The 456,984-nt window shown below is 40.1% G+C and overlaps 4 protein-coding genes and 5 non-coding genes across 16 annotated transcripts; 7 read left to right on the top strand and 2 right to left on the bottom strand.

Moving 5' to 3' along the window:
• The first annotated feature begins 15,180 nt into the window (after positions 1 to 15,180).
• On the top strand, positions 15,181 to 15,252 carry Trnap-agg (transfer RNA proline (anticodon AGG)). The gene has a single exon. It is a non-coding gene; the product is annotated as a tRNA-Pro (tRNA).
• Positions 15,253 to 37,282: 22,030 nt separating this feature from the next.
• Positions 37,283 to 37,365, top strand: Trnal-cag (transfer RNA leucine (anticodon CAG)). The gene has a single exon. It is a non-coding gene; the product is annotated as a tRNA-Leu (tRNA).
• Positions 37,366 to 101,926: 64,561 nt separating this feature from the next.
• Positions 101,927 to 102,009, top strand: Trnal-cag (transfer RNA leucine (anticodon CAG)). The gene has a single exon. It is a non-coding gene; the product is annotated as a tRNA-Leu (tRNA).
• An 806-nt stretch (positions 102,010 to 102,815) lies between these two features.
• Trnap-agg (transfer RNA proline (anticodon AGG)) lies at positions 102,816 to 102,887 on the top strand. The gene has a single exon. It is a non-coding gene; the product is annotated as a tRNA-Pro (tRNA).
• A 9,138-nt stretch (positions 102,888 to 112,025) lies between these two features.
• On the top strand, positions 112,026 to 119,161 carry LOC115254319 (uncharacterized). Of its 2 annotated transcripts, none has more exons than XR_009996199.1 (2): positions 112,026 to 118,986; positions 119,044 to 119,161. XR_009996199.1 is itself a non-coding variant. In XM_062845470.1 (2 exons), exon 2 carries the CDS (start codon positions 112,546 to 112,548, stop codon positions 116,770 to 116,772), a length of 4,227 nt encoding a protein of 1,408 aa, XP_062701454.1. In that variant the 5' UTR covers positions 112,026 to 112,399; positions 112,457 to 112,545; the 3' UTR covers positions 116,773 to 119,161. The 2 variants fall into 2 exon arrangements, 1 of the variants encoding a protein (XP_062701454.1); XM_062845470.1 differs by having other exon boundaries at positions 112,026 to 112,399; positions 112,457 to 119,161.
• Positions 119,162 to 119,250: 89 nt separating this feature from the next.
• On the bottom strand, positions 119,251 to 417,873 carry LOC115259365 (uncharacterized). Of its 6 annotated transcripts, none has more exons than XM_062845477.1 (5): positions 417,699 to 417,873; positions 406,774 to 407,304; positions 143,370 to 143,573; positions 121,247 to 121,357; positions 119,251 to 121,178 (listed from the first exon to the last, which is right to left on the bottom strand). In XM_062845477.1, the coding sequence occupies exons 2-5, from the start codon at positions 406,832 to 406,834 to the stop codon at positions 120,949 to 120,951; spliced, it is 606 nt and encodes a 201-aa protein (XP_062701461.1). In that variant the 5' UTR covers positions 406,835 to 407,304; positions 417,699 to 417,873; the 3' UTR covers positions 119,251 to 120,948. The 6 variants fall into 6 exon arrangements, with proteins under 6 accessions (XP_062701461.1, XP_062701457.1, XP_062701460.1 ...); XM_062845473.1 differs by having other exon boundaries at positions 406,774 to 407,509; XM_062845476.1 differs by having other exon boundaries at positions 417,682 to 417,873.
• On the top strand, positions 136,338 to 136,410 carry Trnav-cac (transfer RNA valine (anticodon CAC)). The gene has a single exon. It is a non-coding gene; the product is annotated as a tRNA-Val (tRNA).
• LOC134285190 (uncharacterized) lies at positions 176,765 to 203,819 on the bottom strand. Of its 2 annotated transcripts, none has more exons than XR_009996198.1 (2): positions 181,960 to 203,819; positions 176,765 to 181,902 (listed from the first exon to the last, which is right to left on the bottom strand). XR_009996198.1 is itself a non-coding variant. In XM_062845469.1 (2 exons), exon 2 carries the CDS (start codon positions 188,913 to 188,915, stop codon positions 182,418 to 182,420), a length of 6,498 nt encoding a protein of 2,165 aa, XP_062701453.1. In that variant the 5' UTR covers positions 188,916 to 189,004; positions 189,062 to 203,819; the 3' UTR covers positions 176,765 to 182,417. The 2 variants fall into 2 exon arrangements, 1 of the variants encoding a protein (XP_062701453.1); XM_062845469.1 differs by having other exon boundaries at positions 176,765 to 189,004; positions 189,062 to 203,819.
• A 13,169-nt stretch (positions 417,874 to 431,042) lies between the features above and the next one.
• On the top strand, positions 431,043 to 434,221 carry LOC115261124 (uncharacterized). Its single transcript, XM_062855520.1, has 3 exons — positions 431,043 to 432,119; positions 432,200 to 433,945; positions 434,013 to 434,221. The coding sequence occupies exons 1-3, from the start codon at positions 431,043 to 431,045 to the stop codon at positions 434,058 to 434,060; spliced, it is 2,871 nt and encodes a 956-aa protein (XP_062711504.1). The 3' UTR covers positions 434,061 to 434,221.
• The last annotated feature ends 22,763 nt before the right edge of the window (positions 434,222 to 456,984 follow it).

Consider the following 456,984-nt stretch of genomic DNA (forward strand, 5'->3'; position numbering starts at 1 on the left):
AAATAACCATAACTTAAAAAATGAATATTTCAACTGCACAAAAGCTAAACAAATAAATTTTCTGGGTTTTATTGAAATTTTTCAAAATCCCGGGATCCCGGGATTTCCCGGGATTAGCTAAGTATTTTGTCCCGAATCCCGGGACACGAAAATTGGCCGGGAAATGGACACTCTAATTGTGTCTGGTTTATTGCAATTCATTGGCTGTAATACTAACTACAGGACCCTAACAATAAACTAGATATTCAATAAACTAGATAGAAGATTGAAGATAAAAAATAGAAAATAGAAGATAGAAGATAGAACATAGAAGATAGAACATAGAAGATAGAACATAGAAGGTAGAAGATAGAAGATAGAAGATAGAAGACGGAAGATAGAAGATAGAAGATAGAAGGTAGAAGATAGAACATAGAACATAGAACATAGAAGATAGAAGATAGAACATAGAAGGTAGAAGATAGAAGATAGAAGATAGAAGATAGAAGATAGAAGACAGAAGAAAGAAGATAGAAGATAGAAGATAGAAGACAGAAGACAGAATATAGAAAATAGGAGATAGAAGATAGAAGATAGAACATAAAAGATAGAAGATAGAAGATAGAACATAGAACATAGAAGATAGAACATAGAAGATAGAATATAGAAGATAGAACATAGAAGATAGAACATAGAAGATAGAACATAGAAGATAGAGCATAGAAGATAGAACATAGAAGATAGAACATAGAAGATAGAACATAGAACATAGAAAATAGAACATAGAAGATAGAACATAGAAGATAGAACATAGAAGATAGAACATAGAAGATAGAACATAGAAGATAGAACATAGAAGATAGAACATAGAAAATAGAACATAGAAGATAGAACATAGAAGATAGAAGATAGAAGATAGAAGATAGAAGATAGAAGATAGAAGATAGAAGATAGAAGATAGAAGATAGAAGATAGAAGATAGAAGATAGAAGATAGAAGATAGAAGATAGAAGATAGAAGATAGAAGATAGAAGATAGAAGATAGAAGATAGAAGATAGGATTCTATACCATTACCCGGATAACCATTACCCGGAAAACCAATACCCGGAATGCCATTTACCGGAAAACCATTTACCGGAATGTACCGTTTACCGGAAAGTACCATTTACCGGAATGCATCATTTACCGGAATGTACCATTTACCGGAATGTACTATTTATCAGAAAACCGTATGCCGAAATGTACTATTTACTGGGTATATACTTACCCTCAAGTAACACACTTGCCACAGAAGAGTCACGGTGCACAGCGTTTTGTTGCACAGAAGTCATTGCAACTTACTTCAAGCAAGTAAGTATTTATATGTCAGAAGTAAGTCACAATATCTTCTGGCAACAAAACCTTGCGCTGCCGTGACTCTTCAGTGATGAGTGGGTTACTTGGGCTACTACCCCCGTTGGTTTGAATGACACCTCATGCAAACAATCGGGATTCATTTTTAATTTGAACTAATAGCAACTCTGTGCATTTGATCAATTATTTGTTTGAACGATGTGCAGATTAGTGGGTTTCAAATTAAGAATTGCTCATATTAGATGCGATCAAACCAACGAGGGTGGACGGTACTGAAATGTGCATGTCCAGAAAAAAAAGTTTATGAAAACTTTGCATGGTAGGGGCTGTATACCACGTGGTCTATATTAAGTTATGTACATAGTTCCTACTTCTGAAGGCCAATCCAGACAGAAGGTTTAATTCTTAGTCCAACCGAGGATCATTCATCATAATCATCATAATCTGGATAAAATAGAAGAACTCAATTATTATTAAGCTAAATAGTCATCAGGCTAGATCAAAGACTGAAAACAGGCATCGAAAGAACAGCCTGTTGCTAGAAGAAGGGCAAATATCTAAGAGTGAAATTTACAGTTTGTTATTTAAACAATTCTGTAACAGGCTTAGTTCAAAGAACAATACATTAAATAAAGAAACATATCAGACAAAGTTAATAGTTTCGCTAATCAAGTTTGCAACCATGCAAGTTGATGCAATTGAAGAAGGGCAAAACTTCTTCATAAAAAGCAGCAATTGCCAATAAACAACATGGTAACCAAACAGCTCTATAAGAGTATAAGTCAAAAGAACAGCCCATGTTTTAAAGAAGGATATACACTAAATGGAATTAATAGATTGATCGCCAACTAATTCTGTAACGTTACATCGTTAGAAAGAACAGCCTAAAAATTGAAGAAGGGCAAATCTCCTATACAGTATACAAACCAACTGCCTATAAACTTCATAAATAAACCTAGAAGCACAATCTTTGATGAAATGAAAGAAAATGTCATATGGAAAAGCTACAGTTAGGTTTCCAGTCTAAAAATGTTCATTCAGCCCAACGATGCTTGCTCTACTTTGCTAAGTGAACTGAACCGAGAATCTAGTTTTATTTATATAATCTTGAAACAATATTAAGAATATAGTTTAAAGGCTTGACTATCTTGAACTTGATCATCAACTGATAAGATTAATTGAAATAAGAAACAGAATATCAGATCATGTTTAAAAACACCAAAACATTTTCTGAGATCTTAGGTTTTCCTAGGCCTTTCCGGGAAATAACTCATTTCGGAAAATGGGGCAGTTCGGAAAATGGCTTTCTGTGAAATGCATAATTCCGGAAAATGTATTTCTGGGAAAAAGTTTGAACCGTACGACTATGACAGTAAACCTAGAAAGAACAGCCCATGTTAAAAGAAGGGCAAATATCTGCTGGAAATATAAGCAATCAGCACATTGTTTATAAACTCGTTGATGAACCACATGTATGTACATACATGATAGCTCCGTCGCTCAACCAATTACTGCTAATCATAATTTGGCGATACTAGTGCTCAGCTAAATTACCGGGTCATGGTATGGATCAAAAGATAACCGGTGCAAAAGGCATGGCATCAAATGCCTGGATATCGCTGTGTAATCTGGAAACAAATTTCGGGAAAATGGTTTTCCGGTAAATGGTTCATTCCGGTAAATGGTACATTCCGGTAAATGGTTCATTCCGGTAAATGGTCTTTCCGGTAAATGGTTTTCCGGTAAATGGTTCATTCCGGGTAATGGTTTTCCGGTAAATGGCATTCCGGGTAATGCTTTTCCGGGTAATGTCGTAGAACCAGAAGATAGAAGATAGAAGATAGAAGATAGAAGATAGAAGATAGAAGATAGAAGATAGAACATAGAACATAGAAGATAGAAGATAGAAGATAGAACATAGAAGATAGAAGATAGAAGATAGAAGATAGAAGATAGAAGATAGAAGATAGAAGATAGAAGATAGAAGATAGAAGATAGAAGATAGAAGATAGAAGATAGAAGATAGAAGATAGAAGATAGAAGATAGAAGATAGAACATAGAAGATAGAAGATAGAAGATAGAAGATAGAAGATAGAAGATAGAAGATAGAAGATAGAAGATAGAAGATAGAAGATAGAAGATAGAAGATAGAAGATAGAAGATAGAAGATAGAAGATAGAAGATAGAAGATAGAAGATTGAAGATAGAAGATAGAAGATAGAAGATAGAAGATAGAAGATAGAAGATAGAAGATAGAAGATAGAAGATAGAAGATAGAAGATAGAAGAGACACGGACACGTTTAGTACTTCCAGTGAGCTATTCCGCTCTTTGAAGGAAGCACGACACTAGACAACGGACTAGCATGCAACGCCCAGTGGCACAGCCGAAAACTTTTCCTGACAGCTGCGGCGGGAATCGAACCCGCGCTCCTAGCACGATGCGACTAAATGCTTGGTGACACTAGCCGCACGACCACGAAGCCACGAAAGATAGAAGCCACGAAAGATAGAAGATAGAAGATAGAAGATAAAAGATAGAAGATAGAAGATAGAAGAAAGAAGATAGAAGATAGAAGATAGAAGATAGAAGATAGAAGATAGAAGATAGAAGATAGAAGATAGAAGATAGAAGATAGAAGATAGAAGATAGAAGATAGAAGATAGAAGATAGAAGATAGAAGATAGAAGATAGAAGATAGAAGATAGAAGATAGAAGATAGAAGATAGAAGATAGAAGATAGAAGATAGAAGATAGAAGATAGAAGATAGAAGATAGAAGATAGAAGATAGAAGATAGAAGATAGAAGATAGAAGATAGAAGATAGAAGATAGAAGATAGAAGATAGAAGATAGAAGATAGAAGATAGAAGATAGAAGATAGAAGATAGAAGATAGAAGATAGAAGATAGAAGATAGAAGATAGAAGATAGAAGATAGAAGATAGAAGATAGAAGATAGAAGATAGAAGATAGAAGATAGAAGATAGAAGATAGAAGATAGAAGATAGAAGATAGAAGATAGAAGATAGAAGATAGAAGATAGAAGATATGAAAGATGAAAGATGAAAGATGAAAGATGAAAGATGAAAGATGAAAGATGAAAGATGAAAGATGAAAGATGAAAGATGAAAGATGAAAGATGAAAGATGAAAGATGAAAGATGAAAGATGAAAGATGAAAGATGAAAGATGAAAGATGAAAGATGAAAGATGAAAGATGAAAGATGAAAGATGAAAGATGAAAGATGAAAGATGAAAGATGAAAGATGAGAGATGAAAGATGAAAGATGAAAGATGAAAGATGAAAGATAAAGGATAGAAGATAGAATTTAGATCCACTTCTCGTAGAGACAGCATAGTAGAGTTAGAAGTATTGTAGTAAAAATTAGTTTCTCGATAAATTAGTGAGCTCCTTTCATATTTTTTCCTTTTTTAACTTAAATATTGACACTTTACTGAAACATGTGATCTTTGGCTCAGGATTAGTCATATCAGTTTCTTTCAGATAATGTTGTACCCATAGAGATTGAAGTATCACTATTGGTGTTTATGAGCTTATTTTAAAAATTATTCATAGACAAAATCAAATATCTGACCTTGTATCTTAGTCAATTCCCATGATTTATCGAGCCGCAAACCCGAAGGTTATCCCGACTATCTCGTATCAATCAACGTTCTGAAACAGGAAACACCTGGTTCCCTGAAAATCTCTGCCCGCATAACGAACAATACATTCCTGTATGTAACAATTTCACCCAGCGCTACGTAACTAGTTGATCGTGATTCATTACCCTTCAGGCGGTATTACTTCATCATACCAATTGTTGCACCTTTATCGCGACTAATTCGTCGCTCCTGTCGAAAGCCCGTATGCATTCAAAGAATAGTCGTCAGTTACCACCGCTGGCAAAACTGACAGACACGTGCCGCCACTGCTGCAACTCGGTGCAGCCCCTAAAACCACGCTAGTCGTCGAGTCTTGTCAGCTTTCCTGTCCGCCTCTATATTGTTCAATGTTCAAGCTCAGTGCTCCCCCGCAGGCTCTTTATCATTCCAATTAATCCGAACCTCGTCGTCACAGACAGTTAATGGCAGCGGCCACCATACTTCACCCGCGCCAGCCGCGACTTCAGAAAAATCAACCAATAAAAATATTAACTCTTCGGCTTAGCAAAACCCTTAACCACATCCCCCACAAAACCACACACAAATCCATCATCCACCACGCGCACGCCGACAGCTCCGAGACCACAAATTAATGACTGTGGCCAATCTGGCAGAGAGCCCTTTTGACGGACGGGCCCGGCCCGGCACTACAACAATAGTGGTAAGCCTCCTCTAAACCATGTAGTCAACCTCTCGCCGTGTAGTAGCAACCGCTCCGCTTTGCCTCGGAGGGATGTCAAACGCGGATACGATCAGCACCAGCTTCAGCTCAGCACAGTGCACCTGTCAAAGTGTGATGATTTTTCAAATGCTTTTGATCTTTCACTCGTCGCTGGACCCACGTACCTACCAATAGGTGGGCTGGTGGGTAGTGTGCCTGCTGTGCTCACTGCTCCGACTGCGATCTCATTAGGAAAATTTGCGAATCATTGACCACCGACCGTCGTCACACCGTGACAGTAAAAGCTTGCACCGAACTATATCCATACGGGTTGAGTATAGAAGTCGAATCGAATACCTTTGACTGGCATTATTAGAGTGGCAAGAGCAAAAGAGAAACGAATCATCATCAGTAAGGTATGACAGAACGAAGAGAGTGTGATTGCTGAAACGCTGAAATGAAGGGATCGGAACGCTATGCGGAGATTTTATGCCACTGCCGATGGTGTGCAAAACAAGCCTGCGCCAGTGCTCGCAGTATGCAACGGGTACGAAATTTGCTGACAGATCAATCCATGGGATCCAATTCAAGTTAGAGCACTCACAAAATGTCCTCTGACCATGCCTCATCAATAGCAACAGAATAAAGTGATGGCATAATAGCCTAACCAATATATGACTGCGAGGTGAGAGTTGCAATCTCATATCTTTCCGCACTGCACTGCACTTGCGAACTGCGCCGGCGAGGACGACAACGAGGTCTACCGATGCATCGCCAGCCAGTCAGCGTGCGCGCAGTTAATGTCTACCTGTAACGTTTCGACGATGTGCATCAAGGAGGAGAGAGTTACTGCTTCTGCTGTTGCTGCTGCAGCAACTACCTTACATTGCAAGGTAATAAAAGAGAATGCACTTTCGTTTTCCTTCATTTTTGCTGCCGCGCTGCTGTGCAGCTCCTGCGCTTACCTAATGATCGAATTTTAACCGTGGTCCGGGGTCCGGGCTTTCATGCATAATATGTGTTGTGAATACGTCGTCCACCGACTGGCTGGCTGACTGACTGACTGACTGACTCTACCTGTCCGAATGCGAATGAGTGCCTTTTCATTAGCGATTCATAAATAAGAAAATAATGCAGAAGAGCGAAAAAAGCTTCGCGTGGGTCAATCGATGCCCATCGACGATAAATCCGCATAAAAGGCGCATAATGGGTTGGTCGTTGTGGTACCACTATTGACTGCTGCTGCTGCGAGTGCTGCGGACTCGTATGGTCGATATCTGATGATCACTTTTTTGTCCGGCCGGCGATGCGATGGTTGAAAAGAAACTCCCTTATCGTTACTTCCTGATTTGGTAGCAAGTAGCGGAAAAGCGGAAAACTTTGCTGTTACCGTTCTTCATGTCTGTACCCTTAGTGCTATGTGTTGATCACACGTTCATTTCTATCTGTGAAGTATCATGTGCTCATGTATAGAGATTATGGACGATTTGGCATCACGTGATTGAATTATATAATAATAACCACATTTACAAAAAGACCTGAAAACTTCTGTACTGACTTTTATTTCTTCTTTTCTTTGCAGGTATGTCCAAATCTACATCACATAACAATAAGGCACTCATGAATAAAACTTATCGAAGTAAGGTAATTTTATGTTGTGATGACCGGTAAATCTGCTGGTCAACTTCTCACGAGCCCATTCGTTTTAGGTGACAGACGACGAAAGCTGATCTGGAATACCATCTTTGTAGGTGGCATTCAAAATGGTGCAGTTATCACATTCCAAATGGTAGCTTTTCTTGTGAATGGGGAAAATTACCCTTTCTTTCCACTCCTTGGGTAGCTGTTCGGTTTACAAGAGCCTGACTATAAACCGGTGCAGACAGGTGACCAACTTTTCTGGGCCCAGCTTGATGAGTTCAGCTGCGATATCATAATTATTAGCTGTTTTTTTATTTTGAGTTGGTGAGTCCTTAACATACTGCTAGAAGAATTTCTGCAGTAACTTTGGAAAAAAAATCGGGAGAGGCTTTCTGAAGAGTTTTGTAAGGAACTTCTGCAAAAGATCTTTGATAAACTTGTGGTAGAGTTCCCGAAGCAACTTGGGCATGAATTTTCAAAGGAGCTCGTAGAGAAATTCACAGTGGATGTTCTATAGGAATTCTTAGCGGGAGGCCCAAAAGAATTCCCAGTGGGACTTCAATAGGGATTCCCAGTGGAATACTTAAAGAAATTCTCAGTAGAAATCCTAGAGGAATTCCCGATGAAAATGCTAAAAGAATTCCCAGTGAAACTTTTGAAGACATTCCTAGCATAAATCCTATTGGTTGTCCCGATGGAACTCTTAGAAGAATTCCCAGAAAATTTTTAGAGGAATTTCTAATGGAATTCCTGCTATAGCTTCATGAGCAGCTTCCGGGAGAACTCCTGGAAGATTTCTCGGAGAAATATCAGGAGAAATTTTTGGAGCAACTCCTAGAAAAAATCCCTGAGGAACCCCCGAAAATGTCAGAAGAACTCTTGGAGGGACTCTTAGAGGAATTCCCGGAGGAGGAACTTCCAGAGGAATTTTCGGATGAAACTTCTGGTATTCCCTGTGCAACTTCTAGCAAAACTTCTAGAGTAACTCGTAGAGGAATTCTCGGTGGAACTCCTAGAAGAATTTCCGGTTGAACTCCTAAACGAATTGCAGAAAGAACTTATAAAAGAATTTCCTGAGGAACTCCTTGAGAAATTCCTTAGAAATTCCTAGAAGAAGTGTAGAAGAATTCCCGGAGGTATTCCTAGAGGAATTTCTGAAGCAATTCTTAGAAGAACTGCCGGAGAACTTGTGGAGAAATTCCCGGAGGTATTCCTAGATGAGTGCTAGGAGGAACTCCTAGAAGAATTCCAGAATAAATTCGTAAAGATACTCACGGAGGATCTCGTAAAGGAATTCCCGGAGGGACTCTTAGAGGAATACCCGATTGAACTCCTAAGGGAATTCCTGGAAGAACTTCTAAATGAATTTCCGATGGAACTCCTAGGGGAATTCCCGGAGGAACTCGTAGAGGAATTATCGAAAGTGCCCGGATAAACTCATAGAGGAAGTCCCGGAAGAACTTATAGAGGAATTCCTGGTGGAACTTCTAGAGGAATTCCCGATAAAAGTCGTTAAGGAATCCCCGGAGGAACTCGTAGAAGAAAATCAAGAAGGAACTCTTATAGAATTTCCTGGAGCAAATCCTAGAGAAATTTCTGGGGGAACTCCTAGAGGAATGTTTGGGGAAGAATTACCTGAAGAACTCTTAAAGGAACTCCTGGGGGAACTCTTAGAGGCATTACAGGGGGAACTCCTACAGGAATTGCCGGAGGAACTCCCAGAACAAATCCAGAAAGAACTGTGCAATTTCCGAAGGAAGTTTTAGAGGAATTGCCGGAGGAAACTCCTGGTATTTCCGGTGCAATTTCTAGGAATTCCTAGAGGAATTCCCGGATGAACTCGTAGAGGTATTCCCGGGAGTACTCCTATAGGAATTCCCGGATGAACTCCTAAAGGAAATACCAGATGAACTTCTAGAGGAAATCCCAGTGGAGCCCCTAGAGAAATTTCCGAAGAAATTCGTAAAGGGATTCTCGGAGTAACTCGTAGAAGAACTCCTAAAGGAATTTCCGGATGATCCTAAAGGAGTTCTCAGGAAGAATTTCTAGAGGAATTCCCGGTGGAAATGGATTCTGCAGTGCTACCATGGTGAACCCGATGGTCCTTCAGTAGATCGGCGAGTCTGCAGGTGCTCCCAATGAAGATCTACAGTTCCACATACCGAGTTTCCAATCGCAAGTCCTTTTTGTTCGCTAAAGACGTTGGACATCAACCCCCAGAACTCTCCGGAGGAGGACCATAATGCACAGTTGAGCTTAGAGTCTTCCCTGGTACTCGGTTGTCGATCAGCCGCCCCTAACATGGGGATCAGACGCTGTTGTGATTCCTTTCCTTCCTTTCCTTCCTCCGAGCAGAAGTGAATACCAACAGCATAATTAAATATGTTATATTGGCATAATAACTGAATAATGGAATCAGTAATTTTTATATTATTAACATATCTCGTTATGTTATAAACTTGTTTGTCATAAGTGGCAAAATAACAAAAATCATAACAGAAAGGCCAATTTAATACATAGCATTTTTTTTCCTTTCTCGTACACTAACTGTACTGAAAAGGCTATAATGTTCACTCAAAAAACGATTTTTCGAAGAAAGGCTCGGAGGATCAAGTCGCATATACCATTCAACTCAGTTCGACGAATTGAGGTGATGTCTTGTGTGTATGGCTGTGTGTATGTCTGTGTGTATGTATTAGACTGGGTCAACAAAGTCGATTTTTTGGAACAAAGCTTTTTTGATTCCTTTTAGCGTCCAAAACAACTGTGCAAAATTTGGGAGCGATTGTTTGCTTCTCCGTATTGTGATCCGACACTTGTGGAAAAAGTTATAACGTACAGATTGCCCAGTGGCGCCTAACATTTAACATCTCGACTAGAAAATTATATCAAGTTTATATCATATTGTGTTATGATGTTATAATATTTTTCTATAACTTATTATGTTATAAACTAGATGCAGAATGATGTTAAAATAACTTAAATTGAAACAAAAAGTACACGTATCTAATCAAGATTATAACCTATTTTGTTATAATCATATCAAAATGTGATATGAATTTAAGCCTCAGGATTACTAGTTTCTATCAAAATTTGATACAATTTTGTAACATTATTCTTCGAATGCTGAACACTTGAAACTAAATTATAATACAATGAGTTATCAAACAACATTTATAACATAATATGATATAATTGAGATATAATATTTTTGAACCCCAAAGATATAAAAACATGATTATATCACAATGAGTCATAAATATCATGGTTTGTTAGGATTATGTTATATTTTTGTTACAATTTTCTAGTCGGGATGTAAAGGAATAACATCAATACAGGTCGGACTCGATTATCTGGAGTCGGGTTCTGACGCTTCCCAAAATAATATCTCGCAAACGGAATGCTGTAACGCTGTGAGAAGCTGAAATTTTGACTGATCAATAATCAAAGTTGGATTAACAAAATGTCAAAATTGCAGCTTTAAAGATCATTCCGTTCCCCAGATATACGTTTGATTAGCATCCGTACCCGATTTTGGATAATCGAGGCCGACCTGTAATTAAATCTTAATTTTTTGCCTAATTTATTAAACCAATAACTTTTTTCACAAGCACCGGATCACTTTGTGATCTTCGGCAAAGTTTTTCGGCATATCCTAGGCGATAATTTAGCGTCATTAGTAGGTATTAGACAAAACGATTCAACTTACGAGTAAAATGCAAAAAAAGTACGTTTTCCCATACCTAGTTCCATACAAATTTCAATAGCAATGCGGAATACGGGAACGCAACCAATCGCTTCTAAATTTTGCACAGTTGTTTTGGACCCTAATATAGAATGAAAAAGCCTTGATCAGGGTTGATGCGATCAAATTCAAATTTTCTCCATACGTTGATCGTTGAACCACTCTAGTATGTATGTATGTGCGCAAAATAAGTTCACTCATTTTTAAGAAACTCCCCATTAGCCGATTTCATGGATTATAGCTCGAAACGAACCGGATTTTTACCATATTGTTTGCTATTGAAAATTGTCCGGATCGGTCAAGGCGTTCCGGAGTTATGGCCATTTCAGTGATCCGGACCAGCACCGGTAGAACTGGCCGTATATAAAACTGAACCAGGCCCCATCTTGCGACACATCAAACTACGGCGATTTTTGTAACCTTTATCATAGTTGACGAATTTTGTGTGGAAATCAACACTGGAGACCAGAAATTCTACGATGTCGGCCCAAAATTCAAAATGGCGGCTTAATATGCAAGATGGCGGCTCAAAATTCAAGATGTCGTCTGTTTGATGAAGTTTTATTCTCAAAACCATATTTGGTATGGTATATATGGTATGGGGAAGAAGTCTGGACTCCGAAAATGGCAACCAGAATATCCAAGATGGCGATCCAAAATCAAGATGGCAGCTGATGGTTTTTTAGACTCCAAAACCAAGTATTAAGGGTATATATGGTATGGGAAAGAATGCCGGACCTAAAAAAATGGTGACCAGAATGCACAAGATGGTGGACTAAAATCTAAGATGGCGGCTGAGTTTTAGCCTCTACAACAACTCGATATGGCTATATTTGGTATGGGGAAGAAGTCTGGACTCCAAAAATTACGACCAGCATATACAAGATGGGATTGCCGGGGCCCGTGGCGCAGTGGTCACGCGTTCGCTTCATAAGCGGATGTTCATGGGTTCAGTCCCAGCACCGGCACCGAAAGCAGCTGACACCTGACCCTCTTCTGAGCTTACCTATAGCTCTAAGCGCCTGTCCATAAACTACGTAGACTCTTAGGGGGTGACGAGGGGGGGGGGGGGTCAGGCCAAACTCTATGCTTCCATACAAACTTCGGAAAACTTGTATGAACAAAAGTCTACGAGGGGGAGGGGGGTTGCCAAAGCAAACAGCAACCAGTTCGATATAATGGATATAATAGAATACATTTAGGCGTTGCACAAAAAGTGTAAGTGCAGCTACCAATCTGAATCACTCACGTAGTGTCCAAGTAAATAAGGTTAAGTGGTTAAAAATAAAAAACAAATATACAAGATGGCGGTCTAAAATCCAGGATGGTGGCTGCTAATTCAAGACGACGGTTGTTCAATGGAGTTTTAGGCCTTAAAACCATGCAATATGGGTATTGTGTATATACAATATGGAAAATATGTCCGGAGGCCAAAAATGGCGACCAGAATATTCAAGATGGCGATCGGAATTCTAAGATGGCGTCCCAAAACTCTAAATGGCGGCTATACAATGGTGTTTTGGGCTAATAAATCAGTTAATGAGTGTAGGATTTCCGGAGCCCAAATATTGCATCCAGAATAACCAAGATTGGCGGTCCAATATCCAAAAAGGCAGCTGTTTAGTGGAGTTTTAGTCCCTAAAACCATTCAATATGGGTATATATATATCTGCTGTGAGGAAAAAGGCCTGGAGTCCAAAATAACGACCAGAATTTCCAAGATTGCGGACTCAAATCCAAAATGGCGGCTCAAAATTCAATATTGCGGCTTCATTTTAAAAGTTCAAGACTCAAACATCAAAAGCCAGATAAACGATACGATTTCTGGTGCGATGTTCATCAACATATCACTTGAGTTTTGTTGAATTGGATTTTTCGAAGACACGAGAAAGGCGCCATCACCACATTGATGACTCATAAGTCCAGAATCGTGCTGGGATTTTCCCAAAATATTTCCTGCCTTGTTCCAGAATCGTTTTGGGATGCTCTCAGAGTCATTCCATAATAGTTCCTGAATGCTTCTGAATTCGTATCAGAATTCTACTGTTACTGTTTTTTATCAGTTATCGGAGAAAGATTCTGGCCTTCGGATTCCTTTATATAGTGGATGAATCTCAATAACTTGATCATAACAAAATAAGATTGCCCAACAAAACATGTTATCAGAAAGTAATACTCTGGCTTTGGCCATGTAATTTTGTTGTTATGAATTTGATATTTTCCTCTGCTCGGGATACTATTCTCATTGAATACCACAAATCTATTATGTCTACATGAACTTTAAGAACGTTTACAAGTTGAAAAAAATATCGGTTGCACTGTTTAAGAGGAGATTTGAACGTCCCAATTCATTGTTCAATTGTTGATTGAAAATTGAGGTGTATCATGAAAAATAGTGATATAATTTTGAAAATCGGATAAGTCAACGCTGAGATATTTCCAATTGAAAAAAAAAATGGAACTTCTAACTGTGTCGGGAGCGCTAGGGATGTACAGTATCGGACAATAAAAATGCACCAAAGTCGTTTTCCCATACAAAATAGTCAACTTTAGATTGCCATATCTCAGTTATCTCTCAACGGACTGTTTTCACTTTTCTGTGACGAACTACAAAGCACTTAAATTCTCAAAAACTATTGAAAAAGTTTGGTGATAACTATTGATAAAAAAGTTACAGATAGGTTGAATTTTGACAATAAAAATGCACCAAGTCAAAAAGTTTCATAGCAAAAAATGGTTACGTCATATCGTTTTAGTGTATTCGGCTAATATGCTTCTAGTATGAAGATACGAACATGATATGACTTCATTATTTTTTGGTATACAAATTTTTGTCTTGGTGCATTTTTTTTGTCAAAATTCAACCTATCTGTAACTTTTTTATCAATAGTTATCACCGAACTTTTTCAATAGTTTTTGAGAATTGAAGTGGTTTGTAGTTCGTCACAGAAAAATTAAAACAATCCGTTGAGAGATAACTGAGATATGGCAATCTAAAGTTGACTATTTTGTATGGGAAAACGGCTTTGGGGCATTTTTATTGTCCGATACTGTACAAATATTTTTCTGTTGGATTTGCGATTTGCATTCAATTATATCTTATAGGGTCTTGTACCATTTGGGCAGGTGTATCTATTTTGGGCACATGTCGCTATAACTAAGTCAATTTCAAACCGATTGATTTGAATTTTTGTACAGAGTAAATTTTGTATACAGTTATGCACGTACAGTAGCCTAACTGTATACAAAATTTCAAATATAGCGGCATGTGCCCAAAATAGGTACACCTGCCCAAATGGTACAAGACCCTATTATTTCCATTTGAACCACGAAGAGTTATGTTGATTACTGAAATATTTCGAACGTTTACAATCAAATATTAAGCATGTTGAAAAATAAATCAGTTGCACCGTTCTAGAGGAAATTTGAACACATCTAGAATTATTTTTGTTCCACCCTGCCCATGACTATGGAATCTTCGTTTTATGTTAGGGGGCGACCATAAATTACGTCACGCAAAAATTGCCCATTTTCAACCCCCACCCCCTCCACCCTATGTCAAACTTTTTGCATGAGACCTCTAAAATTTTTGTATGGGTTATCACACTTTACTTAACCCCCCCTTCCCCTAAAAGCGTGACTAATTTATGGACGTCCCCTTATGTTCATACTACATAAGTATGTAATAGCATGTTATTCGAAGCATTACTATGAATAACATCTCCAACATAGCGAGATGTTATTGGCTTGATGACGTTTTTCTTAGTAGTAATTCGAATAACAAGTTGCGTATTTATTTTTCAGTCTGTAGCATTACTTCTCTACAAAAGCTACTTAGGTATCTTTTTTTCTTCAATCGCATCTGTCGAGTGGTTCCCTTTTTCATTAAATTTGTGGTCCAACTCCGGCATGGAAGGAAAGCAAAACGAACTCGAAACCATTCAATCAAAGCACGTGGACGTGATGTGGCGCAGTGCTTTGTTTACTTACTCTTACTTCGAACGATGAAACGCGGTCGGTCGGAAGAAGGAAGCAAGAAGCAACACACACATAAAAAGCGGCGACCGAGAAAAATAATCCGTGCGTCGCGCCTAGTCGTACGACCTTGGTGGTATGGTCGATCGATATACAAGGGGCTCGTTGGTCTAGGGGTATGATTTTCGCTTAGGGTGCGAGAGGTCCCGGGTTCAAATCCCGGACGAGCCCGCCCGCGATCTTTTTTGGTGGGTGCGCTGACTCACATAAATTTGTATACACGCTTTAATGAAGCTTGATTGCGGCTCGATGGGTAAACTCCTTCTGGAGTTTAAATTAGTGACTCTGTTCTGTACATACTCGACAAAACGCGATGCTAGTACAAAGAGTCAAATATCTAACCAAAAACAAATCAAAGGATTGACCCGATCGAATTTTCATTAGTGTTCAACAGTTGTTTACTCTTTTCATTAGGTCATTCCTTGTCAGATATTTGACTCAGTGTCTCATGGGCTCAGATGTCTTAGAACACAATGGAGCCAATAGAAGAGTTCTTTTTATACGTCTTCTGACTTTGTTTAAGGACAGACTTATTAGAATTCCAAAATGGCCGTCACAATATCTAACTTTGGCACCTACTCACAATTTCGAAAGCACAAATCTCTTCGTAAACAAAACCAGCGCACCTGAGCTTCTTATTTTATGCTTATTACAAGTGAGCAAGAACAGAATAATAAAATGTACTGTTGTTTGAAGCTTGCTTTTTGAGATTTGTGTGTCTGAACATTTGTAATGTCTATAATTATGTTAGTTTTCTCTAATTTACATTGAAACTAAAAAAAAATATTTTTTTCATTTTATAAAATGTTCAGATGTCGTTAGATATTTAATGTTCGGAAAGATAGTGTAGAAATACTAAATATCCAATTCCAGAATCACATCGAAAGCTTCCAAGATGTAGGAACAGTTTATCTTCCCCACTCCGTAAGTAGTAATTTGTCAAACATCTTCCGACGAGAAGTGGAAATCAAGGATGTACCTATCCTCAGTGCTTAGTAGAACTCGTGTTTCCCAATGGAATGCTCTGCTCATGTATGCCCATTAGAAAGCACTTGGTCGGGTGCTATCTAAAGCTAAACGTCGTCGGTATAGCTCCCCAAGCCGGCCAAGGAGCAAACTATTTTAATAACTCTTTTCAACAAGAAGCACTTTCAGCTTCTTCGCAAGTAGTGCAACAGCTCTTCTCGTTTTCCCCATTTCCCCGGAGATTTATCGCCTCCGGATTGGGTAAAGTGAGAAAATTAATCGAAGCAAGATTCCCCAAGGAAAACACGGTGGTGGCGATATGGAAGAGTCCTTCTTGGAACTAACTAACTAAAAGCTGGACCAGGATCAGGACCGAGCTAAACTCCTGGTGGTAACTTGGTCTTGGGAGTATGTTTGAGATCGTTTTCCGGTTGAGATTTAGTGCCGGGACGTGCAGGCAGGATTATATGTATGGTCCGGTCCGGTATACGAGCGAAAGTTGTTATCAGTTCATTATAATCGCTTTTCGCACGCTGATTTCAATTCCACCTAATGAAAAAGGGGAGGAGGTGTCGATTTGACGTGATGTGAGGTTTATAAAGTGTTCAGTGTGTGATTTGTAATTGATTTCCGATTAGTGTGAGTTGTTGGATTCTGTGTAACAGTTGAAAATAGTGCACTGCATACACACATACAGATATCATCTCATTTCGTCGAAATGAATTGATTGGTATATGTGACTCAACCCTCCGAGCCTTCTATCTCAAATACGTTTTTTGAGTGAAAATACACTTTTGTGTACGAGAAAAGCAAAAGTTCTGGAAAAGTCTTGATCAAATTATGTTTTGTGCACCAGCTCCAAATGTTGGTTGTAGTGTTACTTTCACCTTTCAGTAACATACAGATATGCAAATGAGAGATCATGGCCCCTCCTTGCTGCGATCATATCTTTTGATGGATAATTCATCAAGTGAGGTACAAGATATGATCACTGTGCTAGAGTGGAACTGTCATAGTCTAAAACCTAAATTAGACCTGTTTAAGTTTTTGATTCACAACTCTGATTGTAATATATTTGCCCTTTGTGAAACATGGCTTTCTTCTGAAGATGAACTCAACTTCCACGATTTTAACATTATACGCCAGGATAGAGATGGCCATTGTGGGGGAGTTCTTTTGGGGATCAAAAAGACTTACCCATTTTATAGAATTCCAATCGCGACTCATCCTGGCGTAAAAATCGTCGCTTGCCAAATAAACGTAAAGGGTAAAGAACTATGCGTAGCTTCCGTTTACATTCCTCCAAGAATTTCAATTAATCGCTTTCATCTTTGGAATGCGGTTTCTGCACTATCACATCCAGTATTAATTCTGGGTGATATGAACGCATATGGTACAGGGGGGGCGAACCATATGACGATAATAGAGCGGTCATTTTCTATGATTTGTGCGACGATTTCAATTTGAACATTTTAAATACAGGTGAAGTGACATGTATTGCATCTGACGGCAAAGAAAGTCGTCTCGACCTATCACTGGGGTCAAGTTCACTATCATTCGATTGCTTGTGGAAGGTAATCCAGGATCCTCATGGTCGTGATCACTTACCCATTATAACCACCATAAAGCATAATAGTGAAAGGTCAGACCAACCAATTCAGGTTCCTTTTGACCTCACAAGGAATATCGATTGGCAAAAGTATGCAGAAGCGGTATCTCTTGGCATCGAAACATTAAATCCCCTCCCACCTTTGGATGAGTATCGATTCCTGTCTAAACTAATATACAAGAGTGCATTAGAATCACAAAAACGACGTGTTCTAAGTGCAACCTTCAAAAGAAGACCAGCCACACTAGGCTGGGATGATGATTGCACCCAGTTGTATCTTAAAAAATCTGAAGCTTTCAAAACTTTTCGTAGGCACGGTACCTCAGATCTTTATCAAGAGTACGCAAAGCTCGAAAGACAGCTGAGAAACCTGCTGAAAGCAAAGAAGCGTAGTTATTGGCGACACTTCATTGAGGGTCTCTCAAGAGAAACTTCAATGACAACGCTTTGGAGAGTGGCTCGCAACATGCGAAACCGCTCTTCTTCTAATGAGAGTGACGACTACTCCAACCGTGCGTTGGATATTCAGCTTCGCGAAAAAGGTCTGCCCAGACTCAGTCCCAGCACAACCGATTTCTTGTGAAACATCCTCAAGAGACGGTTCTCTGGACAGACCCTTCACTATGCTGGAACTTTCTATGGCTCTTCTTTCATCAAACAATTCCGCTCCGGGACGCGATATGATCAAGTTCAATCTTCTTAAGAATCTCCCAGATATGGCGAAAAGACGACTACTGGATCTGTTCAACTCATTCATGGAAAACAACATCGTTCCGCATGAATGGAGACAGGTCAAAGTAATAGCTATTCAAAAGCCTGGTAAACCAGCCTCTGATCATAATTCATACCGCCCAATTGCTATGTTATCATGTTTAAAGAAATTGTTGGAAAAAATGATCCTATCGCGACTCGACCATTGGGTTGAATCGAATAACTTGCTTTCAAATACACAGTTCGGGTTTCGCAAGGGCAAAGGAACAAACGATTGTCTAGCGTTGCTTTCAACAGATATTCAACTGGCCTTTGCAGAAAAGGAGCAACTGGCTTCAGTTTTCTTGGACATTAAGGGTGCCTTTGATTCAGTTTCCATAGGCATATTGTCAGAAAAACTGCACAATAGTGGACTTCCAGGAATTTTAAATAATTTCTTGTATGATTTGTTGTCAGAAAAACATATGAGCTTCAATCTCGGACAACTGACAACTTCTAGAATTAGTTACATGCGTCTACCCCAAGGCTCATGTTTAAGTCCCTTGGAAGGACAATGCACGCTAAGGCAACTTGCAGATGATGCTGTGGTTTCTCTAAAAGGCCCACATGCAGAAATGTTGCAAAGACCATTGCAAAATTCTCAAAATAATCTGTCAATCTGGGCAAGAGATTTAGGGATCGAGTTTGCTCCGCAAAAAACTCAATTGGTTGTGTTTTCTAGAAAGCGGAACCCAGCCCAACTGAAACTCAATCTTTTGGGAATAGAAATCGACCAGTCTTTGACTTCGAAATACCTTGGGGTCTGGTTTGATTCAAAAGGCACTTGGGGTACCCAAATCAAGTATTTGGTGCAAAAATGTCAACAAAGGATCAATTTTCTACGCACATTTACCGGAACATGGTGGGGTGTTCACCCGGAAGACATAATTAAACTTTACAAAACGACTATTCTCTCTGTTCTCGAGTATGGCTCTTTCTGTTTCCTCTCAGCAGCAAACTGCCACCTAATTAAGTTGGAACGAATTCGATACCGTTGTTTGCGTATTGCTCCCGGCTGTATGCATTCAACGCATAATGCGAGCCTAGCATTCCAGGCAGGGGTGAAACCTCTCCAGAACCGCTTCTGGGAGCTCTCGCTAAGGTTACTTATCAAGTGTGGAGTGAGCAACACACTTGTCATTGAAAACTTCGAAGAAATGCTCAGTCTGAACACTCAATCACAATTCATGAGAATCTATCTGTTCTACATGTCATCTGACATAAGCCTACCAAGTTATAATCCTCCTCGTGTACACTTAACTAATGACAGTTTCTCTGTTAAATACGATCTGTCCATGAAACAAGCTATTCATGGAATACCAGATCAATTTCGATGTGTATGTATTCCTCGCATTTTTAACGAAAAGTTCCAAAATGTCAATTCCTGTAAGAGATTCTTCACTGATGAGTCTCGCATAAATGGATCCACTGGTTTCGGTGTCTTCAATGAAAATTTCACCGCCTTCCGCAAACTTCAGGAACCTTGTTCGGTTTGTGTTGCTGAGCTTGCAGCAATCAACTTCGCTTTGGGGATGATTTCAAACATGCTCGTAGACCATTTCTTCATCTTCTCGGATAGCCTTAGTTCGATTGAGGCACTCCGGTCGATGAAACCTGTAAAACATCCATCTTACTTTCTCACAAAAATAAGGGAGCAGATGGGTGCACTGGTCGAAAGATCATACAAGATTACCTTTGTATGGGTCCCCTCACATTGCTCAATTTATGGCAATGAGAAGGCGGACTCTCTTGCAAAGGTGGGCGCACAGGAAGGTGAGATCTATGATAGAAGAATTTCACATGATGAATTTTTCCATTTTGTTCGCCAGAGTTCTCTTCAAAGTTGGCAAAATGATTGGCGAGATGGCCAGCTGGGACGGTGGTTACATTTTACATTATTCCATTATTTCTTTGCGAGTGTGGTGGTATGGTTTGGATGAAAGTCGCAATTTCATTCGCGTGATGTCAAAACTTATGTCAAACCATTACTCGCTTGACGCGAATATACACAGAATTAACCTCGCGTTGAGCAATGTTTGTACTAAGTGCGGTTCCGGTTATGATGACATCGACCACGTAGTTTGGCAATGCCCAGATAATGACGCCTCCAGAGCACTACTTTTGGATGCCCTTGAGGCCCGAGGTAGACAACCCTTTGTTCTTGTGAGAGATGTGTTGGGGACCCGCGATGTCACATACATGGGATTTATTTTCGGTTTTTTTCGCTCTGCTGGTATAAAAGTTTAATTCGCTTGTGTTTTCTTCTCCAGTTTTTTTTTCTCTGTTTTGTCCTCTTTGTGTTAGCAAGCTGCTCCTGGCCATCCGGAAGGCCAAGTCCCACAAGTTGGTACCAACACCACAAGGCACCGAATACGCTAGCAAGATGCGATTCACTCCCGGATGAGCTGCAGTGAAACCTTTGGTCCAATCCTTACCCTGTCCATCCCTCAAAATGGGACCTTCTAACCTCGAGCTGCCACGAGTACCCTGGCTTCCACCCATTATTAACAGATATGTACCGTCGATGGGGGTGACAATGGGTCTGGGGGGTGAGATTGGGTCAAAACGGAGAAACATAAAATTTGAAATAGCTCATCAACTATCGCTAATTTATATTGATAACTTTATATTATTTCAAAGAGAAGATGTTTTTACACGTCATGATGCAGAATAAGATGTTTAGCAATAATCATTTTTTTGTTAAATTTGTGGCTAAACTTATATGACGAAACTACTAGTAAATCACACTGAAAAAAATTCTCCTTCGTAATGTTTCACACAAGTACCCAACCATAAATTATATTAAAAGTGGTTAGCTGTAGGTATTACCTGGTTGATGCAACGTAAAAAGCGGACTTTCAATGCACTTTTTATTCAAAAATTCAATATTTTCGATCCAATGTCTAAATATTAAAAATGGGGGTGAGATTGGGTCAAGCAAGTTATCGAGTGCACATAACCTTAACTAAAAAATCAACTTGTTATCCAGTCCCCATTTGACGTTAGAGTGGTGCCATGTTTACCGTATCTCAATAAAAGCACGATTTTTCGAAAATATGTCGAGGAAGTGTCAAGCGAGTGTGTTCATACGTTTAGTGCCAAAAATCATTTATAACAATAAACCCATACGTTCGGACAGCTCCTCTGATCATCAGCTAATCTTCAGTGTACTGCAATATCGTAAGCTCACAAAATAGACTTGATAGCGTTTTTCTTCTCCACTCATTTTTTTTAAATTTTAAGGAAATATCGTGAAACTACCAGACGGTAGTGGCCTTCAGGAAATACTGGGGCCATAAAACCGGTAACATGACAAAATATCGGAAGACGAACGAACGACGAAAAATATCATGTTTTTTTTTTCAATAAATCTTTCAATGCGCCTCTCCCTCATTTTAATCCCCCCCTCCTCCTCTCATGAAGGTTGAAACTTTAAATCAGGATGATTATGGTGGCTAAAAATGGCGATACAACATACAAACTTTATTTTATCAAATTTCAACCATTTTTTTTCGATTGTATTAGCCCTTTTAGGTGGATTAATCATCTTTTAAAATTACCTAAGTTTTTATTCGTCATGGTTGCATTGTATTTTAAGTAGGTTTACTAGATATGATCAATAAAATTAACTTGTATTCTTAGATAGGCGACTTTGAATACTTTGACCCATTCTCACCCCCTCTAAGGGGTGAGATTGGGTCAATTTTCAATCATTTGTAGTTTAGTAGACAATTCATAAAATGTGATATTTTCTTGCTAAACTATCATTACTATATAGAAGAGTATACATACCAAACAAAAAGTGATTCCGACTTCAAACGCATTTGTTATTTAACAAATAATCTTTGAGTATCCTTTTTTGACCCATTCTCACCCCCAACGACGGTATCATTAAAAAGTTGTTACTATGTATAATGTATACTATTAAGTACAAAAAAAGATCTTCGGCTCCGTAAAGCGTTATACGCGATTGAGTCCCAAATAAATGAACTAGATAAAAAAAAGCAAATGAGAGGACATTGGGTAGCCGGAATTAATAGGTAGTTACTAGGGTAGCGATCTTGGTCCATCCAGCATCCAAAAGGATGCAATCGATCGTTGCTGTTACGTGCGTATGTTATCAAATGCGGGATGTTCTGTTCATGCTTATTCTATCACATAAAGAAAGAAAAGAAAAACTAGTTTAGAATGTTTATCAAAAAGAGGTCTTTTAATCAATAATTTTTATCAAAAAGAGGTCTTTTAACTTATTGCAGTCAAAACACTTCTTAAGATGGACAACGTCAACCTCTCAAACTCCATTAGACGACGATGTTTGGAATCCATTGCATTCCAGCACACCACTGCCATAATGCAAACCCAGGCAAAGCATCTCTCTATCTAGATCACATCGAATTAGAACACATTCCGAAACTCAAGGCAAACAACGCCTCCAGCGAATGTCAACATTTGGCTACGACGGCGGCGACGGTGCGCGTCTCCTTTAAACTTAAATGACCCCTGCGCTGCTGCTGGTTATACACATCAGCTGGCGGAGACGACCGGTATTTCAGACTGTATGTGCTTAACACTATAAACGGTTCCGTTATTGCTTTGAATTGTCTAAAACACCACCCTCGTCATACAGACTCACGCGACGCATCCTCCGCCCGCCACCAATCCAAATGTCGATATTTTAGTTAGAGACTAGATTAGGATACACATTAGGCAAATCGTTTGAACGGTGCGGGGCGATCTACACGAACGCGGGGAGGCCCCGTCTCACGACGACGGACAGGACTAATTATATTGTTATTATTTGAGGAAGTGAAATCGCTGCAAGGTGCTTCTGCTGCTAATGTACCTGCTGCGCTACGCTGGTACTTGCTGCTATAACGCGACAGCAGCTTTGGGTTCTGAACTTTGGTTATGAACAGTTGCACCGGTCTTGGTTCCAGAACAACGGGCGAAATATAATCACAATAATTACAAACAACAATAATCTTCCAATCATTAGATTTCCCATTAAAATTAATCGTGAGATGGCGGCGTCGGCGGCGGCGTTGCGCCATGTTGGTTCATGGGTGATGCATATGAATGCCTAGCGCATTTCACGCCCGCCCGTTGTCTTCGGCGGCGATGTCGTCGACGGCGACGCGATGGTTTCGAAATTTGGAATTGTTTTCAGCTACCTAGATGTGTATATATTTAGTGGTTCTCGATCTACATGTTCCCGAATATAGGTTTAAGGACTTCTGCTCACTTGAACAGGAAGGTCCAAGTAGTGTAGGGTTATGGACCGTCTTCTACAACAAAAGTAAAGGACAGAACTACTCTTTCCTCAACCCACCAAACAACATTCCCATGGCCGCCAAACCTTCGGCTCTCCTGAACCACCAAGATGGAATTGCTTCAGAGAGGAGCTAGTGCACATCGCACCTTCAAGGTTAGGTGGGGCTTGCAGCAATGATCATCGATGACTCACTTTGGGGAATCTACCAAGGTAGCATGCTGGTGACGGGCTTGGTGGTCTAGTGGCTACCGCTTCTGATTTATATGCAGAAGGTCCTGGGTTCAATCCCTGGCCCGTCCCTTTCCTCCTACTTTGTGTCTTTCTATATACTTTCTCTCTGCTCTCTACACATATAACTCATGTATATAAACAAGTTCATAGCCGACAGAGATGAACCAGCCACGGGCTGAAAGTCTCTTTAATAAAGATAATAAAAAAAATAATAATAATAAACATGTTCATAGACGTCGCTAGAACAGAAACGGGTTGAAAAAGCCGTTTCCCTCCCTTCCAAACTTTCACAGCACAGTGTCACAATCCTATTAGAAAAAACGCCTACAAGTTATGCAATTAAGCGAACTGTGCCGCACATCTTCAAAATATTGATTGATTGATTTGTCTTTATTAGAGAGACTTTCAGCCCTTGGCTGGTTCGTCTCTATCTTCAAAATAATAAAAACACACAATTCTATCACCTTCCCCTGGTATCCACAAACCAATGTGTGAACCATCTGCCAACCAACATCCGTATGAATTTGTGCTGGCGCAGAGGTATATTCGGCCAGACGTGGATACAAACGATTGCAATCATCACTTCCTTACCCCTTCCCCACATTGACCTGCAACCTGACGTGGCAGGCGCCATTGTCGCCTAAAAATAGAAGATCATCAACGCTCACACACTGAAGATGCCTGCTAGTCCCCGGCAGTTATCTCATTGGTCCTTGTGTGAGTGTAGCTGGTCTGGCGATACTGGAGTAGCATCCACGGGCGGTCAATCAAGCTCAAGCTCAAGCTCTCTACCAAGGTAGCATGCTGGCGCTTTTTTTTTTTTTTTTTTTTTTATAGAATGAGGAAACCTGTTGGTTAGCAACACCGTAGGAAAACCACATTCTGCACTACCTGACCTTGCTCCGTGGCACGCCCGTTAGGGATTACTTCGTAGAGGAGGGGGGGACTGTGCTTTCGCACTCTCGCTCATCTGTCAGCCATCACACTCGGCATATCTCTAGGGGGCCAACTCGACTAACTGTTGGTCGGCCCGCCACATCCTCTCAATAATGTTATCGGGAGTAGTATCCCTGCCGCATACCTCTAACATGCTCGACCTCTGCTCCGCAAAACGCGGGCACTCGAAGAGTACATGTTCCGCCGTCTCCGCCCTGTTTGCACACTCCGGGCATGAGGGTGAGTTTGCATGCCCGAACCTGTGCAGGTACCACCTAAAGCACCCATGGCCCGACAGAAATTGTGTCAGGTGAAAGTTCACTTCGCCATGGGGTCTACACGTCCACCGGGACACGCTCGGTATGAGCCTGTGTGTCCACCTACCCTTTGTTGAAGAGTCCCAGACTCTTTGCCATTTCACCATAGACGAAGTTCTGGCGTTTCGTCGCGCACCTCTCGTACCTCTTTCATCGTAGCACTCAACATCCTCGGCCAACACCAGTGCTATCGGCATCATGCCCGCTAACACGCATACCGCGTCTTTCGAGACAGTCCGGTATGCACTGGCCACCCTGAGGCACATCAGCCTATGTACACTCTCTAGTCGGTCAACATTCCTCTGCAGCTTGAGCGCGTTCGACCATGCGGCGGCGCCATACCGTAGTATGGACACCGCGACTGACGCGAGCAGCTTCCGCTTACTCGAGACAACAGCCGAACTGTTTGACATCATCCTAGACAATGCCATAACCGCTGCACTCGCCCTCTTACAAGCATACTCGACATGACTACTGAAGCTCAACTTGTCGTCAACCATGACTCCAAGGAGCTTCAGTGAGCGACAGGACTCGATCGAGCACCCGCCCGTGGTGACCACTGCCTGCTGTGCAGACTGGCGGTTGTTCACCACCACCACCTCTGTCTTGTGGTGTGCGAGTGTCAGTTGCCTCGACCTCATCCAGCCCTCCACTATGTCAATCGCATGCGCTGCCGTCAATTCCACCTCTTCGAGCGACTCACCGTATACCACCAAGGTAATGTCGTCGGCGAAGCCAACCAACTTTACTCCCGGTGGTAGTGCTAGCCTCAGTACTCCATCATATGCCGCGTTCCACAGTACCGGACCCAAGATGGATCCTTGTGGTACACCTGCAGTGACATTGTACTGTTTTTGGCCTTCCTCGGTGTCGTAAATCAGCACCCTGTTCTGGAAGTAACTACCCAGAATACGCCTTAGGCCAGCCGGGACACCTAAGCGAGATATGGCGCTCTCTATGGCGGCCCAGCTTACACTATTGAAGGCGTTTCTAACGTCTAGCGTTACGATCGCGCAGTACCGTATGCCTCTCCTCTTTTTCTGCAGCGCAATTTCGGCCAATCCAGTCACCGACCTAATGGCATCCACTGTCGATCTACCTTTGCGAAACCCGTACTGGCTGTCTGATAGCCCCGCGTTGTCCGACCTCTCGGTATAGACCAATAACCTTGACAGAATGATCCGCTCTAGGAGTTTCCCGGCCGTGTCCAGGAGGCAAATTGGTCTATAAGCCGACGGGTCGCCTGGTGGCTTCCCGTGCTTGGGCAGTAGAACCAACTTTTGCCTTTTCCACCTCTCCGGAAACTCGCCTCTATCCAAGCATCTCTGCATAGCCGATCTGATCATGTCAGGGCTAGCCTCGATGGCCGCTTTGATAGCCACCGTCGGAATGCCATCCGGGCCCGGGGCCTTGTTCAGCTTAAGTGATTTCGCAATTGCGGCTAACTCCTCATTCGTCACTGGGGGAACCTCACTCGGACCAGGATGGTCTTGTGGTGTGGGTGCCCATGGTCTCACCTCGTGGTGCGGGAACAACGTTTCCACGATCCTCTGCAGCATCGCGGGAGAGCGTTCCGGTGGTGCAGATGTGCCTTTCGTTTTGCACATGACTACGCGGTACGCATCACCCCAGGGGGTTGTGTTGGCCGTCTGACAGAGATCGTTGAAGCACGCCCGCTTACGCGCCTTGATCTCTTTGTTCAGTGCCAACTTTGCCGCCCTGTATGCCACCTCTCGCTCCGCTCTCGACTAATCAGTCCGGGCTCTCTGCATCCTTCTCCTTGCCCTGTGGCAAGATGCACGGAGCTCCGCGATTTCTTGACACCACCAGTACACCAGCATGCTGGCGCTTAGCCAGTTTCCCGAGTGGTCCTTAGTATTCCTTTTGTCCTCGGAAGGCAGGCAGGGTCGACTCCAAGCCCGCGCTCAACTGTTTTGCAAGCATCAAGAACTGATGCTTACGTGCAACCCGAACTGACCTGCTGAAGGCAAGGATATTACTACCTTTCAGGCCCTTTCAGCGTCAGCAGAAGGTTGCTGACAGTAGGGTCTCCACCTGCCCCGGCTCTTACCGGGGACCTATTTCCAACCGAGGGCTCGGATCCAACTCAGTAGACCGCCGGCACGACAGCAGCGCTACCAGGAAACAGGTCTGCAGCAGCAGCTGCTTTCGACTCTGTCTGTATCGCTCCACATTCTGTCGGGTTCCATGCTGCAGCATTACCGCCCACGCTGCATCCTTCTCCTCCAGAACCGCTCTGCACTCCTCGTCGAATCAATCGTTTCGTCGAATCCGTTCTACGTTCTCGATAGTGCTCTCGGCTGCGTTGTTGATGGCTGCTTTGACTGTACTCCAGCATTCTTCTAGAGGGGCAACATCGAGCACAAGAGGATTATGAGTCTGAATTGACTATGTTACATTACTGGTTCAAGCAAAAACAGCTTCTGTTATGGTTGTTAATCTAATGGACAGAGATACGAGACAGTTTCGGCAATCGAGTATGTTTCAAAAGCACGAAATAATGTAAGCGGTATGAGCAGAAAATGAAGAGAAACGGGATAGGTGTTACCAAAACAGTAGCACTGTTTCCAGAACTAACCAAGGTACTCGGTAGTTGCAGAGGTTTTTCAACGTTTCAACACGTAATGCGGAAGTCACCTACCAAAAGCTGTATTTTGTTGTTCGAAAAAGGGTACGGAGTCGGAGATGACAATCTAATGGCACAGACGCTGTGGATCCCGAATTTCGACCCTGAATTTCGAAGGAAGGTACTCTTAAAAACTCATCCAATTAGCCCCTCCAGGAATTGCTACAACTTTCGGATAAGAAATTCCTGTGGCTATTTTTCAACTTAACTTCCAGGAGAAGTGAGATAAACTGCCAATCAGTTGTCTTAATTTGCCATAATATGAAAAACAGCTGGAAATTCTTTCACAAAATTCACGATTTTTTTTCCTTTCTGCCTGGATTTCATCTTAGTATTCGACTAGTATTTTCAACTGCAGGTTTTTTGCTGTGTAATCTACAAATTATCTTAGAGATACGACTGGGATATGTCGTTTCGGGGTAATTCTTCATTACACCAACAAAGCTAGCCATGAAAATGTTTGACAATTCACAGGTCATTTTGACAGACCGCACACATGCACGAAAAAGACGGATAACATATTCTACTTTATCGATTTTGTTGCCGTCCTTGTCATGCTCATGTTACATCTGTCAAAATGACCTGAGATTTGTCAGTCATTTTGAGGTTAGGTTCGTTGGTGTAATGAAGAATGGCTTCCAATCTTAAAAACGGATTCTTATGTTTCGTTTTTATCCGATGTTTCAGACACACATATGGGGCTGTCCATTAATTACGTAAGGGTTTTTGGGGGGAGGGGGGGATGGAGAAATCTTACACGCCATACAAAAATATTTGGGTTCTCATACAAAAAAATCTTACAAGGGGGGGTGGGGGTGTCGAAAAATCGTGAAAATCCCCTTACGTAATAAATGGACAGCCCCTATGCTTTCGTACAATTTACAATTTCTTCAAAAATTGAGTAATTTGTCTTCCTCGTCGTTACACAAGATATTTCTAATAGTTGTAGACAAATTGAATACATCTCTTTGTTCCTGGTACTGTATGCAATTCACAAATATGTGCTCAACCATCAGTTATTCTCCACAAGGTACACATCGTGGTGGTTCGCCATTTCAGATGTATTGCGCATGTGTTAATCGAGTATGCCCCACTCTCAAACGGGAAAGGATACGTTGTTCATGACCCACAGTGGAGCACCTAGTACATCAAAACTGATTAAAATTATTTTGACGTATTTTCGCAACCCAAATGCAACCCAAATTAGTAATAAAACGTATTTCATAGTTTTCAATTAATTTTTTAACAATAAATTCACCTAGCAGTGAGAAACAACCAATCTAACCGACTTCAACAAGATTTTTTTTTAATAATACAACCATTCCATAGAAAATATAGTGTATTTTTTATTTCGTCATTAGGGTGACTAATTTTATGATTGTAAAATATATGTAAAAATCAAGATTTTTCGAAACTTATTTTTTTTTCAAAAAATCACTGCTTTTGAACCAGTTGTCCGATTTGAAACATCTTTTTTTTTTTGCTTGAAAACTGTCGAATTCTAGTTTCGTTGAATTTACTCACTCCTGTTCGATGTAGTATTGGTTTCTGGAGCTAACCATTGTTTTCCGCGTGCAGAAAACTCTCATTGTTGTCCGTCTATGGTTCTCTGAAGCCAAGGCATGACTTCGCTTAGGTCATCAAATTTTCCTAGGAATAGTTGTGCGAGACCTTCTCATTGACACATGATAGAATATGAGTTTACACAGCAAAAAAATTCTTGTGATATCACATCATTTCCGCTGCACATCAGTCGCGTCGTAAAAGTGATGTACAAATTACATCCTTCCCACGCAGCAAATCAGCCGCCGTAGCTTGAAAGTGGGTCTAGAAATCGCTAGAACCGGATCGATGGATGAATCATATACAGGGTGTTAGGTTCCTGAGTGCAAACTTTTTAAAGGGTGATAGAGGACCATAAATGGTGAAAAAACTTGTTCTACGCATATGGCCAAATCTCAACCGTTACGTAGCTATCGAACTTCCCATGTTTTTGACTCTTATTGCCTTAACTGGCAAAAACTTGAAAATGGTCAAACTTATCGAAGTTTTTTTAACCTTATTCAGAAGATTATTAAATTTTCTATCAAATGGCATCTTTGAATCGATTGGTTTAGTTAAATAATTAAGTTTTCTAGAGCAAAATAGCAAAAAATAGTGTATTTTTATTGGTTTTTGTCATTTATCTTCGAAACATGCGTAATAAATTAAAATTCTTTCTTCGGCAAAATTGTGGCCCCTGTTGCACTCTACAGTTCGTTTTTTTGACACCAAACTCCTAGCTGTTATCGTTTTCTTGCAATTTTGATTTAAATGTGCGGCACAATGAGCAAAAAAGTGCTTTTCATGACAGTTGCAAATTTGTGACCTGAAATGCGATGTTAAAATCGAAATTGCAACAAAACGATAAGAGATAGAAGTTTGATGATAAAGAACGAATTGTAGAGTGGAATAGGGGCTACAATTTTGCCAAAGAAATAATTTTAAATTATTACGCATTTTAATTGACAAAAATAAATTAAAACACACTACTTTTGAGCTATTTGCTCTAGAAAACTTAGTTATTTAACTAAACCAATCGATTCAAAGATGCCATTTGATAGAAAATTCAATAATCTTTCGAATAAGCGTCAAAAAACTTCGATAAGTTTGACCATTTTCAAGTTATAACCAGTTAAGGCAATAAGAGTAAAAACCATGGGAAGTTCAATAACTACGTAACGGTTAAGATTTGACCATATGCGTAGAACAATTTTTTTCTCCTTTTATGGTCCTCTAACACCTTTTAAAAAGTTTGCACTCAGGAACCTAACACCCTGTATAAGTAAAATATTGGCATGGATTCGTACACGGATCCGTTGAATGTGAGGCATGTCCCTCACCTCTCGGCTATTTCACCGAGTTAGAAGGTAGGTGATAAATATGATACTGTTTCTAGGTATCTGCTGGAATGGGTTTGTTGACACTTTCCAGTGCCAACCAGGATCTACATGGTGAGTGTGATAATAGTTGGAAAACGATGCAACAGAGCAAAATTACGTTCGAAATTGGATACGTCGCCAGATATTACGCGCCTGGATAATACAAAATTATTTGCTGTGTATGTAGTGCACAGAGGTTCCACATAGGTAAAACATGTGATTACAGTTTATCTACAGCTCAATGAACTCAAGGCCTGACTTCAGCCAGGTCATCTCGGGTACTCAGAAATCTAGTCGAGGTTTTTACTTACTCCTGTTCGATGTAGTATTGGTTTCTGGAGCTAACCGTTGTTTTCCGAGTGTTAATAGGTCTAATTGTAGTTCATCTACGGTTCTCTGTAATCAAGGCATGACTTCAATCAGATCGTCCAAAATTTCTACTGGTCGTTGATATAACAATCATTATACAGATGTTCAAGTATTCTTTATTACACCAACGAACCTAACCTCAAAATGACTGACAATTCTCAGGTCATTTTGACAGATGCAACATGAGCATGAAAAGGACGGCAACAAGATCGATAAAGTAGAATACATTATCCGTCTTTTTCGTGCATGTGTGTGGTCTGTCAAAATAACCTGTGAATTGTCAAACATTTTCATGGCCAGCTTTGTTGGTGTAATGAAGAATTGGTGTAAATAAAAGCGATAAAAATAATTGAAAAAGTCCTTGGTGATTATTTCGAGTGTTCATGTTTTGTAAGGACGGATTCGGGCAATCCATCGAGATATTCAGCAAATGTTAATAGTACTATAAGGGCAACACATGTTCTAAAGATGTTTCCGATGACCTATGGGGTCAATAAGGGAATAATATCCCGTGTTTAATTTCATTTGAAAACAACAAACGCAAATGAAAACTTCGGTGGTTCAGAAGTGTTGAATATCTCAAGAACTCAAAAGAAATCTATCGGAAAATCTCAAATTCGACCTTGTAGCAACATCAACTATCGTTAGGTAACGGAATGTGCAAACTTCGTTAAGAAGATAGTTATGGGTAGTATATTCCCTCAAAACTTATCATGCTTTTTTAATTCTATAATTTAAGATTTTCCTAGAAATAATCCAATGTTCCGAACAGATTTTTTTTTTCAGAATTTCTGGTCAACACTTTTTTAGAGTTTCCACCAAAATCAATTCAAGAATTTCACCAGAAATATCGGCTAGAAATCATCGAGAAACTGGCCAAAATAAATCTGTCACTGCACCACTATGAGGTCTTTATGAAGTCTGCAAGAGCTAATGCAAGCATTTTTTCTTTTCAAGAAACTTATAGGGTTTTCAAGAAAATTCAGTCATTTTTTTCTAGAAATGTACGCAAGTTGTGTTAAATAAAAAGTAAAGAAAAAATAATCAGGTTTTTGGGCAAAAAAAAACGTTCTTGTAGAGTTTCGTAACAAATATCTAGAGGCCTTTGCGATGTTATTGCAAATTTTCTAGCGGCGTTCCTAATAGCGTTGTAGAAGGAACTTCTTTATATCATCCTGAAGTTATAGAAATTTTGCCGATGGCTTTTATTAAGCATAAAGTATTAAATATGCCGGCACCAACTAATGGCAAAGAGAGTTCTGGGGACACTAGAATAATTTTCAAGAACTTTCCTAAAACTGGAATTTTGGAAGTTAAGAATCCTTAAAAATGCCGTTACATCTTTAAATTTGCATCAGGAATTTTGCTAATGTTTATCCCAGGATGTAAACAAACCCTACCCAAAGATCCTTCAACAAATTCTTCTTTAACTTTAACCTGATTTTTCCTCAAGAATACGCCAAGGAAATTCAGTGTTATTATTATCATATACTCTTTATTATTGAAATTTATGGAAAGATTATGAAACAAATATATTGACGATATATTTCTCGGAAATACCTGGAAAATCCTTGACAATTTAGTTTGGTGAAGTTTTTGGAGAAGGTCCAAGACCCTCTCAGATTTGTGAAAATTCCTTGCGGTTTGCTTAGAAAAAGGTTTCTTGTAGCTTGTCCTGAATTCCTGAAAGAGTCCTTGGGAATTTTAAAGGCTTTGTGGGAATTTGCTGGAGAAATTTCAAAAACTAGTGGTTGGAATTATTAAAATAGGTTTATTTTGGAAATAATTTTTGGCTGAATTCCTTCTGCAGTTTTTTTTTGTTTATTCCTGTTTGTATTTGGTTTTAAGTATCGGAAAGTATTCAGTATTATGAACAACGAATTGTCCAGCAGTTTCAGATGTAAGTTATAGTTGAACTTTTTTTGAAAATATTTATCAAAAGGTGAGCAGAATTCGGTGTTATATTTTTTTTTTGAAATATCATTTTGAAAATTGGATCCTTGACTTTCACACTTGACCCAAGGCGAGTTTTTGGAATAAAGCTACCATAGAAAATTCCGTAATATACAGTTTAAGCACGTTTAAGCTAAATCTGAACAGGCATGTGTCAGTAATAACCATAAATATGTTTTTAGAGATATCTCTAAATGGAGGAATTGTTGGTGAAAATCATAAAAATCAAGTCTCTGATGCAAAAGATTGGCACATTTCTAGCAGATTCCATAGGAAAGCCTCCTTACATATTTTCTTTTTTTTATGGAATTTTGTTATCTGGAAACCCTTGTGTTCTAAACAATTAATAGTCCAGCAGTTGTTTATGTAAGTTCAAGTTAAATTTCTTGTGGAAATGGTCTGAATTTGAAATTATTTGTATTTGGAATTTCCAAATTCTTTCAGAAACTTCTAACGATCTTCTTAGAATTTAATGGTAGAATTGCGGAAATTTCTAGCTCATTTATCTGAAAAAATCTCTATTAAGAAGATTTGGCAAAGAATTTTTATTTTGCTTTATTTTATTGTTTTGTTTGTGTTTTAATTATATATATTTTTTTATTTATTTATTGTTAATTTTTATTTTTATTTTTTATTTTGTTTTTTTTTATTACACCCGATTCTTTTTTTGCACTGGTAGTTTTTTTTGTTACCACTCAGTCAATTCTGAACCAATTGACCTGATTTTTTTGTACACGGGTAGTACTAATCGTGCCTACATGTGTATAAAATTTCATGAGAATCGGTTCAAAATTGACTGAGTTATATAAAAAATTAAACCCGTGCAAAAAAAAAAGAATCAGTTGTAGTTTTTTTTTCTTAACATTTATTCTTTTGCAATTCCTGATGACGTGTATCGCAGAAAACTTCTGGATATTCTGGCGAACTTCATAAAAAAATATAAGAGAGATATTCAAAGTGTTTTTCCAGGAAATCTCAAAAAAAAAAATTGTGAAACATTCCAAGGGAATTTAAAAGAAAAATCTCGAACGGCAGATTGAGCCACACGTTGTAAACCTCTGTTATGAAAACAGTACGCAGCAAATGTGATGGCCAATGATCGGGAAAATTGAATAGTTGTTATTTTTCCGATTCGGACTTAATTAATTGCTAATTAAACGATATTAGCCATACAGCTCATCCAGCGTGAGGCAGCGAGAGCGAAATACATACCGGGTATAAGATGGGCAGTGTCTCATCTTGAACCAGAGAAGCGATTAAGATTATTAATGCTGGATGAGCCCGAATGTTGGGAAAATAATAAGATACCTCTAGTTGTGTTCGAATCGTGTATCGAATCGCCAATGATGTGGGCGCTTTGCTTATTCTTGCGAGCATAACAATCGCCGTCTTTGACGCCTTCCCGCCGCGCCCCTGGAAGGTGTGAACTTAAGAAGGCGAACGGTACGGTGGTGTGCAAAGTGTTTAATTGAGCGGATAATTATATCGGAGATCCGTCGTTTATGCATTATTCGTGACAAGATATGCGATTAGCTAATGATGTATTAGAAGGATGTATGGGGCGTTGAATTGGTAAAGTTTTGATTATTTAATGGCGATTTCCCATTCATGCTGCTTTGTCTAGTCGACGATAATTATCAAATGGAAATAATTGGTTATGGCGATGCCGGTATAATCAATCTTCTGCCTTAACTGAATTTTTTTCTGTATTTGCCATCTTCATTATTTTCTATCTTTGTTTTTATCCTGTATCTTCAATCATCTATTTTCTATTATTTCTGTCTTTTATCTTCTCTGTCTCAAGTTTTTTTTTCTCTATCTTCTATTTTTGTCTTCTTTGCTCTCTTTTTGTTCTTCTCTGTCTGGTAGCTTCTCTGTCTTCTATCAATTCTGTCTATTATCTTTTCAGTTATCTGTTCACTATTTTCTCTGTTTTCAATTTTTTTCTTCATTATCTATCTATCCTATTTTCTTTGTCTTTCATTTGGTCTGCTTTCTTTTTTATGTATATGCATAAATTCTCTATTTCTTTCTTATGTATTTTATCCTCCTTTTTTTCACACTTTTTCCCTTTTTTCTTTGTCTCATATATTCATTTATTTTGTACTTTCTGTCTTCTAACTTCTCTCTTTTCCATCATCTTAGTCTTCTACTTATCTCAGTTTTCCGTCTTCTGTGTCTTCAGTTTCCTTCATCTTATTTCTTCTCTGTCTCGCATCTTCTCGTTTCTCTGTCTGCTTATAGTCTGTATTCTGTTTTCTTTTTTTTTTTCTTCTGCCCTGTCTTTTATTTTTCTTTCTTCTGTCTACTCTTTCTCCTAGATTCTCTGTCATCTAGTTTCGCTATTCTCTATCTTCTCTGTCTTTTATCTTCTCTGTCCCTTATCTTCTTTGCCTTCTAACTTTTCTGTGTTATACTTTCTATACCTTCTATATTTGATCGTCTAATGTATTTTATCAACTGTTAGCTCATTCAAGTTTATTTTATATGTTAAAACTTCTCACCTCCAGATTGAAGTGCCCCACTTCTTAAAGTCAATATTCACCGTTCAACAATTATCAATCGACCCAATCAACACACCACCACCACCCGCACCATCTTCGACTTCGATTCAATTTTCTTTCGCCATCGCGTCGTCCGACACCTGCCGCGTCAAATCTCATCAACCGTAGGAGATCAAACAAGTTTTAACAAGCTGTGCACTGTTCTATTCTCGTGTTCCTTGAAGCAAGCAAGCGGTCGGAGTCGGTCGATCGGTGCATTTTGCATCGGTCGACTCGGACATGCATCCATCCATCAATCCGTGCGTCCAAACCAAAAAAGAAAAAGAAAAAAAAGCGCAAGAAATCGTTTTGTGGGGGTTTCATGCATTCCAGTTGGCCACCAGGGCCAGGGGGCGAGGGTGGAAAAGTCAAGTTCCTGATTGAATTTCTTAAGCTTCCTTTGATGATGGTGCGATGCTTCGCGAGAATCTGTTGAAGCGTATTAAATAGTTTTTTTCCTCTCGCCTTCTGAAAATTCTCCAAGAAGAGGACGAAGCCTTTTTCCTTTTTTATGGCTGGGTGCTTGATGGTGCTGCGGGGTACCGACTGGATGGAACTAACAAGGTTATATTTTTTGTTATTTATTTGTTTTTTTTTATTTCTTTTATTTTTATTTTTTATTTTATTTTATTTATTTCTTTTAATTACTTTATTACTTTTTTTAATTGATTACATTTTACTTTTTCATTTTATTTATTTTTTTTAATTTTTTTCTCCGTATTTATTTTATTCATTGTATTGATTTTGTTTATTTTATTTACAATTTTTCATTTTTCAATATTTTTTTCTTGTTTTTTTATCCTACTGCAAAGGCTATATGTTCACTCCAAAAATGACATTTTGATAGAAGGCCCGGAGGGTCAAGTCACATATACCAATCAACTCAGCTCGACGAATTGAGGTGATGTTTGTGTGTGTGTATGTGTATATGTTTGTGTATGTGTGTGTACAAAATAAACTCACGTCACTTTTTGGCAGTAAATCTCAACCAATTTTAATGACCGATGGTTTTTTTATTTATTTTTATTTTATTTTTTTTTCTTGGTTTTATTATCAAGGAAGCTCTAAAGATGTGATGGTAGGTTATTAACATTTGATATGTTGAAATACACAATCGCAGGTAAAAATGATTGTGTTATGATAATAATCATGTTACACGCATCCACTCGGGTTACTTCTTGTTGTTGTTACACTTTCCACCACACTCCCGGCGGTGGTCAAAGAGCACGTTCTCGTAACACCACCACCACCGGCACCGGAGGACCTGATCGGTCAGCAACAGCCACAGTAGCTGCCTGCCATCACAGTCAGCGTGGCGGAAAATCTGTTTTGATTGCCAATCAAATAGAAGTTGGCTTGTTCTTTCGTTTTTTTTTTTCTCCGAGCAGGGAAATGTTTTTGTTGATAAATACCACGTTCCACGTCTATTGATGAAGAGTGTGGTGTCGTATTCGCTTATTGATTCAATGCATTTTTTTTTCTTGCTTTTATTCCAGGTAAGAGCTTGTTTAACACTCGATGATGATGAGACAATCCTGACGAAGGTCACTCGAGCAAACCAACAAGTGGAAACGTTGGACGAGGCCATCGTAGTAGGCTTTTAAGTAAAAGGTAAATCGTTTCGGCAAATCACATAAAGTCACACATCCAATCTTGTGATTACATTTAACCGCCTTGGGAGGGACGAGTCAGGATGGCCGAGTGGTCTAAGGCGCTACGTTCAGGTCGTAGTCTTCTCTGAAGGCGTGGGTTCGAATCCCACTTCTGACAAAATCCTATTTTATCGGTTAGGTTTTTACCGATGTTGCGTAACAATTATTTGTGGAATGGTTACATAATGGTTAACTGCTACATAACTTCTACAATGTATTTTTAAAATTTTCGAAATAATTAAATCGCTTTCCATGTATTTAGCTTAGTCCTATAATTTTCATTCGCTCCATGTAAAAATATCTCACCATTCCATCATTCTCGTACTGTTTTACCCCTCATAAAACAACCTTCGTAAAACAGGTTTGATCAGAACGTGCCCAAATGGTGCGGCAGCTCACCCTAACAAAAAAAAATTGACGACAGAGTGGTCCCCTTCTCATTTGTTTGCCGGCATCCATCGACAGGCAGGCAGCCAACCGGCTGCTTAATTCCTTTTACAGAAGCAGGCGAAGATGTACCACAGCAACCTGCATGCAGCATGCTTGCCTGGTACTTATCGGGCATTAGGTAGCAAAAAGGGTATCGTTCGAAATTCGGATTCGAACCCAGTTGGGTGGATTGAATGTTTGTCGAGGTTTGACCATGTGCCTCTAACCTCACGGCTATATCATATGATTGGGAAAGGGGTGCTAAAATCCAAACACACTCCGTGGGGCGATTTATTCTAGTTTTATTGATGCATAATGATTGAAACGTTTGTTATATGTACACTATAAACAATTCATCTCACAGTCAAAATTACACGATATAACAATACAATGTTTTATGTTACTTCCCATACAAAAATAATATAATTACAATACGATAAATGGTTACACTCGCACAAATTTACTTATTTTTACGTTTCTTGAAATGCAATGCATGATTCACGATTTTTTTCAAAGTTTGTGTGCTGATTTTTACATAAACATTTTTATAGTTTTTGTATTTTGATTCATAAATAAAATTAATATTATGTTTACAGTCAACATATTTTAAACGCAGTCAGTTAGGTTTTACTCATATCACAGTTCTTTTATAAAAGATTTATAATAAAATTTGTTATACTTTTGTTGGACGTAAAACTAAAAAATACAATATTTTAAATATAAAGTTTTAAAATATTCTTTTAATTTTTTTAAATATAAACATTTTTTCCTTTTTTTTAATTTTTTGGGTTCAAATAGTGCTTTTTTCTAACAGTGCAGGCTTAAAAACTATTGTTGATATGGTAATCATTATAAGAAAGAAACACAATCTGCAATAATTTTGATATTGCAGTCTGGTCGGATACAATAAGCATCATTCAATTCATTTATAAAGGAATGACTGTAATATTTGATGTTGAACACTTATTTTTACTGCCACATCTTGAAATATTTCGAATTATACCTTTAGAAGTTCTACATGAAAAATGAAGACATATTTTGGAAATATCTTATTTGAAGAATGTAATGTAATATATTGCAATCTGATTTTTATTGCCTGTTTGGCCTAGTTGGTTCGGGCTTTAGGTTGAGTTTGCAGATCAACCGAGTGTATGGGTTCAAATCTCGAATGTTGTTCTTTTATTTTTGTCAAACCATTTCATTTCCTCAAAATGATTTGATAATTTTGCTACACCAATTTTTCCCTCCTGTTTTATGAATCAAACAAAATTACTTGATATTTGGTTACCCTAAGAAACATGCTTACCCATTTATACTATCGTCATGTCAATATGGACCATCCCAGTCAGTGCTTGTTGGGTCCTCCCTAGTGCTCACCAATCATCCAATCTCTAATAATCTTTTGATCGTCTGGCACAGGGGTTTTCAGGTCGAGCAACACACGGGGGGTTGTGTTTGTATTGCTGTTATTTATTTCTTGCAACTTCAACAACACAGTTACCCAAACTTTCGCTCAAACAGCATCAAATTAGGGTATTGTACCATTTGGGCATGTGTACCTATTTTGGGCACTTGTCGCTATAACTAAGTCAATTTCAAACCGATTGATTTGAATTTTTGTACAGAGTTAAATACTGTACGTGCCTAAATCTGGACAAAATTTCAAATCAATCGGTTTGAAATTTACTTAGTTATAGCGGCAAGTGCCCAAAATAGGTACACCTGCCCAAATGGTACAAGACCCTAGGCAAGAAATCATAATACCCACGCTGTTTGCACCATTTCATTGCAAAAATGAAGAATTGATCATCTTATCATACAAAAAACCCTGCTCCCTACTTTCAATCTAGTACTTCACTGATTGCGTCCTATCATATACTAAACGTTTTCCCTATTATTTGGCAAACAATCCTTTAGAAATCTTGTCAAGAATTCGTGGTGATATGTGACACTTTCAAAAAATCACCTTTGAAATTAATATACGTATTTTTTTTTTCAATAAGTGCACTGCGTAGTAAACGATCTGAAAACCTCTGGTTTGATTAAAACAGAACCTATTATTTGTCATAAATATTGGTTTTATCCTGCATTATCTGAAAAAAAAAAAATGAGTAACTCTCGCTGAGACCAACCCACTATTTACACCTTGTCTTCAAAAATCTTTTAGGTTACAATTTTTTGAAAGTGCTCACCAAAAAGGAAATAGAATGCATTTAGTTACTCGAATCGATGGAGTCAGTTAGAGCTACAATAATTTCTGCGAACCCCTTATTTTGTCCAATAGAAAGTATTCGGTGAAGTACAAGATTGAAAGTTGTGAGCTGGATTTTTGTATGGCGAGATGATAAATTCTCCGTTTCTACAATGAAATGGGGCAAACAATGTGGGTTTTATGATTTTTTGCCTAATTTAATGCTGTTTGAGCAAAACTTTGAGTTACACTTTTGTTGAAGTTGCAAGAAATGGAGAAAACAACAACACAGTTACCCAAAGTTCTGTTCAAATAGCATTAAGTTAGGAAGGAAATCATAATACGCACGCTTTTTGCACCATATTATTGCAGAATACGGGTTGTAAATTAACTCACAATACAAAAATCCAACTCAATCAAGTAATTCAATCTAGTACTTCACCGATTGCTTCCTATTGTTGACTTGTATAAATAACTATTAAAATTTTCTCTCTAGTCAAAACCTGTGTAAAATCTGTAAAAACCAAATACGTTGCTCACTTCATCCATCTATACAACCTAACCAATTGCTGCAGTAATTGCTATCTAACAGGGATTATTTTTTTTTCTTCGGATGGCCCACCTCATACCCATACACATTTTTTGTAGCATGAAAGGTTTATGAGCAGATATCTTTTGATAATATTTTACAACAGCTTCAGAGAGTTCCCTTTAATCGTACTCTACTTCCGTGTATGCCCATCCAGTTCTCTCTATTCTATTGGTCTCATTTTAACAAATTCTGAGCAGAGTCTTTTGAAGTGTCGTAGGTTGTTGGTACGTTGTGCATCTTCAGGCTATTGGTTGAATAAACTATATCCTTTGTAAAGCAACGAATTTTGCGTACATGTTTTTCTGTAGTTCGGTAGTCTGAGGCTTCCAGCATATCTTGTTTCATATCGATGCATATCCGATCCATAACATACAGTACTCGTTAAATATTGGGGTGCCATTCCATTGACAACTCGGAAAATGAACACTAACGAATTGAATTCGATCCGTTGATGTATTGACATCCATTGAAGACAGTTCAACATAATTACCCGTGGAATCAGCCGTTCGCATTGCAGAATTAGCCGCATTACCTTGTTTTGTAGAATTTGCATTCGTTTTAATTGTGTTTTTGAAGCCAGAAACTGGATAGAAGCACAATAGTCGAAGTGGGGAGCGATGATCGTCTTATACAATGTCACTTTAGCATCAAATGGGAGATAACGGCTAACTCGGAATAAAACTCCAAATTTTTGGGCAGCTTTTTTAATCGAATAGTTAATGTGTTCACAGAAATTCAGTGTTTCATCCAGCATTACTCCAAGATACTTCATCGATTTTACCCGTTCCACAACTTCTTCATCTATACGCAGTTCACCTGTGCAACCCGTTTGTGACCTCGTTGTTACGATCATATATTTTGTCTTTGCTATATTAAGTTTCAACTTTTTCCACTTCAACCATTCTGAAAAGTACCGTAGTTCTTCGTTCATAACTTGAAAGCATTCTGTATAGCTACTCCCTTCAAAAAACAATACTGTGTCGTCGGCAAAGAGATTCACCTCCACTCGATGTAGCACCCGCTTCAAATCGTTTATATACAGAATGAATAACAGTGGTCCAAGAACACTACCCTGAGGAACACCAAGGTCAACGGCTGTCTCAGATGATACCGATTTATTATATCTTGTCACTTGGGTGCGGTTCTCCAAATAGCTACTGAACCACTTCAATGCAATCCCTTGGATCCCATACCGCTTCAAGACATCTCTCAACTTTGATCGATCAATGGTTTCGAATGGTCTCTTCAGATCAACAAACACTGCCATGACTATTTTCCCTCGTTCAATAGACTGCTTCCACTTCAACAACAGCAAATTCAACGCAGTTTCACATGAATGATGCTTCCTGAATCCTGACTGCTCCTCGAGAATTATTCCATTGTTATCCACATAGTTCATTATCTGCTCCTTAGCCAATGTTTCCAGTATCTTCTCATATAGTGGCAACATATTTATTGGTCTGTAGTCTTCTGGTCGCGTAGATTTTGGAACTTTCGGAATAGGAATCACCAAGGTTTTTTTCCACGTAGCAGGAAAAACACCATTCTGCAAGGATTTATTAACAACTTCTAGCAGCAAAAGTTTAATCACATCAAATGAATCCAGTAACACTCGTTTCGTCACGTTCTCAACTCCTGCACACTCTTTCAGCGCATGAACTGTTTCCTGCAACTTAGCAACTGTAATCGGCTCAAACCTACAAAATCTCGTATTCATCTCGGTGTCCTCAGCTCTTTCGGCTTGTTCGCTTGTTGTAGATACGATACTACTATGTATTTCTCTGACACTTGCCACAAAGTAGTTGTTCAGTCTTATTGCGGTTTCGTCTTCCGATAGTGAACCATCCATAATTATTTGCGTTGTCGGTCGTCCGGCTGGCAGGATAAGAGATTTCAAACATTTCCACATTCTTTTAGAGTCCCCTTGACAATCTCTGATTTCATGAACAATTGATTCGTTTTTCGCCATCTGCAACCCACGTACAGGGGATAGACAAAATGATCGGGACAGGCAAAATTTTCACTTTCCAAAAAATGTTGAATTAGCTGTAAGTTTTCGAAAAGTGCATCAAATATTCTCAAATTTTTACTGTAAGTTCTTCAACTAGTTGTGTATCAGTGGACAGTGGAAAAGATCGGACAATTCTTCACGAAGTTATAAAGATTTTTGAAAAAGATAAAATTATTCGATAGCCAACTTTGAGCTGTTATACCTCCGGATTCAATGAGCCGATTGCAATGAAATTTTGACCATTCATGACTTATATAATGAACTCTGGAAAACATTTGACTTAACTTGAAATTTTTAACAAGCGAAAAAGTTATAGCGATTTTATTTTTTTACTATTTTTTAGTAAATTAGTCTATTTTTATGGCTAGTTTCCACCTGGTAAGTACTGTGTAAAAGCATAGGACAAGTAATGGTCAAGTAAAACTTTTGCAATCAAAATTACTTTAGCGTTCGCAGTTGATAAGTAATTCGCAGCCAAAAAGATTTGCCAACAGATGGCACTGTCATGCGATGCTGTCAGTCATGTTGTTTATTTTCCGTACGGAATAATATGTCGATGTACTATTCCGTGAGTAAAAGTGACATTTCTCTTTCTTTTTGTTTCTTCTTTCGCACCAAAGACATCAGTGTGCATTAAGCTGTTCGTACACAGGGGCCTTAGGCCTAAAGTACACAGATTAAAGATTTGGCAAGGGAAGAACTCAAGATAAAACATCTGTTTGAAGTGCAACGGAATACGGAAGCACTGTGGCATGTAAGTAAAAAAAATTCCGCAACTCTGCCGCTGCGGCAAAACGCAATGAGCGTGGATCTTGGCGTGGATTTCCTGCGGTTAATTTCAAAACAACTTCAGTTTGGTGAATAAGTTTGTTTCCTGGAAAAAAGTAAATTAGGTGAGAATCTGCAGCATTGCTCTTGCTCTGTCTCGCTCTATCGGTGGTTGTGGGATGATCTTGGGGACGATAATGGGATTTTAGAGAGAAAACTAGTAAGTATAGTAAAAATCCAAAGATTTTAAGAACGAAGTACCTGGTCAATCCATGAGATATTAACTTCTTTAATACGGAAGGAAATTCCAAGAATACCATTCTCATAAAAGAAAGTTATGATTTTATAGGAGTCTGGGTATTAGGCCGTCCCTTATTTTTCAAAATTTAGAAATGTTATAAGTTCGTTAGTGGAAAATGATCGTTTTAGCTAAAAAATGATCGGGTCAAAATTTGAAGTCCGTATCTCAAGGCTAAGTGGTCCCTCAAGGGGCCTAAAGTTATCAAAAAATGTATGGGACCAAAAAAACATGAAATTTTTTTCGACAAAACAAACACGCTATTCCACTAAAACCGGTGATTTTAGGACCCTAAAGGGCCAAAAATGTGCTTAGATTTGCGATATCTCTACTCGTTTCCAAGATATTGACAAAAAAACAACTGAAAAATCAGCATTTTTGACCATTTTTTTAGATTCCGAAGGAAACTTACCCTATTTTGTTCAATAACTCAGAAACGAGTAGAGATATCGCAAATCTAAGCACATTTTTGGCCCTTTAGGGTCCTAAAATCACCGGTTTTAGTAGAATAGCGTATTTTTTTGTCGATAAAAATTTCATGTTTTTTTTGGTCCCATACAATTTTTGACAACTTTAGGCCCCTTGAGGGACCACTTAGCCTTGAGATACGGACTTCAAATTTTGACACGATCATTTTTTAGCTAAAACGATCATTTTCCACTAACGAACTTATAACATTTCTAAATTTTGCAAAATAAGGGACGGCCTACTGGGTATTGTCCGAGATTCTGCAGGAAGCGGGAAATACTACTAAAAAAACTAATAATTCGGCGAAGCTACCAGGAAATCATCCAGAAATTTTCAGTTGAATCCCCTAAGAAATTCCCGATAAAACTTTCGAGAGTTCCCGGGTATACTTCCAGAAGTTCCCCGTTAATTTCTTAAGGAGTATATCCAGGAGTTCCCCAGAAATTCTTTCAGGAATTCTTCGGGAATTCATCAAGGGGATTTTCGAGAATTTTTGCATGAGTTCCCCGGGAATTCTTGCAAAAAATCCCATGGAATTCCCCAATGAGTTTCCAGGAAATTTCCCCCCAGGAGTTTCCCAGGAACTAATCTAAAATTACACCATGACTTCTTCGGGAAATTTTCCAGGAGTTCCTCTGAAATTCTCATGCAATTCTTCCACAATTCCTGCAAGACTTCCCCGAAAATCCCCGGATGGATTCCTGGAGAAATTTACCGGAGAAATCCCCGAAGCAGTTTCCTGAGCAATCACCAGAAGATCTTCTGAAGCAAATCTCTAAAAAAATCCCTCTAAGATTTTTTCAATAATTCCTCCGGAAATTCCTCCAACAATTCCTCTGGAGATTTTTCCAGGAATTGCACCGGAGATTCCTCCAGGAATTGCACCGGAGATTCCTCCAGGAATTCCCCTGGAGATTCCTCCGGGGATTCCTCTAAGAATTTCTCCGGAGATTTCTCCGGGAATTTCTCTGGAGATTCCTCCAGAAATTACTGCAGGAATCTTTGGGAGAATTCCTGGAGGAATCTCCAAAGGAATTCCTGGAGGAATCGCCTTTGGAATTCCTGGAGAAATCTCCGGAGGAATTCCCGGAGGAATTTCTGGAGGAATTCCGGTAGGAATTTCTGGAGGAATACTGGGTGGAATTTCTCGAGGAATCTTTAGAGGAATTATTGGAAAAATTTCAAGGAGGTATTTCTGGAGGAATCTCCGGAGGAGTTGAATGAGGAATCTCCGGAATATTTTTTGGAGGGATCTCCGAAGGAATTCCTGGAGGAATCTTCGGAGGAGTACCTGGAGAAAAATCAGCAAAGACAATCCGGAGGAATCCCCAAAGAATTTCCTGAAGGAATCCTCAGAGGAATTCCTGGAAAAATTGGCGGAGATAATCCGGGAGAAATTTTCGGAGGAATTCCTGGAGGAATCCTCGAAGGAATTCCTGGAGGAATCCTCGGAGGAATTCCTGGATGAATCTTCGGAGGAATTCCTGGAGGAATTCCGGGAAGAATTTCTGGAGGAATTCCGGGAGGAATTTCTGGAGGAACCTCCGAAGAAACCTCCGGAGGATTTTTAGGAGGATCTTTTGGAGGAATCTCCGGAAGGTTTTCCCCGAGGAATTTCCAAAAAAGTCTCCGGAGGAGTTCCTGCAGGAATCACCAGAGAAATTCCTGGAGGAATTATTGGAGAAACCTTTGAATGCATTCCTGTTGAAGTCCTAGAAAGAACTCTTGGAATGATCCCGGAAGAAATTTCTGCGGGAATCACTGAATCAATATCTGAGTGAACCCCGGAAAAACATACTACAGAAATCCCTCATGGAGGGATTTTTTGTAGAACTTCTAATGAAAGTCTCAGAGACATTTTAAGACAATCCCCGGCAAACTCCTGGTGGATTTTCTGGTGGAGCACCTGGAAGAATTTCAAGAGAATTTTCTGCAAAATCTCAAAGAAAAACCATCGTACGGAATGCCAGAAGATTCATCACAAAGAATCCTTCGTGGATCTTCATTAAATTTCCATTCAATTCTCTGTGAAGCTTTGTCCCAGTATCTCTTCAAGAACTCCATGAAGTAACCGTCAGTAACCCAGCAGAATTCCTCCCACCGTAGTGCGAATCCGTAGTCTGGATTTTCCAAGAAACCCACCCGAAAGTTATAAATTAAATCATTTTCCCTACACGCGCGCGAAAAAGTACATTTCAATTTCAATAACATTTCCTGAGGAAACGAACGAAATTTCATCAAGTCCAAATCGTAAACAACCTGGTGCCCTTTTCTTTCACATACTTCTTACAGCATCGTTTCGTTAAAATGCTGTCAGTCAAACAAATGTCAAAATTACTTACGGAAAAAGGAGGAATTTTACTTGAGCGCTCTACTTGGGAGCAGGAAACTAAGCTTTAACATGCATCCCGTTACTTTTTCAATTTATTGGCGGCTATGTTGTTACTTTCCTTCAAAACGCACTTATATATAAGTCAATTAGAGGGAAACTAAATGAACTATAATTTGCATCTTGAATTTTGAAACGATGTTGAAATTTAAGAAAATTTGGTGTTTTATGAGAAAAATAATCTAATCGTTATAATTTTCATCCGTGTTAAGAATATTAAGTTAAGTCAATGGTTTTTCATAGCTCATTATATAAGTCATTAATGGTCAAAATTTCATTACATTCGGTTAATTGAATCCGGAAATATAACAGCTCAAAGTTGGCTATCGGATAATTTTACCATTTTCAAAAATCTTTATAACTTCGTGAAGAATTGTCCGATATTTTCCAAATTTTGTTCACTGATACACAACTAGTTGAACAACTTACAGTAAAAATTTGAGAATATTTGATGCACTTTTCGAAAAGTTGCAGCTAATTGAACATTTTTTGAAAAGTGAAAATTTTGCCTGTCCCGATCATTTTGTCTATCCCCTGTACGTAACAATTCCGAAGGATTTTATACCTTTTCCAGTCCTCATTACTTCTGCTCTCTTTAAATAATCGATACGCACGGTCTCTTTCGGACTTCATACTTCTCAAATTCGGACCATACCAAGGATGTGATCTAGTTTGCTTGGTATCACAGACATTTATCAGCTGGTTAACTGCAGAAATAAGTGCATTGCTAAGGCGCTCGGCATCTTCGTCAACGGAACCTCCTCTTTATATCAGCGTTGGATCGTTTCTAAGAATAAGTTGCAACCTATCTTTGGAATATCGCCTCCATGAGACTCTTGCTTTATTTTTCTCAGGTACAGAAATACGCACGGGTCCTCCAATGTTAATGCCGATTGTTTCATGATCAGAAATTTTCATCTCCTCTACAATGTTTTCCTCACAACACTCTGAATTGGTGAACACCAAATCGATCATTGTACTGCTTCTAGGACCAGTACGCGTAGCTTCTCTAACTTTCTGAATCAATCCAGCAGCGTCAGTTACATTTTTTAGCTCTGTTGCACAACCAGCTTCATCCCATCGAATGTTGAAGTCGCCGACTATAACATTTGTTTTTTCATCTATCAACACATCGTTAAGCCAGATTTCAAAATCCTTTATGAACTGCACGTCACTGGTACTCGGTGAGTGATAAACACCTCCAAAAAGTCCAGATATTGCTCCACTTTTTACTTCGACAGCTAAAAACCAATTATCGCCAAAAACAGTGTTTGAAACTACATCGTACTTCAGTTGTTCCTCTATGTAAATCCAAATTCCACCAGTATGGGCGGACCGCGATAGGCATAGTTCTTGATTATAATTCGTGATTGCAAATTGTCCAACATCATGACTGGACGTCACGTGTGTTTCGCTCAGGATTACAATCTTCGGTCTAACTTCCTCCACAAGCAGTTTCAGTTCATCAAAGTGAGATCGCAATCCAGCAATGTTCAAGTACACCACATCATAATTTTCTTCATAACTATTTGCATTTGTCATTTGCACTCAAGCGTTGTGAAAGTTGCGCCATCTCTAAATAGTTACTAGTTAGGTTTCCTTATTGCAATGTTGGCTGAAAGGGTTTACACACATTTCGTATGTTAGCATGAACGTCTGTTATCTGTGTTTTCTACAAATAAGACATAAGCTGTTAGTAAATAGGATCCAATATTTATCCAACAAGAAACCAATGCTCAAACATCTTGTTTGACTCCATCGAATTTTCATTAATGTCAAACTGATGTTGTTTCTTGAGTTCTTTCCTTGTCAAATATTTGACCCTGTGCACTTCAGGCCATAGGGATGTTGGGTATTCTCGGCAGTTTTGTTCTCTTTGTCTTGAATGGTTTTTTGTAGGCCAAATTACCCCTTCCTTGGTCATATAATTCTGGTGGTGCAAATTTTGGGTTCAAGCGGTTTTGGAAAACCTTCCATAACGAAGAGAACAAACTTTCCAAATCGTAAGTTTCCCTAACGCCTAACATATTTTCTGAGTTTTGGTATATAAATTCAAGATGGCGGCCGAAATGAATATGATCGACCCGATTGTACTACTTTTCCCCGAAAATCAGTTCCCCGAATGAAGTTTCCCCGAAAGTTGTTTCCCCGAAAAACGATTCCCCGAACGAACCGTTTCCCCGAATGGAACGTTTCCCCGAAATATTTATAATACTATTTGTTGGTACTGGTTTCTAATCATTTTTTTTTATTAATTCCATTGTCTGAACTAGTCATTGCAAAGAAATAGCAGAAAGTTAGCCTGAGTACAAAACAAAGTGTGCCGATGTGTAGTCTTTAGAAAGATATTGAGCATTCCCTCTTATCATGATTTTTTCGAGATTAAATGTTCTTCATGATGCTTCAAGGGAGCGTCCATAAAAGACATAGCTTTTTAGGGGGGAAGAGGGGAGTCTGGGATTTTACGTCATTTATGGACGCTCCCCAATGAGGTTCGCTCTTCTTTTGTATATGGGTCGTTCTTTTCTGTTGTATTGATTGAAAATGATATGACACTCAACTAAGAACACGCTCATCATAATTTTCCCTTCTTTTATTCATAGGATGTTCTTTATATTTATATTTGAATACTTAATCGATGAAAACGCCCTTTAAACGCATAATACCTTTGAAACGAGTCATCGTGAATATGGTCGACCCATTTTTTATAACTGCAAAAAGTACCTCTATATTTCGTCTTTTCAACAACATTTCGTAAATTAATAATAGAGACTGTCGAAAATCAACCAACATCTGGACAATTTCCACAAAATTGGTCATAACTCAGGAACGGAGAAAAACCACATCTTGAAAATTTTACAGAATATAGCTTATAAAATTTCCTTTCAAAAATATACTTTTTATGTGAATTTTTCCGGACCTTGAAAACTATTTTCCCGACTTTTCCAACCGATTCTCCTCAACTGTGGAAAATGTTGTGGAAAATAATATTTATTTTGTATTTTTTTTTCAATTGCTGAGAAAAGTTGCTTATGATTTCACAAAAAAAATGTGTCCACAATGCTTCGTTCTTGAGTTATGATTTTTCAAAGTAGATGGTGTCTGTGGAAAAAGTTTGTTTTCCACTGGAGTTCTCCGGAAAATAAGGCGACCCTGTTTTTTTCTATTTAGTTTTTGTTCATAAATATATATGAACCCTGTGAAAAAAAATCATTAAATTCTGAGAATTTGGGGACAATCTCCTTAAATTTTAGCAAAATTTCCAAAAAAAATATGAAGAAATGTATTTTTTCAATAAGAAAAAACAGTTTAAAAATTCTTTCTCAACTTTTATTTGACATATCATATGTAGGCGAGTTACAGTAAAAAAAATCAGCTCAATCGGAGCATTGATTACGGTGAATGAGATGTGTGAAGTGAGCGACTTTGCTTAAAAATACAACAAAAATCGATTTTAAATCATCGACCTTGTATGGAAAGTCGAAAAAATTTCCGCTCTACTGTAATTTTTTTCCTTCGCGTTTTCGAACTCAGGGCATGATTCTGCACCAAAAACGATTATCAGCTTACCGAGTTCAAAAATGCTATAATAGTGTTATATAAATAAAAATCAAAAATAACGAATTTGGATACAATTTCAACAGCTTTATAATAGAAATTTGTTTAATGGGATTTATTTTTAAAAATGTTACAAATTCTGCTATCAATAGGAGAAATAAACTTGTAAAGAAAAAAAAAATCAGAAATGGCTTAACATATCAGGCCGAACATTTCAATAGGTCCTATCTGCATTTGAGAGGCTCTCTTTATTCACTTTCTCTTTCAAATATTGCAATGTAATGGTAAACTTTTCAACTACTTTTGCAGTACAAATCAAAAGACGATTGATTTGACCATCGTTCTATGCAAGGAGATAATCATAATTCAAACGAAAAGCTGAGATATTAACGAAAGAGATGGAAACCAAAGAGAGCCTCTCTTCTGCAGATAGGACCTTTAGACATGTTTGCCCTGATATGTTTTGAAAAAAACAATAGAAATGTGTTTCGTTAGAAAAAACAAATTTTGAATTTCTTTTAATAATTTCATTAGAGTTAGTTCAGTCTAATTCAATTTAATAACTTCACATGCTTTTCGTTATTGCACTTTGGTATTGAATAGAAGACTTGCTCTCTTTAAGAATGTCTGTCGACTCATATGTTGTACAGTGATAGACATTCGTTTAGCCGAGGCCAAAAAATTTTCAAAAAAGTGTCAGGAAACTAATACAAAAGATTTTATGATAAAACATTTTTATCGTAGTGATAGCATATGTAGTACTGTTTTATAAAAATGTGATACATCACACTTACATATGCACTGAAACAAAAACCCTTCAAATGTCATTTTTTGCCTAGACATTGGTTTAGCCGAATTGGTCAATTTTTGGAATTCCATCATAAAAAACTAACAAATTTCGAAAAATGTCCAACAAAATCATTTTGTATGGTGACCTACATTATAGATCGACTTTTAAATCATGAAATAGATTATTTTTGGAAGTGTTGCCATATTAATTTGACTTGCATCTCATATAAACATGACATATTATTGTAAATGTTCCCAAATTGAGATTTGATGTAGTTATTTTGATCGGAAGTGTTTCATAAGAATCTAATGAAAGTTTCATGACGAGTGCAGGTTGAAAATTAATGAAAAACAATGTTTTTAACAGAAAAAAATAACGCAAACCATAAAAAATCACGTATTTAAGAATTGCTAAATCACAGCGTTTACTACTATTACGTCTTCTAATAGCTCCCAATATCTTTTAAACTGTATTCTGGCCGAAATAACATACATTGGACAGCTCACATTTCGAGTAATGGCACCGAAAGTATTCAAATTTCTAGCATGAACTACTTGCTTCATAGTTTAGACGTTCTTTTCAAATAAATTATGTTAAAAATGGTTCAAAACCAAGACTCATTTATAATATATTTCTTCAGATTGGATGAAATAAGCCAATTGTTTGACCATATCTTGCATTTTTGTATGAGCATCTGCTTTTAAATAAACAGGGTACAAAAATTCTGACACTTCTTGCAGTTCTTACACTTAGCCGTCTTCTAAATCATTTAGTAATGCTAGTATCAAACAGGTATACTCCACAGGCATTAGGGCACGTCTTTATTTCAACGCAGAACTATTTATTTTAGCTTTTATCAATCCCATTTCAAGGTTTAACCAACCAAAAACCAATATACTTAAATTTTTCATGACATTTTATGCAATAATTTGAACATTTCTAACAATAATGCTGTGCGGTATTTTCAAAACTGCTAATCTAGCTTACGTTTGAGTGTTTACAGAAATCATTTTTCTTAAATAAATTTGTTTATCATCGCTTCTCCTCATCCGGACATTTTTTATAATATTTCTCTGAATTTCACAAATAAATAAACTTTTAAGGTCGATTATCTTGCTAACACGTCATAAACTAAATGCCTTGGGGTATATCATCGAAATATACTCACGAAATTGCAAAAAATCTATTGAAACCCAATTTTTCATTTACCTCGGCTAAACGAATGTCTAGGCAAAAAAGACATTTGAAGGGTTTTTACCCTCGTTTTTGTTTCAGTGTATATGTAAGTGTGATGTATCACATTTTTATAAAACAGTACTAGATATACTATCACTACGAAAAAAAAAGTTTTATCATAAAATCTTTTGTATGAGTTTCCTGACACTTTTTTGAAAATTTTTGGGCCTCGGCTAAACGAATGTCTATCACTGTATATCCTGATCTTTGCATGCTATTTTGTGTACAACAGGAGATAACTTGACCCTACTGGTATCAGTAGGCCAGCTCCAGAGGCCTCCATTTAGGAAATGTTTGCCAACTTTGTAACTTGACCCTTGCTCTAAGTATGTATGGAAACCGATTTTGAAAATATTGCGCCGTTATTTTATAAAAAAAACATCAATAAACCGGGATATGTGTCCAGCTTCGCCTTAATACCCTACTTTGACTGGTTTCAGATCATCGTCGATGTTTCCGTACAGTTTGTTCATTGGCACAAACATACAGAATATGACCATCAAAGATACTCAGTATATACAACTGACTCACTTGATACAATAATGAACAAATAAAAAAAACACTTACAAATATAAACAAAAAAAAGCAGTTCCTTTCAACTCTCACATATTTGGAAATTTTTGATATATATAATTATCTTGCAACCGTTTGAGATTGCTATTTTTTCGTCACATTTTCTGTCTAGGTCAATACAGAGCGACAGATGAAACAGTTCAGCAGAGTAGAGTGTTCTTGATTTCATCCTACTCAAAACGGAGGATTGAAGCGAGATTGATTGTTTGTATTTTTTTTTGTTAATTAGTGAGCACGTATCAATGGGTGCCATAATCGCTTTGTTTTCCAGTAGGATGGATTTGGGACCATAGAATTACCAATTACACCGTGACCCTGTTTGCAACCTTTCCTACTTCTTCTAGACAAAATGGCAAAGTTAAGGGCTTAATATTATTAATTTCTAAAACGACACGACTGGAATATTGACAGGACATCAGGTAGAACCGAATTTTTTATTTATGCTTTTGTGAAGTTTTCTGTTCTGGAGTTCAAGAGGTTTGATTACATCGCATTTTTTACATCGATTGTTTGCAATGAATTGGATGGTCCTTAAATTTTCAACATACATTACTTTACATATCAATTTTGGAAAAAACAAGACTCGACTGAACATTTCATGTATGAACATTTCAGAAAGTGTCTGCTTTTACAATTACTGTGATGACCCGATTTCGTCTACCCCCATATTCGTCAGAAAAAAAAAAACAAAATTTTGTTTCAAACAGTTTGTGCGAAAGTTTCTGAAGTTCGCTTGCCGGGAGTTGATTAGTCTGGTCTAGTCTAGTCTAGTCTACACATACACAGCCATTCATTAAAATAATCCTGGAAAATGACAGAATACACTACTTCTATCATTTTTCTTGTCACTATTGATGCTTGTATTACATCGGGGATGTATTACAAGCACTAAAGCGTGCAACTGTGCAGCTTTATCGAATATTGCTATAGACATCAATCTAAAATTGATTCCATGATCAAGCTACAGGACTAAGACATCTCGAAGTAGATAAAAAAAATGTTGGGAGTGATTTGCTTTAGAAAGTTAATGTCACTCCTTTACCGGCGATATCCTGGGATGGGACATAAATTATTTCCTTCTTTTGTCCTGGCTAGAATTCGGCCCCATGTGGTATTCCCAGAAGTTTTTCTTGGGATTCCTTCAGAAACTGCTGCAGGAATGTTCCAAGAAATGTCTACAACAACTCCTCTAGGGATATATCCAAAAAATTCTGTAGGTATTTCTCCAATAATTCCACCTAGATTTACTCTGTGGTTTTATCTAGGGATACTCCTAAGGATTTCAGAATTTCCTTTAATAAATCTTTCAGGAATTCGTGCCAGGATTTATCCGGAGATTTACCAAGGGATTTCAAAAACAATTCTATAGATGCCTTCAGTATTATCTCCATAAATTACTTAAAAAAAAATCTTTGGAGATGCCCCAAAGGAATTGATTAATCTATGGAACTCCTCTAGCTGTTTCTACAGAAATTACTTACAGTATTCCTTCAGCAACCCCTGTAGGGTTGCGTCCTGCAATTTCTCGTGTAATATATCCAGGAAAATCGGATTCTTACTGTATAGCATTTTTCATGGTGGGTGGATCCCTAATCTCTGTTAATCCCCATCAAAGAATATAAATTTCTGAAGGATGTTTTAGGAATATTCGACAACATTAAAAAATAGGAATAAATTAACACAAAAATGGAAAATTTCTAAGAACTCCCGAAGGAATCCCCTAAAGAATTTTTGATAGAAACCATGGATGAATTTAGATAAGGACGGAAAATCCTTGAAGGAATTCATTGAGTAAAACCTAAAGGACTACTTTGAGAAATTTCTGAAAAACAAATTGGAGAAATCCATGAAGGAAACCTCGGTTTATTTTTTGACAAAATCCGTAGGGAAGTCCCTGAAATTGTGACTCGAAATATTGGAGTTTCTTCTTCAAAGATTAAATATAAAACCAGGCCAAAAAAGCATGAATTGCTTCTATCAAAACCACACATATTAATTGGCGTCATTATGAATCACAGACCGAATCCGGGACTTATCTGCCTATAGAGAAAGTGCATGTTTATGTTTTTTTTTTCAACGCAATCACCGCACAAAGACTGGATGACTTTTCCAACTCCCGGCCGCACCCGACCACACCAACAAATTTATTTTTATGCTTTGGAGCAACAGTTTTTCTTTGATTTCAATGCAGTCCAATCCTGCCGCGTTTGGTCCGCCGAGCGACGACGACACCAACAGCAACTACTGCACAGCCGCTTGTGGTGATTTTTGTCCGATCAGTTGCTTGGTTGTTGTCGGTGATGGGGGTTGTTGGTTGGAAATTATTTCTCATCCATTCAGAAAGTGGACTCTTTTTTTTCGATTTTTTGCCGCGATCCTGACCCGTCGCCTCAATCAAAGCACCAACCACCAGCAATATCTACCTACCTGTCTGTGTATGGTTGCTTCGGAGAACGCGCTGCTGTCTGAAAAGCGGAACCATTGCGTTTTCCTAGCGCGTTTGATGTTTTCGATGAGGAAAAGTATTGTGTTGTGAATGTTTGAAATAATAATCAAAGTCATAACCATTATCACTGATATGATTATCACTGAAATGATTATCACTGTATCTGTGTCAACATTGTCACATGCATCCACATCATTGTCATTGCTATCAATTGAAATATTTTCACCACTGTCATCACTCTCGTTGCAATAATTATCACCGTTACATTCACTATGATCACAGGTGAAAGCAGTGCTGCAAATTATCGTGACCATCACACGATAATCGTTAGATCCAATTTCTGGTTTTGCCCTTTCTAAGTGATACGAACCAGCATGCATATCACTCCAGAAATGACTCGCATGTTGTGTGTGTTTCACGCTTCGCTTCTTTGCAGCGATAGAAGAACCATGACAATCACATCCATATCAGTAGTGATGGTCATATTAAAACGAGAATAGTGGGAGACGTGTGTGAAGTTTGGTTTTGATCATAGTTGATGTAACTAGTACGGTGATGGTTCACGGTACTGACAAAAAGCAACAGAGTGATATTTAACCTTATTCTTACATATTTTTATAATTTTTAAGAAAATAAAATAAATAAATAAATATTGAAATTTCATGATCTTTTTGAGAAATCGAAAAGATAATGTCAAGAAAAGCATACAACTCTTTCGTCGTGATGGTAGGTGAATTCACAGATCGCAGATTTTCCTCCTCCTGCTATCGCCACATAATCCAAAGTTGAGTTGAGTGCACGCGGGCGCTGGGAAGAGGATAAAAACTTTTGCCACACACGCACTAGCTACTACCACCGGTGCGCGTTGAATAGGAAGACCGGGCTGGGGAAAATCTCTGCATTTGATTGCACATTTATTGAAATAGATTAATTTTCAACTTGTGTGATGCGTTGTGAGGTCCAGCGCGGGCGGTGGTCACGACTCATCGTCGTCGTCGTCGTGGGTTGTTCCTGTCGTTATCGCTATGGTGGCGGGAGAGCATTTAGCCTCTGGGTAGTGTGGTACTTTTTTTCCAAAGCTGAGCATTATCCATCATCACCATCATCATCAAGGGGATTGCGGAGATGAAAGCTGGTGTGTTCGATATTATCAGGTGAGATTTTCCATTGAATTTTGCGATAGATTTTCTGTAATGATGATGGTTTTGATTGTTGAACGTTGATAGCTGTTGCAATACCATCAAAAAAGATTGACTGGCAGTTAGTGAAGAATGCACAGACAGGGTTGTGAAATTTCACGGAAATGGTATGGAAAAAATGTCATGACATTTTTCAGTTCTACAATTTCCAGTGCAAATTGCTGCACGTGTGAACACAAACCTTCAATAATGCTTATTAGACATGGTAAAATAACGACATGGTCGATACCCATTTTTGACTAGGGGTAAACATTAAAATGACATTCTTGTGACATTTAAAAACGCAGATTACATATACACCTCGATTTAGTGGACATTTCAATTTTCGAAATATATATAAAATTGAAACAACATGTTTTTGTTTGCTTGTTACGATCGAAATCTTTTGTTGCCAAAATAGATGTATGGTTGATTCAAAAGCCAATATTTTGAGCAATGGACACACACAATAACGTTATTTGCATAAATGTCCCAAAAAATAAAAAAGTTCAGAATTTCATTCAGGGATTCATTTGAAAATGTCTCTGAGGATTTATCCTGGAATTCATTTATGAATTGCCTAACCAAAATTTCTTTACGAATTGCTTGTGAAAATCCTTCGGAAATTATGAGATTTGTGACAAGCATTTGATAGAGCGTTTTTACTTGTTCTGTAATCTTTTACGAAATCTGACATGACTTGCTTCACTAATTCCTCCATGGTTTTTCACGAATCATTTCAGAGATTGTTTGAGAAATCCCTCTGAATATTTTTGGAGAATCTGCTGCAGATTCTCTTAAGAAAAAAATTCCCTCACGGATTCTTTCAAAAAATCTTCCATGGGATTTGTTTAGAAATTCCTCCTATTCTATAAATTCCGCAAATAATTCTGTCAGAGCATCTTGCATGATTTACTTCTAAAATTCCTCCATTTTTTTTTCAAAAAATATGCATGAATTCAAACAGAAATTCCTCCATGGATTCTTTCAAAAAATCCTTCACAGATTCCTTTAGAAATTTCTTCGAACATTTATTCAGAAATTTCTCCAGAAATTCCTTTACTAAAACTTTCAGCGATGTCTTCAGGAACTATTCCAGAGTTTTAAAAAAAATGTTTCAAATGTACCTTCAAAATTTTGTACTGGGGTTACTTTGGAAATTCTTCCAAGAATTTCACCAGAAATTTCTATAGCAACTTCCAATTTATCAAGAAATTCCACTTGGGGTTCTTCCACAAGAGTTTCTTCCAGAGGTTTTCTAAAGAATTGTGTATGAGTTTCTTCTGAAATTCTTTCAGGGATTTCTTTAGAAGATCCTCCAGAGCTTTACTCTATTTTTTCGAGATTTTTCTAGATTTTTTTTTTCAGAAAGCCCTTCGGAAATTCTTTTAGCCAGTCTCGCAAACGGTCTTCCAAGAATTCATTCCAACACTCTCTCCGGGGTTTGTTTTAAAAATTGATCCAGGGTTTGTTTTTTTTTTAATCTGAATTGCTGTCAAACAATCTTCCTGGAATTTCTTTAGAAAATCATCCAAGGACTCTTTTTTAAAGATTGTGAGATTTATTTGGGATTTTTGCGCAGGGATTCCGATAGAAACTGCCCTAGAGATTCCTTAACCAATTTCAGAGGGTTTTTTTTTCGAAGATCTCTCATGGCTTGTAGGTATTATAAATTCGATAAATAATTTCTACAGAAATATCTCCAGATTTCCTTCTAGAGATTACTTTACAAATTTCCGTTAATTCTTTCATGGAGTCTTGCTGAAATCTATCCTAGGATTCATGAAAAAAAAAAATATTCAAGGGATTCTTGAAGAAATTCTTTCAGAGACTCCTTTAGAAACTCCTCGTAGATTTACTTTAAAACATCATCCACGAAATCCTAAAGAAAGTCAGTCAGAAATGATTTCACAAAATCTTCTAGGGATTCCTTTAGACTTTAGAATGTCCTCCTAAAAATTCTCCAAGAGCTCCTGAAGAAAGTCTTGCACGGATAGCTTCCAAAAATGTTGCATGGGTTCTATAAGCAAATATTTCAAGAATTCTTTTAAAAAATCATGCATGATTGTTACAGAAATTCACATACGAATTTCTTCAGATGTTTGTTTTTCATAGAGATTCCTCCAGAAATTTTTCAAAGTATCCATCTCGAAACCTTCCATGAAATTTCTCAGAAATACTCCATGATTTTTTTTAGAAAATGATTCACGGAAACATTAAGAATCGGAAATTCGGAAATCCTTCAAAATTTTCTCAGAACTATTCCAAAGAATTTTCTCTAAAAATTTCTTCAGAAGTTCTACAAGAGATTAATAAGTAAATTCCCAAGATTTCTTCACAATCCTTTGAATATTTAAGACATTTCTCTTCCAGAAATTGCTCCGAAGATTTCTTTAAAAAGCCGTAGAAAACCCTTCTTCAGATTCTTATAAGGATTCTTATGAAAAGGCTAGAATTGGAAGACATTCTTACAGAGATTCCTGCAGAAATTCACACAGAGATTTCTTAGAAATTCCCCCAGGATTGCCTCCAAGCGTACCATTTTTAATTTCTCTAGGAATTCCTCCAGCAATTCTTAACCCTCTAATACCCAACCCCGCCGTTAGACGGGGTATATTTTGAGCAGTTTTGTAATTTTTGTTTCGTGGATAATCAATTTTTTTTATATTTTTGGCTGATACTTAGGGTTGTTCTGTGTCTTTCAAAGCGTATTAACATTTTCAAAAAATCAATGAAAAATTGATGTTTTAGTCACCTTTCAGAAGTCATTGATTATTTTGTATTGAATCACTACAAATTACATATTTTATTTTTTTTCCAAATCATTCTATCATAGTGAAATAGTTTAAAGGAATCGAATACACTCTAAAATGATTTTCCTTAAAATTACACGGAAAAAATCCGTATCCCAAATAGGCTTCCAAGAAAAATATAAAATTGTGGGGTTGTTCAAAAATAAAAATTAGAAAAGCCAAAAACCGAAATTCACAAAACCGAGAATTAAAAAAAAAATCTTCCAAAACATGTTTGAATCGAAATTCCCCCAGGATTGCCTCCAAGCGTACCTCTTGGAATTTCTCTAAGAATTCCTCCAGGAATTCTTAAAATAAATGTTTATGGTTTTTATTAGGAGGTCTCTCCAGAATTTTTTTTAATATCTCAAGAGGTTTTGTTAGGTATTCCGCTAGAGGTGTCTATATGTTTCTCCAGGTATTTCTCCTGGAATTACTTCAGAAAACCCATCTATGGATTCTTAAAATATTGTTGTTTTTGAGAAATTCCTTCAAGAATTCATTTAGAATTTTCTTTAAATTTTTTTTAAATCCTTCTGAAATTTCTTTAGACTTCAATATTCTTTGAATTACTTCAGAAATTTCAGCAGGGATTTATTTAAAAGTTGTTTGATGGATTCTTTCAGATGCTGTCTCAGCAGTTCCTTCAGGAATTGCTGAAGCGATTCCTCCTTTAAAGATTCCTCCAGGAATTCATCAAAGTGAAGGGGCGCTAAAATAAGGGGTACTTTGAAAAACTAGCTCTGATTTTACCATGATAACACTGGAAATAATTCATGGCACATTTTGTCAGTAATCTGCCGAAGCACTGCAATGACCTTTTAATGGAATTTGCTACAAGTTTCGGAATTCAATCAGCTGAGAGTAGTAAAAGGCATCTAAAAAACTTTTGAAAGCAGTTTGTTAGAAAGCTTTGAGTGAAAGTTCGGCGAATGGGCAGTTCGCATGGCACAAATTCCCCAAATGGAGAAGATCGTGCCTCTGGAGCCGAACTACTAATACCTGTTTGCCATGAGGTATGCTTTGGCGCTATTATGGGTGCTCCACAAAACAATTTATTGATATGAAGTGCACTCATTCTCGCTCTCATTTGTACTCTCATTCTTGCTATTATTGTCGCTCTCATCCTCTTATTCGTGATAGCATTCTAGATACCATTCCATCTCATTTTCGCTCTAATTCTTGCACTTATTCTGGTTCTCATTCTCATTATCGCTCTTTTTCTCGCTTTTATTCTCACTTTCGTTCCCGCTCTCATTCGCGCTCTCATTCTCACTCTCATTTTCGCTCTCACTCTTGCTCTTATTCTGCCTTTAATTCTCGCTTTCATTCTTGCTCTCATTCCGTTTTTCATTCTTGCTCACATTCTCGCTCTCATTATCATTGTGGCTCTTATTATTACTCTCACTCTCGCTATTATTCTCGCGCTATCATTTTCGCTCTCATTCTTGCTCTCGTTCTCGCTCTTATTCCCGCTCTTATTCTCGCTTCCATTTTCGCTCTTATTCCCGCTCTTATTCTAGCTCTGATTGTCGATCTCATTTTCGCTATCATTCTCGCTATCATTCTCGCTATCTTTCTCTCTCTCGTTCTCACTCTCATTGTCGTTTTCATTCTAGATCTCATTTTTGTTCTCATTATCACTCCCATGCTAGCCTTCATTTTCAATATCATTTTCGATCTCATTCTCGCTCTCATTCTAACTCTCACGCAGTGTGCTCTGTCTGCGATTAACTCTCTCACTGTGCCCGTCATGCATCAGTTAAGGCGAAACTCGCCTTAAACGCACTCGGCAACTGGCATCGTTGCAAAGAGACGAAAGGTCAAATCCACAATTTTTAGCGTGATAATGGTTATGCTAGCTGAGATGGTTCGATCAGAAATCGGATCCAACGATTCTCTCGTGATGGTCGTGACAAATTCCAGCACTGAAATCGGCAGTGTACTCCGGATTTTTATAACAGAAATTCGATTAACAAGAAGTCGAATATTTGAATGGATATTGTGTTTTCATTTTTGAAAATTTTTCGTAATCGACTTTATGAATTTAGCAAGAAATTTTTCCAAGAAATGCAGGAGGCATAGTTTCAAAGAAATAATTTTGGCAAATGTACAGATGTATAGGAAAAAAATACCCAATTCTGTCAGGAATCCTTTCCAGGACCATACAATGAACTCCAATATGAATTTCAAATGACAAATTTGATAGATGATTTTTTTATTTCATTTATTATTTTTTTTAAATTTTCCGTTATAAGCAACTTAGTTATAAAACGATTTTTTTAAGAAAATCAAATGATCTAATGCATGCGACGTTCCTGGCGAATTTGCCTCAGACATGTTTTACAAAATTGCTTAAAAAAATGGTAAAATTCCCAGAAAATTTTCTAAAGAATGCAATGCTGACTTTATTGTTAATACTAACAGAGAAAATAAAACCTGAGAAACTCTCTCTCTTTCTTCTTGGCGTAACGTCCCACTGGGACAAAGCCTGCTTCTCAGCTTAGTGTTCTATGAGCACTTCCACAGTTATTAACTGAGAGCTTCCTCTGCCAATGACCATTTTACATGCGTATATCGTGTGGCAGGCACGAAGATACTCTATGCCCAAGGAAGTTAAGGAAATTTCCTTTACGAAAAGATCCTGGACCGACCGGGAATCGAACCCGTCACCCTCAGCATGGTCATGCTGAATACCCGTGCGTTTACCGCCTCGGCTATATGGGCCCTCAAACCTGAGAAACCTTCTCTCTAAAAATAAATGTCCAAATAAAAAAAAAGGTATAGAATACTTCAATGAGTATTTAATTTAATCATGAATGTCTCCTCTGTTAACGATTGGAAAAGAGTTTAAATGCAGGAACCTTGTGCATCCGTAGAAGCATCTCTCCTGTCTTTGATCCCTCTGATCTTTTTCCCCCAGAACGCCCAGAGGGCGTTGTTTTTAACAGCTTGCAATCGAGATTTTCCCACCCCGGTCGCACCGGAATGAGATGCCCTTTCACGATGGTGGTGTTGCTGAAGCCACCTTTCTGATGTTGGTTTTCCGTGTTCCTCTCCGTCGTCATCCTCTTTTGCGCGTAAATTTCACCAAGTACCGACATTCTCCTGACAAGAACCCGTCACCCATCTCATGGTGGGAGCTCTGTCATAACAACATCACTCATCCACTCAGCCACTAGCCAAAGGAGGGTGGCTTAGAAAACTCGGATCACGATAACATGGGAACGATAAGCTCTCGCACCCTTCAACGTAGGAACTTTGGCGTTCTCGGTTGGGGTTTTAGAACAATGCGGCTGGCTCACACATGTGGGAAGTTTGGAATTCAAAGCTCCAATCCAAAGCTCCAATCCAAAGCTCCAATCCAAAGCTCCAATCCAAAGCTCTAATCCAAGGCTGCAATCCAAAACTCCAATCCAAAGCTCCAATCCAAAGCTCCCATCCAAAGCTCCAATTCAAAGCTCCAATCCAAATCCAATCCAAAGCTCCAATCCAAAGCTCCAATCCAAAGCTCCAATCCAAAGCTCCAATCCAAAGCTCCAATCCAAAGCTGCAATCCAAAGCTCCATTCCAAAGCTCCAATCCAAAGCTCCAATCCAAAGCTCCAATCCAAAGCTCCATTCCAAAGCTCCAATCCAAAGCTCCAAACCACAGCTCCAATCCAAAGCTCCGATCCAAAGCTCCGATCCAAATCCAATCCAAATCCAATCCAATCCGATCCAAATCCAATCCAAATCCAATCCAAATCAAAATCCAATCCAAATCCAATCCAATCCAAATCCAATGCAAAGCTCCAATCCAAATCCAATCCAAATCCAATCCAAATCCAATCCAAATCCAATCCAAATCCAATCCAAATCCAATCCAAATCCAATCCAAATCCAATCCAAATCCAATCCAAATCCAATCCAAATCCAATCCAAATCCAATCCAAATCCAATCCAAATCCAATCCAAATCCAATCCAAATCCAATCCAAATCCAATCCAAATCCAATCCAAATCCAATCCAAATCCAATCCAAATCCAATCCATATCCAATCCAAATCCAATCCAAATCCAAATCCAATCCAAATCCAATCCAAATCCAATCCAAATCCAATCCAAATCCAACTCAAATCCAATCCAAATCCAATCCAAATCCAATCCAAATCCAATCCAAATCCAATCCAAATCCAATCCAAATCCAATCCAAATCCAATCCAAATCCAATCCAAATCCAATCCAAATCAATGAGTATTTAATTTAATCATGAATGTCTCCTCTGTTAACGATTGGAAAAGAGTTTAAATGCAGGAACCTTGTGCATCCGTAGAAGCATCTCTCCTGTCTTTGATCCCTCTGATCTTTTTCCCCCAGAACGCCCAGAGGGCGTTGTTTTTAACAGCTTGCAATCGAGATTTTCCCACCCCGGTCGCACCGGAATGAGATGCCCTTTCACGATGGTGGTGTTGCTGAAGCCACCTTTCTGATGTTGGTTTTCCGTGTTCCTCTCCGTCGTCATCCTCTTTTGCGCGTAAATTTCACCAAGTACCGACATTCTCCTGACAAGAACCCGTCACCCATCTCATGGTGGGAGCTCTGTCATAACAACATCACTCATCCACTCAGCCACTAGCCAAAGGAGGGTGGCTTAGAAAACTCGGATCACGATAACATGGGAACGATAAGCTCTCGCACCCTTCAACGTAGGAACTTTGGCGTTCTCGGTTGGGGTTTTAGAACAATGCGGCTGGCTCACACATGTGGGAAGTTTTCGTCCGAGAATTTTAGAGGGTAGATGTCACTATCGAGCCAGTTATTTTAAGAAATAATAAACAAAAACCTGAAAAAAGATAAATCTAAATTTGCTTATCTGTAAAATAAAGTAAAACAAAATAAAATAAAAAGTTTAATAAATGTTCGGTTATGTAAAAACATAACAAAAAAAGAACAATTAAGAATATAAAGCAAAAAACTAAGCAAACACGACTAAAAATTAAAACGAAAAAATGAAAAGGAAAACAATAATATAAGCAGTAAACTTTGAAATGAACTGATTTCCTGCTTTATTTCTAAATCTCATGCAGTATATCCATTCTTAAAATAATAGTTGTTATATACCCATTCTATTCAACTATCTCCTAAATTTCTAAAACTCTCTTCGTCCCGATATAGCCAAAACGCGATGAAATGAAAACAACCAAGTGGCGAAAAGCTGCCACAGCGTATCAACGTCTGAGAAGCGTTATGATGACGCTTATTGAAACGTTTTGGAGAACTAGTACTAGGTACTAAGCTGCAAGAAGAATCAAGGCAAGGGGTGGATAACGAGCCAACAACCTCTCTAGTCCAGTGGCGATGTTGCTCCTTCAGCAGATGAATGTTCTCAATCTCGTACATCATGCATGTTTTCGGTGTGGGAGAGGACCTACGCTGGCCTTGGTTTTTGTGGTATGCCAGAAGCTGATGCTACTTCTGTAGCCACACACTATAGCGAGAGAATATTATTTCTACGAATAGTGGGTTACAAAGAGCTCAAAATACATGTTCATTCATTCAAAGATAATTTAACCTTCTCAGTACCAGGTGCCAACATCAAAAGTTTAAAAATCTGTAACTTTTTCAAATTTCATCCGATTTTGATAAAAATTTTACAGAAAATCACAAATGTGTTGAATTTTAGACATATGCAATGGAACCATAAAAGTTCAGCGTTGTTCCGGATTTAGGCCGGAAAAACCTGGGGTACCCTAGGTACCAAAACAGGGACTTTTTGAGAAAACACGCGAAAACGTGTTGAAATTCGCAACAAATCAACCAATTTTAAATCTTTATTCTAGCACACCTGTACATGCACGGTTCCGAGACAGTTGAACATGTTCCTGACGCGTAGCAGGCCGGAACCGGTTCCGGTAGGGACCCAAAGGGGACACTTTCTGAATTTCACAGAACCACATCGTTCGACGGCTCAAAATTCAAGATTTTTCATCTGGATGTCAATAGGCATAGTGCCGATGTCCGACAATGGAGCTGCCCAATTCCGGATATTCCGGAACCGGTTCCAACAGGGACCCAAAGGGGACACTTTCTGAATTTCATAGAACCACATCTTTCGACGGCTCAAATTTCATGATTTTTTATCTAGAAGCCAATAGTCATGGCGCCAATGGTCAGAAAAGGTTCTTGTACTTCCGGATATTTCGGAATCGGTTCCCGTGGGGACCCAAAGGGGACACTTTCCGAATTTCAAAGAACCACATCGTTCGACGGTTCAAAATTTATGAATTTTCATATGGATGTCAAAAGACACAGTGCTGATGGCCAATAATTGATCTGGCCACTTTCGGATATTCCGGAACGGGTTTCGGCAGGGACCCAAAGGGGACACTTTCTGAATTTCACAGAACCTCATCGTTCGACGGCTCAAAATTCAAGATTTTTCATCTGGATGTCAATAGGCATAGTGATTCTTGCAGATATTTGAAAAAAAAAAAATCTTGTCACAAATATACTCCAGATTTTTTTTAGAATTTTAGAATCTTGCTTGATTAGTGGATCACTTGATAACTAGGTATTCATTCGGAAACTCTTGTGGGAAAAATGCTGCTGGTATTTATTCAGGAATTTCTGGTGGAATGCACTTAAAAGACCAGATGGGATTCTTTGGGAATCCTTTTAGCAATCACAGTACGGATCTGTATATGAATACTTGGAGAAGCATCTGGAGGAGCAATCTTATAAAGAATTTCCCATCAGGAATTGATGGCGACATGTCAGGAGGATTTTTCCAAAGATTTTTCTATGGATTCCTTCAACAGTTCTCCTTGGCATTTCACCGCGGATTGCTCTAAGAATGCCTTCAGTATTTCTTCTAGGGAAGTTCTTTCTGTGATTTTTACAGACATTTTCCAAAAGATTTCAACACTAATTCCGCTTGAAGAATCCCCAAGAATGCCTGCCTTTTTCTCCAAAAAATCCTCATGTGGTACCTGAAGAGATTTCAATGGTTCTTCCAGGAATTTCTCTTAGAGCTTATCCAACAATTCATCCGATTTTACGGGGTTATGTTATATTTTTTGATGAGTTTCATGCAGCAGTCTCTGCTGTAGCTATGCATTCCAATAGAAATTCGGCTGAGAAATTTTTTATAGGGATTCCTTCTGAATTTCTCTAAAGCAACTTTTATGAATATTTCTTAGTATTCTTGCTGGAAACCCTCTTCAGATTCGTTTGAGAGTTTCTGTTGATATTGCTCTTGGAATGCTGCTGGGATTTCTCCTGGCATTCGTACAAAAATACCATTTGTAAATGTTTAAGCAATCTTAGTTAGAAGGCCATCGGCGCTATGCTTATTGATACTCAGATGAAAAATCATGAATTTTGAGCTGTCAAATGATGAGGTTACGTCAAATTATGAAAGTGTCCTTTTTGGATCCTTAACGGATGCGGTTCCGGAACATCCGGTAGTGGCCAAAACCATTTTTGATCATTGGCTCTACGACTATTAGCACCTAGATAAAAAAGATACTAGACATGAATTTTCAGCCATCGAACGAGGGGGTTACATGAATTTCTGATAGTGTCCTCTTTGGGTCCCTATCCGAACCGTTCTTGGTATATCCGGAAGTGGCCAGATCCATTGTCCGCCATCGGCACTATGTCTATTGATATCCAGATGAAAAATCATGAATTTTGGGCCGTCGAACGATGTGGTTCTGTGAAATTCAGAAATTGTCGCTTTTGGGTTCCTACCGGAACCAGTTCCGGAACATCTAGAAGAGACCAGAAGCATTTTTGATCATTGGCGCTATGACTATTGGCTTCTAGATGAAAAATCATAACATTTGAGCAGACGAACGACGTGGTTCTGTGAAATTCAGAAAGTGTTTCCTTTGGGTTTCTACCGGAATCCATTCCGGAATATCCGGAAGTGACCAGAACCATTTTTGATCATTGACGCTATGACTATTGGCCTCTAGATAAAAAATCATGAAATTTGAGCCGTCCAACGATGTAGTTCTGCGAAATTCAGAAAGTGTCTTTTTTGGGTTCCTACCGGAACTGGTTCCGGAATATCCGAAAGTGGCCAGAACCATTTTTGTTCATTGGCGCTATGACTATTGACCTCTAGATAAAAAATCATGAAATTTGAGCTGTCGAACGATGTAGTTCTGCGAAATTCAGAGTGTCTTCTTTGGGTCCCTGCCGGAACCGGTTCCGGATTATCCGGAATTGGCCAGATCCTTTGTTGGACATCGGCACTATGCCTATTGACATCCAGATGAAAAATCTTGAATTTTGAGCCGTCGAACGATGAGGTTCTGTGAAATTCAGAAAGTGTCCCCTTTGGGTGCCTACCGGAACCGGTTCCGGCCTGCTATGCGTCCGGAACAAGTTCAACTGTCTCGGAACCGTGCATGTACAGGTGTGCTAGAATAAAGATTTAAAATTGGTTGATTTGTTGCGAATTTCAACACGTTTTCGCGTGTTTTCTCAAAAAGTCCCTGTTTTGGTACCTAGGGTACCCCAGGTTTTTCCGGCCTAAATCCGGAACAACGGTGAACTTTTATGGTTCCATTGCATATGTCTAAAATTCAACTCATTTGTGATTTTCTGTAAAATTTTTATCAAAATCGGATGAAATTTGAAAAAGTTACAGATTTTTAAACTTTTGATGTTGGCACCTGGTACTGTGAAGGTTAAAATCAGTTACTCTTCCATTACAATAAGAATACAATCTACACACCGTCCTGTTATCTCATCCAAAACAATAATCCAAATGTCCAATCCAAATATCTAATCCGAAGCTACAATCCAAACCTCCAAACCGAAATTTCAATCCAAAGCTTCAATATAGAGCTCCAATCCAAATCCTACCCAAAGCTCCAACCTCCAAGCTCCAACCCAAAGCTCCAACCCAAAGCTCCAGTTCAAGGCTCCAATCCAAAGCTCAAATCCAAAGCCGCAATCCAAAGCTCCATTCTAAATCTTCAATTCAAAGCTCCAATCCAAAGCTCCAATCCAAAGCTCCAATGCAAAGCTCCAATCCAAAGCTCCAATCCAAAGCTCCAATCCAAAGTTCCAATCTAAAGCTCCAATCCAAAGCTCCAATCCAAAGCTCCAACCCAAAGCTCCAATCCAAAGCTCCAACCCAAAGCTCCAACCCAAAGCTCCAGTTCAAGGCTCCAATCCAAAGCTCAAATCCAAAGCCGCAATCCAAAGCTCCATTCTAAATCTTCAATTCAAAGCTCCAATCCAAAGCTCCAATCCAAAGCTCCAATGCAAAGCTCCAATCCAAAGCTCCAATCCAAAGCTCCAATCCAAAGTTCCAATCTAAAGCTCCAATCCAAAGCTTCAATCCAAAGCTCCAATCCAAAGCTCCAACCCAAAGCTCCAATCCAAAGCTCCAATCCAAAGCTCCAATTCAAAGCTCCAATCCAAAGCTCCAATCCAAAGCTCCAATCCAAAGCTCCAATCCAAAGCTCTAATCCAAGGCTGCAATCCAAAACTCCAATCCAAAGCTCCAATCCAAAGCTCCCATCCAAAGCTCCAATTCAAAGCTCCAATCCAAAGCTCCAATCCAAAGCTCCAATCCAAAGCTCCAATCCAAAGCTCCAATCCAAAGCTCCAATCCAAAGCTGCAATCCAAAGCTCCATTCCAAAGCTCCAATCCAAAGCTCCAATCCAAAGCTCCAATCCAAAGCTCCATTCCAAAGCTCCAATCCAAAGCTCCAAACCACAGCTCCAATCCAAAGCTCCGATCCAAAGCTCCGATCCAAATCCAATCCAAATCCAATCCAATCCGATCCAAATCCAATCCAAATCCAATCCAAATCAAAATCCAATCCAAATCCAATCCAATCCAAATCCAATGCAAAGCTCCAATCCAAATCCAATCCAAATCCAATCCAAATCCAATCCAAATCCAATCCAAATCCAATCCAAATCCAATCCAAATCCAATCCAAATCCAATCCAAATCCAATCCAAATCCAATCCAAATCCAATCCAAATCCAATCCAAATCCAATCCAAATCCAATCCAAATCCAATCCAAATCCAATCCAAATCCAATCCAAATCCAATCCAAATCCAATCCAAATCCAATCCATATCCAATCCAAATCCAATCCAAATCCAAATCCAATCCAAATCCAATCCAAATCCAATCCAAATCCAATCCAAATCCAACTCAAATCCAATCCAAATCCAATCCAAATCCAATCCAAATCCAATCCAAATCCAATCCAAATCCAATCCAAATCCAATCCAAATCCAATCCAAATCCAATCCAAATCCAATCCAAATCCAATCCAAATCCAATCCAAATCCAATCCAAATCCAATCCAAATCCAATCCAAATCCAATCCAAATCCAATCCAAATCCAATCCAAATCCAATCCAAATCCAATCCAAATCCAATCCAAATCCAATCCAAATCCAATCCAAATCCAATCCAAATCCAATCCAAATCCAATCCAAATCCAATCCAAATCCAATCCAAATCCAATCCAAATCCAATCCAAATCCAATCCATATCCAATCCAAATCCAATCCAAATCCAATCCAAATCCAATCCAAATCCAATCCAAATCCAATCCAAATCCAATCCAAATCCAATCCAAATCCAATCCAAATCCAATCCAAATCCAATCCAAATCCAATCCAAATCCAATCCAAATCCAATCCAAATCCAATCCAAATCCAATCCAAATCCAATCCAAATCCAATCCAAATCCAATCCAAATCCAATCCAAATCCAATCCAAATCCAATCCAAATCCAATCCAAATCCAATCCAAATCCAATCCAAATCCAATCCAAATCCAATCCAAATCCAATCCAAATCCAATCCAATCCAAATCCAATCCAAATCCAATCCAAATCCAATCAAAATCCAATTCAAATCCAATCCAAATCCAATCCAAATCCAATCCAAATCCAATCCAAATCCAATCCAATCCAAATCCAATCCAAATCCAATCCAAATCCAATCCAAATCCAATCCAAATCCAATCCAAATCCAATCCAAATCCAATCCAAATCCAATCCAAATCCAATCCAAATCCAATCCAAATCCAATCCAATCCAAATCCAATCCAAATCCAATCCAAATCTAATCCAAATCCAATCCAAATCCAATCCAAATCCAATCCAAATCCAATCCAAATCCAATCCAAATCCAATCCAAATCCAATCCAAATCCAATCAAAATCCAATTCAAATCCAATCCAAATCCAATCCAAATCCAATCCAAATCCAATCCAAATCCAATCCAATCCAAATCCAATCCAAATCCAATCCAAATCCAATCCAAATCCAATCCAAATCCAATCCAAATCCAATCCAAATCCAATCCAAATCCAATCCAAATCCAATCCAAATCCAATCCAAATCCAATCCAATCCAAATCCAATCCAAATCCAATCCAAATCTAATCCAAATCCAATCCAAATCCAATCCAAATCCAATCCAAATCCAATCCAAATCCAATCCAAATCCAATCCAAATCCAATCCAAATCCAATCCAAATCCAATCCAAATCCAATCCAAATCCAATCCAAATCCAATCCAAATCCAATCCAAATCCAATCCAAATCCAATCCAAATCCAATCCAAATCCAATCCAAATCCAATCCAAATCCAATCCAAATCCAATCCAAATCCAAATCCAATCCAAATCCAATCCAAATCCAATTCAAATCCAATCCAAATCCAATCCAAATCCAATCCAAATCCAATCCAAATCCAATCCAATCCAAATCCAAATCCAATCCAAATCCAATCCAAATCCAATCCAAATCCAATCCAATCCAAATCCAATCCAAATCCAATCCAAATCCAATCCAAATCCAATCCGAATCCAATCCAAATCCAATCCAAATCCAATCCATATCCAATCCAAATCCAATCCAAATCCAATCCAAATCCAATCCAAATCCAATCCAAATCCAATCCAAATCCAATCCAAATCCAATCCAAATCCAATCCAAATCCAATCCAAATCCAATCCAAATCCAATCCAAATCCAATCCAAATCCAATCCAAATCCAATCCAAATCCAATCCAAATCCAATCCAAATCCAATCCAAATCCAATCCAAATCCAATCCAAATCCAATCCAAATCCAATCCAAATCCAATCCAAATCCAATCCAAATCCAATCCAAATCCAATCCAAATCCAATCCAAATCCAATCCAAATCCAATCCAAATCCAATCCAAATCCAATCCAAATCCAATCCAAATCCAATCCAAATCCAATCCAAATCCAATCCAAATCCAATCCAAATCCAATCCAAATCCAATCCAAATCCAATCCAAATCCAATCCAAATCCAATCCAAATCCAATCCAAATCCAATCCAAATCCAATCCAAATCCAATCCAAATCCAATCCAAATCCAATCCAAATCCAATCCAAATCCAATCCAAATCCAATCCAAATCCAATCCAAATCCAATCCAAATCCAATCCAAATCCAATCCAAATCCAATCCAAATCCAATCCAAATCCAATCCAAATCCAATCCAAATCCAATCCAAATCCAATCCAAATCCAATCCAAATCCAATCCAAATCCAATCCAAATCCAATCCAAATCCAATCCAAATGCAATCCAAATGCAATCCAAATGCAATCCAAATGCAATCCAAATGCAATCCAAATCCAATCCAAATCCAATCCAAATCCAATCCAAATCCAATCCAAATCCAATCCAAATCAAATCCAAATCCAATCCAAATCCAATCCAAATCCAATCCAAATCCAATCCAAATCCAATCCAAATCCAATCCAAATCCAATCCAAATCCAATCCAATCCAAATCCAATCCAAATCCAATCCAAATCCAATCCAAATCCAATCCAAATCCAATCCAAATCCAATCCAAATCCAATCCAAATCCAATCCAAATCCAATCCAAATCCAATCCAAATCCAATCCAAATCCAATCCAAATCCAATCCAAATCCAATCCAAATCCAATCCAAATCCAATCCAAATCCAATCCAAATCCAATCCAAATCCAATCCAAATCCAATCCAAATCCAATCCAAATCCAATCCAAATCCAATCCAAATCCAATCCAAATCCAATCCAAATCCAATCCAAATCCAATCCAAATCCAATCCAAATCCAATCCAAATCCAATCCAAATCCAATCCAAATCCAATCCAAATCCAATCCAAATCCAATCCAAATCCAATCCAAATCCAATCCAAATCCAATCCAAATCCAATCCAAATCCAATCCAAATCCAATCCAAATCCAATCCAAATCCAATCCAAATCCAATCCAAATCCAATCCAAATCCAATCCAAATCCAATCCAAATCCAATCCAAATCCAATCCAAATCCAATCCAAATCCAATCCAAATCCAATCCAAATCCAATCCAAATCCAATCCAAATCCAATCCAAATCCAATCCAAATCCAATCCAAATCCAATCCAAATCCAATCCAAATCCAATCCAAATCCAATCCAAATCCAATCCAAATCGAAATCAAATTCAAGAAATTACTTTCCCACTGTGCATCGCGTTCGAAAATCGCTGTAAACTTTCCCTCGCTTGACCTCTTCACAATCGTAGCTATTTCGGATGCATCCTATATCCCAGGAAAAAAGGAATTTCCCCTTTCGTCTTTCTGTGTTGCCTCACCACCCCATCTGGGACTAACCCCTTATGATCTCTAAACTCTTCGTGCCATGGCCATTCGGAGAACTCTGCCCTGCCCTGTGTGGCTGATGTGAAGAGGATATGTTGACCTGCTCACAGGAGAGTTCGCACATATTTGTGGCTTAGAAGTTGGCCTTCCACCCCGCACCACCATTATCGGAGCCCAAATTTTAGAGGGAACTATCCTTTTCGGGATGTGCTGAGCCCGACTGGGACGAAGTGATGGCCCGATTGTTTATGATGTGCTGCGGGTATCGTCGAAATCGTATACCTTCCCGATGGATTCCTCCGTCGTCGGATGGGAAGGTGCAAAGGTCCAAGAGGCCGCCGGCCGGCCTGCCAGTGCCGACTCCTGGTTTAGAGGTGAAAGTTTAACGTTTTGGTTTTGGCGCTGCAATCTGGCCACTGACTGGACTGACTGACTGGTACGACTTCGGAGTGAGAGAATGCAGCAAAATTTCAAATGTTGGGAACCCGACGAAGAACACGGAAGAAAGTATTCTGCGTGTTCGGTTGGAAATTCGTCGATGGAGCGGAATGGTGCGGGAAAGGCAAGTTCCGGCGGCGTCCAAGTTGGTATTATTTTCGAATCATTGATTTCTAATTGGTGGTGGCAGTTTCGGGCTACGGACGGGTACTACCTACGTGTATACGACGACGACGATGAACCAAGCTGAATAAAAGACGAATGTTTGTGGGCTCGAGGCGTTCGTCGACGGCGGTGGCAGTAGCACCAGTTGGGATAAGTTTTTCGTTGTTTGGCCGGATTTGATTGAACTTTGAATTGGCTTGAAGCCACAGAGCGGGCTGAGGTCTATTTCCCGTTCGTCAATCTGCGGGTGACTTGTGCGGAAAGTTGTTTTAAAGTTGCTGTTAGTTGTGCGATAGTCTGAAGTAGTTTTAAGACAGAATTATTCCAATGCATTGAACACGATTTTGAAATATCATTTTAGGCTTCCTAATTTCTTGATATAGATATCATTAACATCCCTTCATTTATGAAATATCACTTTTATCAAAGTCAGGTAATGAAAATATCAGCGTTCTAGTCAAGAAAAACAAACAAACTGTCTTTTCGATTTCTGATTCGCTCTCTCTACAGTCGTTAGCACCAGGAAATACTGATTCTCACACACGTTTTCGTTTTGCGACCGTCACCACTGATATGAATATGATTGTCATAACCAGTGCTGAAAAATTCATTTCGTCATATCTAAATTCAATCACCTACAGCTCATTTTAGAAGCTGAACCTGAGAATATGGTATATGAAAAACTTGTGCGGCTAGATCAGTTCTGCAAGAAAGTCACGGAAAAACCGTTATTTTTCGAATATTTAAGGTAAATGTCACGGACTACCTTCGAAAAATGCAAATGATATTCACGGTGAATATCATTTGGCATTTTTCATAAATAGTCCGTGACATTTACCTTAAATATTCAAAAAATAACGGTTTTTCCGTGACTTTCTTGCACAACTGATCTAGCCGCACAAGTTTTTCATATACCATATTCTCAGGTTCAGCTTCTAAAATGAGCTGTAGGTGATTGAATTTAGATATGACGAAATGAATTTTTCAGCACTGGTCATAACTCTCTCTCTCTCGTTTACCACTTACTATGAGCAGCAGAGGCATAACGATATATGAAACGATACAGGTGGATCAATACAAGCATGGCACGACGTCATAAATCTCATTCGTTTCGCATTGCTCAGTTAGAACGCACACTCGCACACACTAAGCGCATCATGCAGTGTGCCTTGTTTCCAGTAAACTCTCTCTTTTTGACCGTGACTCTCTCGCAATCCTCCTGAAGTACACTCAGAAGTTGCCAATGCTGCATAGAGGCAGAAGTTATCCATTGTTTCATTTCGGGCATGATATTGGCTAGTTTGTATTTCTTGGGAAAGGTGATATCAGAAACAGGATCTAACGATTATCTCGTAATGGTCACGATAATTCATAACACTGACCACAATTAGGTATCAAGCAATTTCTTACACCGCTTATTTTTACTATCACTTGTAATTGTTGCCTCATTGGAGTTGTTATCATTATTATCGCCACTACAATCACAACTATCAGCAATACTGACTAGTGATAACATCAAAAGAAAATGAAAGTAATCACCGTTATGACCTGTCACCTAACTGTTTTTTACTATGAGTGGAGCTGGGCCAAGTATACATACATTTTTTTGTTCAACACCACATTTAATATAAGACATAATCAACGATAGAACGCCACCATACTCGATTCGTGGCTGCCGCTCTTAATCCTCGGTCACGCCCAATGCTCGTCAGATCACGCTCCAGCTGGGACGCTCATCGTGCTCTCTGCGCTTCACGCCTGCTTGTGCCAACCGGATCGCTAGAGAACTCTAACTTTGCAGAGTTGCTGTCCGACATTCATGCAACATGCCCTGCCCACCGGATCCTTCCGGCTTTAGCCACCTTCTGGATACTGGGTTCGCCATAAAGTGCAGCGAGCTCGTGGTTCTTAATTCACCACCACACATCGTTCTCTTGCACACCGTCGAAAATCGTACTTAGCACGCTTTGCTGCTTCGCGTTTCAGGCGAGTGTGCAGCTCTTTACCGTTCCAAATGTTCTAGCGATAATGTCCATGTCGTCCGCAAACAATCAGCAATGCTTTCAAATTTTCCGAATTTTGTGTAAATCGTTCTCCGGCTGTTGAGCATTCACACCCGGCTCGTCGCATCCCACCTTCTAGAGAGATGTTGAAGAGTAGGCATGAGAGTCCATCACCTTGTCGCATTCCCCGGCGAGATTCGAATGAACTGGATAGTTCACCCGAAACCCTTTCGCAATTTTGCACACCGTCCATCGTTGCTTTAATCAGTCTAGTCAGCTTCCCAGGAAAACTGTTTTTGTCCATGATTCTCCATAGTTCTGTGTGGTCGATACTGTCGTACGCCGCTTTGAAGTCGATGAGGCGATGCGTTGGATCTGAAGATTTGGTCCGTTGTCGACCGGTCGTCGATGAAGCCGGCTTGTTAACTTGCCACGAACTCATTCGTTTTAGGCGACAGACGACGGAAGATGATCCTATCCCAGATTGTAGGTAGCATTCGAAATGATGATCGCTCTGTAGTTCTCACATTTCAAATGGTCGCTTTTCTTGTGAATGTGGCGGATTACCCCTTCCTTTCACTCTTCCGGTAGCTGTTCGGTTTCCCAGATTCTGACTATCAGCCGATGCGGACAGGTGGCCAACCTTTCTGGGCCCATCTTGATGAGTTCAGCTGCGATACCATCCTTACTAGCTACTTTGTTGGTTTTGAGCTGGTGAATGGCATCTGCCGAATTGCTCAGCGGTTGAAGACACAATTTTATTTCCGGTTCTTCACTTCCCACACAGATAATTCCTTCACACAGTCCAGTTATAGTCCAGTTGAGGTTAACTTATTCACCACTTTATTTCTTTTATTAACCCTAAAAGGGATACCTTCATGGCCTCAGTTTCGTCACCTCGCTGAGTGTGTTCCATCAAAGACGAGCTCTGAAAGGCGCCTGGGGTCCAATAGACCCCAGGTATCCCTTTTAGGGTTAAACACACTTCTTTTTCTTCATCGAATGCGTCGAAGACCACACCTTGGTGGTCGTGCTGTCTTCACGGAGGACGGCGTGGTGCGGCAGATGGTAGGCAGGTGAGGGTGGCGTTTCATAGTCGTGGACCAGCTGCATGTGTCCCGCATGAATTCTCGGTATTGATTTTGGTGCGTTTGGCCTTGATCTGCTGAGCGAACGACTCGGTCATGAAGCAACACTCACTGCCGTAGTCTAAGAGGGCTCTTGCGGCATGCTCGACTCCGCTGTCATCGACGAGAATGACCACTGCGGTGGCCAGAAGAACGCTTTTCGGTTTCAGACCAGGAGAAGCGCAGCTAACGGGGGGCGATACGGCAGAGGCAGAGTTTCTAGGTTGCCCTTGTAGGACGGGAACAGAGGGTGCCTTTGGTTAGATAGCTTCCGAGGTTCTGGAGTTCGCAGACACTGGAAGGGCTTCTCCGGGGCAGAGTAGAGTATGATGGGGGCTTCTGCATTTACGGCAGGTACTGGACGAGGGGCATTCACGAGCTTGGTGGCCTTTTCGGAGGCAATTGCGACACAGTTGGTGGTGTCGGATATCCTTTTCCTTGTCTTCGATGGTCATCTTTGAAAAAACAGCGCAGAGGTACAAGGGATGATGGTCGGAGCAGACGAGACACTTGCGATAGTTGAACTGACTGGCCCCGTGGCTGGCGACGGAACGAGGAGCGGGTTTCTTGGGGGCACTCTGGGACAGAACTTCGATTGGCTTGTTGATCATCTGCAGTACGGTGACTCTACGCTGTATGAAGGAGTTCAGATCGTTGAACGCAACGTTGGCCTTAGTCGACGAGTGCTCCTCCCAGTCACGTCTGGTTGTCGGATCCAGTCTGCTACTCAGCATTCGGATTAGGAGTATGTCCCAGAACTCCGTCTTCTCCCTTAACTGTTTGAGTACTCGGACGTTCGCCTCGAACTTTTCAACCAGAGAGTGTAACTCCGAAGCAGATTCCCTTTCGAGTGAAGGAAAGTGAGTCTGCGTAAGACTGCTTCAACAGAACGGGGTTCTGGTAGTGGTCTACTAGCAAGTTCCATGCAACCTGATAGTTGTTGGCGCTGATTGTGATTGTCTGGACATCTCCGGAAAGGGAGCTTGAGGACATCTCCGGAAAGGGAAGACCGCAGGTAGTAAAATTTTTGAATACTGAAGAGCTCATGGGACGAGTGGACGAGAGAAACGAAGAGATCGTGAAAGTTAAGCCAACTATCGAGGTGACCGGAGAACACGGGCAGCTTCACGTCGGGTAGTCGTACCGAAGACGAAGTTGGCGGATTTGAGCGGGTAAGCGAGAGGCAGATGGTGAGGCGGGTTCAGCATACATACTTGTTAACGGACAGTAGGAAGCCTTTAACGTGGAAGTAGCTGATCTCGAAGTCAGTGCGGACCTTCAGATATTGGTCCAAACCCTCGTCGTCCAGCGTCTCAAGTTCCACCTGCGTTGCGTTGACGTCCCTCCACAGTAGGCCGTCCCTTATTTTGCAAAATTTAGAAATGTTATAAGTTCGTTAGTGGAAAATGATCGTTTTAGCTAAAAAATGATCGTGTCAAAATTTGAAGTCCGTATCTCAAGGCTAAGTGGTAAAGTTGCCAAAATTTGTATGGGACCAAAAAAACATGAAATTTTTTTCGACAAAACAAATACGCTATTCCACTAAAACCGGTGATTTTAGGACCCTCACGGGCCAAAAATGTGCTTAGATTTGCGATATCTCTACTCGTTTCCAAGATATTGACAAAAAACGACTGAAAAATCAGCATTTTGACCATTTTTTTTAGATTCCGAAGGAAACTTACCCTATTTTGTTCAATAACTCAAAAACGAGTAGAGATATCGCAAATCTTAGCACATTTTTGGCCCTTTAGGGTCCTAAAATCACCGGTTTTAGTAGAATAACGTATTTTTTTTTGTCGAAAAAAACTTTATGTTTTTTGGTCCCATACAATTTTTGACAACTTTAGGCCCCTTGAGGGACCACTTAGCATTGAGATACGGACTTCAAATTTTGACACAATCATTTTTTAGCTAAAACGATCATTTTCCACTAACGAACTTATAACATTTCCAATTTTTGCAAAATAAGGGACGGCCTACTCCACAGGGTCAATAGGTGTTCAAGACGCACCGAGTTGTGTTTTAAAATAGTGACTATGTTTATAATGTATTTAACTTGTAATTTGTAAGTCCTGATGTTAGTTTTGTTAGAAATTGTAACTGTTGTGTTCGGAAAGATGTGGGGTTTTTATGCCTTCTGGAGACTGAAATTTAATGTTGTTGTTCAACTCCACAGGGCTTTTCCCCACCACCTTCATTAAGCCAAAAGGCAGATGAAGTGAAAAGAAATAAAGAAATAAAGAAATAAAAAGAAATGACGAGAATCCCGCTCTTCCTGGTACTCTTCCACGAAGGTCTTGATGAGATTGAACGAAGTTAGTAGGCTCTTCAAACGCGTCTTGAGGCCCTTGATGCGTCGTTCCGTTGACGACATAGTGGCGATACAGTGTAGAAATCCGATGCGGGAAATAAACGGATCTGGAAGGCGGAAGACCGCGCAGTTCAAAAGAGAAGAGGGTGGAAGTGTTGGAATACTGATTACCTTAGTAAGGCAATTTCAAAGCCTTGTATAGAATGTTCTATACGGCCAACCTCCTTGATACGTGACGGGCGTGTAGCGTATTGGGATGGCGAGAATGTCTAGGAAACGAAGAAATCTGGAAGGCGGAAGACCGCGCAGCTCAACGGATAAGGAATAGAGGTGTTGGAAAGATAAGTACCTGCTCAAGGCACTTCGAAAGCCTTGTATGTATAGAACTTCCAACCGGCTTAAACCTGCTTGGCACGTGGCGGGCGTAGATCTGGTAGTTCCGGCGGAGATTCCGGGCTAGCGGACTAGCGGAGTTCACGCTATCCGGTTCGAAGGACCAGTGTCGAATTGCTCAGCGGTTGAAGACACAATTTTATTTCCGGTTCTTCACTTCCCACCCAGATAATTCCTTCACACAGTCCAGTTATAGTCCAGTTGAGGTTAACTTATTCACCACTTTATTTCTTCTATTAAAACACTACTTTAGTTCAGCTTTATTCTTAATTTCACTTCTCCTGTTGGTTCACTCGATGACGAAAAAAGAAAGTTGCATACGCTTTGGAGGCCCCTTTTATAGACGTCAGTTGATGAAAGAAGGAAGAGGCGGAAATCCAGAAACGTCAAGAAACGCAAGCTGTTTGTTGTATCGTCGAATCGGTAATCGATGAACAGATGAATGGTGGTGTAACGTGATGATCCATGATGACATATAGGTGTCGCTTCTCGCATATGCGAAAAGCATCTTTAACTTCCCTTAGCGAGGGAGTTGGCTCATTTCCGTCTTCTGTTGATCCGGCGTAGTGGTTCCCTTCGTTCTCGTGGTATCCTGTGCCTACGTTCTCCACGCCATTCAGGTGCTCATCGAAGTGCTGCTTCCACATTTTGATCACCTCACGTCTGTCCGTCAAAATGCCCCGTCCTTATCCCAGCATATTTCGGCTCGTGGCACGAAGCCGTTGTGGGATTCGTTCAGCTTCTAGTAGAACTTCCGTATTTCTTGAGAACGACAAAGCAGTCCAATTTTATCGCACTCCACTTCTTCCAGGCCGCGTTCTTTATCTCGAAAGAGGCGAGCCGCTTTTCCGCTTTTGTTTGTAACGTTCCACGTTCTACCGGGTTCATTGCTGCAGCATTACCGCCCGCGCTGCGTTTTTTCTCCAAAATTGCTCTGCAGTCTGCACTCTTCGTTGAACCATTCGTTTCGTCGACTCCTTTCCACGTACCCGTTGGTGCTCTCGGTTGCGATGAATACATTCACTGTACTTCAGTTCTAGAGGGGCCACATCGAGCTCATCTTCATTCTGCTGAGGCGACATCCAGTTGCTTCAGTCGCTCTAGATTTCACCGTGGCGGTCGCCGGTACCGTACATTGTTGATGGCGAAACTTTTGGTCAGAGTTTGGCTATCAACAGGTAGTGGTCGGAGTCAGTGGAGTTGGCGTCAGGATAGGTCCTGACGTCGATATTTAGGTGTAACGATAAGGGAGGCTGTGTTGAAAAAAGGTGCTACGTATGGCCATGTTTTTGGAGGTTGTGAAATCAATGAGTCGTAGGCCGTTTTTGTTCGTCAGCTAGTGGGCGCTAAATTTTTCAATCGTCGGTCTGAGTTCCTCCTCCTGGTCTTCCGTTTAGGTCTCTTATGATGATCTCGTCTCGATGTCGTGCCTTGGGCACCGTTCGTTCAAGCTGCGCGTAGTCTGCGTCCTTGTCATCATCAGTGCTTCCGGAGTGTTGGCTGTGCACGTTTATTATGCTGAAGTTGAAGAATCGGCCCTTGATCCTCAACCTGCACATTCTTTCGTCGATCGGCCACCATCCGATCACGCGCCTCTGCATATCACCCATCACGATGAAAGCTGTTCCCAGCTCGCGTGTGTTGCCGCAGCTCTGGTAGATGGTTTGATAACCTCTAAACGTTCGCACCATGGATCCTGTCCAACACACCTCCTGCAGCGCTACGATGCCGAACCCGCGGTCCTTTAGTAGATCGGCGAGTATGCGGGTGCTCCCAATGAAGTTGAGAGATCGGCAGTTCCACGTACCGAGTTTCCAATCGTAAGTCCTTTTTGTTCGCTGGGGTCGTTGCCGTTGGTCTCGGCCCGTATTATTCTGTTGCTGATTCTGGCTCGTAGGGTCGGACAAAAACCCCCTACTTTCCGGAGGACCATAGTGCTCACTTGAGCTTAGAGTTCTTCCCTGGCACTCGGACATTGATCAGCCATGGGGATCAGACACTGTTGTGAGTCGCTCCTCCTGGACAACAGACGCTCATGTGAGTAGAGGCAACCCCCCCCCCTTCCTTTAGTCTTAAATTGAACAAAACCTGCATTTAGGCAGCACTTAAGGCGCATATACGGCTGATTTTTATTGAATGACCTGTTTCCCTACAATTGTTTAGAACTGCAATGAAATACCTATCTCGTATCATCATCTTTCCCTGGTGTCCCGGAAAAGTAGCCCATCTCCGTCATGAAGCAGCCGTGATATTTCTCAACATCATGGACGCCACGGTCGCCGGCGCAATCAAACTCATTACAATCGCAGAAATTGCATATGGGCAGAAGATGCTTTTCGCAACGGTCCCAGAGGCCCAAAACCGCGACGACGACATGCCGTCAGTATGGCTGTTATCGCGTACCAGCATCGCGGCTTATCTATGTGATTCTCTGCGACACCGAAGAGTATAGGTATCTTTTCGGGAAAGTAACGGAGGAAATATACATTGAGTCATGTTTAAGTGAGATACTTCAAGAAGTTTTCAAGAATCGTAATTCGTAAACCTAAATTGTTGCTTGAGTTCTATACTGAAGAAATTCTTAACATTAACGCAGCTTAATTATCACTTAAAGTGAACCAATACACGTTTTTATGCACCGACATCATTTACCGTACGACATCGAATATATCTCCGCGAACTGCTAACAAAAACGTAATTATACCCCAACCTTGTTCTTCATGGTTCGCAGGATGATCTATCCGTGTCATCGCCATGTCGTCCTTGTATCCCCAGGTCTCATATATGCTAAGTAGAAACTTTTTCATGAAAATTGTCTCTCCTGCCCCCCTTCCACGAGTCGACAATCCGCGACCTGCCAGCAGAATAGGAAGCCAACTTCTGCCGGATTGAATGAATAAAAATTTACCATCTGCGACGACGACGACGGCGGCAACGGACAGGTTCGGTTTCCGTTCCACACGGAAACGATAGCAAAATGGAACACGGCGCGCTGCGCGATGATGAGTGGAGGAACTTTTCTAATTAACTTCTCGAGGAACACATAACAATAATAATCAAAACCACGCTGCTGCCGGGGCCGGTCGGTCGTCGGTGCCGCGCGGATGTGACACCTGCTGAACCTGAGAACGGTCGGTCGGTCGCGGTGGTCCCCCTGGGATGATTCCCCGCAATCTACTGAGAGATATAGCGCACTTTAGCGAACGTAGAGCTATTATAGATCTGACACAATCTGTGCGACATCTCAGCTGTAGCTGTGGAGGAGCCGTCATTATCGCATTCAAATGAGGTTTTAATCAAGTTTGATCCCACGACGAGTTTGGCCCCCGCGTCGATAGTCGATGATTAGCATCAGTGCTTGGTGGGGATTTCTTTGGAAGAGGAACGAGCCAGAGGTCGTCAGATAATCAGAATTTAAAAGTTTATTGAATGGAGATGTGATTATAATTATGAGGGTTAGGACAGATTCAAATAAAACTACTTTCAGATGATTTGGTTATTGGACACCTTCCAATGTGTTTATGCTCAATTATAATATTCTTGCATATCTAACTAATCAATAGGACGCAATCAGTGAAGTACGTATAAGTATGTCCAAAAGGAAGTATTATGAAAATTGAATGTACCTCAAATGTTATTCCATACGATCGTAGGTTTGGACCTCTAGTTTCAGAATCTGTGCGGTTTAAAATATTTCATCTTGGGTTTTTGGATTTTTTTCGATGTTTGTGATTTTTTTCCTATTTTCCCATAGAAATCACGAAAAAAGTCATCTTAGCGTGTACTAGATTGAAAGTAGTGAGCTGGATTTTCATATGGTGAGATGATCAATTTTAAATTTATGCAATTAAATGGTGCAAGCAGCGTGAGTATTATGATTTCTTGCCCAACTCGGTGCTGAGCAACAGTTTGACCAACTGTGTTGTTGAAGTTGCAAGAAATAAATAATACAACATGATTTTCTCCATTTGTTACCTCTTCAACGGAGAACTCACCTTCTCATCATACAAAAAATCAGCTCATTATTGCAAATCTAGTATTTCACAGATTGGGTCCTATTGCCCGTGGCGTGAAAAATACCACCACGCATCGTCTCGTTCCGTGACCCAACACCGGGCTTACACAGGTCTTTAGACTTTAGACATGGCTGATTTAATACTAGTTTATTTATTTTTTTTTTAATTCAACAAGCTCTTTGTGGTCTAATTGAATACCTAAAACTAATGTAAACTCTATGAAAACAACATCAAGTCAATTTTTCCCATGTTCAGTTTTGTCAACATTAACTGTTCAATGTTCAAATTTTCGGCATAAGCTGTTCCATGTTATTTTTTTTTTCTCAATAAGGGAGTGTGAGACAGTGAGAATCGAGGAATGAACAGTGAGTTGTTGAGCAGTGATAACTAAGTACTGAGCAGTGAAGAGTAAGATGTGAACAATGCGGAGTGAGGAGTGAACTACGAAGAATGAGGTGTGAGAAGTGAGTAGAGAGAAATGAGCCATGAAAAGTAAACAGTGTAAAATGGTGAGTAAAAAGAGAGCAGTGAGGAATAAATTGTAAGGAGCGTAAAGAAGTGAGAAGTGAACAGTGAAGAGTAAGGATTGAGCAGTGAGCAGTAAAGAGTGAGAAGTGAACTATAAGGAATAGGTAGTGAAGGTGTGCGGAATGATAAGTGAGGAATGAAGAGTAAGTAATCATGACTGAAAAGTGAAGAGTGAGGGATGAAGAGTGAGTGAAAGTGGTGAGGAGAAAAGTGGGAAGTAAGTAGTATGAAGTGAGGAGTGAGCAGTAAAAAGTGAGAATTGAACAGTAAGGACTGAACAATGAAGAGTGTATAGCAGCGAGGTGTAGCAGCGAGGTGTAGCAGCTGAGCAGAGGGTGATATCCAATTTTATGGATGTCAAAAATTTCAATCAGTCAAAACGATTTATAACACCGAATGCTTATAAAACCAAAAAGCTCTTAGAGCTCAACAAGAGAACTCAATGTACATTAGGGTGGCTCAAGCCTTTATGAAAAAAAAACACATGTAAAAAAGTTTGATGGGCACCCTTCTCATTTCGTTTTATATGACGATACGATACTCTGGTCAAATTTAAGCACAATTCGTTAACATTTCGGCTGTACTGAACTCGTTAGAAATTTGTATGGAAGTTTTTTGCATTTTTTGATTGAGAGGTTCTTATTTTTCTTAAACCACGTGAACTATTCTATAGAAATATAGCCTAAGATTCGCTGAAAAACTGAGAAAAGTAATCAGAAACTTGAGAAAAAACAGTAGCCTAGACAGTACGTTGCAGGTAATATCTTTACTTACAAGCTTCGGATGACTTTGCGGTCTTCGACAAAGTTTTGCGGCACATATGAGACTATAGATCTTTATAATCGGTTATGTGATTTAAGTAAAAATAGTGCCCCTCATGGGAAAAATTTAAAAAAAACGATGTTTTTCCATATAAACTCCCATACAAACTTCAAACGAGTTTAGCACCGTACAAATGTTAACGGATTGAGCTGAACATTTGACATATCTATATGTATAAAAATGAATTTCTGTCTGTCTGTCTGTCTGTCTGTCTGACCGCTATGGAATCGGAAACTACTAGACCGATCGGTGTGAAATTTTGTATGTGGGTGCTGTCGGGGCCCTGGAAGGTTCTTAGCATAGTGTGAGACTCCTCCGGACGCTGGAAAGGGGGACTCCCAAAGAAATGAACCGGAAATGAGCTGAGAAAAAAGTTCAACACGGTCGCGAACAAAACCAATCTAGAGTGCGGTGCTGCAATGAGCCCCGCAGTTGTCAAATTGGAATGACAACAATGTTTGCCGAGATCGACGAGAAGGGCTGATACAATGTTTGATTACGGTTATCGGCCGCGCCAACCCAGCAGTGGACGTTTCCAAGCCCCAAATTGATGATCCAGCGAAAGGCTTGGCCAAAGGCGACTTCCGAGGTAGGCATGAAAGGACTATTTCTAAGCCCGGGTTCTAGGACGATTTTGAATGGGTGAGCTATTCAGCACTAAAATAACTTTTGAGTCCGGGAGTGAATCGCGTTGGCCCAGACAGGGACGTGCCTAAGCCCCAAGCTGCTGGTCTAGCCAACGGCAGCTTCCGAGGTGAGCTCGCGAAACCTCTTTTGACTCCCGGGTCCCAGGTAGTTTTCTGGATGCTGGAGCTTTCGGATGTGGGAAGCCTACAAAACTATGAAGTTCGTAACTTCCTTCGGTTTGTTCATGCATTTCTGGCGGTGTTCAGGTGGATGGCATGCCGGGCGAGTGTTGCTGAAGTGTAGCTGGCCATTCCTCAGCCCCCGATGTTGCGGTAGCACGTGTCGATGACAATTGGCCGTTCCCTTGATCGGAGAATGAAGGGGGGGGGGGGGGAGGTCGGGTTTGATTGGTAACTGCTGCTGCTGACACTCTTGATCGTTCGACGGGACATAGGTCTTAGTTGCGATACTGCTTGGTCTTGCAGCGATTGTACGGGTATCTACGTGGAAGCTCTAGGGCAACAGGCCGGAGGTCCACACGCGATTACATAACACTCGGTGAATAACTAAGGAAGCCACCCTGGTAGATGATCGGGAGGTTAGTGGAATTATAAAAAGGGCTTTCGCCACAGGGTATATACGGTTCACACCAGGCCTCGTGGCAGGTTACCACTCTCAGACAATATTTATTTATTTATTCATTATTTAACTCGCAGCGTAAGATTTACATCTTTTAATTGCTACAAAGTATTGAATACTGGAACGCGTCATAGCAACAACAGACTAACAATTACTAACACAAATTACAAATACAAAACTCAAAAATAAACTAATTAAAATACACTTTGCATTGCTTCTTAAACACTAAAATAGAATTCATTTCCTTCAAGAAATTCGGTAGAGTATTCCACAAACTTACACCTCTTACGAAAAACGTACTCGCATATTGGGATGTACTATGAACAGGAATAGAAAAATTTCTACTTCTGTTACTCCGTAAAGGCCTCATTTTTGCGTGCAAATATTTAGGACATTTGGTAAGAATTAACTTATGCATGATAATACAAACACGTGCCTTGTAAAAACCAGTAAAAGAGTTGCCCAACAGAGAGCATTGCAATAGGGGTTTTAATTTTCCGGATAATTCTTCTCGGCGGGTATTCCACCTCGAAACGATTCAAACGTGGTTTTCTTCTAAACTAAGACTCTCCTCGATCGTTCGCCGATCGCTTTCATGCCTATTTTCTGTGACACTATAGCAAAAATAAAGTTATGATTTTGTTCATACACATGTGTTGCTAGAGGAATTATATCGGGGATCAGTTAAATAGTATATTTTACGAAACATGCTGGAAGTTCCCTCAGGGATACCTCTACGAACTCAATATTCTTCACTTTAGCAGTTCTTCGAGCAATTCCTTCATCCTGCTCTCAGAAAAAAATCTGAAGGAGACATTCCTCGCAAAACTACTGGAGACCTACCTAGAAGGATGTCATAGGGAATTCAAACAGTATTCAAGGAGTAAAATTTATCCTTTAATCAATTTGGAACGAAATTAGGGTTTTTTACACATGCTTTGAGCTTTTATACGACCTCATTTAGAAATTGGTGCATCTCAGACAAATGATAAAACTTCGGTAATATTTCATATATGGGGATTTTTTTATTACCGTACGGGTTTGGGCCAAAGGGTCTCAGTTTGTCATGAAACTGTTTTCACGGGCAGAGCTCATGGATATATGAACAAAAAATAATAGAAAAAAAAATCAGGGTTGCCTATTTTCCGGAAAACTCAGGTGGATTTTTTTTGTTTTCCCCTGACACTACTTGCGTTGAAAAATCTTTACTCAAGAACGAAGCATCGTAGAAGCATTTTTTTAAGAAGATGCAAGCAAATTTTCTCAGAGTTCCAAAAAAAAAAATGAACTGGAAAATTGTTTCCACAGTAGAGAAAATTCGTTAAGAAAAGCCGTAAAACTATGCCCGAACTTGTGGAATTAAAAAAAAAAATTAGAAGTTTATTTTATAAGCTTTAATCGCTCTTTGGAATGCACTTTTTTCGTGTTTGAGTTATGGCCAATTTTGTTAAAAAATGTCCAAATTTACTTTCATTTTCATCAAAAAACTTTGTTTCTACGATGCTTCGTACTTGAGTAAAGATTTTTACACATTTTCAAACATTTGAACATTTTTCATAAACGAAAAGAAAGTGCATTCCAAAAATTTCATAGTTTTTCCGGCTTTTCTTTACGAATTTTCTCAACTGTGAAAAATTTTCTGAAAAACTTTTTTCCAATTCATTTTTTTTTTTGGATTTTTGAGAAAATTTGCTTTTATATTCATGAAAAAAAATGTTTCTACGATGATTCGTTCTTGAGTTATGATTTTTCAAACTCAGGGGAAAACAAAAAGTTTTTACATGAGTTTTCCGGAAAAATATGCGACACTGCATTTTTCATTTTTTTTTTATTGTTCAAAAATCCATGAGCCCAGTCTGTTGGAAAAGTTTCATGAAAATCTGAGACCCTTCGGTAAAATTTGTTCGAAAATTAGAAAAATCCCCATATTCGTCCAAAAAATACAAATGCTAACCTACCAAGCAGGACTAACATGATCAAAATCGAACCTAGGGTACTAATGACTGCTCTTATGGCATAACCACCACGTTTACCACGGACAAAGATCATACGTTATTAAACGGTAGGAATTAAATTGTTTTCCATATTGAAGTTAAGTACATGCGCGAACCTTACCTCTTCTGAAAAGGGGGGCAAAAACACAAATGAAACAGATATTTATAAATAACTTGAGAATCAATCGGCATGTAGAGGCTTTAGAAGGAAATTAATCTGGGGTTATTCGGCCCCAAATCTTACACAAAAGAGGGATTTGTAAAATTTCAAAAAAAATTAAGTAGATAAAACCAGATTTGTCATGCTAAGGGTTTAATGTTTATGTGGGGGTATGAATTTCTATCTCCCTGCACGGAGAGACAAAACTATTGACGAAATAAAACTGCAAAAAAAATCGTTTATTTCGCTCTTCAAACATGAAAGGAAGATGAAAAAGAACTCAAAATTGAGTTTATAAGTTTCTTATTTTGAGTTTTAAATGGCATGTGGAGGATTATGAAACTACTTCTATGGTAGTGTAAGACTCCTCCTTCTTATGGAAAGGGGGACCCCATGTTTAAAAATGAAACAGAAGAAACTGCTAAAAAGTATATCTTAAATGTTTACTTCTTTTCATCAAAAATTTTTATTTGACTGACTGTAAGTTAACTCTATGGGTGATTTGTTCTTTTAAGTTTGTATGATAAAGTTTGGTTGGTCTTGGTGAGATTTTTCCTTCTTTCAAAATTAGGCTGTTCTTTCACATTACACTGTTATAAAAAGGAAGCTTCCACTTAAAAATTATAATCAAAATGTTGAAATTTAAATTAAAAGATGGAATATGTTAAATCAAATGTATATTATGCGTTGCGCGAAAATTTGCACGCGCAAGCGCCCATACACCTCCGCCTGTAAGAAAAATCATTTCGGTGTTTTCGGCGCAGTATTCCTTGGCCAATTCGCGCACTTATTGTAGAAGACACCATAACGATTAAACATACCAGCGGAGGTCTATTAGCGATTTTGCACCCTTTTCGCTCTCTATTTTCTTGCAACGGGTAATACATATTATGTACCTTTTAATTCTCCGCTTAATGTTTATCCTATGACAGACACGCGTATTTCGACTACAACTTGCAGTCTTTGTCAGTGTCAGATGGAGTGGATAACTGACACTGAGGAAAACTGCAAGTGATATTGCAAAATAAAGAGGGCGTAATTAAAGGTTCATAATATCAATACACTCGATTCAAAAATGTATTGCTTAGTTGGTTCGAAAATTCGTTGGTTCGATATAAGATAAAATGTGTGTTTCTCAAGTAAAAAGCATGTTCTAATCTTATTCTTAGTCAAGAATGAGAGAATGCTCCTAAATGAAAGTCTCTGGATTTGATGAAAAGAGCATGATTTTTGCAAAGCTCAATTCGTCTTCAGGGTGACTATGTTTAGAAGTAGAAAAAGTGGAGAAAATCTACTAAATCATGAGAGAATCTTTGACAAATACTAAAATATGTATGAGATTAGACGAAATTCAAAACCATAACAACAAAATCAATCTGATGTGCGGTAGAATTTGTCAATTAAAAAAAACAACCTTAATAATGGGCAATACAAGGTTTGCCGGGTCAGCTAGTCAACATATAAAACAAAATGAGAAGGGTACCCGTCGAACTTTTTGACATGTGCTATTTTGAGCCACGCTAATGTAAATACACTGGCCTAGTAACAGGACACTGCCCGAGCAGGTATCACTTGAAAAATATTGGCCAGATTCAGAGCGATATCTGGCGTTTCTATAAACGTGAAACCTCGGAATATCTGCAATGCAGTTGCAGTGCTTTATACTGCCGCAGGCAAAGATTTCAAGATAGTGGCTGCTTGCAACCCCGTGAGATCTGGTCTGTCTGTAGAACCTGGGTTTATAAATTCCATTGCACCAGACTGAGAGACGACGTGTCGTGGCAGAAACTGATTACTTGATATATGGTAATTAACTACATGCAAATATCGAAACGGAACATACCACAAAACTTGAAAATGGCTTTTTCAGTCTCGACAAAATTCAAATACTGCTATTTAATTTCGTCCAACGTTTCGGTCGCATATAGGACCTTCATCAGGGACTCTTGTTTGTTGATTGTTTATTTAATTTGGTGATTTTTACAAAAATATTGGAAATTAACAATTTTTACCAATGGGGCACGTTCGGTGTAGTACTAGAATTGTAGTAATGAGCTGAATTTTTGTATGGTGAGAAGGTCAATTCTCCGTTTCTGCAATGAAATGGTGCAAACAGCGTGGGTATTATAATTTTTTGCCTAAATTAATGCTGTTTGAGCAAAACTTTGGATAACTATGTTGTTTATGTTGCAAGAAATGGAGAAAACAACAATACTGTCACCCAAAATTTTGCTCAAACAGCATCAAATTAGGCAAGGAATCATAATACTCACGCTTTTTGCACCATTTCATTGCAGAAACGGAGAATTGACCTTCTCACCATACTAAAATTCAGCTCATTACTACAAATCTAGTACTTCACCGATCTGTCCTATTATCACAGATTCTTCGTCCAATGTGTTCTGTTGAACAAAGGTTGTCCAGCGGAATGAATTTCTGCGATCAAAAACATACATAATTACAAAAGTTATTCTTCGCAATTTTCATTCTTCCCACGCAATTTCCTTCAGTGTACTTACTCCCTCACAGCAGTTAACGGTTGGGATTCGGTAACTGTGGAAAAACCCTTCCGGAATTTTACCGCACTGGAATTTGACACCTCGCGCTTGATCGATCACCATTGCTTTCTGTGTTCATGATGTGTGTTCGTGCAATCGATCTTTGCTGCTGGTGTGCGTGCTCAGAATCATCTTGGATTGTGTATTGGTGTTAGTGTTGTGTTTTACAATTTTGTGTGAGTTTGTTTTGATCATCTGTTTCTCGTTCGTTGATGTTGATTGTTTTTCAGCCAGTGGAGAACCCCGGCATATGCGACGTGGAGGTTGTCGGTGTCCGTCCGTTTGTTGACTGTATTGCGTGTGTTGTGGATGTGGCAGCTCTCCAGAATAGGCAGATGTTTTCCTCTGTTTGTTGTGTCCAGAATTTTCGTATCATCTAGCTTGAATGAGTGTTCCGCTCGTGCTGCGAAAGTGGGGCCACCAGCACCTCGCACTGTTACCGCAGTGCCGTAACAAGCTCTCGTCTAGGGTATTCACCTTCAAGCTTCAGAATCGCCTTCACTTTAAGAGCCATCACCTGCTTCGCCAAGGACCTTCCCTTACGCTCCTTGTCGCGCTTGCACTCGAGAATCATTTCACCTGTACGAGTACGTCTAATACTGCGCACGTCGGTTCCTTTTGAGTTGTGCTGATATAGCGAACAGTCAGTGGCATGATTGCCTAAATTAATTATTCTGTTTCGGCCAAATGACGCGGAACCGCGTCTAACAATGTCGTAAATACAAATGATCTTCTCATTGTTTGATTTCCTCTGCTCCTAAATCAACTCCGATTCATAAAATGCTGCCAAATTAAGTTCCCAATCACCTCTTTTTCGATTCGAACAGCGCAACTAATATTGAGATTATAATTTAATTTGATTGATAGTCACAAGAGTGAATCCGGACTTGGGGGACAAGCAGCTCAATTAAAGAAAGCGACAAATTCTTCCTTCGGGTGGCACGACGCAAGGGGAACCTTCCTTTTCCCGAACAAATTGTGATTGGAAAAATATTATTTAAACATCTTCCGGTGTTCTGTCTCGCTCACTTTCTCTATCTCGTCTCGACACAAGTGCCACTTCCCTGAGGGAACATCAGAGGTACCGCTCGAAGTCGTTCAAGATTGCAAGAATCTTAAACCATTTTCCGAGAAAAAGACGAAGGACCATCCTCGAAATGGTTCGGGGTGCAGAAGGGGTGATTGAACAATAACACAATCTACCAATCCGATCATCTACTAACCAAGATGAAAAAGAAGAAATGGTGCAACATTGGAGTCTGAGGGGACAAGATGCGTCCGGAATAAAATTGCCCCTATCGAAAGGAGCAGTTTGTGTTGCAACTCTTTGAAAACCTGGAGGGGGACTCACCTTTCTTATTCTTTTGGTCATTAAGGGACCGACCAAATGGAGTGGTCCCCTGGTTGCATTAAAGAAATTGCATTTTGTGGGCTGGCCGGCCGGCACGTGCCCCCACACACACGTATGGGATTTTAAATTTCTTCGAAGTTTGTCCTGAGTAGAACGGAGAATTGTTCCCATAACATGAGAAATGAGTTAAATTAATTGGCAGATATTGGTTCCCATGATACAGTTAATTGAATTTGGAAAAAAATGAAAGACTGTGGCATGAAATGCTGGTGGTGTTTGTCTAATGATAAATTGATATTCAGAACATAGACCTATTTCAAAAATTATTTCTATCGGATTCTGTGGACCAATTTATGAAAGTATTTCTGAATTGATAGTTTTTGATGAACTTTCGTGGGACAATTTCGATAAAACGTCCATTAATATTTAATATTTTAAATATTGATACTTTTGGGAGGATATCTAGATGAATCCTAGATTTACTCTTACTCTTCGTTATTTTAGCGGTATTCCTGGAGCGATTTGTGGCAAAAAACTACAAAAAAGTAGTATCTGTATTTATTGAGAAGATGGTCATGAAACATCTGAAAGAGTTTCAGATAAAAAATCGCTGAAAATCCTGAGAAAATTTCGGAACACGTGAAATACTTATCCACATTTTTTACTTTAGACTTAAAAATATCTAACCTACAAAAATATCTTCAGACATTCCTAGTGATATCCCTGAAGTATATTCACAAATTTGGACAGCTTCAAAAAAAAAATCCTACTGGAATTCCTGCTCAACATCATTGTGAAATCTCTTGAATATTTTCAAACGAAGGAAAATTATTATGAAATTCATTGACACGTTTTCTTTTGAAACCCATGTGAAATTTCTCGCCGAACTTTTGAAAAAAAAAACATATGAACAAATTAATAAAGCATTTTTTCCAAAAAAGAAGTTCTAGAGAAAATTTCTAAGAGGAACTTTTGGATTTATTTTCAAAAAAAAAAAAACATTTAGAAGTCCAGTTTTCTAACCGATTTTTTCAGAACTCTTAGAGCTAGACATGCCATTTAGCCGAGGCGATTGATTTTCTAAAGATACGGTTGGAAGAATTCCATGAGTAATGTAGGCGACGAAACGAAATTTTAAAATTATCAGGCATATACTTTTAAGCTTCTTGTAGCTTCTTGGAAGCTCGGTACGTGGAACTGCAGATCTCTCAACTTCATCGGGAGCATTCGCATACTCGCCGATATACTGAAGTGCACAGCCCTCACTCCGGAAGCACTGATGATAACAAAGACGCATTTTACGCGCAGCTCGAACGCGAGTACGACCGCTGCCCAAACCACGACGTCAGGATCATCATAGGAGACCTAAACGCTCAGGTAGGCCAGGAGGAGAAATTCAGACTGACGATTCAGCGCCTACCAGCTAACGAACGAAAATGGCCTACGCCTCATCGATTTCTCCGCCTCTTCCAGCACAACCTTCCGTATCGTTACACCTGGAGATCACCACAACAAATGGAATCGCAAATCGACCACGTTCTAATTGATGGACGGCACTTCTCCTACATTATCGACGTCAGGACCTATCGTGGCGATAATATCGACTCTGATCACTACTTAGTGATAGTTAAACTGCGCCCAAAACTCTCCGTTATTAACAATGTACAGTACTGGTGGCCGCCCCGGTAAGATATAGAGCGACTGAGATAACCGGATGTTGCCGCCGCATATGCGCAGAATTTCGAGGCAGCGTTGCCGGACGAGGGTGTGCTCAATGAGGCCCCTCTAGAGAACTGCTGGAGTACAGTCAAAGCAGCCATCAACAACGCAACCGAAAGCACTATGGGGTACGTAGAACGGAGTCGACGAAACGATTGGTTCGACGAGGAGTGCAGAGCGGTTCTGGAGGAGAAGGACGTAGCGCGGGCGGTAATGCTGCAGCATGGAACCCGACAGAATGTGGAGCGATACAGACAGAAGCGGAAGCAGCAGACGCGTCTCTTCCGGGAGATAAAGCGCCACCTGGAAGAAGCGGAGTGCCAGGAAATGGAACTGCTGTGCCGTTCACAAGATACACGTAAATTCTACCAGAAGTTCAACACATCCTGTAAAGGCTTCGTGCTGCAAGCCGAAATCTACAGGGATAAGGACGGGAGCAGCTCTTTGATGAGCACCTGAATGGTGAAGAGAATTTAGGCCCGGAGGATCAAGGCAGCGGAGGAAATGTTGGTGCAGCAGAGGTCGGGAAGTTAAGGATGCCATTCATTAGCTTAAAACTAACAAAGCAGCTGGTAAGGAAGGTATCGCAGCTGAACTCATCGAGATGGACCCAGAAAAGTTGACCACCTGTTTGCACCGGCTGATAGTCAGGATCTGAAAAACCGAGCAGTGGAACCGGAGGAGTGGAAGGAAGGGATAATCTGCCCCATTCACAAGAAAGGCGACCATTCGGAATGTGAGAACTTCAGAGCGATCACTATTTTGAATGCTGCCTACAAAGTGCTATCCCAAATCATCTTCCGTCGTCTGTCACCTGAAACAAATGAGTTCGTGGGAAGTTATTAAGCTGGCTTCATCGACGGCCGGTCGACAACGGACCAGATCTTCACCGTACGGTAAATCCTCCAGAAATGCCGTGAGTACCAAATACCAACGCACCACCTGTTCATCAACTTCAACCGGCCGCACAGAGATATGGAAAATCATGGACGAGAACAGCTGTCCCAGGAAGCTGACCAGACTGATCAGAGCAACGATGGACGGTGTGCAGAATAGTGTTAAGATTTCGGGTGAACTATCCAGTTCATTCGAATCTCGACGGGGACTACGACAAGGTGATAGACTTTCCTGCCTACTATTCAACATCGCCCTGGAAGGTGTTATGCGACGAGCCGGACTCAACAGCCGGGGTACGATCTTCACGAAATCCGGCCAATTTGTGTGTTTTGCGGATGACATGGATATTATTGCTAGAACATTTGGAACGGTGGCAGAACTGTACACCCGCCTGAAACGTGAAGCAGCAAAGATCGGACTGGTGGTGAATGCGGGTAAGACAAAGGGCATACTGGTAAGTGGGACGGAGTGAGATAGGACAAGCCTTGGCAGCAATGTCACGATAGACGGGGATACTTTCGAGGTGGTAGAAGAATTCGTCGACCTCGGTTCCTTGCTAACGGCTGACAATAACGTGAGCCGCGAAATACGAAGGCGCATCATCAGTGCAAGTCGTGCCTACTATGGGCTCCAGAAGAAACTGCGGTCAAAAAAGATTCACCCCCGCACCAAATGTACCATGTACAAGACGCTAATAAGACCGCGGACATGGACGATGCTCGAGGAGGATCTGCAAGCACTCGAAGTTTTCGTGCAACGCGTGCTAAGAACGATCTTCGGCGGCGTGCAGGAGAACGGTGTGTGGCGACGAAGGATGAACGACGAGCTCGCTGCACTCTACGGTGAACCCAACATCCTAAAAGTGGCTAAAGCTGGACGGATACGGTGGACAGGGCATGTTGTAAGAATGCTGGACAACAACCCTCCAAAGTTGGTGTTTGCTAACCATCCGGTTGGTACAAGAAGGCGTGGAGCGCAGAGAGCACGATGGGCGGACCATGTAGAGCGTGATCTGGCGAGCGTTGGGCGTGACCGACTTTGGAAAGCTGCAGCTGCAAATCGAGTATAATGGCGGAAAATTGTTGGTTCAGTGTTATCATGAATTTGATGTTGAACTAAATAAATGATGAAATGAACGCTTCTTAAAACTGTAAGCACAACTCCTGAAAACATCCACGGAGAAATCTTTGAAGGCATCTCTGTGGAGAATCCATAGAGAAACCTCTAAAAAATCCTAAGAGGAACAACTTGAGAAATCCTGGAGAAATTATCCGAGAGATTACAACAGAACGAAACCCTACAGGAATTTCTGAAGAATACCCGTAAGTTATTTGCATAGAAAACTCTAGACGAGTTCTCGGGTTTATCCTTGAGTAATTGCTAAAGTAATCCCTATAGCAATCTCCGAATGTTAGGAGGAGAATGTCTAGAATAATTCCTGGAGGAATCCCAGCAAAAATGGCTTGAGAAATTTAAGTTTTAATTTCAGGAGACTTTTTTATGTCTTGATTTATGAGATTTTCAGCCCGAGGCTGGTTCGTCTCAGTTTCAAAGATTTCCAGGAGAATTTCCAGCAAGGAATTTCAAGAGGCCCCCGGGAAGTGCAAACAGGAAGCCTGATGAAGAAATCTGTAGAGAGGTTTTCAGACATTTCGGCTTGCGGTGCACTTTTTGGAAATAAATCGCTCCGCGGTGCACATGTTCATTATTGTTAAAAAAATCCAAATTCGTCAAAAAAGCTGTCGAATGTTTCATAGCAATTCCAAGGTGTCACTGATAACACTGTCTTTACGTTTTTTTTATCACTTATCGGAGCACAGTGAAGTGACACAGTTATTCGAATTTGAATATTTCTTGCTCAGAATGTTTCTGGAAACATTCAGACAAGATCTTTCTCTTTTCTTGGCATAACGTCCTCACTGGGACAAAGCCTGCTTCTCAGCTTAGTGTTCTATGAGCACTTCCACGGTTATTAACTGAGAGCTTCCTCTGCCAATAACCATTTTGCATATGTATATCGTGTGGCAGGCACGAAGATACTCTATGCCCAAGGAAGTCAAGGAAATTTCCTTTACGAAAAGATCCTGGACCGACCGGGAATCGAACCCGTCACCCTCAGCATGGTCATGCTGAATACCCGTGCGTTTACCGCCTCGGCTATATGGGTCCCAAGTCCCAAGACAAGATCTTTATAAATGCTGAATGAAATCTTGAGCCGAATTAGTGGTGTATCGTTTTTAAGAACCTCGGTGAAGTCCTTCCAAGACTACTGAATTATTTCTAGCAGTAGCGTCCCGTAACCTCACATTTTGCGTCTTCAACGACTCTAAAACTGGAATTTACGGAGAATTCATGATCCGAATCATATTGAAAATGGACGGAAACGAAAATTATCGTGATTTTCTACAAATACGAGCTAATTTGATAACAAAATTCAAGAATTTACGTTCGTTGGTCAGGTAAATTTGAGGTTAGGAAATCACCACTAGAAATTGTTTGACAGACGTTTTTCTAAGCCTTTTCCCTCCCCCTGGATATTCAATCTTGACGCGATGGGAAGGCTTAACCCATTAGCATTTTAGCGCCAGTTTATTCTCCACTGCTTGGACTTTGAGCTAGATATATCTGGTTTACGAGTTAATCGCAAGTGAATCGGCCGTAAGTGCTAATGGGAACCAAAGGAGTATCCGTAGTGCATTTATCACAAGTTATAATTCAGTTTGCATAGACCTAATCTTTGCATTCTTAAAATTTTCTCTAATTTAACAATAATTGTTGAATTTAACGTAACGCAAGAGTGGGTAGGGGAGGTCTCTGCGTTACACTCATCATTCATCACTTGAATTCGAAAGTACACAGGACAGGGGACGCTAGGATAAGTTGACTTGCAGCCTTACAGATTAGGTAACGTTAACAATTAAATTTATTACCTTTAGAAAATTCTGGACCCTAATCAGTCAAAACTGCTGATTTTAGAAATGAGTTTATATTTGTATTTCTTCTTTTTATAGGTTTTGTAGGGATGAATATATAGAAGTTGACAAATAATCTTAATCATTTTATTTTTTGACACAAAAATCAGCTGACTGAACTTTTTTGTTTTATATTCTAGACGGTATTATAACACTGACCAAAAAAGGAGGAATTTTGTTACATGTTTCTTTAGGACTTAGGACGGTTGACAATCTAAAGAATTACGGTAGATGTAATAATACTTCGAAATTAGATGATCACAGATATGCAGAAGACGACTAGACGAAATTAAGAACACAATTTGACACATTATAGACTATATTTCGACGTATAGGGCTTGACTGATTCATTACAACATCGAATGGAAGCTCAAAAAGTGTTACCTAAGACTAATATGAGAGTTATTTGGGGATGATGCTGGTGCTGTCAATGACCAACATCGGTTATTGACACTATTGGTAAACAGCTTGAAATAATTTTCAGAATGTATTGTAAAAAACTTAGGTTATTATTTGATTTATTGTTTAGAGATGCTGTCAGAAAACTAGTTGCCCATATCGGCTAAAAACGCTAGCTCTGGCAGCTGTCTCCGAATAATTTTCAAAAATATCAAACCTGTAAACATTACCTATGACAAATTTTTTGCTCTTCTTTGTAATATTTCTCAGGAATAGTACCTTGAAGGCGTTAACATGTACAGCTTTTTTCTCTGAATGTTGTCCAGTGATCTCGGATATTTTCGATTATTGAAATATTGTTCAATTATCATATCATCTTTGGAGCTTCCATTCGGCCAAAACACTAGTGCGATGGGAATAGTTAAAACACAGTAATTTTAAAAAACTACTACGACCCAATACTAATTACTACACACTTTGCTCAAGTTGACGACATCGTCTAGTCCATCGTGAGTATTGGTACTAGTAGGGGGAAAGTTGGGAAAGGGTCCAGGCTTTGCTATCAGCTGTCATGCAGCTCCACCTGGTCACTCTACAAAAAAAAAAAAAAAAAAAAAACAGACGTTTTTCTAAGCCTTTTACTGGATTTCGGAAAATTTCTAGCAAGACACTTGGGCCAAGTGACTTGGCAGCTTTATTTTCAGAACTTTGGCATATATTGACAATATTTCTGGTAAATTCCTTCCAGGGTCTCCAATTAGCCTAGTGGTTAGGGCTATGGATCACCAATCCGGAGACGGCGGGTTCGATTCACGTTCCAATCGGAAACCTTTTCTCGACTCCTTGGGCATAGTGTATCATTGTACTTGCCTCTCAATATACAAATTCATGCAATGATAGGCAAAGAAAGCCCTTCAATTAATAACTGTGGAAGTGCTCAAAGAACAAAAGTTGAAGCGAGGCAGGCCAAATCCCAGTGGGGACGTAGAACCATAAAGAAGAAGAAGAAGAAACACTTGTCAATTCGGAAGGAATTGTTTGTTCACCTGATTTCAGTGATAGATTCCTTCTCTGCTATTACGCAAAGCCACAGAAATATTAGTAAGATTTTTTCTGAGATTTTTTTAGCGCATTCATTTTAGATTCGTTGCATTCATTGCAGATGCCTTGTACTTGTGAACATCCATTACGAGTTCTTGGAAAAAATATGATATTTATTAGGAAAGTTTTGGCTCAATGGAAATATTACTCTCAATCCCTTGGAGCTCCTTACAATAGTTCAATTGTTCTAATTAAGTCGAATTATTTTCCACGAAAAAGGTTATGAATTTAAATTTAAACTTAAATATGCAAGACTTTTCTGAAGTGCTGCGGTGCACTTGTCATGGCCTCGCGGTGCACCAAGTGCAGCGTGGTGCACGATCTGAAAACCGCTGAAGAGAAATAAAGGAAAGCATCTATACATTTTAAAGAAATCCATAGACGGGTATTCGAAGAAATCGCTAGAATAATTCCTGGTAGAATTTTCGGAGGGATCCCAGAAGGAAAACTCTGGAAAAATCTTAAGAGGACATTTTGAAAGAATCCCCAAGAATATTCCTAGACAAACTCCTGGATGACGTAATTCTAGAAGAAATTATTAGAGAAAGCCTTACAGAAATTTCTGGATACATCTCTAGTAGAGTGTCTGTAGAAATTTCTGGGAAAAGCATTGCAGCAATTTCTGAAGAAATCCCAACAACTGGAGAAATTATTGCAAAAAATCTTATGAACATATCTAAAGGGATTTCTTATAGAAAACAATCCGAGAGGATTGTTGGAGGAACACCAGCAGACATTTCCAGAGGACTTGCAGCAAGAATTTCCGCAGAAATCCCACTATGAAGAATTTCCAATAGGAACTCTGGAAGAAATTTCACGTAGATTTTATAATGGAATTTCTGAAAAAAAAAACCCTGTCAAAAATCTCTGGGAGAATCTAAATAAATATCTATCAGCAGGATAGCTTCCGCATAAACAGTCCAAGCAAGACGTGCATAAGCAACGTAGACCATATTTTGGTCATCCCGGCCCCTTTACCTTATGTAGACTTTCGTTTTTAATATTTTTTTTTACAAAACGAATACAGACTCTCCCCTCGTGCTTTGCCCTAAAAGCCTACGTTGTTTATGAATAGCTTCAAATTATTTTTTAGAGAAATCCCGGAAGGCGTCTCAGGAATGAAGAAGATGCAAAATATCATTGTTTCATTATTGGGACGAGATTAAGAAGTGATTTCTACCTCCAACGCAACATGTTTCAGAATGAATCAAATTAACAGGCAACAACGTTCAGGGATAACTAAGATGAGAATTTTTCAGCAATTAGAAACGATTATGGTTTAAATGGTTGGACACGCAAAGGGCCAGAAATGTGTTAGTTCGCAACAATAGTTGATCGTTTTCAAAAGTTACGCGAGATTTGTTCGTTACGTAAATTTATATATGACGTAAATAATATCAACTGATGTAATATTGAATATGAAATTGCAATGCAGTGTCAAACAAACTTTTATCTTCCTTGTTAGAAAAGGCTGACAAAATTGGTTCACCACATTGATGTTTGGAAAAGTTGCTCGTATTGGTACAGTGAAGATTCGTGTCGAAGATTGTCATTCTAAAATATAAACCATTTGAAGGTTACAGCCGAATTTGTGGTAAATGTGGAAATCTCAACTTCTACTTCATATTATTGGCTAGAAATTTGATCGTTCATTTGCTCACTTGCGGTGCACAATCGATGAAAATTTCAGCTTCGTCAGTGCAGTGGAAATTGATATTTGCATCTTCAAAATCGTGAGGCAAATTGTTAGAAAGAGAAGGAAGATGGGAAAAATTACACGTCGTCCCGTGCGGCCTTACAGATTCAGGAATTTCATTTCATTTTACGCTCTGTATTCTAAGTCCTAATCTGGATCACGCTTCAGCAAATTGCAACTCCAAGTAGGGTATTGGTTCCCTTCTTAAGCATGTGGCTCCCATTTTCATCCTACGAAAAACAAAGGATTGAAGCGCTGTTTGTTTTGTTTCTTATTTTTGTATTTTTTGTTAGAAGTGAGCACCCATGAAAACAAAAAGAACTTGATTCCGTAATCGCTTGGTGCAGTAATCGCTTGTTTTCGAATAGGATGAATATGGGAGCGTGAGATTAATGATGGAACACATACCCTACATATGTAAACGTGAAACAGGCAAAAAAGGAACCGAAAACCAACCCTTCTATTTTTAGCTTCTACCTAATTTTCGGACTTACGTGGTTGCTGTGGTGTAGAATACCTACACTGGAACGATTCCAATTATCGTTTCTGAATCTTACAGCGTATTCAAAACGCGGCTGCAAACACACACTGGCACCGCTTAAATTTAGAGATACCTACTAGATCTAATTAGTCTATTCTATACAAATTCCAAATCACATAAAAATGTGCAAAGGCTATAGGGTATGTGTGCCATCAGTAATCTCATGCTCCCATTTTCATCCTATTCGAAAACAAGCGATTACGGCACCGATTGACTCCGTTCTTTTTGTTTTCATGGGTGCTCACTTCTAACAAAAAATACAAAAATAAGAAACAAAACAAACAGCGCTTCAATCCTTTGTTTTTCGTGAGATGAAAATGGGAGCCACATGCTTAATAAGGGAACCAATACCCTACATCGAGAAAAATTGACATTCAGTGGCTTAGTTGGTCTTACTCAGAAATCGAAAATCCTTAGTTTTATTACTCAGTTTCCGTTAAAAGTGGGACAACTCATTGCCCATTGACAATGGCAATGGTTCGGTGTACATTCTCAAAATCAGCTCATGCAACTCAAATCTTTATTTGGTATGGTCTTGATATCTACTCATCCTTCCTCATCCCCAGCTGTTGTAAGGACGTGGCCAGAACAATACTCGGCTGTTACAGGATTGTGTTAATCTTGTCCTACTGTCAAAGGTTAATCCCAAACAATCGAAGTCACCATCCCGTACGTAAATTGTGTCCTGATGCCTAAAATTTGTCATCATTTTTGTATGGAAAACAATTTTGCAGGGGTGCTAATGGTCAAATGTTTTCAACGTTCACCATCATCGCAAATTCAAATCAACATAATTATCCGGAACATAGCAAGTCACGTCAATTGCGTCAGTAGAGGTTCTAGCAACATTGCTTCATATAGTCAGGATGGCCGAGTGGTCTAAGGCGCTACGTTCAGGTCGTAGTCTTCTCTGAAGGCGTGGGTTCGAATCCCACTTCTGACATAATATATTTTGCATCTCGTTGAGGTGGATTATGTTAATGTTAATGCAAAAAGAAATTTGGTAACAAATCATAACATGAAATTGTTAAACTTGAACATGAACAGTAGTATATCGAGAAAATGGCAATCGATTGCAGGCAGTCTAGTTAACTATGTACATATGTTAAATCATAGGAAGTAACATTTCATCATCTTCATCCCGTTACTTTATGTTGTTTGATCTGAGGCGAGCTGCTAACGCTAAATTTATCATCAATACGCCAAAATGTAGACTACTTGCTTGCATTCCTTACTGACTTCTCCGTGCTCAACCCGCCGGCAAAACCAATCCCAATTCGAAACGTTTCAGGTCGACCATCTGTAGGCTAACGCACATTGAAACGAAGTGCCTTAGGGCTCGTTCAAATATTACGTAACGCAAAGGGGGGAGGGAGGGGGTCTAGCACTGTGTTACGCTTCATACAAAATTTCAAATTTTCGCATACAAAAGCTGTTACGTGGGGGAGGGAGGGGGTCTGAAATTATCAAATTTTGCGTTACGTAATATTTGAATGAACCCTTACCTGCGCACATCCACATGGTGAGCCAAAACCGGCTTTCGGTCTTTTTGCGTCGTTCGTTTTTCATCACCCTTCGTTTTTCTTGGTCAAACACACGTACAACCGACCGGCAGTCTTCTGCGCATGCGCTCACAAACACATTCAAAGCTGTTAGGTAGGGGGTTGAAGTGGAAGAATCAAGTTTTATGAGGTTTTGCATGTCGACCATGAAGTTTTCGAATGGATATTTTCTTCTCACTCTTCAACGGGCTCGTTGGTCTAGGGGTATGATTTTCGCTTAGGGTGCGAGAGGTCCCGGGTTCAAATCCCGGACGAGCCCACTCGATCTTTTTTTAGGTTTGCGCTTTGAATGAATGTTATTGAATAATTATGATAGGCTAGCTAAGAGTACCTAAGTGTTGTGTTATTCGCCATAGTGGTTCCCTATTTGGCCATACCGGGAATTGAGAAAGTTTTACACTTTTGCATCAGTTTGCGTGTTTTAATATTACAATACAGTTTAAATCTCCCAAATCAAATAATATCTTCAAAGTTTGAAAGCTTTCCAAATATGTATCCACTATGGCCAAATAGGGAACCACTATTTGTAGCCGTAACTGGTACACTTATTCTGTTTTCATTGCTATTCTCCTTTTTTATTGATTTGCCACATGAAATACATCCAATGGCTTATAGTTGAGTGACTCTAATTCGCAATTTTATTTTATCTTTTCAGGTATATCATGTTCCCTATGCTGCTTGTGAATAAGAGTGTTAAAATATGTTCTTTCGGTTGGTGAGTAAGTAAAGTTGAATTGCAGGATGCAGTTTATTGTATCTTGGGGTTTTGATAGGGATTTCGTGACAAAGCAAGTGATTCCTTCTGGTGTTTCTCCCGGAGTTTTTCTGGGGTTCTAAAAGTTCTTCTGGGGATTTTTTTTTCAAAATTTTCCCAGATAATTCTCCCAAAAGTTTTTTTCTGAACATTTCCGCAGGGGTACCTGACCTCTGCGAATTTCTTCACGAGTCTCTCCGTAGGTTTCTCCCAAAGTTCTTTCAGGGACTCCTTTCCTAGTTCCTAATAGCTTTTTTTTCAGAAGCTTTTCTATAGTGGTTTCTGAGTGTTCTTTCAGGTGCATTCCTTTTTTGAGTTTTCTCCCGGATTTTCTCCAGAAGTTTGCTCTTAGATTCCTTCGAGTTCGTACGAGGATTATTTTGATAGTTCTTTCAGGAATTCCTCTAGTTGATTATTCGTAAATTTCTCACAAGTCCATGAATTCCTCCGAAAATTTCTCCACATGTTCAGCCAGAGGTCCTCCGAGTGTTCTTTTTGTACTTATTTCCCCTGATAATTCCTCTAAAAAATCCTGCAGTTTTCTCTGAGAATTCTTCAGGAGTTCATCTATAGAATTCTCTCTTTTTTTACAGAATTGTCTCCGGAAGCTTCTCTAGGCGTTCTGCAGGGAAAAGCCCTGCAGGATTTTGTAGAGAATTGCTTCAAAAGTTGTTCCAGACATTTCATCCGAGTTCATCCGAGAATTTATACAAGGTTTTTTACAGGAAAATCTCTAGGAGTTTTTTTGGAAATTCCTCTAGGATTTCCTCTGGGTATTTCTCAAGTTCCTTCGTGTTTTTTTTCCTGAATTTCTCCGGTGATTTAGAAGTTCGTCTATCTGTTTCTCTTGAATTATCCTCAACAGTTCCTCCGCGGATTTCTGCACGAGTGCTTCCGTCGAATTTTCCCGAAGTTTTTCTAAGGATTCTTTTAGGAGTGCCTTCTTATTTTTCAAAAGTTTCTTCGGCCGTTCTTATGAGATCATTTCCTCCGAAGTTTTGCGAGAATTCCACCAAAAGTTGCTCCATGACTTTCTTCAGAAGTTCATTCGAGAATTCCTGCAAAAGATCTTCCGGGAATCTCGCTGGGAATAACATCCTCGAAATTCTATGAAAATCCTTCAAGGAGTTTCAGCAGGGGTTTTCTCCTGATTTTTAGAGGTTGTTGTCAAATTATTCCAGCACTTCCTTAAGGACAAGCTTGTTAAAAATGGCAAAATGGCCGTCTTTTTTACCAACTCACGATTTTGATCGCAAATATTTTATTAAAAACTTCATCCGCGCATAAGATCTTTTCATTTTAAGCTTATTACAAGATAATATTATTATAAGATCTTTTCATTTTAAGGTTACGAACAGGACTAAAATAAGAATTACTCTGTTAATTGAATGCCCCATTATCAGGAATTTGCTTTTATTTCAGGTGCAATGTTGACGTTTGTCCCGAAAATTCTTTCCTGAAAAATCTTAAAAGGATTCTTCCTACATTTCGACTGGAAGGTTTCTAAGGAGCTTTGTTTTTCTTAACTTTATGGTATAGTTTCTTCCAAGATATTCTCAGATTGTTTTAGGAACTCCTCCAGAGATGCTTTCGAAAATTTCTTCAAGATAATTTTCAGGAATATTGTTAATTATTTCAATTGGATTGTTCAAAGAATTCCTCCAGCCTTAATTCACAATTTCTCAGAAGTTTCTCCAGAAACATTGTTTTTGGAATACAATCTCTGGTCTCTATAGGACTACCAAAAATCATTATATTCTTTTACATACTTTTATATACTTTTATATACCAGGGCTACTTTCAGGTAAATCTTCCAAAATTATTCATAGAACTCTTTCGAAAGCTCATCGGCGAAGATACTGCACCGCTTACAAAGCGGATTTCTCCGGGACTGTCTACTAGAATTACTGTTTCTTCAGCAATTCCTTCTTCTCACATTTCGTAGCTCTATTGACCAATAATAAATCCATACATTTTATCATTTTCTTAGAGATTTTTCTAGGAATTTTCTTGACCTTTCTTCGAAAAAATCCTCGGAATTCCTTCACAAGAGAATTTGTATTTTTTTTTCGCAGGGATTACTCAGAATATTTTTCTACGGATTTTTCCAAAAGTTTCTACTGAAACATTCCAGAATTTACCTAAAACTATTGTAGAACGTTCTACCTAGCAATTGTTTCATCATTATTTTTTCTTTTTTTTTCACATGGTTCGTTATATTTCCATTTTGAATTCTGCAGAAATTCTTTTTCGAGGCATCTTATTGAACCATAACTTTGTGAAGAATGCATTCTTGAATATTGAAGTTTTCTAAAAAATGATACTAGTTTTCGTCAGTGTTTATATTTCTTTATATGTGGATTACAAAATTAAAGGAATTCTTCCTAGGAATTCTGGCATCCTGAAATTGCTTGTTTTTCTGTCAAGAGCTTCACCAGAAAAAAAATCAGGAATAAAAGTACCGTTTAGCTATCTAAAAAATCAGGATTTGTCTAAAGATTTTTAGATACTCCACAGATATCGAGCCGATATTACGGAGGCTTTTCATGAATACCAACTTGTAGTGAAGGATAATTTCGTAGCTTCTGCAAAAATTCTTTGATCAGAAAAAAATCGCTGTGTAAATTCAGCAATGGTCCAAGACGCTTTTCGGGAATTCTGAAATTAGTTTTATAGACAAATAATCACCTAAGAGCATCTAGGTTCATAGCGAAAACAGTAAGGAATGTGGAAAACATCAATAGACCAATATCTGCAGACTCGGAATCCATGAATGAACTAGTGTCGCACGTAATGAGGCTATCATTTGTAAAAATTAGCTGAAGACGCAGAAAAAAATACCGAGAAGTCCTAGACGAATCTTAGAAATAAATTCAAGAAAAAAAGTCGGACAAATCCCTTCCAAATCCGTGGAAATGAAATCCTGTTGCAAGCCCTCTAGGATGTTTGGAAATAGCACTAGAGAAGTGTTATAATTTATACCTGCAAATAAAGTTTTAGAACCAAACAGCCCGTCCTGAAGAAATTTACCCTCTCAGGGGAATTCATCACCACTGGTTTCCCTCTCGGGGAAATTCATCATCGGCTTACCCTCTCGAGGGAATTTGCCGTCAACTTACCCTCTCGGGGGCAATTCGCTTTCTTTAATTATGGCTTATTCTCTCGGGGGAATTCACCATCGGCTTACCCTCTCGGTGGAATTTGCCGTGAGCTTACCCTCTCAGGGGAATTCGCTTTTTTATTATGGCTTACCCTCTCGGGGGAATTCACCATATGTTTACCCTCTCGGGGGAATTAGCCATTAGCTTACCCTCTCGGGGGAATTCGCTGTTTTACTATGGGTTACCCTCTCAGGGGAATTTACCATCTTCTTCCTATAATCGTACTTTTTCTCGCTTTCTGCACCTGCAAAAATCACGCAACATAAATGTTAAACAATAAATGAAATTAGGCCGTTACAAATATTTATTTCCCTTTTTGTCCCACCACTCTTTGGCTGGTCGAGGGGGGGGGGATAAAAATAATAAAGCATTTATTCTGAAAAATATTAAAAACTCATCGGATTTGTTAAAGATATTTTGGCAAGACCCGATATTTTGATAAATATTTTTTTATCTGCCCCTTCAAAATGCAAAATCCAGCCAAACATTTTTGAAGGGGGGGGGGGGGGGGGACAAAAAGTCAAAAATAAATTTGTATCAGCCTTATTGACTTATCAAAACTATAACATAGCCAGATTATATGGTTTCAGATCCTATAGAATCCGGACAGTAGCCAATTACATTAGCAGAGGGAAACACACATTTTTAACCACCAAGCATGAATGCAGGAACCGAGACTGGAACACAGAAAAGAAGCCCACAAGCTCTTTGGAAAACAACTGCAATGCAAAGGTTATTAATAGTGTTTCGGGTTTGCGTTAGTTTGGCGTTAGTTTTGCAGGAAATCCTAGTAGTTCTTCCAGGTTCCTTGACAATATTTCCAAGCAATCCTGAGAGGAGACTTAGGAAAATATCTAACAGTGTCTTTGTAAAATATCCTTAGAGGAAAGTCTTCTGGTTTTACTTTTACAAAAATAATACAAACAAAATTGCTGGAGAAAATCACTAGAATTCTTTTAAATAATATAGAATGACGTAGTGTCTTCAATAGTAAAGAAAAACAAATTGTGCCTAAATTTTATCCATGAATGTGAAAAAGTTTGGTAAATTTCTAAAATTTAACGAAAAACTATTTTTTCAAAACTAAAAAAAATGTACACAAAATCATTGATCTTCTTCAGAGTTCCTATTAAAATCTGGAACTTTTGAATTATTATTGGTATTTTAAATATTTGTTTCATGAATACTAAAGCTTTGCAAACTATCTAAATTATTGATTTTCTTTTTTAAACTTTTTCAATGATTCCATGATTATTTCTAGGCTTGCTGGAGATTATTTTGCAAAAATCAAATTCAATACTCGATTATGTGCTGATTTCATCTCTCAAAGTTTACTCTTATATTTTTTTCATTACTGTTGAGATTGGGACCTCTCTTTCATGGAGCCACCTACTATGAGCATAAACAATCAACAATACTAGGGTAATTTTCCAATTGTTGCACGGCTAAAAACTCGCCTATTGTTGTACACTCCATGTTATTCTTATGAGGTGTGCAATAATTGGCGAATTTTTAGCCGTGCAACAATTGGAAAATTACCCTAGTTAGTTGAAGAAAATTCAAATAAAAAATATATATAAAAAAAAATATTTTAAAAACACTTTCTCTTAACTTCCATAAAGTTATCTGTTTTTTTTTTGTATGTTTTTCCTTGAATTTCTTTGAGTCTGCATCCATTTTCAACGAGTTTCGAACAGGATTCAATCTGCTCAATTCAAGAGCTGCCCTAAAATTCATAAATATTTTTTTAAAATTGAGATACCTTCAAGTATTTCTCTGAAACTTTTTTCACGAATTCCTCCCCTAAAAGAATTTTTGCAGAAACTCATACACAACTGTTTGTGAAACTTCTGGAGGAATCCCTAGTGGAATTTCTCGAGAAATAACAAGTTACTGTGGAAATTTCTGGTGAAATCCTTGGAAGAATTTCCAAAGTAATCCCAGTACAATATTTTTGACGGAACTTTCGTAACAATTTCTGAAAAACGCTGGAATAGTTTCAAAAGGCATCGCTGAAAGTCAAAGGAATCTCTGGAGAAATTTCTGAATAAACGTCTAAAGAAATTTAAGAAGGAATCTCTGAACTCGTCTTTGAACGATTTTTTGAAAGAATTCCTGCAGGAGTTTCGGCTTAAATTCATAGATTTTTTTTAGAAAAAAAATGAACAATTTCAGGAGCAAATCATGCAAGATGCTTTGAAAGAATTCTTTGTGGAATTTATAGAATAGGAGGAATGTGTAAACACATACCAGAAGAAAATTTCCGAATGAATCCATGGAAGTATACCTATATGAATGAATTTCTGAAATTTTTAATAATAAAAAAAAACATTTATGCAATTATTGAATTTTATGTATGCCCGTTGCTCAAAATATTGGCTTTTGAATCAAACACACATATTTTTGGAAACAAAAGATTTCGATCGTTATAAGCCAGCGAAAATTACTAATAGGGTATATGGATCATTCCTTGGCCTAATTTGCAAACCGCCTTGACAATTTTGATCATAACTCATGAATTAATAGCACTAGAAATAATATGTTGACCCTATTACGCACTCTAGGCAATGCATGTTTCACCAATTGGATGTAAACTTACGTAAATATTTTAAGAATTTACTTAACTAAGTTGAAAAGATTCGATGTGATGGTATGCAACGTTGGTCTATGGTACATAAATTGGCCTATTAGTGGATACAACGTTGGCCTATTGCTTTCCATGCACTAGAACCACTTATTATCTCATTTTTTCAATATTTCTGCTGAGGTATTATCTCTGTTTGTTCACCAATCATACTTTCAAATTACATTTTCGGAGCCAAATTTTCAAAAAACTATAAATAAATGACTTAAACTAAAGTTCTTTCTTTTTTAGTAACGAAAACAATGCAACCCGATTATTGTGTTATATTTTTACAGTCACCGCACACAAAATCTATCTTTCTGTTCGTTCTTTCTGGTTCTTACGCAAGCAATGTTGTTGGCGTCACTTTATCGGTGTTTTTGACGTCACTTTACTGATGGGCCAAGATTTGGGTACATAGTGAAAAAAATGTCCTCAATATTCGGCTTACATGTAATTTGTAAAATAGTTATTATTCGTTAAAAACAAACATACAAATTCAAAATAGCATCTTTGACCGTCGCATCAAATGTTCAGTTATTGAAAAGGCAATTCGAAATATTCCAGAATCATGTCATTTATGATCATGTGTATAGACTTCCCACTAAGCCGAAGAATCATGGCGTCTACAAAAGCTAAACAAAGTGTCATTTTCATACAATTTTAATACTCCAAAGTGCTAAAATTGAAACGAAATGTTACAGGTGTTTGGCGCAAAGCTTTTCCGATATCCAGTTCGGTGTGTTTGTTTGAATTTTTGGTTAACGTTAAGATAGGCCGAACGAGGGGACTATGCCAACGAAGCATCCCGATACCCTATATGACAAAAACTCCGAGCCTTTTTATCAAAAACTTAGTTTTGATGCAATTTTCTTATGTTTTGGTACATTTTGGTATACAATTTAAATAAAAAATGCTTTAATTTTATGTAAAATGCGATTTTGTAGACATTTCAAAAATTGAAATGTCCACTAAATCAAGGTATACCTGTATTCTGTAAAATAGCATTGTATGTACCGTGATTTCGAGTGAAATTGATCGACGTTAGGGTAATTTTTATTTGTTAAAAATAATGCTTTAAATTTAAAACAATTTTTAGAAAATGACCATCTAGCTTAAGGGTTATTGAATGCTATGTTTACATGTTTCACAGTCAATTAGTCACATATTTCTGTATTAAATTCAATATTTTTCGAAATTGCGTGTTGGCGAACTTCAAAGACACCTTCAAACTTGTGTTATCTAACTAGACGATACGATTAGCTGCAGTGCGCGGGCGATAGAGAAGCTTAGCTTTTAACCACAGCGTAGGTGCGGGCAAAAGCAATAAGTGCAAAGCTTTATAACAGAAATAATCGATACAGTGAACGCAAAAGGTATTCGAATACATGCACCGTAGAGGGACGCCATCAACAAAAATCATAGACAGCAATATGTCGGACAAGACTCATACACACACAACAACAAAACGCAGACTCTATCTCCCAGAAGAAGGTGAAATACACACCGAAACGTAGGACAGTAGATGCGAAAGGCGTTTTAGCTGCTTAATATAGACTGAAAGAGCCGTAAAACAAGCGAAATACTTGGTAATACAGTCGTTAGCAGTCAGTCAAATAACACGATATCGTCATCAAAAGTTCTATAAATGTTCAAATTTATGCATAAAATTGCACTTTTCCGTAAGTATTTACTTATTTAGTATGTAAATTGCATACTTGCAGGCGTTTTCTTGGGATTTATCAAACTTCAAACTTAAATAACTAAAAATTTAGTTAAGTTGTAAATGTTTTGCATAGGGTCTTGTACCATTTGGGCAGCCTATTTGGAGCAGCCGCTATAACTAAGTCAATTTCAAAACGATTGATTTGAGTTTTTGTATAGAGTAAGATACTATACGTGCCTAACTCTATACAAAAATTCAAATCAATCCGTTTGAAATTGACTTAGTTATAGCGGCAAGTGCCCAAAATAAGTACACCTGCCCAAATGATACAAGACCCAAGCTTTTCGCATTCTGGGGTGAATAATTCAGGTGAAAAAAATTTTTTCAGAGCATACAAAGGCATTCCACTGACTGATCAATTTCACCCCGAAAGTAAAATTTTGGATTTTAAATTTCAAATGACATTTTTTTTAATAAAATGGTTTGCGGTAAAAGTTTCAACCTCGTTGAGTGATGAAAACCATGGTCGTACTTGTTTTAAAGCATTAAGTTTAACCATATCGTTAAATATTCAAAAATTAGGCGCTAAAAACTGCGAAAAGCGATCAATTTCACCCGAAATTGCGGTACCGTATTTTCTAAAATTCTTTCAATTTTAAATTTTCTTCACTAACTTTTATTAAAATTCCTTCAGAGTTATTCTTATCATATTTTGTATATTATCACGCACTTTATAACGCACGTCATCCTCACGCACTTTTTACGAAATTCGAAAGAGTTCCGGATCACCACCGGTTTGACCGAAAAAAAAACTCAAGTGATCATGTCACTGTTTTCAACTTACAGGTTCTTGGCAGTAGCTTCAAACTTTTTACTTTCTAGGTTTAATCACCGCATGACTTTATGATAATTGAATTTTATTGGCTTTTCTCGGTGAACTTAATACTACTCAAAGAAGGAGGGAGTAACGAAAGTAATGAAAGAAACGGTGGATAGAATCGCAAGTGTGCGACGAGAGAAATTGAATAGAAGTTGAAAATTAACAGAGGGCCATAATTGAACAACACAATCACAATGCGATTCTATCCACCGTTTCTTTCATTACTTTCGTTACTCCCTCCTTCTTCGAGTAGTATTAAGTTCACCGAGAAAAGCCAATAAAATTCAATTATCATAGCTTCAAACTTTATAATTACTGTTGCGGCGCAACAAGCCGACTGGCAACCAGCTCGATGGATACAATGCGTCATGAGTGCGAGAGTCTATAGCGTAGAGGGTTTACCGCTCCTGTCAACACAGTGACTGAGCATAAATGTGCGATATATCCTATAGATAGCAAAGTTTAGGTTTTGTGGAGTTTTGATATATTATTGGTGAATTGGGATTATTTCTTGGATTATAATTGGATCTGATTACTGTAAATTTATAGACAAGTTGACCTAGTCAGACGACCAGTGTTTACGTGCAACCGTGAAGAATTTAGCACCTAAAGTTGCAACACCTGAATTACGAAGCCGTAAGAACAGTTGATACGTGGACAGCATATCGAAGAGAAGAGGACTGAATTGTATGTATAACATATATGTTCTTTGTTTGGTTTCATCGTAACTATTCCGTATTTCAGCTTTGAAGCATACGATAGAAATAAACGCTATCAAAAGTCAGTCGTTCTTTAGTCCAGCATCAACATTCTTCAAAGAATTCAACTCTATTATGAGTGATCTCAACCGAACACCGGAGCCAGTACTATCTGGCTGTGTGGCATGTAACCGGCCACACACCGAGGACAACTTCGTTTGTTGTGATAAGTGTGATCGATGGTGGCATTTCTCGTGCGCCGGTGTTACAGCATCAGTAGAGATGCGTGATTGGATCTGTTCAAAATGCTTACCTGTCCCGCACACGACGCCGGGTAGCGTAACTTCGTCGTTGAAATCTGTTTCTTCGAGCCATCGACTACGAACCGAACAACATTTGACGTACCTAGCGGAGCAGCAAGAGCTGGAAAGACTGCAAATGTTAAAAGAATTTGAGCTGCAGAAGAAACACCTAGAGCAGAAACATCAGTTGCTAGCTGTGCAAGATGAAGGCGACAATCAGAGCGTTCGCAGTCGTCGCAGCATCGTTAGTCACTCGGCACGCAGCACCCGAACCATGAATTGGGTACAGCAACATAACAATGCGAGCAAAGAAAATGTTGCAGCAGGTGCACCGCTGGAGGGAGCGGTAGGCGGGACGGTAAGTGCAGTGCAAGCAACCGCGCCTGCTGGAAACGACACTCAGCAGCGGCCTCAGCATGTTACGCCCGGGGAGTCCGTGCTGGTTAGAGAGCTTGAAAGGCGTGAAGAAGAATCTCAACGACAGATTCAAATGCTGAGGGATCAGTTGAATCAGCTGCAGCTCGAAATACAACAGCAGAAAAAAGGCAATCAAGTTACAAACGCGGCGACATCCAAGGGAGCAGTTTCTAAAACACGTCCCAATATTCCGGCTATCGCAGCACCAGCTCACCGGCAACCTGGTTATATAGATTGGCAAATTTCCCCTGTCGAAACTGGTCAACCCGCCCCGATAATGACATTCGAGCAGCCGCGAAAACACGCGCGTTCATTCCAGAATGCCGACACGGTGCCAGACATTCCCACATTCGAACAGCAGCGTAATGTCGCGCGTATGAATCAAATGAACAGAGAGGTCGGACAAACTGTACGTCAAAGAGAGCAGTCTAGCTGCATTCCCCAAGCATCATCCGTCGAACGGAATCCAGTAATCGAACGTCAACGGCCGCAGCCCACACTAACTATCGCGCACTCGGGACCGAGCAGCAGCGAACCGCCAGCAGACATGGCCGTGGCCGCGGCAAACATCGGACCTACTCAGGAGCAATTGGCGGCAAGGCAGGTTTTACCACGTGACCTACCGATGTTTAGCGGCGACCCAGCCGACTGGCCTGTATTTATTAGTCATTATAACTACACAACGCAGGCATGCGGGTATAGCAACGGCGAAAACATGATTCGGCTTCAACGTTGTCTGAAAGGCGCAGCTTGGGAGTCCGTAAAAAGCCGCCTTATTCTTCCGGCTTCTACTCCACAAGTGATAGAGTCTCTGCGAATGAGATTTGGGAGACCGGATCTGTTAATAGAATCCTTTATCGAAAAGGTGAAAGCTGCATCAACTCCCAGAGCCGACAGACTGGATACATTGATCGAGTTTGGAACATCAGTCCAAGGCCTTTGCGACCACATTGTTGCCGCCAATCTGCTAGAACACCTAGAAAATCCAACGCTGTTAAAAGATCTGGTTGGCAAACTTCCTGCGGAATACAAAATGAAATGGGCTTCATATCGCAAACAAGCGATAAATGTCAATTTGAAGACCTTTAGCGTCTTTATGGAGGAAATTGTTGAAGACGCATATAGTGTGTCCACGTTTGCTTCCAACGACCGGCAAACCAAACGTGATGGATCTAGACACAACAATGGTAGCTTCGTTCACGCCGACATCGGTGACGATGTGCAAGAACATAACGAAGAAAGCAGGCCTAAGCACGTATCGGCAGGTGTAGAATGTTCCGTCTGCCATAGGTACGGGCACCGAGCAAAGGAGTGCAAACTATTCCTGGAAATGACTGTCGATGAACGGTGGAAGAAGATTCAGAATCAAGATCTTTGCCGCACATGTCTGTTTAGTCACGGACGTAGAGCATGTCGTAACTCTAACAGGTGTGGTATCGATGGCTGTCAGTACCGCCATCATCCACTGCTACACCCTACCGCAATTAAGCACCCGCCTTCAAACAGACATCAGACTGATCATATGCATCATCACAACCAATCGAAGCTCCTATTCCGAATAATTCCGGTCACGTTATATGGACAACAAGGTATCATCAATACGTTCGCCTTTTTGGACGAGGGTTCTTCTCTGTCGATGATTGAGAGCAGCCTGGCCGATAGACTAGGAGTTGATGGATACAGTAGGCCGCTCTGCTTGAAATGGACCGGCAACGTAACCCGCGAAGAAAACGACTCCAAAAGAGTGGCATTCGAAATCTCTGGACTAGGAAAAACTGAACGTTACTGGATTAGCGACGTCGGGACTACTAAGTCACTGAATCTTCCAATGCAAACATTGCCCGTGAAAAAGTTAATGCAGGACTTTCAACATCTTCGAGGAATCCCTATTGAAGAATACCACGATGCAGTACCCCGTTTGCTGATTGGCGTTGATAATCTCAAACTATCACTTCCTTTGAAAGTGCGTGAAGGAAAAGAAGGCGTTCCAGTTGCGGTGAAGACTCGTCTTGGATGGTGCGTCTATGGCGGTCAAAGAAGCGATGATTCTTCCTTGGCCAGTTACCACATCTGCGAATGTAATGAAGACACAGGAATGGACGAAACGGTCAAGGCGTATTTTTCGATGGAAGACGTTGGTGTGCGTCCGGCGAACGACTGTATGTCTGAAGAGGACAAACGGGCGCACCAAATTTTGGAGGAAACCACCATTTTTGTTGGCGACCGGTATGAGTCTGGACTTTTGTGGCGTTTCGATAAGTTCGAATTACCTGACAGCTACCCAATGGCTATCAAAAGGCTACAGTGTTTGCAGCGCAGAATGGAAAAAGATCCAGTGCTGAAAGAGAACATTCAGCGACAAATACAAGAATACCTGGAAAGAGGATATGCCCATCGAGCATCCGCCGAAGAATTGTCGACAGCTGATCCACGTCGAATATGGTTCCTTCCATTAGGGGCAGTTGTCAACCCTAAAAAACCCTCCAAAGTTCGTCTTATATGGGATGCTTCGGCAAAAGTCGACGGTATTTCGTTGAATGATATGCTGTTAAAGGGACCCGACCAGTTGGCTTCGCTACCAGGAGTGATATTTCGTTTCCGACAACATCGTGTTGCAGTCGTCGGGGACATAAAACAGATGTTTCACCAAATATTCATCAAAAATTCGGATCGCTACGCACAGTGTTTTTTGTGGTCTCCCGAGGCGCAGAAGAAGCCAGACGTTTTCGTAATGAACGTTGCCACTTTCGGTTCTACCAGCTCCCCGGCCACAGCACAGTTCGTGAAAAACGTTAACGCTCAGAGATTTTCCGAGGAATTTCCCAGAGCTGTTGAAGGCATCGTCTACAACCACTATGTTGACGACTACCTCGATAGCTTTCCAGATGAAGATGAGGCCAAGCGCGTAGCGGGCGAAGTTCGAGACGTACACAGGAAAGGGGGGTTCGAGATACGCAATTGGTGTTCCAATAGCTCTGCAGTACTGAAACATTTGGGCGAAAATCAAGATAAAGTGGTGAAAACCCTCAATCCTGATAGCGGCGGGTTACCTGATCGCGTCCTAGGTATGCTGTGGAATAGTGAAGAAGACGTTATACACTTTGTGACTGCCATGCGCGAAAACATCAAGAAAATAATCCAAGAAGATGCACGACCGACCAAACGCCAAGTTCTACAATGTGTGATGACTCTTTTCGACCCAGTAGGGTTACTAGCGCCGTATTTGATATTTGGAAGAGTTCTAATTCAAGACATTTGGCGTGCAGGAACCAAATGGGATGAACAAGTGGACGATTCCATTTTCCAGCGCTGGCGGGATTGGGTAAAAATACTACAGGACATCGACGAAGTACGGATACCACGGTGCTATTTTCGTTGTGCAAACCGCCTCAGCCTTGATCGTATCCAATTGCACATCTTCGTAGACGCCAGTCCGGCTGCGTACTCTTGCGCATGCTACTTTCGTATAATCAACGCACAAGGAAAAGCAGAGGTGGCACTGGTCGCTGCCAAAGCAAAGGTAGCTCCGTTAAAGATGATGAGCGTTCCCAGATTGGAGCTCCAGGCTTGCGTTCTTGGAGTGCGAATGATGAAGCTCGTTATAGACGGTCACACCTTCCCGATAAAAGCTCGTTTTCTGTGAACCGATTCCAGTACTGCCCACACTTGGATCAACGGAGATCCATACAAATATCGTCCCTTTGTTGCACATCGGGTCAGTGAAATCTTGGACACAACAACACGCGAAGAATGGAGATGGCTAAGATCCAAAATGAACTCGGCAGACGAAGCGACAAAATGGGGTGTGGGTCCTCATTTCAACGATCAGAGCATTTGGTACAGCGGGCCGAAGTTCTTGCAGTCTTCAGAAGAAAATTGGCCTTGTGCAGAACCAGAAAATCCAGAGGAGAAGGAGATGCGTTCGTGTTTTCTACATCAAGAAGTACGCGCTCCAGAAAGGATAGTGGATGTTACACGATTCTCCAACTGGAATAAACTGCTTCGTACGACCGCGTACGTTCATCGATTCGTTTCCAACGCTCGGACACCGGTAAATAACCGCAGCGGTGGGCCTTTGGCTAGAAGAGAGTTGCAGAAGGCAGAAGTAACGCTGTTCAGGATGGTACAATGGGAATGCTATCCAGAAGAAATGATTGCGATGGCAAACCCAAACGAGCCGAATCATGCTGAAGAAAACTTTATAGAAAAAAGCAGCGTACTCTATTCACTTACTCCACGCATCGATACGCACGGAGTATTACGAGTCGATGGTCGTATCGGAGCTACTAAAGGAGTGACTCGTGACGTAAAGTTTCCTGTAATTCTTCCCAAGAAACATCACGTGACAAATCTAATACTGGAAGATTTCCACCGAAGATTCAAGCATGGAAATAATGAGACAGTCGTAAATGAAGTTCGTCAAAAATTCTATATCCCTCACTTGCGCAGGATGGTGAGGAACATAGCGAGTCGTTGCTTACTGTGTAGGATTCGGAAAGCTCTTCCGGTAGTTCCACAAATGGCTCCGCTTCCGGAAGCTCGTTTATCGCCCTTCGTTCGTCCGTTCACTTATGTTGGAGTGGACTATTTTGGCCCAGTATTTTTGAAAAGAGGCCGGAGTACTGTCAAACGATGGGTAGCGCTTTATACCTGCTTGACTATACGAGCAATTCACGTAGAGCTGGTTTGCAGCTTAACTACAGAGGCGTTTATTATGAGTGTCCGCAGATTCGTGGGGCGTCGAGGAGCACCGGTTGAGATTTACAGTGATAACGCTACTAACTTTCACGGTGCAGAAAGAGTTCTTCGGCAACAGATCAACGCAGGGTTGGCCTCTACATTTACCAACACGTGCACTACATGGAAGTTTATCCCTCCTGGGGCCCCGCACATGGGCGGGTCCTGGGAGCGAATGGTGCGGTCAATGAAATCTGCACTCTCAACAGCAAATAGCGACGAAAAATTAGATGACGAGGAATATCAGACGCTACTCGTAGAAGCTGAAGCAATCGTGAACAGTAGACCGTTGACATACCTACCACTGGTGTCAGCCGAGCAAGAAGCACTGACACCAAATCACTTTTTGCTCGGTAGTTCATCGGGAGTCGTCGCGCCATCAGTTCAGCAAGTTAGTGGACCTCGAGAACTTGGACTATCCTGGGGAAGACTACAAAATCAGCTAGACGGATTCTGGAGAAGATGGGTGCGTGAGTACTTGCCCACACTCACCAAACGTTCTAAATGGTTTTCCAAATCGAGGAATATACAACCCGGGGAACTGGTGCTGATAGTAGAAGATAGGAAACGGAACGGATGGACTAGAGGACGCATCTTGGAAGTCATCCCTGCAGCAGATGGTGTAGTTCGTCAAGCGTTAGTGCAAACTATCAATGGAATACTACGGCGGCCAGTATCGAAGCTTGCCGTATTGGAGATAGCTGGAGAAAATGAAACCTCAGGGACCGAGGGTTTCATCGGAGGGAGGATGTTGCGGCGCAACAAGCCGACTGGCAACCAGCTCGATGGATACAATGCGTCATGAGTGCGAGAGTCTATAGCGTAGAGGGTTTACCGCTCCTGTCAACACAGTGACTGAGCATAAATGTGCGATATATCCTATAGATAGCAAAGTTTAGGTTTTGTGGAGTTTTGATATATTATTGGTGAATTGGGATTATTTCTTGGATTATAATTGGATCTGATTACTGTAAATTTATAGACAAGTTGACCTAGTCAGACGACCAGTGTTTACGTGCAACCGTGAAGAATTTAGCACCTAAAGTTGCAACACCTGAATTACGAAGCCGTAAGAACAGTTGATACGTGGACAGCATATCGAAGAGAAGAGGACTGAATTGTATGTATAACATATATGTTCTTTGTTTGGTTTCATCGTAACTATTCCGTATTTCAGCTTTGAAGCATACGATAGAAATAAACGCTATCAAAAGTCAGTCGTTCTTTAGTCCAGCATCAACAATTACTGTAAACTAATTTTTGTTAGAAGCCTATTCTTCAAAATATGTTGACATACATACAATTTTGAAAATAAACGTAGATTTGAGCATCCATCGAGATTTGTATCAATTTATTATTTCAGATCAATTAATTCTCGCCTTCATTTGTCCTTAAATAATACTTCTTTATTAGATGGTTTTATAATACACAACTGTTTACATTCATTTAAGAGATTGACACACCTAACTAACGTATTAATTAAAGTTTAAGCAAGAATCTCACTCTCACAAAAGGCCCTGTCTATCTCTCACTCTTTGTCTGAAACCGCTGTTTGATGACGTTCACATGGCGGTCGGTACAGTATCCTATTGTTTCTACGATGTTGTTATTAGTATTCATGTTTGTACACAGATTGAAAGTTCTACAATTCGTCTAAAACTGTTGAGTATTTTCTTGTTAGCTGCATCGAACTGCAAACACCACTTAAGTTACACACATCCAGTGCAGTGTTGCCAGTGAGCTCCGCGCTGGCTTTCGCGCGGAAAAGCCACGAGCGAGCTTGCAAACATCCACCATATTTACACTTAGGAAAACATAAAAAAAAGGAATGGAAATTGAAAAACTAGTTCCCTTTCTCGAAGAACAGTACCGGCTTTTTCTCGTCATACACAGAGACTGTGATATTTGTCTTTGTTGAACTGTGCCTGAAGTTTCCACGCTCGGTTCTGAAGAAAATCACTTTCATTTACAGTTTGAGTTTTATAGGTGGGAGAGGCCGGAGCAAGCCGAAAGTAGCGGCAATTGGAGGCAGATGGGAAATAAAAGGTTTTCTATTTGCTTAGATTTAATTTAAATTTAAATTCTTGCTTCCGTATCGCTCACACGTGGAATTTCTCCGGCCCGAAAGGACACTATACAGCTACAATTTCTTCTTCCAGGATTGGAGAAAATTACCACGTGGATGATGAAAAGGAATAGGACAAAGTTTTCGCCATTCTCTATGTGAAAAGTAATACTCGGAAAACTAGGGATTCTAGTGTGTTTCTTCGAGAAAGAGATTTTAAATTCTATTTAAATTTAAATTTAAAAAGGAAAAAAATAACGTATTTAACTTGTTTTTTTAAAATACTGCTTTTCATCATTGGCGGTTCATTAGGGTGTGGATTGTTTAAGATGTTTTAACTGTCCTATTATATTACATCCAATTCTTTTTTTGCACGGGTCTGGTTTTTGCTATAACTCAGTCAATTTTCAACTGATTCTCATGAAATTTTGTAAACATGTAGGCACGGTTAGTACTATAGTGTTCAAAATGTCATGAGAATCGGTACAAAATTGGCTGAGTTATAGCAAAAAACAGACCAGTGAAAAAAAGAATCGAGTGTAGTTCTTTCTCAATTGAAAACGAATTCTTGGAAAGATTTTCAATACTTTTCAAAATTTTAGGATCTTTTTGTCTTATTATTTTCAAAATTCTGAATTTTATATTTCGTAGCCAACTTTTTTTTCTATATGTATAGAGTTTTTTTCTATATGTATAGAGAAGCAAAACATATTACAACACTCTGTAAACCATACCACACCCTAATATCCGCAAGAGAATCTCAGTTTCGAGAGTTGAACATGAGTACAAAAGTTAAAATCATCTTCCTAACACTCTCTCATTCGCTCCTGCTCTCATTCATGCCCCTGCTTAACACTCAAATACTCCAAAATCGCTCCCTCCATTCATCTCACTCTGTATCGCCGATCCCCATCATTCTTCTGCGCCGACCAAGAGAGGAACTTGGATGAATCCGTTAGCTCTTGATCGAAATTCGCGCTGCGGATGAACGCACACACATTCCCACTGCATCCCGCATTATTTGTTGAAGATATCCTCGACCAGCTGCTTCGTTATGACCCGGTGCTTCCGCGTCGGATTCACCTTCGGACGCTGGTAGAGCCGTGCGTTGATGGCGTATAACCGAGGCGACAGATCGCACCGCACGTTGAACCACCAATCGCACACAAAGACGGCCTGCGAAAATTGCGTTCCATTCGGGCAGAGGAACGTCGCCTGCCGGCCGTCGATGTCGCAGTAGTGCCAACCTAAAAGAACAAAAAAAACGTTGGATCAATGTTAGACAAGCTATGGAAATGTAACGGATTGGTCTTACCTTGACACCTCGTTTCCATGTCAGCGAAAAATCCGGGATATTCCTGCTCGTCACAGTAGAAGTTCGTGTACGGTACGGCAGCTAGGATTGGGTAGTCCGTTCCGGGGCGTCCTGTGAAGGCGAGAGATTCAGTATTAGAGCTTGCTGTACAAGGTAAGATTTTGTAGCGCTGAAAAGTGTTGTATCGGACTTCGGATAGAACACCAGAACACATGTGCCTTGGTTGCGCGACGAAATACAATTGATCCTTTATTCCAATTCTACACACCAACTCTACAATGTACACATAATGCAACACTCCAAGGTATTTGTATTTGAAGGTACAATCATCTCAAGGTTTTTACACATTTAAGCTATATTAGGAATAAGAGCGACACTACATTCCTCTTTTTCTTTACGAATTATTAAAGTTATTTATTTGATAATCCTCCAAGTACGCTGGCCGTTTCGCTTCTCGACGTGGTCTGTAATTCATCTGGTCTTGACTCTCGGGGCCAGTCTCCGGGTTCTCGATGCTTGGGTTGACTGGAACTTCAGCTTCCTTATCGTCGTCGTCTGGGCATCGCTTCTCTTTCGTTGTATCAGTGTTGTTTCTTGCATCCAGTTTCTTAAGATGTTTTGTGTTTCGGTGCAGTTCTTTTCCCGACTCCTTTGACTTGACTGTTACATCTGAACCGATTCTATCAACAACTATGAATTCCTCTGGGCTAAAGGTTGTCGACAGCTTATTTTCTTTATGGATCCGTTTTACAATAACAGTATCTCCGGCTTCTATGTCACTAGCTTTGGCCATCCGTCGCTGGTCCGCATAATCCCCGTCTCGCATTTTTCTTACCCGATCACGATCCTTCCTCCAGTATGTTGTAGCTTCTGGTCATCAACCCCGGTAATTTGTCTTTCAAAACACGCCCAAACATCAATGTGGATGGCGCTACCCCCGTAGTGGAATGTGGAGTTGAGTTGTGCATCAGAACGAACATACGAAGGTCCCACTTCCAATCCGAACCGTATGTTTCCTGACTGATCTTCAAACGTTTTCCAATTGATCGATTGATCCTTTCGACCTCGCCATTTGCTTGTGGCCAATATGGAGTGGTTCTAACGTGCTTGATGCCAAATTCCTTACAGAAAACGTCCAGCTCATTGCTCACGAATTGCGGTCCATTATCCGTTTTAAGCGATGTGGGCATACCGAACCGACAGAATGTTTCATGTAATGCTTTCACCGTAAGAGTTGCGGTTATCTGTTTCATGATTACTACCTCTGTAAAGCGGCTGAAGTAATCAATTATGACGAGCAGGTTGTGTCCCGATGGCAATGGCCCAACAAAATCTGCAGCTAAATCCTTCCATGGTCGGTCAGGCATTTCTGTTCTGCTCATAGGCTCCGGAGGATCCAGTGTGGATACCATCGAACAAGCTTTGCATTGTTTTACAAATTGTTTCACTTGTTTGTCCAGCATTGGCCACCAAACTTTTTGGCGAAGTCTCCGTTTCATCACTACTATTCCTGGGTGTGACTCGTGTGCTATCTCCAAAGCTCTTTGCCTGAGTTTTTCCGGTATAACCAGTCGGTCGCCTCGCAGTAAAAAACTACCGGATACGCATAGTTCTGTTGCAAAAGGTTTGAATGCCTTTGCATTTTCCTCCCAGACGCCAGATTTTAAACTTTCAGAAACAGCAATAAATGTCGTATCTTTGCCAGATTCAGCTTCAACTTCTTCCAAGGACATAGCTTTGGGTGTATCCTGAACCACAAGCTGATATATACACGCCTCACCGGACACGTCGAAATCCGTAGCTTCCGAAACTGAAAGTCTAGATAAAGCATCTGCCAAGTTCCAGCATCCAGGCTCATACACTACTTCAAAATTGTACGATTGAAGACGCATAACCCATCTCTCGATTCGGGCACACGGTTTGGCACGTTCCTTGAAAAGGAAATGCAGTGGCTTGCAATCTGTAACAAGTTTAAAACGCTTTCCCAAGAGGTACAGCTTGAACTTGTCCACCGCCCACACTATAGCCAAGGCTTCACGTTCTGTCTGGAAGTAACGCTGTTCGATGGGGGTTAAAGCTTTGCTAGCGAAGGATATAACTCTGTTATTTCCGTTTTGGTCCTGTTGCAAGAGAACTGCCCCCAAGCCAGTCGGACTTGCATCGGCAATCAATATGCATAGATCTTTTGTGTCGAAATAACCCAGAAAATTTGATTCACATACTGCCCTTTTGATGGAATCGAAAGCTTCTTTGTGCAAATCCATCCAAACAAATCGTTCACCATCTCGAAGTAGCTTCCGCAGTGATTCTGTTTTGTCTGCTAGGTGCGGAATAAAACGTCCTACGTATGTAATTAAACCCAGGAAACTGCGTAATTCTGATACGTTTCGAGGTTCACGGAAACTTTTGATCGCCGATACTCTGCTCTCTGTTGGACGTATGCCTTTTTCAGATAATTCATGACCCAGGAATTCAAGCTCGCTGACGTTAATGACACATTTTTCCTCGTTCAAAAGTATTCCATACTCCTTCATGCGGTTAAGGAGCAATTCCAGTCTCTTGTCGTGTTCCGCTTGAGTTCTTCCCGATACTAATACGTCATCCAGATATACTACTACTCCTTCTAGTCCGGCTACCACAGACTCCATAACTTTCTGGAAAAGTTCAGGAGCACAGCTTATCCCGAACATTAGCCGTTTGTATCTAATAAAAATATTTGTTTTTCAGAATTCAACATTTCTTTTATTTAATTCATTCATAGGAAATACGATAAACTGAAATTACTCAAACCTTTACCTGAACAACCCTTGCTTCGTGATGAACGTTGTAATAGGCCTTGACCTCTCCGATATTTCGACTTGGTGATAGGCTTCCTTCACGTCTATCTTCGAAAATTTTACCGCTCCACTGATACCAGCAAAAAGCTCCTCCACTATTGGTAGCGGATGTGTTTCACGCAAAACAGCATTATTAGCCCTACGCATATCGACGCACAAACGGATTTCTCCTGAGTCCTTAAGTATGGGTACAATTGGCGATACCCACGGAGATGGTTCTTCAACACGCTCGATGATATCTTGCTCCATGAGGTACTCCAGCTTCTTTGCAATTTTCTCCTCCATTGCAAATGGAACTCGCCGATACGGTAGTTGAACCGGTTTGATACTGGGGTCAATTGGTATTTCCACAAGGATTCCTTTCATTTTCGGAAAACAAACATTTTCTTGTAATGCTCCGACATTGTAACCGATCTTCAGAACCTTTAGTATCTTTGCTGTTTCGTCCCCAAGCAAATTTTGTTTCCCGTTCTCAGCTACGTAGAATGTTGCCTCTGCTTTATTGTCCTGTGCTTCAATGACTGCTCCAAACATACCAACTAACTTTAGTGGCTGCTCTGTCCCGTAAGCTTTAAATGAGCGATCCGGTTGTTTCTGAAAAGTGAAGTTTGCTCCAGATTTTCGCAGTTTGTTCCATGTTGCGAGATCAATGAGGTTTGCAGCAGCGCCAGTGTCTATAGCCATTTCGACCCCAACACCCCCGATTTGGAACTGAAAGACATTCTGGCCCATAACATAACAAATTTCATCTTCCTTTTCTTCCCTCGTCAATAGCTCTTTCCGGGAACTTTCTTCTCCAAAAACTGCTTTAATTCGTTTGGCGACAGGCTCTGTTTTGGGTCCCTCGAAGTTCCGTTTGGTACACCACTTTGCGAAATGTCCTTTAGATCCACACTTCGCACACTGCTGGTCTCGTGCCGGGCAATCCGCACTTCCTTTCAGATGTCCACGTCGTCCACAGCTAAAACAGATTCTGGTTTCGATGAACGAAGTCCGTTTCCCGAATGTTTTCTGATTTGGTCGAACGCCAGATGAACTTTTCTGATTTGCTCGGAATTCCGGCATGAAAGATCTCTGTTGAGCTCTTGAGTACTGGAATTGTCGTTCCTTCGAAGGATGCATAGACCAGTTTTCGGGTTGGTTGAACTGCGGCATCTTTTGGAAAATGAGATTTTGATTCGACCTGATGTTGTTTACAGTTTCAACCGAGGGTGCGCCAACCAACTGCTTACACTGCATTTCCACATCCTCGATTGTTTTCCCAATTGCAACAACTTCGCTCAATGGTCTGTCCTTTTCCAAAATCTTCTTTCTCAAAGCCGGAGAAAGGCATTTTTCGGCGATTTGGTCGATAATCATACTGTCACGTACGGATCCACCATCTTGATCAAATTCGCATCTGTTGGCCTGAGTTCGCAGTCTCATTACAAAATCGTTGAATCGCTCTCCAACTTTTTGCGAAATTTGACGAAAAACGTGACGTTCATAAGTTCTTCGACGAGTGGGTTGGAAATGAGCATCCAGTTTCTCGATAGCGATGTCATAAAATGGCGGATCAATTGCTACGTGAGGAACCTCATTTACTCCTGGAAGGTTGTCAAAAATGTCTTGCAAATCAGATCCTCCCAAGAAAAGCAACTGATTTCGCTTTTGACGCTGGCCGACTATTCCGCTTGCTTCCAAATAGTATTCAAGACTACGTTTCCAACGACTCCACTCCAATGCCAGCTGGGACTGGTCAACTTTCGAATCAAAAGGTCTGACGGGTCTCAATGAATCCATTTTCTAAAGAAAACAAAATGAAAATTCATTTTCTACCCTTCAATAAAAATAACACGTGTTGTTTCTTCGAAAGGCTTTTAGTATAATACAAAATGCTTGGTTTACTTAAAATCGGCTAAAATATGATAAATTCCAGCATTCGTTAACAGCACTCGGAAGTTCATGAATAGCCTTTCTATTATCTAGTTCCATACGCAAGTTCAGTTCACGACTCCTTTCGCATTTTGGATTTTTCCTGCAAGTGCTTGTTAAAAAAAAATCTCCCCAATTTATTCCATTTCTTATCAGTTACTAATACTCAAAATCCTGTCTTTCTAAGACAGAATTTTGTACTCGACTCATTTCGTTTGATTTACTTAACTTCTATTGTGAATCCAGTGCTCGACTATTTTCACACTTTATAAGCGCTCTATTGTGAATCCAGTGCTCGACTCATTTCACTGTTCCCAAATTTCCCCTTGTGAATCCAGTGCTCGACTAATTTCACACTTTATAAACTCCCCATTGTGAATCCAGTGCTCGACTCATTTCACATTTCATAAACTCCCCCTTGTGAATCCAGTGCTTGACTCATTTCACACTTCCTAAACTTCTGTTGTGAATCCAGTGCTCGACTCAATTCACATTTCATAAACTCCCCCTTGTGAATCCAGTGCTCGACTCATTTCACACTTCCTAAACTTCTGTTGTGAATCCAGTGCTCGACTCAATTCACATTTCATAAACTCCCCATTGTGAATCCAGTGCTCGACTCATTTCACATTTCATAAACTCCCCCTTGTGAATCCAGTCCTCGACTCATTTCACACTTCCTAAACTTCTGTTGTGAATCCAGTGCTCGACTCAATTCACATTTCATAAACTCCCCCTTGTGAATCCAGTGCTCGACTCATTTCACGCTTCATAACTTCCCATTGTAAATCCAGTCTCCGACTCAATTCTCGTTTCACAATTTTCCGTTGTGAAGCAATTTCTCGGCTACGTTCTTTTATAAACTTCCCCATTGTGAATCCAGTGTTCCCTATTTTCACAATTCATAAGCTTTCCACAACCCCAATATCCGTTTTCGTTTCTCACTTAAGTATGGCATCTCTGGTTCCTCTCGTATGCTGCGGTTCGGTTTTCTTCATCACACACAAACACACAAAAACAACTCTTTCTTCTAAAGTCGGCCATTTTACATTTTCCACGCTGTATCTCCATCACAGTATCACCACGAGGTACCCCTACTGGTTTTACTTTTAACTTTCCATGATTTTCCCCAATTCGTAATCAATTCAAATCACTTTTTCACCCTTATCTGAGGTAATAAAAAAAATCCCAGAAACCACTCTTCGTTTCAACCCGCTGCCACCATTTTTTCCATCGCATGGAACACTCGCCAATGCTTCCAAATCAGTAAACGAAATACACAATTTTTCACAAGTTTTACCCGCACATCCCTAGCAATCGAAGAAACAACAGGTGCAAACACTTTTCTTAAATCTCACCACCGATTCTGCCACTGAAACCCTTCCAATAAGTAATTACACAATTTCCGACAGGTTCCGCGCTTTCCGACTTTTCCTCGTACGCCAAATGTTGTATCGGACTTCGGATAGAACACCAGAACACATGTGCCTTGGTTGCGCGACGAAATACAATTGATCCTTTATTCCAATTCTACACACCAACTCTACAATGTACACATAATGCAACACTCCAAGGTATTTGTATTTGAAGGTACAATCATCTCAAGGTTTTTACACATTTAAGCTATATTAGGAATAAGAGCGACACTACAAAAAGGGCTATAAAAAGGATAGACTACAACTCTTAGACAAATGTGTATGGTAGCTAGTAGAGACAGGCTGGCTTGATGGTGTTTGAATAGCTCTACTTTTGCAACCGAATTTCTTTCTCTATCGGCTTTTGATGATATCGACGATAGAGCTCCACGTTGCAGATTACCATCAACGAATTATATACCGCAGGAATCTATTGATGAAGACCTGCAGCCGTTGAGTGTTATCCACTGACACACTCCAGGTTTCACTGACGTACAGCAGCACAGATATGTAGATCTTGGTGCCACCATCGCCCCCTATTTGGCTACCAAGATATTGAAAGGTTTATATATTCTCCACTGCTTGCCCAGCTACCGTGAAGCTGGAAGGGTTGACCTTATTTACATCCCACGATTTAGTCTTGTTGACGTTGATGGTAAGACCTGCGCCACTGAGGAGCGATCGGCAAGAACTGTTAGAAATAATTGTAAAAAATCCCAAGCAGAAAAAATCCGGAGCATCTTTAGGATAAATTTCGATAGCAGCCTAGGAACATTCCTGGAGGCATTTTGGAAATATTTATGAAACATTCTGGTTTCTGTTGAAGTTCATAGAAAACTTCAATTTTAAAAGAATTTAATAAAAATCTTTAGCTGCAACTCCAAAAGAGACTTATGGAAATACTTCAACAAAATCTTCGAGAAACTCCAGGAAAATTTCTAGAGAAGCTTCAGCAAAAATCCGGAAGCTGTTTAAGGAATACTTGGAAAAGATTTATGAAAAATTCGTGAAGCAACTTCAGAGCAACTCCAAAGGTAAATCCAAGAAAAGTTCTTGGATGCGTTCCAAAGGAATTCTAGAAATACTATAAGAAACTCCAGAAAATTTTCTGAATAAGCAATTTTAAGATAAGCTTTTAAAGAAATTGTTTGAAAATCTTCTGGACCAACTCCAGAATAAAGTTCAAAAGAAGATCCAGTATTTTTGGAGCGATTCAGAAAAAAAAAACATATAAAAGTTGCATGAGAAATTTCTGAAGTGGCTTCAAGGCAACCTAGGGGCGACTCCTAAATTGTTTGTTTAAATTTCAATTTGAAACTCAAACATTTTTCTAAAGCAAACCTATGAATCTAAATTGTGTTTTGTTTTCCTTAAAATACAAAAAAAAAGTTCTGCTAAATATATTGTAGAACCACAGTTATTAGTCAATTTTTGTTACTTAACGAAAAATAAAAACTACATGAAGCAAGTTTGACCCTTATACACGGTTTAGATGAACGGTTTAGATTTTCAATAATTGTGTTGTAAAATGGTTCTTTTTGTTGTTTTTGTTCATCGATATTCTATGCGGCCCGCCGGTTGATCCCGAACAGGGTTGTTAACGTTAATCAACGATTAACGCCGTTTCGTTAATTCGTTAACGTTAATTGTAACGATCAACGATTCTTCCGTTGATTTTTTGGAAGCGTTGATCAACGTTAACGTTAACGCGGAGCGTTGATTTAACGTTAACGACTCCGTTAATTTTACGTTAATTGTAGTACATATATAATTTTGTCAGTGTTTCATCTGCTTGTCTAAGATATCACATAAATCGCAGACAAATAGATGTGACACTAACGAAATTTCAATCTTATATACCTCATGATCCTGATTACTTAGAGAGTTGGTGTCTTCGGCAAAGTTGTTTGGCTGGTCAAGGACTAACCGATAATATGACTTTAGTTTCAAAATTCCACCGCTAGGCGGCACTAGTGAGCTAACAAATTTTGTTTTTCATATATATCAGGAAAATTTGCAAAAAAATGCAACTAGCGCCGCCTTCCTACAGAAACTTGAACCAAACGGTGATTATTCTGAAAGCCCTTGATCTACCAAACAATATTGCCGAAGACACCATCTTTCTACAAAAACAGGATGCTGATGTATGCGAAATTTAAAATTTGTTTGCTCTCTAGCGCCGCCTAGCGGTGGAATTTTGAATCTTAAGTCTTATTATCGGTTAGTCCTTGACCAGCCAAACAACTTTGCCGAAGACACTAACTCTTTAAGTAATCAGGATTACGAGATAGATGAGATTGAAATTTCGTTAGTGTCACATCTATTTGTCTGTGATTTATGTGATATCTTAGACAAGCAGATGCAACACTGACAAAAATTTCCATCCCATATATCTCAGGATACTGATTACTTAGAGAGTTGGTTTCCTCGGCAAAGTTGTTCAGCTGGTCAAGGGCTTTCAGAATATGGGCCGTATGAATCGTGATTTCACCGCTAGGCGGTGCTAGAGAGCGTACAAATTTTACATTTCACATATCTAAGCATTCTGATTCTTTAGAAAGATGGTGTCTTCGGCAAAATTGTTTGGTAGATCAAGGGCTTTCAGAATAATTATCGTTTGGTTCGAGTTTCTGTAGCTAGGCGGCGCTAGTTGCATGTTTTTGCAAATTTTCCTGATTTATATGAAAAACAAAATTTATTAGCTCACTAGCACCGCCTAGCGGTGGAATTTGGAACCAAAATATCCATCAACTGTAAGTCCTTGACCAGTTGTCTTGTGGGCAACATCAAATTATGCATTCGTTTAGACCAAGCATTTGCTCTCTTGCCCCATTAGCTAACCCAATATTATAAGTGGCAACTCTTTAGGCGACATATTGGAGCTTTGCCTAGTGCGCGAAGAGTTATTAGTCCACTAATATGGGCGCTTTTTCATGGGCGAAGCATTTGAAGCAACCTTGGCCGTTTTAAAAGCATAATTGAAAAGATGGCCGACAAAACAACTAGAACGAATGATTCAGGAAAAAAAATATTGACTCGAAATACATATAACTCCTTTCACATGATTTACAAGAAAGGAAACTTTAACCTAGCTAGGTACTTACATCAGCTTCCTTTATTTTTCGCGTTTAGAATTGAACGTCAGCCTTCGGTAAAACAAACTATCTAGGTATGCATGATTTAGATTTTGCTGTCCTCTAAACCTGAATGCAGTAGTGGTTTATTCAGGTAACGTTGCTTGAGTTCTTGCTGAGATAACTCTGAAACTAGAAACCAATGGGAAAATTTTTGACATTTGCATGGATGGCTACTGTGATCAACTCAATAGCTACTTAAGATGAGTCACGTTTCATAATTGTTCACAAACAACATGTGGGTAGCCTAAAGACACCGGGGGATAGTCATGGACAAAATTAGAGCGGTTTGGGCACTTCCAGTCCCAAAGACGAGCACGTTGGGTGTATTGCATAACAAGCGCGCTCAGTTTCACAGCTGAAGGTGAATAATACACTAACACCATTACTTCCCTCCGAAGCATAAACTCACGCTTCCTGAGTAAGTCGGCAAAGCATTTTGCAGGTTCTTGACGTGGACGTTATATGTAGATTCAATTATGACACTGTCAAATGCCGGCGCACAAGCTCCTCAAAAAAAATTGTCTTGCTAGTGAGTAATGAAAAAAAAACTTGTCAAACACAAATAATAATCTATCCAAAAATTGAAAAAAAACCCACAAGAGTCACACAGATCACAAAGCATATTACATCAATCAACGCCAAAATTAACGGCATTCGTTGACGTTAATTTAACGCATTCCGTTGACGTTAACGTTAACTGGCTAGAAAATCAACGCAAAGCCGTTGACGTTGATTCGGATGAAAATTAACGTTAACGGCGTTAATCGTTGATTAACGTTAACAACCCTGATCCCGAATTATAAATTTGGTCCGCGGTATCCTTCAGCCTGAGCACCACTGTTTTAGTCCCACTAAGGCGACGTGAGACATCGGGTGAATGGCACCGGTGGTATTTGCGGCTTTCTCGCCTTTGTCACCTAGGGAGTCCGGCCACGCTCTTTTGTCCCGCCTACATAAGCGTTTCACTCCCTTCTTGAGAGCCGAATAGCGCTGACGGGCTACGGCTTTGGCTCCTCGTGTTTTTGCTCGCTATATCACGACTTTGGCGTGTAATCTGTGATCCACTGCTTTCTATGGATGCGTAACTCACCCAAATTATTATTTTCTGAGGATCTTTGGGGGCATCCATTTAGTACGTCACGCAAAATTTGGGAATTTTTGACCCCCCCTCCCCCCTTCGTACGGGTTTTTCGTATACCTAAAGCATTGCTTGTCACACTTTCCGGAACCCCCCCTCCCCCCTCTAAGCGTGACGTACTTAATGGATGCCCCCTTTTCAGAAGCTTACACAAGCGTTTCCCAGGTATTCCTAAAGGGATTCCTTCAAAAATACGTCCACAGAAAAATACAAAAAATACAAAAATACATTCAGAAAATCATGTTTTTCATATTACTGAAACTTCAGTTTTTAGTTTGTAGTTCTCCAGAAACTCCTCCTGAGATTTCTTCATGAATTTCCCTGTGATTTATTCAGACATTTTTGTAGACGAAGGTTTCTTCATGGATTCCTTTAGAAATTTCTACAGAAACTGTTTTAAAGACCTCTGCTGCGGTTTTTTATTAAAGGTTTTTTTTTCAGAAATTGCACAAACAAAATTTGGAAGAATTCTCGAAAGAATCCTTGAAGGATTGTCTGAGGGGGTTCTTAAATATTACTCTTGATGATACCACAGACAAAATGATACGTTTAGAGATTCCTAGAAGAAATTCTTGAACATTTTCTGGTGGGTTCCTGGACAAACGTTCCTTAAGCAATTCCTTAAGTTATCTCTAGAGTGAAACTCCTGGATGAAAGCCTAGGAGAATATCTGAGGAATATCTGAATTTTTAGAAAGGGAGCATCCATTTAGTACGTCACGCTGAATTTGAGAATTTTCAACCCCTCCCCCTGTAAGATACAATCAATCAAAGGTGTTATCCCGATCACCCAGTGAGAGATTTTCGATATCGATCGATATCGATTCGTTTTGAATCGATGGAGATCGCTATCGTCAGATAAAGCACTATAAAGGAAAACCGATTCTGGTTGATAGGGATCTTCTCCAAATTTATATCAGAATGATCGGCAGGACTTAGTCTTAGTCAATGCCTATATTGATGTAACTTACACACTAAGGCCTGCCTACTACAGCTCGGCCATTCTGACAATCTCGATGTCCTCATCGAGACAGTCATAAATTTGATCCTCTCACATGTGTCCAGAAAATGGCGGCGTCATAGCATATATTAGATTACTTGAAAAGTTTCTCCAACGATTTCACAATCGGAAAACTTCTATTTAGTCCCAACTTTTTTTTAGCAACGATTTGTTGATGACTCCCAGAAATTCTTGGTACGTCCATTGAACTGCTTTCCAACAGGTATTTTTTTCACTTGAAATTCCATCGAAAGATTGTTTTCGAAAGCTTTTCCATGGGCGAGAACTCCATCCCCTAGAATAGAATACGCAGATCTGAATCGGCTTGAAAACTTGGCGAGCTTTCAGTCATCTTGAATAGATTTCCCAGGAATTCTTGTAGCTCCTTTGTATCGGCGAGATTTCCAACCCCTAGATTGGATTCCGCTTTATCGAGTTAACTATACTGCTTTTGCCAGGACAGAATCGATTCCAAAGACCGTTGGCGATCCCACTTCTGAAGTTGTAAGATACAATCAAACAACGTTATCTGTTAACTAACGTTAATTAACTGTTATCTTCTCCAAGATGTAACTTATACACTAAGGCCTGCCTACTACACACCCCCCCCCCAGCCTCATTCATACGGGTTTTTCATATGATCCTCTGCACGAATTTACGCTGGCCTGCTCACTCCCACAGAAAATTTGACGTTTGAGTGGTGCCGACACCGCTCAAAGCTCAAATTTCGTGTGGGAGTAAGCAGGCCAGCATAAATTCGTGCAGTGGGCAATACCAAATGCATTGCTTGTCACACTTTCCAGAGCTTAGAAGATTTTTTATACAATTTCTGAAGGGATTAGTACACAAAAGTCATTGAAACTGCTGAAGGAACTGAAGGAACTGTTTGAGGAACTCGAAGAACTCCCTTGTGTATAGGTCATAGTATCTACCAACGTAATTTGTTGTCTGTAAGAGCTTTATGACTAAGGTTTATACTCACACAGACTCGGGTCATTATGATCTATTCAGTCATGAATTCGATAATTCTTCAAGGGATTCCTAGAACTCCTATGGATAAAGGTCATCGAATTCACGAGAGCTACTAGTTGTATCTAAAAACATTATGAATGAGGTTATACTCTTACAGCCTCTGGAATCTATGTTCTATCAAGTGGTGGGTTCTATGCTTATATAGGCTTCTCCGAGAACCCCCTGGGGTATAGATCATCGGATCTACAAACGCGATCAGTGATGTATTGGAGCTTTATGAATAAAATTTATGCTTACACTGTCTCATGCAACTATGTGCTGTCAAGTGGTGTGTTTATTGTATGTTTGAGGATCTCCAAGAACTTCCTTGAGTATAGGTTATCGTTTCTTCTAAAACAATCACCTGCGAGCCTATGAAGTCCCTTATTCTCACCGGAAACCTCCTGAAACGCCTTGAAACAACATGAAACGCTTTAAACCGCTTCCGTGAAATTCACTGAGAGCCTTTGAGTTCCATTTTTTTTTATTTATTTCTTTATTTCGTCAATCCAACGTAGACTAGTACATAGACATAAACATATACATAAATTTTGTTTTCTATTTCTAAATAATGCATTTTATTGTTTTTTCATAGGGGTCTAAAAAGTAGTTCGTTCAAATTCTGCGTGTCTATTTCTGTTGTTATTGAAATATTGTTTCAGATTATGCCGAGACATTGTAAAGTCAATCATTTCGCAATGTTCATTATAGATTGACATCATTTGATTAATTGGTCCAAATTTAGCGTAATCCGTCCGATTATAACAAGTTTTAAAAGGTGTTCGACTACGAAGACGCCGTGTAGGGTGAAGCCCCCCAAAACTCGAAATGTCATAAATCGCCCTGAAACGCATTGAAACACCTCTGAAACCTCCGTGAAATTCACATGTGAGCCTCTGAAGCCCCCTTAAGCCCTCCGAAAACCTCCTGAAATGTCATAAAACGCATCTAAAACCCCCCCTTGAAACCTCTGTGAAATCCACCTGAGAACTTCTGAAGCTCCCTATATCCCCTCTGAAACCTCCTGAAATACCCTAAAACGCTTCAAAACGCCTCTCAAGCCCCCATGCAACCTCCACGAAATTCATCTGCGAGCCTCTGACAGCCCCCCCCCCCTTAAGCTCCACCTAAACCTGCTGAATCGCCCTGAAACGCATTGAAACGTTTCAAAACGTTTGTGAAGCTCACCAGGAAGCCTATTAAGGTCCCTAAGGTGCCTCTTAAACCTGCTGAAACACTTTGAAACGTTTTGAAACGTCTTAAAACTCCTCTGAAACCCCTGTGAAGTCCTCTGAAACCATCTGAAGCGCCCTGAAACGCCTCCGTTCCTCGCCTCCGTTCCTCCCCCTAAAACTCCCTTGAAATCCCTATGACCCTTCCCCCTTTACAATTAAAAGCCTTGACCCTTCTCCTCTTTGCCTCTGCTAGCCACTTGCCCTTCTAAAACTTCTTTGCAACCTTGAAATGCATTAAGGTAAAAATTCTATTTAGGCAGTCCCGACTTATTACCTAGGTTCAGGTGTATATGATTCTGAAGGTTTCCCACAAACATTTTTGTCTTCGTAAATACGTCTCTGAACCCAACGCACAATCAATAATGGTCCGAGAGCCATATTTATATAAACAAAAATATATACTGTTAGTTTTAGCTACATGCTGTCTTCGGGTTTATTCATGTTTTTTGAACATTTTTTTTCCAATAATGTGAAATTAGGGTGGTCCAGACTCCAGATGATTCTCAAGATCACAATGTCAACTTTTTATTGTTTCCATACAGAGCAAAATAATGATCTACAAAGTTTAAAATCACGTTCTAAACAACTACGCCGAAGAAACCATATTGCTAAAATTTCTTATAGGGCACTGCACTGTTTTGATTTTGTATGGAATTTTGAAGTTTTACTTGGCCTTGTTGTTTACAAAATCTCAATAAGAGCGAAAGAGAGGGAGAAAATTTCGTGCAGAGCCCTTTAGTTTCAGAGATAAGAAAAAAATAAGGGTGACACCCGAAAAAAAAAACGATAACATTTTATAATAAGCATATGAGCATAAAACTTCGCTGTCTTTAAAAAAAATGTTGCATAATAAATGCACTAAAACTGCTCGGAACAAAGTTAATTTCACGCCAGATTTATCCTATCTAATTTATTTCCGCTTCAAAATAACGTTCATTTCGATACAACGTACAAACAGAACCTTTTTTTACGTTGTATCGATGAGTACCCGTTATCAATTTATTCACCCCTTGATCGCCACGACATACGTAAAGTGCGATTCCTCTAGCTGGACGGATAAAATACATTTTTTATTACCATGCAACTCCACGTAGCATTTTTAAAGCGTGTACCGCTGCTCGAGTTCGATTCGAGCACTCCGATGATTTTCACCACACCACATTCTTTTCACGCGCGTGGCTTGGCAGCCGGCCGGCCGGCCGGCCGGCGACGGTGTGTTGTGTTATGTTTAATCATCTCTTTCATCGTTCCTTCTGGAAGGCGATTCTATTTTTAGCTATCGTTACCTAGATCGTTACCAAGCGAACGATGAGCGGCCGATCCCTCACTCATACCAAAACACAAGCCATACTATTCGCAATGTAACGCCGCAACTGATGCCAACGAAAGCTATTGAATGGTATTAGTTTTCGTAGTGTAGTGGTTATCACGTCTGCTTCACACGCAGAAGGTCCCCGGTTCGAACCCGGGCGGAAACAGGTTTTCTCTTTTGTTGCCTGTCAATTGATGAGATCGCAAAAACTGCAACAACCGCGAAGCGACGCTCGTCGTCGTCGTCGTTGTTGCCATGAAAAATGCAGTTTTTTTTTCTCTTGCAACCGCCTAATTGAAAGTGGGTGACACCGTGGTAACCTTTCCATTTACGCGTGGGTTATCACTCATCATCGTCGAATCGGTTGGAGGTAAGGTATTTGTTTGCTGGAAAACAGCAGCTAACGAATCGGTCAACCCCTTTCTGCCAATTTGGTTATTAGGATTTATTTTTATTGAATACCGGCGTGGATCTAAGTGCGGGCCGCGGGGTGGATGGGATCCACTGCATGCCATCATAGCGGGATCCAGAATAAAAAGGAAGCAAATTGCAGTTCAGCGGAAGAGTTTTTTTTGATCCTGCAGTGTCCCCAAATGCGTGTATTTTGTGGCGCGTTGTTGGTTGGTGCAAGTGCATTTTTGTTTCGTTGCATTCCTTTGAGATAAATAAATAATGGTATTCTGAGCGGAGTGTTTCGGCGAGGCGAATATTATATCTATAGAAACAAGATGGATGGGAGTGGGATGGAGGGCGCGAGATTGTCGCTAATGGGCGCGCAAATCTGCTGCTGTTTGACTGAATGTATAGATAAGGGTAAATGTAGCAGTTGTGGGTAGACGCTACAGTAGTTTTCACAGTTCGATGTGAAGAAGATGGTCCAGCTGGAATAGGGGAGTGGAACCATCTCGGCAGGGCTCCTATTTTGAGCACTTTTCTGCTATAACTCAGCCAACTTTGAATCAATTGACACAATTTTTGGAACGTGGTCAAACACGTAGAGTATATAGCCATGTACAAAATTTCAAGTCAATTGGTTTGGAATCGACTGAGTTATAGCGGAAAGTGCCCAAAATACCGGCCACTGCCGAAGTGGCTCACTACCCTAGTAATGGCTCTTTGTCTCGTTGTGTTCGTTATATGGTGTTTTGAATTGTCCTCTGTTAAATCGTTTGACTTTTTCGTCGTTCTACTTTTAGCAATGGAGCAAAAGATGCATGTATGAGCTCGTTTTGGTGAGCTCGTTTCATATAATAGAGATTGATTTCATAATGACTCAATGGAAGGCGTCACTGCAGGAATCATTGTTCAATTTCACCGCCTTGTACCTAAAATGGGATCAAGATTTATGAAAAAACTGAGAAAAACGATGGTTTTCATATTTCTCCTAGCAAATTAAGATGACAACTAACGTTTTCACACTTTTCATTATGTAATACATATTATCAAACTTTTTTAATTGATTTACTACCAGAAGCTAGCAGTAGGAAACTCAAAAATGCTACTTGTAGCGGTTGATTGGCTGGTCTATGCACGACAGAGAATCATTACGCTTACAATTGGTTCTCTCACCCTAGAAGGTGATTTGCTTTGTAGTTTTTTATTTGCCACGGAATGCGCCTGGCTATGCGGGTGTTGGAAACGTCCTGTTTTTGTCCGACGCGACGTAAACTGGAAAAGATTGTCTTTTTTAGTTTTATTTTAAGGCGCGAAACTGGTTGCATTATAGCAACTGCGCTATGGTGGTGGCCGCCACCATAGCTAGCTGTTAACAGCTAAAAGCTCGCTTTTAACAAAAAGTACAAATGATAAAGTGCAGGCCGGAATTGAAATAAATTAATTAATCAACATGCAAATAAGGGAGAACAGTTCGGCATGCCTCCTCTTTGTTTGGTAGGTATTGATATTCAAATTTCGGCGCTGATAATAGTGGATACAAGCATGCGGTCTAAACCTTTTACGTTTCAGATTAATATTTCAAAGAAAATTTCGGAAAAAATTGTTTATGGAAAACTGATAAACATTTTTCATCTGAAAAAAAAAAATCAGGAGGTGCCTTGATCCTTCCGCTAAATGTGTCTGGAAACCAATTTTGGAAATGATAGCTCCGTTATTTAATAACAAATCAGCCCAGAGATCTAAAAGTTTCGGGATATTATAGGCCTGTGCTTCTACCTTTTGAATCCGGCTCAAAAAGACGTGGTTTTACGAGATGAAAAATAACGTTGCATACCCAATCAAGTACTACGAACCTGCGTGTACCATAAAGAATTTATTCACGTGTACGTGAGGTGTTCTAGGTTCTGTAAATCATCAGAAACTTCAGAATGATCAACCAGGTCCATCAAAGGTTTCCAAGATGCCCTTAAAAACTAAACATATGTAATAAAGTCCTCTGAATCTAACTCTAGACTCTAGATGAAATGATAATCAAGCTTAGCTTTGGCGTGATGTCCTCGGAAAGAAATTCGAAAGTTCTTGTTCTCAGATATGATTCATATCCAATCAGGTCCTAAGATATCATTCTCACTAATGATATCAATGATGTTTTAAGTTCTTCGAACCACCCAAGGCTTCACATCAAGTGATCTAGATCTACAGAAGACCGTCAACAGCATCCACGATGATCTTAGCAATATCATGTGATTATGAAATTCAAATAACTCAACGTACATATGTACAGATGGGTAAATTATTGGTTAAATTGAGAAAAAATCCACAGCTCAGGTGAGATTTGAACTCACGACCCTTAATATCATGTGCCTAAAATTCAGTAATTCTGTTTTATTCTACGATACTCGGTGAAAACCTGGTTTTGTTTACCTATTTTTCAGATGTGGTAGGTCCTCCAGGTTCTTTGAAATCTTCTTGGATTCAGAATAACCGTATAAATCAGAGGGATTTGCTGAGAACAGCAAAGCTCTGTAGCCAATTATGTCTTACGGTAGCCTCGTGAAATCGTAAGATGTTCCAGATCTGACTTAAGAACTAAGAATTCAGATCTAAAAATGTATTAGATTATCCATAGCTTTTCAGAGATAAGGTATGTTCAGAGATAAGGTAGGTTTCCTCCATTTGGGAAATTTGTGCCAAAAGGTAACATTACCTAAATTGAGGTAACATTACCTAAATGGAATTTGATTGTGTTCAGAGCAACCAAGGTTAGATAAGGTTGGTTCACCGTTAAGAAGTTAAGAAGAGTTTAGAGTGTGTGCGTAGAGTTCATCGGATCTGAAAGCGTGATCAGCCTGAAACATCTTCAAGTTCTTAAGAAACCGCCTGAAACACTAATGAAACTCTTTGAAACGCCTCTGAAAGACCATTGAAATTCCGCTGAAGCTCACCTGAGAACCTATGAATCCCCTATGAAACGCCTTGAAACGCCTGATAAAACCCGATAACTTCCCTGAATTTCACCTTCGAGCCTGTGAAGCACCCTAAAAATCCTCTCAATCCTCCTGAAACACCTTTGAAAGTCACCTGAAATTCTCCCGAGAGAATGGGAAGCATCCTAAAAACGCCCGGAAACGCCTCTGAATCCCCCACTGAAGTTCATCTGAGTACCTATGAATTCTCTCCGAAACGAACCGAAACGCCTGTGAAACCCCGAAAACTTCCCTGGACCTCACCTGAGAGCCTGCGACATAAAACACCTCTGAACCACCGCGAGGGGTTCAGGGGTAAACTCACCTGAGAAACTGTGAAGCCCCTCCAAAACCTCCAGGAATGCCCCCCCCCCCCCCTCAGCTCCCCTGGAAGCATGTGAAGCATCCCAAAAACTCCGGGAAACGCCCCTGCATCCCCCACTGAAGTTCATCTGAAAGCCTATAAAATCCCTTCGCCACCTGAGAGCTTGTGAAGCCCCCCAAAACTCCTCTTATATCTCCTTACAGCAAGAACTCAAAGAATTTCCTAGAACTAGTCACTGTATCCCAGGGTCAAAACTCACCACAGAAATTTCAGTACTTTCTACTGGAATCACAGGAATTCTCAGTATCTTCATCATTAACATCGCACTGGCTTCCTAGTATTAGTTACTCCCAGGACTCTCCACTAGAATTTCAGTTTCTCTTTACTTTAGAACACTTGGTAACTCCACTAGCACTACATAGTACATCTTCACTGGGCTCTCAAGATTTAGTGCTGGAATCCTAGAGCTTCTCAAAAATTCTCACTGAAATCTCGTGACTCCTTAACGGAATTCCAAATCTTTTTACTGTAATATTAACTAGTAGTAGTCACAGTAGTAGTAATAGTACGGTTTACACTAGAATTTTAGTATTTTCTTCTGGGATCCCACGACTTTGAACTATAATCTTGGAACATTCCTTTGCATTTCCAGGACTCTCCACTAGCATTACAATGCCTCTTCATAAGAATTCTCAGCTTCCTCACTGGAATCCTAGGATTGGAATTCCAAGATTTCTCACTGGAATCCCATATTGTCTTCTGGAATACCAATACCTCTTACTGGAGTTCCATGATTTTGAACTGGAATCTTGGAACTTCTTACTGCAGTTCTATGATTTGTTATTGGAATGGACCCTTCACTGAAATTCCACTTCTCTCAACTGGAATCTATGGACTTTCCAATGCATTGTTACGACAAGTCAAAGAAATTACAGGGTTTTTCTCTAGAATGTTAGTATTCTTTATTATTTCTCGCTTGGAATCTCGGGATTCCTCACTCTGATTCCATTTATGTTTATTGAAGTCTTAGTACTTTCCACTGCGTCATCAGAAATAGCTATAGAATTCCTCAATTTTACTCTATTTTATTTTAGGAATTTCGGTATTATACTCTTATGCATTTCTGTGATTCTCCATGGTGTCCGGCCATTTGGCCGAATGCCGTTTAGCCGAATGCCATTTGGCCGAATGCCGTTGGACCGAACGCCATTTTGGCCGAATGCCATCTGGCCGAAAGGATCGTTTGGTCGAATGCCGTTTGGCCAAGAGTCACAGAAATGCATAAGAGTATAATACTGAAATTCTTAAAATAAAATAGAGTAAAATTGAGGAATTCTATAGCTATTTCTGATGACGTGAATCGTGATCAAAAAAATTCAGAAGTTTTTGACATTCTAACTGCCAATATGATCATCAGAAATATTTCCTTCTTTTAATCATAGGCTATTCTTTCTAGTTTTGACATTCAGAGATTAGTTGGCGTTAAAACTGCCTATATTTTATCAAAGATTTTTCCTTCTTTGACTCATAAGCTGTTTTTTTTTTCAAGTTATACTGAGGCTGGAACAGTTAGACATGGTACAAATTTCCCAAACGGAGGATAACGTGCCTCTGGAGCCGACCTACTGATGGTCACTTAAGTTCATCATTCATTTTCGAGCAAACGGCATTCGGCCAAATGACCCTTTCGGCCAAATGGCGTTTGGCTTAACGGCATTCGGCCAAATGGCGTTCGGCCAAATGACCCTCTTCACTGAAATTCTAGGACTTTTTACTGAAATCATTTCACTGCATTTCCAGGACCCTCCACTAGCATTGCAACACTCTTCACTGGAATTCCAAGCTTTCGCACTGGAATTCTAAGACTTCATGCTGCAGTTCCATGGATTTCTATTGGAAATTATTTTTATTGCAATCTTTCGACTTTCAGCGTTATTAGTACTAGTCAAAGAAGCTACACGAAAAATCCTTGGGTTATACACTCAAATTTCAGTAGAACACTTATATATTCCACTAGATTTAAGGAGGAGCTGGAGGGACTTTGGGACTGTGGGAACCCCTTACGAACTCCGGGATGTATTCGAGAATAGATCTTTTGAATAACACTTGGGGATCCCTGAAAAAAAAATGAGTGAAATCCTACGAAGAACTCTAGAAGAAATCCCTGGAGGAACGTTTAGACGAAAGAGAAACTTTGAAGAAATCAATACAAAAACTCCAAAAGAAATACCTGCATAAATCGCTAACCACACTAATATTTAGAACTTCACAGTAAGAGTTTTAAGATTTTTTGTTGGAATCTCAGGGTTTATTATTTGAATTCCATTACTGAAATTCTGAATGAATTCTTTCCGAAATTCTGAATTTTTATTATAATTATATTTTATTAAAGACACTTTACCAAATTAGTTGGCATTCGTGTCCAAGGGAAATTCTGAATGAATACCTTCCGTAATTCTGAATGAATTCCTTCCGTAATTCTGGATGAATTTCTTTCGGAGTTCTGGAGGAATTCCTTCCGGAATTCTGGATGAATTCCTTTCGGAATTCTGGATAAATTCCTTTCGGAATTCTGGATGAATTCCTTTCGGAATTCTGAATGAATTCCTTTCGGAATTCTGGATGAATTCCTTTCGGAATTCTGGATGAATTTCTTTCGGAATTCTGGATGAATTCCTTTCGGAATTCTGGATGAATTCCTTTCGGAATTCTGGATGAATTCCTTTCGGAATTCTGGATGAATTCCTTTCGGAATTCTGGATGAATTCCTTTCGGAATTCTGGATGAATTCCTTTCGGAATTCTGGATGAATTCCTTTCGGAATTCTGGATGAATTCCTTTCGGAATTCTGGATGAATTCCTTTCGGAATTCTGGATGAATTCCTTTCGGAATTCTGGATGAATTCCTTTCGGAATTCTGGATGAATTCCTTTCGGAATTCTGGATGAATTCCTTTCGGAATTCTGGATGAATTCCTTTCGGAATTCTGGATGAATTCCTTTCGGAATTCTGGATGAATTCCTTTCGGAATTCTGGATGAATTCCTTTCGGAATTCTGGATGAATTCCTTTCGGAATTCTGGATGAATTCCTTTCGGAATTCTGGATGAATTCCTTTCGGAATTCTGGATGAATTCCTTTCGGAATTCTGGATGAATTCCTTTCGGAATTCTGGATGAATTCCTTTCGGAATTCTGAAGGAATTCCTTCCGGAGTTCTGGAGCAATTCCTTCCGGAATTCTGGAGGAACTCCTTCCGGAATCCTGGAGGAATTCCTTCCGGAATTGTGGAGGAATTCTTCCGGAATTCTGGAGGAATTCCTTCCGGAGTTCTGGAGCAATTCCTTCCGAAATACTGGATGAATTCCTTCCGGATATCTGGATTCCTTCGATTTTTGATCAGCCTTAAGGTATGTAACCCCTCAAACCACCCTACTCACCTGGAATGGATTTTCCCAGCTCCAGGTACTCCTGCACCGAGGGACTTAGAAACCCGGGCGGCACCACCGGTTGCACATCCCCGGAGTTCGCATCCCCATTGTCCAGGTTTTGACTTGGTTCCTCGTCCACCCGCTGGGACACCACCGATACCCGCGGCTTCCGACCGCGTCGTTTGGTCCGCACCACGCTTTCTTCGTGACCGTCTGCAAATGGAAAAGAAAAGGGGAAGGAAATGGGGTCAAAAATTAGATAAGTTGCGAAAACATTCATCCGTAATCCGTGTCATGATGGTTGAGTATCGTTTGAAAAATTGTTTAGGAGTCGTTCGTCAATTCCCACAACCCTTGCATAAGTTCGTTATTTTTTTTTATTTCTACGACAAGGAGGGTGGTTGAGGTTGTATGTCTCGCGTTTTATTACCATTGCTGAACACGAAACTCAGACGGTGAGGAAGAGGAGAGTTTTTTTCTCTCCCAACTATCAAAACACTCGTTGTGATTGGACTGCAAATGCAAAAAAACTAGTCACGGATTCGCCACGCTCGTTATTACTAGAAGCGATTCGTTGAGATGGCGCGCGGACGCGCGCATCTTCAACTTTTACCGCCTTTTTGGGTACGTACTTGGTTTCACAGCAACAAGTTCCCATTTTGATGTCTAGAAGCCTCTAAACGTTTTTAAGCTTCAGGTCATTAAATAACTAATTTCCTATCCATATTTCACATTGCCGTACACTTTGAACCAACCAGCCAGGCTGATCTTCAGCGGCCTTTTATGGAGACGCCAATAGGTCACGGAGGGCCACATTCCACCTGTTCGGTGGGCGCATCTCTTCGCTGCCACCAAGCACGAAACCGTGCAGATGACTAGAAGATGCGCGCCGCCTTTTGCGTAGCAAATGTTTTCGGTAGGTATAAGCAGATGGTTTGGGTCAGTAGTCACGCTGGTTCAGGTTTAGCTCAGCACAGTGTGACAATAGTAGTGGAAATTTCGTAAAAAAATAATATATTGGCGCTGTTTTGTCCCCGGTCAGATTCTGTTTCATTTCCTTTTCGAGAATCGAATAACGCTGACGGGCTACGGCATTGACTCCTCGAGTTTTCGCTCGCTCTATCGCGGCTGTGGCGTTCCTTCGCTCATCTGTCTTCCTCCAGGTATTATCTGTGATCCACTGCTTTCTCCGGGTCCGTAGCTCACCCAAATTATTCTCGCCGGTGGCGATGAAGGCTTTCTTGATGGCACTCCATTGATCTTCTATACTTCCACCTTCCGGAATATCCGCAGCATGATTCCCCAGCTCCTCGACGAAGGTCCTTTTCACTGCAGCTTCTTCCATTCGCTAGCAGGCAGGTCTCCAAGCGACAGGACTCGAGCGCCAAGCGACGGCGTCACCGGCCAACGACAGTCTGGCGAAGTTCATCTGGCCCCCTACATTGATACCACTAACTTTACTGTAATGTAATGTAATCGTATTGTTGAAGAGGTAGGAGTTAGGGCCATAGGGACGCCAGGAGCTTTCCGTAATAAAGCCGTCATTATAATAGACAATTCGCTGCTTTTCCTTCCTGTTGTGAAGCCTCGGCGGAAAGAGCCGACCCTGAGTAAGCTGGGAGTCGTTGTGACCGTGCGGGCGTAACGACTGTAAGTTACAAACTCTATGTGAAACTCCATGAAGGATACCTAGAGGAGCTGTAGCAGAAATTCATAGAGACTATCTGTATATAAATCCTGGGGAAATCTCTAATGAAACTCCTCGAGAATCCCTGGAGAAACTCCAGGAGGTAATCGTGAAGAAGCTTCAGGACGAATGTTTGGAGTAGTATCTGGTAAACCTTGAAAGTTACCCCTTTTGTTGCTTCTTGAGCAACCTGTAGATGAAACCTAAGAGCAATCGTTGGAAAAATTCCAGGAACAATCCCTGGAGAAAATCTAGCAGTAGTCCCTGGAGTAAAAGAACTCCAGGAGAAATTCTAAGAAAATATGAAAGAGAAACCATGGAAAAAGACGGATATTACAGGATGAATCCCTGGAAGATCTACAAGAAAATTTCTCAGAGGGAAGGAACCTTTGTAGTAACACTAGGTTGAACCTCTACAGGAACTCCAGTACAAATCTTTGAAAGCACACCAGGAGAAATCTCTTCAGCAACTTCGGGAGAAAGCTCTAGGTCAACTCCAGGTGGTATCCATGGAAGCATTCCAGGGAAATCCCTGCAATCACTCCAGGGAGAATTCCTAACAGAACAACAAGAATAATTCTTAACAGAAATCCAGGGAATGTCTGAAGGAAAACGAAGCGGAATTCCTGTAGGAGATCTAGATGGAATCCTTGGTAAAATTTCTAGAGGGATCAATGGAAGCATCCTTGGGTGAGCCCCAGAAATATAATTAGGAGAAATGTAAATAAATCTGTCCGGCCATTTGGCCGAATGCCATTTGGCCGAATGCCATCTGGCTGAATGCCATCTGGCCGAAAGGGTCGTTTGGCCGAATGGCCGAATTATTATCAAATGAATTTAGAGGCGTGGACAAACTCTGGATGACATGGTAGCAGCCAAAATGATCATCAGAAAGATTTCCTTCTTTTAATCGTAGGTTTTCCTTTCTAGTTTTTAACATCAAGGCGTTAGTTGGCATTGAAAATGCAAATACATATTGTTGTCAGAGATTTTTCCTTCTTTGATTTATAGGCTGTTTTTTCGTGGTGGTCATCATTACTTTCTCGGCCAAACGGCATTCGGCCAAACGATCCTTTCTGCCAAATGGCGTTCGGCCAAACAGAATTCGGCCAAATGGCGTTCGGCCAAACAGCATTCGGCCAAATGGCGTTTGCCAAATGACCCGGAACCGGAAGAGTCTCTGGCAGCTCTCATGGAGGACTCCTAAGGGAATCACTGGAAGTACTAGAGAGAATCACTGAAGGGATTCCACGGAAAATCTATGGATGGATTTCAGGGGCAGTTCCGGAGGGACTTCAGATGGAAGCTCAGGATAAATTCCAAGAGGAATCTCTGTAGATAGTCTCGGAGAAACCCATTTAGGAACTTCAAAAGAAATCCCTGGAGAAACTCTAAAAACGATCTATGGCTCGAGAAATCTCTGGTACAACTGTGAGACTCCTGCAAAAATGCCCTGGAAGAACTACAGGAGCAACCCTGAAGAAACTCCGGGAGAATTTTTGAAGCAACTAGATGGAAAATTCCTAGCGAAACAATTGGGGTAACCTGTGAACAAACTCCGGGAGGTATGCCTGGAGGAACTCTGTGAGAAATCCCTGGAACTATGGAAGAAATCTTCGGAGGAATTCAAGGGAAGAACCTTGCTATAACTTGGAATAACCTTGGGAAGAACTCCGAGAGATATCCTTCGAGAAACTCCGCGATAAATGTTTCGACTATATCTGAGAGGAACCCCAGGACAAACCCCTCAGATAATCTAAGGAGGAACTTATAGAGAATTCTCAATAAAAACTACGAGATAACTCGTTTGACAAACTCCTAGAGATAGAGGAGCAACTACAGAGCATCCCTGAAAAAAAAAACTCTAGGAAAAATCTAAAGAAAAAACAACCAGGAACAACTTCAGGAGAAATCCCTGAAGGTGTTCCAAGGGAAATCTTTCGAAAAACTCCGGGTTGCAGTACCTACTGGAAGAATCCTGGATGAAATCTCTAGTTGAACACCTAGAGAAACACTCCAGATAACAATTTGATATTGTATAATCGTTTTTCCAACCATTTTAAACAGTCTTCATTTGAACCCAGACACGAATGCCACATAAGTGGTAAAGTGTCTTCAATAAATATTAATAATTAATAATAATTCATTTGAACAAAAGCTGAGCACAAGATGTACAATCCTTTATTAAGCCCCTAAACATCCAATTTTGGTAATTTTGTTCAACCGTACGCTGGTTTGAGGTTCATTGAAAGGCCGATTTAAGGCTTAATAAGCAACCAATTAAATTAATTGAATTTGGTTAAAAATAAAAATAAACATTTTTTAAGCATATTTTAAACATTTGCGGCTTTCCATTTCCAGAAGAGATGCTTAGAAATGTAGAAATAATCTATGGGAAAAGTGGGAATTGAACTCGGAACTCCTGATTTATAGTCACTCACCTTATTATCTACAAATGTATACATGTCCTCGAGAATGAGAGCAATGCTTATTGTATCTGAATAATTAAGAACATAAGTCGAACTAAAGCTGTATTACGGCTGAAGAAGCTATGTAGACCCTGTGAAAATACTACTTGATTCAGCTGTCATAAATTATTTGATTATAGGTTGAACAACAGATGATTAATTCTGCATATTAGTGTACGTTCGGTAGGTCGGCTCCAGAGGCACGTTCTCCTCTATTTGGAAAATTTGTGGTGTACGTTTCAAAGCTGGTTACAGAGATTAATAATATTCTATTCAACGTGATATTCAGATATCTATGTGTTACTGATTAAAGAGGTTGAACAAGCATTACTTCAGACCAATATTCAGCTGTCATTGTATTCAACCACTACCACCACTACCACCATTAGCTTGGTTGGGAAGGTTTGAGATCAGCTCTGAAATCAACAGGTTTCAAAAACCCATGACGAAAAGAACAAAACTGTCGAAAATACGTAAGTTACACCCGTGCAGGAGCCCAAGAGGAAGCCATTGAAGAATACCAAGACTATTTCCTTGGAAAGTTCCTATATCAATCCCTCGAAAAAAATTGGGGGAATCAATGGAGGAACTCTAGGAAGCATACATGGAGCTGTAAGCTGTAAGTTGTAAGCGTAATTCATAGAGGAGTTTCTAGAGAAATAGAGAGGGGTTCTGAAGAGAATCTCTAAAAAAACACGAGAAATCTCTGAAACAACTCTGAGTATACTTGGAGGTACTCTGGAAAAAGCTCCAATAGAAATCATTAAAGGAGGAATTCAGGAACAATACCTAGAAAAAATCCCGCAATAAGTTCCTGGAGGAGTTCCAGGAGCAATTCTTGTGGAAGCTTCATGAGAAATTCGTAAACAAAGTCCAAGAACATTACCTGTAGGAATTACAGGAACCATCCCCAGAGTAAATGCAGGAACAATCTCTGGATTTATTTAAGGAGCAATCTTTGGTGTTTTTATCTGAATTTCGAAATCTATTTCCGAAAAAAAAAACTACAGAAGAAATTCCTAGAAAATGTGCAGGAGGTCCTGCCAACATAACATCAGCATGAAGCACTGGAAGAATCCATGGAGGAATTAGTGAAATGGAATTTCTATAGTGTCTCAAGGAAGAATCACCGGAGAAAACCCAAGAGCAATCTCTGGCGTAACTTCAGGAGTAGTCCTTGGACAGACGTCAGGAAAAATCCCTGGAAATTCTACAGGAGGAAATTCCTTAGCAGCACCAGAATGAATCTCTGGAGGACCTTAAGAAGGATTGTTCTGGAGATATGGCAGGACAAAAATGAGGATGAAACCGCGGAACAATCTCGGAGCCATCTTAGGAGGTACTTCAGGAGTAATCTCTGGAGATATTCTGGTAGATACTCCAGATATTCAGGAACGTATTCCAAGATACATCCGTGCCCAGGAGGAAGCTATCAAAGGGTACCAGGATTATTTCTTTGGGGACTGGTAAGAGATCCATAGAGAAGTTTCAAGACAAATCTAGAGAGGTTCTCAAGAGAACCTGCGAAACAACGAGACATCCTTGAAACAACTTTAATAGTATTTGGAGGTACTCTGGAGGAATCAAGTCCTGGAGCACTTTCAGGAGCAGTTTCTGTAGAAGCGTCATGAGAAATTTGCAAACGAAATCCAAGAACACCCTCTGCGGGAATTCCAGGAACAGTCCTTAAATTAAATGCAGGAGCAATCTCTGGAATTATTTAAGAAGCAGTCTTTAGAGTTTTTCGGAATCTATTTCTGAAAAAAAAAAACTTCAGAAGAAATGCCTAGAAATTGTGCAGGAGTACCTGCTAACTAACATCAGAATGGATCCCTGGAAGAACTCCAGGAGAAATCTCTATAGTGTCTCCAGAAAGAGCCACCGGAGAAAATCCAGGAGTGATTTGTAGCGTTAGTTCAAGAGCATTTCCTGGAGGAATCCCTGGACAAAATTCTGTATGAAATCTTGGAACTATCTAGGATGGGGTTTTGGAGGGACCTCAGCAGTAATCTTTGGAGATATTTAGGGAGGAATTCCTGGAAAATTGAGCCTGCCGTATCCCTGGAGTGACTCCTGGAGGAAAACCCTGCATGGATGCCAAGGGTAATTCTTGGATGGACTTATGAAGTCCCTCCGGGTATCACCTTAATAAAATTCGAGAGGAATTCATGATAAACTCCAGGAGAAATCTCTGTAGCAACTACAGGTGAAATTACAATCGTAAATTCAAATAGAATCTACGGAGGAACACCTCGGGAAATTCAGGAGGAATTGCTAGAGGAATTTCTGAAGAAATACCTGGTTGAACTTCAGGAGATATGCTTTTAGGAATTTGAGGAAAATTCCTGGATAAACTCTAGGTGAAACACCTAGAGGATATCCAGTGACGACGAGTGGAGTAATTGTTCTAAGAAAAATGCAATCTCCGGAAGAACACCAGGAGGAATTCCTTTAAAATATGTCGAAAGAATTGCTAAAGTAACCAGAGGAACTCTAAGATGGATTTTATGGAGGGAGAACCCCTGAGAAAAGCTAGGAACCATCTCTGGAGTTTCTTCAGGAGTAATTCATGGAAGAACTCCTGCATAAAGCAATTCCAAAGAGAACTCATAGAGAACACCCAAAGAAATTCCTGGAAGAGGAACTGAAAGAGAGATTCCTGGAGGAATCCCTGGACGTACAAGAGGAATCCTGTAAGAACTCCAATCGAAATCTTTGCAGAAGCTAAGGGGAAAGTCCATGGAGGAACAATTGGTGTTATCACTGAACGACCTCCGGAAGGAATTCCGGGAAAAATTCTTGGAAAACTATCTGGAGCAACTCTAGACGAAACATCTGAGGGGATTCCCGGAACGATTCTTGGCAACTTCAGAGGTAATTCGTAGAAAAAGTCATCCCTGAATAAAAATAATAGAGGAATTCTGGAAAAAAAAACTGATTGAATCAACTCCTGGGGAATTCCTGAGCAACTCCAATTGAAATTCCTGGAAGAAGTCCATTGTAAATCTTTTGGACTAAACCCGAAATAAAATCCCACGAGGAGCACCGAGGGAAATCCTAGGTAGAATTTTGAGAGAAATGCCTTCAACAAATCCCTTGATAAGATTCAGCAACATTTCTTTACCAACTTAAGGAAGAATACCTGGAATATCTATAAATCTTCCTAAGGAAAGAACTCTTCAAATTATTTTCCAAGTTTTTCTTTAAATAAAAGAATATCGGGTTAAGTACGGTTCCTTTGAATTCCACTTAGAATTTGCATCCTTTGACAGATACGTATTTCGACTTCAACTGTAAGGTCGTCTTCAGTGTCTTGTACTTGACTCGAGAAGTTTTTCTTAGTTGTCACCCACTGTGCATCCCGAGGTCACATTTCGACGAGCTGGGTGTGATGACACCCGGCAGGGAGTGGACCCTACCAAGCAGACGACGGCGTACTGTGACAGCTGTCTAAACCATACATAGGTCCAAACAGCTAGGTAAGAAAAATTAATGAAACCTTTGGTTTGACACGTCGTTGTCGTCGTCGTGTCGTCGACCGTCACTCTAACTAACTGAGCTAAAGCCTTCCGTTGTTGATTGGCGTGATTGTTGTTGTCTGTCACCGACCGATGACCGCGTCTAATCGCGTGTGGTTGATGGCGGCGGAGATGTCTCTTCGATCTTCGTGGCGGTAACTTTGATGATCAGCTCATTCCGTTGCGTTGCTAAAGATGGGTGGACTATGGATCAATCCACTTATGGGAGATTAATGTCTCTTTTCGAACTTTGTCAAAATCTCTTTTGTTAAATCTCTTTTGTCAGTACTTTTGGCGAAACAATGAAGTTCTTTTGGAATGCTGGGATTTAATGTCAGGACATCAAAACTTCTGTTTTCTAACATGATGTGAAATTTTTTTTTTGATAATTCCAAATTTTTCAAAACTTTTTATGTTTCGATTTTTTTGTTTTCAAATGTTTCTCAAAATTCTCAAAATTCTCAAAATTTTCAAAATTTTCAAAATTCCCAAAATTCTCAAAATTCTCAAAATTCTCATAATTCTCCAAATTCTCAAAATTCTCAAAATTCTCAAAATTCTCAAAATTCTCAAAATTCTCAAAATTCTCAAAATTCTCAAAATTCTCAAAATTCTCAAAATTCTCAAAATTCTCAAAATTCTCAAAATTTTCAAAATTTTCAAAATTCTCAAAATTCTCAAAATTCTCAAAATTCTCAAAATTCCCAAAATTCTCAAAATTCTCAAAGTTCTCAAAATTCTCAAATTTTAAAAATAGTGTACATACATATTTAATTTTGTTGAAGTCCATAATTTTTCAAAAAATAAATGTGTGGAGACAATGTTCTTTGATATCGAAAACTGAATTCAGAAAAAATATTAACATTTCGGATACTCGTTCTCCTACCGAACGATCATATTATTTCATCAGCGCAGCTTCAAGATCACCTGGTTGCAAATCCTCCCCAGTCGTTTATCATTAAATTATTATCAATTTTTCAGAATTCCTTAACAAGTTATACGCACAAAAATTCCCCAATGCGAGGGGTGTGACAACCTCTTTAGCGAACGATTAATCATTTTCTTCTCCGGTGGCAGCGTGGCACGACGATCATCGACAATCGGTGACAGTGGAGTTGTTGTGCGATCTCTTATCTTTCTACGCTTAAGATGTGCGATTTTTGTATCTCTCTTTCTGTTGTTACCTTGAGGCTATTTGCTAACTGGAATTGTGCGTACCTATCTTTTATCGATGGACAGAGCAGGATGCTTGGCCACAGCGGTACCTATAGTGCGTATGCTGCGGTTCCTATCTGATTGTTGTCATCGGCGAATTATAGCGTGAAGACCTGACGCGATGCGACCCTACGCAGAGATGAGATTTTTGCGTGGCTACGCATTGCAAAAACTGAATATGAGCATTGATTGGTGTCGTCGGGTGATAAAATTACTATTTATGGTAATAAACAATCGGGGACGAGGTTTGACGGAGGCCGCTTTGTTAGGCGGGGAACAAATTGATATGACATGTGAAGAAAATCGTATGACCTTCCAAGTGGATAGATCAAATTAGTTTCGGAAGCGGTTCTTGAAGATATAATAAAACCTGAAGAATGTATGTTGGTTTTTTGTCGATTCTAAGGAACTCCTCGGATCCATTTCGTTCTTAAATTATAAATTAAAAAAAAAATAAGTCAAGTAGACCTAATAAGGTTCTCATAGCTGTCATAAAACCAAAATTGTGTTTAGTTTGATTAAATTTTGCACTTTAAAGTCATTTTAAAACTAAAACACCTTAGTAAACACCATCAACACACTGACATAAAAATTACTCAATTGCTTATTGTGAATCCAAACTTAAGCATTTATGAGGACGTCGGTGAGTCACTGGCCTTTCGTTAATCATATCACCTTCCTTTCCGCGTAACGGAGAAGTTGCAAGTGGCCGGCAATAGAAGTTTTCATGTCGTCGCATCTCGGATATTTTACTCCGCTATTACGAAACGAATTTTGTTTTAACCGAAGCAAACATGTTATGTATTTATGTATGAATCAACAGTTGCAGTAGATACATGTACAGTAACAGTAACAGTAATAGTAACAGTAACAGTAACAGTAACAGTAACAGTAACAGTAACAGTAACAGTAACAGTAACAGTAACAGTAACAGTAACAGTAACAGTAACAGTAACAGTAACAGTAACAGTAACAGTAACAGTAACAGTAACAGTAACAGTAACAGTAACAGTAACAGTAACAGTAACAGTAACAGTAACAGTAACAGTAACAGTAACAGTAACAGTAACAGTAACAGTAACAGTAACAGTAACAGTAACAGTAACAGTAACAGTAACAGTAACTTGACTGATTGATTTAGGTGATCAAGTCTTGAGATGATGGCTCTAGTTGTGTTATTGGACAACTTCGTAACATTTTTTTACCGATTTTCTGGCACGAAAAAAAACTCAGGAAAAAAATATTTAGTCAACTAATCTATTATGAGCGAAACATAGTTGAAAACCGTAGCCTTTCGTGAAACGGTCGTGCGGTCATCATCGAAAGGTAAAAGCAGCGCTTTCACGAACGGCACGTAGAGTGTAAAAATGGAAGACTAGACAGCTGAAAAATTGGCTATATCAGTACACACGTGAACCGGAGGGAAAATACACGATGAAAATCCACGATGAAGACACTTGTGGATGTCATCCAATAGTTTTAGGAATCCCTGGAGGAACAGTAGAAAAAATCCTTAGAAATTTTGGAGAAACTTCAGAAGGAATCTCTGTTAGAGCCTTGGTAAAAGTGCTCCAGGGGTTATCGTCAAAGGAAATCCAGGAGGAATCTCTGCATGAACTCCAGGGACAATCATCCCTAGATAAATTCCAAAAGAAGTCCCTGAAGGCACTTCATGTAGCCCATGAGAGAGGTGAACCAGCGTCTGGCTGAAAGCCTCTTTAATAAAGAAAAAAAAAAAAAAAAAAGCCCATTAGGAACATCACGAGAAATCCCTAGAGTAACTTCAAAGGGAATCCATAGAAGGACATCTCGACAAAGCCCTGATTGAACTGAAGAAGGGATTTCAGGATGAGTCCTTCTATAAACTCCATGAAGAATAGCTGGACAAATTCCAGAAGGAATTTTGGGAGGAACTCCGGGAGAAGTTCTTGAAGGAACGAGAGGGACAATCCCTGGAGTAACCATTCCTTTGAACTGCAGGAGGTAAGTCTGGAGGAATTCCCTTAAGAAATTACCTGGCGATTCCTTGGAATAAATCCCAACCGGAATCCCTGGAAAAATCTCCGATCTCTTGAAGATTTTCGATAGACATCTTTTAAGGAACTTCAGAAGAAATGTCTGTTGGAGTTCCTGAAGAAATCTCTAAATCAAATCCTGGAGATAGCTTTGGAGAAACTCCAAGACAAATCCCTGAAGAAACTTTGACAAAAAAAACTCTGGAGGAACTTCGAGAGAAATCCTTCGAAGAACTTCTGTCAAAATATGTGGGGTATCCAAATCTTGTATGAATCGTTCGAAGTACTGCAGGAAACATCTCTGAAATAATCTCTGGAGAGACTCTTGAAGGAACTCCTGGAGGAAAAAGGCACGTCAGGAGAAATCCCCAAAGTACCTTGAAAGAGAATCCATGGAGGAACACCTCGAACAAACTCTGGAGGAATTGCAAGAGTGGGGTGAGTTTTCTTCAGAATCCAAGAGAAATTCCTGGACATACTTTAGGGGAAATGTTTGAGAGGAACTTTGGGAGGTATATCTGGAGGAACTCGAGCAGAAATACCTGATGGAATGTCTAGGAGATTCCTTTGAATTACTGCAACGGAAATTCCTGGACAAATCTCCAATCTCTGAAAGAACGCCGAATGAAATCCTTTGAGGTGGGAGAAATTCCTGTATGGAGTTCCTGAAGAAATCTCCTAATCAACTCCTGGAAATAACTTTTGGAGAAACTCCAAGACAAATCCCTGGATAAGTTTTGGCAATAAAAAACCTCCGAGGAACTTTGAAAGAAATCTCTGGAGATACCCTTGGAGGGACTCCAGGAGGAAAGAGAACTCCCATTAGGAACACCAGGAGAAATCCCTAGAGTAACTCCAATGACAATGCATGGAGGAACACCTCGAGCAAACCCTGGAGGAGACCCTGGGTGAGTCTTCTATAAATTCCAAGAGGAATCCCTGAAGGAACTAGAGGGGAAAAACCCTGGAGCAACATTATTGGCTACTCCTGAACGAACTTTGAGAGGTATGTCCGGAGCAACTCTAGCAAAAATGCTGAAGGTATTCTGTTCAGACAGATTGAGCCACTGAAGGAATCCTATGCCAGCATCCACTACGCTAGTAATAGCGAGGGCCGATCAATGATGGATCAAATGTTTGTTCTACCACAAATCCATGATGAATTTCAGGTGAGATTCACCTCCTGTCTATTGGTTTCAAAGCGTGATACGAAAATGTCTTATGGTAAATAATTATGTAACATGGTATTCCGACGAAACTAATTGGACTCATTCGATCAACGTTAGATGAATCGAAATCAAGTGTGCGGGTTGTAGATAGAGAAAAATTCTTCAAGCGTAATAGATTTGATGAAACATTTTGTGTCCCGTAAAAAATCGGTAAAATATACAACCTAGGATCGAATAAGCATCAATGTATTGATTCTGATGTTTCCACTTTACCACATATATCGGAGAGTTTCACACGCCATTATTGCCTAAAGCTACTATATACAGAACCTGTGCATAAAGACCGGTTCGGTACAACCGCGAGGGAGCATGCACTCGACGACGATGACGGGCGACAACAGCCGTGCCCTTCCGTACTAGAGTCTCGAGCTAGCTTTACCCCGAGACGTGCATCAAGATGACGTCATTCTCGTATCTCCGCGTGTCTCTCGATAGGAGCCAGCCTGCCTTTGACCCCATAGTTGCATCAGCAACTAGCAGCGAGGAAACTATGAATGACTCCAGCAGCTATAGTATAGCCCAGTAGATACCGGTTGTGGTAGTAGCTAGCAAGATCCGCGAGGAAGCCAACACTAACAAGAACAACAACACTGCACTGTAACATAACCTTGCGGCCTTTGATTGCCCACTCACATGCTTCAGCCCGTCCCCGTTTGTGGTGGGAATCGGTGTAGAATGCGCCATTGGAACAAACAACGTTCTTATTTCTGTTTTATTACTTATTCATTCATAATTTTCCCTATTCCTGATCTTTTTTCTATACATAGTGTTATTTATATCAGTTTTCCATTTTTGTTTCTTTTTACATTCATTTTTTTACTTCTTTTTCCCATTTTTTTTATAGTTCTAGTTCGGTTTTTGTTTGTATGCATTTGTATTTCTTTTTTATTTGTATCTCATATTTTCATTTCTTTTTTTTTTGGGTTTGTTCATATGTCTAACCTTTTTTTATTTTTCCTTTTTCTTGTGCGTATTCTTGTTGTTATTCCTATTCCAAGCTGTATCTTTTCCTATTCCTTTTCTAATTCCTATTCCTATTTTTATTCCTATTCCTATTCCTATTCATATTCCTATTCCTATTCCTATTCCTATTCCTATTCCTATTCCTATTCCTATTCCTATTCCTATTCCTATTCCTATTCCTATTCCTATTCCTATTATTCCTATTCCTATTCCTATTCCTATTCCTATTCCTATTCCTATTCCTATTCCTATTCCTATTCCTATTCCTATTCCTATTCCTATTCCTATTCCTATTCCTATTCCTATTCCTATTCCTATTCCTATTCCTATTCCTATTCCTATTCCTATTCCTATTCCTATTCCTATTCCTATTCCTATTCCTATTCCTATTCCTATTCCTATTCCTATTCCTATTCCTATTCCTATTCCTATTCCTATTCCTATTCCTATTCCTATTCCTATTCCTATTCCTATTCCTATTCCTATTCCTATTCCTATTCCTATTCCTCTTCCTATTCCTATTCATATGCCTATTCCTATTCCTATTCCTATTCCTATTCCTATTCCTATTCCTATTCCTATTCCTTTTCTAATTCCTATTCCTATGTTTATTCCTATTACTATTTCTAGTCTTATTTCTATATTTGGTATTTATAAAATATTTCTAGTATTGAACTATCTGATTGGTCATTAGAAAAGCTCTTCACCCCGCTCCCCTTCTATGCAGCTTCGCGAGCTCCCGTCGGTACGTTTTGATAGCGAGCGTGAGAGATTTGTCCGATTTGTTTTGTTCCGTTTCTCGTTCGCTCGAGCATGAAAGGTCGAACTTTTTGTCCGCTAATTAATTGTGGCTTTTTCTCGCGAAGAATGTATGGGGGCTGATGGTGAGCCGTCGGCTTGGACGACCTCCGACAAGCCTGCAGAAAACCGCCGCTCGTCCAGGCAATCGTCGACTGGTTGGCTGGTCATGTCTCATCTGTCCTCTCTGTAGTATCTTCGACAACTACAACGAGGGTGAAACAGAAGCTCTTGATTGACATGGTCATAATCTACACATGGATTTCAGCCTGTTTTTTTCTTTCTTCACTGTTTGTCATCGTTCAAGGTTCAACAGTCAGAACGCACGATGCTCCTCGGGCATTCTAAGCTCCGGATTTGCACAAAAGATGCCTTCACTTTGCCGCCTCCGACGACGTACGTTGCTGGATTAGATTGGTGCATGTGTAATTTTTCATGCCTGTCCCTAGCCCGCCGAATGATGATCGAATGTGACTGAAAGAAGGAGACCTTCATCTCGGCCATTCTCCGAGACAAGCAGATATCAAATGTACATTAGGGCCTATGCTCTCGCCGTCGTCACTCCGTCGGATTCAATTGGGATATCAATTAGGCTTTGGAGGTTTTTCGCCCTGACGCGCTAATTGTTTCGAGGACGAGCTACGGGCAAGACGGGTAGCGAGCGACGGATGTCGGAGATGATTTGCTTTGAAATTCTAAAAGGGAAAGATTTAAACAGTCTACTTTCTCTTAACCATTGCAGTTTAGGATTCTTCAATGTTCAAGCTTAGAGAAACAGCAAAAGACTTGATGATTAGGGGACCACAGAAATAGAGTTGTAGATAACTGGAGGATTGAAAAAACTACAGGACTAGAGAAGAATGAGCGGAGACGAGGATGCGAGAGATCTAGTTGGCTACAGTTACTACCAGACAGCGAGAGGATTTGAAGAACCAAAGCACTAGATAGTCAGGGAAACTAGGGGATTTAAATAACAAAGAATGAAAAAAAGGAAGACTAGAGGAAATAGAGAACTTGATGATTAGATAACTAGGGGGCTAGAGAACTAGAGGACTCTGAGGACTAGAGGACTCTGAGGACTAGAGGACTCTGAGGACTAGAGGACTCTGAGGACTAGAGGACTCTGAGGACTAGAAGACTCTGAGGACTAGAGGACTCTGAGGACTAGAGGACTCTGAGGACTAGAGGACTCTGAGGACTAGAGGACTCTGAGGACTAGAGGACTCTGAGGACTAGAGGACTCTGAGGACTAGAGGACTCTGAGGACTCTGAGGACTAGAGGACTCTGAGGACTAGATGACTCTGAGGACTAGAGGACTCTGAGGGCTAGAGGACTCTGAGGGCTAGAGGACTCTGAGGACTAGAGGACTCTGAGGACTAGAGGACTCTGAGGACTAGAGGACTCTGAGGACTAGAGGACTCTGAAGACTAGAGGACTCTGAGGACTAGAGGGCTCAGAGGACTAGAGGGCTCTGAGGACTAGAGGACTCTGAGGACTAGAGGACTCTGAGGACTAGAGGACTCTGAGGACTAGAGGACTCTGAGGACTAGAGGACTCTGAGGACTAGAGGACTCTGAGGGCTAGAGAACTCTGAGGACTAGAGGACTCTGAGAACTATAAGACTCTGAGGACTAGAGGACTCTGAGGACAAGAGGGCTCTGAGGACTAGAGGACTCTGAGGACTAGAGGATTCTGAGGACTAGAGGACTCTGAGGACTAGAGGACTCTGAGGACTAGAGGACTCTGAGGACTAGAGGACTCTGAGGACTAGAGGACTCTGAGGACTAGAGGACTCTGAGGACTAGAGGACTCTGAGGACTAGAGGACTCTGAGGACTAGAGGACTCTGAGGACTAGAGGACTCTGAGGACTAGAGGACTCTGAGGACTAGAGGACTCTGAGGACTAGAGGACTCTGAGGACTAGAGGACTCTGAGGACTAGAGGATTCTGAGGACTAGAGGACTCTGAGGACTAGAGGACTCTGAGGACTAGAGGACTCTGAGGACTAGAGGACTCTGAGGACTAGAGCACTCTGAGGACTAGAGGACTCTGAGGACTAGAGGACTCTGAGGACTAGAGGACTCTGAGGACTAGAGGACTCTGAGGACTAGAGGACTCTGAGGACTAGAGGACTCTGAGGACTAGAGGACTCTGAGGACTAGAGGACTCTGAGGACTAGAGGACTCTGAGGACTAGAGGACTCTGAGGACTAGAGGACTCTGAGGACTAGAGGACTCTGAGGACTAGAGGACTCTGAGGACTAGAGGACTCTAAGGACTAGAGGAGTATAAGGACTTGAGGACTCTGAGGACTTGAGGACTCTGAGGACTAGAGGACTCTGAGGACTAGAGGACTCTGAGGACTAGAGGACTCTGAGGACTAGAGGACTCTGAGGACTAGAGGACTCTGAGGACTAGAGGACTCTGAGGACTAGAGGACTCTGAGGACTAGACATTAGATTTGTTAGCCGGTTTGAGTACAAGACTACTGAAATACTAAAGGACTGATGTACTAGAGGCATAGAGGATTACAGCTCTAAACCTGGTTGATGCAATGCATCCGGAGCTTAACATCCCATTTATCTGCATAGTGTCTCATTATCGGAAACAGAAACAAATCTATCACGCCATGCATTGTTGCAGGCAGTGACAAGCCAAGCAGTCTAACATGCTAAAACAGGAACCGCACGCACCGGAGACGCTTACAAGTGCAGATTGAATTATGTGATCAACGTCCGTCCGTGTACCCGCGTCCGACAAGTTGCAGCACTATAGGCGCTGCCGGAAGTTCGTTGCGCCATTTTTCCTACTCTCTACACGAACTCCCATTAGTCAAACTACATCAGCGCAAATCCTGGGTATCAGGTCCTGCACTAATTCAAACACATGTCCTAGTTTTTTTCTTTTTCGCTATACTCAGTGCTAGGCTGCATAGTTAAGCACAATATGCGTTGCCCGTTCGTTCGTTTCGTTATGCACTCCGCACCTGTCGAAGGCTGAAGTTCGTAAATCAATTCGCAAAATGTGCATACATTACACATTTGTCAAACACATCGAAACTATTCCGAACCGTATCCGGCCGAGGTCGTTTAGTTACTTTTGTTGGTGTGGTGGAACAGTGTTGCGATTTGCTTTGTGTTCTGTTATCTCTCATCTTTTGTAGTATCTTTATTGTGCCTTCTCTGTCTTCTATTTTCTCTTTTCAATTTTGCTCTGTCTCCTTTCATTCTGTTGTCTTTTTTTCTATTTGTCCATTTTTCTTTCTTTTCTTTCTTTTGTATTTCAACCTCTTTATTTCTGTCTTCCATCTTCTCTTCCTCTATCAGTTAAAACTTCTATTTTGTCTTTTTATCTTTTATAACTCCTATCTATCTGTTCTGTACGTTCTTCCTTGTCTTTTGTTTTCTATGCTCTCTATCTTCTCTATTGATCTTTTCTGCTTTTATCTTACCTGAGTCTAGAAGACAGACTTGTCCTGACGTCTAACGTTTCTCTCTTCTGTTTCCTTTTTTTCTGTCTGAGTGATGAGTGGTTCTGTCTGGTGAGATGAAACCAGTTTTCTGTTTTCTTTGTATTATATCTGCTCTGCCTTATTTTTTCTCTATTTTGTATTTCTGAAGTTTTCTATCAACTCTGTGCTTTATCTTCATTGCCTTCTGTCTTTCTTAACTTGCATCTTCTCCGTATTCTACCTGCTCTGTAGTCTTCGGCTATCAGCTTACCTTTCCGTCTTCAGTTTTTTTTGCTTTTAATTGGTATCCTCAGTCTTTCATCCTATTTCATGTTTATCTTCTCATTCTTCTATTTTCCATCTTCTCAATTTACTTTTAGTCTTGTATGTATATTGTTTTCCTGTCTTGTAGTTTCCTGAACAATATGTTTTCTCTCTGCTGTCTTTTATCTTTTCTGGCTTTTCTGGTTTTTATCTGCCTCCGTATTCTCTATAATATTTATTATTTTGTTTTACTTATTTATTTCCTTCCTTTCTATTCATCTTTCATTTTCTCAGTTTTCTTTTGTTGTTGTCTTCCTTCTTCTCAGTACTTTTTTTTCTTTGTATTTTATCTAATTTTTATTAGATCTTCCCATTATTTTATTTTCTATCTGCAATCTTTTTTTTTTTCTACCTTCTCTTTCTTTTATTTTTTGTCTTCTACCTTCTTTGTCTTTTTCGTCTTATATTTTTATGTTCTCAATTTGCTCCCTCTTTTTAGTTCTTTAATTTGTCTGAAGTGTTTTGTCATTTCTTTTTCTGCATCTTTTTTTTTCTTTTTCTATCCCTTTCTTTTATCTTTTCTACACTAAGCAAGTTTTCTCGTTCTCTCAAGTGAATCCATTCCCACACACTTTTTCCCGACTTCTAAACCCGACGCGTGTGTCCAATTGTGCGGACAGCCATTCGTCGGCCGGAAACATAAAATAATTACTGCCATGTATTTTTGAGCTAGGATAGTCAATTTTTTGCACCCTCATTGTCGCCGCAGCCGCCTGGCCAGCCACCACCTCGTTGTTGTCGGGGTTTTTTCCACTGCCAACCAAATATTTCGCTGCTTTTGTAGTGCAACCAGTCAGCCAGCGCGCATTGCGCCAACACGAACAACAACGATTGCCCGATTTGTGGGGTCATCATCATCATCAACACCGTCGTCGACCGTGTCACTTCAGTGCCGCAGCAGCCGCCAGTACAGTGGCCATCAACAGCATCCTCCGAGATCTGGTAGGTCGGTGGCGGTTGGAACCGGAGCTCCGGCACGGGTGAATCCTACTAGAACTAGAGTGTGGTCGAGCGGTGTAGCGGCGGTGCTACATCCTGATAATTAAAATATATTCAAATGGTTCACTTCGGGTAGCACTCTCCGGTCCCAGTGCACGATGGAGCAGGAGTCACATTTGCGAGAAAATATGCTTTTCTAGTTGATGGAGGAGAACCGACTGTATTCTGTACAAAAAACGAAAAACGTTTCTTTCCCTTGAAGAAGACACCATCCTAAGTGTCGAACCGTCGGGTTAAAGACGGGATTCGGAAAAAGTAAGACACACAAAATAATGTAAAACTTTTGATTGCGTGTACAAAAATAGCTGATTTTTTACCGGGACTAATATACTAGATGTAGCTAATACCATACAAATTTCATCAAAATCGATTATTAAGTGTTGGCGGAGATATCGTTACCACCAATCAACAATTCGTATTTTGTTAACTTTTTTTTTTAATTATTTTTAAATTTTTATTTTTTTTTATTTTTACTATTGATTTTCATTTTTTTGAACAACAAAAACCAACAATTCTTATTATTTTTTTTTTATTTAATTTTTTTTATTTTAATTTTTCTTTATTCTTTTTTTTTTATCTTTATCATTGATTTTTATTTATTTTTGGTTAATTAACAAAGAAAGAGATTTGAGAAAAAATAGCTATACATTTTATTCAGAATCCACTAGCTGCATCTGCCCTCATATATCTTGCTCCTGGACCATTGAGCTGAGTCGGTTGTTGGTGGTTGCTGCTGACTGCTACTAAAATGTGCAACCCTCTAACTCATGACGGGCGGTGCAATTGCACCTCAAAACTTGAATGCACTTCGATCAGTTCAGTGCAGTGCGGGGTGACCCTAAATCAATCTTTGACCGACGACCGAACCGAATCATTCGTGTGATGAGGGTGAGACGTAGGCGGCGGGGGATGTGCTTTTGGAAAACGTGCTAATTCCTGGTGCTGGTCTCCGATGTGCTTTTAGGTAGGTAGGCGCTCTCTGCTAATGGATATATTATTTGATTATGGATTCGAGCGAAGTGCATTTGAATGTATTTTAAAAGATCAGCATTTGGGTGAAAAGAAAAAAAAGGAAGATACAGGTTACCACAAAGCATGAGCAGCCTTTCAGTTCGCACAATTTACAAGCATTCCACAATAAATGCTTGTATTTTGATTCTGAATGTATGAAATGCTACATGAAAGCACAGATTTTGCCCACAAATGTTGAATGGTATGGAAGTTTAAAAATAATTGAATAGAAAGAGCTCACCAGCAGTTGTTAACTGGTGAGCTCGTTCCATTTAATTTTGCTTTCAACTTATATGTAGGCTACTATCTCAGACCATTGTAAATGCTTGAAATTCTATGCTACCTGTGTCAGACGATAGGTTTCTGTAGTTTCTTTTGTTAATAGTATTTTTTATGTTTTTCTTTACAGGTATGCCCTGAATTGGTTTTGTTTTCATCGATGTTTCATAACGCATAGGTGAGTGACTGAGAATTTGTTTTCAATACTCTAAAAACATTGAATATGAGCAAATTCAACATTTTGGGAACATTATTATCATGTTAACTCCTGGAGGAATCGCCAGAGGAATTCCTGGAGGAATCGCCGGAGGAATTCTCTGGAGGAATCACCAGAGAAATTCCTGGAGGAAACGCCGGAGGATTTCCTGGAGGAATTTCCGGAGGAATTTCTTGAGGAATCTCCGGAGGAATTCCTGGAGGAATCTCCGGAGGAATTCCTGGAGGAATCTCCGGAGGAATTCCTGGAGGAATCTCCGGAGGAATTCCTGGAGGAATCTCCGGAGGAATTCCTGGAGGAATCTCCGGAGGAATTCCTGGAGGAATCTCCGGAGGAATTCCTGGAGGAATCTCCGGAGGAATTCCTGGAGGAATCTCCGGAGGAATTCCTGGAGGAATCTTCGGAGGAATTCCTGGAGGAATCTCCGGAGGAATTCCTGGAGGAATCTCCGGAGGAATTCCTGGAGGAATCTCCGGAGGAATTCCTGGAGGAATCTCCGGAGGAATTCCTGGAGGAATCTCCGGAGGAATTCCTGGAGGAATCTCCGGAGGAATTCCTGGAGGAATCTCCGGAGGAATTCCTGGAGGAATCTCCGGAGGAATTCCTGGAGGAATCTCCGGAGGAATTCCTGGAGGAATCTCCGGAGGAATTCCTGGAGGAATCTCCGGAGGAATTCCTGGAGGAATCTCCGGAGGAATTCCTGGAGGAATCTCCGGAGGAATTCCTGGAGGAATCTCCGGAGGAATTCCTGGAGGAATCTCCGGAGGAATTCCTGGAGGAATCTCCGGAGGAATTCCTGGAGGAATCTCCGGAGGAATTCCTGGAGGAATCTCCGGAGGAATTCCTGGAGGAATCTCCGGAGGAATTCCTGGAGGAATCTCCGGAGGAATTCCTGGAGGAATCCCCGGAGGAATTCCTGGAGGAATCCCCGGAGGAATTCCTGGAGGAATCTCCGGAGGAATTCCTGGAGGAATCTCCGGAGGAATTCCTGGAGGAATCTCCGGAAGAATTCATGGAGGAATCCTCGGAGGAATTCCTCGAGGAAATCCCGAGGAAATTCCTGGAGGAACTCCCGGAGAAATTCCTGGAGGAATTCCTGGAGGAATCTCCGGAGGAATTCCTGGAGGAATCTCCGGAGGAATTCCTGGAGGAATCCCCGGAGGTATTCCTGGAGAAATCGCATGGAGGAATTCCTGGAGGAATCCCCGGAGGAGTTCCTGGAGGAATCCTCGGAGGAATTCCTGGAGGAATCTCCGGAGGAATTCCTGGAGGAATCTCCGGAGGAATTCCTGGAGGAATCTCCGGAGGAATCTCCGGAGGAATTCCTGGAGGAATCTCCGGAGGAATTCCTGGAGGAATCTCCGGAGGAATTCCTGGAGGAATCTCCGGAGGAATTCCTGGAGGAATCTCCGGAGGAATTCCTGGAGGAATCTCCGGAGGAATTCCTGGAGGAATCTTGTAACGTTTTGACGTTTTTATTCTGTTTAAGTAAAATAAAGTTTGAATTCAATTAGATTAAATTGATATATTTCTTGAATATTTTGATTTTGGTTTTAGAATTTGTTTTTTTTTTATAATTATTTACTAGTTCATGATTATTTTAGTTAATTTGTAGCTTTTGACGTTTTTGTCTTTTTAAGTAAAATCTTATGTGAATTGGATTCGTTGAATTTGTCTTTGAGTTTGAACCGTTTCATTTAGTAGAGATTATCCGTTTCATGTAAGGTTTGTGTCTAGGCTAAGCTAATGACGATTCATGTTACGTATCTTATAGGACTTTTTCGATGGCGTTAAATAGTTTTTACGCCATGTGCGATTTAAATTTGGCGCACTTGTATATAATAGTTTGTAAATTGAATAGACGACTGCTTCAATAGCGGGAAATTTACTTGACTAGAGAAATCGACTTGACTCCATCACTTCATAGTTGAGTCGGCTGGAGAGCAGAAGTGAGCTTCGGCGACCTTCTCTCAGTTTGTACTGTTTTAAAGGTGTGTAGTGTTTATTAGAGTTATAGTTTAGTAAATTAATGTAGTTTGAAGTGGATTTGAATTTATTTGTCTTTGTTTTTCGTTTTGTAGTTATTTGAATAGTGGATTTAGTCGCCAGGGGCAGACACTCTGTTCCCTGAGCATTTGTTTGATTTTCAAAAAGGTAATTATTTAAAAGTGAATTCGTTTAGTGTATATTTTTTAATCTTGTGTCTCGTCTTTGGACATCAGCGTCCAAGACGCTTTTTATTTTGGCTTCAAGCCTTTTTCGCTGCTCCTCGCCCGCCAAAACTGGCAGTTAAACGGAGAGTAGGGATGATATCTGGCCTACCCGCGTGCGGTTTAAGTACGATCGGGCAGAGTACCAGACCGCCGACACTCCCCCTCCGCACCTTTAGTCCGGCGAACGTTTTGGAGAGCGAACCGACGTCGACGACTGGCCACGACGAAGCACCGACAACGGAAAAGCCTGCGCAGGTACGTCGTTTTTGAGTTCCTGGCCATGATAACACACACACACACACACACACACACACAACACAATCCATTTGACGAGCATATTGTAGAAAAGAATATACATACAAATGAATTCAGTTGTTTGATTTTATTGTTTCTATTGTTTCTTTTTTTCCTTAAATTAGCGTTCTAAATTTAAATAAATTCACTTCAACGACACTTAATTGTTTACTTGTTCTTGTTGATTCAGTTTTTTATTCCTAGTTTGTGTGAATTTCCGTTATTGTTTCAGTTTGTACCTTATGTGTTTAGATTTTGTGCGTTTAGGGTTTTTAATTTCAGTCAGCGGCCGTTCGAGAAAGCCCTTGAGAGAAAGAGTCGTCAATTTAGTCGGGCAAACTTTAAAATGAACCGGTGGTCTCTCGTTCGCGAGAGTGGCGCAAAAGCCACCGCGTTTTAAGATTCTCTCGAGCTAATTTGACGAACGGTTACAATCTCCGGAGGAATTCCTGGAGGAATCTCCGGAGGAATTCCTGGAGGAATCTCCGGAGGAATTCCTGGAGGAATCTCCGGAGGAATTCCTGGAGGAATCTCCGGAGGAATTCCTGGAGGAATCTCCGGAGGAATTCCTGGAGGAATTTCCGGAGGAATTCCTGGAGGAATCTCCGGAGGAATTCCTGGAGGAATCTCCGGAGGAATTCCTGGAGGAATCTCCGGAGGAATTCCTGGAGGAATCTCCGGAGGAATTCCTGGAGGAATCTCCGGAAGAATTCCTGGAGGAATCTCCGGAGGAATTCCTGGAGGAATCTCCGGAAGAATTCCTGGAGGAATCTCCGGAAGAATTCCTGGAGGAATCTCCGGAGGAATTCCTGGAGGAATATCCGAAGGAATTCCTGGAGGAATCTCCGGAGGAATTCCTGGAGGAATCTCCGGAGGAATTCCTGGAGGAATCTCCGGAGGAATTCCTGGAGGAATCTCCGGAGGAATTCCTGGAGGAATCTCCGGAGGAATTCCTGGAGGAATCTCCGGAGGAATTCCTGGAGGAATCTCCGGAGGAATTCCTGGAGGAATCTCCGGAGGAATTCCTGGAGGAATCTCCGGAGGAATTCCTGGAGGAATCTCCGGAGGAATTCCTGGAGGAATCTCCGGAGGAATTCCTGGAGGAATCCCCGGAGGAATTCCTGGAGGAATCCCCGGAGGAATTCCTGGAGGAATCTCCGGAGGAATTCCTGGAGGAATCTCCGGAGGAATTCCTGGAGGAATCTCCGGAGGAATTCCTGGAGGAATCTCCGGAGGAATTCCTGGAGGAATCTCCGGAGGAATTCCTGGAGGAATCTCCGGAGGAATTCCTGGAGGAATCTCCGGAGGAATTCCTGGAGGAATCTCCGGAGGAATTCCTGGAGGAATCTCCGGAGGAATTCCTGGAGGAATCTCCGGAGGAATTCCTGGAGGAATCTCCGGAGGAATTCCTGGAGGAATCTCCGGAGGAATTCCTGGAGGAATCTCCGGAGGAATTCCTGGAGGAATCTCCGGAGGAATTCCTGGAGGAATCTCCGGAGGAATTCCTGGAGGAATCTCCGGAGGAATTCCTGGAGGAATCTCCGGAGGAATTCCTGGAGGAATCTCCGGAGGAATTCCTGGAGGAATCTCCGGAGGAATTCCTGGAGGAATCTCCGGAGGAATTCCTGGAGGAATCTCCGGAGGAATTCCTGGAGGAATCTCCGGAGGAATTCCTGGGGCAATCTCCGGAGGAATTCCTGGGGCAATCTCCGGAGGAATTCCTGGGGCAATCTCCGGAGGAATTCCTGGGGCAATCTCCGGAGGAATTCCTGGGGCAATCTCCGGAGGAATTCCTGGGGCAATCTCCGGAGGAATTCCTGGGGCAATCTCCGGAGGAATTCCTGGGGCAATCTCCGGAGGAATTCCTGGGGCAATCTCCGGAGGAATTCCTGGAGGAATCTCCGGAGGGATTACTGGAGGAATCTACGGAGTACTACGGAGAGATTCCTAGAGGAATTTATCAAGAAATTTCTGGAATTTCCTGAGCAATTCCTGGAGGAAATCCCGGAGGAATCCCCGGAGGATTTCCTGGAAGAAACCTCGGAAGTACTCCTGGAGGAATAATCGTAGGAATTCCTGTTGCAATCCCCAGAGGAATTCCTGGAAGAATTCCAGAGGAATTTCTGGAGAAATCTCCGGAGGAATTGCTGCTGGAATCTCTAGAGGATTTCCTGGGGCAATCTCCGGAGGATTTTTTGGAGGAATCCCAGGAGAATTTTCGTGGAAATCACTGGATGATTGCCTAGAATGATCCTTGTAAAGATCATTTGAGGAAACCCTGTAAAACCTCTGCGAAATCCTTTAATTAATTTCAACAGAATTCTTAGGCGGATTTCTACACAAATCTCTCGAGCAGTTCCTGGAGATATCTTTCAAAAAACCATTGGATTTTTTTTGTATTTATTTCTGAAAAAAAAATACCTAAAGGTACCTAGCTTCAAATGGCCCATACTCATCTACCACCTCAAAGTAATCTGATCTTCCCATCCACCATGGAGAATGCAGTACTTTTAAATTCGCGTCATTTTTATTAGGAACGTCCATAAATTACGTCACGCTTTTAGGGGGGAGGGGGGTTCAGTAAAGTGTGACAACCCATACAAAAATTTCAGAGCTCTCATACAAAAAGTGAAATAGGGGGGGTTGAAAATGGGCAATTTTTGCGTGACGTAATTTATGGACGCTCCCTTACGACATCGTCACGCTCTCCGGCTCCCTCCGGCACTGCTGAGTCAGTGTGGCAGTTATAGAACCCCTAGCGCTTGCTATTGAGGTAGGTAGGACAAACCCGTCTATTCGACTCCGGCTGGACTAGAACGTACAGATCATTTTTATATCGTATGAAGGTCGTTCGTTCGCTCGCTCGCTAGCTCGCAACCCGTCACTTTTTGCGTAGCCTGTCCGTCTGTGTCTGCGGGTCTGGTTCTGGGTCAACCTGCTGTGAAACTACTGTTATATAACAAATACTTGTTGTGTGTATCCTCTATCCTATCGCGGTTCTCGTCTCGAGATGGCGATTAGATCAACTTCCTCCTTCGCACAGCAGAATGCGGGTACACTACGCTGGCTGGCAGGTCGCATTCGGGAGCAAGCTTGATGGATGGTTTTGCTACTGCCACAGTGAATGAGAACTTCCGCAAACAGTGCGTCCCATTGTCTTCGTTGCGTTGGTTGGGGGTCAGGGGGTCGTCGGAGATTCGGTGCAAGTTCCTAAGGTTCTGCGGCTATTAAGAGTCATCATGGTCGTCGGAGTCGGTGGTTCCAAATTGATGAGGTTTTTGCCGTCCGGTTCAAGGTGTGAAAACTCATCAAAGTTGATGGATCGTGATGCGTGTGATCGCATTGCTGCGTTCGGATCTACATACGGACATAATGGACTATAAAAGATGTGCTGTGTCGCTCTTCCTGTTCTTAGTTTTGAGCAGTAATCGTGGGTATAAATTACAGAAACTAACAGATTCAATGATAGCTTTTAAGTTACCCACATAATTTGTGGGTCGTTAATTCAATATATATACCTATGGAAGTATGCTGTAAACATTTCCATCCGTTTTCAAATTAATTTGTCTCCATTTTTTATGACAGACTCACGTAAAACTGCATCAAGTTTGGTGTCAACTGCGTTAAACCTTGAGATACTTGCTAAACAAAACCGTTATGCGAGAAATTCGTGATTCTTGTTGAGACTCCTGAAAGGAATTTTACATGAATTGTCAGATTTTTTAACATTCTCCGAGAATCATATTGGCAAGATTTCAGTGACATTATTGACATATTCCTTTCAAGATCATAGGCAACTGCACGGACAGACACTCGTTGGGTGTCATCGACTTTCGTAAGATCCGAATTGCTACAGTTTTTGAAGCAATCTTCCAAGCAATTTATGAAAGATGTCTTAGAGAAATTTCCAGAGAAATTGCGAGAATCCTCGAAGGAAATTTGGAAGAATTCATCGGAGGAATAAGAGAATTTTATGTAGAAATTTATGTTCCTCATGAACTTATGGAATTTATGGTAAAATCTTTGAAAGATTTGTTGGAGGAATCTTCCAAGAAAAAATCCTGGAGGAAACTTCGCAGGAACTCCCGGTGGAAAAGAAAATTTTTACTCGAATTCCTGGAACAATCATCACCATCATTTCAGAAGGAGCCCTTCTGGATATTCTAGGCAATAATCCTTGAAAAATCCTGATGGAGTTGCGGGAGAGATCTCCCGAGAGAAAGTTTCTGAAGAATTAGAGGGGAAACTTCTGGAAAGTTCTTGAGAGTCATTTGTGGAGAAATTCTTGGAGAAATTTATGACGGAATTGAAAAAAAAAAAATAGGGAATCTGAGGATAAATTTATGGAAGAATCAATGGAGGAATTCCTAATGGCTACCTTTGACGATATATTCTTGGCATTATCCTTGCTGAAATCTGTGGAGGAGTCCTTGAAGATTTTTTCTGGAGGAAACTAACGACGAGATCCTTACAGATATCGGTTGTCGAACTTAAAAAAAAAATCTCGCGGAATTCCAGAATCATCGGAGGAATTCATAGATAAATTCATTCTAGTTAAAACTTCTGGAGAAATCTCCGGAGATATTCCTCAAGGAATTTTTAAGTTAAAATGATTCCTGGAAGAATTTCCATAAAAAAAAATCTCTTGTACTAAATATCTTGAGAAAAAAAATCTAATGGAGATTCCCCCTATAATTTCATAGAAATTTTCCTTGTAACCTTATGGAGAGATTACTCCTGGAATCTGGTGGATATACCCTCTGCCTTTACCAGGCATTTCGTAGAGATTCCATCTGTAATCTCGTGGAGATTCCGTCCGGAACATCGTGGAGATTCCGTCCGAAATATCATGGAGATTCCGTCTGGAATATCGTGGAGATTCCGTCCGGAATATCGTGGAGATTCCCTCCGGAATATCGTGGAGATTCCGTCCGGAATCTCGTGGAGATTCCGTCCGGAATCTCGTGGAGATTCCCTCCGGAATCTCGTGGAGATTCCCTCCGGAATCTCGTGGAGATTCCCTTCCGGAATCTCGTGGAGATTCCCTTCCGGAATCCCGTGGAGATTCTCTTCCGGAATCCCGTGGAGATTCCCTTCCGGAATCCCGTGGAGATTCCCTTCCGGAATCCCGTGGAGATTCCCTTCCGGAATCCCGTGGAGATTCCCTTCCGGAATCCCGTGGAGATTCCCTTCCGGAATTCCGTGGAGATTCCCTTCCGGAATTCCGTGGAGATTCCCTTCCGGAATCCCGTGGAGATTCCCTTCCGGAATCCCGTGGAGATTCCCTTCCGGAATCCCGTGGAGATTCCCTTCCGGAATCCCGTGGAGATTCCCTTCCGGAATCCCGTGGAGATTCCCTTCCGGAATCCCGTGAAGATTCCCTTCCGGAATCCCGTGGAGATTCCCTTCCGGAATCCCGTGGAGATTCCCTTCCGGAATCCCGTGGAGATTCCCTTCCGGAATCCCGTGGAGATTCCCTTCCGGAATCCCGTGGAGATTCCCTTCCGGAATCCCGTGGAGATTCCCTTCCGGAATCCCGTGGAGATTCCCTTCCGGAATCCCGTGGAGATTCCCTTCCGGAACCCCGTGGAGATTCCCTTCCGGAATCCCGTGGAGATTCCCTTCCGGAATCCCGTGGAGATTCCCTTCCGGAATCCCGTGGAGATTCCCTTCCGGAATCCCGTGGAGATTCCCTTCCGGAATCCCGTGGAGATTCCCTTCCGGAATCCCGTGGAGATTCCCTTCCGGAATCCCGTGGAGATTCCCTTCCGGAATCCCGTGGAGATTCCCTTCCGGAATCCCGTGGAGATTCCCTTCCGGAATCCCGTGGAGATTCCCTTCCGGAATCCCGTGGAGATTCCCTTCCGGAATCCCGTGGAGATTCCCTTCCGGAATCCCCTTCCGGAATCCCGTGGAGATTCCCTTACGGAATCCCGTGGAGATTCCCTTCCGGAATCCCGTGGAGATTCCATCCGGAATGTCATGGAAATTCCATCTGGAATCTCGTAGAGATTCCATTCGGAATCTCTGTGGAGATTCCCTCCGGAATCTCTGTGGAGATTCCCTCCGGAATCTCTGTGGAGATTCCCTCCGGAATCTCTGTGGAGATTCCCTCCGGAATCTCTGTGGAGATTCCCTCCGGAATCTCTGTGGAGATTCCCTCCGGAATCTCTGTGGAGATTCCCTCCGGAATCTCTGTGGAGATTCCCTCCGGAATCTCTGTGGAGATTCCCTCCGGAATCTCTGTGGAGATTCCCTCCGGAATCTCTGTGGAGATTCCCTCCGGAATCTCTGTGGAGATTCCCTCCGGAATCTCTGTGGAGATTCCCTCCGGAATCTCTGTGGAGATTCCCTCCGGAATCTCTGTGGAGATTCCCTCCGGAATCTCTGTGGAGATTCCCTCCGGAATCTCTGTGGAGATTCCCTCCGGAATCTCTGTGGAGATTCCCTCCGGAATCTCTGTGGAAATTCCCTCCGGAATCTCTGTGGAGATTCCCTCCGGAATCTCTGTGGAGATTCCCTCCGGAATCTCTGTGGAGATTCCCTCCGGAATCTCTGTGGAGATTCCCTCCGGAATCTCTGTGGAGATTCCCTCCGGAATCTCTGTGGAGATTCCCTCCGGAATCTCTGTGGAGATTCCCTCCGGAATCTCTGTGGAGATTCCCTCCGGAATCTCTGTGGAGATTCCCTCCGGAATCTCTGTGGAGATTCCCTCCGGAATCTCTGTGGAGATTCCCTCCGGAATCTCTGTGGAGATTCCCTCCGGAATCTCTGTGGAGATTCCCTCCGGAATCTCTGTGGAGATTCCCTCCGGAATCTCTGTGGAGATTCCCTCCGGAATCTCTGTGGAGATTCCCTCCGGCATCTCTGTGGAGATTCCCTCCGGAATCTCTGTGCAGATTTCCTCCGGAATCTCTGTGGAGATTCCCTCCGGAATCTCTGTGCAGATTCCCTCCGGAATCTCTGTGCAGATTCCCTCCGGAATCTCTGTGCAGATTCCCTCCGGAATCTCTGTGCAGATTCCCTCCGGAATCTCGTGGAGATTCCCTCCGGAATCTCGTGGAGATTCCCTCCGGAATCTCGGGGAGATTCCCTCCGGAATCTCGGGGAGATTCCCTCCGGAATCTCGGGGAGATTCCCTCCGGAATCTCGGGGAGATTCCCTCCGGAATCTCAGGGAGATTCCCTCCGGAATCTCAGGGAGATTCCCTCCGGAATCTCGGGGAGATTCCCTCCGGAATCTCGGGGAGATTCCCTCCGGAATCTCTGTGGAGATTCCCTCCGGAATCTCTGTGGAGATTCCCTCCGGAATCTCTGTGGAGATTCCCTCCGGAATCTCTGTGGAGATTCCCTCCGGAATCTCTGTGGAGATTCCCTCCGGAATCTCTGTGGAGATTCCCTCCGGAATCTCTGTGGAGATTCCCTCCGGAATCTCTGTGGAGATTCCCTCCGGAATCTCTGTGGAGATTCCCTCCGGAATCTCTGTGGAGATTCCCTCCGGAATCTCTGTGGAGATTCCCTCCGGAATCTCTGTGGAGATTCCCTCCGGAATCTCTGCGGAGATTCCCTCCGGAATCTCTGTGGAGATTCCCTCCGGAATCTCTGTGGAGATTCCCTCCGGAATCTCTGTGGAGATTCCCTCCGGAATCTCTGTGGAGATTCCCTCCGGAATCTCTGTGGAGATTCCCTCCGGAATCTCTGTGGAGATTCCCTCCGGAATCTCTGTGGAGATTCCTTCCGGAATCTCTGTGGAGATTCCCTCCGGAATCTCTGTGGAGATTCCCTCCGGAATCTCGTGGAGATTCCCTCCGGAATCTCGTGGAGATTCCCTCCGGAATCTCGTGGAGATTCCCTCCGGAATCTCGTGGAGATTCCCTCCGGAATCTCGTGGAGATTCCCTCCGGAATCTCGTGGAGATTCCCTCCGGAATCTCGTGGAGATTCCCTCCGGAATCTCGTGGAGATTCCCTCCGGAATCTCGTGGAGATTCCCTCCGGAATCTCGTGGAGATTCCCTCCGGAATCTCGTGGAGATTCCCTCCGGAATCTCGTGGAGATTCCCTCCGGAATCTCGTGGAGATTCCCTCCGGAATCTCGTGGAGATTCCCTCCGGAATCTCGTGGAGATTCCCTCCGGAATCTCGTGGAGATTCCCTCCGGAATCTCGTGGAGATTCCCTCCGGAATCTCGTGGAGATTCCCTCCGGAATCTCGTGGAGATTCCCTCCGGAATCTCGTGGAGATTCCCTCCGGAATCTCGTGGAGATTCCCTCCGGAATCTCGTGGAGATTCCCTCCGGAATCTCGTGGAGATTCCCTCCGGAATCTCGTGGAGATTCCCTCCGGAATCTCGTGGAGATTCCCTCCGGAATCTCGTGGAGATTCCCTCCGGAATCTCGTGGAGATTCCCTCCGGAATCTCGTGGAGATTCCCTCCGGAATCTCGTGGAGATTCCCTCCGGAATCTCGTGGAGATTCCCTCCGGAATCTCGTGGAGATTCCCTCCGGAATCTCGTGGAGATTCCCTCCGGAATCTCGTGGAGATTCCCTCCGGAATCTCGTGGAGATTCCCTCCGGAATCTCGTGGAGATTCCCTCCGGAATCTCGTGGAGATTGCCTCCGGAATCTCGTGGAGATTCCCTTCGGAATCTCGTGGAGATTCCCTCCGGAATCTCGTGGAGATTCCCTCCGGAATCTCGTGGAGATTCCCTCCGGAATCTCGTGGAGATTCCCTCCGGAATCTCGTGGAGATTCCCTCCGGAATCTCGTGGAGATTCCCTCCAGAATCTCGTAGAGATTCTCTCCGGAATCTCGTGGAGATTCTCTTCGGAATCTCGTGGAGATTCTCTCCGGAATCTCGTGGAGATTCTCTCCGGAATCTCGTGGAGATTTTCTCCGGAATCTCGTGGAGATTCTTTCCGGAATCTCGTGGAGATTCTTTCCGGAATCTCGTGGAGATTCTCTCCGGAATCTCGTGGAGATTCCCTCCGGAATCTCGCGGAGATTCTCTCCGGAATCTCGTGGAGATTCTCTCCGGAATCTTGTGGAGATTCTCTCCGGAATCTCGTGGAGATTCTCTCCGGAATCTCGTGGAGATTCTCTCCGGAATCTCGTGGAGATTGCCTCCGGAATCTCGTGGAGATTGCCTCCGGAATCTCGTGGAGATTGCCTCCGGAATCTCGTGGAGATTGCCTCCGGAATCTCGTGGAGATTGCCTCCGGAATCTCGTGGAGATTGCCTCCGGAATCTCGTAGAGATTGCCTCCGGAATCTCGTGGAGATTGCATCCGGAATCTCGTGGAGATTGCCTCCGGAATCTCGTGGAGATTGCCTCCGGAATCTCGTGGAGATTGCCTCCGGAATCTCGTGAAGATTGCCTCCGGAATCTCGTGGAGATTGCCTCCGGAATCTCGTGGAGATTGCCTCCGGAATCTCGTGGAGATTGCCTCCGGAATCTCGTGGAGATTGCCTCCGGAATCTCGTGGAGATTGCCTCCGGAATCTCGTGGAGATTGCCTCCGGAATCTCGGGGAGATTGCCTCCGGAATCTCGTGGAGATGCCCTCCGGAATCTCGTGGAGATTCCCTCCGGAATCTCGTGGAGATTCCCCCTCCGGAATCTCGTGGAGATTCCCTTCGGAATCTCGTGGAGATTCCCTCTGGAATCTCGTGGAGATTCCCTCCGGAATCTCGTGGAGATTCCCGCCGGCATCTCGTGGAGATTCCCTCCGGCATCTCGTGGAGATTCCCTCCGGAATCTCGTGGAGATTTCCTCCGGAATCTCGTGGAGATTTCCTCCGGAATTCCGTGGAGATTTCCTCCGGAATTCCGTGGAGATTTCCTCCGAAATTCCGTGGAGTTTTCCTCCGGAATCTCGGGGAGATTTCCTCCGGAATCTCGGGGAGATTTCCTCCGGAATCTCGGGGAGATTTCCTCCGGAATCTCGGGGAGATTTCCTCCGGAATCTCGGGGAGATTCCCTCCGGAATCTCGGGGAGATTCCCTCCGGAATCTCGGGGAGATTCCCTCCGGAATCTCGGGGAGATTCCCTCCGGAATCTCGGGGAGATTCCCTCCGGAATCTCGTGGAGATTCCCTCCGGAATCTCGTGGAGATTCCCTCCGGAATCTCGTGGAGATTCCCTCCGGAATCTCGTGGAGATTCCCTCCGGAATCTCGTGGAGATTCCCTCCGGAATCTCGTGGAGATTCTCTCCGGAATCTCGTGGAGATTCCCTCCGGAATCTCGTGGAGATTCCCTCCGGAATCTCGTGGAGATTCCCTCCGGAATCTCGTGGAGATTCCCTCCGGAATCTCGTGGAGATTCCCTCCGGAATCTCGTGGAGATTCCCTCCGGAATCTCGTGGAGATTCCCTCCGGAATCTCGTGGAGATTCCCTCCGGAATCTCGTGGAGATTCCCTCCGGAATCTCGTGGAGATTCCCTCCGGAATCTCGTGGAGATTCCCTCCGGAATCTCGTGAAGATTCCCTCCGGAATCTCGTGGAGATTCCCTCCGGAATCTCGTGGAGATTCCCTCCGGAATCTCGTGGAGATTCCCTCCGGAATCTCGTGGAGATTCCCTCCGGAATCTCGTGGAGATTTCTTCCGGAATATCGTGGAGATTCCCTCCCCTCCGGAATCTCGGGGAGATTCCCTCCGGAATCTCGGGGAGATTCCCTCCGGAATACCGTAGAGATTTCTTCCGGAGAATAAAGGGCCCAAACAAAAAAGCAAACGCAAAATCATGTGGGCCAATAAAAACAGATGCTTCTCCAAAACAGTAACTTACTGACACAGACGACGACGACGCTCTGCCTAATCAAATAGAACCCATAAAAGGTAGTAACACGACACGGTTCAAGGTACCTGTGGTAGAGACCTTCGGTACGTAGAAGAGATCCCACCGAACTCGAACGTCGCGTCTTCCATAAGGCTCATTTATATGCGCACGCTCAAACAGACATTCGCTGTCGTCGATCGGTACCTTTAGGCACACATCGACGCGTGTGGTCGACTTGGTACGCGGGCCAAGGTGCCGCCGCCATGGCTTAACGAGAGCGGAAATTAAATTGGAGCAATTCCGATCGATCGGTTCGTGTGTTCTTCTAGAATCTGAAGAGTCGAGGCAACCCTTTTTTGTATTCATCAATTCAACTTCAAAAGTAATTCGGACGACGGCGACGCGACGGAAGATTCCTACAAATTGAAGTCACGCAAAAAAAAGTCACGGAGGTGATGCTCTTTGCACCGAAGACTAATTGAGCGCTAATTGGGGGGCCTATGTGGGTCGTAAATCAACTCTGTAATGGTGGCGGCGACGCGATGCAGTGATCGTCGTAGTCGAACTCGATCAATTCCGCAGCCAACCGAAACTCGAGTGTATTGACAGATGATCGTCAACGCGTCTTCGCTGTGCTCTGTGGTGAAGTCAGTGAGTCAATCGGTAGTGCATGGCAATGAGTGTCGGTGTACATTTCACGCGTTGTCGTGCTTCCTTTATTGCATTGTGTGTATGGTGGCGGTGGCGGCGGCGACGGCGTTGACATTGAAAAACTGCGAGAGAAAAATCGATGCTGGCATGTTTTCGCTGAGATTGAGACTTGGCAGAGGGGAGGCTGAGGAAGCTGATTGCGATCTGATGAGCTTAAGATTGATTAGACCAATTACAGCGCCGACGTTGACAGGTAATTGTCTCGGATGATCGGATGCAATGCTCCATGTGCAACAAAAAGGCTACAATGTAGGATTTTTTTCTTCCTTTTCTATGGATTTGTTTCAACTAGGACAGAATTTGCATAAGTCGCCTTGAAATCGATGATCAGTACATGTGATGGGACTTGATTTTTACAACAGGTTTGGAGGTACAAACTTCTCCGAAAAGAATCCCTGGAAGAATTTCTGAAGAAACCACTGGAGAAATTTCCGAAAGAATCCTTCTTCCTCTGAAGAAATTCATGGAAAAGTGTTTGAAGGAATCGCTGTAGAAGTTTATTAAGGAATTCCTAGAGGATTTTCCGAAGGAATCCCTAGAATACTTACTGAGGGACGAAGAAAGCATTTTTGAAAGAAATTCTGAAAGAATCCAACATACTGAAGAATTTCTTTAAAGAATATCTGAACGAATTCTGGAAAATTTTCTTGAGGAATTCCCGGAAGACTCTCTGAAGGAATCGTAGGAGGGATCCATGAAAATTTCTGAAATTCTAAAACTTCTGGAAGAAATTCAGAAGTTTTTGAAAAAAATCTGACACTCTAGAGAAATTTCTGAAAAAAATCGTGAAAAAATTTTTGAAGCAATCCATGTAAGATTTTCTTGAAGATTCCCCGGGAAAACTTTTTGAACGAGTCCGTGGATGATTTTCTGAAATGATTTCGAGGAAAAATACATACCGAAACTTCGGGAGCATTCCATGGAAGATTTTCCCAAGAAAGTACTAGGAGTAATTTCTAGAAGAATCTCTAGAGGAATTTCGGAAGGAACTTTTAACCCTAGTAAGATGTTGGGATCTCTATGACCCAGACAGGCACGCTGAACGTACACAACGCTATCGTGGTGCATTCTAGGCGAGTTAAAGGAATTACTGAAAGAATCCGTGGAGGAATGACTTAAAAATCTAAGAAAGGTTTCCAAATCAAATCCTTGGGAAGATATCTGAAATAAATTTCCAAAAAAAAAAATCCCCGAAAAACACTTCGAAAAAATCGCTGGAGAAATTTCAGAAGGAAGCCATGGAGGAATTTCTGTAGGAGTCCTTGGAACAAATTTCCGAATGAATTCCTACAAGAATTTCTTAAAGAATACCTGGAGGAATTTCTGAAGAAATTATTGAATTCTTGGCGGATTTGTTGAATTCATGGAAAAATCCTGTGGGCAATTATAAAAGGATTATATGGAAGAATTTTTGAAATTTTTGTAGAATTCTTCAAGAGATTTTCAAAATTAATCCCTCTAGAAATTTATGAATAAATATCTAGAGAAATTTATGAAGGAAACCTTGGAAAAGTTTCTGAATAGATTCACAATTCCTAATTTCAGATTTCCCAGAAAAACTTTAATCTAATTTCTGGAGAAATTGCTAGTGGAGTTCTCTGAATGATCCCCCGGAAAGAATTTCTTATGCAAATTCTGAATGTATTCCTTCGGAGATTCTTTAAAATTGAATTTAAAATGAATTGCTTGAAAAAAATGTAGGAAGAATATGTGAAGGAATTCCTGAGGACGGAATTCCCGGAGGAAAAACCACCGGAAAATGTTCTGGAGGAATTTTTGAAGAAATTCCTTACAACATTTATTTTTTAATAATCTGCGAAGGAATTTTTAGAAAATTTACTCTAGAATCCGTGGAAGCAATTCTTTAGGAATTCTCAGATGGATTTTATAAAGAAAAAAAGAGTAATTTCTAAGTTCTTATTTTTTTTAAAGAATCCCTGAAGGAATTTCTGAAGGAATACTTGGAAAAAAAAATCCGAACAATCTCTGGAGGAATCGCTAAAGAAATTTCTGAAGGAATTTTTGGAAAACCCTCAAAATAATTTGTGATTGCCCGTAACGTGTGTAGATCACCTTGGAATCGTGCGTTACGGTGTAAGATCTACCACATTAAATTTTGATCTTGCATTTTTTCCTAACAAATGTAGTCAGGCTGTTTCTGTTGATGTAGTTTTTCTGTGTTTCTGTTTGTGTATTAAGTGTTTACTGAAAATAAGTATTTTGTTTCCAGAGGATTCAAGTAAGTTTATTAAATGATGCAGGAATTATCATAATGTATATATCCGTTGCAAGCGTATCACAAGTAGCTTATCCAATGAAAGATGTTAATACCGTTTTCTATTCCAGATTTTCGGCCACCCAGTCCCGCAGCGACTAAGATGGTAAAACAAACCAGATGAATAATGCAGGCAGCTGCCTCAATACAATCAAATAAAACTTTGTGCGTCTGAACGTTTACCAAACGTATCCTTTGGAGATTACCCTTCCACCAAAGATTTTAAAGAACTCTATAATATTTGCTTCCACTAACAACACCCAAATTCCTGCGACACCTAGATCTACATCTTTCATAGGTGTTCAAAACTAACCATCCCTCAGCTGTCGCAAGGACGTGGCCAGGGCAATGCTCGACCATTGGAGGATTGCGTCAGTCTTATCTAAGAGTCAGAGATTAGTCCAAAATCTTTGTACTTTGGTTAGGACGGGAAGGAGGCAAAATCTCACATCAGCGGTCTAGGACTGTACCACCTACGAATTTGTGCGACTCGCTTAATGCTAATGCTAATGCTAACTCTCAAAATAATTTGTGATGGAACAACTGAAGGATTTTCTAAAGGAATCATTTAAGGAATTTCTGAATACATTTCTAGAGAAATTTCAAATAAATATCCATGAATTTATGAAACATTTTCTAATGGAGTACTTGGAGGGATTTCAGGAGCAAATTATTGTTGGAGGATTTTCTGAAGGAATATTTCTGAGGAAATCCATAGCAGGTTTACTAAGGAAAACTTCGGCAAAAAAACGAGATGAATCTGTAGAATTTCCGGATGAATTCCTTAAGAAATTCAAGGATTCTTCCCGATCAGAAAGGCATAACAAAATTATAACCGATTAAGTTATTTATTTCAAAGATTTTCCATAACAGAATGAGTTATAATCTTTGCGGAAAAAAGCTGTAGTTAATTGTAGTGATATTCACAACAGAGACTGAGTGACCACATACCAAGAATTTTCGAAGAAATTGGAATTGGATTGAAAAGTTTAACTTTAAAACTAGAACTTAATTAATTACTGAGATCCTTCAGAATTTCTGATGGATTATCCCTGATAGAGAATCCTTTAAGGAATTTGTGATGCATAGGCTGAAGTAATTTGCTAAGAATGTCCTAAAGAATCTCTCTTTTGGATTCTCTGAAGAAATTCTCAAGGGATGAAATGTACGTTGGATTTTAAACTTAAGATAAACCTTGCGGGAAATCCCTATCACGAATGATCTGTATACTGTACTGAATTCATATTAGTAGTTTAAGTTGAGAGCTCCGACAGATCAAAGGTGACGTAATCTGGTCGGTGAAATATAATTGGTGAATTGGAATGTGTTTTCGAGTTCCATGATCAGAGATGATGGTTCATAAGAGTGGTTTACTTGAGATCTCAACATGTATATGAACTAATCTTCCAACAAATCCTTGGGGCAAAGTTCTTTGAAGAATTCAAAAAGGAGGTCATGGAAAAAGTCATGGAGGAATTGTTGAAGAATTCCTTAGAGGATTATCCGGAAGAATACTTGGAGGAATTTCTTATGGATTTTTTTGCAGAAATTCCTGGAGGAAACCTTTGAAAATTTTTGCAAAAAATCTCTTGAGGAATTCCTTGGAGGAATTACCGTAGGAATATTTAGAGTAATTTTTTGTAGGAATCATCGGAAGCCTTTCTTAAGAAATCCTTGGAGAAGTAGCTGAAGAGAAGGATCGCAGTAACCCGTGCGCGAATACGGACGTCAAAATTTTTCGCGGCGTGTTTTTTTCCCTTCGCTCAAGAGTTTATCGAATTTCGGCTAATGGCAGTGTAAATTTATCAGAAAGAAAATTTTAGTGAAGAAATTGTGCGAATTCTAAACGGTTTGCGCAATTACGGTTGCCGAAAGTACCATTCGTATTATTTTTTTTTTGCTTTTTTTATAAGCTGGTGATAGTGTTTTCGAAGTGGGTGTAATAAAAACTGTTTCGCAGTTCGGGATTTTCCGCAAAACTCGACTGGAAAGATAGTTTATTAAACAAAGCGAATTCATTGATAAATTTAAGCTACTTACAAATTAGTTTCCTCACTATATGAAAATCCAATAAGAATTCCTGCTGCCGTTTATGAAGGTTACGTAAGCTATTAGATTAAGATTTCAATTAGATATTGCATAAGAGTATAGCATTCCGTACTTACATATCCGTACTAATTAGGTTACAATTAAGGAATTTAGATAGTTTGTAGTTATAATACTGATTTTAGGCTGTAATTTTAAGAACTGATTAACATACATGTGGGCATGTTTTGTTGTAGTGTTATTTGCATGAAATTCAATTAATTACACGAACTTTGAACACTACAAACCTTTTAGTCTCATAAGCTTAGAATAACAAATGCATTACTACGTTTTCAAAAGAGGTAGAACGAAATATTTAGATTTTAATTAATTTAGCTTAACCATTAGCTCTTCGCTTGCACAAGGTTGTTTATCATTATCTTCTATTTCGCTGATGTCATCCTTGAGTCATCTGCCAACGACGTGTCAACGATGACATTTTACCGCAGCGCGTCGTCTATCGTACGCGCCGCTTCAGTGTAGATCCGTTCCAAAGGGCCTATCGGACGCAATCCGTAACACCCCGACCCGTAATGCCTTACCCTTGAATGGCCTTACTACCCTGTAGAATATCCAGCAATGCCACTTTGATCGCTGGTCTATGGAACACTCCTGAAGACGTCTGGACATCGACTTTCCTCACTTGACCATCCTTTGCCGGGTAGATCTTCACAACTCGGCCTCGTAACCACCCATTTCGGACAGTTTCATCTACGATGACTACCGGGTCGTCTACTTGAAGTGGGCGGACATCGCTGAACCACTTGGTCCGACGAGCAATTGTCGGAAGATATCCTTGGATCCAACGTTTCCAAAATTGATTTAACAGCTGTTGCATCAACTTCCAATTTAGCCGTAGAGGCACCTCTTCATCAACAGGTATCCTCGATGACGTGTTGGCCCCACTCGAACTCATCAACAGGAAATTGTTCGGGGTAACTGCTTCTTCTGTCGAATCCTCCAACGGTACAAATGTTAGAGGATGGGAGTTCACCATCATTTCAGCCTCGGCTAAGAAGGTCATAAGCTCCTCATCGTTCAGATGTTGTCTGTGGTGCAATGATTTGAACGCTTCTTTCATTGAGCGAACCTTTCGCTCCCACACACCACCCATGTGGGGAGCGGATGGAGGGTTGAAAACCCATTCGATTTCTTCGTTGGTGAATATAGCCGCAAGCTCCCGATTGATGGCTCTTGTTTCATTGACAAGTTCGCGGGCGGCTCCTCGAAAGTTAGTGCCATTGTCGCTGAAAATTTTCTGCGGAGCACCTCTTCGGGAAATAAAACGGCGAATCGCCATTTTACAGGCTTCTGCTGATAGCGAATGCACTACTTCCACGTGTACAGCCCGCACGGTCAAACACGTAAATAGTGCTACCCACCGCTTCTCGTTACTCCGACGATGCTTCACTATCAACGGCCCAAAGTAGTCCAGGCCTGTAAATGTGAACGGACGAACGTAAGGCTTCAATCTGGGATGTGGTAGATCCGCCATTCTTGGTTCGGCCGGCTTCGCTCGATAAACCTTGCACCACATACACTGCTTTACTACGTTTTTCACTACGGAACGAACTCTGGCTATGTAATAGCGTTGCCGCAACTCGTTGACGACGGTATCGGCGTTAGCGTGTCCATAGCGTTGATGATACTTGTAGATCAGCAGTTCGGTGACGTGATTTCTCCTTGGAACGATCACTGGGTTTTGAAAGTCGTAGGAATAGTAGATGGCAGCATCATTAATACGGCTACGCATCCTCAGCACACCTTCGTCGTCCAAAAATGGGGACAGCTTTTTGAGCAGACTGTTTCTCTCCAACGGCATCTGTTTGTCGCTGGGAAGCTCGGAATTCTTGAGAAGAGTTGCGATTTCACCGGTATACTCCACACTTTGGATAACTCGCCAAACACTTCTTTCAGCCGCCGCATAATCTTTCTGCTCCAAGACTGCAACTCTGCTCTTGGTCATCACTCTTGGTGATGATCGACAACGATGAACGAAATGATACAAGTAGCCGATGTTCTTGAGCAGATCTCCCCAACTGGAAAACTTCGTGAAGTCTACGACGAAATCGCAAACTGCTGCGTGGTGATTGACCACTCTGACTTCTTCCTGTGGCTCCGCAAACTTCGCTGGTTGACGTGGCCACTCACTTTCTGCGCGATACAAGAATTCAGGTCCCGTGAACCACGGACTGGCTGGATCGAAGCAGGGTCCACTTCCCCACTTTGTACCCTTGTCCGCAACGTTCAAACTCGATGGTACGTAGTGCCACTCCTCCACGCGTGTCTCTGTCTGAATTTCGGCAACTCTAAAAGCTACAAATTGCCGATAATTTCGTGGGTCTACTCTCAACCAAGCCAGAACGGTCGTTGCATCCGTCCACATGTACCGTTTCTTGACAGGTATTGAGTGATTCTCCAGAACACTTTTAAGCAGTCGCACTCCGATTACTCCGGCACTCAGTTCATTTCTTGGAATTGATTGCGGTTGTAATGGTGTCACTTTCGTCTTTGCTGCTACTAGGGCACAACGTGGCGAGCCATTGTCGATGATCCTAAAATACGCTGCGGCGCAGTACGCTTTCAGGCTAGCGTCGACGAAAACGTGGATTTCAATAGAATCGTAACTGGCCGGGTCATAGTTCGGGAAGTAGCATCGCGGAATTTCAACCTGCGTCAGGTTTGGAACTAGTTTCACCCAGCGCTGCCAGCTTTCGAAGTCTTCCGCCGTTATTGGATCATCCCACGATACGCGAGATCTCCACACGTCCTGGATAAGGATTTTTCCGTGCACAGTGTAGGTAGCTACGATGCCCAGAGGATCAAAATGGCTCATAACCACGCGAAGAACTTGTCGTTTAGTAGGAACGATGACTCCTGTCAGCAACGGTAGAAGATCTTCACGAAATTGTGTATCGAACACGAATAAATCGTCCTTGGGGTCCCATCTCATTCCCAGGACTCGTTCGGCAACCGTAGATTTTTCCACCGTGAAGGATTTCGCAGTTTCGTTGATGTCGGCCCCGACCCGTCGAAGAACGTCCTCGGAATTGGACTGCCAGTTTCGAAGCTCGAATCCAGCCTGGTCGAAAATCCAGCGCACCTCGTTGACTATACGGACCATCTCTTCGATACTGTCTCTGCTATCCAGGAAATCGTCGACGTAGGTTTTGTTGATGATTGCCGAGGCCGCATCTGGATACAGTTCCTTGTACTCCTCAGCGTTTGTATTCTTCACATGTTGAGCAAGACACGGAGAACACGATGTTCCGAAAACTACGACGTCCATTACGTAGATTGTCGGTGCTTGTTCCGGATCTGTCCGGAATAGAAAACGTTGAGCCTGCCTGTCTTCCTGTCTAACCAACAGCTGGTGAAACATTTGTCGTACGTCTCCAACTGCAGCATATTGTCGTTGCCGGAATCCGTACATGACCTTCAGAAGTGGAGTCAAAAGGTCTGGTCCAGTGAGCAGCATTGAATTGAGCGATGTATTTCCGATGCGTGCCGCCGCGTCCCATACAATTCGTACTTTCCCGGGTTTCCGGGGATTCTGGACGATGCCAATGGGAAGATACCATACCCGACGTTGGTCGGAATCTCGTAGCTCGTCCTCAGTAGCCTTGTGGGCGTATCCGCGATCCAGATACTCGTCAATCTGCTCTAACACCTTCATTTTCAGAGCTGGGTCTTTTCCGAGCTTCTTCTCCAAACAAACCATCCGTCGTTCCGCCATTTTGTAGCTATCAGGGAGTTCGAAGTCGTCGCTTTTCCATAACAGGCCGCATTCGAATCTTCCTGAGTCAGTGCGGCGAGTAGTTTGGGCCAAGATCTGCCTTGCTCGCTGATCTTCAGGTGACTCTAAAGGCATCGTAGGGTTAACACCAATGGTTTCTACCGAAAAGTAGTCGTTGACGAGATTGTGAAGAGTCTCGTCTTCATTACAATTGCATACGTGTAGCATGACGCGATCCGCCCGTTGTTGTCCTCCTTGTGCTCCTCCAAAAATCGTCCACCCAAGTCTCGTTTTGGCAGCTATTGGTTCCTTGCTTCGTCTCTCGCGTTTGTCCAGTGTCAGCTTCAACGCCGCGTTATCTAGTCCAATAAGAACCTTGGGCACCGCATTCGAAAAGCTTCGTACTGGAAGTCCCCTTAAGTGTGGGAATTCCTTGGAGAGTTTCTCATAGTCCAGGCTTTGTTGAGGCAGATCCAAGTGAGGCACGGTTTGGACTTCGGACATGGTATACTCCGGTCCACCATGGACGCCAGAAATGCGCAGCTCAACTTGTCGTGAGGTCGGTTCTTTCCTTGTTACGCTACCGGTCCATTGGATGCATAATGAACTTACGTTACCCTGCAATCCAAGCTCATCGGCAATTTCCTCTTCCATCAGCGTGAGGTTGGATCCGTCATCCAGGAAAGCGAAGGTCAAGACGGATTTCCCGTTACTAGAGAGAATGACGGGAAGTACCTTGAATAGTACGCCGGCTTGCCGTGAACAGTGGGCGGAAATAACACCAGATGAACCTGCTGGTTGGACGCTGCTGCTGGTTTTCGGTTTCGAGGGATGCAGAAGTTTATGATGCGGTTCTGCACAGCCGTCGACCTCGCATGACTGCTTCATTCTGCATGGCCATTTGCCGTGGCTCCCTAAGCAACGTTGGCACAGCTTCATTTCACCGACAAGACGCTTACGCTGATCCACATTGAAGCCGATAAACTTTTCACATTCTCGAAGCTTGTGATCGTTCCGGTTGCAAACAGGGCATGGCTTGGGTTTGAAGGTTTCGGACCTAGGCAGAAACTCCTTCTTAGAAGACGATGTGTTATTCGTGTTTCTCGTACTGCACTCGGTCACACGCTTCTCATCGATGGAGTGTGCATTGACGAAACCACCTTTCTCCTTTTTTCCACGACGGCTTTCCTCCTGACAGCTTTCATTTGGCAATGAAACCTTGCACGCAGCAGCCTTAATTGACGTGACGTAATCGCTAAAAGCTTTTAGTGTCACTTGGGGAACCTTCTGCGTATGAAGCCCCCAATCTAGCCGAAGACTTGGGGGCAACTTCCCTACAAGTTCTGACAATAGCATCGGATTCGACAAATGATCCTGCAAATTTGCAGCTTCGATGTAGGTTACCAAATTCCTGATCTCCCTGCCAAAGTTAATTAACGTGTCGAGTTTGTTAACGTTCGGAGCAGGAGCGTGTCGAATCTTTACCAGGAGGCAATGAACCAGCTGTTCTGGTCGTCCACATTCTTCCCGCAGTGTCTCAATAATCTCGGGTAGCGCAGCCGGCAGCGTTAGGATGCTAAGAACTTTCTCCCTGGCGCCTCCTACCAAGCATTTCTGAAGCCTGGCCAGGTTCTCGTCCGGCTGAATCCCACACATGGCCGTCGTGGACTCATATGCGCTAATGAACATTGGCCACTCAAGGGGATCACCAGAAAATCTGGGAAGATCGCGGGATACAACTTGACGGGCGGCTAAATGTTGTGCACTCAAAACTCCTTCAGCAGTTGGCGCAGGGTAGAAGCTCGGAGCTTGGCCTGCAAAGGACTGCTGAGTGTTATGTCCAGGCTCCCGCTGAACTTGCGTCGTGTTGGTTCTTATTGTTGCTTCCTGCACCGTATTCGACCGCTGATGTGCTGCATTCAGTGGTCCCCAAGTCGGTATTGGACCTGTGGGCTGACCAGCATTGTATGGTGGCTGGTAGAAACTTGTGGGATAACACGCGCTGGCTGGTGGCACGGGATGCTGGCTGACAGTTGGGTATCGATTACCCACGAAACCCACATTAGCATTTGGTGGCCACTGTACGGGAAACGATACAGCTGCATGTGCTGGAGTATTCAGGTTCATGGCTGGCGGAACGTAGTAACCGGTATTGGGGCGGAAAGGTTGATTAGGCTGTTGGACTTGCTGGGGCACCTTCTGTTGCTGCGGACCTATTGCTCCCGCATGAACTTCTCCTTCAGCATAGGCTTGGGCAGGAACCTGACGTCCCACCAATGGTTCCGCATCTGACAACGCTGGTTCCTTTGGACCTGACTGATTCGTCGGTGGATGCTGTCGTCTGATCGGATATGGTGGAGATGGTTTCTGCTGGTCTTGCTGGAAGACGTCGTGATTCGGAGCTGAGATCAACTGCGCGAACGGAGGGGTGGTAACAGCATTGGTCAATGTTGCTGTTCCTAACGGATCGCAGCCAGCTACCGAAACTACAGCCACAATGCTTGCTTGACCTTGGGCGTTCGGAGGATGAATGCCCGGGGCTTGGATGATGTTTGCTTCGGAGAGTGAACGGTGACTGGCAATCTCTTGAACTGCCGTCGAATGATCCGGGAGAATGGTCGATTGACTTGGCGGGACAACTTGCTGGACCGGTACCGCTAACGCTACGTTTTCTGTGGATGCAAGCGGGGTTGATGTTGACGCACCGGCTTGTTGGCCCTCAGCCTTCCCTGGAGTGTCTGTTGACTGGTTGATCCACGTTCGAATCTCACTCTTGTAGCTATGACGACTGTGCCTGCTCCTAAAGCTTGATGTACTTCCCCTCAACTGTCTTTCTGCCTGGATTTCCGACTCTAGTTGGTGTTTTTCAGCTAGAAAAGCTCGTTCTCGCTCAGCCTGCTGGAGTAGAAGGCGGTCGTCGAGTGCTTTCGACTCTTCCAGTTGCCTCAAACGTAATCGGGCACTAGAACTAGAAGAGCTGACGGATATCGCTGAACTGCTGGTGCCGTCGCCTCGGCTAGAGCAATAGCCACAACTCCAAGGCTTGAGCAACGTCGACGATTGCACTCCCGCACAAGTGTGGTGGAAACGGCTTCCACAAATGTCACAAGCGATCATAACTTCGGCGTTGTTCGGGCGGTTACACGCCTTACAGCAACCGGTAGGATGCTTACCTGAACTGCTCATAACTGCGCGGAATCTTCTTGGATAATTTTCGAGTGTAATAAAAACTGTTTCGCAGTTCGGGATTTTCCGCAAAACTCGACTGGAAAGATAGTTTATTAAACAAAGCGAATTCATTGATAAATTTAAGCTACTTACAAATTAGTTTCCTCACTATATGAAAATCCAATAAGAATTCCTGCTGCCGTTTATGAAGGTTACGTAAGCTATTAGATTAAGATTTCAATTAGATATTGCATAAGAGTATAGCATTCCGTACTTACATATCCGTACTAATTAGGTTACAATTAAGGAATTTAGATAGTTTGTAGTTATAATACTGATTTTAGGCTGTAATTTTAAGAACTGATTAACATACATGTGGGCATGTTTTGTTGTAGTGTTATTTGCATGAAATTCAATTAATTACACGAACTTTGAACACTACAAACCTTTTAGTCTCATAAGCTTAGAATAACAAATGCATTACTACGTTTTCAAAAGAGGTAGAACGAAATATTTAGATTTTAATTAATTTAGCTTAACCATTAGCTCTTCGCTTGCACAAGGTTGTTTATCATTATCTTCTATTTCGCTGATGTCATCCTTGAGTCATCTGCCAACGACGTGTCAACGATGACATTTTACCGCAGCGCGTCGTCTATCGTACGCGCCGCTTCAGTGTAGATCCGTTCCAAAGGGCCTATCGGACGCAATCCGTAACAGTGGGAGTTATTTAACCGTAGCCGAAAGTGAAATCTACGGGTTGTTGTGAAAAGGACTGCCCATCGGAATGTGAACAAGGAGCTACACGACGAAGCCAAACGGTGTTTCTCTAGTCGAAAATTTCCAGTTTGTCGACAATAACCGTCAACGGAGGTAAACCTGGATGATATCGAGCGCCTCCGACATCGGGTCTCCCAGCAGCTCCAGGAATATCAGGATCTGATCAAGATCTCGTTAAACAAGCTGCAGTCGTCCGAGGAAGTCTGTAGGAACACCACCCCGGAAGCCAGACCATCATTTTTCAGACATCCTCGAGTAGCATCTGTGCGGCCCGAACGAGTGCGCTGCGTAATAAACCGCAGCATGCCGCCCCCAAGCGCAAGCGTACCAAGCTGGAGGAATCGGACTAGCACAATGTGTCGCACTTCTCAGTCATCCGCCAAGGGAGACATCATATCAAACAAGAAATTTGGTGAGTTCGTTCTGGTTTGATCAATTAATCATGACAATTTCTTTGGAACCACCAAACCCAACAATAATAGTCGCATTATTTAAGTATAGTGAATCCTTGACCATTCCCTTACCAAAAATCCAACTCCCTGCTATTTACGAGGGCGTCGGTGAGTCGCTGGCCTCTCGTTAAATAGATGTCCTTCCATCCTAACTAACCCTTTCCACAGTCAGGCATCAATTGTGTTTCTTTTCGTTTCAGAGAGCGATCAATGGCGCTTAAGCCTAGGCTTGTTATAGCCAGGACACAGTGAAAATGCCTGTGCCCCATCCCCGGAAGCAAAAAGGCCCATGGAGTGACAAATTCTTTTAGCTACGTCACTCCCAACGTTGGTGTTATACTAAAACACTTACCCTCACACTCACACATCTACATGATCTACTCAAATACACTAACACAATCTGAATATTGTCGCTTCACTCGCTTATAGTGAATCCCAAAATTAACCCATTCCAAATATCCAACTCCTTGACACCTATGGGGGCGTCGGTGAGTCGCTGACCTCACCTTAAGTAGGTGTCATATCATCACATCCTTTCCTATCCTCGTAACGGAGAAGATGGGCGTGGCCGGCAATGGAAGTTTTCATGTATTTTTTACTTCAACCTCTGATTGGATAGCTGTTCCTTCCCAAACAGCATTCCAGAAGCAATTAGAATAGAAGTATTAAAGTTTTAACATGACAACTTTCAGTATGCAATCTACGAATTACTCCGTTACCACGCAACGCAACGCAACGCAAATCCTTGGAGAAGTAGCTGAAGAATTCTCCAACCACAATTTCTAGAGGAACTCTAGGGGAAATCTATTTAAGAACTTTTGGAGAAATATTTGAATATTTGACTGCACAATCGTCAGTAAGAATTCACGTAGGAATCGTTGAGAAAACTCTAGGGAGCTCCCTAGAAGACCTACAAGAGAAATACTTTTAATATCTCTAGAAATATTCCCTGAAAGTTCTCCGTAGCCATCCATAATAAACATTCAACCTGTAAGACATGTACAAAATCCTGTAAACAAATGTAAACGCCGCAGTTCAATTACATATCATATAACATTTTCCACTTGAGAGCCAAGGACTTCTCGACAACTTCGCTGATGAGTGATGATCCGAACTTCCTAGGACAGCAGAATAATAAGATTTAACATATCAAATAGCTCGTAGCAGTGATATTGTGCATACAATTTTACACCATTCGAGAATTTCAAAAATCATGAACAACTTTGCTGAACTTACGAACTGTGCAGGTGATCTGGGTCATGATAAGAAACATTTAAAATTACCTAATATCATCACGTAATGGTGAAGTTGCTTACCTCATTTTCCCCCTTCCAAAGTCATAAGCTTTACAAATTGTACAAATTTGATGAAGACATGAGCTTTTTTGGTAGTTCATATAATAAAAGATATCAACAATTGTGTATTTTCTAAACACAATGGCGCCATACAGCGGTTAATTTTCGCACTAAACATTACCAAAAAATATTGATTAGTTACACATTGCATTTTAAAAATTATTACTGAGTTTGTTATAATGTTGATGTAATGATGATCAAATCACATATTTATTTTTATTGTAACTGACTTTGTTAGAACCTTGAAATAATACCAACTAGTTTTCGTACCGATTCCAGCAAATATATCTAAATATAACAAACCTTGATATAGATATCAACCGTTGATATAATTATGTTATGTTTTTGTTATGCCTTTCTGATCGGGTTGGCGGATTATTTCGGAAGAATCCGTAAAAAATCCTGAGGGAAATAACCAAAACGATCTTTGGAAAAAATCTGAAGATTTTTTAAAACCCCCGTTGTTCTCGTTCTGAAGGAAGATTTTTAGGAATTTAAAAAAATCCTATAGAATTTAATAAATAAATATGTACAGAAATTTCTGAATTTTTGAAATTTTTGAAAAAGTCACTGAGGTATATTTCAAGCAGTCCATCCAAGATTTGCTAAAAAAATATATCCTATTTCTGGAGAGATCGCTAGTGGAATTTCTGGAAGAACTTTTGAAACAATTTCTTAAGCAAACACTGAATGAATGAATCCTTGAAAGATTTGTTGGAAGAATCCGTGAATTCATGTGAAGAAACCGCCGGAAAAATTTGTGATAGAATTTCTGATATAATCCCTGAAGGGATTTTTAAAAGAAACTAACAAGAAATTTCAAAATCAATCCTTGAAGATTTTTTTTTATAATCCGCGAAGGATTTTTGGGCCCATATATCCGATGCCGTAAGCGCTTGAGTATTCAGCTGCGGTGACGGGTTCGATTCCCGGTCGGTCCAGGAATTTTTCGTATAGGAAATTTCCTTGATTTCTTCGGATATCGAGTGTCTTCGTGCCTGTTACATGATGTACACATGCAAATTGCTCATTGGCAGAGAAGCTCCCAGTTTATAAGTGCTCATAGGACATTAAGCTGATAGGCAGGACTTGTCCCAGTTGGGGCGTTACGCCAAGGAGAGGAGGAAGGAGCGAAGGGATTTTCGTAGGAATTTTTGGCAGATTTCTGTAGAATCCGTGGAAGGATTTCTGAAGGAATCTCTAACTAATGTTACATCCTTGTCGTTACAACTAAATTCTAAAGGATTTTCTGAAGGAATCATAAGAGCAATTCTGAATAAATTTCCTATGTAAGCTTTTCCAAAAGATTATTTTTAAATTTTTGGGCGAAGAAAACCGTAAAGGAAATATCTTTAAAAAATCTTTGTAGAAATTCCAGAAACAAAGTTCTATGTAGTCTAGATGTGTTATATCCGGATAATTTTCAAGAAGAATTTCATGAAGGAGTATTTGTAAAGCAAACTCTGACAAGAAAGTTCCAAATCAATCATTGCAAGGTTTTTTTTTGTAAATAATCCGGGAAGGAATTTCTGAAGGAGTTTTGGAAGATTTTCTGTAGAATCCGCGGAAGGATTTCTGAAGGAATCTCTGATAGATTTTCTAAAGGAATCCGTGGAGTAGTTTCTAAATCCTAAGAAAAGAATTTCCATTTGATATCTGATGGAATTCTGGAAAAAAATAAAAAAAATCCGTAAAGGAGTTTTGAAGGAAATTTGTTTTGAAGAATTCTCGAAATATTTTTTTATCGAATCCCTGAAAGATTTTCTGATGGAATCATCAGACGAATTTATAAATCAATTTCTAGAAAAAAAAACTAAAAAAACAATGAGGACATTTTTAAAACAACCTATGTAAGATTTTCCGAAAGATTTTTCTTGTAAATCTTTTGGATGAATCTTCAGTGAAATTTTTTAAGGAATTTCTGGAGGAATTTTCAAAAGCAATCCGTGAGAGGAACTTCCTTGAGATATTTGGAAAACTAGGGTAGAAGCTTCAATTTTGGCCAGCCCGGAGTTTTGCCATAGTGCGGTATTCAGCCTGTTACGATCTAAATCGGCATACATTTATTTTTTACTAGTAGATTCTAATATAATATGTTCATTACAGCTGTGAAAACCATACATTTTGATTAAAAACTGGAAGAAAAAACTATTTTTTCTTAAAAAATCAGCTCCCATATATCTATTTTGGCCAGGGTGCTTCTAATTTGGCCACTCCCATAAGAAATACACGTGATTGGTCAAAATAGAAACCAAAGCTGAGAATATGGCCAAAACTGCGGCAATGCTTCTATTTTGGCCAGTGCCACTTTTAATACAAAAATCAAGTATTAGCTTGATTTGTGCATTTTTCTAATAAAGTATAGATCGAAACCTTTCATTTGACACATTGGTAGTTTTCATTGGAATATTGGTTATTTTTATAAAAATGATTTCCCTTAGACTGGTCAAAACCGGTGCCCGCACCCTATATCTAGACATATTTTTGTATCAATTTCTGAAAAATTTTGTAAGATTTTTGAGAACTTTTCCTTGAGGAACCACTTAGCCTTGAAATACGCATTTTAAATTTTTCAGCTTAAATGCTATTTTTTCAATAACAAACTTTTTACATCTCTATTTTTTGCAAAATAATTGACGGCTTAATAATACTTGACGTAATAATTTTTGGCTTAATGACCCAACATCACTAAGTATTGTAGAAACTTAAAAATCAGTAGATCAAATGTATATATTAATATAATATCGCGATCAAATCCGATAGTCAATCTGCTAAAAGTGCTAGGTAAATTCTTAAAGGAATTTTTGAAGAAAAGGAACATTGAGCTGTTTTAGCAGTTCACAATAAAACATATTGTGACTACATGTTGTGATTAATTCAGACACATGTCCGACCATTGATTTTCTTCAATATACAGTTCAGTACATTGACCTCACCTTAACCGTTGTTCGAAAAATTGTAAACAAGCTACTTTGCACCAATTCTGTGGGCAGTCTAGTCATGTATAGACATAACAGAACACCCATGACTTATCTGGTCCTAGTTGTTATTATTCATCACAGTTGCTCCACAACCACACTCACGCATCAACCTGGTTATCTAACAATCAAAACAACTTCAAACCCACCTTTAGCCTCACCTCACGGATAACTTGAGAAACAGTTTGTTTTCATCTCTGCGGTCGGTGGCCTCATATGCTACGTATGTCTGCTTCTGACAACCTACATGCATACCTATACCACTGGCAAGCTTGATCTGGATATTGCTCCCTCGCAATCGTTGGAGCCTGTTTACTACCTCACTTGCCTAGTGGTGTAATTCTATTCTTACGCCGCTACGCCCTGCTCTAAGTGATCAATTCAATGCCACGAATAAATCTACGCACATGGATTACGGGAAACAACCAAGTACATGCGACATTCGTCGCACGTACATGTGCGTGAAGGCAATCAACTCCCAGAACAGAGGAATTAGAATCGGTTCAATCGGGTTTGCTTTTAGCTTTTTTTTCTATGAATTTCGACAATTTAATCTGTCTCGAAGCAAAAATTATCATTAGTCAAAAAGGAGAAATTTGCCAGAAATTCGCAATTTCCGCAAATCAATATTCTCGAACACAACTCTGAACTAACCGCTAGACCAAAGAGCACATGGTTGAAGAATAGGGTGCGGCGTATTTTGTGAAATTCCTTTAAAAGTTTAAACAAATATGATTGTTTTAATATTTTTCTTGGTGACATTTTCAAAAAATGTCACATTTTTGAATGTTTATTGTTTTGTTAATAAAACTAAACGTTGGCTGAATAAGCTTTCCATTTTCGAATTAATTTCATGATTTATCATACTTTTGCAAACAAATAAGAAATTTCGAAGCTGCTGAATATTGAAGTACGGTGAAAATGATTATTTCTCCAACTATCAGTTTATGAATAATCTCTTATTATTTAAATACAACTTTAGAAATGCTAGTTACACCCTATGGATGTCGACATGAATGAATTTCCGTGGTTGCTGGATTTCACACCACCAAGAGCTAGGGATTGCAGCGGTCAGTGACACCAAACCCTAACCCCTTCGGTTCCATCGTTGCACTTGCACATATGTTGTTCATTATTCAAAATTTTGGAAACATACACATATTACGATGACGATGCCATCATTTGCGCCAACTTCCAACAGTTCGTTCGACATCGTTCTTCTCGTTGTGTGCAATGATTAACATAGATCGAAAGTGAAATGACGACGACATATGAATAGAATGCATAAAGGATGCACCACCCTCCAAACGGGGGGTGGAATTTTTCCCCCAGGATGATGAGAGCTTGATGGTGCCCACCGCCCGGTCGGCCTACCGGATTCGGGGATTGTTTGAAGTTTTGTAAAAACGACTTCTAAGCAGTTTGCAAACCGAGTGGTAAATATCTGTTTTGTGCCTCTCATGCATGCCAAACCAATCCGATGGATGGGGCTAGAGGAGCATTGACTTCTCCGACTCGGATGTGGATGTTGGCTTTTGGCAACGGGAGCATTTGGCGAGACTAGAGTTTGGTCACTCTTGTGAATGAATAATTTTGGGGGTTATATTTAAAACAGATTAGGCCGATAGAGGGATTCCACGAAGGCATCCTGTGCGACCCCTTTAAAAATATCTGAAACTGCACAATTTTTCAATTTAATCTAAATCGTCATTTTTCGATACCAATACTTCATGTTAAGTCACGACTAACTTTTCAAAAGGGTGTGTGTGAAAATGGATCAAAAATGTTCAAAAAGTTGCACAGCGAAAACGGATCCAATTTTTTTTTGCATTCAAAATATAATTTTTGTCACAAAAACTCATATACCTTAATCCACATCTTTTTACGAACGTAATTTTTAGGGAAAATTGTCCATTATATTAGCTATCTACCAAAAAAATGTTGTGATGGTAAAATAATACACAAAATAGTTACGACTTTTCAAAATTTTCGCTGTTCAAATAGCATAATTTTAGCAATTTTCCATTTTTGTTGTATCTATAATATGGTTTATAAAGATTCAAAATAAAATAAAATTAAAAAAAAATGTTTTGTATGGGCAAATTTGGCCTTTTATTTTAGAAAACGCATATCTCAAAAACTAAAAAACATATAGGGGATAGACAAAATGATCAGGACAGGCAAAATTTTCACTCTTCAAAAAATGTTCAAATAGCTGTAACTTTTCGAAAAGTGCATCGAATATTACTGTAAGTTCATCAGCTATTTGTGTATGAGTGGTTCAAATTTGGAAAGGATCGGGCTATTCTCCACGAAGTTATAAAGATTCTTGAAAAAGGTATAATTATCCAATACCAAACTTTGAGCTGTTATATCTCCGTATTCAATGAACCGATTGCAATGTAATTTTGACCATTAATGACTTATATATTGAGCTATGAAAAACCTTTGACATAACTTAAATTCTTAACACGAAAGAAAATTATAATAGTTAGATTATTTTTCTAATAAAACACCAAATTATCCAAAACTTCAACAGCGTTCCAAAATTCAAGATGCAAATTATAGTTCATTTAATTTCCCTCTAAATGATTTATATATAAATGTGTTTTGGAGGAAAGTAACAACATAGCCGCCAATAAATTGAGAAAGTAATGGGATGCATATTAAAAATAGATCAATTTGCTAAAAAATCGTGAAATAAATCAAATTGCTATAACTTTTTCTCTTGTTAAAAATTTCAAGTTGGGTTGAATGTTTTTCAGAGTTCATTATATAAGTCATGAATGGTCAAGATTTTATTGAGATCAGTTAATTAAATCCAGAGATATAACAGCTCAAAGTTGGCTATTGGATAATTATACCTTTTTCAAGAAACTTTAGAACTTTGTGAAGAATACCCCAATATTTTCAAAATTTGGACTAATGATACACAACTAGTTGATGAACTTACAGTAAAAATTTGAGAAAATTCGATGCACTTTTCGAAAAGTTCTCTCTCTCTCTTCTTGGTGTAACGTCCTCATTGGGACAAAGCCTGATACTCAGCTTAGTGTTCTATGAGCACTTCCACAGTTATTAACTGAGAGCTTCCTCTGCCAATGACCATTTTGCATGCGTATATCGTGTGGCAGGCACGAAGACACTCTATGCCCAAGGAAGTCAAGGAAATTTCCTTTACGAAAAGATCCTGGACCGACTGGGAATCGAACCCGTCACCCTCAGCATGGTCATGCTGAATACCCGTGCGTTTACCGCCTCGGCTATATGGGCCCGAAAAGTTATAGCTCGTTTAACATTTTTTTGAAATGTGAAAATTTTGCCTGTCTCGATCATTTTGTCTATCCCCTGTACATCTTTGATTTTTTGATATGTTACGCCAAATCTTCTGATTAAATATAAAACCAGGGTACCATTATGGTTTCGAGACCATGAAAAGGTGAAAAAACTGTGATAAATACACATGTTTTGCACCTAAACACAATTCGGCCTCTTCATCCTATTTTTTCTTAAAAGTACAATTAAATAGCTTTCAAACAAAAAAAAGAGGTTTAAAGTAGGTCAACTGGTTCAACAGTTATGATTTTTGAAAATTTTTAGTTTAAAAAAAACTTGATTTTTAGGACCACTCTATCTGAAAATTGATCACCCTAATAAAAAAAAAAAATACAGGTCTAATATTTTTCGATTAATTACAAACCCTCCAAGTTTTACGACAATCGGAGTTCACTATATGGTGTTTCTATGGAATGGCTGAATTCTTGTCCGTTGTTTCGCGCTAAAAGTCGTTGCCGTTGCCGTTCATTCATTTTCGGTTTCTAACGGTTTTTGGGTTGCGGGAACAGTAGGTTTCATACTCACTGGATGTCAGAACAGACGCTGTTTTAGCCGCACCTTCTTGGTGAACAGACGCTCAAGACGTGCCTCTTCAATCCAGCTGAAGTTATAAGTATTGCAATACCTAGGCTGCACTACCATCTAAGCATACACTTAGCTGATGGTCTTTGTCATCGCTTGACCCATGGAAGCATGAGGTGGGGTCTTGTGAGGACCAGGGCTATGTTGGGTCTCCTTATCGACTCACATTTTTTCAGCCCAATGTATTGATTGTCTTTAGATTTCCTCCGGGGGTTACAGCAGCAACTCTTTGAAGTATTTTAAGAATAGAAAGTTTCTTCTGGAAAACGTTCCGGAACTCCTCCCGTATTTTCTTCTGGAATTCTTATTCGGATTTCTACTGGAATTTCTTGGAAATATTGCAGGAGAATCTCATGTAGAAAGTATTGAGAGCACCTGTGGCAAACCCAAAAACAAACTCCTAGACAGATCCGCAAATAACTTCGGATGATATCCGCGAAAATTTCCAAGAGAAACTTCTGAAATAATCCCGGGAAAAAATATTCGAAAATCTCTGAAAGATATCGCGGAACAGGCATTGGAATCCTGGGAAACCTCTTGGATAAATCCCGACAGGGTCTGCGGAGAAAATCCCGCAAAGAATTCCGAGAGCAACTCCTGGAAACTCCTGCAGCAATAGTCTTGAGGATATTCAAAAAGCTACCCCTATGCTGAGAGACGAAAGAAAATCCGTGAGGAATCCAAAATGAAGAAAAATCAAGAAAAAAATATCGTGTGGAAATAGGATAAATTTTGCGAGAAATTCCACTAGCGTGATTATCCTGCTTCATTTTGGATTTGGCTTGCCTGCTGAATAATTATGGCAGGTAGGTACCATCTATGCCGAAGGTAGTCAAGAAGAATACTTCCATTGAGAAGAAAGACTGTTCATACAGGGGATAAACAAAATGATCCGGGCAGACAAAATTTTCACTTTTCAAAAAATGGCCGAATTGCTGTAACTTTTCGAAAAGTGCATCAAAAAATCTACTGTGGGTTCATCAACTGGTTGTGTATCAGTGGTCCAAATTTGGGAAAGATCGGGCTATTCTATATGAAGTTAGAAAGATTTTAGAAAAATACAATTATCGGATAGCCAAATTTGAACTGTTATATCTCCGGATTCAATAAACCGAATGCAATAACATTTTGACCGTTCATGACTCATAATAAGCTTTGTAAAAAGTTTGACTAAACTTAAAATTATTAATAAGAAAAAAAAGTTACAGCGATTTTATATATTTTATGATTTTTTAGTATATTGGTCTAATTAATAAGCTTGCCATTGCTTTTGCAATTTATTGCCGGGTTTTTTGTTACTTCGTTTCAAAACATATACATATTGAAGTCAATTTGGGGGAATTCAAATAAACTATAATTACCATCTTGAATTTTGAAATTTCTATAATTTGATGATATACAGTAAGGACCCGATTTTGTGAGCCCCATTATGCGACAAACTTTCTGCTCTTATTATCTTACAGTTAAATTTTACTTAATTTATTTATATTCATCATCAACCTACAGCTGAAATGCAGACCATAGAGGGATAAAAAGTTTGAAAATTGTTTCGGTTTTTGAAGAGAGCAAAAAATTATTCCGAAAAGGGGCTGACATAATCGGGTCATTTATGTATCAGAAAAATAATCTAAAAGCTATAATTTTCTTCTGTTTGAACAATTTAAGTTATCTCAAAAGTTTTTCAAAGCTAACGATATATGTAATGAACGCTTAAAAAATTCATTGCATTTGGTTATTGAATCCGGAGATATAAAAGTTCAAATTTGGCTATCGAACAATTATGACTTTTTCTACAATCTTTCTAACTTCATGTAGACTAGCCCGATCTCACCCAAAATTGGACCATTGATTCACAACTAGTTGATCAACTTACAGTAATTTGTTTTAGATACAGCTATTTGACCGTTTTTTGAAAAGTGAAAATTTTGCCTGTCGTCCCGATCATTTTGTCTATCATCTGTAGGTGCTTGACTGGTTGCTCTGACCAAAGTCTTCGGACAAAAATTTGGTCTACTTTGTTTATGAATGGCTCCAGAGATCCTGGACCGAGCGGGTCAAAACAGTACCGGCCGCGTCCTTACAACAACAGAAAGGTAGATGTGCTAGTACGGTGAAAGTTGTTACTAGATATCGAAACGAAATCCCCTTTATGTGCCCGCAGTTATCAGTTATCAGATATATCCATAGATGTCAACAGATCTTAGGAACATAAATGGTTTATCCCATGCAAACAAATACGCGAATTGACTCTTGGTCATGAATTAAAACCAGATTGACAAAATGTAACAATGAGCCAAACATTCATAGTGGTAGATCGAAACTTCGGAACACACATCGGAACGAAAATATATTGGATTCTGATAATTTAAACTCGTTGTTGTTTAGGCTAGTCCTTAACTATGTAGACTATGAGGGGGGAGAAGATGTCTCTCCAAATTCTACTCTTACATAGAAAATTATAAAAATTCTGTCTTCGAGGAGAGGGTCTGTTATGACCGAAAAAGAGTCCATAGTTTACGGGCAGCGCCTAATAAACTCTAAATCGTCTTGTTGTGATACTTCTGCTCCAATTTTAAACGCCAAATACGAAGTGTTTTAACAATTCCAGGATCCACGGAAAGTTCACCATTAAGTAATCAAGCCAGACTCTGAAGGCTACAACCAACCGGATGCAGGGATTAGTTCTTGTCAAGGAAAGACTTGATTCTACGACGACGATAGCTACCACTTCTAATGATCCATTCACTCGAGCAGCGTTCCAATGGAGACGATCCTCTGACCCTAGACCTAGACTATACCACATACTGCCATCGTCGGTCGTCGTGATACACCGCAGACCATCGATGAATCATCCCCATTCTTCAACCGGGGGTAACCATCATCCGTTCGTCGTCATCATCACTCTAGCAAGCAGCCATGACGTGCAAAAAAAAAAACGAAAACAAATAGAAGTGTAACGTGTGGTGTTCAGTTATTAGAGAAGCACTTTTTGCCCTATAGGTATGGAGGAGACCTACACGGTTCCTCCTCCTTCTTGCTTCGTCGTACGCCAGTACTTCTTAAAGATCAGGGTCAAGAGAGCTGAACGTTACCGTTCTCGAGTGCACAACACCACACTCGATCGGCGGTGACTCTGTTCTCCGCCACTTCACGTGGAGATTGTCCCACGAATCCCCTCAGTGCACGAGCTCCTCATTGGCAGTCCGGACGACGACGACGACGACGGATTCGATCGAGAGCATATAGGGTTTGTTGGATGTGCCTGGGTACGATCTAAACAACAATACTTCTAAAGGCGCATGTTGTTCACCACACCACCATCACCAGCAGCAACAATGAGAAACGCCAACCTATCCACTTGAGTTGCGATTAGTCGTCATCATCGAATGCACATTGGGTGGATTTGGTATGAATAGGTGGCCAAAACTTTAGGGCCATGATTGGTTTTAACTGCTTAAAACAACTTTTATTCTGTCCAAAAATATTGTAACTTTACAATATGTACAGCTTTTTGTGACTACTATACACATACCATAAAACAATCATATTACTTATGGTAAAGCACCATACGATGTATCGTAAATTATAATTTTACAATTAAAATATGCAATTTAACTCGTACAAATCTTAAACACATTTTATTGTATTGATATTGTTTGTATTTCTATAAAACATAATGTTTTGTATATTGAATTACCATACAGTAACAATATAATTTATTGTTCACTTTAAAATGTATAGTAGTGTTATTATGATGTGTTGTATTTGTAGATATTTTAATCATAATTAATCTCCCGCAAATGTATGGTCCATACATTTCAACCTAAAAGTTTCTGAAATTGGACCTTGAGGTTTACAAGCCAAACCAAAGATGTATTGTTCAGGTGCTTTTGTTTGTGGCACCTATCCCTGGAAATTTAAAAAGAAACTGAACACGGCCACATAGGTTGTTGACGAACTCTGTGATGTTTAGGATTCAAAACACAATTTTGAGATCAAGATCAAGATCATCTTAGAACTTCCTCGATTGGAGGCCCTAGAAGCTGAAGGTTGAAGATCAGAATAAGGTAGACTACAAGTATATTTCATCATCCGAAATTTCTAAGATATTTTTACCTTCACCGCACCCACAGTGCGAACAGTGATTCGATCCGATTCAGTTTCGCGGCCGGGATTGAATCGAGCAGAACTGAATGACTGAACGTATACGTGGGGGTAGCAAAAACCAGCGGACAGGTACAACCATAATTACGGATTAATTATTTTATTACATGGTTTCAAACAAAAAGGCAGTTATTACTAAATTATGCTTTGCGCTCCGCTTAGTACTCCTCCGGGGTACTCGCGTCGGATCGTTCTGCTGCTCTACTTTCGTGCGGTGGCGAGGACCTCTACGGGACCGCGATGACGACGACGATTTCACGCCACACGCGGATGGAAAGGACCCGTGGTGAGGTTTGGTGGTAAATAGCTGCAAATTGAGATACTTTGCCACAATGAACAGCAGGCAGCACCACGCGCCGCACCGATCGGATCCAGGGTTGTTGGGGAGGCTGGTTTGGTTTTGTTGCCTGATCAGCATAACCTTTTGCTGATTGGAGGTTTTTGTGTTTAGATTTTTTATGCTGCAGCTAAATTGCCCGTTAAAGGTTCGTTGCGGAAATGTCATACATGTGGCCAAAATCATTGAAATTCATTAACATGTCGATACGGTGTTTTATGGCTTCTAGCGTTAGAAGCGGAGATTGTTCTTTGGGAATGACGAATAGTGGCAAAATTTGGAATCCTAATCCAATTTAAAAGATCACCCTTTTTTGGCGGATCCCGAACAGAAGAAAATATCAAAAGCATAATAAAATATGTTGTTTTGACATAATAACTGTATAATAGAACCAGTATTTTTTATGTTATTAGCATAACATATTAGGTTATAAACTTGTCTGTCATAAGCGGCAAAATAACAAATATCATATCAAAAAAATGTTCCTGGAAGACTAACTCAATAACATGTTTTGTTACACCAATCACAACTTAATAACAGGTAATTTGTGAACTTGTTACTGTTGTGTTATTGTTCATCACATATTTGTACATTCTCTATAGTAGAATAATAACTAAACTTGTTCTACAATAAAATATATTATTTAGATGTTTTCTTGTGGATATATCCCAATAACTTGAACATAACAAAATAAGATTGCCCAACAAAACATGTTATTAAAAAGATATATTTTGATAAGTTAACAATAACAAATTATGATATAAAAACAGGTTATGTGATTCTTTTGTTATCAATTTGATATTCTCCTCTGCTCGGGATTAAATTTTCCGATTCAAATGTTGAATCAAATGCCATATCTAAATTTCCAATTCAAAAAAATATATATTCAAATGTCTAGTAGCTTTTAAAGGAGACCAGAGGGGGTTCCAGAGGCGCTTCAAGGAACGCCCCTGAAACCCCATAGAACACTCCTGGTACGTCGCGAAAACCACATGAAACCACCTGGAACTTCCTGTAACTCTTTCAAACTCCATGGAGCTGGAAAAATCCCCGGAACGCCACTAAACCCCTTTGAAATCTCCTGGATCGCCCATGAAACCTCCTGCAACATTCCTGGAACATTCCAGAAACTCCCTACAACCAATTGAAACTCCTCTGAAGCCCCCTGGAACCCTCTGCAACCTCCTTGACACCCCCTGAAACCCACTCTGACTCCCAGGACCACCTCTGGAACTCCGCTGAAATCCCTTGAAATCCCCTGAAACATCATGGGAATCCCTGGAACATCCCCTAAACGTCCATGCATTCGCTTGAAAGCCTTGCACAGTGCATTCCAGAGATGGCCCGGAAACTCCTGAAACCCTCTGGAATCTCCTTGAAACTCTCATGGAACGGAAACTCTCTGGAATGTTTATATCGAATCTAAATGTTAAATCCCAAACTACGATCATTGTTAATCCAAAAATCCTATCCAAATCCAATCCAAATCCAATCCAAATCCAATCCAAATCCAATCCAAATCCAATCCAAATCCAATCCAAATCCAATCCAAATCCAATCCAAATCCAATCCAAATCCAATCCAAATCCAATCCAAATCCAATCCAAATCCAATCCAAATCCAATCCAAATCCAATCCAAATCCAATCCAAATCCAATCCAAATCCAATCCAAATCCAATCCAAATCCAATCCAAATCCAATCCAAATCCAATTCAAATCCAATCCAAATCCAATCCAAATCCAATCCAAATCCAATCCAAATCCAATCCAAATCCAATCCAAATCCAATCCAAATCCAATCCAAATCCAATCTAAATCCAATCCAAATCCAATCCAAATCCAATCCAAATCCAATCCAAATCCAATCCAAATCCAATCCAAATCCAATCCAAATCCAATCCAAATCCAATCCAAATCCAATCCAAATTCAATCCAAATCCAATCCAAATCCAATCAAAATCCAATCAAAATCCAATCAAAATCCAATCCAAATCCAATCCAAATCCAATCAAAATCCAATCCAAATCCAATCCAAATCCAATCCAAATCCAATCCAAATCCAATCCAAATCCAATCCAAATCCAATCCAAATTCAATCCAAATCCAATCCAAATCCAATCCAAATCCAATCCAAATCCAATCCAAATCCAATCCAAATCCTAATCCAATCCAAATCCGATCCAAATCCAATCCAAATCCAATCCAAATCCAATCCAAATCCAATCCAAATCCAATCCAAATCCAATCCAAATCCAATCCAAATCCAATCCAAATCCAATCCAAATCCAATCCAAATCCAATCCAAATCCAATCCAAATCCAATCCAAATCCAATCCAAATCCAATCCAAATCCAATCCAAATCCAATCCAAATCCAATCCAAATCCAATCCAAATCCAATCCAAATCCAATCCAAATCCAATCCAAATCCAATCCAAATCCAATCCAAATCCAATCCAAATCCAATCCAAATCCAATCCAAATCCAATCCAAATCCAATCCAAATCCAATCCAAATCCAATCCAAATCCAATCCAAATCCAATCCAAATCCAATCCAAATCCAATCCAAATCCAAATCCAATCCAAATCCAATCCAAATCCAATCCAAATCCAATCCAAATCCAATCCAAATCCAATCCAAATCCAATCCAAATCCAATCCAAATCCAATCCAAATCCAATCCAAATCCAATCCAAATCCAATCCAAATCCAATCCAAATCCAATCCAAATCCAATCCAAATCCAATCCAAATCCAATCCAAATCCAATCCAAATCCAATCCAAATCCAATCCAAATCCAATCCAAATCCAATCCAAATCCAATCCAAATCCAATCCAATTTAGTCTGGTCAATTTTCTTTGAACAGCTCACTGCATATCAAGCCACACTGAAGCTTAAATGTTTGTCAGCACATTGTAAATCGTTTCGCCTTGATTCACTGCAATTTTCAACCAAGAAAATGGATGGAATGTTCGGGAATCCACACTGAAGTGATTGCCCAAAACACCATAAACCCCCAGTCTGTTAGTGTTTCCGCTAATTTTCCAACCCACACGCATCACTCAATTTGGTCGCTCCGTTTTTGCTGTCGAATAATCTGAAGCATATGATGCCCCAAAAGTGGTGGTCCGCACTAGATCCCTATCTTTTCAGCAGCCTAATCGTAGTGAAACACTTTTTCCACCCGGAAAAATTCTTCTTCCGTCCTCCTGGCTCGGTAGGCTGGTCGACCGACCGAGGAAGAAAACCCGTAAAACCAAATGTCTAGGCAGATGGATCCGTTCGACGCCTCTATGCAGCTCTTGCAGAATGATGAATGATGTGCATCTTTTCATCGTTGTTGTCGTCGTCGAATCCACCGTCCGAAAATCGTGGACGATGTGGGAACGATACCATTTCTGACGACTGAAAGAAATAAGTATTCAACGTCCGGATCCATGCTGCATATGCCACCCGGTATTTACAACAAACAAAACGCCGGCCGGCTGGCCATTTCTTTCCGTTGTTGCTGGCTGGGGTGATGATGCTATCTACTGCAATGCAATGGAAACTACGGAACAAGGGAGTCATCGGTGGTGGAGCCTTTTCCGTTGCTGTAGCTCTCTGGTCGGAGTGCATCAATAAGAACCGAATGAAGGACCGTTGGTAAGAGCCTGTACAGCACGAGGTTTCAGACTGGTTGGTGTTGTATTTTAAAGATTACAACCTAATGCATCCGTTATAATCATAATTTCATTTCCTTTAATCATAATTTTATGCCAAACGAAACACACAACAAGAGTATGCTTCCCAGGTAACCAATAAGCAGTTAAAATGGCATTAATTCGGCACTGTATGCGCCTTTACAGCAGGCCATTAAATGCTAATTTGCCCTATATGCGCCATAAGTGCTACTTAAAAGCAGGTTTTGGCCCAATTTACGGCTGATTAAATGCTTAAATTTCCTATCCCCCAGATTGTCAAAAATAAAAACAAAATATCACCCCTGCCCATTTTACGGCCCTTTCTCTTCTATTTTTATCCTCACTCTCCTGTGCAACTTTTGAGGCTTGGGGCACGTTTTGAAATGCTGATGTTGTTTTTTTTGCTGATATCGGCGAAATTGGGATTAGATCCCTCGATCCTCGGGTTGGCGATGGTGCTGAACCGCGCTACGATGTAAGCTATAGATGATTAAATAAAGTGCGATGGTTTTTTGATCAATTTAAAGCTTGAATATTACACCGGCAGTTGGTCGTCAGATATGTTGATAATTAAATCGATGATGTGCTGATGTCAGATGTGCTGATAATTAAATCGAGCATTGGAAGGTAGCCAAATCCATGGAATTTATTTGTCAAAGCATGTTTTTTTAGTTGCTACTCTATGAATGACAGGACAAGCGAATGATAATGGTATCTACAGCCGGGGCACGTAAATTAGAAAAGTGGAAATGTGCTGTGGGCTTAGCATCCCTCATCGCACTTAGCAGTTTTATGGCACTAATGTAGCAGTTGTGATGCTTGTTGACCAAAACATACCGTGCATCTGAAATGCTACATAACTGCTGTCAGATTTTAAGAAGCACTTCAATTGCTAATATAGGGCAGTTTAGCAGTCGAACTGCTATCATACGGTAGTAAGCAGGTCTAATGCAGATATAAAACAGAAATACGGCTTATTCAAATGCTCATTGGTTACCTGGGTTGTTTTAAAGAGTTTTTTTCGGCTTAACATTTTTTGTGTTTTTGGATGTGTTGGCAATACTAGCACCACTGCCTTCGAACCGCCTCGTGCAGCTTCTGACTCGAAGCCTGCCCAGCTATATCTGTCCGGTAAATATTACATGAGTCGCAGCTGTCCGATATACTAACGTCAATAAGAAGTCAAATGCTAGCTTATATCTATGTGAGGACAGCTAGAAGTCAGAGCAATCGCGACGTGTTTATATCGCTTATTGCATACGATTCTGAATTTTGTAATAATTTTGTTTATTTCTTTACCAAATGAATTCGGTTGTCAGGAACGGTCAAGAATAGTTGATTGATTTGAGTTTAGTGCACAGTCTGCTAGACAGTGAATTATTATTATTGTAAGTAGTACCTACAGTACATCGCCTTAACCCTCTAGTACCCAAATTTTTGATTTTGATCTAAATATCATTTTTTGTCATCTAAAATCGATTTAAACATGTTTTGGAAGATGATTCTTTTTAATTCTCGATTTCGTGAATTTCAGTTTTTGATTTTTCTAATTTTTATTTTTGAACATCCCCACACTTTTATATTTTTCCTGGAAGCCAATTTGGGGAACGGATTTTTTGAGATGAAAACATTTTGAGATTTTATGATTATTGTTTAAATAATATTATTTTAATTTTTTTCACAGAAAATTTTATTTTTCGTGTAATTTTAAGGAAAATAATTTTAGAGTGTATTCGATTCCCTTAAAGTATTAAACAAGGATAGAATGATTTGGGAAAAATTTAAAATATGTTAATTGTAGCGATTCAATACAAAATAAACAATGACTTCTAAAAGGTGACTAAAACATGAATTTTTCAATGATTTTTAAAAAATGTAAATACGTTTTAAAATACACCAAAAACCATTTTGAGATATACAGAATAGTCCTAAATATCAGCCAAAAATATAAAAAAAATGATTTTCCACGAAACAAAATTTACAAAAATGCTCAAACTATACCCCGTCTAAAGGCGGGATTGGGTATTAGAGGGTTAACCTGCAATTTATAAATATGCATAATCACCATTAGGTCCGCGTTGCACGCGCGCTATAGAAATAGATTTGTTGGATTTATCCCGGTGAATGAGACCAAATTGTAAGCAGCAAAACTACACCCGATCACCCAAAATATTATAATAATTAAACATTTCAGCTTCAAGTATCATCACCATCAGAGAAGTGCGTGTTTCTTTGAGGAGGTCCGAACCACCAAATCCAACAGGATGAATTTGATTGATTGCTTTTATTTAACACATTTGTTTTTTTTATCTTAATCAAGTTTTTCTCTACTTCTTTTATAAATCCTTGCTGCTTAGATTCATTCGCTCAGTTTTTTATATGCAACTATTGACAAACATTTTAGAATGATGTTTTCGAAACCGTAAAGGATTTTCCTGGTTTTCACTGATTTTAGGAAACTTGTTTTGTTTTGTTAGTTACAGAAATAGAACGATTTCACCGAATCCTGAACCGGTCTTATGCCGCAAGGGTTCCCTCGATTCAACAAGCCGAGAAAAATCGTTGTGTGTAATGTTTAATAAATCTTTCCACTCAGCTCTGCTGCTTCCGGGTTTCAGACAGGGCCAGACGCTTCCTCGGCGCAGATGATGCCTCCAGTCACCGACCGAACGTTGTTGTCGTGTCAACCAAAGTGTTGTTATGTCACGGTTTCGGGACTTCTGATGATGGGGTTATTTGTTATTGTAGCTGCCGTTGCATAATTGCAGGCTGATGGACGCCCAAGCACTCTCTTTCTCTATTTAAGTCTTCTTTAGGAGGTATGCTATCTGGGGGACCATCATGAGCTGATGTGTACCAATGAGCACTCTATGACTGCATCGCTGAGGACATGTATGAAAATTTCGACCGTTATTGCAAGAACATTGATAAGGCTTTGTCTGACTGTTGAGCACCGCTTTGACTATGGCTAAGGCTCTGAGGACCAAGTACTGTATTTTAAACTACTCAGTTTTTTAATTTCATCAAGCGTCAGAATGTGTTTTTCATGTATGCATTAGAATCTTATGAAAAAGTTACACGTGTTTCTTATTCGCCTGCCAACAAATATGGAGTCTCTCAACACACAATCCCAACAACTTTCACCGTACTAGAACTCCTGCCTTGCTCCGCCCATAAAGGCTGTGTTGTCTATGAACGGCCTTTCTTCGCAATGGAACTATTCTTGACGGCCTTGTTGACGGCGTAGATGGTACCTGCTAAAATTATTCAGCAAGCAAGTAACATTTTTAAGTTAGAAGGACTCCCAGAGGTAGTTAAACCCATTATAAAATCAAAATAAAATAGTTTTGGTTTTATAAAGGCTTTTAGAACCTCTCCGAGACTAATTGGTCTTCAAAACGTTACTTGGCCTGAAAGTTGTTCCAAGAGATTCCTCCTTGGAATGCACTTGGATTTTCACCCGTGATTGCTGCAGGAGTTCCTCCCGAGATATATTTCACAGGGTTTACCGAAGTTGTTCCCCGAATTCCTTGCGGGTTTTTCCCCGGAAACCCTTCCGGAAATTATCTCAAAGGTTTCCTAGAATTTATTCCAATGTATCTTTCACGATATCTTCCAGAAATATAGTTTTTCCTGGGATTATTTTGGAAGTTTCTCTTTGAAATTATTTGCGAAATCTGTCTGAAAGTTTTTTCCCGATTTTTTTTTTGAGTTTTCCCAGAGATTCTCGGAAGCTTCAGAAGCTCTGTTCTGGGTTGTTTCCAACAGTTTTTCATGAGATATCTCCTAGAGATTGATTCGCGATTTATTCCACAGTTTTCTCCCGGATCTTTCCAGAAGTCCTCCTGGATTTCTCCAGTAGTGGCTCGCGATATGTCCTTCTGGAGCTTCTCCTCGGAATTTTTAACGGTATCTGCCAGAATTTCACCTAGAGATTTATTACAAAGATCCTCCTGAGTTTCTTCCCAAAGTATTCTCAGAATTTTCCCCAGAACTGATTCCGGAATTTCACATGAATGTCCTAAAGTTCCTCTCAAGAGTTCCTTGCAGAAATGTATTCAAAGTTTCTTCTGTGATTTTTTTTGGGAAATTTCTCTTGGAGTTTTCCCAGGATTTTTTCCTAAAGTTTCTTTTAAAATCAACTTACTAGATCCTTGCGAAAAGTTCAAGGGCTTCTCCCGGAATCTCTCCTAGGATATCCCTGGGGAATGCTGAGAAGAATAAGGGTAGGATGAAAAAAAAACTCTAGCAGAAATCTACGACAAATCCACTATAAAATTCCAGAACAAATCCGAAACAATTTCCGGGAAAAGTTTTGCAACGATTTCAAGAATAAATATCTTGTACTTCAAACAGCTCCTGCCATAATCCTCGGAAGAATTTCGACATGCATTCATTGACAAAACCTGGAAGCTATTAGATGAATACCGGGAGCATTTCGCAGAGCTATGACAGATCCATTCCTCCAAGGAATGGATAGAGAAATTCCGGAAGGAGTCTCACGAAAAATCCAGACGGAATTCTATAAAAAGCCAATTACACCGTCTTCGACCTTGCCATTGTAGAGGCCAGACAGAATTCTGACAGAATCCTGGGACGAATTCTTGGAGCTAAATCCATAAGAAAATCCTGCAACGATTTCCTGGAGGAAATCCTTCAGAAGAAATTATAAATGAAATTCCAGAGGACATCATGTGATTAAATCCAAGAAGAATGAAGGAAGAGCTTGGATTAAATGCCGGAAGCGACCATAGTAGTAGTTACGGGAACAGTTCAGAAATGAATTGCGGGAGAATTTCATGGAGAAGCCTCGGAATGTATCCAGTACGCGCATTCGGGAACCCCGGAAGAAATTAAGAAGAAACCCTGGATAGAACTTCTGCAGGCTGATCGAGCCCGTATAAAGTTGATCATCAATATTAACTTCTTTTCTCGATCAGCCTAGATAGCTGTCTAGTGTCGGTAGCGATTATCTCAACTGGCCAAGCATAACACTACGGATCGCCTGTTCCGGTGGTAAGAGTCCGTGGTAAGAGTTCATGGTGTGATGCGACTATATGCTTACCGTGCCTAGGAACCGCTAACGGAGCCTGTGGAGCACCAGGGCGCCCCCACAGTAGTTTGCCCATACTGCGCTAACAGGAGCAGTGATGCAGTGGACCTTGTGTTTCTCCGAGACAATCAGCTGTCATTTTTACAGATAGTGTATTCTTTACAGATAGTGTATTCTGTGTATCCTCGACTTTGGCGTTTTCCAATCGCAACCGATCTGATTTTATTGCTGCTGTTCTTTGTTGTGCTGTGATTGTGAAGAGTTTAATCTTGTCTAGTTTGGGTAGTGGCTACGGTTAGGGTAACTCAAATCAATCTTCTGCATAAAAGAACAGCAACGATCAACCTTTGCAGACTTATACGAAAAGGTACAGCCCAAGTGGCCTTCAGTCCAAGAACCTTACTTTCGTAAGGGGAATTTCTATCTAGGAAAACTTGTGAACCCGGTGTTTGCTACCTTTAGTTAAAATGAAATGGAAAACTCGCGTGTCATACCTCGAGCATGTGTGCTTGTCAACAATGCAATCGTTGCTACATTCGTCTCTGAATAAACCACAAAAGATGTACATATGTATTATTTCAATAGATGTTTCGGTTAGAAACCTCAACAGGAAATACGTCTATTGTTCGGTTTATTTACCGCATCATGAACCATTCCCTACGGATGTTTTCAAATAAGTCATCGCATATTGCACTTCAAAGGGCCTTCCGATAATTGTTGGCAATTATGCTAATGCTCACCATAAAAACTGGGGCAGCTCAGACATCAACTAGAGAGGCTCCAGTTTGATGGAATACTTAAGTAGTACACATCTTGGATTACTTAACATTGGTAACCGCCCAATCTTTATGGTATCTGCTAGAGAAGAAGTGTGACACAATGCATTGCTCTATTAGAATTAGTCACGAGTTGACCAAGATGAAGAATCTTTATCTGACCACCATGTAGATCTTTTTTGAACATTTAAATGGTACTTTGCAAACTTTGCGTTTCAGGAATCCCCGGTCAACTAACTGTATCATGGATACTCACCATCCATTGACACTCCATGCGATTTAGATGAAGCCGTTGATACTAAAACGACCTTCCATCATGGAAGCTTTTGAAGAAGCTCGCCCTCTGCGGTCTGTGAAGACTACAAGAGGAACACTGATCTGGCGAAGCTCAAGAAACAATGTAGAAAGAGTTAGAACAGACGACGTTCGGGCTCGGATGCTTTCAGGTTGGCACAGGAAAGCTCTCCGATCTGTTGAACGATCCGGCTGGAAAAACCTTTGGCAATTTAACTTCTCTAATGAGGAAGTTCTTGAATGCTTATTCAGCACACACTTCCCCGGATGTGTGGATATCACATCTTCGGATGAATTTGATGTCTTATCTTATAGCTATGATTCTCTGGCTACAGCACGGAGTATTGTAATTATAGAATCGATTGAGTGAGAGAACTAAATAGCTTTGCTCCTTTCAAATCTCCTGGGGCAGATGGGATTTATCCTATTTTGCTACAAAAAGGATCTGATTATTTCAAGCATGTTTAAAAAAAAACTATTTGTTTGTAGTTTTGCTACAGGGTATATTCCCAAATATTGGCGGGTTATTGCTGTAAGTAAAGTACACTCCGAACTTGCTTTGTATGAAGAAGCAGAGAGTTTCAGACCTATCAGCTCGTTTTTTTCTGAAATGGTTGGAACGCATTGTGGATCATCACATCCGTGATGTTCATCTGGCTAACGTTCCTTTTCATGTGAGCCAACGTGCCTACCAATCTGGTAAGTCCACTGTGACTCTTTAACACAAGGTTGTTTACGATATCAGGAATTTGGGTTGAATGCCGGATGCGATCTTATCATGGAAAAGTTCAGAAAGGAATCGCGGGAAAATTTCATGGTGTAGCCCCGGAATGTATTTAGTACGCGCATTTGGAAATTCTGGAGTAATTCAAGAAGAAACCCTGGATAGAAATTTTGGTGAAATTCTTGAAAGCGCTTTGGAATGAATTCAGGGTATCCCTGAACGTATATCTGAGAAAAAAAAAAACTGCTAATCTGTTGAAAAGCTCTCGAGATCAGATTTTAAGAAAGGAACTTCTGAAACACAGAATGACCGTACAATTTAGCTCGTTTCGACGTGGATCTTATTCCATTAGTACTTTGACCAGGAATGCTTATACAAATATTTAACAGCATCCTAGGAACATCTTCAGGAATCCAATCAGTAACTTCCTCAGTAAGTTTTTCTCACGAATTTTCTCTAAAATGACGACTCAATTTCGTTTGAAATTTACTATGAAAATGATTAGAATTCGTTTGAGCTCATGCAATAGGCAGAGTATCTTAAAACGGTACGTTCTAGTGTTGGTAACATGTGTTGGTCAGTTTTCAATGAATTGGTGAGCTCGTTCCATACTAATCCCTCTAATCCTTGTGCTCTAAAGCTTGGAGCTTCTCTGATTGTGTATGAGTTTTACCCGTAACGGGTTCGATGGGTCAATCCTGGGTTCAATTTCTGACCCGTCCCTCACCTACTTTTTGTCTTTCTATCTGTTCTACTTTCTCCCTCTTCTCTACATATACAACTAATGCATGTATAGCTTGAAATGATATTATTCTGCTTATACTTTTTTATGTATCATGTTAATACATCATACGCCCCCACATCACCATTCTATTTACGTTTGACTCGATTCACCCAATGCAATAACCCAACCATGTAACCCAGTCAGATAACAGAAACGCAGCTTACCTCACAATCGGCGAGCACTACGCGCAGTGTGCCTGAAAGAATTCGCTCACAATACCTACGTGGTGGCCAGACCACTCACTCTCCGCGTCTGGAGGCCTCATAATCCCAAGGTGTTGATACCGCTTAGTAGTAGGGTTACCCACATCTATATCTAATCTAAATATTTTCATTTACGGCTGCTCGGAAGGGTGTGTACCAGCCAAAAGAACGAGCTTTTCATTAACACATTAACATGATCTGGCTGACTGACTGTCTGAAAGCGATCGGTGCCAAGCGAAGCCGGTGCAGCTTTAGCGGAATATTTATTTCATTTGCATTGAATCAAGTTGTATTTTTGTCCCATCGAGTTGTGGGTTATATGTACAACTATGCTTCTTAGATCGTCGTCGTCGTCGTCGTCGTGGTTGTCGAGAACAGCACCACAGAAGATCTTGGCGGCGGAGAATTGTCTCCATCGGGTAAAGGCGCGCACATTACCTACTGTACATACTAGACTAGGAAAAGGTGATTGTACTCGGTCTGTGTTCTGCGTGTGAAGTAGTAGGTATGGTTGTTGCGTGAAACGTGAACGAATGCTTTGCTCCACGTTCGCTAATCGCAAGCCAATAAAATTTTATTCGCGCATCTAACACGGGACTCGTGACTCTGGGACTGACTGTGACGTGCTGGGGTCGACTCTAGGTTAGGGCGTAGGCACTTACCTGCCCCAATGTAATGCATATTGCGATTTAGAGTGGTTTGGACATTAATTTGTCGTCAATAATTTTATGTATATCGAATCGAGTCATAAATTCTAGCATGTGTGCTAGTGGTAGAAGCTTTTCCGTCAGACATTTTAAGAATCAAAAACACAAAAATTGCTTTCTTGAAGCTAAAGAAGGCTGCAGGAAAGGACGAACTCCCAGCTAAACAAGACGTAGAACAAAATCACGGTTTTAGTAGCAATTTCTTGTATTTACGAAAAGTCATTAAAGCTAAAAGATAACTTACTGTTATTGTTGGTCATGTTTACTATTGTCTATACTCACAATTTTGTGACTTCAGTCTATGATCCCTACGTCATCAACCGTTCTGTCCAATTACCTAGTTCAGTAAGTTTTGAAGTCTTAGTTATAAGTTCAGCTATAGTATTTAAGTTTTGCTCACAGTTTGCGTCCGTAAGAAATATTTTAGGAGCCTATTTCATAATTAATACTCAACCAAAGATAGTCGTAAGTAGTTCATTAAGCTAACCTAAAATGTTTTGTATGTGTAGTTTGTATAAGAGTTATTAGTTTTCCAATTCATTTGCATCTGTAACTCACTTAATCTCACTAGTAGCAACTAATCCAATAAGAAATTCTGTCCAGTTTCAATAATTTAAACGTCCTCATTTCACTTTCTTTTTTTTGTTTGTGGTGTCGTGAGACGACTGGCTATTTCACTTTCTTTTTCGCGTTGTTTTGACATGAATCTTCGTCCCTACATCATTGGAGCCGATGGATGACAAGCAATCCGTCAGATCGGCAGCATCCCTGTGGAAAATTTCTGCTGTAGTGTCGACGGGTTTAACGCCCGTAACAGAAATATTGTTATAAAACATACCAAAAAATCGTTTCTGCAACTCAAAAAAAAAAAATTGTCAAAAAGTGTCTTTTTGAACGGAATAGCGCAGCAACATTCTTTGTGCGCGAAAATGTGCGTTTTTTAGCTCTAAAAGTGGTTCTTTGACGACTTAGATGAGACATTTTAAATGAAAAAGATAAAGCAAAAAAAACTGTTTGACCAAATGTGGAGCATTTTCCCATTGTTTTCACAGGGTGACGCTAGAACAAATCGAATTACCAGGGATTTTCATTTCACCAGTACATAAAAGCTGAATTTTCAAGGAATCCTAAAGTCAATCAGGACGATTTTAGTGCTAAACATTGGTCAGACTTTTTCTTCTAGTTTTTTTTAAATATTTTTGAAGCCGTTTTTGGTAGAACTTCGAGGGAAATTCTGCCCGAAACTTCGTAGATAACGAAGATTTTTTCATCCCTCATCTGTAGAGCCTTTTAACCACTGTGTCCACTATTTAGGAATATTGTGGTATGATCCATACTTAATTTGGTGCTAGTCAAATATCCTGTCACAATTGAGATGTGATGGACCTGATCCCAAATAGGCACAACTCATTTTATAAAGTTTATTACCTACTCTGTTGGGATTACTTCGCCAAATTTCCAAGGGCTCTAAAACCTTTACGCCAATCTTTGATGGGACAGCACTCCACAGTTGCAGAATAAATGTGCGGCAGTTTCGTTTTCCGTTTGACAGAAACGACACTCGGAGGATTGGATTTTTCCAATCTTACTTAGATGATATTTACTCGGGCAGTAGCCAGTCATCAGACCAGTAATTACCCTGAGATCTCTTTTGTTTAGATTCAATATGAACCTGGCTTTTTCTGCACTGAGTTTTATGAATCCGAAGATTCTCAAATTCTTTTCGTCTTAATGTTGAACAAATGTTTCAAACACTAGAGATTTATCTCATGGCACTTGTTCATCAGAATTTTTTGAAGAAACATCAATAATGTTTGAGAATATCTCCTGAGTTTTTTGTGAGGAACTAGCATAGTTAGTTAAAGATCACAAATTAAAAGAAATTGAAAAAAATCAGAGTTTTTATACGAATTTTGAAGGACTTGGTAGAGTTTTGATGTTTTCTAAAGATGGCTGAAGAAATTCTCGTTAACCTGTAGACGTTATGTCTAAAGAGTTTTTGTTAGAAAGCTGGTACTCAAACTGAAGAAATTCAGCGTAATTATAGTTATTTGCGAAAAATCGTAAAACTAGCCGACAATATTCAAAATTTGTTGTAGTTTTTGGAGCAATAATATTTTGAGGGAAGATTTGGCTGAATTCCAAAGCGATGAGAAGTATTTTCAAAATCGTTGATAGAATATCTAGAAGAACCTGAAATGAATTTTCGGGATTTATTCTTTCCAATGTTCTCCCATTAAATTATAAGATTTTTGAACACATTTTTAAAACATTATATCTCAATATGTACTCGGTGAAACTGTTTCATTTTTTGTGTGACAGCTTATACCTAAGGCTTTCATATGTAGCTTCGTTTGAGGTTTTATATTCACTGTAAAAAATATGACAAATCTGTATATGTTTAGAGTGTTATTTAGAAATTTATTATATTTTGATCAATAAAAGTGCCAAGTGTTTTTAACTTTTTTAAACTCTCTCAATGAAATATTTTCATACAGGACCTACTAAACTACATATGAAGAGTAGGTCCTATGCATTTTTCGTTCAGTTAATGCACTTTTGTTGGTGGAAAACGTTTGGCAGATTATATGTGCAAAATAAGGTACATTTTTAAACATTGTCAACTACATCAGCACATTTTTTGTAGTGAAAACAAAACCTCAGACGAAGCTGCATATGAAAAGTTTAGGTATAAGCTGTAACACAAAAAAAAGTTTCATCCAGTACATATTGAGATATGTTTTGAAAATGTGTTCAAAAATCTAGATGCACAAATTTGTAAACAGAAACATAATCCCTGTAAAAGAAAGACAACATGCTTATTTATTTATTCATTATTACTGTCAACAGGTAAAATACACACCCCAATGACAAATACTTAATATTTAACTACTTAAAACTAACATAAAATCTTCTTAAATCTACTCTTATTAACTGCACGGGAAACATGAAAATCAGAAACCTCATAACATCTATTGAAAATACTGCACATACTTTGAAACGGTTCGTTAACAGCATAGTTGGTTCTAGAGTAATTCAAACTTAAAAATGAGTGCGACCGTAGATTACGTCTGCGAGTATTAATTTTAATTTTCCCAAGTAACTCAGGACAGTCGATATTATTCTGCAAGAGATCACCGATGAAACATGATTTGGCAACATTTCTCCTTGCTTGAAGAAGTTCCATGTCAATGAGCCGACAACGGTCTTCATAGCTGGGCAAGTTAAAAGGATCTCTCCAGTAAAGAAATCGGAGGGCGAATCGAACGAATTTGCGCTGTATTCCTTCGATTCGTTGGATATCAGTCATGTAGTACGGTGCCCAAACTACAGAAGAGTATTCTAAAATAGGACGAACCAATGAGCAATACAATGCTTTCAAGCAATAAACATCCTTGAATTTTTTTGCGAAGCGAAAAATGAACCCTAATTGAGAGGAAGCCTTGGACACAATATACGACACGTGATGTTTGAAGGACAGTTTGCTGTCTAGCATAACTCCCAAATCTTTAACTGTAGTCTCACGCTTTAAGGTGACTTGGTGCATCACAGAATTTTCATAGGAATCATTGACTTTTTAATTTTCAATGATTGTTTGCCTCGCGTTTTTGAAGTGATAAAAAACGGGCAACTTTGCAGTCACGCAGTAGAAAAAGTATCATCACACTCACCACGAGTGAGCATATGGGATGATACATTTTCATCCAAATTTGTGCTTTGGTAACTGAGTTTTATCACTTTGAAATTTCGAGCGAGATTTCAATGATGCTGATGACGCACTACGCGTCGTATTATCTAAGTGGTATTATCTAAGCTAGTATTATCTAAGTGGTAGTTGTGTTGATACGGCAAATGCTTTCGACCAAAAGAAATAACCGAACATTTCGAAGCATTCAATAGCATCCGATTACGATGGCACCAATCAGCAAAAGTCTGAAGTTGCTGCTGCAGGAAAGATGCATCATTCGGAGTTTTAATAACCTGGTAAAGCTTCAGATCATCAGCGTACGATAATGTTAAACATTTCAGGATAAAATTGACATCGTTCATGTACATCAAAAACAAAAACGGTCCAAGATGGCTTCCTTGTGGGACACCAGAAGTGACCAAAAATGGCAGTGATACATGATCACCAATTTTAACTGACATACTACGACCAGTCAGATAAGAGCGAAGCCAGTTGAGTGAATTGCCATCGAAACCCAATTTTTCAAATTTGGCAAGGGCAATCGCATGGTTCATTTTGTCGAATGCCGCGGAAAGGTCTGTGTAAACAGCGTCCACTTGATGACCCTTTTCCATCTCACGGAGGATGAATGAAGTGAACGTTGCCAGATTGGAAGATGTTGATCGCTTGGGCATGAATCCGTGTTGGTTCTTCGAAATATAATGTGCACACTCATGAAACAACTTATCGAGGACAATTAGCTCAAACAACTTGGAGATGGCGCTCAGCGAGGTAATACCACGGTAATTAGCTACGTTCATTCTGCAGCCTTTCTTGTATACGGGAAATACGAAGGAGTCTTTCCAGCAGGCCGGAAATTCCCCAGTAGTTAGCGACTTGTTGAAAATTCCGGCAAGAGGTGTCGCCAAAGAAGTAGCACATCTTTTAAGTAGAAGAGATGGAATACAATCCGGACCACATCCTGTCGATGACTTCAATTTTCTCGAAGCACAGATGACTGTATCGGAAGTAATGGAGACCTGGAAACCTGGATTAGGCAGGCGCGGGATGGTGGAAGTTGTAGTGTTGATATCCTCGGCAGTAAGTACTTCGTCGGTGAACACGCTTCGAAACTGGGTACGGAACATATCTGCTATTTCTGTCGTAGAACACACATCCACACCTACTCCATTGGACATCGATGCCGGTAGACCTGTTTGATTCCGCTGATCATTCACGTAACGCCAAAAACTCTTAGGGTCTGACTTGAGGCGGCTTTGAATCTGGATTTGTTGTGCGTTGTACAGATGATCATTGAGCCTAGAATACGCTTCGTTGGCGTCAGAATACGCGATTCTAGTTGTGTCAGAACGGTATTTACTATGCTTTCTAAGCGCTGCCCTCTTAAGTCGCTTAAGGTGTTTAAGTTGCGAGTTCGACCAGGTGGGTTTCATTGGCTCAGTTCGAGTTCGAAGCGGCACATACTGTTGAATAGCATAGAGAAGAATACTAGATAATGACGAAGCAGCATGATTTACATCGTCATCGTGAAGCAACTCGGTCCAATCAACACCTTGAAGAAAGGTATTCATGCCAACAAAGTCTGCCTTACGAAAATCATAAAAAACGCTCTCTGTGGTGTCGTTGAACTGAAGCAAGGTTTTGTTTTCCACAGTAATAAGCAGAGCTGGGTGATGCCGGCAGTCCTTAACTAAGGCAGATGGCGCTCGTAAGACGGCGCAATGTTGTGACAAATCTTCGCTGATAAAACACAAATCAAGAGTCCTTCCGTTATCGTTTTTGATTGAGTTGAGCTGCTTCAGCCCAGCGGTGGAGTACGCGTCCAGCAGGTTTCGTGAAGTGAGCGACATGGACGAGTGCGCAGGGTTGGGGAAGTAGGTTTCCATTGAATCTTGTTGCCAGATGATCCCACTGAGATTGAAATCACCAAGAATGAGTATGCATGCTGTCAAATACATAGCATATCTTCCATCCTTTTTGCTCTCAGTATTTAAAAAGCAGTTGAAAAGCATTATGATTGCTCACGGAAAAAAATCCTTTCCAAGATGATGAATATGACTCATAGTTTCTCGATATTTTTATGATTTTATGTTATACACCATGATTATCATACATTAATTTTATGATTGATTTCACCATAACGCTAAGCACCCGTTATTGTTTTGGATTTTGACGACCAAAAATGGAAACTATAATCATGAAGCTGTGATCAGTCTTGTTAGAGATCACAGTCATTTGAACCTTTTCGTCGATATTCGGCCTCCTTTGTCTCCGACATTATCCTGTGCATGCCGGCAGGATCGACATACGAATGACACTAATGAGTGGAGCTTTTTTGTCGGCCTTTCAAAGCTTTTAACAGTGTTCGACATTCGATGAGAAAATTTTATTGGAATCGTATGTTTTACGTGGAATGCCGCCAGGGTAGGGGAGGAAGGGGTAACCCCGTCACCTTAAGCATTTGGATTTTTCAAAATAAATGTAAGACGAAAATTGATATTTTCAGTACGCAGAATATTTGATTCATTAGTTTTTTATAATTCTTGTGCATTAGAATTGTTAAATTATGTTAATTCTGGCGAACAATGCACATAACACAACCATAATAAATATCGATGTTTTAAATTCAGTGCGGGTAAGACCGTCACCCCTATGGGGTAAGTCCGTCATATATGTTTTTATATTGATACATTTGAAGATTTCAATTTTAAAATATTTTCATTACATTTATGAAGTGCAGTGATGATTTACCAATCATTTTACAGTCGATACTCTTGTAAAATCACTGGTCGGGGGGCGCAATTCGAATCCGCTTAATAGGAGACTAAGCTTTTGGGATTTGGGCTTTTTGGGGGTGTGGCCAATTATCCCGGGTGTGTTAAGAGATAGCGCAATATTTTCTTCAGCAAAGTTTTAGGGTTTGAAAAGATCTACCATTTAGAACTTTGGTTCATATGATTAGTTGGTGACTTGGGCGCCAGAGGCGCCACCAACAATTTGATGCTGAATTTCACTACAGGAACCATATGTATTAGGTTGTCAAGCAAACGTTACGATATGCGACAGCTCAAGACCCTGATTATTAGAAATGGTGTCTTCGGAAAAATTATTGGATACCCTAATAACTTACAAATGATGAGTTACGAAGTTCGAAATTCCTCCACTGAGCGGTGCTAGTGAGCATGTAAATTTTCTAAACCTCATACCTCAGAATCCAATGATTTGGTGTCTTCGGCAAAGTTGATCTGTATGACATAGACTTATATAAAACGGGACACGTGTTTCGGAATTCTGCCACTAGGCGGCGCTAGTAAATTTGCAATCGATGAAAAAATAATCCACAAATTATGCCCTTAGAAGGTCCAGAAGGATCAGGAAGAGTCCAAGCAGGAACTCCTGGAGAAATCCTAGTAGATTTAGTTGGATAAACCGTAGGAAGTACTGAAAGAAGCCTTAGAAAAAAATCCCGCAGGAATCCCAGGAGAAACCCATATGGGGTCGTCAATAAATAACGTAGCATTTTTTTGACGATTTTTGACACTCCCTTCCACCCCTTGTAGTCTATTTTTCAATACGTAATACATAGCTCGTAGCATAATTCGAGACTCCAACTCACCCCCCCCCCATAAAATGCTACGGCATTTATGGGCGATCCCTATAGAAATTTTCCTGGTTGGTCATCAGTTTGTGGCATCTAATAGAAATGCCTAGCCAGTTCAACAAGCATCCGGTGATCCGAAGAGCATGACGGTGTTACCCCCGCCGAAGAGTGACGGGCTTACCCGATAAGGTCACTTTTCTTAAATTACACGGTAATTTCTGAATAATTGTTTAAACTGACCATTCAATGAGTCTTGGCACTAAAGAATAGTACAGATGAGAATACATGATTGATGAAAGTTAGTTTTTGCACTTCTTTTGTATTCCAGAAGCTAAATTCTACCGACGAAATATTACATCCGGCGTTGGTACAATGACGCGTGCGATTGTTTCGTTTATTTTCTTCGTGTTTGACAGGTCAATTTTGGTATCATTTGTCTCGAAAGAGTAAAAATGGTAAAAACAAATAAGGCGTGTGACCGAAAAGCTACTAAATAACTGTTTTCTGGTAAAATCATTGGGGTGACGGGCTTACCCACCCTGACGGTGTTACCCGCTTTTCCCCTACCCGGGTACCCACGAAACTGAAATGATCATATCTTCGTCAATTTTTCACCGTTTTTTCGGGAGAATATGCTTATTGAAGCCCACATTGTTGAGCCTGGTATACCGTAAAGTAGCCCTGGCCAGCCAGAACCCCCACGGGAAGCCTGATCTGGAATCGCAGCTTCAAAGTCAACACATTTTATGATCCCAGGCTGATCAGACACTATATGCTGAAGCAATTGAGGCAGGATTGATACCGATATTGCTACTAATCTACCAAAAATCCCGAGCATTGTTTTGTATAAAAACATGAGAGAAATCCGGATTTTCAGCCACGTTGATCGGACCGGTCCAACCAAATATAATATTTGAAATATTATCTCGATAGGTAATGAGTTTGTGAGTTGAATGAGCCAAAAAAAAAAGAAAAAAAATCGGTGGAAAATTGACTGAGATATGATCATTTCAGTTTCCTGGGTACCCGGGTAATCTGTTGGCATTCTGCGGGTTTTTTTTTTTTGCTGGCCACACTACGGTTAATGCAAAACTGCAAACTAGAAAGGTGATTTTTCAACGGTTGGAAGTTAAATTTGATTATTTACCGTCGTTACACTCCATCTAACAAAATGTCTTTAATTAATTAATTAATTTAATGGTGTAATTTTCAGATTGTATATCTCACAAAACCCAAAAAAAATTCAACCTGTTTTTTTTTAGCAAATACACATTAATACTAGGCATACATTCTGCCGAAAATTTGGAGAGGCACCACCTTTATTAATACTATTACAAAAGATCAAATATTTTAAAAACACCAAAATATACCTCTTGATGTGTATTTGCTAAAAATTTCGGGTTGCGATTTTCGCGATTTGTGAGATATTATAATCTGAAAATTAAAATAACGGTTGAATTAAAATTAAGTGAACGAGGGTTCAATGAGAAAAGCTGTTGTTTATTATTCCAATTAGATTCCAATAAGATTTTCTCATCGAATGTCGAACACTGTTGAAAGCTTTAAATCGTCGACAAAAAAAGCTCCACTCATTAGTGTCATTCGTATGTCGATCCTGCCGGCATGCACAGGCTAATTCACCACACAAGCAATCAAACTACTGTACGGAACAAAAAATGTCAAACGAATGCACTTTACCACGATAGCGTCTTCGGGAGACGGTTCGGCTTTTGCTATTCCTGTCTTCTTCCATAATGAGAGCTGTGTTGGCCAAATGTGTGTCGTATTCAATGCAACATGCAAGAATAAATTAATACTAACAATCATAATCTGGATTGGCTGTAAATCTATGCGAAAAGCTAGAAATAGACAAATGTCATCGTGTAAGACGATATTGATTTGACGCTTTCTTATGTTTATTGAATATCGTTTTACCGCTCGTGTTGTGTGTAAGAGGTAGCGGTAGCGCACGAATGTAACAAAGCAAGCTGACATCCGACTGCGGCAACGAAATGAAGGTAGTGAAAAATATCGAATGTTTACAAGACTGCCTGTGATTAAATCAACTGGGATCATGAGAAGCATTCATGAAGCCAAGAATAATTTTCATAAACTTGGATGCAGATCCTGATGCTTTACCACCAGATTCATAAAGTTATGGTTTGGTGAGGTAGAACCATGCATAGAATTCATAGAATAAAAAAAAAACTTTTATGATTCCGTCTATGATTTTGGGACCTATCCATCATCCTTTTTTTTTCTATGAGCAAGCAGCACTTTTTAGTAGGCCTCTTGTTAGTGAAGATATGTCATGTTCAAATATAAAAGAGAACAACAATGATCGAACTCACCGGATAATCATATTGAACTGGTTTTATTTTTGTCTTTGGTTGCTACATCCAATAGGCTAAGGATGCCCTCCAAATCATACCGAATGTTCACTAGTTCACACCACTTGCTGAGTCTCCGAAGTCGTCGAACAAAGGATGAACCACTCACCCATTTAAGGGTGCTGGCAGTAAAGTATGTACCCTTATATTCCGTGTTCCCAAAACTACTTCTCTAACGGCTTTAAATCCACAGTGAGATTTGTGCCAAATCAAAACGCGACAATCAACACGGGAGCAGACAAATTTATTAATTTCGAGTAAGTGTAATCTAGATGTAGTATGTAAAACCTTCCTTATTGAACAAATAAACTGCAGGCCTTGAAGAAGATCCCAACATCTGGATCGAAACGTTGGCGATGAGATAAGAAAATCAACGCTTTTCTTGGACTGAAAGCCGAAATCCCACGAGAAATAAGATGAACCGGAGAAGTAGAGAGAATTACCGAAAACTAGCGCGCGCGATTCCTACTTTGTTTCACCCTCCGTACAGAAACTCGGAACTAAGACGGATGGCAACGAAAACGCAAACTGGGCACTGTTTACTTTTTGCGCGTTTACTTTTGTGCACATTTATTACTCTAACCAAATAAAAACTTTGCAAAATAGCAGGTTCAACTTTTCCACATGTCTGTGCTGGACGACCGTGCGAATTATATAATTAAATATGGCAGATGTGTAACGTTAGGGAGCGACCATGAATATAATTTATGAAGATGTTTGTTTCTATTCATAATTCTGGTCAACTCATTCATGATATTATGAATCATAACTATGATATTATGACTTGGCAGACATCATACGAACATGATTTTTTATTCATGATAAGGGTAATGTTTTTTTTTGTGCTCCCAAACGAAAACACCTCAAGCATTTTTTTAGAGACTTTCCCATAATGTGGCATTCGCCTCTGCCTCAAGCAATTTGAAATGCTAATTAAGAACTAAAAGCCTTTGAGCTGTACACCACCTCACGAACGCATAAATGTCACATGTTACAATAAAAAAACACGAGAAAAACGCATTTGAAGTTTCAAAATAAACTTGTCGTATTTGATTGACTTCAACGCAATTCAACTATCGAATTATGTATATAAATTCATATGTTGACGAAATATTGCAAAAATACGTATCAAAATATGTCGTTTGACATAAAACCCCATTAATGTCGAAATGTAACATGTGGCATTTGTGCGTTCGAACTACATTAACCCTAGTCGTGCGTTGGGGTCATTATGACCCCTCAACGTGCACTGGGTCAACGAGGTGCGCGCAAGCTAATGCATGAAGAAGGTTAAATGTGTTAAGATTCTGTCGTGGAAGGACAGAAGGGAATCGAAACCACCACTGCTAGAAAAGGCCATTTCAAAAGCGTGTAATGGCTCAAATGAAAATAGCATGGTTCGGAACTATATGCATTGGTTTCAAGCAACTTCATATGAAGTTTTACCAAGGAGTCAGCCACTCTGGATAAAGTGAAGATAATTTATGTCCAACTGCATCATGTTGAATACGGGTGTTTGCAGCTGTGTTATTCATCCCAGGGTATTTTTTACATGCGAGATGTTAGAAACTACCCCATTATGTGATACATATATCCTTTCCTTTTTTCCGAGGAAATCAAACTGATTTTTGTGAAGACTTATCTACGATGGATCAAATGGTTCGAAGAATCGAGATGCCAAGTATATAGAGTAATCTAACTATGTAACATTGTAACATACCCCGATCGTATTTTGCCTCGCGGGGAATGCTGAATCAATCGCCACCGAACGTGAATTAACAGATACTTTTAAGACAGGTTAAGTGATATCGATGCTAAGATGCAGTTTTTTGGTAGTTTAGAACACATGCGATGGATTGCGTAGTCAGCTTAATTGCCGTATCTCCATTCTACTTACACTGATTGACCAACAAGAATGCATAGTTTACCTGAAAATAAAAAGAAAAACAGCAATCAATCATTGAGCAAAGTTATCGCAAAACAGCAACATCTGATTGCAACGAAACGCCTTTCCAATTCTTTTCTTTCGCTATGTTACCACAGAAAAAACATAAACAATGCCAAACCTTCATCGATTCCGCACACACATATTTCTCCTTCTTCCGAAGTGAATTTCAATTCAGGGTCATCAATAATTCGACGAAACAATCCCCGCAGCAAACGTTTGGTCGCGCGATGATCGTGCCGCACAATGGGCAAACCACACTGCTGTGTGGCCAAAAAAAGCGAAAAGTTTACTCTGATTCAAATATTATGCCAGTTGCACTAAACACATGAAATATTAACACTTCTGATTATTTTTTGGCATCATAAGCTTTTTTTCCAAGTTCGCAAATATTTGACTGCCATATTTGCCTTTTTTCATTTTCGACGTATTCAGTATTCAGTGTGTTTTCAACACAAGTTTCCTTTTTTATCGACTACTAATTTTCCGAATGGAGACTTTCTTACCTCAAATTAGTCAATAATGTGCATTCTTGAACTTTTACTTTTATTATGATTAACGTAGCGTTAGTATTGAATGTGGATTAAATACACAGTTTTTCTAAATCTCATTAATTTTACAAAGGACCTTTTCACAAGTTGGATTTTAAGATGCTTCAGGATATGATACAAAGGAATCAAATAAATTATTTTGGTCATCAAATTGTATAGAAACCGGCCATAATGCACCAGTACAATGATTGTTGATGTCGCACTTTTTGGCGCGACGAGAAATCGGAACCACGCTACTCTATCAACAACTGCAAGCAATCCCCGTTGCCGAGCGAGAGCAGCAAACGCGAAGATCCGATTCACCTTCCTTTTTTGTACAGTAGGTTACATGTATAAGAAGGGTAATGTTTGTCATGCTCATCACCATTGCCACCATCATCATCTTCACTGTGTTCGTGGTCTTGGTAGGATCTTTGGGCAATAGTCGTCGTCGTCGTCGTCATCGTCTGTCGAGGATGAATTGCATGTGACAAGCAACAAATTGACAAACATAAATTTACATCTCGTTACGTCGCGCATCTCGATGCGCGGCAATGGTTCAATCCAAAGCGAAAAAAAAGTTGACTGAAATTTCCACGACGTGTAGTAGTGACACAACTGTTGACTTCTGGATCGAACGAATCCGTCTTGTCGACCGACTTGCTTGATGTTGGCGGAGAAGAACGGAGTCGTTTCTGTTTCACTGCTGATGGCGAACCTTATGAGCGTATGAATGCTGATGTTGAGTGTGTTTTTACTTCGTGATTAAATTATTACACTAGAAGAAAATTTCATGTGAAGTCAAATAAAAAACAAGATTGCTTATTCAGGAACATCCTCTCTCCTATCATCTCCTCCCCGTTTGGAAAAATGCCATATGACAATTTTTTTAGCCAGCACGTTTTCCTACCAGCCATTGCGCAATACGGCGCAGTTTTCGAACTCATACCATAGAGCGTTTCATAAAACCTCCGCATGTCATTTCGATCCATACTCCAGTTTCCGGTTATCATTATTTTGTGCAGCATTTTTGTTCAGCTGTGACGAGTTTGTCTTCTATTTTTTTCTACAATGTACAGGTAATAGCTAGGTACATAAAATTACACCCATAAGAACTTTTTTTTTTCCTCAGTGCATCCACTCCTTACAAAAAAACATCAAACAAAGTGTCGCCCGAGAAGCATCATTGCATTTTTGCGCTAGATTGCGGATAATTTTTTCATCGCTTGATTACTGCTACAACGGCAAACCGGTAACTGATTTCCTCGTGATGACACGTTATCCGCCGTGGATATTACTGCCCTCGTCTCATATTGTGTGCTCACAGTAGCTTTTGGCGTATTGGCTTTTGCTGGCAGCAAGTTTTTCATATCCATGCCGTGGTAGCTGCACACAGTGCAGTGGTATGTTCGTCTGATCCGATCATCACCTTGAACGAACGACCAGACGACGAGACGAGATCGCTTCAAACGAAAATCCATTCTTGAATGTATGAATTTACCTACCGAGGTAAATATACGACACAGCTCCTTTTCAACCTTCAACAAGTTGAATTCAAAGAGTCGCTGGTGACGATGAGATGACGATGAAGACGGAACGCTATACTGTAAGGGGCGGGAAGTTACTTGATTGCTCATCAGGTGTGGCCGCCGCGTCTTTTTACATACCGATCCGTCTGACATTAATCCTTTTTGTGTAATAAGAAGATGCAACATACCGAACCCAAGAAGCGTTCTGATTGGGCAGAGTTGAATAAACGCATCTCAAATATCATTGTCCGGATAATCCTCATCATATACGAATATCTCGAAACAGACGTAATTAACAGGATTCTTATCTTTCCTTCTCGTTTCAGGTAATGAGCCCTCACATCCATGGCTTGACATAATCTCCACGTTTTCAATTCTTTGAAGGTAGGAAAAAAAATAAGTTGACACGAAACGGTTTGCTCGAACGAAGCACCGCGGGTAATATTCTTTAAAGTGTAATGAATTTCGCGCGATCCACTAAAGAGTCGTTGACGACGACCGTAACGATGTGTGAATGGAGTACACTTGTTTTATGAGCGAAGTTAAATATTTAATCAGTGGAAAAAAGTAGCTCGCTCATTATGTGCGGTGTTGCTGGTGTTTGAAAATTGTTCGTCAGAGAAGGAACGCTCCTTTTCTTGCTCCTTCTTGCTAAATAGAAGTAAATTTATTCTAAAGAAATGGAAAAGGGAAAGTTTAAATTTATGCTCACATTTATTATAATGATATTTGATTTAACTGAGATTGCCTCTTCTTGAGAGCTTGTAGAAGTCGGCACAAGGTAAAATTAAATAGAAAAAATATCTTAAGATAATAACTGCTGCATTTCTATATTTCCATATATGGACATTTTTGCACACAAAATTTTACCTGAAATATATTGGAAAAAAGAAGCTGCATTTAATAATCGAATATAATCGAACAGTATCCCATGACCAAACATGATGAATTACGTTCCTGACAAACTTATTTTAATTGACATTATTTGAATTTTTCAAATGTCAAATGTTTTCCGAAGCTCATTATATAAGTCTTAAATGCTCAAAATTTCATTGCATTCGGTTTATTGAATCCGGAGGTATAACAGTTCGAAGTTGGCTATCGGATAATAATGCCTTTTACAAGAATCTTTCTGACTTCCTGTGAAATATCCAGAACTTTTCCACATTTTGAGTGTTCCACAAGTATTTCCAAGTGAACCATTTCAAAAACTCTTGAAGAGTTACAAGAAGAAAAACAACCCTCATTAGGAAGATCTAGTGACGAAAATCTTATTTTTTTTAATGAAATTCTCAAAATAATTTCTGGATTATTTCTAGGCATTTAATTTTTAGGGTAACTGACTACTGGGGAGCCTAGAAATCTTGGATTTTTTTTGGTTGGAACTATGCTTTTATCCTATTTCAGATGTTTAATTAACAGTAATCTTCACACAATCTATCACTTCACGCCTGGTAACCATGCACCAATGCATGAACCCTACGTCAAAACAAACATTTCGCACCAACACACCGACATCCGCATGATCTTGTGAAAGCGTAGAGTACTTAATGGCCTGTTGGCAACAAGCGATTACAATCATATCATCCTTCCCCTTCCCCACATTGACCTGCAACTTGACGCCTAGAAATACAAGGGCACCAATCGCTCACACACTGAAGATATGTATCTGGTAATAACAGACTGTTAGTCTCAAGCAGCTATCTCATTGGTTCCTTGTGTGAGTGCAATACTAGAGTAGCAACTGCGGGACGTCAATCAAGCTCAAGCTCAAGCTCAGACGGCAAATCTTAAGCATACAGATGGTGCAATCTCATAATTTAAGCATAATACATCTATTAAAAATACCTTTTTGTAACATTTGGTAACAAAAGTGCTCAATTGCCATTACTGCAACATTAGGTACTACCACAACGAAGGGAACAATTACCCTATGTGTTGTCGAAGTCGAATGTTAGTAATGTTCAGTCTGTAGAGGCTGCAAGGTCGAAGACGGTCTCTAGCGTGTGCAGCTTTTTCTTTTTTCTCACTCACTCTCGTAAACAAACACGCGAAAGAAACAGATAATAGAGGGGGTTTCTTGCGTTCAACAAAATGAACGAGCGAAAAAAAAAGAAAAGGCTGCGCTCGCAAGTGAAGACGGTGTAATTGTCTTTCAAATAAATTTATTTATTGAAACCACACTTGTCAAAAATAATGCACAATTTATTGTCCGATTTCTCGAAAAAATGCGAAGAAATTCTGAACGATATTAAGGTGAAACGGGCCGCCGTGTTATTTTTCCTATCTAGCCTCTCTTTCTAATGCCTCGCGATTTTGAAGATGGTAATATTTAGTTCTATCGCACTGATGATGCTGAAAACCAATGAGCATATGCACTGCAAGTGAGCATACACAATGATAGGTTTTTGTTGCAAAATATGAAGTAGAATCTGAGATTACCATCTTAGTAGCAAAAGAGCAATGGCGGATATTTCCTCGACCGTCCCGCTCGCCCTTAAATCGGAGATTTTTCAAGAAGATTCGTTATAAATCGTTCAAGAATTCTATAAGAGCACTATGAACCAACAAATATTTATGTTTTTTTTTTTAAGAATTGCTCCCACAGTCCTTCGCGGGATTTTCCCGTTGTATGCTGCTGTTGTTGATATCAGTACACAGTGCCTAAATGCCATGTTAGTGATTGGTAGAGTGGCAAGAACAAAAATAAAAAAAAAAATCACCCTCAAACTCTACCCACCATCCAAAATCAGACAAACCATAAAACCCATTCCGACAGCCCACAGCCCAGCAAAGGGCGATAAAACGCTAGCGATACGCCTATAAACTCCCTGAGGAAGACCCAAACCAAGGGCCGAAATGTTGGAAGCTATTAAGTAATTCCGCCTAAAACCAATTTTGACCGGAAATAGTCAATAACACAGGGACAATTTATCAAAACCTTGGTCACATTCCAAATTTATTCTATAGTTTCTCCCGAGATTTGTAAAGGAGTTTCCTCTGGGATGATTCCTAAAGTTTCTCGCGGAGTTTCTCTTGCAGTTTCACTTCATATTTCTTTCAAATTTTCTCCCAAGACTTCCCTTCTTAGAAGATCCCTTCCGGTGTTATTCCCGGGATATCTCCCAGAGTTTTTCAAGATGCATTCTGGGCTTCTAGATTTTTACTGGCGTTTCTTCCGCAGTTCCTTTTTGTGATTTCTGCAATTGATTTTGCTATTTATCATGGAGTTTTTCCCGCGATTTATTTCATGATTTATGGACATCCTCTTGAGTTTTTTTTTCGACATTACACCCAGATTTCTTCTCGTAAGAACCACCGAAAGTTGTCTCGGAATTCTGAGTGTTCCTGTTGAGATGTTTCCCAATGGTTGCTTCCGGAATTCTTTCCAAAACGTGTTCCTCGGAATACTTTCAGGAATAACCTACGAAATTCCCGGAGAAATCTCGGAAGGAATCCAGGTGATATCTTGAAAGTCACTCCGGGTAGCTCGGTTGAATAAATCTCGATAGAAACTTTGGAAGAAAGTCCGTTAAAAACACTGTGAGAAATTCGTGGGAGATCTTTTGCAAACATCCCGGGAAAAACTGTGGAACTTTGGATAAATTTTGATAATTTCCGGAAAGAATCAAGGGAGACAGACTGGAAGCTTATAGAAGAACTTTTGGAAGTTATCCTGAGAGGTTCTTATTAAAAACTCTTGAAAAACTCCTGGAAGTCCTAGAAGAAATTCTGGTGGAAAACGCCGGAACAACTCTTAGAAATCCTGGAAGGAAAACTAAGAAAATCTCAAAAGGAACTCAAGAAAAAAATCCACAAATTACAACTTTTTTTAAATAGCTCGTATCGTGTGTTGCGATTGTTATTAATTCTGCTGTCTACCGTCTGTTCTTTTAAGTATAGTATTCTGAATGCAATAATAGTGTAGTGCCATCGACTTGGATAGTTGAACGGATTAGTACCAGGTGTTGTAAAGAAAGTGGCAAATCTTAACGTAGATTCTATATAGTCAACAATTTCGTGATATTTGCTATCGACACAAACCTACTGTAAAGACAAAATAAACCATTCGACGGGCTAAAACAACGCTTCTATTGTCTCTTCTTGCTGTCTATTCACTCTTCGTGTGTTAGTCATCTGAAACCGACGAGAAGATAATTAGGGTTAGCAATACCTTAATTACCGCAACATGAGTTTGGGGCGCTGTCACGAATGCAATTTTCAAATCAGCAGCATGGATCCAGTCGTGCAGTGGTTTTTGTAAAAATGATCATCAATTTCATGCTGTCTGCGTTGGACTATCGGTTGATGAAGGGCTCGCATATAACCACCCAAATATACTATGGATTTGTAACCTATGCCGAGGGAAGCTGGTAAAGCGATCCCGTACGATTCCAGCCGCTTTTGATCAGCCTGATAATGAAGCAATCATATCCATAAATGAAAAGATCGTTAAAATGTTAAACAATCGATTGATGACTTGGCGCAACATTTCAATGGTTATGGTGAGACATCAAAACAAAAAGCAGGAAGTTTCTTATCTAGAATACCGGGAGAAATCTTTGGAAAAAATTCGGAACGAATTCTAGATAGATTGAAAAGCAAAATCCTAATTAAATCTTAAATTAATACGAATACCTGAAATCTTTGGAAGAATCCCTGAATTAGCAGGTACTCATCGAAATAACCAGGATAATTCGTGCTACCCGTTTTATTCCAAATTGTTAGTACTTCATAGTAATTTCCAGTTTTCCTGTGGATTTTCATCGGATTTCCCAGATTACTATACCACCAGTAGCAGCCTTTGGTGTTGATTACTCAAAACGTGTTGTAAACACTTCTTTTATTCATGCCGAATGCTTTGTTAGTAGTATATTCAAATGCTGTGGTGAAAAGCATTTCCAGCGCAGAACCCGGAAAATTATGCCATTTCTGACTCCATATTTTTCAATTTGAATAAGATTTTGTTTATGCATCAACACATAACCATTTTCCTCACTTAGCTTTTTAAAAGGGCTTAGGAAAAAACCCTCAAACATTATAACTCGAAAGCTGTCTGGTAGTTTGAAATGACGTCTTCGATGATGATTCAGGATATTTGAAGCACTTATCGTAAAAAAACACTGCGAGAGAGTGAGGGTAATATGCATTCAATTTTCCAAGAACCCAACCCATTGATTTTTTTCAATTATTTTTCTGTAGAAAGCAAAATTTGCCAAACAGACTTGAATGGTCATGTTTGTTACTATTTTTCTCAATTTTTAATTTGTATCGTTGGAAATCAAAAATCGTTGGAAAGCAAAAAGAAACATTTTGGAAATTTTTGATACCAAAAATAGATTTTACGTGCAATGTTCAATGAAAAAAAAAAACAAAACATAATTGTTCTTCTACATCAAGCAAAGTTGTTCAGCAGGCTAAAGAACTATTTAGCAGCCTTGGTTCGAGATTCTTCCGCTAGGCAGAACCAGTGTCAAAAACGTTCGAACACCTATATCTCAAAATTCTGATATACTGGAATGATGGTGCCTTCTGCAAAGATGTTCAGTAAGCTTAGGACTGGCAATGCCAGCAAAAGCCAGAATGATGCAGTTTTCAACAAAATTTTTAAGCATGCTATGAATTATATAGTTATGGGGGCCTTGTTTTGGTATTTATTCACTAGATTCCACCCAGTGACATTGATAATAACAAATAAACTCAAGTACTTTTTGAGGAGTAGTTCAACAAGCTTAGAACTTTTTGGAAGTGGAGTTCTTTGTTAGACATGTTTGTCACTTTGCAGCCCAACCATAGAAATTTGTCTTGAAATCCTGATAAGCTGTGATGATGCACTTTTCAGCAAAACTGTCCAGCAAGTTACGAACCTCAGTGATAACCTAATTTTGTTAGCTCCTTATTGTATTTTGGGCTTAGAAAATCGGATACTTGTTAAAATTGCGACGTTTTTTCTTCTTTTGATTCAGTCAATTTTTGATCAACAAAAAGGATTTGGGTCCATCAAACAAGCATAGAATGAGGGGGTGATAAGATGAGGTCGGTTCCAGCGATACTTTCTCCCAATAATAATAACATTTTGTGCGGCAAATATCAATTAATTTGACAGTTTTTCGCAGCTCTGTGCACAACTTGCACATTTCTTCGACGATTCTTTGCCTGAATTTTCTACGCATCAAGATGAGCCACAAGATTTTACCAGAACTGCGTACTTATAATTAGTAGTTGAACAGTGCGCCCAAGATACTGGAAGCAGCAACTCCAGTAACCAAACATCACGAGACTTCCCGGAACATGCCTGTAACAATTCCTAAAGGAGTTCCTGGATAAAGAGGTATTCCATTAGACATCCAGGGAGAAAAATCTTGAGAGACCCCTAAAGAAATCTTGAGAAGAATTTCTGGCGTTATCTCTGCAGAAATTTCCGAAGGATTCCCTGGGAGGATCCTTAGAGGAACTTCTGAAGGAATTTCTGATGGAATCTTAGGATGAATCCCTTGATAAGCCTCCTAGAGGAGTTCCGGGATAAATTGTTGATGAAATTCCCAGAGAAAGCTGTGAAGGAATCCTCAGCGAAATCCATAGAAAAATCTCTAGAGGAACTCCTGGAAAAATCCGCGGTGGAATTTCGGGAGAAATCTTTGGTGAAATTGCTTCCGAAGAATTTGAGAAATTCTTTGAGAAATTCCTGGATAAACCCTTGCAGAAATCTCTAGAGGAGACCTGAAAAACGTCTGGAAGAATTACTGATGGAATACCTAGAGAAATCGATGGATAAATCTCCAGAGGAAACCCTGAAAAAAATCTTAAGGAATTCTTGGATAAGCTCCTAGAAAATTCCTTGTGGAATGCCTCCATAAGTACATGAAGAAATCCTTATAGGAACATTTGTTCAACTCCCTGGGGCAATTTCTGTATACACTGAAGTTTTTTTTACGACGGTAATGGTACCGCGTAAAAAAACCGCGTAATAAAACCGCGTTATTTCAAAAAACGTCGTAAAAAAACCGCGTTATTTCAAAAAACGTCGTAAAAAAATAAAAAAAATTCAAGTTACGTTGGATGTCATCCTGACTATTTTGCGCGTGTTTTTGAAATAACTCGGTTTTTTTTACGACGGGTTTTGAAATAACACGGTTTATTACGACGTTTTTTGAAACAACGCGATTAGTAAAAAACCGCGTAAAAAAAACTTCAGTGTATATCCCTAGTGGATTTCCTGGAAGAATCCCTACAGGAATTCTTGGATAAATCATTAGTGAGCAATCCCTCTCAACGAATCCCTAGAGGTACACCCAAATAAATTCCTCATGGAACTTTTGGAGAAAATCCTGGTGAATTTAATGAATACATCCCTTGAGAAATTCCTGGGTAAACCCCCGCATGAATTCCTTGACGAATCCCTGAAAAAAACTCTATAGAAATCTCTGGAGGATACACTTAAAACGCGACGCGAGACAGGACACAGCACTTATAGTTCTTACAACAAATTAAAAGGGATTAAATTTACCTTTTAAGTCGACCGGACTTTGCGGAGGAGAGAAATAAAACTAACCGAGCTGGGGAGTTGAATGGCTACGAAAAAGAATTCGTGGATAAAATCCTCCGTAAACACGAGAGGAAGAAACAGAAAGAATGCCACAAAACTGAAGCCGAAAGAGGAAGAAGTAAAAGAATTAGTCTCCCGTTCTACCCAAAAATCTCCAACCCCGTTTAGGCATCCCTTAAATACCATGGATTTCAGTTTGTTTACAAAAGTAATAACACGTTGATAGACCTGTTTTGCAACTTGAAAACAAGGTCCCAGCGGAGGAAAAATCTGGGATCTACCAAACACCGTGTCAGAACTGCCCTGCGGTGTACATTGGACAAACTAGGAGGAAGTTCAAAATTCGTCTTCGTGAGCATAAATACACTGTCGAAAATGGCGAACCAACGATTCTAGTGTAGCAGTACACACTACACATTTGGATCATGCCGTGGATTGGGAGAATGCTAAGTTGGTGAAGAACGTTAGAAAAGCTGCACAACTAAACGCTAGGGAATCTATGTACATTGCCACAGCTGATCGTCCCCTCATGAACGAAGACGAGCCCTCAATACAATCCCCTCTCTTCAACTTGACTAAGCTGAGAATTCTGTGAAACATCAACAACTTTTACGACGAGTACTGAGCGCAGTACGATTGTATTAGTGCTCCATGTAATCAGTCAGACATCGTCATGTCGATAAGCAACGTCGAGCCCGAAACCAGTCGACTTTGAAGGTAAATTTAATCCCTTTTAATTTGTTGTAAGAACTATAAGTGTTGTGTCTTGTCTCGCGTCGCGTTTTATGTGCATTGTCGAGATTCTTATGTCAGTACAAACCTCAAGAAATTGAAATCTCTGGAGGAATTAATGGATTAATCTCTTGTGGAATTCCTGGATAAATCACATGAATAACAAACGCATAACAAATATTGGATTGCGACCTTTCCAAAAGATAGCAATGAAAGAAAAAAACCTGTAGCAATCTAATACGATATAATCTTACAGGTGGAGGAATAAAGTGAAAGCAGTTATTTTATACTTTTAGTTGGGTAGTTAACAAAATTAACCAATCGAACCGACGACCTATTTGACAAATAGTTCTTGGTTTACTTAAAATCTTTGCTAAAAACGGCATAATTCCATTCTACTAGTATTTGGAGATACCTATTTTGACACTGGCTCTGCTTAGCGATCAAATCTTGAGCCAAAGTTGCCGTTGCCAGATACTTCTTAACCTGCTAAACATCTTTGCTGAAAACAGCATTTTTATAACACAGACATACATATTTCATTTTTTCACGCCACCCAACGTATAAAACAAAAGACCCAATTATTAAATAGTTCTTAGCTTGCTCAATAAGTTTGCCGAAGACGGTACGAATTTATCCTATTCCGATTCTGAGATTTATGAGTTGAATATTGTTGACATTGGTGCTGCCTATCGGATGCATTTCGAACCAAAGTCTCCCTTGCCAGATTGTTCTTGCCGAATTTGTTCCGCATCGGCAACAAAGCAAGTTAATAAAGTTTTGGTCAAAGTTGATACTATATGATGCATATGAGTTTGAGATTCTAAAAAGTACCAATCCACCTAGAAGTGTGATGTTTCATCGAGCCTGAAAAGTGTCATTTTAAAAAGGCCTTATTTTCAATCTTTTCTTTTTTTGAAGATTTATACAAAATTACCTAACAGCTCCAGAAACCTAATTTCCAGGCAGAAACTGCTGGCAACTACGAGGATGACACCATAATTGTTTTGATTCGATATTCGCAATATTTGATGAGATATTTCAGATAATGTTTTGACATTGTCTCGCCCCTCTGACCCATTGTCACTCCCAACGATGGTATTTGAACTAATCAATAAAAGATGTACTTGATAACATAAAATGGTGCATCGTAACGTTTTACAAAGTGTTTATTTGTTTAACTTGTGCCGTAGTCAATTTTTAACGATTTCGATCAATGTTAGTGGTTTGCTCATAAGAAAAGTAACCTCTACTCTCCAGGCGCAAAACAGCGACCTCAAGTCCACAACCACCAAACAATCTATTCTGATTATTTTCCCATTAAACCAACTCTAAACAAAATGTAGACAGCCAGACGCGGCCTCTGAGTACACGCGCACGAATCCATTCCAAACTCCGCAACCAATTCGAGGTCCTCCAGCCAGGTCCCACTAACCCACCAACCAGCATGGAGCCGCACAACAAGAACAAGTGAGGGCGAGGTGAAAATTGGAGCATAAGCACAATACACCTCAATGCCCACGGTCGGTAATAACAGCAAATCAGCAACAAAAACAACAACAAAAGCGGCAACGTGATCTCGTCGAGTATGGAGAAAAAGCAGCGTGCACTGCACACGCCTTCGCCGTTAATCGAACGGTTTAGATCAGGGACAAATCTTCGTCTGTCCGCGGCGTCGGTTCCCTCGACCTTCCCAGGGACCTGGAGCATACTCGACTTGTCGCACCTACCTTAATGAGACCATGCGAAACTGGTGCGCGGGGTTCGCGGCTCTGCTGCTGACGACAACTAGCTATGCTAACGGACTCCCCTTTATGCTATTATGCTGGTTGGGTGCGGTCAAGGGTTGGAATTAGGAGTTTCCAAGTTTTCGAGATTTATTGGTTGAATGGAAACGATTCATTGGGCGGTGATGGTATTGTGGTTCAATCAGTTGCACGTAATTTCGAAAATTTATTGATGTGAGATGACGTAGGTTTAGCAATACACTCAACTGTATAGAGATAATTGACAATATTTAGGTGCTGTCCATAAAATACGTAGACTCATTTTTGGCCATCTCAGACCCTCTCGCCATCGTAGACTTTTGACCACACAACATTTTCGAAATACTTTTGATTCCATAATTCAGCTGCTTTGAACTATCTCTTTAATAGTACGCCCCTGAAAAGCTTCACTCTCAACACTGAGTCAACAGTAGCCATTGTAAATCCGTGCACTGGCGCAAACTTTTGTCGATTGGAAATCGATTAAAATGTACCGTATTTTAGATCTGAGCGGTAGCCCAATAACGACCAAAAAACGCAGTCAAATCTTGACAACCAAGCCGTTTGGCTTTCCAAACATGACCCGCCACTGCTGGCTACCACCTATGCAGAAACACACATTCACACTATGGGGATGCGGGCAACGCTCCATATCTCCACTAATTAATCGCCAATCATAGCCTGGCTGGGTCTCTACGTTAGTCACCGTACGGCTCACTCGGGGGTCATTCTCTTCGGGTGCGCTTGTTTTGTACCCTTTTCGTCAAGCGCAGTGTGTACACCATTGTGCTAGAGCTAGAGCTAGGCCACCACACCACAACGTAACAACAAGAGGAAAGAAAATCCGTAGCAGATTTTTTTTTCCTCCCGCTGGCGGATACGGTTGAACACACTGGTCAAATTTTAAACGGTGCGATTTGGGGGAGAAACGGTCAAGGTTTCCAGTTTGCTGTACGTGGGTACGTATATAGATCGGGGCTGTCACTTACCGACACGCGCGTGAATCATAACGATCCGTGTCCGTGCAGTAGGTGAGGTCTCTCCGGGGTAATCGGTTTCAAAGATAATTGAGAGATTTGTGTGTAACATAACAGGTTTTTAAGCATGTAACTTTTCGGCTCTGTAAAGCATAATACACAATTGAGCCTCGAAAGAAATAACCTAAATTTTCTTCAATCTACATAATTCTAGACTTATAATATAGAGATGATTCATAAAAAAGTGGTTTCGATAAGCAAATGGTAAAATAAATTTGTAATAAAACAACATGAAACGATCTCACCAATTCACTGCATCTTTACCGAGTGCTTCATCAGTTGTGCAAAACGAATCCCAAAACAAAAGAAATAAAGTCACTAGTTTGTTCAAACCACCGTACTCCTAAAATCGAAGCTTCTTAGGCTATTCAATTTACGAAGCAAATCTTATCATTCCTGACACGATACTTTGCCAATTGACTACTAAAAATGTAAAATTTATGGCAATCCCCAGTGAAACTTTTCAACGGATCGTTTCATCTTGCTAGATTTGTACCGTGGCCATTGGCCAATTTCTATAGAGATCATTATTCGACGAATTTCTCACAAAATGTTTAAAGGAGATTGAGATTCTAAACGAAATTCAGATTCCTATCGGATTCTTCTATGACGAGTTCTTCAGCGGATTCGTGTTGGTTTCTTCAATAACGGTGGTTTCCTGAAGATTTTAGAGTTTTTTTTTTCGGATAATCTTAACGGATTTATTTTGATATTATTAGCGTTATTTCAACAAACTTGTTTAGGGTATTTGTGGAAAACCTAGTATGTACCAACCATACATACATATAACAGATGGTCGGGGTTGTGCTAAACCGAACCAAAGACCATTTTTAGAAAAGTTGAGTTTTCTTAACCATTGGATGAAGAAATTGATGATCCCCCTTCCATGTAAAAATGTAGTAATTATGACAGCTCTTCGTGGAGTAAATTCAAAATTTCTGTTTAGCAGAACAAACAAAGCATAAAATTGCATCCAACCAGAGTGAACTGTAAACCATTTCATAGAATCAGCGAAATGTTTTAGTTTCGTCCAGATGAAGAACATTTCAAGTTATCATCGCCGTCAAATTTCTAACTTCTAACCGACTCATAGTAACAATCTGTGAGAGAATTGAACACGTTATTAGAACTACGGATATTGGAGGATACAATTATGTTTCGATGGCGCTGATCGCCATTTCTCCAAATCACATTCAGCCAGACCGAACCAAATCCACTACATTTTAGAATCTATTTATTCCCAACAATTCAAAAATCAACTGCTTTTAAATACGTGCGTTATGTTGACACTCCTCATACTGATAATTTAAAACAGGACCCGTCATTGAATAACATGGCTAATTAGAACAATAAAGCTTGAAAAAATCGAACACTTGGTTCGCTTTGGCTGATCGAAAAATGACATTTTCACGAATACCATGCTAGAGAAGAATGTTTCGGACTTGATTCAGAAGACTTAATGACTGACCTCCAGCTAGGTGAAATGACCTAGAGGTTACGGGCTTGGTTATCACTGTAATGGTCCAGGTTCCAATCTCTTTCATATTTTCAAAAATTTGTTTATATTAGTTCACTTTGGCAGAACATTTTCATGGTTTTCTTACACAAAGTACACAAATTGCTCCACTTTCACGTATCAGGACCTCCGGGCATGCAGGGACATCATTTTACATACTCTTGCTCTGTGCCTGTACATGCACCGCCTATGAAAAAAAAATAAACAGGGCTGAGCTGGGAGGGCTTCCGTCGTTCATATTTCAAACTATTTTGAGACCGCCGTGCTACCATACTTTACGCGTCCTCTCTGATTCATGTAAGAGATTGTGAGTGATATCGATTTCAAATCCGTAGATGATGAAAAATCGAGATTTTTTTTCACGATCCCACTGGTTTTCTATGAAACAAAGAAACACAATCAGCCACACTGAATTCTAAAGTTTTTGTTCAGCCAGAGTGAACTGAGTGCGAAGTACTGAGAAATTAAATGTAATTACAGTATGCGGCAGGAAAAAATGCGAAAGTGTTTTTCAACTTCAAACCTCGTTTTCGTCCATTTGACGTTAATCAATCTATGTTTCAACGTTCCATGATCTCTAATAGGTTAGTTTTCTGAAAAGTTAATTGAAAATGTTCCCATCTTGGTCACTAACCTTAACAGGGCGGCGCCTGAAGCTGAAGACAATCAGAACTTTCAAACCGCAGAAAAGCACACAGGTCGCTAAATTTCGTATCTGATAAAACAAAATTGTGAATTTTCTCTACAATATCATCAAATATAGGGTGTCCCAGAAAGTATGGGCACAACTTTGTATAGCGAAAATACAATCATTTTCTTAACAAACAACAATTTTTATATTTTTGTATTTTTATTCAAAGTATTTTCATTGATACCTGTAAAGAGTTTAACCATTAAAAAGGGTTTTGTATGCAGAATGTTTAAAATGAAAAATCAACTTTTAAAACTTCTGCACAAACTACTTTTTTATGGTTTTGCCTAAGCATTAGCATTAGCATTAAGCGAGTCGCACAAATTCGTAGGTGGTACAGTCCTAGACCGCTGTTATGAGGGTTGCCTCCTTCCCGTCCGAACCAAAGCACAAAGATTTGGGACTAATCTCTGACTCTTAGACAAGACTGACGCAATCCTCCAATGGTCGAGCACTGTCCTGGCCACGTCCTTGCGACTGCTGAGGAATGGGAAAGGATGATTAGTTTTGGACACCTATGAAAAATGTAGACAACTCTACGATCTCTCAGGCCTAGGTGTCACGGGAACTTGGGTGTTGTTAGTGGAAGGGTAAACTCCAAAGGATACGCTTGGTTAACGTTCAGGCACACCATTGTTAGACTGCGAATGAGTTGTCTGCCCAATTCGTCTTGGTTTCCTCGTCATCTTGTTGGCATTTGGTTGAATTACTAGATTCTTCGGTTGATAATCTGAAATATAAAATAATATTAACATCGTACGTCCAGGGCTGTTACAGGTGGCGCGGATTTTGCGTTTTTCGCGGTTTTTGCGTTTCGCGCGGATTTGGCGCGTTTTTGGTAATTTCGGCGCGGTTTTTGCGGAAATGGTTTTTAAATGCACTTACATGAAATATATAGACATTGAGCTCAACACAATCAGAAAAAAAGGACATTTTCAAATTGGATTTAGGTATGAATTTTGTGATTGAGTAAAAATAATGTTAGTACCGTGAGATCGCCATTCACCGCTCATTTAACGGCATTTTCGTAAAGTATATGACATTAAAAATCGACGTTTGCGAATATTGAACTTTAATTTACGTTAACAACTCAACAATTATGTTGTTATTATAGAAAAAATATAAAACGATTGTAAAATATGTTTACAACCGAAAAAAATAAAAATTCAAATGTTTTATCTCTTGGCTCCTATTACCGCTCATGCATCCATTCACCGCTCATAATGGATCCATTCATAGCTCACTGGATTATTTTTTCGTGGAATCACAGAAACTATTCATTTATAAAAACAAAATAACTTTTATTTACCAAAGTATTGATTATTCAAATTCAGTTCATCCTTATTTGTCAAAATGGAATCTTTAACGGGTTTTACATGTTGGATATTTCTTTCGCTGGTTGCCCTGAGCAGTTCCCATGTGGTCCTTCAGCGCAGTGTGGGAAATATTTTTTGAGAACGTGATTTCAGGTATACCCATATAAAAACTTGGTGAAATGAAAGTTTTTTAATGTGGCAGCATGTTACATTCACTTTTGTTACGATACTTTACTAACATATGATCATTTTTGTATGATTGACCCACGGTAGTCGCTAGCTTGGAGTGGTAGATAAGTTGCACTGCACTAAACGCTCAATTTTTGAAAACAGAGGTTCCTATTATGAAATTCGTAGTCAACCTCTTGAAGTCATTTCTGTCTTCACCACCTTTTTTTGGCTAAATTTTTCTATATTTTTTTTTAACGGTACTTATTAAGTAATGTCCGATGTTCGAAAAACACTGAATCTTGACAATCTGCAAAAATCCCTAGAGTTTCTTGGTGATTCTGAAATCTGTTTTGTTTTTGTGGAATTTGTAAAAAGTCGTCATTGGAAACTTTGGATAAATATTTAATTGAATTTTGTAGTTAAATTAGTAGAATTTCGTAAAGGAAATCATTGGTTTTGTATACTGTGTTACTTGTAGAACTTCTGTCTAATCGATTTTTGTTAAAAGCTGTTAGGGTAAACTTTATCTTTGATTTAAAATCGGAGTATTCGTTGAGAGGGGAGTATCGAGCACAGTTAATAAAGGGTAGAATTTTTGGAGGATTTTTTTTAACTTGAAAACTTGAAGCTTTGGAATCCTATGGAGGACATTCTTGCAGAAATCTTCACTGAATTTCCAAGAGTGATGTGGCCAGAAACTATCATAAGTGTCTAATAAATTAATACTTCTTTACATACCTTTTGCACAAAGGCAAGAACATTTACCAGAAATTGTTTATGAAATGTTTCCTATTTAATAAATATTTCCCTTAAATATTATTCCTATTGGTATTGGTGATTTATTTAATCAATAGATTATGTTGGAATCAATTACTTAAGTTTTATCTACTCAAAAAATCCGAAAATTTTTTTGCAGTTCTCTCGAACGATCTTTTGTGACTTACCACAGATTTTATTGCAGGTTTTCTACCATAATGTTAATTATAATTATTTCAAAAGATTTGTCAAGAATGCCCTTTTTTGGAACTGTTTCAGGGAACAGGAAATTCCATTCTCGTAAAAAAGTAGTCACCCTGATTAACCAGCAATCAAAGAACTATTTATTGAAAACTTTTTATTGTAATTAAAAAAAAAACTAACCTGTTTGAAACATTTTTAAACTCCTGGTTGATGTGGAAGTTGCAGTTTAGGTTACGGATTAATAATAGTAAAAATCGGTTTTAACATTAGAAATGATCTTCATCTGGAGTGCAACAAAACCATAAAAAATGAAAAAATCAGGCTTTTTATGAGTTTGAGTCATCAAAGTCATATTTTTTGTATTGGCGCGGATTTGATGACCTCGGCGCGGATTTTAAATGGCTTGGCGCGGATTTTGCGGTTTCCAAATCGACACTTTTGTAACAGCCCTGTACGTCAAATAAGCTACATAAGTGATACGCTCGCCACAGTTACATATTTTTTTAAATATTATTTATATCGTACGATACATTTACCTGAATCCTGCTGAAATAAAATGTTAATTAGCTGTACATTGAAACACAAATACTACAAAACACAAGGAAAAGAGCATAAAACTTTGATCTTGGAATATTTAAAAATACGGTCAATATCAAGATCAAAATTTGATTTGGTAGATCTTACACCGCAACACACCATTCTAAGGTGATCTACCCACGTTACGGGGTCTACTTTTTTATGGTTTTGCCTAATACCCAAATTCGAAACAATTTTTTCGATTTTTTTTTGCATGATATATTCGAAAACATGTTTCCTCAGATGGTTTATTTGAACTTTTTATAAAAATATGTTTTGCCTGTGCGTACGGGTATTTTAGAATTTTGAGAAAACTGAAAAATTCGCCTTTTCTATTTTAGGATAAGATACGCACACAGACATTTGAATTTTAAAGCATGTTTTAACAAGAATTAAAATAATTTAATCTACGCTTTATAAAGCTAAAGCAAATATTTTACTATTCATAAAATTAAATTGTATATTTCTGCATGCTGTGATATATATTCAGAAGCTTGTTGTCAACTATTAGAAAAACGGGTTTTCATAAATATCGATTTTTGTGTTTGAATTCATTTTTCAGGTTCAAAAATATATGTTTTCAATTCAAACTAAGGGTTTTATAATAGATACGCATGTAGAAATACACGGATATATTTTTTGAAATTTTTATCAAGCTTAATTTCATACGTAGAAAAGAATTTGTTAAGCGACGTGATTGAAAAATATAGCAATTTGTGCAAAAGCTTTAAAAGGTCTTCTAGGGAATGCTCCCTCACATCCAAATGAAGTATAAAATGCAAATTTTAATCATTGGCATTTGATGTCAATATATTGAGGCAGAATATGTGTGAAAATAAAGTTTGTTTATGCATCCATTCGCAAATGGCAGAGTTGCAAAGTTGTGCCCATACTTTCTGGGACACCCTATATATGTACTTATTTCATCTGCTATGTGAAACTACATGGCTCTGGATCAGTGTGGTCTGGTTGTTCATCGAATTCAAGCTAATTTTGTTACTGTTATAGTCATTTTGTTTAATGACCATTGGGCGCGCAGTTTATTGATACCCGCTTATTAGGCTTACATTATCACATGTTAAACATCAAAAATGTTCATTTTTATTTTTCAGTGCTAGAATATAGACATTGACTGATACACTGTCATGAAAAAATAGTCATATATATCCCATATTTGGCGTGCCTTGAACTTTTCGCATTTTTTCCTGCCGCACCCTGTATATCAATAATTTACATGTATACTTAATCTCTGATGGTTAAAGGTTTGATACTTACATGTGTGTGGAAAAGTTTCAAATAATCTTAGCTGTTGTTTGTTTGTGAGTGGTTGAACTTTAAGCCTAATTATCTCGGAATAAAGTTTTTTGCGCTTAGTTCGGTTTAGCAGAACCCCGGCCATATGGGAATTGGTATTTTTTGAACCACTTTGTTCAATTTTATCGTACAGTAAAAAATCAACTAGCAAATATGTTAACATGTACTGAAAAGGCCTAGTTAGAGAAATTTTAAAACAAAATTTTTGCCTTATAAAACACATTTAAAAATTAAATTTGAAAACACGGAAAGTTAATAAATTACCGAAAAATTATTTGACACTACTAAACACACCAATTGATGTTTTTTACCATAATTTTAAATTTCTTTCCAGATTTTCTTCCTTAGAGTTCTCCGGTATTACTCGCAGAGTCCCTCGTGTGATTTTTCTCGGAGTTCTTCCTGCGCTTTCCCAAAAACCAAATTTCTTCCAGGATTTATCCTGAGATCTCCCCAAGGGTTTCTCTAAGAATATCTTCAGATTCATTTAATTTATTTAGTTAACATCAAATTCATGATAATACTGAATTTGCCGCCACAATACTCGATTTGCAGCTGCAGTAGGCCGTCCCTTATTTTGCAAAATTTAGAAATGTTATAAGTTCGTTAGCGGAAAATGATCGTTTTAGCTAAAAAATGATCGTGTCGAAATTTGAAGTCCGTATCTCAAGGCTAAGTGGTCCCTCAAGGGGCCTAAAGTTGTCAAAAATTGTATGGGACCAAAAAAACATGAAATTTTTATCGACAGAAAAATACGCTAATTAGATTTGCGATATCTCAACTCGTTTCCAAGATATTGACAAAAAACAACTGAAAAATCAGCATTTTTGACCATTTTTTTAGATTCCGAAGGAAACTTACCTTATTTTGTTCAATAACTCAAAAACGAGTAGAGATATCGCAAATCTAAGCACATTTTTGGTCCTTTAGGGTCCTAAAATCACCGGTTTTAGTAGAATTGCGTATTTTTTTGTCGATACAAATTTCATGTTTTTTTGGTCCCATACAATTTTTGACAACTTTAGGCCCCTTGAGGGACCACTTAGCCTTGAGATAATGACTTCAAATTTTGACACGATCATTTTTTAGCTAAAACGATCATTTTCCAACAACGAACTTATAACATTTTCAATTTTTGCAAAATAAGGGACGGCCTAAGCTGCAGCTCTCCAACGTCGGTCACGCCCAACACTCGCCAGATCACGCTCCACCTGGTCCGCCCATCGTGCTCTCTGCGCTCCACGCCTTCTTGTACCAACCGGATGGTTAGCAAACACCAGCTTTGCAGGGTTGTTGTCCGGCATTCTTACAACATGCCCTGCCCATCGTATCCTTCCGGCTTTGGCCACTTTCTGGATGCTGGGTTCGCCGTAAAGTGCAGCGAGCTCGTGGTCCATCCTTCTCCGCCACACACCGTCCTCCTGTACCGAAGATCGTCCTTAGCACCCGTCGCTCGAAAACTCCGAGCGCTTGCAGGTCCTCCTCGAGCATCGTCCATGTCTCGTGTCCGTAGAGAACCACCGGTCTAATTAACGTCTTGGACATGGTACATTTGTTGTGGGGGTGAATCTTTTTTGACCGCAGTTTCTTCTGGAGCCCATAGTAGGCACGACTTCCACTGATGATGCGCCTTCGTATTTCACGGTTCACGTTATTGTCAGTCGTTAGCAAGGAACCGAGGTAGACGAAATCTTCTACCACTTCGAAAGTATCCCCGTCTATCGTAACATTGCTGCCAAGGCTTGTCCTGTCTCGCTCAGCCCCACATACCAGCATGCACTTTGTCTTAGCCACATTCACCACCAGTCCGACCTTTGCTGCTTCGCGTTTTATGCGGGTGTACAGTTCTGCCACCGTTCCAAATATTCTAGCAATAATATCCATGTCATCTGCAAAACAGACAACATAACACCTTCCAGGGCGATGTTGAATAGTAGGCAGGAAAGTCCATCACCTTGTCGTAGTCCCCGTCGATATTCGAATGAACTGGATAGTTCACCCGAAATCCTTACGCTGTTCTGCACACCGTCCATCGTTGCTCTTATCTGTCTGGTAAGCTTCCCGGGAAAGCTGTTCTCGTCCATGATTTTCCATAGCTCTGTGCGGTCGATACTGTCGTATGCCGCCTTGAAGGTGGTGGTGCGTTGGGACCTAGTATTCACGGCATTTCTGGAGGATTTGCCGTACGGTGAAGATCTGGTCTGTTGTCGACCGGCCGTCGATGGAACCGGCTTGGTAACTTCCCACGAACTCATTTACTTTAGGTGAAAGACGACGGAAGATGATCTGGGATAGCACTTTGTAGGCGGCATTCAAAATGGTGATCGCTCGAAAGCTCTCACACATTAACCTGTCGCCTTTCTTGTGGATGGGACAGATTATCCCTTCCTTCCACTCTTCCGGTAGCTGTTCTGTTTCCCAGATCCTGACTATCAGCCGATGCAGACAGGTGGCCAACTTTTCTGGGCCCATCTTGATGAGTTCAGCTGCGATACCATCCTTACCAGCTGCTTTATTGGTTTTGAGCTGGTGAATGGCATCCTTAACTTCCCTCAGCGTGGGAGTTGGTTCATTTCCGTCCTCCGCTGCACTGGCGTCGTCATTTCCCCCGTTGCCGTGGGCTCCCGTGCCTACGTTCTCCACGCCGTTCAGGTGCTGATCGAAGTGCTGCTTCCACCTTTCGTTCACCTCGCGTCCGTCCGTCAAGAGGCCTCCGTCTTTATCCCTGCATATTTCGGCTCGCGGCTCGAAGCCGTTGCGGGATGCGTTGAGCTTCTGATAGAACTTCCGTGTTTCTTGGGAACGGCACAGCAGTTCCATTTCTTCACACTCCGCTTCTTCCAGGCGGCGCTTTTTCTCCCGAAAGAGGCGGGTCTGCTGTTTCCGCTTCTGTTTATAACGTTCCACGTTCTGTCGAGTCCCTTACTGCAGCATTACCGCCCTCGCTGCATTCTTCTCTTCCAAAACCGTTCTACACTCTTCGTCGAACCATTCGTTCCGTCGATTCCGTTCCATGTACCCGATGGTGCTCTCGGCAGCATCGTTGATGGCTGCTTTCAATGTACTCCAGCAGTCCTCTAGAGGGGCCTCATCGAGCTCGCCCTCGTCTGGCAACGCGGCCTCGAGATTCTGCGCGTATGCTGAGGCGACATCCGGTTGCTTCAGTCGCTCTAGGTTGTACCGTGGCGCTCGCCGGTATCGTACATTGTTGATGACGGAGAGTTTTGGGCGCAGTTTGACCATCACCAGATAGTGGTCGGAGTCGATGTTGGCGCCACGATAGGTCCTGACGTCGATAATGTCGAAGAAGTGCCGTCCGTCAATCAGAACGTGGTCCATTTGAGATTCCGTCAGCTGTGGTGATCTCCAGGTGTAACGATAAGGGAGGCTGTGTTGGAAAAAGGTGCTACGTATGGCCATATTTTTGGAGGCGGCGAAATCAATGAGTCGTAGGCCGTTTTCGTTCGTCTGCTGGTGGACGCTAAACTTACCAATCGTCGGTCTGAATTCCTCCTCCTGGCCTATCTGAACGTTCAAATCACCTATCTTGACGTCGTGGCTTGGGCAGCGATCGTACTCGCGTTCGAGCTGCGCGTAAAATGTGTCCTTGTCATCATCAGTACTTCCGGAGTGTGGGCTGGGCACGTTTATTATGCTGAAGTTGAAAAATCGGCCCTTGATCCTCAACCTGTACATTCTTTCGTTGATCGGTTACCAACCGATCACGCGCCTCTGCATATCACCCATCACGATGAAAGCTGTTCCCAGCTCGCGTGTGTTGCCGCAGCTCTGGTAGATGGTATGATTATCTCAAAACGTTCGCACCATGGGTCCTGTCCAACACACCTCCTGCAGCGCTACGATGCCGAACCCGCGGTCCTTCAGTAGATCGGCGAGTATGCGGGTGCTCCCAATGAAGTTGAGAGATCGGCAGTTCCACGTACCGAGTTTTCAATCGCAAGTCCTTTTTGTTCGCTGGGGTCGTTGCCGTTGGTCTCGGTTCGTATTATTCTGTTGCTGATTTTCCGTTACAATGTTTTTTTACGGCTGGCTCGTAGGGCCTGACACCAACCCTCTACTTTTCGGAGGACCATAGTGCACACACACCAAAATTTTTGAAATTCTTCCAGCACGCCAAAAATCAGCAAAAGAAATTGCTGAATTTCAGCAACATTTTTGCTGAATTTCAACACAACTTTGCTGATCAACTGTCAAAATTGCTGGATGGTTCAGCAAGTTGAAAAATAATTGCTGATTCTCAGTAATTTGTATTGCTGAATGCAATCAGCACGCCAAAAATCATCAAAATTTACTGATTACCAGCAAAAATATTTTGCAGTGCAGTTCAGCTTAGAGTCCTTCCCTGGCACTCGGACGTAGATCAGCCGCCCCTAACATGGGAATCAGACGCTGTTGTGAGCCGCTCCTCCTGGAGAACAGACGCTCAGATTTACCGAAGCAAACCCCCCCCCCCCCCTTCCCTGTCAGCCTACTACCAAAGTTCCCACCAGGGTTTGTTACCCGATCTTCCCTAATGTTGCTCATAGTTTCCGGCCGGTACCGCGTGGAGGTAGGGATAGTGTGTTTCGATGTGTTTCTGAACATATTTTATGGACCCGTTGCATGGGCTGCCATTTTTTGTCGGTGCAATTCTGCAGTTGATCCAGCGACCAATGGCGATGACGGTGTGTGATAGTTTATCTTTGGTGATGGTTCGAAGGCCCATCCGTAGCCAAGGTTTGAAAGGAACTTTCGGAAACGGAGACAGATGCGCGCAGCTCGCTACGATCGTTTCTCACTCAATATGGAGCGATTGTACGATTGCGATCAGTCTCAATATGCACCATGAAATGCATACATCCGGGCCGAACTCTCGTCATCGTCGTTTAACATTTGAACTTTTCTGCCAAGCCAGCACGTTCCGTTTTGAACAGCTCTCGCCATCAGCTGTACAGCCAGAGCCATATCGATTCAAGTACTTATGGGCGCATGACCAAACTGCCTACGATGACAACGACGAGGGCAGGCGCCAACGACAACCGGCGGAGTATTCGTCAAAAATGGGCGCGTACCTCATTTATTAAACGCCACATTAAATGCTTCGAGCGGTGTCCCAGCCATCATCTGGCTGGGTTCATTTACAACAATCATCGTAAATCACGCACCCCGCAATCAGCGCCATCCAGTGCAGTCAGTGATTTCATTCACGTTCGCTCTGTTTTCGAATGGGACTCGTGCTTGCCGCCGCCGCCGAAACAGATTCGGCGGGATACTCAATCAACGCGAGTTGCCCTTATTGTACTGGTTTTCTGCGTGCAATTATACACGGATTCGTCAAGTTCAACCGAAGAAAAGGTTGAAGGGTAGCTGATTTGTTTGATGTAATGAGCAGTGAAATGGTGTAAGAATATTGAAAATTAACATTATCAGGTCATTATTTCTGAACGGCTATTTTTTTTTTGCCAAATGTTTTTGTCAAATAGCACAAGCCTCTCACATTAACCCGTAAACACCCGGGACGATCTAGTTTTGGCAGAAATGCGATATTTTTTCTTTAAACATTTTACCCTGGATTTTTTTATAGTCAAGGGGAATAGTTGTGCTAAGAAATGCATGGTACCTTCCCTACAAGCTCTACTGAATCTCTTTACTTTATCGGTGTAGCTTCTCAAAAAAAAAAAAAATCCTTCAGGAATTCTTCCAAGACTTTCGCCAAGAATTCATCAAATAATCTTCCTCCAAGTATTCCTGGAAGAATTCTTCCAGGAATTTATCAAAAAATTCCTCGAAAATTCTTTCAGGAGTTCCACCAAGTATTCTACCAGAAATTCCTACAAGAATCCCTCAAGTATTCAAGAATTCCACCAGGAATTTCTTCAAGAATTTCTCTCTTAAAAATCTGCCAAGAATTCCCCAAAGAACCCCTCTAGATATTCTTCCAATAATTTCTCCAGGAATACCTCATAGACTTCGGCCAAGAAATTCTCCAAACATTCCTCCAAGAATTCATCAAAAAGTTTCTCCAGGAATTCATTAAAGAATTTCTCCAGAAATCCGCAAGTAATCGTCCAGAAATTCTTCCAAAAATTACTCCAGAGAATCATCAGAGATTATTTTCAGGCATTTCTCCAGAAATTCCACCAGGAATTCGTGAAGAAATTTTTCAAGGAATTCCAACAGAAATTACTTCAAGAAATCCTCCAGGGATGGATTTTTTAGAAAAATTCCTGCAAGAACCCCTCCAGGAATTTGGGCAGGGATTCCTTTATAAATTACTCTAGGAATACCTCTAGGGATTTTTCAATAAAAACCTTCAGGAATTCTTCCAGGGAATGCTTGTGAAATTCCTCCACAAATGCCTACAGGAAATTCCCCAGGGATTCCATCCGAAAATCATCCAAGAACTCCTCCAGGAATTCCTCCAACAATCCAGAATTCCTGCCAGAATTCCCTTTCATGAATTTCTTCAGGAATACCTTCAAGACTTCTTTTAAGAATTCCACCAAGATTTTCTCTAGGAATTTTTCCAGGAATTCCTTGAAAAATTCTTTCTGGAATTCCTCCAAGAATGCCTACAAGAATTCTACCAGGATTTTGTTCAAAAATTTCTTGAAGAAATTTCTGTATAAAATTCTGCAGGAATTCCTGGAGTACTTTCTGGAAGAATTCATGTAGTGTAAAGGAATTTTGATAGAACATCTTAGAGGAGGGCTAAAAGTCTCTCAAACAAAGGCAAATCAATCAATCAATCTTAGAGGAATTCCTGAAGGATTTACTTGAAGAAGTCCTGAAGAAACTCCTGGAGAAATTTTCGAAATTTTTCTTTTGTATTTTTTATTTCCTGGAGTAATTCCAGGAGAAATTCGTGGAATATTCCTTGTAGGAGTTTCTGGAGTACTTCCTGGAGTAAATCTTGGAGGAAATCCTGGAGGAATTCCTGAAGAAAACTTTGGAGTGTTTTCTGGAGGAATTCCCAGAATATTTCTTGTAGGAATTCCTGGAATACTTCCCGGATTTATTCCTAGAGGAATTCCTGTAGTAATTCCAGGAGGAATTCGTAGAGTAATTCCTGGAGGAACTCCTGAAGGAATTACTGGAGTACTTGCTGGACGAATTTCTGGAATATATCCTGGAGGTATTCCTGAACGGATTCTTGGAGAAATTCTTAGCAGAAGTTTTGGAGAAATTTGCTGGAGGAAATTTTGGAGAAAATCCTGGTGGGATTCTTGGAGGAATTTTGGGAAGAAGTCTCGGAGCAGTTCATGGAGAATTACCTGAAAGAATTCTCGGAGGAATCCCTGGGGCTGAAAAAACCCTGGGATATAATCCTGGCGAAATATCTGAAGGAATTCTTGGCAGTATTTTTTTTTTGTTTTTATTTATGTGTATTTTAACTTAGAGCTAATTCTACACTAATTCTTGGCAGTAATCTTAAAGGGACCCCTGGTGAAATTCTTGGAGAAGGCCCTGTAGGATTTTTTAGAGGAATTCCTGGAGGGATTCGTGAAATAATTCTAGGCAGATGTCTTGGAGGAAATTCTGGATGAATTCTTGGAGATATTCTTTGGGAAATTCTTGAAGGACTTCCTGGTGGAGTTCCAAGAAGAAATATTTAAGGAATACCTGAAAGAGTTCCTGGAAGAAATTCCTGGAGTTATTCCCGAAGGAGTTTCTTGAGGAATTTCGAGAGGAATTTTTGGCGTAATTCCTCAACAGTTTTCGGAGGTATTTTTGAGCAAATCCCTGATGGAATTTTCGGACGAATTCTTAGAGTTATCTCAGGAGTTTTTTTTAGAAATTACTAAAGGTTTCCTGAAGGAGCCTAGGGGTGTTCATGGAAGCATTTTTGGAGGAATTTTTGAAAAACTTCCCAAAAAAATCTCTGGGAGAATTCTACGAAGAATTCCCGAAGAAGTTCCTGGAGGATTTCCATTAGTAATTTCTGTTGGAATTCCTTGAAAAATTTCTTTACGAATTCCTGGAGGAATTTCTGGAGAAATGCCTGAAAATAATCTCGGATGAGCCCCTGGAGTAATTTTTGGAAGAAGTTTTTGACGATTTCCCGAAGGTTTCGAGAGATATTCTTTGAGGTTTTTCTTAGAGAAATTCCTTGAGAGCTTCTTGGAAAAAAACATAGAGGAATTCTTGAAGGAATTCCTGGGGAAACTCTTGGAGGAATGTTTGGAGAATTTCTAAGCAGAAGCATATGAGGAATTCCTGGAGAAATTGTTGAAGGGATACCTAGAGGGATTCTTTGATGAATTCCTGGCAGAACTTTTAGAGTGATATATGGAGAAATTCTTGAAGAAATTCCTGCTGGAATTCTTGTAGGAATTCTTGGAGAAATTGTTGGAGGGATTCTTGTAGGAATTTCTGGTAGAAAACTTGGTGGAACTCCTGGAAGAATTTTTGAGGAATTTCTTGGAAAAATCTTGGAAGAATTCTTCCAGGATTTCTTGGAGGAATACCTTGGAAGATTATTTGAGGAGTTCTTGGCGAAAATCTTGGAACAATTCCTGAAGGATTTTTTGGGGAAGATACACCGATAAAGTAAAGAGATTCAGTAGAGCTTGTGGAGCTTGAAAATCTTAATTCCAGAATAATTTGAATGACTTAGATCACCAAAAGAATGTTGCTAAGTTATCAGAATTGCACTCCGAGGCTCTAAGAGTATCACAGATTATATTCCACGAGCATTCACTACAATAAATATATCATAAAATTTACGGATATTGCGACCCATACTTCAACATAAATTGAGTCCATTTGAATACCAGTGGACATCCAAATAGCAACACATAGAGATACTCGTAATATTATGAGGTGCAACAGACACAATTGTAAAAGAATAATGCCGATAGGATGAACAAAAAAAAAGAGTAAAGCCTGTAGACCTTAAAGGTCCTATTTCCAAATAGTTTGGAGAGCCTGGAATACCCCATGAATGTACCAAAAGCATTTTAGTTGTGCACTAAGGCTCCATCAGCAGTATAGACTACGTCCCACGAATATTTTTTTACAATTAAAGCATGATGCAGTTTGTAGATATCGTAACCCAAACTTCAAAGTGTTTTGGAGGCCATTTGTTTTCGCGGAATGTCCAACTACCACAATATTGAGTTGCTCGTAGCATTGTGAGGTCTAATAGACATCAACGTGACTAAATTTCATGAACAGAGTGAACACAAATGGTGTTCCAAAGTAATTTGGATGACCTAGATGACCCAATTCATATATCATGAATATTCTTGGAGTGCTTTGAGGATTTCTGATATGATAAATAAAATTCTGATGTGATAAATAAAATTCTGATGTGATAAATAAAATTCTGATGTGATAAATAAAATTCTCAACAAAAATTCAATGCAATCTGACCTGTACCTGCCTCTAAGTCCGCCAACAACGTTTTGCAGATTACCTTTCAATCAATCTTAACCCGTTGAACCCCAGGTAAAATATGAAGGTTCAAAACATCGCCAACAGCACATTTCTCAACAGAATTCAACCAAATTTTGCACACAAACTCGCACAACACTATAGTTTTGGAAATATACGGGATCAACATTTTCTTGGACTTCTGGACGGAGTAAGGCCGGTGGGTCACTGGGCCAAGTCGGGCAAAATTAAGGCCAAATACGATTTGCACCCCCATAACTTTCTTCTTAATGAAATTTTTCAAAGGGAATTTGCACATTCCGTTGCCTAACGATAGTTGATGTTGCTACAGGTTCGAATGTGAGATTTTTCGATAGGTTTCTTTTGAGTTCTTGAGATATTCAACCTTTCTGAACCATCCAAGTCTTCATTTGCGTTTGTTGTTTTGAAATGAAATTAAACACGAGATATTATTCCCTTATTGACCCCATAGGTCATCGGAGACATCTTTAGAACATGTGTTGCCCTTACAGTACTATTAATATTTCCTGAATACCTCGATGGATTGTCCGAATCCGTCCTTACAAAACACGGACACTCGAAATAATCACTAAGGATTATTTTCAATTATTTTTATCGCTTTTATTTGCACCAATACTTGAACATCTGTATAATATTTGTTATATCAACGAACAGTAGAAATTTTGGACGATCTGATTGAAGTCATGCCTTGATTACAGAGAACCGTAAATCAACTACAATTAGACCTATTTGCATGCGGAAAACAACGGTTAGCTCCACACACCAATACTACATCGAACAGGAGTAAGTAAAAGCCTCGACTAGATTCCTGAGTACCCGGGATGGCCTGGCTGAAGTCAGGCCTTGAGTTCATTGAGCTGTAGATAAACTGTAATCACATGTTTTACCTATGTGGAATCTCTGTGCACTACATAAACTCATATTCTATCATGTGTCAAAAAAGGTTTCGCACAACTATTCCTAGGAAAATTTGATGACCTAAGCGAAGTCATGCCTTGACTTCAGAGAACTATAGACGGACAACAATAAGAGTTTTATGCACGCGGAAAGCAATGGTTAGCTTCAGAAACCAATACTACATCGAACTGGAGTAAGTGAATTCCTCGAATAGATTCCTGAATACACGGGACATCTTGATTGAAGTCAGGCCTTGAGTTCTATGAGCTGTTGATGAACTGTAATGACATGTTTTGCCAGTGTAGAATCTTTATTGACTACATAAACTCACATTCCATCATTCCATCAGGGAAAAGGTCTCTCACAACTATTCCCAGAGAAATTTGATAAGCTAAGCGAAGTCATGCCTTAACTACAGAGAACCGTAGATGGACTACAATTAGACCTATTTGCATGCGGAAAACACGATTGCCTCCAGAAACCAATACTACATCGAACAAGAGTAAGTAAAAGCCTCGACTAGATTCCTGAGTACACGGGATGGTATGGCTGAAGTCAGGCCTTGAGTTCATTGAGCTGTAGTTAAACTGTAATCACATGAACCTCTGTTCACTACATAAACTCATATTCTATCATGTGTCAATGAGAAGGTCTCGCACAACTATTCTTAGGAAAATGTCATGACCTAAGCGAAGTCATGCCTTGACTTCAGAGAACCATAGATGGACAACAATGAGAGTTATTTGCACGCGGAAAACAATGGTTAGCTCCAGAAACCAACACTACATCGAACAGGAGTAAGTTAATTCCTCGACTAGATTCCTGAGTACCCGGGATGGCCTGGCAAAAGTTAGGCTTTGAGTTCATTGAGCTGCAGATGAAATGTTATCACATGTTTTACCTGTGTGGAATCTCTTCATATACTCATATTCCACCATGTGTCAATGAGCAGGTCTCTAAAACTATTTCTAGGAATATTTGATAAACTCATTCGATTATGCCTCAATTTGCTCATGCCTTCACTTCTCCTACTCCTATTCGATGTTGTATTGGTTTCTGGAGGCAATCATTTTTTTTCAGCATGCAAATAGGTCTAATTGTAATCCATCTACGGTTCTTTGTAGTCAAGGCATGAATACGCTTAGTTTATCAAATTTCCCTAGGAATAGTTTTGAGAGACCTGCTCATTGGCACATGATGGATTATGAGTTTATGTAGTCCAAAGAGGTTCCACACAGGTAAAACATGTGATTACAGTTCATCAACAGCTCAAGGCCTGACTTCAATCAATCAAGATATCCTGAGTACTCAGGAATCAAGTCGGGGGATTGGTTTACTCCAGTTCGATGTAATATTGGCTTATGGAGCTAACCGTTGCTTTCTGCATGCAAAAAAAAAATCAGGTCATGACATTTTCCTTAGGTTCATGACATTTTCCTAGGAATAGTTGTGAGAGACCTTTTCTCTGACACATGATGGAATGTGAGTTTATGTAGTCAATAGAGATTTTACACTGGCAAAACATGTGATTACAGTTCATCAACAGCTCATAGAACTCAAGGCCTGACTTCAATCAAGATGTCCCGTGTATTCAGGAATCTACTCGAGGAACTCACTTACTCCAGTTCGATGTAGTATTGGTTTCTGGAGCTAATAATTGTTTTCCGCGTGCATAAAACTCTCATTGTTGTCCGTCTATAGTTCTCTGAAGTCAAGGCATGACTTCGCTTAGGTCATCAAATTTTCCTAGGAATAGTTGTGCGAAACCTTTTTTGACACATGATAGAATATGAGTTAATGTAGTGCACAGAGATTCCACATAAGTAAAACACGTGATTACAGTTTATCTACAGCTCAATTAATTCAAGGCCTGACTTCAGTCAGGCCATCCCAGGTACTCAGGAATCCAGTCGGGGAATTCACTTACTCCAGTTCGATGAAATATTGGTTTCTGGGGCTAACCATTGCTTTCCTCGTGCATAAAACTCTCATTGTTGTCCGTCTATAGTTCTTTGAAGTCAAGGCATGACTTCGCTTAGGTCATCAAATTTTCCTAGGAATAGTTGTGCGAAACCTTTTTTGACACATGATAGAATATGAGTTTATGTAGTGCACAGAGGTTCCACATAGGTAAAACATGTGATTACAGTTTATCTACAGCTTAATGAACTCAAGGCCTGACTTCAGCCAGGCCATCCCGGGTACTCAGGAATCCAGTCCAGGCTTTTACTTACTCCTGTTCGATGTAGTATTGGTGTCTGGAGCTAACCGTTGTTTTCCGCATGCAAATAGGTCTAATTGTAGTCGATTTACGGTTCTCTGTAATCAAGGCATGACATCAATCAGATCGTCCAAAATTTCTACTGTTCGTTGATATAACAAATATTATACAATTGTTCAAATATTGGTGCAAATAAAAGCGATAAAAATAATTAAAAATAATCCTTAGTGATTATTTCGAGTGTTCATGTTTTGTAAGGACGGATTCGGACAATCCATCGAAATATTCAGGAAATATTAATAGTACTATAAATGCAACACATGTTCTAAAGATGTCTCCGATGACCTATGGGGTCAATAAGGGAATAATATCTCGTGTTTAATTTCATTTCAAAACAACAAACGCAAATGAAGACTTGGATGGTTCAGAAAGGTTGAATATCTCAAGAACTCAAAAGAAACCTATCGAAAAATCTCACATTCGAACCTGTAGCAACATCAACTATCGTTAGGCAACGGAATGTGCAAAAACTTCATTAAGAAGAAAGTTATGGGGGTGCAAATCGTACTTGGCCTTAATTTTGCCCGACTTGACCCAGTGACCCACCGGCCTTACTCCGTCCAGAAGTCCAAGAAAATGTTGATCCCGTATATTTCCAAAACTATAGTGTTGTGCGAGTTTGTGTGCAAAATTTGGTTAAATTCTGTTGAGAAATGTGCTGTTGGCGATGTTTTGAACTTTTATATTTTACCTGGGGTTCAACGGGTTAATCGGACTTCTTGTGCTACCGATGCCGCACTGATGTGGTGCTGCACTTGTGCTGCTGTCCATCAGGGCATCGAATATGATCATCTCCGACCGACCTGACCGCGCAGAGACCATCAGAGCCCCATCTTCGACAGCTCGATCGATATTGAGATGAATGCGAAAAGCCCCACACGCACGCGAACGGAAAACAATAATACTGTACGTCCCTGGCCCTCGTCGTCGTCGATTCCCTCCGACCGTCCATCCATTGAACATATCAAAGACTCATTTTTCAATTAAGTCGGCACAGGTCGAAGAGGACGCTAAATGACGACCACCCCGAGCCGAGATGGCTACTCCGTGGAACCTTATGCGCGAGTTATTGACCATGAATTGCCCCAGTCCGAGGGCTACCACCGCACCGACGATGATGCTTCTTGAGCCAGCCTATTTGAAAGCTTGTTTTCTTTCACTGACTGGGGTGCAGATGAAGAGCATGTTTCAATGGCCAATACCGCGCGGTGCGGCGGCGTCCGTCGTAGGGTCAAGTCAAACTCACGCGCCAAAGTGCAGGAAAGATGAAGACGAGATCTCTCTCGAACATCTTCGATTTTATCAAATCAAACTGTTTGTTGGTAACGGCGGCGGCGGCGGCGTTGTGATGATGATGATTGACCCCGCCGAGGCTGCTGGGGGGAGTTATTACTTTGGCTAAATTAAGTCATTTGGCAACGGTTGGAAAAACAATAATCCCGCATGGAGAGAGGGGTCTCAGCGAGATCGGCTGCGAAGATGAGAGGTTTTAATTATCATCATCATCATCATCGAAATCGACCGGATTGACTGGTGAGGGTCATGTCATAAATATCCTAATGAAGACGAATCGGGTGAAATATTGCCCTCATGATTGTGAAGCGATGGAAATAGCTGTTTAGTGTTAATTACGATGTTACGAGAGTTGTTTAAGATACGCGGCAATCAACAAAAAACTATTCAAATCAGCGTTTGATGCTGCTGGCGTTTCAAGCGGATTTGCAATTAAGTTCAAAGATCAATAGCAAACTATTGGATACAAGGTTTGATTTGTATGTTATTCAAATGGCTCGAATGTGCTAAAACGTTTTTCCTTTTAGTTTTTTGAAGCAAAACAGCAAACGTATTGCCCAAACTTGCCACATATTGACAATGGAAAATTTTTATCTGTAGTGACTTGCCCTTTTCTATTTGTCCTATGAGTTTGCATGAATGGACGTCACACAGTTCTGAGCAAATCTATGGGAGAACCCTGTCCAGCATAGCGACGATGGGATGTGGTTGGCGGAAGAAGAGCGACAGTGCAATGAAGTTGGAGACATGGCCGCGGTCGTAGTTACCGCTTAGGATATACGTGAGGTTACCCGGTATACCAGAAATTGGTCTGATTCCAGAGTTTATTACCATAGGGTATCACTTATCTTCTGCCGAAGGACCAAATCACAGCTGACCCAGCAAGGTATAGACCAATGCCGTACCTTTCGAGTCTGTACAAAGTGCTGTCTTCGGAGGATACAAGTCCACTGCGAAGCCAACAACGTGATGACCGAGGAACTTAAAGGGTGACGCAAGAACACGCAATGCTGAAAAGATCAGCTCATCATAGATGTAGTCATTGTGGGTCAAGTCACCGTAAAGCAGAGGAACCTGAGCATGGCGTACATCGACTACAGTACCGCACTCGTACCTTTTTAACCTTCGAGGACGCACGCCATCAAGCAACCGAAACTGCACCGCGCTCGCGTTGTATACGAAGAGCGAGGTTTTTTGGTAGTGTTGTACATACTTTTTACAACAGCGTGCGCGCTGAAGGGTTAAGGTACTGCTGTTGTACAAGGTAGACGGGAACGTCATCAGGCTGATGCAACAAACAATGGAGATGTGGATCACGTCCCTACAGATTACCGACGGAACAGCTGTGTTGCGGTCCAGAACTCTCAGCATCAGGAGGGGGATATATCAAGGCGATACCTTTAGTCCGCTATGGTTCTGCCTTGCGATGAACCCCCTCAGCAGAGCACTCAACCAGTGCAACTATGGCTGCCAACTGAAAAGTGCGGGGAGGAGTACGAGAATAACCCACACCTTCTTTATGGACGACCTGAAGCTGTTTGCGGAATTAGTAGGTACAGAGGCTGCATCAACTGTTGCAGATTGTGACGGTGTTCAGCAACGACACCCGAATGGAGTTTGGAATTGACATATGCCGGTCAGTTCATCAATCAACGAACAGGAGGAGGAGGAGATTCGGAATATGGTTGAAGGCGAAGCGTACAAATGCCTCGGTTTCCTGCAACTTGAAGGAATTCGTCATACAGCAATCAAGAAGAAACTGCAGGACAAGTTCTTGCATCGTGTCAACTGTGTTTTGAGGAGCTTTCTGTCAGCCGGCAACAAGGTGAAGGCGATCACACGTTCGCTGTGCCCCTGTTGAACCAACAGCTTTGTGGTGGTAAAGTGGACCAAGACTGACCTCAAGGCGTTAGAACGAGCAGTACGAGTGGCGTTCGTCAAGCACCATCCAAAGTCGCCCAGGCTCTATGTGTCTCCCAGATCCAGCCGTTGCGGGCATATATCGTAGAAAGCCAGAATCGTCATGAAATGTACCGCAGTGTATGTGAAGCTGGTCACGGTTACAGCGCCCTGCATCTGGCGCAAGAGGAATATCAGCTGAACTGCGACATCAAGACCGTTGACGAGATGATCGTAGCGTGGAAGCAGAAGGAATTGCATGGGATGCAACTCTCACAACAGCGTCTGATCCCCATGTTAGGAGCGGCTGATCAACGTCCGAGTGCCAGGGAAGGGCTCTAAGCTCAACTGGGCACTATGGTCCTCCGGAAAGTAGGTGGTTGGTGTCAGGGCCTACGAGCCAACCGTAAAAAAACATTGTAACGGAAAATCAGCATCAGAATAATACGAACCGAGACCAACAACGGCAACTACCCCAGCGAACAAAAAGGACTTACGATTGGAAACTCGGTACGTGGAACTGCCGATCTCTCAACTGCATTGGGAGCACCCGCATGCTCGCCGATCTACTGAAGGACCGCGGGTTCGGCATCGTGGCGCTGCAGGAGGTGTGTTGGACAGGATCCATGGAGCGAGAAAAAGCGCCGCATGGAAGAAGCAGAATGCGAAGCAATGGAACTGCTGTGCGGTTCTCAAGAAATACGGAAGTTCTACCAGAAGCTCAACGCATCCCGCAACGGCTTCGTGCCGCGATCCGAAATGTGCAGGGATAAGGACGGAGGCCTCTTGACGGACGGACGTGAGATGTTTTTTTTTTTATGTTCTCTCTCTTCTTTTAATATCAACAGAATTACATACATTCCAAATGATACAATTTTGCTTAATTCTAATACTAATTATAATCTAATTAATTTTAAACCTATCTAACCTAACAGAAACAAACAATTCATACAGAAGCCGAAAAAACTTGACAAAACATTTTACGAAGGGTACAACGAGGTAAATGAAAATCAAAAACATGAGAACATCGATTGAAGCAGCGACACATACTAGTGAAAGGTTCATTATGAGCATAATTTGTTCGAGCTCCTCGAATAAAAAGAAAGGCATTAGAGCGAAGTTGTCGATGGAGCATATTTATGTTAAGGAGTGACAACAAATGTGGACAGTCAATGTTCGACTGTAAAAGGTCTGAAATGAAAAGCGTTTTGGCTACATCGCGCCGCGCACTTAGCAGCTCTAGCCCTATCAGTTTGCAGCGCTCGTTGTAGTTTGGCAGATTGTTGGGGTCGTTCCATGGCAGATGGCGTAAAGCGAAACGTATAAACTTGCGCTGAATTGCTTCGATCTGCACTGCCCATAACCGCATAACAGTAACATTCGACAAAAGTAGGCATTGGAGAAAATGGAACCCAAAGTTGCAACTTTGAATAGTATAGGAATGAATCGAAATTTTAAAAATTTCTCATAAATTTGTCATCAGTCGTATAGCAATCAAATTTTCTACAGCAGTTCCTGTATGCTGGGGGAATTTTTAAAAAATAAATCGAACCTCAGTATGATTGATGTCACGCTTTAAAGCCAATCTATTTTCCTAGTGTGACTGTTATGCGGTCACATTGCTCAATGAGACAAAATGACTTGGTATTTTTTTCATAAATCCTAGAACAAACTTGATTTTTTTATTCAGGTGGTCGAAAGCACTTGTGATTCGATGATGATCCCCGATATTAACTCAATACCAGCAAAATATGCAAATGTTACAAATATGCAGTTATGGGCAGTGCAGTTTACTATTCATATAATACGGTGACCAAACAATTGACGAATACTCCAAGATTGACCTTACTAATGAACAGTACAGGGATTTCAAACATTGAATATTTTTGAAATGTTTCGCCACACGGAATATAAAACCAAGCATTTTTGAAGCTTTAGAAGTTACGAAAGCGACGTGTTCCTTAAAAGTTAGTTTGACATCTAATAAAACACCTAGATCCTTAACCACTGACTCTCTTTTAAGAACGGTAGATCGTATTTTGTAGTCGAAGTGTAATGTTGAGCGTTTACGGGAGAACGAAATCACTGAGCATTTACCAGCATTCAGCACCATTCGATTTGTTTCACACCAGCCAATGAACACATCTAGTTGAGATTGCAGGAAAAGTGCGTCACGAACGTCGTTTACAACAAAATATAATTTGAAGTCGTCAGCAAAGGAAAGCTTACACGTTTCAAGTAGGGCATGCACGTCATTCAGATATACTAGAAATATGAGTGGCCCTAAGTGACTACCTTGCGGTACCCCTGAACTAGCGAGGAAAAAGGGCGAAATGCAGTCTCCAATCTTGACAGCCATTTCACGATCACATAGGTAGGATTTCAGCCAACGGAGAAACGGTCCACCGAATCCAAGACGCTCAAATTTGGCAACAGCTATTTGATGGTTGATTTTATCGAAGGCAGCTGAAAAATCCGTATAGATCGAATCTACTTGTTGGCCTTTTGTAGGGATAATGCTATGAACGACGTGTATGCGATTAAATTAGTGTTTTGGCATAAAACCATGCTGATAGTTCGAGATGATGCGATTGCAGTTGTGCAGTAAAAAATCATAAACAATTTTCTCAAACAACTTAGAAACAGCACACAGAGCTGCTATGCCACGATAGTTGCTAACGTCACGTTTGTTTCCTTTTTTAAAAACTGGGAAGATGTACGATTGTTTCCAGCGATCTGGGAATGCTCCAACTTGTAGTGACAAGTTGAAAATATGAGATAGGGGCGTGGCTAACCAAGAACAGCATTTCTTCAAAACAATTGCAGGAATTCCATCCGGACCGCAAGTTGTCACAAATGGTCACCTACAGGAGGATGAACCGGGATGTTGTTTGCGGCTAGGAAAATTTGGTGCTCATTTAGTGTTTCCGATACGAAAACGTCAGAAAACTGACTAAGAAAGAGATCGCAGATGTCCTTAGTCGACGAGCTCTCCGTGCTACCCTTAAACATGACCGTAGGGAGACCAGTTTCCTTTCGTTGCTCGTTGACGTGGTTCCAGAATGCCTTGGGATCATGACGCAATTTTTGTTGAACTTTCCGTTGGTGGGAATTAAATAGCGTGTTGTTGAGACGTTTGTAGCGGGAATTGGCAGTATAGTAGTTCCGTTTGCAACGCTGGGTTTTGAATTTCGAGTACTTGCGCAGAGCTGAACGTTTTAACCTTTTCAACTGCTTCAGACGACTATTACTCCACGGAGGATTTGGAGGAGACTTCCTGGAACGCCTAGGAACGAATTGTTCAATGGCGTACGAAACGATGTTAGAAAACGTAGCAACTGAAGATTCGAGGTCCTGATTGATGTAGTTCAGCCAATTGATGTTAGAGAGAAACATATTCATGCCGCTATAATCGCCATTTTTGAAGTCATAGTACAACGTCTCAGCTGGATCAATGAAGACACAAGGTGATGTACTAGTTACTTCAACGAGTAAGGAAGGGTGGTATTTCGTTGGTTTTACAAGACTGGAAGGAGCCTCCATCAGTGAGATATTAACATTTCCATCAAAGCTACCGAAGCAAAGATCCAGCATCCGATCGTTATCGTTTTCAATGAAATTCATTTGGGTAATGCGCGCCAGGTTGTAGCTATCGATGAGTTTTGAAACTGATGGGCTGATCGAGGAACGGGAGACGTCTGGGTAGAGATAATTTGAATTGCAATGCTTCCATTTGATTTCAGGTAGGATAAAATCGCCGAGAATCAGTAGACTATCCCTAATTTTCATTTGGCTGGAAATCCAACTGAGCGAATTTATGTGCTGATCGATAACAATCAAATCTTGCGACATCTTCGGGGGAATGTATACTACACAGATGAACAAAGTATGAGTGCGGAAACTTATTGCTGCCCAAACCTGTTCAACGGCTTCTGATCCTGGAATCGACAACTGACGAGCCTTGAGTTTAACATTTACGGCTAACAATACACCACCACCGGATTTTTTCCTGCTATTTTGTTGGTTTCGATCCATGCGGAACACGTTGTAACTAGTACCAAAAATCTGGCTCGAAATTGTCTCACTGTTCAACCACGTTTCGGTGAAGGCGTAAACGTCGTAACTGCAGTCAGAGCACGCTAGGCGGTAATCCGATACGCGAGTGTTGATTCCACCGATGTTTTGGTAATACACCAGCAACTTGTGATGGGATTCGGGTCGGTTGTTGGTGGCAGAGGTACGATGAAGAGGCTGGAATGTTGAACACCCATTCAGGTTTGGTGCGGTATCCTCCCCAGCTTCGGCGGGACATGTACCACTGTCCAACTTACCTGACAAAACAGGAATTGAAGCGAAGTGGTATGCGCCTGGGATTTCTCGTGGTGTAAGCTCGACAACAGGATGGAGCGAATGGTTATCGGTTTGGTTAACATCGTTGGCAAGGTAGTCGTTAGGCTGGAGATTTGAGATGATCGAAAGATGGAAGCAGCACTTCGATCAGCACCTGAATGGCGTGGAGAACGTAGGCACAGGAGACCACAGCAACGGAGGAAACGATGACACCAGTAGTTCAGCGGAGGACGGAAATGGACCAACTCCCACGCTGAGGGATGTTAAGGATGTCATTCATTGCTAAAACTAACAAAGCAGCTGGTAAGGATGGTATCGCAGCTGTACTCATCAAGGTTGGCCACCTGTCTGCACCGGCTGATAGTCAGGATCTGGGCGATCACTATTTTGAACGCTGCCTACAAAGTGCTATCCCAGATCATCTTCCGTCGTCTGTCACCTAAAACGAATGAGTTCGTGGGATGTTATCAAGCTGGCTTCATCGACGGCCGGTCGACAACGGACCAGATCTTCACCATACGGTAAATCCTCCAGAAATGCCGTGAATACCAGGTCCCAACGCATCACCTGTTCATCGCCTTCAAAGCGGCATACGACAGTATCGACCGCGCAGAGCTATGGAAAATCATGGACGAAGACGGCTTTCCTGCGAAGCTGATTAGACTGATTAAAACAACGATGGACGGTGTGCAAAACTGCGTAAGGGTTTCGGGTGAACTATCCAGTTCATTCGAATCTCGCCGGGGACTGCGACAAGGTGACGGACTCTCATGCCTACTCTTCAACATCACTCTGGAAGGTATGATGCGACGAGCCGGGCTCGACAGCCGGGGAACGATTTTCACAAAATCCGGTCAATTTGTGTGCTTAGCGGAAGACATGGACTAGACATTATCGCCAGAACATTTGGAATCGTGGCAGAGCTGTACACCCGCCTGAAACGCGAAGCAGCAAAGGTCGGACTGGTGGTAAATGGTTCAAAAACAAAGTACATGTTGGTAGGCGGAACCGAACACGACCGGATCCGTCTGGGTAGTAATGTTACGATAGACGGGGATACCTTTGAGGTGGTGGAGGAATTCGTCTACCTCAGGTATCAGAAGGCCGGCTCCAGAGGCACGTTATCCTCCATTTGGGACATTTGTGCCATCGCCAAAATAACAGCCTATTTCATCATCTACCTGAGGGAAAAGGAAGGAAAAAGGATTTGGATGGGGATAGGGGCAGGTAGGGAAATAGGAAAAATACCCTGGAAGAGGTTACTAACGCAGAAGCGTACCACAATGGGTTCAAACAGCGCCCTGAAAAGGGCACTGTAATAACGCATAAAGCGAAAGAGAGCCTATAGCTCTTTACCACAGCGGGTTAAGAACAACAGAATATCCTGAAGATTCAGGTTTCTGAAGTCAGTTTCACTTAATAAGTGTTTACCGAATACTCGGAAACGCAGTTGCGCGAAAACTGGACAGTTACATATCAAATGATACGAAGTTCCATAATCGGATTCACAGCTATCACAGGCAAATGAATCAGCTTGCTGAATATTCGCCATGTGATAGCTGAGTCGGCAGTGGCCAGTCAATGCTTTGACCAGTATGCTGCAATTCTGCTTAGACAGATTAGTTAGATACTTCGCCACCCGTAGAGATGGCTCAGCACTATACAATTTGGTTTGACGACATGACTCCAAACTATTCCAATATTGTCTGTGTTGAGTGACAGCCCAGGTGTGAATCTGAAGCTTAATCCAACACTTGGATATCGGAATAGCTGGCTCAGGGCCAATGAAGTCATGTGATGCTCCAGAGCGAGCTAACTCATCAGCCAATTCATTTCCAGCGATGGAAGAATGACCAGGTACCCATACAAGGTGAACAGCGTTTGCTGTATTCAGCTCCTCGATTTGAGTTCGACAAGCGATAACTATCTTCGACCTGGAGTTGGCCGAAGCAAGTGCTTTAATAGCAGCCTGGCTATCTGAACAGAAGTATATTACTTTGCCCATTACGTGCTGCTGAAGTGCTGATTGCACTCCACACATAAGAGCAAAGATTTCGGCCTGAAAAACGGTACAGTGTCTACCAAGTGAATAAGACTGATACAGCCTTAGCTCACGAGAATAAACACCAGCACCTGCTCGACCTTCGAGAAGGGAGCCATCAGTGTAACATACGATGCCGTCTGAAATACTTCTTTCCAGATAACCAGATGTCCACTCTTCCCGGGAAGGGAATTTCGTGGAAAATGTCCTATATGGAAAATTACAAGCAATTGTAAGATCACTTGGAGCAAGGACAATTTTGTCCCAATTCACCAAAAGTGGAAACAACGAGGTGTGTGTTGAACTGCGGTTCACAGGAGTTTCCTCTAGTAGACCGAGTACCCGTAACCGGTAAGTGCAAGAAAGGGCTTCTTGTTTGAGATGAATGTGTAGTGGGGCAACGTCAAAGAGAACTTCTAGCGCTGCCGTAGGAGTTGAAGAGAACGCTCCAGACATCGCCATTAAGCACATCCTTTGGAGATGGCCTAATTTTGATTGGACCGTTCTCACTTCACCCTTTTGCCACCACACAAGACATCCATAAGCCAATATTGGCCGAACCACAGTTGTGTAAATCCATTTGATATACTTGGGTTTTAGACCCCAAGTTGTACCAAAAGTACGCCGGCATTGCCCGAAGGCCATACAAGCTTTCTTGATTCTGAACTCAATGTGAGGTGTCCAGGAAAGCTTGGAATCAAGAATGACTCCAACGTACTTTACCTGTTCAGTCACATCGATTTCAGAATCAAAGAGACGCAAAGGTCGAACGCCATTACGGTTTCGCCTTTCCGTGAAAAGAACAATAGATGTTTTACTCGGATTAACCGAAAGGCCATATTGGCGACACCAACCCTCAACTACCTGAAGGGCGTTTTGCATCAGGTCGAAAAGGGTGCTGATGCACATACCAACTAACAATGTTAGGTAGTCGTCGGCAAAACCATAAGTAGGAAAACCGCTATTATTGAGTTGCCTCAATAGCGTATCTGCTACGAGATTCCACAAAAGCGGTGATAAGACTCCCCCTTGGGGGCATCCACAAACACTCAATTTCCTAATCCCTGCTAGACGCAATGTCGAGAAGAGATATCGGTTTTTGAGCATTTGGTGAATCCAATTGGAAATCATTGGAGATATACCATGACTCCGTGCGGCTTCCAATATGGCATCGAAAGGCACGTTGTCAAAGGCACCCTCGATATCTAAGAAAACACCCAAACAAGATTGCTTTTGAGCGAATGCTTTCTCGATATCGTAAACAACCTTGTGTAAAAGAGTCACAGTGGACTTACCAGATTGGTAGGCATGTTGGTTCACATGAAGAGGCACGTTGGCCAGATGAACATCACGGATATGATGATCCACAATGCGTTCTAAGCATTTCAGAAGAAAAGAGGTCAAACTGATAGGTCTGAAACTCTTTGCTTCTTCATACGACGCACGACCCACTTTCGGAATAAACTTTACAGTAATATCCCTCCAGGATTTGGGAATATACCCTGTAGCAAAACTGCAAACAAGTAGTTTTTTCAAAACATGTTTGAAATAATCAAATCCCTTCTGAAGCAAAATAGGATAAATCCCATCTGCCCCAGGAGATTTGAAAGGAGCAAAGCTATTAAGAGCCCACTCAATCGATTCTATAGTTACAATACTCCGAGCCGAAGCTAAAGAATCATAACTACAAGAAAAGACATCAGGATCATCCGAAGATGTAATATCCACACATCCAGGGAAGTGTGTGCTGAATAAGCATTCCAAAACTTCCTCATCAGAGGAAGTCAGATCGCCATTTGGCAAACGAAGTTCGTTCACCCGGAAATCCTTAGATTTCGCAAGGATTTTGTTTAACCGACTGACTTCACTCAAGCTGGAAACATTTGTACAAAGGTTTTTCCAGCCGGATCGTTCAGCAGACCGGAGAGCTTTCCTGTAGGCCTTGCGAGCCGACCTGAAAGCCTCCGAACCAGCCGAACGTCGTCTGTTCCAACTCTTTCTACATTGTTTCCTGAGTTTCGCCAGATCAGAGTTCCACCAAGGGGTTCCTCTTGTGATCTTCACAGACCGTAGAGGGCATGCTTCTTCAAAAGCTTCCATGATGAAGGTCGTTGTAGTATCAACGGCATCATCTAAATCACTTGGAGTGTCAATGGATGGGTAGTAATGTTACGATAGACGGGGATACCTTTGAGGTGGTGGAGGAATTCGTCTACCTCGGATCCTTATACTGACGGCTGACAACAACGTGAGTCGTGAAATTCGAGTCTAAAAATATTTACCCACGCACCAAATGTACCATGTACCAAACCTGCAAGTACTCGGAGTTTTCAAGCGACGCGTGTTAAGGACAATCTTCAGCGGTGTACAGGAGAATGGTGTGGGGCGGAGAAGGATGAACCACGAACTCGCTGCACTCTACGGCGAACCCAGCATCCAGAAGGTGCCCAAAGCCGGAAGGATACGATGGACAGGGCATGTTGCAAGAATGCCGGACAACAACCCTGCAAAGTTGGTGTTCGCGACTAATCCGGTTGGCACAAGAAGGTGTGCAGCGCAGAGAGCACGCTGGGCGGACCAGGTGAATTGTGACTTGTCGAGAATTGGTCGTGACCGAGGATAGGGAGCGGTAGCTATGTATAAACCGAATATTGTAGCATACTATTGTTGATTATGTTTTGTCTTAAGGTGAAACGGGACGCCGTGTTATTTTTCCTATCTTGCCTCTCTTTCTAACAATTTGCCTCGCGATTTTGAAGATGGTAATCTCGAGACCTATCGCACTGAAGATGCTGAAAACCAATCAGCATATGCACTGCATACACAATGATAGGTTTTTGTTGCAAAATATGAAGTAGAATCTGAGATTACCATCTTAGTAGCAACAGAGCAATGGCGGATATTTTCTCGACCGTCCCGTCCGCCCTTAAATGTGGTGTTGAGCAAATAAATGTATGCATGTATCTGTCTAGATTACTCGTTTTCGACATTTTATCCATAAGTCCATTTGACCATCTGTACGGATAATGAATTAGAAATCTAGATTAGATAACTTCTTTACAACAAAGTGTTGACGTGTCACTCCATACACGCCTATGACATTACACACAAACGGACATCCTCAACCGCTCCAAAACTCAAACAGTCCAAAATCGTGATGGCATTGCATCGTTAAGTTGGCGTACTGCGTTTACATTGCGATACCTACAAGCCGTTACACGCACCAACTCAGAAAGTAGCAGGGACGAACCTTTCGTTCCGATGAACCGATGACCTTTCCGACCGGTGGCGACGTTGCGATGTTTCCATTCGATTTCGATCTGCATGAGTCATCCGAACGGAGTTGAGATCTCTTAATCCAATCGACGACAACGACGACGTAGTGGGAAATTTCTGCTCAGCTGATCACAAGCGACACCCTGTCGGAGCAATTTTCCAACACGGGCTTCCAATTACGTCCACCTACCGAACCGCGCACCGCCAAGGAGACGCGAGCAGCAGCAAATTGTCCTGCGGTTGAGAATCATTTTCCTCCACCAATGCATTTCTCATTATGACAGATCATGAGTGCCAAATTGGGCAATTGAGCAGGACCGACCCCCATAGACTGGGGCACAGTGAGCAGCCAACCAGCTATAAGTCAAAATGGATCAATGTAATTTCTAGTCAGTTGCCAAATACCCAACAGCGCGGGTGCGCTCCGACTTCCAGTTGGCTCGGCTTGCTGTGGACTGTGGCTGGAAGCCACAGGGACAAACGCCACCACCACCACAATCACCACTTACCCAGTTACCCTGGGCGGAACGTGACACAAGTCCTCGCGCGCACGAGCCACCAAGACACGCAACGTTCTGTCGAGTTTGATTTCGCAACCCTCCGTCGATGGTGGTGGGTCAATTGGCGGCGAGCCTAGTTAACCATGCGGACAAATCTCCGCCGCCGGCGGCTACTTGTTAAGAACGCCACAGCCACATTGTAGGAGAGCATTGAACAGAGGCGCCCGCCCGCCAGAATTGTGGCTACAGACTTGAAGCTATGGGCAGGGCTTGGACGTTGTTGGGGAGCTGTGGGCTTGACCACCCGTGCGCGGGTTGAACCTATTTCAAGTGCAGTGCAATGCGTGCTAAATCTATTGGAATTGGGTGAAGTCAATTCACCTTTGGTGAGGTGATGATGGTGATACTGGCTGTCCATGATTTAATTGCAACTCTGCACGTAGAACATAATTGTTTAAGCGATCAATATACGCTTTTGAATCATCGAACGTTGTTTATAAACAGTTCTGAAACTACCGGATGTGGCCACCGAACATAATCTCCGGAGGAACGTGCTATATACTAAAGACCGGGGTTCACTCTAGCAAGCACGAAGACATATACACTGAAGTTTTTTTTTAATAAAAAATCGTGTTTTTTTTTCAAAAAACGTCGTAAAAAAAGTCAAGTCAGAAGTAGATGTGATCCTGACTATTTTGCGCGTGTTTTTTTTTTCAAAAACTCGTTTTTTACGACGGGTATTGAAATAACGCGGTTTTTTACAACGTTTGGAAAAACCTTTGTACAAATGTTTCCAGTTAGAAGAAAGTCAGTCGGTTGAATAAAATACTTGCGAAATCTAAGGATTTCCAAGTGAACGAACTTCGTTTGCCAAATGGCGATCTAACTTCCTCTGATGAGGACTTCTATTCCTTTCTATTCTATTGTTCAGCACACACTTCCCTGGATGTGTGGATATTACATCTTCGGATGAACCTGATGTCTTTTCTTGTAGCTACGATTCCCTGGCTTCGGCTCGGAGTATTATAACTTTAGAATCGATTGAGTGGGCACTTAATAGCTTTGCTCCTTTCAAATCTCCTGGAGCAGATGGGATTTATCCTATTTTGCTTCAAAAGGGATTTGATCATTTCAAACATGTTTTGAAAAAAATTCTTGTTTGCAGTTTTGCTACAGGGTATATTCCCAAATCCTGGCGGGATATTACTGTGAAGTTTATTCTGAAAGTGGGTCGTGCGTCGTATGAAGAAGCAAAGAGTTTCAGACCTATCAGTTTGACCTCTTCTGAAATGCTTAGAACGCATTGTGGATCATTATATCCGTGATGTTCATCTGGCCAACGTGCCTCTTCATGTGAACCAACATGCCTACCAATCTGGTAAGTCCACTGTGACTCTTTTACACAAGGTTGTTTAAGATATCGAGAAAGCATTCACTTAAAATCTATCTTGTTTAAGTGTTTTCTTAGATATCGAGGCGGCCTTTGACAATGTGCCTTTCGATGCCATATTGGAAGCCGCACGGAGTCATGATATATCTCCAATGATTTCCAATTGGAATCATAAAATACTCAAAACCGATATCTTTTCTTGACATTGCGTCTAGCAGGGATTAGGAAATTGAGTGTTTGTGGATGCTCCCAAGGGGGAGTCTTATCACCGCTTTTGTGGAATCTTGTAGCAGATACGCTATTGAGGCAACTCAATAATAGCGGTTTTCCTACTTATGGTTTTGCCAACGACTACCTAACATTGTTAGTTGGTAAGTGTATCGCCACCCTTTTCGACCAAAGCGCTCTTCAGGTAGTTGAGGGTTGGTTTCGCCAATGTGGCCTTTCGGTTAATCCGAGTAAAACATCTATTGTTCTTTTTACGGAAAGGCGAAACCGTAATGGCGTTCTCTTCAACTCCCACGGCGTTCTCTTCAACTCCCACGGCAGCGCTCGAAGTTCTTTTTGACGTTGCTCCACTACACATTCATCTCAAACAAGAAGCACTTTCTTGCACTTACCGTCTACGGGTACTCGATCTACTAGAGGAAACTCCTGTGAACCGCAATTCAACACACACTTCGTTGTTTCCACTTTTAATGAATTGGTTATACTTGCTCCAAGAAATCTTACAATTGCTTGTAATTTTCCATATAGGACATTTTCCACGAAATTTCCTTCCCGGAAGAGTGGACAATGGACATCTGGATATCTGGAAAGAATTATTTCAGACGGCATCGTATGTTACACTGATGGCTCCCTTCTCGAAGGTCGAGCATGTGCTAGTGTTTATTCTCGTGAGCTAAGGCTGTATCTGTGTTTCTCACTTGGTAGACACTACACCGTTTTTCAGGCCGAAATATTTACTCTTATGTGCGGAGTGCAATCAGCACTTCAGCAGCACGTAATGGGCAAAGTAATATACTTCTGTTCAGATAGCCAGGCTGCTATTAAAGCACTTGCTTCAGCCAACTCCAGGTCGAAGATAGTTATCGCTTTTCGAACTCAAATCAAGGAGCTGAATTCAGCAAACGCTGTTCACCTTGTATGGGTGCCTGGCCATTCTTCCATCGTTGGAAATGAATTGGCTGAGCTCGCACTGGAGCATCACATGACTTGATTGGCCCTGAGCCAGCTATTCCGATATCGAAGTGTTGGGTAATGCTTCAGATTCACACCTGGGCTGCTACTCAACACAGATAATACTGGAATAGTTTGGAGTCATGTCGTCAAACCAAATTGTATTGTACTGAGCCATCTCCAAGGGTGGCGAAGTATCTTACAAATCTGTCAAAGCAGAATTGCAGCATTCTGGTCAAAGCATTGACTGGCCACTGCCGACTCAGCTCTCACATGGCGAAAATTCAGCAAGCTGATTCATTTGCATGTGATAGCTGTGAATCCGATTATGGAACTTCGTATCATTTGATATCTAACTGTCTAGTTTTTGCGCAACTGCGTTTCCGAGTATTCGGTAAACACTTATTAAGTTAAACTGACTTCAGAGACCTGAATATTCAGGATATTCTGTGGTTCTTAACCCACTGTGGTAAAGAGCTATAGGCTCTCTTTCACTTTATGCGTTATTACAGTGCCCTTTTCAGGGCGCTGTTTGAACCCATTGCGTGGTACGCTTATGCGTTAGTATCCTCTTCCAGGGTACTTTTCTCATTTCCCTACCTGTCCATATCACCATCCTTACCAGTGAATCAAAATTCAACCATCGCGCAACAATAATGACAATGTCGCAACCTGTATTTGTTGCGACAAACCAACCCATGCGACATAAGTTTGTCCCAACTTGAAAATAATGGGATTAACATCGTACACCACGAGTTTAGAGATTTTTAAGCCTTGCATTGCGATTTTCGAACGGTAACTTCGAGTCGGTAAGCACTGCAACTCTGGTGAAGCTCTATCATCAAACAGTTTCGACTTTGGGTTAGTAATAATTGATTATTCACGAGTTGAAAAGTACCGTGATTTCGGGTGAAATTGATCACTTTTCACAGTTTTTGGCTTCTAATTTTTGAATAGTTATCAATATGGTCAAACTCAATGCTTTAAAACAAGTACGACCACGAGTTTCATCAGTCAACGAGGTTGAAACTTTTGCTGCAAATCATTTTGTGGCAATAAATATCATTTAAAATAAAAAATCAGAAATTTTAGTTTCGGGGTGAAATTGATCAGTCAGTAAAATGTCTTCGTAAGTGCTGAAAATTACTTTCCCATCTGAATAAACCACCCAGAATGCGAAAAGATTCGTAAAACTTATAAAAGTTTGATAAATTCTTAATTATTTAAATTTAAAGTTAAATAAATCTAAAGAAAACGCCTGAAAGTATGCAATTTTCATACTGAACAAGTCATTACTTTAGCAAAAGTACAATTTTATGCATAAATATCAATATTTATAGAACTTTTGATGACGAAATCGGGTTTAGCGAACACTTGGCAGCTATAAACATTCATTCGAATATTTATTCCATGTGCGATACAGCTACGATAACAAAAGTTTGAGAGTGCCGATGAAATTCGCCAAACACGTAGTTTCGGAAAATATTAAATTTAATACAGAAATATGTGACTAATTAGCTGTAAAACATGTAAACTCATCATTCAATAACCCTTGAGCCAGATGATGGTCATTTTCTACAAATTGTTATAAGTTCAAAGCTTTATTTTTGACACATAAAAATTACCCTCACGTCGATCAATTTCACCCCACTGATCAATTTCACCCGAAATCACGGTACGCAACAAATTCAGCCTCCGTTTTTTTTGCTTGTTTTGTGCCTCTTTTTTCTGACAATTCTCTTCACTGATCCTTACTCTTATTTCCTTCCTTTTCTCTCAGGTAGATGATGAAATAGGCTATTATTTTGGCGATGGCACAAATGTCCCAAATGGAGGATAACGTGCCTCTGAAGCCGGCCTTCTGATACCTGGTTAGGGTTGCCATAGCCCTGTGCCCCCACATTTCAAGGGGGGGGGGCAAAATATCACTTCACAGAAGAATGTGAAACAAACAAAAAATTGGACAAGAAACATTTCTTGGTTTAATTTTTATTATAAGAACTTCAAATTATTATCTCTTCCAGAGCAAGAACAATTAACTGCTACATAACTGCAGCATACAAAAGTCAGGTATGACTGCGTTATTGGTATTGAGGTATTATTCAGTAATTGAGGGGCCCAGATGCAAAAGGGGTGCAAGTGACCTTTTCATCGAATTTGAGTTGAGCATACCAAAAAATTCTTTAGATTACAAGCTTTTCAGGACTTTTTTACGATTATTTTTATCTTGTTTAGAAAAATTACAAAAAATCGGAAAAATGGATTGATTTTGAAACCCCATATTGGATGAAAAATTGGCGGAAAACTTTGAGCTTCATTTACTCGAAAGTGGATTTTTGTAACTTACACCCTTTTGCTTATAAAGAAAAAATCACTATTTGTAAGAAAAAATCGTCGATTATGATTGAGGTACTGCAAGACCTAGTGTTCAACATACATTCGTTTGAAACACATTACGGGTTAAAAGAGCCACCACTTGACCAAAATCAAGGGGCTGCAAAAATTGTTGTGGCTATAACTAACTGGGGGTCCATCAATTTGAGTAACCGAATGCATTTTCCTTGCTTTTTAGCGAGGACTTTCAGAAAATCGGCACCTTAAACATTTTTGAAGACAAGGTGTAAATAGTGGGCCGGTCTCAGCGAGAGTTACCCAAATGCTGAACCGGAAGACTGAAAAGAAAGAATACGGAGTATGGTTCTCGCGAAATCCGGTCAGTTTGTTTGCTTTGCAGGTGACATAGACATTAACGACAGAAAGTTTGGAGAGTGTTGAATGGCAACAACGTCAGTCGTGAAATATAAATGCGCAGCATCAGTGAATTCAGTGTCCGGCGGTTGTCTACGGACATGGGACCTGGGCTATGCTCGAGGAGGACTTGCAAGACCTTGGAGTGTTGAATAGCAACTCGTGATTAAGAGGGTATTGGGCTGTAGGCAGTAGATAAGTGTGCTGTACACAAACTTATTCTAAAATCCCTATCTAAGATTATTTTTCCTGTGTTTCCTCAAGAAATTCTGCAGGAACTTCTATAAACGAAAACTGCAGGAGTAATTCACCAAAATACTCAAAAAAATTCGCTAATATACTCTTGGAGGATTTCCATTAGAAACATCTGAAAAAAATCCACAATGAATTCTCAGAGGAATACCGGAAGGGTCTGCAGGAATTCCAGACGGAGCTCTTGGTAGAAACCAAAAAAAGAGTCTCTAGATCAATCCTGGGAAGAGATCTTGAAGAAATCCCTGAATCAGTGTCTGAAAGAATTCCTGGATTTTTGGGTGAACGCGCTACAACAGACCAGATGTTCGCCATCCGCCAGGTGTTGCAGAAATGCCGCGAATACAACGTGCCCACGCATCACTTGTTCATCGATTTCAAATCGGTGTATGATACAATCGATCGAGAACAGCTATGGCAGATTATGCACGAATACGGATTCCCGGATAAACTGATACAATTGATCAAGGCGACGATGGATCGAGTGATGTGCGTAGTTCGAGTATCAGGGACACACTCGAGTCCCTTCGAATCTCACAAAGGGTTACGGCAAGGTGATGGTCTTTCGTGCTTGCTGTTCAACATTGCGTTAGAGGGTGTAATAAGGAGAGCGGGGATGAACACGAGTGGACCGATTTTCATGAAGTCTGTTCAGCTGCTTGGTTTCGCTGATGATATTGATATTATTTCTCGTAAATTTGAGACGATGGCGGAAACGTACATCCGACTAAAGAGTGAAGCCAGGCGAATCGGATTAGTCATTAATGTGTCGAAGACAAAGTACATGATGGCAAAGGGCTCCACGGAGGAATCACCGCGCCCGCCACCCCGAATTCATATCGACGGTGATGAAATCGAGGCGGTTGAAGAATTCGTGTACTTGGGCTCACTGGTGACCGCCGACAACGGCACCAGCAGAGAAATCCAGAGGCGCATTGTGGCAGGAATTCGTGCTTACTTTGGACTCCGCAGAACTCTGCGATCGAATAAAGTTCGCCGTAACACGAAGTTGACTATCTACAAAACGCTGATTAGACCGGTCGTCCTCTATGGGCACGAAACATGGACCCTACGTGCAGAGGACCAACGCGCCCTTGGAGTTTTCGGAAGGTTTTGCGTACCATCTACGGCGGAGTGCAGATGGAAGACGGGACTTGGAGAAGGCGAATGAACCACGAGCTGCATCAGCTGCTGAGAGAACCAACCATCGTCCATACCGCGAAAATCGGGAGGCTACGGTGGGCGGGTCACGTCATCAGGATGTCGGATAGCAACCCGACTAAAATGATTCTCGAGAGTCGTCCGACCGGTACAAGAAGAAGTAGAGCACAGAGAGCTAGGTGGGTCGACCAAGTGGAGGACGATCTGCGGACCCTACGCAGAGTGCGGAACTGGAGACAAACAGCCATGGACCGAGTGGAATGAAGACGGCTACTATGTACAGCAAAGGCCACCCCGGCCTTAGCCTGATCGGTACGGTACGTAAGAATTCCTAGGAGAAGTTCTAAGAGGAATCTTGGAGGTTCTAAGAAGATTTCTTGAAGCAATCCCAGAAGTAGCTGCTGAGAGAATCTCAGAAGAAATTCCCGCCGAAGCTTTTAGAGGAATACTGAAAAAAGTTCTCGTCGGGAATTTTCTAGGATTTCTGGAAGGATCTCAAAAAGAATTCCTGAAGAAATCCCAGAAGGAACTTCGGGAATAATCTTGTATGGAATTTCTGAAAAGAGCATCCTGACGGAATGTTGGAAGGAGTTTTGAAGGCATCTCGATAGGAATTTCTGAGGCAATCCGTGTCGCGTCGCGTCATCCCCGAAAGAACTTCAGGAGGAATTATGGGTGAAAATGCTCGAATTTCCCGAAATACCATTTGGAAGTTCAAAAAAAGATCTGGAGGTATTCTAAAAGAAACTAGGGTGACGAAGGGTATTATCAGCAGGTTTGCTCTCTTCGTCATGGGGGGTTTTTGTGGGCCGAATTGCCTGAAATTTGGGCATATAACTCAGCTTGGTTGGGAAGGATTTGAGGCCAACTCTGAGACCTACAGATTTGAAAAAAACCCCCATGACGGAGAGAACAAAACTGCCGAAAATGCGTAAGTTCCCCTATTAGGAGAATCTCGGATGGAATTCCTGGAGGATTGCTGGGACTCTTTGAAAAATGCTGGAAGAAATCTTTTGATGTCCCAGAAAGAATCTCTAATGGAACCCTGGAAGGAGTTGCTGAATGAGCCTCAGATTGTACCTTTAAGGAATCTCATTAGGGATCTCAGAGGATACTTCTGAAGGATACTTCAGATGGAGCTCAGAGGAGTTGCAGAAGAAAGTCCTAGAAGGATTCTAGAATAAAATTGTGGAGAACCACAATTCAAACCAACTATGAAAAGCTGGTATTTTTTTTTTTTTTAGTCCAAATCGTAAACAACAAGGCTACGATACGTCAAAATTTTCTTCAGCAACCGCGGCTTGTAGTGCTCTATTTCGCCTTTTTGGGCTTATGGGGCTGTTGCACGACCAATGTAGAGCACGCCAGTTCTGTGATAGCACTATATTAGCACGCCAGACGACTAATAATTTGTAGTGGTTACTTGGTGACTTGGTTATTTTATTCCAGTATTTTCTGATGAGCAATCCTTTACTGCATGGCTCTCATTATTTTTACGCTATCAAAATGTTGTTTTGCAGCTTTCCAAGAATTTGCCACCTCTCTAATAGCCTGTTTTGTTTTGTTTCCTCATTTCTTTTTAGGTAAGCGATATAAAAGGGCAACTCACCGACCTCTTGAGCCGCACGCCCTCTGCAGGACCATGGAATCCACTGCATCTACCGAGTGATTTCAGCGACATAGGTTCGCTTTGGTTCACGGTTTGCCCCCGTTATGGAAGCAGAGTGACAATTAATCACTACGAAGTGTAAGTCCTACTAGCGTTTCATCGATATGAACCTGCGACTTCTTGAGTCTCAAAGTCAAATAGGTCTTTATAAGGCTTTGTTAAGCTTCTAGATTTAGCAGTTGATCTAGATCTGCAGTATTGGAATGTTTAACCTAGCTATCATGGCATCCACATTATTTGCCATTGTATTGCAAAAGCCATTGTATTTCGAAAGCTTCCTTTCAAAAGTTTCATTCACCCCAGCAGGTTTCACCTTAGGTGTCAAATTCCTGCCAATTATCCCACCAAACAATACCGCGTAACAATCAGCGCGATCATAATCGAAGGTAGTTATCATTACGACGAGGTTTTTCAGGCAGCGGACACACAAACGCCCCAAATTAGCCACCAATTTGCTGTGCTGACTGGCTGGTGCTACTGTTGTCCTCCAGCAGCAACCGCAGCAACATTGCAAAAGATCATCATTAGCCTAGCCATACGTTTGACGACATTTTAGTTTGCGCCGCCAGTGCGGTCACTTTGGAACCTTTTCCCTGTCCAAGAGCGACGATCATTACCCGCTGTAATTACACTTCTAGACGAACATTTGAAAAGGGCCTATCTGCTTTGCGTAAACAAACATGTTTTTGTCTCTGTAGGGCCCATCTGCATCCACCCCCGCACATCAACACCCTTATCAGAAAGAGTGTTCTTCAAGCTATCTGTTAAGGGTGTTGACGTGCGTGGGTGGATGCAGATGGGCCCTGCAGAGACAGAAACATGTTTGTTTACAAAAAGCAGATAGGCCCTTTTCAAATGTTCGTCCAGACTTTTGTGTGCTGAACAAATAGCCTAGGGGTGGAGTGCATCGAAAGGTTTTGGCGTCACTTGGGAAAATCGGTTGGTTGATAGGAATCCCAAATAAAATAAAAACAAATACGCATGATGATGCTAGAGTGTCTTGGAGATTCTAACCAACTGTATCACAAGATTCAGACCACATAGAAGAATTTCATTTTCGGCAAAGTTGATCAGGCATAAAAACTATCCGAAATGAGTAAAGAGATTCTCGATTTGTCCGCTAGGTAGCGCTAGTGATCCCCGGAAATAAAAAAAAATCATATTTTGAGATCGAGACCTTATAGAAGAATTGTATCTTTGGCAAAGTTGTTCAGAACATCAATGGCTATTCGATGATAAACTAATTGATTCTAGGTTTATTCGCTACGTGGCCCTAGTGAGTCTTAGAATTTGTTTGCAAGATGGTTTTAGAAATTTTGAAATTTCTGTTTCTCGAGAATTGGAATTCTAGAAGAATTTCATGCTTGGCAATGTTGATCAAGACTATCAAAGGCTATGATTAACTAGTTCTTGATTTATCCGCTAGGTTGCGCTAGTGAGTTTGAGGAATTTTAAGTTTATGTATCTCGGGCAGTGCTGAAAATTTCATTTCGTCAAATCTAAATTCAATCAACTACAGTTCATTTTAGAAGCTGAACCTGAGAATATGGTATATGAAAAACTTGTGCGTCTAGACCAGTTCTGCAAGAAAGTCACGGAAAAACTGCTATTTTTCGAATCTTTAAGGTAAATGTCACGGACTACCTGTGAAAAATGCCAAGTGATATTCACCGTGAATATCATTTGGCATTTTTCGAAGGTAGCCCGTGACATTTACCTTAAATATTCGAAAAATAGCAGTTTTTCCGTGACTTTCTTGCAGAACTGGTCTAGCCGCACAAGTTTTTCATGTACCATATTCTCAGGTTCAGCTTCTAAAATGAGCTGTAGGTGATTGAATTTAGATTTGACGAAATGAATTTTTCAACACTGATCTCGGGAATCAGATTAGATAGAATAATTTTGTCTTCGGCAAAGTTGCTCAGGACATCAAGAGCTATCCAATGATGAACTAGTATTGAGTCCTAGAACCTGAACTTGGTTGACAGTCTATGCAAAGGTCGACATAATACCCCCATTTCCCTTATTTTCCCAGCCCTGGAGGATATCACCATTAGCCCAGTGTCGAAATGCAATCGCACAATAATTTCAAACGATCCTCCTCCGGTGGTCATTATTCCAACGATCTTTTAGATCTTTTTTTTTTACCGAGCCTAATGAAGATCTCACCTCGGATCGCCTAATGATGGCGAACAACAATGTGGTGCCCTTTAGATCTCCGAAATTTAAATAGCATTAAAATCTCCTCCATTCATTGTCTACATCTCTCTGTCAAACTGCAGCCCGACTCCGTTCGCTGGAAGAGGTCATACCACGATCCGGCTCCCCCGTTGCAGCCTAGAGATCACATCATCTACCTACCAACGTCCAAGAGCTCACCTGAAAAAAAGAAGAAAAAGACGAAAGGTTCTCATTAATTGCACGTTGGCGCGTAGGTTGTTGCTAGAGCTGCTGCTGCATAGATTGTTGGTAACGATCTCGTCGTAACCTAAGCGATCATCATCTAAACCGGGTTGCTCCCGACTCACGCACGCAGCACCCCCCAAACGACGCGGTGGCGCGGCGAGATCATCAGAAACAAATCGCGCGGAGATCGGCCTACGATCTCCTCAGAGCCTCAGCCTCAATTGGCATGTGAAGTAAAAGGTCAACATTTTTGGGGAACTGAGCTATTGACAACGGCGAAGCACGAAGCTCGAATGATAGGGAAACCGCCTACGCACGCGCATCGGTAGGTTGTTACACGGGGCAACAACCAGCGATGGCGAAATGATGCTTCTTCAAATTTCCGAAGCGTGTACCTACATTTAAATTGGGGTTTAACCGGCGGGCTGCGTTTTCGGTTATCTCCTTGACATTTTCTGACGGGGGCTTCGTGAATTCGGCGATGGCCACCCGCCCGCGCCGTATTTGGCAACCGGGTGTGTGCATCAACATCAACAACTATCAACTCTATCGTGACGATGAAGATGATGATCATGATCGCGCCAAATGGGAGGATGCTACACATATTTTGCATTCTGTTGGCGGAAAGGTAATTGTCGTGAGAACGAACAAACTCATTGTTCTCCGCTGTTACCAGCTTCATGTGTCATGCAAGGAAGAATTGCGAATTCGAGATCATGGCCGGCTCCATCATGATGATGAGATGCCCTTGCCTTAAGTAAGATCGATATCAGCGTTTCGCACATTATTCGATGGTAGCCAAACTCACCTATTTCAAGGAGCTTGTCTGGACCTTCAGCGGAAACACTCAAGGTATAATGCCTTATAATCGGATTCGTCTCTCAAGTGACTCAGATTAAGCTTTCAATGCTCTGTCAGATCGGATTTGTGTTTAATTTACTTGTTGATACTTTATACTAGCACCCCTCTGTTATGGTTCGCCCCCTTCACACTGGCTTCGTTTCCCTTGTTGTCAGTGTCGATAGCGGCTGTCTTAATAGACTAAGAATAGCACTAAGGAATGTCGCCTATTCCGGTGGTATAAATCAACTACCAGACGGATGGTTTCTAATACATTGGTGAAATACGCCGATATGCTTTCCATGCCTATTGAAGAAATACCGGAAGGATATCTGAAAATACTTTTCGAAAGAATCCCAGAGAAAAAAAAATGAATCTCGAGTGAAATCTTGGTTGGAATGCTTGGATGACTTCTGAAAAAAGAAGGAATCACGGACGAAAATTCCAGGACGTATCCTGTGAGCAATGTCTGCAATTCTGCATGAATTCCATGAAGAAGTCTAAGAGAAATATTTGGCAGAACTGCGTGAGAAATCCACGGAGGAATCCTGGAAGAATTTCCTAAAGAAATATCAACAGGCACCCCTGGAAAAAGACCATCAGGAATCTTTGGAAGAATTTTGAGAATTTCGGAAATTCGGATTTCTGTTGATAATTCGAGAGAAATCTCAGGAGGAATTCCAGAAGAATTCTAGGAGGAATTCCGGGAGCATTGTTGGTAGTATTCCTGTAAGAATGCCGAGAGGAATTCTTGGAGTAAAAATCAGGAATTCCGCGAAAAAAATCCAGGAGGAATCCCAGGAGCAATATAGGGACGAGCCCTTGGGGGAATCTTGGGACGAATCCCAGGAGGAGGAATATTCGTATTGTAGAGGGAGCTCCTGAAGTGATCCCTGAATGCCTAAATCTATTGAGAAATCCCAAGAGGAAAATTGGTAAGAATTCCGGAAGGAATCTCTGATAAAATACCGGAGACATTATTTTTTATTACTCATTAATTGAAGGCTCAAGAACTGTTTCGCATAACGGAGCCGAGTTATGTTGCTTTGTTTACAAATTCATGTTTAGACTTTAAGCTAGATTAGTTTTGAGGAACCGTGAAACTCGTTGTTTGGTCGATATTACGAATCTGATACTCATATATACGAGTCTTATATACTAATGATTATGTTTACCCAGAACATTCCAGCACATGTCTTTCCTTTCTGAGCTCCCTCACGCTCTAAGGAAAGCACATAAGTCAGATTTTCCAATACCTTGTTTGGGGCATTTTGTTGGAATTGCAAGTCACTAGGTTTCGCAGGATGTGACAGGATAATCTACGACGAACTACATCCCCGCAACTTCGACATCGTGGCGTTGCAGGAACTTTGTTGGACTGGACAGAAAGTGTGGAAAAGCGGGCATCGAGCGGCTACCTTCTACCAAAGCTGTGGCACCACCAATGAACTGGGAACAGGATTTATAGTGTTGGGCAAGATGCGACAACGTGTGATCGGGTGGCAGCCGATCAACGCAAGGATGTGCATGTTGAGAGTTAAGGGCCGTTTCTTCAACTACAGCATCATCAACGTCCACTGCCCACACGAAGGGAGACCCGATGACGAGAAAGAAGCGTTCTACACGCAGTTAGAGCAAACATACGACGGTTGCTCGCCGCGTGACGTGAAAATCGTTGTCGGCGACATGAACGCGCAGGTAGGAAGGGAGGAAATGTACAGACCGGTAATCGGGCGAAACAGCCTGCACGCCGTATCGAATGATAACGGCCAGCGATGCGTGAACTTTGCAGCCTCCCGTGGTATGGTAGTCCAAAGCACCTTCTTCCCCCGCAAAGATATCCACAAAGCCACCTGGAGATCACCCGACCATCAAACAGAAAACCAAATCGACCACGTTCTAATCGACGGTATATTCTTCTCGGATATAACCAATGTCCGCACATACCGCAGTGCGAATATAGAATCGGATCACTACTTAGTCGCTGAATGCATGCGCTCAAAACTTTCGACAGTTATCACCACGCGTCGAAGTCGAACGCCGCGGCTCAACATCGAGCAGCTGCGTAACGTAGAAGTGGCTCAAGACTACGCGCAGCAGTTAGCAGTGGCCCTACCAACGGAAGAGCAGCTTGGCGCAGCTACACTTCAAGATGGCTGGATGGACATCCGATCCGCCATAGGTAGGACCTCGGCTACATCACTAGGCTTCGCGACTCCGAATCACAGAAACGACTGGTACGACGGCGAATGTGAACAGTTGAAAAATGAAAAGAATACAGCATGGGCGAGAATGCTGCAACACCGTACGAGAGCGAATGAGGCACGTTACAGACAGGCGCGGAACAGGCAGAACTCAGTCTTCCGGATGAAGAAGCGCCAGCAGGAAGAACGAGATCGCGAAGCGATGGAAGAGCTGTACCGCGCTAAGGACACACGAAAGTTCTACGAGAAGCTGAACCGCTCGCGCAGAGGCTTTGTGCCACAAGCCGACATGTGCCGAGATAATCACGGGAATATTCTCACGAGCGAGCGTGAGGTGGTCGACAGGTGACGGCAGCATTACGATGAGCACCTGAATGGTGACGTTGCAAGTACCGAAGGTGGCGTGGTAACAGATCTAGGAGTATGTGCACAGGACGAAAGACTTCCGGCCCCTGACCTCCAAGAGATGGAGGAGGAGCTTGGCCGGTTGAAAAACAACAAAGCCGCTGGAGCAGATCAACTACCAAGCGAGCTTCTAAAATACGGTGGAGAAGCACTGGTGAGAGCACTACACTGGGTCATTACCAAGATTTGGGAGGAGGAAGTATTACCGGAGGAATGGATGGAAGGTATCGTGTGTCCCATCTACAAAAAGGGCGACAAGTTGGACTGCGGGAACTATCTCGCGATCACACTACTGAGCGCTGCCTACAAGATACTCTCTCACATTTTATGCCGCCGACTATCACCGATTGCAAGAGAGTTCGTGGGGCAATATCAGGCTGGATTTATGGGTGAACGCGCTACAACGGACCAGATGTTCGCCATCCACCAGGTGTTGCAGGAATGCCGCGAATACAACGTGCCCACACATCACTTGTTCATCGATTTCAAATCGGCGTATGATACAATCGATCGAGAACAGCTATGGCAGATTATGCATGAATACGGATTCCCGGATAAACTGATACGGTTGATCAAGGCGACGATGGGTCGAGTGATGTGCGTAGTTCGAGTATCAGGGACATTCCTTCGAGTCCCTTCGAATCTCGCAGAGGGTTACGGCAAGGTGATGGTCTTTCGTGCTTGCTGTTCAACATTGCTTTAGAGGGTGTAATTAGGAGAGCGGGGATAAACACGAGTGGAATGATTTTCACGAAGTCCATTCAGCTGCTTGGTTTCGCTGATGATATTGATATTATTGCTCTTAAATTTGAGACGATGGCGGAAACGTACATCAGACTAAAGAGTGAAGCCAGGCGAATCGGATTAGTCATTAATGTGTCGAAGACAAAGTACATGATGGCAAAGGGCTCCAGGGAGGAATCACCGCGCCCGCCACCCCGAATTCATATCGACGGTGATGAAATCGAGGCGGTTGAAGAACTCGTGTACTTGGGCTCACTGGTGACCGACGACAACGACACCAGCAGAGAAATTCAGAGGCGCATTGTGGCAGGAAATCGTTCTTACTTTGGACTCCGCAAAACTCTACGATCGAATAAAGTTCGCCGTAACACGAAGTTAACTATCTACTAAACGCTGATTAGACCGGTCGTCCTCTATGGGCACGAAACATGGACCCTACGTGCAGAGGACCAACGCGCCCTTGGAGTTTTCAAACGGAAGGAGTTGCGTACCATCTACGGCGGAGTGCAGATAGAAGACGGGACTTGGAGAAGGCGAATGAACTACGAGCTGCATCAGCTGCTAAGAGAACCAACCATCGTCCACACCGCGAAAATCGGGAGGCTACTGTGGGCGGGTCACGTCATTAGGATGTCGGATAGCAACCCGACTAAAATGGTTCTCGAGAGTCATCCGACCGGTACAAGAAGACGTGGAGCGCAGCGAGCTAGGTGGGTCGACCAAGTGGAGGACGATCTGCGGACCCTACGCAGGGTGCGGAACTGGAGACAAACAGCCATGCATGGACCGAGTGGAATGGAGGCGGCTACTATGTACAGCAGAGGCCACCCCGGCCTTAGCCTGATCGGTAAGGTTAGTAAGCTATTCCATGAAAAAGGAATAGACTCGAAAATAAAAGTGCTTCGATGTAACTCATATTTAGTGAAGACCATTCTCACCGAATTTGAGCAATATCGAAGCACTTTTTTACCAAAAATAATTAGACCCGTAATTTTTTGTTTCGCCATTAGGGTGACCATTTTGAAAATACGGTGGTCCAAAAAAACGACATTTCTCATTATTTTTTTTTATTTTCAAACCGTTGCAGAAAAAAAACCAAGAATTATTATTTTTCAAATTACTCAAATTACTTATCCATAAATTCCCAAAGAATATCCAAAGAAATTCCGATGAAACTCCTGCTGAAATTCCTGATGGAATTCCTGGTTGACTTCCCTAATAAATACCTGGAAGAATCATTCAAGAAATTCCGCAATGATTCAATCAAGGAATTTCATAAAAAAATCCTTGCAATAATTTCTTAACGAACCCCAGGAGAAATTCACGTTTAAGGTTGAAGGATTCGTCATTGATATTATATTCATCATTGAAATTTTAAAAGCAGTTTTCTCTTTCAAGGCACAAACGTTTACGATGAAAATATATTCACTGTATTCCATTCTCCATCTGGAATACAGTGAATACATTTTCACAACAAAAAAATTGTGTTCTGAACAAGAAAACTGCTTTCGAAATTTCAATGATGACGGTGATACCAATGACGAATTCATCAACCTTAAATACCTGAAGGAATTTCCAGTGGAACCCTTGAATGGATTCCTGAAGAAATCTTCAAAATAATCAATTTGCTTGAGAAGCTCTTAAAAAAATCTCTGCAGAAGTTTCTCCAAAGAATCCCTTAATAAGTAATTGATGGAAATCTCCGAGACAATTCTGCGAAGAGGATGCTTTGGAGATATTATACAATGTAGCTGTTGAGACACTTTCAATGGAATGAATCTCTGGAGAATTTTCCTATGATTTTCTGAAAGGATTTGCCTATGCATGCCTGAAGGAAATTACCGAAAAAAAAATGTGAATATCTAGAAGAGCTTATCCTTAACGAAGAATCCCTGCAGAAATTTATTAGGAATCCCTGGAGAAAATCCTTGGAAAAATCCTTGGATCCCTGCACGGTAAAAAATCTGCACTGTGATATAAACTGATTGGCATTTGAATTCGCACTACTGTTCAATCAGTTTGTTATCAATTACATATCATTTGACAAAGAACATCCAATGCCTCTTCAATTTTAATGTAACTTCACATCAATTCGTTGTTGACAATGTTTTGATTTCAAAACTAAAATTAAAAAAAAAATGTGTACAGCCGCACCCAGATTCGATACCAGGACCTTTAGAGTCACGATCAACTATTTTACCACTACACTGCTTCACATCTGTTAGAGAGGTGCGAATCGAAGCGAAGCACTTTCTACCGCCTGTCATCTATATTTACTTTCATGCCCAAAACAGTCATTACCAAATCAACAACTTTTCACTTTGGATCGTATTGCTTTTTACAGTAGTGCAAATCGAAGGGATTTTCTGTTGATTTCTCTGGTGGGTTTGTTTTGGTCCTCAAATCAACACTGACAGCATTGCGATCTCAAAGGAAAAGCACTTCTGATCATGTTGATTACGACATTGAATAGTTAAGGGATTTTTCCCTTCATGTAGCGTGCAGAATTTTTACCGTGTGGAGAAAATCCTTGGAGTACCTTGAGAAACCTGAATGAGCTCTTGAAATAATTTCTGGAAGAATCCTCTAATAAATATAAAAAAAATTCTGAAGGATTCCTGAAAGCATTCATTAAAGAAACTCCTGAAAGAACTTGATGATTATTCCCTGAATGAATTCCTGAACAATTTGTTGGAAAAATAGTCTACTTTGATGAATCCCTTGAAAATGATGCTGTAAAAAATGTTGCTGATGAAATTTGACAAAGAATATTTGAAGCAATTTTCATTACAGTACAATGCATGCTTTGAATTGTCCTGAACGCCAGTAACAATAATTAATTCTTTTCAAAGAAGTAGGTTGAACTTGGTTGAAGTTGCTGCATGTTTTTCTTATCCATTCGTTGACGTAATTTACCGGACTAATGACTATCGACGTCGTATCAAAGACGTCCTTGGGATGGTTGATGAACATCTGTAGTCTGACGGCTGCGGTAGCTTTTCAATCTACCGTTAAACGGATTTTATTCTTTCAATTTTCAATAAAGACCTGTATTCCCATGAACTACGTACTCATTTTTGGCCAATGAGCTGGTTTCACAACCAACACTAGCAAGACGAATAACATGATCGCTGGTAGACAATGTGTATCGAATTTCAATGTTGCTACGGAAGTAATGATAGATGATGAAACATTTGAAGCAGCGGAAGAATTTGTGTACATTGTAGCTCTGCGAATAGGACTTCCTACGGCCTCCGTAACCACCTGAAGTCTCGTGGTTTGCATACGAAGATACAATTCGCGTTGCATAACACACTAATTCTACCGGTTGCCCTGTACGAGCTCTACCAAGTGTATAAACAAAACGATATTGTCCACCTAATAAAACACGGCAGGTTGACTTGGGCTGGTCACGCGACAAGGATGACGGAAGATCAACAAACGATGACTATATTCAGTTAAGAACCAGGGAGTGACCGGGGTGATCTGAGTGACTGGCAGATCGAACACAAGTTGACTGTTTGCGATTGAAGAATTGATTGATTGATTTGTCTTTATTAGAGAGACTTTCAGCCCTTGGCTGGTTCGTCTCTTTCCACGATTGAAGAAGACCTAAGAGAACTCAACGTCCAGAAGAAGTGGAAGCGATTGGCTTAGGACCGAGTGCAGTGGAGAAGGATGCGTCATTCAGCGTAGATTCAACGAAGCGAATTGTAGTCCAACAACTATCCAAGTAAGTTGGATTACGAAGTAATTCCAAACGGTTTTCAGCTTAAGTTCAAAATTTTACAAACTTTCTATTGGCTAAGTTTGTTGTTTCTATGAAATATGCTTCTAGAATTAATGCAATTATTGCCACCATCACCATTGCATTGACACGATCCTTAAAAACGCATTAATTGACCAATAAGGCGTGTCACCGCATATGCTTCGAACGGTGATGATGATTGCAGGATGGGCCGCCACGAATCGTGTCGTAAAATTATTCGATAAATCGACACTGATTCTTCATTAGGGCCTAACTGACATTTTCGATTTCTCTTCATCTATCCTCTCTTTGTGTTATTACAGAATGTGTATTGAGTTTTCCCAAAACTTTTTGATTGAAATGCGAAGGGGATAACTACATCTTGCTATAGAAACATAAAGAATAATGATTTTGTTCGTTTTGATCAAGTTATTAGCGAAAGAGAGAGTCGATGAAGAGAAATCGATCAAGTCAGTTAGGCCCTTATGAAAAATCATTGTCGAAATTATGTTTTAATAAAACTTTTGCATCTCAATGAAGAGTAGGCCCGCTCGCTCATCATTATCGGTCGGTCACAGTGACAAAGAGGTGAGTCGTGCGCATCCCGGCATATAAACTTTATTTATATGTAATTATTGTTTGGCTAGTTGTACGGAATGACGCGCAATCACCGGTCATTTTCGGAACTTGGCCATATTCAAATGTGAAAATGAGCCAGAAACGTTGGACACGAGAATGGGATGCGCTGGATGGACAGGTCCGTGACAAGTGCAATATTGTTCGCTTCTGGATTTGCAAAAGCTACTCTAGCTGGCTGGAGCTGCTGCTGCGTTGATTGGCTAGAGCTCATTTTGGCTGACACCCCCTTCCCACAATCCCACAAGCCATACCACTCAGTGACGACCACCCACGCGACCCGAGGGAAACAAATTTATTATTGAATTTTAATTTTCAACTGTACTGAAAATTATCATAAGTAGGCAGGTGTCTGATGGTGGCTTTCGGTGTTCAGGATTTTGGCGTTTGTTGTGATGACGGAATGCACTGAAGGCGCGGAAGGCGCGGCGCGTTGACCAATTCGTTATGGAACAGGTAATTGGGAGTGATTAATTTACAAATTTGGCGTACGCTTCATTTCGCCGGGGTCGTAAATAATTTCCCCTGGTGATGGTGATTTTAACGCTTGACCAGTCAGTGTTGGTTTGATTTTGTGCGATTGTGACGGGAGGTTGCGACAACATACGTCGCCATCCGGGACGCTCCCATTTCTGTGTCACTTTATTGAGTGAACATAAATTATTGAATAAGGGGCTTGAAAATGCACTGAAAACACCCAGTACGAGTTACATACTTGGAGGTTTTATAGTGTTTCATGGTTTATAACTAACCTTGATTTTGTCCGAAAAATTCGTGTAATTGAGATCTTCAATTTTAGTAGCTTGATTAAAGGTTTATGGTTTTAATAGTGGTTGGAATTGCTTTTCAAAGCTCTTGATGTCTTTAGAGTTATGTACTTAGATTTATTAAGCTATATTTCTATTTTTACTATGTTCTGCTTTGCTTTGTTTTTTATTTTTTACTTCGTTTTACCATACAGAATTTTAATATTCTTGGAATTAGTTCATTTAACTTTTTTTTGCTTTATTTTTCGCAATTTCTTTGGAAAGTGCAGTGGGTAGCAGGCTGTGCACGCGAGCGGATGCGTATTCAAAACTGTCACGCATTTCTTTACTACGCGTTGTTTCGAATATGGCCGGCCGAATTGAGAAACGGCTGGTGGTGCTATATCTTCCGCAAATTTTACCTCGGAAAGTGCTTGAAAATTTAACATCGATGTTCAACATATTTCTCTTACCAGACCATTTAGCGGATCACGCAGTGTTCAGTAGGATAACTTCGTGATTGTTGTGAGATTTAGTCTTATTCCCAGTGCGCCAAATCTTCGAGCAGACGCGTTGAAGTTCACCGGGCGGCAATTTTTATTCACTTGCCTGAATATTCATAGTCAGCTGCTCGATACTCGTTTGTCAACTGAATGAAAGTCAATAAATATTTTTATGCAATTCAGTATCATAATTTATATTTTATCTAACTCATTTTAATATCATAATGGCCAATTTTTCCGAACTGATTCATTATGCAACTGAAATGAGTTGCATCATGAAAAAATCATTGCATATTTTTTTTTTTTGCAATTTTTCATCGTAATAGGCTGTTTTACCTCACACAAATCTGACAGGAAAAGGCCTACTTTCCCACACCAAACTAACAGTGCTGTAATGGTTCATTACAGCACTGATTTGCGTTGCGTAATGAACCATTACAGCACTGTTTTCAGTATTGAACAACTTCTTGATGCTTTCTGGACGCAGTTTTGGAAAATTGTGACAACTGCGCAGTATAACCTGCTATGATCAGTTTTTCTTAGACATGGCTATGCGCATCCGTGTGCAGTTTGATGAAAAAGTTTTGTTAAAAACTATCCTCAAGCGGTAATTTATGAACTTGCAAAAAACGTTGTACGCAACTCGATGCAGACTCGATTTTTACAGCACTCATCGTAACTATCCAACTCGGCAAGCCTCGTTGGATAAATGTACGACTTGTGCTGTAAAAATCGTCATTCTGCACCTTGTTGCGTAAACTACTAGTATGGAACTCGTTGCAAAACTCGACTTTTTCAGCACTCTTCGTATTTATCCAACTCGGTAAGCCTCGTTGGATAAATGTACGACTCGTGTTGACGAAATCAACTTTTTGCAACTTGTTACATAAATGACTAGTAAACAAGTTACAAAGTGTTAAATAGCTGATAAAATATAAACGACATTTGACGGTGTTTTACAAAGATCTTGTCCCATTTGATTGTCGTGGAGTGTTATTGGTGGGAATCATAGCCGTAAACGTAGGTAATAAACGTAGGTAATGACCACGAAATGACTGGTTGTGTGAAGAGAAAGAGCGAAAATGAAAATGTTTGCTTTGAATATTGAGTGCAGAAATAATCAAATTCGTGCTGTTTTCAGTCAATGGCTTTGAACATTTTGCGCCCTGCTTATTCCTATCGGGGTGCCGGAATTTATCTTCATTTTCGCGTGATTTCCGTGTAATTTATGTGTACCGCCTTCCTATTGTGTTTTTAAACGCACAGCTCCATAGAGACGTCCCCCGAAAATTCATGTGTATGGAAGCCCCCCTTTCCAGAGTTCGGAGAACACCGAGCTAAGAATATTTCCCGGCCACAAAAACGTATCCTTTGGACTTGACCCTTCCACTAATTGTACCCAAATTCTCGTGACACGTAGGTCTGAGAGGTGCGGTAGTGACCTCCTGTCGCAAGGACGTGGCCAGGAGCTTTAAAGGATTGCGTCAATTTTGTCTTAGAATCAGTGAATACCTACGAATTTGTACGACTTGCTTAACCCTCTAATACCCAAATTTTTGATTTTGATCTAAATATCATTTTTCGTCATCTAAAATCGATTTAAACATGTTTTGGAAGATGATTCTTTTTAATTTTCGATTTTGTGAATTTCAGTTTTTGATTTTTCTAATTTTTATTTTTGAACATCCCCACACTTTTATATTTTTCCTGGAAGCCTATTTGGGGTAAGAATTTTTTGAGATAAAAACATTTTGAGATTTTATGATTATTGTTGAAATATTTTTTGGGCTGCAAAACGGTGAGTCGATAAGGAGAGCATCCAATATAGCTCTGGTCCTCACAAGTTCCTACCTCATGCTTCCACGGGTCAAGCGATGACAAAGACCGCCAGCTAAGAGTTGTGTGCTTAGCTGGTAGTGCAGCCTGGGCACTGTTGTCCTTCTGACTTCAGCTAGATTGAGGAGGTACGATCCGAGTGTCTGTTCACCAAGGAGGTGCGGCTCAAACAGCGTCTGTTCTGGCATCCAGCGGCTGAGTAAGAAACGCTGCACCACGCCCAGCTAGATCCAAGGTGGTAGCCCCATCAGCGTGGTCGTCCTAGTGTTGGTTGGGACGTTAAACAGAACTGGTACGATGGCCCTCCGGCGAGACAGAAGTGTTTTTTCGTAGGCCCAATAAGCCACCCGTAAAAATCCCCATTGCGAATAACATAGGAGAAAATACGACTCGATACAATCGGCAAAGACCCACGCGACGAAATAAGGACTACGATTGGAAACTTGGAACATGGAATTGCAAGTCACTAGGTTTCGCAGGATGTGACAGGATAATCTACGACGAACTACATCCCCGCAACTTCGACATCGTGGCGTTGCAGGAACTTTGTTGGACTGGACAGAAAGTGTGGAAAAGCGGGCATCGAGCGGCTACCTTCTACCAAAGCTGTGGCACCACCAATGAACTGGGAACAGGATTTATAGTGTTGGGCAAGATGCGACAACGTGTGATCGGGTGGCAGCCGATCAACGCAAGGATGTGCATGTTGAGAGTTAAGGGCCGTTTCTTCAACTACAGCATCATCAACGTCCACTGCCCACACGAAGGGAGACCCGATGACGAGAAAGAAGCGTTCTACGCGCAGTTAGAGCAAACATACGATGGTTGCTCACCGCGTGACGTGAAAATCGTTGTCGGCGACATGAACGCGCAGGTAGGAAGGGAGGAAATGTACAGACCGGTAATCGGGCGAAACAGCCTGCACGCCGTATCGAATGATAACGGCCAGCGATGCGTGAACTTTGCAGCCTCCCGTGGTATGGTAGTCCGAAGCACCTTCTTCCCCCGCAAAGATATCCACAAAGCCACCTGGAGATCACCCGACCAACAAACAGAAAACCAAATCGACCACGTTCTAATCGACGGTAAATTCTTCTCGGATATAACCAATGTTCGCACATACCGCAGTGCGAATATAGATTCGGATCACTACTTAGTCGCTGTATGCATGCGCTCAAAACTTTCGACAGTTATCACCACGCGTCGAAGTCGAACGCCGCGACTCAACATCGAGCAGCTGCGTAACGTAGAAGTGGCTCAAGACTACGCGCAGCAGTTAGCAGTGGCCCTACCAACGGAAGAGCAGCTTGGCGCAGCTACACTTGAAGATGGCTGGAGGGACATCCGATCCGCCATAGGTAGTACCTCGGCTACAGCACTAGGCTTCACGACTCCGAATCACAGAAACGACTGGTACGACGGCGAATGTGAACAGTTGAAAAACGAGAAGAATGCAGCATGGGCGAGAATGCTGCAACACCGTACGAGAGCGAATGAGGCACGTTACAAATAGGCGCGGAACAGGCAGAACTCAGTCTTCCGGATGAAGAAGCGCCAGCAGGAAGAACGAGATCGCGAAGCGATGGAAGAGCTGTACCGCGCTAAGGACACACGAAAGTTCTACGAGAAGCTGAACCGCTCGCGCAGAGGCTTTGTGCCACAAGCCGACATGTGCCGAGATAATCACGGGAATATTCTCACGAGCGAGCGTGAGGTGGTCGAGAGGTGGCGGCAGCATTACGATGAGCACCTCAATGGCGACATTGCAAGTACCGGAGGTGGCGTGGTAACAGATCTAGGAGTATGTGCACAGGACGAAAGACTTCCGGCCCCTGACCTTCAAGAGATTGAGGAGGAGGTTGGCCGGTTGAAAAACAACAAAGCCGCTGGAGCAGATCAACTACCAAGCGAGCTTCTAAAATACGGTGGAGAAGCACTGGTGAGAGCACTACACTGGGTCATTACCAAGATTTGGGAGGAGGAAGTATTACCGGAGGAATGGATGGAAGGTATCGTGCGTCCCATCTACAAAAAGGGCGACAAGTTGGATTGCGGGAACTACCGCGCGATCACACTACTGAGCGCTGCCTACAAGATACTCTCTCAAATTTTATGCCGCCGTCTATCACCGATTGCAAGAGAGTTCGTGGGGCAATATCAGGCTGGATTTATGGGTGAACGCGCTACAACGGACCAGATGTTCGCCATCCGCCAGGTGTTGCAGAAATGCCGCGAATACAACGTGCCCACACATCACTTGTTCATCGATTTCAAATCGGCGTATGATACAATCGATCGAGAACAGCTATGGCAGATTATGCACGAATACGGATTCCCGGATAAACTGATACGGTTGATCAAGGCGACGATGGATCGAGTGATGTGCGTAGTTCGAGTATCAGGGACACTCTCGAGTCCCTTCGAATCTCGCAGAGGGTTACGGCAAGGTGATGGTCTTTCGTGCTTGCTGTTCAACATTGCTTTGGAGGGTGTAATAAGAAGAGCGGGGATAAACACGAGTGGGACGATTTTCACGAAGTCCGTTCAGCTGCTTGGTTTCGCCGATGATATTGATATTATTGCTCGTAAATTTGAGACGATGGCGGAAACGTACATCCGACTAAAGAGTGAAGCCAGGCGAATCGGATTAGTCATTAATGTGTCGAAGACAAAGTACATGATGGCAAAGGGCTCCAGGGAGGAATCACCGCGCCCGCCACCCCGAATTCATATCGACGGTGATGAAATCGAGGCGGTTGAAGAATTCGTGTACTTGGGCTCACTGGTGACCGACGACAACGACACCAGCAGAGAAATTCAGAGGCGCATTGTGGCAGGAAATCGTGCCTACTTTGGACTCCGCAGAACTCTACGATCGAATAAAGTTCGCCGTAACACGAAGTTAACCATCTACAAAACGTTGATTAGACCGGTCGTCCTCTATGGGCACGAAACATGGACCCTACGTGCAGAGGACCAACGCGCCCTTGGAGTTTTCGAACGGAAGGTGTTGCGTACCATCTACGGCGGAGTGCAGATGGAAGACGGGACTTGGAGAAGGCGAATGAACCACGAGCTGCATCAGCTGCTGAGAGAACCAACCATCGTCCATACCGCGAAAATCGGGAGGCTACGGTGGGCGGGTCACGTCATCAGGATGTCGGATAGCAACCCGACTAAAATGGTTCTCGAGAGTCATCCGACCGGTACAAGAAGACGTGGAGCGCAGCGAGCTAGGTGGGTCGACCAAGTGGAGGACGATCTGCGGACCCTACGCAGAGTGCGGAACTGGAGACAAACAGCCATGGACCGAGTGGAATGGAGGCGGCTACTATGTACAGCAGAGGCCACCCCGGCCTTAGCCTGACCGGTAAGGTAAGTATGAAATATTTTTATTTTAAATTTTTTTCATAGAAAATTTTATTTTCTGTGTAATTTTAAGGAAAATAATTTTAGAGTGTATTCGATTCACTTAAACTATTAAACTAGGAAAGAATGATTTGGGAAAAATTTAAAATATGTTAATTGTAGCGATTAAATACAAAATAAACAATGACTTCTAAAAGGTGACTAAAATATAAATTTTTTAATGATTTTTAAAAAATGCAAATACGCTTTAAAATACACCAAAAACCTTTTTGAGATATATAAAACAGTCCTAAATATCAGCCAAAAATATAAAAAAAATGATTTTCCAGGAAACAAAAATTACAAAAATGCTCAAACTATACCCCGTCTAAAGGCGGGGTTGGGTATTAGAGGGTTAAGGACAGACTTGTTAGAATCCCAAAATGGCCGCCACAATGGCCAAGTTTGGAACCTACTCACGATTTCGATTGCACAAATCTCTTCGTAAACAAAACCAGCACACCTGAGCTTCTTATTTTAAGCTTATTACAAGTGAGCAAGAACAGAATAATAAAATACACTGTTGTTTGAAGCTTGCTTCTTGAGATTTGTACATCTGAAGTCTCGATGCTCTGTAGAAGCGGGATTTTGAGACGTTTGTCCTTAATGTCCTTAATGTGTTGGGAATTCCTTTTGAAATTGTTAGGAATTCTGGGATGACTTCCTTCGGCTCTATTATTATTTTTATTACTTTCGGAAATTTCTTTGGATTTTTCATTTGATAATTCTTTTGGTATAGTTTATTCGAGAACGCATTTAAAATTTCCATAGATTTTTTTTTTATTTCTTTGGTAATTTCTTTGAGAATTTATTAGGTATTTTTTATATTTTCTTTGGTAATTTGTTTGAAAATTATTTCAGCCATGTCGCTGGGGATTTGTTAGCAAGTTTATTTAGAACTTTCTTTAGTCATGCCTTTACGATTGCTTGCTCCTCGTCAGAGAAAATGATTTACCACCAAGACCTAATTGTTTTCGATAAATTTTCTTATAATGACTAGGGGCATCAATTTCCAAGAATTTTGGCTGCCACAAATTTCGATTCTCTCTTATGTCAACCCCGCTTCAAAATTATTTGTATGGATAGTCACGTTCTACAAAACCCTCCCTCCCCCTATAAGTGTGACGTAATTTGTGTACGGCCCCTTTGTGAGATATTATAGTTTGAAAACTACACCATTTTTTGATTATCTTATTTTTTCTTCAATTTTTAATGTTTATATTCAACCAACTTCTGTCTGAAAGTTAATGTTTGACAAAACTACATCAGAAAATATTATAAATTCAAATGGTTTCTTGTAAAATAACTGATTTTTGACCTTGTTTTCGACTATTTAAATTTATTTTTAAAATAACTGAAACAGTAGGTACATATGTTGTGGAATTTTGACGGTTAAGAAATACTTGTTTATTTTGTCAAAATGGACAACTTTGCCGCAAACGCGAAGTCTCTAAGAAATAATAATAAGTTAAATGGTGGCGCCACCTATGCGAATAAGTTGCGAAATCAATTGGAGATTCCTTTCGGTAACTTTTTGTGACTTTCTTTTTAATTTTTTTTTTGGATACTCCTTCTGAAATTTGTTCAATTTTTTTGGCAACTCATTTGAAAATGTTTTTAAGCATTTCCTTGAAAAAATCTTTTGGAAATTATTGACTTTCCCATATAACATGCCGGAGTAATTCTCTATAGGATTTAATCGAAGAACTTTTCAAAGAAATTACACGAAACTCTTCCAAAAGAATGTCCGGAGAAATATCAGGTTATTTCAAGGTACACTTCAATCTTATTTTACGTTCACCCAGTCTTGGTCGAAAATATTGTTTACCGTAAAAACAATGACAAAACAAAACACTTTTTTTATTTTTTAACAATTCGTTTGACTAAAAAAAATGTCCAGTTTGGTCATTGCTGAGACGGTAGAAATTATTTTCGATTTACCATGAATAGGCGTATAAAATGTTGAAGTGTAATACTAAAGGTAGCATTTTTCAAAAATAATTACGAAACCAATTCTCAAAATAATTGCCAGAACAATTTCCAAATAAAAAAATTGCAATTGTCAATGAAAGTCGCAAAAAATGTTAAAAGAAATCCGTATCACCGGAAAACTTCAGAAAGAAATGACTTCAGAGATTCCCAACGCCACGTAATGAGGAAACTTCAAACTTCGAATAGTTTTCTATGTTTTTTTTTTCTTTTGAGAGGTGTCAGCCCTCAGCTGGCTTGTCTCTAGTGGTAGATCGTTTTCTATGTGAAAGCTTTCATTCTTCTGAGAAACTTTGCTGAGGTAACGTATCTTTTTTAGCACAAATAATGACTACAACGAATGCAGATTCCAAAAAATGAGTTTCATAAAAGTTAGAACAATCATAAATGTTTCAAAGGTACAGAACAATGCCTACTAGTCTTTGAAGAATATTAGAAAATGTGGTTCATTATGTATCATTATTTAATGTAGCAGGCTAGCATTGCACAGTGTTTTATTTTGCCGATTTCGTGCGCTTTTTTAATAACATTTCAACCGATGATTTTAGCGATATAGTTTCTTCAGAGAAGTTTCTACATTAGACAAGGCGCATCTTTTGACATAAAGAATTGAATGATCAATCCACCTATAAGTGAGATGATAAAAATATTTCTTCAAAAAATGCAGATAGACGTTTGATGTCTTCGGCAAAGTTGTGCAAAATGCAAATTTCGAACAACTTTGTCAAAGACGCCATAATACTGAATCTCATAGTTTACGAGATATATTGCGTTGTATGTGCATGACCCCTAGAAATCATATTTTTCATCATAACTTTTTAACGGAATATTTTAGATTTTTTGCATCTTCTACAAAGTTGTTTGGAATGTAAAAATACATGTTTTTGCTGAACATCGAAAAACGCTAGCTTTTGAAATAACAAAGTTATTTACAAATTATTGATTTTTATAGGGTAACTTTGAACTCGTTTTACTTTTTTCGGCGCAAAATGGCGCAGAGAACAGTTTCGAATAATGATACAACTATATTTCTACTATATCAAAATGGCTTAAACTTTTGTATACAAGTGTATTCTTTATGTGTTATCTATATATATATAAAAATGGATTTCCGTCTGTCTGTCTGTCTGTCTGTCTGTCTGTCTGTCTGACCGCTATGCATTCGGAAACTACTGAACCGATCGGTGTGAAATTTTGTATGTGGGTGCTGTTGGGACCGGGGAAGGTTCTTAGCTTGGCGCGGAACCTCTCCGGTCCTTGGAACGGGGGGCTCCCATACAGATGACTTTGCGGGGGACGTCCCTATGAAGCCGTACGTCAAAAAACACAGTAGGTAGGCAGTACGACGTTTGCCGGGACAGCTAGTGGTAAATAAACAAACAGTTATCAAATAATGGAATTATTCAATAACTTCTTCATTTATCGAGATAGAATGTCGCAATGTTCAGCAAAATTGTGTATTTTTATATGCTCAACAATTTTCTTGAACATGAAAAAAATGTAGAAAATCTTGGTGAAAAGCTATGATTATTTTAACGAATTATTAAAAAAAAAACACATTTAAAAATCACTCTGAAATTGATTATTATTATAACTTCTAATCCATAATTTTTACATTATTTGCATGTTTTGCAAAGTTGTTGAGCATATAAAAATACACAATTTTGCTGAACATTGCGACATTCTATTTCGATAAATGAAGAAGTTATTGAATAATTCCATTATTTGATAACTGTTTGTTTATTTACCATAACACATAAGGAATACACTTGTATACAAAAGTTTAAGCCATTTTGATATAGTAGAAATATAGTTGTTTCATTATTCGAAACTGTTCTCTGCGCCATTTTGCGCCGAAAAAAGTAAAACGAGTTCAAAGTTACCCTATAAAAATCAATAATTTGTAAATAACTTTGTTATTTCAAAAGCTAGCGTTTTTCGATGTTCAGCAAAAACATGTATTTTTACATTCCAAACAACTTTGTAGAAGACGCAAAAAATCCAAAAAATCCCGTTAAAAAGTTATGATGAAAAATATGATTTCTAGGGGTCATGCACATACAACGCAATATATCTCGTAAAGTATGAGATTCAGCATTATGGCGTCTTTGACAAAGTTGTTCGAAATTGCATTTTGCACAACTTTGCCGAAGACATCAAACGTCTATCTGCATTTTTTGAAAAAATATTTTTTTCATCTCACTTATAGGTGGATTGATCATTCAACTCTTTATGTCAAAAGATGCGCCTTGTCTAATGTAGAAACTTCACCGAAGAAACTATATCGCTAAAATCATCGGTTGAAATGTTATTAAAAAAGCGCACGAAATCGGCAATATAAAACACTGTGCATTGCAAGTGTAGACTTAAAGTTGCCTACTCCATGAAAGATTGGATGACCTAAATTATCACAAATCTATCATGAAGTGACCCTTGAGAATTAAGAGGTTCATGGATCCTATTTGGTTGTGTAACGTTACTATCACCTCATGTTACAGTGGTTGTTTTTATCAACTAAGCTCCATAACAGAAAGGATGGCCCATAATATCCCAAAAATAGAAAGCAACGCTTATTGTTCCTCGAACTACTTTGGTAAATACCAGGGGGATTACATATTACAGTTGGTTGTGTAATGTTACATTTCATTGTGAGAATACTACTGTTACTATCAACAGCCAAACTTCAGGACAGTTTGGATGACCCTTAATGTCCCAAAGGTTCATAATAATATATAGTAGACTTCAGGTTTGTCCAGTAACCACGGTTGATTATGCAATGTTACTCAGTATATCAGATGTGGCTGCTGTTACGAGTGTAAACCTGAAGTTCTGAGCTCCAAGATAGTTTGACCTGGAATATTCCTATAATCGATCAACGATCAAAACGATCAATTCTGACTATACATGTCAATGGTTGCTCCTCCGTGATTGATCTGAACTGGTACCAGTTGCACTGAGATCCAACTGAATAAGGGGCTGGGACATTCCACTTATTCTCAAAGTGCAATTTTAGCAGCTCATGCATATTTGATCAATAACGGCGCCGGCCAAGTCCTTATAGTCAGCTGGGAAGGGAAAGGAATGTTAGAGTGTACTGGTTGTTGCTACTAGAGACCGAGAGCACTCTGCGTCCCCACAACCCGCACGGACTGGGGTATTTGTTAGACGGAAAGGATGGGAGATCTGGGAGTCACCGTTGGGTCGGTGATGCGATCCATGGATAGGGTTATTTATAGTGTTCGTGATAGATTGTGTGGTGAATAAGGTGAATAAAGTCAAGCGGCACAGCACGCTTTGGTTGCATAACTTATAGGCGTTATATATACACTGTGCTGTGAGTGGAAGTTGGAAGGGAGGGAAGCGACTTTTTTCAATTCGCTTCTGGTTCTAGCGATGGCTATGAACATATGAATATACATGAGTTGTATATGTAGAGAAGAGAGAGCGAGAGAAAGTGGATAGAAAGATACAAAGTAGAATGAAAAGGACGGGCCAGGGATTGAACCCATGACCTTCTGCATACGAATCAGAAGCGGTAGCCACTAGAATTGAAAAAATAGTTGAAACAAAGTCATAGAGCAGATTGTTTGTAGGGGTTGACAAATGTCAAAAATATCAACAATTTTTAATTTTGGCCCAAAAAGTTAAATATAAACTCGGTTTCCATGAAAATACGTTTAAGATGGACTTTCATATGTATATATATTATAGTTTTGATCTACGTTTGCCTTTTTCTTAACTGATTGAAGGAATCATAGTTATGAGATAAACTATACCATGCCTGTCGCACTATCAAAGTTACCCGCATTATCAAAGATACCCCTTTTTACGGGACTTCATTATGCTTGGAATGTTTGGACGCTCCTGAATGCCCTTAAGGTTTATAATAATATCAAGTAGACTTCAGATTGGTCCAGAACAGTGAATCAAAATTCAACCATCGCGCAACAATAATGACAATGTCGCAACCTGTATTTGTTGCGACAAACAAACCCATGCGGCATAAGTTTGTCCCAACTTGAAAATAATGGGATTTACATCGTACACCACGAGTTTAGAGACTTTTTAGCCTTGCATTGCGATTTTCGAACGGTAACTTCGAGTCGGTAAACACTGCAACTCTGGTGAAGCTTTATCATCAAACAGTTTCGACTTTGGGTTAGCAATAATTGATTATTCACGAGTTGAAAAGTACGCAACAAAATCAGCTTCCGTTTTGTCTGCAACAAAAAATTTCGAGATCATGTCATTATCTGTTACCAGTAGGGATAAAGAGTAATCGTCGCACCTTCTTTGTTGCTTGTTTTGTGCATCTTTTGTCTGACAATTCTCTTCACTGAACATTACTCAGTATAACAGATATGGCTACTGTTACGAATGTAGACCTGAAGTTCTGAACTCCAAGGTAGTTTGGCTGACCTCCATTATCCCTATAGTGTCTATAAATGGCATAGTAGATTTCAAGAGCTTTCACGGATCCCAGCAGCTTATGCAATGCTATTATTTATGGCGAAAACACATAAAATTATTCTTGTAGATTTGAAGGACATAACAGTTTGGAATACCTAGAACATTCCCGAATATAAAACATCTTTTGATATTCTTGGCGAAGGTTTAATGAATACATATGAACGTAACCCATAAACTTCATGGTATTCAGGATGTTCTGGGTTGTCAGTTAAATCTGAAAAACAAATATTCTCATTTTTCCTCAATATTTAAAGGATTCAATTTGCAACAACTACGCCGAAGACAGTATTCTGTTTTATTTAATGTGTGAATTTATACAGCCGTTTCTATGTTGGGGTCATAAATATATGACCCCTCCGGCTCCAAAGGGTTAAAATGGAAATATACTTGCTTTATTTACACCAAGGTAATGCATGCATTACGGCTCAAGCTCTGTGGTTACTTGAGTAGTGATGATTTAACCGCTGGATTATCAAAATAAAACGTAATTATAATTCACAATCGCTTGCATATGTTTATTTCAAATTGTTGAAAACGAGCACGTCCGCTTAATGCATAATCAACGTTTTAGTCAACTTTAACCTAAATAATTATACAGTCTTCAATACAAACCATATACCCACTGCGGCAAATCCGCAAGCACCCACGACGTGGTTCATTTGTAAAAATCTCACGTTTATCAACTGAGAGACAGAATGATAACCATCCAGCAAATCCTCGCAAAGCTTCTGCTCCGACTACCGTTACCAACGTCGTCATTATTATTATTATCATCGTCATTATTATTCTTGCCTATCACACAGCAATTCAAATGGATCACGGCAGAAGGAAATCCTCCGAACTCCGAACAAGGCCCGGACTCTAATCCCTTGAGCATTGATGCCGATCCGAGACCCGTGGCACTCGTTGTTTTTTGCAACCTATGAGTGATCAATTCAATGCACAAGACGCAGTGGTGCATGTCTGTGGTTCACTGTTTTAAATTGATTGGCAACCAATGCTGGTAAAAGCTCTCATTTAGATATACATTCATTGTTAAACATTTGTTTATTTCAAATAAAAACCTCTGATATTTATATGGAAAAGGTCCTGGGATCAATTCATATACCGCAACAACTTTTCCTATCCTCACAGTAACACTGAATATATCTCATAAGCCTACCAATCGGCAATCCACGAATCAACGTGCACCTGTACCAAACAGCTATTTTTTTGCGCTGCCAATGAAATCTACATGAACTGGAACTCGCACAGAAGCAGTGGTACATACGGTTGACCACACTGCAGATCTGCAGTGGGCGAGCGATTGCATCATCATTTCATTCTGCTTCAATGCTCATTGACTTGGTTTCTGACGTGACTTAGCTTTTACACATTAAAGATGTTCGTCTGGTCCAAGAAGTCATCTTATCGGTTCCTTGTGTAAATTTTGCTAATCAGAAGCTGTTTCCGAAGAAGACCAAATTTAGTTTGATTCTGATGATTCAAATCGAGTTTTCAATACCCTATATCAGAATATCAAGCTATGTTTTCAGTTTTAACTTCAGTATTTAATTGATCTTTCTTAATGACCGACCGCGTACAACAATCGAAACCACTGTGCTCCATCGAACTGCCACAGCAAATCTTTCGGAAAAACAGCACGTTCCACGTCTGATGGCGAACAGAGGCGATCCATCCATTCCGGCGGATCCCAAGCGGCGGCGGCCAGCGGCCATCTAAGGGGCCCGTTGCTCATCATTAAAACAATGAATATTTACCAATTAATGACACGATAAATTCTACGTGCGAAGAATGGAAACAGGTAGATTTATAATTTCGCGATGATGATTTTTCATGCTCCTCCTCTGCTCCTGTGGCATCAGGTCGTCGTTGTCGTCGATTGGTCTGCTGTAGCTCTGATCCCGGGTATTCTCGAGGCATGTTGGTTTGTCAGAGATCTCCCATGTGGCAGCTCGCAGCTAGCCGCTGCAATTGGCCTGGAAAGCCAAGGGTAGAGAGGCGGGTAAATTAGCGGCTAACTGCTTCTGCAAATTGAAGGTAATCCAGCAGCAACACTGCTGCTGTCAGAGTGCAACCAGACGCTTGCTGGCTTTGATGATGGAATTTTTGTTTAAATGATTTTATTGGAATTGAAGCAGCATATTAATCGCTTGAGGCAATTATGTCTAACGTGAGCTGAAGTAAGAAACGCAGAGGTACGCACTCATTTAATCCCATTTAATCTGAAAATAATAAGTTTTTCAATAAACGAGCTTTCAGAGGTCATACAGCAACAGTGTTTCCCAAAGCACGCGTGGTTGTTGTGTTTGCTGATTCATAGATTGGGTCGAATTTTCGAAAGCATTTTTTTTTGTTTTGAATATAACAGTTAAATTTGTTGCTATTGTCTTTGTCTGAGGCGTTTTAAAGTTATAACTTTGTGTCGGATGGCTTTATGGTTTTACCTATGGACCACTGCACGAATTTATGCTGGCCTGCTTACTCTCACAGGAAATGTGACGTTTGAGAGGTGCCGACACCGCTCAAACGTCAAATTTCGTGTGAGAGTAAGCAGCCCAGTATAAATTCGTATCCATTATGTAGGGTAAATCACCAATTACTGCACACCCTAAAAACACGCCAACTGGGCTTTCAAAATTTGAAAATTGTATAGATTTTCGTATTTTACACAAAAGACCATCTTTTTCTGGGCCACTCTGATTTTTTTTTGGAACTTCACTTTGATACCTAACATCAATTTCGAAGTGATTTTTTGAAATTACCTTTTGACAGCTGGGTAACTGCTTGACAGCTCCGCTCAGTAAAAAAACCGCCAAGGGTTGATTTATCAAAGTGCTCCCATACAAACTTCATATTGATTATTAAATTGGCCTACTCTTAGTTTTTAAAAATGGCGCTTCATTCTCATAACTTTTTTTTCTTTTTAAAGTTGTCTGTTAATTTTAACCATAACTAACCGTTAATGTACAGTACCGATGTCCGTCTCGCGGCCTTATAGATTTAGGAAATATTGGGGAAAGTCAATTCTAGGAAAACTTGACATCTCAGAAGATATTTTAGTATCTTTGTACATGGTCTGATATTTTGTTTCTTATTTCGATTAAATTTGTCAGTTGATGTTCAGTTTCCACAAAAAAACAAGCCTTAAAGCTATATTCTATACCTTTTTTTCCAGGATTGCAGAACATATAAATGATCAGGAATTGAGATTATCGGTTCAGTTTATTTAGCTAAATAGAGCCAGCATCGTTGGGCCGTATGTACATGTTTTGACTGGGGGCCAAAAGAACTCAAATACTGTTTTTTGAGGTGTATTTATTTGGTTTATTATCTGCTGAACTGCTTGCAGTACAGGAGATTTACCCTTCTTTCTAACGTTGAATTGTTACAGAATTGATTGGCGACTAATCTATTGATTCCATCTGATGTTTTTCCTTCTTTACAAATGGATTGTATTTTCGACTTACATTGTTACAGAGCTGTCAAAGGACAAACGCCTTGAAATCCCGCTCCATCGGTGCATCTGATATTTAGGCGCACAAATCTCAAGAAGCAAGCTTCAAACGACAGTGCATTTTTTATTTTGTTCTTGCTTACTTATAATAAGCTTAAAATAACAAGACGAGCTCGCAGGTTTTATTTACGAAGAGATTTGTGCACTCAAATTCGTTAGTAGGTGCCACAGTCGGCCATTGTCACGGTCCCTTTGGGATTCTAACAAGTTTTTCCTTAAGTTATCATGTGGCTTATTAGCACTTGCTGCTTTCCAGGAGATTGGTCCTTCTTTAATTAATAGGTTATTAATGGCAGGCTTGTTTTGCGGCCAAGCAATTGACTGTACCTTATATTTTTCCTTTTTTTTTATTTATTTACATTTATTGTTCTTTCAAGTTAAACTGTTACAGAGTGTTCTTCAATTACTAAGCTTTGACAGCTCAAACCAACCCGGGTAGAGGCTAATGGCAAACAAAGGACAAAATAATAACTGGGTTTGCCATCATATCTCGTTTTGTCATTCCTCTGTTATTATGAAAAACTTAAAATGGCAAATCAATAGCAAAATATACAATCATAGCAAATCTTGTCATTGATATGTTATTCATGAATAATGCTAAATAACACATCAATAACAAAAATTACTATCATGGTAAAATTTGCAATTTAGCATATTTTATAATGAATTGTATAAAATATCAAAACAATAACATAATTTACATTCCTAGCTAAATTTACCATTATTTTGATATTGTGAGAAATCATTTATAAACATTAGGCACCATAACATATTTTACTCTTAATATACCATTAAGGGGTGTTTTCTTCACCCTGGCTTAAGCGTTAAGCCAGGTTTAACTGTATGGGTAAGCCTGGCTTACCGGTTAAGCCGAGGTGAAGAAATCGGCCCTAACTATTACATTGTATATTTCAAGCATAACTTCTCAATTCGACGTATCTCGCAAAAGTAAACAAATCTGGATTCTCAGCTGTGTGTTTGATTCGCAATAGATTCTATTTGATGCACATCAATTTATGTTAATTTAGAACTCAAACAATTAATAGAAATAGCTCATTTTACCTTTCTTCTGCTACTTTGAAATAGTAACTGAATCTACCATTATTTTAACCTTCACATACCCGACCCCCAACATCTCATTTTCAAAGTGCTGACATTCCGACAATTTGATTCCGATTTTTTTGAAGTCGCCCTCAATTGATCATAAATTGGTGCAAGTTTATTACACCCAAGTGGCCAAGCAATATCCGGAACCATTCCGGAGATATCCCAGATTGAACTGGGGTCAGGGAGGATGCCGAAATGGCTAAAAATGATTATTTCGTGTGTTATTGTGTTTAAACCATCGATTTTCAGCGAAATTTTCATTGCGAAAAATAAAACGCATCTGCGATAATCAGATTTGAATAAGTTGACTTATCCAGATCACCGTGACAGGTTCCGCGGGGGTCATTGGGGACACTTCTGGTTTTCATTCAAAACATGTCGTGCGACATATCAAACTTCATGATTTCGAATGACTGAGTCAGAAACGATACCCTGAAGTCTGTATCAACTTATATGGCCACCCTGGAACATCTAGCATAGATTCCACGGGGGTCACATAGGGGACATTTCTGGATTGCAACCAAAACATGCCGTGCGATGTATCAAACTTAATGATTTCGAGAGAATGGGGTAGAAAAAATGACTGAAGTATGTAGCAACTGATATACCCGCTCCAGAGCACCTGAAACAGGTTCCGCGGGGGCCTCTCAAACACAATAACACACGAAATAATCACTTTGAGCCATTTGGCAAAACAGACACCTCCCCTACCTCCTGACACCAGTACAATCCGGAATATCTCCGGAATGGTTATGGATATTACATGGCCGTTTGAGTGTAATAAACTTTCACCAATTTATGGTCGATTGAGGGCGACTTAAAAAAAATCGGATGAAAATTGACGAAATGCCAGCATTTTGAAATTGAGTTGTCGGGGGTCGGGTATGTGAAGGTTAAAATAGAATTTGAACAACTAAACCTACCATTATTTTGATCGCTACATAAACAGCTAAATTTGTTCTTATCCTGTTATCAATAACTCAAGAATGTCATATTTTGTTATTCACCAATAACAGTTAATTTGGGTCTTATTTTGTTATCAATATCTCAATAATAACTTATTTTGTTCTTCAATTTAATAATTTTGTTATTATTTTTGTTATTTTAACTCTTATTTCAAACAAACAAATAACACATTTTGCCATTCAAACATTCTGTTTTAATGGTAAAATTTGCCATTCTTTTGCCATTAAGCTCTACCCGGGAAAGTATTCAGCTTCCACGCTAAAAGCAATGCACTCAGGATGTGCGTTATATTGGATTTGTTTCAATTCCCCCACTCTAGATACTACATCCACCTTCAGAGATTTTTCCTTTTTCTAGCAATAAGCTGTTTCTCGATCAATTTATCTAACTAGATCAAAAGATCTAGCCTAATGACCATTTCGCTTAGTGATCTTCTTCTTCTTCTAAACGGCTCTACATTTCCTCTGGAACTTGGCCTGCCTCGCTTCAACTTAGTGTTTTTTGAGCACTTCCACAGTTATTAATTGAAGGGCTTTCTTTGCCTGTCATTGCATGAATTTGTATATTGTGAGGCAAGGACAATGATACACTATGCTCAGGGAGTCGAGAAAATTTCCTGACCGGAACGGGAATTGATTTTGAACCCGCCGTCTCCGGAATGACGATCCATAGCCTAAGCACTAGGCTAACTGGAGACCCCTTAGTGATAATTAGGCCGAATATCTTTTCGGTCTAATCAGCCAGCATTGACACCATTACTTTAGTTATTATTTGAAGGGCTGCTGTATCTCATATCCTTTCGGGACGCAGCATAAGAACATAAACTGTGTGACCGACACATTTTTCTCTATCTTAGGGTTGTTTCAGTGTCAGGGGGTGTCTCAAGTAGTTCCAGAAGTGTTCAGGGGCGTCAAGTGGTTTTCATTGTGTTCCAAGTGGTTTCAGGGGCGTTCCAGATGTGTTTTAGGAAGTTGCAGGGGCATGCCAGTGGTGGTCTTAAAGATTTAAGAGAGTATTATGTGCGTTCCAGAGATGTTCGAGGGAATTTCAGAAGCGTTTCAGGAGGTTTCGAGGGGTTTCAGAGTTGTTTCATGGAATTTCAGATGCGTTCCGGGTGATTTCAGAAGTATTCCAGGAGGTTTAAACGAGTTTCAGGTCTGAAACACCCAGGTATGGGTTTCAGGGGCTGCCTGATCGTTCCAGGAGATTTCAGGGGCATTACAGGAGTTTTACAGAGGCTCTCAGGAAATTACAAAGGCGTTCCTGTAGATTTCAGAGGCGTCTCAGGGTGCTTCAGGGGATTCAAAAGGGTGTCATGTGCCTTCCAAGGGATTTCATAGGTCTTACAGAGTATTTCAGGCGATTTCATGGGGTTCCAGGTGTATTCAAAGTGTGTCGCGGCCTTAATAAGCGCCCCTCAGTGGTTCCGCCATAGGTCATAAATTTTAAAACTAGGTTCAATAATTGCTTTCATCAAAATCAAGTCGGTACTTTCCCGTATTGTTCAAAAGAGCAGCTCTCTTTTAAATGGCCAATACCTCATTGGTCCATATTTTATGGAAAAAAGGAGCTGTTCTTGAGAAGACAAATAAATTGATTTTTTTTTCTAAATTTCAGTGGAATGCTTTAATTACTCTTATCAAACGACATGTATTTGGTTGACTGTATTATTTTATCATACATATAGTCCAAATTGATGTTTATTATGAGTATGAAGGCTTTTTGTACTTGACTTGAAGCAGTTTTATTGACTTGAGGTATTTATGAAAAACTAAAACCTAGATTAAAAAAATCAAAAACTAATTCAAACTTCCAGAATTTAACTCAAAAACCATGTTTTCCCAACTTTGTCCCTCTCTATTCTCAACGTCATTTGTCAAGTGCAAAAGAATAGATTTTGGCTCCATTAACCTTCCTAATGCATCACGTTGGGAACAGCTCGCTGACGTAGTGTTCTGTTTGGATCAAAAATAATCCTAGTGCACAAGAAGAGTTAAGCAAGAACGCGATGCAACGATATTCAAGACAAATAACAAAAATAAAGTGTACACACTTAGTTTCGATTGCCGAATCTCAACAAAATTTTTGCCGAGATTTGCACAGCCGAGTGATTAGCAAACATCTCGGCAAAAGTTAAAATACTGAGCGCTTCGGCAATCCTGCGTTTGACCAAATGCCAAAAATTGCTGTGAATCTCGGCAAAAAATGTTACAGTATACTCGGCAAAAATATGTAAACAAACCATCTATTACTGATTGAATTTAATGAATTATGATTTGCCGAAAAAACAGCAACTTAATCATGTGCGCGGTTTCATTCGAAAAATAGTAAATAAACAATTATTCAATAAAAACATTTTATTTAGTCATGTATGTACATTATTCATCACATGATTTATTATTAAATGAACAACAAGCACTTGCTTTCAATACTGCCGCTGAAGAAAGCCGACGTCACCAGTTTTACCGTAGAGTAATCTTTATAGACGAATTGAACAAAATATCTGCAAAAGTAAAGCAAAAAAACTTATTAACAATAAAACAGCTCGCATTGATTATCTCCTGAGTTCAGGGCTTCCAGGTCATGTTCCAGCGTTGAAACATTACTTACTGTAATTGAAATATTGTTTTCTTTAGAATTTTCCGTAATTCTTCTGTGGCAATCATTTTTTTCACTCAACATTATACTCTTGGAACAAAAATGGCTTCAAGATGCAGGGCGCGAACGCGACTCCAAGTGACAGCTGCACTGCTGAACCTCGGCAAAGTGGCATGTATATGCCGAAATCTCGTCAAACGCATTTGCTGATTTCGGTAAAATAACTTAATGCCGAATAGCTCAGTAACTTTGTTTGATGAAGTTCAGTATTCTGAGGTGTCATTACGGATTTCCAGTACATTTCTTTGCTGATTCTCGGTAATAACAATTTTGATTGCTGAAATATCAGCAATTTTGCGTATTGCCGTTCGCACTCGTCATTTTTGTTTGCCGAGCTCGAGAATCTGTTTTAAGTGTGTATACTAGCAGGTTATCGTTACCAATAAAATTACAATTACAATTACAAAAAAACATATTTTTGACTGCCTTTATATGGAGCACTAAAGGGGTTTCAGGAGCGTTCCATGGGTGTTCCAGAGGTATTACAGGTGGTTTTAAGGGTTGCAAGGATGTTTTAGGTGGTTCTAGGAAGGGTCAGCAGCGCTCTAGAGGGTTTCAGCCAGGAGGTTGCAGGGGATTTTTGGGGATTTCAGGGGCGTGTTTCAGGACTTTTACGGGGAATTTTGGGAGCTATGGATGTCCCAGGAGTGAGACGTTCCAGAGGGTTTCAAGGACGTTCAAAAGGGGTTCCAGGGGTTTTCAGGGATCTTTCAGGATGTTGCAGGGCTGCGGTCCAGGGAATTTCAGGGGTATTACAGGTTTTTTTTTATCTTTATTAAAAAGATTTTCAGCCCTCAGCTGGTTCGTCTCTAGATATTACAGGGTGTTTAAGAAGCGCTCTTGGAGATTTCAGGAGGTTGCAGAAGAGTTTCAAACAGAGATGCATTTGAACGCTCATATTCAGAAGCCATTGCTACCACTTACAGCGTTTCGACCAAGCAGAACCAAGGTTTCCGTAGTTAGATAGAACATGAAAAACTTTTTTTCTGCAATGGGCAAAAAACGTAGTGCGGTCTGACCTGGGTCAGCTTTCGATTTTGCCCTACCATGGTATGTTCGAGTTATGGAACTACGTATTAAGTCTAACAAACAGCATTAAAAAAGGAACCAATCCAAAAAATGTAACAAAGCTAAAACTGTACCCATCTTCAGTCCACTAAAATCATCCGAAATGCCGAGAAATTTCATTGAAACTTCTCTGAAAACCTCTACAATCTTCTGTAACTACCTGATACATTTTGGACCTCCTCCTGATACTTCCTTGAAAGCTCCCTTCAATCCAAAGGAAATCTCTTCGAAACCCTTCTGAAACCCTTTTGAAAACCCTTGATACACCTCTGAAACCCCGCTAAGAGGCTCATTGCAACCCTCGGGAACCGCTGCGAAACCCTTCTGAAACTCCCATGTAATTTGAAAATAAAAGTCTGACAAATTTTGAACATACAGCTTAAAATTTCAACCACCGATAAAATGATAAAAAAAAAAACATGTATAACAGGGTGCGCTTTTTGGTTCGCTTTCTCTACAGTTGCTAACACCAGAAAGTATTGAATCCCATGCACGTCACCCACCATCCTCGTTTTGTGACTATTACCACTGATATAGATATGATTGTCATGACGCTGCCTGCTTCACCTCTTGCGCTGCTGCGGGAAGCACGGCATGACGTCACAAACGTCATTCGTGTCGCATCGCGCAGTGCATCCTGTTTACGTTAAACTCTCTCACTTTGCCCGTCATGTTTTGCGTGAAGCACATTTAGCAACTACCATCGCTGTAACGAGGTGTACACGCAGCAAAAACTATTTAAAAATCAAAAATATTTGAGGTAATTGTCAATTTGTTCAGGCCACAAAAATAAAACTGTTTGGAGTAAATCGAATGTCACATTTGAGGCGAATGCAATCCATGTTTGAAACAAACATGCATCTTCTGACAGATCATGTTTGAAATAAATGTAAAATTTTTTGTTGTTTTTGTGGCAGGTCGGCCCAACGGAAATCTTTGTTTTACCATTAAACTTATAAAGTCATTTCCTTCGCTGGAAAAAACCACCTCCCGCGTAGCATTTCCAATGCCAACATAATGTTTACATCTGCAATGCAGATTCTGCATATAACATACGCTCCCGAAAACAACAGGATTTCATGGAAACTTTTGGTGAAAATTGACTTTTTAGCAAGAGGAAATCTTGCTTGATTACTTGATGTTGCAGCTGGAACTTTTGAGTTTTGTTTATGTTCTCGACGGCGAAACGGGGCGCTCCTCAATAGGTGTTGTCGAAATCAATATCGAATTGAGTTAGTTTTAAAAATTATAATTTTAGTTTTAAACATTTTATCAGCTTACCGAATACACATAAATATTTTTGTTTCAAACGAACGAAATTTGTCTCCGTGTAGGGTGAAATCCACCTAATGGCACCATTTCTGGCGTCGTGATATACAAGCTAGTTCGTATTCACTTCGGAGGGTTACATCAGACATCGGATCTAACGATTAACTCGTGAAAGACACGATGATTTGCTATACTTATCATAAAAATACGTCTAAAGTATTCCTTGGCTCGATAGGTTTTTTTCTACGGTAGGGTTGCTAAAACACTGCATGGAGGTTTTGGTTTTCAGTCCTGGGCACCCACGGTGGTGCAGAGGGCCGAATTGCATATCAGAAAGCCGTTGAGCTAGGAGAGCATCGTCATCAGGCAGTTCGAAGTTATTTAGGTGCTCCATGGTAATGGGCTGCGACAGCAATCCACAATTTGGTTCACAGTCAATCGCACCTACCAGGATCTCATCGATTACGATGAGGAACAGTAGCGGTGATAGTATACATCCTTGCCTCACTCCAGCAACCACCCGGATGGGATCGGACAAGATATTGTGCAGTACTCTGCGCGAAATTGCCCTGTACTGTGCTTCAATGAGGCCGAAGATTTTCTCAGAGACACTCTTGCGTCTGAGTGCTTCCCACTTATTTTCGTGATTTAGACGGTCGAAAGTTTTTTCGTAATCAATTAACACCAGGTAGAGAGACTCTTGGAATTCATTAATTTGTTCCAGGATAATACGGAGCGTGACAATATGATCCACACATGCTCGTCCGGCACGCAAACCTCCGCAATCCGTCGGAGGGTTGCAACAATCTTCTTCTGTAAGGGGTTAAGGATCATTTTGCAGAGGACATTAAGAACGATACACAGTAACATGATGCCTCGCAAATTATCGCTCATTTTGGGTACCTTTACTAAGACGCCTTGAATCCGTCGACCGAACTAATACCGGAAAAGCCCTCACGAATACTTGACGAATACTAGACTCTCGACCAGAAATGGAAAATGTCATGAATACGTAGTATTTTTTATTTGCTTATTCCACTGATAGAGATGTTTATGATGTTGTCCATTAACTTCACCAAGTTATGTTTTTTTTTCCGCGGAGCAAGAAAAATTCGAGAACGTCTGATTTTTCATTGGTTAGCGTTTAACAAACTGGGCGTAGCCTCGTTTTGGAACCGACACTCTTTAGCGCGACGAGAGTCGCCACCATGAAGACAACCAACAACGGATATGGAGCACTTACCACCGCGCACCATGACATGACGCTTCGGTGTGGCAGAAAATCGCTTTTCAATTACTGCTGCTCTGTTCAACAACTGCCAATTTTGTTTTCAGCTGCTGTGGGTAATTTTATGACGGCGTAAACTGGCCGGTTGATTGATGTCGATCGAAGAGAGACTTCAATGTATCTGCAGTTAATTTCGCCGATCAACCACCGTCGAGTCGAGGTGAACATTTACTAGGAGACCTGAATCAGATGGTCCTCACCTAGATCCGCCCTCGCCAATCACTGCGTTCGCCAGTAGCTCGTGTGATTTGGCTGTTAATGATATTGGCGCGTTTTGTTGAACCCACAAGGGTGGATAATTTATATAATATTACGCTAAATTACGTCGGTTCTTTTTCGGGCGGGCTAATTTGGGCCATTGATTTCCAACGGAATATTTCAACAATCGAACGTCATAATAATTTAAACAAAAAGGATGCTGTCTGGTTATTGCGCAATCGGGCAATAAATTCCATTTCAGACCGGCCAGGCTTGAATCAGCAGCCAGCGCTTTGAATAAATTTACAATTAATCGAAACTTAATTAAGCAGTTTTGAGCCTTTGCCAAAAGGGTCACAAAGCGCGCGGTGCCGCGTGCTTCGCTGCTGGCGGAGTCTGCATTTTTGCCTAGCGATTTGGGAGATGTTTTCATTTATTATGAGGTCACATCACCGGCCTCAGCTGGCTGAGCAAGCCGGAGCAGAATGAAGATGGTATCACCACAATAACAAGTTTATGATAAAATAAAAGAAAATCAGATTGACCTTTATCGGGAGAATTATTATTGACCCATCATCCGTTGGACCGGTGAGGTGGAAGCGATTCCACTGAACGTCCTTTCGTGACGACAGCGGGGCTCTTCTAGTATGTGAACGAATCCAAAATCATCCGAATTAGGGTGGATGTTTCAATAAGATGATGGGGTGTGAGGCGAAGCAGAATGTTTGATTATGTTGTTTTTATATGTTTATTGCATTCGATCGTGGGAAAATCCAAATCAATTTTTCAGTACATAAAATGTCAATGCTGTCATACGAGCAATCCGGATCTATCGTGGCGCTAACATCGACTCTGATTACTATCTGGTAATGGTCAAACTGCGCCCAAAACATTTCGTTATCAACAATGTACGGTATCGGCGACCGCCACGATACAACCTAGAGCGACTTCAGCAACCGGATGTCGCTTCAACAACGCACAGAATCTCGAGGCTGCGTTGCCAGACGAGCATGAGCAGTAATGCTGCAGCAAGGAACCCGGCAGAACGTGGAACATCATAAACAGAAGCGAAAACTGTAGACCGCCTCTTTCGGTGGAAAAAATTCCGCTTGGAAGAAGCGGACTGCGAAGAAATGGAACTGCTGTGCCGTACTCATGAAACACGAAAGTTCTACCAGAAGCTCTACACCAATGCAGCAGAGGACGGGAATGGGCCAATTCCCACGCTGAGGGAAGTTCACCGACTCAAAGCCAACAAAGCAGCTGTAAACGATGGTATCGCAGCTGAACTCATCAATATGGGCCCAGAAAAGTTGGCCACCTCAGTCTGTATATGTTGATAGTCAGGATCTGGGAAAACCGAATAGCTACCGGCGAAGCGGAGGGAAGGGGTAATCTACCCCATTCACAAGAAAGGCGACCATTTGTAATGTGAGTTCTTCCGAGCGATCACCATTTTGAATGCTGCCTACACTATCCCAGATCATTTTCCGTCGTCTGTCACCTAAAACAAATGAGCCACGTTAATAAAGAAAAAAAATGAGTTCGTGGGAAGTTATCGAGCCGGCTTCATCAACGGCCGGTCGACAACAAACCAGATCTTCACCGTACGGTAAATCAAGTATTTATTTATTTTCACCGTCTTCAGCTGGGCTGTACAGACTGATTTAATGCTTAATTATATAAATCCTCCAGAAATGCCGTGAATACCAGGTCCCAACACGCATTACCTGTTCACCCACTTCAAAGCGGCATACGACAGTATCGACCGCACAGAGCTATTGACAATTATGGACGAAAACGACTTTCCTGGAAAGCTGACTAGCCTGATTAAAGCAACAATGGATAATGTGCAAAACTGTATAAGGGTTTCGGGTGAACTATGCAGTTCATTCGAATCTCGCCGGGGACTGCGACAAGGTTACGGACGCTCATGCCTACTCTTCTGCATCGCTCTGGAAGGCGTAATGCGATGAGCCGGGATCAACAGCTGGGGTACGATTTTCACGAAATCCGGTAAATTTGTGTGCATAGCGGACGACATGGACATTATCGCCAGAATATTTGGTCGGATTGGTGGTGGTGCGTCAAAAACAAAATACATACAGTGGTGTCTTCAGCAAATATGTTTCTTGAGTGATGACAGTTAATTTTGTTGAAGAGACCAAGACGATTTGACTTAAGCATTTTTTGCTATAAAATGTTTTGTCTTGGTGCATTTTATTGTCAAAATTCAACCTATTTGTAACTTTTGTATCAACAGTTATCACCGAATTGTATTTTTTTGTAGTTCATCATAGAAACATTAAAACAATCAGTTGAGAAATAACTGAGATATGGCAATCTGATGCCGTTTTTCTTTTTTATCCTGGGTTGGAACTGGATTGGCGGAAAATGTGTAAACAAACAAACGTCAAACAAACTTTAGTACATGCGAAACCGAAGTAGGGTTGGGGTTGAAACTGTGATCTCATCCAGTTCCAACCCAGATTGGAACTAGATCAAAAAGAAAAACGTCATAAAGTTGATTAGATCGAATAGGAAAACGGCTTTGATGCATTTTTATTATCTGATACCTTATGTATGGGGTCTAAACGGAATCCGAAAAGTGAATTCAAGCGAGGAATAATAACAAATTATTATTTTTTAATTCCGTACAAAATACAGTCATACCTCGATATAACGTAACCTCCATATTACGTAACGTCGATAAAACGTAACTTTTTCTGGCTTCGACTTTTTGCTATTTAAAAAATAAAGGTGTTTTATAGAATAGTTTATATGATATAACACCTCTCCTGGAACCAAACCAGCTCCTCAGTTAAGCGTTATACGACAAATTTTGCACTTTTATGAGAGTTTCCGGTATCAAGGTTGTATAAGAAATATTGTTTAGCCCCACAACAATTTTATCTTCTACTTATTCTTGACATAACATCCCTACTGAAACATAACCAGTTAACTCCAAACGACAGAAAACAGCAGTGGGCCCTAGTTCGATTTCAGGTGATACTGGGAGTGAGATCGCCAGTTACAGAAAAGTCCGCTTAGTCTTAGAGGAAACCCTGCAGAAAATCGATTAGAATTATTTGATGAATCCCTGGATGAATTTCTTGAGAAATCACTGGATGAATTGCCGAAGAAATCTCCAGAAGAAGTCTTGAAAATAACCCTAGAGAAATTCTGGTGCAACTCCTGGAGGAACACCTGGGGAAATTTCGTGAGATATTCTCGAAGGAATTTCTTCCGCCATATGCAAAGATATTCCTGGTTAAATTCCTAAAAATTGTGTAATGATCACATGGGGAATTCCTGCAGAAATAGCACGTGAAGTCCCAGTAGGAATTTATGGAGGAATTAAAGATAACTAGAGCAATTCTAGTTGAAATTTTTAGAGGACTCACAGCGAGAATCCATGGAAATATCTCTGGGGAAATTCTTCTATCAGATATTAAAAAATCATTTGAAAAAAATCTTAGAGGCATCCCAGAAAGCATTCTTGGAATAAATCAAGCGAACTATTCCTGGAAAATCCAATCAGGAATCTGTGGAGAAATTTTTGAAGGAATTCCAGGTGAAATTCCATCAGGAATTCCTGGAGAAATCCTTATAAGAATTTTTGGAAAAACTACCGGTGAATCTCAGAAGCGAACTTCAAACGAATCTCTGAAAAAAAAACCTCTGGAGAAATCACAGAAGGAATTTTTCTAGCGAAATCTAGCGTCTTTTATAGAAGGATTATTGATAAAAAAAAACGCGGGACGACCTCCAGAATTCCAAGACGAGGTATTCCACGAGGAACTCAATTTTGAACTCCTGCGTTAATTCTGGAGGAATTAACTCCCGCATTAATTCTGGAGGAATTATTGGGGGCACCATTGGATGGAACATTTTGACTAGGTATCTAGACAGTGAGAAGCCACGAAAATTCCCTGCACTGGTAGATATACACACTCAATCCTGAATGGCCTGTTCAGCACTTTTTTGACGGCTGATCCGTCAGCTTCCCATGTTCTATTTACTATCTTATCCTTACTATTATAGGAAATCGCCACAATGATAAAACAATGGTTGTGGCTCTAATTAACAGGGGGTCCATCAACTTGAGTAACCAAATACGTTTTCTTTACTTTTTTGCGAGGGCTTTCAGAAAATCGCCACCTTAACCATTTTTAAAGACAATGTGTAAACAATGGGCCGATCTCAGCGAGAATTGCTAAAAAATATAAAATACAATTAAAAAAACAAATATAAGAAAGGTTGAAAACTACTGTTGGGTGAATATCATGATCCTATAGCGCAATTTTCTTTTTTGAATGTTTTTACATTCATTTAAAACAAAATTTTGGGAAAAATATTTGCTTTGATATAACGTATCTTTGATATAACGTAACGAAAATAAAAATGCAGTTACGTTATATCAAGGTATGACTGTTGTGCTTGATAGAATCCTTATCCTTGAATTTGTCAAAGAATCTCCCGGAACGAATCTTTGGAGGAATTCCCGAAATAGAATTCGAAAAATTTTGCACGAGTCTTCAGAAAGAAATCTGAAAAAGTTATGAAGCCACTTCAGCAAAAGTTCTTGGAGAAATGCCAAAAAAAATATTCTTGGATAAATTCCTGATTAAAATCTTAGAGTGAATCCTTGAAGGAGTTCCTGAAGGAATACTTGAAGAAATTACTGAAGCAGCCCCTGGAGGATTTCTTGACATAATCTTTGGAGGAACTCCTTAAAAATCTTTAAAATATGTTCCACGAGCAACCTAGAAAGGAAGAGTTTTTTGAAGGAATCATTGGAATCCTGAAGAAAATCTTGGAAAGAGAAGAAATTCTGGGAGGAATACTTGAAACAGTAATTTCAGAAATTCTCAATGCAATCTTTGGGAGAATTTCCAAAACAATCCTAGAAAAAGAATTGAAATACTCCTCAAGAAATCCTTAAAAGGTTAACTGAATTAATCACTGGATAAATTTTTGAAATTTCAGAGTTTAAAAGATTTTTTCAAGAAAATTCTTAGTAAATAGCTGAAGCAGTTCCTGAAGAATATTTGTGTAAATTCCCGGAAGAATACTTGTTCATGAAGATAGTTTTTTCTGATATTTTTTAAGAATTCCATCAAGATATACCTGATGAAATCTTTGTAGGAATTTCTGTAGTTAAAATTAGAAGAAACTCCAGAATAAGTCTTTGGTGTATTTTGCTATGGACTTTGCAGATGAAATTTTTGAAAAAAAAAAACATTTGAGAAATTCTTGAAGAAATTATTGGAAAATCCTTGCTGGAATTTTCTTGTACAAATTTCCTAAAAATTTGAAAGAAATTCCTAAAACAAATACTTGGAGGAATTTTTGCAGAAATCTTTTAAGAAGCTTTTAGGGGAAGCCTACTTGATTGGATTATTGGTAAAATATTTCAAAGGATCGTTGGAAGTATACTTAAAGAATCTTTGAACAAATCGCATAGGTATTCTCGAAACGGGAATTTATCAGAAGGAATTCTTGAGAGAATTCTTTGAGGAATTCCTGATGGATTGGCTTGACGAATTAGTTAAGCCTTCCATGCAGAAATCCTTGAAGGAATCTCTCTGGAGAGAGAGTTCCTTGGTGAAATCCTTTTAAATATTCCCGACGGAATCCCGGGATGATTCTAAAACCCGAGCAGGAACGATAACCTGCCACATAACTACAGCTAAACAAAGTCAGGTATCATACTAAAACAAGGTATTGATTGGTAATCATCGAGGTATCAAAAATACCTTATTTTGGTATTATGTAGGTATTGAGTCACCGGCCGAAAATACCTCACTGAGTTATTGGTTTGGTATTGAGGACTGCTTGAGTCAGAGGTTCCCAAGCTGTTTTGCTATCGCGGCGCCTTTTGAAGTTTCAAAAAAAATGTCATAGCGCACCTACATCTTTTAAAAGAGATTTTTTTTATTTTAAAACATATTCCAGTTCAAAAATTTAAATGTTAAATTGTGAAGAATTTACTATGTTTTCTCAAAATCCAAATAAATCTTAGTTTCTCAACATGTTTTCTCTTCAGGAAAAATTGCTTTAGGTTCTCATAAATACTTATCAAATGTCATATTCATTTATCGCACAAAATCAACAAACATGACAAAAACTTCTACATCTTAAGCAAGCTGTGGATTCCTAATAATCCAACAAAAAACAGTAAAACTGTTGCAATACTTTGATAATTCCGTTTGAATTGGAACACGTTTACAGAATTCTATGAAAATCTTGGATTTCTGCGGGAATTACAAAATTTTCAAAGATAGTCAGTTAAGAATGTAGTGTGAAAAATTTCAGAAAAGTATGGATATATAATGTTAAGGACCAGGCTGATGATAGATCATTCATTGCCACGCTCTTTATCATTATATCTAATAAACTTGAAGGGCTATCTTTCATAAAAGTTTTGAACGACTTTTTTGAACGATCACTGCAAAAGTTGATTACTTTTAAGAAGTGGCGCACAGTTTGCGAAGCACTGGTTTGAGGTATTATTCAGTAATTGAAAAAATCGCCATTTTGTATGGAAAAAAATAATTGATTATTATCAAGATATTGAAAGACCTGGTGTTATTATTTACCATATATTCGTTAGAATCATTTAAGTTCTTTTCAATTTGAGTTATTTCACCTCTTATGCACGGCTGCTCCTGCTCGGGAAGGGATACTTGGAATAATTTATGAATTAATCCTTTATGGCATTTCTGAAGAAATCAGTGAAGAAACTCTTCGAAGAAATTCTGGAGGAATCTCTGAAAAAACCGCGGCAAAATTTCTAATGAAAAAAAAATTAAAAAGTCGTTTAAAGAACTCCTGAAAAATGGAGCATTTCTGGACAAATTTTTGGAGGATTTCCTGCGAGAATCATCGGGGGTCTTCCTGAAGGAATTCCTGGAGGACTTCCTAAAGAACTCTTGTAAATACTAATTTTAGAAACAAAAAATCGAAAGAATTGTTGTAGAAGGAACTTCAAGCACTATTCCTGCAATAATTCTAAGAGAAATCTCATTTAGGATTCTTGGAGAGATACCTCAATCACCCTGAATGTTTCCTTGTATGTTCAGTGATCTCTGAAGCAATGCCTTCTTGGTGGTTCCGGAGAGACGCCTTTAATGCACTCCAGCAGATCTCTAGATGGGTAACATCGAACTCTCTCTTGTCTGGCAACGCTGCCTCGAGATTCTGTACGTATATTGAGGTGTCATCCGGTTGCTCAAGTAGGAATTGTCGAGATAACTCTCGGAGAGATTCCTGCAGGAATCCCCTATAAACTCCCTAGAACATTGCTTCCCAAACTTCGTTTCGCGACTTGCAGGTACGTTTCGATTTTTCTACGAAAAGCGGGGGGACGACAGGCGAGGGGTCCCGAGACTCAAGTTTGGGATCCGATGCCCTAGAATAATAACAAGAAATACATTTAAAATCGCCAGAAGCAATCTCCGACAACTTTACGGCTTTACATAATAATTGAACAGTGAACAGCCTCAAAGACCGGAGGAACTTAATATTTTGAAATGCTCGTTCTAGGCAGTGCGGATTTTCAAAAACCTTGACTTCAATCAAGGCGAAATGGTCCTGGTCTATGGAACAGTAAACACTCAGTACAAACGAACATACATGTTAGCAAACGTGCAAAATTCATCTATTCACACCGAGGAGAGTGACTCATTGATCACCGAAAGAATCGCCCAAGGGTCTCCCAAACAATAGTCTTCACGCTGCCGTGCCACAGTCAAAAACTGTCCAAGCTGTCAACGGAGCATACATGTGCGCATAGTCAAATTTGCTACGCGCCACGATCCAAGATCTAATCATGCTGTTGATCTTAACTGCTCCTGCTGTTGCTCACTGCTGGAGGGTGATGCGAAAAAAAAGGTGCCAAAACGGCGCGTTGGCGCTTACTGTTATTGTTTTCCGTTTTCCTTGAGGCATCATCATTCGGTGGTGAACCATGTCAATTAATTTGCCGAGTGACAAGCACATTTCCATTCATCCGCAAGAAACGACAACGACCTTCGCCGCGGTTCTCAATGGCTGGATGTTGATGTGAGAAAGGGTGCGACGGAAATGAAGAGTTTTTGTTTTTTGGCAAAACATGGTCTGGGGTATTTGAAGGTCGAGAAATGAAAGTCATCTTATGGAATTATCATTTTACAACTAATTCTAACAAAACGTCTATTAGTCAAATTCTGATTGCGGATCAGTTTGTGAACGGGAACTTGTCCGTCCAATTTAGAAGGCTAAACCGTCAAAACCCTCGAATCCGGATGCATTCCGCACACACACAGACGGCTAGCATTCAGCGATCCACATAAATTTTCGCGTTGTGGCCGCTGCTGCAACGCGCAAACGATGACAAATTACCATTTCAATAGCCCTTAAATTTTGTAATTGTGATAAATCGGAAAATCACAGTCGTTGTCGGCGTTGCTGTTGTTGTTGTTGTCCCACCGAAGCAGCAGCAACAGCAAAATGTGTACCCATAACAGCAGTGCAGTGTCAACAATAACAAACAACGCCGCCCCGGTGGGCGTCGCTAAATGACGGATAAGCGCCAAGCGGGTCGTCGTCAGTTGGATTTCGCTGTGACGGAAAACAGGGGTTTACAGACCATGTTAATTGAAGGGCAGTGTGAAACATTTTTTTTTCGAGCACGACTATTACATTACACCACGTCACAATCTCTAGAGAGGAACCTTTGCAGATATCTGTAGAGGAATTCCTAAATTAATCCCTGGGGTATCTGTAGAGGAATCCCTGGAGGAATCCTCGGATTTTTTGTGATGGTTTAGAGAAATACCAATAAAAATTCCAAGAGGAAGCCTAAGAGGCGTAAAAACAATTGTTGCACTTTTCTACTGACCATTCAAGAACACTAACACCAATAGACAACGCTCGATACAATATCTGTTTAAAAGTTTTTATATGGTTTTGTGTTAGAGGAGGTGGCCGAAATGCGTCAGTTTATTTAAGTTTTTCAATTGTCACTCCAGTTACAGAACCATACTCCATGGACTCAAAGGATGTTATACTGCATCAGTAATGTACACACTTAATTTAGAATGCCGAATCTCGGCTTACGAATGCCGAGATTTGCACAGCCGAGTAGTCAGTTAAATGTTTTGATGAGATCTCAGCTTATAAATGTCGAGAATCAGCATGAACCGCCCTGTTGCCAACCAACCTACCATCTTGTTTGCTGAGTCTCGGCTAAAATTCAGAAACCGATATTTGCACAGCCGAGCTCGGGAAATAAAACTTAGTGTGTAGTAATAACCCACTGATATCGCTTGAGGCCTTTACTCGCGGCAGTTCTTGAATTACCTAGAACATTTTTGAAAATACATCTCTATAGAGCCGTGTTTCATAAATCTGTATGATGTTACATAGTATCAGTAATGTAACAACAAATTGATTGATTAAGCTAGCAGATCTTCAGGCCTTTACTTGTGAAAGTTTTTGGATGAGGTAGAACACGCTTGCAGAACCATGCGCCAAAGACCTGTGGGATGTTACACCGCATCCTTAATGTAACAACATTCCATTATTATACTTGTAGACCTTAAGGCCTTTTCTTGCGGAAGTTCTCGGTTGATCTAGATTTTTTTTTGGAAAGTATAGGATGATACACGGCATCAGTAATGTAGCAATAACCCATTGATTTCACTTATAGATGTTAGAGCCTGGGAGCGGGACATTTGGCATTAAGTCATTTGGCATAAGATCGTTTGGCATAAGGTCATTTGGCATAAAGACATTTGGCATAACGGTCATTTGACATAATGGACATTTGGTATAACCGAAATGCACCCTTCTTTATTATGCCAAGTGTCCATTATGCCAAATGACCGTTACATACATACATTTATTTGTTCAACATCATTAAGACAAGACATAATCAACAATAGTACGCCACAATACTCGGTTTGTGGCTGCCGCTCTCCATCCTCGGTCGCGCCCAATGCTCGCCAAGTCACGCTCCGCCAAGTCACGCTCACGCCTTCTTGTGCCAACCGGATCCGTTGCAAACACCAGCTTTGCAGGGTTGTTGTCCGGCATTCTTGCAACATGCCCTGCCCACCGTATCCTTCCGGCTTTGGCCACCTTCTGGATGCTGGGTTCGCCGTAAAGTGCAGCGAGCTCGTGGTTCATCCTTCTCCGCCACACACCGTTGTCCTGCACGCCGCCGAAGATCGTTCTTAGCACGCGTCGCTCGAAAACCCCGAGTGCTTGTAGGTCCTCCTAGAGCATGGTCCATGTCTCGTGCCCGTAGAGGATCACCGGGCCAAATGACCGTTATGCCAAATGATTTTATGCCAAGTGACCTTATGCCAAACGTCCATTATGCCAAATGACTTTATGCCAAATGACACAGACCCTAAGGCCTTTACTCGCGAAAGTTCTTGGATGCCTCAGAATATTCTTGAACATAACTTCTCTTCAGAACTTTGCCCCAGGGTCCTGTAGGATGCAACACCGTATCAGTAATGTAACAGAAATCTATTTATTACACTTGTAGATATTAAATTCTTTAGTCGCGGAAGTTCTTGGATGATCTAGAACATTTCTGGAAAGTAGTTTTCCACAGAACATCTGTAAGATGTTACACCGCATCAGTAATGTAGCAGCAATTTATGATTACTCTCGTAGTTTTTCAGGCCTGTACTCGCGGAAGTTCTTGGAGATCCTAGAATACCTTTGAGAACTACGTCTCTGCAGAACTATGCTCTAAGAACCTGTAGGATGTTGCATCGTATCAGTGATGTAACAACAATCCATCGATTACGCATGTAGATTTTAAGGCGCTTACTCGCGAAAGTCTTTGGATAACTGTAGTTTTTTGTATAACCTACAACATCTTTGAATTACTTCTCTACAGAACCATACTCCAGGAACCACTTATAGAAAACCCCCAATTTTACCCCTCCTATCCTTCTATGTATTAATATATTATCACTACTGATCATATTCCTAAAAAATATGGTGGATTATTAGAAACATTTGACCCTGGACCCCCACATTTCAGGGGGCCCTACAAAATTTCACTCCAAAAGAAAAATGTGGTAAAGAAAAAAAAATAGAGCAAGTAATACCTCAAGGTTTGATTTTCATGATATCTGTCTGTATGATTATTTTATAACTTTTTACAATGGCTACTTACAGGGGATACTCAAAATAACTAGGACATATAAAATTTTCACTTTTCAAAAAATGTTCAACTAACTTTTCAAAAAGGGCATCAAATATTCTCAAAGTTTTTAATAACTCATTATACATATATTTAAGTCATAAATGGTCAAAATTCCATTGCATTCGGTTTGTTGAATCCGGAGATATAACCCAAGGAACATTTTTTAGTAAAACAGACTAAAAGAGGTTCTTGGAATCATCATAAAACCAACATAAAAGATATTGGGTTTTATTATGGTTCTCAAAACATCTTCAAGACTAATTGGTAATGAAAATGGTACCTGGGAACAGCTGAAAGTTGGCTATCGGATAATAATACCTTTTTCTAGAATCTTTATATCGTCGTGTAGAATAGCCCGATCTTTTTCAAATTTGGACCACTGATACACTGACAGTAAAAAATTGAGAATATTTTATGTCCTTTTTGAAAAGTTCCAACTAGTTGAACATTTTTTTGAATTGCTGGAAAGATGCTGCAGGAATTATTCGCCTGATGTTGATGGGAGTCCTGATAAATTCATCGCAGACTTTGTACAAAAAGACTAAATGTGTCTGCTGAATATTATTGTTTATTTTTTCAGGGAAATTTTTGAAAAAAAATGCACGGAGTTCGCGAAAAATTTAAATTTCTAGCAGGTTTTGAAAAATTTTTTGGGGTTCTGGATTTTGATTTGACCTTCTTTCGACCTACTCAAAGCTAACTAAAAAATTGTTTGTTTTTTTTTATGGAGGAACTCTTGCACGAATTTCAGTCAGAATTTTTCGGTCTCAATTTCTAAATAATGCTTTGGTTGAGTTTTATTAGATGCTCTTCGTGAAGAAAGTGTGTAAATTATGGCAGAGTTTTTGGAAATATCCGTACCTCATTTCTATGAAAAAATGCATTAAATCCTAAATGATTTTAAAAAGTTTTTTTTTTTGCAAAAATTGTTTATTTTTTGTAAAATAGCTGTGTCAAAAACTTTCTATTTATTTTACAGAAATGTCGGTTATGAATAATGTCAGAAATGCTCTTGAAAACTCTAATATAAACTTTCATCAGAAGACATTATTAAAGATGTTTCGGGAACATTTTGTTTTACACATTTATCCAGATTTTTTTTTAGATTTTTTAGAAAATATATCCAGAGATTCCATTGGGAAATACCCCAAGAATTTCTTCATAAATTCTTTGATGGATTTCCTGGAACTTGTAAAAGATTCTTCAGAAATCTTCCTAAAGATTTTCTCTCTAAGGCTTCCCTGGGAAATCCTTCCAGGAATTTCATCTAGGATTTCTCTAGAAATGCTATTGAGAACTTCGCTCTTTCATTTGGAAATCCCTTCAGGGATCCTTCAGAAATCCCTCCATGCATGTTTTCTAGGATTCTTTTGGAAAATTATCGAAAAATTTCAAGGAATCGTATGGAAGTTCCTTATATTTTTTCCTTAGAATACTACTTCGTTCATTAATTCCAGTCAGAATTAATTTTGTTTTTTTTTAGTATTTTTCTGGAATCGTTTTTTTTTGGAATTTAATGGAGATTCATTGAATCTCTACAAATTGTGCGTAAAGGGGCTTCAGATAAATCCCGAAAAAAAAATGCTGAAATGGATTATTTTGGCATTTTATTGAAAAAATCTGAAAAGAGTCTTTTAATCTTCCTAATGCATCACATTGGGAAAAGTTTGGATTTCCATTTTGCAGGTATTCTCATCCCTGAATAAAAAACCCCTGAAGTATGTCCAAACCAATCGCAATCTATGAATGTATTTTCAAAAGAACTTCTAGAGAAACATTTGCAGACACTTTTGATAAAATTCCTAAGTAAATTCCATTATGTGCTTCGAAAGAGGATCAATAGAAGTGTTTCTGAAACAACTCTCGGTGAATTGCTACGGAGAGATTATTGTTCTTGTGGTCTACCGAAATGGCTAAGCAGTCTCGAGGAAGTCAAACGACTTGTCAAACGATATTATTCGGTTTTCCCGACGTTTCGACCACTTAAGGGGGTTAATCTATAATATCGTCTATTTCTTTATATACAATTATCAGAGTCTAGTTGTTCAATTGGTACATCAAGTCTGTCGTGAATCGCAAGTCAGTCCCATATGTAAAAAGTAGGCATTGAGAAAATGACCTCTGAAGTTTTCAAATTCGATTTTTATGTTAAACTCTAAAAAATCGCCATGAATTGAAAACTTCTGCGATCATCATGAAACTTTCACATATTGTTTAAAACTTCAAAACGTAACAGTGAAAAATATAAAACTGGCCAAAATAGTGTTAGGTTTTGTACTGGAGAGTGCAAAAGTTCGTTACGGGACTGACTTGCGATTACATTTCATTATGGGACAATCTTACTTGGTGTTGTTTTTCAATTTTACTGAATAAACTATATATTTTTTGCACGCAGCTGAAAGATCATTCGAAGAAAGCTCGAAAACAGCCATTAACTCATTTTTGCCCAAAATGCAGATGGGACTGACTTGCGATTCACGGCAGAAGTGTACGTGGTGAATTAGTTATATCCGTAGCTGTTTTCTTGATTCTCGTCACTAATTTTTCCACTGTTTTTTTTTAATTTTATTTATTTTTTTACTTACGTGTACTGATTTGAGTACCCAATTTCCCTGTCCCTTCTTAATCTATGTTACTGGCTGCGACCATGTGTTATATTTTCTCTCCAAGGCACGGTTCAACATTTTATTGGTGGAATAGAATTGAATATTGATTGACTTCTGGTGAAGAAACGTTTTTTTTCTCAATTTTTGTGCAGTTTTCATAAAACTGCTCCTTATAGCTTTCCTAGCTGCGCCCATGATTTGATTATTTTTTTCATTTTTCATGTGAAGTTTCCAATCGTGCAAGACAATCTTAATTTGCTTCCAAAGCAGCCATATTCTATTTTCTTGGTACGACTATGTCTGCTTTTTTTTTCTAGCAAGATAAGTGTTGGTGGCTCCCAATGTGATATAGGAAAGGTGTGGAGGAAGTCCCCGTTCGATTGTGTTAGTGAGCCTCAAAATGTAAACAAAATTTAAGGTGAGGGTGGTGACGTCATACAATTTCATCAGCAGATAGTCATCCATATGACTTTCAACGGAAATTTTCTTTTCGCAACTAGTTTTATTGTTTTTCTTTATTCGATCAATTCAAATTAAAGTATCAATATAAAGAAAGCAAATTCAGCCGAGTTTAAGAACGAATATCTTCGTTGTTTTACATAAAGTAAGCAATGGACATGCCATTCAGCGCACTCCCGATTCACTGAAACTTTTCGGCATCGTCTATGAACCACAATCATTCGTAGCCAATAATTTCAAATATTCCGAACAATTCATTATTTGAAGCTCTCTTATATTATCCGGCTCTCAATTTCACATCCTAAAAATGAAACCTATTAAAACAAATGAAATAAAAGCAAGAATAAAACATCATAAACTACCTTGAGCTGAAACATCGTCCTCCACTGCAAAGGAAAATGTCCTTGTTTATTAGGTTTTAATAACAATTCCCTGGTTACCCATAGAAACTGTGGCGGAGTTTGTAATGCACAGCACGCTAAAAACCGTTATCGTAAAAGTGTGTTCTTGCGTACCAAAATGGCTCTCCAAATTTAAAATTGAAATAAGATTCAACAATCCAAAACAACTTGAAAATCTTTCTAAAAATGATTTGCACTTAAATATTTATTGGAGGGAAGGAATAAACAGTTTATAACAGACTTTCGATATAATATTAATATGGTTTAGATTTGTGCACTTTGTGCAGCTCATGCATCAGTTTTGGTGTAAATGATTAGCGTGTATGGAAGTTTGATAACAACTTGTATGACGTCAGTCTAGAAGGGGAAATTAGGGGTTGCTATGTTACAATAAATACTATGCACTAATACATTCAAAGCCTTGTGTAGTACATTAAACGATCTCTTCACCTTACCGTTACCACATTGGGTGGCTCCCTGGAGGAGCTGAGATATGGACATTGCAATTTGTTTAAATCTGTTTTCGAGAGGTGCCCTACTTTGCATAGCCTCTTTTCAACATGTTTAGTTGGGCTATGAATGACTTCTTTGGTGTCAGGCCATTCGGATGAAGGTCATTAGGGCCGAATGGTCATTCCATCGGACTTTTCAAGTATGCTCCGTCACATCATAGCCATGAAGACCCCCTTCTGCAGAAGCTTCTTCGCTCGCTTCACCCACGGCCTTTCGGTTGACCTGCCACTCAGCCGGCGAATAATGACGGAAAATTGTATCAAACATGCAAATTAATATAATAAAAGCGAAATGTTTATAAAATATGATTATCCGGGGCGCTGTTTGCCTATCGCTGGCCGCTGACGACGACCGGCGCGACAATCTACGGTGGACCGATATCGACGAAATCTCCCCGAGGGAGGCCATGCCTCATTATTCCTCGGCTCTCGGATGCACATGCATCGCATCGACGACACGGTGGAAGCCTATTTACAATTTAGGCTTCTCTTGTCCAGATTTCGCTGTGTCGCATCAAATTGGCACAATATGCGCCTCTTATGCTGCTGCAGTTGTAGATGCAGGGTTTTCAACCAACCGACCGACAGAGGAGTCCGGCAAGTTAAGAAGGGTGAGGCTTTTCAGCGCGGCTTTGGCAGCCGCAGCGTGCGACCTATAATTCAATCATGCCCGGGTTCTCACTTTGACGAAGAAGCATGATTTTTTCCCATCAGCAGACTTTCCAGCTGCCTCTACTCCAGGCTACGAGGATCAGTGGAGTACCGCGTAGTCATCGTCGCCATCATCGCTTCTAAGCACAAGGTTTAGGATAGTGGTGTGCACTTTGGGTGTCGTGAAATGTCATACCCTTTTCCTCATTGTCACCACTGACACTGGGGTTGTACTGTCAGTAGTGCGACGCGATGCGACGACCAACCTCCGCGTGGTCGATGCGGTTTCGATGGCTTCGCACCTTTTTCAAAGATGAACCGACCAATCTGGGGGTCCATCAGACAGTCTCAGATTCATGCTGAATGTTTACTATTTGCTTTTAGTAAAATGACATTCAAAATATTATCTTGCATTAATTCATTAATTAATGTGATATTGATAAAAGGAGATTTTAAAGCTTTATTAAAGCTCTAATACAGCAAAGAAATTTTCAAAATTACAAAACACAAGTAACTGAAGCACATAAATAATACAAATGAAATAAAGAATATATGGCAAGCAAAAAAAAGTTCAATTAGTTTAGTGAAGGTTCTGAGAATCGTCATAAAACCAGATCTGCAGAATATATTTAGTTTGGTTTTATAATGGTTGTAAGAGCCCCCATGACCTAATAATGTTACTTGGAGTTGCTCTAGCTTGACAAATCGGATTTTTCTGTTGAACATTTATATGAATTCACTTTAAACCTACAGAATCCCAAGTAACATTTTTTTAGTCAAATGGGCTAGAAGAGGTTCTTACAACCATCATAAAACCAAAATAGAGAATATACGGTCTTATAACGGCTCTCAAAACTACGACAAGACTAATTGGTTATCAAAATGTGCTTTGGGATACGTGATGGACCATTGTTAGTCCCCTAGCCGATCAAAATATCAAAATCACCCCATCAGCATTCAATCCGACACTTCGCAACAGCGTTAATCCATTTCTATCCCAGAACAACAAGGGGCTGCCAAACGCGTTGCTGCTGCCAACACCAAAAAAGGATGCCAAAACCCCATCCGACAACCGACCCGAGAGAGGGGCTACTTATCCACATTATGACATCGCATGGCATCTTCTTCAGCCGGCCGGACGACCACCACTAGCTACGCTGTGCTCCTTCCGCTGTGCTGGCTGCTGGTGGGATGATGACACCGCTGCAAAATTTTCACATTTGGGGCGGCCAATCCAGCACCGAATTAATGAGCGAACTGGGCTACCACCACCACCATCAGCACGAATACGATGGATCAAATTGGGACGACCTTACCGCAGCAGCACCAGAAGCAGCGCAATTCGAAACGAGAACATCACCGCATAAATACCACTAGTTAATATTCAATTGAAAATGTAGCCCCTTTCGCTTGTTGTCCGTGGCGAAATGTGGCAGCGGTGGAAGCATTACGATCATCAAAATTTCGTTATGATGATGAGGCTGTCCATTTGGGTTTGGGAAGTGAAGGTTGGGCCGCGACACCACTACTGGCTGTCGCATGATGGGTCGAAACATATGGAAAACCCGGGAAAAACTTGCCCAGATGGAAGACAGAGAAAGTAGCAGACAGAGAAGGAAGAAGCCAAAAAAGAAGGCCGAGAGAACAGAAAACTGAGAAGATAACAGCCAGAGAACATAGAAGACAGAGAAGATCGAAGACAGAGAACATAGAAGACAAAAAAGATAGAAGACGAAAATGATAGAGGACAGAAAATATAGAAGATAGAAGGCAGAGAAAATTGAAAAGGTAAAAGACAGAGGATCTAGAAGCTATGAGAGGGAGAAGATAGATAACAGAGTAGATAGAAGACAGAGGAGATAGAAGACAGAGAAGATAGAAGACGAAAATGGTGAAGGAAAGAGAAGATAGAAGACAGAGAAGATGAAAAGCAGATAAAATAGAAAGCATAGAAGATAGAAGACAGAGAAACTAAAGCTAAAGAAGATAGACAGAGAAGATAGCAGGCAGAGAAGATAGAAGGCAGAGAAGATAGAAGACAGAGAAGATAGAAGACAGAGAAGATACAAGACATGAACAAAAGCAGATAAAATAGAAGGCATAGAAGATAGAAGACAGAGAAGCTTAAGATAAAGAAGATAGAAGGCAGAGAAGGTAGAAGGCATGGACGATAGAAGACGAAGAAGATCGAAGAAAAAAGAAAGAAGACAGAGAACATAAAGACTGACGGCATCAAAGTTAAAAGAGGGAGAAAATACCGATAATATTATTAGGACAAATAGCATAGAAAACAATAAGATAATTGGCGGTGAATACCGTCAAGGCACCATTCACCGTGGATCTAAGAGGATTCGGGACAAATAAGGGCTGTCATTTGACACCAGTCTCATAAACATTGTTGGTGCCGCTTTTAATTGCCTTCATTATAGGTTAAAATTAAAGCAATATCTACAGAAGTAGAAATTTTTTCACAAAATTTGGTGATATAGTACAATTAGTAAAGAGTAGTAGGGTCGCCTAATTCCGTGGTAGGTCACCATTCACCGTGGTAGTAGGGACCCATTCACCGTGTATGAGAAATTTTATTCTACTTTGTTTAAAAATGATCAAAACAACCCTGTTAAGGGAATTTTCTTCGTTTAAATTTATTTCAAGTAATAACTTACAAGATTTTATTAGAAAAACGAATATTCAAATTTTCGATTTTTTCTAGATATATGGGATAATATGGGGCACGGTGAATGGAGACCATTGATTTTTAGGGTACCCATTTACCGTGCCTTTTTGTTTCAATTAAAAAGTACGAGTAATCGTACTTTCTTGATAAAATTACTTCGGTAATGCAAAATACACACCTGATATGTGAATTTAATTGCTTCTTGGTGGAATAAAAACGTTACTACATTTAGTTTATCGCTTAAATCACCTTAGCGCAGTTTTCGTTTTTTCACTATGAATGCAGTGAACGAGCCGAAACCCGCTTCATGTAAACACACTTTCGTGTCAAAATGATACTTTTAAATGTTTCTAATGAGCGTTTTGACATGGTAACAATACATTAGTGTTGTATTGATGAAATTGAAGGGAAATTGTCATCATTCAATCATAATATGGAAATAATGAAAAAATATTCGAAGGCACACGGTGAATGGAGCCCCCACGGTGAATGGCGCCTTGACGGTAGTGGAGGCAGAGAAAATAGAAGACGGGAGACATAAAATATGGAAGGTAGAGAAGATAGAACAATGGAGAATATTAAGTACTAAGAAGATAGACGACGGAATATGAATAAGTCAGAAGATAGAAGACAGAAAAAAAATAAAAGACAGATTAAATAGAAGGCAGAGAAGATAGAAGACAGACGCCGTAGAAGTTAAGTAGGAGAAATAGCTGCAAGAGAAATTAGAAGAAGGAGAAGATAGAAGACAGAAGAGATAGAGAAGATAGAAGACAGAAGATCTGGAAGTTAGAGATCGAAGACAGAGTAGATAGAAAACAGCGAAGATAAAAGACAAATAAAAAAGACATAGGCAATAGAAGATAGTGTATGTAGAAGACAAAGAAGATAGAATTTAAAAGAAGGAGAAAACAGAAGAAAAAGAAAATTCCAGCTAGGGAGCAGATATAAGAGGGAGAAGATAGTAGACAGAAAAGATAGAAGATAGAGAACATAGAAGGCATAGACGATAGAAGTCAGAGAAGATAAAAGATTGAAAAGATAGGATACAGAGAAGATAAAATACATAGAAGATAGACTCCAGAGAAGATAAAAAAAACATAGAAAATAGAAAACAGAGAAGATAGAGTTAAGGGCAGAGAAAATGAAGGGCATAAACGATAGAAAGCAGAAAAGATACGGCTACGCATTCTTTTAATTTGGGGAAACGAGGCGCCGATTATTTGCCCGACGTTTCGATACTGGGGTTTTGTGTCATCTTCAGGGGTAACTCACCGTTACACCGTTAGTCCATCAGTCCATCCGCCAAAAGAAATCTGCAATTGTTCCTGGGAAAATGTCGTAGAAAAATCTCAGGAGGATCACTGCAACCAAGTCCCAGAAACAACTGCACGGAAAATCCTGCAAAAACCGGTGAAAAAATTGCGAGAAGAAATCCAGCAGACATTCCAAATGGAACTTCGAAAGAGACCCCGTGGAAAATGATGGCCCGAAAAAGTTTCGAGAGAAATCATCTCAGCCAAAACGTTCCGTGAAAACCGTTAAGAAATATCCCGGCAGAAGCTGCTGTAGAAATCGCAGATCTCGGTCATGACTTGAAAAATAACAGGACGAACTCCGGGAGAAATTCCTTGAGTGACACCGGGGTAGTCTCTCTGGACGAAATCCCAGGAGGAACTTCTGCAGAAAATCCGTGAAAACTTCTGAAGAAATCCTGGGATTCGCTTGGTCCAGGTCGTTGGATCTACAAGTATAACTAGCGATCATTTGAAGCACTATGAACTGTTAAAGCTTCAAGGCCTCTCTTTGGCATTAGTCAACGAATCTATAAGCGTGGTCAGTGATCTCTTGCTGTATTACAAATAAGGTTTGCACCAAGGTTTGCACTCACCCCTGACTTTCACTGGAACGCCTCGAAACGACTTCAAACAACTAATAAAACCTCCATGATAACCCCGTAGACAGTGCTTCAGTGCTACTGAAATTCCATGAAACTCTCGAAAATTCACTGACCTTCAACTCTACTTAAGCTCTCCGAAACCCGCTGAAATCCACCGGAAACTCTTGAAACCCCTGAGAAAATCCCCTGGGTCATTCATAGACTTTCCTTAAACTATTAAACCCCTCTAAAACACCCTAAGTCTCTAAAATCTCCATAACCTTGTTTCAAACTCCTGTAAAACCCCATGAACCACTCTGAAATCTCTGGATTCGAAACACCCTCTGAGACTTCCGTAGACTTTCTTTAAGCTCTACTGAAACTGCTCAAAACCGCCTGAAATCCCCCAAAAATGGCACAACACCCCCTGAAAAAGGCCCATGAGACCACTATTATCGTTCTCGTGGGGTCTCTGGGAGTGATACTGGGAGGAAGTCCTGCAGAAAGCCATGAAAACTACTGAAGAAACCCTGGGAGTCGATTGGTTTAGCTCGTTAGATCTACAAGAATAACTAGGGATCACTAGGAGCTCTTTGAACGAAGTTAATGCTTACACAATCTCATGCAGCTACTGTTGGGTCCGTTGATTCAATAACAAACTTTTTAGGACCTTCAAGGGCTCCCTTGATTATTTTTTTTTTTTCCTGATGGTCCCGTTGGAGTTTGTAAACTCCACCTCCACCCCATACGCTTCATTTGTAAATGGGAGGCTTACAAGACAGTTATCAATTTGATATTTAAATTCCTATCGTCCTCAAGTCCAGTTAATTCATCCGTATATATCAATGCTCCCGCGTATGTCCATCCTCAGGTCATGTTCTTTATAAATACTACACATTTGCGCTTAAATCTCAGCTCATTGGTCTCCTCTTTTATTTCATCTGGTAGCGTGTTAAATAGTTTAAATCCTTTGAAAAATAATGAATTCTGTGTTCCTGTCATCGTCAAGTTTGATAAGCGGAAGTCATTGGCTCTTCTCGTCTCGTACTGATGCACCTCTGATCCATATTGTATGTTTTCTGTCAAATATTTTGGTGTCAATCCGTGCTTAATTTTAAAAATAAGAGTCAGGGTTCGAAGTGTTATTCTGTCCTTCACTGACATCCATTGCAGCATATCTCTCATCAGTTTACTTGACGTCATCCTATCACATCCTAATATCAATCGCATTGTCCGGTTTTGCACAGTCTGCATTCTCGTCATTTGCCGTTTTGAAGCTAAAAACAGAATGGAAGCACAATATTCAAAGTGTGGAGTCACTAGAGTCTTATACAGCATCACCTTGTTGTCAAATGATAAAAACTTGTTAATTTTACATAGCATTCCATATTTTGAAGCTGCTTTCCGAATTACGTAGTCAATATGCTCGTTGAAATTGAGTTTCTCGTCAACCATCACTCCAAGGTATTTTACCACATTTACTTGTTCTACAACTTCGCTGTCAATTGATAGGGTGTCAGCATAGCCAGTCCTTGTTTTGTTCGTAATTATCATATACTTTGTTTTCTTGACATTCAATTTCAGTTTTTTCATCTTTAGCCATTCCGTCAGTTTAATTAATTCAAGCTTCATTACTGCATAGGCTTCTGCAATACTGTCAGCGATAATGAACAAAACTGTATCGTCAGCGAACAAATTCACATTACCAAACGTCACATCATCTTTAATATCGTTAATATATAAAATAAAAAGTATTGGCCCTAGCACGCTACCTTGTGGAACTCCTAATTCAACGTATTTATCCTCAGACTTTTGTCCTCCATACAAAGTAGCCTGTGTTCTCATTGACAAATAACTTCTGAACCAGTCAACAACCTTACCACTAATTCCTATATTTTCTAGAGTACGCAATAACTTTTCCCTGTCAATGGTTTCAAATGCTTTCTTTAAATCTAAAAAGATTGCTAAAACTACTTTTTTATCTTCTAAAGCCTTTTTCCATTTAACAAGTAATAGGTTTAATGCTGTTTCGCAAGAATGTTGCTTCCTAAAACCTGATTGTTCTGGCAATAAAATATCATGCTTGTTGACAAATTTCATTAATTCTTCTTTGACAATGAGCTCGATTACTTTTTCGTATAACGGAAGCATGTTTATTGGCCTCCTATCTTCGGGTTTTTGAGAGTTTGGCACTTTCGGTAGTGGCACCACTAAAGACTTCTTCCAGCTTGTTGGGAATTCTCCTCTACTCAGGGACATATTAATCACTGCAAGAAACTCGTGTTTGATTGCCTCAAATGCATCGATCATCACTGTTGTGTTAACGTTATCGATTCCTCCACACTTTTTCAAGTTCATTACAGTGTTTTTCAACCTGATCATATCAACGGGCTCAAATACTGACCATATATCACTTGAATTTCGGCCTGCTGCATTCCCAGCATAATTCAAATTAGACTCCGGAATACTGTCGTGAATCTGCTTAACGCTATCAACAAAATACTCGTTCAATTTATCAGCTTTTGCTTTATCATTCAGGTTATCGTCAAGGTTGGAAAATCGGACTCCTTTGTCACTGTTTTTAGCTGGATTTATTAATTTCTTCAAGGATTTCCATAACTTTTTTGAGTTGTTACTACATGCTCTCAGTTCTTGTTGAATAGACGACTTCTTAGCATCACGAATGGCATAAACATAACAATTCCGTTTCCTCTGGTATTCGTCCCAATCTGATTGACTTCGTGATGATCTAAATTTTAAATAAGCTTCATCCCTCAGTATCTTCAAAGATTTTAAAGAACTCGTGTACCACGGAGCAGTATCTGTAATAACAACTTCTTTTTCTTCCACCATACTGTTCACGGTAGACTCAATCGCTTCTGCTAACTTATTCGCTGAATTGTCAGTATCACAGTATTGATGAAAATCCCTCAATTTCCAGCGAAGCTCAGACTGAAGACGCGTTCTTGAATATTTTTTCCAACTTTTTATCTTTATCCTATGAGGTGCTACCTCTTTTGTCAGACATTTTATCTAGTGGCAATTCAACTACTTTCAGCTTATCGTTATTAGTAAAGACTAAGTCAATCATTGTGCTACTTCTATTGCTTACTCTTGTTGGAAAATCTACTACCTGACACAATGATACAGAGTCCATAATATTTTTCAATTCACGTCTATCTACGTTGTGTAGCCAATTCATATTAAAATCGCCAATGATTGTGACTATCCCATTGTTTTCTAAAACTCTAGGTAACCATTCCTCTTCAAGGCACCTCAGAAATGCTGAATCACTTGCATTGGGTGAGTGATAAAGACCACCATACATACCTTTCAAAGCGCCACCAGAAACATACACACTTAAAAACCAGTTACCATTTCCGTATTCACTGCAGTTAATGGACCATTTGATGCTCTTTTTTATGTAAAATGATACACCTCCAGTATGACTTGAATTCGATAAGCAATTAACCATATCATAACCCAAAACATCATATAAATTCACATTATGTTTGTCTGTTAAGTGAGTCTCGGTAATAACAAAAATATTGGGTTTTTGCTGTTGGATTACCAACTTAATTTCTTCGAAATGGGTACAGATGGCACAATTGGTATACACAATGTCACTCTTTGATTGCTAGATATCAAAATCAATTTTTTCCTTTTTTTTATCTTTCAATCTTCGGTACACTGGACACCGGTCACTCCAGGCGACATGGTCCACACGAACCCCCTGTCTACCATTTTTGCACATTCTGATGCAGTTAGCACATTTATGCTCTGAGGAATCACATTCTTGTACTGGGTGAGCGCCTGAGCACCGGGGACAGGTAATCCCCCTGGCAGTACAGTTGGCTGCTTTGTGATTAAACGCACAACACTTGTAACACCTGAGCACATCAACGCCGTCAACCACACGGCAACGATCCCATTCACATATTAATTTGCCTATCTCCATGAGCTTACCATACGTACGAGCATCAACTTCAATAATTGCATTAAATGTTCCATTGATGGGATAAATTTTAACCACTTCTAGATGCTTTACAGTATCGAAAATATCATTGTTGTCCATTAGGGATTTTTTAAGCTCATCTTTATTCAGCTCCTCACTCATACCCAATATTTTAACCAAAGGTTTAAATGGCTCAGATTTGTCAACCACATATTTCTCACCCATCGCTTTTTCTACCGTATGCTTAAAATTTTCACAAGACGAAAATACTGACTACATAAAGCGTTTCAATCGCATTTTAAAGCGCTTCCAAAAGTTATACTGAAAAAAAAATATTATACCATTACCAAAAATATTTCTGGCCAATCTTGGAGAAAAATATTTTTTTTTTTTTAAACAATTTGACGGAATTGTGTTACGCATCTTAAAGGAGTAACAGATGTAATTTAAGATCGTTTTGTAAAAAAATTCTGGTCTATATCTGGAATGATTTGCTTCAGTTTCAGATCAACCAAAATCACTCATTTTTGTACAGCTTACTTATTTCGACTAGTAGATCGATTTCCATATGGGAAATCATATCCCAGAGAGATTTTTAAAAATTAGCCCCACCCTAATGTTCCGGGTTGTCCCGGATTGTTCCGATACCAGAATTGGACCATAATATGCAACTGATATTATCCGGAGTGCGGTTGACTTCTGATTTGCGGCTTCAGAATAAATATCTGGTGCGAAAGTATTCTTGGATGACAATAATTTTGCTTTCCGTAAGAAACTCGGATTGATTCCGGCCCTCTAGCTGGCCAGGGTGAGGCCTCCGGCCAACGAGACCCCCCACCAATCGATTCAGCACACTTTTTTCAAGCGAAAATGGTCTTAGCCGTTGGCAGAACCTGTTACCCAGCTGAGAAAATGAATTTAGTCGTGTTTCGGGTTCAATTTTTCCCACTGTGGGACGTCTTGAAACGTCTTGAAACCCCCGATGAAATCCCCATGAGAACCCCGTAGACTTCCCTTCAATGCTACTGAAACCCTCAGAAACCGTACGAAATTCACTGAAACGCCCTGAAACCCTTCAGAAAACCTCCCAGAAACCCCACAGTAACTTTTCTGAGAGCCCCGTGGACTTCCTTTGGGGCTGTTCATTTATTACGTAAGGGAATTTTCACGATTTTTCGACACCCCCACCCCCCCCTTGTAAGATTTTTTGTATGAGAGCCAAAATATTTTTGTAAGGCGCGTAAGATTTTTCAAACCCCCCCTCCCCCCATAAACCCTTATGTAATTAATGGACAGCCCCTTTAAATTCTAACTGACATGTTCATTTTGTAGCTCTAAATTCCTCTAAAAATCCCCTAAATCCAAGTGAACGCCTTAAAACTTTAATTCCTTGAAACTCTCTGAAACATCTCCAGTCACCTTAACACATAGAAATCCCTTAAAAACCATGTGAGCTCCATGAACTTCCCTTAAACTCTGCTGAAGCCTCCTGAAGGCCTCTAAAACCTCTGAAATTCACTGAACCGCCTGGACACCTTACTGAGTAGACTTCCCTTAATCCCTTCGGGACGACTTTTTTCACCAACCTCGCCGCTGGAGAACACGTCATTGAGGAGCAAATGACCCAACCGTCCTGAAAGGGTTAAGCTACCGAATCCCTCTGACCTTTCTTAAATTTACTGAAACGCATTATTACTCATCGCAAGCCTCTGTAGTCTTCTCTTAAACTCTGCTAAAGCCCACAGAAATTCCTTAAATCTCCCTAAAAACCCCTACAAAACCCTGAAATCCTCATGAACTTCTCCTGAACACTGTTGATGCCCATTGAACCCTCGGAAACCTTTGAAATCCACTGTATCACCTTAGAACACCTTAAAACATTCACTGAGGTAGACGGTAGACTTCCCTTAAACTAGTAAATCCCCCTGAAAGCCGTTTGAAATCCACTGAAATGCCTTGAAACCCCTCAGAAAACTCCCAGAGACTCCCGTAGTCTTTCTTTATACTTTACTGAAGCTTCCCAAAATCTCTCAGTTAGTATACTTTGTTCGGAAACACTATAAAAACAACATCATAATTCAAGGCGATTTGTCCCATGTTTAGTTTTGTCATGTTTAGCTGTCGTCTCAGGTACGATTTGTCGGCGTACCGGCGTACACTGTGTTCAGTGTATACGTAGGTATAATCAGTTGTATCACAAATGAAGAAGTTTGAGTAAACTGTGAGGAGTAATCTTAAAGGGACAGAATATGGGGCAGTGAGTGATAATTACGCAGTACTGAGTGGTAAGTAAGAAGTTTGGCGTGATAAGTGAAGAGTGAGCTGTGATTTATGATGAGTGAGCAAGAGAGTGAGCAATGAATGATGAAGAGTATGAAGTGAGGGGTGTAAAGCAGTTAGAAATGTGAGGCAATGAGGACCGAGAAAGGGAAAGTGAGTAGAAGAGGTGAGCAGTGATTACCAGCGTACGCAGAATGTGGCACTGCAAGCGAAAAATAGGCAACAAAGAAGTCACGGCAACAACGCTTTGTTTTTTCGTTAGCAGATAATGACAAAATCGCTCCCGAGTTTGTTCACAATAAAAACGGTAGGAATATTTGTCTCGTTCTATTCACATCGTGATTTTCGCATTGTTTTACAACTGAAACTCGACTCTGAGGTTTGCAAGAGTCTTAATTCGTCTAAATGCTTATGAATTCGATGATGTGCGTCGAAAATTTCGGCAGAAAATCCGGAATATCGGTACACGCACGGCAAGCGATGTTTGTTTTATTGCTATCATCGCCTGACATGCGTTTGTTGCGGAGCGCCTTTGTTACCAACATACACCGCTTAGGACAAAGCGTTTGTTTTTTGGCGTGATCCGTTTTTCGTACCCTGGTGATTACTAATTTTTTAGCAGTGTAGAGTGAGATAAGAACAATACGGGATGAGAAGAGTGAGTAGTGAGAGATGGGTAGAATGTGGTTAGGAATGAACAGTGAAAAGTGAGGAGTAAAAAGTAAGCAGTGATGAATGAACAATGAGAAGCGTAAAGTAGTGAAATATAAGCAGTGAAAGGTGATGAGTGATCAGCGAAGAGTGCGAAGTAAGAAATGAACATTGAAGAGTGTGAAGTGAACTATAAGGAATAAGCAGTAAAAGCGTGAGAATTGAGGATTGAAGAGTGAGTAATGATCCCCTTCAATGCTTTTGAAACCCCTTGAAACACTCTGAAATTCACTGAAGCGCACTTGTGGACCTTAAACTCTCGAAGCGCCCTGCAACCCAATGAAAAGCCTCGAAACACCTCAAAAAATCCCCTGGGCCCCCGTAGATTTCCCTCAAACTGCTGAAACCACTTATATTACCTGACATCTCCGTAGTCTTCTTTTAAACTCTACCCTGAACACCCCTGAAACGTCTCCAATCGCCTTGAAATACTATGAAATCCCTCATAAAATTTCCCTGAGATTCTCGTAAACTTTCTTTAGACTCGTAGGCTTTTTTTACCAGTGAAAAGTGCAGGGTAAAATTACCTGTGCAATGCAAAGTGAGGAGTAAAAAGTAAACAGTGAGGAATGAACAATAAGAAACGTAAAGCAGTGAGAAGTGAGCAGTGAAGGGTGCGAAGTAAGAAATGAGCATTGAAGAGTGAGAAGTGAGCTGTGAGGAATAAGCAGTGAAGGCGTGAGAAATGAGGAATGAAGAGTGAGTAATGCTGAGTGAATAGTGAAATTGATTGATTTATCTGTATTATAGAAACGTTCAGTCCTTAGCTGGTTCGTCTCTCCATGAGCAGTGAAAGTAGGAAGTGAGGAGTGAATGAAAGTGAGAATTGAGAAGAGTAGTGAGGAAAGTAAGTATTTTTTTTCATCCCTCAGTAAGAAGTATACAGTGTGGAGTGAACAGTGGAGTGAGAATTAAACTGTGACAACTCAGTTATGAGAAGTGTAGAGCAGTAATTTTCGAGTAGTGAGGGTTGATCTGTGAAATGTGAACTAAATGGAATAAGCTGTGAAAAGTGAATTGTGAGAAATGAGGGGATTGAAGAGTGAGCAGCATAGATTGATGGATGAGGAGTGATTGAGATGTAAGCTGGTATGAGCGTTGAAAAGAGAATGCATATAAAGTATATATATATAAGGGCCCATATAGCCGAGGCGGTAAACGCACGGGTATTCAGCATGACCATGCTGAGGGTGACGGGTTCGATTCCCGGTCGGTCCAGGATCTTTTCGTAAAGGAAATTTCCTTGACTTCCTTGGGCATAGCGTATCTTCGTGCCTGCCACACGATATACACATGCAAAATGGTCATTGGCAGAGGAAGCTCTCAGTTAATAACTGTGGAAGTGCTCATAGAACACTAAGCTGAGAAGCAGGCTTTGTCCCAGTGAGGACGTTACGCCAAGAAAAAAGAAAAAAAGAAAAAAAAAATAAAAGTATCAGGAAGAGAGGATGCAAATTGCTGAAGTGTGAAAAGTGAGCAGTGAAGAATAACAAGTGAGTAGACAGCAATGGAGAATGAGAAATTTAAAAAAAAAATGAGGAGTGCGAAGCATTGAGAAGTGAAAAGTTAGAAGTGAGGAATTAATGAGTTGCCACGTGTACGTACACAAACAGAAAAAAAAAATGAAAATGTTTGTGTTTTGTGTGTTTAGATTCAGATTCATGTGTCCTCCACTTGGTCCTCCAGCATTGCTAGCCAGATTCCATCTGGATTTAACTTGCTTTTCGAATAATTCGCTTCCAGTAAAAATCTGCACCATCAAGCGAAGAAGGTTTGTTTTCCCAAGCAACACACATGTTATATAAAAGTTACGACAGCGCAAGTTTTGGTTGTATAGATGTTTATTTTACGTTATTTCAACACAATGTTAGAATTACGTAAAATAAACTTCTATACAACCAAAACTTGCGCTGTCGTAACTCCATTATAACATGTGTGTTGCTTGGGTTGACAGTTTTGTACTACACGCAGTGTTGCAAATTGTCGTGACCATCACGGAATAATCGTTAGATAAATTTTCTAATGTCACGAACTAGCTGCAAATCACGAAGTGATACGAACTACCTTGCAAATCACTCCAGAAATGAGACGCATTTTTTAGATTTCATCATTCACCTCTTGACAGTTGCTGACCAGAGATGGAAAATGCCACGGAATTTTATGAAAAAAAAAATGTCATGACATTTTTCTATTTACACCATTTTCGGTGTGAATTTGTGTTCGTATGTATCACCAACAGTGTACGCAGAATATGGCACCGCAAGCGAAAAATAGGCAACAAAGAAGGCACGGCAACAACGCTTTGTTTTTTCGTTAGCAGATAATAACAAAATCGCTCCCGAGTTTGTTCACAACAAAAACGGTAGGAATATTTGTCTCGTTCTATTCACATCGTGATTTTCGCATTGTTTTACAACTGAAACTCGACTCTGAGGATGGCAAGAGTCTTAATTCGTCCAAATGCTCATGAATTCGATGATGTGGGTCGAAAATTTCAGCAGAAAAGCCGAAATGTCGGCACACGCACGGCAAGCGATGTTTGTTTTATTGCTCTCATCGCTTGACATGCGTTTGTTGCGGAGCGCCTTTGTTACCAACATGCACCGCTTAGGACAAAGCGTTTGTTTTTCGGCGTGATCCGTTTTTCGTACCCTGATCACCAATAACGCTGATTAGTTATGTATAAGCAATGATGTCGCACATTAACATTTCCGATTAAGTGCAGCGAAAATAGCAAATAATGAAATGACATTTTCATGATATTTCCTGTCCCTGTTGCTGACTATAGCATATACGCTGATTATTCGAATTGCGAGAGAATAAATCTCTCCAAGCAGTGATCCAAATTCTCGCAGCAAGAGAACTAAGACAAAGAGGATAGAAATAGTTGGAAGATTGGGGTGAGAAGTTTGAAGGTACAGAAGATAAAAAAAACTGAAGGCACAAATGATGGAACACAGAAAATGTGTAAAACAGAGAAGAGAAAACAAGGATAATAAACAAAATGCAGAAGACAGAATATAAACAAAATGGAAGTAATAGAAGAAAGAAAAAAGAAAAAATATGTGGCAAAAACTGAGACAATAGAAAACAGAGAAGACATAAGATAGATGAAAATTTATCATTTTTGGACTTTAAACCAGCCCACAGTACGACACCATCAATCTGGATAGCAGCATCGGTAATGCATTGGCATTACGCGTTTTTAACGCTCCTTGATGCCGTTTCGTGCGTGGATTTTACCTGTGTCCTGCTGGCCAAATCTCCGACACTACTAAAAGGGGAACTTCCCTGTGCGGCCGGCCAATCCTGCTGCGGTGTCACATTATATCTGCTTTGCGGTGTGATGTCCGCGTGTGCGTCAGGTTATGATTTATTTATTTGTAACTGCATCCTCCCCAGAGAGGGAGAAAGTCTGCCTCTCGTGTCACGTCACCCTTGTCCACATGTTTGCGGTGATGACCAGACCATCCAACCTGCAACCAATTAGCAACCAACCAACTAAGGGACGGGGACGGCTTGTTGATGGATGATTATTCACTGTGTTATGTGACAAACTGCACCAAAGGTCTCTGATTACCATCATCCCGAGACGAGACAGGTAACAAGACAGCTCTGATTGTGGGGGACCCCAGCCAACCAACCGATCGTAGGTACTTACGTTGAAATGTTATTCTCTTGTAACACAATTTCCTCGTTCCTGGCGGAATGCATTTCTTAAGCTAAAGAAACACAAGTAAAGCTCACGCGAAAGACACTCTCACTCTGACGACGGCAATGATGCAACCTCTTTTGCGGTTGCACGTCTTCACTCGTCGGAGTTGCTTCTTTTTTCGTCGTATTTTGCCAGGCTGGGGTCGTTCAGAAATGACCTTTTCCCACTGAATCACGCCTTTAAGTATTTGCCATTCGGAGCCGGAGTCGGAGTCGGAGCCAGAGTGCGGAAGCACACTCTCCGTGCATGAGGAGAGGCTTTTCATCAAGGCGATGACGCCTGAATATCTCGGATTCGGTAACTGAGCAACGGCAACAGCAACAGCATCAACAATTCAATCTTCATGACGATGGGAAATGCCATGTAACTAACAACGTGTATGCGGGATGGGGCGCAAGCATTGCGCACCGCCGTTGCAGTGTCATTTAGTAGTGTAAGATACATTGGAGGGCCTCCTTCTAACTAAGTTGCGTCGTCGTCATCGTCTCTCGTACTGGAAGGCGGAAACCTATACCACATTTGAGTGAGTGCGATGATGATGATGAGTATGAGTTGATCGTTGTAGGAAATGCCACGGAGGGCGGATATATTAGAAGATCGGTTGAATATGATTATCATTTGAACTAACAGATCATCGTGGTTTAATTAAAGATCGGTATGCGTGGGAGGTGGTAAATGTATACTTGTAGAGAAACTAAAACTAACTGTATAAACAACGCCTTTAATTATACAAATAAATCATAACAGAAGAATGAAAAATGTAATTATTATTTAAATAATTTGGTGATTACTATCTTCGCGAGCCAATGTTTTTTTTTTATTTTCTTCTCTTTGAATTAAAATTTTCCTTTCAGTCACAATCGCCATCTCGATAATAATTGTCAGCTGTTACGGTCGCCATCTTGATACCTAGTATCATTTGTCACGGTCGCCATTGTATTATTCGAAGAATGTACTCATTCATTCATTCACATAAAAGAAAAACAAATCTATATATATATAAACTCTCAGTCTAACACATACTTTTTTTTTTATTCTTTCCAGGTAATACTGACTACAGATGATGCCGTAATTTAATTATCATGAGGTAACAGTGACGTTTTTATAAACCGTATCATTCGTATTATGAGCTCCTCAAGTAGTTAGATTTTACAGAATCAGTTCAAAACAACTTACATGTCTAGAATCAATATAAATACAGATGACAATGCTGTGAGTTGACTCTATATTATATTACACTAAAATTTTTGGACGAATAGAAATTATCAACAACTTTTATTCGGGAATCTGAATAAGTTCTTAGAGATATTTCTTTTAGAGATCCAAGAAGAATTGATAAACGAATGTCTTTGAGCAACTTGTAGAGCACTTGTTCTGATTTTCGTGGATGACAGCTACAACAATCTATAGAGTATGAGCAATTCGTAAAGAATTTACCAAAGAGTTTTTTTATGGAATCGTGTAAAAAATTATCCTACAATTTTATATCTGAAGATAATTCTTTAATCCTTTGGAACCGGAGGAGTCATACATGACCCCAACATAGAGAAAGCTGTATAAATTCACACATTCAATAAAACAGAACACTATCTTCGACAAAGTTGTTGCAAGTTAAGTCCTCTATTAAGAAAAAATGGGATTATTTGTATTTGAGACTTTATCGTTGCTTTGTATAATGAAAGAAGTGACCGTTACACCCGTAGACTTCAGGATCTGAACTGAAGAAAAGTTTGGATAACCAAGAATATCCAGACTGATCTGATACTGTCTATTGAATTTACAGAAGACTTACTGGACTTGATAGAATACAAATCATAGCTTTGTATAATGAAAGAAGTTACCGTTACACCCGTAGACTTCAGGATCTTAACTCAAGAATAGTTTGGATAATCTAGGATATCCCGACTGATCTGATACTATCTTTCAAACATTCAGAAGACTTACTGGACATGGCAGATTACAAATTGTAGCTTTGTATAATGAAAGAAGTTACCGTTACACCCGTAGACTTCAGGATCTGAACTCCAGAATAGTTTGGATAACCTAGGATATGCCGACTGATCTGATACTGTCTATTAAACTTCCAGAAGACTGACTGGACTTGAGAGAATACAAATCGTAGCTTTGTATAATAAAATAAGTTACCGTAACACACGTAGACTTCAGGATCTTAACTCAAGAACAGTTTGGATAATCTAGGATATCCCGACAGATCTGATACTGTCTATTAAGCTTTCAGAAGACTTAATGGACTTGATAGAATACGAATCGTAGCTTTTTATAATGAAAGAAGTTACCGTTACACCCGTAGACTTCAGATTCTGAACTCAAGACCAGTTTGGATGAACTAAGATATCTCGACTGATCTGATACTGTCTATTGAACTTTCAGAAGACTAACTGGATATGATATAATACAAATCGTAGCTTTGTATAATGAAAGAAGTTACCGTTACACCCGTAGACTACTGGATCTGAACTCAAGAACAGTTTGGATGACCCAGGATATCCCGACTGATCTGATACAGCCTGTTGAACATTCAGAAGACTTACTGGACTCGATAGAATACAAATCGTAGCTTTGTATAATGAAAAAAGTTACCGTTACACCCGTAGACCTTAGGATCTAAACTCAAGAACAGTTTGGATGACGTGGGATATCCAGAAAAACATTCTGCATAACAATATATCGTTTTATGCTATTGTCTACCAAAGCTACACAAAAAAGTAGAAAAAACTCCACAATAACGCTTGGAAAAACTCCGGCTTCAAAGGGTTAAGGAATCTTGGGAAAATTCCTGAAGGAATCTTGGGAGCGATCCCTGAAAGAATCCCTCAAGAAGTCTGAAAAAATATCCCTGAAGGATTCCCGCGAATAATCCTTAATTTAATCCCTGATAGAGTTCCGTGAGAAATTCCTGAAAAAAATCCTAGAGGCGTTCGGGAATGAATCCCTAAAATAAGTTCGTAAATGATTTTTTTGGGAGCACCGGAAGTATTTTTAAAGGAAATTATGGAGATGTTACTGAGGAAACATAGAGATAATTTTCTCACAGAATACTTGAAAAAAATGTGGTGAATTCTGTATTTGAATTTCTGAAGGATTTTTTAAAATAAATTCTGAAGGAATTGCTACATGATACCCTAGAGGAATTTTTTGAGAAACTTCTGAAAAATTTTGTAAAAGAATTCCCCGAGATTTTTGTTAATTCAAGCTTTGACAATTTTTTAAAAGAAACCCTTGAAAATTTTCTGTTAGAATCCCTGGAGGTAATTCATAAGGAGTCCATGCAAGATTTTTTAATGGAATACTTCGAGAAATCTCTAGTATTCTAGGGATTTCTGAAGAAATCTCTGGAAAATTTGATAAAAGCCTCTCTAGAAGAATTTCTTACGGATTTTTTTGTAGGATTTTAAAAGAATTTCATGGAAAAATTTCAAAAAAAAATCTCAAAAAGTTTTTTAATAGGATTTTTTTTTAAATCTATAAGAATTTCTAGAAGACTTTCGGAAGGAAGTCCAGGAAAAAGCGTAGAGAAGTTTCTGAAGGATTGCAAGATTTTCTTGATATTTTTTTTAATTGCGAGAGGAAACCCTGGCGGAATTTCTGAAGAAATCTCTGGATAAACTTCTGAAGCAATCTCTGAAGAAAATGTCCGAATTCGTGAAGGAGTTCTACGCGATTTTCTGATCCGTGGAAAATTTCCTGTAAGTCTTTCAGAAAGAATTTCTTATTAAATTTCTACAGGATATTTAAACGAAATTTATGGGAGATTTTTTGAAAAAAATGAGAAAGTTTTTTAAAGGAATCATTTGGAACAATTCTGGGAAATTCTAAAAGACCGTCAAGAAGTCCTAGAGAAATTTGCAAAGAAGTTCAGGGAGGAATTTCTAAAGGATTATATGTAAGATTTTTGATAATTTTGTTTTTGAAATTGCAAAAGCAATCAATGGAGACAATTTTCGAATTCGTGAAGGAATCCCTACGGGATGTTGTGAGGGACTTTGAAGAAAATTTTGAACAAATATCTTAAAGAATTTCAGGAAAAAAAACCCTTGGAGGAATTTCTGAGGAAATTCTTTGCGAAATTTCGGAAGCAACCTATTCAAGATGTTTTTAAAGAATTGGGTATTAAATTTCTGAAGGAAACATTTTTAGAGAGATCCTGAGCAATTCCTTAAGAAAATCTGTAACTTAATTCTGGGAAGATTATTTGAAAGAATACGTGAATTCCTGTGGGAAATTATGGAGTAATCCTTGGAGTAAATTTTTGGAAGGTTTTCTGAAAAACTCCTGGAAGATCAAGAGGAATTCTTAAAAAACTCTCTGAACAAATTTCTAAAAAAAAATGTTTTCAAAAAATTTTTTGAGAATTTCGGAGGCAATTCATGCTATGTTTTTTTTTAAGTTCTTTGTAACTTTGTAAAATTTCTGGAGAAATTCACCTTGTGAAATTTGCGAAGAAATCTCTGAAGAAAATTTCTAAATAAAAAAACACTGGAAGATTTTTCAAATGAACCCATAAAGATATTTCTACAAGAACTGGTCTGTCGGAATTAAAATTTCAAAACCTAATAAATAGCAGACCTAAATTCAAACTGGTGGGTCAAAAACAAAATGGCGTCTGTTTTAAAAGCTTTGAATCAAGCAATTAGAGTATAACTGCTGTTCATAAAATCCAAGATGACAGAACACAATTCAAGATGGCCAAAACTCAGCATTAGGTACAGTAAAAATGTCCGAAGTACAGAATGGAACAGAAGTTCAAATCGAAATTTAAAATGAAGATCCAAAGCCAAGATGACAGCTAATTTATGTTTTTTTTTATCTTCCAAATATGAACGTTAAGTTATTTTCATAGGTTGACAGTTTATAACTGCAGACATAACACTTTGAATATTTTTTTGTTTGAAGTTTATTTTTCGTTATTTGTTTATTCATAACATACCATTACATCATAATTCAATTATGCTGATGTCATGGGAAAATTCCTACCTGTAATGAAAAGAAAAATTAAACGATTAGTTTATCAAGTGCAACGTCATAATAGTTATTTATGTGACGAGTTGCAAAAAGTTGATTTTTTCAGCACGAGTCGTACGAAGAGTACTGAAAAATCGAGTTTTGCAACGAGTTCCATACAAAATTTTATGCAATGATTTTTTCATAATGCAACCCATTTGAGTTGCATAATGTTCATAATGCTCAAATGAGTTGCATTATGAACATTATACAACTATTTTTCATTATGCAACTCATTTCAGTTGCATAATGAACCAGTTCGGAAAAATCGGCCATTATGATACCAAAATGAGTTACATAAAATATAAATTATGTTACTGAATTGCATAAATTATTTTTATTGAACATACGTATAAGCTAAATCCCAATTTATTGAACACTATTGAATGTTCAATTGTTTAGGAAAATGGCGGGTGTGTTCTTTTAGAAAGAATTCCGGAACAATTTCTTTTAGAAATTTATTCGGTAATTTTGCTGAAAATACGATTAATAATCCTTTTGGAAAGCAATTTCCGATTAAAATTCTGAAGTAATTACTTACGAAATAAACTAAGAATTAAAAATAAACCAAGAACCAGCTAGATCCACTCCTCGCATGTAATTAACCTCGAGTCGTCGCGAGTATTTCGGCCAACCACGCTAACAAACACCTCCTTTCTCCTTTCTTAACCTCCTTTCTTTTCCTCCACATGCGTAAAAAATCGTTTCGAAGCAAAAAACAGTTCTTCTTTCCTCGAAGCAGCCGAAGCACCAATCCACTAGCTCTTCTCAGAACAGAGTCATTCAGTTTGCCGTCTGAGCATCGACACCCCAGGCGTTCCTTACGAAGGAATAAGCCGATCATCCCTGGCATTCCAAAGAGAAATGCGCCGCCGCAGCAAGGATCCTCCATCCGAGAGAATTGCCTTGATCATCGAGTGTCCGTGACCGGACACAACTTATATAAAGATTCCTGGAAAAATCACTCAAGAAGTTTGTAAAAGATTTCCTGTGGAAACTTGTATGAAATATTTCAGGAAAAATTGAAGAATCCAAAGAATAAAGAATCCAAGGAAAAAATCCTGGAGATAACGTAATCCCCGAGATTTTTTTTGCGGAATTACGTGGATTACAAGCAGAAACTCCTGAAAAAATCTTTGAATGAACTTATGCATGTATCTTTCGCAAAATGTTTGCTGGAGTCGCCGAAAGTGATAACACAAAAATCTATGGAGTGATTTATGGAGAATTTTTTGAATTGATCCATGAATAAATTTCTGTATACACTTCCGCGTGAATTTCTAATAGAATCCCTGGAGAAATTTCATATAATACCTGTACGAATTGCTGAGGAATTTCTAGCGGAATCCTAAGAGGATTTTATAAAGAAATCCCATGAAGAATTTCTGAAGTAATCTCTGGTAGAGTTTCAGAAAGAATCCATGGAAAACTTACTTAGGGAATTTCCAAAAGCAAAAATATCTGAATTCTCAAGAGAATTTTTTTTAAGAAAATCCGGGAGAATTTCCAAAAAAAAATCGGTAAGAAATTTCTGAAAGATTTTATGAATGAATTCCCTGAGTACTTTCCAAAGCAATCCATGAAGCGATTTTGGAAGGAATGTATAGAAGATTCTTGAAAACAGGAAAACTTAGAGAAATTTATGGAGGCATCTGTGAGGGAGTTTTTGAAGGAATATCGGGAGAAATTTCTTAAGGAAAAATGTTAAGAAAATTCTAGCGGATTACTGGAAAAACCGCAGGAAGGATTTCGGAAGAAAACTTTGAAGAAAAAGAGTTCCAACTTTTGATTTTCTGAGACACCCGCTGCGCCGTAAAAACTTCTGAAGGAATCTGTGGAATTTTTTTCGGGAGAAATCTCCGAAGGGATTTCTGAAGAAACCCATGTCTTGGAATGTTTGAGAATGTTGAGAGAAATTTATGTAGATTTTAAGATAAAGGAATTTCTGAATGGAACTCTGGAGAAATTTCTGAAGAAAATCCCTGAAGAAAAACCCTGGAGAACTTTCTGAGGGAATCCGTGGAAGATTTCCGGAAAGTAGCCCATTGAGCAATTTCGGAAGGAATGCTTGGAATGTTTTATGAGGAAGTTCGTGGATAAATTTCTGAAGAAATGATCAGGGAACTTTGGAGGTAATTCTTAACAAATCTATGGATTTTCTGGAAAAAAAAATCCCTGAGAGAATCACTGTAGGAGTTCTCACAAGAATAAATTAAGAAATCCTTGGCAAAATTCCTTACAGCTTCTTTAAAAGAATTTCTGAAGGAATCCTGAAGGATGGTTTTCTAAAATCATTATTCGAGAAATTACTCGAATAAGAAGAATCTCGAGAAATTTCGTGAGGAATCCCTCAAGAATTTCTGAAGAGATTTAGGGAGAAATTTCTGAAACAATTCATGAAAGATTTCCTAAAAGAATCCCTAGAGATCTTTCTGAAGGATAATCCGAGGAAGATTTGCTGAGAGAAGTATGGATCCATTAAAGAAAGAATGCATGAAAGGATCTATAAAAGAGTCCTTGATTAAGTTTCTGAAGGAACTTCTAGGGATTCTAAATGAATCCCTGGGAGAATTACTGAAGGAATATCTGAAAAAATTACTAAAGGAATTCCAGAAAGAAATTCTAAATAAAGTTTTTAAGGTTATCTTGAGGAATCCCTGGAAGGATTTCAGAAGAAAACTTTGCGAAAATGTCTTAAGGAACTCTGATTTTTTTTTAATTTTCTGAGGCAATTGATGTAAAAACTTCTGAAGGAATCCGTGGATGAATGAACCCATGAAGAAATTTCTGAGGAGAGTCATGGAAGTTTTTTTTGAAGGTATTCTTAGAGAAATTAATGTAAAATATTGTAAAGGAATTTCTGAATGAAACTCCAGAGAAATTTCTGAATAAATTTATGGAGGAATTCCAGAAGCAATCCATGAAAGATTTTATTTTTGTGTTAAATGTACTATATTTACTTGTAAGCATTTTCCTAAGTTTAATGCACATTTATAGTGCTCCGAAATAAAAGAGTACCATGAGATCTCAGCAATCTCATATTTGATGGCCTACCTTCAGGTCATTTCGGGCAAAAAGTCAATTATCAGATGAGTAAATCGTTCCCTTCAGGGCCATCAAAATGTAATCGTCTCATATAAAAACCTGAATCGCCCCCCCACCTCCTTTATTAGTCAAATGTAACAAAGCACTACAAATCCTCTAGAAATTTCTCAAAAGTTTTCTTTAAAATTTCTTTCTGGTATCTTTCAGACATTTCTCCTATATTCTTCCTTCAGAAATTCCCTTCGTCCATGCATTTCGCTAAGTATGAATTCAAAGGAATTTTCGCAGGAGTTTCTAATGGAGATATTTTTGAAGAAATCTAAGAATTTCGCGAGGAATCGTTAAAGGTTTTCCGAAGAAATTCATGGAGGAATTTCCGAAGCAGTCCATGCAATATTTTTGAAAATAATTCTTTGAGAAATTTTAGAGGAAGAGCTAGTGGAATTTCTGATAGAGTCTTTTAAAGAATTACCAAAGCCATTCATAAAGAAAATTAGACACAATTCTCAATGAATTTTTTGAGGAATCCTTGTAAAAATTTTCAAATAAATCCATGTAGAAATGTCTGAAGAAACAAATAATAAATCTCAAGATCCTCTCCTCTTCTTGGCGTAACGTCCTCATTGGGACAAAGCCTGCTTCTCAGCTTAGTGTTCTATGAGCACTTCCACAGTTATTAATTGAGAGCTTCCTCTGCCAATGACCATTGTGCATGCGTATATCGTGTGGCAGGCACGAAGATACTCTATGCCCAAGGAAGTCAAGGAAATTTCCTTTACGAAAAGATCCTGGACCGACCGGGAATCGAACCCGTCACCCTCAGCATGGTCATGCTGAATACCCGTGCGTTTACCGCCTCGGCTATATGGGCCCTCATATCTCAAGATGATGTTTTAATAAATTGGCCGTCTATAAAACCTCGCAAAAATTTTTCTTAAATAGCCATCTGTTCTCAGCAGAAACTCAATGAATAATCGCGTCGAAGGATGCCTCCAAGGAACATTTTTACACTACCCTCGGGCATTAAAATATCGTCGTTTATGACGGATCATTTTATTAGATTCATTAGCATTGCCACAACAATCAGACGTTTTGCAGTTTTGCTCATGAACCAAAAAAGCGCAGAGCCGGTCGCACAGAGCCAGCAATGGTTTTATTTTCGTTAAGTGGTCAGATTGACGTAGCACACCACTGTCGTTAACTATCAATCATTTAACTACCTACTGGCTGGCGATCGTCGACGACGACGGACGAATGACTTTCATCACGCAGCCAGTCAGCCAGCCAGCAAGGCAGCGAATTGTTTGGTCGGATCGATCATAATTTATGCCTCATTGAGGGGTCCATTCAGTAAACATCCCGATGACCAAAGCGACGGCAGTTAGCACCGATTGCTACTGGCGATCTGGGGTGCTGTGGTGTAATCATGAAATTTAGCATAAAATTCTCTTGGTACACTGCAGTTGATGCTGGGGTCATCGTTTTAGAGGTACAATGGGGCTAAATTTATACTTTTGCGGAATGATTTATGTTGTTTAGGGTGCATAAACATGTTTTCACTGATAATCAGCTAATTTTGCCAAGCATACATTTCAGCAAAAGCGGAGTGTGAAGAAATGGAACTGCTGTGCCGTTCCCAAGAAACACGGAAGTTCTATCAGAAGCTCAACGCATCCCGCAACGGCTTCGTGCCGCGAGCCGAAATATGCAGGGATAAAGACGGAGGCCTTTTGACGGACGGACGTGAGGTGATCGAAAGGTGGAAGCAGCATTTCGATCAGCACCTGAACGGCGTGGAGAACGTAGGCACGGGAGCCCACGGCAACGGAAGGAACGACGACGCCAGTGCAACGGAGGACGGAAATGAACCAACTCCCACGCTGAGGGAAGTTAAGGATGCCATTCACCAGCTCAAAACCAACAAAGCAGCTGGTAAGGATGGTATCGCAGCTGAACTCATCAAGATGGGCCCAGAAAAGTTGGCTACCTGTCTGCATCGGCTGATAGTCAGGATCTGGGAAACCGAACAGCTACCGGAGGAGTGGAAGGAAGGGGTAATCTGCCCCATTCACAAGAAAGGCGACCATTTGGAATGTGAGAACTTCAGGGCGATCACTATTTTGAATGCTGCCTACAAAGTGCTATCCCAGATCATCTTCCGTCGTCTGTCACCTAAAACAAATGAGTTCGTGGGAAGTGGCTTCATCGACGGCCGGTCGACAACGGACCAGATCTTTACCGTACGGCAAATCCTCCAGAAATGCCGTGAATACCAGGTCCCAACGCACCACCTGTTCATCGACTTCAAAGCGGCATACGATAGTATCGACCGCGCAGAGCTATGGAGAATCATGGACGAAAACGGCTTTCCTGGGAAGCTGACTAGACTGATTACAGCAACGATGGACGGTGTGCAAAACTGCGTAAGGGTTTCGGGTGAACTATCCAGTTCATTCGTATCTCGCCGGGGACTGCGACAAGTGACGGACTCTCATGTCTACTCTTCAACATCGCGCTGGAAGGTGTGATGCGACGAGCCGGGCTCAACAGCCGGGGAACGATTTTCACAAAATCCGGTCAATTTGTGTGCTTTGCGGACGACATGGACATTATCGCTAGAACATTTGGAACGGTGGCAGAACTGTACACCCGCCTGAAACGCGAAGCAGCAAAGGTCGGACTGGTGGTGAATGCCTCAAAAACAAAGTACATGCTGGTAGGCGGAACCGAACACGACCGGATCCGTCTGGGTAGTAATGTTACGATAGACGGGGATACTTTCGAGGTGGTGGAGGAATTCGTCTACCTCGGATCCTTACTGACGGCTGACAACAACGTGAGCCGTGAAATTCGGAGGCGCATCATCAGCGGAAGTCGGGCCTACTACGGGCTCCAGAAGAAACTGCGGTCGAAAAAAATTCACCCACGCACCAAATGCACCATGTACAAAACGCTAATAAGACCGGTGATCCTCCACGGGCACGAGACATGGACCATGCTCGAGGAGGACCTACAAGCACTCGGAGTTTTCGAGCGACGCGTGCTAAGAACGATCTTCGGCGGTGTACAGGAGAACGGTGTGTGGCGGAGAAGGATGAACCACGAGCTCGCTGCACTTTACGGCGAACCCAGCATCCAGAAGGTGGCCAAAGCCGGAAGGATACGGTGGGCAGGGCATGTTGCAAGAATGCCGGACAACAACTTTGCAAAGCTGGTGTTTGCAACGGATCCGGTTGGCACAAGAAGGCGTGGAGCGCAGAGAGCGCGATGGGCGGACCAGGTGGAGAGTGACTTGGCGAGCATTGGGCGCGACCGAGGATGGAGAGCGGCAGCCACAAACCGAGTATTGTGGCGTACTATTGTTGATTATGTCTTGTCTTAATGATGTTGAACAAATAAATGTATGTATGTACATTTCAGCAAAAAAACTTTAACGAATTTTCAAAACTGTAACATTTTAACATAAACCCTAATCAAGAGGTGATGAGTCATCCTTTGATTATATAAATACAAAATATTTGTTGTGACGGACTCTCCAATGTTCATAGGTTAGTGTATATTTTAATTTTTAAATTCAAAAACAACAAAGTAGCATGAAACGAGCTCACCAATCCTTGTGCGGCTCCAATTTTCAGCAACTCCACTCGAACTTGTATCCTACTCTACCCTACCCTATCACAGAAAAGCGCCAGCTTGCAGTTGCAGGTCGGTCGTAGGTAGAGGCACGTGTGTTTGTTCAAGAGGTTGCTGGTAGCCCATTACACACCTATAAATTGGCGTTATTTGCTTAATTCTCTCGATCGAAAGTGTTACGGCAAACATCCTTGGATTGCAACAAGACGTCGTCGGTGGTGGCGGCGACGTTGCAAACATCATCCATCGCATCGATGATGGGTTGGAGGGCGCCTGACTGGCATTGATGAAGAGCCTCGCTCGGCGGTTGATGGCTAAAACCTTAAAACCGCAAATGTCAGTTTCGTAGCAGCACTTTCAAAGATGCGCCCCTTTTGTTACCGGGCGTGTGAGGAGTGCACCTTTGTGTGATGCCAACCAAGAGTTATTTCAAGCAACTTCTTTGGAGAGCGATCTCCTGAAGTTCTATGCGTAGGTACTAAGCTGTACTCTCAAGCAAAAATAACATCGACGACGACAAAGGCAGCCTCACCGCGCTTCGGCGGTTCCGGCATGCAATAAATTTTCAAGTGTGTAATGAACTGACAAGAGCCTGATTTCTGAATGGCGAAGGTATCGCTACAACAGAGCTCAGCGAGGTTTTTTATGTGGGATATAGGCGAGAACAAACTGTCAGGCTTTTCAAGCTTATGTTGCCTATATGAGGAGTATGTTGAAAATAACTTTAATTATAATAATATGCATCTCTAACACAGTTTTTATCTGAGACACGCAAAATATTGCATGCAACATATCTTCGACAGACCCCTTAAAAGAGATAGGATAATTCATCAGTTATTGAACAATTCTTGAATCCTGTTATAAATCGAACTAAAGTATTTCTCGTTCAATGTAAACGGCTGATTTAGATGCGTATGGGTGCTACAACATTGCAACGATTTCATTATACAAGGATTTCCTAGAAACTTCATTGGAAATGGTAGCCAAAAATCTTCCAAGGATTCTTCCAGAGATTCCATCAGGAGTTCCATAAGTTTTTTCTCCGAAGATTCTCAAAGATTTATTTTCAAAAATTTTGCATAGATTGCTTCAGACATACCTCCATGAATTTTTTCAAGAATCCTTTAGGGATTCCTCGCTAAATTCTTAGACATTCCTCCAGAAATTTCTTGTTTGATTCATTTAGAACACCATCCCGAAATACTTCCATGGGGTTCCTTCATAAAACCTTTCAATGAAGCTGTGAGATTTTTTTAGATTTTTTTTTTCTGAAATACCTCTAGATATTTTTCATATTTTTCCAAGGATTCCCTCAGAACATTAGGTAGGGATTCCTTCACGATTTCAAAAATTGTCTCCATAGATTCCTTCAAAAATTTCAAAAAAAAAATCTTGCATATAATTCTTTAGAAATTCCTCCCTGAACTTCTTCACAACTTTCTCTAGGACTTCCGTCAAAAAGTCTTTTAAATTCTGTAGAAGTCTGTAGAAATTTAATAAGAAATTCTTTCTGATAGACTTGCTGGAAGTTTTCCACAGATTAGAAAATCTCGTAGAAACTCCTTCACGAATTCGGAAATTTTCTACAGAGATTGCTTCAGAAGTTTATTCAGGGATTTCTTCAGAAATTCCACCAGGATTTCCTTCCCGCATTTAAAAAATATATCAAGAAAATCTTGCAATCCTTCTTAAACTTCTCCCTGAACTTCTCTACGCATTTTTCCAGGACAGGAGAACCTTTTGAAAAAAAATTTTAATACATTTTTTTTAGAATTTTTTCCATGAGTTTCTTTTATAATCCTACAAAAAAAAAACGTAAGATTTTTTCTAGATAGGCTTTTAGTAAGTTTCCTAGAATACTAGCGATTTCAGGGAATATTCCATTACAAAATCTCTCATAGACTCCTTATGAATCAGGGATTCTAACAGAAAATCTTCAGGGGTTTCTTTAAAAAATCTTTCAAAGTTTGAATTGAAAAAAAAATCGGAGAACTCTTTTACAAATTTTTCAGGAGTTGCTTCAAAAATTCCTCTAGGGAATCATTCAGATTTTTTTTTTAATCCTTCGGGAATTCCTATAGAGAATTCTCCACATTTTTTTTTTTCAAGTATTCTGTGAGAAAACCATCTATAGATTTCCTTAGTAACTTCTGCTTCTGATTACCTTCAAAAATACTTCCAGTGATTCCCTAAAAAAGTCATTTACAAACGAAGTCCTTCCGAGTTATTTTAGGGATTCCTTCTAGAACGCCTCTAGGATTTTTCAGGAATTTCTCGCAGAACTTAATCAGGGATTAAATTAACCCGGGAGCAGCGGTCGCGTCCTGTACTGAGTACACGCACCATGAAAAATGCACGCTTGTGGTACACAGCTTGATCGCGGCGTCGCTGCAGGTAGTAAAAAACGCGACTGCTCGAGGGTTAAAGGAATACTTCAAGGATTTTTTAAATTTATTTTTTATTTTTTTAAGTTAAGTTACACAGTTTTTATGAATGTCATGACTTTTTTAATTTTTTTTTTTATTTTTTTCAAAGACTTCTTGAGGGATTCTTTCAGGGATCGCTCCCAAGATTCTTTCAGGGATTTTCCCAAGATTCCTAAAAATCTCCCTGGGAATCAGTATTTCTTCAGGAATTCCTTCCGAGATTTCTTTTGGGATTCCTTCAAGGAAGCCTTCCGAAATTCTTTCACGGATTTCTTTGGGGATTCCTCCCGATACTCTTTTATAGATTCCTTTATGGGTTTAGGCGTTCATGCAGACATTTCTTCTGGGATTCCCTTAGGAATTTGTTCGGCGATTTCTCCAGGGATTCCGGTTTTCCTCCTGTAATTTTTCCTGAATTTAAATGCTTCTATATAATTTTCGATGGATTCTTGTGACATTCTGTTTAGTTGGTATGATAAATCTGCTGCCAAAGGGTAAGGTTATGTCAACAGCATTGAAAGGGTAGAATATGATGCATATTTTTTTCTAGATATCCTAGGTCATCCAAATTGTTCTTGAGTTTAGATCTTAAATTCTATCGGTGTAACGGTATTTTTTTTTTCATTATACAAAGCTAAAAAATTGTATTCTATCATGTCCGGTAAATTTCCTGAAAGCTCAACAAACTGTATCAGATCAATCGGAATATCCTAGGTTATCCAAATTGTTCTTGAGTTCAGATCCTGAAGTCTACGGGTCTAACGGTAACTTCTTTCATTATACAAAGCTACGATTTGTATTCTATCAAGTCCAGTAAGTCTTCTGAAAGTTTAATAGACAGTATTAGATCAGTCGGGATATCCGAGGTCATCCAAATTGTTCTTGAGTTCAGATCCTGAATTTTATGGGTGTAACGGTAACTTCTTTTGTTATACAAATCCACGATTTGTATTCTATCATGTCCAGTAAGTCTTCTGAAAGTTCAATAGACTGTATCAGTCACTAGTCAGAATATCCTAGGTTATCCAAACTGTTCTTGAGTTCAAATCCTGAAGTCTACAGGTTTAACGGTAACTTCTTTCATTATACAAAGCTACGATATGTAATCTATCATGTCCAGTATACCTTCTGAATGTTTAATGGGCAGCATCAGATTAGCTGGGGTCATCCAAACTATTATGATGTTTAAAATCTAGCATCTACAGCGATTGATGTTTCTGTTTTGGCTATGTAGAGTTATGTTTGTATTATCTATTATGCTTACTGAAGCTCACAGAATAAAATTAAACACAATGACATTGCTTCGGGGTACTCGGAATCTTACTCTCTGTCCTGCAATATATTACATGGAGTATAGAACCGTAATAATATCTTTTGTTGTTGTTTTAATTTACACAACATTACCAACCGTAATTATTGTATCTATTTCATTTCTTTAGCGTCAATAACAAATATAATAAAACAGAATCAACCATTCTACACCGTAACACTCGGTTCGTGGCTGTATTCCTTATCCGCGCTCGCGTCCCACATTTGCCTTCTGATTTGTGCTGGAGATATAGCTTCATCATAACTTCGCCTTAGCTGAAAGTTCTTAGTTGTAGGGAAGCTTAGTAATCCTGAAATATCTCAAAGGTATTTTGGAATGGCTCTGAGTTTCACAGAGGTTCACCGATCTGGGTGGGTTAGATTAGGTAACGGAACTTTTTATAGCACAAATTATGACTACAACGAATGCAGATTTCAAAAAAATGAGTCAGAGTGGAAAAAGCTATTATCACAAGTGTAAACCTGAAGCTATGGTCTCCGGAATAGTTTCGTTGATAGTTTGTAATTTCTCAAAAGTATCTTGGAATGACTCATGCCAGGGGACTACAGATTACAGCTGGATGTGTAATGTTACAATTCATAGTGAGAATCACTACGGTTATGTCAGGAGAAAAACTTCAGGACAGTTTTGGACGACCCTAAATGATCCAAAGTTTCATAATAATATCTAGGTTGGTCCAGTAATCGTGGTTGATTATGCAACGTTACTCAGTATATCAGATATGGCTACTGTTACGAGTGTAGCCCTGAAGTTCTGAATTTCAAGGTAGTTTGGCGGACCTGGAATATCCGAGGATCCGAGTAGATTAAGCAATGCAATTACTTATGGTGAAAACACATAAAATTATTCTTATATGGGAAAATATTCGACTGGGATTTTTGATAGCTACGGAGTTTTTCGGCTTTCAGTCACGGGAAAAAGCGTTGATAATTTTATATCATTGCCAACGTTTCGGTCCTTGGGTTCGAAGATCCAACCCAAGGATCGAAACGTTGGCAATGATATAAAATTATCAACGCTTTTTCCCGTGACTGAAAGCCGAAAAACTCCGTAATTATTCTTATACAGGGGATAGACAAAATGATCGGGACAGGCAAAATTTTCACTTTTCAAAAAATGTTCAATTAGCTGTAACTTTTCGAAAAGTGCATCAAATATTTTCAAATTTTTACTGTAAGTTCCTCAACTAGTTGTATATCAGTGGACAAAATTTGGAACAGTTCGGACAATTCTTCACGAAGTTATAAAGGTTTTTAAAAAAGGTAAAATTATCCGATAGCCAACTTTGAGCTGTTATATCTCCGGATTCAATGAACCGAATGCAATGAAATTTTGTCCATTTATGACTTATATAATGAGCTATGAAAAACCATTGACTTAACTTAATATTCTTAACACGGAAGAAAGTTATAACGATTAGATTATTTTTCTAAAAAAACACCAAATTATCCAAAACATCAACATCGTTTCAAAATTCAAGATACAAATTAGAGTTCATTTAGTTTCCCTCTAATTGACTTATATATAAATGCGTTTTGAAGGCAAGTAACAACATAGCCGCCAATAAATTGAAAAAGTAATGGGATGCATATTAAAAATAGACCAATTTACTAAAAAATCGTGAAATAAATAAAATCGCTATAACTTTTTCGCTTGTTGAAAATTTCAAGTTAAGTTAAATGTTTTCCAGAGTTCATTATATAAGTCATGAATGGTCAAAATTTCATTGCAATCGGTTCATTGAATCCGGAGATATAACAGCTCAAAGTTGGTTATCGGATAATTTTATCTTTTTTTAAAAATTTTATAACTTCGTGAAGAATTGTCCGATCTTTTCCAAATTTTGTCCACTGATACACAACTAGTTGATGAACTTACAGTAAAAATTTGAGAATATTTGATGCACTTTTCGAAAAGTTACAGCTAGTTGAACATTTTTTGGAAAGTGAAAATTTTGCCTGTCCCGATCATTTTGTCTATCCCCTGTAGATTTAAAGGACTTCACCATAGGACATTTTGGAACACCTAGAACATCCCAGACTACAAAGCAACTTTTGAAAAGACAATACACACACTTTTGATATTATTGACGAATTTTAAATGAATACATATGAACGTAACCCATATCCAAATTCAGCTCTTAGAACAACTGATATATCAATTATTTCATTTCTCCAAACTTCATGGTGTTAAGGATGTTCCAGGTTTTCAATAAAGTATCGAAAACAAATATTCCCATATTCCCTTAATAGAGGACTCAATTTGCAACAACTTTGACGAAGGCAGTGTTCTGTTTTATTAAAAGTGTGAATTATACAGCATTTTATATGGTGGCGTCATATATGACCCCTTCGGCTCCAAAGGGTTAATTTTGTAGGCGCTCAAAAGGCACTTAATTTGGGACAGGCCCCAATTGAAACTGTGACCTTCTGCTCAGTGTGCAGAAGTGATAGTTACTATACTATCAAGGACCATCCTTATAATAACTTCATATACAATAGTCTTCTAAACTCGCCTAAATTGAAACCGTTCTCTTGTGTCTAGACGGCATTAGCTCCGCTTGACTCGTGGAACTAAACTTAAGCCCCCATGCATTCATTGTCGATGCAATGTTGTTTTTCCATCAATCGCCTCAAAATTCGCTACATTTTGACACTTTTTGTCCTCTTTCAAATAACCACTCAACACAATCACCAATCACCAGGCAGGGATCCGCGATTGATTGATCGATAGTCACCTACCGTGCGGGCCCGCCTGGGGGCGTGCCCCCAACTGTCCTACCGCACCAAACCAAACCAAAATACATTGTCTGTCTCCAATCGCGTCAAGCACTGTGATCGCGCTCGCTCTCGGGAGTAAATATTTTCATTCGACACTTTCCCGCCTGGCGGCACACTGACTGACTGACTGCCTGCTGGGGCCCGGTTGACAGACACTCGGGACAGACTGTCCAGTCCATTGCCGCGCGTTCGGAATGATGATTGAGTGTCTCTCGATCGATTGGGGCGCTATGCAATCCACACATCAACAATAGAGAGTATGGATCGAAGGTGTAAGTGGGACTATGCCGGGTGCCCCAAACCAAAAGTGCCCACATGCTTGCCCCCTAGCACCACACCCAGCGCTGATCCATTGCCATAGGTTGTTGTTTCCCATCAAGCCTCTGCGGCTTGGGCTACTTCTAATCCGACGCCTAGCCGCCCACCGCTGCCCGCAGTACTTGATTCAATGAAGCCAGCTCACACCAATAATTCACTGTTGACTAAAAATTTAAAATTTGCGGAATATTTCCAAAGTTTGAATGAAACAAATGCTAAGCTGCCCTGAAAAAATATCAACATGTTCTTTTTTTTTTGTATTTTTTTTATATTTTTGATATTTTCAAAAAAATGACTCAAATTTTTTGTATTTTATTCGACATCTGGCAACACTGTTCAGTTGATGTCGGATCGGCTGTCCAGATAAAAATTCAAAATCGGATTTATTTTTATATATCAAGTTTCAAAAAAACTACATTTTTTACAGTATTTCTGACTTTTTTTCGCAACATTTCGTTTTACGGCCCATAGCTCACCAACCAAACCGTGAGATAGTCGTTGCCTCGGTCACATCGGCGGACTCCGATGCCTGGCCCTGTGTGCTCTACCTCAGTAATACCGCATTGCATCTTTCGCGAGAGCCCAACTAATTGTATGTTTGGCTGGCTGATTTGGCGTTTTTTTTTTTTGCTACCTTCTATTCTACCCCGTGAACTGAGACACTAAGCCTCTCTGCTCTATCTCGCGTCGCGTCGCGTCTCGGTCTTGCTGAGATATTTGCAATGAGGGTGGAAAGTAAAACAGTAATGAAACTGTTGGGCTATCTGTGGAAAAACGATCCACGATAGAAGCCCACAAGAAACGAGTAGGTATAGGGAAAAAATCTTCTGGTAGTACCAACCCAGCCTGCACGAGAGAGAGCGTTACGCTCACCGGGCGTCTTGCCAATAATCGGTTTCTGTGATGTAACGTTTGTTTTAATAAGTTTAATGTAAGGGACCACGGCGACCGCTGCTCTCCGTCTGCTGAAAAGGTACGATGCGAGAACCCGTGGCGCGAGGGCTTCATTTACTATTATCAGATTGGATTACAGCACAAGTCGTATGGAGAAATGTTGCTGATATTGCTACAGTTCTCGGCCACACATATTCGATTTGGACTATTTGTACAGGACGGACTCGATTATTCTTCTGGAGATTGACACAGGAAGTCGATCTAGGACTTTCTCTAGAAACTCCTGGAAGATGCTCAGAAGTCCCTCTACTGGATGGTTCCAAGAAGAAACCATAGGAAGATTCCAAAAATAAACTCAACAAGAATGTCAAGTAGGAATTCGTGGAACTCATGGAAGAAACTCAGCGGCAAATCCTGGAGAAAAAACAAGAACGAAGTCATGGATGAATTCCACAAAGAACTCCCCCAGGAATCCCTGAAAAGCTACACGAAAAAAAAAAAACCCTGCGCGAATCCCAACAGGATTTCATAAAAATGGAACTCTTAGATGAATCTTCGTGACTTGGAAAACATTCGAAAATGACTTAAAGTTGGATATTTGCAGTAAATTATAAAGTAAAATCGTCGTATCTTGGTATTATGAAACCTTTTTATTGCAAATTATGAGTACTTCCATAAAAATGGTTCGAAAAAAGTTATTGAATTTTCAAAAATTATTTATTTTTAAACAAAAATAACTTTTTTTGACTTCCATCTCTTATCTAGGTCTTGAACCATCGTGCAATAAACTACAATATGTGTAAATAAAATACCGTTTTTGAAATAATTGATTCTTAAGTTATCTTTTTTTTTGAATACAATGAAAAATGTAACATTTTTTTATACAGTGCATACGATCTCCATGTAGTTCCAAGATCGTCAAAAATAATGCCGAAAACAGCTCGTCAATCGGACAAACTATTCTTAGGTACTTTTTTTTATGTTGTATTCTAGTATAGTCTACACAGCCATTCATTAAAAGAATCCTTGAAAACTATAGAATCGACTACTTCTACTATTTTTCTTGTCATTATCAATGATTGCAGTACATTGGAAATGTTGTTACCGTACGGTAACTTTGTATATTGTGGGGGGTTGTAGGGAAAGTTTTTGTGAAGCTAGTTTAACGTCCCATTTAAATGCACTGTGATTGAGTGTGTCGATATAAAGCAAAAGCTGTGTGTTGAGTGGGTGACCAACTCGCCCACCCGTGTGAAGTAAGCACCGATGAGGGCGGAAATGAGAAGCGAAATGGGATGGTGAGAGAAAAGAGCGGCAAAAGTGGAGCGAGTTGGTGGGAGTAAAATATTCGGGACCAGTAAGGAAGATGGCATTCGATACGAAGGACGTATAGACCTTCACGTGGAGTCTGTACATGTGCCGCAACGTAAGATTAATCTACAAACAAAAGTGAGACTTTCCAAAAGTTTTGTTATAAAAGTTCAAGTTCGATGACGTTGAGCGCGAGTGATTATCAGGATTGCGGAACCTCACGACCCCCCCCCCTCCGTGGGCAGACGACTCGGCTCGGATGTTTCGTCAGACCTGCGTGCTGGTCCGTATTTAACTCGCACTTGTTCCACTACGACCGCTATCTCGAAATTTATAAATAAATGTTGTCGATTGTATAAGTGTGATGCTGATAATAAAACCCAAGACCATGTTTATGAATATTCTTCGGAAAATTTTCTGATAAATACATTGGAAACTTTTTCAACATATTTTTTAATCGTTCAGTACTTTCTTTTTAAATTCCTTGAATTTATGTAGTTCAGAAACTGCTCGACAAAATTAATTTAGGAATTGTTCTGGAAATTTCTTTAGGAACGTCTTTCTTTGTAAACTACATCGCAAATCTCTTGGGAGTAAATGTGATTCCATTAGCTATTCTTATGGAAATAATTTTGGATTTTTTTTTTCAACTTTTGCGGTTGTTTGTTTGTTCATTTTTTTTTTATTCATTAGGCAATGCGGTTTTGAAATTCCTTCGGCAATTCTTTTGTGAATTCAATCTGTGATATCTTTGAAAATTTCTGGCAGTTTTCCTGAATTTGCAAAGAAATTGCCTGTAAATCGCAATTCACATCGATACCAAAAGAACTGGCCAAAAACAGTGTGTTCAAACGCTGAAATTGTATCAAACAACACACGCGTACTTGTCTGGACATATTCTGGGAAATCACCGAGTTTTGTAGACTGCAGTTTCTTCTCATTCGAAGGAGTGTTCTACGTGCAACAATTTGGAACAGCAATGGGTAATCTGCGACTATCCAAAAGGACTAATCAACAAATCAACCATGCAAACCAAACGACACAACACAGCTGCCGGGGCCCGTGGCGCAATTGGTCACACGTTTGCTTCATAAGCAGATGGTCATGGGTTCGATCCCAGCCCCGGCACTTTCGTCAGTTGCTCTTTCCCCTTGAGAGCAGCTGAAACTGACACTCTTCTGAGCCCATGGCTCAAATGGACCCGGATACTTGGACATCGGCGAACGGCAATCCAATCGGACTAGAAATAGGAACAACCAACAGCCACACATGAACATCCTCGTGCTTATCATTCTATCATGATAGTAGAAAGTTAAAGCAGCGCAACGGCAATCAGTTCGAATGGTTAGCATTAGAAAAGAATACTTTTTGGCGCTGTCAAAGTGTAAGTACAGCGTCCAATTGGAATCGCTCACGCAGTGCCCTCTAATGGACAAAAGAGCTGTAAATTAGGTTAAGTGATTGAAGAATTAACACAACACAGCTATGGACGTGAGTAGAAACGAACAAGAATCACAACAAAACGACACAAAATTCTACTCTCTCATTACAATAAAGGCCTATCCCAACAAATATCCAAAACATTGACGAAAGATATCCCAGGAATAAAAAAAGCCCACATACACACTACTACCGACGGTCAAAGACAAAACACCAGACATGGAAATGAGCAACGTAATTTATAAGATAGACTGTTCGGACTGCGAATCGTGCTACATAGGGATGACGAGCACCAAATTAAAATAACGATTATCTGGACACCGGTCAAATGTAAAGAAACTAAAAACACTACTTGATAAGGGACACACAAATACTGACACAGAAGTTTTCTGGGTAAGGGACAAAACCAATCTCGTCAATCATATAGCTAACACAAACCATAATTTCAAACTACAAGAGACGAAAATAATAGACAGAACATTCTAAACAAACAACCTAAATATACTTGAGAGCTGCCACATATACAACAGAAACCACACTGTAAATAAACGCACTGACACTGATAATCTCCATACAGCTTATGCAGGACTATTACACACATTGAAGAATGAGAGAAATATGAGACGAAACTGATGATCAAAATAAACTTGAAGATATACTCAAATGATTGTAAACGTAAACACAAACACTAATGTAAAACACCCTGACACACACACAATGACGTTGAAATGACTATGATAAGCAATGATGGAAGACAACAAAACTTTGTGCCCGAATTCGACCAGCGCAAAATATTGCAGATTATCCGACGCACAAACCGCCAAACTTAGTCGGACCAAGACGAAACAAATTTCAACGGAATTATCGACGAACATCAGAAAAGACTTCCTAAAGTCACAATAAAACCGAATGAATACCCAAAGAAATTGCAAGTGAAATTCCCTGAGAAAATAAAGAAGGAATTCGAACTGAAGGCTGGAGGGCTGTAGTCTCGAATCAAATGTTGTGGCGAAAAATTGTTGATGCAGTTTTATTATAATTGCAATGTAACGCTAAATACATGAATAAAACATGGAATTCTAAAGAAGTTTACGTTTTTTTTTTTTTTCAATCTTAATCAATTTTTACATTCTTCAACCTAATCTAGGTGTTCTGTGTATTATAACACACTATCATCCTGATTTGGTAAAATAAATTTATGTTGTAGATGGGGGTTTATCGACTGTATTCTGTGCAACTCGGATTTTGATGGCTACGAAACGAAAAACGTATCATTCCCCTGAAGAAGACACCATCCAAAGTGTCGAAACGTCGAGTTAGATAACAACTCGTTTTGATTTAACAAGACTGCGTAGCCGTCAAAATCCGAATAAATTTAAGCTATTATCAATACTAATTAATAACATATTACATTTCATTTGCTGTAGCAGTTAAGATTTTTTGCAGGCTTTTTTTTTGTCTTTATTAACGTGGCTTTTCGCCCTAGGTGAGTACGCCACGGAAGTTTTGCAGGCTTTATTTTTCACCTGTATGTCAGAAATACATTTTTTTAACTTTTCCCAACCCTAACCTAACTTAAACTAATTATACAAAGAACTAATCGTGCAAAAGAAGACTGCAATGATTTTTGACGAAAATTTACAATGGTTCTAGTTGACATCTGTTCCAATGTTTCAATAAAAGACATTTGATGCAACTCATTAGTGCTTTACCAGGGAGGCAACTTCAGAATCATTTTCAAAATTTCATTTTGAATCCTCTGAAGTTGCTTCTTTCTGGTATTGCAACAGGTCGACCATATTGGGACAACATGGCCGGTCTAAAAATTTGTTCATAAATTAAAACTTTGTTTTTGCAACAAAGGTTTAATTTTATATTAATAAGAAGGTATAACCACTTAAGGCGAAACTGGATCCATTTCCTCACTTTTTGGTTTTTGATTTTTTAAAAAATAATGAAGCAATATTTTCAAAATTGGTTTTCGTACACATGTAGAGTATGGATCAAGGTATCTCCTGATATTTTTTCGTGGTGGAAAATGTTTTTCGTTTTTGCTGAAACCATGTTTGAATAAAATTTCACAAAAAAATGGTTTCTGCAAAAATGGAAAACTTTTTCCACCACAAAAAAATTCAGAAGGGACCTTGATCCATGCTCTACATGTGCACGAAAACCGATTTTGAAAATATTGCTTCGTTATTTAATAAAAAATCAAAAACCAAAAAAATGAAGAAATGCTTCCAGTTTCGCCTTAATGTATTTATTGCACTTAGTTTGAATACTTTCTTTATTCTTTATCTTTATTATTATTACTCATCAACTATACAAAGTTATTACTCATCAGACTATACAAAGTCCCAATAATGTGTAACTTAAAATTATAACAAAAACAGTACAATTTAAAACTATCAACCTTATCACAAACAGTTAGAAAAAAAATCGACACTTACAAATCAAGTATTATTTGAGAAAAAAGTTCTAAAATTGCGACGAAGCGCCTCTTTTGGTAGATGGTAATCAAATACAGCCGCTACTCTATTGAACAAACGCTGAAGTTCGGTCATGGCGTTGTTCAAACCATAATTGTTTCGACGGAAAGAAATCCTAAACATAACATTATTGCGCAGCAGTCGAGGTTGAACATTGATGTCTAGTTGCTCCAGCAAAGCCTGACACTCAATTCTCCCTTGGAAAATATCTGCGACGGTCAGTGCACTACATACAGGGGATAGACAAAATGATCGGGACAGGCAAAATTTTGACTTTTCAAAAAATGTTCAAATAGCTGTAACTTTTCGAAAAGTGTATCAAATATTCTCAAATTTTTACTCTAAGTTCATCAACTAGTTGTGTATCAGTGGTCCAAATTTGAGAAAGATAGGGCCATTTTCCACGAAGTTATAAAGATTCTTGTAAAAGGTAAAATTATCCGATAGCCAACTTTGGGCTGTTATATCTCCGGATTCAATGAACCGAATGCAATGAAATATTGACCATTTATGACTTATATAATGAGCTATGGAAAACCGTTGACTTAACTTAAAATTCATTACACGGAAGAAAATTATGACGATTAGATTATTTTTCTAATAAAACATAAAATTATCAAAAGCTTCAACATCGTTTCAAAATTCAAGATGCAAATTATAGTTCATTTAATTTCACTCTAATTGACTGATATATAAATGTGTTTTGAAGGAAAGTAACAACATAGCCGCCAACAAATTGAAAAAGTAATGGAATACATATTAAAAAAGACCAATTTTTTTTTAAATCGTGAAAAAAATCAAATCGCTATAACTTTTTCCCTTGTTCAAAATTTTAAGTTATGTCAAATGTTTTCCAGAGTTCATTATATAAGTCATGAATGGTCAGAATTTCATTGCAATCGGTTCATTAAACCCGTATAACTTTACCTTTTTCAAAAATTTTTATAACTTCGTGGAAAATGACCCGATCTTTCCTAAATTTGGACCACTGATACACAACTAGTTGATGAACTTACAGTAAAAATTTGAGAGTATTTGATGCACTTTTCGAAAAGTTACAGCTAGTTGAACATTTTTTGAAAAGTGAAAATTTTGCCTGTCCCGATCATTTTGTCTATCCCCTGTACGTCCCGTCGAATCCGCAGAGGGTCCAGGTCGATCAATCTGCAGCGATCTTCGTATACACGAATTGAATCCCTTGTATTTTCTCAATGCGGTCGCTCCCATTGTTGTAGTTCGGGCTCCAGACTGCAGACATGTCAGACTGATTTTGCACCACTTATCACTATCACTGTAGGCTGATCAATATCAAAATGATAGTGACCGGCAACGGCTTGATACTGACCTGCACTCCAGAGAACTATTATAGCAACTGAACTGATATTTTGGCGATTTAAGCCAAAACTTAAAATGTTTAATGACTAACATACAAAACTTGTTATTCTGTATCACATATTCAAATTTCATCACTCTAAATATTCATTTTGATTTTTAAACGAATTTTAAAGATGGCCTATCAGTGATATCTACCCGCCATCGCAATCAGTCCAGTTGTGATGGGAAAGGAAAAGTGACGGTGACTCAACAGAGCACACGCTGACTTGGATCGCAGTCAGCCGGTCAGCCTATCAAAATCGGCGGTTTGCCTACCATTGATAGTGACAGAGAGCAACTCTGATCGCACCAAAGCACAATACAGCGACTGAGGCAAACATCGGTAAACTTCTTCACAGCCTTGAAAACAAAGCCGAGAGTTCGTGACGTTTTGTCAACAGCGTATGAAATATGCTGCGATTATTACAGTTTTGAATCCAGCAGCACCCCCAAATCCTTGATACAATGTACTCGTTGTATAGGTGTTCCTAGCAAATTGTAGCTGTAGATTATTGTCCGCTTCTTTCTGGAGAAAGAAATAACCGAGCACTTCGCTGGATTCACCAATAGCCGATTAACGACGCGTAGTGCGTCATCAGCATCATTGAAATCTCGCTCGAAATTTCAAAGTGATAAAACTCAGTTACCAAAGCGCAAATTTGGATGAAAATGAATCATCCCATATGCTCACTCGTGGTGAGTGTGATGATACTTTTTCAGCTGCGTGACTGCAGAATTGCCCGTATTTTATCACTTCAAAAACGCGAGACAAACAATCATTGAAAATTAAAAAGTCAATGATTCCTATGAAAATTCTGTGATGCACCAAGTCACCTTAAGTATGCACCAGTTCGCGAAGGGTCACGTCATCAGGATGTCGGATAGCAACCCGACTAAAATGCTTCTCGAGAGTCATCCGACCGGTACAAGAAGACGTGGAGCGCAGCGATCTAGGTGGGTCGATTAAGTGGAGGACGATCTGCGGACCCTACGCAGAGTGCGGAACTGGAGACAAACTGCCATGGACCGAGTGGAATGGAGGAGGCTACTATGTACAGCAGAGGCCACCCCGGCCTTAGCCTGATTGGTAAGTAAGTAAGTTCGAGAAGGCATCGATCTGAGCTTGAAGGAACCTGCAGTTGGCAAGTGAACAAACCCGCAGAAATAGCTTAAGATCGTCTGCGAACGAAAATCTTGGTCCTCGAATAGTGTGATGAACATCTTTGAAGTATAGAAGAAGAAGAACGGGGCCAAGATGGCTGCCCTGCGGTATACCGGAAGTTGCAAGAAAACATGTGGTTTAAATGACAAAATCAAAACGCTGTTATTTTATTTTGTCCGGCGTTTCGGTCCGTTTGGGACCTTCTTCAGGGACTCTGGAAGTGTTTATTTGTTTATTTAAATGTTCATAATTTCTTTTAAAACTTTAAAAACTTTTGAAAACCCCCTCTGGTGAATCATGCAGACAAGGAGAAACATACGTTCAAGCTAGACGAGACGAAAATACTGAACACAACAAACAAGGCGAGAAATCTACCGATACTCGAGAGCTGCCACATCAACAACACACATAACACGATAAACAAACGAACAGACACGGACAACTGCACGTCGCGTATGCGAGGCAGAAATTAATGATCAAAACAAATGAGCGAAATAAATTGTAAACACACACCACACTAAGTTTTAGATACCCACAGCAACAAATACAGTAGTGCACACGAATACCACAGAGAAAAGCGAAAAGAAATGGTGATCATTCCCGGGTTAGGTACTAAAATCCGGAGTGCTATCTTTGGACCGGGTTTCGTTTCCGATAGGGTATCCGATTTGGCTGCGATTGTGCGGAAGTAAGTACACTAGAACAAATCGAGTGGGAGGATATTGAAATTTCAAACACAAATCTTGTCGTTCAACAGAAACTCGATCCATGCGACACTTACAGGTTCTGCCGAACCACACTGGATGAGAACACTGTGACTATTGATAAAAAATATTTTTTTCAAAAGTTTTAAAGGTTTCAACAAAAATATGAAAATTTAAAACCAGCAAATAAACATTTCCCAAGAAGGTCCCAAACGGACCGAAACGTCGGACAAAACAAATAACAGCGTTTTGATTTTGTCAAGACTGAGAAGCCACAAAACATCAGTTCCCAACTACAGTTGAGCTTATCAACGATATCAATAATATCTATATATATAAAAATGCAGTGGCATACGTGGGACCGCGCATAACTTGCAAACGGAAGGTCCGATTTTGGTCGTCTTAGTTTTGTTCTGTTAGTTTTCACGCAAGGAAGGTTTATGAGGCAAAAAACATGAAAAAATTGAGAGTTTTTGAAAATCTATTTTGCATACATTTTGACCGGGGACTTGGTCTTGGCTAGAAACATGAAACGTCAAAAAACGCAGTAGGCAAGACAAAGTTTGCCGGGTTCAGCTAGTGGGCTATAATTTGATGTATATTGAAATTATGGTGGTCCCGAAACTTTCAAAATGTAAATTTTAACTATTAAGATTTTCTAGTAAGCCGAAAGAAATATTATAGAAAGTTTTTCTTCAATCTATTTGGAGAAACTTTGCCAAAGACACCAACTTTGTAGGTCGTTTGTATATTGCGCTAGAACAATTTTTTTAAAATTATGGTACGATGGACCCAAAAATTATTTTTTTAAATAACTTTTTTGTTTTACAGTTTGCGTCTTCTAATTTCAAATCTAGAAAAAGAATCCGTCAATGCGATGATGAGATATGTTTACTTTGTACAGGAAAGACGATTTTTTTGAATACCGTTTTCTTTGAATGAGGTAAAACGGGGATACAACTCCTTCAGGATTTGAAAAATGTTATCCTGATGAAGCTCACACTGTGCATCGATGTTTTGGTAGATCGTGGTGGTATCCTTGTGCAATATTACATTGTATAATACGATTTTTGTATGGGAATTAATTATTTTATTCAGCATATCGCTACCTAAAACATCATCTTAATGGTCAAAATATTGTTTTCCTGCTAAATTCGCGATCTGGCCCAGTGTGATTGATTGTTTTTGGTTATATCCACTTCTAAGTAATGCTCAGGGAATGCAAAATTCTATTTTTCAATGATTAAATCACATTAACCGCTGCACAATCACCGAACAATTCCCAACCCTTGAAACGAACTCTTTTCACAATCATTTTTTCTGCGAAGCCTCCTAAGTGCGCTTCGCACCATTCAAATACAGTAATGGTAAACGCAGATCAGAGCGGAGTCAGCGGCGGCGTTCATTCGTTTTAGCAATCGATAAACACTTTTGAAAGCTCGACAAATCGCAGTTGCACCTCTTTTGCTCTCCGTTCTGTCGAAGATGCGTCCCGGTAATGGTGATGATGCGATGCTGTTTCTAATTTTGCAACACCCATCAACTAGTATGCCGATTGCTTGCTCTTGCCTAGCTTGCCTACCTGCCTGCATAATAATCATCACCAACAGCAACTACAACAACAACCCCGCTCAGGCAATGCATCTGGTAGCGTAAGTTGAGTGACTAACCGTGATGCTACCAAGGGGGAAGTTGGTGTAAAATGTTATCACTTATATTATCTCGATCTAAACATTCAAAATCAAATATGACATACTTTCACTTCCACAAAGAACCAATTAGACAGCTGATTGGGACTTTTAATCGTATAAGTGTTGACGATCTTCTATGTTTAGGCGAGAATAGCGCCTGCCCCGGTAGATTTCAAGTCAATTGTGGTGGAGCGGACCTGATGTGATGGTTAGAACACTTGACTATCACGCCGAGGACCTGGGATCGAATCCCACTCCCGATAAACTCGCAAAATGTGAGTTCTTCCTTCGGAAGGGAAGTAAAGCGTGGGTCCCGAGATGAACTAGCCTAGGGCTAAAAATCTCGTTAATACAGATAAAAAAAGGTCAATTGTGGAGAACAAGCAGGAGGTGATGATGCAATCGCTCGTCCACTAAAGACCACTACGTCTACGTAAGTCCATGCAGATGTCGCAGTCTTTGCGAAATGGTTTTTTGACAGAGGTTCGTTGGGTGCAAAGAAGAGAAGGAAATTAGATAGGAAGACTATCTAGAACACAAATTCCTAAGAGACTCATTTCGCCCTTCTTCCCCACCAACTTGCATCCACTACTTCTGGGTACTACAGTCAGCGTCAGAGCGTCTGACCGGGGTAGTAGGTAGGCGGGTCGGAAACGTAGCCACCGCGCGCCGTCACTTTTCGCGATCGCACTTTGAGAAAAGATCGCGGCGCGCACACGCTCTCATCGAAGCTCGTACACTTTAGTGTATATACAGGCAAGAGAAGGTTGAAGGGAAAAATTAAGTGAAAAAATCTCCAACCCCTCTGCAGCAGTAGGTACACGGTGGCAGCAGTAAACCAAAAGCACCGCGCTGGGCCATGTATGCTTAACTTGTGCGATGCGATGCGGTGTATAATTGTATTTTTATTATTGCATGCCGCCGCCGGTTCAGCCGGGGATTAACATATTCAAAGGTTCTCGGTTTTTTTTTTCTGTTAATTTTTAACTTAAAACGAGCAGCTGATCTCTATGCTCTCCGGTGCCCGCCATGGTCGCGGCGATGGTTCTCTTGTAATGAAAAATATTGTGCCTTCGGGGGTCATGGCTTATTTGAAAACGTGTTGCAATGGAATTTGCGACGATGGATATTTGCTTGTTATTTCGCTGGTTGCGAGGACGTGGCCAAGGCAAGGCTGAAAATTAGAATGTTGGCTATTCGGTTTTGGAATGGAAAATCGATTCGAAGAAATTGACGAATTGTAAAAATGGCCTTCCAATACACTTACTTTTCAGAGATATCTTGAAGTCAGGCCTTTGTACGGAAGCCTTACCTTACCGGTCAGACTAAGGCCTGAGTGACCTCTGCTGTACCTAGGAGTCGTCTCTATTCTACTCAGTCCATGGCTGTGTGTCTCCAGTTCCGCACTCTGCGAAGGGTCCGTAGATCGTCCTCCACTTGTTCGAACCACCTAGCTCGTTTCGCACCACGTCTTCTTGTACCGGTCGGATGACTCTCGAGAACCATTTTAATCGGGTTGCTGATGACGTGACCCGCCCACTGTAGCCTCCCGATTTTCGCAGTGTGGACGATGGTTGGTTCTCTCGTAATGCTGCCGCAACCTTTCCGCCACCTCACGCTCGCTCTTGAGAAGATTCCCGTAATTGTCTCGGCACATGTCGGCTTGCGGCACAAAGCCTCTGCGCGAGCGGTTTAGCTTCTCATAGAGCGCGGTACAGTTCTTCTTGCTGGCGCTTCTTCCTCCGGAAGACTGACTTCTGCCTGTTCCGCGCCTATCCATAACGTGCCTCATTCGCCCTCGTACGGTGTTGCAACATTCCCGCATTTACTGCATTCTTCTCGTTTTTCATCTGTTCACATTCGCCGTCGTTCCAGTCTTTTTTGTGATTTGGAGTAACAAAGCCTAGTGCTGCAGCTGAGGTACTACCTATGGCGGATAGGATGTCCTTCCAGCCATCTTCAAGTGTAGCTGCGCCAAGCTGCTCTTCTGTTGGTAGGGCCACTGCTAGCTGTTGCGCGTAGTCTTGAGCCACTTGTACATACATTACGCAGCTTCTCGATGTTGAGCCGCGGCGTTTGACTGCAACGCATGGTAATAACTGTCGGAAGTTTTGAGCGCATGCCTGCAACGACTAGTGTTCCGAATCTATATTCGCACTGCGGTATGTGTGGACATTGGTTATATCCGAGAAGAATTTACCTTCGATTAGAACGTAATCGGTTTGGTTTTCTATTTGATGGTCGGGTGATCTCCAGGTGGCGTGTGGATTACAGAAGCTTTAGGGTCATAAAAAGAATCGAACGTAATTTGGCGTGAAAAGCAAACCTCGACCGTATGCGTGGCTGGATTCGGGAGAATCCTCGCTAGGAGTTCAGCGTTGTTCAGCGCAAAAAGTAAACAGTGAGCACGTACGCCGCTAGATTCGGAATATTCCTTGTCGAGAGTTTGTTGTTAGACGCGTAAAGTGAAACGTGCGCGGCTAGATTCGGAACAATCCCCATCAGGAGTACGTTGTTCGGCGCGAAAAGCAAACAACGAGCGTGTGTGAGGATTAATGTCCGGGAGTTTGTTGTTCTGCACGAAAAGTAAACAATGCGCACGCGCTCTGCTAAATTCGGAAGAATCCTCGCCGAGAATACGTTGTTAGGCGTGGAAAGCAAACCATGACCGTATGCACGGCTAGATTCGGAAGATTTCTTGTCGGGAGTTTGTTGATCGTTGAGAAAAGTGAGGGCGTGCGTGGCTAGATTCGGAAGAACGCTCCTCGGGAGTACGTTGTTTGGCGCAAACAGTATACAACCAACGTGCGTGTGAGCGGCTGTATTTGGAAGAATTATCGCCGGTAGAGCGTTGTTCGGCGCGAAATCAAACGGTGATCGCGTGAGCGCCTTGATTCGGAAGATTCCTTGCCGAGACTTGTTGTTCGTCGTGAAACATGAGGGCATGTACGTCTAAATTCGCAAGAATCCTCGCCGGATGTACGTTGTACAAGGCGAAAAGCAAATAACCAGCGTTTGAACAACGACTTCTTTGGCTCGGCACGAAAAGTAAATTGTGAACGCGTGCGCCGCTACATTCGGAATATTCCTTGTCGGGAGTTTATTGTTCGACGCATAAAATGAGGACGTGCGCGGCTAGATTCGGAAGAATCTTCATCGGTAGTAACGTTGTTCGGCGCGAAAAATGAACAACGAGCGTGTGAGCGGCTGTATTCAGAAGACTCATGCCCGAACCCCCGGTATTTAAAATGCGGTATTGAAGGTCGCATTTATGGCGTTTCCAGACATGCTCCTAGTACAGTGCTGCAGAAATATCTGGACGAAAGCTTCTTCCCAGAAAGTTGGAAGATTCAAATGCTGTCTTGCCGGAAAACCGGGCAAGCTGCCCAGAAAACCCAGTATCCTATCGACTGATATGCGTGCTGGATACTCTTGGAAAGCCCCAGGAGAAGATCATTCTCAACGGGCTGGTGAAACACACGAACAGCGAGAGAGGACTGTCTAATATCCAGTTTTAGTTCTGGAATAAAAAGTCGACAATGGATGCGATCTACTGCAATGACCGTCTTTGCGAAAAGCGCCAAAGCAGAAGAGAATGAGTAATCGGTACTGCGCCGTAGTAGCCATAGATGTAAAGAACTCGTTTAACAGCGCTAGCTTAGAAGCTATTGCCACAGCACTGCACTGAAAGTTTCCGACTATCTGTCCAAGGTTTTGAAAAGCTACATTCAGAGCCGAGTCCTGATGTACATGATGTACGATGGAGTGCTAAGATGCGAACTACCCGGTGGAGTAAAGATCTTTGGTTTCGCGGATACAATGACCGGCGACCCTGAACGAAGTAGAAATGTTAACGGTGGGGACAATCAATGTTATCAAGACATTAATGAGTTCAGCCAAGCTGCGAACAGTTCACCACCACAAGACAAACTAGGGGTCAGCAACTGCAAAGCAGCGTTGGGAAGCTCATAATTTCATCGAAGGTGCGCTAGAATACTTGGCCAAGATCGTTGTCGATTGGTTGAATTTCAACAGCCAAGTTGACCATGCTTGTGAAAGTCGGCGAAGGTGGTCAACGCGGTATCCAGGATCATGCCGAACCTCGAGGGACAATAAGTAGCAAGACGCGTCTTTTGGCGGGTGTATGATCCACCTCAAGCAACACACATGTCATATAAGAGTTACGGCGGCGCATGTGCGTGTTGTATGCAAGTTAATGACGTAATTCTAGCCTTGCTTTAGAATAAGGTCAAATTAATTTCTATACAACCAGAACTTGCACTGCCGTAACTTTTACATGACATGCGTGTTGATTGGGTCGATAGGAGACTCCGGAGCACGCGGTGTTCATCTGTTCAGGGAAGTACCTAGTGAGATGCCAGATAGCGGTGCTGGAAGTCTTTGTCGTGACAATATCGTACCGTAACGCTTCGAACATTTTTCGAATCAAATCATAATCATGAAAATACATTTACCCAATACTAAAATGACTTAATTTGGCCGACCATGAACAAGGTGGCGCTAGTGAGTAAATGTCGAACTCGAACAAAAACGATGCAAGCGCCACGGATGGACAGTCGGCCAACTATCAAATTTTTAAATAGACCGTTTAATCGGTGTACGATGGGATTTATTAGAGTGTTACATCTGTTTGTCTGTGATGGTACCGTCGTGCGGGGTGTCATTGGGCCACTGTTCCGCTGGTTTAGAATACGACGGGAATACATACTGTGTGGTAGACTACTAAAATAAATATTTCTAAGATACTTTGCATCGGATTCTCTGACTTACAGGGGATGGCAACTTTTTTTCTCTCACAAAAAAGATCAACAAGCTATAACTTTTCATAGAGCGCATCATAAAATCTCAAATTTTGACTGTTTGTCAACCTATTATGTGTGCATCATTGGTACAAATTTGGGCTCGATTGATTAATATTTCGCAAAGTTAGAACCGTTCGGGTACAACACTATTTTTCAAACAACTCATTTTTGAGGTGTCATATCTCGGAAACCAGTGAACCAAATTGAATGAAATTTTGAACGTACACTAACAATATGTAAATGCTTTACAATCTATTAAAACATATGTAACATTGAAAAAAGTTATCATAGATTGACACTTTTTGGATTTTTCTCGAAAAAATGTAGTTTTTTTTACATCAATGTCAATAAATTTTAGTGTTGACATCCAAAGATTTTCCACTTCTGTTCTCAAGTTATCTCTAATCAGATAGATTAGAGCCTATTTAGATTGAAGGAAGAACACATTTAGTAATTTTTGTGTGGTATTGTAAATTTGACTTATTTTCCTCTATATGGGTAAAAATTTCAATCCGGTATAACCTAATTCGCCGTGAGAAAATATTACATTTTGTAACGTCGTATTAAGTATCAATATATTGTTGATAAACGTTATAAAATTCATTCAATTCGGTTCACTGGTTTCCGAGATATGACAGTTCAAAAATTAGTTGTCTAAATAATAGTGTTTTACCCAAACGGTTCCAACTTCGCGAAAAATAATTAATCGAGCCCAAATTTGTACTAATGATGCACATATAATAGTATGACAATCAGTCAAAATTTGAGATTTTTTTATGCACTCTATGAAAAGTTACAGCATGTTGAATTTTTTGTGGGAGAAAAAAAGTTGCCTATCACAAACATTCTGGCCATCCCCTGTATATTGAATTTATGGGATCGATCGACCAATATTACCTCTAGGCCCAATGTCACTCCGAACAATGGTACATAGAATGTTCCAGGATGAGATCGTATGGAATTCAGTGAACAGAACGATTGGATTAGGCAAATTATGTCGCTACAAAGGAAATGGTGTGATGCCCACCCGAGTAGAGGAAAAGATTTCAATAATAGCATATTTTGATATTGAGATCAAAATGTGATATTGGTTTGATTGATATAAGAGATAAAAGATCTAAAAATAATATCTTAAATTTACTCCTGGAACATAATCATCAGATCATATTTAGATCTTGTAAGATCTAACCAATAGCAGCGAGCTATTCGTTTGATCTTGAAATATCAAATTTGGATATTGTGGAACACTTTTCAGATATTATTTTCAGGGTTCTACCCCATTACCCCGAATGCCACACGGTGTCAAAATTTCGATTATTATCGAACATTCATGTACCTCGGATTTTTCTTCGAAAATGATTAGTTTTTGGGCTATATAGTCATAACACAGCGCAACATTTTTTTGCCTCAAGAGCAAACTAATGTGTCTCTGAAGGATTTTGGGCCGCTGAATCCGAATCCGGGCTCAGATTTGCTCTAACACGTCACAATTTTGAGCTATACCTCAATTTTTAGGGCAAAATATGCGATTTTGGGCTTTTTTGACTGCAAGCCATTAAGCAAGGAAGTATTTTTTTAAGCAATCAAAAGGTTGATTGGTCAATTAACATCTAAATTAACGACTCATGCAAAATATTTCATTTTACCTAATCAAATTTTATAGATTTAAGCATTTTATGTTAGTATGAAAACTTGCATGCAACTTTTGGAGGATGACTTGTATGGGAAGTATCGTACCTAACATAAATCGCTTAAAACTATCAAATTCGATTTGGTAGAACGAAATATTTTGCATGAGTCGTTAATTTAGATGTTAATTGACCAATTAACCTTTTGATTGCTTAAAAAAATACTTCCTTGCTTAATGGCTTGCAGTCAAAAAAGCCCAAAATCGCATATTTTGTCCTATAAATTGAGGTATAGCTCAAAATTGTGACGTGTTAGAGCAAATCTGAGCCCGGATTCGGATTCAGCGGCCCAAAATCCTTCAGAGACACATAAGTTTGCTCTTGAGACAGACAAAAAGTTAATTTTTGTTACGCGGACAACTAGAAAATATTTCATCGGCGAAAATTTTTCCATACATTTTGTATGGGACGTTTTTTGGACTAAAATAGTAGTTATTGATTTTGAGTATGGAAAATGGCCAAAAACTCACCTAACTCAAATTTTCCCCGATAAAATATTTTCAAATTTTGCATTTATACATTATAGCCGAAATTCTAACATTCTATGAAGAAAAATCAGGTACATGAAAGTTCGATAATAATCAAAATTTTGACACCGTGTGCCACTACCCCTAACGCCATTACCCCGAACGCCACTACCCCGAAAGCCATTACCCCGAATAGGCCGTTACCCCGAAAGCCGTTACCCCGAATGAGCCATTACCCCGAACGCCACTACCCCGAACGCCATTACCCCGAAAGCATATTTTTAGATGGGTTATTCTGATGATGGGTATTTTATATTTTTATTAATTTAATAACATTACTGACAGCTTCAATACCAGAAGATATCATTGTAAAGAATAACCTTAAAACAAAATAATGGAATAATACGTATTAGAGATGATCTTGTATGAGATAGAGCTGTCAGCAAAGGTCCTTCAAATACTAGCTATCGATATTGGCTCATTAGGCCGAAAAGACATTAGGCCAAAGTATCACTAATAAGTCTACTGATCATTAGGCGAGATCAAATAATACAAATTGCAAAATAGGCCCGGAAAGAACATTTTATAGTTAGAAAAAGAAAAAATCTTTTAAGGAGGAATAGACTATTTGGTAATAAAACTCAATAACAGTGAAACTTAAAAAAAAAAACATTCCATAAATGTGAAAAAATGTGATTGATAGGTTGGCCGCCAATAAGGTCTGCAAGGATATAACTAGAAAGAACAGCATATAAATTAAAGAAGGGCAAATTTTCTATGGGACCATTCATAAACTACGTAGACCGAATTTTGGTCACCTTGGTCCTCTCCCCCTCCTCACAACAATTACACCGTCTTCGGCCAGAGGCCGCACAGACTGTACATTACTAACATTAGACAATGGACAACACGTATAACAACTCAGTGGCCCAGTGGAGTATTGTCTGTTTTGACGAAAAGTTTTCCTCGACCGGAGCGGGAATCGAACCCACACTCCGAGGCATGCGAGATTCCTAAACGACTAACGCCGCTAACCGCTCGGCTACGAAGTCCACGATTTGTTCAAACAAAAATTTGAAAATTTGTATAGAGCTTAGAATTTATATAGGCCCTCTCCTACTTACAAAGTTTATGCACGGTCCCTATACATAAATCTGCAAAGGGCAACATGGCTACCAAACAACTCTGTAACAATATAAGTCGAAAGAACAGCCCAACTTTAAAAGAAGGAAAAACACTGGATGGAATTAATAGAGATACCGCCAATCAACACGGTAACGATGTAACTAGAAAGAACAGCCTATAAATTGAAGAAGGGCAAATCTCATATACAGTAGCTTTCACTCCCAGTAAACTATATAAGTGCAGCTAGAAGAACAGCTTTTCATGAAAAGAAAAGCTACAGTTCAGTCGCCAGAAAAAAATAGTTAATTTGGTCCAACGATGCTGGATCTACCTTGCTAAGTAAACTGAACTGAATATCTAAAATCCAGTCCAGTACTACAATCTTGAAAAAAATATTCAGAAAACAATTTTAGGGCTTGATGTTCTGGAAACTGATCATCAAAATCAAAAGAAATCTAGTTGCCAGTTTGGCCGCAAGTCAATTCTGGAAAATTTTACTTGAAAGAACAGCCTATTATTCAAAGAAGAACAAATCCGCTATGGAGTTAGTTATTCGTCTGCAAATAAACCACGTAACCCTCAAACTCGAAAGAACAGCTTCTGATGAAAAGAAGGAAACATTTCTATAAAGAAATTAACAGTTTGGTTACCAAACAACTCTGCAATAGTACACGGTTGGAAACTGCAAACTCAGAAGAACAGCCTATTTTTAAAAGAAGGCAAATATTTGAAGAAGTGTAGTTTGATAACCAGCACAATCGTTTGCCACCAGTTACAATCGTGCTTGAGGCCAACCAACTTTTAAAAGAAGGGAAAATGTCAGTTTGAAATACTTGTAGTTTTTATAGCCATAGCTATAAGTTCAAAAGAGCAGCTGGTTTAAAATATGGAAAATTTGTCTTTACTTGTCTTCTTAATTTCATTGCGTTTGCTGCTTTCGTTTTCACGAACCTTACTTTTGCATGAAGCACAACAAACGGAAACCTAAGGGAAACGGAACCTATCTTAAACAATGTGCTCCCATTGTCATGCTATCTAAAACGAAGTAAATAAGAGCTATTTGATTTGTGTTTTATTTTTTTATTTTTTTTATTCGTTAGAAAAAGAAAACGGAAAAAATCGGTACCTAAATCGTCTGTTTAAGAATTAACATAGGGGCATAGGATGGAGAAGAGTATTCATACCTACACTAGTTACTGATTACCCTTTTCTAACTTATAACCACCTTAATCAACTTCTAATCGGTCACCACTTTTTTGGTGATCTCCTGAACGATTCGGGGTAATGGCCCTTTCGGGGTAGTTGCTTTCGGGGTAATGGCTTTCGGGGAAATGGCTTTCGGAGTAATGACCCATTCGGGGTAATGGCTTTCGGGGTAGTGGCCTATTCGGGGTAATGGCATTCGGGGTAGTGGCGTTCGGGGTAATGGCGTTCGGGGTAATGGGGTGGAGCCTATTTTCAGATCTGTTATCTCTTATATCAATCAAACCAATATCACGTTTTGATCGTCAGTAGGGTAAAAGCTCCCTTAGTGGAGGTAGTACCAATAGTGGTGGTAGTGGCAATTTAGCACTATTCCGACCAAAAAGCTTGCAAATGGAATTTTAATAGATGTATCATACCCAATTATTACCATTAATTCAATTTTGTGTTCAGGATTTGGCGGAAAACCAATTTTAAATAATTATTTTCCTTATTTTTTCTGCTCCTTTGCACCTATAGTGGTGGTAGTGTTCCTATAGTGGCGGGTCCCATAAGAATTCAATGGGATGCACCACTATAGGAACCAATGTTAAATTTTACCTCCATAATAGGAACCATGTACCTACCCGAGCAGGAGAAAATAGCTGAAGAATACCTAACTCAGGTATGGAAAACCAAATACCTACAACCTAAATGAGGTATTAAGTAGCCCTGCATAAGAGGTAAAATACCTAAAATAATAACTGGTGTGTATTCCGTGCATAACGCGTGAATAATTACATCAGGTATGGCAATACCTAAATAATAATATGCGATTTTTCCATACAAATAGTGATTTTTCCATAATTGAATAATACCTCAATCAGTCCTCAACACCAAATCAATAACTCGTTAAGGTATTTTATCAATACCTAGAAAATACCTAATTCAGTTATTTTCAATACCTGAATAACCGACCAATAACACTAGTTTACAAAATAAAACAAAAGTCGTGAACTTCTGTCAACGACCAAAATTTTTGAAGCATAATTCAGCGCTGATTTTGAAACCGTGCTTCAAAAAATTTAAAGTAGAACAGTTTTTAAGTTTTAGCTCAATATTGAGTTTTACAACTTTTTAAAATATGGAATTTAATAAAATTCAAATATCTTGCATTTTGTTCAACCAATTTTAAATCTTTTTCCATAAATTAAAAGCTGAATATATTACCATTCGATCATCTGAATGCAGGTTTTGTGTCAGATTGATGAAATTCAAGATATTGGCGAGTTTTGGGGACTATCTCCTTAAATTTTAGCAGATTTTTCAAAAATATATGAAGAAATATATTTTTTTCAATAAGAAAAAAACAATTAAAAAATTCTTTCTCAATGTATTTTTGACATATCATATGTAGGCGAGTTACAGTAAAAAATTCAGTTCAATCGGAGCATTGATTACGGAGAATGAGATGTGTGAAGTGAGCGACTTTGCTTAAAAATAGAACAAAAATCGATTTCAAATCATCAACCTTGTATGGAAAGTCGAAAAAATTTCCGCTCTACTGTAATTTTTTTCCTTCGCGTTTTCGAACTCAGGGCATGATTCTACACCAAAAATGATCATCAGTTTACCGAGTTCAAAAATGCTGTAAACTAGTGTAACATGTCTTGGTATGATACCTGACTTTGGTATGCTCCAGTTATGTGTCAGTTATTTATTCCTGCTCGGGTATAGTTGGTGCAAGTGATTTATTAGCGAAAACTGAAATAGACAATGGTTTTTACATTTTTCCTAGCAAATTTAAGTGAAAAACTACCGATTAACGTGTCCAGACTTTTTATTTTGTGGTATTATCAATTTTATTCAATTTTTTTAGTACAAGGAGCTACTAATAGCACTACTATTGGTACATTTACCCTACTTAACCTTTACCCGGGCAGAGAGTCAGGGAGTAAGCCTTTAGCATCGCTGGCGACTAGACCTAGTGAACAAGGTGTGAATTTGCTATATCAAGTACCTTTATAATAAATACATCAATTTTTAGCATATCTGCAGTTACCAAAACACTACAACCCTTGCTATGGCGACAAAAAAGCTGTTGCTTCTAAAATTTTGTAAGGAGGTTCGCTTTGTTGTTGTATTTTTAAAGAGAAAAAGGTAACCAAAAAACAATGATCAGGTATTTCATCTTGAATTCAAGAAATTGCTTGCAAATCGCATACACCGCTGCTGGAGCTAAAATTACAATTAACCTATTAGAAACATTGCTGCAATTTTAACGATTTGCAAATAACACACTCTCACCGTGATGATTGTATAACATGAGATAGAAATTATCGCAGCGCAAATAGATACGTACGTACGTATATCTACGGTGATACCACACCGGGAGGGAATGCTTGAGCAGTGAACCCCATTGACGATAGCAGCAAGAAGAAACCCTAACTTGGTGGTGTAATGTGTAATGGGCCCTCTAACGGACGCCTTGGGCGCGCTATACTAACGCTTGCCTCGCATACACAATCGAACAAAAGACTTAATCGAGTGCAAACACAGGAAACTCATTGACCCGCAATTATCGGGTAAGCAATACAAAAAAAAACGGCCAGCGTGAAGTGTCAATTTTGAAATGAATTTTCTCAACAGCAAGCAAGCAAAAAAAAAAGGTGAAAAGAAGGTAAATTAGCTCTCGACATATAGTCGTTTCACAACACAACAGAGCAGCGACGACGACGACAACAACACAGTACAAATTATGATTAACCCGCTTGGCGCGAGGGGGTTTACTGGGCAGTTGAAAATTTGGGAAGCATGGTGATGAATTGGCAAATAAAGAAGAGCATGTTTTACTTTTCCATTTTCCCGAAATAAAAAAAACGTTAGTGGTGAGAATAGAAAATTTCCATACGCTATACACAAACTATTTAAACAACCTCTGCCTTCATCTGCAACCATGTATGTCATTGAAGAGTGCTTGGCCGTCAGATCACACTTTCGAGTCTAAAATTGAACAACAAACTCTGCTTCGATCCACCTAATGTCACGAATGAAGTCCCAGGTTTCTATCATATATTTGCCTTTTTAGTTTCACCATCACCAGGCAATTATTGTCTCAACTGTCGTTTGGTTTTACGACTGTGGATTTTATACCTGATAAGGGTTTCTCGGTTCTGGCAGTCTGAGTGGGCTCCTACATCCGACGTTTCGGTTATGTTTATTCAATCTTCTTCAGGGAATTTTAAATTATTCCCAAAAATATCCTAATTTACAAACCCTATTTCCTAGAAAATGTTTCTCATAGTGCTTCTTACAGGAGTTAGCTTTTTTGATTGTCCTGCAATTATCATGTCGCCCACTTTTGCTATGACTAAGTCCATTATTGATCCAACTGATATATTTCTAATGTATTTTCAACAGTTACATATCGCAAATGAAGTTAACAATTCATCAGTGATCCATACACTTTTATGGAAGTGGAACGTATTCGATTATAGTATGCAAAGGGTGAGCAGGAACACTGAACATCTGATGACTTGATCTAACGTAAACCAACCGGTGTTTTCTACGGGTACATGACCTAGGCTAGCTCAACCCGCGTGCCCTGTTGTCACTTGGAACAACACTTGGCCGCGTGTTGTTGCTGGGCGATGCCGATGATGATGGTAGGTAGCGCTGACGATGATTGCCAGCAACAACAGCTATAGGTTTACACTGCAGTAGGACTTAAGTACGCGGATTGGTGGCAGAAATAAGGGTGTAATCATACACTCTGACTGCTGGCTGCCGACACACTCTCTTGAGGTGGCTGTGCTATCGTGACGATGACGACGACGACCGTTCGGTCATACATACTTGTGGGATATATTGGTGGCTCCGTTTTGTAATGACACGCGATCAGCCAAGACCACACCCCTTTCCTGGGTTGTTGTGTGCTGATTAGCTAATAATGCTTGGGCTGAGATCGATTGGCAGTAATCATGTGAACGCAGGAGTAAAATGTGGACCGTAATGTAACGAATTTACTTAATTGTGTAATTTGGGGATGTTATTGAATTCGTTTACAAGCAAGCCTGTATATACGGTCAGTCGTGGGCGAGCTATTGCATCATCATTTCCTCTTGCTCCGCCTAGGTTACCCACATTGTAGCGTACTAGGTACTACTGGGAATATTGTGACATTTCATGTTGCACAGAACAATTCAAACCTTTTTTTCCTAAAGCTGGCAACCCTGACTGCTGCACTAAAAATATGCATCTGGATCTTGAACTCACTATAACGGGGATAGTTCGTATATTCATTACCGATTGAGTGAACGCAACACAAGCATTCATTTCATTCAGTTCGCATCGTACTCTTGTGCTGTGCGGACGTAAGCTCTCTCTGCTGCAGGAAGTTTTACTACCTAAAGCAATTCAACAGTACTTCTCAGTACTACCCACAATAGCACTTTTCAGCGCTAAATTTATACCTACTGATTCCTTTTCGATCCTTGCCTGGACCCGTGCCTTCGATTATTCGTTGGACCCGTTTACGGAAGTCAAATTCCGTGAAACGGTGGTAATCCTACTTGGACACCGATTAGAGAAAAAACCTCCTGGAAGGTCGCTTCAAATTAAATCATGGTTGCATCATCGAACAAAAGGAAGGGTGAATCCTTGAATTCACCGCTTCCTTCCAAAAAAGTCGGTTTCAAAACTGTCGCTAAACGCGGCAAAGTTAGAAGGAAAGGAGAACTTTCAGTTTCTCCGCTTCCTTCTACTAAAACAATTGTTTCGGATGAAAATTTCGTTGAAATGAGTAATCCTTATGAAACGCTGAACAATTTTTCGGAACAGCAAATTGAGGATGCCTCTAGCCCAGGTACTTCAATTTCTGCCAAAAAACAACGGGTGCCGCCAATCGTGGTCAGCGTCTGTGAATTTGCTGGTTTTAGGCAGGAGATCTTGAACTCCATAAGGGGAATCAAGGTTTCCTTCCAAATTGCCAGGAAAGGAGACTGCCGCGTATTGCCGGAAACCCTGAAAGATCGGGATCTTCTTCTCAAGTACCTTACTGAGAAGAAGCATAAATTTTTCACATACGACGACAGGTCTGCACGCTTGTTCAAAGTCGTATTAAAAGGTCTCTCTAGTGATGACAAATCACCTGATGAGATCAAAACTGAACTCAACTTATTACTTGGATTCACTCCAGTCCAAGTAATAAAAATGAAAAAGAGAACCCGCTCTGAGAATCCTCGGCAGGGTATCTCTCAAGAATTTTATTTAGTTCACTTCAACAAAAGTGATCTAAATAACTTGAAATATTTGGAAAAGGCGAAGAAAATGTTTCTTGTCCAAGTGACATGGGAACATTTTCGTAAGCCTGGGGGAAATTTCCAGAACCCAACTCAGTGCCGTCAGTGCCAAGGTTGGGGGCACGGAACGAAACATTGCCACATGGATGCTAAATGCATGATTTGTGGAGGTTCTTCTCACGCCAAGGACAACTGTCCGGTAAGGGAAGATACCAGGAAGTTTAAATGTAAGAATTGCGGTGGCAACCATAAGTCAAACTTTTGGGATTGCCCTATCCGCAAAAAAGTTGTCGAATCACGTGCCCGGCAGATGAATGGGAACGCTAGTCGTACCCGAAACTCTGCAGGTAGAATTTCTAACAACACAAATTCTTCCATCAACGATCGGTTGAATAATTTTCATACCGCTCGTACCTATTCGCCGGAGGTATTATGCCTCTCAAGAAAAATCAGAATATGGCGATTACCTGCCTCTGGCTTCTGATATTAGCGCGACAGTCACTAATCATAACAGCGCCATCAGATTTAGAAGTATATAATTCCACTATATGGGGTTTGACAGCAAGAACACTCATTCCACTGAGCTACTCTTGCCGTTCGTCACTAATACATTCAAAAACATCTGTCACTTCGCGAAACCCACGTGCTTTTGTTTTTGGCGGGAACACTTTTTCTTTTGTTTTGCCTTGCGACTGTCATGCGGCGGTATGCATTGCGAGCGTACGACCGCCGCAGGACTCTAATAAAAGATAAGCGCGACAATAGTTAACCACCAAACAAACCTTCGAGCGAATAATCTACCCTCCAGCAGTGGAGTGAGTAATATTTCTAATTTTGTTCAAACGAATCGAGCTACCTATGCCCATGTGGCTGCGGGTAAACAAAATTCAAATAATTCCTATCACCAAACATCAAATTCGGAAAATGCACGTGATTCAGGCATGTCTGCTTCCGATTTTGACTTTTTATCTGAACAATTGCAACAAATGATTGATGCAATGTTCAAAACTCAAACTATGGCTGAAGCAGTCCAAGTTGGAGTTAAATTTACAAATAAAATAGTAATTGGATTACGTTTTGGTAATGGATCCAAATAAATTTTTGAACATTTTAAATTGGAATGCTCGTTCTCTAAATGGTAAAGAGGATGAGCTATTCCATTTTTTAACAGTTAATAATGTGCATATTGCAGTTATTACTGAAACTTATCTAAAACCTGGGTCTTCAATCAAACGAAACCCAAACTATTTTATTTATAGAAATGATCGCCTAGATGGAGCATGTGGTGGAGTTGCTATCATCGTCGACAGGCGCATCAAGCACCAAATTTTTTCATCATTCGAAACCAAAGTTTTTGAAACTTTGGGTGTTTCTGTTGAAACAAACTTTGGTAAACATACTTTCATTGCGGCCTACTTGCCTTTTCAATGCACTGGCCAGCAAATAGATTTTCTTAAATCTGATTTGCGAAAATTAACTCGCAACAGGTCCAAATTTTTCATAATTGGTGATTTTAATGCGAAACACCGCTCGTGGAATAATCTTCAGTCCAATTCAAACGGCAGGATTTTATTTGATCAGTGCTCTTCAGGATATTTTTCTATTCTATATCCCGATAGCCCCACTTGTTTTTCTTCTGCTAGAAATCCCTCAACAATTGATTTGGTCTTAACTGACTCAAGTCAGCATTGTAGCCAATTGATTACTCATGCTGACTTTGATTCTGATCATCTTCCTGTAACATTTCAAATTTCCCATGAAGCGATTTTTAATTCCATCAGCTCTACTTTCAATTATCACAGAGCTGACTGGGATACATATAAAACATACATCGATAGCCATTTAGATGTTAATGTTTCATTGGAAACACACTTTGATATTGACAATGCCCTCGAAACTTTGACTAGTACTATAGTCGAAGCTAGAAGCGCATCAATACCAAAGTGTGAAGTCAAATTCGACTCAGTTATTATTGACGACGATCTGAAACTTCTGATCCGTCTTAAAAACGTGAGAAGAAGACAATTCCAACGAACTCGAGATCCTGCTTTGAAAGTAATCTGGTAGGATCTTCAGAAGGAAATTAAAAAACGTTTCACCGAATTGAGAAACAAAAATTTTGCAAATAAAGTTTCTCAATTAAACCCCGGCTCTAAGCCGTTTTGGAAATTGACAAAAATCTTGAAAAAACCTCAGAAGCCTATTCCTGCGCTGAAAGAGGATAACAAAATATTATTAACTAATTCTGAAAAAGCACAAAAACTTGCCAAACAGTTTGAAAGTGCGCATAATTTCAGTATAGGTCTCACTAGTCCAATAGAACATCAGGTTGCCCGCGAATTCGAAAACATTCTCAATCATGAGAACATTTTCGACAATTCATTGGGCACTGATTTGGACGAAGTGAGATCTATTATAAAGAAGTTTAAGAATATGAAAGCTCCGGATGATAACGGAATTTTCTATATTCTCATCAAAAAACTTCCAGAAAGTTGCTTATCATTTTTGGTTAATATATTTAACAAATGTTTTCAGTTAGCATATTTTCCTGAAAAATGGAAAAATGCTAAAGTTGTTCCAATTTTGAAGCCTGACAAAAATCCTGCCGAAGCTTCTAGTTATCGTCCAATTAGCTTACTGTCATCTATCAGTAAACTTTTTGAAAAACTTATTTTAAATAGAATGATGATTCATATTGATGAAAATTCTATTTTTGCCAATGAGCAGTTCGGATTCCGCCATGGTCATTCGACTACTCATCAACTTTTACGGGTAACGAATTTCATTCGTTCCAATAAATCTGAAGGTTACTCCACTGGTGTAGCACTTCTTGACATAGAAAAAGCATTCGATAGTGTTTGGCACGAAGGCTTGATCGTAAAATTGAAACATTTTAATTTTCCACTATATATTATTAAAATTATTCAAAACTATTTATCGGATCGAACACTTCAGGTAAACTATCAAAATTCCAAGTCAGATAGATTACCTGTAAGCGCTGGTGTCCCACAAGGCAGCATACTGGGACAAATCTTATACAATATTTTTACCTCTGACTTACCTGATTTGCCACAGGGATGTCAAAAATCGTTATTTGCAGATGACACAGGTATCTCAGCCAAGGGGCGAAGTTTGCGTGTCATTTGTAGTAGATTGCAAAAAAGTTTAGATATTTTTTCATCTTATTTGCAAAAATGGAAGATTTCTCCAAATGCTTCCAAAACTCAACTTATCATATTCCCACATAAGCCAAGAGCTCTTTATTTGAAACCCTCAAGTAGACATGTTGTCACTATGAGGGGAACTCCAATAAATTGGTCGGAAGAAGTTAAGTATCTAGGGCTCTTACTAGATAAAAACTTAACTTTTAAAAACCACATAGAAAGTATTCAAACTAAGTGCAATAAATACATTAAGTGTTTATACCCACTTATTAATAGAAAATCAAAACTTTGTCGCAAAAACAAATTTTTGATTTATAAACAAATTTTCAGACCGGCCATGTTGTACGCTGTCCCAATATGGTCGAGCTGTTGCAATACCAGAAAGAAGCAACTTCAGAGGATTCAAAATAAAATTTTGAAAATGAGTTGCATCAAATTTCTAATATTGAAACATTGGAACAGATGTCAACTAAAATCATTGCCAACTTTCGTCAAAAATCGTTGCAGTCTTCTATTGCTACGATTAGCTCTTTGTATAATTAGTTTAAGGTGGGTTAGGGTTAGGATAAGTTGAAAAAAAAAATGTATTTCTGACACGCAGGTGAAAAATAAAGCCTGCAAAAAATCTTAACTGCTACAGCAAATGAAATGTAATATGTTATTAATTAGTATTGATAATAGCTTAAATTTATTTCACCAAATTAGGATGATAGTGTGTTATAATACACAGAACACCTAGATTAAGTTGAAGAATGTAAAAATTGATTGAGATACTAATAAAGATTATTAAAAAAAAAAAAAAAAAAAAAAAAAAAAAAAAAAAAAAAAAAAAAAAAAAAAAAAAAAGCATTCATTTCATTTATTTAGTATTACATCAAATTCAAGATAAAACTGAATCAACAATATTTCTCCATAATACACGGTTCGTGGCTGCCGCTCTCCATCCTCGGTCGCGCCCGATGCTCGCCAAGTCACGCTCCACCTGGTCCGCCCATCGTGCTCTCTGCGCTCCACGCCTTCTTGTGCCAACCGGATCAGTTGCAAACACCAGCTTTGCAGGGTTGTTGTCCGGCATTCTTGCAACATGCCCTGCCCACCGTATCCTTCCGGCTTTGGCCACCTTCTGGATGCTGGGTCGCCGTAAAGTGCAGCGAGCTCGTGGTTCATTCTTCTCCGCCACACACCACCGTTCTCCTGCACACCACCGAAGATCGTCCTTAGCACGCGTCGCTCGAAAACTCCGAGTGCTTGCAGGTCCTCCTCGAGCATGGTCCATGTCTCGTGCCCGTAGAGGATTACCGGTCTTATTAGCGTTTTGTACATGGTGCATTTGGTGCGTGGGTGAATCTTTTTCGACCGCTGATGATGCGCCTCCGAATTTCACGGCTCACGTTGTTGTCAGCCGTCAGTAAGGATCCGAGGTAGACGAATTCCTCCACCACCTCGAAAGTATCCCCGTCTATCGTAACATTACTACCCAGACGGATCCGGTCGTGTTCGGTTCCGCCTACCAGCATGTACTTTGTTTTTGAGGCATTCACCACCAGTCCGACCTTTGCTGCTTCGCGTTTCAGGCGGGTGTACAGCTCTGCCACCGTTCCAAATGTTCTGGCAATAATGTCCATGTCGTCCGCAAAGCAAACAAATTGACCGGATTTTGTGAAAATCGTTCCCCGGCTGTTGAGCCCGGCTCGTCGCATCACACCTTCCAGAGCGATGTTGAAGAGTAGGCATGAGAGTCCATCACCTTGTCGCAGTCCCCGTCGAGATTCGAATGAACTGGATAGTTCACCCGAAACCCTTACGCAGTTTTGCACACCGTCCATCGTTGCTTTAATCAGTCTAGTCAGCTTCCCAGGAAAGCCGTTTTCGTCCATGATTCTCCATAGCTCTGCGCGGTCGATACTGTCGTATGCCGCCTTGACGTCGATGAACAGGTGATATGTCGGGGCCCGTGGCGCAGTGGTCCACACGTTCGCTTCATAAGCGAATGGTCATGGGTTCGAACCCAGCCCCGGCACTTGCAATTTTTCGTCAGTTGCTCTTCCCCCGAGAGCAGCTGGCACCTGACCCTCTTCGGAGCATATAGCTCTAACGGACCTGGAATATGGATATCGGCGAACCGCAACTCATAATGGACCCCCAATCGGACTGGAAAAGGAACAGCAGGCACACATCAGCATCATCGTGCTCATCAGTCTACCACTGACAGAGTAGAAGAATGAAAGAAGCACAAAGGCAACCAGTTCAATACAGTAGAATAGAATAGAATACATTTAGGCGCTGTACAAAAGTGGAAGTGCAGCGTCCAATTGGAATCGCTCACGTAGTACCCTAGTGGACAAAAGAGCTGTAAATTAGGTTAAGTGATTAAGAAAAAAAAAAATTAAGAACAGGTGATGCGTTGGGACCAGGTATTCACGGCATTTCTGGAGGATTTGCCGTACGGTAAAGATCTGGTCCGTTGTCGACCGGCCGTCGATGAAGCCAGCCTGATAACTTCCCACGAACTCATTCGTTTTAGGTGACAGACGACGGAAGATGATCTGGGATAGCACTTTGTAGGCAGCATTCAAAATAGTGATCGCCCTGAAGTTCTCACATTCCAAATGGTCGCCTTTTTTGTGAATGGGGCAGATTACCCCTTCCTTCCACTCCTCCGGTAGCTGTTCGGTTTCCCAGATCCTGACTATCAGCCGATGCAGACAGGTGGCCAACTTTTCTGGGCCCATCTTGATGAGTTCAGCTGCGATATCATCCTTACCAGCTGCTTTGTTGGTTTTGAGCTGGTGAATGGCATCCTTAACTTCCCTCAGCGTGGGAGTTGGTTCATTTCCGTCCTCCGCTGCACTGGCGTCGTTTCCTCCGTTGCCGTGGGCTCCCGTGCCTACGTTCTCCACGCCGTTCAGGTGCTGATCGAAGTGCTGCTTCCACCTTTCGATCACCTCACGTCTGTCCGTTAAAAGGCCTCCGTCTTTATCCCTGCATATTTCGGCTCGCGGCACGAAGCCGTTGCGGGATGCGTTGAGCTTCTGGTAGAACTTCCGTGTTTCTTGGGAACGGCACAGCAGTTCCATTTCTTCACACTCCGCTTCTTCCAGGCGGCGGTTTTTCTCCCGAAAGAGGCGGGTTTGCTGTTTCCGCTTCTGTTTATAACGTTCCACGTTCTGTCGAGTCCCTTGCTGCAGCATTACCGCCCTCGCTGCATTCTTCTCCTCCAAAACCGTTCTGCACTCTTCGTCGAACCATTCGTTCCGTCGATTCCGTTCCACGTACCCGATGGTGCTCTCGGCTGCGTCGTTGATGGCTGCTTTCTCTGTACTCCAGCAGTCCTCTAGAGGGGCCTCATCCAGCTCGCCCTCGTCTGGCAACGCGGCTTCGAGATACTGCGGGTATGCTGAGGCGACATCCGATTGCTTCAGTCGCTCTAGGTTGTACCGTGGTGGTCGCCGGTACCGTACATTGTTGATGACGGAGAGTTTTGGGCGCAGTTTGACCATCACCAGATAGTGGTCGGAGTCGATGTTGGCGCCACGATAGGTCCTGACGTTGATAATGTCGGAGAAGTGCCGTCCGTCAATCAGAACGTGGTCGATTTGAGATTCCGTCTGCTGTGGTGATCTCAAGGTGTAACGGTAAGGGAGGCTGTGTTGGAAAAAGGTGCTACGTATAGCCATATTTTTTGGAGGTGGCGAAATCAATGAGTCGTAGGCCGTTTTCGTTCGTCTGCTGGTGGGCGCTGAACTTACCAATCGTCGGTCTGAATTCCTCCTCCTGACCTACCTGAGCGTTCAAATCTCCCATGATGATCTTGACGTCGTGGCTTGGGCAGCGATCGTATTCGCGTTCGAGCTGCGCGTAAAATGCGTCCTTGTCATCATCAGTACTTCCGGAGTGTGGGCTGTGCACATGCTGAAGTTGAAGAATCGGCCTTTGATCGTCAACCTGCACATTCTTTCGTCGATCGGCCACCAACCGATCACGCGCCTCTGCATATCACCCATCACGATGAAAGCTGTTCCCAGCTCGCGTGTGTTGCCGCAGCTCTGGTAGATGGTATGATTACCTCTAAACGTTCGCACCATGGATCCTGTCCAACACACCTCCTGCAGCGCTACGATGCCGAACCCGCGGTCCTTCAGTAGATCGGCGAGTATGCGGGTGCTCCCAATGAAGTTGAGAGATCGGCAGTTCCACGTACCGAGTTTCCAATCGCAAGTCCTTTTTGTTCGCTGGGGTCGTTGCCGTTGGTCTCGGTTCGTATTATTCTGTTGCTGATTTTCCGTTACAATGGTTTTTTACGGCTGGCTCGTAGGGCCTGACACCAACCCCCTACTTTCCGGAGGACCATAGTGCACAGTTGAGCTTAGAGTCCTTCCCTGACACTCGGACGTAGATCAGCCGCCCCTAACATGGGGATCAGACGCTGTTGTGAGCCGCTCCTCCTGGAGAACAGACGCTCAGGTTTACCGAAGCAAACCCCTCCCCCCTTCCCTGTCAGCCTACGACCAAAGTTCCCACCGAGGTCGGCTATCCGATCTTCCCTAAGGTTTCTCATAGTTTCCGGCCGGTACCGCGTGGAGGTAGGGATAGGAGTTGCTGGGCAGAGGCTAGTGGATCACAATGGGATCTGAATTGCGCAGCATACCCAGCCTTTACCGTACCAAAACAACGCAACACAAGCATCAACGTCAGATATTGGCAAGTTTTAGGGACAATCTCCTTAAATTTTAGCAAAATTTCCAAAAAATATATGAAGAATTTTTTTTTGCAATAAGAAAAAAACAATTTTAAATTCTTTCTCATCGTTTATTTGACATATCATATGTAGGCGAACAGTAAAAAATTCAGCTAAGTCTCTGCAAAAAACCTGAAGGAATCCCCAAAATTCCCGTAAGGAGTCCCAGAAGAAACCTAGAGAAAATTTCAGAAAGATTCCCTGAAAAAATCACGGCAAAAATCTTTAAAAAAAATTATGAAAAAGATCTCTAAAGGATTCCGGGAGAAATCAATTAAGAAATCGCAGGAATTTCTAAAATTATATCGCGCAAATTACCTGAAGGAATGTTAGAAGGAATCCCATGGGAATTCAATGAAGAGATAAATTGTGGAACCGAAGAAGAGATTCTAAAAAGAACCCCGGGGAAAATCGTTGAAAGTATCTCTAAAAGAATCAGAAAATAAGTTCCAGAAAAAATATTGAGAGAATCCTGGGAAGACTCAATGAGGGGATCCTGGGAGGAATGAGATTCCTGAAAGAATCCATGATAAATGCCCAGGAGAAATCCCTGGGGAAATACCGACAAAATTCCCTGTAACATATCTCTAAAAAATCTAGAATTAATTCCTAAAAGAATCTGTAAAAAAACGTCCTTTCGAATATCCTGGAGGTATCCCCGAGAGAATCACGGGAGAGATCTCAGAAAGAACTCTGGGCGAACCCCTGAAAGAACCCCTGGAGGAATTTCAGAAAAAAAATAGTGTAGAAATCTCGGGAGTTTCCCTTGGGGGAATCCCGGAAGAGATCCCAGAAGAAGCCTCGGGAGGATTTCCAAGAGAAATTTCGGAAGAAATCTTGAAAAAATCGTTAAAACCGTGGTCGATGGAAATATTGCCAATGTTACGTCTGTTTGTCTGTGTTTTCTTGTTTATGGTCCCATCTGACAAAATGACCCGATAATTGACAGTTATTGTTAGTTTGATAGTTAGCAATAAAAAAATTGGTTTAATGCAAAAGATGAGGATAAATTGTTAAAATATAAAATGTATCTATTGCGAAATTCATTTCAATTGTCGTTTTATTGTAGATGGAAGTGTTGCCGCACATGTCATTTTTATTGTAAACATCTAATTTACACGAAAGCTTCCGTAAATAGATAACACCAAATAAAAACAAATGATTTCTGTTTTTTAAACATATCGAGCATATTTGGCAACACTGCATGAGTATGGGCATAGATGGCAAAACAATTCATTATTGTTACTTAGTGATTGGTCGCAGCGAACGATTGTCGCTTTAGTTTGTGTGTTTGCTTGTCAGCGACGACAGCAGCCACTTCGATCACTCACCAGCATTCTTCACCATTCGCCTTTCATTCATTCGCTTGCGATCCAAACTGCGACGAACGGCAACGTATATCCATGTCAAGCAACTTGCGCATGGCTTCCCACTGGTGATGGGGTTGCGTGTTTGATCACGACAACCCGTTTGCTGCATCTTTCTCGATTCGATTCAGCAAAGAGGAGTGAATATGAATGGAGTGAGGCGAATATACCGATCCTTAATATGATACGATACATTGTCGATCTGGGAGTCACCTATAATTGATCGAACAATCGATTTGATTTACCGGAATTAACATTCGCGTACAACCGATCCTTTTTCTATGCAAAAAAAGCCCAATGAAAGTAGTTACCACCCCTCTAGGGAGCAAACGCCACTAACCCATTTCACTCAGAAATTTTAGTTCATTCATCGCCACGAAGAACAAACAAAAACTCATACCATATGCAATCACATCAATAGACAATACAATACTCAACACTTTTCTTCACTTCTCTGCCCGGAACAATGAAAAACATGATCTGTTATTCTGCGATCCCCTCATAGGGGTGATGCATTCACAGAGTAAACGCAATACTAAGCATCCCGCACTTATTGTTTGCGTTTCCGTGGAAACTAGCATACTTGGCAACACTGCCGTAAAAAATAATCAAAAGATATTTTTACAGGGATTTTTATAACGAGTTGAACCTTCCAATATAAAAAAAAAAACTGAAGAGTTGAGCTATCAGTTGCCCGACGATGCGTAGTATCTAATATTATCTAATTCCAAAGGATATCATACTTCATATTTTATCATATTCCATATTTTCAGGTTCAGATTCTGAAATCAGCTGTGGGTCATTGAATGTAGTAGTTATATCGAAATGACATTTTCAGCACTGTTGCTTATAAATACACCCAACAAATGTTTTCCTGAATATATTTTCGTCGATGGTGCCAAATGTACTAAACCTAAATGATAAAAAAAAATACTTTTGGCCTGTTAATTAGATTTTATACTAGAGTTCTCATAAAATTAAGATTTCTTCAATTAATATTACATATTTGGCAGCACTTCCGATAATGTTAAAATATATGAAATTTGTTTAGAATTGATGATCTCAATAGATACATTTTTAGTTCAACAGGTTATGCATTTTCATTACGATAGGCTCATAATAGATGAACTGGCAACACTATCACATTTTTTTAATCCTTATTGTACTTGATATTGTTCAAATCTAAGGGTATGCGGTATACCGAAAAGCTTCGCCAAATACCCCTCGAAAAGAAATTCCGCGGAATTCCACGGAATTCAACTAGGCGAAATTAATGATTTTGAATTTCGTTTCGTTTCGTCAAATTCAAAAAAAAATTCGCCTTCAAAAACTACACTTTGACGAAACAAAACGGAATTCCGCGAAACTGCCAAATAATTTCGAAAACAAAAATATAGTGTGAATGCAAATCGTTTAAAAATCTTCCTCATCTATAGTTACTGATAAAAATTACAACAATATCTCGAAATATTTGAAGTGATAGGATAAAGTATAAAATATAGGATAGAAGATAGTTAATGTTCTGCGCCAAATTCATGAATGCCATAAAGATTTCAACCACGTGGAAACGCACCTGGATTGTTCTAAGAAAAGCTAGATGACAATAGACAAGGATCGCAAGGCTCAAGTTTAGGAAAAGAAATCGAATCGCACCCAAGAGATATCTTTGGGAAAATATCTTTGCAAATACAAAAAAAAACCGCAGTTGATATAAAAGTTTTCGACTCTGGAAGGAGTATTTTGACAAAATTGCCAAATCCCGGAAAACTTTATTAAGGGACTTTTAAAAGCAATTTAAGGTACACTGGAATCTCTTTTTTACACATGGCTGGGGCTGCATAAATTGAAAAAGGAATGAAAGAGGGAAATTTATGCATAAATTAAGTTTGGGTTTAAGAAGGAATCGAGTTCGCGAAAACAGGTCTTACTCCTGGGAATTTGAGCTGGGGCTAAGGGAGTTTCCAGAAAGTTCCCTGAGAGTCCAAAAAAGGGGGTCCCAAGCGGTTTCAGTAACGTTTCAAGGGATCATGTTGGGGGATTTGAGTAGCACTTTAAGGGCGTTCTGTCAAAATTTGTTTGCGTTTTAATGGGATTATGGGGAATTCAGGGGCATTTTAATACAATTAAGGGGTTTAAAGGGCAATTCAAGGGATCTCAGGAGCCATCAAAGGGCGTAGCAAGGGGCGATTCAAGGTATTTCAGAGAGTTTTAGGGTGTTTCAGGATAATTTTAAGGGCGTTCCTAGTGGTTTGATTGCATTTCAAGGGCGTTTCGAGGCATTAAAGGTCAGGGTTAGGGGGGCTTCAAGAATACCTTTAAATCAAAGGGCATTTCAGGGGCGTTTCAAAAGATATTGTGATGGGGTCCTAAAAACTTTCTGAAATTTCCTGAAATACCTCCAAGATCCCCTTGAAACCCAACTAACAATCGCAAGCCGCATACACGCATGCATGCTGAACTATTGCTTTATTATAGTAATGATAGCTGAACTAAAGTTATGCTGTACACATTACTGTACAAATGGTTTTTCAATTGAAAAAGTAGCTCATGTTCAACCTTTCTTCTTCTTCTTTATGGCTCGACGTCCTCACTGGGACTTGGCCTGCCTCGCTTCAACTTAGTGTTCTTTGAGCACTTCCACAGTTATTAATTGAAGGGCTTTCTATGCCTGCCATTGCATGAATTTGTATATTGTGAGGCAAGTACAATGATACACTATGCTCAGGGAGTCGAGAAAATCTTCCCGACCGGAACGGGAATCGAACCCGCCGTCTCCGGATTGGCGATCCATAGCCTTAACCACTAGACTAAATGGAGACTAAATGGATGTTCAACCTTTCGTATTGGTATAACAACGATAATGTAAAACACTTTTCAAGCGTTTAATAAGATTTTTATTCGACTCGCAATATTTCCTTTACAAAATAATTTAACAAGACCTTTTCCTGCTTCTTGTTGAATTCATGTAAAAATTAGCACTTGTAACTGTATAATTTGTTTTGCGCAAGTCATATAAGCGCTTTCGTTTCATCTTACTTCGACTCAGAGTACAGGATAAAAAAGACGTGTTTTTTTGAACAACAGCTGAATTAATGTGTTGTTCAATTGTTAACCATAATGTTGTGCTAATTCACCACTGCTGAATAGAAGTCGAAGTATGATCATTATTAAACCACGAGAAGATTTGAGCGCTGCAATTAATCATCTCTAGGATGGCGCAGATAGGAAGGCATGCGGCTGGCAATCGATGGGTCTCTAGTTCGAATCTTGATTTAGGTATATTTATGTGTTGTTATTATTTCACAAAAGTTGTTCACAGCATAAGGGCCAATTATAAACTCTCGTGAAAATTGAAAAATTTTGCAATAATTTTTTTTTGTTCTTTTTTTATAGAGTTGAATAACAGCTTTACTATATAGTTCTTAAACGATTTAACAACAAACAGCTCACTTGGTACACAACACTATGTTTTATACTTTTTCCCAATTTGTGTGAACAAAACCCGTACAAAGGTTGTGCCTGAAAATTATTCAAATGTTATTCAGCATTATACTGAATTAATCCATCGTAAAGGTGCTTGTAAAATGAGTGATTGTTAGTTGGGAAGTAGGTAAGAAAGTCGGTCATTTATAGGTTAACAGTGAGGTGACGGTAGATTAACGACTGATACCAAAATGATTGGCTATATAATATAACACAGCTGAGTACACTTTGCTCCATGAAGTATGGAGAATTAGCTTCAGTTAAAATTCATGAATAAAAAGAAATAAAAATAATTGCTCCATGAATACAATATTGCTCCTTTTCTGTAATCAATCATGTTTTAGAAAGCATCAATCTTACGGTAAACAAAAATGTAAGCACACAGTACCAATTTTCACAAAAAAGATTATACACCTACAATATTCCGCGAAATTTTTACGGAAATTTCGTTTCGAAAAATACCGAGTGAATTCGAATTTCATATCGAACTCTTTTTTAAATTTCGTTTCGTTTCGTACCGCATCGTCCCAAAAAAAATTCATACTGTTCCGTTTTGTATCGCTTTGAAAAAATCCCATACCGCATACCCTTAATCAGCACAAAACGTCTTTATATGGCATCGAATAATGTTTTTTTTTTGCGAAATTTATAAACTGCACCAGATTTTATATGATACTTTATATGAAAAAAAATGAATATTTTTTCTTAAAAACGCTATATCTCAGGAACAACGCAAATTACCTTAGTGAGTTAAGCTTTTTCGATCGAAAAGCGTCTGATAAACACGATGGAATCAAAAATTTTAAAATCAAAATATAGGTTTTTTGAGAAAAATCGATTTTTAGTTTTAAAATTGAAAAATATGATATCTGGCAATACTGTATCTGGATTTCTGGATTTCCTGAACGATTTCCTACAAAAATGCCGAAGGTCAAAAATGTGTATGTGCAATCGTTTCAATGGTAAAAATAGAAGAAAGGGAGGATAATTTTCATATCGGCCAACACGAGGGGTGCTGCCACGGGCCGAGGGGTGATCCGATCGGCACCAAATTTTGGATTTTTTTCTTTTTTAATCTAAACAAATGTTTCAGCCAAATTTGGTTCAAATCCGTGATGGTCGATTGCAGGTTTTCACTTTTTCTCGGTCACTTCATATGGAATGACCCATATACCATAGTGTCACGTAGGTGTGTCGGGAATTAAATACAGGTTGTGCCCGACATAGACGTGGACTAGACCGAAACAGAATCCGAGGTACTATTATTTGGAAATTGTATGTAGTTCTTTTTACAATATTGTTTTACATGACAAGCTAATTTACAAATAAGTAATTGATATCAAATCAGCCACGAGGGTTAGGCGAGGTGCAAGAATAAATTCCATCATAATTCGTCGGTGCTTAGACAGACGGGAATTAGATAAAAGCTCTACATGTTTAGTGTCGAATTATGCACGAAACAAAAAAAAACTATACTGCGAAAGGAATTCTTTGCAAAATACCGAACAACGATGTTTGAACTTTTAAAGAAACTTTGCAAATAAACAATGGCAAAGTGGTGTAGCTTAGGGAACCCATACCCCTTTGCCCTTAGGAACTGAAACTTTGATGGATGATTGATCAATTTTCCAATGGTAATAAAAATCGGTGTCCTACAACTTTTTCTTTCACACATCAGCATTTGCCCGTTCTGAAGATTATCATATGGCCAACTCACTAACTAATGTCCCGCTAATTTTGATGACTTGTCGTCGAAAAAGGTTAGATCTATGGGGTAGCAACGACGACGGTGTCACGCATTTATACGATGTACGCCATAAAAAAAACGTTGATTTTATAACCGTGAGAAAAATCGTTCTCCCCCAATGATGATTCGATGGCCATATGCAAGCCCATCACAGTCAGTCATCATCGTCATAAAAGGAAAACTCTTGACGCAGACCGTCTTTGACGCTGCGGCCATCCCCCATCAATCTAAACGGCCTACAATCTACCAGTCAGCCGGGCCGGCATGGCATCACCAATCTTGAAACAAAACAAGCTAGAAGAAGTGCATAATATATCGTCGTCGACGCGTAAGAAAAAAAAATGCTATTTACCTATAATTAGCAGGTATCCAAATATGACCAGCACTGCCAGCGAGGACCGTCGAAGGAACATCTTCTACACAGGTACGGCGACTGCGTCGGTCCAATATCTTCCTGAACGGCCGGCAATCACCAGCGACCAGCGACACGCGCGATCAACTCTCACTTTCAACGGTTCGGACGGACGGCGGCTCCGCACGGCTTGGCCTGCAGCTGTGCGACCGAAGATGCGCTCGCTGCTGATTAAAATCCCGTGAAGACCTGCTGAGTCCGGGGATCGTTCGCAACCAGCAAACAACAATCACACTCGCTCGCGTCACGGTTATTGAAGAAGATGCTGTGGCGGCGACGACGACGGCTACGGTGGTGGTGACCTGCTGAGGGTACTTCGCTGCCTGGTTGGTACTTCTTTTGTTGATGATGATAATTATTATGTCACTTTGTATTTATATTTTCCCGGGTTCGAGTTGCAGCAGTACGTTTCCACCTTTACGCGAAGATGAGACTTGCTCAGCCCACGACGACACACTTTTTTTTCCACAGCTGAAACGGCGCAAAATTACACTCTCGGGTAAATCGCACAAAACACACTTTGCATACGGAATATGCTGCTCAAATGGATGCTGTCGTATGTAATTGAGAGGGACTGGATGGAGGGGGGACTCGTTCGAAGTCTGGGGAAGCTACACCGCGAGGAGTAATATTTACACACTAGACCCGAGGGGGTCCGAGACAGGACGGGTGGATGCTGGAATGAAGATTCACTTTTATAACGCGCGCAAGGTTCCTTGCCGTGGAGATTGTTTATATTGCTGCTGTTGCTGCTGCTGCTGCACACTGGTCGACAGAAGTTTAATCGGTTTTCGATGAGTGCGAGCGAAGATAGGATCTTTGTTGGCTTCAAAAATCTCCGTGGGAAATTGAAAAAATAACTTGTTAAATTAGTGCGTCAGATCAGATTTGAGGCAAATTGACATTTAACCTTTTGGGAAATCCCGGAAGACATGCTAATGTTAGTAAAGGTGTTGTGCGATCCAAACAGGAACGCTGAACATTAGGGTGGTCCACATTTGTATGAAAAACATACAATTATTAAAAAATCATGTTTCCTGAATCAGTTCCCGAGCAGAAATGTATAACATATCAAGGTAATAATCTTAAATATCATTGTACTTCGATATGCCCTTCATTAGGCAAAATAACAAAAAGGAATACCATACACAGAAAAAATATGTAATTAACTCTCTAATACCCAAATTTTTGATTTTGATCTAAATATCATTTTTCGTCATCTAAAATCGATTTAAACATGTTTTGGAAGATAATTCTTTTTAATTCTCGATTTCGTGAATTTCAGTTTTTGATTTTTCTAATTTTTATTTTTGAACATCCCCACACTTTTATATTTTTCCTGGAAGCCAATTTGGGGAACGGATTTTTTGAGATGAAAACATTTTGAGATTTTATGATTATTGTTGGAATATTATTATTTTTTTTTCACAGAAAATTTTATTTTCCGTGTTATTTTAAGGAAAATAATTTTAGAGTGTATTCCATTCGCTTAAACCATTAAACAAGGATAGAATGATTTGGGAAAAAATGAAATACGTTAATTGTAACGATTCAATACTAAATAAACAATGACTTCTAAAAGGTGACTTAAACATAATTTTTTCAATGATTTTTAAAAAATGCGTATATGCTTTAAAATACACCAAAAAATATTTTGAGATATACAGAACAGTCCTAAATATCATCCAAAAATATAAAAAAATGATTTTCCACGAAACAAAGATTACAAAAATGCTCAAACTATACCCCGTCTAAAGGCGGGATTGGGTATTAGAGGGTTAAAATTCAGCTAGAAATCATGCACATAAAGGGAATGCTAGAGTTAATGCACTTTTACATGAGATATAATGTAAAATTACATTACCATCGTGTAAATTTCCGCCAACCATCGTGTAAATCATCATAGACTCCAACCGGTTACGTGACTATTAGCGGAAATTCACACGATTGTAACGTAATTTTACATGATATCTTATGTAAATATGCACCAACTCTAGCATTCCCTTTATCTGCATTTTTTCTCGCTGAATTTTACATGAATATTTTTTTCTGTGTAGTTTTGTATAAATAACACCTCGAATAACACTCGAAGTGTTGTATTTCTTATAACAAGTCCTGTATTTGGATAACGAAGTAATAACATTTCTTACTATTGAATTGTATTGTTCGATAGCTAAAGGATATAATACCAAAACTTGTTCTTTAGTTATTTTCACCATGAACCAACATATATCACATCAATACCAAACTCTGTACAAATACTTCCAATTGTTATTGTGATGTTCTTCTAACATTTCGCAGAAAAACAAAGCAATAACAGTGTTAGGACTTATAGTACAGGTTGCTCTGCACATGGTATTTGTAAGGTATTCCCTTCTGCTCGGGTTGTTTTGAACTTTCAGATGGTACGTTCAAAATTTGAACGAAATCGAATAAGTCTAAGGATGTGCTCAACGAGCTTAAAGATTGTATGGGAAAACTTGGCCAAATGTATACAGTAATCTTAAGTTTTCGATTTTTTGCCACAAAGTGGCACTTTGAGCGCTCGTTTAATAAAACCTTCTTGTATTCTTGTAGGTGACTATATTCCAAACAACTTTGTCGAATACCGCAAAGTGATCCGATGCCTCTTAAAAAAGTTATACCATAGGTAAAGCGAAGTGAAACATTGTGATTTTATAACTGATATTATTCCTAGCCTCTGAAGAAATTCTAAGAAACCTGGAAACCTTCAAAAGAACTACTGGCGCAATTCTCGTACAAATTTCAAGAGAAATTATCTGATCAATTGTTGGAATTCCTGGACAAATCTTCTGAAAAAATCCTGGATATTCCTTTGGAAGAACTCCTGGTAGAATTTTTGAAGAAATTTTCAGAGAAATATTAGGACGAATTTATGGACAAATGATCTCAAGAATTTCTGAAGAAATCCTTGGAGGAATTCTTAGCAGAATTCTGGATGAATCTTTGCAATGAAAATCCGTGGAAGAATTGAAATTTAACATTTTTCGGTGTAATATGTTAACGAATATATATGACGGAATACTCAAAGAAATGTTTTAAAAAATCTAACGACGAGTTTCTGGAAGAATTGTCTCAGAAATTTATCAAGAAATCCCGGAGAAATCCCCGGGAAGACATAGAAGGAATTTCTGGCGAAACTTTAGGAAGTTTAGGAAAATTCTGAAGAAATTCTATTAAATTTTTGGAGGAATCCTTGCAATCCTGAAGGATAATATTTTGCTAAGAGTTTGATATCGTAACATATTTTGCTCTCGGATTATTATCCATGATTCATGAATTTCAAATTTTGTTATTGTAATATTTATCGAATTCACTGGTATCAAGTTATTATTGAAACTAACAAAACAAGTTATTAAAATAATCTTTCAGGTACATTGCCTGTTATGATATTTATCATTTTGCCGTTTTTGACAGACAAGTTTATAACAAAATATTAGTACCGTAAACCGGGGTCAAATTGATCTTCGGGTCGAAATTGATCACACGTTTTTCGTTTACGATTGGCATATTTTAAGTAATATCCTTTCAACTATCATGCAGATGGGAACCGATACTGAACAATATTTGCTTGGAAACTAATTTAAGTATGTTTTATCTAACGAAAAATCGTATGATCAATTTCGACCCGGAGATCAATTTGACCCCGGTTTACGGTAACATGAAAATAACTGATTTCAATATTCATATATGTTGCCAAAATAACGCACATTCTTATGCTTTTGTTATTCCTTTCTACTCGGGCTGGAATCGAATTTCGAAACGATCAACTTTATTAATAAAATAATGAACTCTTTTTGGATTGTTTCGTAAAAACACGGAAACATCCGTTCTTCTTTGAAACACTCATTTATTCAAGTAAAATGTAATGTGAATCCATTCCAATTAATAAATTCAGATGTTCCGATATACTTTTTCACATGTATAAAATTACAGAAAATAATAACAAATCCAATTCCATAACAGTTTTTGAATTGTCATCACTATTGAAAATTCTATAAAATGTTCGATGTTGGTAAGGTAAGCTGATTTCATAGACACAAGTTCTCTTCATTTGAAACAAACAAATTGATGTGATATATATACTCATAGAACTAGCAAAATATTTAGTTAAAGTTATTTATTTAGAAGTCAAAAGCGTATACTCAATTGAACTATAACTGGAACTTCAAGTTCCAGTTGATGTAAGCATTTAGCTCAGCGCTAGCGGAAGTGCGATTTACTATTTTTTTAGCTTTTCCAGTTTAGAACTGATTTGAGTGGATCTTACTATTTTTAGAGTAACTTTTTCTTAGCGTGTGGTAAAAAATCCGTTTCCGAAATCATGACGAAATCATGATAAAAAATCCACTTCATAATGTCATGACTACGAATCATGATATCATGACGATAAAAACGATTGTCATAAATCTTGTTGACCCTTTTCATAAAAAGTCATGGTTTTTAAAACCTTTTTTGTTTACATTCATCAAACATCATGATGCTGAGCCATATCCATATGGATTCATGCCGCTGAGTTATAAAACAGCAGCATGAAATCATGCAACGAAACAAATGGGTGACACCTTTATACTTTCCACACAAACCCGTATAAACATTTGATTGTTTCATGCCTATTCCGACTGGCTGTGTTTCGTGATTCTTTAAATTTTAAAAATTGTAATTGTCTTAGTAGTCCAAACTAATTATTTGTTTCCGGACTGTTCTGTTAAGTGAGCACCCCGTTGAGGACCTGTTGAAGGGCTGTTGTCTTGTATGAGTAATTAATATTTCCGAGATACGATATTATGTTTTCTTCATCTAATATGACAGTGGCAGCGCCTAATTCAATTCACTTATTTGTAGATCAAAATACCTTTCGCACCACCCAGGTAATTAAATCGAGCCTAAGAAACTAACCATGGAATTTATTAGTCATGTTTTTCCATTGATTTTTTTTGTTGCTACCTTTAATTGACAGGACATGCGAATGACAATGGTTTCTACAACCGAGGCACGTAAATTAGAAAGTGGAAATGTGTTGTGGGTCACTCATCTCACTTAGCAGTTTAATGGCAATAAATAGTAGTTGTGCTGCTTGTTAACCAAAACATACCCTACATTTGAAATGCTACACAGATGCTGTAGGATGTTATCCATTTATTTATTTTATAGGCACTCTGTGTACTTGTGTCTCTACTGTTGCAGATTTCCATAGTCCAACTGTAACTTCTAACTAAATATCTGTTCAACTAGAATGCCAAAAACGATTCCAGAAATATTTGACTTCATGAAGCGAATCCCTTTTTTGCCACAAAATGTTCCAGAACATTTAATCAGATAAATACAATCACTTTGACGTCTGAAAATCTCTGGTCCGCTGCATCGGCAGGGGGGAAGGACAGTTGTCTCTCTCCTAAGTCTCTGTTTTTTTTTCTCATTTTTTAACTCATTTTTATCTTATGAAGAAAAAAAATCATGGAACAACTTTTGAAGAAATCCCTTACTGAAATTTCTAAAAAAAACCTTAAAATACTGAAAGAGTTTCTGCAGATATATTTGAAGAAATCCTGACTAAATTTCGGAAGGAATCCTTGGAGGAATTACTATAAAATTTTAAAAAGGGATTTTTTGAAGAAATCTCCGGTCTAATTCCTGTAAAAATCATTGATGATATTTTTGAAGGAATCCCAGTGAAATTTCTGTAGGAATCCCAGGAGGATTTTTTGCAGAAATTCCTGGAGAAATTCCAGAGAAACTTCTTGGGAAACGCTTGATGAAACTCCAAGAAAAAATATTGAGAAACTTTTAAAGTTATTCTTTAATGGAGTGACTGGAAGATTTTTTCAAAAAAATCTTAGGGGAACTTGGAAAAATTTATTAGAAATCTCCCATAAAACTGCTGTAGAAATTCCTTGATAAAATTTTTGGAGAATTTTTTAGGTCCGTAGTAAAAATCCGAGATGTATCCTTGGAAGACACACACAGCTAGTCGCGTTTGGTAATTTTTACCGAAATCTCAACTGCTGAGCGTTCGGTAGCGGGTTTTTAACGAAATTCTGTGAAAAAAATACAAAATTTCGGTAAATTGTTATCGTTTATCTGTCAAACTCTAACGAAGTTTGGTAAAAGTTGCTATCTTTACCGATTTTTTCCTGTAAAACAAACCGTTAAGGTTGAGATTTCGGTAAAACATTACCGAAGTCGGTGTTTTTTTTCTAGTGTGTACTACTGGAACTCCTGAATCTATACAAGTTTCTGCAGGAATCTGTGTCTGTTGAGGATCACTGAAAATAATAATGCAAGAATATCTGAAGGAATTCTTGATGGGTTTTTGGATGAATCCCTGAAGCAATTAAAAAAATCCAGGAGACAATCCTGCGAATATTATCAATGAAATCCTTGACGAAATTCCCGCAGAAAAAATAGCTCTATGATTTTCTGAAGCAATCACTTGAATAATTTTTGAAAAAAAAAACATGCTGCTGGAAGTATTTCTGAATCAATATTTGAAAGAATTTCTTAATGCAAAGATGAACCAATCTAGAGCTGAAAATCTCAATAAGAATAAATTGTAAAATTTATAGAGATAATTGTGATTATTTCAGAATTTCTGAAATGATCCCAGGCGAAGCTTCAGAAGAAATCCATGAAAATCTTCAAATTATTGGACAATTTTCAGAAGAAATGGAGGAATTTTTGAAAAAATCCGTAAATGATTTTCTGAATGAAATTTTAGGAGTTATTTCTCAAATAATTCTCTGAAGGAATTTCTAAAGGATTCCTGATGAAATTTATGGAGGAATTTTTAAGGCAACCCGACTAGATGGGAAAAAAACAAAATTATTACAGGTTGTGTTATTTTGTTACAATGATTTTTGTAACAACGCACAGTGTTTGAAATCGATGATTTTGCGATCACAATTAATTAACTTTAAGATTATATGTCATCCTGCGCTATTCACAAAAACTAAATTGCAAATTTAGATACGATGATAGTATATGTTATTCTTTAGTTATTGGTTTGTTATTCACCTCTACCCGGGTTGCCTTTTATGGATTCTCGGACATAGAACTGATTATGGACGTAATTATCCTCTGGACAGGTCTTGTGAATTATTTAATGCTGTTTATGATGAATTTCATTTTAATGTTAGTAGAATAGAATTTAAAAATAGGATTAAGTATCGGTCTGTGTAGTTTTCTAACTAAAGACAGCAAATAAATAAATAAATAAACTTATTTTGGGTTGGTTCTAGAGGTTTGGTGTGTTCTACAAAGTTTGTCTGCATGTTTAAAGGCATCTTTTGATAAAATGTAATTATTGATTAATCACCCTAGAGATGAATATATTTTTTTTTAATTTAAGACGTCAATTGGGTTCTTTAGGGGTATCCGGATTATTTCATAATCAGATTTTCCGCCCAAAAATTAGTCTAAATCCAAATTTTCATAATTTTTGGAGTCCGGGAACTATTTTTAAAATGCATTTAAAGTTTGTATGGGGATTTTTTTTTATTCGGGTTGAACTGTCATTTTATCGATTGAACTGTCATTCTATCCACGAAAATTAAAACTGTTTTATTGATTTAACCATCGAAACAAAGGTATTGAAATCTAATAAAATCACGTTATACTCAGAAAAATGAGCTCTTTCGATTAGGCTATAGAAAATAGCAATATTTTATTCGCTAAACAACCCAATTCGGCAAAGTTGTAGTCCATAATAAGAGATAAAAAAATGTAGAACATGTCAAAGCTACGCCTCTTACGGTTTTCGAGATATAGAGCGTTTTGTGCGAAGTAACCCTAAAACTAGTTTTTTTAGTGTAGCTTCAACAGATGAAGTCCTACAGCTTTGTGACCTTCTTTAAACTTGATTAGAACGTCAAAATACACATCTCTTCCAAAAATGTGAAGTCATTATATCTTTTTTCTTGTATTACATACAGGCAAAATAATAAGTTTGTATTTAAACCACCTTTCCCACTATTGCCCATGAGGGTTTCCACCCCCAAGTGATAATAAAAAGTCTAATCTTTCAAGTACCGACTGAGCCATCTGCGCCATTTTGCGCCGGAAATAGTTACTTAAGGTAAAAGTTCACCTTAAAATATGATAAATATGCCTAACTTTTTTGTTTTAAGATATAATGACTTTACGTCTTCGGAAAAAATGTGTATTTCGACGTCCTGAACAAGTTTGTAGAAGGTCACAAAGCTGTAGGATTTTTTTATATTGAAGCTACACTGAAAAAAACTAGTTTTAGGGGTACTTTGTGCAAAACGCTCCATATCTCGAGAACCGTAAGAGGTGGAGCTTTGACATGTTCGACGATTTGTTTCTCTTATTGTGGGCTACAACTTTGCTGAAAATGTCCAACCTCTCAAAAAATTTTCTTGAAAAAATAAAGTTTCTATCTCATTAATCATTAATTACATGTTATCAAAAGACGCCTTTCAACATGCAGAAAAACTATATAGAACACGCCAAACCTCTAGAACCAACCTGAAAAAAAGTTATTTGATTTTGATCGCAAAACCACCGATTTCGAACACTGTGCAACGGTTGTTATAAAACACGTAACGTTAGTAGTTAAAATAACAAAAATTCTAGCAAAACTCGCTCCCAGTAAAACAAGAATAACAAGTTGAGATATAATCATAACAAGATTACATCAAATTTTGTAAGATTAAACTTGTGAAATCATAACAAAATTATAACAAGTTCTGTAATATATTTCAGGAAAGCTTTATTATAAATCAAAATCTCTTAACTCGAGCGTCCAAAATAACACAAATTATCAAGTATTTTAAATATTATCAACAATACAAAATACCGTCGAGGCGCTATTCACCGTGTGCCTTCGAATATTTTTTCATTATTTCCATATTATGATTGAAAGATATGACAATTTCCCTTCAATTTCACCAATTCAACATTGTATTGGTGAAATTGATGGGAAATTGTCATCATTCAATCATAATATGGAAATAATGAAAAAATATTCGAAGGCACACGGTGAATGGCGCCTTGACGGTTTTTAAAAAAATCTGAAATGATTTTGTTACAAAAAATATAACAAAGATTGCAATAAACGAAATTATGTTATAGGCAGTTATATTATAATGCACAATATAACAAATGTTGTTACACATCTGTTTGAATAAATGAGACATGTTTTTTATTACTTTATTATAGAGATTAACAGGAAACAAGTTTTGTTATATTCTGTTATGAACATTATAACAAATGTAATTTTAATTTTGTTTTGAATATCCACTTAGAAAAGTTCTTACAACAGAATTATATCAAATTCTGTTATTTATAACAACGGTTGTTACAATTTTGTTCTGATCTTGTTATGCGCTTCTGGTCGGGAATCCTGCTGGATTTTCTAAAATGTACCTTTGAGAAATTTTTGTAGGAACAATCTAATGGAATTTTCGAAGAAAATTTCTAAATGGTTCCTTGATACATTTTTGTGAAAAAGTACATGTTAAGAAATTCCTGTGGAATCGTTACAGAAATTTTCGAAACAATCCATGGATGAATTTCGCAGGACTAATTTCTGGAAATCCCGAGAAAATTTATATTCTTCGAAGGGAGTTCTGATGGAATCCCTGGGAGTATCATACTCCCAGGCAGGGGGTAGGAGTTGAATAAAGTCCACGCTTGTTAATTTCGATAACGTTAGCTTCGTCTCATCTAACGCCTCTATAATGGGGGTTCATCTGAAGAAACACAAAGACGTAAACCTATAGGTTTCAGCACAGACATTGTATTCGTAAAAACCGCCCTAGACCCAATGTGCAGCCAGTTTCGCCCACAAAGTGCACATATGACAATTACAAAAAAAAAATAGAAAAGAAGTTGTTTTTGATTTCCTCCTATCTCTTTAAATCACAATTTTTCTTCTGCCTCAATATCACTGTAACAAACTTAAATAATGAACTTCTTAGCACCTGGTCCACTATTTTGGACAACAAAGATCCCACCTAAGCACACTCTAGATAATTTTCCTCGTAGAATAGTGTTATTTAATATGCACTTCTTAGCACCTGGTCCACTATTTTGGACAACAAAGATCCCACCTAAGCACACTCTAGATAATTTTCCTCGTAGAATAGTGTTATTTAATATGCACGTCGCACCACACCGAAAGAGCATGTCGCGTTTATCTTTTTTCCTTGACAAAAGCGCGCGCGACAGCAGGTTCCCCTCTTCTCGCCGGCGGGGTCTCTTCTTCATTGATTTACGAGCCCCTCATATCGCTCGAGCCTCGCCGCAGCACAGCACACCCATCGTGCGCAAGCACACAGAATAGTAGCGCTTTAGTGGTAGGACTATAATATGCAATGCTCACACGCCTGATGGGACTCGTAAAAAATTGATTAAGAGGTTGTTGAGGCAACCCCCAGCCACAACAGATCCACCTTCGTCGAACCGATCGATGCTGATGATACACCACTCAACCATAGCGACTCATCTTGTCCGTGCAGCAGCGCAGCATCAGCCCTGGCAGGTCCCTCGGGTTCAGGTTGTTTGCCCACAAGCAAGGTAATCGAGGTAACGACTCGATTGCGATTATGTAAAAATCAAAACACGATCTCTTCTCAACCGTTTGAAGATGAGCGCGCGCACCCCGTATCACGCACGAGTCATCTTTCTTCACTGAAACCCAAACCACCCCGCCGTTTGACTGTTGTTAGTCACGATCACCGCACACTGGTGTGATGTGTCGCGCGCAAAATGTCAAAGGCTCTCACGGCGATTCACAGATCAGCACGATAAACTTCACCACACTCGACGACGGGGAAGATCGAGCTGCTCCAAACCAATTCAAACCTCCTCCTTCAACACACGTGTGAATAGCGTACGCACAGCGACGAGGACTACGGTGACAACATCGAACCGCGATCAACACTGGATACACCGTAAACCGCACGTATAGAACGTCTCAATCCGAACAATCGACACGTACTGAATTAAAATATAAAAATTGTTTACTACCAGAGTCCGCAGCAGCAGCAAACAGTTTAGATCCTCCGGTGGAAAACCATGCCGATGCAGCTCAGCGATCCCCTACTTCTTCTCTACCTTTGGAGTTGGAAGTACGCGGAGTTCGCTCTCTCGAGATCTCGCTCGTGAATGCGCGGTGACGATCGAAGCGGAGGGCCAACTCTCGCGTATGATCTCGAACCTCAACGCGCGCGAGATCAACAAGAGAGAAACCCCTTCGTCCATATGATCCTCAGAAGCGGCGACGACTGTGACAACAACGACGACAATATCAACCATGTTCTGGTAGGTTGGCTGAGAGACGCTTAGCTAGAAGACACCAGAGTCGTCACGTCTAGACGCCACTATACAATAATGCTACGATCTCAGCGTTAGTGTCTCTCTCGAATGGGCTCTCAGAAGATCTTCGGTTAGATCATAAAGTAATTTGGGGGTTCTAAACTATGGGAAACAATGACAAATTAGATTTCTAGGTCGGTTTTCGTGTTTTTCTTTTTTCTGTCCTGAAGTTCCAAGTGGAATAGTACACTGCTTTTCAGTTAGTGCTCTATAAGGAATTTGCAACCTATAACAGAAAGCATTCCTTATAAATTTGCCATTTTTGCATTCGTATATTGTGTGGCACAATTATACTAACTGTTCAACAGCTCATATTTAAGGCAATTTTTACAAGGAATCCGAATTTGCAAAAATATTTTGAGGTACACGGTCGAATTTACGAGTTAAAGAGTTGTTAAATGTTAAAGAGTTAAATGTTGTAACGTCATGGTAGAATGTATCTATTATACTTCTGTTCTTTTGTTTAGCTCTAAGGAAAACCCAAAGAGTCGATAGCTCTTCATCTTATTTTAGAGGGTATAAAGCCCTCTCAGTAGCGTTTCAATAGGTTCATGGTACATATCAGAGAGATTCAAGGAACTTCAAGGTCGTAATTGAAACCGAACTCAATGAAACACCCCTGAATCCTCCTGAAATGTTCCTGATGCCCCTGAAGCGTTTCTGAGTTCACTTCCTAAAATACCTCTGGAATTACTCTAAAACCTTTTCTGATCCCCTATAACGCGCCTGAAACGCCCTTGAACCTATTTGAAACTTACGGAAAACGCCCTGATATCCCCTGAAACGCCAACGAAACTTCTTGAATCCTCCTTTAACCTCTCCTCCTCCTAGGACTGCTGGAACCAGACTTAAGTCTCCTAGGATCCCATAAACCCGTCTAAAGCCCTCTTGGACCCCTTGAAACGCCCCTGAGACTCCATAGAACTCCGAGCCCCCTGTCACGGCCCTGAAACTCTCCACTAACATGAAACTCCTTGGAACGCCCCTCAATCCTTCTGTGACCCTTTAATACGCCACAGAGACCCCTGAAGTCCCCTGAAACTCCTTGTATCTTAATGAGATCGCCTGAAACGCTCCTAAATCCTTCTGAGACTCCCTATGACGTCACTGAGACCCCTTGAAAATTCGCTTGGATCCCGTTCAACGCTCCAGATTACTTGCTTACTTTCAGTCCTGGGCACCCACGGTGGTGCAGAGGGCCGAATTGAAAAATTTCCATCCTGGGCGATTGCCAGTCATCGCCTTGACCTGTGGCCAGGTCAAATTTCTGTCGACTTGCTTGATTTCGTTGTTAAGGCTGCGCCGCCATGAGCCTCTGAGTCTGCCACTGCTGCGATGTCCTGCTGGGTTCCAATCTAACGCTTGCTTGCAGATTTCGTTTCCGCCCTTGCGTGGAGTGTGGCCGACCAACCGCCACTTTTGCTCCCGGATTTCTGTTGCTATCGGGTTTTAATGACATCGACGATGGAGCTCCACGTTGGAAATCCAATTGTGAGGCCACCATGTACGAATTATATACCGCAGGCATCTTTTGATGAAGACCTGCAACGCTCCTGAGACCCCTAAAATACCGTTGTAACACCCTGAAACAACCCTAAAAACCTCATGAAACCCTCTAAGACCCTCAAAATACCCTGAAACCGTCTGAACTCCTTGAAACCGTGATGTGCCCGTAAAAACACTAATCCCCTGCAATTGCCTCAAACGCCATTTAAATCTCCTGAATTTTCTTGAAATCACCTTGAACTTCTGAAGCCTCTCAAAACCCATTCAAAACCCCCTGAAATCTCCCTGAAAACCACTTAAAGTCCCCTGAAATCTCCCTGAAACCCACGTAAAATCTTCTCTGAGACCATTATTTTCGCCCCCCTTGAGACACAGTAGTTAGCTCAAATGCTTATCCCTTCCATAATTCTTCTTCAGACCTTCTTTTGATCTTCTCTTTAAGCACACCTCGACTGCCCTCGCCATTATTACATTTTACTTAACGTGCACACATTTGTAGAGGCTTCATAGATACACATTGCATGAATTTGTATATTGTGAGGCAAGGACAATAATACACTATGCCCAGGGAAGTCGAGAAAAGTTCCCCACCAGAACGGGACTCGAACCCGCTGTCTCCGGATTAGCGATCCAAAGCCTTAACCACTAGGCTAACTGGAGACCCCAGTCGCGATTAGGTCATAAATGTATATTTTTATGTCATGAAAATACATCATAAAATCGTCTCGATTTCATGACTCGTTTTGGCGTAACATTGCCTCGAGTTACGTTTTCCATATTTAGTGCCAAACAGAATTAATTTAGGCATGAAATTATGCCGAATGTACTCTATGTACTATGCTGAAATTTTATGGAACCCTAAGCTTTATTTATGAAACTATGCTTTTCATTTATGTTTTTAATTCCACCGCTAAACAGTGGAAAATTTTATCATAATATCATGACGCATGTAGTCTTAATTCATTAATTTATCAAAATTTATGAAAACGGTGCCTTATATATAAATCCAGTACTTGTCTTTTATGTTTTTGATTGGCGAAAAGTAAGAAATTTATTCATTGATCAATTGATTCATCATTACGCTTGTACTCTTGAATCATAAAATCGTAAAATTTTCTTATGAAACTAGTACTGGTCATTAATGATTTCATAGGAGTTTTTTTTTACTCCACTTCTAATTCGAATCACTTTCTGGTGGCTCTTAACTCCTGTCACTTCGTTTATGTTGAATAGGTTTTTTCACAAACCAATGATGAAGGAAGATGAAGGAAAATAAATTGTCTGGGAAGTATCACTTTTGCATACAAAACAAACCTACTTATCTTCTACTGCAAAAGTTGCTCAATAGAATTCTTTGTCCACACTACGATTCTGGAAACCTAACACCACGTATATATCTGCACGCAATTGCAACTGTGGTTCTACCTCTAGCGTGCGCAGCTTTTTCTTTTTTCTCACTCACTCTCGTAAACAAACACGTGAAAAAAACAGGTAATAGAGGGGGCACTTTGCCTCCTCTTTTATCTCGCTCTTTCTTGCGTTCAACAAAATGAACGAACGAGAAAAAAGAAATGGCAAGTGGGTTCTACCTGCAATTCATCCTAGGAATCCTGCAGAAATTCTTACTGTAATACCTTCAGGTGTTCTTATAGGGATTTCTCTAGAGATTTCATGCGGGGTTCCTTCAGTAATTCTTGCTGGGATTATCCATGGTAATAATAGGGATTTCTACAAGAACTCATCCAGAAATTCCCCAGAAAGATTCTTCTAGACATTTCTCATGGAATTCCTGCAGAAACGCCTTTTGACATTCCAAAGAGGATTCCTGTTTAGTTTCCTCCAGCAATTCCTCCTAGGAATTCTGCTGAAAATTCTACAATGATACATCCCAAAATCCTTCTAAGAATTCCTCCAGATTTTAACTAAGATTCTTCCAGAAATTCCTCCGGCGATTCCTCCAAAATTTTTCATCCAAGACATTTTATCCAAGGATTTCCTCATGAGTTTCTCATGGGATTCCTCCAGAAACTCCTCTTGGTCTTCTCCATGAATTCCAGCCGCATTCCTCAAAAAAATCTTGCTGTGTTTCGTCCAGCAATTCCTTCTAGGACTCCTCCAGAAGTTTTCCGGAATTCTTCTGGGGATTCTTCTAAGAATTTCTCCTGGAACCTCGTTGAAAACTCTTGCTGTGATTATTCAAGAGAATCTTCCTAGGATTGTACCATTAGTTCCTTTGGTATTCCTTCCAAAAATACTCTAGAAATTTTATGCTAGGATCATTGGCGTAGCCAATTTTGTTTTACTCACTTTCATAAACAAACACGAGAAAAAGAAGGATGGAAGAGGAAGCAATGGTCCCTTCTTTCATCCCGCTCTTTCTCGTGTTGATCAAGGAGAATGAATGAGAAAATAAATCTGGCTACGCCAAATACCTGAAATTTCTAGAAAAAAAATCGCATAGGATTCCTCCAGGAACTCTTTCTGGCCTTCCTCCAGGAACTCCAGCTGGGAATCCATAAGCGATTCCTGTTGCAATTATTTCAGCAATTCCTCGAAGGACTGCTCAATAAATTCTTACTGTGATACCTACAGAAATCCCTTTAGGGATTTCTTCTAGCATTCTTGCTGGGATTCTTCCGGACACTCTTCCTAGTATTCTTCCGGAAATGTCTTTGGTGATTCTTTCAGGGATTTCTCAAAAAGCTCATCCAGGAATTCCTCCAGAGATTTTATTAATGGATTACTCTAGAAATTTCTTATGAAATTCCTCCTGGAACTTCTCTTAGCCATCCTCCAGGAATTTCAGGTGTAGGAATCCAAATAGAAATTTCTAGAGGAATCCCTAGAATAATTTCTGGAGGTTGGAATTGGATAGTTGGAATTTCTAGAGAAATCCAAGGAGATATTACTATCGAAATCACTCGTGAAATCCCACCAGTGCCTGGAAAAATCCGAAAAGAAGTTCATTGAATATATACCAGGACGTATGCTTAGAGAAATCCCTGAAAGAATCTGAAAAAATCTATGACGACGCCTAAGAAAGAATTGCAGGAGAATTTTCTGGAGGAACCCAGAACGGTTGCCCGAAAGAATTCCAGCAAGAATGCCAAAAGAAATCCCAAGAGAAACCCCCTGAAGATTCCATGGAGGTACACCAGTTAGAACAGCTGAAAGAGTCCTAGGAGGAACTGCTAGAACAACCGAAGCAGGATTGGCTGAGGAATCCCAGCTGGAATTTCTTGAGGTAGGCCAAACGGGTCTCCAGTTAGCCTAGTGGTTAAGGCTATGGATCGCCAATCCGGAGACGGCGGGTTCGATTTCCGTTCCGGTCGGGAAAATTTTCTCGACTCCCTGGGCATAGTGTACTTGCCTCACAATATACAAATTCATGCAATGGCAGGCACAGAAAGCCCTTCAATTAATAACTGTGGAAGTGCTCAAAGAACACTAAGTTGAAGCGAGGCAGGCCAAGCCCTAGTGGGGACGTCGAGCCATAAAGAAGAAGAAGAAGAAGGCCAAAACGAGATCCTAGATGAATCCCATGAAGAATTCATCTGAAGGAATTCCTGGAAGAATCGCCGGATAAACTTCTGAAAGAAGACCAGGAAGATTGTCTTGAAAGAATTCCTTAGGAAATCTCAATAGGGATCTCTAGAGAAACCCTAGAGATGTCTAGAAAAATCCTTGGATGAGTTGCTGAAGGAACCTCTGCAGAAAGTTTTAGTGATACCCTAAGAGGACTGTCTGGAGGAATCCTAAGAAAAGTTCATTGAAGGATTACCTCGAGAAATTTATAAACAAATACCTAGAGAAATCTCTGGAAAAATCTATACAAATATTCCTAGAGAAATTCTTGGTGCGGTGCGGTCCTTGAATGAATCGCAGAAGCAGATGTTTCGGATAACGCAAAATGACTCTTCAAAAACTCAAGAAATTTGAGGTGTCGCTTGACGGTATTTGTATAATTCGAAAAATAAATCCTGGAACCACCGGAACTGGTTTTCGGGAATACGGATTTCCCGGGTCCAAAATGGCCAGAAGTATTTCAGACAACTAGCACGTAATGGTGTATTTCGAAAACCGCGATATTTGAAATGCCGCTTGACAGTATTGGACCGTTTTCAAAACTTGGCCTCGGAACGAGTTCCGGAAAATCGGTTGAACTGAAACTATTCCAAGTTTGAGGTGTCGCATGATGATAGGTATTAAATCATATTCAAAAATTGACCCCGGAACCGGTTCCCCGGAATATCCGTAAAACTTACTCGAAGGCACTTATGACCAGGCATTGACCAGGATGAACTTTCAGACATATTTTTCTACCATTATAGTTCACTTAGATATGTCTGAAACAGGGTTGGTAACCATCTGTTTCGTCAACGACCAACGACGAAAAATTAAAAAGTTCGTCAGCAAATAAAACTCCGTCACTTGCATCATCATCAGTGACCGACAAAGAAACCAAGACGAGGATGAACCGAAAATAAAACAGGGAGCTATAGTTTTCGTCATTCGCTTTTATCTCCTTTCGCAACGACAAATAACGAACACGATTTCGTCACATGGCATCTGATTGCAGACGAAAGTCGTACCAGTCAAGCTTTTATTGACGATTTAGCCGCGGACTTTCGGGGATGTTGAATTAGCTCTGATGGTATGATTGATATCACAGCGCAACATTTTTTTGTCTCAAGAGCAAACTTATGTGTCTCTGACAGATTTTGGGCCGCTGAATTCGAATCCGGGCTCAGATTTGCTCCAGCACGTTACAATTTTGCGCTATACCTCAATTAATAGGGCAAAATATGCGATTTTGGGCTGTTTTGACTGCATGCCATTGAGCACGGCAATATATTTTTTAAGCAATCAAAGGATAAATTGGTCAATTAACATCTAAATGAATGACTCATGCAAAATATTTCGTTTTACCCAATCAAATTTGATAGCCCATGGTGTTCGATAAACGAAAGCAAGAGTAGACTCATTGTTTGGCAACCATGACTTTGTTTTATGAAAAGGATAAGGAATATTTATAATAACTGTCATTATCGTCATAATATCAATAATGACTCGCAGCCATGTAGTGGAATATTTTATGATTTCATGACTTTTATGTCATGAATTTCGGAAACGAAGACATCATTGAAGTTCTGCATGACAGCTTGGGCGGACACTGTTGAATTGAACCAGGAGCAGTTTACTGTTGGCCAGTAGACGAACAATTTTGATTGGAAAAAAACCTAAAAGAATGAAGAGGGCAACTGCTTACCATATTTTCCAAAAGGAATGCCACGAATTTTTGTAGCTGTGTTTCCTTCATATTCCTCAAATGATCCTATGTATTTTTTACGAGTTCCACTCAGGAGTACCTATGCAGATTGCTGTCACTGTCATACCTATTCTCGCCATCTCCCTCTAGTGCCGTTAACAAATAACGTAGCGCTCTATGGGGAGGGGGAGTACGAGAGAGTGTTACGGCCCATACATTTTTTTTTAATTTCTTTCCAAAAAAACGTTGAGAAAGAGAGGACTGGTTAGGAAATGTCGACTGAAATAATGTCACCTCCACATGAGCGATTCCAAGCAACAGCATCAAAATTAAGGAAAATTTTTAATTCATGATTTTCTATTGAACTGAAACTTTGCACAGTTTTTCAGTTCCATCTAAATCGCCATTTTTCGATATCAAATTTTTATTTAGAGCCACGACTAACTTTTCAAAAGGGTGTATGTGAAAATGGTTCAAAAATATTCAAAAATATGCACAGCAAAAACGGATTGTTCGATTGTTATGAATTTTTCAGCAAAGTTAGATAGCTAAATGGTGATTTCTAAGAAAATATACACTGTGAAAAAAAATCTATTGTATCATTGAAAAACATCATTTTTGTCACAAAAACTCAAATATCTCAAAACCCTATCTTTTTACCAACTTGAATTTTTTAGGGAAAACGGTCCATTGTATTAGCAATCTACCATAAAAATTTGGTGATGGTAAACTAATAAACAAAAAAGTTATAACATTTCAAAAGTTTCACAATTTTTACATTTAGTAAAAAAATTTTTTCTGTGTAAATTATTTCGGCCGGGAATCGCGATTTGATGCTGATTTTATTGTTCAGCAAAGTTAGATAACTAAATGGCGATTCCTAAGAAAATATACACTGTGAAAAAAATCTTTTTTAACATTAAAAAATATCATTTTTGTCACAAAAACTCAAATATCTCAAAACCCTATCTTTTTACCAACGTAATTTTTTAGAGAAAACGGTCCATTGTATTAGCAATCTACCATGAAAATAAACAAAAAAATTATGACAATTCAAACATTTCACAATTTTCACATTTAGTAATAATTTTTTTTAGTGTAAATTTTTTCGGCCGGAAATTGAAGTTTGATGCTGATTTTATTGTTAATGGCCTTGCGTGAGTAAAACAAGTTGGTTTTATTATATATTATATATACATATAATATACTATGTACCGTAATGTTCCGATTTTATCACGCCCTCCGCGCATTAGTCGTTTATTCATTAATTTGCTGTTACATTTGAGGACAAGTGTTTTCCCTCTTCTTCAAGATGAATGTTGAAAGCGTGTTTTGCAACGTTAAAAATATTGAAATGGGTATAGATGTTGAAGAATATTACAGGGCATTTTTGAAAAGGGGCGTAATTAAATTGTTTAAACAGATGTCGCTGATGGCAATTTCTCAGTTGTTGTCGTTTTCGAACTTCCTGCGCCCTGCTTTACCGATGATATACAGATGGCTCGTTTGTCAAATTTTAGACGGCAGGACGTGCAAATGCGTAATTTTGTACACAATGTGGACATTTGGGCATAACCAGTCTCTTTCAGTTTATCTATGGTGCTTTCGGTGAGATTTCGTAACTCTTTTGAACATTTTTTTTCATCAAACGGTCTACAAGAGAGCGTTGAGTTGAAGACCTTTGAGAAAGCGACTGTTCATCTTGTTCGTTAGATTATAATAAACAAAATCACTTATTAATTTTAACTTACTTGGTGGCTGAAGAAAAAAAAATACTATACAATTTTTAATATTCATAGCGGTAGTATTTTTTTGTTTTTTTCGTGAGCATTGTCAGGTATGTATACAGACAAACAAACGTAACACTGGCGAAATTTTCATTGACCACGCCTTCAACGATCATTTTGAATCTTGGTTGTGGCTTTCATAACAAGAAGAGCGCCCATCGTTTTTCTTTGCGTTTGACGTTTCACACTAGCGCCTTCTGATGACGATATTGCACAACGCAGTGTTTCGTGAAACATTTCCACCAGGTGGTGATAGTGTGAACTGGGCGATGAATTTTCACTAAAATTGTTCTAGGCGTTTCGTCTGTTTGTCTGTGGTATGTACCTCTTATGCATTTGTTGTTGTTGAAGTTACTCGCATTCTTCCGATCATAAAGTCTGTTCTCTACACACTTAATTTTGATTACCGAGTTCGGTAATTTTTTGACGAGATTAAAACTGCTGAGCACCGAACTCGTTCAGCAAAAATGCATTGTTTACCTTTTCCATACGATTTTGACAGTTGTTTTACTGAGCCTCAGTAAAATCGATTACCGAAACTACCGAGATCGTACTGCTGTTATAATCTCGTCAAAAAAGTACCGAACAGGCAATTCAGAAATAAGTGTGTAAGAGGGATTTTTTTTTGCGGATAAACTAGACGTATACGCGTATAAAAAACTTTTATTATACAGCTTTTGTCTTAAAAATAAATTCAATTCCATTTTTCTTATAATCAACAGCTTTTCAACACTATCAAGGGATTTTTTCACCAGTCACGTACAATAAAAAGTATGACAATCTCAATATTTTTGATCACAACACTGGATCGCGTCTAAGTTTCAAATAGATACTATAGTAATTATGAATAATCAAACTAAAGTATCATGAAAACAACTTGTTTAATTCAGGCGGTAGCCTTTACAATAAAATCAGCATCAAAATATAATTCTCGAAATAATTTACACAGAAAAAAAATTTTTTTTGTTACTAAATGTAAAAATTGTGAAATGTTTGAAATGTCATAACTTTTTTGTTTATCAGTTTACCATCACCAAAATTTTATGGTAGATAGCTGATCCCCTAAAAAATTGAAGTTGGTAAAAAGATAGGGTTTTGAGATATTTGAGTTTTTGTGACAAATATCATATTTTTTCAAAGTAGAAAAAGAAATTTTTTACAGTGTATATTTTCTAAGGAATCATCATTTAGTTATCTAACTTTGCTGAAAAATTTATAACAATCGAACAATCCGTTTTTGCTGTATAGCTTTTAGAATATTTTAGAACTATTTTCGCATACACCCTTTTGAAAAGTTAGTCGTGAGTGAATATGAAGGTTTAATATCAAAAAATGGCGATTTATATGAAATTGAAAAACTGTGCAAAGTTTCAGATATTTTTGAAATGGTCGCTCAGGATCGACTGGCATGACTCCGTGGAATTCCTCACATGCTGGTTGTACTGCCCTACAATCTATACAAATTAGATCGATATCGTGCGTGAAGCCGAGGATCATTACGAGGATATATACACGGAGAAACTGAAAACTCAAAATTAGGTACTTTTAAACTCAATTTTGAATTCTTTTTCATCTCACTTTTCATGCGCTCTTTCTATTGTTGTCAGAGAGTGAAGAGAGAAACAACCCAACTTTTGCAGTTCCGTGCGTCAAGCCAACACTGAGTTTCTAGCACAGTACTCAAATTTGAGTGAATACAACCTAGTCAAAATTTCGGTTGGGTGGAAAAAACTTAAAATTAGGTATTTTTTCACATGGAAGCAAGCGGGAACAACCCAACAAAAACATCGATTTCATCAACTCAAAATTGGCTTGACGCACGCAACCCCGAAGTTGGATGGAAAGAACTCACTTTTGGGTATTTTCGTCTCTCCGTGTAAAGTTTATCACGTTAGCTCTACAGAAGGTGCTACCAACGGTGACGTTTGATATTTGTTTGTATGGATGGTTGTATGTTCCTTAGGGAATTTAAACGATTGGTTTATTTGAGATTGATGATTAACTTATTTTTTTAATACTAAAGATCCCATTTGACATGACAAATATTTGGCCAAACAAGTCCAACAAATGATCAACACAACGTGAATCATAGCAACCTTGGGTGAACGTCGGACTTCGATAACAAATATTTGACCTAATGACAAACAGTCTAATGGCACCTTAGCTCATTTTTTTCTTTCATTTTCTTTTCAGGTATGTTACCAACACTTTGCAGTCAGAACTCCAGTATGAAAAGATTTTGGGCTAGGAAAAACACTATTTAAATTCATAATCGTATGTATAATAACATTGCAGATCCAGTTTTTTTAAATAATAGTTTATTGGACTAATACTAAAGGGAACGAAACCCATCTTAAGCAAAGTGCTAATACTCTATCTAATACATCAATTACTCCTTATTCTTTTTCTATAACTAAGTATACACGGATAATACTGAGCGTGTCTTGTTGAATTTGGAAAATTTGATTCATATACCCTAAAAATAAGCATCCAAGAATTGCGGATACGGACCACCAAAAACCTATTTATTGCACTCACAATCGATTGTCCAATATTACAGTCTGTGCATAATTTTGCATCTGAAAAAAACCGCGAACATCGTGCAATTATTCAAATCTCTCATCTAATGGATTTCCTTTGACTCCAGTCGGTGTCGGGGGGTTGGCTGGCGGTGGTAGATCACTTTTAGTGCCGTCCCACTTTCATGAAACGTACCTCTTGGGGCCGTGGGCAGGCCCAAGTACCTAAATAGACATTTATTATTTGCATCAGATGCATATTTATTTCACCGCGGGCGCGGAGGAGCTCCTAGAGAAGCTCCTCGTCAACTATACGACGTCAAAGCGGGGGGCTTCCAGCAGCGCCAGCGGTACATCATCAGTACAGTCCACATATAACTGTATGGGACTGAGTGAAAAGCTGAAGCACACGAGAAAACAATTTCAACAATATGACCTATTGTTGGTTGACTTGACCATAGGGACCATACTTGTACGGAGGGTTAGATTTATTAGCTGTGCCACCACCTGTCCCGGTTTAACGGTTATGGATTACCAACAGGTGGATGGGTGAATGCACCTGCAAAGATTGCTTATGCAAATGTGACGTCATATTTAGCCATAAACTTTTATTCAGCTCTGATTTGGTCATGCCTTTTGGAATGTTTGAATTATCGCCGGACTTTTTCTATAAGTAAAAGCGCTAAACCGAACCAAAGACCATTTTTTTGAAAAAAATGAGTTTTCTTTAACATTGGATGAAGAATATGATGATCTACCTTCAGTGTAAAAATCTTACAGCTCTTACAGCTTCTGGAGTAAATTCAAAATTTCTGTTTTGCAGAACATACAAAAACTGAAATTGCACCCAGCCAGAGTGAACTGTAAACCATTTCATAGAATCAGCGAAATATTTTAGTATTGATCTAGATGATGAACATTTCAAGTTTTCCTCTTGTTCGTGTATACCCTACATTACACGAAAAGAGAAGTTCGCCACCTATATCTCAGCCATAACAACACCACCAATCAATGCCCACCACATCCATCGACAACGATAAAGGCCCAAAAGAAGCATCTAGAAGTTCAGCATGGCGTAGAACCTTCTTCCGGGACACTATGCTATAAAAGCAATAGACGTTTCGATATCGCTCTCTTTCTTGCTGCGAAACACCATCTCGACGTCATCACGAGAAGTGAAATAACTGTATACGGAAAATTGTGGAGAGGTCTACAGTGAATTTCAATATTTAAATTAATTTTTGAACTGTTTAGTTATTTAGTAATAAAGTTAAGTTGTATATAGTTCACCAATAAAAGGAAAGTGTTTTTCGTAAAGTAACGCGTGTGTATCAGTGTGTTACTGCATCCGCCATCACCAAGCTAAGAACCGTCCTGCATGACTACTGAGGAATCATCCAACGGCCAATTCTGTCCTGCTGCTGCTCGCTGTGCTCTCGACATAATGGTCCTTCGAGCCGGATAGCGTCGAATCTCCGCTAGTCCGACAGTCCAGCGCCTGTGAGTAACCACCAGAGTGAAGCTGCCATTGAAACCCAGACAGTTCTACAGTGAACCCGCCATCTTGGAAGTCGACCGTTCCGTCGAAGAAGCACTCCTTCCGGAACCGATTCCGATCAGATTATCCCGCTCTCGAACGACGTGTCCCAATCAATACAAGGCAAATTAGTTGCCTCTAGGAGGTAATTGCAATTCCTATATCGCTAGTTTCCGTTTTGTGTGGGCTACGCTGGTCTATACTTTACAGATCCTTCTCGTGACGTCATCATGTCTAACGACCGCAAACTGAAGTCCCTCAAGGTGCGGCAGAAGAGCCTTATTACATCACTCAACCTTATCAAGCTATTCGTCGATGGATACGACGAGGAAACCCAGGCCGACGAGGTACCCGTGCGGCTTGAACGTCTTACGAAGCTGTGGGCAGACTACAACGAAGTCCAGAACGAGCTTGAGACCCTAGACGAGGCTGTCCTGGAAACCCTCCTCGAAGAGCGGTCTAAGCTGGAGACCGCCTACTACCGCATCAAAGGCTTTCTTCTGGCACACAACAAGTCACCGCTCAATGAAACCCTCTCTCCAATCAATCCTGCACCACCACAATCGCTACCGTCTGCATCGCAGGTTCGACTACCGGACGTCAAACTCCCGGTGTTCAACGGCAAGCTTGAACACTGGCTAAATTTCCACGACTTGTTCGTATCGTTGGTGCACTCGTCCACCGCTCTGTCCAACATACAGAAATTCTACTACCTGCGATCATCGCTAGCAGACGAGGCCCTACAGTTAGTCCAGTCCATCTCAATCAGTGCCATCAACTACCCGGTGGCATGGAATCTCCTGCTGGACCATTTTCAGAACACCGATCGGCTGAAGCAGTCATACGTGGACGCTATTTTCGAATTCGCCCCTCTCAAACGCGAATCTGCCACCGAACTCCATAGCTTGGTGGAGAAATTCGAGGCGAATGTTCGAATTCTCAAACAGCTTGGAGTACAGACGGAGCATTGGGACATCCTTTTGATACGCATCCTCAGCACACGCCTAGATCCAACGACCAGAAGAGATTGGGAAGATCATGCCGCTTCTCAAAACGCCGTTTCCTTCAAGGACCTGACAGCCTTCCTTCAACGACGAGTCACGGTTCTTCAATCGATCCAACCGTCCAAGCCCACCGACGCTCAGCCAACCAGCCTATCGAAAAAACCTGGTCAGCGGCCGGTCTCGAGCCACGGAGCTAATCAGGCTGCAACGATTCCACGAAAATGTATCATCTGTTCTGGCCACCATCCGCTCTACCTCTGCGAAGCCTTCTCGAAGCTGTCTACCGACCAAAAGGAGGTCGAAGTTAACCGACATCAACTTTGCCGTAACTGTTTGCGGCAGGGACACTTCTCAGAAGACTGCGTATCATCTTCTTCCTGCAGAAAATGCCGAGGACGACAGCACACCCAGCTCTGCACGAATCTCCGATTCGTCGAAATCGCAGTCCACCGAACTCCATCAATCAAATTCGACGACATCACCAGCGAAACCATGAACCATCTACCTCTGCATCCGCTACGATCACCGAAACTGTAAGTTGCGCTTCTGCAGGCGACCCACAGAAGACAATTATCCTCGCTACTGCGGTCATCAACATCATCGACGACGACGGCGTGAAGCACGTCGCCCGTGCGCTCCTTGACTCCGGGAGCGAATGCTGCTTCATCACTGAACGCTTGTCCCACCGCATCAAGGCTCATCGAAAGAACATTCACCTCCCTATCACCGGCATCGGCCAAGCATCCACCCATGCGAAGCAGAAATTCCTCACTCGCATTCGTTCTCGAGTTGGCGAGTACTCCACCAACGTCGAGTTCCTCGTTCTGCCAAGCGTAACCATCGACCTACCAGCGACATCAGTCGACACTTCGGCCTGGGACATGCCACCCGGCATTCATCTGGCAGACCCTACATTCGCCGACACCAACCCAGTAGACGTCATTATAGGAGCCGAAATCTTCTTTGAGCTCTTCCGTGTTCCTGGGCGAATTGCTCTTGGCCATAACCAACCAGTGCTCGTCAATTCCGTCTTCGGCTGGGTGGTATCGGGAAGATCAACAACCCGTCCATCAACTCCTATCGTCGCTCATTTAGCCACCATCACAGCGTACTCAACCGGCCTACCGGAGAATCTATCTTCAACTCCCAAAATGTCCAACGCAATTCCAGTTACCAACCAACTTCAGCAATCATTCGGCTCAGCTCGTCAAACAACCTCTAGAGGAAATGATCCACCAACAGTCCAACACGGAATTCTAAATCAACACACCTCATCTCTGGCCAGCACCCATGCCGTCAATAAAGCCCATTCATCGATACACGCTCGAAATCATCTATCAACTACCGACACGTCAATTAACCAGCTCGCCATTCATCGAAGAATACCACAACGAACATCACATCGCATCGTACAAAGTGTGTACGACTTCCCGTCGGCTAAATGGAAGAGCACAAGGAACCCATCAACCACCCTTCGTAAGCCGCCTATGCAGACCACCTTCGCATCTCACCATCGGATTCTTAACAACAATGATCGAATCATCGCCGAACACTGTGCTTATCGAAAGATCGAACCACCAGCATCAGCCCTCGGATTGCATCTCAACGTTCATTGTGCAGAACCCTCCATCGACTTCTGTTCTCTAATGAGCGCTGATCGATCAAAAACCAGATGCAAGTCAGCCAGCTTCTTCGCTTCATTCACCAAAGCCACGAATACTGTCTCTTCTGTTTCTACAAACGAGGCCTACCCAACGAGTCGACGCAATTGGTACCAACTGGAACGTTTTCGATTGCCCAAATTTCCTCAACAAGGGCATTCGTTCACAGGGGCCAGAAAGTTCATTCACCAACTAAACAATTCCAACGGACGTCGTAGTACACCATCGTTGAATGATCAAGAATCCAGCATCGACAAATTAGTCCGCCTCTTTCGGAAGCAATTCAAGAAAAAGCGAACATCCAGCACAACTTTCTACTCGCCAACGAATCCTCCCTCTGCCACTCTGGCAGGGAATCAGCTAATCGAAACCGCAAGTGGACACCAATCTTTCGCCAAGACATCGACCATGAATCCAGAAGCAGAACCTAAAATGAAAAATACAAGGCCTTCTATTATGAAGGACAAGGTAAGAACCTGTCCAAATAAAATAATTTTCTTAAAACCCGCTACGCTACCGGGTCTTAATTTTCCAGCGTCTAACCAATTCGACAACCGACCAAAACAAATCGTCCGTGGAGTGAGTATGCAAGTCATCGTCCGTCACCAATCAACTATCAAAAGAGGAGATAGAAAGCGAATATCGAACATGGCGGGTTATGACAGAAACGCTGTTTCTGAGGGGCCAGTATGTTCGTGTATACCCTACATTACACGAAAAGAGAAGTTCGCCACCTATATCTCAGCCATAACAACACCACCAATCAATGCCCACCACATGGACTTTGGTCGGGTACCCTACAACATTGTTTGTAGTATACAAAGCGCTCGGTATGAATAAAAGTAGTGTTTCCTACAAGTTGTGAATAGTTAGGATTCCTACTAGTGGTGTAGTATAGATCCTTGCTCAATTCTTCCCGCGATTTTTCCTGCTGTTTATCTCCAAATTACTGGGTGATTGTCGGAACTTCTTTATGGACCACTCTCATGATACTATCCAGAAGCTTTCCCGCTTTTGCTCCCACAGCTGGTTCCGGCAAGGTGTGTCTAAAACCGTTATTAACAAAATAAAATACCCATCTGAGCGGTACCCATCATTCGAAAGATATAGTAGTTTTCCAGGTATCATCTCTCAAATTTTGAAAATGTTTCATGGAGGGAATTGATAGTTTGATCGATTTGAAATTTTAGGGTGATTTTCAATGAAAATATATTTGAATAATTAATATTCAAACGTGGTTGTATCACGATCGTGGCCCTCGACCTGTCCCTCATTAATTTGGAATTCATCATTCAAAACGTATGGTATTCGAGCATTCTTAGTGCAAAATTGAGAACATTTCATCTATGAAATCAAAAGTTATCGTGAATTGAATTTATAATCCAAATCCATAGTTTTTTACAGTATTTATGGCAAATAAACGGTTACCATCTACTACAATAACCAAAATTAGTTCAAATGCCCGCTATTGTAGTCAATCGCAGCATTCAATAGTTGGATCAAATAGGATTTCGATATCTTGGGCCTACAATATCTCCCCCATGTTTCGGCAAAATCGCTGGAAACCCTCTCAGTAGCTTGCTCTCTAAACCTACCAAGAGATTTCTCAGTGTATTCTCAGAATTGCTTAACGTGGAACCGCTAAAAATGAAGCTTTTAGGAAATTGATACAAATTTTGCAATCAACGTGGTATATGATTGGTCATTGGTCAAAGGACGTCTAGCGGATCTGTAACAATGCTTACCAGAAATTGAGAAGCGAAAGTAGCATGTTTTGTAATGTATAGAAGCGAGTCAGCCATTAAAGAAAATAGGGTACTGGTTCCCTTATTAAGCATGTGGCTCCCATTTTCATCCTACAAAAAACAAAGGATAGAAGCGTTGTTTGTTTTGTTTCTTATTTTTATATTTTTTGTTAGGAGTGAGCACGCATGAAAACAAAAAGAACGGAATCAATCGGTGCCGTAATCGCTTGTTTTCGAATAGGATGAAAATGGGTGCGTGAGATTACTGATGGAACACATACCCTAGTTGTGCGATTTTTATTAGCATCACGGCATAGTGAAGTAGCGTTGTCATCAATCTTGCACGCGAAAACATCCATATTTGTAAGCAAAACTCAATGTTTGTTGTGAAAATGAGCCCCTAGTTAGGTATGGAGCAGGAGTTGATATTCACTGCCACTCCCCAGCCTTGGAACGCATTGTACAAAGCCGCCAAAAAAGCAAGTCCTGAAAAGGTAAAGTTGTGATCCATGATGGCTGTTGTGAGACATCGGCAACGAACGTATGGCTTCACAGGAAAAGTATGTCGTAATTTAATGAACACTGTGATGGTTCTTGAAGGAGGTCCTAAGCTACACGATCTTTTAAATGTAAGCGTTTAATTAACAATGATGGTTTAATAATAATTATATTTCAGCCATTAAAACTCTACAAAGACATCTACAGGGCGTGTTTCATAGATATATTCGATCCAGACTATACCACGTTAAGGACAAACGCCTTGAAATCCCGTTTCAATAGTGCATCAGAACTTCAAACGCACAAATCTCAAGACGCAAGCTTCACACAACAGTGTATTTTATTATTATGTTCTTGCTCACTTGTAATAAGCTTAAAATAAGAAGATCAGGTGCGCTGGCTTTGTTTACGAAGAGATTTGTGCCCTCGAAATCGTGAGTAGGTGTCAAAGTCAGCCATTGTGGCGGCCATTTTGGGATTCTAACAAGTCTGTCCTTAAAGGCTAGGTCTGGAACGATATGGAAGACCCTTAATTTGCCGAATTTCTCAGTTTCATATTTTTAAGTTCCATTTGCTGGTCTGAGATGATACATACTGGAAAATCTCTTGATGTGTTCGGAGAGCAAGCTACTGAGAGCGTTCCCAGCATTTTTTAAGAAACATGGGATAGATATCGTATGTTCCAGACATCTAAATCCTATTTCAACCAGCTGTTGAATGCTGTGATTGACTACAACAGCGGGCATTTGAATTGGTTTTGGTTATTTGTAGTAAATAGTAACTGATTAATTGCTATAAATACTGTAAAACCTATGGATTTGGATTAATTCAATTCACGATAATTTTTTATATCGTAGATAAACCGTTATCAAATTTTCAGTAAGAATACTCGAATACCAAACGTTTCGAGTATTGAGTCCCTAATTTATGAGGGACAGGTTGATGGCCACGATCGTGATACAACCACGATTGAATATTAATAGCTCAAAGAGAATTTCATTAAAAATCGCCCTAAAATTTCAAATCGCTCAAACTATCAATTCCCTCCATGAAACATTTCCAAAATTTCAGAGATGATACCTGGATACCATATCTTTCAAATGATGGGTACCGCTTAGATGGGTATTTTATTTTGTTAATAACGGTTTAAGACACACCGTGGGGGTTCTTCGTAAGCTTCTACAAGGTTAAAACTGGAAGGGTTGACCGTGTTTACATCCAACGAGTTGGTGTTGTTGACGTTGATGGTAAGACCTTCTGCTGAGGAGCGATTGGCAAGATCATCGAGCTTGCTCTGCATATCAGAGCGCCGTTGAGCTAGGAGAGCAACGTCATCAGCCAGTTCGAAGTCATTTAGGTGCTCCATGATAATGGGCTGCCACAGCAATCCACGATTTGGTTCACGGTCAATCGCACCTACCAGGATCTCGTCGATTACGATGAGGAACAGTAGCGGTGATAGTATACATCCTTGCCTCACTCCAGCAACGACCCGGATAGGATCGGACAAAACACCGTTGTGCAGTACTCTGCACGAAAATGCTTTGTACTGTGCTTCAATGAGGCCGATGATTTTCTCAGGGACACCCTTGCGCCTGAGGGCTTCCCACATGTTTCCGTGATTGAGACGGTCGAAAGCTTTTTCGTAATCAATGAACACCAGGTAGAGAGACTCTTGGAATTCATTGATTTGCTCCAGAATGATACGGAGCGTGACAATATGGTCAACACAGGATCGTCTGGAACGGAATCCTGCTTGCTGCCATCGGAGAGTTGCGTCAATCTTCTCCTGTATCCGGTTAAGGATCACTTTGCAGAGGACTTTGAGAATGATACACAGTAACATGATGCCCCGCCAATTATCGCATACAGTCAGATCACCCTTTTTGGGTACCTTTTCTAAGTCGCCTTGCATCTAGTCGGCCGGAAATGTCGCGGTTTCCCATATGTTGCAGAATAGTTGGTGATGTAGTTGTGCGGATACTACGGGGTCAGCTTTGAGCATCTCAGCTGATATGCGATCGACCCCTGGGGCCCTGTTCAATTTCATGCTACGGATGGCTGTTTCTATCTCACGCAAAAAAATCCGTTCCGATAACGTTTACTCTCAGTCACGGCAACGGGAACAAATGGGAACTATGCATAGCAACGATAACAACAATAAGAAATGTACACCGTGAACTAGGTATCACGATTTCTAGAACGCCCATATTGACTGCTGGAATTAGTTTCAGTTCAAGGTGTATATTTGCTTGTTCTCATATTTGCATTTGTTTGTTCACGTTTATCAGAACCAGCGCTTGAAAATTGAAGCGTTTTACCTCAGACGAATCAAAATTTGCTCTTCTTTGACCGACGCTTTTCAACCCAAAGCGGTAGCAATACGCCTTCATTGGCTAACATGCTTCAGAAGCAAGTGGGAGCGGGAGCAATAAAAAATATAAGTGAGAGTGAGGAACGACGATTCAGCGCCGTGCGGCTCTCTGAATCTCTCTCTTCGCCGGTGTATACGGCAATGAATATACTTGATTTTTATCTCGTTATTACAGTGCAAATGACATAAATTCGAATTAAATCGATTATAATAGTCACATTCATCATTCTCTTATGGATAAATTGATTATTTTTACAAGTTTTGAGCTAAAAATAAATCCACTGAATCATTTACGCATCTTCAGCCTCACCGTAGCAAGTGAGAAATAATCGTTACCAGTCAATATGCTTCACCAGCCAACCGACCGATGAGGAATAGTGGTCGCGGTTGGTTTCGGTTTCTCTTTGCTCCCTGTGCGTGTTCGTTCGTAGTGATGGTTGGCGCTGATGACTGATCGTACCATTCATATTCACTCAATTTCAAGCACTGATCAGAACGGATTTTTTCGCATGCTCCTGCACTGATGGAGCTTCGGTGTTGACACGGGTAATGCGTCGAAGCCTTGGCGGTTCATGCTGAGGTGTCAATGACGTGGCCAACACTTGAAAAAGGTTTCCAAAGTGCTGGAACCAGCGTTTTAACTGGTCAGCCAGGTCGGTCAGTAACTTGCAGACGTGTCTTTCACGGGCATCGTAGCATTGATCTCAGTCCCACTAAGGCAACGTGAAACATCGTAGAGGAGATGGATGCCGCCGGTGTTTGCGGCTTTCTCGCCTTCATCGGCTAGGGAGTCCGCCCACGCTCTTTTGTCTCGTCTAAATGAGCGTTTCACTTCCTTCTCGAGAGTCGAATAGCGCTGACGGGCTACGGCTTTGGCTCCTCGTGTTTTCGCTCGCTCTATCGCATCTTTGGCGTTTCTTCGCTCCTCTATCTTCCCTTAAGTATCATCTGTGATCATTTCCCCGAGACCATGGCGTCCCATAACGTGCTCATAATTCGAGTTGTTGGAACCAACGTTCGCGTTTAAGTCGCCCATGAGGATCTTGATAGCACCTTTCTGAATCTTGTCCACGACAGCATTCAGTTGACTGTAAATGTTCTCTTTGTCTCGCAATTCGGCAGCATCGGTTGGCGCGTAACATTGGATCATGGTAAGGTTTCGTACCCGTGTTCTAAATCTGCCTACAATTATCCTCTCATTAATAGGTTCCCACTTCATAAGTGCTGCGTGGGCGTGAGGGGCTGTTCATAAACCACGTAGACCAAAATTTGGCCATCTCAGAACCCCCCCCTCCCCCCTCGTAGACTTTCGTCCAAACAAAAATTTTAAAATTTGTATGGAGCGTAGACTTTGGCTAGAACCCCCCTTCCCCCCAAAAAGTCTACGTGGTTTATGAACGGCCCCTGAGCACTGAGCAGGAAACCAACTCCATGGTGGGGAGGAGCATGTTCACCTCGTAGGCCAGAGTATAGCAGAATTTGACCTGATGCCTGTGTTCTCCAAAGTTCGGCCAACGGAATTCGCTCAGTCAAAGGATCTCAAGCTTCATACAGCATGCCTCATTGGCTAGTTATGCCAGTTTACCCTGCTCGGCTAGGGTTAATACATTCCAAGCTCCAATTCTTGTCCGTTGTTTCGCGCTAAAAGTCGTTGCCCTGATTCAACGGCGCAATCTTTCATTTTCGGTTTCTGTAACGGTTTTTTTTTGGGCTTCGGAAACAGTAGGTTGTTGGCCTAAGGGCTCCTATCTACCGTGGTGAGGCTGTCACCTTAGGTATAGCTTCCAGTGGAGGAGCATTTCATACTCAGCCGCTAGATGCCAGAACAGACGCTGTTTGAGCCGCACCTCCTTGGTGAACAGACGCTCGAGACGTATCTCCTCAATCTAGCTGAAATCAGAAGGACAACAGTACCCAGGCTGCACTACCAGCTAAGCACAACTCTTAGCTGGCGGTCTTTGTCATCGCTTGACCCGTGGAAGCATGAGGTATGAACTTGTCAGGACCAGAGCTATGTTGGACGCTCTCCTTTTCGACTCACCGTTTTTCCGCCCAATTTATTACGTATAGCTAAAATCGTAATTTTTCAACCACTCTCCTCTGTAACGCTTTTTCTGCATGAAAACCAGAAATTTGGCTTGGCTCCCCTCTCCCCTGAGCGCTACGTAATTTGTGAACGGCGCCTAAGATCCCTTTATGTATTCTTCTAAGGATTCATCCAGAAATTCCTCCAGGGATTCTTTCAGTGGTTTCTCCAGATTTATTTCAGGGATGCCTCCCTGCATTCCGTCTAGTATTTATCCCGGGATTTTCCGGTATCCTTCCAGAGATTCACCCAACATTCCTTCATCGGTTTCTCACGGGATTCCTTTGGGAAATTCTTTGAAAATGTCTCCTGGGTTTGCATCAGGGATTTCTCGCAGAATTCATTCAAGGATTCCTCCAGCGATTTCTTATTTGATTTCTCCTCGAATTTTTCAACGATTTGTTTCCGCATTCTTACCGGGATTCCTCCATTCATATTTGCCAGCATTCCTTCAAGGATTTCTTTCTTTCAATTGATTTCTTGATTTCCCGAGCCTACTTCAGAGATTCCTTCAGAACTCTTCCTGGGCTTTTTTCCCGGGATTCCATCAGGGAAGTATTCCGGGATTCCTTCATTGAATCCTCCCGGGATTCATTTTCGGATTTCTTCCGGGATTCTTACAGTTTATTTTCGAGACTGCATCGGGAATTCCTGCAGGATTCTTCCTGGGTTTTCTTCCGCGATTTCCTCACATGTTTTTATCTTTATTAGAGAGGCTTTCAGCCCCTAGCTAATTCGTTTCTGAATTCCTCCATCGATATCTCTCTAAATTTCGTCATTTATTTTGACGTGATTTCTTTGAGGGGTTCCTCCCAAGATTTATTTCGGAATTCTTTTTTCCGGAATATCCCAGTATTCCTCTTGGGATTCCTTTCCAGATTCTTTTTATTACACTTTTTGACTCCTCCCGGGGTTCACTTAGAGGTTTCTCCTGCGGTTTGTTTATTTCAGGGTTCCCTTCTGGGCTTTCTCTTGGCATTCCTCCTGGGATTTTTCCTCGGATTCCTTCATTGATTTCTCTTGGGATTTCTTCCGAGATACTTGCACGGGTTATTCTTAAGACGGTATCAGGGATTCCTTCAGGGTTCTTCCTGGGTTTTCTCTCGCGTTTCCTTCTGGGATTTCTTCCGGGCTATACTATTAGGAATTCCTTAGAATTCCTCAATTGGAACCTTCTGTCAAGGATCAATATGTATCGGTTTATGTCAACCACACTTTGTGCGGACTTCATCGAGGAATCCGATATGCTTATGATTTGTAATGCATATTTGTATTTGACTAGATTTCACCCACCCACTTCTATTCCCAATAAAATATGCTGCAACACTCCTACAATCAGACTGACCTACGATCGGCGTCTGTCAGTAGGTCTCCCACGCACCTACTAACATCTTCCAGTTCCCAGTTTCAAACCGAGGAAGCCCGACTTTGAGCTGTTAACAATCCTTGACCTTTTTGGTGTTCGTGCGCGCCGCGCCGTTACCATTTGATCGTCGTCAGTCGACCACCGACCGCACAGGGCCATTCAAAGGGGAGCCCTCTTGAAAGCCAAGGTTCTGAAAGTCGCAACGGGGTCGAGTGCTTGAAACATAACTATATCGTCGGTGATACCTACTTCACTAAAGTTGTAGTGTACAGTGTACCGAGATATAAACCACGGTTCTGACAATCCGGGATCGTACTTAGTCCATCGCTCCTAAAGTGCCCACTCCATCGCATCGGACGAAACGAGAAACGAACTCGTAGTCACTCCAACGAGTATTAAAATCCCATAGAGCTCAAAAGGCAGCCAGTGTGGTGCACTCATAAACAAAATAGTATCACGACCTGGGCCGTGCGCCGCCAGTCCCCCAGTCAGTTCGTTTGCTGAAAGGCAAAATAATATTTAAAGATTTACATTCTCACAGTTCGAAATCGGAGGCATGGCATGGAGGGCAGTATTAACTCCGAAATAGCTTAGAACGCGCTTGGCATCGGGCAGGCTTCGCCGCGCAGCTCGTGCTGGGACTGGGAACGTTCTCCTTCAAAAAAGTCTCCGTAGATTAACAGACCGGCAGAAATGACGACGACGACGACTCCCTGGCTGGGGACGATCTTTTGAATGCTTTTATGTTGTGGTTGCCAGTTGGTTGATTGGTAGTACAACCCCGTCGAGCTGAGGCATTAGCAGCAGCAGTTTGATTGTACGTACCTACGTACACCCGAGCTGTGAACGGGCCTTTCCAAAGCAATCACTCGATAATGTGCTACAGCATCACACCACCACAAATCGTGTAGGGACCCAGCAACCTTGCAACGGTGAACAGATGAGCAATCACGTCTTCTTTAGCTTTACTGGAGCTGTTATTTAATTAAACCAGTCATAAAACTGTTGATAATAAAAGCGAGCATATTGCTGAATCATAAAAACATTAATGTTCATTAGACGTATTGGTAAATTAGTATTTTCATCAAATCAAACGGTCAATTTTCCGATGATAGCAAACGTTTTAATTGGAATTGCTTTCCCATCATACATTTCAGAAATGCTAATTAATCTATTCTCAGAGTTACGCATACCTTTTAAACACTTTGAGATTGAACCTTGAAGATAAGATGTAGGTTTAGAACTATGTTACCGTCCCAAATGCTCTAGCAATAGTGTCCATGGCATCCGAAAAGCAGACAAATCGACCGGAATTGGTAAAAATCGTACTCATGCTGTAGAGTCTGGCTTCTCAAATCACACCTTCCAGTGATGATGTTGAGCAGCAGGCATGTGCAGGCCTTGTCGTAGTGTCGAGATTTGGTATGATTTGTACAATTAACCACAGACAATTCAGACACAATGTTTCATCCATAGTTGACTATGAAAAACCTCATCCATGATTTTACATAGCCCTGTGCAGGTGATACTGTCCTAGGCCACCTTGTAATTGATGAACAGGTGATGTGTTGGGACGTGGAATTCACGACATTTCTGGTGGAGTTGCCGTACAGTGAAAATCTGGTCGATTGTCGACCTGCGGTTGATGAAGCAGCTTGATAACATTCCACGAACTTATTCGTTTTAGACTACAGACGACGAAAGATGGCCTGGGATATCACTTTGTAGGCGGCATTCAAAATGGTGATCGCTCAGAGGCTCTCACATTCTAAATGGTCGTTCTGGCAATTGTTCGATTTCCCAGATCCTGACTATCAGCCGGTGTAAACAGATGGTCAACTGTACTAGGCCTATATTGATAAGTTTAGCAGCCTTGCCATCCTTATCAGCTGGTGTTGATTTTGAACTAATGAATGGCATCCTCAACTTCCCAAAGCGTGGGAGTTGGATCATTTCTGTCCTCCGATTCACCCGTTGCATTGGTCTCCCGTGCCTGTTCTTCATGCCATTCAGGTGCTCATCGAAGTGATGTTTCTACCTTTCAATCGCCTCACTTCCGTCCATCCAGAGGGTCATGCCCAGTACACAGCAAAAAGTCTTTGTGAGAAGTGCTGAGCTTTTGGTAGAACATCCGTGTTGCTTGAGAACGTCACAGCAGTTTCATTTCCTCGTACTCCCCTTCTTCAAGGCAGTGTTTTTTTTTTCGAAAAGTGGGTCTACTGTTTCCGCTTTTGTTTGTATCATTCCTCGTTTTGCCGCGTTCCATACTGCAGTATGACCGTTCGTGCTGCGTTCTTTTCCTCCAAAATCATCCTGCACTCTTCGTCGAACTAATCGTTCCGTACATATTTGATGACGGACAGTTTTGGGTGCAGTTCGACTATCATCAGATAATGATCGATAACGACGTCGATAATGTCGAATAAGTGTCGTACAACAATCAGAACCTGAGCGATTTGTAATTCCATCTGTTATGATGATCTGCAATGGTAACGATAACGAAGCTTTATTTAAAGAAATTGCTACAAATGGCATACTCTTCGAATCAGTGAAATCGTAGGTCGATTAGGCCGTTCTAGTTCATCAGTTGGTGAGCTCTGAACTTTCCAATCGTCGGCCTGGATCCTTCTTTTTGGGCTACCCGAACGTTTAATGTTTCCATGTGCTTTAACTTAGTCACATTTTATCCAATTTGAATCCTCATGTGGCAGACAATTAAACGTTCCATAATAAATACAAAATTTCCCATAAATAATTCGAAAAGTCCCAGTGAAGAAACAGGGGTGTAAGCAGTAATAAACTACAAAAGTTCCATAAACAAATAAAAAAATGCATAAGTAAATCAAAAGTTTCCATAAATAATTGATTTTCGAGCAATTAAAAAAGTCAAAAATGCAATGAATAAATCAACTGTTGCAATAAAAAAAGCCATTTTTCCCACCAAATAACTTCGAATTTTCCATAAATAAATCCGATTTTTCCATAATAAATTAGAAAATTCAAAATAAAAAAATACCGTCAAGGCACCATTCACCGTGGATCTAAGAGGATTTGAGGCAAATAAGGGCTGTCATTTGACACCAGTCTTATAAACATTGTTGGTGCCGCTTTTAATTGCCTTCATTATAGGTTAAAATTAAAGCAATATCCACAGAAGTAGACAATTTTTCACAAAATTTGTTGATATAGTACAATTAGTAAAGGGTAGAAAGGTCGCCTAATTCCGTGGTAGGTCACCATTCACCGTGGTAGTAGGGACCCATTCACCGTGTATGAGAAATTTTATTCTACTTTGTTTAAAAATGATCAAAACTTGGAATTTTCTTCGTTTAAACTCATTTCAAGTAATAACTTGCAAGATTTTATTAGAAAAACGAATATTCAAATTTTCGATTTTTTCTCGATATATGGGGCAATATGGGGCACGGTGAATGGAGACCATTGATTTTTAGGGTACCCATTTACCGTGCCTTTTTGTTTCAATTAAAAAGTACGAGTAATCGTACTTTCTTGTTAAACTTACTTCGGTAATGCAAAATACATACCTGATATGTGAATTTAATTGCTTCTTGGTGGAATAAAAACGTTACTACATTTAGTTTATTGCTTAAATCACCTTAGCGCAGTTTTCGTTTTTTTACTATGAATGCAGTGAACGAGCAGAAACCCGCTTCATGTAAACACACTTTAGTGTCAAAATGATACTTTTAAATGTTTCTAATGAGCGTTTTCACATGGTAACAATACATTAGTGTTGTATTGGTGGAATTGAAGGAAAATTGTCATATCATTCAATCATAATATGGAAATAATGAAAAAATATTCGAAGGCACACGGTATCGAAAAAGCAATGAAAAATTCAAAAAATGCAATAAAAAACGACTAAGTTACCCATGAAAAACAAATGCAGGAAAGTATGAGGCAGTGAAATGCTGAATCGCACTTATATGACTGGAACGACTGATAAGCCTGCGTAACTATGATTGCAATTTACCGAGCAATTGCTTGCTGTCCAAACTCGCTATCGCTCGTCGGACCTAAAAAAGGGATAACATCTATGTTTGCATTATACCGGGCAAATTCTTGAGTCTGTGGTTTGCCTAGAACCGAAACGATGCAGTTGCGGTGCATCGGATATCGAAAATTTCGGCGGCCTTCTGCCGCCTCAGTTCCTCAATCCTCTATGCGACTTCAGCGCATGGTCCATGTATTTTTTGGCTCAAAATGCATTTACGTTTATTGCTCGTTTTTCGACATTTATTGATAATTTATATTTTCGTTTATTGCACTTTTTGAATTACACTAGTTTACAAAATAAAACGAAAGTCGTGAACTTATGTCAACGACCAAAATTTCTGAAGCATAATTTAGCGCTGATTTCGAAACCGTGCTTCAAAAAAATTAAAGTAGAACAGTTTTTGAGTTTTAGCTCAATATCGAGTTTTAAAACTTTTTAAAATATGGATTTTAATAAAACCCAAATATCTTCCGTTTTTTTCAACCAATTTTAAAACTTTTTCCATAAATTAAAAGCTGAGAATAATACCATTCGATCATCTGAATGTAAGTTTTGCGTCAGATTGATGAAAATAAAGATATTGACCAGTTTTGGGGACAATCTCCTTAAATTTTAGCAAAATTTCCAAAAAATTACGAAGAAAAAATTTTTTTTCAATGAGAAAAAAACAATTTAAAAATTATTTTTCAACGTTTATTTGACATATGATATGTAGGTGAGTTACAGTAAAAAATTCAGCTCAATCGGAGCATTGGTTACGGAGAATGAGATGTGTGAAGTGAACGACTTTGCTTAAAAATAGAACAAAAATCGATTTCAAATCATCAACCTTGTATGGAAAGTCGAAAAAAAATCCGCTCTACTGTAATTTTTTTCCTTCGCGTTTTCGAACTCAGGGCATGATTCTACACCAAAAACGATCATCAGCTTACCGAGTTCAAAAATGCTGTAAACTAGTGTTATTTATTGCTTTTTCGATATTTTTTTATTGTGAATTTTCTTATTTATTATGGAAAAATCGGATTTATTTATGGAAAATTCAAAGTTATTTGGTGGGGAAAATGGCTTTTTTATTGCACCAGTTGATTTATTCATTGCATTTTTGACTTTTTAATTGCTCAAAAATCAATTATTTATGGAAACTTTTGATTTATGTATGCATTTTTTTATTTGTTTATGGAATTTTTGTAATTTATTACTGCTTACACCCCTGTTTCTTCACTGGGACTTTTGAAATTATTTATGAAGAATGATCACTTTCTTATGAGTCGTTTATATTTTAGCCATCCTCATATCGGGAATTTTCTATACTTTTAGTGGTCCAGCCACAGTAAGATTGATCAAGTGGTTCCGAATATATTCCGGGTTCCGTTGGGGTAATAGATTATCTTGGACCAGGAAACTCTAGAATTTTCATTTAGCTTGGTGACTTGCGCATTATTCCTTGGCAATTTATTCAACAACCTTCATAGAATTTTTCCTAGGATTTCTCTTGGGCGTACTGCAATGTTTCGTATAATTTCTGTCTTCAAAAATTCTACCGGAGTTCCTCCAGAAATGTTCTCTATTTTTCCGGGACTTCATTTACAGGAGGTATTGCAGGAATATCGGAATAAATCCTTGGTTGACTCTAGGAGAATTCGATGAGAAATCCCAAAAGGATTCCCGGAAAAATCCCAAGAGGAACTCCCGAAGAAACTCTAGTGGGAATCCAAAGAAAAACAGGAGAAATTGTGGAATAAATCCTGGGAGGATGTTTTAGAAAAAAATCCTGGAATTCCTTACTACATTAGCTCTTTCATGGAAGAATCCCGGAAAAAAATATTTTCGGAATGGGCTCGACGAATAGATGTTTAAAATCGATGCACGACGCCATTTTGAATTCCAAGATGGTTCATTCTGGTTTTAGTAAATTCATGAAAACTTATGCAATATGGGTATTTTCGGAACTGGCTCGATAAATGTACAAAATCGGTCATTCACAACTGCTCACTTTTCATTCCTTACTGAATCACGCTCCTCACTCCTCACTATCAATTTTTAAATGTTCATTTCTCACCGATTACTTGTAACTCACTGACTCTTCTCTGCTCACTCTTTAATTATACACTATTTATTCTTCACTTCTCATTCCTCACTATTTCACCGCTCATTCCTTACGGTTCACTTCTCACTCCTCATTGCTCAATCCCAACTTCTCACTCATGGCTGCTCACTTATTACTACTCACTTCTTACTTTCATTCCGCACTCCTTACACTTCACGCTCCACTGTTTACTTGTCGTTCCTCATTTTTCACCTCTCATTCCTTACTCTTTAACGTTTTAAACGTTCATTCTTTACAGTTATTTCTTTTAATTGGTCGCAATGAAGTGAGAAATGAGTCACTGTTCCGCAGTCTCCATTACTCATTCCTCACTGTTCATACTTTACTTTTCACTTCTATTTCTAAACTCATCATTTTTCGGCCTTTACTGCTCACTTTCCTCAATTCACTTTTAATTGCTCACATCTCATTACCACTCTTAATCATTTAGAGGCCAGCTTTTTACGCGTACACTACCCGTCATAAGTACGGACTCAGAAAAAGTATTGCAACAATATTGCATCACCCTGAACAATGAACGAATTTTAAGAAAAAAACAAGCATGACCAGCTTATGCTGAAAAATAGAACATGGATGATGATAAAACTGAACCTGGGACAAATCGACTTGATGTTGTGTTCGTAGAGTTTTTGAACAAAGTATACTAACCGAGAGCGGTTTCTGAAAGTAAAAGTAAAAATAGACCATTTGACGATAAAAAATCGAAAACATTGGACAGCTATGTTTCACACTGCAGCTCAGTAAACATAATTGATTGATTATGCAGCGTTTCTCAGTGTAGTGGAAATAACTATTGGTACAAAAGTAGATTCGAAGTTTCGAATTCTAAGGTAGTTTACATGATCAGAAATAATTCCGTCCAAAGTATAATGGAAGCTACCGTAAGATTCCAAGAGGGCATTGGTTAGGTATGTAATGTGGTGGTTACAGGTAATACTGAAAAAACTACTGTGACATCTGTAGATGTTAGAGACTGAAATTCGAAACACTTTGGATGAACCAGAATGTACCAAGATAACATTACAATTTTTATAGGATCGGTAAACAGTCGATCAGTGAAGTACTAGATTTGTTATAATAAGCAGAATTTGTGTATGGTGAGAAGATAAATTTTTCGTTTCTGTAATAAAATGACGTAAAAAGCGTTAGTATAACGATTCTTTGCGGAATTTGATTCTGTTTGAACAAACTTCGAGTTTGTGTTGTGTTGTTGTTGACGTGAAGGGTACACGTCTTGCCTCTTCAACAGCACAGTAACCCGAACTTAACTCAAAAACATCAAATTAAGCCAAGGAATCATAATATCCACGCCATCATAATACACTGACGTTTTTTTATGCGGTCTGTCGTAAAAAAAACCGCGTTAATTCAAAAACTGTCGTAGAAAATTCCGCTTTTTTTTCAAAAACACGCGTAAAATAATCAGGTCCACATCTACCATGACTTGACTTTTTACGACGTTTTTGAAATAACGCAGTTTTTTAAATAACGCGGTTTTGAAATAACGCGGTTTGAGGTTTCGAATTCTAAGTTAGTTTACATTATCTGAAGTAACTCCGTCCAAAGTATAATGGAAGCTATCGTAAGATTCCAAAAGGGCATTGGTTAGGTATGTAATGTTACTATTGTAACATCTGTAGATGTTAGAAGCTGAACTTCAAAACAGTTTGGATGAATCAGAATGTATCAAGATAACATTGGTTAGGTATGTAATGTGGTGGTTACAATAGGACGAAATTAGTGAAGTACTAGATTGAAAGTAGTGAGCTGGATGCTTGTATGGTGAGGTGATCAATTCCCCATTTCGGCAATGAAATGGTGCATACAGCGTTGGTATTATAATTTCTTGTCTAATTTGATGCTGTTTGGACGAAAGTTTGGGTAACTGTGATATTGTTTTATTTATTTTTTCATCTTCATCAACATAGTTATCCAAACTTTTGCTCAAAAAGCATCATAATACCCACGCTGTTTGCACCATTTCATTGCAGAAACGGAGATTTGGTCATCTCACCATACACAAATCCAGCTCACTACTTTCAATCTAGTACTTCACTAATTGCGTCCTATTTCTATTCGATGATCAGTCGATCAGTGAAATACTAGATTTGTAATAATAAGTTGAATTTGTGTATCATGAGAAGGTAAATTCTTCGCAAAAGGCGTTGGTATTACGATTCTTTGCCAAATTTGATTCCCATCGAGCAAACTTCGGTTTACTGTGTTGTTATACCCTCGACGACTTGCCTCTTCAACACCACAGTAACCCGAAGTTTACTCAAACAACATCAAATTAGCCAAGGAATCATAATACCCACGCCATCATAATATGCCATATAGCAGAAAGGAATATTAACCATCTCATCATACAAAAAATCTGCCAAAGAGCTTCAGCAAACATGATCGATTGTGTTACGTTACTCACATACATGGCTCGCCACACCATAAGGTCTCAAGGGGCTGTCCACTAATTACGTAAGGGTTTTTGGGGAGAAATCCTTGAAATGATCCCTGAGAGAATCCCTGGAGAAATACCTTCTTCGGAAAAAAATCTGTAAACCATTCTAGATAACATCAGTGAAAAAATCAGGAAAATCTCTGGAAGAATCCTGGAGTAGTCCTTGACAAAATTCCATGGAGGAATCTCGTGAAAAATGGCGGGAGGAATCTCAAAACGAATCCTGGAAGAAATCCTCGGAATAATCCCTGAAGGAATACCTAGAAGATTCGCAGAAAAAATCCCGGGATGCATTCCGGGAAGACCGTGAATGAATCCCGGCAGAAATCTCTGAAGAAATAACAGAAGAACAAAACCCTATAAAGAAATCCCGCAAGTAATCAAAGAACTTCTTTTCTCGATCAGCCTAGATAGCTGTGTAGTGTCGGTAGCGATTATTTCAATAGGAGGCAATCAGTGAAGTACTAGATTGAAAGTAGTGAGCTGGATTTTTGTATGGTGAGATGATTAATTCTCCGTTTCTGCAATGAAATGGTGCAAACAGCGTGGGTTATATGATTTCTTGCCTAATTTGATGCTGTTTGAGCAAAAGTTTGGGTAACTGTGTTGTTGAAGTTGTAAGAAATAAATAATACAACAACACAATTAACCAAACTTTTGCTCAAACAGCATCAACTTAGGCAAGAAAACATATAACCCACGCTGTTTGCACCATTTCATTGCAGAAACGGAGAATTGATCATCTCACCATACAAAAATTCAGCTCTCTACTTTCAATCTAGTACTTCACTGATTGCTTCCTATTGGCTAAGAACAGCCACTTGTCATCCGAATACTACCCCACAGTAAAAAAGCGAGCCAACATCTCTGACCCCCATTGTGCGTTGAACCCCATTTTGACAGCAAAAAGTTTGTAAACAGTATACTTTTCAGGACCAACACTTGAAAAGCGCGATATATTTTCCATGACAAAAAATAAAATTTTCGAAAATACTAAGAGAATTATGAAAAAATGTAATTCTGTTAGCTGAAATAAGTAATAATAAATAAAGACGTGTTCGAATTAGGTCATTTTTGGAGAATGCAAAGAACTTTTTTGTTAAAGAAAAAATAACACTCGTAAACTACGCCTAAATCAAATGTTTGACCTGAAACAGATGCTGACTTCAAAAACATGGCCGAATCGCAGCCGGTTGGCTAAGAATAACACTACGGACCGGCTGTTCCGGTGGTAAGAATCCACTAACAGGTGACCCCTAATTCATGGTGTGATGCGACTATATGCTTACCGTGCCTAGGAATGAATGGTTAGGGGTTCCACAGTATTTTGCCCTTACTGCGCTAACCGGAGCAATAGCGCAGTGGACCTTGTGTTTCTCCGAGACAATCAGCTGCCCTTCTTTAGTCTCAAACTTGAGGCTAAATAAGGGCGGGATTATGAAAATGTTGTTTATACGTTTAAATGTCCACCTATATGGTTTCGCATTATGCCATTTACACAAAGTGTTCTGTGTATCCTCGCTTTTGGCGTTTTCCAATCGATACCGACCTGGTTTTGTTGTTGCTGTTCTTTGTTGTGCTGTTGTTGCGAAGAGTTTAATCTTACATAAGTAGTTTGGGTAGTGGCTACGGTTAGGATAGCTCAGATCAATCTTCAGCATAAAAGAACAGCAACAATCAATCTCTGCAGACTTCTGCAAAATGATACAGCCCAAATAGCCTTGGTCCAAGAACCTTACTTTCGTAAGGGGAATTTCTATCTAGGAAACCTTGTGAACCCGGTGTTTGCTACTTTCAGTAAACATGAAATGGCAAACTCGCGTGTTATGCCTCGAGCCTGTGTGCTTGTCAACAACGCAATAGTTGCTACACTCATCTCTGAACTAACCACCAGATATGTATGTGCTATCACAATTGATGTATCTGTTGGAAATCTCGACAGGAAATACGTTTATTGTTCGGTTTATTTACCGCATGATGAACCATCCCCTACGGATGCTTGCAAACAAAGTCAACGCATACTGTACTTCAAAAAGCCTTCCGCTAATTGTTGGCAGTGATGCTAATGACCACCATATCATCTGGGGCAGCTCAGACATTAACTTGAGAGGCTCCAGTTTGATGGAGTACTTAAGTAGTACAGATCTTGCATCACTTAACATAGGCAACCGCCCAACCTTCATGGTATCTGCTAGAGAGGAAGTGTTAGACATAACGCTTTGCTCTAGTAGATTTTGTCACGAGCTGACCAATTGGCATGTGTCAGATGAAGAATCTTTATCTATATCTATATCTTTTTTGAACATTTAAATGTTACTTCGCAAACATTGCGTTTCAGGAATCCCCGGTCAACAAACTGGGATCTTTTTACTGATTTGGTTGCGGCCAAATTTCATGGATACTCACCATCCATTGACACTCCAAGTGATTTTAGATGATGCCGTTGATACTACAACGACCTTCATCATGAAAGCTTTTGAAGAAGCATGCCCTCTACGGTCTGTGAAGGTCACAAGAGGAACCCCTTGGTGGAACTTTGATCTGGCGAAACTCAGGAAACAATGTAGAAAGAGTTGGAACAGACGACGTTCGGCTGGTTCGGAGACTTTCAAGTCGGCTCGCAAGGCCTACAGGAAAGTTCTCCGGTCTGCTGAACGATCCGGCTGGAAAAACCTTTGTACAAATGTTTCCTGTTTGAGTGAAGTCAGTCGGTTAAATAAAATCCTTACGAAATCTAAGGATTTCCGAGTGAACTTCGTTTGCCAAAATGGCGATCTGACTTCCTCTGATGAGGAAGTTCTGGAATGTTTTTTCAGCACACACTTCCCTGGATGTGTGGATATTATATCTTCGGATGAACCTGATGTCTTTTCTTGTAGTTACGATTCCCTGACTTCGGCTCGGAATATTGTAACTATAGAATCGATTGAGTGGGCACTTAATAGCCTTGCTCCTTTCAAATCTCCTGGGGCAGATGGGATATATCCTATTTTGCTTCAGAAGGGATTTGATTATTTCAAACATGTTTTGAAAAAAAAACTTGTTTGCAGTTTTGCTACAGGGTATAATCCCAAATCTTGGCGGGATATTACTGTGAAGTTTATTCCGAAAGTGGGTCGTGCATCGTATAAAGAAGCATGCTTAGAACGCATTGTGGACAATCACATACGTGATGTTCATCTGGCCAACGTGCCTCTTCATGTGAAACAACATGCCTACCAATCCGGTAAGTCCACTGTGACTCTTTTATACAAGGTTGTTTACGATATCGAGAAAGCATTCGCTCAAAAGCAACCTTTTTTTGGTGTTTTCTTAGATATCGAGGGTGCCTTTGACAATGTGCCTTTCGATGTCATATTGGAAGCCGCACGGAGTCATGGTATATCTCCAATGATTTCCAATTGGATTCACCAAATGCTCAAAAACCGACATCTCTTCTCGACATTGCGTCAAGCGGCGATTAGGAAATTGAGTGTTTGTGGATGCCCCCCAAGGGGGAGTCTTATCACCACTTTTGTGGAATCTCGTAGCAGATACGCTTTTGAGGCAACTCAATAATAGCGGTTTTCCTACTTATGGTTTTGCCGACGACTACCTAACATTGTTAGTCGGTATGTGCATCAGCACCCTTTTCGACCTGATGCAAAACGCTCTTCAGGTAGTTGAGGGTTGGTGTCGCCAATATGGCCTTTCGGTAAATCCGAGTAAAACATCTATTGTTCTTTTTACGGAAAAGCGAAACCGTAATGGTGTTCGCCCTTTACGTCTCTTTGATTCTGAAATCAATGTGACTGAACAGGTAAAGTACGTTGGAGTCATTCTTGATTTCAAGCTTTCCTGGACACCTCATGTTGAGTTCAGAATCAAGAAAGCTTGTATGGCATTCGGACATTGCCGGCGAACCTTTGGTACAACTTGGGGTTTTAAACCCAAGTATATCAAATGGATTTACACAACTGTTGTTCGTCCAATATTGGCTTTTGGATGTCTGGTGTGGTGGCAAAAGGGCGAAGTGAGAACGGTCCAATCAAAGTTAGGCCAGCTCCAAAGGATGTGCTTAATGGCGATGTCTGGAGCGTTCTCTTCAACTCCTACGGCAGCGCTCGAAGTTCTCTTTGACGTTGCCCCACTACACATTCATCTCAAACAAGAAGCACCTTCTTGCACTTACCGTCTATGGGTACTCGGTTTACTAGAGGAAACTCCTGTGAACCGCAGTTCAACACACACCTCGTTGTTTCCACTTTTGGTGAATTGGGACAAAGTTGTCCTTGCTCCAAGTGATCTTACAATTGCTTGTAATTTTCTATATAGGACATTTTCCATGAAATTCCCTTCCCGGGAAGAGTGGACATCTGGATATCTGGAAAGAAGTATTTTAGACGGCATCGTATGTTACACTGATGGCTCCCTTCTCGAAGGTCGAGCAGGTGCTGGTGTTCATTCTCGTGAGCTAAGGCTGTATCAGTCTTATTCACTTGGTAGACACTGCACCGTTTTTCAGGCCGAAATCTTTGCTCTTATGTGCGGAGTGCAATCAGCACTTCAGCAGCACGTAATGGGCAAAGTAATATACTTCTGTTCAGATAGCCAGGCTGCTATTAAAGCACTTGCTTCGGCCAACTCCAGGTCGAAGATAGTTATCGCTTGTCGAACTCAAATCGAGGAGCTGAATTCAGCAAACGCTGTTCACCTTGTATGGGTACCTGGCCATTCTTCCATCGCTGGAAGTGAATTGGCTGATGAGTTAGCTCGCACTGGAGCATCACATGACCTCATTGGCCCTGAGCCAGCTATTCCGATATCGAAGTGTTGGGTAAAGCTTCAGATTCACACCTGGGCTGCCACTCAACACAGACAATACTGGAATAGTTTAGAGTCATGTCGTCAAACCAAATTGTATTGTACTGAGCCATCTTCAAGGGTGGCGAAGTATCTTACAATTTTGTCAAAGCAGAGTTGCAGCATTCTGGTCAAAGCATTGTCTGGCCACTGCCGACTCAGCTATCACATGCCGAATATTCAGCAAGCTGATTCATTTGCATGTGATAGCTGTGAATCCGATTATGGAACTTCGTATCATTTGATATGTAACTGTCCAGTTTTTGCGCAACTGCGTTTCCGAATATTCGGTAAACACTTAAGTGAAACTGACTTCAGATCCCTGAATCTTCAGGATATTCTGTTGTTCTTAACCCGCTGTGGTAAAGAGCTATAGGCTCTCTTTCGCTTTATGCGTTATTACAGTGCCCTTTTCAGGGCGCTGTTTGAACCCATTATTGTGGTACACTTGTGCATTAGTACCCTCTTCCAGGGTATTTTTTTCTATTTCCCTACCTGTCCCTATCCCCATCCAAATCCTTTTTCCTTCCTTTTCCCTCAGGTAGATGATGAAATAGGCTGTTATTTTGGCGATGGCACAAATCTCCCAAATGGAGGATAACGTGCCTCTGGAGCCGGCCTTCTGATACCTGATACCTGTCGCATATCGTACCTAACGTTTGCTTGACAACCTGATATAGTTCCTGTAGTGCAATTTAGCATCAAACTATTGATGGTCCCTCTAGCGGCCAAGTTGCCAACTAATCATATGTACCAAAGTTCTAAATGGTAGATCTGATCAAGCCCTAAAACTTTGCCGAAGAAAGTATTGCGCTAACTCTTAACACACCCGAGATAATAGGTCACACCCCAAAAAGCCGAAATCCCATAAGCTCTTAGTCTCCTATAACGCTCACCCCTGTCTAGTAGAAGTTCGTTTAATAGGAGTCCGTTTAATAGGAACTCGTTTACTAAGAGACTCGACTGTATTTGGACGTACCGTCGATGGGGGTGACAATGGGTCTGGGGGGTGAGATTGGGTCAAAACGGAGAAACATAAGATTTGAAATAGCTCATCAACCATCGCTAATTTATATTAAAAACTTTATATTAGTATGTATAGGGTCTTGTATCATTTGGACAGGTGCACCTGTTTGGGCAATTGCCGCTATAAAGAAGTAAATTTCATACTAATTTGAATATTTGTATAGAGATAGATTCTTTACTGCCGTAATTGCAAAGTGACGTAAGCGACATTGACAATTTTGGTACATTTTTGGGAATCATGCATTAGTCGTTCTCAGTGTTTCTCCATAGATGCTAGATTACCACTAGATCTTGCATCCTAATATAGTAGATCATTTCTATTATTTCACCACAAATATAATTTTGAATTTGGAATGGCGCTTACGTAACTTTGTAGAATTACGACAGTATAGGATAACTCTCGTGTTTTAATCCAGATACACATACGATAGAATTCAAACAAGAACATTCCTACATTACATTGATTACACTAGTTTACAAAATAAAACGAAAGTCGTGAACTTCAGTCAAAGACCAAAATTTTTGAAGCATAATTTAGCGCTGATTTCGAAACCGTGCTTCAAAAAATTAAAAGTAGAACAGTTTTTGATTTTTAGCTCAATATTGAGTTTTACAACTTTTTAAAATATGGAATTTAAAAAAATTCAAATATCTTGCGTTTTGTTCAACCAATTTTAAATCTTTTTCCATAAATTAAAAGCTGAATATAATACCATTCGATCATCTGAATGCCGGTTTTGCGTCAGGCTGATGAAATTCAAGATATTGGCGAGTTTTGGGGACGATCTCCTTAAATTTTAGCAAATTTTCCAAAAATATATGAAGAAATGTATTTTTTTCAATAAGAAAAAAACAATTTAAAAATTCTTTCTCAACGTTTATTTGACACATCATATGTTGGCGAGTTACAGTAAAAAATTCAGCTCAATCGGAGCATTGATTACGGAGAATGAGATGTGTGAAGTGAGCGACTTTGCTTAAAAATAG

The sequence above is a fragment of the Aedes albopictus genome, chromosome 1 (genome assembly GCF_035046485.1).
Source record: "Aedes albopictus strain Foshan chromosome 1, AalbF5, whole genome shotgun sequence".
Taxonomy (NCBI): domain Eukaryota; kingdom Metazoa; phylum Arthropoda; class Insecta; order Diptera; family Culicidae; genus Aedes; species Aedes albopictus.

Excerpts from the sequence above, each read along its gene's own strand:
- LOC115254319 (XM_062845470.1), top strand. The coding sequence starts at position 112,546 with ATGAGTGATCTCAACCGAACACCGGAGCCAGTACTATCTGGCTGTGTG.
- LOC115259365 (XM_062845477.1), bottom strand. The coding sequence starts at position 406,834 with ATGTTCCTTCGACGGTCCTCGCTGGCAGTGCTGGTCATATTTGGATAC. Across the intron at positions 121,358-143,369 it reads GCTGGGAAAATCCATTCCAG|GACGCCCCGGAACGGACTAC; the intron begins GTGAGTAGGGTG and ends TCGCCTTCACAG. Across the intron at positions 121,179-121,246 it reads CATGGAAACGAGGTGTCAAG|GTTGGCACTACTGCGACATC; the intron begins GTAAGACCAATC and ends TTGTTCTTTTAG.
- LOC134285190 (XM_062845469.1), bottom strand. The coding sequence starts at position 188,915 with ATGAATTCGCTTTGTTTAATAAACTATCTTTCCAGTCGAGTTTTGCGG.
- LOC115261124 (XM_062855520.1), top strand. The coding sequence starts at position 431,043 with ATGTCTAACGACCGCAAACTGAAGTCCCTCAAGGTGCGGCAGAAGAGC. Across the intron at positions 432,120-432,199 it reads CCGACCAAAAGGAGGTCGAA|AAAATGCCGAGGACGACAGC; the intron begins GTTAACCGACAT and ends TTCTTCCTGCAG. Across the intron at positions 433,946-434,012 it reads CTTCTATTATGAAGGACAAG|CGTCTAACCAATTCGACAAC; the intron begins GTAAGAACCTGT and ends TTAATTTTCCAG.